The following is a 561496-nucleotide window of genomic DNA, read 5'->3' as shown; positions in this document are numbered from 1 at the left end:
CATCCCCCCTCCCCCAGTATCTGCATACCGTCTCCCCAGCGCGGGGGCCCCAGTGGCCAGACTCTGCACACGGTGGCCCAGAACTGCACAGTCACGCCCCACGGCAGAGAGGAAGCCACATATCACCCAGCTCCAGCGGGTCTGTTCCCTAGAATCGAGTCGCCGTATTCAAGAAGAGTGGCGATCAGTTTCCCCCTCTTGACGGAAGTGGAGTCACGGGATTTGTGACCACATTTTGAAGCAGATTTGGGAAGGAGAGAAGAATTCTGCTGGGGAAGGTTTTGAGTTGAACGCTACTTGCAGAGCTGACGGAAAGCAGACCCTGACTGTGACTCTAACCCAGACCGTGATGTGACCCCACCGGACGTGAGGGGGTCTCAGAGTGAGCGAGCCAAGCGCCCACCCCACTGTGGGAAATCTGCGTTAGAAGGAACCGTGAGGATGTCTCCTGGGGTGGGGGGTGGGGGGTTTGGATGCACCTTTTGGCACCATTTCACCTTTTACTCTGTGCACATTACTTCGCCAAAATTAGTTTTTAAGAGGATGCTAATTTTGTCTCAGTAAAATTGATTTTAAAAGGGCATAGGAAACAATTTCCATACGACAAGGGCCCTGTCTGCTATGCGTCTGTCCTCACACCTCCAGCCCGCGGGGACCCCAGAGTCCAGCCCGAGGTGGCCTCAGCGAGCCCCCAGCCCTGCAGGCTCGCAGGGCAGGGCCGGTGCCCACCTGGGAGATGGGAAGTGGGGCCCGGGGAGCTCACGTACTCATTAAAGATGAGAGGAGCCGGGTCTGCTGGCTCGCGGCTTAACGGTCTGTCCACAGGGAACACTGTGGTCACCCTCACCTCGGGTTACGCGGGCGGGTGGGTGGGTGGGGAGACAGAAGGGCCATGTTCTTGGAAGGGAAGTCCATCCTCTAAATTAAGTGCATTATTTTTTCCTGAATAAAAACACACCTGTCGTGAAATCCACTGGCCCAAAGACATTTGATACAGCAGCTGTGATGGTTCCCGTTTCCCCTGAGTCACCCTGCTCAGGTCAGTGGAAGCCTCTGGATAAAGTGACAAAGAAACATACAGATCTCCTCTGGAGTGAAATTCCTTGGCCTGGAGGAACCACAGAGGGGCACGGGGTACAGTGCGGGGCAGGGGCATCTCCCTGTGGGGTGGGGAGGGGTGGGCCCATAGCCCAAGCCTGCCTGGGGGCAGGAGGGAAACACCAGGGCGGGGCACAGTCACTGCCAATCCGTTAACCTCTGCAGACCATGACCAACGACCCCCGATCCGTAGTTAGTTACGCGAGGAACCTGCTCTGGTTACGTCAAAGCCTTTACTAACACGGTAACGTGGCCTGACAAATGGTGTCCCCCAAATTTACCAACAGGCCACGCAGCAGTGGCCGTGATGTGGAGCAGTGTCCACAGGGGAGCAGACCCAGTCAAGGGACCGCCGTGCACCTGCTCTCAGCCCAGGGCTGCTCACAGGGGACAACCGACACAGCAGCGAGCTCTGGGGGGTCCTAAGTACCCCGCAGGGCAGCGCTTCCGCTGTTGACCATTCTGTGGGTGCCGGAGCCGGTGGAGGGGCCCCAGCCTGCCGTCCCTTCGCCGGCTGTGGGGTCTCTGGCTGGGTTCCCAGCACTTCTCTGCTCTAACCAGTTCGATTTTATTTTTTCCCAGTCTCAGGTTAATGACTGAAGGGAAGGACACGGTGGTCTCCCTGTGACGCTAAGAACTATCCTTCTTCCAAGGTGGTGACTAGCACCCTGGGGGCTGAAATCTGACCCTTTCCCCCAACGGAGGCTGCAGTCGAGCCTGGAGAAGCTGAGTTATAGCTTGTTACTTCAGCTTCGTTTATGAGCACCTGTTGAATAAACAAACACTGACTGGAGCGTAACCTTGACCCCGGAGCCTCCTCCCCCTGGTGTTGGGAGTCTCTGGAGGTTGGAGCTGAAGCAATCCTGAATGAGAATGTCCCCTACAGAGAAAGGCAATGGTGCCCGATTCGTTCTGAAAGTAAGCACTTGGCCTTCAGAAACTTGGGCTGGATCGTGGGGCCCTGAACAGCCGAGTCATTCGGCCCGTTCCTCCTGACCTGACCTCGCACGGAGCAGCCCATCGCGCTAGCATGCATTCAAAACACTCACGGAGCACCTACTATGTGTCAGGCACTTGCCAGGCCACGGGGACCCCGGAGGGAGGCGGGCCCTTCTGCCTTCACATAGGCCGTGGTCCAGTGATCGAATAAGGTGGTGCGTGCGTGACGTGGCAAAACCAGCTCCTGACGCTCCAGGCACAGAGGCGCGGAGGGTGTCTGGGAAGGCCTCCCCGAGCAAGGGATGTGTAGACTGAGCTCTGAGCACCGCGTAGGAGAGAGTCATGCGGACGGGCAGAGCTGCGGCTGGACTCACGCCAGGTTAGGTGGCCTTTGGGACACGAGAACCCGTCCAGTGCAGGTGACGGGATGATCTTTCCTGGGGGCTGTGTAGAGAACAGTGGCCAGTTTTAGGAGGTGATGGTTGTAATCCGAGTGAGAAGCGATATGAGTCAGACACGCCTCTGAGGCAGAGCGGGCACAGAAACCGAGATGAAGAGCCACGGAAGTCCTCCTCACATGTAAAGGCTCTTAAAAATCAAGAGGAATAAATGAAAACTGGACAGCGACATGAAAAGAGGGAGGTCATAGGAGGAGGTGCACAAACGGCCCACATACACAAAAACCCACTCACGTTCCCTCGTAAGACAAGTATAGATCGAAACAACACGGGCACTACCTGCTAATCTGGGGCCCGACCGCCCCCACGGCTGACAACACTCGCCTGGGGGACAGCCCGGCTTCTCAGCATTCCTGCTGGGAGTGCAGGGAGGCGGCACCCTGTGGACGCGGTTCGACCCCTGCTGACCAGACAGGGGTCGAGCTGCCCCCCAGCAATCTCGCCTCCGGGGCTCCACTGTGAAGAGACGCCCGCATGGGTGTGAACCGCACGCGCACAGGCCATGCTCCGCAGCACTGTCCCGGGAGCGCGGTGTCCGTGGCCACACGCTCCGAGGACAGCTCACCGCGCACGCACGCGCTGGAGGCCCCTGCGGCCGTGCTGTCCCGGGGAGGACAAAGCTGCACAAAAATGAAAGGCAAGGTCCGCAGAGAGTATGCACCACGGGAGTATGCGCCACGGGAGTGTGTGCCACGGGAGTAGGCACCGCGCTATCTGCAGTGTAAGAAAGACAGAAAATAAAAACAGATATGCATTTGCTTCTTTTCGTGGCAGAGGGAACAGAAGGAAAGACGGACACACAGGGAGGGTCAACCAGAGCTAAAGCAGAACAGGAGTGGACGGAGGACAATGAGGGGAAATACACCTTTCAATACAGTTTTGACTTTTGAGTTAGGTTAACAATGTACGTATCCAGAAAATGAAATAAGCTAATGGAAACGAACCCTCGACTGAATACGAAGAGAAACAAATGAACCTAACCGCATATCAAATTCATAGGGTGACTTCAGAGAGAAGACAAATAATGTGAGTAACTTTGAATCCGATATTCTGTGCAACAAATAATAGCAGTAACTTTGAATCCTTGAATCCGATATTCTGTGTGCCCGCCCGGAAGGCCGTCTCTGGAGGGAGTGAGGGCGTCAGCTTCAAAATTATGACCCGTGGTCTCTGTCTTGTAGAAGAAATGCGTACATATGTGGAAACTGTTGGGAGTCAGCGTATAAAGAGGAATTTAAGTACAGAATGGGGGGCAGGACAGATGAATCCTGGGGTGTTGGATTTGAACTGGAGGGACTGCTGTCCCTGGAGGCATCTCTACACAGACTGTCTTAGCCGCGTTCACCGAAGGGGTCTCAACACACGACACCCAGCGCCCAAATCCTGATCGATAGATAGGAGCTCCCCCTGAAAGAGGCCGGGATTTCTCAAAGAAATGGCTGATTCCACGTTCAGGTCAAAGGTCAGCCTGAAAGCAGGGAGGTGCCCGGAGACTGGCGGGTACTCACGGAAAGGCCTTCAGAGCGGTTGTCTGCCAGTGGGCAGAGCTTGAACCACGTAAGCACGATGCCCACGGCTACAACACACTGAACAAAACCGAGAAAAACACCAAGAATCCATGAGTTTAAATGGAGTTTAAAAATCACCATTTCCAATGCCCAGTATAATTACAGATTATAGAAATCATCCATCGACAATCCTAAGGGCGTTTGGTGCAATCAGCCAAGCCTACAGCACGAGCCCCTCACGTGCCACCATGTTTTCATACTTGTGCCAAGCTGGTCTCACCTGGATCTAGTCGGGAGGAGCCAGAAACACCCAGCGTGGGATGCAGCCTGGGAGCAACCTGCCTGGGATCCTCCAAAGAGTCGAATGGAAAATAAGACAATAAATGAAACGTGCAGGGACTGTTCTAGATTAAGACATGGAGAGACATAGCAACCAAATGTAACGTGTGAACTCTGACTGGACCCTGGAGTTTTTTAAAATTTTTTAACAGCCATGAAAGCCATATGGGGACAATTAGAGAAATCTGAACACAGCTTGTGCATTAGATGCATACATGTCTGATTTCTGAAGCATGCTAACACGTTGTGTGCATAGGAGAACATTTATATTCTCGGTGGGTACGTGTTTAAGTTTTCGGGGGTGGGCGTCATGATCTCTGTACCTTACGACCAAACGGCTCAGCAAACCGGAGACAGAACAGGAACATGGCAGAGTGTTAACAATGCAAAGGAAAACACACGTTCACCGGACTCTTCTTCCAACGTGTCTGTAAACTTGAGATTTTTCACAACGGAACCTTGGGGAACACTGATACTTCGGACGCTCCAGGACACTGACCAGGAGAGGAGTCTTGGGCCTCTCCCAGCAAGCCTTCCGTGAATGCCTAGTTCACGGCGCACGCAGGGAGGGCAGTGAGCGGCGTGGGTAGCCCGTCCACAATGCACAGGTGCAGGAGACTTGCGGATCCCCAGCTGGGGCGACACGTAGCGATCACGCTGCCATCTGCTGAGGTAGCCAACACTGGAAAAGGAGCTAATTTTAGAGGGAAAGGAGGTGAAACACCCCATTCAGATGGACCTCCACTGACTCCCAAAGCCCACGGCAGCCTGGGGCTGTGAACCCCCGATGTCGGAGACAGAGCACAGAGCGTGGGAGGCAGGGAGCACAGAGGGGTGATGGATACAGGAAAGGAGTCCATGCCGCAGACCAGGAAGAAACAGGCAGCGAGGCGGGGGACCAGGAGGTGTGGGTGAGGCCACGGACACCAGGAAGAGGGTCCAACCCTGCCAATAGCACTAAGACGTCAAACACGCCAGGGACACTTGTGAGTGATTGACACATGGGTCTGTAAAAACCAAGCGCGTACCCCTGCCTACGTGACAGCCCTGGATCCACTGGAGGGATGACCCTGGGGAGTCCAGAGGCACCCAAACGCTGCTGGGCATCCCCCCCAACTGCCGCCAGCCCCATCACCTGCCCTACTGCTTCAGAGCCCCTTCCAGCTCTTTATCCCCACCTGGTCCGTGTCTCCCTCCCACAGAGGCTGCCCGGATACCCAGGAGAGCCCAGCATTCCCGTTCCCTCCTCCCTGGGTGTTCTCCCTTGTTTGGTGCTTTCCAGGGAAGAGGCAAGCCCAGGCATTTTTCATGTGCTCTTTGGGCCAAAGCAGGACCAAGAACCAAGAGATAAGAGATCAAAGGCTCCAAGAGCAAGGGAGATGAGACAGATAATCATTTATCTGTCTCATTTATCACTTAGTAGGAGCCCGTGATCAACAGTGGTGTAGAGAGGTAGAGAGCAGGCCAAGAGCAGGAGCACAGAGGGCTCAAGCTGGCCATTAGCCAGGCACAACCGATTCACCAGAACGCACAGATCGCCAGTCACCGGTTCGAGAAACCCAGTCCCGAGCCAGTTCCGCTGGGTCAGTAAGCTGTCCCACCCCACACTGACCACCTTTACCGGGACTTTTAGCTGGCCACCCAATTACCTGGAGTCCTATAGAGCTGGTATGGCTGCAAACAGCATCCCCTGCTTGCCTCCTCCGGTTACCGGGCACCCACCACTGCGGCGGGGAAAGCTGAGAACTTTTCATCTTCTCGCCCATTTGAGAAATTCATTGGCTTTAACAAACTGTTCCCCCAACACCTGGCCTGTCTGTGCTCCTCTAACCAGCATGTGCTGTATCATACTCAGAAAGTGCTTATAAGCTCTCCCTTGCCTTGAGAAATAACCCATCAGCTGTCAGAAAAGCTAAAGCCCATCTTGGCTCTGGTGAAACGTTCATGTCAGGGAAACACAAGCCAATTTGGTCAGACTTAATAAGTTTTAACAAAAGCCAGGTGAAGGACTCTATCTGGAAAAGCAGGAGAATCTTACAAGCACTCTGAGAAATAATTTTCTCCGGGGAAGAAAAAAAAAATGTGGGACCGTTTGTACCGTGGTGAAAAGGCACCTGAAATTGGACGTCACAGAAGGGAACGTGCATGTAACCCTGATCTAACGCTGTGGTTTGCAAATGTCCTCAGATATGCTGCCTTCCTGCATTTTCTGCCCCAGCTTTGGAACCCACGGGCTTTGTGTCCTAGAGGGAATCAAGTTTAAAACCCACTAAGTCGTGAGAGCCCTTGCCAAAGACCACAGACAAGATCATCGCAGAACGTACTTTAAAGATATCTTGTGTGTGTCATTCTGAATGTGGGACATGAAGAACACCACTCCTCCGGTTTAAGGGAGATTGTTCCTTACTCCAGCAGGATCTGCTCTATTTTACGTGCAAAGGTGCAAGGCCGTGTCTGCATTTCAGGAGAGCTCCACTTAACACGTGTGAATACTCAGTAACATATAGAAATGCTTTTGTAGAGAGCCCTGGTACTCCCAAATTGGCTTTAGGTTTGAAACCCTAAGCTGCAGCTTGGAAAATAAATAAATAACAGGCACCGTGTCTTTGCTAATAATAGGGCTCACCCTCCTGAGCCTCCAAGAACGAGAGGGAACGGGAGGAGTTCCCACTGTGGGGAAATCTGAAGGCTGGAAAAAGACTTTAGCCCCAACAAACAAATCTGCGGAGCTTCTGCTCACCCTCCGGGCAAGTTCTGCCACGTCCCTCCTCACACCCCAACGAGCTCCCGCCACGTCCCTCCTCACACCCCCACGAGCTCCCGCCACGTCCCTCCTCACACCCCCACGAGCTCCCGCCACGTCCCTCCTCACACCCCAACGAGCTCCACCACGTCCCTCCTCACACCCCAACGAGCTCCCGCCATGTCCCTCCTCACACCCCAACGAGCTCCACCATGTCCCTCCTCACACCCCAACGAGCTGCACCATGTCCCTCCTCACACCCCAACGAGCTCCACCATGTCCCTCCTCACACCCCAACGAGCTCCACCATGTCCCTCCTCACACCCCAACGAGCTCCACCATGTCCCTCCTCACACCCCAACGAGCTCCCGCCATGTCCCTCCTCACACCCCAACGAGCTCCACCATGTCCCTCCTCACACCCCAACGAGCTCCACCATGTCCCTCCTCACACCGCAACGAGCTCCACCATGTCCCTCCTCACACCCCAACGAGCTCCCGCCATGTCCCTCCTCACACCCCAACGAGCTCCACCATGTCCCTCCTCACACCCCAACGAGCTCCACCATGTCCCTCCTCACACCCCAACGAGCTCCCGCCATGTCCCTCCTCACACCCCAACGAGCTGCACCATGTCCCTCCTCACACCCCAACGAGCTCCACCATGTCCCTCCTCACACCCCAACGAGCTCCACCATGTCCCTCCTCACACCCCAACGAGCTCCACCATGTCCCTCCTCACACCCCAACGAGCTCCACCATGTCCCTCCTCACACCCCAACGAGCTCCACCATGTCCCTCCTCACACCCCAACGAGCTCCACCATGTCCCTCCTCACACCCCAACGAGCTCCACCATGTCCCTCCTCACACCCCAACGAGCTCCACCATGTCCCTCCTCACACCCCAACGAGCTCCCGCCATGTCCCTCCTCACACCCCAACGAGCTCCCGCCCTGTCCCTCCTCACACCCCCACGAGCTCCCGCCATGTCGCTCCTCACACCCCAACGAGCTCCCGCCCTGTCCCTCCTCACACCCCCACGAGCTCCCGCCATGTCCCTCCTCACACCCCAACGAGCTCCCGCCCTGTCCCTCCTCACACCCCAACGAGCTCCCGCCATGTCCCTCCTCACACCCCAACGAGCTCCCGCCCTGTCCCTCCTCACACCCCGAGCTCCACCATGTCCCTCCTCACACCCCAACGAGCTCCCGCCCTGTCCCTCCTCACACCCCGAGCTCCACCATGTCCCTCCTCACACCCCAACGAGCTCCCGCCACGTCCCTCCTCACACCCCAACGAGCTCCACCATGTCCCTCCTCACATCCCGAGCTCCACCATGTCCCTCCTCACACCCCGACGAGCTCCCGCCATGTCCCTCCTCACACCCCAACGAGCTCCACCATGTCCCTCCTCACACCCCAACGAGCTCCCGCCATGTCCCTCCTCACACCCAACGAGCTCCCGCCATGTCCCTCCTCACACCCCCACGAGCTCCCGCCATGTCCCTCCTCACACCCCAACGAGCTCCCGCCATGTCCCTCCTCACACCCCGAGCTCCACCATGTCCCTCCTCACACCCCAACGAGCTCCACCATGTCCCTCCTCACACCCCGAGCTCCACCATGTCCCTCCTCACACCCCAACGAGCTCCCGCCATGTCCCTCCTCACACCCCAAGCTCCACCATGTCCCTCCTCACACCCCCACAAGCTCCCACCATGTCCCTCCTCACACCCCAACGAGCTCCTGCCATGTCCCTCCTCACAACCCAACGAGCTCCTGCCATGTCCCTCCTCACACCCCAACGAGCTCCACCATGTCTCTCATACCCCCACAAGCTCCCGCCATGTCCCTCCTCACACCCCGAGCTCCACCATGTCCCTCCTCACACCCCAAAGAGCTCTTCCCCCACAACACGAGGAACGTGCATATGAGTCTGAGAAGGCACACCGGCTCTGGCATTTGGAGCCCGTTGCATGAGCTAAAGACATATTAACTCCTTAAGGGAAATTCTCGAAGTCTGTACCTAAAATCCACCCTAGTTGAAAAGGGTTCCTGAATAAACTAACGGGTACATTTGTGGAATCTAAAGACATGCTGCTAGAAGCCTAGCACAAGCAACTGTGAACATAAACCAGCGCTCCTCAATGGGACTGCAGCGGAGCCGGCCGTTGCTGGCCGCGGTTACCCCACAACTTGCCCGTCAACGCCCGGAGCAGGGACTCGCAGTTCTCGCTCCCCCAACAGCACAGACGAGGGAGACGCACCAAGCAATGCGCAAATGTGGCTGTCCACTTCCCGGGCCGAATTTTAGGGACAGAAGCAGATAAGGGGTCGGGGAGGGAATTTAAGCAGATTTTCATTGGAAATGCTTGCAAAATCTCTTGTCCATAGGCCCCACGTCTACCAAACAGAAAGAACAAATCCAAAGTAAAGTTTGACACATCTTTTTATGTACAGTCAATGGTACAGATGCAAGTACTTTCCATAGATACCTGCAGCAAATCCCCTAAAAAAATGTGAATAAAAACTACCTAAGACATGTATCTATGACCTCACTGATATGAGGAATTCTTAATCTCAGGAAACAAACTGAGGGTTGCTGGAGTGGTGGGGGGGTGGGAGGGATGGGGTGGCTGGGTGATAGACATTGGGGAGGGTATGTGCTATGGTGAGCGCTGTGAATTGTGTAAGACTGTTGAATCACAGATCTGTACTTCTGAAACAAATAATGCAACATATGTTAAGAAAAAAGAAAAAGAAGAAGATAGCAGGAGGGGAAGAATGAAGGGGAGTAAGTCGGAGGGGGAGACGAACCATGAGAGACTATGGACTCTGAAAAACAAACTGAGGGTTCTAGAGGGGAGAAGGGTGGGGGGATGGGTTCGCCTGGTGATGGGTATTAAAGAGGGCACGTTCTGCGTGGAGCACTGGGTGTTATGCACAAACAATGAATCATGGAACACTCCATCAAAAGCTAATGGTGTAATGTATGGTGATTAACATGACAATAAAAAAATAATAAAAATGTTTTAAATTGTAAAAAAAAATCAAAACAAAACCCTCCCTCTCTGCACAAAGGGCCTCGTCCTTCCCTAAAAGCGTTCACCTCCTGAGAGCCTATTCTTAGCCAGGATCCCGGGAAGGACGGGGCGCTTTGGGACCAGGCAACAGCCCTTCCCATCTCCCCAGAGGACCAGGGTGACTTGAAGGTCATCTGTTGCCCCAGGACCTGGGAGAGATTAGATGGTTTCTTCCCAAGACGTGGTCTTCCATGTCAGGCTATCGATGGAGTGTCCCCCCTGCTTCCTGGCAGAGGCCCAGAGCGAGGGAGGAGAGGAGCCTACCATAGCCTGGGGATGTACAGAACTCTGGGTATTGTGATAAAACACACCTGGTAACCAACGCGTCCCCGTGAAGCCAACGTATCAAATTCACCCGCGGGAAAACGATCTCACATTCCAGAATCCACAGGCAAGCCTTTTATTTGAAGGGAGATAATCACTTAGCACCAATCGCGCTCTCTGGTAGCTCCCCCTCTTCTGTGGAGCCCTGGCCGCGGCCCACGCAGAGCACAGTGCGCAGTGCCCACATCAAACAACACAGCGGGCCGGAGGGCGTCCCACACGCCACAGAACAAAAGTGCCCTCACACCACACAGCGGGGCTGCCCCGCTCGGGGAGCGCAAGCCGCCCCACAGTCTCTGCCCTAGCCATCGAGGCCCCACGGGCTTCATTCAAAGCGACGCAGGTGGTTGTACAGTGACTGGACGTAGGTGAAGACGCACATGGGGTCCGGCTTGTGGCCCATCACCATCATGTCCTCCACCTCGATGAGGCGCTCGCAGTTGGCCAGATTCCTGAAACACAGAATCCTGTCAGGACAAGGGCCCCGGTTACCAGCCCGCCCCATGGCCCTGCAGACAAAGCTGCGGCGCCCTCCCACCCCAGGGCCTTCCGATGACCCCGGGGGTCACTTTACTCCAAGGCAGTGCTGCCCAGACCCCGGCATCCAGGGGCCACCAAGTCAACTCACTTCACAGACTTCCTGGTTGCAACTTTCAGTGAAATTAAAGTTCACTTTCACTAAATTCACTTACAAGTGCTAGAATTCTATTAGCGAAATTTTAGTTTAATTTAAAAATGAAGTTTCCACTAAAAAATTCAATGTATGTCGACAGGATGTGGAAATTCGCCACAAACTACAAAACGTAAAACAAAGAAAGTAGTAAATTCACCCAGGCGGCTCCTAAAATGTCTTTTAAAACGTTTACGAGACCCGCGCTTGGAGACACAGCACACGCACGCGAACGTGCCAGGGCTGCACAGAGGTGCTTTCTGCCCCAGAGATATCCCCACAGGGGCTTGTTTCTCCCCCCACCCACCCCACTTAACGCGGGCGGGAACCGCTCACCCGATTTCATGACCTGTTGGCTGACGGGTCCCAAGGGCAAGGTCAGGAAGTTGCCCACAACCCCCTCGGCCCCCCGGCCCCCCTTGCCGCACACTCTGGGAAACGCTGGTCTAGCCTTGAGCCCTGGTGTAGACGGGAAGCTGGGCGTTCCCTGGGCTGGAAAGCAGGTTCCCCGCCATCCCCAGCTCCCGTGGCAGCACCCCCAGTGACAGGGGTCAGCGCCGTGTCCTAAGAGCGGTGTCCTTCCAAACACTACCCCATGCTTCCCAGGGCGCCAGAATCGCGGGCCTGGCAGGGTCGGACGGCACTGACTGGGCTCGAATGCCCACCCCCGGTGCTGTCAGCGTCCGTCCCTCTGCGGCCTAGTGCACTTCATGGTCCCAGGTGTGGGACCTCCTCCCCTGTGAACAAGCAGGTGACTGTCGGGGTTCACGACCTGGCCCGTCCTTCCTGACTTGAGGTAAGAAAGACACGTCACTTGTCCCGGCCTCCGACTGCCCCGGCTGGTGTAACCGCCCTGCACGGGGGGGGGGGGGGGGGGGGGGGGACCGGCCCCGTGAGCCGTGTGGTAAATGTCGGCGGTGCCGGTCATCTCTGTCATCATGCTCCATGTAAGGAGCAAGCACGTGGACGGGAAAGGTCGGCACTTGGAATCTGAGCAGCTGGGTTCGGAGGCTAGCTCTGCTCCTCACGCCCCCGTCCTGGGCTTGCACCCCGGGGCCCACGGGCCGGTGCTGGGGGCCCCACGCACGGGACCGGAACACGAGCTCAGGGCCCCGCCCTGCATGCTGGCCGGACGCCAGGCCTCCTCTCAGACCCCGAATGTCAGTGAAACACAGACATCTGTCCTGGATGGGCCCACTGCCGCCTCCCCCTTGGTCTGGAGCGGGTCCCTCTGAGGGAACCCAGTGGCTTTGTGAGGTGACGGGGGGGCTTGGCCCCAGGCTGGGCACCCTGGCATCCCCGACGGGCCAGGGCGGGGCTCCGTGTCCGGGAAGCGTGCGCTCTGACAAAGGACAGGCCTGTATCAGTGCTTTGTTGGTGGGGAGGGGCTGCAAATCCAAGGCCTTCTGACCTGAGTGCACCTTCCCGAGCCATCAGTCAACATCTGCCCGCCTGCCCGCCTGCCCGCCCAGGGCTGCCTCCCAAGATCCCAGATGAGCCGACCCCGCACGTGCGCTGGGCCATTCCCCCCGACGCTGGGCTCTGCGGTCCCCAGGTTAAATGAGAGCCGTATTAAAACCCTGACGTTCAGCCTGGAAAGAGAACCGAGTGCCGGCCTCCGAACACCGGGGAGGCGGCAGGTGCTCTCTCCTCGGTGGCCCTGGTCGGCTGGCTGTCCTCCAGGCCCAGGCCAGGGGCCCTCTTCCCCCAAGGCCAGGAAGTTGCCCTCACACTTCTCATGCTAGTTTGCCCCTGGGTCCTTCCTACCTATTGGCCCCACAAGTCCATCCTCAGCCTGATTTCTTCCCACATCTCACGGTGGAAGAGAACCTTGCGAGGATCTCCCTATTGCGCCTTTCCCCGAAACTAAAGAGCTCAAAGGGCACCGGGGAGTCTCTCCTCTGCGCTGGTTCTAGCTTCTTTCCCGCCTTCTTACCAGAGGGGGCCCTTACCGGACTTCCGCGATCAGGGTGGCGGTGGGGACAGGCGCGAAGGCCTCCCCACGGCCTCCCCGCCATGACTCAGACGGGAAGCTGTGGGCAAGGTCCCAGCTTCCCAGCAAACAACCAGGGCCCCGGTCCCCACCCCGCCAGCCACACTGTCACGTCAAGACTCCTAGAAGCTGCATACAGAGGCTGAATGAGATTTTGGAATCAGGATATGAGAAGAGGAAGATGACAATCAGGGCGGAGTTTTATAACACTACGTAAGTCTCAAAGTATTAGAGGCCCCAAACGCCCTAAAAACTTGAGGCATAACTGACAGCACGTTGCATGAAGTGCACACCCAAGTTGCCGTTTAAATCAATAAGCTGCTTTTGTAAACGCCACACCAGCTTGTTGAAAGAACTCAGACACCACGGAACAGCCCGAAGGAAAAAGTACTACCACCTTTGAATGAGTTCACGGGGCCGCACCTTGCCTGGGGCTAAGAGGGGTTCAGAGGATTCTCCGACTCCAGCTCTTTTCTGCTCTTCCGTCCATGCGGGGCTGGCCTGTGAGGGACGTGGAGGAGGGGCCGGAGGGGTTATTTTTATTTGCTTAAGCCTCCTCTAAATGCAGATGCCAGGCTCGGACTACAGCCTCCTGTCTGGTTTCAGACAGACACATGAGCACTAGAAATAGCCTGAAGCCCCTTCGGCTTGGGTGTAACCGGAGAGCAGGACACATTCCCCACAGGGCAAGCGGGAGCCTCGGGCCACACACCCGGCTCTGGGCCTGCCCTCGGCCTGGGGCTGGTGGGGGGGCAGGGTGCAGAGGGCAGGCCACCACACACCCACCGCAGCCCCTTCCATAAAAGGGCTGGTCTTCCCGCTTCCCAAGCCCGGGACACCTGTCCAACAAGGGAGCTCACTCTGCTGTCAACACTGCATTGCTCGCACAGATTAGGCCATGGGGAATCTCCGGGGCCGTCCATTACAGGGAGGAGGGGCAGCACCAACCCCTGACATGGCACAGGTTCCCCGGGCATCTTTGTGCTTCTACGGCCCTTGCTCACGGAAGGGTCTGGAAGCACTTCCTTCCTGATGGGAGGTGAACCCCGTGTCCGAGAGGCCTGTCTGTCCTCCATCCCGCACTGTCTGCTCCTGACCAGCCTGCCGTCCAAGGAACCAGGTGACCCAAGCTGCCCCTGCGAGGTCACCTCCCACAGGACTCCCAGGGGAGGCCCCTTCCCAGACCCCGAACAAGCTCCCCACACAGGCCTGCCCAGGGCACCCCCTCCCCGGTCCCCCTCAAGGCGGAGGAAAGCCGGAACTCATCTCAGGAGCAGGCAGACCACCCTCCCCTCCCCAGACATGAGCAGGCCACGGGGAGGCAGGGCCAGGCTGCTGACCCCGTTTGCTCCGGGGGGAAAGAAAGCAAAGCCTGGAGCGGCCTGCACCATCACCTCCCAGGCTGGGAAGAGAAGAAACGTGCGTTCCGAGTCTGGAGGCTCCATGAGCCCAACCCTCGTGCTGGGAGAGCGTAGCGGCAGACGGCTCTGGCTCCAGCTGCAGGGTTTGGGGCAGGCTGGGTGGGGGCGGGGGCTGTGTTCCCCGCAATCTGCAATGCAGGGATGCAGGGCCACCACTCTCCCTGCTCGGCCCAGCCTGCTCCAGGGCACGGCCCCCTGGTCTTGACGGAAGAGAGCTCCAGGGGCCACAAGCGGCCTCGCCAGCTGGGGTAGGCCTCTGCATGCCCGCATCAGAGCCCCAGCCCCGCACACGCAGTCCGCGGTTTGACCGCCACCCTGTCTAGGCTCCCAGCGGCTGGGCCTCCCCCTGCGAGGCACCCCTCCCCAACACCGTGCCGTCCCCCTTGGCTCTGCTTCACCACCGTCTGGGTCCAGTTGCATAACACGCTCCATCCAGAGCTGTTTCTGTGATTAGGATGACAGCTAATCCCAAGCAGCCAAGAAAGAGAAGGCTTTTAAAGGATACAAGGAGTTCTTGGGACCCCAAGGGGGCCCAGAGTCCAAGCGTGTCACCCGAGACCACACCACAGGGGCAATACCAACATTCCTACAGCTCAGCCAAGAAGCTCAGAGCCAGGGTCTCCATCCGTCCCCAGAGCGGGAGCTGTGGCTCGGGAGAGGGGCGGCCCCCTCAGCTTCCCTGGCCAGGCCCGGGGTCCAGGCCTGGAGTGCGGCCTCCCCCCGCTCAAGGCACTGGGTGGGCACGTGCAGGCGGCTCAGGGGGCTGATGTCACCAGGCACAGAGGCTGCAGCAGGAGAGATAAACACTCCCTCCAGGAAACTCGGCTTTGGGGGGACCTTCCTTCCCTCTGACCTTCTTCCCCTTGATTCCTGGAAACTGAGCATCAGGCAGCCCCAAACATCCTCCTCTGTGCCCCGTCTCCAGGTTCCCCGGCCCTTTGCGTCCTGACGGTGTTCAGCCAACAGGAGGCCCTGGTGTGAGGACAGAGCACTTTCTCCCAGCCCCCTGCCCACCAGCCACTGGGAGCTGGTCCATCCACGGCCCTCTCCCCGCAACTGCTCTCCGGCACCCCCAGAACGCCAGGCAGACCACCCCCAGGGGACTGCCTGCGTCCCCACCAGAACCCTGGTGCACCGCGGGCTGCCCGAGCCGACCACCAAATCCCAGCCTGGGGGTCCCAAAATCTCCCCCCACCCAACCTCCCCCCCAGTGAGTGGGTCTCAGGAAGGGAGGCGGTTGCATATCAGATGCCAGAACAGCATTTAGAGAAGCAAAATCGACTTACAAACGTTTTCAAAATGTCTCCCAGGCAGATGTTATTTGATTTCCTGCTCACCCAAAAGCAACGGTATGTCCCCACCAGCCCTGAGAGGACAGACCGGGTGCCCTAGGAGACCCCACCCCACGGCCCCCCGTGCCCTGTCGGTCAGTGGCTGGTCTCCCAGACCGCACACACACCAGGGGCCGAGTCACCCGGCAGGAAGGGCAGGTGCGGTGAGCCCTCCTCGGCGAGTCTGGACGACCCCCCAGCTGTCCAGGAGGCGGGCGGAGTGGAGGGCCTCCCGTCGTGCCTGCCCCATGCTCCCCCATCCCCGGGGCAGACGCCGGCTCAGGACCCGCCACACTCACTCAGCCATGGAGAAGGCCAGCTCGAAGTTCCTCTGCGGCTGCGTGGGGCTCAGGGCGCTGTAGTCGAAGGCGTCGGGGAAGAAGGAGTGCACCAGGGCGCAGAAGGCCATTCCGTCGCTCCAGCTGGAGGAGAAGTTCTGCAGGTCCACGTGCTTCCGGCCGGCCGGGGGTCAACACAGGGAGGTGAGCGGGTCCCCCCCCAGCAGCCCCTCCCGGCGCCCACCCGGTCCGCAGGAGGCCCCAGGGTTCCGGGCACGGGCTGTGGGCGGCGGCCAGGGAGGCGGCCGGGCTGGGGCGGGACCCGGGCTCACCTGGTAGCCGAGAGTCTTCTTGCGACACCATCGCAGCAGGAGCTGCTTGATGCTGCCGGCGCCGACCCCGAAGCTCTGGGACCGCTTCAGCTCAGCCCGCACCTCGCCCTCGCCCCTGTGCCAAGAGCCAGCCTGCAACGGGGCACTCCTCCTCCCGGGGCCGGCCGGGGTCCCCAGCGCGGCCAGCCCCCGGGAGGATGCCCCACCGGCTCTGTGCCCCCGGGGAGCCCCCTGACAACATCGGGCAGGACCGCCCTCCCTCCAGCCCCCAAGCCCCGTCTCTGTCCCACATTGGGGATCAGGGGTCCCGAGCCCGCAGGGCCCCCCTTCCCTTCGTCCAGCCGCCCCAAGGCCACCCTCACTGACAGGGTTCCTTCCTAGCCAGAGAGGGGGTCCTCCTAGGACGCTCCCTAGCGGGATCAGGCCGTCGGCTCAGTCTCCCTCCCTGCTGGGAGGACAGGCCCGGGTCCCACCCTGCACACCGCAGGCGTCAGGCTGAGAGCTGGATCCCTGTGCCAAGGACAGCCCTGTCTCTCTGAGGGCCAGGGTGTCACCCCACAGCTACCCCCGGGAGCCCCTGTCACGCCCAGGAACCAGGGAAAGCGGCGGAGGGCGGCCTGGGACACCCCTGGGACGGGGCAGGAGAGGGGCTCTCGTCAAGGGGGACAGGGCAGGGCCAGCTCTGCTGAGCTGCGCCCGCCCGGCCACCATTTGGGGCTGGGCCCACGCTGGGCTTGAGCGTCCGTACTTGCCCGCGGTACCCTGCTCCCACTTCTCAAACAAGGCTTTCCGGGCCTGTGCTCCCGACGTGCGGGGCAGCGTCTGCGACCTCACCAGCTCCCGGCGCCGGGCCTGGGCGGCGGCTGGCGGCGGGGAGGCCGGGGGCGACCGGGGCGGCGTCACCAGGGGTGGGCTGAGGAGAGAACCAGCGTGTCGGGAACACCCAGGCCCCCATGGGCCCAGGGTCCCCCCGCCCCACAGGGTGACGGAGGCAGAAGTGGCCGGAACAGAGGAGGGACCAACCTGTCGAGCGGTGTGGGGATCCACACCCTGCCCTTCCTGCCGGGTGACTTGGCCCCTGGTGCTGTGGGTTGTCCCAGCCCAACACCGGAGGGAGAGCAGCCCCTCTTGCTGGGCATAATCACCCACCCCTCAGCAGGTGCCAGTTCCTGTGGCGGGCAGGGCGGCGTACCCCAGACCAGCCCCACCAGGCCCAGACGCCCCCTCCACCCCCACTAGATAAGACCCCCTTTGTTTCCTCCTCGACAGTTTGCCACAAAGTCACAATTTTCCTTTATGATTGCAAGAAAAGCCAAGCCCGCCCCCCACCCCCTCCCAGCTCCAATCTCAGTCCGGCTGCCCTGCGGGGAGCCCCCACACACCTGCCCCAGCCCCGGGGCCTCTCCAGTGCCTCCTCCGTCCCGTCCGGGCAGGAAGCACCCGGCGGAGGGAGCCCCGCCAGCCAGGACGAAGACAGCCTCCCACCTCCTCTGTGGGGCGGGAGACACCGGCTCGATCCTGGCCCAGACCTGATCTGAGGAGCCCACGCAGACACAGCTGCAGCCATATCCAAACAAGACTGTCGAGGGGGAGGCCTGCCTTGCCTCCCCTGCACAATCCCCCCCCCCCGCCCCCCGCACAGCCCTGCTGCCCTGGCTCTCAGCTCTGGCTCAGCACAGGGCCACTCCGCTGGTGGCCGGGGAGCGCGAGGCCATCGTGACCCACCTGTCGCTGTTCCTGCCTGTGGACGCTGCCCCGTAGCCGGCGCTCAACCGCGGGACGGATGGGTTCTTCTCTGTGGGACGAGGAGAGAAGAGAAGTAGCCCTGGTCGCGGGAGACCAGCACCGGCCCCCCTCCCCTGCCCCGGCATCACTCCCTGGACAGTCAGGTGCCCCAGGCTCCACGGGCCCCACCTCGGCCAACAGTTGAGGGAGAGGAAGCTGGGAACATAGAGCAAGGACATAAAAGCTCTGGTACGTGTCCCCACCCTGCGTTTGAGGGCACAGGGCCCAGGGCCTCCTGAGCTGCGTATCCAGCAAGCACTCTGTTCCCCAACCCTCCTTCCGGAAGCCCCCGGGACCACCAGCAGCAGCCTGACCACAGGCCCAAGCCAGGCCCGGAGAACCACGCCAACTGTGCAGGGATGCAAGCCCCCTTCTCTCCGCACGGGTCTGGGGTCCTGACTGAGGGATGTCCCCGTGGGGACGGGCCACACGGACGGGCTAGGGACGGGGTTGCAGTGGTGGGCACAGGTGGGGCTGTGGCATGGCCCCAGCTTTTCTGGGTCTCTTGCCAACCCCCCGGCCCCTGAGCCCTGCCTGCCCTCCCAGCTTGAGGTGGGGTCTGCCCCCAGGCCACGCTCTCCTGCTCCTACCGCTGGGACCGGGGGTCCACGGTGTGGTGGCCTCACTGGGGCTGGGGCTCAGGCCCCCCAGGACGGCGGCAGACGTGGGCGAGACAGCTGCGGCTGAGGTCTCCCCCGAGAACCTCTCAGAGACGCGAGTGACGGCTGTGACGGGCTGGTGAGGCAGCCGCAAGGAGAGGCTCACAGGGCGAGGCTTGGGTGGCTCTGGCACCGGGAACGTCTGGGCAGCCTCCGGGGGTCCATCGCCCAGACCTGGAACACGACCAGTGGGGTGGGGTGCAGGTCAGCCATGGCATCCGCAGGGGATCCAGAGCCCCGCCTCCAGGAGGACTCTAGACTCCCCGACCCTCCTCCCACCGCCTCCAGGAAGGCCTCCCTGACCTCCCCCTTCCGGGGACGCCTCGACACTCCAACCAGAGTTTACGTCTACTGCAAACTGCCCGCACAGTCAGCTCAGTAAACACTAGCTAGCCTGTCAGCCACTCTATGCTTCTCCCTGCGTGGACAATTCCTCAGCCCCTGCTTGCATTCCTCCAGAAACAGGGAAGCTCACCTCCTTTCGAGAGCTCCCATTTCCCTCTGTGTTTAAAAAACTCTACTTCATCCTGAGCAAAGCCGCCCTCCTGGCAGCCTCTCTACCCGTCGGAGTCCAGGGTCAGGCCACCTCCCAGCCAAGGGCTGGCCTGGCACAGATGCAAACCCCCAGCCACCCCTCCTGTGCCATCGGCCCCTACCTGCCCCCGGCTGGTGCCCATTCTCGATGACGCATGAGTCTGAGGCCTTCCTCGTCTCCAGCTCACTGGCTTCGTCCTGGTGATCCACGCTCTACAGAGACACACGCCACGAGGAGGCCCCGTCAGGTAGGGCCCGCTGCCCACCCCCAAAACTGCTGTCTAAAGCCCCCCTCGTTCTGGGGGCAAACAACACTCGCGTTTGAGAGGCAGCCCCCAGAAGATACCGTAGTGGGCCCAGGCCACACAGCACCCTGGGGTGGACCCAGCCAGGCAAACGTGCCCAGGGTGCCAGGGACAAAAGATCAGGAACAAGGGTTCTGAGCCGTGTATAAGGTGGCCCAGCCTTCTCCCAGACTGCTCCCCAGGCCGGGAGGGCCAGCAGGGCTGCCGCTGTGGAGACAGCCATGAGCAGAAGCGTAAGCTTCTCTGGGCCAACACTGGGCATGGGGGACCGAGGACTTTTCGTTAGACCCAGAGCTACAAAATTTGCCCGGGTGCCTGGAGTATGGGGGCCTGACTGGCTCCTTGGGGCCCCTCCAACCCAGGAGCCACCGGGGGGCCTGGTGTCCCGGCCGTGCCGCCGACCGCCACGTTGCTGGGCTCAGCTCTTGCCCCTTCCGGGTCTCGGTTTCCCTGTTGGAGGCAAGGCGGCTCCACACGCACCCTCTGAGCGTCTCAGGGGTGTCAGGCCCTTTTTGTGGGCATGCCACTTCACCAACGCGCTCTGTCCTCCCAGGTGCATGCTAACAGCCCTCGTTTGGCGGACAGAACCCGGGGGCTCAGAGAAGGGGTGTGAGAAGCAGCTGATGTCTGTGGCCAGGAGGGACGTTCTGCTCCCTTCTCCCGGTGAGGGGCCGTGGGGAGGGCCCAGAGTGTCTGCAAGGCCGGGGTCTGGGGGTCTGCCTGACAGGAAGGAGATCGAGGCTGACCACTACCAGGCCTCTCCTCAGAGGCCGCGATGGGCACCTGGAGAGAGAGGCCGTCCCCTCCACTGGACACCGCCGAGGTCTGCAAGGTTCCCAGATGACTAACAAAGCCCATCCCGGGCGGGCCCCAGGCGGCTCAGCCCCTCCCGCACCCAGGGCCAGCGTGGCCACTCTGCCGGGGGGGGGGGGGGGGGGGGAGGTGTCGGTCGGGAGCCAGGAGCCCGAGCACACACCGCCAAGCCAGCCCAACAGTCATGCCTGCGACAGACTTCCTCCAGCCCAGTGGGTCAGGGAGGGCTTCCCAGAGGTGGCAGCGCCCAAGCCAAGTGTGGAGTGAGCCAGGTGGACGAGGAGGGGCGGCCGTTCCCAGCAGAGCGACCCGTGTCTGCAGAAACAGGCGTGGAGGCTGCAGCATTCCCATCCAGCAGCGGGGGACGCGCCGTGCAGCCCCCGGGTCAGCCCATGGGGAGGGGACAGGGGGCCGTGCGCAGGTAAAGGGAGAAGGACTCACAGCTCTGGGGGCAGTGAGCGGATGCGAAGGGCGGGGGGCGAGGCCTCTTCGAAGCCTGGGCTTCGGGTCCGAGCGGCGAGGAGGAAGGGAGGGGCGTTGGTCGGAAAACGAGACTTGGGTTTGGGACACGCTGAGTGTAAGGTGCCCCTGGGCAGCAGGGCCTTGAGGTCAGGGGGCGGCTGCGTGTCTGAGGCTGCAGGTGAAGAGGAAGGACGGGGGAGGACGGGGGAGGGTGGAGGAAGGACGGGGAGGATGGAGGAAGGATGGGGGAAGGATGGAGGAAGGACGGAGGAAGGACGAAGGAAGGACGGAGGAAGGAGGGGGAGGATGGAGGAAGGACGGAGGAAGGAAGGACGGGGAAGGAAGGACGGGGGAAGGAAGCACGGGGAAGGAAGGACGGGGAAGGAAGGACAGGGGGAAGGAAGGACGGGGAAGGAAGGACGGGGGAAGGAAGGACGGGGGAAGGAAGCATGGGGAAGGAAGGAAGGACGGGGAAGGAAGGACGGGAAGGAAGGACGGGGAAGGAAGGACGGGGGGAAGGAAGGACAGGGAAGGAAGGACGGGGAAGGAAGGACGGGGAAGGAAGGACGGGGGAAGGAAGGACGGGGGAAGGAAGGACGGGGGAAGGAAGGACGGGGAAGGAAGGACGGGGGAAGGAAGGACGGGGAAGGAAGGACGGGGAAGGAAGGACGGGGGAAGGAAGGACGGGGAAGGAAGGACGGGGGAAGGAAGGACGGGGGAAGGACGGGGAAGGAAGGACGGGGGAAGGAAGGACGGGGAAGGAAGGACGGGGAAGGAAGGACGGGGGAGGACGGGGGAGGATGGAGGAAGGAGGGGGAGGAGGGAGGAAGGACGGGGGAAGGACGGGGGAGGATGGAGGAAGGAGGGGGAGGATGGAGGAAGGAGGGGGAGGATGGAGGAAGGACAGAGGAAGGACGGAGGAAGGAGGGGGAGGATGGAGGAAGGATGGAGGAAGGATGGAGGAAGGACGGAGGAAGGACGGAGGAAGGAGGGGGAGGATGGAGGAAGGACGGGGGAAGGATGGGGGAGGATGGAGGAAGGACGGGGGAAGGATGGGGGAGGATGGAGGAAGGAGGGGGAGGATGGAGGAAGGACGGAGGAAGGACGGAGGAAGGACGGAGGAAGGACGGGGGAGGACGGGGGAAGGAGGGGGAGGATGGAGGAGGATGGGGGAAGGATGGGGGAAGGACGGAGGAAGGAGGGGGAGGATGGAGGAAGGACGGGGGAAGGATGGGGGAAGGACGGAGGAAGGAGGGGCAGGATGGAGGAAGGACGGGGGAAGGACGGGGAGGATGGAGGAAGGAGGGGGAGGATGGAGGAAGGACGGAGGAAGGACGGAGGAAGGACGGAGGAAGGACGGGGGAGGACGGGGGAAGGAGGGGGAGGATGGAGGAAGGAGGGCGAAGGACGGAGGAAGGACGGGGGAGGACGGGGGAAGGAGGGGGAGGATGGAGGAATGAGGGAGGAAGGACGGAGGAAGGAGGGGGAGGATGGAGGAGGACGGGGAAGGAAGGACGGGGGGAAGGAAGGACGGGGAAGGAAGGACGGGGAAGGAAGGACAGGGAAGGAAGGACGGGGAAGGAGGACGGGAAGAAGGACGGGGGAAGAAGCACGGAAGGAAGGACGGGAAGGAAGGCCGGGGGGAAGGAAGGACGGGGAAGGAAGGACGGGGGAAGGAAGGACGGGGGAAGGAAGCACGGGGAAGGAGGACGGGGAAGGAAGGATGGGGGGAAGGAAGGACGGGGGAAGGAAGGACGGGGGAAGGAAGGATGGGGGGAAGGAAGGACGGGGGAAGGAAGGACGGGGGAAGGAAGGACGGGGGAAGGAAGGACGGGGAAGGAAGGACGGGGAAGGAAGGACGGGGAAGGAAGGACGGGGGAAGGAAGCACGGGGAAGGAAGGACGGGGAAGGAAGGACGGGGGGAAGGAAGGACGGGGAAGGAAGGACGGGGGAAGGAAGGACGGGGGAAGGAAGCACGGGGAAGGAAGGACGGGGAAGGAAGGACGGGGAAGGAAGGACGGGGGGAAGGAAGGACGGGGGGAAGGAAGGACGGGGGGAAGGAAGGACGGGGAAGGAAGGACGGGGGAAGGAAGGACGGGGGGAAGGAAGGACGGGGAAGGAAGGACGGGGGGAAGGAAGGACGGGGAAGGAAGGACGGGGGGAAGGAAGGAAGAATGGGGAAAGAAGGACGGGGAAGGAAGGACGGGGGAAGGAAGGAAGGACGGGGGAAGGAAGGAAGGATGGGGAAGGAAGGACGGGGGGAAGGAAGGAAGGATGGGGAAGGAAGGACGGGGAAGGAAGGACGGGGGAAGGACGGAGGAAGGACGGAGGAAGGACGGAGGAAGGACGGAGGAAGGAGGGGGAGGATGGAGGAAGGACGGGGGGAGGATGGAGGAAGGACGGGGGAAGGATGGGGGAGGATGGAGGAAGGAGGGGGAGGATGGAGGAAGGACGGAGGAAGGACGGAGGAAGGACGGAGGAAGGACGGGGGAGGACGGGGGAAGGAGGGGGAGGATGGAGGAGGATGGGGGAAGGATGGGGGAAGGACGGAGGAAGGAGGAGGAGGATGGAGGAAGGACGGGGGAAGGATGGGGGAAGGACGGAGGAAGGAGGGGCAGGATGGAGGAAGGATGGGGGAAGGACGGGGGAGGATGGAGGAAGGAGGGGGAGGATGGAGGAAGGACGGAGGAAGGACGGAGGAAGGACGGAGGAAGGACGGGGGAGGACGGGGGAAGGAGGGGGAGGATGGAGGAAGGAGGGCGAAGGACGGAGGAAGGACGGGGGAGGACGGGGGAAGGAGGGGGAGGATGGAGGAATGAGGGAGGAAGGACGGAGGAAGGAGAGGGAGGATGGAGGAGGATGGGGGAAGGAAGGACGGGGGGAAGGAAGGACGGGGAAGGAAGGACGGGGAAGGAAGGACAGGGAAGGAAGGACGGGGGAAGGAAGGACGGGGAAGGAAGGACGGGGGAAGGAAGGACGGGGAAGGAAGGACGGGGGAAGGAAGCACGGGGAAGGAAGGACGGGGAAGGAAGGACGGGGAAGGAAGGACGGGGGAAGGAAGCACGGGGAAGGAAGGACGGGGAAGGAAGGACGGGGGGAAGGAAGGACGGGGAAGGAAGGACGGGGGGAAGGAAGGACGGGGGGAAGGAAGGACGGGGGAAGGAAGGACGGGGAAGGAAGGACGGGGGGAAGGAAGGACGGGGGGAAGGAAGGACGGGGGGAAGGAAGGACGGGGGGAAGGAAGGACGGGGAAGGAAGGACGGGGGAAGGAAGGACGGGGGGAAGGAAGGACGGGGAAGGAAGGACGGGGGAAGGAAGGAGGGGAAGGAAGGACGGGGGGAAGGAAGGAAGGATGGGGAAAGAAGGACGGGGAAGGAAGGACAGGGGAAGGAAGGAAGGACGGGGGAAGGAAGGAAGGATGGGGAAGGAAGGACGGGGGGAAGGAAGGAAGGATGGGGAAGGAAGGACGGGGAAGGAAGGATGGGGGAAGGAAGGAAGGACGGGGGAAGGAAGGACGGGGGGAAGGAAGGACGGGGAAGGAAGGACGGGGGGAAGGAAGGATGGGGAAGGAAGGACGGGGAAGGAAGGACGGGGGGAAGGAAGGACAGGGGAAGGAAGGACGGGGGAAGGAAGGAAGGACGGGGAAGGAAGGACGGGGGGAAGGAAGGAAGGACGGGGAAGGAAGGACGGGGGGAAGGAAGGAAGGATGGGGAAGGAAGGACGGGGAAGGAAGGAAGGACGGGGAAGGAAGGACGGGGGGAAGGAAGGAAGGATGGGGAAGGAAGGACGGGGAAGGAAGGACGGGGGAAGGAAGGAAGGACGGGGAAGGAAGGACGGAGAAGGAAGGACGGGGGGAAGGAAGGAAGGATGGGGAAGGAAGGACGGGGGAAGGAAGGAAGGACGGGGAAGGAAGGACGGGGAAGGAAGGACGGGGGGGAAGGAAGGAAGGATGGGGAAGGAAGGACGGGGAAGGAAGGACGGGGGGAAGGAAGGAAGGATGGGGAAGGAAGGACGGGGGAAGGAAGGAAGGACGGGGAAGGAAGGACGGGGGGAAGGAAGGAAGGATGGGGAAGGAAGGACGGGGGATGGAAGCACGGGGGAAGGAAGGAAGGACGGGGAAGGAAGGACGGGGGAAGGAAGGAAGGATGGGGAAGGAAGGACGGGGAAGGAAGGACGGGGGAAGGAAGGACGGGGGGAAGGAAGGACGGGGGGAAGGAAGGACGGGGGAAGGAAGGACGGGGGAAGGAAGGAAGGACGGGGAAGGAAGGACGGGGGAAGGAAGGATGGGGAAGGAAGGACGGGGAAGGAAGGACGGGGGGAAGGAAGGAAGGATGGGGAAGGAAGGACGGGGAAGGAAGGACGGGGGAAGGAAGGAAGGACGGGGAAGGAAGGACGGGGGGAAGGAAGGACGGGGGAAGGAAGGACGGGGAAGGAAGGACGGGGAAGGAAGGACGGGGGAAGGAAGGACGGGGGAAGGAAGGACGGGGGAAGGAAGGACGGGGGGAAGGAAGGAAGGATGGGGAAGGAAGGACGGGGAAGGAAGCACGGGGGAAGGAAGGAAGGACGGGGAAGGAAGGAAGGACGGGGAAGGAAGGACGGGGGGAAGGAAGGAAGGATGGGGAAGGAAGGACGGGGAAGGAAGGACGGGGGAAGGAAGGACGGGGAAGGAAGGACGGGGGGAAGGAAGGATGGGGAAGGAAGGACAGGGAAGGAAGGACGGGGAAGGAAGGACGGGGGAAGGAAGGACGGGGGAAGGAAGGACGGGGGGAAGGAAGGATGGGGAAGGAAGGACAGGGAAGGAAGGACGGGGAAGGAAGGACGGGGGAAGGAAGGAAGGACGGGGAAGGAAGGACGGGGGGAAGGAAGGACGGGGGAAGGAAGGAAGGACGGGGAAGGAAGGACGGGGGAAGGAAGGAAGGACGGGGAAGGAAGGACGGGGGGAAGGAAGGAAGGATGGGGAAGGAAGGACGGGGAAGGAAGGACGGGGAAGGAAGGATGGGGAAGGAAGGATGGGGAAGGAAGGACGGGGGGAAGGAAGGAAGGATGGGGAAGGAAGGATGGGGGAAGGAAGGAAGGACGGGGGAAGGAAGGACGGGGGAAGGAAGGACGGGGAAGGAAGGACGGGGGAAGGAAGGACGGGGAAGGAAGGACGGGGGAAGGAAGGACGGGGGGAAGGAAGGACAGGGGGAAGGAAGGACGGGGGAAGGAAGGACGGGGGCAGGAGGGGGCAGGAGGGGGAAGCAGGAGTCTTGAGCCCGAGCACAGCAGGGGAAGAGCGGGTCTGGGCGCAGGGCCTGGGAGGGGAGAAGAGGCGGCTACAGAGGACCAGCGGTGGAGGGCGGCGAGGCGAGCAGTGAAGCCCGGGGGCGGGGGGCGTGTGTCAAGAAGGCAGGCGTGCCCGCAGCCCCCAAAGGTGGCCTGGTGTCAAGGAAAAGGTCGCGATGAGGTCCAGACCCTGCCTGTTGGGTTCATCAAGGAGCCCGATGGTGGGTTTAGGAACTGAATGGGGGGGAGGGGTAGCTGGGGGACTCTCTGCCATGAGGGGAGATGGCGGCGGGGGGTTAGAGGGGCTGTTCCTGCAGAAGAGGTGGGACAAGGGACCCTCTCTGCGGGGTCGGGTGTCTGAAGAAGTTAGAAATGGCAGGACTCAGGTGACCCCTCGACTCCCGGTTCAGGAGGGTGGGGGAGGGGCCAGGCCCCCTTGCAGGTGCAGTGCAGGAGGGGGGTATCTGCGAGCACCCCTAGAGCTGGTTTGAAGCCAACTCAGAAGTCCACCCTGAACCCCAGCCCCTACTTGTCACCAGGGCCAACTCAGCTCTGGGGTCCCCATGTCCCCCACCCTCCCTGCTCTGGTCCAACCGGTGCCACAGGTCCAGGTAGGAGCCTGGAGGGACAGGCGGATGGTGAAACCATTTCTCAGGAATGTGGGTCTCTATGGTGGGGCCCCAGATGCCTGCCCCTGCATGTTGCAGGTCCCCCACCCCTGTGATGCCCCAGGGAACCAGACGCCACAACCAGACAGGAAGTAGGTTCTGGACCAGCCAGATTCCCGTCTAGGGGTCTCAGCTAGACTGCAGCCAGGGTGGGGGCTAAGCCCAGACCCCCCGGGTCCCCAGACCCTCACTCGAGGAGAGGGCTCTGTCCGTGTCACAGGCCAAGGGGCTCTTTGGAGACCACCTCCATCCCATCGGCACACAACCGGTGGTCTAAACCCCCACGTTACTAAAGGCAGTGGTGGAGTCAAGGTTTGGGACCTGGGTCTCCTACCCCAACCCAAGGCTCTGTCCACAAAGCGCTCTGGCCTTCCACAGAAGAGAGGACAACTCGGCACGAACTTGCCCCCAGGAGCCTGGGGCAGCACGAGCCCCTGGCCCTCTGAGGGGGAGGAAATGGGGGGACACTGGGGTAACCACCCCAGTAGGACCTCTGTGGGACAGAGCCCTGAAACCAAGGAGCTGGGCTGGAGCAGGCACACCCCTGGAGCCTCCAGCTCGCTCTCCCAGCATTGGGGGGCCGGCTGCCTCGGCCCCAGGTCCTGCGGAGTTCCCCATCTGGGCTTTGTGTGAAGAGGAGGGGCCCCCCTGCTAGGGAGCCCAGGCCTGGGGACATTGGTGGGGAGGCGCAGGCACGTGATTTCAGAGACCCCGGAAACACAGTCCTCTCTCTCACTGGTGAGTTTGTAAACACTTTTGGGAGGGCGGGCACATTTCAGGTGTTCTCAGTTCTGCCTGACCCGCCGCCCCACTCCGCGGGCAGCCCTGGAGTGACTGAGCCCACCCCCCAGACTGCTCCCCCCTGCCCCCCCCAAGGGGTTCTCAAAACTCAACCCAAACGCCTGCCTCCGGAGCGGTGACCTCTGCTATCACACAGTGCGTCTGGGAGGGGAGCAGATAAGGGAGTCTGGCTTCTCTCGCAGGCCGGCCTCGACCTGAGCTCCTGGCAGCAGTCCCTGAGGGCCTCCACCACCTCCACCCCAAGAACGCGCGGTGGCTTGCAGGAAACAACTCAGGCCTGGCCTCAGGCGGCCGCTGTCCACCACAAGCCCCAGCGGGCTGTGCACGCACGCCTGTGAACGGATCCGCTAACGGATCCCGCGGATGTCACTGTTAGAAGAACCCAGTCCGCCCACTGCGAGGGGCCCCCCCCAAGCAGCCCGGCCCAATCCCCCCTGGTTTAGACATAGACAAAGTGAGGAGAGGCTCCCAAGGCCTCACGACAAACGTGACAAAAGCAGCTTCTGTCTGCTCCAGGCACTTGGGCCTCCTACAGGGAGTCCACTCTGGTTGCTCCCACTGCCCGGCCCTCTCCCTCCTCCCAGATCTTCCCTGGCTACAGCTCTGTCTTCTCACTCCCTAGCAAGGTCAAGGTTTATGCGCTCAAGAGTGGATTACTTGATCAACTCTTTCCCCATAAGTTCAGGGTACATTTCTACGCTATGTAGGACCCACCTCCAACACCTCCAACCCCCAGTTTGAGACGGCAGAAAGCAAAAGGTTCTCTACATCTTGCTGATATCAGAGGGGCAGGGTAACCGCAGCTCTATCTGGACCCTCCCCCCACGACACAGACGCGGGGTGTGAAAGACAGCCGGCAGTCCGATGCCCAGCCTGAAGCCAAGTCCCTGTGCGTGACCGAGCACCCTGTGCGTGACCGAGCCGCTCGTCACAGCACAAGTGGGGATGTGCACACAGCTCCACATGGCCCCCTTCGCTGCCAGAAACTGGCTGGGAGCGTGCGTCAGCACTGGGAGAGGTGGGCTGCGTAACAAGTGGGGACCAGTGCTTCCGAAGTCAAGCAAGGGGAAGCTGACCCCGCCCCGGATGGGGACCCTGACCACCCTCCCCCAAGTACTCAGCGATGCTTGCCTTTCTGAGGCCCGCAACCTACTTTCCAACTGGGTCTCCACCCCTGTCCCCCAAAGAGCCACAGCATCCCTGCTGGCCCCTGACCCCAACCTTTTGACTTCCAGGGCCTGCTGGCTCCCTGGCATCTCCTCCATCTCCACCCAGGACTCCTGCCTCACCTTCTCCTTCCATGCACTTGCCCTGAAGACCTCGCCCACTTCAGGGCTTCAACTGCTAGCTCAGCTCCGGCATCTCCCGGACGTCCAGCCCCGCCCACTCCCGGCACCCCAGATCCGTGGTCCACCTGCTCTGGGGCATCTTCCCGTGGATGTCCCGTAGCCCCTCACATGCAGCATGACCCCAGCAGATCTGTGACCTGGCAGCTCCCCAGGCAGGCTCCTGTCTGTGGCCAAACACCGCCTCCCCCTGCCAACTCCCCCTTGCAGACCTCGCCCCAAGGCAGCCCCCGGTCTCCATGCACCCACCCCCGCCCCAGGTCAGACCGTCTTCTCTCCTCGGGCCATCCCACTTAACCCACCCACCCTGTCTCCAGCCACCCTCCACCCCGCCATCCATCCTTGCGGGAGCTTGTGGATGGCTACCCTGTCCCTCCCTGCCCAGCCCCCCTCACCCACCACCCCCATAACCAAGAGGACCAGCTCACCTCTGGTGAGAATGCCCACTGAGGGGTACTGCTGAGGCAGATGACCGGAGAGCCCCCTCACACATGTATGAGCAAGCATGTGCAAATACACGCTCTTATACACATGACGCGGACGCTCTTTTTCTGAAACCTTGGGCCCCTGCTTCCATGAGCATGTGTGTTAGAACAGAAACAGCCGATGACACAGTTTATTAGGCACGGGTGAGCTCACAGTGGTGATTTCATACCATGGTTGTGTAGCGTGTTGTGCTCATAGGACAGAACCAGACACTTCACACGGAGCACCAGGCCACCCAGGGGCTCTGCCACCACCACAGGTTGAAGAATGTCTCGCCCCCAGGGACAAAGCCCAGCTCCCTTACCCAGCACCCAAAGGGCCCTCACAATTCACCCCTCCCCCTCATCCCCACCAGGCTCCCCTCTGGCCAGGCAGTCCCTTTAGCTCTGCTGGGCCCCCATGCACAGCCCCCATCCCACCTCCACCGGCACCTCAGCAGGAGCCCTGGGCCTCCAGCACAAAGGCCTCCTGGGACACCCACTGGGAAGGCCCATCCGCGATGGCTGCCCCCACGGTTGGCACTGCTCTGTCTGGGGCCATCTCCCACGCAGCTGGGAGCTCCAGGGGTAGGCACTGATCTGATCCCCTCTTCCCGGCCCCTGAGGTGCAGACGAGCCCACACAGGAGATCTGAACATGAGGGACTGAACCAAGGAGGGGCAGCAGGTGCAAACGACTCAGAAACGCAGGACCGACCCTGGAAACCCAGCCCCAGAGCACATGCCTGAGCAGAGTGGAAAATCCCACCTAAGGGCCACCGCACACACCATGGAAACATTCTAACCTGTCTCTCCAGGAGGCCCCATGCTCAGCGGGGTGACTGGTCCACACCGGTCTCCACCACCCCCAGCGCGGGTCACTGACCCCAGGAAGCTAGAGACTGCTCAAGGCTGGTTTCCTGGCTCTCTTAACCCCCTGCCAGTTCCCAAACGCGGCTGCCCCGACCACATTGTGTCCTCTCTCCCTCTCTCACACACACAGGGGGGCCTGAGTTCTCAATCTGGGTTAATTAATAACGGGAGTCGTCAGGCCTCAGTGAAGCGGCAACGCGGGGGGCCCGTGAATGGAGGTGGGGGAGTCGGGGGCTGTTGGCCATTTGGACACAACGGCGGCGAGGCCCAGGCGGTGCTGAAACGGTCAGGGGCCCTATCTCAGCGCCCAAGCCCTTAGCGTCGTGGGACAAAGGGGAGAGGGAGACAGAACTCCGGGCAAACAGGGCCTGGCTGCAAAGAAAGGAGGGGGCCCGAGACAGGTGCAGCGGGCAGGATTCGCCGGCCCTCTCTCACTCCGGAGTGGTGGCCGGACCCCCACAGCGAGTCCCAGCGGCCAGAGGCGGCACGGCCTCCAGCCCCGCAGACGCGCGCGGGCGGACGCACGCACTCGCGGAGGAGGGGCGGCCGCAGGGGGCGCGCAGCCCCACGCCCCCTGAGCCCGCAAACCTGCGCCCGCGCTGCGCGAGGCTCACCTGGCTGCGGCCGGATAGCGAGAAGGTGGCGTGGCTGGCGAAGCGTGCGCTCCCCAGCCGGGGCGCGCGGCCGGGGACGCCGGGCGCGGGCGGAGGACTGGGCGTGCCGGGAGTGCCGGCCGCGGGGGACTGCCCGGTCCCCAAGCCCAGCGCCTCCACCTGCCGCGTCAGGCGCTCGAGCTGCGCCTGCAGCCGCTGGTTGTCGCGCTGCAGCTCGGCCACGGTGCGCGCCAGCGGGCCGGCCAGGCGCAGCGCCTCGGCTACACGCCGCTCCACGCCGCGCTGCAGCCCCTGCATGTCCTCGTGCAGCGCGCGCACCGCGCCCTCCAGCGCTGCCTCGTAGCGGCCCAGCGCCTCGCGCACCGTGCGCGCCTCCTCGGCGTCGGGGCCCGGCTCCATGGCCGAGCGGGGCGCGCGGTCTGAGCGCGGGCCTGGCGGGGAGAGAAGTCGAGTTCCTTCGCAGCTCCGGACGGCGACTGGCCGCCGGGGGCTGTGTTCGCCGGAGGGGCGGTGGGAGGGGCGGGCGGAGGGCGGGGCGGGCCCGCGAGCCGGGGGACAGGGCGCCGCGCGGGGGGCGGGGCCTCGGGGCGGGGGCGGGGCCGGGGCGCGCGGGCGGGGCGTGGGGGCAGCGGAGGCGCCGATCGGGGACCGCCGGGCGCGGCTGTCCGGACGGGCGGGGCCGCGGGGGGAGTGCGGGTCCGAGATCCGCCCCCACCCGACCCCGGCGGAGCGGTGTGCGGCCTGGGCGAGGGGCGGCCGCCCCACCGGAAGAAGCCCTTGATCCCCAAGGGGACTTTACCCTGGAGACCACAGACGCGGGTTATGCATTCCCTCGGGGCTCTCACCCGCAGGGCCCGGTCCCGCTGGGGGTGGGGACTCCCCCACCGCTCAGAGAGACCTGAGGGCAGCAGTCGCCCCCAGAACTGCCGCCGCGACCCTCGCCCTGTCCTGGCCCCTGCCCTCTCTACCGTGTGGGCACGGCTCTCAGGAGCACAGACTCACCTGGGGGAGCTTTGCCTGGAATCTCTTGCACCTGTTGTGAAGACCAAGGGAGCAGGAGACCCGTGTGAGGTCCCCTCCCAGCCCCACTCTGTGTGGCTCCATCTCTGTGCTCTCACCAATGGTCAGAAAGGGCTCCAGCCTCACCAAGGGGCCCCTGGTGGGAGATCCTAGTAGGGGATCCAGGAGAGGCTGAGGTCTGGCAGAGAGGGAAGGGTGCACTGAGGGCTGAATCTCCAAATCCTGGAACGAGTGAGTTTTGGACTAATGGGCCCTGTCCCTCCATCAGAGTCTCAGTCACCTGTCTATCCACAGGCCAGGGCTCCCGCCACTACTCCCTCTTAACACTCCTTTCATGCCTAAACCCAGATATTCCTCCCCTCCAACCTCCCCCACCGACCAACCCCACAAGAAAGGAGGGAATGGAAACAATTTTTGCTTCCGGAGGACCGGAGAGATGATGAGCAAAGATACTCCGAGGTTCTGTGTCACTGCGATCTGTTTCAAAATAAAAATGGGAGCATCCCATCCTTTTCCCAAAAACCCTTCCTGAGTAGCCTTCTCGTTACCAGGCCAGGCCCACCTGAGGGAGGTCAGATGCCTCAGGAACAGGAGGTCTGCTGGGCTTGTTCCTGCTGTGTTAGGCTTCCTGGACTGTAGATAAGCCTGACGGATGCTGAGCGCAGATGCCCCCCTGCTCCCCCCCACCATGGGGACAGTAAGGAATGCTGGGTTCCCTAATCCAAGGAGCCTTCCAGCAATTATTTCATGAGAAAGTCAAGCGCCAAAAGGCATGCATGTTTCATGTGCGTGTGAGTGTGTGTTCCAAGTAGCCGTCTGCACGAGGTGAGGCAAACCGCTTCCTGCCTTCTTTCTCCAGGCAGAACCTTTGGGAGAAGCTGGGAGAGCCCTCCCCCCACCCCGACCCCCCACCCACCCCAGCCAGCACTCATGGCCCCTGCAGGTCTGAGCACGGGCGCTGGAGGTTGAGAGAGCCCATCCCAGCCAGAAAAGCCCATTCCCTTCCTTTGCAGGACCCGTGGAAGAACCGTGTGATGAAGTCCTGGGGGGCACTAGAAGGTGTGACCTCCTGGGCATGAGCCTGCAGCATCTATGGGGGTGGGCTTGGGCAGGGGTCCCCCCACCCTCTCCCGCCTCCCACCTCGGGTGAGTTGTCTGCTGTCCCCAGCCACCAGGAGAATATTTGGGAGGAGCTGCTTAGGGGCAGAGCAGGACTCCCTCTGCCACGGAAGTGGGGACTGTCAAGGGCAGAGATGGGGCTCACTGTGGGTTCTGGGAAGGTAGACAGTCCAAGAAGCAAACCGACCCCCTCGGCTCCTCCCCCGCAGCCGTCAGACCACTGAGTCAGTAGCTGGATAGGAGCCTGGGAGAGGACAGCTGTACCAGGGGCCTGAAGAGAGGGGCAAAGGTGCAGGGACAGACGGAGGTGGGGGAGGGGGAACCAGGAGCTTCCGGGATGGGGAGGGGGCTGGGGGAGGTGGCCACTGGGCTCCAGCTCAGGGCCCGCCCTCTACCAGGCCGTGAGGAAGGCCAGGGCTGCCTACTGATGAGGCCGCACTCCCTCCACATTCACCAGCCCTGAGGTCAGCGAGCTAGTCAGGCTGGCCTCCCCCCAGGTCCAGGGGGGCTCTGGTGTGGTGTTTCCGGCCCCCCCTCACCTGGCGCCCCCCCCCCAACTGCCTGCTGGGCCCCTGACCTGCTTCTGTTCTAGGCTGGAAGCTGGATGTGAGACAAGCCTTCCCCAGGCCCCCGGCCTCCTGTCACTTCTCAAAATCAAATCCTTGCCAGGCCATAACTATGAAGTCAGGGAAGTCAGTCACGGACCTGAGATGGGGAAACTGAGGCCCTCTCCCTCCTGGGGCAGGACTTGGACCCCTGTCCCCAGATGGGGCACCCTTCTTCCAGCATGCTAGTCCCAAGGCACCTCCCTGGGGAACGGTCACCCTCAGCCAAGTCTGGACAGCTCCTGTGTGCTCCCCCGGCCGGCTGGGGGCTACACCCCCCCAGCATTTGCTCCCCCAAGGGCTCCAGCCACCCCCCCCCATGGCCCTCTGGCAGTGGTCCCCGAGGACCAGTCCCTTCTCCTCTCTGTCTCCCGCCCCAGGGACCTTCCTGGGGGACTTTTCTTGCACTCATCCCTAACCATCGTGGGCCCCCCTCACCTGCACGCCCTGCCTGGGTAAAATCACCCGCCCCTACACCTGTGCTGATGACCTCCACTGCTTCACCTCCGGCCCCCCCCCCCATGCCCACCAGCCTCCAGCCTTCTGCCCTGGAGGGGTCCCACTTGCTCCCAGACTCCTCAGTTCCTGAGATCACAGGTCACATCAGGATTATTGGGATGGGGAAGGGGTAGAAGGAGGGGAATGCTCAGACCTCCACACTCCTCTGCCCGCCTGGCTGGTACCACCCCTCCACCCTCTGCACCCCGGGTCCGTGTGCATGGGCGCCGGGCGTACATGCTCTTGCGTGAGCATGTAGCACCCCCTCCTCAGAGAGAGGGTCTCTGTCTCAGCCATTCATCCATCCCCACACCTGGGACAGCACTGGCTTTAGAAAGTGCTCAGGAAACCCTGGGTGATTGGATGCCTGGGCAGAGGGGGCTCACCGGCGAGCCCGCGGGGCCAGAAGGACAGCTAGATGGCTGGACGGTGAGCAGAGAGACAGAAGAGTTGCTTGGGTACTTGGGAGGTGTGGGGGTGCCATTTGCCAAGACGGGTCAGAGTGTGCATTAGAGGGAACGGTGAGCCCTGGGGACTCCCAGGGGCTGCACACAGCCCGTCTCCAAGGTCACCTCTGCCTTTGCACTAGGGATCCCTCCAGGCCCCTGTGCCAAGAAGGGCTCAGGTTGGAGGGTCACAGGCCAGGCCAGACGGGCCTGCCACACCCTTTATGCAGCCCTCAACTTGCAGGGCAGCGAGCTGGCCCGGCAGTCCGGCTTCATATCCGGGAAGGTGCAGAAAGCAGCCACACCCCACACCTCGTCCTCGTGCTCCACGTCTTGGAGCCCTAGTGCACTCCAGGCCTGCATCCCCTGGTGGGCTTATCCCCACTACTCCTCCTCTCAAATCCTGAATCCGGCCTCCATCCTGGAAACGGTTGCCCTGTTATGAGAGCCACAGGAGTGGGGATGCGGGGCGTATATTTACCCTGTCCTGCCAGGCTGCTGGGCTCGGGAGCCAAGTGCAGAGGGAGCCCGGGGGAGGCTGTGCAGGAGCCCAAGCCCCAGGGCAGGCAGCCTTGGCGTCTTGTCTCCGGCTGGGACCCAGGAGAGGGGCACGTGGGGTTCTGCCAGTGCTGATCCTGGGACCCCGAGGCCCCCCGGAGTTCGGGCAGAGAGTCGTGTCCCTGGGTCACTCCAACCAAACCTCAAACTTTGTCGCTCCATCCCCAGGGGACCCTCGCCAGCCATACATAAATGTGTAGGGTTCATCTCTTCCCCATGCACCTGTGGGCGTGTCTGTGTGGGGGAAACACGGGCATTACGGGGTCTGTAATGCTTGCTCACGTACCTGCATACGCGCGCGCACACACTGTGCGGAGGGCACGTGTACCCGTTTGTAGGAGGGCTCCTCATGCACTTGCTCGTAGGGGCTGAGTGTGTTTCTGCACACCCATGTGTGGGCCTACAGTACACGTACCAACACAGAAGCTGGGATGTGTCCATGACGCTGATAGGACACACATGCACATGCATGCACGTCACGTGTCTGCGTGTGCGGCCTGTATCAGACGTGTGCATCACTCTGTCAGCTCCGTCAAACACAACCGGGGCCCGTGTCCAGCAGACCCACAAGTCTCTCTGTCCCTGGAAGGGGCCGATCCTGGGTGCTGCAGGCTTCTCTGCACATAAAATGCTAAGGGCCGCCCTGGTTTGGGGACGCGGTGGTATCGAGCAGAACTTCCCAGCCCCCTGCACCCGGGTTGGGCCTCTGGGTCCCAGTGAAGGAGGAACTTCCCACGGGCCTCTGCTGGGGCTCAGGCTAGCCAGAGAACAAACACCACACATCCCGGCTTGGAGTGGCTGAGGTCCTCGCTGCCGACCCAGGGGCTGGGGAGGGTGTGGAGTGGAGACAGCTGCTTCCAGCCCAGATAAGGCTGTCCGGCTCACATTTTCCATTTCCAGGAGCCCCAGCCCCTAAGCCCTGGCCCCACGGCCTGGGGAGGTCTCCACTGCCTGCACCCTGGGAACTGCAGCCCCAAGAGGGGACACAGAGGTCTGGGAAGAGCCAGCACCCTGCCAGAGCATGTGCCGGGCCCCTGGGCTCTGGGGGAGGGTCTCAGGACAGCCTGGAGCCCTCGCAGCTCACATCCTGACCCTCAGGCCTCCAGAAGCCAGCCGGGGATGGGTGGAGGGAGGATGGCCCCTCCTCCCTGCACGGCACTGACTCTGTCCCGTTGCTCCTGCCCCAGGGACCCCGCCACCCAGGGGCCAGCAGTTGCCGTTCGTTCAGTGTTGTGGGGGGGGGGGGCAAAACTGGGCCTCAGGCTCTGGGCTCCTTCTGCCTTCTCCCTGCCCCCTCCACACCTCCCACCCAGGGTCCTGGCCCCTCCAGCCGTGCTTGGCCTGCTCCCCTCCCCCTTCCCGGACTATTTATAGAGCCTGGCTCGGTGGCCTCCAGGACAAGAGCCAGAGGTCCAGGGCTCCGGCTCACCGGCTCCTCGGGCCTTCCCCAGGGGCCCTGCAGGCTGGGCAGTGTCTGCTTTCAGCCCAGCAGAAGGCCGCCAACCCAGAGTGAGCGGTGGGGGTGGGGAGGCCAGGCTGAGCTGGGGGGCCTGCTGGGGGACACGCTGGCCTTCCTCAGAAGCGTGCTGGAGACGAGTTGGGGCTGCGGTGTACACAAGAGGTCCCGGGGCCCACCAGCCCCTCCTCACCGCCTCCCCTGCAAGCCCCCAGAGGCCCCTTGCTCTAACAAAACCACCCCTCTGACCACAGGTCCCCCCACCGAGAAGGCATGCCTTCGGGTGCCTCGGAAGGCCCTTCCGGTAGAAGGCACGAAACGCGCCTCCACGCTCGCGCCCACGCTCCTCCCTCTGCCTGAAGCATCCCTTCCACGGTCCTGTCGGACACGCTCCCGCTCGTTCTTCCTCTTCACGTCCTCAGAGCCCAGCAGAGACACCGCCTCCTCTGGGAAGCCTACCCTGATGACGCCTGTCCCCACTCACCTCCACTCCCCGCCCCGCCGTGCCCATGGGAATACATCCCTCCTCTCCGGCCCTGTCTCTGTCCTCCGGTCTGCAGCTTATGTCTGTCTTGAGTAGTGATCTCTGTCTGGGGTGCAGGGCTGGGGGCTCCTGAACTCGCTCGCCCTTCTGCCCCCAGCGCCATCAGCCACTCCTGTTGGAGGAGTGAATGAGGGGCCGCAGCTGGATGAAGGGGCGCACGGACCAGTGATCTGCCGGAGGTGGACAGAACAAGGGAGAGAAAGGAAGCAAGAGAAACCCGTCCTGTGTCCCCTGAGCCCCGGGTAGCGGCCTGGTGTCCCTAGGGCGGGGAGGCGGCAGGGGCAGCCCAGGCCAGGGTCAGTGACATGCCGCGGCCCTGGGCAGCAGCCAGATCGGTCACCCTCATTCTTCCCAGATCAAAGTTCCCCCAGGGAACAGCCTGGAACCCGACACTGGCCCAGGGGGGCTGGGCCAGCTGGCCCCGCTCAGGAGGAGGGCCTGGAGAAGCAGAACACCTGTCCCCAGCTCCAGGGACGCCAGGCCAGCAGCCCAGGGAGGGGACCGGACGCACGCACACCTGCTCCATCCCCAGCCCCTCCCCTGAGGGCCCAGACCCTTCTGTCCCAGGCCTCCAAGGACTCCAGGCCCCCAGCAGCTCAGTGCCTGTCCCCACCCCCACCCTGCGGCCTCTCCCCTCTCCCAGAGGCTTCCACCGCAGACACCCCTCCAGGGACGCCTCTCTGTCTCTGCTCTCCACATGTCTGGCTCTCTCTGCCTCCCTCGGATCCCTGTGTCTTTCCATCCTCCTGTCTCCAGAAGGAGGGATGACCATGGCGGTGTGTTAAGCCTTGTTTCTAAGAACAAGCGGTATTCACACTCCTCTCCATTCTCCAGATTTTCCCTGACGGCAGGGTGGGTGGGTGAGGGGGAGAGGGCAGAACCCACCACCTCCCCTGCAGCCAGGCCTCCGTGGTGCCCTCGGGCTGCTACATCTGAGTGGGCAGGGAGGAGGCGGGCAGAGCGGGTCTGGGGCAGGAGCCTGTGTCGGTGGGCCAGGCCCCTGAGTCTGCAGCTCGTCCTTCCTCCCTCCTCATTCACTGCGGGAAGTCCCGCCACAGCCAGAGCGTGACCTCACGCCCCCCCCAAGTGCAAGCACACGCTCACACACACATGTGCACGCACGCACACATGTGTACATGTGTTCGCACACATGCTCATATGTGCACACTTGCACCTACACACACGTGCTCACACACATGCACACATGCACTCACATGCTCACGTGTACATGCACACATACACACGTGTGCTCACACATGTACACGTGCACTCACACACATGCACTCACACGCGCATGTTCACACATGCACAGATACACACGTGTACTCACGCACATATGCACTCGCACTCGCACGTGCTCACACACGCGCTCGCACGTACATGCTCACGTGTACATGCTCACATGCACACACACAGGCACATAGTGAACACTACATCTGTGAGTTACATAAAATGAGAAGAAATGCATCCAGGCTTCAACCTTGACTCCCGATAAATGTGAAAATGTGCGTCCACCTTTATGTCTTGGCCCCAGACTGGGCCAGACTCCTCACCAACAGGTCAGAACAGCCTGACGCGAGGAGTTGCAATTCAAGCCGAGGAATGACACACAGCTCCGGGGTGCATTTCTGCACACCTGCTGGGGAGCAACGTTCAGCTGACCGCAGCTGCATTGTGCGTGGAAAGGTCTCCTTGCCGGTGGTTAGAGACGGTGGAAACCTTCAGTTCCAAACCAGAGACATGAGAGTCCCAGAAATGAGTAACACAAGAGGATGTGTTTGTAGACAAGAAACGGGGACCAGTCCTTCAAAGAGAGGGGGCAGAGGTCAGAGGCTGGCAGTCCATGGGGCTGGAAAGAGAGCAGAGCTGGGTGTGCAGCGTGTGGGCCACGGCAGAAGGGCTGAGCCGGGCCGGGGGCCAGAGCCTGGCCGGCGTCAGGAGCCCCAGTGTCTGTGACCGAAGAGAGACCAGACCCACGACATCCACCCTTAGGGCCGTGGCAAACACCAAAGCCACATGCTCGTGGTTGGGGCTCAGCAGAGTCACCAGGCTCAAAGGGACTGTTGCAGAGACACGACCCTCACGTGATGTGCAGGCCCACCGTGGACACTGCTGAGAAAACCCTGGTCGGGAGCCTGGCCAGATGCAGACCAAGCTGAGGCTGCTAGCAGGTGGCCCTGGGTTTTGCGGAATCTCTGGATAACCACATAACTAGGAATCACAGAGCACTGACAAGGCAAACAAATTTGGCAAATGGAAGGACTGCTTGCAGAGAGAGTCGAGTGTTAGAGCAATTTGGAAAGCACTTTAAAGTAGATATCTTTAAGGTCCCCCGAGAAACCAAAGGGATAGCAACCGTGAAACCACAAAAGGAGATTGTGAAGTAAGAGCGTGTTGGGCAACAAGGTCCATTAGGAACATGGGAAGTTAGAATTACAGCTAAAAATTCAAAAGGTGGGCTTACTGTCTTCACGGAGCAGAGCTGGAGAGAGCCGTGAGGAACGTGAAGACAAGCTGAGGAATCCCCAGTGTAGCACAGCACCAGGAGACCAAGAGATGGAAACTGCCAGAAACCATCAGGCACGAGGAGAGTAGATGATCCAGAACGGGGAGACAGGAGGGAAGGAGAGGCATTGCTGAAGAAGGAAGTCCTTAGACAGGGAAAAACTGTCACACACTAAGCATGATAAACAAACAAGCAGATTCATAGTTGTTTCACAGTTTGGCAAAGCTTCAGAACATCAGGGATCAAGAAAAAACAAACCCAGTACCGGAAAACAAGGAGCCCGAATATGGGGTACAGTGTCCTCACGGGCAATACTGAAAGTTGGAATGATCTTCCCAAAGGACTGAAGGAAGCTAAGCTTGCACCTGGAGTTGTGGGTACAGCAGTACTATGCCCAAGAGTAATGCGAAATTAACTGCATTTTCACGCATCAGCTAAAGGGCAAACAAACGTGGGTCCTGGAAGGGAACAGCATGCAGGGCAGTCAAGAGATGGCCCATCAGGCGGGGCTGGTGGTCTCACCCTCTGATTGCAGCCAAAGCTGCAGCTGGGGTCCCCGGGGCTCAGGATGACAGGCTCTCACCTGCGGGGTCCCTGGGGGCTCAGGATGACAGGCTGTCACCAGAGCGTGTTTCACTTTCTGCTCCAGGACCTGGGCAGTTACCACCTCCAGGGGTGGCACCCACGGTGGGGGGTGGGGGGTGGGGGCGTGGCAGCAGGTGCTTCTCCCATCTGCCCCCTTCAGTGCCTCCGAAGGTCCCCCTGAACCTGAGCCCAAAGTGCCCACAGCAGAGACCTCAGGAGCACCTGCACCGTGGCCTTCCTGCCCCCTCGCTCTGCGCATGGCCTGGAGCGCCAGGGTGGGGCGCGAGGGCTGGGGGGGGTGCCTCAAGTGAGGAGGACAGGGTTTGCGTCAGCACCCCCTAGAAGTGGATTTTCATGGGGCCCGTGTGGAGGGCTCCAGTCAGGCCTGCTCCTAGCTCAGCCCCAGAGTGAGGACGCCAGAACTGGTAGAGTGACAAGAGTTGAGAAATGGATTAATCATAGTGCGGAGTCTCAACCTCTGAGGAAGGAGTGTCTGTCTGCCCCTCCCAGGTTGAAACCTGGCTCCCAGCTTTCCCTCCCCTCCTTGCCCCACTTACCATTACCTCCCTGTTCTTCCCAGGGCCCCCCCCCAGACCCTCACCCCCTTCCTCTCGGGGCCCTTCCCCGGCAGCAGCACCCACCCCCACAGTGTGGACCTCCTACAGCCCAACACTCACCAGAAACACAAGCTCCTCCCCTCCCGAGGTCCCTCCAGCCCCAGTCTCTCTCTAGAACTCAAACCCTTCGGGACACTCAGACCTTCGTACCCCAGCCCCACCCCCCACCCGTGCCCTCCACTTTCCCACCGCGAGCCTGCTGGAGACTCCCTGGTACCTCATGTGGGACCATGAGCAGAGTATTTCCCTTTTTCCCAAATGGCCAGGTATGTGTAAAACCAAGCAAGCTGCAATGCCACCTCTGGCCAGCCCTCATCCCAGTGAGGAGGAAAGGTTGGGGGGTCCCCCAGGCCCCCTCTCTCCCCCCACCCCAAGCAGGCTGATCACAGGGTGGGGGCAGAGCCCGTCCTGCAGCAGGGAGCTCCAGGTCCAGCCAGGCCAGGGTCCCAGCAGCTGTCCCCGAGCACGGGGCTGCTACAGCAGGTGCTCCCAGAGGGGGCCCAGACGGCCCTGTTTGTGGGACGGCTGCGACTCATCAGGATGGCCAGCCCTGGCCACCCCCTCCTCACCAATTGCCCCAGACTCCTCTCAGCTCCTCTGGCCCCCCAGTTCTCCTCCCAGGCTCCCAATTCTCCAGGGGACTTTACTGCCCCTGCCCCGCCCCCACGCCCCCAGCCCCCCACCCTCCGCCACCAGACAGAACAAACAGTAGCGGGGTTGGTCAGGTTCAGTGGTTTCTGTTTGGGGACATGCACAAGTCCCAGAGATGACGGTGGGGATGGTTGGATGATGTTGTGAACGTGCTTGACACCACCCACCTGTACACTTAAAAATGCTTAAAATGATCAATGGTATGTATGTTTTACCACAATTTGAAAACATTTAACGGTTTTCCTGTATCGCTGTCTTCCTTGCCCCACACCAGCTGAGCCCCCTCCTTCCCCACTCCCGCTCCCCCCTCCCTCTGATTTCTCCCACCCCTTCCAGGACCTGCAGCCCCTCCAAGCCCCCCACCCACCTGAATCGCTCCCCCTGACCCCACCCATTTCTCGTAGCCCCCTACAGTCCCTCCAAGCACGTCCTACCCTTGCCCGTTGAGTCCACGCCACCCAACAGAATCGCTCTGCCACCCCTGCTCCAGGCCCTCTGCTTCGGTCAAAATTTTCTGTGCATCCTGGGGGCTGTTTTTCCTCTAGGGGCTCATATGACGTAGGAATCACGACAGAACCCTGCCTGCCGTGGCTTGAACAGGGTGTGAGAATAGGATTGGCCTTGTCCCAGTGCTGACCAAGACCCCAGGACCGTAGGTGCCAATGACTCCCACGTTCCAGAGTGAGGGGAGCCCGCCAAAGTCAGACTCACAAAGGAGGCGTTTGGGAACCAGGCCCTGAGCTGACCACCACCCCTGCCTTGAGCTCACAAAAGAGGCTGACCAGGCTAAGAGCGGTTAGAAGGAACTAGAGGTATCATTGCTCTGGAGAGATCTGTCCTATGATCCTAGCAAAGGGGAAGGGGGGGTGTGCTGGTCCCAGACAGCAGCTTCACTAGGATCACGCGGAGAGTCAGTAACTGTTCATGTTCCAGGAACGAGGGGGTAACATAGAGAACAGGGCTCACACCTCAGACATCCGCGAAGGAGGACCTCCATTCCTGCCTTGGAAGGGTTAATGGCCTCAGGCAAGGCCCCCTCCTACTGTAAGCAATTAGGAGTCTGGCAAGAACACAGAAAACATTCTTTCAGACCAGGAACAACAGGCAGGTCCCTGGGAGAAGAGAAGGAGCAACGTGCCAGCCCTCAGCTGAAGCCGGAGCGGGGGGTGGGGGGTGCCCAAACAGAGCCCCCAGTCTCACTGAGGGGAAGCAACTGGACTTCACAGGGCCAAGTGCTCAGGAGGAAGGAGACTCCAGAGAAAGCTCCTGGTGTCTGCAGAGCGTCTCCTGGAGGTTTGCTAAGAACTGACGTGCTTGTACATGAGCAGAAAGAACCACCGTGAAGTAGCAGGCCAAGCCATTGGTGGGGCTCACGCAGGAGTGGGGACAGTCCCTGCTTCCACCGGTCAGAATGGAGAGACCTCGTGGTACCTCGAGCACTGGGTAGAGTCTTCAGAAGGGTCATGCATTTCAGCAAAATGAAAGGCAACCTACAGAATGGGAGAAAATATTTGCAAGCCACATATCTATCTAATAAAGGGCTAATATTCAAAATACATAAGGAACTCACAACTCAATAGCAAAGAAACAACCCAATTAAAAATGGACGAACGACCTGAAGAGACATTTTTCCAAAGAAGACGTACAGAGGGCCAATAGGTACATTAAAAGGTGTTCCACATCACTGATCATCAGAGAAATGCAAATCAAAAACCACAGGGAGATATCACGCACACCTCCTAGGAGGTCTACTATCAAGAAGGCGGGAGGTAAATGTTGGTGAGGACGTGGAAAAGGGAAACTCGTGCCCTGCTGGTAGGCATGCAAACCAGTGCAGCCACTGTGGACGTGGTGTGAATATGCACACCACATATGACAGAGTATTATTTAGCCTCGAGAAAGAAAATCCTGCCATTTGCTGATTCACGGTCAGGCATTACGCTACATGTAATAAGCCAGACAAAGAAAGACACACACTGCGTGGTCTCACACATGGTGACTGTAGTTGAGAACACTGAATTGTACCATTGAAATTTGCTAAGAGAATAAATCTCAAGCGTTCTCACACATACGACAGAGGTAATCATGTGAGGTGATGGACGTGTTAATTAACTTGATTGTGGGAATTCTTTCACAATGTGTATGTACATCAAATTATCATGTTGTGCACTTTAAATATATTACAATTTTATTTGTAAATTATAGCTCAATAAAGCTGTAAAAAAAAAAAAAAGGAAAGGGAAGGGAAGGGAGAGAAAAGAGAAGAGAAGAAAAGTAAAATAAGAACCATGCACCAGTACATTTTATGGAAAAAAAAAAAAAAAGAACCATGCACTAGTAGTGTGGCTAACTAGTCCCAGAATAAAAGTTGCCTTAACAAAGCTTCAAAAGAAGCGGAAAGAATAAAACTGATTCACAGGTTACATAACCACGAGCCAGAACAAAACCCATTATTCTTTAAAGAAATACAGCAGAATACAGCACTCAACAACATAAAATCCAGAACATTCAGCACCTACTAGAACATCACCAGACCTGCAACAGAATGGAAAAATGTGACCCATATGTAGGAGAAACAACGATTACTAGAAACAGACCCAGAGATGACAGGGATGAAGGAATTAGTAGATAAAGACTTTCCAACAGCTGTTTTGACTCTTATAAACATCACTGAGGAAAATTGGGGCAGAACAAGGAGGAAAATGGGAGGTTTACAAAAGAGACCAGAGTGTGGGACTTCTGGGGCGTGAGCACACTACACCCAAAATGGAAATACCCCCAAAGGGGTTACGACCAGATGGGACACCCCCGAAGAAAAGATCAGCGGACCTGCAGAAAATGCGACAAAAGCTGCCCAAAATGAGCCCCAGGAGAAAAGCCACCGGGAAAGACGGGAACTGAGTAACAATGGGCTGTGGGGCAGCATCAAGCCATCTCACTCACGTACACGTGGCTGGTATCCTGGGAGGAGAGAACATTGCAGAACCGAAAACAAGTATCTCAATACATCATGCTTTAAAATTTTCCAAAGGAAATGATGACCATCAACCCATAGATCCGAGAATCTCAACAAAATCCAAGCAAAGGAACAAAGAAAACCACCCCAACCCACATGGTAATCAAATAATCAAATTGCTTAAAAAAAAAAAAGCAACGTAAAATGAAAATCTCAAAAGTATCAAGGAGATCCCATTTGTTGCCAAGATGGAATGACAAGGACTGAATTTTCCCTCTTACCAACATGCTCTAAAAACGGACAAAATACATGAAATAATAGTTTTTTAGCAGTGACATTGGGAAGGTGTGGTTTGCCGTTGCCCCAGCTCCTTGCTTTGGCTTCACCGTCATATGGGTCTCACGAGATGCATGGAATAGCAGAGCATCACCCTTGCAAGGGGGTGACTGGGCTGCAGTAGGTAAAGATGCCCTATACTATAGACCCTAAGCCAACCAGTGAGATAGCGCAGCAAAATGCTATGGCCAGTAAACTAACAAGAAATAGAAATGGAGCCACAAGTGATATTTCATTCACCCAAGGGAAGTCAGAAAAGGAAGTAAGGGGCGCAAGTCAAGTCTGAAATAAGCAGAAGAAAATCATAAATATGAGAGCAGAATTTAATTAAGTGGGAAACAAAACATAATAAAGTCAATTATGCCAGAAATTAATCCAAAACCTGATTCTTTGAAATGATCTATAAAATGGGGGGGGGGGGGGGGGCGGACAGATAGGCAGACAGATCAGGGGAAAGAAAACACACAAATTATCAGGAGTGAAACAGAGGACATTTCCACAGACCCTACAGGCTTGGAGAGGGTAATGAGGGGTTATCATGAACTATAAATTTGACTAAATGAAATGCATAAATCCCCCAAAGACACAAAGTGTCAAAACTCACTCAAAAAGAAGAGCTAACCCTTCTTAAAAGAAAACCCCAGGCACAAATTACTTCACTGATGAAGTCCACCAAACATTTATGAAAGAAATGTTAAAAGAAACATTTAGGAAATTAAAGAAATTTTTGAAAGAAAGGAGCTGCTCCTGGCCTGGTTTTTCCCGATACTCAAACTAGATAAGAACATAACCACAAGACTCGAGCAAATCAAATCCAGTAATACGTAACAAGATAATGCATCGTGACCATCAGAGGTTTATGCCGGGAATGAAAGCTTAGGTAAGCATTTGAAAATTAATCAATATAACCCAAATTAACAGTGCAAACGAGAAGAACTACAGGATTATCTCAATAGATGCAGAAAAAACATTTGACAAAGTACAACATCCACATTAATGATTAAAAAAATTTTTAAAACCTCTTAGTAAATAGGAACAGAAAGGAACTTCCTCAACCTTATAAAAAGCAGCCAGAACAAACCTACAACTAACACAGTTCTTGACCATAAAAGGCTGAATGTGTCTCCTCTAAGATTAGGGGACAAAGACCAGCATATCTTGTCTCACTTATTCGGTTCAAAATTGTGCTCCGAGTTTTAGCCAGTGCAACAGACAAGAAACAGAAGGCATGCATATTGGATACAAAGTCACAAAAACATACCTCCCCTTAGAAAATCTTAAGCAATCTACAGAGAAACTACTCTAACTAATAAATGAGCTTAGCAAGGTCTCAGGATACAAGGATCAAGGTGAATACACAAAAATCAATTGGATTTCTTTACATGAGCAAGACATTATTAGTAGGGCACTGAGATATTTTTTAAAAATATCATTTACCATAGTAATTACAATTGTAGAAAACTCAGTACCATTCATGATAGCAGAAAACTTAAAAATGCTCAAGTAGATATTTAACAAAACATACAGCAGACTTGTACATGAACAACTGCAAAATATTGCAGGGATAAATTTAAAAAGTCCTAAACAAATGGCGAAATACACTGGTTCACAAATCATAAGAATCAATATTGTTGTCAGTTCACTCCAGGTGGGTCTAGAGAGTATCATCACCCCGATCAAAGGCATTACAGGCTTTCTTTCCAAAAAACTGCGAAATCAATTCTAAATGCTAGCCAAAAATTCTTTTAAAAAAGAAAAACTACCCTGGAGGTCCCAAACTACTTGATTTTGAGACTTACTATATAAAGCTATATAATCAAGACAGTGTTCTCATCGTGTAGGAAAGATGGAGGTATCTTTCCTGGTATCAGACCAGGGCTAATTATGAGCAAGAATAGAGTCCAGAAATCGGCTTATATACGTGTAGTCCATTGATTTGCAACAAGGGTTGAAAACCAGGAAGACAATAGTCTTTTTCACAAGGGGCATTGGAATAATTGGATATCTATATGCAAAAATAAAATGAACTTTGGTCTGTACCTCATGCCATTCCCCAAAATCAATTCAAAATGAATCATAGACCTAAATAAAACTGTAGCTAAAACTGGGGCGCCTGAGTGGCTCAGTGGGTTAAGCATCTGCCTTGGGCTCAGGTCATGATCCCGAGATCCCGGGATCGAGCCCCGTGTAGGGCTCCCTGCTCACTGGGGAGTTTGCTTCTCTCTCTGCCCCTCCCCCTGCTCACACTCTCCCTCTGTGTCTCTCTAATAAATAAATAAAATCTTTAAAATTTTTTTTCAAAAAAGAGGGATGAAAACATGTGTTCAAACACTTGCACAGAAGTGTTTACAGCCGCTATATTCATAATAATAAAACAACGGAAACAACCCCATCTCCACTGATGGGCAAATACATTGCTGTATATAGACACATTGAGCGCTGCTCACTGTAAAAAAAAAAAAAAAAATAGGAATACATGCAACAACTTGGAGTCCTCTCAAAGGCTTTACCCTACGTGAAAGGAGTCAGATATGAATGATGATACATTGTATGATCCCATTAATAATATGTAAATCCTCAAAACAGGAGTCCTTTGGTAAAGGCAATTAGCTTGGTAGTTGCCGAGGGCCAGAGGTAAAAGGTGAGGCCGAGGGGCACAAGGAAACTTTTTGGGTGATGTAGACGTTCTTTATCTTGATTGTGGTGTTGGTAAATGGCTGTATACATTAAAATGGGTGAATTTTACTTTATATACATTATATCTCTTTTTTTTTAAAGATTTTATTTATTTATTTGAGAGAGAGAATGAGAGAGAGAGAGAGCATGAGAGAGGGGAGGGTCAGAGGGAGAAGCAGACTCCCCGCTGAGCAGGGAGCCCGATGTGGGACTCGATCCCGGGACTCCAGGATCATGACCCGAGCCGAAGGCAGTCGCTTAACCAACTGAGCCACCCAGGCGCCCTATATACATTATATCTCAAAAAATCTGATTTTTAAAATGGAATGCATGGCTGACTTGCTGGCCAACGGCAGTTTCCAGAGCAAAGCGAAGGCAGTTCACTGCACCGGAAGCCGATACCCCTAAATCTATGGGGAGAAGGGCGCCGGCCCCCCGGGGACAGGTGCTCAGGCCAGACTCCGGGCGCCCCTGAAGCCTGCCCGCGCGCGCCCCCTGGCGGGACGTGAGATCCTGACAGCCAGGGACGGGGCGCCTGCAGCCAGGAGCCCACGAGGCTCACCCACCTGCGGAAGCCAAGGGGATGTGGGCGAGGGGCCGGGGTCGTGGTACCGGCTGCGGGGCTTGGGAAGAGCTTGCAAAAGAGTCCCACTATAGATGAGTCAGCTTCGTACACACCGCAAGCCCAGAGAGGCTGCGCGCCGGCTCAGGCGGTGCTGGTTGGAAGACCTTACCTGCCCCTCTCCCCTACCTCGACCTGGAGGAGCCAACATCAGTCTAGCGGGTGAGGAGTAGGGTCTCCGGGTGCAGGAGCCGGCAGGCAAGTCTGGAAGGGGTCGATCACACACACACACTCTCTCATGCACACGCCTTTTCTCCTGTTGCTGGAGGCCTAACCCAACACAGACCGAGAAGGTGCAAGGGAGAGGGTTTTAACCTTGAATGAACTTTTAAGTTTTGTTTTGGGAGGCCTTGTACTTTTTTTGCATTTTTCACTGTGGTAAAATATACCTAACATAACATTGGCCATGTTAGCCATTGTTAAATGTACAATTCAGCGGCACCAAGTTCACTTACACCACCGCGCATCCTTCCCCAGAAACCTCATCGTCCCTGACTGAAGCCCCTTGCCCACTAAACACAAACTCCCCACAGCCCCCCCACCCCACCCCTGGAAACCACTATCCTCCTTTGTCTCCATGCATTTGACCTACCCGGACGGCTTTCTTAATTGCAATTACTGAAATGAGACTTTTGTAACTTGAAGTGACCTGGGAATGTTTGCTGACAGAGACTGTCCAGAAAACGCACGGGCTCGCCCTGTATTCAGTTCAGGGGGTGGTTATGGGCCATCCCCGAAGAGCAAACTGCTCCTTCGTTTTAGAAATCTTGGTTGATTTCAATAATTGGCTATTTGGGCCACTAGTCTTTTCTTGCCTGCATTTTAAGTTCCCACTGTTACGTTTTAAATTCACTAATAAAGAGAGCCCCAGGCCCCATCCTCAACCCCAATAAAAGCAGAAGCTCAGACCCCCTCACTGTGTGGCCCAGGTGTGCTCTGTAATTTCCAGGTCCTGTATGTAATAGACCTTTGTTTCTGCAGTTTCCTTTCTTTTTTAAGATTTTATGTATTTATTTGAGAAAGAGGACGAGGAGGGGGAGGGGCAGAGGGAGGGAGAGAGAGAGAGAAGCAGACGCCCCGTGGAGCAGGGAGCCCGACACGGGGCTGAATCCCAGGACCCGGAGATCACGACCTGGGACAAAGGCAGACGCTTCACCGACTGAGCCACCCAGGCGCCCCTGTTCCTGCAGTTTTCTGACGGCTCTTGAAGGGTGTCTCACAACATAGTAAGATCCACAAAGGCCCGTCCAGCCGCAGCATTGCCGGTTGACAGGCTGAGACCAACACCAAACAGCATCGTTGTCCCCATTCTGACTTGTGGACCACAGTGGCATTCAGAAATTATTAGCTTACACCAGCATTTAATAATCCCAGAAAGACGATTATTTCATTTCCCAGGTGCACAATTACTATGGCAAATGGCATACACTCATTTTAACACTGCATCCTCTCTCTGTTCAGGTTGTTCCTGACTTGTTCAAAACCATTTTCAGTGGTTCCTGCAACTGGAATCACCTGGAGTATTGTTTTTTCATACCAATATTCTGGGGACCTCACACAGAATCACCTTGAGAGGAAAAGCCAGTCCTTCTACTCGTTCCCTCCTATAACCAGAGTCAAATCTGAGCATGTCCCGGGGTCAATTATAAAGTCAACCCGAAGAAAGGTGTGTGCACGCACCCGTGCACACACCCGGCAGGCCTGAGCTGGAGGGGTGCTGAGCAGGAAAGCCTTCCCCGGAGCTTCAGGAGCCTGGAGGATTGCTGACCGCTGGCCCCATACCCTTCCTTGCCTCTGGGACCCCTTTGGTTGGATGGAGCAACCAGAGCCTGGAGGATGTGCTTTGTGGACTGGGGGACAACCCAGCCTCAGAGGAGGTACCCGTGCACGCCTGAGAAATGGGTCTGTGAGGGCATAATTCTAGCAGCAGTTCTCTGGGGGAGCTTTCAAAGCCTCATGATGACTGAGGCTCACTTGTGGAGATACTGACTCAGCTGGTGCTTGATGGTGGGGGAGGGGGCAGACCAGGGTCGTGGTATTTTATTTTATTTTTAGTTTTTAAAGATTTTATTTATTTGACAGAGAGAGACACAGCGAGAGAGGGAACACAAGCAGGGGGAGTGGCAGAGGGAGAAGCAGGCTTCCCGCGGAGCAGGGAGCCCGATGCGGGGCTCGATCCCAGGACCCCGGGATCATGACCTGAGCCGAAGGCAGACACCTAACGACTGAGCCCCCCAGGCGCCCCTGGATCGTCGTATTTTAAAAAACTGATGGAGTGTGAAGAGCACAGGGTGATACATGGAAATGTTGAATCACTAAATGCTACACCTGAAACTAGTATTATACTGTATGTTAACTAACTGGAACTTAAAGAAAAACTTAAAAAAAAATTGACAGAGGGGCACCTGGATAGCTCAGTGTTAAGCGTCTGACTCTTGATTTCGGCTCCGGTCATGATCTCAGGGTCCTGAGATCGAACCCAGCTCAGAGCCTGCTTAAGATTTGCTCTCTCTCCCTCTGCCCCTCCCCGCCTCAGGCACAGGTGCACACACCTGCGCTCCATCTCTCTCTCTCTCTCTCTCAAAAAGAAAATTGATGGAATTGTTCCTGTTGCAAAAATCACTAGAGGGCTAGATAAGGCAGCTGTCCCCTACGGTGGCTACACACTGAAAACACCTGAGAAACGTTTTAAACATACAGATGAATCACCCACCTAAGGATTCTGATTTAATTATTTAATTGGTTTGCCTGGATATTGGGGGTTTAGCTTACCAGGTGATTCTAATGTGCCCCCAAGGCTAGGAGAAGGAATGAATGCATCTTCAGTCCTATACTCAGAGGGAGGGCCACCTGTGAGTGTGTGCGTGGGGTTGCTGGGTGTGAATTATCCAGACCGCTTTAGCATCGTGAGATTGAAGCCCTAAAGCACAGAGGGAGTAATTGCTTCCTGGACCCAATTCCAGTGGGGGGTGGGGGCGGGTTTTCAGACACCAGCGGGTTCTCCTGGCCTCCACTCATTTCTGACCCTGTGTACCCGGCGATAAGGTCAGAGCCCCTGCCCAGGGTAAAGGTTCAGTCCTACAAGACCGCGCACCCCAGCCCTGCCCACCGGATGGGCCAAGCGCAGGTCCACATTGTCGGCTGTGCTTCTGACTGACTAGCTGTGAATCAGAGGCTCCCGTGGCCCCTCCTCAGGTTCTGTTAATCTGCTAGAGCGGCTCACAGAGCTCAGGAAACTCATTTACTCATTAGATCACCGGTTTATAATAAAGGGCACAACTCAGGGACAGCAGGGGGGAGAGAGGCCAGGGCGAGGTGTGGGGCAGGGGCAGGGCCGCCCTGCCCCCTCCAGGAGCCCCATCCACCAGCACCCCCGTGCGCTCACCCTATTTTTGGCTTTCGTGGACGCTTCCTTACTTAGACACCATTGATTAAACCATTGGCTTTTGGTGATTGATTCGACCTCCAGCCCGTCATCCATCCGCACTGGTCAGTGGGGGGACTGGGAGTTCTCCTGGCCTCCAGCCTCCCCTTAGGTGGGGTCCAAGTGCCACCCCATTAACAAACAAAAGGCACCTTTAGGTCTCTCAGCATTTAGGAAGTTGCAAGAGTTTTAGGAGCTCTGCGCCGGAAACAGGATGAGGAAACCTAGGTCTCTTCCTATAAATTGCGGTCCGAGGAAGGAATGCACGTCTCTGGAGGGTCCAGTGTGTACCAGGCACCGGCCTAAGGGTTTTCAGAGAATCTCCTGGTTTGATTCACGCCTCAGCTCCAGGAGGACAGATGTTGTCACTCCTGTTTCATAGAAGTGGCGTCAAGACGCCCACAGCCACGTGGTGAGTCCGTGGCAGAAACCGAACAAGATCTTAGGAAGGAAGGACCGACCTTCATTCTGAGATTGTAACCTTCCCTTGGTTTATGAAATGAGAGCAGATGGTCTTTGTGACCCCCTCCCACACACACATCCCCTTGGCAAACAAAAAGGAGGCGACCCTCTGCTGGTATCTCCATATGGTTGGTTCAGTTTTTATTGGGCCGAGAAATCAGAAACCCCGGAAACCAGCTTAGAGTGAGCTGAGGGGAAGTGGAAGGCAGCAGGTGCCCATGATTTTTTGTGGGTCAGATTGTGGTCCCGGGATCACCCGGGAGTTAGGAAAGCAGATTCGTGGCGCCTACCCCAGACCTACAGGGTCAAAACTCGGATCTCACAAACCCCCTGAGTGATTCCGATGCACCCGAAGTGGAGAACACCCCACCTGCTCGTGAAGAGGCCAAGAGAAAGGGGGAGGGGCAGAGAACCACGCGGCATTGGACGATTTCTGTGATTGTTTCAATGTAGAAAATACTTGAGCTTTAAAAAAAATAAAATTGAATAAAATGTACTTCCAGACAAGAGCCTGTGCCATAAATGCACAGCTGGATGCATTTCCACAATCGGCACATTCGGGAAACCCACGTCAGACTAAGAAACAGCCTCCCCTGCATCCCAGAGACCCTCCTGTGCCTCCCCCCGTCACCACCTGCCCTGCGATCTCTGTGCCCTAGCAGCAGACAGAATGCGTCGTCCCACCCGGCCCCGGCCCCGCATCACTGCTCGGGAGACGCACCTGCATTTCCGCGCTCACCTGAGGAGCGCCTGCCCACGTCCTGCAGCGTGACATGGGGCGGGCCGCATACCCGTACCTGGGAGAGTGTCTGTGTTCTCGCCCTCCAGGCGTTGTAGACAAGGAACCAGCGTGGAAATCATGAAGCTGCGGGACAGAAACGGTCAGTGAGGCCGTGGGGTCCTGGGCCAGCCGGGGGCCGGAGCCGGGAGGGGCTGGGGCCAGAACCAGAGGCCGCGAATGGCTTTCCCCTTGCAGTGGGGGGGAGAGAACCCAGTGGGGGTGGCCTCGATGTGGCTGCATGACATGGGAGGTGGGGTTGTCCACTGGGGCACGTCGGAGGGTCGGGATTTGAGGCTGGGGAGCTGGAGGTGTGACGTGGTCATGGGGGAGACGGGTCGCCACAGGGGACGAGCGCGCCGAGCCTGGGGTTCACGGCGTGTCCCACAGCAGCCTTCTGGGAGGTGAGACCTCACCACGGAGCAGGTGCTGGGGACTCAGGGTCGGGGCCGTGGGCCCAGGAGGTCTGCAGTGCCACCCGCTGGGCAAGAGCCGCACGACATGCCACGGTGTCACCTTCCCCACCCTCCAGGTTGCTCCCCAGACAGAGAAGGCCGGACTCACCCACACAGGCACCTAGTCACATGCTTAGCCCTGACCCAAGCCACACTGAGTCCCAAACAGGCGGGGGATCCAGTGGCTGCCTCCCCGGAGGGCGGGGTCCAGCAGGAGTCCCAGCTGGGTCTCAGGCTCGCGGCTTGTGGTCCCAGGGGCTGGGCTCCTCCTTCCTCACGGAGCTGCACCCCCGTCCCAGGCTCCCCAGCCCCGAGAGCCCCCAAGCCTGTGCCCTGATGGGGCAGTCTCGCACGCAGCCTCCCTGGCCTCGTGCCCTGCCCAGACCTGTTCTAGATTCCACACCACCCTTCCCCAAGGCTGCCTCCACCCCCCCACCCCCCCACCCCGCCCCAGCCAAGCACAGGCGAGGCCGGGACTCCACAGGGAGGCTGGCAGGCTGCAGAGCCGGTGTGCACACCGCGAGGCCATGGAACCGCCCGCAGGGCCGGTGCTCTACCAAAAGCTGCTTCTCTGGGACCCCAGCTTGGGGTTTGAGGACGATGAGGAGAAGGAGACATCAGAGCTGGTCGCTCCCGACACCCGGAGGCCCCACGACTCCTTGGGGTGAGTCAAGGAGGGGCCTGGGCACCCGGCACCTGAGGCCTGAGGCTGGCAGGCCCCTCCCTCCGGGGCCCCTAAGGTGGGGACAGAGGGCGGACACCCCCACTCTTGGTCCAGCTCCGGGAGCTTTCTGGGTGAATGGGGAGAAGCCACACACTGCAGCCCCAGACCTGGTCTCCACCAGTCCGTCCAAGGTCTGTGTGTCTGAAGGGACATTTGTCCCAAGCCAGGCGTGCCGGCTGCTCTGTCAAAGGTCCCCAGGCCCCACCCCTGGCGCAGGAGGCACCTGCTGGGCAGGTTGGAGCCTGGCTACACCCGGCTGGGCTCTGCTCCTCAAGCTGGCCAAGTCCACCTCAGGCCTCCCTCCTGCCTGGCTCAGCCCTGCCTCTCCGACCTCCTCCCCAGAGAGACTCCCTCCCTGGCTGTCCTGTTTCCCCAAGCCCCTTCCGATCCCCACGTCTCCTCTACGCTGTGCCAGGAGGCCCTTGTCCTTGGCGAACGTGCACTCTCGCAAGTAAGGCCACACCCTTTGGGAAGTATTCGCTGGGTTCTCTCGGGACTCTTGGTTGCCCCCTGCCCCAGCCCTGGCTCAGGACACCCGTCTCAGCAGGAACAAGTTTGGCGGGCTGCCCGGGGCCTGGGCCCGCCTCGGTGCCGCCCTGCTGCTGCTGGCTGTTGGCTTCTCCCTGGCTGCGAGGCAACTCTACACCAGGGGTAACCCTACAGGAAGCCTGGGCTCAGCAGCCCCCCGGCCCGGCGGGCACTCCCACCACCCCGGCGTGTACCACCATGGTGCCATCATCAGCCCTGCAGGTCAGAGCTGGGGAGCTGCTCCGGGGAGGGGAGGGGAGGGCCCGGGGCCTTGGTCCCAGGCCACTCCCCAAGACAGTGTCTTCCTGGCTGTAGCCACGTGCTCCCACCTGGGCCGAGAGCTGCTTGTCGCCGGCGGCAACGTCGTGGACGCAGGAGTGGGAGCAGCTTTGTGTCTGGCAGTGGTGCACCCTCATGCCACAGGGCTAGGTCAGTGCCCCACGACCCCAGGCGTGCTCGGTGACCTGGAACTCGGGCCCTGACCTCAAGGCCGCGTACTGGCAGGACCTAGGCTGTGGCCCCTGCTCCGCGGTGCACATGATCTTGACCCTGGGGCCTACTTCACAACCCCGTCTCCAGGCTCAGAGAATAACTCCTGACTGCAGTTAGCGACCTTCACCTGGGGCCACTGAGTGACCCCGGCCCAGGGCCACTGAGTCCTGTGTGACCCCTCTGTCTCCTCCAGGTGCCATGTTCTGGGGTCTCTTCTACAACAGCACCTCGCGCACTCCAACTGCCCTGACGTCCGGCCCGGCCCAGACCCTGGGCCCTGGCCTGGGGCTGCCGACCGCTCTGTCCACCCTGCACTTGCTGCACACGCACTTTGGCCGCCTGCCCTGGCCGCAACTGCTGGTGGGCCCCGCCACACTGGCTCGAGAGGGCTTCCTGGTGGATGCAGCCCTGGCTGCGGCTCTGGCAGCCCGGGGCACAAAGGGCCTCTGTCCACTACTGTGCCATGCCGATGGGACGCCCCTGGGCCCCGGGGCTCGAGCCACCAACCCCAAACTGGCAGCTGTCCTGCTCAGAGCAGCCGTTGCCCCCACCCCAGACCTTGCCGGGGACGCCCTGCTGAGCCTGCTGGTCAGAGACCTGGGGCTGCAGGGGCCCCCGTCTGGACCCACGCCCGCCCTGGAGCCCGCACTGCAGCTAGCCATGCCCCAGGGCCTCCTGTCAACCACCCCCGGCCCCTCAGCTGGTCCAGAGCTGCTGACAGTGCTGGAGGCAGCCCTGCGCTCTGGAGGGCCCAGCCCCGACCCCTGCCCAGTGCCCCTGCAAGCTCCCGTGACCCCTGTGGGCAGTGTCCTGGCCACCATAGACAGCAGTGGCTCCGTGCTCCTCCTCGCGTCCTCACTCAACAGCTCCTTTGGCTCCGGACACCTGTCCCCAAGCACTGGGGTTCTACTCAGCAACCTGGTGGCCAAGCCAACGGCCAGTGCCTGGGCCTGCCCCCTCATCCTCCATGGCAGTTCAGATGACACAGAGGCTGATGTGTTGGGGCTGGTGGCTTCGGGAACCCCAGCAGTGGCCAGAGTCATGAGTCATGCCTTGCTCAGTCACCTGGCTGCGCCCCAAACCCAGGCCCAGCCCCAGCATGAGCAGGGACCGACACCAAGCACTAGTGTTTGTGGCCAAGGGACCCTGCTCCAGGTGGCTGCTCAGGCAGAGCACGCCCACGTCTCCAGTGTCCCCAGTAGCTGCTGCACCTTCCAGGGGTTCTAAGTGGGGGGACGTGTCTAGCAGGGGGTGGGAGGGTGGGGGCCTTTAGCCCGGAGGCAGGAGCAGAGCAGACCCCGCAATGATGAAGTGCATAGACAGTGTGCGTGAGTAACGCGGTCACTGCTAGCTCAGGCCCACAACCTCCGGCCTGGTCAGCATCCTGGACTCCAGATCTGGCTCTTTTCTCAGCTACGGAAACCGAGGGTATTGGGGAAAGAGCCCCAGGACCCAGGGCCAGCCCTGAGTTCAGATCCAGCTCTGGGAAGGACAGGCAGAAGAGTGCCAAGCCCCTGCGTTGGCTCCAGGCCCAGCTTGGGGTACTGCTGGCCTCTCTGTCTTCCCCTTCAGGCCACTCTCTGCCAATCTCTCTCAGCTGAGCTGGAAACAAAATAAAGATCCAATCTCCTGGATGCCTGTGCCATTCCTGCTTCCCAGTTTCCCACCGGCCTGTGAGGTGCTTGGTGTCGTGGCCTCCCCCTTGGGCAGCACAGCAGACCCACACCCGGAGGGGCAGAGCCTGGGCCACTGTCTTCCAGCTTCCCCTGCTCTGCTCACCCTCTGCTCCCGGGGCACCATGTACATAAGGTAAACGTCTGCACCTCACTTCCTAAAACAGCAGAGCAAGGAAGGGGGTGACAGGAGGGCCAGTGAGGCCGAAAGGAGCTGGAGCTGGGGGCGTGGGACTTAAAGGGGGGGCGGTGTTGGTCCTCCCATGTCCCCCAGGGCTGGGGTCTCCCGGGGTTACAACCCTCCAGAGACAGCTTCTGCAGTCCAGATGCAGGGGTGACCCACAGCACTCCTCCTTGCAACAGTCCTCTCTGATTTCGTAGAACTCACGTCCCCAGCTCAGAGAACGGCACCACCGTCGACCCAGTCATGTTAACTCTCTTTCCTTCTCCCCCACATCCATCACCCCCCCAGCCGGCTCCAAATTGGCTGGGCTCCGACCTGCTCATGTCACCTCGCTCCAACCCACCACGGCCCCGAAGCATTCTTCGAGCTTCTCCCTCTGCAATCCTGCAACCCATGCCCCACGCAGCGCCCAGGAATCTTTTAAAGATGTAAATAGGATCAAGGCTTGCCCTTGCATAGAACCCTCCAACTTCCCTACCGCGCTCAGACTAAAATCCCAGAGTGAGGGGCTCCCGGGTGGCTCCGTGGGATAAGTGTCCGACTCTCGGTTTCCGCTCAGGTCGTGATCTCAGGGTCGTGGGATCCACCCGGGTGCAGGCTCCGCTCATCGGGGAGTCTGCACGAGACTCTCTCTCTCTCTCTCTCTCTCTCCCTCCCTCTGCCCCTCCCCTCTCTCCAAAAAATTTAAGTAAATCTTAAAATAAATAAATAGAGGCACCTGGGTGGCTCCGACAGTTGGGCGTCTGCCTTCCAATGGGGTCTTGCTCCCAGGTTCCCGGGATCGGGTCCCGCCGCGGGCTCCCTGCTCAGTGGGGAGCCTGCTTCTCCGTCTCCTCCCCGCTCATGCTCCCTTCTCGCTGTCTCTCTCTCTGTCAAATAAATAAATAAAATCTTTTTAAAAAGTAATAACCCGGGCGCCTGGGTGGCTCAGTTGGTTAAGCGACTGCCTTCGGCTCAGGTCATGATCCTGGAGTCCCGGGATCGAGTCCCTCATCGGGCTCCCTGCTGAGCGGGGAGTCTGCTTCTCCCTCTGACCCTCTTCCCTCTCGTGCTCTCTATCTCTCATTCTCTCTCAAATAAATAAATAAAATCTTTAAAAAAAAAAGTAATAACCCCCCCCCCCGCCCCGTAAAAGCACCAGGGCGGGGCTGGCCCCACACCAGACCCCGCCCCCAGGCGGCTATGCTCCGCCCCCTGCTCGGCAAGGCCCCGCCCCCGCGGCCTACCCAGCGCGCACGCGCCGCGACCTGACCCGGAAGAGGCTGTCTTCAGAGCCCACGTGTTCGCGGAGCATGGCGGAGATGGAGAGTCGGGGCCTGGCTGAGTCTGTGTCCCCCGGGGGCGCGGCCAGGAGCGGCCCCCAGCCCGCCGACCGTGAGGGCCTGCTGAAGCAGAGCCGCGAGTTCCTGGACTTCTTCTGGGACATCGCGAAGCCGGAGCAGGAGACGCGGCTGGGCGCCACGGAGAAGCTGCTGGAGTACCTGCGCGCGAGGCCCCAGGTGCGGTGGCCGGGCAGGGGCCGGGGGCCCCGTGCCTCCGGCCGAGGAGCGGCGGCGGCCCGGGGGGCTGGGGCTCGGGACGGGCGGTCGCGGCCCGGGAGGCCCGGGTGGGCGCGTGCGGGACGGCCGTTCTCACTGCTCGCCGCGCTTGGTTCGGCAGGGATCCGAGATGAAGTACGCCCTGAAGCGCCTGATCACCGGGCTCGGGGTCGGGCGAGAAACCGCCCGGCCCTGCTACAGTCTGGCCCTGGCGCAGGTGAGGCGGCGGCTCCTGGAAGCGGCCGGGCCGGGCTGCTCAGAGCGGTGGGGAGTGGGGAGGGCGGACGTCTCAGCTGCGAGCGGGGGCAGTGGTCCGGGCGCTCGTTGAGGTGGCTTCTGAGCTGAGGCTCGGCGTCCCCACGTGGGGGTGCGAAGGTGTCCGAGCAAGGCCTGTGTACAGAGAAGCAGGTGCGCTAGGAGGGTGCGGAGGTTTTCTTTTGGGCACGTGGGTCGACCAGCCTCCGTGGTACATTTACTGGGCATAGGGAGCTCCGGGGTGGCTTACCTTGCCTTTGCAAGGTTCAGGGCGCTGTCCCCTCCAGGGGCACTCAGCTGGTTATAGGCTGCCCCTGAGGCACGTGGGCAGCTGGGAGGGCATTCAAGACCCGGCCCCTTGAGAACCTCCTTGGGGGCAGCCCAAGGCAGGCCGTGCAGATAGAGCGGGAGTCTCAGCCAAAGGAGGTACTTTCTGAAGCCTGAGTGGGCCTGAGTTAGGGAGGCAAGATTGAGCTCCCTCTGAGCAGCAGTGTTCCCACACCAGCACTGTTCGTGGGGGGGAGGGGGCAGTTTCAGAGGCACCCAGGGCCTCTGGGCAGAAGTTGATGGGAGACTTGGGAGGAGGTGGGGGTCTGCTGGGTGGGGCTGGACCTCCCCTCACTGGACCCCGCTCACCCTCCTGCTCCAAACCCCTGGCAGCTGTTACAGTCTTTCGAAGACATCCCCTTGTGCAGCGTCTTGCAGCAAATACAAGAGAAGCATGACCTGCAGAAAGTTAAGAAGGTGAGAGTTAGTGGCCTCAGGGAGATTGGCAGCCCCAGGGTGGGGTTCCTTGGGCCCTTTTCAGTGATGCCTGAAATTCTTTTCTAGGCAATGATGAGACCTGCTCTTTTTGCAAACCTGTTTGGAGTTCTGGCCCTCTTTCAGTCAGGCAGGCTAGTGAAGGTAAGAGCTTTGGAGTCGGGGTGTGAGGCCGGGCTTGGGCGTGGGGGGACAGTGGCATGCCCTGCTCAGAATCTTCTTCCCTCTGTGGGCACCAGGACTCAGAGGCACTGATGAAGTCAATAAAGCTGCTGCAGACCCTGGCCCAGCACTACAACCACTTGCAGGAACAGCCCCAGAAGGCCCTGGTGGACATCCTCTCTGAGGTAGAGGCTTAGCAGCGTGGGCCCTCGGGTAGAAATGCTGAGAGAGCAGGGGAGACATAAATGCTCTAGAGTAGCATCATTCTGTAGGAAGGTATCTAGTCTAACGCGTTTGAAGTAAAGTTTCAACGCACAATCGGTGTAAAAGTTTGCAGACGTTTTTTTATGTTCAGCTCTCATCAAGTCACTAGACTCCAGTGCGTATTTTGTATTTAGGGCCCACCTCCCCTCAGATTAGGGCATTCCGAGAGCTCGGTGGCTGCCATGTTGGACGGCACGGCTCTAGAATAGCACCTGTCATGTGGCAAGCATGTTAAACACATTTGCCATTGTTGTTTTGGACAGAGCTGACCCCCCAGGGCCCCACTGCCCTACTTGGGAAATGGAGGTCGGCCAGTACCTAGAACCCTTTGCTCTTGAGGAAGAGGCAAGGACCTGAATTCAAATCCCAGCTCTCCACTTGGGGCACCTTGTATAAGAAATGAGCTAGTCCCTTCGGGCGCCTGGGTGGCTAAGGTGGTTAAGCATCTGCCTTCGGCTCAGGGTCCTGGGATGGAGCCGCACGTCTGGCTTCCTGCTCAGTGGGGAGCCTGCTTCTCCCTCTTCCTCTATTCCTCCCTCTGCTCGTGCTCACTCTTTCTTGCTCTCTCTAACAAATCTTAAAAAAAGAGAATGAACTAGTCCTGAAAAAAACCAAAAGAATAATTAAAAGGGTAGCTAATTAGCATCAGTGGGATAGTTATTAAAAACCCACATTCCCAGGACTGGAGGCGGGGTGAGGTTTTTAACAAACACCCTCTCATGATTCTGGTGCCTAGCAGGGTGGATGGTGGCTGTCCCGCCTCGGACTGGCACTGTGTCGGGGCCTCACAGAAGCCTTGCAGGTGGAACAGGGCCCATAGGGCTCACTTCACGGGGGAAGTGGCACAGGATGCTGGGAGGGAGCGACCCTCCCCGAACCTGTGTCCCCACCCCAGGTTCCAGAAGCCACGTTGCAGGCGATCCTGCCGAAAGTCCTCAAGGCGGACTTGAATTCAGTGCTGGGCTCCCCTGAGCACCTGGAGCTCTTCCTCTTGGCCCAGCAGAAGGTGCCGGAGAAGCTCAAGGAGCTGATGGGACCAGTCAACCTGTTCTCAGATGAGAACATCCCCAGGTGTGAGGGAGGTGGGAGGCTGGGCTCCCTCGGGGACCCTGTTGTCTGGTTGGCCCACGCCCCCTGAGTCCCCTACCCGCCCCCCCAGACTGGTGAGTGTCCTGAAGACAGCAGCTTCTTCTGTGAAGAAGGAGCGCAAGCTGCCCGCCGTGGCCCTGGACCTGCTCCGCCTGTCGCTGCAGGAGGACAGGTTCGCCCGGTTCTGGAAGGAAGTTGTGGAGCAGGGGCTGTTGAAGAAGCAGTTCTGGCCCGCCAGGTGCGCGGGGCCCTGGTCCTCTGCACCCCCTCCCCGGCTTGGTGGTGGGGCGGGCTCGGGCCCCGAGCCCACCCAGCGTGGCCAGGCCTCTGACCAGGCTCTGCCATGCACCCCTCAGCTACCTGTGCTTCCGCCTGCTGGGCGCGGCGCTGCCCCTGCTGTCCAAGGAGCAGCTGGCCCTGGTGATGCAGGGGGACCTGATCCGGCACTTTGGGGAGCACACCGTCACCGCTAAGGTGGGTACCGCCCCCCCCCCCCCCCCCAGCACTGCCAGGAGGGACAGGCTATCTCTCGGGTCAGCCAGCTTCTTGAGAAGAGGCTTGCTCTTGGCTCCAGCATCCCGGGTCTTCCTACCTCGGTGGTCCTGCTGGGGAACTGGGTGTCCCTTCTCTCTGGGTCCCCCCACCCTGCCCCTCCGAGTGGAGTTTGGCAGGGTCGGTTCTTCTGGCCTCAGGCCCCTCAGCAGAGGCGTGTATGGCCAGCGGCCCGCCCAGACCTCCCCCAGTCCCAGCTGGTGTGTTCTGGTGAGCAGTCGTCCTGGTCTGTGGCCGCTGAGCCCCATGCGTGGCCCCATGCACTGGACAGGAGAATCAGGTGCTGGTTAGGAGTTAGGGTTGGGAGCCAGGCTGCCCCCCCGGCCCCTGGCCTGCCTCTCTTCTGTGAGACCGGCGTCTTCGTCAGAGGTTCTGTGAAGATGACAGGGTCAGAGCCCCTGGAGCGCTCACAGCGGGCTTCTGGGTGTGGGTGTTCTGGGTGGAGTGGGGGCGGGGCGGCCATGCGGACAGCTCCATGTCCCAGAGGCACCACTTGGAACCCTGTGGCCCTGAAAAGTTAGTGGCCGGTTTTTTTTTGCCATGTTTTTTCCATCTGTAAGATCACAGAAGGGGGTCCAGGGTGAAAGGTTGTCATGAAGATGAAACCTGCTGCCACACAAAGCCACGTGGTGTGGTGCGTGGCACGCAGTGCACCCCTGGGAAGTGTTCGGTGTTGAGCCCCACGGTGACACAGCTAGGAGCCGGTCAAGGGGGCTGATGGCCCAGCCTGGACTCTCCCTGAGCCTGGAACCCAGCCTGTCCTGGCGTGGGAGTGGATGGATGGTAGCCCACCATGATGCCCAGTGGAAGGCTGGGGGAGGGGCCCGGCCTGGCTGTGGACGAGGCAGGGGGCTTTGCCACGCCTCAGTCTCACCTGTTGGGGAGGAGGCTGGAGGGGCCATTGGACCCCCTTGGCTGGTAACCCCGGTGTTGGCCTCTCTCAGCTCCCAAACCAGTTCAAGTTTGCTCCGGAGATGAACGAGTACGTGGGTGCCTTCCTGGAAGGCTGCCGGGATGACCCCGAGCGGCAGTTGGCCGTGGTGGTGGCCTTCACCTGCATCACCAACCAGGGCCTCCCTGTCCTGCCCACGTTCTGGAGGGTCGTGCGGTCCCTGAATCCCTGCGCCCTGAAGGGCTATGTGGCCTGGCTACGGAACATGTTTCTCCGGCCCGACCTGGACTCCCTGGTGGACTTCAGCACCAGCAACCAGAAGAAAGCCCAGGATGCTTCGCTGCACGGGTGAATGGGCGTGCAGAGCTCGAGGAGCTGGGCTCTTGTTCCCAGGGGAGCGGCGGCCCCTGGGAGGGGAGGGGAGGGGAGGCCAGAGCTGAGCCCCAGCTCTCCAGGAAGGCCTGAGTTTCCTCGTGTGTTCCCATGCTGGGGGTTGGGGTGGGAGATCTTGGAGTTTCCGTCTCCGAGGTGGGGCAGAGCAGTACTGTTTACCAGTAACCTGGCTTCCACCCGCCAGGCCTGAGCGAGCTGTGTTCCGGCTGCGGAAGTGGGTCATCCTTCGCCTGGTCAGCCTCGTGGACGCCTTGCATGCGGAGAACGAGGACGACGTGATTGAGGACGTGGCCAGGTGGGAGAGGCTCTGCCTCCAGCCCCCCGTAGGGGCCAAGGCATTGGGCCTCTTACCTAGTCCTGGTTTGGTCTCCCTGGAGCCAGAACCCTTGAGGTCGGGTTGCCAGGGGGAGTAGGCCATGCTTACCCCTTGGGCAAAAGGTGGTTTAGGGAAAAACCCCGGGAGCCCACGAAAGGAAAGGGCCCAGGAAGCCCAGAGCTGCGGGGGCCGCAGACCCCGGCACTGGCCAGGCGCCCCTTCGGCCCTCACCGTGGTACTGGGGGCGGAGGCGGGGGGCAGCCCGTGTTTGCAGAGGCCGCAGCACGGTTTGATGGGACAGCCTCACGTCTGCCCTGCCTCTGAGGGGCAGGTTCCAGTTCTCTCTGCAGCTGGGGCCAAGTCGTGTTCAGCTGGAGCTCCAGACTTGGGAAGTGGTCCTGCCACCACCTGTTGCTGTGCCCTGGGCGATGCCCTCCTGGGAGAGGGCTGCTGATCCGTGTCTCTTCTGCCCTCCCCAGGTTTTGTTTCTTCCACTCGTTCTTTGAGACGAAGAAACCCACGGCCCAGATTCCGGAGACGGAGCAGCAGCTCTCCTTCCCCCTGGAGAGTCGGACCCGGGAGGTGGTCGGCGGTGCCTTCTTCAGGTGGGCCAGCCTCGGAGCGGGCAGGGTGGGGTGAGGTCACTCACCTTCTCGGTGTTCAGCTGGGAGGGCGCAGAGGCCCAGTGAGCTCCAGCGGGTCCGGGTGTGGGCGTGCTGGGAGGGGGCCGAGTCCGCACCCCGGCCTGTGACCCCGGCCCTGCCCTTCCCCAGCCTGCTGCAGACCATCAGCACCCAGTTCAGACAGGTGCCGGAGCAGACCCAGAACGGGCAGCCCTGGACCCACCGCCTGGTACAGTTTGCAGACTTGCTGTTGAACCACAGCCGCAACGTGACCGCCCTGACGCCCTTCAGCACGCAGCAGCGCCAGGCCTGGGACCGGTGAGGGGGTGGGGTTTCCAGGGGGCAGGGGCACTCTGGGGTCCAGGGGGCAGCGGTGACCTGAGAGCATGCCCATGTCACCGCAGGATGCTGCAGACGCTGAAGGAGCTGGAGGCCTGCTCCCCGGAGGCCAAGGCCAAGGCCAGTGCCTTTCAGCACCTGCTCTTCCTGGTGGGCATCTACCTGTTCAAGGTACAGTGGCCTGGAGGGGTAGGGGCCGCAGCCTGGGGGCCTGGGGGCTCTGCGAGTCGGGACCAGGCAGTGGGCCCTGGTGGGATTACAGCTCAAGGAAGAGTCACTGCATCCACTTTCTGGGCCCTAGTTGGGTGCCGAGCTTCCCAGGCAGCGTCTTTTACCCCCACGGTTTAGCAGCAGGCGCTTCCTCCTATTTGTCGGCTGGGGTGATTGGAACACCCTGCAGAGTAACCTGGCCCAGGCCACACAGCTGCAGCCTGGGACGGGCACTCGGCGCTGACCGCACTGTCCTGCAGGACCCCCCCAGACTTGCCTTCCCGAGCAGGGATGGTGGGTGTGGAGGAGGAAGTGCATCCTTCCAGGAGGGCCTGCTCTGGGTAGACGTGGCCCCTTGGGGCGCTTGCAGGTGCTCTTGTCCACGAGGAGCGAGGCCCTGACCTCCTCCTTGAACCTCACCCACCGGTAGCCACGGTGGCAGGTGGGGATTAATGTGTGTCCTTGTGGTTCCCCAGCGTGGGGCTTTGCACCCTGTGGTCATGGCCCGTGTGTCGATGTTCCCACGCCCGATGACAGTGTCTCTAGATGTCTCCCTGCTGGTCTCTCGTCCCAGAATCTCTGACTGAATCTGGGGCTCAGAGCAACTCTCGACCCTCAGGGTGGGAGGCATGCCTCCCCCTCGGGCTGCAGGAGGGTCTTACGCTCTCTGGTGCCGCCTTCCGGCCCTTGGGCTATGGTCACAGCTTATGCTTCCAGACTTCAGACGCCCCGAGCCCGGCTTATGGACCGGTTACGTGTGTGTGTGTGGCGTGTGCGTGTGTTGGTCTCTGTGTGTGTGTGTGTGCACGTGTTTGTGTGTCCGTTGGTGGTGTGTGTTCACACGTCCATCTGTGTCTGCCTGTGTCGGTCTGTGTGTGCGTATTGGTCTGTCTGCGTGTGTTTGTAGGTGTGTGTGTGTGTGTGCGGCGTGTGCATGCGTGTTGGTCTGAGTGAGCATCGGTCTCTGTGTGTACTGCGTGAGCATCGATCTGTGTGTGCGGCATGCGCATCGGTCTGTGTGCGGCGTGTACGTGTGTGTTGATCTGTGTGCATGCGCATCGGTCTGTGTGCAGCGTGTGCCTGCGTGTCAGTCTGTGCGTGTGTGTTGATTGTGTGCACATCGGTCTCTGTACAGCGTGTGCATCACTCTATGGCATGCGTGTGCGTGTTGATCTGTGTGTGCGCGCATCGGTCTGTGTATGGCGTGCGCGTGCGTGTTGGTCTGTGTGCGTGCGCATCGGTCTGTGTACTGTGTGAGCATGCGTGTTAGTCTATGTGCATGCACATCTGTGTGCGGCGTGTGCGTGTGACCTCTGTGCGTGTGCATCGGTCTGTGTGTACGGCGTGCATGTGTGTGTCGGTCTGCGTGTGCGGCATGTGTGTGTGTGCACACGCAGGAGCCTCAGTGCCCCTTCCGGTCCCGGCGTTGGCCTCTGACGACAGCACGCACCGGTGGGTGTGGGACGCACTGAGCACCTGCCCACCGTGGGGCTCTCAGCTTGCCGTGAGCTGGGTGTGCGGCCCCCTGGATGAAGGGTGCTGGGCACAGATGGCCTGGCTGCACTCCACTGTGCCGGCCCCACGGGGAAGCCGCGTGCTGTGCTGTGAGGGATCCCGCAGGCGGTCTTAGGCTCCCCTGACTCCCTGGGTGGTGGCTGCAGTCGGGGCTCACCCAGCGCAATGGGGCAGAAGTGGATTGGAATTAGCTCCAGTTGATGAGTCCCAGGCCTTTGTAGTGACCTTGCGGTAAGCGTGGGGGGAAATCTAGCCTTGTCAGGCTCCCTGCTCCTCCAGGCGGCCCGTTGGGTACAAAGGCCATGGGTACCTGGGGTCCTGCTCCCTCCCGCATTGGGGGGGGGGGGACTCGGCAGGACTGGGAGCGGGGCCAGCGCCTGAATCTGTCTTCGCCCTGCACAGTCCCCTGCAGAGAGCTCTGACCTCCTGGGGGACATCCAGACCTGCATCAAGAAGAGCCTGGCGGAGAAGACACGCCGGACCCGCTCCAAGGCTGCGAGTGGGTCATCGCCCCCGGGGCAGGAGGGCAGGGTACACCCCAGGCCCAGCATGGACTCTGGGCTCAGCCTCTCCCACCTGCAGCCCCCCAGGAGCCGCCGTGGGTGGATGTGCTGGTGGAGATCCTGCTGGCTCTTCTGGCCCAGCCCAGCCACCTGATGCGCCAGGTGGCCCGGAGCGTCTTTAGCCACATCTGCGCCCACCTGACCCCACGTGCTCTGCAGCTGATTTTGGACGTAAGTTGGGGCGTGTGAGGAAACGGGGTCTGGGAGAGGGCTTGCCCGACAGCAGGGTTCCCTCCTTGTCAGCGTGCGCTGCAGAGCAGGTGGGAGCCTCGCTGGCCAGTGCTGTGCATGGCCATCCCCCAGGGTGTGCCCTTCTCCCCCAGGCTCCGTTTTCCTCCCCGAGATGGGGGCCTTTTGGCCAGAACCGGTCAGGGCCCGGTCAGGGGAGGTGAGAGGGTCTGCGGCAACAGATGGGTCAGCCGTCGGGGAATTTGTTCAGGTGCTGAACCCCGACAAGAGCCCGGACGAGGACAGTGTGGTGGTCACAGACGAGTCCGAGAAGCAGCTGGACAGCGGGGAGGTGCGTGCCCGGAGGGCGGGGCGGGAGGGCACGGGGGGGCAGGGGACGGGAGGCATCACACAAGGGACCCCGCAGGACAAGAGCTCGGGCAGCGAGGACGAGAGGCGCTCGGCCGGCGAGGAGGACAGTGACGAGGAAGACAGCGCCGAGGAGGACCGGGACGGCGACGTGGACCAGGGCTTCCGGGAGCGGCTCATGGCCGTGCTGCAGGCGGGGAAGGCGCTGGTGAGCGGCGGGCGGCCGGAGAGCCTGTGCCTGCGCCTGCGGCCAGCTGCTCAGCGGGCATGTGTCCGTCAGGGCGCGGTGGACGGGGAGGATGACGACGAGGAGCTGGGGGACGAGGCCATGATGGCCCTGGACCAGAGCCTCGCTAGCCTCTTCGCCGAGCAGAAGCTACGCATCCAGGCCCGGCAGGACGAGAAGAACAAGCTGCGGAAGGAGAAGGTGCTGCGGCGAGACTTCCAGATCCGGGTGAGCGCGGGAGCTGCCCGCAGCACGCTGGCCGTCCCCCGCCCCCACGCGCGCGCCCCGCCCCCCGCGCGCGCCCCCCGCCCCCGCCCCCCGCGCACGCCCCGCCCCCGCGCACGGCCCCCGCCCCCGCTGACCTGCCCGTCCCGATCCCAGGTCCTGGACCTGGTCGAGGTGCTGGTGACCAAGCAGCCGGAGAACCCGCTGGTCCTGGAGCTCTTGGAGCCCCTGCTGGACATCATCCGGCGCAGCATGCGCACCAGCAGCTCCAAGCAAGAGCAGGACCTCCTGCACAAGACGGCCCGCATCTTCACGTGAGTGTCGCGGCCAGTGCAGGCCGCTGCCCCGGGGCGGGCAGCCCTCCCTGGCACCGCGGCCCGGGCTCCTTGCCAGACGTGTGGTCCTAGGGACCGGGGCCGTGGCAGGGGCTGGGTGGGAGACGGGAGCCCAGAGTGTGGGGGCACCCGAGCCAGTCTTGAGGTACCAGGGAGCCGTCACGTTCCCCGGGGCCGGAGGCCACGGGCGAGGGCAGAAGGTTGTGGCTCGATGGGCACAGGTTAGGCGCGGGTGGAGCAGAGCCTCAGGGACCAGACCGCAGCGGTGTTCTCAGCGAGAGCTTTGGCGGGGGCAGCTCTGCCTTTAAGAACAGGCAGGGGGTGGGCTGTTGGGGATGGGGGCCCCCGCAGGAAAGAGGATGTGGGGGTGCAGATCTGCCTTCCTGAGCGCGGATGTGGCCCAGGGTCTTGAGGTGCCGAGCGCATGTCACGGAGGAGCTGGTGGAGCAGAACAGACCGCGCACGCCCCCGACCTGTCTCCTGGCCGGCCCCGGGTTGCGTTTGCTCGGTGGGCCGTCCCCACCACCTGCCGGGGTTGAGGTTGTTGCGTGACCTAGTTCTTGTGCCCTGAGCACCGCAGACCCGAGTCTTAGGGCCCGGAGGCCCCCGTGCCATGGGAGTCAGGTTTGCCCGGGGGGCGGGCTTAGCCCCGGAGCTGGTCTCTCCTCCGGCTCATCCTGGGCCTGCCCCTGCCACCGTGACCGGTCCCTGTCTCCCTGCCCGTGAACTGGGGACGCGCTGGCTCTGCTCGGCGAGGGGCACAAGGGGGACATGTGGTGACCACGCTTCGCCCCACAGACACCTGTGCCGGTCCCGGCAGTGCTGCCACGACGGGGGCCGCGGCGTGGGGTCTCTGTACGCGCAGGTGGGGCGGCTGGTGCAGCAGGCTAGCCGCCAGGCCGACACCTCCATCTCCCTGTACCACTTCAACGCGGCCCTCTATCTGCTCCGCGTTCTGAAGGGCGGTGCCGCCGCCTCGGTCTGCCAGCCCCAGAAGAAGGAGAAAGCCGGCCCCAAGCCCAAGGGCCCAGAGGTGAGCCGGCCCTGGCCCAGGAGGCCTCGGCCGCTGGGACCAGCTGCCCCGCTCACGGAGGGGGAGTGGAGGCCGTGGCTCCCGGGACCCAGCGCTCAGCCCTCTGTGGACGGCCCTGCCCCGCGCTCGGCCCGGCATCACACGGGCGCACTCTCCCCTGGCGCAGGCCACCGGCTGCTTGGATCTGAGCCTCGTGACCCCGATCTACTCCTCGGCGCTGATCTCCTTCCTGACCAGGCGCAACAGTCCACTCACCATCCCCATGTTCCTCAGCCTCTTCTCCCGGCACCCGGTGGGTGTGGGGGCCGGTCCTTCCCGGGGCCCCTGCTGGGCCCAGCGCCCAGCTCACGGCCCCGGCATTCCTTCCGTAGGCGCTCTGTAAGAGCCTGCTCCCCGTCGTGATCCAGCACGTGACGGGCCAGGCACGGCCCCGCCATCAGGTAGGGACTTCCCGGATCCCAGCCCTGGGCCTGTCAGAATTACCCGCGTGGCTCGCCTTGGGCGGGGTGTTTGGGAGGCCCGGGAGGGACCCTGCGAGGGTGGACCCACCCCTGCCCTTTTGACCTGGCCGGCCGCTGCCCTGCCGTCGGCACAGGGTCACTGTCGGGAGGGGAAGCTTTGCGCCCAGCCCCCCCCAGGTGGCTTGAAGCACGAGCGCCTTAACGTGCACTCTCGGACCTGGCTGTCCCCTGGGGCCGGGCTGACGGGCAGGCCTGGGTCGGTGGGATGGGGGCTTGTGAGGCTGCGGGAGGGTGGCACTGAGCTGGTGAGCGGCCGGGCACTGTCCCCACTGCTCCTGCCTGAGGAGAGGGCCCAGGCGGTGGCTGCGCCCAGAGCTGCCGTGACAGGCTGTGGGACCTGGAGCAGGAGCTCAGGGCCCGTGGGGGCTGCCTGTGGCTCCCCGAGCTCCGGGCCTGTGCACTGAGGCCCCCATGGCCCCCCAGGCCCAAGCCTGCATGCTGCTCCAGAAGACCTTGCCCACGCGGGAGCTGCGGGTGTGCTTTGAGGATCCCGAGTGGGAGCAGCTGGTCAGCCAGGTCTTGGCACAGGTCGTGGAGGTAAGGACCATGGGGTCCCTGCCCACATTCCCATCCAGAGTGGGTCTCTGGCACCCTGGGCCTCAGCTGGGTCTGGGCTGCCCCCCAGGGGCGTTCCCTTTCTCGGGGCTTTGGTGTTGAGTGGGCGTCTCCCCCTAGAACCTGCGGACGCTGGGTGAGGCACAGACCAAGTCGGAGCAGCAGAAAGAACTATCCTCCTTGGGGCTGCTCAACACTCTCTTCAGGACTGTCCATCAGGAGGTGGGAGACTGTCCCTGCACGGGCCAGGAGGCGGGTGGGCGAGCAGGGAGCGTGGGCAGGGTTGAGGGTGAGCCCGCCCCATGGGAGGACACCGGCAAGGGCCTGGCAGGCAGGTGTCTAGGCCCAAGGGGTGCTGGGCATGTGGAGGGAGATGCTCGTGGGCCGTGAGGCAGCTGGGGCGGCGGTTCCCAGTCCAGTCCAGGAGGGAAGGCCTGCCAGTCCTTAGCGAGGACGGTGGTTGGAGCTCACGTGCAGGGCGCCACGGGGAAGAGAGGTCTGGGCCAAGGCCACATGAGCCACAGGCACGCCCAGGGAGTAGCCCCCAGAGAGGCCAAGAAGAGCCAGGAGGAGGGGGGGTGTTCTGGAGGCCAGTGGGTTTCAGAATTAACCCATTCAGTGCGCGGTAGGCGGGCGCAGCAGGAAGGTGAGCTTGCAGCAGAGGGAGGCCTGAGTGGAGAGCAAGGGGTCAGGCCTTGTGCCTGTGGGCGGCGGGAGCAACCGTGGCATGGGGGGGCTCTTCCCTCCGAGGTGAGGCAGGAGAGGCAGCGAGGTTGGGAGGACGGGGGACCCAGAGCCAGGAGTGCCTCCCGCGTCTGATCACTGCTGCAGCCACCGTGTCCCCTGCCCGCAGAAGCTGACCGTGGACCTGACCGCCGTGCTGGCAGTGCTGCAGAGCCAGCAGCAGAAGCTGCCGCAGGGGGACCGCGCGGCCGGCTCCAGCCGCCTCTGCGACCTCTACTGGCAGGCCATGAAGGCCCTCGGAGTCCAGTAGGTCCTGGGAGGGGCTGGGGATGCTCTCATGCTGCGTGCGCTCTGACGTGGGTGCCTCGGGGTCCCGTGGGAGCGCGGGGGTGGTCACTCCCGTCCCCGCTGGATGTTCCCTTACTTGGCACGCGGTCTCCTAGGCGCCCCAAGGCAGAGAAGAAGGACACCAAGCAAGTCCCCAGCGTCACACACAGCCCCGTTAGCACGAAGAGGAAGAAAAAGGGGTTTTTGCCAGAGACCAAGAAGCGCAAGAAGCGCAAGTCAGAGGGTGCCGCGCCTGAGGAGGAGTCCAAGCCCGCTGCCTCCGGGGGGGACCAGCCTCCCAGCAAGAAGAGGAGGAAGAAGAGGAAGGCCCAAGGGCCAGCCCAGGCCCAGGCGACACCTGCTGTCAAGAGGCCGGCCCCAGACGCCACCAGCACCAGCCCTGGCACTCCTGCCACGACCCCAAAGCTGCAGAAGAAAAAGCGGAGGCTGTCCCAGGTGCACGGAGCCACGCCCGTGTCCCCCGCGGCACCTGCCGGCAAAAAGCAGCCTCAGAAGGATCTGCCGGAGAAGGGGGTGTCTGGCAAGACGCCCCAGTCCGCGCTGCCGCGGAAGAAGGCCAGGCTGTCTTTGGTCAGCAGGAGCCCCAACCTCCTCCAGAGCGGGGCTAAGAGAAAGAAAGCGTCGCTCAAGAAGGCCAGGAAGCCCTGAGCCGCCCCCTCCCCCCCCCGCCGGGTTTACGCTGCACGAAGTACCAGCGTCCGGCACCGGAGGGAGCGTGTCCGCAGGGCCCCTCGTGTCCCCACCCCAGGCTGCCCTGCCCTGGGAGCCAGCGCGGCGTGATTTAAATAGGTTTATTCCTTCATTTACAAGAGGAATATATTTGGCTTCTCTCTTAAGACTCTGAGATTCACAGTCAGCAGCTCTAAAAAATAAAGGAGCGGCTTGGCTTCCGGAAGGAAGAACAGGCAACACTTGGACCTGGTTCTTGCACAACAAGAAAACGTCGCTGGGGGTCCCACCCGGTAGGTGCCCCAGAGCCTGCGCACGCTGAAGCCGCACTAGCTGCTCGGCATGGGCCAGGCGGCTTGCGGGGGCTCCTGCGGCCACCTGGGTTCCAGCAGCCGGGCAGGGAGCGGGGAGAGGGGGAGTGCAGACGGCGGGCGGCCTGCGTGTGGGGCGGGCCTCGACCTCCCGGCCCCAGCCAGGGACAGGAAGCCTCGCAGGGTGGCTGCGTCCTCTGCAGCCAGAACCCTGGCTGCTGCCGTGCAGGTTCTGGGAATAGTCCCCTGGGTCCTGCCCCTGGAAGGGCCCAGTCTGGGGGCAGGAGTCTGTGCCAGGATGCCGGCGTGGGAGAGGGGAGGCGGGTGGCCGCGGGGCTCAGGCCTGGGGGACGTAGGTGGGGTGCAGATGCGCCAGGGCCTTCACCCCTGGAGATGCCAGCCCCCTGGTGGATGGCCCCACCGGGGAGGACCTGTGGGCAGAGAGCCAGCCGGGCAGCCGAGGCCCGTGTCCTCTGGAGGGAACCAGCCAGGCTCTGCCCGGAGTCCGTCCCCGAGCCGGAGGTGCCGCCCTGAGGCTGGACCGCCTTCTCTCCGCAGTCCGGGAGCCCCGCGTCTTCAAAGCTGCCATGCAGGGAAGTCCAGCCGCCTCGCTCCGCGGTCTGGGGAGGGCAGAGGCTTGCCCGGGACCCCATAAGGCGGGGACAGGCCAGGTTCTCCCCACACGCCCGGTGGGGGCCGTCTTCGTCCCGGGCCCCAGGGGGTCTGCAGCCCGGCCCTGGGGCTGGGAGTCTGTCCAGCCGCACGGCTCCCCCACACACAGCCTTCTGTGCTAGTTGGGGACACGGCCTCTTGGAGCCACGGCCACTCCACAGCCACAGACCAGAGAGGGTGGGTGGCCAGCCTCGGGTCCCACAGAAAGCTTTGAGGTGGCCCAGCAGGGCCGGGGTGCCGTGGCACGCCCCCCAAGTAGGGTGACAGTGAGGGCTCTTCGCTGTCCCAGAGACACCTAGAAAGAGGGGCCAGGTCACGGGGGGGCTTTGGGAGGAGTCAGCCCAGACCCCACACTCCCCATCGTCTTCCTGCTGTTTGAAAAAACAAGCCTTCCTCTGGGCGTCGAGGGGATGAGGGGGCAGTGACCTTGAATCCTGAACTGCTGGGAAGTGCGGCCCCTGGAGGCCAGGCCCAGAGGAAGGTCAGCTTCGGGGCCTGGCGGGCTTCTTGGAGGGCTCGGGAGGACAGTGTCCCAGATGGGGTAGGGCCCAGCCCTGCCCCCTGCCCCCAGCCCTTCTGAGGAAGGAAGGGGGAGCCTGCCCGCCCCCATGACCCAGCAAGCCAGCGCAGGCCACTTCAGGAGGAAGAGGGCCAAGCCTAGGTTTGGTAGGAGGTGCCCCAGAAGCTGCTCCTGCTTCCAGAACATTCCCCAGGACCCCCCCAAGGTGCAGCCCTGACCCCGCCCCTCCTGCCAGGAGCCGCTGCGCCCGCCCGCCTGCACTCACGGCCTCAGACTTTGATGGATGCGGGCGGCATCACCAGCTGGTTCACCCTGGGGGAGAGACGGGCGGGGGTCAAGGTGGCGGATCAGCGGCGGCCGGGCCCGGGCACTGCTCTGGCACATCGCATCTCGGGGGCCGGCTGGCCGGACGTGCCGGGCAGGGACCTCGTCAGCCCCAGGGGAAGGTGGGAGAGCCCAGGGGTGGGGAGAGGAGAGACAGGAGCGAAGAGGAGAGGAGAAAGAAGTCAGAAAACCGGAGGAGGATGCCGGGCACCGCGCAGCTCCCGCTCTGGAAGCCCATCCCCCACCAGCGCGTCTGCACGCCGGGGGACCCCGCGTGCCCCCCACCACCAGGTGTCCAACCCCGCCAGCAGGCCCGCCCCGGCCCACTCACTGCTGCTCAGCCTTGGCGCGGTCGCCGAGGAAGAAGAGGGCCGTGGCCAGGAAGAACATGCCGCCCAGGACCACCACGAAGGGGCAGAGCATGAGCGCGTAGCCCAGGCTCAGGAACTCCCAAAGCGGGGAGTCCTTGGTGCTCTGGCGGATCAGGTCCGAGATCTGTGGGGGTGGGAGCGTGTCAGGGGGCGCCTCCCGAAGCCGCTCCCACCTGGCCGCACCTGTACTCACAAAGCCGATGAGGTAGGGGCTCCCGGCGTCCCCCAGCAGGTGGGAGGTGAAGCTCTGCAGGGCGACGGCCGTGGCTCGTCTCGTGGGGATCACTACGTACTGTGCGAGAGGCAGCAGGTCAGAGGTCAGAGGGCACCGCCACCGGCCTCATCTCTGGGCTCACCACACTCCTAGGGTCCCGCACCCCGGACTCCCCCGGGCCTCCCCACCCTGGCTGCTTGAGGTTCTGCCCTGGGCTTGTGGCAGGGGTGGCAGGAAACTGGGGCCCGGCACACAGATGGCTGCGGCAGCGCTAGCACCAGAACCCACAAGACCTGAAGACCACGCCGGTCCCCCTCCACAAGGACGCGGCAAGGCCCAGGCTGGCCCGCCCGGACGGCCTCCGCTCCGACCCCCGGGTGCCCCCAGCCCCCCGAGCCGGGAGCCTCCCAGGCCAGGCAGGCCCTCCGAGGCCTCGGAGCAGCGGGGTGGGTGGCCGGCCCACGGGGCCCCTCATTCCAGGGCTGGGGGGAAGGGCGGCTGGTCCGATGGGACTGCGTGGCCCATTTCCAGCAGTGATTAGTCATGTGGCTGTGACACTTAATAAAATGGGACATGATTTCCCTGGGACCCCAGAGGCAGGCATGGGGGTCCCGCCGGCGCCACAGACTAACTTCCTCCTTCACTCTCGGCCCCCACCACCGGCCTGGCTCCCCGTGCGGCTGAGTCAGACCCCCCACCTCCACCCACGGACAGAAGCCTGGCCCCCAGTGAAGCAGACGTGCAGGGGAGCTCAGGTGAAGCAGGGCAGGCTTCCTGGAAGAGGAGAGCCGGCAGGACCCCCAGCACCAGGCCGACTCTGATCTCCTGGGCTGCCCCATATGTGGCCCCAAACCCCAAGGGACACTCCCCCCGCTGCCGCCCTGCCGGGGAGGCCCGCCTAGTGGCTCCCAGACACCCCACCGCAGGCCCCACGCTCCCTTCTCCCATCCCCTCCTGGCCCTGACCGGGGGGGCCCCTCAGAACAGGAGCTACAGGCACCTCGCCCCTCAGACTGCGTGCTGCGAGTTGTCCGGGCCACACCCCCTCCCGGTTCCTCCCAGGGACACAGCCCCTGCCACAGCTCAGACAGCCCTTTGTCCCTGGCTGGCTGGTCAGGCACCCATTGTTGGCCCCGTGAACACGGCCTCTGTCCGCCCGGCCCAGCCGCGGGCGCTTGGGCAGGCACGCCTGGGACCCGGGCTGGGCTGGGAAGGCAGGGCTCAGGGAGCTCAGACCCAGGGGAGGAGCTAGCCGGCAGCACCCCCTCAGGCCAGCCTGGCACTGCCAGCCTCTTGGCCACACAGAGCCTGCAGACAGCCCCCTCCCCACCCAGTCCCATCCCCGTCCCTCTGCTTGCCCAGGGTTCTGCCTCCAGGCCCGCCTCCCCAGCTTGCCCGGCCTGCTGTCCACCCCCCACGGGCCCTGCCAGCCTCCCGCCCCTTCACCACCCCCTCCAAGGCTGCCCCAGGAGTCCAGAAGCCTGGGTTGGCCGCCTCACCATGAGGATGTCCGCGGTGATGGCCCAGTTAGAAAAGAGCAGTGTCTCCCCAACAAAGATGCAGATCTGTCCAGGAGAGACCAGAACAGCCATTGCAGCCCTCCACCTGGCTGTTGGCAGGGAGCACCCCCCCACACAAGCCTCCCACCCCTCCCCGGGGTCTGCAGCGCCGAGCGCGCAGGCTCACAGGAATTTGTAGGATACAGGGGGACTTCAAGGCATGCCGGCGGCCCGGAAGGACACCCAGGGCCCTGGACAGGCCCTGGACAGAGCGGGAACGGGCAGGCAGGTGCCTCCCATGGCGAGGGGCCCTGCGAGCCAGACTGCACGTCCTCTGCCAGAGGCCGAGCCCCCACCCGTGCACCCTCCACCGCACTCACATAGGCCCCCACGATGCTACTCTTGGCAGCCACGAAAATGAGGCAGATGAAGATGGCAGAGCCCAGCATGCCCACAGCACACACCAGCGGGTCGGCCCGCTGGGTCCGTAGGCGGCACCAGCGCGTGGCTCCTGCCCCCGTGGCCACACCCAGAAAGCCGGTAAAGCAGGTGATGGCCCCGAAGATGAGGCTGTGGGGACAGAGGGCAGTGGGGCACGGCTCGGTGCGGGGCCAGGCTGGGCGGAGGGGCCGGCGCTCCTGCACAGCACCCCTGGCCACCCCGGCCCCCAGCCCGGCCCCACCTGTCCTTGGCCCCACACGGCGGGTTGCTGCACATCTCTGCTGTCTTCTGCACAACCTGAGCGCGGTGCAAGTACAACGGGATCCACATGCCCAGGGCCCCTGTGGCGAAGGACACGGCCGACGTGGCCAGGGAGGAGAAGACGTAGCTGCGGCTGAGGAGAGGCCAGGGCAGCGACACTGAGCGGGGTCCCCGAGGCCGCCCTTCCCTGCCCCTCGGGCTCAGGCTGCAAGAGTTAGTACCCACCGGAGGCCCAAGGGCCACTGCCAGCACCCAGGGCTGCGGGCACCAGGGCTGCCCCGCAGGGAGGGTCCGCCCGCCTCCCCCGGCCCCGTTCCCGCCAGACCCTTCCCGGCAGCGCTCACTTGCGGATCAGGGCCTTCATGTCGCGGAGCCACGACGTGTGCACCTTGAGCTGTCCCCCGAGCTGGTCGGCGTGGCCCCTCTTGGTGGCAGGAACCAGAATGAGGATGAGCGTGCCTGTGATCATGCCCGCGATGGGGGACACCTGGTGGGGCAGGGGCACACGGTGGGACCCCAGGCCCCGTCGGCGCTGAGCCGCCAGGAGCTCCCGCCGGGCCGTCCAGAGCAGGGGGCGGGATGGGAGGGGGCTGAAGGGTGTGGGAGGAGGGGGACAGAAAGACGAAGGACGCACAGAGGGACCGACTCTGGAACCACGATGAGGATGGGGCCTGGGGCAGTCCTGGCGGGCACGAAGCTTCCCGCTGATGAGCAGGTAGGCCGTGGCTTGGGAGGGGCCCAGGTGGTCTCCCCTGAGTGCAGCCCAAGGTCGGGAACAGAGCCTCAGAGACACCAGCCCCCCCAACCCCCACTGGAGAGCAGGGAGGCCCGTCCCCACCCCCAAGAGGCCTGCGAGCCCATGGGCGGGGGAGTTCCTCTCCCTGTGCCCCATCAAGAAATTCCACGGAGGCTGCTTCCTTCCTGCTTTTGAGGAAAAAACACTTTGTCTTAAGCTTCCGCTCCTCCGCGAGCCTGGGGATCTCTGTTTCCTCTGATTGCACTGTCCTGGGGCCTTGGCAGACTCGCCTGAACCCTCCCTCAGGACAGGAAGGGGCTCCAGACCCCGGGGGCCCCCACGCAGAGGCCACATCTCGGCCTCCCCCGAGCACCGGCTGGAGCAGGACGCACCATCGCAGACCTGGAATGTCCTGACAGTGGAAGGGCGTCCCTCGTCCTGTCTGACCGGGCCCCTGAGGCTGCAGGACGACCGGGTCTGGCTCCCCAGTGCCCCTGGTACACTGATCTTGGGGGGCCCAGGCCCCCGAGGTGGAGGCCTGGAGGCTGAGGCTCTGTCCGAGTCTCTGGGGGACCCTGGGCGAGGGCTGGTCGGGGGTGTCCTTACCCGCAGGGCCCAGTGCCAGTCTCCGGCCGCCTGCTTGACGCTGGAGCCCGTGATGTAGCCCAGGCCACTGCCGAGGACACGGCGCAGGGAGTCAGGCCGCGCGCAGGTGATGCTCACCAGGGTGGGAGGAAGGCCACCCCCCGCCACCCCCCTGCGGGTGTTGCTCCAAGGCTGGCCACCGCGCGTTTGGGCCACAGAGCGCCAACCTCAGGGAGAGGCGGTGGTGGGACTTGCACGGGGAGCCGGCGGGGAGCCTCACCTGCCCAGCGGGATAGCGAAGTAGAAGACCGAGAGCATGAGCGTGCGCGTGTTCTTGGTGAAGAGGTCGCCTATGATGGTGGGCGCGATGGTGGAGTAGCTGGCCTCTCCGATGCCCACCAGGCCCCGGGACAGGACCAACAGCCAGAAGTGCTGTGGACGGGCAGACAATGCGGGGCTCACCCTCGGTCCCCACGCCGCTGCCCAGCCCCCGCGGCCTGGCAGGGACTGACCCCCGGCCTTGGCGGATCTGGCCGGGATTTCCACAGGTGGACAGCTGCAGGCGTGGCCCAGACAGATCCCTCGGTGTCCCCACTGCCTCCCCCCAAGGGCAAGACCTCCTCTCTGGGCTCTGGCCCCACCTCGGGAGCCGCATGTCCCCCCACCCTGACCCCAGGCAGGGCGGCCGGACTGACCCTGGCAGCACGGGGGGCCCCGTGTGCATGAGGAGTGGGCAGGGCAGCCGGTGGGCTCTGCGCCCCCTGCCCCCACAGACACATCAAAGAGCGAAGCCCAGCTGAGCCGGGAAGGGTGAGGCCGTTCTAGCTGCCAACGGTCTTCCCCCTGTGATGCGCACGCGGCCCCTCCATCCCCCCAGCTGCCCAAGGCCTGAGAACCCAGCCTGGTCATCTTTCCCTGGCCCCACCCTGACCACCCATCTGGCCAGCTCCACCCACACGCTGCCCTCCTCCGGGTCTCCTGCTTCCCTCTCTCCCATCTGCCCGTCCCCACCCGGGCCCGCCCCCTGCATGGCCAGACTGCCCGTCCAGCCCTGCGCCGCGCACCGTCTGTGTCCCCCACCTCCTCACCTCAGCCCCTCTCTCTGGGGCTCAGCTGCCCACTGCCTATGCCTACTTTGCTGTTGGCTGTTTGTCTTATCTTGATTTCTATGAGCTTTGTAGGTATCGTGGGTATTGACCCTTCATGACAGATGCGACAAGCGCCATTCGTCACCTGCCCTTCCCCTTTGTTTGTGGGGTCTGATCCGATGCTGTCCAGCCTGGTGATTTTCCCCTGATGGCCTCTGGATTGCACATCTTGCTCAGGAAGGCCCGCCCCCTCCCCAAATGACGACAATATTCCTTAATGCATCATTTGCTAGGTCTTAGAAATTTCCTCATTCTCCTTGGTATGAGAGTGTGTGGACAGTCCCACGCCTCCCCCGGGAACCCGCTACATGGTGCGTCCCTTACGCTGTGGCCCCACAACGAGCAGCAGTGTGTCCCCCGCATGCTTTCAAAACATGCACCCCAAAGGGACCATTCCGTGCCCTCTGCCCACACCTGGCTTTGCCCTCATGCACGTGTTCCGGAAGCCCATTTATGCTGCTCGATGTAGATGCAGTTCATGCCCCGGCTGCCAAGAGTCTCACGGCAGGAATGCACCTGTTTCTTCTGCACACGCCCCCTCTTCTGCTACGAGACCATCACGAACGCCGTGGCATGCGTGCGCCATGTCCGCGGGCCGGGGTTCCTCTCTGGGGAGCGCACCTCGCCGGGGGCGGCTGGGGCGCACGCATCGAGGCTTCTGCGGAATCCTGGCGCTTCACTCTCCAAAGAGGCCCCGCAGCCAAGTCACTAGCTTTGAGAACACTTGGTATCGGCAACCTTAACTGTGGCCCATCTGATGGGTGTGAAATGGCATCTCGTTGTCTCAATTTGCATTTCCCCGGAGGCTGGAGTCGAGGACCATCTCCTCCTGGAGTTGCTCGGTTCACCACCCTTTGCCCACTTTCCTGCCAGGTTATCTGGTTTTCTTCTTGCGGATTTATAGCTCTAGATTCTTATACTTTGCTTTTTACTTCATTTTCACGTGTCTGGAACTGGTTTTGAACTACGGTTTATCTTTCATCCAGACGGAGAGGCAAAGCTGCCCGAGCCGCGTTCGGTGCACCTGTTGCCCGACACTGGGCCCCCGCGGAAGGGCTTCACGGTCAGCCCACTGTTGGGTTAGAACGGTGCTCCGTGAGGACCCACAGGGCGAGCCCCTTCCATGGGCATTTCCCCCACATTCTTGGCTGTTCCTGGGCACGTCCTCTGCCAAATCAGCTTCAGAACCATACTGCCAAGGCCCAAGGAGAACCCGCGCGGGGCTCGGACTGTGAGTGCAGGGAGTCCACAGACTAACGGGGGGTGGGGGATCGTCTCTCTGCCTCCACCGGCCTGCCCGCACCCCCGGGGCTGCCGGCATCGCGGTCCTGGGCTCGCAGCTCCGTTCTGGAAGTGGCACCCAGGGTCAGAGGGCCAGGGGCCTGGCCAGTGGCAGGGCAAGGCCCAGGGGGCCCCAGAGGCGTCTGGTCCAGGCCCCATTTTTGACCATGGCCTGATCCTTCCCCATGAGGTTGTACTCAAACCTGCTGGTTCCTGTGCCCCTGCCTCCAGCCTCTCCCTGCTCCATGTCACCCCGACTCACCCCTGCCCTCAGGGGGAAGACCAGACCCTCCAACCTGGCATTCAAGGCTCTCCACGAACCTGGTCCCTGCTCTCCTTTCGGCCCAAAACACTCTCCCGCTTTGGGGACCCATTACTGCTTCCGTGGGTTTGCTCCCTCTGCCTAACCCACCCACCAAAAGGCCCTACCTCCCTGTCCTGCCTTCCCAGCGCAAATGTCACCTCCTCCAGGAAGCCTTCCCCGACTCCATGGATTTGAAGAGACTCTTGAAGAAGAGCCTCTTCAGCAAGGACTCCCAGCACTTTGTACTTCGTGAAGGCTGTGAGCATGGGGACTCCCGTCCCGTCTTCCCATGCCCAGCCTGGGAGCCCCCAAGGACAGGCACAGGGTCTTCTTTACGCCCAAGGCCGAAAGTGCTTGAAGACGGATCCTGGTCTTCTCCCTGCACAGCAACCACCACAGGACCGTCCTTCCTCAGCTTGAACACTCCTAGTGATGGGAACTCACTACCTCTCAAAGCAACAGGTCTCCCTTGTGGAAGAAAGAACAGAAACTATGATTTGTTGAACCTGCCACGTTCCAGGGTCTGGGCACAAGGAAACTTCAAGCTGAGAAGAACTCTTTCCGTTTCACAGATGCAGAAGCTGAGGCTCTCCGGATCACAAGTCTGAACGGACAACAGAGTCGCGACATTCAGACCCAGAACTGCGGGAGCCGAGGGAGAAACACCTTCCTTAAGGCGAGGTGATGCCTGCCGCCCTCGGACTCTGACCCGAGCGGTTCGCTGGTTATTGCACAAAGAGCAAACTGTGTGCGGGGCGCCTGGCTGGCTCAGTCGATAGAGCACACGTCTCCTGACCTCAGGGTCATGAGTTCGAGCCCCACGTTGGGCACAGAGTTTACTTAAAAAAAAAAAAAAACACCAGAAAAGAGCAAACTGCACAAGGCGCAGAGAGGCGTAGTGACTCACCTGGGGTCACACAGCGAGATGATGGCAGAACTCAGACTGGAACCAGAGGGCCCTGACCCCTAGACCGGACTGGTTCTGCGGTTCCTCCCCGAATCAGAGGCAGCTCGGAAAGAGGAGGCCACACAGGGCTGCAAGTCCCCCTGGCTCTGGTCAGCACGCGGGAAGGCCCTCCCTGTCTGCAGGGCCAGCTTATAAAAGTCCCTGAGACCCTCATCCCACTGCACTTGGAAGACGCTGTCTGGGGCTCGAGCAAGGAGGCCGGAACCCCAGTGTGGACGAGGACAGGTCAGTGAGAGTGGCCGGCACTGGAGGGAAGGGGACGTGCGGGGGGGCGTGCGGGGGGCAAGCCCGACAGGCCTCACCTGCTGGGGGATGAAGGAGCTGGAGAAGGTGACTGCAGACCAGAAGAAGATGCCGCAGCTGAGGATCACTTTCCTGTTGAAGCGGTCACCCAGGTAGCCGAAGATGGGGGCGGCCACCATGAAGCTGCAGATGAACACTGTGCAGGAAGGGGAGAGCGTGACGGGCGGCAGGGTCCCTGTGGCTGTGCCCAGGGGCCCTCACCGCCCAGCCTGAGCCCAGGGGCCAGGGGACAACCTCGGCTGGGGCCAGCGGCGGAGGAGGCAGCCTGGGCCCAGGGGAGGGCGATCCTACAGCCCCACCCACTTTGCTGCAGGCCCAGCTTGTCCATCGGGCGAGCCCTTGGGAGACTCGTGAAACAGTGAAAATTGATCTGTTTGGCATTTTACATGCCAGGAGCTCACCACCTGGCACTGTGTGTATCTCCCAACCCCACCCCACCTTGCAGAAGTGGGGAGAGGAGACTTGCCCAAGGCCCCACTGGCGGCAAAAGTCCTATGGCGCTTTGATCCCTTCTCTGACTCCGAAGCCCCTGTTCCTTGTACCTCCCACACTGCTCTCCTTATTACACTTGGGAACGAGGGTCAGAGAGGGGAAGGGACCTGCCCAAGGTCATACAGCAAAGCCCCAGGTCTCCCACCCGCACTTCCAGCAGGCTGCAGAACGCCTCCCTGACCTCTGCAAACACAGTCTTTGTTCATTCACTCATTCGTCCATGCAACAAAACAGACAGAAATTCCTGCCCTCTTGGGCAGAAGAAACCGATGATAAAATGAAAACTGTGGTGTGTCAGACGGTGACAAGGCTACGGAGGGTAACAGGGCAGAAACAGGAGACAGGAAATGTTGTCAACTTTAACCAGAAGGGTCAAAGGAGGTGACATTTCAGCAAAGACCTGAAGGAGATAAGGAGGAGATAAGGAAACAAATCATGCAAATATTGGGGCAAGAACAGCGAGTGCAAAGGCCCTGGGGCAGGAGTCTGCCTTGCATATCTGACGGACAGCAAAGAGGCCAGAGTGGCTGGAGCAGAGGGACGGAGGGGGAGGCCAGATGGGGCAGGGCCTCCTGGCCCACGGTGGTGACCGTGGCTTCCGTGGCTGAGCAGGGCGGCAACCTGACCTGGTTTTGCTCTTCTAGAACAAGAGAGTGGCGGCTTGTCAGAGGACTCTGTGGGGATGCCAGTGATGGGTGGGGCCTTGGGGCCCCAGGTGGGACAAAGAGGCAGGGTAGGCCCTGGGGGTCAGGGGGCAAGGCAGCTCCCCCATGCCTCCCCCTGGAAGGCAGTCCCACAGCTGGCGGGCAGATGGCCAGACAATGGCCGAGGGTGGGCAGGCGAGGTGGCCAGTTGGCTGGGCTGCGACCGCCAGGCTGAGTGCACATACAGGCCTGGCTTCTCCCTCAGACCTGATTCCGGCAGGCGCGGGGGGGGAGAAGAGAAAGAGGGGGGGCGGGAAGGAGGGGCGGGGTGAACGAGGGGAGAGGCCCGGGCTGGAGGAGGCTGACTGTCCCCTCCTCGTTCTGGTGAGCAGGACGGTGCGCGTGTGGCTGCTGGGGCAGAACCGGCATCGAGGGGCGTGGATCCGGGCACCAGAGACCCGGTCAGCTCTCTTCCCCAGCTGGGTGACCCTGCGCAGGTCGCCACCTCTCTGTCCCTCCGTTCAGTGCTGTGGCTGGTGTTTCACAACTGGCTCTCCAAAAAAGTGGGGGTGGGGGCACCGATGGGTGGGGTTTGCCAGCTGGTGTGAAGACGCCCACCGCGCTGACCTCAGGCCACCAGAGTCAGGAGGCGGCGTGTGCTCACCCGGCACCGTGCACGCACGTCCCTCCGCGGAACAGGTGCAAGGGCCGTTAACAGCCTTACCAGCACAGGTGATCGCCAGACGCCGTGAGGTGCTGGGGGGGGCGAGTTTTCAGCATTTACTGCCTTGGTTTTGAATGTAAGACGTTTATAAGTTCACATAATCCACTGTTTAGTAATGGTTGTGGGCAACAGCCAGCTCACGCAATTCCTGAAAATCTAACAATCGCCTCCTCGTCTGTAAAATGAAGATAAAAATAGCAGCTCCGCGGTTGCTCAGAGTGCGGGATAAGATAGTGCCCAAGGTGCTTGACGCCAGGCCCCACCCAGAGCCCGCAGCCTCAGTCAACACTGGGCCCTTGTTTAGATTAGTCAACACAGGAATTACTTCCTCATATCTAGAAAAAGAATTTTCCTGCTGGGCCTGCCTGAGATCAGACCAGGAGGTGGGCCTTGTCAGGACTTAGAGGAAGACTTGTTCCCTCTGTGCCTGTCTGTGCTGGGAGGGGTGGGGGAGGGTAGGCAGAAAAAATCAGAGTAAGAGTGGCCCCAATCCATGGGTTGGCCAGTCTGGAAACCAGCAAGGAGGGCCAAGCAGAGTGGAGAGAGGCTTCATGGAGGTGGTGATACCAGAGAGGGGCACTGAAGGATGCATAGGAGTTTACCAGGATGATCATACTTAGGATCAAGACCATACACTAAACTATAAATCACAAGTCTTATGAGCAATACCGCATGAGGGTTAAGGCGGCAAGGGGTTTACTGTTACCAAGAACCTCAGTTGTCGTTACGGAACACTTACCAACCGCGGGTCCGAGCACATGCCCTGGACCTAAGCACCTCTCTATACTCTTCATCCCACAGGAAGGTACAGAGGCCGAAAGGAGTGATGTCACACAGCTCGTTGGGTGGCCGAGCCAGAGGTTAAACCCTGTTTGTCTAACTCCAGGGTCCTCGCTCTAAATCACACCACAGACTGCAGTGTGGGGAAGGGGGACAGCAGGAAGGTGGGCCGGCCAGAGCAGGGGAAGGCGCTGGAAGAGCCCGTGGACAATCACGGCATGTCCACTCTCCCCCTTCAAGGAGAAGGTGGACGGGCCCAAGGGGAGAGCCGCCCGGGCCACCCCCACTTGCTGCCCGCAGTGGAGCTGACACCTGGATCTCCGCCGGCCCATCTAGAGAACGGCCGCCCAGGACTGCAGGTCGGGCTCCTGTGCGAGCAGGCACACCCTGTCCTCACTGCCTGGCCCCAACCGAGCTCCACCATGTCATCCCACTTTAGAGCTGGGCCACTGGCAGGGGGAGGAACTCACCCAAAAGGACACAGCGACCATCCTGACCCTGGACCCTTGGAGATAAGGGTGTCGAAGGTCAGGAGGGACAGCGATCGATCAGTCTGTGCAGCCCTCCCTTCTGCTTGGGGCAGACAAGAGAGGAGACCCGTCCAGGCCCTCAGGGACATCACAGGCCGGCGTGGGGGCCTGAACAAGATCAGGGCAGGGAGAGAAGGAAACCCGTTCCCGGCAGAAGGAAGGGCAGAGGACCTGGTACCTGGTGGGGGTGCAGAGGCTTACGTGGTCAGCGGTCACTCGGCTGGAAATAAACACAGCCGGGCTAGAAGCTTCCCTGCCCCCCACCCCCAGTCCTGCAGTCTTTGTCGGAGGAGAGCTTTCTGGGCAGCCGGGTGGCCCCACCCTGATCTCGGTAAGGGGCGGCTTTCCCAGAAGTTCCCACACGAGCACATCCTGTGGTCCGGGTGTGGGGAAGCCCTCGGCAGCTCACGTGTGCTGAGCCCGCAGGACGGGGACAATGGGGCCGGCAGGCAGGGAGCCAGGGCAGAGGGGGCAGGGCCTCGGAGCCTCTCTGTGGGACAGGGGGTGCCCCCACCCCACAGGGCTGGGGAGAAGTCGGTAGGGGGCTGCCCAGGCTCCTGAGCCCCAGGGGCAGTGTGCTGGCTGAGGGCCTTCTCTGTGGATCTGCAGAGCGGCCTGCACCCAGGAGCCCAGGGCCACCCCACTGAGGACTCTGAGCCCCTCCGACCCCACCCGTGGGGCTGTCGAGCCCCTCTCGGGGCACACTTGGCCCTGTCGAACCCCGGAAGATGGTCCCGGAGATGGAGCGGCTGAGGTCTGAGCTGGGGGACCCCTGGGCTCCCCAGCAGTGGCCTTGGAGCTCGGGTCCAGCCCCGACCTCAGCCTGAGCTGAGCCAGGGCTATTTTTACAAAGTCCAGATCTGGCCAAACTGTTATCTGGGGAGACTTGCCATCCTCCATGTCCTGTGGGCAGGGAGGGTCACTCAGGCAGGCTCTGCCCACAGGACATGGAGGGTGGATGCCCAGGCAGCCGGACAACGGGGAGGACCCAGGGCAGCCTGGCCACCCCACCCACTGCTTGGGATGGAAGCCCTGGGCTGGCCCCTCAGGCCCCGGGGCGATGGGTTCTTAGGCCTCCCTGGGACAGGATGGCCCCGGGGGTACAGCCCCGGGGGTGGCCCAGCTACGGCCTTGCTGGATGAAGTGGGGAGGGAGCAAGCCCAGAAGGAGACGGCCCCAAAGCAGAGCTGCCGTCTGGTTTCAGTCTGAGCTGGCTCTTCCTCTGTCCCCTGTCCCCACTCTGCCCCCATCCCCAGCCTGGAACACCCTCATGACTGCTCCAACCACAGCCCCGAGCTGCCTCCCCTCTCCCATGCACCCCCACGCTCCGCCCCAGAGAGAACATCCTGATTCATACATCCGACGGGACCTGCCTGCCCCAAAGCCTTCTCTGGCTCCCCACTACCCCAAGACAAAAGCCAGATGCCTTTTGCAGCGTGACCCTGACCCCTGCCCTCCGCTCTCCCCACACTCCACTCACCGGAGCCTTCACTCTCCCTCCCCTTCCCTGGACCTGCGGCTTTCCTCAGACCCATCTTCTGATTTACTAATTTTCTCTTCGACTGGGTCTAGTTGTTACATTGTTAAATTTCAGTGCTTACACTTTTCACGTCCAGAATTTTGAGCTGAGGTCTTTGAAGTAGCTCCCTGCTCTTGTTCACTAAGGTGCTCTTCCCGTCTTGTAAGTGCTACGCTTCCTGTGGAACTTTGGAAACTAAGCTCACATAGCACTGAAGCCCTAAACGCAGTTCAGAGACCGGTTTCCCCATTCTCCAGCGCTGGCTGGCCTCCTCCCTGTGGGCTCTGCTCATTTTCGCTTTGAGTCTGTCCTCAGTAGGCACCGCTATCTGTGTCTCACACAGGCCCCGGATCACGAAGGCTTCCCCAAGGAGCAGCCCTAGATCGGCCTCTGCGGGGTCCTTCGTGTGGAAGGGCCTGGAAACCCTCCAGCTCTCTGCAGAGAGCCCAAGCCAGACGGACACGTCCCCTCAGAGACAGAGAAACTGCCACTGGCCCTGGGGGCACAGCCCTGGGCTCTGGGGGGAAACCGAGTCACCCACGCGACGCTGGAAGCCGAGGCTGCACAGGCCCATCCTCAGCACAAAGAAACCCCGGAGCCTGGACACTGGGCCCGAGTGCGACAGCTTTGTGGAGCTTCATCGTGCCACTCTACTCTTTCTGTGTATTTAAAATTTCTCATCGTAAAAATGTTTATACTAAAAATACCATAACAAGCTCCTATGACAGATACTGGTCCCCAGGCTCTCTGCAACACTTGGCTTTAATACCGGCGCCCACTCCTGTTTTTCGGTTCAATTCTCTGCTTCTGGCACCTGGGAATTCCCCTGCTAGCTTGAGCTTTCAAGCTCAGCTATGTAATTTAAATGTTTTCTTGGCATATTTTCTCCAGCTCGGAGTGGGAGAAGGAGGGTGACTGGACATCCTATGCCCCGAACAAACTCTAACTCATCCTTCAAAGCCCCACTCAAATGTCCCCTCCTCGGGGAAGTCTTACCCACCTGCCGCCAGGCAGAGCCCCCCCCCCCAGGCCCCCACGGTGCCCCCTGTGCCTGGTGGTGACTGGACATGTTTTCCGTTCCACTGATAGAGGGAATGTACTGGAATGTGGGGACAGAGCCTGTGGCAGAGCCCAGCCCAGGGCCTGGCCAGCAGTGGGCTCAGCAGCAGCTACCCCTTTGGGTGTAGGCTCTGGAGGCCCCTGATTTCCCAAGACAGCAAGAGCCGTAATCACAGAGGCTGAGCTTGGCTTCTGCAGGGACTCCGGGCCCAGCTCTGAGCTGGCCACGGTCTGCTACGGGACTGCCAAAAGCAGGCTCTTCCCAAGCCAGCTCTCAAGATCTGGTCCCAGGAGAAACAGCGGGGGCAGGCCCAGGCCTGACCCTCAGCTCCCCCCACCCCGTCTCTGGGCACAGCAGCTCCTGGTGCCCACAAATGAGCAGAAAACCCGGCTCTCAGCCTCATCCTTTGATCTGGGCAAACCGCAGCACCTGGCTGGCGCCCTCCACCTGGCTCCGACCTTATCAAGGGCTTGGGGAAGAGACAGGTGCCTGGGGCCCAGGCCAATTAGCTGATTTGCCTGGTTGCCCACTGAGTCACATCCTGGTCTAGCTTGCCCGGCTTCTAGGCTCTGGGGGCCAGCCCAGCTGCACGGGGGGTGGGTTGTAGGGTGAAGGCCGTGGGTAAGGGACTCTGAGACACCACGGCCCAGAGGCAGCCACCCTGAGAACAGAGACACCAGAAGCTCAGACACCTGGGACAGGCCTCTCCAAGCCAGTGGCCGCCTGTGTGCCGCCCCCCAGCCAGGAAGATGGCCTACACAGAGTTCCCATCCCAGGCCCGCAAGTCACTCCTCCCTCGACCTCTGCCCCTTGGCCTGGGAAGGAAAGCTGCAAAGGGAGCTCCTGGCGGGAAGAACCAGAGAGGAGGGTGCTGCTGGCTCTTTTGTCCACCTCCAGCCAGGGCACCAGGGGTCAGCGGGGGCCGCCGTGACGTCTCTCTCTCAGCCGGGAAGGTGGCCACGGACATAAGCCCTGGGAGCCTCACCACCTCCCGCCTCTCCCCGGGAGCTGCACTGGCCCTGACCCCACTGGCGGGGTTGAGTGGAGGAAGCTGGGGCAGATCCTGGCTCCCTGTCAGGCGGCAAGGCCAGGAGGGGATGAGACTCAGCCGGGTCCCCAGGGACTCGGGGGCCATGGAGGGAGGGGGCTGGAAAGCTGGGCTCTCTCCTGCCATTCCCCCCCCCGCCCCGCCAACGCTACATCTGGCTGAAACGCTCTCTTCCAGGCTGAGTGGCAGTTACCGTGTGCTCAGAGCCCAGGAGGCTGGAGGCACCTGTCCTGGGGCAGGCTGCCTGGCTCTGGCCCAGCAGGGAGGCCCAGCAAGGGGGAGAGGGCCCGGGGACAGGTCTGGGCTCCTGTCCTGGGTGGAGTGATGTGGGCAGAGGCAGGGACTGGTCACCCTGCAGGTGCTGGACCACACAGCCCTGCCCCTGTCCCAGCTCACTCAACTGAATGTTGGGGCTGAGCCCTGAAACTCGCATACCCTCTCTTTGAGCCCCAAAGACCCCACCTGGGGACAGGGGCAGGCTGCAGGGCCTGGCTGAGCCGCCTGCTCTAGGAGCCTGGCCTGGCACAGCCCTCCCTGGAATGCTGCCTAGACAGGTCAGGCAGGTCCCTGGACAGAGCCAGCTCCCTCCACCCTCCCTCCCCGGGGAGCCCAGGCCGGGGAAGGGGTTCACACACTGGAATGCAGACCATGGACTTCCTCCCACACGTCTGACCGGGCCTCACAACAGATGGACTCCAGAGCCAAAGAGAATCAGAGCCAAAGGAACCAGGCCCTCGGCCACACAGCAAGCTGGGGGCCACGGAGTGGGTCAGGCAGGGACCAAGGAGGCATGGGCCCTGCCGTACGGGGCAGAAACGCAGGGATGACTGCTCACAGCCCGCCACACTGCCCCAGCCCAGGGGGCAGAGGACCTCAGGCCCAGGACTCACCCAGGAGCCAGGCTCTCAGGCCCCTGCCTGGGGACGGACCGAGGGGATTTCCTGCTTTGACATCTAGGAGAGGGTCCCCAGCCTGGTGGCGATGGAAGCTTTGGCCGGGGCGGGGGTGCGGAGACAGGGTCACCAAGGCCCCACTGACTCCGTCCAGCACAGCAACCTAAGGAGCTCCCTCCACCAGCCTCAGGGTGGGACCTGGACCTGTGGGTCCTGATGAGACCCCAGGACCCAAAAAGAAGGCTCATCTCTAGGGCCGTGGCCACACTCCTGTACACCTCCCACTGCCCCCTCAGGCTGCCGTCTGAGAAAGCACACATTCTTTCCAGTTCTTCCCAGCGAGTCAGGAGGAGACCAGCATGGGAGGGGCCTGGCAGGGGATGGGGGGCCTCACCTGACTGCAGCAAGCCGGCACCTCGGTCCTTGACCCCGAAGTGCTGCTGGATGTCCAGAAGGACGCCTGGGAGGGGAAGACAGAGGGTGCTTATGTGTGACACCTGGCCTCCCCTATCCCCCCAGCCCACCTAGGAGACCCCCAAGCCAAGCCCAGCCCTCAGTCGCCCTGGCAGGGCCCAACCTGGCCCCATCTACAGGACGCCACTCTGCCCAGTTCGCCAGGCCACCGGGGACTTTGCAGACGGAGCTGCCATGCTGCCCTCACAGTGGTTTCCATGCTCACCCCCAGGATAGGGTCCCACCCCCCCACTCGGCCACTGCAGGGGCCTGAGGCACACAGGGGCAGGGCTCCTCTGGGGTCACCTGGCTCTGTGAGATAGCCAAGCCTCCCACCGGCCAGCCTGGAACTTTTGCCCACCTGTGGCCCCACCGCAGCTTGGGTCCTGCCCTCAGGGAGGCCACAAAGCCCGAGAGCTGCCAAGGAGGCCTTCCAGCCGGAGAGCAGGCAGAGAGGTCACAGGCAGGGCTCACACCTGCTCACCTGCATGTGCACACGCCCACCCAGCTGTCCTTGGGGTTATCACCAGGACCCCCACTTTTCTGATACCAGAGCAGAGGTGCAGAAGGAAGCAGGCAGGGCTCCAGGCTTCTTCAGGGGAAGGGGATCCCTGAGGCCATGCCTGCCCTTCTCCCAAGTCCTGGCCATCTCTGCTCTCCCATTAGGACCTGGCATTTCGGGGGGAGGAGCAGCGGAGCAGGAGGGCAACCAGAAGAACTAGAAGTCAGCAACAACCGTGGGCAGACGGAGCCACGGCCGCATGGGGGCCAGCAACCCCCTGGCCCCCACCCCAGAGCTCAACCAGGCTCCTGAGCAAGTCCCCAGCCCTGCAGGCCCCAGGGGCCCCCCCTCGGCTTATCTCTGAGGACAGCAGGGGGCTGGGCTCCCCTGGGCCCCCGCACACATGTACGGAGAAGGGAGAAAGGAGAGGGGATGGGGCGGGCTGCCCCGGACGCCCCCCATGCAGGGGACCGAGGAAGGGACCAGGCCTGCCTTCGGGGCACCCCCAGAGCTCATCACGATGGTAGTGGATGGGAGCGGATCCTCCTTCACGAGGATGAAGACGGTGCACCTCTCTCAGCCATAACTGCTTTCCTGGTTCGAGCCCCACGTGACCCCATGGGGCCGGGACTATGCCCCCCTGGACAGGGAAACCGAGGCACGAGGGGTTAAGCCACACACCCCAAGTCACAGAGCAGGAAAGTGGGCAGAGTGGCACCCCCAGGCCTGCGAGAGGCTCCTGTTGGCGGCTGTCCTCCTGAGAGCCTTTTCCTGGGATGCGGCCCGACAGCCGAGAGACACTGGCCTCCTCCTCGTGAATGCCGAGGATTTACCATAATTACCCATAATGAAGAGGCTGTGTGAGGCCCAGTTAATGACTTAATAACCAGGGCAGGCTGTGGCCATGCCCCGAAGGCAGAAGCCAGGGGCCTGTCCTGGGCCACCAAATGGGCCCAACCTTGGGGAACCACCTGCACTCAACTCCTAGCCCCAACCCGTTTGCGCCCACTTCTGAGCAGGGGCCTCCATTCTCTGCCCTCTCTCATGCCATCAGCCTCAGACGAGGACCCCAGCCTTCACCAGGACACAGGCTTCAGGTCCAGCCCCTCCAACCCCGCCACCAGCCCCCCATGCCATGCTCTAGCCACCCAGACTATTCATGGCCCCCCGACTGCCCACCCGTCCCCATCTACCCTGTAGGCTATTGCGGCCACTCCTTCAAGTTCAGGTGCCTCCTCTTCTGGGAAGTCTTCCCGGTTTCTCCCGTCCCATCACCCTCAGTGAGTCAGGTGGCCCCATGCTCCCCTGTCCATTCTGTAGCACTCGTCACCCTAGGATTAGCGAGTTTGACAGGGAAGACGTGTAGGGACACGGATACGCGCTCCTTGGGTCCACTGGGGCTAGGAGCTAAGAGCCACCAGTTGTCGCTAAGGTCCAAGTACTGTGGGAGGCTCTGCAGATGCTCCTTCTATCCTGCTGCTGCAGGATAGAAAGGTCTGCTGCACCGTCTTCAGGATTTTCGGCCCCACATTACGTGTCCCATGTGTCACACAGCACGTAAGGGTCCGAGAGGAGACTGGAAACCAAATGTGCTCTTCTGCCCCTGCATGGCCCTCCCTCTTGTCACCCCCCAGCCTAGGGCCCGGCGCCCAGCCAGCCCACAGTGGACGCTTGTGGACAGAGACGGGTGGGTGAGGGGACGTTCAGGAGCCACTGTAGAGCTGGGTGGGGGCGGGTCATCTGCAGAACCCAGAGCAGAGATGTCACACGTTAGGTGTGCAGCTGGGCAGCAGCAGGAGGGCAGGACTCCCCCTGGGCACCTGGGCACAGCCAGGAGGGGGGCAGCGGGCTCACTCTGGGGGAGGCAGGCCACATGCAAATGGTCATTGTAAAGACAGCATGTGTCCCCAGCAAATCAGAGCACCCTTGCTTCTTCGCCGAGACACAGCCTAGCCACCCCCGACAGCCATGCTCCGCCCCGGCAGCTCCCCAAGCCAGTGCTTGCCTCGGCCTCCAGGAAGCCTCCCCTGATACACACAGCTCCTGGGAGGGGGAGGACGCTTCACATCCAGATGCACGTCCTGGGAACTCTGGGCAGGCCAGACCCCAAGACAAAGGACCCCAGCAGCCCAGAGTCCAGGCTTGTGTCTGCAGCCTGGGATCCAGGAAGAACCCTCCCTGGGAACTCACTGAAGCCATAAGGGGCTATTCTCCCTCCGAGCAGCCAGGAAGGGGCCACGGCCACAGGCGGGCGAGATCCACTGGCTGCTGGCTCGGGAATCATGTGTCACAGTGGCTCGCCGGTAGTCTCGTATTTTCCTCTGGGCCCCAGCCTGGCTTGGGCCCACACACCCCTCCCTTCTTCCCACCACAGCCTTATTTTTAGCCTCTTTCCTGGAGGCTGAGGTTTGGTGGGTCCCAGGACGGGCCTCCCGCCCGGGAGCAGCCTCCAACAGCCCAGGCCAAGCCCCTCCACCAGCCTGGGGTGTGCAAGGTGGGGCCCCCAGCCACCCCACGGCCACAGCTGCCAGGCCGGCCTCTCCTGATCCCCTGCCAGGGTCATCCCCATAGGGGCCTCCTCCCTGACCCAAGAAAACGTTCCGGAGCAGCAGAAGTGCTGACCCCCGGTTCATACCCCTCCCAAGCCCCAGGGGTCTCGCCCCTTGTCCAAGGCAACTGTCCCTCCTGCCTCCCGGGGACTCTGCCCTGGGGCACCCCTGGCCTGGGCCTCACCTCTGCCCCCTGCACGGCAGCCCACACACGTGCGCACCCCTCTCTCGTCCCGGTGCTGACAACGCTCCTGACCTGCCCCCTCTGCCAGCCCCTCATTTTCTCTCCCGCTTTCACAGCTGAAGTTCATAAAAGAGCCCCCCCAACTCAGTGTCCTCCCCTCCATTCACTCCCCTGAAACCAGCCCTCCTGGAGGCTCGGCCCTATGCCTCCCCCCCATTCCCAGAGCGGCCCCGTGGTGCTCCCCAGCCCACAGCCCCATGAGCGGGTCCCAGAGAGTCCCCCTTCTTCCACACCGGCCCCCTCCCACACAGCCCTCGCCCATTACCCATGTCCCTGAGGCCCAGGTTCCGGGCGCAAGGAGCCGATGCCACGGCCCAGCAGCTGTCAACTGTGGCGAGGACACAGACTCACCGCGAGTTCTTCAAAATTCACTGGCCCGACCCCAGGATCAGTAACACTACCAACCCCAGCACTACCTGGATTAGCTCCCTGAAGGTGACGACTGTCTCCTGCCACCCCAACGACACCCAGACTTCCAGCGTGGGAGGCCCCTATGACCCAGGTCTGCACAACCACCTGTCCAGAGGGGAGGCCCCAGGACTCACGAACTCGAAGCCGCTGGCCCGGGTGGTCCAAGGCCCCTGGGACGTGCGTGTCACAGCCTGCAGGCCTCTGAGCCTTGACGACAGCCGGGCCCTCTTCCTGGGGGGCCCGCCTCCACCCGAATCCAGGGCCCAGACCCAAGGTCACGGCTCCCAGGGCACCCCCCTGACTCCCTCCCCTGCAGCTCTTGCCTGTAACCTCGAGAGCTGGCTGGTCACGGATATTCACGGTGCTACCCCACCCCATCCCTGCCAGCCCCCCGGTAGACCACAGGGAAGCCAGGTCCAGATCCTGACCCGCTATCAGGGAGGTCTCACCAAGGCCAAGGTAGAAGAGATCACCCGGACCTTGGGAGCCCCTGGCCCAGACCAGCCTCAGATGCAAGGCTGGGATGACGTGACCCCGAGGTCTCTTCCTGACTTGTCAGCCGGGGCCAGGCACGCCCCCAAACACAGGCATTGTCACCCCGCATTCACCCCACCTTTCGGAGCCAGCTCAGCTGAATTCCCAAGAGCATGGCCTCCAGAGGCCAGCTGTCTGGGTTCAAGCCTTGTGTCTGCATCCCACTCAGCTGCTGTGTGACCCTAGGCAAGTTACTTAACCTTCTGTGTCCCCACCCTGCTCTGTGACGTGTCTTAATTTCAAGATCTGCTTCATATGGTTGTGGAGTTTAAATGGGTTAATCTATAGAGAGTGCTTAGAACGTTGCCTGGCACATAGTACGTCATCAGTAAATGTTCTAAAACGTCATCAGGGATCGCTAACTCGTGGGGCAGGAGCCCCAGGCCATGACCAGAGAACAGGGCAAAGTGCCCCCTCACTGTTCTTTTCTCCAAAATGGGGCAGACAGCTGGAAAGACGGGCCGAGGGACATGAAGGGATGGGCCGTGCCTGCCATTGGCTGGTCCGTCTCAGACGGACTGGGTCTTCTGTGGAGGCCTCAGAGCTGGCCCGCTCTGGAGGAATCACCCCTGCTCCAACACTCAGCCACAGCTCCCGCCCCGGTAATTACAGGAGCCAGAGGGCCTGGCTCTGCTGACCTGGCTCTGGATGGCCAGGGCTGCAAGCCACAGGCTGGCCCTGCGGGCACCACCGCCCCACCAGCCCGAGGGGACCAGCCAAGGCAGTCCCTGAGCCAGGACCAGCTTTCACACACACTCACTTCTAACCTGCCCCAGAGCTTCCGTGGGGCCACATCCTGCCCCCATCCCCTGGGGAGAAGCTGAGTGACCTCTGGGAGCATCTGGTCCCTGCTCTGAGCCTCAGACTGCCCATCGGACAGCTCTCCAGGACCCCATACACCCCTGCCGCATCCACCCTAAATCTCCTTCACATTTGTCATACATACACCTACATACACTGACCCTCCTACCCCACATCGCCTGACAAATCTGGGTCATTAATGTCAGAACAGCTTGGCGGTCATCTCTACAGGGATCATGAGGTTGAGGCCCCCAGCCCCAGAGCCTCGGCCCCTCAGAGAGGCCCCACCTCCTTCCTAGAGGACCCAGACTCCAAGTGTGTGCCCCTAGAGAACACTGCAGCTGGAGCACCCCTCCCTCTCTGCAGGTCCTAGAAAGGAGCCCCCCCCCCCCAGTCCAGACCCCCAGGGCTCAGAGCCCTCCCCGCTTCCACCGAGTCTCCGTGCCCAGAGTGGGCGGGGACAGGCAGCCTGGCCTCTGTCCCGTGGTTCTAGTCTATCATTTGGGGCCAGCTTTCCTGGAACCAGACTCGGCCTTAGTAATTTGGGGGCTCCGCACAGCCACTCCTTCCCTGACGCGCCCCCCCCACCTCTGGCCCTGGCTGGACTCAGAGACTCCCCCAAGACCACCGGGGCCACCCTTATCCTGACCCACAGACCTAGGATGAGGCCGGAGCGTGGGGAGAGATAAGGCCTCGGGGCGGCTCTCTCCCCACGCACTGCCTGGGCAGCCGAGACCCACGGCCGCTCCCACCTCTCAGATGGCAGATGGAGATTCAGAAGGTGACATGGGGTGGAGGCTGCAGAGCCGGGCAGGAGTGGCCTGTGCTCCCCACCTCACCCAAGAGACCACAGAAAAGAGGCTGGAACCAGCCCCTGTCCACCTCCACACCAACTGCCCACACGATCGCTAGAAACAGTGAGTGACCGAGTAACAGCACCTCTCCCTGGCACAGTCCTGGACAGTCTACTAAGCCCGATCACGCTCCTTGCTTCCCGGGACCCTGTTTGGCAAATCCGTGCTTGACAGTGAAGGGACCGTGACGAGCACACGGAGCTAGCCATCTGCAGGGCGCGGACCCTAGCCCCGTGTCCACGGCCGTGGAGGGACGCCTGCAGGGGAGCCCTCCCGGCCTCCAGGCTCTGGCTAGTGCATCCTTCCTGCTCACTTCTTTTTCTTTTTTTTTTTTTAAAGGATGTTAGCATTTTATTTTTTTAAGATTTTATTTATTTATTTGAGAGAGAGAGAATGAGAGAGAGCACGAGAGGGAAGAGGGTCAGAGGGAGAAGCAGACTCCCTGCTGAGCAGGGAGCCCGATGTGGGACTCGATCCCGGGACTCCAGGATCATGACCTGAGCCGAAGGCAGTCACCTAACCACCCGAGCCACCCAGGCGCCCTTTCCTGCTCACTTCTTGCTCCAATATACACACCTCTGCCCTCCACCCAACTCCCCCGGGGACTGCTTTCACCAGCGTCCCGGCCGTCAGGAGAGGCCTGGGACCAGCCTGCAGGGAGACCCGAGAAGCCATTCTGCCCTGCATGGGGGCGAGGAGACAGGGCCCCTCCTGACCACTTTTGCCCTGTCCCTCCCAGAGATGCAGGGCCCACAGCCTGCTGTGTGCTGTGGACAGAAGGGCAGCACCGGCCCCAGCAACAGGGCCTGGGCCTTAGCAGGGTCATCCCAACCCACCAGGGTCCCTCAGCCCGGAAGGATGGGCGGGGGTCAGGCAGGACCGGGTCAAGCCAACCCCGCCACTCGGCTGCTCAACAAGGGCCCCGCCTGGGCCGGCCCCCCATGCCTACGGGGCCACACAGATGACTAGGCTCAGCCCCTCAAAATGGGGCAGGCGCGCTGAAGGATGTGGTTGGGAGTTGGGCTCAGCCCACAGAGCTGGGGAAGCCTTCTGGAAGGAGGGCAAGGCACCACGGAGACCCACCATGGGAGACTGAGCTGGGCTGCTTGCAGCCACGGGGGAACTGGCCTGGTTGTCCTGGGGAAGGAGGGTGCAGGCAGAGCCGGCGGGGGGGGGGGGGGGCGGCGCAGCAGGCCCACGTGCCTCACACGACCCTCGGGAGCAAGATCCTGACCACAGAAAGGAAGGAAGAGAATCATCGATCGTGCGTTCAGGGCTCAGAGGTCAGACTGCCTTAGGTGACACGGCAGGTATGGCACAACCAAGAACAGGAAGCAGTCAGGGCCCCACAGGGAGCCTGCGGACCAAGTCCGGGCTCTCTTGGTCTCCCTCCCTCTCATCCCCCTGGGCGGTGGCAGGACTTCAGGCCCCCACACCCAGGCAGAAACAAAAGCCACTTCCTGTCTGGGGAAGGACAGGAGGCCATCCTCTCTGACCGGTCCATCCTCCTGCCCGTCACAAAGTGGGAAACCAAGGCACGAGCTGGCCGGTAACACCCTGGGTCCCCAAGCAAGTAGGGCATTTCAAGGCACATCCTCTGATGGGCCAAGAGCTCAGCTGGAAGGTGCCTGAGGAGCCGGGTGCCGGCCCTCCAGGAGGGCCCGGCCGCTCACCTCCGTGCTGGCCTGCCAGACAGGCCCTCTGGAATGTGGCCCTGGGACACCCCGCCTGGTACAACTTCGCGCTGACGTGGCCGTGGCCAGGGCAAGGCCACCCAAGGGGACAAGGCCACCTGAAGGGGCAGGGCAACGGTGCCGTTGACCATCTCTATCCATGAAGATAGCCACAGAGCTGGGAGCCTGACTTGGCTTCCACCCAACCAGGTGACCCTGCACAAGGCCCTGGGCCTCTGTTTCCCCATCTGTCAGCTCCAGACAGAGAGCCAGGAGCCCCAGGCCGGCAGCCCCCTCCTGCACCCCGCTCAGGTGTCCTGCCAGGCCCGCGTGCCCGGCTGGGTCCCCGCGCTCAGCTCTCCTGGGTTTGTGCTAGTGAGCGGTTGCCATGGAGACCAGTCTCGGCTTCTTTGGCAGAAAAGGGCTCCCCCAGGGCAGGGCTCTGCCTCTCCTCACCAGCCCCTACCCTGCCCAAGTTCAAGTGCCCAGTCTGCCACAGGCTGGATCAGAGGAAAAAGAAACCTGGGTCTCAGGGAAGTTGGGGCAGGGTCTCAGCTCCCGACAGCCCCCCTCTGATGACGAACAAGGCCTGTGTCAGCTCCTCGGGCTGGGCCTGGCTCCGGGAGCGGAGTGATGCCTCCCACGTCCTTGGCTCTGCTTCCATTTTACAGATGGAAGAGTGGGAGCCCAGAGGCAGCCCTGGCTCCAGGAAGCAGAGCTGGGGAGAGAGGCCCCGAGACCCTCACCTGACGGGCTCCCTCTTTCTCCTAGGCTGGCAGGCATGACTGGGCTCAGAGTGGGGAGCAGGGGGCTGCCAGGCCGGTAGGGGCCACGAGAGCAAGGGCCATGTGCCTGGGGGCACCTCCAACTGCCTGTCCCATCGAGCCCAAGGGCACGTGCCCGGAGGGCTCTTTCCCTGGCCGGAGCAGGGGGCGTGCATCCCCACCTCCACCAAGAGAACACTGCCCCGGGGCAGGGGCCCTGGTCCCACTCCTCTCGCTGCGTGAGCTTGAATAGGTGCCTGTCCTCCTCTGTCCACACAAGCAGATGGACGGAAGCGTCTAGAGGTGGCTTCTGGGCTACCTCAATTTTACCCAACTGAAGCAACCCCAGAAGAAATGCCAGAGCCAAGTCCGGACCAGAGCCAGGGCTGGCCCTCCTCACCTGCTTCTGAGGCCTGCTGCCCTCAGGGCGTTCTCATGGGGAGGAGGTGAGGCCATAATTAGCCGGGAATGCTAGGGCAGAGGCAGAAGCTACTGCAGTTTCCCAGGATGGAGACCGGCCTGCTGGCCAAGGGAGGGGTTCTCAAAGGGACCTGGAAGGGCCTGAGCCACACAAACACGGGCAGGGCGCAGGGGCCGGCCCGGCAGGCGCGGACATACAGAGGGGAAGGCAGCTGACATGGTGTGGTTCTCCTGGGGGGTCTGCTTGGCCCAGGTGCTTAAAAATATCCTTGCGTGCTCCACCAGCCCAGGAGGTGGAGAGGAAGAAGTGGTAACCCCAGAAGGCTCAGGGGATACCCCCAAGGTCACCCAGCTGGGAAGCTGACAGCCTGCCTCGAACTCTGGCCTGGAAGATGAGGTTTGAGCTGCCCACTGCAGTGGCCCCGGGCACTGTGGCTCTCACTGCCTGAAACGTGGCCAGTCCCGCCTGACACGGCTGTACCTGTAGGTCACACACCGGGTTTCAAAAGTCAGTGTGAGAAAGAGCAAGATGTCCCATGAATAGCTTTTATATTGATGACACGATGAAATATTTAGACATGTCGGATTGAATAAAATATATTAATTCATTTCACTTATTTCTTTTTACTTTTCTAACGTGGCTCCTAGAAGTATTTAAATTACATATGTGGCTTGCATGATATTCCTTTTGGACAGAGCTGGTCTATACCATAGGGCTAAAAAGGCACAGGACAGATTTAAAAGAGAATGGAACACCTTCCGTTCTTTGATGACGAAGCCGGGGCCACATGGGTGAGGTTCTCAGGGGCCAGGTGGGCCGCATGTCAAAGATGACAGAGCAATTCAGGGTCTGCATCCCCTCCTGTGTCCCCGCTGGGCCAGCCAGCAACAGGTGGACTCAAGCCTAGGATGACCACTGCCCTGCCCTCCCCCTCCAAACACATCAAACCATAGTAGTTGTCAGAGAGACAGTAGATCTTCCTAAAAACTGAACTTGGGGGCAGGGGCGTGGGGAGTCTGCCATAAAGAGAGGGAGAGGGAGCCAGGCTTATCCGGAGAGGAAATCTGTGTGCGTTGTTGTGGTTGAGTGTCGGGGGAGGGGCGGTGCCTGAGCCCTGGCCGGGGGCAGGGAAGGATGCTGTTTGCACAGAGTTTTCCGGGCCTTCCTCCCCACGGCCCACGCCCCTCTTAGCTGCCTCTCTCCATCCCCCCTAACCCATTCACTCGAAATTTCCTATCTCGTGCTCCCGTGCTGACTCTGGGACCCAGGGAGGGCTGGGGGCAGATAAGCGCCACACCTCCCTGATCCCACCCCCTCCCCTCAGTCCCTGGCAGAGTCCGGGTCCCTGAGAATACCAGGGAGGGGTGGTCTGCGGCCGGAAAAAAACAAGTTGTAAAGTGTGGCAATGCCAGAAGCAGCACCATGCAGTGTGCCCTGAAAGGTGGGGCGTCTCTTCCCAGGCCGAGGCTTGCTGGTGGGCCTAATGCCTGCCTATCTGCACTCCCTAGGCCGTCTCGGACACGGGCTGCACAGGGGCCTCGGTCTCCTCTCTGTATTCAGAAGCCCCCCACCTTCTCAGGCTTCTCCCCACTTTACGGTGACACCTAAGTTCCCAGGTCCCGGGCAACATGTCCTGCTCAGCAGACCAAAGAAAGAGCCCCCTGGGCACGGCTCAGCTCAGAAGCTGTGGCACCCGCGGATACCCGCTTCCAGCTCCCTGGAACGGGAGAGAACAGACGGCCAAGGGGTTTTGAGCGCGGGACAGGGGGAGGAGGGTCTCCCATCAGAGTTCGTCCCTCCTACGGGACACAAACCCCGTTCAACAGAGGAGACTGAGGCCAGGACAAGGGAAGAGGACGCAGGGGCACACGGTTCACGCCAGGACTCTGCTCTCCTCTCCCCCAGCCTACGAAGTTCTCTTCACAGGCTGTCCAAAATGCCTCTTTTTTTTTTTTTTTTTTTTTTGGTTGTTCCAGATTTTGCTAAATTGTGGTTAGGCAGGTTCTGGGCCAGGGCGCCATGTGTACCGTCGCTGCTCGCCTCCCACAGGGAACCCCCATAACCAGCCTGGCCAGAGTACTTTTCTCTCAAGGTTACACCATTCTCACCTAGAGGCAGCTCAGGCCACGGCAGGGCCCTACTCCCAGACCCCTGAGAACTGGGGGAGGGGGAGTGAGCCGCCGGAACCCCAGAACGCTGTCCATCGCCCAGGGGCCGAGGGATCAACCCCCTCACAAACACCAGCTGAGACGGGCCCAAGGTCACACACCAAGCACATGAGGGGCAAATCTGGGAGTAGAAACTAGCAGGGCTATCGACCCCCACCCCATCCCCAAGGCTGGTTCCCAGAGATGCTCCCACGGGACCAGGCGGCCCCCTCCGCAGCCCCAGTGGCCTGCGCCCTACCCCAGACCCCAAGCGCCATAGAGCAGGGGGAGGCGTCTTCAGGCCTGTAGCCAGGGCCAGCTGCAAACCGCATCCTGGGTCTCCAGGCGCCGCGGACCCGCCCCGCCCCTCCCTCTGCTCCCCGCAGCCCCGAGCCTTTGTCAGCCACGCGCTCACACACAGACCCGCGCCGCCCGCGCGCACACACCCGGTCTCTCCTGGCGCACACTGGCAAGGGGCGCGCGCACTCGCCGCACGCACGCAGGGGAGTGGAGGCGGCGGAGGAAGGAAGGAACTGACCCGCTACGGCCCAGACAGACCGCCTCGGCTGGGGGAAGGGGAAGAGAGGCCGGGGAACCTGAGGCTGGGGCGGGAGGGGGCGCGGAGGCAGAACACAGAGAGACTCTCGGAGAAGAGGACAACGGAGGGGACGTCAAGGGCTGGCGAGGACGCGCGGGCTACTCCGGGGATGGGGACTCCTTTTAGCCCCTGGCCCGGCGGGGCGGGGTTCAGGGGGACGGTCCCCGGATTGGACCCGGGATTCACCGGGCTTCACTTGCCCAGTTGTGCCTGAGCACAGGGCCCTTAGAAACCCCACGTAAGGCTTGAATATAGGGGCCCTGGGACCAAAGGCTTCCCGGAGTACTTCCAGGCGGGGGGGGGGTCCTGGTTCTCGGGCTGGGTGGGGCCCCCGCTCACCTGCCACGGTGTACCTGTCCAAGTAGTTGAGCACGTTGCCCAAGCTGAGGATGGCGGCAGCTGCCCCCCGTCCGCGGCCCAAGCTGGCCGGTTTGGGCTGCTGAGCGCCGGGGCCCTTGGCAGCGGCTGCGCAGCTGGGGGTGCCGGGGGCGCCGGGGGGGCCGGACGGAGCCCGCCTCACGCTGCCCGACAGCGTCTGCACCTCATCGTCGGCGGCCGCGACTCCAGCGGCGCCCACTCCCCGCGCCCCGCAGCAGCCGCCACCTCCAGCCCCTCGCTGCGCCCCCCGGCGCCGGCGCCGCCGCTCCGCGTCCGCCTCCTCCTCCTCCGCGCCGCCCGCCGCCGCCGAGGCGCATTCCAGGCACATCATGCCGGCCGGGGCGGCGGGGGGCGCGGGGGGCGCGGCGCCCAGCGCGGGCCCCCTCACGGCGTGCGTGCGCCGCGGAGCCGCCGCTGCACCATCCCGGCCGGCCCGTCGGCTCCTGCGCTCCGGCCCGGCTGCGCGCGGCCCGCGTTCGGCGATGCGCCGCCGCGGCCGCTGCCTGAGCTCTGACAGCTGCGGCCCGGCCCCGCCCACCGGGCGGCGCCCAATCGGCGCGCGGCTCGGCCGCGGCCCCGCCCCGCACGTGCTGCCCGGGGCCGCCGACGGGGGCGCAGCGGGCCGCGCGGCCGCGGAGGCCTGAGCCTGGGCTGCCCCACTCCCCCGCGCGGAGGAGCCTCGGGCGCGCGTGCGGCGTCCCGGGCAGAGGCCAGAGGGTCTCGGGCGCGTGGGCGGGGCGCCTGCAGCAGAGCTACTCTCCCGCCCTGATCGAATCGGCCCGGGGAGAGCCTAGAAGCCTGACCGGTGGGGGGGTTCGGCCCGGGCCCCGGGCCTCCGCCAGGCGCAGACGGCTGTGTTGCCCACCGCCCCAGGGAAACGCAGCTCCAGCTCCTGACCCCTCCCTGGTCCCATTCCTGGGTGCGCGCCGAGACCCTCCCCGTGCCCCACCGAGAAGCAGCCTCTGGCAGGGAGAGCCGGGCTCCCATGGGGCCTCCCCAAGCTTCAGACTTCCAGCTGTGCGCCAGGAAAGGGACAAAGCCCGGAAAGGAAGACCCTGGGCAGGCCCGTAGCCCTCTCTAGGTCTCTGTGTCTCTCCGGGGGTAGAGGGGAAGACAGGATTCAGTCTGGTCTGAGGGGTCACCACCCGCTGCGGAGGAGGGTGAGTCCTGTCTCCCGTGGAGAGTGGCCGAGTAACTTCTGTGTTCGGGGCCACAACCCATCTCAGAGGAGCTGTAGTTCTGTGTCCCACCCCCAAGCCCACCCCCTTCATCTGTTTGAGGCTTTGACTGAAATTAAAGTCCCACACAAAGTGCTAAGGACAGAATGTTAACACTACACAGAGCTTGGAAACCCAGAAGCACCCCATGGTTCACAGAGGGGTCCCAGAGCCCAGAAAAGACCCCATCATGGACATGCAGCTAGCCGGTGGCAGAGTCCGTGCTGACCCGGGGCTCTGATACCACCCTCCCGGGTTGGGAGCTCAGTTCCCACTGCGGGCTGTTCTGGACCCCATGTCCACAGGCAGATGCATCCCGCGAAAGTGTTGGCCACAGTGAGTCATGGCATAGCCAATGGGTGATGCAGCACGAGGCACCCTCTACCTGCTGAGAGCAGAGTTAATCCCCAGGCTGGTGTTTCTCGGCGCCTTTGAGGTGTGTTTTAAATTCTGCAAAGTGACTAAAAATATGCTTTGGTGTGTTGGGTATGGATGACTGTCACGGGAGGGCCAGGAAACAGACTCTGTTCTGAAAGTTCCCTGCTGCATCTTTACAGCTTGAAGCCGGATAAGGGAAATTCTGCAGGGCGCCCTGGGACGACAGGTGCTCAACAGGTCAGCACGACCTACAAGCTCCATGGGGCTAGGGCTGGGCCCTGGCAATGCCCCTCCTAACTGTGGGGTGGTACCAGCTAGAGGACAGTGCCCAGCTGCAGGGCTGCATCCAGCTGTGAAGGAGACACAACCACGGCTCAAAGCCCAACCCCAAGGTCCCCTTCCCACTCACCAAAATTCCTCCTCCTTTCAACCATAGCCCTGCCCAGGGAGGTAGCTTTAGCTCTTGGCCAGAAAGGGGAGCACTCCCTTTCCAGCCCCCAGTAGGCTCAGAGCGGGGGAAGGGCTCAGAGTTTTGAGCCTTTCAAATTTGGGGCACCTCTGAGCAGCTCTTCTTGCTGTGTGGGGGTTTCTGGGATTTTAACTCAAAGGCACTCTCTAGAGCATGTCTCTGGATGGGTACTAGGCCACCGAGGGCAGGACGACAGGGACGACAAGAGCCCTGACTGTGTGGCCCTGGGCAAGTCACGGTGGTCTCCTGAGAGCCTCTAGCAGTATCAATGGACCACCAGCCATAGGACTTGTAGGGCCCTTCTCCCCATCTCCCCGGTGAAGAAACCGAGCCCAGGGAAGAGAAGGAATGTGCCCAAGGTCACACGCCTGGTAAACGATGGGACTCACACTAAACCCAGGTGTGCCTGCCCCCGATGCTGCTGAGCTCCGCCAAGACACAGCTCCTCAGCAGCCCCAGAAGGTGAGGCTGATCTCAGTGATGGCTAAAGGGCTTCCATGTTTGTTCGTGACGCCTAGACAGCAACAGGTGTCCGGACTGAGGGATTGGACTTCTCAGAGCCTTTAACCTGAGGGCGTACACTGTGAGTCTCCCGGGAGGAGGTAGAGGCTGCTGCGTCCCCATGGGGACATGACCCACAGAACATCCTGTAAGGTGTCTAGAGCTTTGCAGAGCACTCTCAGAAACACCAGCTTCCCTGAGGCTGATAACGGGGAGTTCAGTCCCCTCTGCCCATCCCCCAGGGCTCAGGCCTGTCCCTTCCCTTCTCGTGGGGCACACTCGCCCTCGGCAGGCTCTCAGCCATCATCCACGTGCCCTGGACACCCCAACCTTCATCTCTAGATGTGGCCTCATCCCCACACACCCCCCTCCAGATCTCTCACAGCTCCCTAAACTCAGCACAATCACAACTGAATTCATCATCCTTCCCTTAAGCCTGCTCCACCCTGGTGTCATTTATCTCTTGCCAAATAGCACCGTCATTCTCATTGTCACTGAGCAGGACACTTAGAGTCACCGGGGACTCCTCCCTCAACAACCACATCTGGGGCCTGTCCACTTTTTAAAATCCCAGTGTGCCATTGCCCACTCACTCAGCCCAAACCTCTCTGTGTCTTAACGTTTTTAAAACTCAGCACCACCTGCCCCAACATCCCCCTCCAGTCTTTTCCTTATTTCTTGCCAATAACTTTCTAGATCACACACACGACCCCATCACCACCTTGCACACAACCTTTCCACGGCTCCCCACTGCCCATAGGATAAAAATATCTAAGTTCCTTAACACCATCTCCAAGAGCCATCGGAACCCTTCACGACCATGCCGATCTCCAGCCTCAGATCCTACCGCCCAGCTCTCAAACTTACACTCCACCGCACTGAGAATAGAGCTCCCTGAACTCACTGATGTTATACTTTCTGGAACCTGGAGGGGTGACAAGAATTGGGGTTGCGTGTGCATAGTCCCTGCTCTCCCCTCAATACAATGCCGTTCAGGACCACGGAGAGCATCACCTGGGAACCCCCTCCCCCTGCCCTTAGTCATGCTCTGCCTAGGGGGTCTACCCAGCTCACTGCTCCCACTTTCCCTCAAAAACCCAGCACAGACCGTGACTTCCTCCAGGAAGCCCTCTTTGACCCACCTGGAAAATTGTCATTTCCTCCTCTGGGATGCTTGAGTAACCTGTGTATGCTTCCCTCACACCAAACTCATTGTGTTGATTAAGTTTGTACATCAGCCCACCCCCCCACCCCACCCCCAACCGTGAGCCTCAGGGGCCCATACCACCTGATTCATCTCCACAGCCCAGTGCAGAGGAGGTGCCCAGAGAATGTTTGTTGATTGAATGAGTAAATGACATTTAGCAGGTGCACAGGAAGTGTGTGTTGATTTGCATCACGTATCTGTTGCTCTGAGTGACTCAGAAACCTGCCAGATTCCTCTCCTAGCCCCTCTGGAAAAGGTATTTTCTCCCTGACTGACTCCACCCTCCATTAGCTTCCATGTGCCCCTTGCCTCCGCCCTCCAATTACCTTTTCCACAGGTGAGCACCCAGCCCTAGGGAGGCGGCAGCCCCTCTCTGCTCCTGCTGTTGCCAAGCAAGGGACTTATCTGGGGCCCTCCACCCCCCCAGCCTGGGCCTGCCTCACGAGTCCTGCTCAGAATGCTCTGTCCCTGTCTCTCTCTCTCTCCTGCTCGGAACAGATGGCTCTGAGTCCCCACAAACACAGAAGTCCCTGTTCTGTCATTTGAACATTTTTAATGCTTTCTAAATGATAGAAGCTTCAGTCTCCTTCGATCATGGACTCAGACTATCAGAAACAAAGAATCCCTTGAAGGATCCTGAGCCCAGCTTCTTCCCGGTCCTGCCGAGAGGCTGCATCTAAGAGAGGGCCCGTGGCCTGCCCAAGATCATTATAATGGACACCACCTTCGTGTGTGTTTGTTTTCCTTTCAATACTGTTCTGTTTTGATATTCAGAGTCCAACCCCCTTCCCGGCAGCACCCTGGTGTCCTGGGCTTAACGGAGCTAAACATCAAGGAATGGCCACAGGGTCCAACTGGACTCTCTTGCCCCGGGCTTTAAATCTTGAGTAGGGGGGCAGGAAAATAGGGAAAATCGTCTGGCGCTTTGGGGAAGGTCCCCAGTAAGCCCAGGAGCCCTGCCTCCCAAATCTGCATTGTTCCCATCAATTCTGTGAGCTCCTAATGTGCTTCCAACAAATCCCTCTCTTGCCCAAGCCGCCCGCTCGGTTTCTTCGGCACACAGCCCTCCAACCCTGACCAGCAGAGTCACACAGGAGTGCAGTCCCGTACCTTCCTATGTGGGTAGAGCTTGGCGCCAGTGGCCTCCTGCCGGCTCTGTCTCAAGAGGCCGCATTCAACCGACACTTCACATTCCCACTCAGACATGGAGGAACGACGCGCACTGCAGGGAATGAGACGGACTAAACAGTGTCTGGTGTTGCAGGGGAATAAGCCAGGGCTGGGGTGACCATCTCAAGGCCTGTGCCCCACCCTCCAAGCCTGAGGGCAGGGTGGAGGAAGAGCAGACCTACTACCACCCCCTCACATCCTCGCACGCCGACACGGAGAGGAGCACTCTGACAGACACACCTGCGTGTCCCGATGACACCCGGGAGCTAGGATGCACGTGTTGTCTGGGATGGGCAGTGACCGTGCTGAGGGATGGGTCAGGCTTAAGGGCCTGGGCCTGCTGAGCCGTGCATTCCCCACGAACGAGGCTATCAAGAGTCTCGGGGCTTCTGGGGTTGCTCAGAATTGTCCTTTAGGCCAGACAGGTGTGATCGATTGACCACTCCTCGGCTCTGGCCTGAGCAGCTGGGCTCTCAGGGACCCACACCTGTGGCCCCAGAGCAGCGAGGCCTGAGTGACCACCCCGTCAGACAGCAGTGGTGGGAATGTGAGCACACTCACTGGTCTCTCTCCCAGAGTCCGCCAGCCCAGGCCCCCACCCTGGCCCCAAACTTTAGATGAGAACACCCTATAAACTCCGAGCTGGGCATTCTATCCAGCTCAGTCCTAGCAAAGCCCCATCCTGCCCAACCCAGCGACCCAAACACCGGGATACACTGAGAAGAACCCTGGGTTCAGGATTCAAGCCCCAGGTCCCAGCCAGTCTCTCCTGCCCCAAGCACACACAACCCTGCAAGATCACAGAAGCCTTCTGCCCCTCCCCCTGCACTTCTGTTGGGCCCACCCTCTCCAGGGGGCGTGCCCTTCCCCCACAGCTTCTCCTGCTGTTTGCCCCCCACCTGCGCAGAGGCTCCTGGGGGACGGAACGCTTTCCTCTGCCCACAGGTGTGCCACACCTGGCCTGGTATTTCCCTGCCCTGGGTTGGACTGTGAGGTCCAAGGGCAGGGTCAGAGTCAGCGTCTCTGCTTACCACCTGTTTCTGGCAGCATATGGATGAGGTTTCTGATCTTCCTTCCCAGCCTCTGGACTCTGGGGTTGGGGAGGTGGGGTGGCCGTTTTGACTCTTGGGAAGCCCTCACCCATTTTCTGGGAACTGAGCCCCTCAGGGGTCTTTTCCAGGGGCGCAGGGAGTTAGGTTCAGACCCTGGAGCGGGTCTTCCGTGGGCCTGGACCCAGCCTGTGAGAGTCATACAATGGGGGCTGGAAAAGCCACATTCAACACCCCTCTTAAAACCCAACTGGGAGTCTGAGCTACAGGAAGTGTCCCAGGTCTCACAGCCGGTGGTGCCGAGCGGGTCCATGGCATCCTGCCCCCCCATAGACTGGGTATCTCCTTCTCAGGAGAAAGCAAGTGTGATCATGGGACTTATGTTTGGTCTTCATCCTGTTCCCGGCGCAGAGCTCCTAAAACCCTTGGAATTTCCTAAATGCTGAGAGACCTAAAGGTGCCTTTTTTTGTTAATAAGGTGGCATTTGGACCCCACCTAAGGGGAGGCTGGAGGCCAGGAGAACTCCCAGTCCCCCCACTGACCAGTGCAGATGGATGACGGGCTGGAGGTCGAATCAATCACCAAAAGCCAATGGTTTAATCAATGGTGTCTAAGTAAGGAAGCGTCCACGAAAGCCAAAAATAGGGTGAGCGCACGGGGGTGCTGGTGGATGGGGCTCCTGGAGGGGGCAGGGCGGCCCTGCCCCTGCCCCACACCTCGCCCTGGCCTCTCTCCCCCCTGCTGTCCCTGAGTTGTGCCCTTTATTATAAACCGGTGATCTAATGAGTAAATGAGTTTCCTGAGCTCTGTGAGCCGCTCTAGCAGATTAACAGAACCTGAGGAGGGGCCACGGGAGCCTCTGATTCACAGCTAGTCAGTCAGAAGCACAGCCGACAATGTGGACCTGCGCTTGGCCCATCCGGTGGGCAGGGCTGGGGTGCGCAGTCTTGTAGGACTGAACCTTTACCCTGGGCAGGGACTCTGACCTTATCTCCGGGTACACAGGGTCAGAAATGAGTGGAGGCCAGGAGAAAACTGCTTGGAGATGTGGGATCCCCTGCAAACACCATAACCGGTGCAGGCTTTTCCTTATAAGCTCAGGGGCAGCCTGTTTTATGCACTCCAAGGGTCAGATTGTGGGTGGAGGGGCCGGTCAGCCTAGCGGTGGCCACTCCTGAGGAAGGGCCGAGGATGGGGGAGCTGAGCTGGGGGGCCCAGCTCCCGGAGCTTGTCTGTCCAGCAGTAGGGGCAGGGAGGCAGGGTCAGGAGGTGAGCGTGAGTTTGCTGCTGGGAGGCAGGCCCCTGCTGGCCAGGCACCAGGGCAGGGGAGAGAAGCTGGTGCTCACGGGGCAGAAAGAACACGCCTCCCCACTGCTGCCCGCCTGGAAGCTGTTGGTCTCCTGCTGCGCCCAGCTGCGCTGAACCCAGCGGCAAGCGCAAGGCCCACAGAGCCAGCCCACCCCAGGTGCTGTGCCGGGGTCGGAGCATGAGAAGTGGGCGGGGGCTGGACTGTGAGCCCCCTCCCCCGCATGGTCCCAGGGCAGCTGAGTCTATGGGCGATCCGACGCCCTTCCTCCTCCAGGAGCTTGAAGCCACATGGGCAGCAGAGTGAAACCTCCCTCAAGACTATCGGACGCCCCCCTCTTGTTCAGAGGGTGACCCTGGCAAAGGGGTGTCCTGTGCCCTCCTGCCCTGCAGAGTGAGGGGTCCAGGGTGTGGAGTAGCCCTGCGCCCTGCCCCCAGCTGCTCTCTTCTTCCTCTCCGGCCCCCACTCCCAGCAGAGAGTGCGGACAGCTCAATCCCCAGCCCGGCCACAGGCACTGCCAGCTCTCCAGCTGGGAGTGAAGCAGAGTGGCAGGTGCGGCTCGGCCGGGGTCCCGGAGCCATGGCCAAACGGGGACAGAGGCGCTGAGGCCTCCAGGGCTGGCGGGAGGGGTGCGACAGGCGAGAGGGACCTCCTTGCTGGGGCGCGGGGGCCTCAGGGGTCCTTGGCGGCGGCACCTGTGCCGGAAAGCAGGGCTTGGCTCTCCGTGTCCTTGCTGCCGGGGGTCCCTGCGGGAGGAAAGATGCTCAGCCGGCCCCAAAGGAGGCAGAAGATGCCTTGGGAGCAGGCCGGGAAACCCCTCACACCTGCTGTCAGAATGAGCTCCAGATGCGACCCCTTCTCCTTACCTTCAAGGCCACCCCAAGGTCCCAGCCCCACCACTTCCCCTGGTGATGCAGAGCCTCCGGTGGCCCCCTGCCTCCACGCTGACACCCCTAGTCTGTTCCCCACACAGCAGCCATACTATACAGCGTTCGCACTACAAATAAAACACGTTGGGGCCCATCTGCAGGAAACAACACAGTCTCAAAGTTGAGGCCACCGTCCCTACAAGGCCCCCAAGTGCCTGCTCCGGCCTCATCCCTACCAGCGCCCCCCTCACTCCCCCTCCAGCCACGTTCTCACCTCAGGGCCTTTGCACTGGCTGTGTGCCGAGAGCCCCCTCCCCCAGATAGCCGCATGGCTCACTGCCTCACCTCCTCCAAACCTCTGCTCCAATGTCCCCTGTGCAGTGAGGACCCCTCAGGACAAGCCTTTCAACAGCTGCAGGCTGCCCCCACGTATTCCCGTCCCCCGGCCTACTTTACGCCTCTCTGTAGCAATGATCACCTTGAACGTACTCTGTCTTTTGCTCTTCCTGTTTCTTGTCTACCTCTGTCACCTAGAGCATCCCGGGTGTTCACCCCCCTGCTTCTGGCATATAGTTGGGGGGGGCGGGTAATGACCACTTTTGAATGAACAAATTAACAAATCAGCCAGCTGCGGGGGTGGCCCGTGCTCCCCTCTCCTGTGAGGCTCAGCCCAGAGCCTGGCCGAAGTGGGAGGGCTGGGGGTACCTGTGTCCAGCTGCCGGGCCCGGGCCTGGTCCCTCTCCAGCCGCAGCGCGGTTAGCAGGAAGCAACCACCGGCCAGGGCGATGACGAAGGTGCAGCCCAGGAAGCTCTGCTGAAGGCTGAGGAAGGACTGCAGGTAGGAGTCAGGGCGCCCGGCCCTCAGGGTGCTGGAGACCTGCAGAGAGAGGCTGCGTCTGCCAGGCCCGCCCGGCCGGCCAGCAGTGGCTGCCCCCCGCCCCCACTGGGAGCCACCCTTACAAGGCCAGTGAGGTAAGGGCTGCTGGCGTCCCCCAGGATGTGGCCCACCGTGATCTGAAGCGCCTCTGCTGTCCCCCGGCACCGGGGCACCACCACGGACTGCAAAACACAGGAGTATCAGGGGAGCTCCCCAAGCAAGGGCAGAGCGCGGGCACCCCTCATTGCCACCTCCTGCTCCCCGCCGGGACAGCCCGGAGCTGGGGCAGGCTGGCCAAGTCAGTGGGACAGAAAGGGGTCAGCGACATCCCACCACTGGAACGTCAGGCCCCTCCAAGGGGTGGGGGTGCCACGGCCCCGGATGAGGGCCCCTCTCTCGAGGGCTTGCTCTGGGACCGGGCAGGGACCAGGCAGGGCCGTGACTGCAGGGACAGAGGCGGGAGTGCAGGCCGGCATGGGCACGGACGCCCGGACGCAGGGCACAGAGGGCTCGGCCCTTCTCTCGGGAAGTTCAAGCCTCACTGGGCAGAGACCGAAGGCAGCCTTCCTGGAGAGACCCCCATGACCCCTGGAAGAGGGTATGAATTCTGGAGTCAGAGTGTCTGGGTTCCGATCCCAGACCCCCCACTCACTAGCTGTGTTACTTCACCGTCCGCATCCCCCAAAGGGATAATTACAGGACCTACTGGGGGATATGTTCATTATCATTCCTCGTGCGGACAGCAGACCGAAATAATGCCCTGTGACCCCGGGAGGCAGAAAACTTCCAGACCCTTCTGCCCGGCCGGCCTGCCCCCCTCCGGTCCAGCCAGAGCATCCCTATTTGTCCTTCAGGACTGACCCTCCCAGAGTTCGGGTGCCTGCCCTACAGCCCATGTGCCCCCCACCTGCACATGCACCCCCCACACTGGAAGGTTCCTCCGTTGTCCCCCCCCCACCCCAACACCGTCTGGGCAGCAAGGCCCCAGTCGGACTTCTCTCGAGCTCCCTGGGGCACAACGGGGCACCAGGCTCAGAGAGGACTAGCCCGAAGTCTGCCCAGCAGACGAGTCCAGTAGAACCAGCCGGAAGCCTGGCTTGCCGCAAGGGAGGGGTTCAAGCAGCAGCCTCACAGTCCCAAAGGGGGGGCTCATCCCCAAGACCTAGGTGTCCATAACCTGAGCCCAGCGGAGATTAACAACCGGCATGTATTAGATGCTTCCCGTATGCATTTTGTAGATCTCATATATACATTCTCTTTACCCACTCAAGCACCCCAAGAGGGAGGCATGGTTATTATCCCCGGGTCACAGATGAGGGAACTCTCCCCAGGGAGGGAGGGTCACCTCTCCAGGGTCACCCCATGGGAGAAAGCAGGACTGGTATTCGCCCCCGGCCCTGCTCCTCCAGGGTCTGTTAGAAGCAAGGAGGAGCCTGTCCGAGATGCTGTGTGTCGGCTAGAGAACGCCTGGAAGACAGGACAAGCTCGCCCCGCCCTGCACGCGGACGACTGGCAGAGAGAGGGACGGGCGTTCCAAGGGGGAAGAGAGTGAGCAGAGGTGTGGGGGCAGGAGCCCCGCACCTGGGGGTCCCAAGACAGGCCGGTGAGACCGTGCCGCGGGGGCCCCTCTGTGGGGGACGACAGGGGGCCCCAGGTCAGACACTGAGCCACTCTGTCCAGGCGGCGAGAGAAGCTGGGCCTGCCCCCCTCACTGGGACCTGCCAACAGGCCAGAGAAGGAGCTGAGCTCGGCTTCGCACCGGCCCCGCGTGCCTCCTTCTTGACCCATAATTACGTGACTACGCACTGCTGGTTCTGGAGGGTGGGCCCAGGAGACGTCCATGCGGCGGCTTGGACCCTCAGAGTCAGGTCCCTTCCACGCCCCCAGGAAGTGCCGGGCCCAGACCAGGCTCTGCTGCCAGGGGCTGGAGCTGCGGGTCCCCAACCTGTTCCGTGGTATTGCTTCCATGTAGCCTGGGGCAGGGGGGGGGGGGGCGGTGGCAAAGCTGGTAATTTTAGAAGTTAGAGGCTTTGGGTTCCTAAAACTGCAGGCCCACTCTATTCTGAGACAAAGCACCTCTGTTTCCGACTCTCCTTTCTCAGAAGACCTGTTCCCTTTTTAGCATGGGGCATAACCCGTGCCAACCAAGGGCCCGCAGAACGTCAGAGCGGCGACCACCAGGTACGGACTCCCTGGCAGCCTGCCTCCTGCACTCCCCACTCAGCCCTCACCCCCCGCTGCCCTGGGGAGGGTGGGACAGACGGGCGGGCAGAGCAGGGAGCACTGAGACTACCAGGGCCCGGGAGGAACAGGAGGGTGGTGCCCTCCAGGGGCCCGGGGGAGCTCTGTGCGGGAGGCACCAGCGGACAGACCTGACCTGGGAGAGCAGGTGAGTTCCGCTTCCGCTCTAGTCCCTGATGCTGGCGGTGGGTCGGCTGGCTCCAGGCTGCCCTCATGGGGCCCAGACACACAGGGGGCTTGCGAGACAGCTGGAGACAGCATCAGTCAGGGGGTGCAGGGAGCTCGGCCTGGGGGGACACAATCCCAGCCTCCCTGGGAGCAGGACCCTCCAAGGGGTCTGCCTCCGGAGGGCGGGGAGGGGGTGCTGGAGGTGGGTCTAGAGGGCCTTGGCTGTGAGGGAGCCAGACCCTTTTCCTCACTGAGTCTTCGGGAGGCAGGGGCTCCTTGGGGTTCAGGGAGTGAGCCTCCCATCAGAGGGGGATGGGATCAAGGACAGAGTCTGCAGGGGGTTCGCAGACTGGGGAGCTGGCTGCGCTAGACCAGTGTTCTCCGGGGGCGCTCTGAGGAGCGTCCATATCAGGACCACGTGGGAAGGTCACGAGAAAGGCACACCCTTGGACGCCCGCAGAGACCCACTGAGCCAGACCCTGAGGAAGCAGAATTTGTAACAAGCTCCCCAAACCTGGTTCCTACGCTCACTGAGGTGCGAGAGCCCCTGGACCAGACGGCTTTTGCAGTCTCTTCCCCAGAGAGTCTGGGTTCTCCTTGTGGATCAGAGGGCCAGAGAGAACGGTGTCCCTTGCAGACTGATGCGGGGCATGGAGCCGCCACCGACCCCTTGGGACTATGCCCGATGCAGGGCCTCCTGGCTCCTGGGCCCTCCTGGGCCTCAGGAGCTGGGGCCTCCTGCACTCCTGTGCCCCCACACGCTTCCTGGCTGGATCCCACCCCCCCTAGACCCCTCTCTGCGGTCCTGCCCTCCTGCCCCTGGGGTGCCTCACCGCTGGAAACCAACACCAGCTTTCAGCGATCCTCCGAGGCTCCCACTACCACCCGCCCTCCGTCCACACAGCTGCTTGCCCTCTGGGCCTCTGTCACCTCCCACGCCTGCCCCTCTGCGGCACACACCCCGTCCCCCACAGCCTGCCCCCCCACCTGCGTTTGGCCCAAGACCGCTCCCTCCTGGAGCCGCCCCACTTTCTCTGTGGGACGACTGAGCTCCAAGGACCGCAAGGATTGGTCCAGCTCCCACCACCAAAGGGTCTAAAGGCAATCTTCCGCTGAGGGGCTTCTGGAGGGGGGAAGGGGGTGCAGAAAGCCTTCCTGGGATGGAGAGACTCGCTGCCTCCAAGCCAGGGGAGGACCCCAGGGAGCAGCTGGGGGCCAGACACAGCTCCCCAGCCGGCCGCATGGGTCAGACCGCGGCTGCCTGCCCTGTCCCCCCGTGCCTGCCCCTCCCCGGCCCCCGGCACACGCACAGCTCTACAGAGGTCCTGCCAGGTTAATCGTTCTTGCAAACACAGACACTGGGGGAACACGGCCACCGTCCTCGCACATCTGTGGGGCTGCCGTGTGGAAAGGGGGCAGCGTCATGGGGGCTGGAGGAAGATGCGGGGGCGGGTTTCAGCTCCAGCTGGACGTCGGAGATGCTGGGTCGGGGGTGGTTAAGCTCCCCGTGCCTAACAGTGGGCAAACCCAGGGGAGACGTTTGCCGGCACGTTCCCGTCTACTGAGGGCTCTCCCGCAGGCCACCTGGCTCACCCTGCCAGGCCGGTTATGATCGCTCCTTTTTATAGACAAGGAACTGAGGCCCAGGGCCATTCATCGGGTCTGTGGCTGAGTCTGGGCAGGAGCCCAGGTCCTCGGGCTAGAGGGAGGAGCCCTGTAGCTGATACGCCCCCAGGCCGTCAAAGGGCAGCACTGTCTACACCCGCTGAGCCTGGGCCATGGGGTGCGGTGCGGGGCAGAAGTCTAGGCAGGGAGTGAGCATCCCATCAATGGCAGCATTCAAGCAGGCCTCAATGGCCCTTTCAAACTCAGCTTTGAGGGCTCAGGCGTCCTTTGGCAGCCAGGAGGCGAGAAGGGCGCGAGCCCTGGGAGGAGCCCCGGCCAGCACCCTTGTCATTTCACGCCCACGGTAACCCACAAGTACTTCACCCCGTTGTTCCCATGGGCAACCTGAGGCCCAGAGCCACACAGTGACTTGCCCAGGTCACACGCAGCTAGGAAGTGGCAGAAGCAGGGCTGAAGTCCAGGTGTGGGCCAAACCCTGGCACCGGTCACCTCAGGACGCTGTCAGCCCATCGCCAGGGTCCCTGGCTCCCCTGCGCACGGGGCTGGGCTATGCCAGCCTTCCAGGAGGCAGGAGGCGGCCCCTGGGGGTCCCCGGGTTCCGGGTCCTATGTTACGCACAAGGGCACAGCTCACTAGCATCCAAAGCCCACCCCTGACATCTTATAGAGGGAGGCAGGGAGGCTGGACAGGGAGGCTGGACAGAGAGCGTGAGGCTCAGATGGGCCACACCAGACTCTAGACATACCACAGTCACAGGGTTGGGCCGGCACCAGGCCTCATAGCCCAAGCCGGCCCCTTGCCGGGCAGCCTGGACCCACCTGGCTCAGTGGCTGTAACCCTGAAGTCCCACATCCCCGTCCACACACCCAGAGCCTAGGCCAAAGAGCCTGCTTGCTAAGAAGTGTAGTCAAGGAAGAGGGGGGGCTTCAGACGGGGCCTGGGCTCCTGTTCTGGCTCAGTGGCTTTGCATGCTGTGTGACCTTGGTCCGGGCACCTGCCCTCTCTGAGTCTCCATCTGCTCATCAGCAAAATGGAGGTGATGGTCCGAGGATAAGTTTGAGTGTATCAGGATGACCTTGGACCCCTACCCCATGGTCTCAGAAGCCCCTCCCAGCCCTGAGCCAGACAGACTCCAGCTCCCTCCACTCAAGAGGCCCCAGGACCAGCACCCCCAACACCTACCAGCAGGATGTCAGCAACCACCGCCCAGTTGCAGGACAGAAGCAGCTCCCCGAGGGCCAGGAACACCTGTGGACAAGGCCTCCAGTCACCGACCCCTCCCTGCATTCTCTTCCTGCCTGCAGGGAGAAAGGGGCCGACGGGATTTGCCGGGGTAGGCGAGGCCTGAACTGTTTCTTCAGTTCCAGCAGCCTGGAGGGTGGGTGGACATTCCGATCTGGGCAGGCTGGTGGCCGTGACCCAGGGGAGAGGGCCGGGCCCCCAGGCCCCCAGGCCCAGGCCTTGAGGTCCCTCCTGGGGCCCAGCAGGAGGGCAGTCAGGACTTCCAGGCCTGTCCAGCGCGCCTCGCCCCCATCCTGGCACCTGCAGGGCTGGCATAACCTTGTGTGCCCGGCCCTGCCCTGCCCCGTGTCTGCCGGGGACTAAGGGCCACCATGGACCTGTCTCGGCCAGTCCCTGAGCCCCCTGCCTCATGCCAGGGTATTAGGACAATCCTCATTCCACTCACTCAGGAAGAGCTTAATGAAGCAGCAAGAAGGGGGAGGAAAGTCATTTCTCAGAGCTTCCAAGAGCTTATTGCTGGAGTGGAATTAGTCATTCCTGGAGTCACGGGGCTGTGCCCGGGTCAGCCCGGGCTCTGGTTCCCAAAGGCCTGCGAACACCCAGGGCAGAGGAAGGGAAGGAGCCTGCTCCTCCCAGGCACCAGCCCGTCCACCCTCTCAGCCACCCCCACTAACGAGGGTCATGACACCCACCTCCCAGGCCCGCACACCCTCCCCCCTGCTCCTGGCCCTATGCAAGATGAGGCCGGCAGAGGGGAGTCAGGATGGGGAGACCTCGGGCGGAGGTGGCGCTAAGCAGAGCCCGGAGGGAGGGGCAGGACCGGCGCCCCCCCCCCCCCCCGAAGAGTCCCCAGGAGGCAGGGAAGGAGCTGGGATATGGGCCCCCTGTGCTGGGGGCCAGGGACGTGAGCTCCCTCCGTGCGACCAGCCCCCAGCCCTCCGCCCAGACTGGGGAACTCTGCGGCCCGGGGCTGGGCACCCATGGGGTGGGAATTGGGGTGTTGCTGGGGCAGGTCTCAGGTGGCTGCAGACCCGCATTCCAGCCCGACAGGGTCTGCCACCCCGGCCTCCTGGGGCCACAAGAAAGCCGGGCCGCCCTCCCCGCCCTCCCCACCCCTGGACAGCCGTCCGTTGCTCCTCACACCCCGCACCCTGGGCCGAGGAGCTGGTCTCTCCCCGGCTCCCCCACACCCACAGGACATACTGAAATACACCTTTTCCTTCCTCCAGCTGGAGCGGGGTGGATCCCAACCCCAGAATAGAGCCCACAGACGGAGGCCACAGCCACAAGCTGCTGGGGATGCCAGGTTTCCTGAGACACACCTGGAAACCATCCGGTCACCAGTCCTCCACGCGCGGCTTCGCGGGGTGAAGGCCGGGCTGGGAGTGGCTGCCTCTTGGCCCTGTAATTACAGAGGCTCCCGAGGCGCCAGGAGGGCTCTCCCACAAAGGGGTGGGCCACCCTCGGCCTGTGCTGCTATGGCCCCCGCGGGCCGCATGCAAACTGGGTCTCGGAGCTCGGGGGCTCCCGTGGCCAACTCGGAATCCAGAGAACACCCAACCGAAAGGGCCCCGGTTTGGGGCTGAATCCCCTTGAGGGACGTAGCCCGCTGTTCACAGCCCCGGGCTCCTCCTGGACGCCCTCCTGTGCCCAGAAGGCCACAGGCGCCTCCCACCAGCCGGTCCCCAAGCCCTGTCTCTCCTCCTGTCGGCCAGGACAGCCGTGGCAGCCAGAACAGACCCCAGGACAGGCTGCCCCCAGCAAGCTGTCTGGGAAAGCCTGCTACACCTGGCCACTGGGGCTGGACATGGGGGTGGGGGCTCCTACATGCTTGTGGTCCATTCTGCACCCTAAGGTCGCTCAGCTCCACGGCTCAGCTCCTCCGGCCGCGGCTGCTGGCCTGGTCCAGGCCTCCCGTCTCCTCCTCACCAGGTTCCCAGGCCCCGCCATGCCTCCCAACACCGGCCCCCGAGGGGACTTCCAAGTGGGAGGTCTGACTCTGCCCTTGTCCCCTTAGCGCCTTGCATGCTTCCCCGCACCCTGACTCCGTCCCCGGGTTAGAGGGCCTGGGAACGCTGCCTGGAGCCTGAGAAACGTGGAGCCCCTCAGCCCATGGCCTTTTCCTTTCAGACCCAGGAGGATTTCCCCCTCGAGCTGGGGCAGTGAGGATGAATGTCCCTGGTATTAGTCACCCCGGCCAGAGACACACGTGCTCCCACTCTACGTGCCTCCCGTGACTCACGCACATGTGCTTACATACACTGCAGCCACACAAGTGTGCACAGACTCCTCACACGTCTGCACACGTACGCGGACACACACAGCTCACACCACAAGTACACACATGTGAGCCAACAGGGATGACTTCCAAAGCAACACCACCCGTGGCGATGGTACGGGCCTGCCGGGGTGAATGCGTGGGTACGCGTGTATTCTGGCGGCCTTGTGGACGTGTGCACACCTTGCACACACCTCTCCAGGTGCGCACACAGGTGGGCTTGAGGGGTGCGGGGAAGGCGGACCCCTGTGGCGGGGAGGGGCCAGTCTTCCAGCCGGCAGTGACTGAGCTCAGAACTGCGAGGATTCGATCCTAGGCCTCCCTCGGATCGACTCCCTGCCCCGTGTGGCTAAGCCGGTCAGGACAGGCCCCAGGCACACGCTGGCTGCCAGCAAGCTACCAGGCCGGCTGGCACACTTGGCCCCTGGGCCTGCCAACCGGTAATTGCAGGGACTGGCTTCAGGGCGCGAGGGCACCGCTCAGTTCCCGGAGTCTGGCAGCAGCCCCAGCAACCTGGTAGGCAGGCAGGTGGGGAGCGAGGCAGTGAGGAGGCTGAGTTCTGCCGCCCTCCTGGAAAACTCAGCAGACTGCAGCCTCTCTGGGTGGGTGTTGCTGCCTGTCCAAGAAGAGACACCTGCTAGACCCTGGCAGGGAGCTACGGCCCTCAGAGCAAGGGCAGGTGGTCCCTCTTGGTCCCTCCCAGGCAGCCCCTGGCCAGGCTGGCTACTCCAGTTCAAGATGCAAGAGAAAGAGAAGTCCCCCAAGGACCAAGTTGTAGGAGAGCCCCCCAGGGCTGGGGCACCTGCCCAGCCCAGCTGTCTGGGCCACCCCAGGGGCCAGAGAATCCTTGCTGACCCTGCCCACCTCCTCCAAGTCCCCTGGGGGCAGCCGGCGGGGCAGATACTCCCATCCCTGGTCCTTGCTCACGAGTCCTCAGGGCTGAGGAGGGCAGCGTCCCTTCCCTGAGGGAAAGGCCTTGGTGAGAGCTGGCTCTCCTGGGGCGGGCAGAGACTCAGAGTTAGGATCTCGTTTGGGCTGGAAGGGGCATTACACATCATCTGGGCAACTCCTCTGTAAAGACAGAAGGCTGGACTGCAGCGCAGGCTTCCCCTTCCCCCAAAAGCAAAAAACAGTAAGTCAGAAAAAATATGTTTTTCACCAAAGAAAAGAACAAAACCTAATGAGACAAACATTATATAATTCTGGAGTACAGCACTTCTCAGTCTTCCCAGAGCCCCCACAGTTGGAAGAAAGTGAACTGAGTAGAGGTCCTTTGTTCCCACCCCTAACTGGGAACCAGTGGGGAGGCTGCCGGGGAGAAATGGGGAAAAGTGGAGAAGATGAGCAAGGACCCGTTACGGATTTCACTCGAGGCCAGAGGGGCTCACCGGGAAGGTAAGTAGGAGGACCCTGTGTGCGCCAGAGCCTTTACTTAGCCCCCAGAGGACGGTAGGGCCCAGGGCTCTAACAAAGACTCCCCACTGCCTGCCTGGAGCCCCAGCGCCCAGCCCCAGTGAGGGAGGAATGGCCCCAGGGAAGGGTGGGAGAGCCTCTCCGCGGTGTTGAAGCAAGTTCAGCATCGGAGCAGAGCCGCTCACGCCCAGGCTCAGCACAGAGGACGGCGAGGAAAGGGGCAGAGAAGACTGGGACTCCCTTATCAATAGACCCAGCTAGCCCCTTCCCAGCCCGCACGTTGGAAGGCATGAGCCACCGGGAGACAGAGGCCCACACAGGAAGCACCTGCAGCCAGGAACCAAGGCCCTCAACCAACGCTGCATAAGGGTCTGAGAGCTGCCAACAACCACCTGTGAGCATGGACATGGATCCCGCCCCGTCGGGCCTTCAGATGACACTGCAGACCTTGGGCCAGCACCCACCCCAGCCTAGGAGAGACCGTGAAGTGGAGGGCCCAGCCAGGTCCAGTCTGGCACCTGATCCCCAGAGGCTGTGAGGGAGCATGTGTGTTTCGTCTTAAACTGCTAAGTTTGGGGGTGATTTGTTACACAATAAGAGATAACTAATACGCTGGCTGAGCCATTGAATTTCAAGAATAAATAATGAAATCTTCAGGTATCCAGCTGGGAAAAATGAGTCAACATTAAGGATTTTTTTTAAACATTAGGCTAACTAGGGGCGCCTGGGTGGCTCAGTTGGTTAAGCGTCTGACTCTCGATTTCAGCTCCCGTCATGATCTCAGGGTCATGGGATCGAGCCCCGCGTGGGGCTCCGTGCTCAGTGGGAGTCGACTTGGATACTCTCTCCCTCTGCCCCTTCCTCCACTCATGCTCATGCTCGCTCTCTCTGTCAAATAAATAAAATCTTAAAAACAAAACAAAACAAAAACCCATTAGGCTAACTTTATCCTCCACAGCAATATTTGATGCTAAAAGACAACAGAAGAAATGCAGAGCAACAGGGAAGGAAACTGTGATCCAAGAGTATCAGACCCAGTTAGATGTCGTTCAAGGGAAGAGTCCAAGAGAAGACAGCCTCACAGACGAACAGACCAAAGGAGCAGTCTCTCTAGATACAAACTACTTCACCCCAGAATCCACCCAGGTAGGAGCTGAACCCAAATGAAGACCAGGAACGGAGGGTGGTGGGCACTGAACCCATTCAACCTGGGACTCCCCCAAACATCTGTGAGGGTCATGCTTGGACTGTGGGGGTTGTAATCCAGCAAAAGTGAAAATAATCACGTAACATGAGCCGGGAGCCTGTCGATAGAAGATGTGAGACAGACAAGAAGGCAGGTGCTGTCTTTCAAGGTCAGGATTTGCCACTAAGTCCAAAATCTTAAAATCAGTTTGAACTTAAACAATCCCTTTTACTTTGCTTCAATTTCTTCAGGTAAATTCATATAAATTAACTAAATGTATGATTCTATTTATGGGAAATATCCAGAATGAACAAATCTATAAGGACAGAAAGTGGATTAGTGGTTACCCAGGGCTGGGGTAGGGGTGGCTCGGGGAAACGGGGAGGGACTGATTAACAGATACGAAACTTCCTTTAGGGGTGATAAAAATGTTCCAAAATTGATGTGATGATTGCACAGCTCTGAATATACTAAGAGCCAATGAACTGCACACTTTGAAGGGGCGAATGGTATGGGCCGTGAATTACATCTCAATAAATCTGGTTTTAAAATTACACTACTATATGACCTCAGTTTAACAAAAATATTTATGGAAACACAAATTGGTGTACGTCTACAGAGACACATATGGAATGATGGTCACCTAATTAAAAAGCAAAAGCAGAAACAAACAGGCCCAGATGCTGAGAGCAGTCAATTCCGGGGATAAGAATGTGGATGACTGTTATTTTCCTCCTTGCACTTTCCGCTTTGGCGTTTGCGTTCTACGTTTCCCGCAAAGGGAGATACGTACGTAATAGTGCGGCGAGCGGAGCTGTCCGCCCCCCTCCGGACCCACAGCCTGGCCTGGAGCGTTCTGTGCAGTCGTCGTCCTCCCCTATGTGCACGCCCACTCCTGGCGACCGCGCTCAGCCTCGCGGCTTCACCTGACCGCCAAGACCGCTCTCCCGAGCTTCAGACCCAAACCTTGACGTTTCCAGCTAATGCCTGAAGAGGCATCTCGAATTATACACCTCGAGAATCGAATTCTTAATCCCACCCCCTCCGAACAAAGCACTGTCCCTCCCTCAGTGTGCCGGATCAGTATTTGGCAGTGCTGCCTGGGATGGCTTGCCGAAACCCAGGGTCACCCTGGCTCCCTCCCCGCTCTCCCCCGAGACCCAACGCATAACCCAAACATACCTTCTCCACACTTCCTCCACCCCACCTGTGCCCACGCCGCAAGCAGCTCAAGCCTGTCTTACTGGAAAGCCTCCTCACGGGGTTCCTGTTTCTGACTTTGTTCTCTCTCACTCTACCAACAACACGGCCGCTAGAGAGGCCCTGTCAAATCACAGGGAAGACAGTGGCCATGCAGTGATCATGCATCTTGGAGCCCACACCCTGCATGGCCACGGTGAACCCGGCCGGCCTGCACCTTGCACCGACCGACAAGATACGGAGGCAGCGGTGCCGTTCCTGGCCTGGGCCTCAGGAGCCGTGGCAGCCTCCATCCGTGCTTCCCAGGAGCGCTGCCCTGAGACAGCCCTGTGGGAAGGCAGGCCACACAGCTGAGGACGCTTCCACTCAGAGGAGAACCCGGGAGCCCACAGACGGACAGGAGGGAGGCCAACGTGTACGTCCAGCCCACGCCTTCTTCCAGGTCCAGGCGGCCACGTGAGTGAGCACAGGTGGAACACGCCAACCTGCTGAATCGTAAGAAATAGCAAATCATTGTTTTGGGGGTGATTTGTTATGCAGCAACAGGTCACTGTTACAAAACCACGAGTCAGATCAGTTCATGTCTGTGCTAGAGAGCCTGCCATGATTTCCCACTTCTCTCACACTCAAGGCCACGGTCCTTCTGTGGACAGGGCTCTGCACCCCACGGCCGTTGCCTCTGACCTTACGTCCTCTGCTCTTCCCCAGCTCGTGCCATTCCCACCATGTTTCCTTAAGCACACCGGCCATGCTCTCCCCCTAGGGTCTCTGCATCGGCTGCTCCCTCCTCACCGTACCCCAATATCCACCCAGTTCCGTTCCTCACTCTGCTACTTAAGTGTCACCATCTCGGCAAGGCCTCGCTGACCACCTGGACTGGCCCCAGTCCCTCCTCTTGTACCCTTTCCCTGCTCTGTTAGTCTCCACAGAACATATTCCCACCTAACGGTGCCTGGCACACAGGAGGTGCTCAGGAAGTATCTGATAAGTGAGTAAACATTTCTGCTCATTCCCAGCCACCTCACCCTGCCGGGCTCTGCACCTTGAGGCCCTCGGGGCCCAGCAGCAGTTTGAGGGTGAAGACCCCACTCCAAGGTTTCTCACTTGTGAGGCCCGAAGAGCAGGTGGGACTAGAAGCCCCCTGAGGGTGGCCCACACTGTGGGGCTTCATGGCTGGGTGCCCGGAGGAGCCCAGATTATATTTACCCCAAACAGCCACTGAATATCCCCGTTCCCTCAAAAGCCCCATCAAAAAACTGAATCTCCCTTTGATTCTGAGCAAGAGCGTGGCTCGAGTGAAACACAGAAAGCAGCAAAAGTGATGCTGTGTAACTTTCAAGGGCTGGTCATAAAAGCAACGTGGCGTCACCAGGCCTTCTCGGGACCCTCGTCCTTGGGGGCCGGCCGCCATGTTGTGAGGAAGCCCCGGCCGCGTGGGGAGGTCACGGGCCGCTGTTCTTGCCAACGGCTCCAGCATCCACCACCTTTGATGGTCCAGCCCCCCTCCCCGCTCCACCCCCCCCCCAGTTAACCTCAAGTGGGAAGGAGAGAAGTTAACCTCCCCCAACCCACCCAAATGGCAAACTTGTGAGCAAAACAAGTGTTCTTGTTGTTTTAAAACTGCTGGGTTTCATCACATCCCATAGTGACTAGAACAGGCATGGAAGCTCATTGAGCTCCTCAGGGAAACCGAGAGGTCGGGACTAGCACCCCACATTACAGAGAACCGGGGCTCAGCAAGGCCAATCTCTTACCCCGGCTCATACAGCAGTGCAGATGCAGGAACAACGTCCAGCTCTTCCTGAAGCCTCGATGCCCACGCACTCCCATCCCGACTCCTGCCCCTCCGTCTGGACCACAAAGCCCACCTGAGAGGGGTGGCTGACATTCAGCTGCGTCCTCCAGCCACTGGGCCGGTAATGGTGGAGCCCTTACTTTGGGCTCCGAGTATAAACCTCTTCTCCTCTGAAGGGCAGTAGCTCTGGGAAGGAGGCCAAGGAAAGGGGTGTGAGCCAAGACCTGCTGTGTGTGTCTGGATCCTAATTAACAGCTGAGCAGCCCACTTCCCCTGCCAAGGGGCCTGGGAGGAGGGACGAGATGGAACACTGTGGAGGTGGGCTCTGGGCATGGGCTCCCCTGGGAAGGCCCCGGAACAGACTTCATGAGCTCAGGGAACCTCACTGCCAGGAAACATCCAGCACAGCGCGTCCCCAAATCCCTCCTCACGGAGCAGTGGGTCAGACACGCATGTGCACACAACACTTGGTGCCTGGACACACACGCGTGTGCACGCTCATGCACAGACGCCTATGTGAAACAGCACACACAGACATGCTCCTACACAGCACACACAGAATCAACCCACAGACACGGGCAATCCACATTCGGCACGACCACGTAGGCACACAGAGATGCATATACACAGGACACACATGTCCACACGCGTATCTACAGACCTGAATAGATTCACCCTACAGTGCACGCGCACGCGCACACGGGCCCGCCTTCCCAAGAAGCCAGATCCGTCTCCCCCGGACAGTCAGAGACAGGGCGGGAAGAACTGGTTTGGTTCCTGGAATCTGGGAAAGTGAAGGGATCCATGGACGGACGGACAGATGGATGGACAGAAGAGCCGCGAGTGACTCTTCCTCTTCTGAACACAAGTCAATCCCTCAGCCCTCTCTGTACACGCTTTCTGACATCGGCCCTGGATGTCCCCCAGATCTGCTGATGGGGCTTCCTGCTGGGCCGCAGCCAGTCCCCACCCGTTAGGGCTGCAGGGGTGACGTTGTGACCCCCAGCTGCAGACTCCATGTCTAAGTCCCCACCAGCATCTCCCACCACTGCGTCATCCAAACCCACTGCACCTCCACGGCCCTCTCCCGGTCTCCCTGGCGAAGAGGTCCCCGCGCCTCTGTGTTCTTTCACACCCCACACGGAGTCACCAGGACACCCCTCCAAGAATACTCAGGATCCACCCACGCCTCCCGCCTCCGTGGGGCAGCTCTGGCCCACGCCTCGCAGCCGTTGCTGCCCCATCCCTGTCAGGGCAATGGTCTAGCGCCGCCCACACCTGTGTCCACGGAAACCAGACTGATCCTACTAAACGTGGGCCGATAACCGAGGAACAATAGAGAAAATCAATAAAACCAAAGTTGGTAGCAAACTGACACCGACCAGGAAGAAAAGACAGGACACCGGTCACTGAAACCAGGGTGGGAGAGGCGCACGCCTGCCAGCCTCGCAGAGACTGGAAGGGGTTACTACGAACAACTGTACGCCAGCAAATCAGACCCTTACACAAAGGTATGAACTCTTAGAAAGCCGCCAACTATTGAAAGCGACAGAAAAGAAATAAAAAGCCTTAATTGATGTATAACAAGTAAACACCGAGTCAGGAACCACAAAACTTCCCACAAACTAAAGCCCAGGACCAGGGGCGCCTGGGTGGCTCAGTTGGTTAGGCGACTGCCTTCGGCTCAGGTCATGATCCTGGAGTCCCGGGATCGAGTCCCGCATCAGGCTCCCTGCTCTGTGGGGAGTCTGCTTCTCCCTCTGACCCTCTTCCCTCTCGTGCTCTCTATCTCTCATTCTCTCTCTCTCAAATAAATAATAAAATAAAATCTTTAAAAAAAAAAAAAAAAGCCCAGGACCAGATGGCTTCACCGGTGAATTCTCAAAATGTCTAAAGATGAATTAACACAAATCATTCCCAGACTCTTCCCAAAATGAAAGAGGAAGAAGAACTTGCCGGGGCGTTCCGTGGGGTCGCCGCCACAGCCCACGTCAGCCTCTCCGGTGGCGATGGCGTGGCACGACCAAGACAGGCTCCGCGCCGGGAACGCGAGGCTGGCTAACTGACACACAGGGCGATCCACGCACCGTATCAGTAAAGGACAAGCCACGCGGGCACCTCGACAGACCTCCCTCACTCTCAGCCCAAGCCGGTCCCAGCCAACGCACGCGGGCCCCGTGCAACCCCGACTTCCTGTCCTCCCGTCCGTCCCTCCTCACTGAGCACGGGGCCCTTGCAGTTCCTCAGACCCAGCAGGTGTGCATCTAACCCAGGACCCTCACGACCCACACCAGCCCTCCTGCACCTCCCGCAGGACCGCCTACACGTCTTCGCCCAACACCGCCTCCTGGGGAGCCCGCGGCCGCGCAAATCCGCCCCCACACACTCCCAAGCGCTGCATCCTCTGAAATATCGTGAAGCGCACTCCTTTGTCTTGCCTGCCCGCTGCCTCCCTCGGCAAGGATGTAACCCCCCAAAGACGGAGGCGCTTTAGTCCTTATCCACGGCCGCGCCTGCCGCAGTTAAACCAGCACGCCCCTCTGCAGGCCCTCCGTGTCTGTTGAATGACTGAATGATGTGAATGCCTGGCACTGTGTCTCGGGCCCAGCACTGAGGAAGATGGGAGCCGCCCTGGACCCCGGGGCTGGGAGAGCGGTCAGAGCATGAGGAAGACGGTGTGAGAGCACCAGGAGGGGAGCGCGGGTGGGGCCCGGCAGTCAGGGAAGCTCCGAGGAGGGATGGGGTGGGGAGGGAACCAGGACGGGCCTGCCCGGGGGACGCGGCCATGAGGGCCATCCGGGTAGTTCCCCGAGGGCTTCGAGCGCCAACAGGAGGAGCCAGACTGGGTCCCAGAGGCACCAAGGAGCCCGGGAAGGTCTGCGGTGTCACTGGCCACGTGAGGACAAGAGACTGCGGTAGGTGAGCAGCAAGGCAAGCAGCCCGGGAGGGCAGCTCCTGGCCCAGGTCCTGGAGAAAGACAGAAGGCACGCGCCACGCCAGGCAGAGGGGACCGGGAGAGGAGCGTAGGCCTGCACGTGGGAGGGTTCTGTGACTGGTGCTGGGCGGGGGGGAAGGAGCCGGGGCCTGGCTCTCGAGCCCGAACAACGGTTCAACGTCAGAGGCACAGACGGAGGCACGGAGTGGGCTCCTGCTCAGGAGGTCCGGAGGGTCCGCGCTGCTCCCGGAAGGCTGGAGCCTGGCCTGGGGGCTCAGTGCCACCGGTACCCACCAGGCCCCAACACGAGCCACGGGAAGGAGCGGCTTCCCAGCACCAGAGGAGGGGCACGTCCGGGGCCCGCCCGCCGTCCTGCCCCACAGCCCTTCACCCCTGGCCAGGCCTCAAGAAGAATTTCTCCGGCTGGCTTTGTCAGCCAGGCGCAATGTCACTTCCAGACGAGGCATCCAGCTCTGGAGATGCGCCCGGCTGCAAAGGGGGAGACAGCTGTGTCCCCTAAACACAGCCAAGGAGCTGCCTCCCAGAGACAACCGAGACCGTGGCAGAAGCAGGGCTGGCAGGGGTCCGCGGCCCCAGCCGATGCAGGGACAGGCCCGTGATGGGCCTCCATCTGCCCGCGAGGTCGGGCCCATGCAGCCCCGACTGCGTCTTCCGCTCCCTCCGCCAGGATGTCCGCGGGCACCCAGGCATTTACCAGCGCCTAGTGTATGCCGGGCTCTGCTCCCCCCCGGGGGCGACAGGGTCAGCAGGGCGTCTGCGGTGAGTCTCCCTTTCATCTGTCCTACTGCCCGTGTTGCTGTCTCTGGGCCTCAGTCTTCCGACCTGTAAGAGTCCCCGCGCGGGTGCCGCGAGGGCTACATAGGAGCACGCGCAGAACGCAAGCCAGCAGGGCCTGTCTGCTCTCCAAGGGTTTTGGCAGGAGCCCACGCACGGCTGGACACGGGCAGGCAGCACCCGCCCTGCGAGAGACGCACCGGCCCCGCCCTCAGGCCTCGGGAGAGAAGCGCCCCCACCCCGGCGTGTAGAGCGCAGGCTGCGGAGGGTTCACTTGAAGAATGCGGACGCTGGGGAGGGGCTCTGGGAGGCCCACCCCCAGACTGAGGACGCCAGCCACATGCTGACCTTCCCGCGCCAGAGGGCACCGTGGGGGCACCCCAGCACGTCACCCAGGAGCGCGAGGACAAGCGAGCCGAGGCCCGTCCCGAGCACATGCAGGGGTCTGACAGACGCCACGGAGGGGGAGGGCCCGAGGGTCACGAGAGGGGACCGGCGACAGGGTCCGGGCAGGAACAGCCGGAAGGGCCCCCGTGGAGCCGAGCAGAGGGAAGCCGTGCCATGGAGGCGACAGGGTCACCTGCAGCAAGAATCAGACGATGCAAATACCAGAGCTCCCAAACCCACAAAGCACCCCCGAGCGCAGAGCTCGCCACAGTCTGGGCCACAGCAAAGCGACTCTGGACTCGGAGAATCCTGCCCCATCTCGGGCCGTCCTCGCCCAGACTGGAAGGGAGGGGGCCACCCTGGGGAACAGAGCGGAGGTGGGCCGAGCGGGACCAAACCAACAGCAGCTCCCTCTTGCCCCGGTGCCATGATCTGGGCCTGGACAGAGAGTACTGGGAAGCACAACCAAAGTTTGGGTTGAAACGGGACCAGGCTTCTTAGTTCACGAGTGTAACTGAAGACCTGTGGGGTCTGGTCGTGGGTAGGACACTAGTAAAGCCGTTAGTGATTTGCCTTCTGAGTCCAGCCTGCTCAGGGGCATCTGTATCCGTGACGGGGGACCCCAGGACCTTGGAACGGGATGGGAGGGGGAGGGGAACCCGTCTGGCGGGGGCAGAATCACAGGTCCTTTCCCATCGGGTGAGACCATCAGGGCCGGGGCGTGGGGAGCCAGGGACACTGCTGGGCACATGTGTGGGGGGGTGCACACAGCCCCCCCATAACCACAGTGCCTGAGCCCAAGCATGAGCAGAGAATGGTCTGGAAAGGCTCTTGGAGAAGAAGCCTTTGCGCTGGGCCTTGCAGAAGGAGAAGGATTCAGGATGCCCAGGAGGGAAGGGTGTCCTTGGCAGAGGCTGGGAGGTGTGAGCCTGCGGCTGGAGTGGCCACGCTGTGGGCCTGGTTGACCTGCCTCACCCTGGTGACAGGATGCATGGCATAGTGTCAGACCGGCACCCTACAGGGGCCATGGCCGGTCTGGCCCTCACTCCCCTCGTCGTTCCCTAAGTCCCCTCGAGCTCACAGCATCCTCGAGGAATGAATGAGTCCCACTGTCTCCAACCAAAGTGTTAACCAGCGGCTCGGAGGACACCCTCTAGAGTCAGAGAGGCTCAGGCTCAAATCCCAGTGTTCTGTTCCTTCCGAGCTGTGCTACTCTTGGTAAACCTCAATTTGCACATCTGTAAAATGCGGGTACCCAATGCTCCCCGGGAGGAGTGAGAGACAGAAGTAGAGACCAGGCACAGTATCAGCCCATGGACGGGAACGACACACCAGGCCCCCCCCCACCGCCCCAGGGGCCCTCACTTACATAGGAGGCCAGAAGAGTGACCGGGGCCAGGATGAGAGCCAGGTAGAGGCAGGGGGCCGCAATGAGCAGGCTATAGGCACAGATGAGGGACTCAGCCCGCGGGTTGACTTTCTTGTACCTCCTTGAAGCCTCTGCTCCCAGGACCACCCCAATGATGCCAGTCACCACAGTCAGAATCCCAAAAATCAAGCTGAGGACAAAGAACAGAGCAGGGTCAGTCAGCCAGGTGGGGTCAGCCCTGCTGGGGGGTTCAGCCCCCAGGGCAGGACCGAGTACCTATGGGGACTGTGGCTGTGAGCCCCTCCCCGTCCCTCCGAACCAAGGCTTCTGGGGCCTCAGGGTCCTGGTCAGGGACCTGTTTACTCGCCTTCCCCCCATCCCCATTCCTGTCTCATCCTGGGGACATCACCGGCCATGGGGGTGACTGGCCCAGCATGCCTCACCTCCAGCGAGCTTCTCCAACCTCTCAGCATCCCAAACTGCCCCCCTCAGAAATCTCAGTTGCCCCACTCGGGCCCCAACCTCCTCGCCTTCTCGCCCCCACATGAATGGGAACGGAGGCACAGGAACATTTGTTTACTGAGCTCCTAGGACCCCCCGGCCCTCATCAAGCTTTGCCCACGCCCTCCTGAACCCCACTGTTCCATGCAGTCTTGGCACCCTCTCCAGCTGCCCCCTCCTAACTGCACTCCCAGTCCCTCCTTGAGCTGCACTTGGCCCCCTGCACCCGGCCCTGGGGAAAGCTGTTCCTCCAGAGCAGACTCCATACGGGTCCCCTGAGGGTGCTTTCTAAACTACAGATCTGCCCGACCCCCACCGAAAACCCTCCACCGGCTCTCAGACACCCACCGGATTTGTGCCAACTCACTATGATGAACGTGGCCCTTCAGGGTCTGACCCTGGTTGATTCAACCCCATCCCCCAGCTCCAACCTCTTCTGCCCCCAGACGAGTTTCTGTCCCTCCTTCAGACTTTCACTTCTCCGTCTGGACACTTGACTAGTTTCCCCGCCTACCAAACTTCTACTCATCCTTCAAGACCCCTCACAAATATCCCCTCTCTGGAGATGCCTTCCCCTGCCCCTCTGCAGATTCCTTCACTCCCTTCAGCTCCCAGAGCACCTTCTGTTTCCACCATCAAGGTCGTTCACCAGACTGTGATGTCCTGGAGGACAAACACTGGGTTTGGCTTACTTTCTTGACTCCGTGCTAGCAGCACAGACAAACGTGAGCACACGAGCTCACGGACCCGTCCCAGAACTCCCAGAGCCTGAGCTGGAGTCCTGTGTCCTGGAGCTTCCCGCCCTTGCCGCACCCTCACCCTGGGGCTTACCCCAACCACGGAGGCTGTATTAATAGCTGAGGTGGGTGCAGAACCCCGACACCGGGACTTCTATCTACTCTGTGGCAGGCTGAATAATGCCCCCCAAGATGTCTGTGTCCTGATCTCTGGAACCTGTGACTGTTACCTTCTACGGCAAACAGACTTTGTCACTGGGATTACGTTAAGGGTCCATATTCGAGGGGCCCTACAGGCAACCACAAGTGTCTCCATGAGAGGGAAGCCGAAGGAGACTTGAGACACAGAGGACAAGGCAACAGGACCATGGCTGCAGAGACTGTGGACACGGCCACAAGCCAGGACACACCTGCAGCCCCCAGAGGGGACGAGGCAGGAGGACAGTCCCCTGGGGCCTCGGAGGGGGTGCGGCCTTGCAGAGCTTGGCTCTGGCCTGGTGAAACCACTCTGGATGCCTGGCCTCGGAGAACAGTTCTGTTGCTCTAAGCACCACGCCTGTGCCACTTGCCACGTGGGCCCTAGGACGTCGTTGGCCACACAGGGTCCGTGGAGAAGCCAGGTCGGAGGACGAGGCTGAAGCTGAGAAAGGGGAACTGACTTGCCCACGGATGCAGAGCCAGCGAGCGCCAAACGAGAACGTGAGTCCTGTGACCCCGCCCCGCCGTTGTGTCCAGGCTGCCACGGGACAGCCCCCCCGTGTGTCCAGGCTGCCGCGGGACACCCTCCCCCCGTGTGTCCAGGCTGCCGCGGGACACCCTCCCCCCCGTGTGTCCAGGCTGCCGCGGGACACCCCCCCCCCCCGTGTGTCCAGGCTGCCGCGGGACTTTGAGACCCCGGTCTCTGTCTCCGGGAGATAACAAGCCTGGGGTAGAGCCAAGACCAACAGCACAATCTCACTGGATGCCCTCCTTCACTCCTTCCCTGATGCTTCCCCTGAGCACCTGCTGTGTACCAGGAGGCCACGGATGTTCACGTCACCAGCAGCCCCAGGCGGCTCCGGACGCTCCAGGATGTGGCGCTAGGAGCACCGGCTTCGGAGTCAGATGGGTTTGAGGCTGGCTCTGTTGCTTGGACAACTCACTAATCTTTCTGATCTTCCATCTCCTCATTCCATAACACAGGAACAATAGGGTTTATTATCATAAACCCTCAGAGGGTTTTTCAGGTAAAATGCTCCTTATTCGGCCTGAACTAATGGGATCGCTTAAGAAGTAACCATGGAAAAGGGAAGGGAGCTCCAGGCAGAAGGCCCAGCTCAGGCCGAGGCACAGACAAGTAACAGGGCGTGGGACATTCTGGACATCACGTGACGGCCCCTCTGGGCTGCAGTGGGGGAGATGGAGACAGAGGGGAGGCCAGGGAGAAGGGGGGGACACAGGGGTCGTGCTCCACAGCCCATGTCGCTGAGCCTGGGCCGCAGGGACAGGCACAGGACGGAGGACACTGCCCTCCATGTGGCTTCATCTCCCTCCCCAGCGTCCTGGCAGCTTTCCCAGGATGCTTGGTGCCCCAGATGAGGCAGGGAACACGTGAGTGCAGGTGTGAACTGCCGGAGCCCTGGAAGTGACGAGGCACCCTAGTGCCTCAGTGTGCCATCTGTAAAATGGCCTCGTGCTGCGGGTCCCATCACCCCACAGGCCCCACAGGCCCCAGAGAAGCCTCACCCCTCTACCAAGTGCCTTCCGGACCCCCACAGCAGCCCAAGAGTGGGGAAACGGGCCCAGAGGAGACGAGGCCGCTGGCCTGTAGCCACCCAGAGCCCCAGGAGCTCGGCCAGAGCTGGATCCTGGCCTGCTGGGCCGCCTGGGTCCCAAGCCCTGGGCTCTTCACTGAGACACTGAGCTCTGGGGCTCAGAACTGCCCGAGCACTTGCCTGCCAAGAGCCCCCTGACCTGGGCCAGGGGCCCACGGCTCCCGGAGACCCCTCACCTGTCCTGCTCGTTGCACAGATCCTGGAGGCAGGGAAGCTGAAGCCCATGCACCACACGGGCCTCGAACAGAAACTTGGGGGCCCAGAAGCCCAGTGCTCCAGTCACAAAGGCTATGGCGGTCACCCCAAGGGTCGACCACACAAAACTCCAGCTGCAAGAGAAAGTGTCCTGGCTGAGACCCCCGGGAGAGGGCTGGGGCTGCAGGGCCTGGCGGCTCCTGTCAGGCCCCGCCCCCACGCCTGCAGACTCTGGTCACCCAGGGGCTCAGAGGGCTCCGGGCTCCGGATCCTCGCTGACATTGCCTAGGAGCCCTGCACACCCCACTCCACACTTTCCTTCTCGCTGGGCCTTCCTCCCTGCTCTCTGCAGAGCCAGCTCTCCCCATCCCGGAAGGCCCAAAGCCAACAGCACCTTCTCCCGGGAGCGGTCCCCTCTGCCCCCACCTTCCTCCAAGTGCCCCCTCCACCGGCCGCATGGCTCTGTATCAAAGAGAGCTGGGTCCCGTCCGCGCCCCACATTCCAGTAAATCATGAGGCCTGGGAGTGCAGTTGACGCCTGTCTGCCCCCCAACCCATGCCTGGGACAGAGGATGGACGCACTCCCACAGGCTTGCAGAGGTGAGTGATTAACTCCCAGCACCCTCCCGGCAACCCTGGGAGAACTACGTCCATTGAATAAATGAGGGGAGTACGGTTCCAAGTCTCAGGTCACTCGGAGATAAGGCAGTGGCCAAGCCAGAGTCAAAACTCACACTGCCTCCCCCTTCCCTCCCTCCCAGCCCCCATCCTGTTGCATGGCAAGGCGAGAAGGGGGCCTCCAAGTGAGGCAGGGGCACCTCCGTTGGTGAGTGGGAGCTCAGAGGAGGAAGAAGACTATGAACATTGGGGCTCCCTGGAGGCAGAGAGAGGCAGGGCAGGGCTGCTGGGGCAGACGGGGTTCTCAGGGAGGAGCAGGGACACTCACTTTCTCCCCAGGTACCTGACATCCTCACACCAGCTGCTCCTCAGGGCCCCCATGGCCACCTCTTCCTGCTTCTCAGCAGCTCCCCGGGGCGGGTCTGGAACCAGCGCGATAAGCAGGATCAAGGCCACGGCTTCCAGGCAAGGCAAGACCTGGGCACGGGAGGGCCCAGGAAGCTCAGGACCACACATACATGCCCAGGACCCAGGAGATCCTGCCGGTGATGAGCCATGTGGCCCAGTGTCTGGGAGGGTCTGTGCCCTGGGGGTGGGGCAGGGGGCTCATTTCTTGGCTGCGCCCTCACCCCTAGGAGTACAGCCTCTCTGGGGAGTAGGGTCCCCTTGGGACTTCATTTAATGTGTGCAATAGACACTACTGCCCTGGGGCCCATGAGCCCGGCCAGGAGGACTCACCACCTCTACCCGCCAGGCCCGTTCTACCCTGGGCTGCTCCCACCCTTGTCTGTCCCTCCCCGAGATTCCATGATGCAGCCGGGACCACCCCACCCATGTTACAAGCCACTTGCTTGAGCTCACACCACTAGCAAACCCAGCAGCCAGCATCTGAACCCAGGGCCATGACCTCCACAGTCATGTTCCATCCAATTTCTGAGCTGCCAATGTCTGACACCCCCCATGGCGCCAGTGACTGTGCCAAGTGGCTAAGGCCACTGGAGGCTGGAAAGTCCCTGCCGGCCCAGGGGGATCGGAGGGAAGAAGGGGCTGGACTCACTCGGAAGGCCCAATGCCAGTTCCCAGTTAGCTGCAGCACAGCTGACCCCAGCACGTAGCCCAGGCCGCTGCAACAGAGGGGCAAGGGGGATGGCGGGTAAGGGTGGGGGGCAGGTCCAAGGTTGCCAGGCCAGCCTGTGCTGGGGCACCCCACCCCAGGGAGCTGGCTTCCTGCTACTCACAGCCCTGCCACAGAAAAAGTGAGCCACGTGAGGCCCAGATGTCCACTGCCCTTGGTCAGATCACTGGTGACCTCTGGCTCCAGGCCTGTCCCCTGCACCACTGCCCAGTGCCGCCCTATCTGAGGACCCAAGGCTCAGCCCTGCCTGAGTCAGGCGGTTCCAGGAAACCTGGATCAGAGCTCAGAGGTTGGATTGCAAGTCCCACTCTGACCTACCCACACACCCTGCCCCGGGAGGTGCCTGGCCCAGCCCCACACACTCCCCAAGCAGGCCTTCCCAAGTGCCCTAGGGTAGAAGGAGCACCTGTATTATCTCTAACCCTTAACACAGCCCATTGGCCAGTGTTCTCACCCCCCTGTACAGACGAGGAAACTGAGGCCCAGAGAGGTAAAGGGACGTGGCAGGGAAGGGGGAGGGCTGGGAATCAAATCCCATCCCCAGTGCAGCTTCTGTCCCCAGACTGTGGGCCTCAGTCTACCAGCCAGGGAAGTGGGTCCTGGGTGGTACCGACCTTCCAACAGGGATGAAGATGTAGAAGATGGCCAGCACTCGGGTCCGCTGGTCCCTCACAAAGAGGTCGCCCAGGACGGTGGGCGCGATGGTGGAGTAGCTGGCAGAGCCTATGCCCACGACTCCCCGGGACAGGAAGAAGAGCCAAGGATGCTGACACAGAAGCCAGTGAGTCTGGGATCACCCACAGGGCAAGGGACCGGAGTGATGACACGTGCCCCCGGGGAGGAGGAGGGGGTGGGGCTGAAGACCCCTGGCTGGCCTCCCAGCCCGCGTTCCCCCCCCCCCCCGCCCCCACATCGCATGGGTGCCCCCTGCTGGTGCTTGCAGATACTGGGGGCCCCGGGCCCAGGGGAAGTCTTTTTCTGGGCTTCACCTTTGCCAGGCCCGCGGGTGCCCCAGACAGAAGCAGTCACAGGCAGCAGTGGGAGGTGCGGGAGAGGAAACATCTAAGGGGGTGCTCTCTAGGCCCTGGGAGGCACCCCTGCAGCCAGCCTGGAGCCCAGAACATATGGAGGCCGGCCCATCTGCTTTCCAAGGGAGGAAGCAGGTGGGGGCAGGACCCCAGGGACCTTGCAGGGATGAGGGGACCTACCTGGGGGGAGATGAAGGAGCTGGAGAGGCCTGCCCCCGACCAGAGCAGGATCCCAACGCTCAGCGTGGCTTTCCGGCCATGCCGGTCGCCCAGGTAGCCAAACACAGGTGCAGACAGCAGCAGGCTGCAGATGAAGACTGAGGGGGAAAGGCAGGTGTCACGTGCATCCCCCACTGTGGCGGATAGGCGCACGGGCCCGCAGGCCCCCAGAAGGGACCTGGCTCAGATGCCACAAGCTGGCACCTGCAGTGGGTGGGGGCCAGGAGGAGGAAAGGATACGGTGAAGCCTCCATCCCCGCCTAACACATAACCCAACGCCCAGAGTCAGGGGCACGGGAGGGGGAGTGGAGGGGTTGGGCTCGCTCCCCTCCGAGCAGCCCCCCAAGCCCTGGGAGGCTGAGCCCCAAGTGAAGGTGGAGCCCGTCCTGGAGCAGCACAGGGAGCCCCCAGTGCTCCCCACCAGGACCCTGTCTTTGCACAACTCCCCCCCCCCCTCCTCGCGCCTGGCCGGGCTGGCCTGACTCGGCTCTCACACCCCTGCTGGGGGCGGGGGTGGCGGGAGGCGAGGGAGGTCTGCCCGGGCCTGCTCTGCGGACCAGCAGGGTTTAGAAGGAGCGGTCGTCCCCGGAGGCTGGAAAAGCCCTGGTTTTCCGAAGTAGGTAGACCATTCCCCTGACACTGTCGGTTGTATTTGTACCATTTTTTTAAAGTAAACCCTTCTGAATTGGCGACTGGATTAGTGAATACATCTGCTACCCTGCGAGGACAAAGAAACGGCCACGCTTTTGCACGACTCTGCCGTGCGCATAGGTACCCTCGCGGCCCCGAACCGCCTCCACCCTCCGCGGGTGGAGCGAGGCGACCTGCACCCGCCTCCACCGGAGGCCCCGCCCCACCCCTGGGCCTCCATTCGCTGAGCGCAGATGATTGACATAGCCCGAGCCTAATGAGCGTCCAGACTCGTCCCAGCTCAGGTTCCAGCCCCTCCCACTCCCCCCCCCCCCCCCCCGACCTGCTCTAGTATTAGGCAGAGCCATATGCAGTCGCAGAAATTAGGCCAGTTTTGACCTACAAAAAAACGGCAATTTTTTATTGGTTATATGGTTCGACCTAATACTCCACAGAGAATGGTCTTTGGTGTCAGTGGCATTTAGAATTTTAATAGCTACTGCCAAAATAGGCCTCCAAAAAGGCTGTATCCGTTTACACGGGCACAGAAGTTCATGCTCCCTTGCTGACATTTGATAGGATCAATCATATTGTTTTTGTTCATTTAACGGTTGAAAAGCAGACGGTGTCTCGCTGATGTTTTAACCTGCATCGTGCTTATGTGCAGTGAGTCTGAGCAGCTTCCTGTGCTCACGTCCTCTGCCCATTTTTCTATGGGGCTCCCTGTGGTTTGCAAATCATGTCTCCCAGTCCTTTATATTTGTTTTAAGGATTTACGATGCAAATTCTGGGGCTGAACTACCTGGGCTCACATGCTGAACCAAAGACTGCCTAGCTGTGTGACCTTGGGCAAATTCCTTAACTCTTCTGTTCCCCTCGAATCAATGATAGGAGATAGTAATTTTGCCTTCCACAGAAGGTTATGGAGATTTTAAATGAAATAAAGCATATAAAAGGCAGTGCCTACCTTTATGTAAATGCCTCATCAATGTTATCCACTGTTGTTACTAACTGCGTTTATAGTTTCAACCACCATCATATAGAAGAGTTTAGCTTCCGTGTACTCGAATGTATCAATCTTCGTCCCTCCAGGATTGTTTCTTGTTTAAGGCATATCTTCTCTACCCAAAGGTTATAAAAAATATTTCCCTACATCTTCTAATCCTTTTATGAGATTTGGGGTAGGGATCCCTTATAGGATATAAACAACCTCACCCCGCAGATGGCCTGAGACGGAGAAGCCTGCCCCCAGGGGAAGGCACCCTCCTGCAGGTGCGCTCCTCCGCTCCTAGCAGCTCCAGATTCAGATGACTTCGGAGACAAAGGGGAAGGAATGAAGGAGCAAGGCGTGAGGAGAAGGACTCTACAGATGGCTGCCCAGATTCGAATCCCAGCTGTGTGGCCTTCAGCAAGCCCATAGCCTCTCTGCGCCCCAGGTTTGTCCTGGGGAAAATGGGCGCAATAATAATCATCATCCCTGCCCTGTGGGGTTGTTGTGAAGGGTAAATGAGCTGATATTACAGGGTACTTGAGACAGTGTCTGGTCCACGGTAAAGGCCACATCAGTGTGGTTTTTAAATATTATCCATCAGGAGACCAACCCCAGGAGCCTCTGTCCCATTGGAAGGGAAGGGCCTGCTCCAGCCTACAACTCAGCCACGCCCTCTCAGTCAGGGGCTTCTTCCACTCTGAGCCCTGTGGACAAACAGTGGCGTGGGGCTTGGGGCCACTGCACCGCCACCCGGGAAGGTGAAGATCCACCCGAGGTCACTGGAGAGAGAGAGCCTGGTCGTCAGGCCTCCAACCCCTGGCACCCTCCACATACCTCTCTGGGCTGCTTCACACACCATGCACAGCCCCAGGACACGCTTGCACACATGTGCGCATGCTTCTCTCTCCATGGCATCTCACTTATGGAGACCTTGTAGTAATAATCCTGCTCACCAAGGTTAGGACAAGGGAAGGCAGATCGTGACTCAACCACCGTTACCTGTTTAATCTAGAAGGTTGTGGGGACTGAGCCCAGAGGGTCTTGCTCTGGCTCCTCGAAGGTCAGCAGCTGCTGCAGGCCTCAGCCTCGAGACGAGCGGTTGGAAAAGACACGTGGTCTAAGGCAGAGGTCTGCGGGCTCTTTGCCCCAGTGCTTCAAGAAAGAAGCTTATCAACCCACATACCCCTTCATGTGTTTTCAGCCGACATTTAAAATGTTTTCATCGTAAGTTTAAATAGTTGCAAAGGATGTGATTTCTATCATTATTGTATTTTTTAAGTATATTTTTATCCAGATCCTTGGGACTGCCGATCACATTCATTCAATTGATGGGAAATGTCTGCCGTCTATGGACATTTGCTCCAACAAGTAAAGCCAGTCCTTATTTGCCAAATCAGTCCAACAAATCGGACTGATTGCCTGTAAGGAAGATGTTAAAATGTTGGCTTCATTTTTTCTAATTGAAATGAATGTGTTGACACCCATCCGTGAGACAACATCTCACTTCTAAATTCTAAATCGTAGACTATCACACCAGCAGGACAGCCAGATATGGCTGGGCACTTTGCCACGGACTTGTGGCCTGGAGGAAACATCCCGAGCTTCTGTGTCATTCTCTCTGCCTGGTTTGCACGGCCTCCCCAGCAGAAGCCAAGCATCTGTGGGAGTCCCCTCTGCCTGGCACCCTGGAGGCTTTCCCACTCCAGGGCAGGGCACCAAAGCCAAACTCAGAACAGGGAAGACAGACATTTTCCTTCTTGAAGGGGAGGCAGGAAGGAGGAGCAAAACTTTTCCTCAAGCAGGTCCGTTTTAGGGAAGAACAACACAGGCTTGCGGGTCTGTAGTGGATTCTCTCAAAAGTCTGCTCACGTGGTCCCTGGAAATTTTTTGTGTATCGCTAGGGGTCCCCGCAGAAACTTGTTCTGAGGTGTTGGGGTAGCGGACTGTTAGGGGAGGGGGCCCACAGGGAGGAGCGACACGTGTGCTAGTTACATGTTGAGTGTGTACCCCGTGCCATGACAGTGCATGCACATGTGTGTGTGTGTGTGTGTGTGTGACCTTGGAGGTGTGGCTGCTCCTTGCCCCTGGACTGACTGCGGGCCCCGTGGGCCCAGACCCCGGGTGAACCCATGTGGGAAGTACACATCTCTGTCTGTCTGTGTTCTGTGGGCCAGATTTTTCAGGGAAAGCCCACGGCGGGATTTCTCAGCCCCAGCAAGCGTCGGGCGCCCAGCTGAGCCGATAGGGTTGAGTGACCGCTCATCACGATCTGAAGCTCAGGAGCCTTTCTAGCCCCACGCCCCCTGCTGCTTTGCAGCACCTGCGCTCAAACCCGAAATGGCTGCTCAGACACCCGGGCTCAGCCCACAGGCTCCCCTCCTCCCACCCACACTGGCCCTCGCAGGGGACCGGTGGGGCTCGGCCTGACCCCCTGCCCCAGCATGAGCCTGGGCCCCAGCTCCGGAGCAGGGACTCGCTCCTTACCTGTCTGAAGCAAACCAGCGTTGCTATCACTGATCTGAAAAAAATTCTGTATGTCCAGCAGCATCCCTGCGGATAGATGGACAGCACTCAGGACATGGGAAGTGGCCTCCTGGGCCTCTAAGGGCAGTTACCCCCGCCTGTGGGACAGGGCCCCAGCTGACCAGCGCAGCACGGAGTGTGTCTCTGGGTCCCACTGCTCTAGTTCCCTCTCCGCCACGCCACGCATATGCAAGCGCGTGCGCGCACAGAGACACGGGTACCCATCAACACAGGAACACATACCCCAGAGGCCCAAACGTTCGCCCATGTTCATACACAAGCATCCACCCCGGCACACAGACTCACAGACGTGCGGACAAACGGGCACGCCCAGAGAAACGTGCCCTCAGAGGCACACACACACGCACACGGACTCTGCACGCCACAGGACTGCTCGCGTGTGCGTGTGTGCGGGGTTGCTGTACACACCCTCGTCAGAGCGACCGGCAGCTCCGAGTTGCTACACGGTGCACAGCTCACTTAGACTACAGTGTTAATGACTACACAGCCCTGCAGCCCAGGCACCAGCTCCAGACATTCGCGGATGTACATCCATGCGCGAGCATGGACATACAAAGACACGCATGCCCTGGGCTGCACACACGCACACAAGCACGTTCTTCCAGAGGCATGAGCAGACAGATGGTGCCCGTGAGAGCTTCAGAGACAGGTCCCACTTGGGTCCCAACTCCCTGAGGGGGGCAGGCTCTTTCTGCACACCAGCCGGGCTTCGGGAGCCCCTCCAAGGTCTTCCTGGGCCACAGGCCAATGCAGTGGGCACTCAGCCTAACACAGAGAGAGGAAACAGGCCCAATTCCCCGAAATCCCCTCAGCCTTTGGCAGCACTTCAGCAAGCGTTAGTCAGAGTGGAGGCACCTGCTTATCTGAGCTGGGAGGCTCGGGCCCCATCATTAGGAAGAAGAGCAGTCATCGCTGTCATTCAGCTATGAGCCGGCGGAGGGCCCAGCCCCTGAGCGGGGCCCTGCAGGTGTCCCCCTAGGAGGTGGGGGAGCATCCGCGACCCCAGAGGCAGCCCCCTCCCACCCCTCTGAGCCCCGCCAGCAGGCGGAGGAAGGCCCAAGAAGCAGAGAAGCCCCATATGAGATTTTTGTTCAGGCATTTGCTTTGGGCCCGAATATCACAGCATGCAGCCATACAGCCTGTATGTCTTTCCTTCCTTTTTAATACTTTTAACTACACGAATAAGACGTATTCGTTGGAGAGAAAAAACAGAAACACTAATAAGCAAGCAAAGAGTTAAAAATTCTGTAGCATCACACCCACCCTTCACCCTTAGCAGTGAGGACTCACTCCTGGTTTTTTCTGCTCCCGGCCTCCTCCCAGCCCTCTGGGGCCTTGAGCGGACCCCGCACCCTTCCTCCCCCCGCTGCCCCACGTCACCTGCCCCCACAGAGCCACTTCCCACAAGAGCACGTGAAAACCACCTGCCCCCAGCTGTCCCGGCCGTTCACTCGGCGTGGTTTCACTTCTCCTGGCCTCCTTCATCCAAGCCAGCAACCTTGGCCTTGCTTCCCGTCCAGCCGGAGGAGGTCCCAACAGGGAAGGGCCTCCACTGGCCGGACTCGGGGGGGGCTCCCCAGCCTGCAGGGCTCCAGATGCTCCCCCACCCCACACACACCCTGCCTCTCCACCTCTTCCCCGCTCAGCTCCGGCCCTCGGCCCACACAACCGCACACCCACTTGGGCCTCCACCTAATCCCCTGCAGTAGCCCCGGAACCGGATGCCCCCCATCTTGTTCGGCCTGCACCCATCTCACTCTAGCCCCCCACCCCAAAAGTTGTCTGTGGCTCACATTGCCTCAACAGAAAGCCAAGCTTCCAGCCTGGCAACCACAAGGCCTGTGACCTGGCCCTGAAGACCCTTTTAGAAGAGCTCCCTGCTGTCCCACCTCTGGTCACCTCTGCCCAGAGCACAACCCCCCACTCTGTGTGCCCACACCGACCCCTCACCCAACACCCTCACCTCACTCCACTTCCTGCCTCGCCAACTTTCTCAGCTTCAAGACCCAACCCAAATGCCCCCTCTTCTGAGCTCGGCCAGAGCCCTCAGTCGCCGTCCTGGGCCCCCCCCACGAAGGTCCAGCCTGCTCTGGTCTGTGTGTGCCCTCTGAGCTCCCCGGAGATGGACTCGCGTCTGCACACGTCTGCAGATCGGATCCTGTTCACCGCACAGCCGCTGCCTGGTCGGGGGCTGAGCCCGTCTCTGGTGCACCAGGGTCCTGGCCTCAGGGCCGCTGCAGGTGCCCCCTGACCCCCAACCCAGCCCCAGCCTGGGCTTCCCTCTGCCCCACGACATGGGCATTCCTGAGCTCCAGAACCACCAGACAGACCCTCCCTGGGTCTCCAAGCCCCGTAGTTCACGTTCAGTCAGTCAGTCTTAAATGAATCAGTGATGAAGAGAAAAGAGAGTTAAATCTGGAATGAATAAAGGAATGAATGAGTTAAGGGAATGTGTGAGTAACAAGAAGAGCAGGTTGAGCCCTGGGGCCTCCAGGAAGGAAGTCAAAATGTGCAAGGCTTGCGCACAGCCCCCACTGTCCCAGAAGCACCCAGCAAGCTATTTCTGGGCCCGGCTGCCCTGCCCTCCACAACCTCACTCGGCATTCCACCCAGAACCTCCAGGCCTTCGCCCGAAGGCCCTCACTGCGGTCCTCGCTCCCCCCACCGCTACCACGCACCCACACCTGTGTGCACAGGCCTAGGTTGGGGCTGGATTGGGAACGCAATGCCCCCCACCTCGGGCTTGGCTGAAACTCCCTCCAGGGGGGAGAACGGCAGGGAGGTGCTCCACAAGAAGAGAGTTTGCAAGGCGGAGGGCACCATGGATGCACCGTGCCGGCTGGAGGCCTGGCAACCATGAGTGAGTGGCAAGCAGGTGCTTCCCAGGGCGCTGCCCGCTGTCGCCTCCTCACCTGCAACGATGAACCAGTTCATGTAGTTCAGGAGGTTGATGTAGCAGAGCACCGCGGCGGCCAGGCAAGCCCTCCAGTGGGGCAGGCTCCAGGGGGCGGACGCGGTCCCAGGGGGGCACGGACCTGCGCCTGAGGCCCCAGGGTGCCCGCCCGGCCCGGTATCCCAGCCCTCCGCCGACATGGCCCCAGCCTCACCAGCCTGAGCTCCTGACCCAGGATGGCTGCCGGGACAGAGGCACATCGGCTCTGCACCGAGTCACTTCCTGTGGGTTCCCGGCCTCCCGACCTCAAAGTAGCTGCCCTAACTGCCGAACATCTTATCGCAGGTTCCTCCTGAGCCCACCGCAGGCTGGCCCTCAAGGTTTCACCACCCCAGGCTCTGAAGCCTGCTGGCGGCCTACCCTGGGTGACAGGACATGATGTGTCCCCTCAAACCTCGCCTGCGGCTTCAGTGGCTACAACAAGGAAGAGAAGCTTCATGCGATGGGAAATGAGATGAGTCTCCGGAGCCCTGCTCTCCAAAAGAGGGTCTGGCTGCCGCACAAGAGACGGGCTGTGAGTGCAGGATGTGAGCCGGGCCAGATCCGGAAGGCTGGGTGTGGCCGGGAGAGTAGCACCCAAGTGTGAGCGACGCCAGCACCTTTTCCACTCCGGTGCCCCACCTGGGGAGGCAGGGGTGGTGGAGGGGCTGCCCCCGGGAGGACAACGGACTCAAAATCCAGGGGGAGGGGCAAGATATTGGCACGGTCTCAAAGTGTCTCTTTACAGAATGTTTACTGGTAGCGGGGGCGGGGGGAAGTAACCCTACAGTCGAAGAATCAGGCAATGTCTAGACCAAGGATTAAAGTAACACCACTGCCAAGAGCAGAGGGCATTGTGCGTCCCCCACCCCCACCCCCCGGGGGCCCTGAGCCGGCCACATGTCACCTAGGCAGGGTTCCAATCAGGAATGCATGACCCGGATCTAACGAGGAAACATCAGACACACCCAAATTGAGGGACACTGTTTTTTTTTAATAGACTGTGTTCTAGAGAAGTTTAAGGTTCACAGCAAAATTTAGCAAAAGGTTGATTTTCTGTAATCCTCTGCCCCCACACACACATAGTCTCCCCCATTATCAACACCCCTACCAGAGGGGGACGTTTGTGACAACTGAACCTACACCCACACATCATTGTCACCCAAGCCCATCGCTTACATTAGGGTTCACTCTTGATGTTGCACATTCTGGGGTTTAGACAAGTGTATGATGCGTATCCACCTCAATGGTATCACGCGGGGAAGTTTCTTTGCCTTAAAGTCCTCTGTGAACTGCCTGCCTCCCTGCCCACCGCTGGCAACCACTGTTTTTACCATCTCCATAGTTGTGCCATTTCCAGGAAGCCATAGAGTCAAAATCACACCGTATGGAGCCTTTTCAGACTGGCTTGTTCACTCAGCAATATGCATTTAAGGTGCTTCCATGTCTTTTCATGGCTTGGTAAAGTCATTCTTTTTCATGCTGAATAATATTCCATTGTCTGGATGGACCACACTTTATTTATCCATTCATCTACTGAAGGACATGTTGGTTGATTGCAAATTTTAGCAATTATAAATAAAGCTGTCAAAATCATCTGTGTGCAAGTTTTTGTGTGCACTCAAGTTTCAACTCCCTTGAGTAAATACCAAGGATTGCAATTGCTACATTGTACAGTAAGAGTATGGAACACTATCTTTTTAAAAGGTACTCTATTTTTTATTTATTTACTTAAGAGAGAGTGTGCACATGGGGGGAGGAACAAAGGGAGAGAGAATCTCAAGCAGACTTGCCGCTGAGCGTGGAGCCCTACGAGGGACTCGATCCCACGACCCGGAGATCATGACCTGAGCTGAAGTCGAGAGTTGGACGCTTAACCGGCTAAACCACCCAGAGGCCCCTTAAAGGAACTGTATTATGCAAAAATGTCAGTCATAAAAGACTAAGGAAGACTGAGAGATTATTTCAGAATAAAGGAGATGGAAGAGCTGTGATAATTTAGTGCAACCTGGACCCCAGACTGGAGGGAAACGCGTGCTATTGGGTCAACTGATAAGACTGGAATGCAGACTGTAGACCAGGAAGACATACACCAGCATCGCTCGTACTAGAGTTGATGACGGTGCTGTGGTTGCGTAGATGAAGCCCTTGTACTGAAGTATTTAAGTGTAATAGACACCGCACGTGCAACTGACCCTAAGTGGTTCGTGGAAAAGAAAGTAGAGATAGTGCGAGAGCAAATGGGGCAAGACATGAAGGGTAGCGAGTTTGGGTAAAGATTTTGTGTGGGTTTCTCTCCGGACCATATTATAATTTTTCTGTAAGTTGAAAATGAATTCAAAATAAAAAAACAAAGCACAAAATGACAAACAACCCAATTAAAAACAGGCAGCGGACTTGAATAGACATTACTGCAAAGATGTCCAAACGGCCAACATGCACCTGAAGAGACGCTCACTATCACCCGTCACTAAGGAAAGGCGGATCAAACCACAACGAAGATGGATGTCATTTGAGCAGCTAGCAGGTGGGCTCTGTGTTGGCTTTACCTCTGTTCTTACTGGAATCGTATAACAGAAGATGCTTTGCCACTTAAAAAAATAACGCAATGAGAAACCAGTTCATATGCACTAAGATGACTAGAATTAAAATTGTTTTCATTAAAAATAATAATAATAACAAGTCTGGTGAAGATGTGTGGAGAAATTGAAACCCTCATACATTGCTGGTGGGAATGGAAAAGGGTTCGGCATCTGTGGAAAACAGTGTAGTGGTTCTCCAAAAGGTCAAACTTAGAATTACACCATGACCAGCAATTTCCCTCCTGGGTGTATACCCAGAAGGGCTGAAAACGGGGACTGAAGCAAATACTTGCCCACAAAGGTCCATAGGAGCACTATTTGCCGTCGCCCAAAGGTGGAAACAGCCCAAAAGCCCATCAGCTGATAGACAGGCAAAGCAGGGTAGCCTTCTCGGGTCCCCTCCCTCTTCGGGAGTTTTGTACTCTATCATTCAGTAAACTTTACTATTGCTCAATAAACTTTGCTGCCCATCAAAAAACAGGCAAAAAACAGGCAAAGCAAATGCGGGCTGTGCATGCAACGGAATACCATCCAGGCACAGAAAGGGATGGGGTCCTGATCCATGCTACCACGCGCTCGAAACATCATGCTAAGTGACAAAAGTCACACGCAAGGGGCCACACACTGTATGACTCCATTTATACAAAATATCCCGGATAGTTAAGTCCATCGAAACAGAAAGCAGACTCATGGTTGCCAGGGGCCGGGAGGAGCAGGAAATTCTCTGTGAGTTCGGGGTCTCCCCTGGGGCAATGGGATATTTTGGAACTGGAGAGAGGTGATGGTGTCACAACACTGTGAAAGTACCAAATGCCACTGGGCTATATGCTCTGAAATGTTTAAAATCTTACTTTATGTGAATTTCATCTCGACTTTTTAAAAGAGCTAAAGCAAACCAAAAAAAACCAGTCTGGAGACATGTCGAGAACATGAGCTTTGCTGGCTGACCAGCCAGGGTTCAAATTCCAATTTTGCTTCTTCCGAGCTACATGCTTAGTGCAAGTCCACAACCTCTCTGGGTCTCGGGGTCCTCACCAGCGATAGTTGTGCGGATGAACTGAGTCAAGTGCGTGTAGCTTTCCCTTGCTGGCCCGAGCGGGGTTCGCAGGACGCATCTGAGGAGGGAGAGGCTGGCCTTTATTACCGCTGTAAGGGTGACGCTCACCACCTGCCCCGTGCGGGTGGTCTTGGCAAAGCAAAGGGAAGCTCAGCATCAGGCCCTCAAGCAAGAGCACGCGCAGCTCCAAGGCTGAGGGCCTGTGCGTGGGGGTAGGTCACCAGGCATTCCTCCGATCTCCACAGCTCGGGCTCCTCACCCGTAAAACGGGGTAATAATAGAACACGCCCCCTACTTCTGTGGCTGTGTCGTGGTTGTTGTGCCATAAAAAAGATCACGTTTGAAAAATGCCCAGAACTTTGCCTGGTATTGAGGAACTGCTCGCTCGGGGTTTCCCCGGTCTGGGACTTTGGGGCAGTTTCCCTGGCTGGGACTTCAACCCTGGGCCTGCCCTCGGATGCATGATAAGCAGAGCTGCAACCTCACGTAGAGTGCATGGGTACAGCCCGCAAGCGTGATGTGGGTGCACACGTCCTGCCAATGATGCGAGAGCTTTGCACGTTATGAGCATGAGACCGAGCTGCTCCCAGTCACCCCGCTCCAGGGTCTGGCCCTCACTACGCCAGGCAGAACACCACCCCACCCCGGCCTTCGGAGCTCCTGGAATGGGTCTAGTCAGGGAGGCTGGGCATCAGCCGGGAGGGCAGAGCGCAGCCTCCGACCAAGGACACGGGACACATCCCCCGGCGGAGAGGTTCTGGAGGAGGAGGCCGTGGCAACAAAGCCAGGGGTGGGGCCAGCAGGGCAACACCGTCTCGGATGCTCGGGTAAGGAGCCTGGGTACCAACACTGAGAGGTGTCAGCAGGACGTGTCCCTCTCTGGGCCTCAGCATCCCTATTTGAACACTGGGGGTCAGGGTGATGGAGCGCTTAGAAGGCCCTAGAAGGGCTGCTTAGCTTCCCCGTTGGTGCACATGCCTATCTCTCGGCTGGGAGGCGGACTCCTTGAGGGGTCCAGGGAGCAGACCCGGTCATTTCTCCAGGGATCACCAGGCAGATGCTGCTACCGTCAGGCCTTGCAGGCAGAAGCCAGGACCCAAAAGTCCTGCTTCTCAAGAACAGAAACATTTCCACATGCACATGGACAGGAAACACTGCTTTCAATGGGTGGGAAAGAAAACTCTGTGCCTGATCTGGAGCCCCCAGTCCCAGGAAGGGGCTGGATCGCCCCCGAGCCGGCTGCAGATCCTCCATGGTGTGGCAGCCCCCTCCCAGCCACCGCAAGAGCCAGGGTGTCCGGCCTGCAGCATCTGCAGGCTCTGCAGAGCAAGGTCTAACATGCTCAAAATCACTTTCCCTGAAAAGTCCACGGGCGTACACCCAGAAGTCCTGCAAGAAGGGCCTCGAGCAAATGCCCGCACACCCATGTTCCAAAGCAGCACTATTCACAACAGCTGAAAGGCAGAAACAGCCCAAATGCCCATCAACAAGTGAATGGATAAGAAGAATGTGGCCCATCCGTACCGTGGAATAGCATTCAGCCCTGAAAAGGAAGGGCGTTCTGACACCCGCTGCAGCGTGGATGAACCTGTGGGACATGCTGAGTGACACAGGCTGGTCCCAGAGGGCAAGTTCTGTGTGGTCCCACTCAGATGAGGAACCTGGAGCGGCCAGATGTGTAGAGACAGAGTGGACGGAGGTGCCAGGGGGCTGGGGGGCTGGGAGTCAGTGTGGAATGGGGACAGAGTGTCCGTTTGGGAAGATGGAAGGTCCTGGAGACAGACCGCGGTGCTGGTTGCACAAGGGGAATGTGCTCAGTGCCCCAGAACCAAACACGTACAGACAGTGAAGATGGTACATTTTGTGTGATGTGTATTTTACCACAATTAAAAAGAGCAAATGGGGTGATCACACTGTCAAGAAAGGAGCAACTTTCTGGGCTCCAGGTTCCAGGGCACTGGTCGTAAATAATGGTGTCTCCAGACACCCCTTCACCTAATGTTGGTCTGCGTCGACCTCACGTGGGCTCGGGACACGGCAGTGAGGTGTCGGCCAGAGGGTACGAAAATTGTGCGCAGAATGACCTCGTCACGATAAGAATAATAAAAATCAATACAAGAAAACTTTAGCAGTTGGCTGGCCACAATCCGCTTGGTGTTTGTCCCCGTGAACTGGACTAATACAGCTCATTCGAGATTATCTTGAACAGAGGCCCTTCTGGAGGGGTTCCTGTGAGAGTTTAAGTTTGTGTCCCTCTTTAAAAATGAAAGTAACATCCAGCCTCTCAGAACGAGAGGTGACAGAAAATCACCCAGGAATTACGCCTCAGAAACTCCCAGTGAGTCTCCTCTGAGGACAGACCAGGAAAGATGCACCCGCCGCAAGCCACAGCAGACCCGGCCACAGCCGACCCAGCCACAGCAGACCTGGCCACAGCCGACCCAGCCACAGCAGACCCGGCCACAGCCGACCCGGCCACAGCGACTGGAGGACCGGAACCCCCCAGGGGCAGTCAGGGAGCAGGAGGGCTCGGGCTTGGCCAGCCCGGCGGCATCACAACAGCCTCAGAGACTCTGGGCTTTGCCCTCGTTCCTCTCGGAGACCTTTACGCTCTTGGCGTTTGGTTCCCTCTCTGTGGCTGGTGACAAATCACCCCCAAAACTTAGGGCTTTAAACAGCCAAGTCCTTTATTTGTCATTATCTCTCAGGGTTCCGGTGGGTCTGGAATTGGGGCGGTTTACTGGGCGTCCTGGCTCCGAGGCTCCCGCGTGGCCACAGTGAGGGGTCAGGCGTCTGCAGGCTTGACCCCGGGGCTGGAGAGCTCGCCTCCGAGGTGCGTCCCGCACACGGCCGGCAAATTGGCTCTGGGCTCCGTTGGTCTCGACGGCAGTGTCTGAGTGTCCCCCCGGTGCGGTCCTCCCGAGGGGCAATCCAACAGGGACCACGCAGAAACGTCGGTGCCTTTGCGGACCCCGCGTGGGCGCGCGTACGCGGCTGCACTCCATGCGTCTCGCAGGCCAGCCGGGTCCACCGCGGAGGGGCCTGCACGGGGCGTCATCACGGCCAGGTAGCTCACTGGACCCCAGGTTGCAGGCTGGCCACACACAAGAAGGAAGGTTCCTCCCGGCCCCCCTTCATGTGTGTTGATCAGGGAGGAAGCCTCCCCCACAAATGCCCCAGCGGGCATTCCCTCGGACCCACTGGCAGGGTGGGCTCCGCAGGAGGCGCCCCGTTAGAGAGGGAGGCCGGGGGCGCCTGGGTGGCTCAGTTGGTTAAGCAGCTGCCTTCGACTCAGGTCATGATCCTGGAGTCCGGGGATCGAGTCCCGCATCGGGCTCCCTGCTCAGCCGGGAGTCTGCTTCTCCCTCTGGCCCTCCCTCCTCTCGTGTGCTCTCTCTCTCTCTCATTCTCTCCCTCAAATAAATAAATAAAATCCTTAAAAAAGAGAGAGAGAGAGAGAGAGAGGGAGGCCGGGAAGGGAGGTGGCCGCTGGGTGAGCAAGCGTCCTCCACGATTGGCCGACCGCGGAGCGCCCCGGGAACAGGATGTGTGCCTGGGGGGCTCGCCCAGCTCCTACCGGGGATCCCCACCACCTCTGGGTCTAGGAGGGGGCAGGTGCCAGAAACTGCCCTAACCCGGAGCTCCTGAAGCTATAGCGGGAGGTGTGCGGGAAAGAGCTGCGGAACGCTGAGAGCTGCAAGCTGGGGCCTCCAGCCTGGGGCACCCCTCGCGGAGCGTAGCACGATTTCAGATTTCAAAAAGGCCGGGGAGCATCCTTCCGGGGGCACCGGCGGGGGGCCGGGCTTCCACAGCGACACCCTGTGGCCGCAAGCGGGAACCGCAGGCACGAAGCCCGCCGGCGCGGGGAGCCCTCGGAGCTCGTGGGTCACTCGGGGCGGGCTGGCTGATAGGACACGGGCGAGCATGGGCGACTACGGGACACAGGTCATCGCACGCCGCGTGGTGGACCGGCCACGTGGATAGCGTACACACACAGGGACAGGGCGGAAGGATACAGCGGAAGGGTGCACCGTGCCGGTCCCCGCTCAGAGAATTACAGGTGATGGTTTTCCTATCTCCTCTTTTCTTTCTTTACTGGCCAGTAATTATAATGGCAGATACTGATGACAGAGCACTTCCCACGTGCTGGGCCTGCAGCCGCCCGGGCACTGGCTGTGATGGGCATGCGTACGATTCAGACGGGCAAGCCGGGCACGAAGCATCATGGGGCGGGAGGGCTCCCTCCGAGGTGCGTCCCGCACGCGGCTGGCAAGTTGGTTCTGGGCACAAGTGCCCCATCTGGCTCTAAACTGTGCTCTACCCTCCTGGCAAATCCACCTGCTTGTCTTCTTTGCATGCACCAAATTTCTGTAATAGCACAGAAGAAAGGAAAAAGCAGTGACATGCATGGGCTTATAATCACACACAAAAATAATACAGGGGGACAAAACAAGCTGGACACGACTCTGCCCACACCTGTGGCTGCCGGTGTCGGAAGGGTCCCCGGGGCGAAATTGCACCCGCGTCGGGACTGCAGGGTCCCCCGGGGGCGAAGCTGCACCCGCAAAGCCAGGACTTGGTGCCGGCAGAGGCCCCTCTTCATCTGGAATCTCAGGACTGGGTAGCAGTTCTGGATGTTCCTCCTGCTGGTTGTGGTTCCAAACTGCACTCAGAGGTCACCTCCTCCAGGAAGCCTGCAGGCTTGGCTGGGTGCTTGTTTTTATCATGATACTTACTGCTCATTACCGGGATTTTCTGTCTCCTGCACAGGTCAGTGAGCCCTTTAAGGGAGAGGCGATGTGTGAGCCCTTTCTGCCTCAACCTGGGGGCCTTGACCAGAGCAGCAAGACAGACAGACGTTCTAAATGAGTGAAGGAAGCTTGCTTCTCAGGCCACCAGCCACACCAGCCTGGGAGTAAAAGTAGGCCCTCTATTTTAGCAAAGGTGTTTCTGTTACTCTAGCCTTTACCAGAAAAATAGCTAGGACTCTCACTTTTTGAAAGCGTGACCCCACACACTTCTTTTGGGACCGCGCAGAGGGAGTCTGGCTTGTGCATGGCTGCCCTCGGCTCTGCACACAAGGGCGGCTCCCTGTGGGCAGAGGATGGAGAGGAGGGGGCAGCCAGAGGGCACAGGGCTTGTTTTGGAGGTAATGAAAATGTTCTAGAATTGACCGTGGTCATGGCTGCACATATCAAAAAAAGAAAAAGAAACCGCCCTTGAGTTGTACATTTTAAATGAGTGAATTGAATGGCATGTGAATGACATTTCAATAAAGTGATTAAAATGCCAATAATATGATCTCACAGCTCCTATGGGCCCAGAATTCAGAAGCACTTCTTGCCCACACCCTCAGTGGGCCTCCTGGTCACCCCCACCTGCCCGAGGCTCCAACCCCTGCCTCTTTCCACCCTCCCCACTCCCTAGGCCTCAGCACATCTCCAGCTGTTTCCTGATGCCCCCACCCCGATGTCCGCCAGGCATCGCAAATGCACGGGGCCCAAACAGTTCTCCCCCCGAAGCCCCCCTCCCTCGGCCTTCTCGGGCCTGTCACGGCACGGTCATCCACGCGGGGCACAGGGGAAACACGCGGTGAGTCTTCCTTCCTTCGCCCGCACATCCAGTCCTTCAGCAAACCTGGCCAACGCGCCTCTAGAGCCCTTCTGAGTCCACCCTGTCTCCCCTCTCCATCACGGCAGGCCTAGACGGGTCCCCTCCTATCTCCCCTGCACGGCTGCAGGGGGCAGCTGACTGGTCCACCACAGCCCTCCCTGCCGGGGATCTTTGTAAAATCACTCCCCTGCTTAGAACGCCTTTACCCCGGGCCCTCCGCGTGGCTGGAGTAAAACCAGATCCCTTTCCCTGCCTCCAGACCCTTCATCTTGTCCCTGACCCTGCTATGTTGGCCTCATATCTTACCATCCGTCCCCTCACTCACTCTGTTACAGCTACACAGCTTTCTCCGTTCCTCAAAGTCCCCATTTCCGGGACTTCGACCATCCCCTCCCCCTGGAATGCTGCTCTGTGAGATCTCTGCACCACAGGTTGATAGCAGCTTAAATGTCACCTCCTCCAGGAAGCCCTCCCTGACCACTCCATTTAGGAAGTCACCCAGTCACTCTCTGTCCCACCTCCATATCACAGTCTGAAGGTTTTCTTGTTTATTTGTTCATTTTTTTCCTCCACTGTCTGTCTTGATAGCCGCTGTACCCCCAGCGCCATGGTGCATGGCACTCAGGCTGTGTTCATTCCAATAAAGAAAGGGAGGAATTGTTGTGTGGCTTCGGGCGGGTCAGTGCTAGTCTCTGAACCCTCTCTATGAAGTAAAGTCGTGTGCCCTGATAAGGTCTTTGCTTCTTAGGGTCAATCTGCAAAGGCAAAGTTTTAAGGCAAATCGGCGCTGGGGTGGCCAGAGGCCACCAGGTGTCGCTAAACACCAAGACAAGACCAGGCTTAGCTAAGTGCCAGTTCCGGGGCAGGCCCAAGAGCCTGTGTGGTCGGCTCACCACTGAGAGGGTCTCCAAAGACCTTGAGTCAGTACATGCCTTCTGGGGCGACCCTTAAGCGGGGGATCTCCAGTGACACGACCAGCCGGGCAAAGGACCCGGGGCTAGACTCTGGGCTGTCTCTGGGCCTCAGTCTTCCCATCTGCCCGTTCGGTGTAGACTTACTGTACCGGTTCTTCTGGCGCAGACCCCTCCTCTGTGGCCGCATCGGGGCGGGAGGAAGGAGGATAGCAAAGGAGAAGGGGGTCCCCCTTTCTTCCCTCTGTCCCATGGGGCAGGGCCGTGTCCTTCCCTGGGTGCATTATTTTTTATTTTATTTTATTTTTTTAAGATTTTTATTTATTTATCAGAGAGAGAGAGACAGAGGCAGGCAGAGGGAGAAGCAGGCTCCTTGAAAGGAGCGAGGAGGAGCAGGGAGCCCGATGTGGGACGCGATCCCAGGACCCTGGGATCGTGACCGGAGCCGAAGGCAGACACTTCACCGACTGAGCCACCCAGGCGCCCCAACCCTGGGTGCGTTCTTGGCGCCCACACGTTCCATGGGAAGGTGCCTCTGGCAAAAGGCACAGCTTTGTCATTAGGCCCTGTCAGAGGTGCGAGCAATCAGAGCCAGAAGAATTCCTCCGGTGAGACGCAGGGACGTCCGGGGGGAGGAGGGGAAATGTATTCTTCTAAAAAGGCAAATGTTAAAACCATTATGAACTCAGGGCTACACCCAAAGAGGCCATCAGCCAGACTTGCCAACAGGCCACGCGGGGGTCCCAGAAGAGGGACAGAAGCGCCCCAGGGAGACGCACTGACCTGCCCAAGACCATCACGCACAAAACATACGCAGCAAACTGCTGTGCGCGAGTCCAGGGGAGATCAGTGTGGGTTCTGGGAGACGGAGCCAGAGCCGGGGAATGGGGTTGGGGAAGCCTGGGGCTTCAAGGTGACACATCCCTAGACCCCGAACCTTCAGTGAGAATGAACTTTACTGCACGCATTGAAGCGGCCAAAATGTTCTATCCAGCAGGTTACGCCTCTCGCCAGGACCCTTGTCCTGACCCCACCCAGCCCCCGAAGAGAAGGGGGAGCCCTTTCAGGGACACATCTGGACCCAGGCTTAATGAAAGTCGTGGGAACACAGCCTCCAGGTTCTTGTCAAACCCCCGAGGGCAAGCAGGGGAGAGCTTCCTTCCGACAGAAGAGGAACACAGAGGCAGAATGAAACGAAGATGCGTTCACATACATACCCTTATACAGAATTCAGCTTTATTGAAATATAACTCACCAACCGCACTATTTCACCCATTCAAAAATTTTAAAAGATTTTATTTATTTATTTGAGAGAGAGGGAACACAAGCAGGGGGAGGGGCAGAGGGAGAAGCAGGCTCTCCGCTGAAAAGGGAGCCTGACATGGGACTCAATACCAGGACCCTGAGATCATGACCGGAGCCGAAGGCAGACGCTTAATGACTGAGCCACCAGGCGCCCCCCTTCACCCATTTTTAAATGGGGCTGTCTTTTTGTTGTTTTACAAGTCCTTTATACATTGTAGATGGAAATCCCTGATCAGGCGCATGACTTGTAAACATTTTCTCCCATTGTCACATGAGGGGTCCTTCCACACTCTGGATATCTGCCTTACGTTTTAAGGATATGTCATCAGGTAATACAACTTGAGAATTGTTTCATCTTCGTAGGTCATTCCTATAATCATGAGGTGGGCCCTCTTGTTTTCACTCATAAATATTTTCTGTCTTAAACAACATTTTGTTTGCTATTTATAGAGACACACCAGCTCTCTTTCAGCCAGTATTTTCTATTTACTCTCAACCTTCCATCTCCTTGTTTTAGGTGTTTCTTTTGTAAACAGCATGAATCTTGACTCTTTAAGTCCAATCTGTCAGTCTGGCCAAATTGGTGCACTTACAATTACGATGACTCAGGCTGGTCAGAGGTGCCAGCAATCTGCCCCGCGCTGCACAGGAGGAGGGGAATGAAACTGCCTTTTATCAGCTGTTAGTTTTGTGCCAGCCCAAGCTTGCTGAGTGCGCACCGCACTGGCATAAATAGCAGAGTACTCCTCTTTCTCGGAGAGAGGGAGCAAGGCTGTGCTCAGGTAACCCACTCAAAGTCACACAGCTGGTGAGGAGGGGCAGAGTTGGGGCTCTCCCTGGGCTCCAGACCCCCTCCCCACAACCTGCAGGGGCAGCCAGGACCCCTCCCAAAGTGGGCAGAAATCCAGCTGGACCTGGAGGGTCAGACTGTGACAGAGAAGGAAACAGGTTTGCAGGCAAAGGGAAGAGTCACAACTGGGTGCCGAGGTGCATCAAGGTCAAAATGGCGGGGCTCCTGGGTGGCTCAGTCGTTAAGCGTCTGCCTTCGGGTCAGGTCATGATCCCAGGGCCCTGGGATCGAGTCCCACTTCGGGCTCCCTGCTCCGCGGGAAGCCTGCTTCTCCCTCTCTCACTCCCCCTGCTTGTGTTCCCTCTCTCGCTGTGGCTCTTTCTGTCAAATAAATAAATAAAATCTTAAAAAAAAAAAGGTCAAAGGGTGGGGCCCGTTCCACTTAACCCAGCCCACCCACCGGTAGAGCAGGAACTGTTCCCCGCCCTATGCCCATGCATTTCTCCTGTCCATGACATGCACAGTAGAGTCAGGCTGAGCACTTCCAAATAAATCTGGGAAATAAAGTGATTCTGTTCTGGTTCCACTGCTGTGCAGGGGGAGATGTTTAGCACCCCACTAAGTGGGGAGGGGGATCTTGGAGCATTTGCCAATTGCTGTGGTATGAATACTCCCACTATGCCAAACTATCAGCATCACCAAACACACAGAGTTGGGAAGATATGCACCCAATCCGCTCACACAAGCCAGGAGCAGCCGACTCCAGCCCACCACCCTACTTACCCCTCCTGGAGAAGTCTGTCAAACGGGGGGGGGGGGTACTGCTACTGGAGGCTGTGCCTTTTCAGTGGGGTATAGATAGTTCATGCCCCTCGTCCTCCCGCTCCTCCTCCAGGAAGACCTGCAGGTAGGGGTGTGTCGGGGTTAGAGACATTGAGGCTTAAAGAGAACTTGCCCAGTGAGTGCAACCAACACACCTGTGAGTGTTCACATGCACCTGCGATGTGTGCACAACCCCCGTCCACGTGTACCTGTGATGTGTGCACAGCCCCCATCCACGTGTACCTGTGATGTGTGCACAACCCCGTCCACGTGCACCTGTGATGGCCCTGTCCACGGTGCACCTGCAATGCGTGCAGAACCCCCGTCCGCATGCACCTGTGATGAGTCCACAACCCCTGTCCACGTGCACCTGCGATGTGGGCACAGCCCCTGTCCACGTGCACCTGCGATGCGCGCACAACCCCGTCCATGTGCACCTGTGATGCGGGCACAGCCCTCGTCCACATGCACTGCGATTCGGGCGCAGCCCCCGTCCACGCGCACCTGCGATGCGGCTACAGCCCCCGTCCACGCGCACCTGCGATGCGGCTACAGCCCCCGTCCACGCGCACCTGCGATGCGGGCGCAGCCCCCGTCCACGCGCACCTGCGATGCGGCTACAGCCCCCGTCCACCGTGCACGTGTGATGGCCCCGTCCACGCGCACCTGCGATGCGGCTACAGCCCCCCCGTCCACGTGCACCTGCGATGCGGACACAACCCCTGTCCACATGCACCTGCGATGCGGGCGCAGCCCCACTGGAGTCTGTCTGTGCCTGTGCGCACTGATCTGGGCCTGGATGCGCATAAACACATCCATGTGTTTGGGGCTGTTCTTGAGGTTGAAGCAGAACATAGAACTGTAAGTGGTGATTTTTTAAATGTGATGCTTTAAAAAAATACCCGTGTGTCAATTATTCCCACAATTGTGTCCTAGGCTGTTAATTACAAACAGCTTCTCTCTGCCTCAGGTCTTCTGAGCCCCTTCCTGCCTCTGTGCCCATGAGCATGGGAACTTTGTCCAGCGTGGATCACACATATGGCCCAAGACAAACCTAGAAGCCTGGGGGACGGGTTGCTGGGTCAGGTGTTCATGGGATACAACTGAATCCTCAGGTGGGTGGGAATCATGGTCAAGGAGGGTAGTGAGGGGGAGGAAGCCAGAGGGCGGGGGGGCAGGCTGCCAGCAGGAGGTAGGTGAGACCAGGGCAGAGCCTGTGGTCCAGGAAGAGGCTGCCTCAAGTCTAGCAGAAGGACCCTTAACCCCTTTGCCTGCACGCATCCTTAGCGGTCTAAATCAACCCAAGGGACCAGCGCCCGCCAGCTACCAGGTAACTCCATCACTCAAAACAAATGGCATTTTCTGGGATCCAAATACGTTTGCTGGTGGGCAGAGGCCCAGAGAGAGGCTTCATTCTAGCTGGCCAGGGAGAGACTGAGTTTCCAGAAAGGAAAGTGGGGCTACTGTGCCTCTTGGTGTCTCCAAATGCAGGCCAATCTCTCCACTCACCTTGTCCCCAAGACTCGCTCCTCCCTCCTCCTTCCCTTCTCCACCTCCCCCCTGCCCTTTCCCTGCTTAGCTCACTATGTCCATTACTGGCCAAAGTTCTCCCAGAGGATTGCTGGTCACTCGTTCCTGCGTGTAAATGTAAGTGTTCGTGTGCACAAGCCACGTGTGCGTGCCTGTATGTACTCCTGTGTGCCTGGATGTGTACGAACACACCTGGTGTGCCTACACGTGAATCCTCCTTTCCGGGTGTTATTTTGCCAGTATTCCATATATCACCTGCACTGCGTGTTAAAATGATAGTCACTTACAACTGAAAAGTCCCTTGGAAGGCATTTCATTCAATCCTACGGGTGCTTCTCAGAGGGTCATTATTGTGTTTGGGTGGGGACAATTCCTGGATGGGACCAGCTCCCAACCCATTGCATTAGTGTCCCTGATCCCAAAGCTCTAGCAGGGGCAAAACGTTAGGGGCACCCCACGTCAATGCAGCGACCAGAAATGGCCTTGCATGTCTCCAGCGTCTGCTGCAGGTGCGGAAGTAGGTCTCCAGGTCTCAGTGGCTGTTTTCTCCACAGAGTCCCTAAAGAGGGTCCTGCCTCTGTCTTAAAGTCCCAGGGATTGTAGCTGGCGACCTCCTGAAGCCACCTGCGTCATCTACAGACAGAAGCACCTGAGAGAAAGCCCCACCTCTCCAGTCCCTGTTCCTCCCTGGGGGGACCCCAAGCACTGACCCCACAGCGCTCCTAGGAGGCCAGCTCTGGAGGCCGGAACTGCTGTGTGCTGGACCCCACAAACCAGAGATGCAGGTGTGTCTGGGAGGCTGATGGGGTTCTCAAAGACTCAAGGGGCTCACCCCAGAAGAGAAGAAGCCTGTCTGACCAGCTAGAAAGTTGCAGAAACAAAGTGCACAGTTCTGAGGTTGGCCAGGTGGTGTCCACAGGTACAGAAAGCTTGCCTTTCCGGCTTGCTGTTCCTCCACTCAGGTGTGGGGAGCCCTGCAGCCAGTGGCTGGTGGTGGGGTGCTGGGCGGCGTGGGGCGGTGAGGGCCTGGGTGGGGTGGGGGGCCCGGGGGGGCCGGGGATGCGTGCTGTGCATGTCCCTTGGCGGCCCTACGCACTCTGTTGCCTTGGGTGTTGCTGAGGAGTGCAGGTGCGGGTTACGGAGTGGGCTGTGCACAGATGCTTCCCAATGCGGTATGGTGGTCCCAACTCCACTCCCCACCACTCTGCACAGTAGTCCAGTGGCTCCACGGCCCCCGGGCACCTCCTACAGATGAGACCCAGAGGACCCGGTCTCACTGTGCAAATCGTACCACACCTCACCTGGGGCAGAACTTTGCGCCTGATGAAAGTCCTTGACCCTTCCCTAATGAGCATTCCTGATCACAGGACCTGGGTGGTTTTAAGTAGGCTTTATTGAGATGAAGACTTCCTCTGGAAGTTAGAGCTATGCACAACACTAGCCTTCCTTCTGGAAACAGGCCAATGATGCTTACCCAGATTTTTAAAATCCAGTCTGACAATGATTATCTCATCGTTTTTTTCCATATTAAAAATTTCTACTCAGAGGACATCCTTCGACTGAATCTTTCCAAAGTGTCTCCCTTTGCAGCAGCTTTGAAATAAAACTGAAACTTGTGGTCGTTCCAGTGTCCGCATGCGCCTTTCCACACGGCCACTTAGAGGACAGAGCAGGGTAAGAACACAGTTACCAAACAGAGATTGTGCGGGAAGATGATGCACAGCCGCACGGCTTCGCTTGCTTGTCCATAGCTTTTCAGTACAGTTTCTGGGTTCCTGGTGGCCTGAAGTACCCCTCCCCACCCCCAGCCACCTGTGGCACATTAAAAGGAGAAGCAAAACTCAAAACTCAACTATTCAGTAGCCTCCGCCAACTGCAGGTGAGACATTGAGGTAAAGGATCTGAAAATAAGGTTCGATTTACTTAAGTCTCATTTTGACCAGATTTCTCAGGTCTTCCCACGAATCCCTAACATGCCGTGAAGTGTCGCCCACTGGGGGATTGCCCACTGGGGTGTCCCAGGTGTAGCCACGACCCCACCCTTTGCAGGTGGCTGGGAGCCTCTACCCCAGGAGCGTGAAAGGGGGTAGGAGAAGGGAGGGGACAGGCCTGGGTCTCTACACCCGGAGTGTGGTTGGAGGGTGAGGGGCGTGGGTCTCTACCCCTGCAACAGGGACGGTGGGAGGGGGTGCAGGTCTCCACCCCAGGAGTGTGGATGGGGGGAAAGGGCAGGCCTGGGTCTCTAACCCAGGAGCTCGGATCTGGGGAGGGGCGGGTCTCTACCCAGAGGGGCTGGCTTTCCAAATCACCTTGAACGCCCCAGTGCCACCTCCTGACTGTTCCACACGGGGCCTCAGACGGTTCACCTTCTCCTCCTGCCTCAGTGGCAATTGGAAACCCGGCCCTGAGGCCCCAATTCGAGTGGGTGCTGGCCAAGAGCTTGGGTTCTGGAGGGGCGAGAGACAGGACCCCCCCCCAGAAAGGGGCAAGAAGGCCCCCCGCGGAGTGTGGTCGTGGGACCCGAGGACGGGAAGCCCCGGGCCCTCCCGTGAGGTGGCGGCTCCTCTAAAGGACCAGGCCTGTGAGTGGTCAGGCAGGGGTCTGTCTCCCCACTGCTGTGGGAGGACCGGCATGGTTGTCAGAGTTGGCACATTTCAGAAAAGGACACCCAATTAAATTTGAATTTCAGATAAGCCACTTTTTAAAAAGTATAAATAATGTCCCATGCAATATTTGGGATATACTTATACTAAAAAATTATTCATGATCTGAAATTGAAATTGATCTGTCAATCCTACCAGAGAGACTAAGGTGCTTATTGTCGGTGCTCCTTCCTTTGGGATTGAGAACTGTGGGAGAGAGGGGCGGCTGAAAGAAACATGGGCCAAAGTCAGAGAAGGACCTAGAACACAGAGACCTGGAATGGGCAACGGCCTCCAGGTCTGGTTGGCCACCTTCTGCTCTCAGGCGAGCAGCAAACACATCCTAGAATCCTGATTGGAGCCTGAGGTCAGTGGAACCCCATCTCCCCGTCTCCCCACCCCCACCCCATCCCCCGCTTCCAATTCACTGCTCTTTCTCCAGCTCCAGCTGCCCTGGCCACCAGGCCAACAGCCCACTCCCCAGTCCACGCTTCCCTGAGCCAGAGGGACGGGAGGAGGTGCCACGGAAGGAGCGAGACTAGGGTGGTTAATCAGGAGCAAAGCTACTCTGTGTTCCCTGTTCTCCAGGAGACCAGGAGCATGACACACCCCAGAGATGCTTTAACCTGCTGTGGCCGGACCGGCAGAGCTAACCATCCCTCAGTTAGCCATGTGGCCGCTCCAGTCCTGTGGCCACTAGGAGGACATTCACCCCACAAACATTTCCTCATCTCCTCCGTCCATCCCACGAGCAAACCCCAGCTCCTTGTCTTCCGCCCTCACCCCTCTCCCCTGATGGCCTCTCTCCCTCCTCCACCTACCCCATCAGCCCTGCATGGCCACCTCTGATGTACCTCAGGCTCTGTGCCCCCAGGCCCCACTGCTTGGCTCACCCGAACTGCTGCAGCCCCCTCCCCACCCTGCATGGACCCCAGCTCTACTTCCCATAAAAGCAGGCGTCATCTCACCACTCCCCTGCTGCAAATCCCTCCTTTGCATCTGAGGCCAAGTCCCAGCCCTCAGGACAGAAGCGCAGGACAAACCAGGGTGCCTGAATAAAGCAAGCCTCTTCAGGCTCCCAGGAGAAACTGTTACTCATCCCAGGTGAGGGGGCGGGGAGCTAGCTCCCGGGAGAGGGCCAGGCTGCTCAGCCACCTGGCATCCGCTGGGGTGGGGGAGGGGGACACAGTGGCGCAGTCTGGGGTGGGGGCCAGACCCCACAGCATGTACAAAACTGTCCTCTGGGTTTCTCTCTTAGATGCTCAGCCTCATCCATAACATAAGGAATGTAAATTAAAACGACAAGGTACCGTTTTTCACCTATCAGGTTGGCAAAGCAGAAAACAACAAAAGTGAATGCACAGGTGTCTGAAAACAGGCACCACCACACATTATTAGTGGGGAAGCTCCTGGTACGACCCCTTTGGAGGGCAAGTGGTGATATCGATCCAACAATTAAATAAACCAATTCTGTCCAATTCCAATTCCAAATTCCAGAAATTCACCCCGCACGTATACAGGTGCCCAAAGACATACACAGTCTGCAGCAGGGTCTTCACGGAACCATTTTTCTCAGGTTCGGAACCTAAATAGGAGGCTAGTTAAATAAATTGGGCTCCAGTCATACAATTAAATATTATGTATTATTAAAAAGAATGAGGTGGGGAGGTACTAAAATTAAACAATATAATCAAGATTTGTTATGTGCAAAACCAAAGCACAGAGCAGCGGGTCCAGCACACAGAGTTTGTGTTTTTTTTTTCCCCCTAGATTTTATTTATTTATTTATTTTTAAAGCTTTTATTTATTTATTTGACAGAGAGAGACACAGTGAGAGAGGGAACAGAAGCAGGGGGAGTGGGAGAGGGAGAAGCAGGCTTCCCGCGGAGTAGGGAGTCCGATGTGGGGCTCGATCCCAGGACCCTGGGATCATGACCTGAGCCGAAGGCAGACGTTTAACGACTGAGCCACCCAGGCACCGCCAAAGTTTGTGCTTTTAAAAAAAAGGAACTATGGCAGTGCATCCTGGGTTGGTGTAGCCAGGGCGGCTCATGTCCTTTCCGCTGGTGTCCACTCACTGCCCACAGCCTTCGCGCCACTGCCCCGGGTCCCCACACCAGCCGCTCAGCATCACCCGGTGCCCTGCAGGGGCAGGACGAAGCCTGGGGCTCTATGGCCAGCCTCGGCGCTCCCGCAGTTTCCAGGCACACAGTGGTACCGCCAGGATCGTGATGCACCCCCTTTGACGTTAGAGGGAATCTAACTAATGACCGCGTTCTTTATGTCCTGAAACTATGACAAGACTGACCCAGAAAAGCTCTCGGTCAATTCCCACTTTATGAAAGACCTGGGCTTAGACAGTTTGCACCAAGTGGAGATTGTCATGGCCGTGGAGGACAAATTTGGGTCTGAAATTCCTGATACAGATGCAGAGAAGTTCATGTGTCCACAAGAAATTATAGAGATCACATTGCAGATAAGAAAGATGTATATGAATAAAATGTCAGACCCCCTTTTTTCACTGAGAGAAGAGTCAGAAGATGCTGGTGGGTGTCTGGAAGTGACAACACGCTTTGGCATTATTGCTGCCTTTGACAGAGTAGTTCTATTTAGACTTGTATTTAAACTGTCTCTTTTTCGCTTTGCAAATAAAATAAATTTAAAAAATAAAAACGAGTAACTGTCAGAGTAGGTCGAACAAACAAACAAATAAAAGTAACTGTTTGCTACGTATCAAATATCCCTGGAGGGATAAATAAGAAACAACCTGGGTCCTAGCCGGTGCTGAAATACAGCAATGGGAAAGATTTCCTTTAGTATTTTGTGAAATACTATCAAATTAACCAAAATATTAGAAATTCACATTTCATATATGTGTGTCATGTATGTGTGTGTAAAATAATTTAAGAAGTAGGCTACTTTTTCTATCAGAGCGTGCCGCGACAGAAGGTGATGAGCACGTAGTCTGCACAGCCCAGGGTCGACCCTGTCTCTTCCAGGCCTCAGGTTCCCGTCTATACGGTGGGAGTTTGGGACCAGAAGATGATTCCCGCGCTATTCCTAAATCTGAAGCTAAGCAACCGAGTAAGTACTGGGGGACAGTACAACATGGCCTTGAGGAGACGGGGATGCAGCGCGTATCGGCTGAGGGACAGGGCACCCCTCTGGCTCCTGAGCAGGGGACCCACAGTCTGCCTTCCTGGCCTGAGAAGCCAGCTGTGTCCTGCAGATGTCAGGTCCCCGGGGCTGAGCAGCGACTTCCCTCCCGGCACCTCTCTGCCCACCTGCCTCTGCCCGGGAGGCCCTGGGCTGGCCCTGGGGAGGAGCTAAAGACAGCAGGCAAACAGGTTCTGTGGGGCAGAGGGAAGGTGCTTACTTCCCCTTTGACGGAGGTCCTGGCCTCCCCGTGGCTCCCTCCCTACAGGATTAGGCTCTGCCCCCTTTACAGGTCGCTGGGGCCCTCCCTCACTCCTCCCTAAGCCACTCAAAAGAGGCAGCTCTTCTGACCCACCCAGCTCCTTCCTCTAACAGAGGATGTCTGTGCGGGAAGCTGGGAGGCCTGGGGTGCCCTGCACTGAGCCTCCCCGGGGGAGGCAAGAGGAAGAAACCTGAGCTTCAGACTACGCTCAGAGGCCCCACCTCTCTCCACAGGCCCCTGCCAGGGCCAGTCCTGGGCTTTGCTCTGCTTTTACTGACGGGAACCAGACAGAGATGACAATAAAAATTAGAAGAGTCAAAGCCAGACTTGTTTCCTGCCCCGCATTCTCTCTCCTTTCTGCCTGGTTTTAGAATCGGTGGGCTTGTGTTTCTTTCTTTCTTTTTTTTTTTTTTTAAAGATTTTTATTTATTTGGCAGAGAGAGCACAAGCAGAGGGAGAGAGGGAGAAGCAGGCTCCCTGCTGAGCAAGGAGCCCGATGCGGGACTCAATTCCGGGACCCTGGGATCATGACCCGGGCCGAAGGCAGAGGCTTAGCTGACTGAGCCACCCAGGCGCCCCTGAGGGCCTGTGTTTCTGTCCTAGGTCGGCTCTGGCTCCCTGACACAGTCCCTCTCCAGGGGCTTGGGTGGGCTGCACGCTCTTAGGTGCCCCCTGGGGGGTTCTGATGCAGGTGGTCGATGGACATTCCTGCTGAGCCTGCTCCCAGAAGCCAGGGGTCCGAAGGGAGCAAGTAGGAGGCTGGGAAATTGTCTTGGCACATAGAGCACGGGTTTTCAAGAGATGCTGGGTGACTACACCGTTAACAGGTCCACTATAAACCCTGTTTGGGAGAGATTATTATTGATAGCAGTTTACAGTTGAGCAAACTGAGGCTCAAAGAAATTGAACCACTTACCCGTGGTTAGCCAGCTGAGCCTCACCCTGGCTTTGGAGCGGTGTCCTCACAGCGTGAGCCAGGGCAGGTGAGAGGGATGGAGGAGCGGTCCCCTTGCCGGCCCCTGTCCCTTTCTGGCACTGCCCTCTCTTTGACCCAGCAGGAAAACCCTGTAGCTGTCCGGGACAGGCTAGTCCACAGTGCAGAAGCACCTGCCAAGTCAGCCACAGAAGTTACAAAAGGTGAGTCACAGTTCTCTGTCCCATGACAATGGGACTATCACAGCTTTCTTTTGATCAAAATAGAAACTAGAGCATAAAGAAAATCAGCCAGGGTGCCTCCTGATGGAAGTCCCCAATGCCACATATGAAGAAGTCTCAGAACAAACTTAAACCCCAATCTGATCAAATCTCTAGATCTGATCACCACTTTAGGGAACACAGATGAACAGGAGAACGTGTGAAATGATCAGTGAGACCCAGACCTCAGGAAGTTTCATAGGAACAAATGACCACATTTCTTCAACAAATAACTTCCAAGGAAAGACAAAAAGAGAGGGAGGGTAGCCTATCAACTAAAGAAGACTTGAGAGACATGTAACCAGTCAGAAGAGATGGACCTTATTTAGATTATAATTCAGCAAACTGTAAACTAGTAATTTACAGTCTTATTTGATTTTTTAGGATTTTATTTATTTATTTGAGAGAGCATGCGCACACGCACAAGCAGGGAGAAGGGCAGAGGCAGAGGGAGAAGCAGGCTTCCCGCCGAGCAGGGAGCCCGACGCGGGGCTCGATCCCAGGACCCCGGATCATGACCTGAGCCGAAGGCAGACGCTCAACTGACTGAGCCACCCAGGCGCCCTAATAGTTTATAATTTTAAGTAGTAACAATGAGAAACTATAAATAGTAGTAATGATAATGAGAGAGTTGGGGATGTTTGAACACTGACTGAATATTTGGTGATGTTAAGGAACTATCATTTTTAGATATGATAATGATGTTATGATTATGCTTATAAAAAAAGAGTCCTTATGTTTTAGAGATACTGAGTACTACCGGTGAAATAAGGTATTTGGGTTTTGCTGTAAGGTGATTTGAGGTGGAGAGGGGAGAGGTGGCTTGGATACAGATGAAATAAATGTTGGGTATGAGCTGATCGTCGCCAAACCTGCCACCAGGCACGTAGGGGCTCATCATCCTATTGTGTTTACTTTTGTTTATGTTCGGGATTTTCCACAGTAAGAAGTTATAAGCCAACAATGAACTTCGTGGCGTGGACAACAGCAGCCCATCAGCATGCGCTCAATGCCCACCCCCAGCTTTAGATGTGAAACCCTGTCTCTGCCTAAGTCAAAACTAAGGGAAAGAAGTAATAAAGTGTGCACCGAATTTGACCTGTCGTCCCCTTTCCCCCCACGAGGTTCGTGAAGAGTGAGGAAAAAAGGCTTCAGAGTTTGCCGTGAGGCTGGATTATTTTATGGGGGTAGGAGAGAGACTGTCTCTGATAACGAGATTCAGTTGGCTTTCCAGGGGCCTTTGTTGATATTTGGTGATATGCCCCATCTTCGTTTGGATTTGCCCGAAGCAGACCCGAGACAAAGATTTGAACGCCAGAGGTTTATTTGTCAGGAATACTTGTAGAGGAACAGGGGCGTGAAGGAGACACGAGCAGAAGGCATGAGCCAGTAAAAACAATGTCAGGCAGGTTACATCTGTGGGCAACAGGGCTGATCCTGGGGCCTCTGGGGCTGGCGTAGAACGGGCCCCTGGGAGTTTTCCTGCCTGAGGGGTGAGGAGCCAGGGCAAACCCCATCTCCTGCCAGCCACCACTGAGAATGGCCGGGGCTGGAAAGGCGTGTTTCTGCCAAGCTGGCCAGGCCGCCTGCAGCTGGAGGAAGCTCCCTGATGGGGAGATGCGGGGGTGCTGATGCCGTGCCTCACCCCGTCAGCCAGGGGGGCTTGGAGCATCTGCCGCACTTCCTTTTGGAAGAATTACTGTTCGTGCTCTGATCATATAATTATATCAACATACAGTGGCTGTGGTATAGGTCCACAAGGTAGCCAGGTGCCATGATGCCTTTTTGGGAGGGCGGTTGGAGTGTCTGGGGTCCCTGTCAGAGATAATGGCCGTGAGCTTGCTGTTCCGGGATTCAGCCCGCACTGCCCAGAGCCATGCGCTGTGCGGGGGCACCCACTCTGGACCAGTCCTGTGGAAGAACTGAGGGACAGACTGCGATCGGTCAGAACCTTTTAGGCTTGGTTTTCCTTGGGAATGATGACCTCTTAAGGGCACGATTTAGGTCTAGGGTTAGGGCAGTTCTGCCGGCCTCTCACCTCTGCCTTGTCCTCATTTGCACACCCTGAATGAATGAGCAAGAAGTAAGTGAATGAATGAATGAATATTGCACACCCTGAATGAATGAGCAAGAAGTAAGTGAATGAGTGAATGAATAAGCATGATTGTCTGAAAGGCTAACAGAATGTTTAAGTGTGTGGGAAATATAGTGGGGTCACTATCCATCAGCCTCCTCTGATTCCCTCGAAGTAAATGATTTTTTAAAATGGGCTCTTGTTTAGAGATGCTCAGTTCAGAGCCGCAGCCCTCAAGTTTGAACAGTGAAAAAATCAGCTCACGGCTCTTCCTGGTCATCAAATTGTGTGTTTCCTTTATTCGTGTGTGTGTGTGTGTGTGTGTGTGTGTGTGTGTGTGTGTGTCTGTGTTTACCACTGTCAAGAACGGGCCTTGGGATTCCAGAGAACGGTTGATTTTGTGTCCGGCGGGGGGTGAGGCATCGAGAGAGCTCATGCGGAAGACAGCACTTGTGCTGGGCTTCCAGGGATCAAGCCAGCAGGGAATCTCTGAGCACCCCTGGTGTGCCCAGCCCCGTGCAGAGTTTTACCTGTGTTTTCACACTTAACCTGCATGGCAATCCTGTGAGCTTGCATTCCCTTTCCTGAGATGAGAAGATGCGGTTGGCAGGCAGGGAGGAAGGGGGTCAGCCTTTCATAGCTGGCCTCTGGCCCCAGCGCTGCTGGTCGGTGGCTCCTGCCCAAGCATGGCTTCTCAGCAGATAGCTCCGCGTGCCCTGAACAGACAGAAGCCCGGAGCCCCACGGGACCCTCCTCTGCCGGGGAGATGAGCTGCACTGCTGCTCCTTGGGCTTCTGTGGTCTGCGCAGACTCCAGGAGTCTGGGTGATTTTTCTAGTTTACATCGGACGGACGTTCCTGCCCACTGCAGTGTCCACAGCACATCTGTGGACCTGAGAGGTGGCATGAAATGCCAATGCCCCGGGCCATGGCCCCTGGCTTCAGTCCCTTGTCCCCCTTCAGAGTCAGACCCCCAGCCCTCTGGGAGCCACTGGCCTCCGTCATCTGCTCCCAGAGCCGCTCTTTGAGGGAGAAGCCGCGATTCCCTGCTACGTCCCCCACAGCAGACACCGTTGCCCAAGGCCCACATGTGCTGCTGGACTCAGGTCTGGTCATGAAAAGGCATGAAGATGTCTAGTAACCACCAGGAAATTGGTCAAAGGAAGCTTTGGTCAAGAACTCATACTGGGACATTCACCGAGGGAGGAACATTTTCCACATTCACACATTCATTCATGCAACTCGTATTCAAGCAGCCGGAACCAGGCATCGTTCCAGGCCTCGGGCGTCCGCGGCGAGCCGGAAAGAGGACGTGTCTGTGCCCGTGGAGCCTTCCCTCTTTGTCATGGTCAACATCCCCAAATGATCGTCAGTTGTAAGTAACAGTCCTTCTTGTAATGCACTTGAACAGGGGAGGACCTTATTGAAAGTTTGTGGTAGCCTGCTGGATGCCTGGGATGGCCAGATGGTCATGCTGCGAGGCCACTGATGAGCACACTATCTGCTATCATGTAGTGGCCACGGGCCACGTGAATGCCCAAACCGTGGCCAGTCTGAGTTTAGGTGTATTCATGCATTAAATACACATTGAATTTCAAAGATTTAGTGTAAAAAATAATACAAATGATCTCATGGATACTTTTTAATATTGAGTACATGTTGAAATAACATTTAGGATATTTGGAGTTAAATCAAATATGCTATTAAAATGATCTCACCTTTTAAATTCTTTTTAAATGTGGGTATTAAACAACTGAAAATTACTTCTGTGGCTCGCCCTCCCTTTCTGTTGGACAGCACTTCTCTAGAACTAGGGAAAATATGCCAATCACAGAGCCGGGCTGCTCCCAGGTGGGAGGTGGGTCCGTCCACTACTAGACATCTATCCGCACAGCGGCTCACGCTAAGAACCTTGCCGACCCTGCCAACAAAGGGGGTCCTGCGAGGCCGATGGCACCTTCCTCATGGCTGTCTCCTGAGTTCAGGTCTGGAGGGCGGCCAGGTCCAACCTTTGGGGCCCTGGCTGCAAAGGAGGTCAGGCAGGTCCCAGAACCTACCTCTGGGAGGTGGGGAATCCCCAACATAAAAGAAGTGGGTTCAGGGGCGCCAGGGTGGCTCAGTTGGTTAAGCGTCTGCCTTCAGCTCAGGTCATGGTCCCAGGGTCCTGGGATCGAGCCCCGCATCGGGCTCCCTGCTCAGCGGGAAGCCTGCTTCTCCCTCACCCACTCCCCCTGCTTGTGTTCCCTCTCTCGCTGTGTCTCTCTCTGTCAAACAAATAAAAAAATCTTTAAAAAAAAAAGAAGTGGGTTCAGAAGATGCTGGGGGACTACCCAGAAAACACATCCCATATAGGCACCAGCAGCTTTCTGACGCAGTGTTTGCAGCATATGCCTCATGGGGTCATGAAGTTCCCAATCATGGAAGGTGCACACACATTAAAAGAACCTGGTCTGGTGGCACCTGGAGGCTCGGTCGGCTGAGCATCCAGCTCTTGATCTCAGCTCAGGTCTCGATCTCAGGGTCATGAGTTTGAGGCCCACAGTGGGCTCCATGCTAGGCATGGAGCCTACTTTAAAATCAATCAATCAATCAATCAATCATTCAGTCCTGGTCTGAGCTTCCCCACCAAACTGGAAGAACAGTGCCAACAAAACAGGTTGTTCTGATGTGAAGGCTGCTCGTGTCTGCAGTAACAGGGGTGTCTGGTGAGTCACGCCCACGCTTGGGCGGGCGTCTGTCTGTCACACCGGCCCCCGGTCATTCCCTCTCTTTTCTGTGTCTGCACCTGGGCAGGTGAGCACCGCGGAGGAAAGTCTCACATGGGGGCACACGTGTATCCAACGTCAACCGCGCTCCCAGGCTGCCTGGCTTCCCTGGTCAGCTGTCTCCACTGTTCTCTAGTTCTTAAGATTTTATTTGTTTATTTGAGAGAGAGAGAGAATGAGAGAGAGCACGAGAGGGAAGAGGGTCAGAGGGAGAAGCAGACTCCCCGCCGAGCAGGGAGCCCGACGCGGGACTTGATCCCGGGACTCCAGGATCGTGACCCGAGCCGAAGGCAGCTGCCCAGCCAACTGAGCCACTCAGGCGCCCATCCACCGTTCTCTAGTTCTTAAACCACCAGCACCCCATCCCCATTGCGACCATATAGCCGGGATCCTGCCTTCTGCCTCACACGGACAACCGCCTGCTTGCACTTCCGTTCCTTCTTCCCCTGGTTCCGAAGGAAGACCTTGTCTCCTTCCCGTGTAAAGCCCCCTCCACCTGCGCTGTGGGCACACCTCTCCCTCCTCCAGGGCGCCCTGCGCCGCCCACCGTCCTTTTGCTCTCTCCTTTGCGGCTCCTTGCTGTCAGCATCCAGCTCATTCTCAACTCCCTCATCCTAAGAGATAACACAACCGACGACCAACAACAAACGCTTCTCCATTGGCCCCCGTTTCTAACTACCGGCCGCGGTCTCTCACCTCCCTGATGGTCATCTTTCTTGAAAAGGTCAGCTGTGCTCAGTCACTCGGCACGCTGCCTCATTCTCTGCGTACCTGCTGGGATCAGCACCACCTTCCCTGTTGCTGAGGCTGGCAAACACCTGAGACAGGTGAGGGGGGCGGTCAGTCTTTCCGGAAGCTAGATCTGAGCGGGCTCTGAGACTCGGGATCACGTTTCTGGCCACAGTGTGTGTGCTCTGGGAGGACCGCAGCAAATCTGAGCCAAGCCTGACTCCCCGCGCTGGGTTTCTCTCTGCCGCCTCGGGAGCTTGGGAGGCCCCTTCCCCTGTCCCGTGGGACCGCCAGGGTTACCGTGAGGATCCCGGAGGGCCCCGAGGGTGGGTGGGCTGCTCTGGAGCCTGCAGGAAGCTTGGAGTCCCGGCAAACAGCTTCTCTGCGGGCCCAGAGGCCTTACACTCAGCACCTCCTGAAGGCACATAGGTTCCATGCCATTTTACACATGAAAGAACTGAGGGGTAAAGAAGCTAATTACCATTTAGGGGGAACTGCAGGCGTCTATGCCGTGATCAAACAAACAAACAAACAAATGGGTTTGCCGCTCAAGCCCCGGAGAGCAGCTGGGGGTGGGTGGGGGTTAAGGTGGGGGCACAAGTAACTGAGGACAAAGTCTCCGTCTTCCTCGGGGTTGTGCATACAGATTCCTCCCTCAAGCTCCTGTCCTGCCTCTTTTCTCTTTTATAGTCGAACTTCTGAAAAGAGAAGAGACTCCTCCAAACTTCCCACCGCAAGGAGAGTACAGTCCACTCCTGACCCGGCCCCGTGTCTCCTCTCCTCCTCCCTCAGCCCCGGCCCCGAGCCTTCTTCATGGCCTGACACCACCGGCCTTGGGACTTCTCGCTGCTGCCTCCTCCTCTGGTCCCAGTTCAGACGTCGCTGCCTCAGAGGAGCCCCCATGGCCCCCTTAGCTAGGGCCATCTCCAGGCCCGTTGGCGACACCCCATCTTACTTTCCTCCCAGCGCTTGTCAGTATCTGCAAGGAAGTTTCGGTTGACAGGTCTACTGACTGTCAGGCCCCACTGGAACGTGAACTCCGTGCAGACTTTATTTATTTTTAAGATTTTATTTATTCTTGCATGAGAGAGCGAGAGAGGGCGCGAGCAAGCGGGTTTGCCTGGGGGTGGGGGAGGGGCAGAGAGAGCATCTCAAGCGGGCTCCATGCCCGCGCAGAGCCTGACGCGGGGCTCGATCCCACGACCCGAGATCATGATGGGCGCCAAAACCAAGAGTCGGACGCTCCACCGACTGAGCCACCCGGCTGCCCCTGTTCCCGCTCTTACGTGAGGGTTTCTGTGGTGGCCGTTTAATAGGTTGGGGAAGTTCCTGTCTGTTTCTCGTGGATTATGACTTTATAAAAAGTGCATGTCCAATTCTATCAGATGTTTGTTCTGTGCCTACGTGCTTCTCCGCACCCTGCCCTTAATCTGTTAATGTGGCAGATTATACTTACTGACTTCCTGATGGTAACCCGACCTTACGCCCCTGGATGAATCCATCTCGGACACAACGTACTGTTTTTTACATGTTTCCCTATTCAGTTCCCTAATTTTTTTAAGGTTTTGCATTTATGTTCACGATTTACACTGATTTGCAATTGTTCTTTCTCAGACTGACCTTAACAGGTCTCGATATTAAGATTATGCTGATTTTATAACAGGTACCCTTGGCCTCTTACTTTCATTTGTGTAAGATTAGATTCAGTTGATCTTTGAAATTTGGTAAAACATATCAATAAAACCATCTGGGCCTATGGTTTTCTTTGTAGGAAGACCTTTAACTACCAACTCCACTTATTTAAAATAGCAATGGGATTATTTAGGCCTTCTGTCACCTTTTTTTTTTTTAAGATTTTATTTATTTACTTGACAGACAGAGAGAGAGAGAGAGAGAGCACACAAGCAGGGGGAGCAGCAGAGGGAGAGGGAGAAGCCGACTCTCTGCTGAGCAGGGAGCCCGATGTGGGGCTCGATCCCAGGACCCTGAGATTATGACCTGAGCCGAAGGCAGACATTCAACCAATTGAGTCACCCAGGCGCCCTTCTCTTGCTCTCATTTTAATCCATGTGTTTTTGCTTCTTCTCATTCTTAATTTCATCTGTGCTTTCTTCTTTCTTTCTTTCTTTTTTAAGATTTATTTATTTGAGAGAGAGAGAATGGGGAGGGCAGGGGGAGAGGGAGAGAGAGAGAATACCAAGCAGACCTCCCGCTGAGTGCTGAGCCCAGTGCAGGGCTCGATCCCACGGCCCTGAACACCATGACCTGAGCCAAAACCAAGAGTCAGACGCTCAACTGACTACACCACCCAGGCGCCCCCCTGCTTTCTCTTTTCTTGATCAAGTTTGCCAGAGTCTTGTTACCTTTGTCAGCACTGTTTTTTGGCCTTGTTATTTCTCTTTACTGGTTTTCCTATTGTTTCCATTCTCTGTCTCCTACTCTTGTTTCTGTTATTTTCTGATCTCTTTGGGTATATTTTTTATAACAGCTTTATTAAGGCATAATTTACATGCTATCCAATTTATCCATGTAAAGTGTACATAATCGAGGGGCTGTTAATACATTCACAGCTATCACCACAGTTACTTTTAAGACATTGTCATCTTTCTAAAAAGAATTCTGTACCCATTAGCTGTTCCTCTCCGTACCCACCCTCCAACCCCATCCCTAGGCAGCAACTCATTTACTTTCTCTCTATGGATCTGCCTATTCTGTGTATTTCATATAAATGGAATCATATAATATGTGGCCTTTTGTGTCTGGCTTCTTTTAGTTAGAATAATGTTTTCCAGGTTCATGCATGTTGGAGCATATAATCAGTGCTTTGTTCTTTTTTATGGCTGTATAATATTCCAATGCATGTATTTACCCTCTCATTAGTTGATGGACATTTGAGTTGTTTCCACCTTTTCACTATTATGAATAATGATGCTATGAACATTCCTGTGCAAGTTTTTGTGTGAACACATGTTTTCATTTCTGTTGGGTATACACCTAGGAGTGGAACTGCTGAGTCGTACGGAAATTCTATGTTGAACTTTGAGACTCGGCCTGAGTGGCTGCACCTTTTCACACTTCTGCCAACCACGTACGAAGGTTCCAGTTTCCCCATATCCTTGGGAACATTTGTTAGTACTTTTCTATCTGTCGAGGGGATGTGAGGCGGTATGTCCTTGTGGCTCTGTTTTGCGTTTCCCTCAAGGCTAATAATGTGGAGCTCCTTTCAAAGGGCTTATTGGCCATTTGTCGGTCTCCTCTGGAGAGATGCCTATTCAGATCTTTTGCTCATTTTAATTGGGTTATTTGTCTTTTTATTGAGTTGTAGGAGTTCTTTACATATCCTAGATATGAGTCCTTTAGTGGATATGTGATTTGTAAAATTTTTCTCCCATGTTTGGGGTTTTCTTCTCACCTTCTTCTTGGCGTCCTGTGAAGCACAAAGTTTTTAATGTACTTTTTCTTTTGATGCTTGTGCTCATGGTGTCTAGGGAACTGCTGTCTCACCTAAGATCACAAAGATTTCCTTCAGTGTTTTCTTCTAGGTGTTTGATAGAGTCAGACCTTATCTTTACATGCCTGATCCATTTTGGGTTCATTTTCGTATATGGCGTGAGGTAGGGGTCCAACCCCATGTGTTTTGTACATGGGCTGTCTAGCTGCCTCAGTACCATTCTTTGGGTTTATTTTGCTTTTCTAACTTTTTACAATAAATGCTTAGCTTATAAAGTGTTCAGTCTTTCTTCCTTTCTAATATAAGCCTGTAATTTATAGGTTTATCTTTAAGTACTTTTTACTTTCTAATCTCAAAAAAATGAGCCAGACTAACAGTCCAAGAGAGGCTTATTCTGTACCTTTAAGAACACCTTGGCACACCACTCTGTACCAGCCTGTGCCAGGTATACAAATCCGAATTTAATAAGCATTGGCCTAGAGTAATGTTGAAAGATGATCCTGCTATTAATTTAATAGAGTCGACTTATTCATTCAGCAGATATTTACTGAGTGCCTACTATGCAGCATTATTGCATTCAGTTCTGAGAACAGAGAAGAAAACTGCCATCACAAGGCTTACAGACAAGTGAAAAGAAAAAAACAACACAAAACTGCATGATAACTGCTGGGATTCGAGATGTAATACATGCTGGAAATAGGAAACAGAGAAGTAAGGTTACTTTTGAGATTGAGAAAGGTTTTCTGGAGGAAACTGTTTCCTTCAATGATTGAAAGATGAATTAGTAGGAGTTCTCCAGGTGTCTAGCAGTAAAGAATGTTCTGGGCCACCGCAACAGCAAAGGGAAAGACCCAGAGATGTAAAAATAAAAACTAAAACCCTTGAGCTTTTGGAGGAAGGAGAAAAGTGTGGTCAGGAGCAGAGAGTGTTCATGAGAGGATCAGGATGAGAGATTCAGGATGAAGCTGGAGCCCCAGTGAAGGGCAGACCATCTCGGGGAGCTTTGATATCATCCTCAAATGGTCGGGGCCACTGTGAGTTGTAAGTGGAAGTGAGACAATATCAGGTTTGCATTTTGAAAGTTTCTCTGTGGCTGCAGAGAATAGATGAGGGGAGAGAGGGCCAAGACCAGTGGCCAGGAGATCCTCCCGGAGGCTGTGGCAGAGGCCACAGACTTGGATCAAGGAGTGTCCACAGAACAGAAAGGAGGGTCCATTTAGGCCTTGGTGATCGGTCAGCTGTGGGGGTGAGGGGCGCAACAAGGCTGACCTTCCTGTTTCTGACCCAGGTGAGTGAGCACCATTGCTCATGACAGAGCAGGTCTGGGGAGGAGGCACTGAGCTTTAACCGGGGTGGTTCGAGGTACTTGTGGGTGCTCCTGCACCTCTGGGCCTCATGTACAGAGGCCTTGTGTCCCTCTCAAGGCAAGGCTGTTTCGCCGACACTCCACCAGTCTCTGTGTTGCGGGCCTAGCCTCTGCTACTCCCATCACTGCTGTCCGGATGTTTCTCCTTTCCTTTCCCTGAACCCTAGCTCTTTTGAGTTCAATGCCATCTCGTGGGTCCACGGATTACTCCCTTCACTGCCAGTCCTGACGGATCCTGATGGATCCATTCACCAGTGACTTTGGCTCCTGCCTCACAGCCTGCCTCTCCATCCTCCTGCGGCCCTTGTCCTTGGGGACTTCATGACTCATGGCAATGACCTATCCAGTACGCTTGCCTGTCACCTCCTTGACTGTCTCCCTCCTTCCACCAGAATCTGTCCCACATTCACGTGACACGGCCTCAGCACCATAAACAGATCACAACGGAATTCTGGATTCCAAGCCACCCACCCTGACCAGCATTTCCTGTCCTCCCAGCTCATTTGGTTTAGTGACTGCACCGCACAATTCTTCAACCTCATCAAGACCCCATTATTTGTATCACTTTTCCACTACCCATCAGCTCCTTCTGGTTTTCACATCCTTCTCTACTCAGGCAAGATATAGTCACTTTCCTTACACACCCTCAACAAACTTGCCTGTCTCCATCTCTCTCTCCATTTACTGATGGATGCACCCAGCGATCATCCTTCTCCATGTGCACCCGAGCAGCTGAACATTACCAGAAAAAAATATTACTGAGCTGGACCTACGGGCTGCACTTTCAGTTCATGACCACAAAGTGCGTGTAAGCCCTCGGCACAGAGACTAGTGGCCTCGTGTCTCGTTCAGCCTTCAGTCCACGGTGCTCAGCGCGCTCTACCAAGGTTCTCCCATCAAGGCGAGCAACGGGTGCCCAGGTTCAAGATTCAGCGCATGCTTCTCAGCCTGCATCTTTCTCAGCAGCTCGTGGCAGCTGACCATTCCTTCCTCCCGGGAACATGTCCTCCCATGTCGGGTTTTCTCCTTTTGTCCATTTTCTCAGCCTCCATTGCCGGTTCCTCCTTCTCTACCTGACCTCAGATGTCTGGGTGCTCAGATGTCTGGGATCCTTTTTAGGCTTAAGAAAAAAAAAATCTTATCACCCTTTCTCCCTAAGGAGCCTATGATGCTCTCCCCAAATGTGTACCTGTAGCTTTCGCCTCTTCTTGCTCTTCTTTGCACGCCAGGTGTAGGTATGTGTCTGCTAATTCAATATCCCTGCTTGGATGTCTAATAAACAGCTAAAAAAGGAGTCATCCAAGTAGATATCCCTACACCAAAACCTATTTCCCCTTCCACCTTTTTCAAACCAACGCAGTTATTCCAGAAGTCATAAACCTAGGAATCATCTTTCCCATTCGCCCACATTCGATCTGTCAGCAAGCCCTTCCTATTTTACTTCCAAAATGTATCTCAAATCCTTTCCCCATCCCCTTTCCCACGTCTGTGTTGCCATCCCAACTTTTGCCTCACCTTGTGCAGTAGGCTTCTGACTGGTCTTCCAGAAAACTCTTCTCTTTTCTATGAGCAAGGGAGCTTTAGACCATGTAAATTAGATCACACTCCGTGCCCCGCCCCCCCAGGCTTCCACTGTGACTGAGCTAATCCAGACTCTTTGTTGTGGTCAGCAAGGCCCCTCGCAAGATAGCCCCTGCCTGCCTCCCCTGTGCCCCCTCTTCACTGGGCTCCACTGGACCCACCCCACCCATGCTGACCTCTTACCCACCTCAGGGCCTTAACAGGAGCTGCTTCCTCTGCCTGGAATGCTCTTCCCCAGAATCCTCAATGGCATCTCCTGTTTGCAATGCAGATCTCAGTCCAAATACCTTCTCTTAAGAGAGGACTTCCCCGACTACCTTATCTAGTATAGACCCTTTTTTCTTGAGTTATTCACTCACCCTATTTATTTCCATCATATCGCTTATTGTAATCTAATGCTGAATTGTTTAATATTTGTTTAGTTTTTTACTCACTGTTCTCTCCTACTGGCTATCAGTGCCATGAGAGTAGGGACCTGACCTGATTTGCCTAGTTTACTCCCAGACCTTGTCTTCAAAATCACCTTATTTATTTATTATTTTAATTAAATGTTTTATTTATTTATTTATTTTAGAGAGAGTGCACACGAGCAGGAGGGGTAGAAGGAGAGGGAGAGAGAATCCTAAGCAGACTCCACGCTGAGTGGAGCCCAATGCAGGGGTCGATCTTGTGACCCCGAGATCATGACCTGAGTGGAAATCAAGAGTTGGATGCTTAACCGACTGAGCCACCCAGGTGCTCCCCACCCTTATTTTTGAAAGATTTATATATTTATTTTAGACAGAGAGAGAAGGAGTGAGTGGGGGTAGGGGCAGAGGGAGAGGGAGAGAAAGATCTCAAGCCGACTCCACCGGAGCACAGAGCCTGACATGGGGCTCAATCTCACGACGCGGAGATTGTGACCTAAGCGGAAATCAAGAGTCAGACACTCAACCAACTGAGCCACCAGGTGCCCCTAAAACCCACCGTTAGCTTATAGCAGGTGCTCAAGAAACACTTGTTAAGTAAATGAATACAACGTTAGACAGGTGAATATGCCAATATAAGCCTCTGGTGAAAGATCTGCACAGGAGATAAAGTTTGGGGATTATTATAAAAGATAAATCTAAATAAGCAAGGTATGGGAGGGAACTTCCTTAATCTGTTAAAAGGATCTGCAAAAAAAAAAAATCTGCAGCATGAGACTTAGTAGTGAAACACTGAAACAGTCCCTATAAAAATGGAAGAAGACAAGGGTGCTCACTACCGTATCTTCTAGGCAATTCTGCTGGAGATCCTAGCCTGCAGAGTGAGGCAACAAAGAGAAACAATGTTTCAAAAGAAAGACATAGAAATGACATTATTTGGACACGTATTATTTTTGTAGAAAATCAAAATAATCTATAGATGAGTGATTAGAGTTTAGTGAGGTTTCTGGATCAACATACAAATATCAATTACTTTTTTTTTTAAAAGATTTTACTTATTTGAGAGAGAGCAAGAGTGAGAGAAATAGAGAGAGAGAGAGAGAGAGAGAGAGAGCATGAGCAGGGAGGAGGGGCAGAGAGAGAGGGAGAAGCAGGCTCTCCGAGGAGCATGGAGCCTAAAGCAGGGCTCCATCCCAGGACCCCAGGATCATGACCTGGGCCAAAGGCAGAGGCATAACCGACTGAGCCACCCAGGCACCTCTCAAATGCTTTTTTAAAATAATTTTTCATATACCAGGAAAATGCAGACTATCTCATTATCCTATGTTCATCTCTGTATGTAAATGAAACAAACATTGTTTCACCACAAAACTCACTGTGAGCACAATTAGTTACAAAAGAGAGCACACTATGGACACACCAAGGTGTGTTATCACCACACCTTAGAATACCAGGTGTCACAAGAAAACGCTACAAATATCCAGGAAGAAGAAAACACGGGTCACCTACAATGGAACAAGAATCAGCAGCATCGCTGGATGCTAGAAGAGAACGGATAAATACTTTCGTACTTCTTTAGAAAAATAATTTGATTTTAAACATAAAATTCTATACCCAGCTAAGCTGGCTAACGTTAAGTAGTAGATGTTTAAAACTTTGACATTTTTGGACATAGAAGGACTTAGAAAATTTGCCCCATATATATTGCACAGAATTATCTGAGAATATGCTCCAGCAAAAGGAAGGAGTACACAAAGAGGAGTTACACTTGAGATCCGGGGTAAGGTAAATGGAGCCCAGGAGAGCGGTCAAGGGGAACCCTTCAGAAGACCTCCCGATGGCAGGCATGGCTCAATGCAACCAGGTCTGATGAGAGGGGTTTATACAGGCTTCAGGGAGGGAGATTGCTAAGAAAAAGGGCTCGATAGAATACAGTAACAGGGGCGCCTGGGCGGCTCAGTCGTTAAAGCGTCTGCCTTCGGCTCAGGTCAGGATCGCAGGGTCCTGGGATCGAGCCCTGCATCGGGCTCCCTGCTCGGCGGGAAGCCTGCTTCTCCCTCTCCCGCTCCCACTGCTCGTGTTCCCTCTCTCGCTGTCTCTCTCTGTGTCAAATGAATAAATAAAATCTTTAAAAAAAATGTACAGTGACAAGGGGTGGGATAGGGAAAGGAAGGGTATTGATTATAATCGAGATACCACAAGGGAAACAAGGTATAATCAGAAACTCCAGGCCAAAAAAAGGTCTGTGTAAGGAACCGATATAATTATAATCCATTACAGTCAACATTTACAAAGTCACAATAGTGTAAAAACTGTTGATTGGTATAACAACTATTGATATAAAAGCTATTGATATAAATGTGATGATTTAATGATATTAGGAGAATAAAGGTTGGAAGGTAACATAAAAGTTAAATCCTCATCTGTTACAGCAAGAGTACAGAGGGTCTAAAATGGCTGAGTCAAGGAAAAGCATTAAAGTATATTATTTAGAGTAAATGGAGGTAACCACCAGAAGGCCGGGGCAAGCAGGATTTAGTGGTGGGGAAGGCGTACACGAAGAATGTGTGTTTCCATAGAAGTCTTAGTACACTGAGTATGAACTATGTGTATTTACTACTTTGATAAAACCAAAAATTTATTTTAAAAGAAAGATCTCTAGTCCAGAAAGGAGGGGAGTTTTCGGACACTGATTTTTTTTTTTTTAGGGTGGAGCTAAGGAGGCTTCAGGGCCCTCGTGAGGGCTGAAATTTCTTCTCGCTCTGCAGCGGGCCGGTAGCATTTCTGAAAACCCGCCTCGAGACATCCAGACAGAGGGGCTGCTCTCCGTGGTTCACTTTCCTCCCTCTGAATAAACAGACATCTTCCAGCCTTCCTCTGTGCGCCTTTTCCTTAGAGAAACTGAGTCCACTTCAGGCCTCACCCAACCCGGCTTGTTCCCCTGGAGCTGCTGGACTCAGGCTTCCTGCTCATGGCTCTGGGGGGAGGGGGAGGCCAGTCTTCTCAGTAGTTCTTACAATCCGGACGGAGGGCATGCCCGGAACCCGGAGACTGTAGGCCTTTGGCGGGGAGGAAGAGAGCTGAACGTTCCCGCGTCTTCCCACCGTCCAGCTGCAAAAATCAGCGCAGGCCTAACAGGTGTTTGTGGAAGGGACAGGTGGACCCCAGCGCCCGGGGCCCCGCACCTCTGCCCCGCAGGCGCCTTTCTGGCCCGTGTTTTGAGTTTGCTCATCTCAACTGCCCTTCCTCACAGATCATTATCTGTGTTTGGTCGGTTCGTGCTAGGAGTGGAGCAACATTTTGTTGACTTCAGGAATCTTTTCGTGCATTCTTCCTGTAAAGTGAATTAGCAGCATACAATAAGTCTGTTTTGGGGGCTTACTTAAAACGGGGCACACCAGCAACTAAGTTCGGCCCTAACAACGACTTATTCGCAGCCGCCAACAACCAGACATCCACAGGTGGCTCCTGTCGGCTCTTGAGCTCCAGACCACCTGCTTCAACCCCGAGGGCGAAGTCCCGACGCTCCGCGACCTCTTCGTCATGGCGTCCGCGGGGCGTCGGCCAGCGGCGGCCCCTCCCCGACAACTGCCGCGCGAGACCTTCCCAAGATGGCGGCGGCGGCGGGGGGGGGGGGGTAGCTGCGCGCAGGGGGCGGGGTTCCGCCGCTGGGGGCGGGGCCGGGCGGCCGGGGGGTCGGGCTTGCGGGCGGGCCGAGCCGAGGTGGGCAGCCCCAGCGCGCCTGCGCGGAGCGGCCCTGCGTGCAGTGAGGCAGTGGCGGGGGGAAGGCACCCGCGGGGCCGACGGGCGGCTTGAAGGAGGGAAGCGGGCGAGCGGAGTCCCAGTGCGCGCCGCGGCCGCCCGGGCGCCCTCCCCTTCCGGCGTGAGGCGCTGTGTGGAGCCGAGCCGAGCGGACCCGCGCCGGCAGCGAGGCGCTGCTCCCGCCGCCCCAGCCCGGCCTCCCCCGGCTCCGGCGCTCCCGTCGCGGGGGCCCGCGTTCCTTAGCACACCCGGCTCCAGGCGCCCCCAGAGCCTGCGCTCGGCCCTCCGAAAGCCCCGGCGCCGGCCCGGGCCCTCGGCGGGAGGATGACGGAGCTGCAGTCGGCGCTGCTACTGCGAAGACAGCTGGCAGGTGAGCGCGGGCTGGCGGCGGGGCGCCGGCCGGGCCGGGCCGCGGGGAGCCGCGGCCGCCAAGTCCTCCCTCCTCCGGGGCGGGCGGGCCGCTGGCGAGCCCGGGGCGCCCGTCCGGCCGGGCCGGGCACTTGGCCGGCGTCGGGAGGGTGTCGGGGGCGGGGACGCGCCCCGCCGCGGGGACCGGGCCCGGCGCCCGCCCCCCTCCCCCACCGCCCGGTGGGACGTTGCGGGGGAGGGGCTGCGGGTCCCCGGAGGGGCGGGCTCGGGGGCTCAGGTGCGGCCGGGGACGGGGGCGGGGGGCCGCGGGACCCCGGGGGGCCGGGAGGGGCGCCTGGGCCCGCGGGCCGCGGGGGGCCGGGCCGGGCCGGGCGGGGCCCGGGCGGGTGGCGGGGCCCGGGCGGGCGAGGGGAGGCGGCCCCCCGGCCGCGGAGGGGAGGCGCGCAAAACTTCTGGCCGGCCGCGCGGCGCCGCGGAGTTGGGGCGGACAACAAAAGCGCCGGCCTGGGCGGCCGCGCCGCGCGGCTGTAGGCGAGGCGGGCGGGTGCGGGACGCCGCCTGGCCTGCCTCCGCCTGGCACGGGTCCCGCCGCCCGCCCGCCCGCCCGCCTCGCCCGCCTCGCCCGCCCGCCCCGCCGGGGTGGGTGGGAGCGGGCCGGGGAGCCGCTTGCGGCCGGCCCCGGGCTTTGTGCTCCGAGCGCCGCGGCCCCGCGCGCCGGCCTGCGGAGCCCGGGCGCGGCGGCCCACTGGCCTGGCCTGGCCTGGGGCGGCGGCCCGGGCGGCCTCCCCGGAGGTGCCTGCGCCCCCCTCCCCCATTGTCCCGGCCTCCGGCCGCTTGCGGCTTCCAGGTTGACTTTTTAGGGGGTTGGCTCCGACTCCGCTAGGACTGTGCGAGCGAGGCATGCGCACTGGGGGCGGACGTGCGCGGAGTGCGCGGTGGGGGGGGGGGCGGGCTGGTGGCTTCACAATGCCGCCCCACGTGCTGCCAGATTTAAAGAGAAATGGCCCGGCGGCCGGAGCCCCGCGGTCCGCGCCCCGCCGGGCCCTCGCCGGCCCGCGCCCGCGCCCGCGCCCGCAGTGCAGAACGGCAGCGCGGGAGGAGTTGGGCTGCGGCCTCAGCCACCTTTATGGCTTCTTAAGAAAAAGGTTGTCAGCGGCTGTTACAGATTGTATAATTAGGTTTATTATTAGACCATGAGCAAGCAGGTTTGGACAAGTATTAAAGTTCTGGGTGCTCATGGGGAGTGACTTCAAGGGGATGGAGAAGTTCGGGTGATACTTGATAATTCGTCACGAATAATGTATCGGAAAAGCTGTGAAACAATAACCTTACTGCATCTTGTGTTTGCAGCCGCATCTTATTTTTTGTGTCGTTTTTTCGTTTGTTTTGGAGGAAGGAATTAAGATGTACTTTTGTCTCGCGAAGAATTCTTTAATAAGTTTTTATTATGCGGCGAACAGTGTTAGAATACTAAGTATGAAAACAGCATTCAGCTCAGTGGGAAACATACATTTTGAAAGGTGTAAAAGAAGTTAGGCAGTCACTAAGAAAGTATGAGTAATAACAGTGTTAGCAGTATTTCAAAAGTAGTTTCCTACTCAGCTCTAGATTTTGATGGCCTCTCGGTTCAGTTTTGCACTTTTTGACAAGATTAATCCCAAATGTTGATACAGTATTTTCCAAAGTTCTTCATTCATGGTTGACTCTTTCAAGACTTTATTTTTAAGTCATCTATACCCCACATGGGACTCAAACCCACAACCCGGAGATCAGGATTCCTGCATGCTCCACTGACTAAGCCAGCCGGCCCCCAGCGATGGGCTTTTTGATAAGGCCCATTAAAACATGCTTTAAGCTTAGAGGAGAGAATGTATTGGTGTGTCATTTTTCAAGCCTCGTTATAAAGTTACTTAACTGCTGATTAATTTTTCTTGCCCTCTTGATCAGAAACAATGGACTGGTCTTAATTTCTTAAAAATTTGGAGGATTTTAATTAACATGGACAAAATAGTACGCCAAGGCAGTGTGTTAAGTGAAATGTAAAAATATCACGCTCATTGGAAAGACTTGATAACTACTCCCTAAAATAAAGGCCCTGTTGTATGTTAGTAGTACATTGTTTGACTTTTGTGGTTCTTCAGATATCATTTGAAAACAGGAAAGAATGGTAAACTGTAATCTCTTGAAATCATTTGACTGCACTTTGAAAGGCTTAATGATAAATGTTTTAAAAGTCCTGAAATGAATTGAATTGAGTAGACAAAGCTGTAACCCATTCTAGCTGCTAGAATTTCAGAAACTTACAGCAGCAGTGGTCCATAGTGGTTAGGTTTATTGAGGCTGACCTTTAAGGGTTTTACTTCATTACTCATTACTCCAGGGGAGAATTTAGTGTGTGTGTGTGTGTGTGTGTGTGTGTGTGTGTGTGTGTGTGTTTTGTTGCTAACTGGAATGAAGAACCTCCTGGTTCCTTTCAGAGTGGGGCAGAATGGTTCCTTTGGTTGCAGGGTTTCTCAGACTCAGGACTACGGACGTTTTGAAAATGGCAGACACTGTTGTGGGGGCCTGTACTGTGCCTTATGGAATATTTAGCAGCATTCTTGGCCTCTACCCACCAGATGCCAGTAGTAGTATACCCCTTCAGTTGTGACAACCAGACCTGTCTCTGTTGCCAGTGTCCCCTGAGGGATTAAAACCAACCTAGGTTGAAAAATCACTGGTTTGAGATTGTTTGGTTAAGACCATGATGGCTGTTGTGAAGCAAGTAAGAACACCTAACAGACTCAAAATCAGATAGGCTGTGTATTTCTGTGTGGGTATTATTAGACTCTGACTCTTGCGGGTTCAGCAGCAGTGCATAATGCTAAACACTGAGAAATCCGACACTCCAAATTTCACTTCAAAATTGTTTTATTTTTTTGAGAAGGTATTATAAGCGCTGGTTAAAAATACAGAGCACAAAATGGTATAGTCTTTCCACTCCCCCACAGAACCCCAAGTTCTTTTCTTGGAAACAGCCATCATTGATAATTTCCTGTGTGCCTTTTCCGAGAGATTCCTGTATCTCTGTTTATGTGTATATATATTTCCTGAGGACTAGCATGTGCTGGGCACTGTGTGGACTGCTTTACATGTATTATCTCATTTAATCCTCCCGGTAAGGAGATAGTGGCTTCGAGATGTTGAGTTACTTGCCCAAAGTCGAGCTGTAGTGAGTGAGTGAGTGGTACTGCTGCATTCAAATTGAGGGCCTTCTTATTTTGGAGACTTTGTTTTTATTTATTTATTATTTATTTTATTTTATTTTTGACTTTGTTTTTAATTGGCTATATTGCCTCCCATGGAGCTGTAATTACCACAAACATGAAATACTGTTTTATAAATTTTAATATTCAGAGTTAATTTATCCAGTAACTACCAAAATGATTGTGGAAATGTTCCTATCTTAATAAAATGTATCATCAAAATACCACACATTAAAATCTAAATGGTCAGGGGCGCCTGGGTGGCTCAGTTGGTTAAGCGACTGCCTTCAGCTCAGGTCATGATCTCAGGGTCCTGGGATCGAGCCCCACATCAGGCTCCCTGCTCAGTGGGAAGCCTGCTTCTGCCTCTGCCCCACCCCCTGCTTGTGTTCCCTCTCTCGCTGTCTCTCTCTCTCTATTAAATAAATAAATAAAATCTTTAAAAAAAATAAAATCTAAATGGTCTTAAGGTAATCGTAAAAAGATATTTTAGCCGTTGTGAGCTTAAGGCCAACATTCTGCAGAATCAGGGAATTAAAGTCATAAGCTGAAAGTATTGCTGAGCTTTTTGGTGTTGGTGGTTAGCTATGAGAAAAATTTTGGACTAGTTGGGCTTGGAAATACTACTTATTTTTTTAAAGTAGTCTCCACACCCAGCAAGGAGCCCACTGGGGGGCTTGAACTCATTGACCCTGAGATCGAGAGTCAGATGCTTAACCAACAGCCACCAAGGCGCCCCTTGGACTAGTTGGACTTACTCTACCCTTACCGTACTAAATTTTATGATATGACAAGCATTTATAAGGAATATGAGGAAGTTTTTACCTTCTTTTTTTTTTTAAGATCGAGGGTTTTTTTTTTTTTTTTTTTTTTAACATTGGTAGAATAGATTTTCCAGAGTTAGGGTCTTGTAGGCACCTGTCATTCCAGAACTAGGAAGAAGAATTTTTTTTTTTTAATACAGTAGCAATAAAATAATTGAGCTGCTTTTACTGTAGAAATTTTGATTGTGTATTTTAAAGTAATCTGGAATATTCCCAAATCTTCATCTCCTTGACTACCCATATAAGTAGGTTGTTGTGATGAGTTAGTTAAGTGTGGTTCTTAGACTTAATGTGCAGTGGAATCACTTGGGGAAATACAGATTCCTGGTCTCATCCCCAAAGAGTCTACATATCTTGATGCCCAGGATAATCCACTTTTTAAAGGAGTTCTGTGGGTGGCTGTGAAGCCAGGGGTTCAGAGCCATACTGCAGTGGGTGCCCTGAGCTCTTTCCCCTGGAGGGCTCCCTGCAGTTCCTGGTTTTGTGCCATGCTGTTTCATTAGCAGCCCTGGTGTTGGTAGGATATTCAAGGAATACGCTTAAAAGGAGGAGTTTGAAAGATTTAATATTTCTTGGCCTTTCTAGAATATATTGGCACTCTGACGTACAATTCCATTAACAATTTTAAACAAGCAAAAATAGAATAATTGATTTTTGACAGGAATACCCTAGTGATAAAAGATTCTGGGTGATGAACATAGTGCTTTATATATATATACACACACATATATATATTTCTATTTTTTAAGTAGGCTCCATGCCCAGTGTGGAGCCCAGCACGGTGCTTGAACTCAAAACCCCAAGATCAAGATGTGAGCTAAAATCAAGAGTTGGACGCTTCACCAACTGAGCCACCCAGGTGCCCCTTAATAGATTTTTTTTTAAAGATTTTATTCATTTATTTTAGAGAGAGCGCGCGTGAGAGCGTGTGTGTGCTTGAGAGTGTGACCAGGAGCCCGGTGTGGAACAGAGGGAAAGGGAGGGGGAGAGAAGCAGACTCCCCACTAGGGCTGGAGCTTGACATGGTAGATCTCAGGACCCACGAGATCATGACCTGAGTCAAAAGGAAAGAGTCTGTCGCTTAACCAACTGAGCCCCCCTTAATAGATGCTGTTAATATTCTTTTTTTTTTTTTTAAGATTAAAAAAATGTTTTTAAGGAATCTCTACACCCAACATGGGGTTCAAACTGACAATCCCTAGATCAGGAGTCGTGGGCTCTCCCAGCTCAGTAGGTAAGAGGTGCCTCTTAACTATTAATATTCTTAATAGTTGTTAACTCATATGGAAGAAAATGTTTAAAAATATGGAAATGGAGGGGAAGTCTAAAAGTAAATTTATATTGCATCATACCACTAATCGTTTAACAGTCTGGGAATCTTTTTTTTTTTAAGATTTTATTTGAGAGAGAGAGAGTGAGAGAGAGAGAGAGCACATGAGAGGGGGGAGGGTCAGAGGGAGAAGCAGACTCCCCGCCGAGCAGGGAGCCCGATGGGGGACTCGATCCCGGGACTCCAGGATCATGACCTGAGCCGAAGACAGTCGCTTAACCGACTGAGCCACCCAGGCGCCCACAGTCTGGGAATTTTTATATCCAGAAATAAATTCCTTTATTATAGAAATAGTGGAGCCTACTACATGTTTTACTGAATATGCTGTCAGAAAAAAAGCGAAGTGAGGGGCACCTGGGTGGCTCAGTCGATGAGCGTCTGTCTTCGTCTCAAGTCATGATCTCAGTCCTGCAGCAGGGAGCCTGCTTCTCCCTCTCCCACTCCTGGTGCTTGTGTTCCCTCTCTTGCTGTCTCTCTCTCTGTCAAATAAATAAATAAAATCTTAAAAAAAAAAAAAGCATAAGTGAAACAAATACTGTGATTGAGGGAGGGGTGTTGGATAGTTCACTACATTCCCTGTAGTGGAGAAATTGCATATCTGACTTGTGGTATCACAGAATCTACAGTGTGTGTATATATATATGGCAAATCATTATGTTGTATGCCTTAAAAGTACACAGCGTCATGTGTCAATTGTATCTCAATGAAACTGGGGGAAAGTCTGTGTTAAATTTTTTTAAAGATTTTTTTTTGAGAGAGAGAGTGCAATTTGTGGGGGGAGAGGGAGAGGGCGAAGCCAGCTCCTGGCTGGGTCCCAGGACCCCAGGATCATGACCTTAGCCAAAGGCAGGCACTTAAACTGACTGAGGCACCCAGATGCCCCGATGGGGGCAAGTCTTAGTATTTCAGTGAATAAGTGAATTTTCTTAACATTAGGGAGTAAATGATTTTTAAGTAATAATTGTCATTCAGTGAATATTTTTGATAATGCAATTAAATTTAGTTTTTAATAAACAACAGTAGTTTGGGGCGCCTGAGTGGCTCAGTCAGTTAAGTGACTGCCTTCGGGTCAGGTCATGATCCCAGGATCCTGGGATCAAGCCCCGCATCCGGCTCCCTGCTCAGCAGAAAGCCTGCTTCTCCCTTTCCCTCTGCCTGCCCCTCTGCCTACCTGTGCTCTCGGTCTCTCTGTCAAATAAATAAATAAAAAATATCTTTAAAAAAAAAAGTAATTTTCTATAAACTACTTCAGAATGAAACATACTATATTAGTCTTTTGTAATGGATGATCTCACTTTTTGAAATGTTGCTGAGCATATTAAAAGGTTGAAGTAAATTCTACGATCTGTAGATATTAGTATCTCGTATAGTCTGCATTTGCTGTAGTTCTACCAGATATATAGTTTTATTATGTAGTTTCTGTGTTAATACATACTGTATTTGGGGATACTTCTATAGTTGATCATGAAATGCAGCTGCCTTGATTATTAATAGGGTGGTATCTGGTGTAGGAAACCTGGAAATTGGTTGACTGTCACTATATTGTTTTCTCATTTTTTCTCAGGTGGAGTATTTGTTTACATTATCAAGATTATGTTTCAGTCCTTGGATTATTTGGTTTTGGGTCCTTCAGTGCAAGTTTTGGTTTTTTTGTTTTTTAGAGGGGGATAGACTAATTTTATGGTTAACTGTAGTGTGACTGTGTTCTTGCTTCAAGCAAGTGAATGCCAAGTGTTCTTTTGTTTTAATGGACTCAGTTCCATTTAGGATGAAAAGTTTTGCCTTTCTTAATTATTGAGAAATATTTTTGTTAGAATTTGAAACGTGAAATGACCTCCAAGGTTCTATTTAATGCCATCTTTAATTGGTTTGTGGGAAATAACTTCTCAGAGAAACAGGCATAGAATACGCTATGGAAACAGTCTGGCAAGGAAACATAGTGTCGTTCTCTCAGGTTGAGGGCCTTGTTCAGTGACAGTACAGGTAGGAAAAAGGAAACATTTTGCAAATTATGGTAACGGACAGATGAGAGGATAAGAATGAAATGCCTCTTTAGGAAATAAGATACATGCTCGTTAAAATACAGCATTATAAATTTTTCCCCCTAGTGCACAGTAGTATTAAGGTGAGTCAGAAATTATCAGTGCCTGTTACCTCGTCAGATTTTGGCACTCCCGAGAAACAGCTGGGGGAAAATACTGTAATTTTTTGTTGTTGCTGTGGAGACGTATACCTCTTTTTAAGATGTGCAGTTCTAGAAAATATGTGAAAAGTTAATTTGATAGGAAATTTTCCTTTTATTTATGCTTTCTGTCAGTGTCTAATAACTTAGAAAAACTGCCCCTGCTCCTTCTCGACTCTTGTCCAGCTTTCTTGTCCACGTCCCGGTTGGTTAGGGGTCTGTTAAAAGTGTAAACAACAAAGAACCTATTTAAATTTTTATCTGGCAGTGAAAGTTTTTAAAGCTGTTTTTGCTCTAATCTTGTAAAGTAAGCATTGCTTTTAAAGAACAACTAATCACATTTAGGATTTTTTCCTAAATGTCCTTTATGTTAGGAGGCACTGTGTGGATTTGCTTTGAATGTGCTCACGTTTTAACTGTGTGTGTCGTTATTTTCTTATTCTTATGTCTGGTGTGCGTATTAGAGTTTCGGTTTCAAGATGGGGGCGCCAGGTGGAGAGTCTTTATGCACAGCGTTGGAAGCACGGTCCAGGAGAGGGATGTTGGTAAACTGGGCATTACCAGCTTTAAGAACGTAAGTTTGTGAGACACAAATGAAAGGCCAGCTACAACCTGGAAGGATGTATTTGCACACTACATATCTGGCAGAGGATTGGTGTAAAATATATACAGAACTCTCAAAACTCAGCAGGGGAAAACAGTCCTTTCAGAAAATGAACAGGAGATGTGAACAGACATTTCAGGTGGCACATGAGCAAATGAAAAGATTATTAGACATTAGGGGAATGCACGTTTAAACCACACTAAATTGTCACTACATACCTACTAGAATAGCTAAAAAAAAACAAAACAAACCACCAAATGCCGTCCAGTGGATGCGGAGGAACTTGATCTCTCATACGTTGTTGGTGGGGATGTGAAATGGTACAGGCACTGTGGAGAAAGTTTGTAGTTTCTTGTAAAACTGAGCATGCACTTACCTTACCACACATCAAGTGCACATTTGGGCATTTAGAGAAATGAAACTTATGTCCCTGTAAAGACCTGTATGTGAACAGTCATGGTAGCTTTATTAGTAATAGCTAAAAACTGGAAGACAGCCCAGATAGCCTTCTGTGGGTGAATCAACCGTGGTACATCCATACCGTGGAGCATACTTCTCAGCAATGCAAATAAACACTACTGGTAGATACACAGAACAACTTGGGTGCCCTCAGGGGAGTTACACTGAACGAAGAAAGAAAGCTAATCTCAAAAGGTTACGTACTGTATGATTCCATTTATGTAAAATTCTTTTTATTGTAAAAAACACAAAATTGGCCGTCTTAACTATTTTTAAGTGTACAGTTCGGTAGTGTTAAGTGCATTCACATTCTTGTGGAATAGATCTCCAGAAATTTTTTATCGAAAAACTCTGGTTACCCATTGAACAACAACTGTCCCTTCCCGGTTCCTCTTGCCCCTCTCTCGTAACCATCATTTTACTTTGTTTTTGTTAATTTAATAACTCTGCCTCCTATCAGTGGAATCATACGGTATTTATCTTTTTTGACTGCCTTATTCACTTAGTGTGATGTCCTAAAGGTTTATCCATTCTGCAGCCTGTGGTACGGGGCCCTCCCTTTTTAAAGCTACATCGTGTTCTGTCGTGTCTGCCTGACGTTGTTTATCTGTTAGTCCATAGGTGTGCAGCCGGGTCACCTGCTGCCAGGAACGTGGCTGTGCAAATCTCTCTTCAAGGTCCTGCTTTCAATTTTTTTGGCTATAAATCCAGAAGTGGGATTGCTGGATCATATGGTAGTTCTGTTTTCTTTCTTTCTTTCTTTCTTTCTTTTTTAAATAGACTACTTTTAGAGCAGTTTAGGTTTCACAGCAAAATGGAGCAAAAACTACAGAGATTTCGCATACGCTCTCTGCCCGCACACATGCGTAGTCCCCCTCTCCCGATGATCAGCACCCCCCATGGATGGTGCCTATGTCACAGTTGATGAGCCAGCATTGAGTAGTTCTGTTTTTAGTGTTTTTGAGGAACCTCCGTATTTTCTCTAGTGGTAACACTATTTTGCACTCCCACTGACAGTGCACAGGGGTCCAGATTCTCCACACCCTCGCCAACACTTGTTACTGCCTTTTTGTTTGTTTTGAACTGTAGCCGTCCTGATGGTCCTTAGATGATATCTTACAGTTTTGATTTGCATTTCTCTGATGATTCGTGATGTTGAGCAGCTTTTTATGTGCTCGTTGGTCCTTTGAATAATCATCTTTGGAGAAAGGTCCTTTCAAGTCTTTACCCATTTTTAATCGGGTTATTTGATTGTTTGTTAAATTGTGTGAGTTCTTTATGTACTCTTGGATATTAACCCTTTATTAGGTAATAAATATGGTTTATGAGTATTCTCCCATTCCATAGGTTGCCTTTTCACTCTGGATTGTGTCCTTTGGCGTACAAAAGTTTTCAAGTTTGGTGCTCCATTTGTCTGCCTGTGCTTTCAGTGTCATGCCCAGGAGTCCGTTGCCAGCCTGCTGTGATCAGGCCTTTCTCCTCTGTGCTCTCCTAGTAGTTCTGTAGTTTCAGGTCGTACGTTTAGATCTTTTATCCATTTTGTACACAGTGTAAGATAAGGGTTCAACCTAAATCTTTGGCACGTGGATATCTGGTTTTCTCATCACCTTTTTTTTTTTTTTTTTTAAGATTTTATTTATTTATTTGACAGAGAGAGACACAGCGAGAGAGGGAACACAAGCAGGGGGAGTGGGAGAGGGAGAAGCAGGCTTCCTGCTGAGCAGGGAGCTCGTTGCAAGGCTGGATCCCAGGACCCCGGGATCATGACCCCAGCTGAAGGCAGATGCTTAACGACTGAGCCACCCAGGCACCCCTCTCATCACCGTTTGTTGAAGAGACTGCCCTTTCCCACACTGAATGGTCTTGATACCCGTATAGAATTATTGAAATGACGCAATTTGGAGATAGAGAATGGATTGCTAGTGGTTTTCAGGGATTAGGGACAATAGTGGTGTATGGCTATAGGGTTGTGGGAGCAGGAGGGGTCTTTGTGGTGATGGGACAGTTTTGTATCTTGTAGTGGTTACACAAATCTGCAAATGTGATAAAATTGTGAAGAGCTGGTAGAAACACTGAGTGATGAAATCTGTATTGTAGTGATGCAGGATGTCAGCACTGGGGAGAGACTGGGTAAAGGGTATAAGAAGCCTTTCTGTACTTTGTTTTCTGTTGTCCTGTAGATCTGTACTTCAAAATAAAAAGTTTTTAAAATGTCACTTGTAGCCACAGCATTTTTATCCATGTTTTTTCATGTAGAGAACTCCCATTTTAAACTTATTATTCATAGGTGCAAGCAACAACATAATTGCCACATTAACACTTTCAAGGAACAGGAAGTTGAAAGAGAAATCTATAGTTTGAGATAGAAATTCCATCTTAATTTTAAATAATCCTTAAACGTCTTGTGCTGCCATTTGAAAATGAAAGAAAGATATACAAGTTGATTTATTTGAGCTCTTGCGTGCGGTTGCGCTGAGAAGTGTTGGGGGATGCAAAGACAATGTGGGATTCCTACCTTGAGGTGCTGTATGTTGTAGAGGTTGACGGACAGGTAAACAAAAGTTTGTGGAAGGAAGAGTGATTAATTACCGGGGAGGGGGCACAGTGAGGTCAGGCAAGGCTTCCTAGGAAAAGGGCTAAATTTGGATACATCAGAATCAAGGTGTCCGTTCCCTTACGTTCTCTTAAGAGCATTAGGTTATGCACTTTTAAGAAATCCTTTTTATCTTGTAAAGAAAATAGTAATTAGAATTAATTGGCATGATGGGCTGAAATTTAAAGTTGAAAGATTTAAAACAAATAGGTGTTTCTGAGGGACAACTAACCCTGTTGACGATTTCCAAGAGTCTGAACACAACTTTCAAGGAATGGCAGCAATTTGTAATTTAAAAAAGCTTTAGAGGACCCAAGTCTGCTCACTTCCCAGCTTTAGAAACTTATTTAAGAGAGGAGGACGGGAAGGAAGCAAACCATTGAGTGCTTGTCACCATACTCTTCCTGATCCAGGACTTTCCATTTGTGGTCACATTCACTTCTCACAGCAGATCTTTGAAGTAAATACTACCACCTTTTTGAGATAAGGAAATTGAGGTTTATATTATATCTGGTAATTTCCTCAACTAACCCTGATGGAGCTGGGTGTCAGAAATAGGCCTGTCTGCTGATGAAACCTGAGCCCTTCCCTGAGCAGTGGCTTAAGACTCCTTTGACTCCTGGGTCCTTTGGGCGCCTGGGTGGCTCAGTTGTTAAGCATCTGCCTTCGGCTCAGGTCATGGTCCCAGGGTCCTGGGATCGAGCCCCACATCGGGCTCCCTGCTCGGCGGGAAGCCTGCTTCTCCCTCTCCCACTCCCCCTGCTTGTGTTCCCTCTCTCACTCTCTCTCTCTCTCTGTGTCAAATAAATAAGTAAAATCTTAAAAAAAAAAAAAAAGACTCCTTTGACAATTTAATGAGTTAAAGACTATCTCCTGAGAAAAGTGTACCTACACAATTTTGGGTATAATTTCAGAGTATTCTGATCGCTTGAGTGAAGTTCATATATATATATATATGTAATGCTATGTCTTAACATCATTCAGCAAATTTGATAACCTGTTTTTTTGTGCTGTAGGGATGCCAAATGAATACAGTATTGTTCTTATGTTCCAGGAACTTGTATTTTGTAGAAAATCCCATAAGAGAGCTGCTTTAAAGTATTGGATAATGTCAGGGAATGATTACTTCTGCCTGTCTGGTTCATGAAGGCTTTGAGGAGTTGGCAGCATTTGACTTTAAAAGCATATGTAAAATTTGATGACACAAATAAGAAAGTATTTAATGTTCAGGGAAAAGAGCAAGCAAGACAGAAGGTGTGTACTGAAAACAATTCATTGTGGTTGGAGCATATGATAAATTGATCTAGTGGGAAAACAATATCTGGAAAGCCTGGTATTTGTGGAAAATTTTAAAAATGTTGGAAGTTTTATTCTACTTGAGGAGGGGAGAAGTGATGTGGTCAAAGTGCGTTGGACCCGTGCTTCTCAAATTATCTGTGATGAAAGCCCAGCTCTAAGGAAAATTCTAATTCATTATGTAATGATACTTAGAAAAACAATGAAAATGAGTTGTTAGAGAAATTAAATTAAAAAGACATAAATTTGAGCCCATCCTTTATAAGGTTCGTATGAAGTGACTGTCAGATTGCTGTATGAGCTTCTGAATCCTTGCTCTGGCTTCACGTGTCACAGACCAGTAATGGTTTGGTGGATCGGCTCCTGTTAATGGGGCATATTCTGAGTATCACTGCTCTGGAGAGGGTGCAGAATGATGTTGAGACTCCATTCTCTCCACGAGGGCGGAGATATTTATTCAAGTGTAATTAACATACAGTGTTGTGTTAGTTTCAGACGTACAAGATAGTGATTCAGCAATCCTCAGCAATCCTATACATTTCTCAGCGCTCATCAGGAGAAGTGTGCTCTTAACCCCAATATCTATTTCCCTCATCCCCCACTGAGCACAGAGACTCTTGTTTTTGCCTATTAACTGACATCACAGATGCCTACAAGGGTGACTGAAACTTAGCAGGCAACCAATAAATAGGTATTGAATGGATTAGAACTATTATACTAGATTTTTTTCCCCCTGAGGACTTAAGGACATGTGAACTAAATCTTTCGAGGTAGAAAGTAAAACAAGATACTTCCATTTAGTAAACATTTAATTCCTTCTGTATGCTTAGCCCTAGGGATAATTGATACAATCCCTGGCTTCCCTTTCTAGTGGGGAAGGCAAAGTTTTATAGACAAATATTGGTTATAATTAGAAGTAGGTGTTTCACACAGCAGTATAGACATTGTTGCCCTTTTTACAAGTGTAGCTTTGACCAGATGACTCTTGTTGGAACGCCTTCTCTGTCTCAACAGGGTTCTAATTTTTTCTCTCAAAGCAGTTTCTTTAATGGACAGTTCTATCTAGTATGGCTATAGTTTTCCCAATTCTTAATAATTTATGAATTGCCACAAAAATGAAAGGTTGTGGGCCCCCCCCGCCCCCCAAGCTTCTGTCTTTTCTGTACCTTTTTTTTTTTTTTTTTAATGTCTTCAAAGATTCTCTCTGGTCTTCTACCTTAGCTATCTCAGGCTTTCTACCAGGTGGCTCACCACATTTTCCAGAAGAGGAAACTAGGTTTGACTTCCTCACAATAGCAAAACCAAGACAACTAGATTTCATTAATCTCTGAGCCTGTCTTTAACAGTATTTAAATTAGATCTGCATAGAGAATATAAAAAATGAGTTGATTCAGTTATCCCTTTTCTACTTGAGTCTTAGGGTGTCTCCAGGGTCATATACTCCTTGGATTTTTTTACTTTTTTGAGGGTGAGTCATGCATTTAAAGTAAATCTTAGGTAACCTAAATCAAGATATTCTAGAGGAAAATGTCATATGTATTGAAAAGATAAAACATGTGATAGAAATATCAGCCATCCCTTTGAAGCTTCTGTTAACATTTGATTCTTTTTGTTGTATTTTGCCTTTTTAGTAAACTGAAATTCTGGAAGGAAGGACCTTTAGTGTTAAGAATTTTAGCGAAAATCATACTCTTTGGAGTTGAGTTCATTGAAATTCCTTTTACATACTTGATTCTCTTTAAGAAACCTAGCCCAAGATCAAGAAGTTGTTTTTCCAAATTCATTTAGCAAGTAAATGGCAGCAGTAGGTTTCAAACCCAGGTCACCTTATTACTAAGACTACTACTGCTTTTTAATGTAATAGCACGCTGTGTGTTAAAATCTGAAAACTTTGTGACTTTCGGAAGGTACGTTACTGTTGCTCATGGCCTCACCTGATACTTTGGGTTTGTTTCTCATCTTTTGTGTTGGAGGATTCTAAAACTAAAATGTCTGTTTCAAGGCTTATGTAGAGAGGGATGTTACTCTGAGACTTTCCGTAATACTCTAAAACCCTAGGTAAATAGAGGATGATATATATATATACATATATATATATACACATTTATTTATTTAGCAGTGCATAGCGTAGTTTATATTGTCATCGTTAGAAGTCTAGGACTTTAGAATATGCTAACATCTTTTTTCAAACTGCTGTGAACATTTATGTTGTGGTGGTTCCCCTGGGAAATATTGTATTTTTCCAGCGTCTTCTCTGGTTGTTTCTACATCTCTCCCTTAGGATTATACCCTTGCTGCTGCTTCTGCCCTTAGCATTTGCTTGGTGGAAACAGAACAAAACTGTCATCCAGTTTGGCTTATATTTAACTCTTGCAGGTGCAGCAGTGGCCTGGGTGAGAGCACTGTATTTCCTGCCACTCTCTTCGGGGTCCAGTGCATATGGTGCTTGGCTGTTGGGGGAGCAATACCACTGTGATAGGGTTTTTTCTTCTTTTTTAAAACTTTTTAATTTTAGAACAGTTTTAGATTTGTAGAAAAATTGCAAAGATAGTCCGGAGAGTTCCTGTATGCTCTGTACCCAGCTCCCCTGTTGCTGACATCTTAGGTTAGTATAGTACATTTGTTACAGCTGGTGAACCAGTACTTACACATTATTATTAAAAAGAGTCCATACTTCAGTTTTTCATCGTTTTTACCTGCCATCCAGGACACCACATTGCATCTAGTTGTCATGTCTTCCTAGTTTTCTAGGAAGTGGGCTCTATTCTGTGAGTTTTCTGTTCTCAGAGTTTTCTTGTTTTTCATTGCTTTTACAGTTTTGAGGTATACTGGTTAGGTATATTGTAGAATGTCCCTCAAATTGGGTTTATTTAATGTTTTTCTCATGATTAGACTGGGGTTATGGGTTTTCAGGAGGAATGCTGCAGAGGTGAAGTGCCCTCCTCATCCCCTCAGACCGGTGGCCCATGGTAACCACAGGACAGCACTGATTGTGTGAACCTTGGTCACTTGGTTAAGGCAACGTTGGTCAGGTTTCTCACTGTAAAGTTAGTTTTCCCCCTTTCCTACCCTTTTCTTTGTAAGCTGCTCAGTCCAGCCCACACTCATGTGGGAAGGAGGGAATAGGCCCCCCACCTCATGTCAGGGAGAATACTTGCTTAACGTTATTTGGAATTCTTCTGTAAGGAAGACTTGTCACTTCTCCCCCATTTATTTGTTAATTCAGTCATGTATTGTGTATAGACCTGTGTGTGTGCGTGTGTTTAAATTTTAAGTAGGCTCCACAACCAATGTGGGGCTTGAACTCCTGACCCTGAGATAAAGAGTCCCAGGCTCTACCGACTGAGCCAGCCAGGCACCCACAGACTTGTATATTTTATTTCCTACTTTGGGTTAAAATCTCTATTAGTAGGGCTCTCCAGAGAAATGGAACCGATGGGAAGGGGCTCTATATGTGTGTATATATGGATGTCTGTATATATACATCACAGTATGTGATTGTAGAGGCTGGCTAGTCCAAAATCTGCAGGGTAGCCTGGAGTTCTAGGGAAGAGTTGATGTTGCATTTCGACTCTAAAGGCAGTGTGCTGGCAGAATTTCCTCATGGGGGAGGTCAGTCTTTTAAAAAAAAATTAAGGCCTTCAACTGACTGGATGGGGCCCACTTACATTATGGAGGGTAATCAGCTTTACTCAAAGTTTACTGATTTAGGGACGTCTGGGTGGCTCAGTTGGTGAAGCGTCTGCCTTCGGCTCAGGTCATGATCCCGGGGTCCTGGGATCGAGCCCCGCATCGGGCTCCCTGCTCCGCGGGGAGCCTGCTTCTCCCTCACCCTCTGCTGCTTCCCCTGCTTGTGTTCACTCTCTCTCTCTGTCGGATAAATAAATAAAATCTTAAAAAAAAAAAAAGTTTACTGCTTTAAATTGTGATCTTGTCCGAAAACTACTTTCACAGAAACACCTGGAATAGTGTTTGATCAAATAAATACCTGTGGCCTGGTCAAGTTGACACATAAAATGAACTGTCACATGTTTTTGTTTCTTAGGTCATTTATTTTGTTCTCACATTGTTCCAGCGTTTGTCATTGAGGGTTCTTTCAGGTTGTCTGGTGTTCCTCTGACATGCACTCATCTTTTTAATTTTTGAGCACTTCCTTATTTTCTGGTGACTCGAGAATGTATCAAATGTGTCTTGTATCTTCTCTAGCCCAGCCCAAGAATCAGCTGCTTTTCCAAGAATGTGAAATGTGGTATCTAGAAATCAAGGTTTGGGCGTTGGAAGTGCTTGTTGCTCCTGGAGGGTCATTTCTTTATAGGAGGAGGTGGGCCCTCTGTGCACGCACACTCACCTGGGTGTGTATGTACGTGCCTCCAGTGTTTCTGTAGCCCTTCTGCGTCTCTGCCAGGCTCCACCTCGCTTCCTCCTGATACCCCACCTCTGAGGGAGTGCCAGCATGGCCCTTCTTGTTTTTCTCTAACTCCCCTCTCTGACATCGGGAAGCCAGCCCCCATCACTTAGGTGAGAGCGGTTCCAGAGTTGCTAACTCTACCCTGTGGGAAACGGATGGACCACAGGAGTACAGTGCTTAGGCACAGTTCTTGTCCTTATGTGTTCGGGTGGGAGTCAGAACCTTGCTTTCCAGTGTTACTGAGGTCTGCTCCTTTCCCTGCCACCCCTTCAGTGAGGTTTTGTCATGCGTTAGTGATAGGTAATCATTCGTCATAGTCTTCATTCCATCCTTGTTGATTTTTCAAATTGATTTTGCATACGTCACAGTTAATTCTTTGAGGTAGACATTTCCCTGGGTTTGACAAGTGCATAAAATCACATACCCACCACCGCAGGACCCTGAGGCTAGTTGTATTACCTAAAATTCCCCCAGATGTCCCCACTCCACTGTCCCGGCTGACACTGACCTGTTTTCTGTCCCTGTAGTTTTGACTTTTCCAGAATGTCATATGCAGCTTCTAGGGCCTGGCTTTCACTTAGGAGTGTGCATTTAAAATTCATCCATGTTGTTGCATGAGTCAGTAGCCTGTTCCTTTTATCTCTGAGCTGCATTCCCTCGTATACCCTTCTGCTGTGTGCATTCCTTTGGACCAGTTTGCCTATCCATTCCCACGTTGAAGGATATCTTGGTGTTTCCCAGTTTTTAGTGATTGTGAATGAAGCTGCTGCAAACATTTGTGTACACATTTCTGTGTGAACCCAAGTTTTCTTCAGTTCACTTGGATTAATACCGAGGAGTACGATTGCTGATTGTATGGTAAGACTATGTTTATTTTAACTTGATAAGAAACTGCCAAATTGTCTTCTAAAGTAGCTATACCCCACATTTTATTTTAAACACGTACCATCTTAATGCTTTGTTCTTAATCTTGATTTTTCAGTATAGCCATCTTTTTTTTTTGGGGGGGGGTGAGAGGTGGGTGAGAGGGGAAGGGAGCATCTTTTTTTTTTTTTTAAGATTGATTAGAGCACCTGTGTGGGAGAGTGCGGTGGGGGAGGGGGAGGGCAGAGGAAGAGAATCCCAAGCGAACTGTGTGCCCAGTGCAGAGCTGGACCCAGGGCGCAAGCCCATGACCCTGAGATCGTGACCTGAGCTGAAATCAAGAGTCGGACACTTAACCAGCTGAGCCACCAGGCGCCCCTAGTATAGCGATCTCCATGTATCTGCACATAGAGAACTTACTTTGTTCTTTGAAACCTACACAGTATTCCACGGTACGGCTAAAACATAATTCGCTTTGTATTAAAACAGTTCTTTAAATTATGAAAGTATTGCATATTCGTGGCAAAAAATACGAGTTCTATCAAGGAGAGTATATTGAAAAGTAAGTCTCTCATCCACTTTTCCTTTCGCCATTCACTAGAAGGGAATTTAGAGTTCATATGCATGGTTAACACTCTAATTTATATGAAAGATGAAGATTTTAATGTACTAACACTGCTTCCCTAATTCTTATCATATATTTGTAGCTCTTCTACCTGTTATCTTTATTACTGTTAACGAAGTGATTTATCAACCTTACGTAGGAGTCCCTGCTATGAAAGGTAAAGAAATTAGCTCACTTACCTTCCAGTGATTTTTTTTCCTCCTACAGATTTTGTTAATTATCTTATTTTTATATTGTCAGGGTTTATAACATTTATATTCTCTTTTATAACTGAAATAGTCTTCTGGGATTATCTAGTGTCAAAAAAGGAAAACCAGGAAATAGCATTTATATGATTATGTTAATGTATTCACTGTAATACCAAATAATGATTCTGGATCTAAAGAGGGAGGTATAAACTCTTGTCAGTGAAACTTTGTTAGAGAATTTGTAAGTCCCCAACCCAAGTCTTCCTTCCTTCTGCTCTCACTCAGATGTTGGCTCCTACTCAGCCCCAATTTCCTCCTAGCTCATGCTGTCCTCGTTAGAGTATTTCTTAATTTATTTTTTATTTTTTAGTGAGGGAGAGAAGTGACGGGGGTGGGGGGAGGTGTGTATGCAGAGAGATCGAATCTTAAGCTGGCTACACTCCCAGTGCGGAGCTGGACGCCTGGCTCGGTCCCACAATCCTGAGATCACGGCCTGCGCTGAAATCCAGAGTTGGACACTCAACCAGCTGAGCCACCCAGGCGCCCCTAGTATTTCTAAATTTTATAGAGTGTGAGTGGCAAACTGTGGGTCCTGGCATATTGAAAAATGCCTTTATTTTGTCCTAACATTTGATTGATAGGTTTTCTGGGAATTGTGGCTTCAACATCTTTTCTCTGCAGAACTGGGCCGCCATGTCCCGTTGTCTGTGGTGACCAGAACTCCTCATGAGCACACGGTCAGTCTCATGTTTGTTCCTGTGGAGATAAGGTTGTCACCTTCTAAAGAGTTTCCTTTATACTTGGACTTACAGAATTTTACCCATGTGTGTCTCTTAAGTATAACATTTTTTCATTCATTGTTTTAGACTCAGTGGGCTCTTCTGGGTTGTGGTCTTAGGTCTGTTTTTAGCTCAGGAATATTCTTTTTGCTCTTTTGTCATCTTCTGCATTCTCCAGCAGAACCCATTCTTTGGAACTTCTACTAGTCAGGTGTTAGAGCTCCTTGATCTCTTTTCTTTGCCTCTTTATTTTCATATTGTTCATTTTCCATCTTTTGTTAATATATTTTGGAGATTTTCTCTACTTCCCCCCATGTTAGTGACTTGGTTTTGTCATTTAGCTTGGCCACTTAATTTTTCATTTGGCAATTGTATTTCTAATTTCCAAGAACAACTTCTCTCCTCCCCCTCCCCCGAGAAGTTTATTTTTTAAACAGATTTATTTCAATTTAATTTGTGTGCCATAAAATCTCCTCGGTGTAGGTGTGTGTGTAATTCTGTACTTTTAGTACATTTAGAGTTGCAACCATCATCACAATATAATTTTAGAATGTTTCTGCCACCACAGAAAGAAACCTTGAGGCTGTGAGTGGTCACCTTCCCAGCCCCAGTCAACTGCGGATTTACTTTTTGTCCCTGTGAATTTGCCTTTTCTGGACATTTCATGTAAATGAGATAATATAATATGTGTTTTTTTGTATATGGCTTCTTTCACTTGGCATATTATTTTTATGGTTGATCTGTGCTGTAGTATATATTACATCTGTTGTTCGAGCATCATTTGCTGAAAACACTATCCTTTTGCTCTGAATTATCTTCGAACTTTTGTTGAAAATCTGTTGACTGACCTATTGTGCAGATCTCTTTGGGGACTCTCTAATTCTGTCACATTGGTCTGTATGCCTGTCCTTCAGTCACTATCATAGTTTCTTGGATATTGTTATATAGTAAGTCTTGAAATTATGTGGTGGAAGCCTTCCAACTTTGTTTTTCTTTTTAAAGGTTGTTTTGGCATGTTGAGGTCTTTTCAAGTCAGTTTGATGATTTCCACAAAAGAGCCTGCCATGATTTTGGGTGGAATTACAGTGAATGTAGATTAATTTGCAGAGAGTTAACATCTTAACAGTCTGAGTCTTCCACCCTGCGAATGTGGCATACCTGTCCATTTATTTAGGTCTTTTTACATTTTAGCAAAGTTTGTTGTTTTCCGTGTGTAGATCTTACACCTGCTTTATTGAGCGTATCCATCCATATTTCATGTTTTTTTAATGTTGCCATAAGCTAAATCATCGAAGGGGCGCCTGGGTGGCTCAGTCAGTGAAGCGTCTGCCTTGGGCTCAGGTCATGATCCCGGGGTCCTGGGATCGAGCCCCACATCGGGCTCCCTGCTCCACGGGGGGCCTGCTTCTCCCTCTCCCTCTGCTGCTCCCCCCTGCTAGTGTTCCCTCTCTATCTCTCTGACAAATAAATAGATAAAATCTTAAAAAAAGTTAAATCCGTCTTAAAATTTTATTTTCCAATTATTCATTGCTTATATATAGAAATAAAACGGGCACCTGGGTGCCTCAGTTGGTTAAGTGTCCAATTCTTGATTTAGGCTCAGGTCATGATCTCAGGGGGTTTTGAGATCTAGCCCCAGGTCGGTCTCTGTGCTGTGTGTGGCACCTACTTAAGATTCTCTCCCTCTCTGGCACCCCCCTCTCCTCCCGCAGGCTCTCTCTCTCTTTCTCGCTCTCTCGCTCTCTCTCAAAAAAAAATAGGTTTTTGTATTTTGACCTTGTGTTGTGCAGTCTTGCTAAATTGAGTTAGCTTTTTTACATTTTCTCTAGGGGTTTCTGCATATACAATGGTCTGCAAATCAGCACAGTTTTACTTCGATTTGTGTGCTTTTTATTTATTTTTATTTATTCTTTTTAAATTTATTTTAGAGAGAGAGAATGAGCAAGAAGAGGCAGAAGCAGACTCCCCCGTGGAGCAGGGAGCCCGACGTGGGGCTCGATCCCAGGACCCTGGGATCATGACCTGAGCCGGAGGCAGACGCTTCACTGACTGGGCCCCCCGGTGCCCCTGTTTTCCTTATTACATTGGCTGGGATCTGCATCACAGTGTTGCAAGCACAAGTGATGTGGTAATTCTCCGTGACCCCATCTTTCTGAATCCAGATAGCAGCTGCTGTGCTCCGTTCTTGACCTCTTAGCTCTGGGGCTGGGGGTCAGTTCTGTAGTTCTCTGGTGGTCTTCCTGGAGGTTCTTTCTCTAACTCATTCTTTTAGCCCTTCTAGTAATTTTGTAAGCACTCAGTTCCGCATTGAATTCCTTCTCCTTAAAACACCTAATCTATTTCCTGTTTTCTGCCCTGAACTTTGACCAATACACTTTAATTTACTATATGGATCATTCTTAGGGCCCTTGGAAGACTATTTCTTTATGGGTCAAGTAATAATTAACATTAGAGTAGAAAAAATGAATGTGTTCTGGCCAATGTTTTTAATGGTTCCTGCATGATCTGATAACACTTTTGAGTGAATTACGTGGAAGCATTTTTTCTATAGAGAATGGGAAGGTGGCCTTATGTTGAAGATAGGTTATCTAAGAGTGGTATAAATAAATAACAGTGGCCCTGCCATGTAATTATAAGTTGTTTCTTTCGGTCCCTGGGTGCACTTTTTACGAGTAGTTTAATTTGGAGAGTACGGCAGAAAGTAGCTGCTCAAAGCCAGACATTCTCTGAATGCTTTATTATTTATTATTTATTTTGAAATGTTCAAGGTGGCATTTGGATTTAACTGCCTCGACCGTATTCTCAGCTAGGTACCTGAGCCATATTACGTGAGATAGGAGTTTGCTCATTTGTGCATCAGAAGGGAGATTATAAAATTTCTAGGCGAATTCACTTTTCACCGGAGGTAGTCTCGTTCTTCGGGTAAATGTTTGAATGCTGACTTTAAATACAGTTGACCCTTGAGCAATGTAGGGGTTAGGGTGCCCACTCCCTGCACAGTTGAAAATCTCTGTGTGACTTTTGACTCCCCCGTAATGGCCTATTGTTAACTGGAAGCCTTACCAATAATGTAAACAGTCAATTAACACATATTTTGTATGTTGTATGTATTATATACTGTATCCTAACAACAAAGTGAGCTAAAGAAAATGTTACTAAGAAAATCATAAGAGGGGCGCCTGGGTGGCTCAGTTGGTTGAGCGACTGCCTTCGGCTCAGGTCATGATCCTGGAGTCCTGGGATCGAGTCCGCATTGGGCTCCCTGTTCGGCGGGGAGTCTGTTTCTCCCTCTGACCCTCCCCCCTCTCATGTTCTCTCTCTCAAGTAAATAAATAAATACATCTTTGGGGAAAAAAAGAAAATCATAAGAGAAAATACATTTATAGAACTGTATTTCTCCATGTTTCCAAAAAACATTCCAAATACATTTATTGAAAAAAATCCATGTGTAAGTGGACCTGTGCAGTTCAGAACTGTGTTGTTTAAGACTGTGCTGTTGGGCCTGGGAGACCCTGGAGAAATCGCTTCTTGTAGGAAGTATGCCCGTTGAGCACGGAAGGTAGTCACATTTGTAATTGCCATAAAATGTGAGGATCATACAGCAGGAGGAGTAGGGGAGAGCATCACTATGGAAGTGATAGCCAAGCTAAGACTGAAGAATGATTAATAGGAACTGGCCAGATCTTTGAAAAGGGTGGGGACAGGTGAAAAGCCTAATGAGCCTCATGATAGCTGGTTGCCCAGAATGGAATTTTAGTTCAGCTTTAACTAAGAGAGGTCCAGAGTGGTTGGGGCGATGGTGGCAGTCTGGGAAGAGTGTTAAGCTGTTGCAGGTGACCACTGAGAGGACATCTGCTCCCCATGAGGGTTACTCCATTGTCCACGTACAGTATACGTAACCGCGCTCTAGGTATTCAGCCAGTGTGTGCAGAGATCTGCTGCTACCCTATTCAACTGTGCCTGGATTAAACTTTTTTTGAGGACTGACTAAAGGCTCTGCAAGCCGTCCCTTCTTCTGGAGGTCTTGGATGGACGTCGCAGTCTGGAATCCCTTGAAATTGTATTCAAAATTGTGCATTTGGTGAAGGGAAGGGAGGGTCTGTCCCTTCAATTAGATTCTCATAGGGTTTTGAAGCCACCCTCCTGCTGGTCTCCCCTCACTGCCCTGCTTCCTTTTGGGAGCCCTTGGTGCTGCCCCACACTACGGAGGGCTGCGCACCTCCCCTGCACAGAGGGGTCTTGACTGACCAGCCCTTTGGACGCCATCCCTGCCGTCTCCCACCTGGGGAAGGGTGCTGTCGGCAGCAGTGGTCCAGTGACGCTCCTGTGGGTGTTAGGGAGATGTTGCATTACAGTGTCCTTTTTAAGGGGACCTTCAGGAGTAAATTCTTTCTTTTTTGCTAGCAATGCAAATAATTCTTTAATCATTAAAATAATTTTTTTAACCTTAGTGGCACTTAGTTGTGGCTGTCCGATCATATTTCCTTTTTTTTTTTAAATAAAGATTTATTTATTTGACAGCGCATGCACACACAAGCAGGGGGCATGCAGAGGCAGAGGGAGAAGCAGACTCCCCTCAGAGCAGGGAGCCTAATGGGCTCAATCCCAGGGTCCTGGGGTCATGACCTGCTTAATAGATTGAGCCACCTACGCCATCCCCCCTTTTAAGGCGATTTTATTTGTTTATTTGAGGGAGAGGGAGAGGGAAAGGAAAGAAAGAAAAGAAAGGGAAGGAAGGAGCAGGGGGAGTCATATGCATTTTTTAGAAAAATATTTATTTGAGAGAGGGAGATCACGAAGGAGGGGAAGGGCAGAGGCAGAGGGAGAAGCAGTCTCCGATCCCAGGACCCGGGATCATGACCTGAGCCCGAGGCAGATGCTTCACCGACTGAGCCCCCCAGGTGCCCCATCATAGGCATTTCTAATGCATTTTTATAATGTCCATATTTCTGATTCCATTAAATGTCCTTCATGGTTTCTCTTTTTCTCATCTGTTTCTAATTTATTTTGTATTTTATGTAACTCTATAAAGCATATTCTACTTGGGGGGCAGGATAGGGTATTTAAACACAAACCCCTCTGTGTTCAGAGTTTCCTCTTTGTTAGATTCCTTTCCCTGTGTAACACATACTTTTTACTTGGGACTGTTCTTTTCTTTTTCCCATCTCTGCTTAGGAAAATAAACTCACCCTTTATGGTAAAGGACCAGTAGTTGAAATGTTTTTGCTGCTTGGACGTCTTCTCTGACACGCTAACCCTTGCGAAACAGTTCTTCAAGGCCGTTGACATTGAGAATATGTCTAGATTAGGGCCGGACGTGTTTTTAGTGAATTTTACCCTCTCTACTCAGTATTTTCTTTATCCTTAAGGCATTTATCATTTTGTACTTGGCTTTGATTTTTATGTAGGTGTTTGCCCTTGCCCCTTCGTGTGATATTAACTGGTTAGTCCATATCAGTAGCCTGTTTTGTAGTGTGCCCATTCCCACCCTCTCCTTCCTCAGCCATGTGTAATCTTGGTAGTGATTCTGCTAAGATACTTGGCAGAACGGTTCCTGGTAGCCAGTGAAAGACGGGATGCATGTACAGTTGGACAGTTACAACTGTAGTGGTGGTTGATTGGCTCAGATTAGTCACAATGGACATCCTGCTGGTTTGCCTCCGGGTTCCTGAACTTGATTGATCAAATTCCAGAACATAATCACTTGAAGACATTACTGCATATACTAAGTTTGTAGGAATCACAGAAATTGAATAACCATTAGATTAGTTGATAAAATCAGGATTTAGAAAGTTTTCTATAGTTGGGCAGAAAATTTGCTAAAATAGTAGATAGTAGTTACTTGTTTTTTAAAAAAATTGCTAGTATGAGGTCAGGGAGACCTAGCTTAGCAGTAGGCAGCTTGTAAGGAGGAGACTATATTCATCACTTTTTATATTACAACGGGCTAGGTTATATTGTGGTTAAAAACACACATACAGGGTGCCTGGGTGGTTCAGATGGTTAAGCATCTGCCTTCGGCTCAGGTCATGATCCCAGGGTCCTGGGATCGAGTCCCGCATCAGGCTCCCTGCTCGGAAAGGGACCTGCTGCTTCCTCTCCTGCTGCTGCTCCCTCTGCTTGTGCTCTTTTGCTCTGTCAAATAAATAAATAAAATCCTTAAGAAAAACTACACACACACACACACAGACACACACACCCGAAAGTCCCAGTGGCTTAAAATACAAGGGTTTACATCTCGTCAGCGCAGGGCAGCAGAGGTCCTCCGTAATAGTGCAGCCCCCATCTCAGATATTGTCAGAGAAGGGCCATCCGATACAAGGTTGGCCAGAAGTGAATGGAGGCACTTCCACGTACAAGTCATTGGCTAAATCTAGTCACATGGTGCCTCCCGGACCGCAAGGGGGCCAAGAAAAGTCCTCTTACCCCTGTGCCCGACAGCAGGGCGGATGGCTGCTCCATCCTGTTCTAGTGCCCAGTACAGCAGTTGCTGGACAGGTATTGAGCACTCAGTAAATCTATGTGAGATGGATGGCATCGTTCAAGTCGCTGCTAAGTTTAAATCTCTGTAAGGTTGTTAGAAAGGGACTTCCTTGCAGATGATGTTAGAACTAGGCAATCTTTTTTTTTTTTTTTTTTTAAAGAGAGGGAGAGGCAGGGGGAGGGGCAGAGGGAGAAGCAGGCCCCGAGCTGAGCAAAGAGCCCGATGCGGGACTTCATCCAGGATCCTGAGATCATAACCTGAGCTGAAGGCAGACACTTTACGGACTGAGCCACCCAGGTGTCCCAGGAGAGAGAGACTCTTAAGGAGACTCCACACCCAGCATGGGCTCAGCTTGGCCCAGGACTCCATCTCACGACCCTGAGATCATGACCTGAGCCGAAACCAAGAGCTGTACGCTCAACCAGCTGAGCCACCCAGGCGCGTCCCTAGGCAGTCTGTTCTTGAATTTCTGCAGTTTGCTTCCTCATTAGTACCCTTTTCTCTGTTGATTCCTCCTTTCTTGACTCCTTTTGAAAGCATAAGCTGTGTAGATGAGATGCAGTGTCTTACCTACTTTGAGGGACCATGTTTGACTATCCGATTCATATATTTAGGATTATTTTAGCTTAGGTCTGGATACAATGTTTATACTTACTCTTGGGTAGCATTAATATTTGATGTTCATTGGGTTAGTATAAAGAGTGATTACATGTAAAGCCTTCTTTCAGTAGGTAGAAAATATACCTTAAGATGAGAATTAATGTTGGTCTTCACATTAACGGCAGTAGAGGTGATATTTATATTTTAAGGGAAGTATAGTAATTTTTATAAAGAGGATAAATTGTAAGTGGCATAGCAATTCTGAATACTATGTTGTTGAAACATCAGGAGCAGATGTTACTATCCTGTTAGCAGTCCTAGTGTAAAACTAGTTTGAAAAGTGCAGTCTTGAATTATTTAATACTTTGTATTCAAATTATGTGAAATACCATCCTTTTTTTTGATTTTTGAGTAGTACCCTAGGTTGTTTTCTTAAATATGGTTTGCTGTGTTTTTCCTCCCCCTTCTCAATTTGAGTCTCTGGAGTCCGTTCTATTTTTACTTGTGGATCCTGCATACTGAAGCAGTCTCTGATTTCATGCTCTGTACATCAACAGATTTCTTGTAAGATGAGAATTGGGTAATAGGTGACTATTAGGGGAATAAACAGTTCTAGTAAGTTGGTAAACATTTATTGAGTGAGGTGTTTTCAGTAACAGCAATTCTTTACCAAATGTCTCTTGGTACTATGACTAAAGATAATTCCAGAATAGATGCAGTAGTTGGTTTTTTGCTGTGAGTAATTGCTAGAAGTGATTTTTTTTTTTTTTTGGTAGTATTGTTGAAGCTCTATTTTTTTATATGTTTAATTTTTTAACTCTTTTTTAAGGGATCACTGAAAGTAATATATATGAAATATTTACAAATTGTTGGAAATAAGCCAGGACTGTTGAATTAAAAAAAGTCTTGCAGATCAAACCACATCTTCATTATGAAATGAAAGTAAAACAGCACTGTTTAAAATTCAAATTGAGCAACATTCATTCTTTCCAGGGCATTAGAATCTGCTTGGGGCTGGGGTTGAATTATTTGATTATTTGTTAGATTCCCTTTGCTAAACATTGCAGAGAAGACCTAATGACCCTCCCCCCCCCCCCCCCCCCCCCCGCCCAAGTGATGAGCAGTAAGTTGCTTGTTAGGAGATTAGGATTTTATTGCATTTCTGGCTGTCTGGTGCTGTCATTCCACTGGTTCCTTCTGGGTGTCTGGCCTAACAGGACATCGTATCAGACTTTAATTATGAGTCCATTTACTTTGCAAAGCTGATTTAAAATTTTGATAATTTTGTTTTCAAGGTGAAGTTTGATCTTTTATTTCTTGTGCACATGAATGCATATAGTAAATCAAAACTTGTTTGTACTGGAGGAAATTTCTAAAGGCAGGTAGAATACATTTTCCCACACTTGAACTCTTACCACTTTTACTTCTTAAATTCTGGTTTGTCTGTATATTCAGTTTGCTCTTTGACATCAGTGTACTCGGTCCTTTAGTTGTTTTCTTAAAGTTATGTCATTTTTTCCCCCCTGAGTTTTGCCTGCTCCCCACTCCCCTTTTTCTCCTTAATCTGTGGTGAGTTAGACGTACTGGACTCGGGCGGATGGCCACACGGAACTTTGTCGGACAGGCAGTTGGTATTTCTGTCAGTAGTGGAGCAACATGGTGAAAAAGGATGGGATTTCAGGAGACAGGCCCACAGGGTGTGATCACGTGTTTATTCCTGGTTCTCACCACGTGGGACCAGGGCTCCGCAGAGAAATGGCTGATTGGTCTGGGATTGGAAGTGTTTGGAACATCCTGTCTTACATACCAGAAAGCAAGAAAGCAATCAAAGGTCGATGGGCAGGCAACTTTATCACTGGGCAGGGTTCCCAATGGACAGATTCCTCTGTGGGACAGTTTGGGTGGATAAAGTGAGTATTAATTATGGATTAAAACATAGTGTGTTAAAATCCATGACTTCATAATACGAAAGCCAGTGACAACAGCAAAACACCATGCGGTCACCTTGGAAGGTGTGGAACCGGCGCACTGTAGGGTAAGAGTAAAAGAATCAAGTATTTATCTTTCAGGACTTTCCCAGGTAACCCAGTACTCGATAAAGAGGAGTTTTTGTTTATAATAGTAACCCAGCTAATAAAGAAATGAAAGAATTAGAGTATCTCCATTTCACAGCCCAATGAAGTAGATAAAGGCAGTGATCGTTAGCAGCTGCGGAAGCCAGTAGGTTGAAGAGTGGCAGCTCCCACACCCCGAGATCGTAAGAATGGGGACGGCCAAGACCTGTGTTTCCTGATGTGATGCAGTGGCACCAGCCCGATTCTGAATCTGGTCAGGCTTTTAGATCTGCCAATTTATAGGAAATAATAAGGTACAGAAGAACGTGTTTAAAGACCCTGTGAGAGGATGCACTTGTAAAATCCAGAAATAAATTCTATAGGACAGGTGTCTTGGTTTCAACAAATAACTGTGACAAGAAAAGAAAACAGCTTAGGGAACCTATAAATTAAAGAGACATATTTACATGGGGATCTTGTTTGGATGGATCCTGGTTCTGACCAACTAATTGATTAGTCTTAAGGAGAGAAGGGAAAATTTGAGTGCTAGATAGGTGATGCTAACAACCTGTCAATCTTCCTTGGGATAAGATAAGATTGTGGTTATGTTGTAGAACTTGCATTGAAATATTGGTAGATGGGGGCGCCTGGGTGGCTCAGCTGGTTAAGCGACTGCCTTCGGCTCAGGTCATGATCCTGGAGTCCTGCGATCGAGTCCCGCATCGGGCTCCCTGCTCAGCAGGGAGTCTGCTTCTCCCTCTGACCCTCTTCCCTCTCGTGCTCTCTGTCTCTCACTCTCTCTCAAATAAATAAATCTTTAAAAAAAAAAAAAATACTGGTAGGTGGAAGTATGACATCTGGCGTTCCTTTTGTGCTGCGGCTGCACCCGAGCTGTGAGTGTGCTCAGGCTTCAGAAGAGGCTTGCCTCCAGTGCCCTCTGGTGTGGCAGAAAGAAGGTAGGGTTGGACCCCATGGTCCCAATGAAACCATCAGTGCCCACTCGAGCCAGTAGATCCGGAAACTGTCCATTGCCGGCTCCGTGCTGGAGACCACTTTGGGCATTGGTAAGCAGAAATGGTCCTGGAGCGCTCGAATGCCTGAGGAGGTGGCCTGGATGAGGAGGACGAGACCTCTGCGCCGGCTGCTCAGAAGATACCGTGAATCTGAGAAGATAGGCTGCCACACGTGTCATAGCCCGTACCTGAAAGTGAAGGGTCATGTGTGCAAAACAAGCAGACTCTCATGGAACACATCCACAGTTGAAGGTGGACAAGGCTGGCAAGAACCTTTGGCTGACCAGGCTGAGGCCCACAGATTTAAGACCAAGGATGCACATGAGCTCTGCAAAGAGCTGCTCCAGGCCAAGAGGGGGGAGATCATTAAGACTTTGTCCAAAAGGAGGGGACCAAGAAATGGAACTGCCTCTCTTCTGTCTGTACGTAGTGGCCTCAGCGATTACTCAGATCAGTTATTCAATAAAACAAACATTTATCCCCCCCCCCAAAAAAGTGTAACAGCTGGAATTTACTCTGAAATCTAGGTCGAGGAGGTAGGGTTGGGGATATAGGTAAACAAGGTGGGTCACATGCTGACGATTGAACATGCATGGTGGGTACATGGTACATCATTTTACTATACTTTTCTGCTGAAAATTTGCTAAGTTTTAAAAGTCATATATGTTGATGACTTGATCCTATCTGAATTGCATAAAATTCATTTACGTATGAGGAAAATTTGTTTTTTCAGTTGTTAATTTTTTTTCTTTCTTTTTTGTTAAATTTTTTTCTTAAGCTATTTACTTGGACTAAGACCAGTAGAACTTTTTGGTGGTGGTATTTCTAATTTGAATTATCTGTGAAACTTGAATTCATGCCTTATTTTTTCAAATGTAGGGTTACTCTAATTTATCATCAATTCCTCCGTGTCTAATGGTATACATTTTACTAGGGTATACCCAAAACTACAGGGAAAAAAATATGGTATAAATATTCCTAACTATAGGTTTACCAGAAGATTCAAGAAAAACCGTGAATATTGAATTAAGCATGGATATATTACACAGTTAAATTGAAAACTTGTCCTAACATTTAAGATAAAAATGAGATTTGAAAGAAATTTATACTTGAGGATATTTATGTTCTCTGTAGTTAGAGTTTTTTACTTTGTCAACTTTCTAGTTTATTCATGGGTCTCCTGGTTGGGCTAAGGATTTCTTTTTTTTTTTTAATATTAGGATTAAAATTACTACTGAGACCCATTCTTTTTATTTAGACATTTGCTTGAGTCCTAGGGCAAGCTATGTTAAGAACCTTTTTTTCATATTTTTGACTGGGCTTCCTAGTTTTAAATTCTTTGAGGTACAAACTGTTAGGTTGTGTGCTCAGTGTTAGTAGCAATAACTAGCTGCTCTTTATTGTTTATTTTCTTGTCATACTGTTTATTCCTCATAGTAACTTGCTTTAATGTTGAGGATAACCTCTACTCTGCCTTCAACATATGGAGGACTTAAGTGCTGTTTTAGAAACTTGCTGGGGTACCAACGTATTTGTTTGCCTCAATTTTTTTCTTTTGGCTAAAAGTCTTTGCTACTTTTTTCCAGAGATGTCCCTGGAGCTTTAGTCTCCAGGGTTTATATCTGCTGCAACTGAAGAGAAATTTATGAGTAATACATTTTTTTTTTCCTTTCTGGAAAAATGGTTTGAAGAAGAGTATAGTAAAATCTCTTACCCTTATACAGGAAAAGAGGGCTTGACCTTGTTTGAAAATTTCATAGCTTTTAAGCCATAGGATCCTGTAAAAATATAACACTTAAAATGCTGCCATATCAAATTTAATTCTGTAGCCATTTAACAAATATTTGGGTACCTTTTTCTCTAAGAGTAACACTTAACATCACAGAACATAAAAGTCTTGCTGGCACAGCATTTACTTTTAGTGTGGGAAGACAGATAATAAACTAGATACTTAAGTTAAAAATGTGGTGTGTTAGCTTGTGATAAGTGCCCTGGAGAGAAAATAAGGCCGAGAGAGAATGAACAGTTGGGGGGGCATATTGATGTCTGGAGTGCTCTCCAGGCCTATGGATGAAGGGCCGCGCTCTGAGGTGGGAAGAGAATCTGATGAGGAGCACGGTGGGAAGTGGCAGCATAGTTTTTGTTGGTAAGGACTTTGGTTCTTACTCTGAGGTGAGACAAGCCATTAGAAGTTGTTCAGCATTGAGAGTGACATGATCTGGGGCACCTGGGTGATGCAGTCGGTTAAGCATCCAGCTCTTGGACGAGGACCTCAGGGTCCTGGGATCTGAGCCCCACATCGGGGCTCCATACTCAGCAGGGAGTCTGCTTGAGATTCTCTCTCCCTCTCCCTCTGCTCCTGCTCTTGCGTGTGCGTGCATGCTCTCTCTCAAATCTAAAAAAAAAAAAGGTGACATTATCTGATTCTTGTTTGAACAGGATCAGTCTTGGCTTGTGGTGTGAAAATATGGACTGCAGGGAGATGGGGGTAGAAATGAATACCTAGACTGAGTATGAGGCTTCAGCAACAGGTCAGACGGTATGCCATATTGGCTTGGACCAGGATCATGGCAGTGAGATGATAAATGGTTGAATCCTTTCTCTACTTCTGAACAGAGCTGTCAGGATTTACTGGTGGATCAGATGTTTTTTGGAGTGGTGCATGTGTGAGAGAATGTTTCAAGACACCTTGGGGGTTGTTGGCCTGAGCAGCTGAAAGGATGGACATGGCCGTGGGGTGGAAAGACATTACCAGAGGCTCCGTTTGAACTGCCTGTTAGACATTGGTGCAGAGGAGTCATGTAGACGGCTCGTCAGGTATGAGCAGGAGTTCAGTGAAGAGCTTTGGCTCAGAGACATGACTGGGAGTTGTATGTAGATTGTATATAAACCGCGAGGCTGGGTGGGGTCAGAGAGAAGAGTTTAGGTAAGGAGTGAGGGAAATTAGCAGAAACTCGTGAAGGGGGCAATGAGGAGGAGTGGTCAGGGAGGTGAGTGAAAAACCAGAATATGGTAGCCTGTAGGCCAACCAAAGAAAGTTTCAAGGAGGGAGGGAGATGACGTGTGTCTGAGGAGAGGTCTGGTAAGATAAGGGCTGACAGGGTCACTAGAGGTGGGTGGTGATTTTGAGAAGGACCGTTTCAAGGGGTGTGGTTGGGGCAAATGCCAGATCAGTGGGAGCTTGAGAGAATGGGAGGGGGGAGTTGGGGGCATGGATACAGAGGAGCCCTCTTAACATACCCCACCTCCAAAGTTGGGCTGTGAGACAGGGGCAGAGAAGTGGGCCAGTAACTGGAATGTGCTTGGGCTTCATATTTCTTTTTGTAAAGGGATAGCGTGTTTGTTGCTGGGATTGAATTCAGTAGAGAAGGGAGCGTTGATGACTGAGGGGAAGATAGGAATTTCTGGAGCAGTGTTTTTGAGGGGGGGAAATGAGATAGGATCTAATTACAGCCCGGTTTGGAAGCCTGCGCTAGGAGCATGGGCAGTTCATCCAGAACGACACAGAGAAGAGAAGGTGGGGTAATAAGGGATATGGGCAGAGACTGAGGGAAACGGGCGGGTCTGTGTAGTGTAGTAGATCTTAGTAATTACTCAGGGTTTTTGTGAGGATTGAATAGGTTGATACTTACAAGGGGATCATGATAGAACAGACTGAGTGCTCAGTGTTGACTACTGTCATCATCACTTGTAGAGAGAACTGTAAACGATTTGTGTATGAGACTGTTAAGGTGGTAATATTTGTTTATAAAGTTAGTTATTTACATAACCAGTTTCCTTAAATCTCTGTTTGGGTGACACTTTGGAAATACTGCCATACGGATCAGGCTGTAATTTCTGGTTATGCCATGGTTTCTTGCAAAGATACTGGCCACCAGACGTGCTACTCACACAGCACATCAACTTAGAGCACATCCCAGAAAACCAGGATTTCCATACTTCACACCAGAAACATTGTAGTTTTATGTTGATGGTTTTGAAGGTGTTTTGTTTTTTTTTTAATAAATGAGTGAAGGTTCCTTTAACAAAACTGTATCATTGTGTAGTAGCAACCAGAGTTCTTTTTATACTTCTGTTAGGATAGAAGTAGCTGAGAAATCCACATGTATTTGTGTAAATTGTATTTGCAGCTTTAGGGCCAGTTGTGAAGCTGGGAGAGTGGGACCTGGGGATACTTGGGAAACTTGCTTAGACTCTCACTGGCTTTAGGTAATATTCATATTTTGAAAATGAAACTGAACACTTAAAAATCTGTAAGTACATCAGTGTCATTTTAGGGTGACATGGGGAATGTAAGGGTGAAAAGGGGAGATACCCACATCTGATCAGAGATGTCCAGAACTTCTGTTGAGAGACAATGTTTCTCTGATGCAGAATAAGATCTTGAATCTCAGGTTCTGACTGGGTTGTTGGATATGAAGTAATAGGACTGGAGCAGGTGGGTTCGGTAGGACGAGACCTAGGAAGGTCAGAACCCTTTAGGAGGCTTTTAAATGATCTGGGAGCACTGAAAACTGCAGAGAAGATGGTTAAAGAGGACGTGATCTGAATCAAAGGTTGGTAATTGAAAAGAACTTAAACTTTCCTGTTTGAAATGCCTTTGGACCTAAGTTATTTTCATATAATTAGGTTTTCTGGCACCCCTCATTGATAACTGAGTGTTCATCATTTGAAAAGAGCATTCTGAGGTACAAAATACACGTTTAGACCTGGATCCTATAGTCTATCAACCAGGGGAAGTAATATTCCAAAAGGAAGGTTAAGCGTTGTGATGCTGTGGGTTTTCATCAGAGGAGGAGACTACCTTTAGTGAGAAGGGTTCATGGAGGAAGTGATGCTGTGAGTTGGAAGTGGAAGGTAGAAGTGTTGGTGAGGGTGTTTCAGGTAACTGCATCATTATTGGTAGGAAAGAGTAGTGTCTGTACGTGGTATAATTTGTTCAGGTGAAAATGAAATCAGAGCATGCCCCCTCCCCTACGTACTGGTTTCCTCCAGTGAATCCTTTGGCAGTTTGTGGGTAGGTTGGGGGGGGGGGAGTAGAGGGTGAGAGGGGGTGAATCACGAGCTCTGGTAGAGTTACCAACCACATAAAGAAATTACTTTCTGTGATCGTGAAAGGGAATATGCTTGAAAAGCATAGGAACATAGAAATGAAAAAAGCTATAAGCACAGAAAAGCAATTTACTATGTTCTTAGTTTTTAAAATTAAAGTGAATTTTATTAAAAATTGCAACAACGCAGGCAAAGTCTAATTAAAATAAAATTTCTTAAAATAAATTTCTTACAAATAAATGAGTACAAGGACCCAGTAGAAAAACAAAGAGCAGGAAGTCTGTTTATGGAAGATTACACGGCTTTGAGGAATACTGAAAGTGCTGGACTTCACTCTCGGAGGCAGAGTTAAAGCTGCACTGAGATACTCTTTTTCCCCTACCACGAGCCGTACCATTTAGTGGTGAGGACCCTGCCTCTCCTCAGGCCTCCCCGGTGGTGTCCAACACCCCCCCCCCCCCGCCCCCAATTAGTCTCAGACTATTCTGGGCAATCACGTTGTATCCCATGAGGAAGAAGAGCGTCCTTGCACAAAAGAAACCGACAGAAATGGAAAACAATTAGGAGGAAGTGCAACTCAGACAAGGAGAAGAAAACATTTAAAAAAGAAAAATACGACACTATTGAATATTCGGTTTGTCAACAGGAACAGAACTCTATGAAAAAGGAAAGGAGCTCTTAGAAGATAAAACTGAAGAAATCTGCCAGAGAGTACAACAAATAGGAAACTGTAAAAAAGGAGCACACACTTTTTAGGAAGAGTGAATAAAAGTATTTGTGAATATAATTGATGAGAAATTTTTAATAAAGTTTGAAGGTGTGGTGCATTAGGGTAAGTTAAGTGGCAATTTTCTCAGTTGTGTCAGTTTTTCTGTAAAATAAGAACCTAAAAATGGAATGTAAACAAAAGGGTAAAAAAAGTCCAATAATGCCAACTTGCTGTGTATAGAAATGTACCAGTTGGCGTTTCCATCGAGTGCTTGTTGGCCCATGTCTTTGCCAGTTCTGGTTAAAATTGAGAATCACTTCCCAGTCTTAAGATACGAGTAATGTCTTTGTATTTTTAGAAAAGGTTAGCGTTTATTGGACATCTGTGTCTCCTCCTCTGTGCGGATGTTGGGTTTAATCTCATTGATTTGTTAGTGCTCTTTACGTGTTTAGGGGCTAACTCTGTCTTGTGTGTTTCTTCCTCAGTGTGCCCTTTGGGTTCCTCCTCCCCCCTTTTAACCCTTTGAGAAGTTCAGTTTTTGTATCATCAAGTTTCATTCTTCTCTTTCTAAGACTTAAGACTTCTCCTAAACCAGGGTCATAGAAACGTTCCCACCCCGTCCCTCATACATTCGTTTGTACTTTTATGGTTTTGGTTTGTACGTTTAAATTTTTTGTACTTGGACTTCTTTGTTGTAAGGGTTTAGGTAGAGACTGACTTTTTTCTCCGATGAACCAGTTGCCCTAACACACCATCTTTGACTAATCCATTTTTTCCCCTCTCCTGATGTGAAATGCTGTAATTCATTATACACCAAATTTTCATACAGGTGCCTTTGTCCCTTATCACTGGGGAAGTTCAATTTTGAAATTTTGATTAAAAAGAAAAGTCAACTTTTTCTGTTCATAAGCTTTTAGGATTTGGTGTTCTGAAAAAAAATTTATTATTATTTTTTGATGTGTCTTACTTTGTATGAGCTTTTGCATTAAATGTCTTGGGCACTTTGAAGGCCTTGCTATAAACTTAGGTCTTGAAGTTCTCACAAAATTGTGTGTGTGTGTGTGTGTGTATGCCCTTTTCTATCTTCTGTGTTACCTCTTTCTGGAACTTCCGTTAATAAGGTTACCTTTGTTGGTCAGTGTGGGAAGGTGAAGCAGGAGAGGAATGGGTGGTGGGGTCATACAGCTGAAAAGGAAGGTGTGCGCCAGGTCCTGTTGGGCCCTGGAAGGACTTGGGCTGGGACTCAGATGGAGGGCCACGGAGGGTTCCATTCAGCAGGGGAGAAGCCATCCGACTCTTACTTGAATAGTTTCATTCTGACACAAAAACTCACCTCTCAGCCTTACTGAAGGTGCACTTAGAATAGTAGTTAGGACACCCTTTTTCCGTAGCTAGAAAAGTTTGTCTCCAAATACTTAAAAATTCAAATGGTATAATAGCTGTATTTTTTTTTTTTTTTTGATCAGACTTAAAATATTTCTGTGTGTGTGTTTTAAGTAACTAAATTTTTGGGCACCTGGGTGGCTCAGTCGGTTAAGCGACTGCCTTTGGCTCAGGTCATGATCCTGGAGTCCCGGGATCGAGTCCCGCATCGGGCTCCCTGCTCAGCGAGGAGCCTGCTTCTCCCTCTGACCCTCCCCCCTCTCATGTGCTCGCTCTCTCTCTCTCTCTCATTCTCACTCTCTCAAAATAAATAAATCTTTAAGTAACTAAATTTTTAGTGCAGTGTTTTATTCTTGAATAATTGGACTGTATGTTTAACATTTATTTTAATAAGTTTAAATTTTGTTGAAATTAACCCTTTTTTGAATTGAGATTTTTAAGTGGTCACTTTGTTAATAGTTTTTATTTGGTTTGATCAGTTTTCCTAACTGTACAGTAATCATATTCAGATCTGTAATTATTTTTTTAAGCTGTGTCCATTGCTAGTTGTTCTAAAACAGTGTTAGATATCTATTATTTTTTATTAATAGTATATTAACTGTGTGATACACTTGTTTTTATTTTTTCTTTCCTCAAGGAACATCCATTTGATTATTCGTCTTCATTTCCTATTTTCCGTGGTGGTTGTCATGGCCCGCGACCTTGTTTTGTCTTGTTATCTGACTTTAATAGAAAAACTTGTGATTTTCACCTCAGTGGCATAATGTGTTATGTGTGTATATGAAATCCTTAACGAATATGTGCATATTTGCAGCTTAATGTATATTATGTGTGTCTTTCTTAAAGATATTGGTACTATCTGTTTTATTGGGATTGTCTTCCATTTAATACTATAAAATAGATGATGTATACTACATTTTATGAAAGATTTTCAACAACAGTGAAAATGATGCCTTTTCTCCTTGGACCTTGATGTGATTGATGTCTGCTAAAAAGATTGAGCCTTTCTTGAATTTGTGGAAGATTGACACTTTTAAAATTTATTGCTGGGTTATATTGACTAATAATTTATTTTAGAAAGAGGTTAAGTGTGTAACCTCCGAGGCCTCGTCGTGTGGGCTCAACACCCGCCTCTGTTATCGAAGCTCTCTGAGGTCGGCCCCCTCAGCTGTGGAGTGGAGGAGACAGTCTGCAGCTCATGGCCGGGAGTGGTGTCAGTCCGTTGGGACGAGCTCATGTGATGTACTTGCCCCCTTTCTTGGCTGTGCCCTTCCTTCCTTGTGGTCTGGCCAGTCCAGGGGTCATGCATGGCACCAAAAACAGGGCCTCTGAGACTGTGCTCCAGCAGAGCCGAGCTCTGGGACCTTCTGGTGGACAGCCTGGGGGTCTTCTCTACTTGCTCGTCAGTATTGTGACCCTCCAGCTTGTCGGATTGTTTATCTACATTGTTTATCTGGACGGGTTTCTAGAATATAGTAAATACTATATGGTAGTGTTTGCTGTTGTTATTTTGAGTTTTTGTCAGAGGAGTATTCTCTGTGCTATTTGTGTACAATTGGCTTCATGAAATAAGAAACTTTGTTTTTTGTATGGTTTAATAAAGTTTAATAATTTTATTCAATAAAGTTGAATTTACTGTGAAAATGTCTGGGACTGGTGTTTGGAGTGGTTGGGGAGGTAACTGACATTGCACTCAACCTTGTGGAGGTCACCAGGCTGTTTGTCCAGTAGAATCAAGTGGAACTAGAGAACACTCTGGATTTTCCTTGAAAACCGCCTACTTCATCTACATCACAACATTTAGTAGCTTCAGATTTATTGGAGAATTTTTTCCTTTAAAGAATTTATTTATTTGACAGAGAGAGGGAGAGCGTGTGTGCACAATCAGGGGGAGCAGCAGAGGGAGAGGGAGAAGCAGACGTGCCGCGGAGCAGGGAGCCCCACATGGGGCTCGATCCCAGGACCCTGAGATCATGACCTGAGCCCAAGGCAGACGCTTAACCGACTGAGGCACCCAGGCGCCCCTCCTGGAAACTTACGTCATGCTTATTTTGGTTTCCTCTGTTTCATCTTATTCCTTCTTTATTAGCCCCAATTTTACATAATTGTTTTTTTAGTCCTGCTAATACGGTGTATCTGGGTTTTTTTCCTTCTTTTCAAAACATAGCTTCTAGGTTTTAGAATTAAATCTATTATCTTCTGTTTTCTAAGTAACTTTGTGTTTCTTTAAGGCCTTTATTCTGATTTTTATTTAGTTGTATTTAGTTGAGTTGAAAGCTTAATACATTTAATTTTAATTCCTGACTAAGTTGATGGTATTTAGGCTTGGATCTTCTTCTGGGGATAGCTTTATTTGTGTACCAAAGGCTTTTATCTAGGTAGTTTTTATAATTATTACTTACTAGGTAATCTGTATTAATTTTGTTTTCCATCTTTCTTTTCTTTTCTTTTTTTTTTTTTAAGTACTATGCCTGGTGTGGGGCTTGAACTCACCACCCCGTGAGATCAAGAGTCGCGCGCTCTCCCGACTGAGCCAGCCAGGCACCCCTGGATTCCATCTTTGAATGGAGTCTTTGAGGGAGAGATAGCTCATAAACGGTCAAGTCTCCTTCACCAAGTGGAGCAGTTTGATTGCTAAATTTTGAGGTGTTGTGGCCTAAATCAGTGATCTGCTCTCATCCTGTCATGTGTTCAGCCATTTTATTATTTTCGTCTTTTGGTCTTTCAGGACTGAAATGGTGATTGCCTTTACGTTTATCCAGTTTCCCTGTATTTGAAGTTTTGGCTCTAAACATATACTTTGAAGGTTTTGTTGTATGTTGTCTTATACACGTATCTTTCTTATAGACTGTGATCTTGATTATTGTAAAAAAATGACCCTTCTCTGCCACCTTTCATGTTCTTTACTTTGAATTGAACTGGTTTTAGGAGCATGTTGATATTTGACTGGTATACTTTTGTCTTAACCTTCATTTTTAACCTCCCAGAATCTGGTTTTTTATGTTTGTCTCGTGGAGAGACCCGCCCTACTACTGGATGAAAGTTAGTCTTTGTGGACCTGTGTGAGATACTTTGTATTCGTTTACATTAATGTTGTATGTTTGGTTTTTGCTTCCATTGCCTTTTTGCTTGTTTCTTTTTCTCTATTTTTTTTTAAATGAAAGCATTTTATTTATTTACTTTTTAAAAGAGCTATTTATTTCAGAGAGAGAGAGTGAGAGGGTGTGCAAGCATGGGCGGGGTAGGGGCAGAGGGAGAGAGAGAATCTCTGGCAGACTCCCTGCTGAGCACAGAGCCCGGGCTCCATCCCAGGACCCTATCCCTGGACCCTGAGATCATGACCTGAGCCGAAGGCAGATACTTACCTGACTGAGCCACCCAGGTGTCCCTCTTTTTCCTCTTTAAAGTACGTTGTTTATTTTCTTATTTGCTGTCCCTATCTCACTTTGTAAGTTATATATCATATTTCATTATGTCTAAGGTGCCTCGTTATTCTGATAACCACTATGGTGGTGAAGTGCTGCCAAAGAAGCTGGGATGTTCTTTCAGTTGTGATACACGTGCTGCTTTCAGATACACTAAAAAGTGAAAAAAATGTGCATCTTAGAATAGATGAGCTAAGGTGGTTTGTTTATAGTTCTGTGGTTATTACAAAGTTGTAGCTTTAATATACTATCTTTTATGTTTATCAAACATTTTTGTTTGAGGAGTACTTGTATGTTCAGAAATGTCTGTCAGTGGCTTTCACAAGTGAAATGATATTTTGGCTGGTTATAGAATTTTTGAGCTACATTACCTTCCCTTAATACCCAGTAAACATTATTCTGTTGTCTTCTGGTATCTGGGGTTACTCTGGAGAAATGTAGGGCCAGCCTGACTTTTTTCCCCCTTTGTAGGTGACCTGCTTCTGCCTGCGTATTGGTAGGGTTCTTTCTGTATCCTTGAAGTCCAGTAACTTCTTCAGGATATCTCCGTCTGGGTGTGATTTCCTGTTAGGTTTTCCTGTTACGCAGTAAGCCACTTCAGTCTGTGATCCACAGTATTTTCTTATACATCTTTTACTGTGCCTCCGTTCTGACTCTTTCCTCGGGAAACACCAGTTTCATGCTTATTCATCTCCCTGTCCTACCTTTCATTTTATTACTTTTCTAAATGCTTCCTTTGTCCTTTTCTGCTGTGTTCTGTGTAATTGCTTGAGATTATCTTTCATTTCATAGCATTGTTTTTATCAGTATCGGGTCTGCTTCCCTTATATGATGGTTTTCGTGTTGCCGGTGGCTTCAGCACAGCATACACATGTATTTATTTAAGTCTGTGAGCAGCCCTTTCAGTTTGTCTCGTTTATCTCCTTCTTTTTAAAAAAAGCCTTTATTACTTCTTGTGGTAAAAACAGGTAAAACCACATTGTTTTTGAGAAGATGGGTAAAACCAATTACAAAGCAGCTAATACCAAAATTTATTCTCCAGGGGGCACAAGTGTTATAATAGATTGTTTTATCAAGTCCTGCTGTTAGATGGCTTTTGTTATTAATGACATGGAATATGGAAAAGCCATTATTTACATGTAGGCTTTAAAGATGCTTCTTTTTGTACACGGCAGCAATCTGTTTCTGTCGTGTGTGCTTTTGTGGATGAGGGGGAAGTGTTCAAAGACTTTTTTTCTCTTTTTTCCTATTAATCAATAACTCTATTAATCCCCCCCCACCCCCGTGAGTTGTAGACTAGGAAAAAACTCACTGAAATCAAGAATGACAAGGGCGCTGTCCTCCATGTGGGCCAGAACAGACCTGGCCTGTGGATTTGTCCTTCTGCTGACTTGCTCTGGTTCTGTTCTGAAGAAAGGAAGGTGATCAACACTGTGCCCCTTGACCTTCCTTCCGAGTTGAAGGACACAGTGAAACTGTGAGTGTGTGGAAATTGTGGTTCCTGAGAATGAGACTGTGCTGTGGCTTAAAAAAAGACACAAGACTTGTGTACTTGAAAGTATTTTAGCTGTTTAGGGAATAGGTTCCCCATGGTTTTGTTTGTTTGTTTTTAGCTATGGCCAACACACAAGCGTTCTCGATGTTACCGTGCGTGTTAACAACAGTTATCTTCATTATTTTTGTAGACGTGCATTCAGTGTAGCACATGGGGTATGCCAGCAACATATTCAGTATTGAAAATCCTGAATTGACTACTCCAGAGTCCAAATCATAACTTACCTTTGTGATTATTAAAATGATCCATATCTTAAAGTTCCAGACTTTTTTTTTAAAGATTTTATTTATTTATTTTTTGAGAGAGAATGAGAGAGAGAGAGCATGGGGGGGGGAGGGTCAGAGGGAGAGGCAGACTCCCCGCCGAGCAGGGAGCCCGATGCGGGACTCGATCCCGGGACTCCAGGACCGTGACCTGAGCCGAAGGCAGTCGCTCAACCGACTGAGCCGCCCAGGCGCCCAAGGGTTCCAGACTTAACACACACTTAAAGTTGTGCTTGGTTGCCAGTGTTGTGGCATCTCCTCAGATCTGTAGATTTTTAACTGCTGCGTTAATTCTCCGGGGAGTTACCGAAGGCCCACTGCCTGCAAGGGACTGTAGCATGGCTCGGATCGGATTGCCGGGGCTCCGTCAGTAACCAAACACCTGTGCCCTTTTAGAGCTGTGTTCTTGGTGTGTGTGGGGGGAGGTGCACAGAGTTAAGAGAATGGTGTAGAGGGCTGTGGGGGATATAAAACAGGGAAGGGGGCTGAAATAGGGAGCCTGTACAAGTGTGGGGCTCATACTTTAGGCTGACACTGAAGAATTGAGTTAGGTGAGGGCGAGCAGTTAGCTGAAGCCAGCGAAGGAGGTGGAAGGTTGATGAGACATGCTGGCAGATTCTGAAGGGCCCTGTGGCCTAGGCCACCTTGCCGGCCTGATCCAGACTCATCCGTGTTACAAGATCCTGCTGGCTGCCGGGTCGGGTTGAGGACACACACGGTTACAGCGTCACCGCCACACACATGTAAGTGAACATTCATGACTGAAATGAAAGCTTCACCAACAGTATCTCTGTTTCATTGTTTCTTTTTATTAGGAAAAAGGTGCTGCTGGTGTCCCCCCACGTCTGTTTCAGGACTGCATGACTTGTGGTTGAGAAACACCTGCTAAATGCCATGTGGCCTCTGCCATGGTGGGGGAAGGAAGAAAGATGTAGGGCTGTGTGTATTAAGTGAGAAAGGGTAAAATGAAAAAGAATAAAACCTTCAACATTATACACACACTTAAAAAAATAATTATGAGGTATACAAAAGGCCTAATAATGAAGAGCTCCACTCCCCAGAGGCAGACAGCTACCTTTTTTAAAAAACCTTTCTGGTGCAAATTTTATGGGGCGCCGCGTTTCTAAATAACAGCTTTAGTGTTCATTTTTTGCTTACCAGCTTTGGACATTGTTGACTTCTTGCCGTGACAGATGTTTTCAGTCCACTTCTCACTACTGACCTTCCTCACAGGTGCTTGTGGAGTGGGCGCAGGTGACTCGGGGGTTCTGCCCAGCAGAGTAACTACCACCTTCCTCCTGCCCTCCTCCTCCCAGGCAGCAGCCCCTCTGGGCGTACCCTGGGCTGCTCCCTGCATGCTGTCTGATCGGTTCACCTTCTCCCGTCCATTTTCCATCTTCAGGAACCACGGCCAGTCTACCTTGTCTTTCAACAGAATAGTTTCCATTAGATGGTTATTTTAAAAATTTGTTTAGGTAAATTGAATTAGCAGGAAGGAGAGGGAGTGAACACATGGGCTCGCGCTGGCACCATGAACGGGAACAGAGATTGGAGGTTGGCCACGGCTTTTTGTTTGTTTTTTAATACGTGCAGTGTGTGTGTGTGTGTTAGGAGTTAGAGATATACTTACAACATTTGATCTTTTTAAAAACAAATTTTAAACATTTCCCCGTGTCATTAAATGCTCTTTCAAAGTACTTTAGATGCATAGCAATTTTCCATATTCTGTTACCATAATATTCCCCAAATTTTGACTTTGAGGTTGTTTTTGACTTATAAATAATTATAAGTTATTTAAATTATAGCTAATGCTTCTGTGGATTTTCCTTATGAACAATATTTACATGTTATCTTGGATTACTTTCTTTTAGGATAAGTATCTAAGTGGTCATCATTGCATCAAAGAAGAACATTTTTGAGGTTCATTTTTTCTTTCAGTTTCATTGAGACGCAGCCGACATACAGCATGGTATAAACTTAAAGGGTACAGCATCATGACTTACATATATTGTGAGCCTCCATCACTTTACCTAGTTACAAAGAAAAAAAAATTGTGTTTCTCCCCCCTTTTAATGAGAACTTTTAGGATTTACTGTCCTCGTAACTTTCAGGGCTGGCACAGAGCTGTGATGTCCTTTATTTTGTAACTGGAAGTTTGTCCTTTTTGAGGTTCTTCATAAATATCACCAGTTGCCTTCTAGGAAGATTGTGCTAATTTACATTCTCACTGCCATTGTATTAAAATTCACTTTTTACTATGTTCTTAATACTATCAGGGACTTCTGAAAATGTTTGATTCTGCCCGGTAAAAAGGAACTATTTTAATAATTGCTGAGAAAGTTGGAACACTTCTTTTTTTTTTTTTTTTTTTAAGATTTTATTTATTTATTTGACAGAGACAGCGAGAGAGGGAACACAAGCAGGGGGAGTGGGAGAGGGAGAAGCAGGCCCCCCTCAGAGCAGGGAACCAGATGCGGGGCTCCATCCCAGGACTCCGGGATCACGACCTGAGCCGAGGGCAGACGCTTAACGACTGAGCCACCCAGATGCCCCAAAAGTTGGAACACTTCTTGACAGTTTTGAATTTTGTGTGTGTTTGTGTTGGTTGTTTTAAAGGTTTGTGAGAGCAGTTAGTTGTCTTTTATGACATGGAATTTTTTTTTTTTTTTTTTTTACTTGTCCAGTTACTTAGGCTTTCCTGTGTTTTCTTCCTTTTCTTTAACACTTAGAATGTTTGCTGTTTCTAAGATCAGGTAAGACTATGGAAAATCTCAAGGTCGCTTGGAAACGGGGGATGAGGGGGGAAACTTGACAGCTGTCTCTTTAAACACAGCGGGCCTTTGATTGTGTTGGGAAAATCCATCCTGGTGGTTTAATTTTGGTTTGTGCCTTGTGCTATAGAGGTGTTAAATTATTAGATGCTTCCATGAAAGTACTTTATGACGTGGAAAGTTTTTTAGGTGGATGAGGAGTTATTAGTACCAGTAGCTTGGAGCTCTGGGTAATCTGGCTAAACTAGTCTTCCACTCAAAGGGAATGATACTTAACCTTTTCTAATGAGTCATGGAATGTCACCAGGGAATTTGTCACTATTTGGCATAAATCCATTAGGAACTTCTGGTGTTAGTGTAGTCCTTTTTTGGGGAAAAATGAACTTACTTAATTTTAGACAGAACTTTTACTGACATTTTAAGGTATTTATGAGTAGCAACATGTTATAAAAATGTTTAAAAATTACCTTTTAAAAAGTCTACATGGTAATGGGCCATGCAGCTTAGTAAACTAAGTAATACTGGGAAGAGAGAAATTGGTTTACGAATTGGCTGCAGGAGATAGATCAGTATTATTTTGAAGGGATCCCTGTTTTCTGAGGTTGTTGGAATCCTTAACCATTATTAAAAATGTCCTGAAATTTCAATGTATTAAAATCTTTAAGCTGTAGAAGTAAATTCCTATGTCTGAGAAGTTGATTGTAAAGAGAGGAAAATTTGTGTAATTGAACACAAGTACTTATGCTTCTGGTGTATTTTTTTCTCCAACCTTTTTAATATGCATTTGTTTGCATATTTTATAATCGTATGTGTGTTGCCCCCCTTACTGAACAGTGCCTGTGCCGCTGTCTCCACTGTTAGTGCTGATTTTGTTTGCATATGTTGTGATGGTGTGTGTTGTCTTCAGTGTCCGTGGGGATGCAGCACAAGAGCCCATCACATCATTTCTCACTTAGAATTTTTTGGTAAACATTTTAATTCCAGTTTTTCCTGTAGATGCTTAGGTTTCCTGTGTGCGTTTCAGTAACTGCAAGGATTTCAGAGTTGTGTCATGGGTGCTTGGCATGCCCCGGCGGTGACACTCCCCCTTGCCATGTGCCCCACCATCTTCCCTCCCTCTGGTCGTCAGGGCACAAGACCAGGAATTCAGGCCAAGACCTTAGGCTTTACTGAAATGTTTATTCATTTGACATTTATTATGCCCATTAAACCACCCAGGACAAGTGAGAGCTTTTGGTAGCATAAGGTGCTAAAGTGCTTCTGCAAAAATAATTCGGTATGTCAGTTCATTGAAGAACATAAAATACTAGCAGCTTTTCATGTACTTAAAAATGTTAGTTTGTGGAAAGTATTTCTAGTGTTTTTTTTTTAAACCAGCACTGGCTCATCTTCACGTTCTGGTTCTCAGCCGGGAGACCCAGACTAGCCGTTAATTTTCTAGTCTAGGCTGTGACTTCCCACTCTGTAAAAGTGATGGCCCTCAACCTGGTGGGATTTGATATCTCTTCTAAACCCGGGCAGTCTGGGGACCCATCTAGGGTTGCTTCTGCCCTCTGGGTCTTTAGCAGCGATAGTGAGGGTGCTGGCTTCCTGGGACCTCGGGGGCTCCAGTGGACTTGTCACCTACAAAGAACAAAGGAGAACACTGTCCCATGCAGGAGGAGAAGGGCAGGTGTGTTTCAGTCTCATCATGTGTGTGTTCGGTTGGAGCAGCTGCTGAGTGTATGGCATTGAGAAATCTGGAGTACCGGGACTGGTGATTGATTCCTGCAGGGTGGCCCACATCACGGGCTTGAGAGTGAGTGAGCAACGGCGCCTGTGGTCTGTGCCTCAGGATCTGTCACACAAGGAGGGCGGGAAGATGTTCAGCTTCCACTTGGCAGGCTCCACATTGATCTGTTTTGTATATTGGGCTTTTACTGTTGTGATAAAATACACATAACAGTTTATCATGTTAGCCCTGAGTGCGTCATTCATTGGCATTATGCACACTCCGCGGCTGTCTATATCGAGAACATTTTCATCATCTCAGATTGAAATTCTGTACCCATGGTACAGTACTCCCCACTCCCTCCTCCCCCAGCCCCGTGTAGCCACCATCCTATTTTCTGTCTCAGTTGGACTGCTCTAGGTACCCCGTGTCAGAACCACAATCTCTCTTCTTTTGTGTCTGTTTTCAAGGTTTGTGCATATTGTAGCATGTATCCATTCCTTTTCAAACGCAGCATAATATTCCACCGTGTGTATAGAGTGCAGGTTGTTTGGCTGTTGTGAACGATGCTGCTATGAACATGGTCTACCGGTGTCTCTTTGGGCCCCTGCTTTTAATCTTTGGGGTAGATAACCAGAAGTGTAATTGCTGAGCCATACAGTAATTCCACTTTAAAAAAGTTGTGAGGAGCTCCTGTATTGTCTTTACAGCAGCTGCACCGTTTAACATTCCCACCAGCAATGCACACGGGCTTCTAATTTCCCTACATCCTTGTCAATATTTGTTGTTTTGTTTTTATTTATTTTTTAAATAATAGCCATCCTGATTGGTGTGAAGTGGTGTCTTCCTAGATTTTGGATTTGCGTTTCCCTAATGATGAGTGATGTTGAGCATCTTGTCAAGTGCTCACTGGCTCTCTGTGTGTCTTCTTTGGAGAAGTGCCTATTCAGGTCCTGTGTCCATTTTTGAATTAGGTGTTTGTGTGTGAGCGTGTATAAACTTCCTGTCCTGGGTGTCAGGTGATTTGCAGCTCTCTCCCTTTCTGTGGGGAGCCTTTGACGCACAGGGTTTTCATTTTGATGAAGTCTGATTTACCTCCCCCCCCCCCCCCCGTGTTGCCTGTGCTTTTGGTGTCATATAAAAAAAAATCATTGCCAAATCTGATGTCTTGTGTTTTCTTCGAAGAATTTTATAGCTTTAGCTCCTATGTTTAGGTCTTTGATTCATTGTGAGTGATGTCTGAATATGGTGTAGGAGTCTGACCAGCTTTCCTAGCACTGTTTGTTAAAGACATGGTCCTTTCCCTGCCGAGTGCTGTTGGTCTCTGTGACGAAAATCATGTGACCATATATGTGAGGGTTTATTTCTGGGCTTTTATTTTAATCCATTGATCTATATGTCTTTTTATGTCACTACTACACTGTTTTGATTATTATAGCTTTGTAGGAAACTTTGAAATCAGAAAATATGAGTCTTTCATCTTTGTTCTTTTTCAAGATTGTTTTGGCTATTTTGGAGTCCCTTGAGATTTCTGTATGAATATTAGGATGGGTTTTTCTTTGTAAAAAATGTTTTTGAGATTTTCATAAGGATTTTATTGAATCTGTACATCTCTTTGGGTGGACTTTTTGCATATTTAAAGAAAAAATTTGGTTGTTTATAAGGATCCCATTTAAAAAATATTTTTTTCAGTCTCTTTCAGGCGTTTGTCCTTTTTACGTATATAGGTAGAATGTGGATGTGATATATGTGGTTTAAAGAAGCATATATAAGACAGCACGTAACTACTACTCAGGTAAAGAAATAGTTACGTGAAGTGTTAAAACCATGAAAGCAGAGTATGGATAATCAGCTGATGTCAGAAAACAGAAGCCTGTTCCTCAGGATGCACTAGGAAGAACACTGTGTTAGGTAGAAGTCATTAGCTAGGAATGACTGGCTCCTGGGTTCGCAGGAGGGCGGCATTGCCTAGAGCCTGGGTCTAGAGTAGAGAGCTGGGAGTTCGTACATCTGAGAACAGTGCTCCAGACACACCAGGTACCAGTCTAAAGTTGTAGTCTGTTTGCCCCGGATTAAGAGTAAAGGACTAGAGAGCAGAGTCCTGTTGTGATAAGAAGGAAAGCTGGTTGGAAAGCCAGAGTAAGCTGGATCTGGTTGTTCCTAATTACTGCTCTCAAACCCCACGCTCTGCATAATTATAGTGAAGTGTGATTGTGCATCCATTGAATTGCCTGGATTTAAATTTGATTTTGGCAAACTGTAATGGTAGGTACTTAATATAAATTTTCTATAAATCAACAAGTGCTGTCTGAAATGTGTGTTTAGCATGGTTCTTACGTTAAGTATAGGGTTTAGGGCGCCTGGGTGGCTCAGTTGGTTAAGCGACTGCCTTCTGCTCAGGTCGTGATCCTGGAGCCCCGGGATCGAGGCCCGCATCGGGCTCCCTGCTCGGCGGGGAGTCTGCTTCTCCCTCCGACCCTCTTCCCTCTCGTGCCCTCCATCTCTCATTCTCTCCCTCTCAAATAAAGAAAGAAAATCTTTAAAAAAAAAAAGTATAGGGTTTATACTAAAGGGTTCGTGTGTTCTGCCATCAGGTGAGTTTTTGCATTTCCTTTCCCCTAAATTAATGGCTCTCCCTGAGCATTTACAATATAATTGAGTTATAAAAATAAACCTGAATTAATTTATATAGCCAGAATGTGGCAAACTCAAAGTGCCAGGGAGCACAGATGAGAAAGTTAACTTAACATTCCTGGTTTGGCATGAGGAAAAGGGGGTTGGATATGGTTTTGGAGGAGTTTAGCAGTTGTCAGCATGAGCACCCCTGTGGGTGTGTTCAGCGGTGCAGAGGGCGTATAATAAGAGATAAAATGGTGGAAAACTTCATTTTGAAGTCAGATCACAGAGGACCAGAATTATGTCTGAGAAAGAATAATCAGGTGGCAGTGTGCAGGGTGCATTGCTGGGAGGCAGTGGAGGCTGGTTGGAGAGAGGTCAGCCATGGGCTCCAAGGCCGGGTGACTGGGGAAGGGAGTGACGTCAAGTCAAATGGAAGAATGGTTTGGGAGGGGTGTGAGCTCAGGTTGAGCTCTGTTAGGACTGTCCAAAGCTTGTGAAAGGTAAATTTGGAAGTAATCCTCTACAGGAGGTAGAACTTGAAGGCTTCCTTGTGTGCAAAGGCCCAGAGGAAAAGGGCAGATGATGGGATCTTCTTGGAGGGCAGACGGAGGGAAAGCAGGGGCGGAATGAAGGAGGAGAGTCACTCAAGCCCGAGGGAGGGAAGCCTGGAGGGGAGGGAGGTTTGGGGGGAGCGTGACCTTAGACCCAGGCCGTGCGTCCAGCCTCAGTGGTTGGGGGCACAGGGCACGAGGGCAGGATGGAGGCTTTGTCTGCGGAAGCTGGTGATCTACCACGGGAGAGGAGGGGCTTAAGCATTTGGAAAGGTACGGTTTTGTGCTTGTACATCCATTCACGGTGCTGTGCAACCATCGCCGTCAACAGAAAGGTGTTTGAGTGCGGAAGACTGGGAGATAAAGTGCTGTTGGAATATTTTTTGGTTTGATGAGTTTTGGACTATTGTGTTTTTCCTCTCATTCAAAAAGTGGTTATGGTGGCTTATGGGAATTCTTGAAGTGCCTAAATGTGTACATGTGCACCCACCCCCATGCCCAATCCTGGTCTTACGCTCCTCTTTTATGCAGCTTTATTTTTCTTCACAGAAGGCATCACCACTTGGTATACTTTATATTTGCTTTTATGTCTTTCCCAACCAGAACGAACGATCCGCAAGACTGTTCTCTCAAGGTTGAAGGGAGCAGCGACTGTTCTGCTCATTGCTGAATCTCCAGTGCCTACCACATTCTCAAGTACATTTTTGAATAAATGATTAAGTTTAGGCAAGTTGACATCAATTATTAAAAGGGAGAGCAAAGGGGGAAAATGTATACAGGCATAGAGTATTCACTAGAATTAGTTTTTAATAAAAATATGTACCAAACAATTCTGTGTTCTTAACTGCTGGTATAAACTGGCTGTTAATGTTCTCACAGCAAAAATTTAGAGGCTGATTTGATAAGTTACACGGTTCACGGAAGAGGTAAGATAAAAAAAAATAAGCTGTATGCTCTGAAGAAGCCGATACATCGCTGAGGTCAGAAAATTATTTCTTTTGAATGCCTTCCCTCATAAAGAAGGTACTATTTGAATATAATAAATAACATCCTCAAAAAACGGTCCTTCCAGTAAGTACAGAAGACAGCCTTCAGTGTGGGTGGGAAACGGTTGGGATAGTTGTATCATGTTTTAGGGCTAAACCCGGGCTGATGATGTTAACAGTAGTAATGCTGGAAGAAGAGAGCTGCTAGGAGGCATTTTGGAAGGAAGGAACATCAAGCACAGTGGCTAGAGGGTCTTTTTTTTTTTTTTTAAATATTTTATTTATTTATTGAGAGAGAGCATGTAAGCGAGAGAGCACAAGCAGGGGGAACAGCAGGCAGAGGGAGCAGCAGGCTTCCCGTCGAGCAGGGAGCCCGACGCGGGCCTCGATCCCAGGACCCTGGGATCACGACCTGAGCTGAAGGCAGACGCTTAATGACTGAGCCACCCAGGCGCCTCTAGAGGGTCTTTATTTACGTTGAGGGGACTGGTCATAAATGGAAGGGGTGATCTGAGAGTAAACCCTGACCCTGCATGGTCCAGGAAATGGAGGTTGAGAAGGGAGAGAATGTGTAGGATGAAAACAGACTCAGTTACCCCTCCTGCCATGAAAATAGCTTTATTTTCAGATTATAAAAATAGTCATAATGCTTTTTAAAAAGTGCCCCTCCCATTTTTTTAAAAAAATACTAAAAAGCAGGATGCCTGGGTGGCTCAGTGGGTTGAGCATCTGCCTTGGGCTCAGGTCATGACCTCAGCTCCTGGGATCGAGTCCCGCCTGGGGCTCCCCGCTCAGCGGGGAGTCCGCTTCTCTCTCTGGTCCTCCCCTTGCTGTGTGCACGAGCTCTCTCTCTCTCTCTCTCTCTCTCTCTGTCAAATAAATAAAGTGTTTTAAAAAAATACTGAAAAGCCATATATAGAAAAAACCATTTTGCAACATTTTCTCAAGTATTATATTTTTTTCAAAAGATTTTATTTATCTGAGAGAGAGTGCATGTTTTCGAGCGCATGAGGCGGGGGAGGGGCAAGGGAGAAGGACAGGCCGACTGGGCACTGAGCGTGGAGCCCCTCCTGGGGCGGATCCCAGGACCCTGAGATCACAGCCTGAGCCAAAATCAGGAGTCAGGTGCTCAACCGACTGAGCCACCCAGGTGCCCCTCAAGTATTGTATTTTCAGAGTTAAACCAACAGAGGTTTTAGGGGAGCCTCTCTGTCAGCTTTTCTGCATATAAGCACTGTTAGCCTGACATTTTTTTCTTGTTTTGTGAAATGAAAATTTAAGATGGCTTTCATTTCCAAAAAAGGGCCTATTTTAGAGATTACAAATTTGCTTTCCATGATTACCATCTTTATTAATAGTTTTCTGCAGTTCACTGGGAAAATTTGTTGTAGCGTATCAGCAGAGGCTGTTTTACCAGTGATATTTAATGTACGTGATCTTGCACCGTCCCTGAGCCTCTGAGACTGTCCAGGACCTGCTCTGTAAAGTAACTTTTCTACTGAATCCTGGTCTTCTGTCTTTTCACCTTCCTCACACCTTTGAAGACACTGAATGCCTATTGCTGTATCCACATGGTGTTTGGTGGCGTCCGTGTTGACTCTGGTTATAAATCTCTTGTGCAAAGGGTTTCTCTACTTTTCAGAACAAAAATAGGAATTGCCATGCCTGGCCATCTGCATCTCCTTCATCTTTGTTTCTCTTGCATAGAAACAGTCTTTTTTGTGGTAGAGGGGTGTGGTCATGGTCGGTGTGGTAGGGGGTGTGGTCATGGTCAGTGTGGTGGAGGGGTGTGGTCATGGTCAGTGTGGTACGGGGTGTGGTCATGGTCAGTGTGGTAGGGGGTGTGGTCATGGTCAGTGTGGTAGAGGGGTGTGGTCATGGTCAGTATGGTAGGGGGTGTGGTCATGGTCAGTGTGGTCGAGGGGGGTGTGGTCATGGTCAGTGTGGTCGAGGGGGTGTGGTCATGGTCAGTGTGGTGGGGGTGTGGTCATGGTCAGTCTTCTGTATGGTGGAGGGTTGTCACGGTCAGTGTGGTAGGGGGTGTGGTCACGGTCAGTGTGGTAGAGGGGTGTGGTCACGGTCAGTGTGGTAGGGGGTGTGGTCATGGTCAGTCTTCTGTGGTGGAGGGTTGTGGTCATGGTCAGTGTGGTAGGGGGTGTGGTCATGGTCATTGTGGTCGAGGGGTGTGGTCATGGTCAGTATGGTAGGGGGTGTGGTCATGGTCAGTGTGGTCAAGGGGTGTGGTCATGGTCAGTGTGGTCGAGGGGTGTGTGGTCATGGTCAGTGTGGTGGGGTGTGGTCATGGTCAGTCTTCAGTGTGGTGGAGGGTTGTGGTCATGGTCAGTGTGGTAGGGGTGTGGTCACGGTCAGTGTGGTAGGGGTTGTGGTCACGGTCAGTGTGGTAGGGGTGTGGTCGTGGTCAGTGTGGTAGGGGTGTGGTCGTGGTCAGTGTGGTAGGGGTGTGGTCGTGGTCAGTGTGGTAGGGGGTGTGGTCGTGGTCAGTGCGGTGGAGGGGTGTGGTCGTGGTCAGTGTGGTGGAGGGGTGTGGTCGTGGTCAGTGTGGTGGGGGTGTGGTCGTGGTCAGTGTGGTGGGGGTGTGGTCGTGGTCAGTGTGGTGGGGGTGTGGTCGTGGTCAGTGTGGTGGAGGGGTGTGGTCGTGGTCAGTGTGGTAGGGGGTGTGGTCATCGTCAGGCTCCTCTCTTGGTTTTGTTGTCAGGGCTCTGCTCTCCTCTTGCTGATGCTCACCTGTAATTTCATGGACATCCCGTTTTCTTAGAAGCCATGTTTGTTTAATGTGGAGATCACTGTAATGTATGGGATGCCTGTCAGGAAAGGGTATATTACACTCACTCCTTTTCTGACCGTGCAGCAGGGTTCTCTCCTTCTGCCAATGGGATTATAATAATAAAACACACAAAAATAGTTAGAAGAACATCACCCATCAGTACAACCTTAAGGAACGGTTTAAGAGGAGTTTAAGGTGTGATGGGTGTGGTGCGCCAAAAAGTGAATTAATATATGTAATTATGTGTATATAAATGATATAAGTCAATATAGTCATGTATCATTGCCGTCTCCACCTAGTCACACCTGTTATTCTCCTCTTTGGGAGAAATCTTGGCCCCACCTGCTGCTTAGCTTGTTTTTCTCCCTCTGGCAAGTGAGGGGGGAATTGGGCTTACTTAAAGGAAGTCGTGGTAGAACCAAGATTCAACATTGTGTTTAATATGCATTTGTGACTTTGTTTGTATCACCCACCCTAGTTTTTACTTTGTACATTACCTTTTCTGGTATTTGTTATGTGAGTCCACTTACACATGCACCAAAAGCACATTAAAACTTGGTCATATGTTAGTCATTTTTTTTTTTTTTTTTTTTAAGTAAGCTCTACACCCAACGTGGGGCTCGAACTCACAATCCTGAGATCAAGAGTTGCGCGTTCTACCAACTGAGCTGGCCAGGTCCCCCTAGTAATTTTTTCCTATCATTCATTTCTGTGTAGACAAAGCTGAGTTTCATATCTTGCTTAGTCCAACTAGAGAATTAAAAAAAAATCAAAACTAAATTATTTTGGTAAAGTTTATATCATGTGTAAGTATATAATGTGATGTAAGTTTTGGACTTATTCCTCTCTTCCGCAATGGACAATTTTATAAATTCCCAAAGAGCCTATTTTTGTCTAGCATGTTATATTGACCTGTTTATTCTGATATTCATCTCACTTTAATTACTCCATCATGAAGATTAGGAACTTTTCCTGTTTCATTTGAGCCCATTATAACCCTGATATCAAAATCTGACAGCATGGAAACACCCTGGGCCAGAGAGGTGGTGGTGGAGTGGGCAGAATGGGTGAAGGGGGTGGGAGGCGCAGGCTTCCAGTTACATGGAAGGAATAAGTCACGGGAATAAAAGGCACAGCGTAGGGAATATAGTCAGTGGTATCGTGACCGCGTTGTGTGGTGACAGACGGCAGCTCCATGTGTGGTGAGCATCGTATAAGGTATGGAGAGGTCACATCACTGTGTCGCACACGTGAAACCAATGGAACATTGTCAGCTTGACTCAAAACATTTACTAAAAAAAGAAAAACACTCTGGACCAGTCCCAGCATAGATGCTGGTATCCTCAGTAAAATCTTAGCAAGTTGAAACCTGCAGAATAGTAAATGACCAGTGGGTTCTACTTAGGGATGCTGAAGTGATGTACTCCTGTTCCTGCTAGTACTGTACGTTAATACTAAGTTAAAGAAGAAACAGCCCCATGTTACTGTGGGCAGTGATAATATACATGTATGCCAAGAGGCGTTTGAAAAAATCCAACTTTCATTCTTGTAAAGTTTTAAAAACGAAACAGCAAAAACAGTAAACCAATTTAGAGCCGTAGGAAAAGAACAAAATTGCTTTAATGTGTAAATAATAGTTGTTGAAAATCAGTAGTACTTATATGTATAGTCAAGTCAGGAAGAGTAAAAAGGTGTATACTGCCATTGTTGTTCATATTTTTAATAACATTCTAGCCAGTACAGGAAAATAAGACAAAAAGCAAGACACAAATAATGGAAACAAAGAAATCAAATGATGTGTTATCAAAGGCAGATCGCCTTTAAAAATCCAGGAAAATCAACTGAAAGTTAGAAACGAGGGCTGAGTATCTGAATATAATATTTAAAAATTGATGATTTTATCTAATAAATGAGTTAAGAAAAAAATATTTTAAAAAGTAAATGACAGGAACAGCATGTTATTTATTTGTAATTAGTGTATAAAATAAAACTCAACTCACTAATAATTTAACAGTTAATTTTTGTTTACCAGATCAGAATACAAAATACTGTTTGGAGCTGTAGTGAGTTTAAAACAGCTCTAAGTAGGGACTTTACTAAATAGAATTTAGCACATATCTGCAGTAACATATTTTAAACTCTGGGATGCATTCTGCATCTATATAAACAATTAGTTTAAACAAACACCTGCTTCCACATTCTTCATTTCCATGGAAGATCATGAGAGGACTTCCTGCTTTAGCGGGCACCTAAGCACTGGCCGGACCTGGTGCAAAGGCTTCACTGCTGATTGAAAACTCAATTTGACCAAATTGGTCATAGCTTTTTTTTTTTTTTTTTAACATGAAAGCATTAAGGGCACAGAGTTTGGCTTTTCTTCCGTGCTGGTGTCTCAGCTTTGTATGCAAAAGTTGGCTTCCAGCTTAAGTAAATGATGAGACTTTGGGTGCTATAAATATCAGGTGCCTTTGGCCCTAAAGCCCCCACCATTCTGTAACTTGTGAGTGTAGAGCTTATCAAGGAAATTGGGTGGGTGGAGGGGACATTACGTGGTTCAGTGGGTGTGTTGTCCCAAGCTTCATGTGATGGTATATGTTACCGCATCTCATTTCTTTGTCAGGTTGTTTCCTTTTGTCCTTTGAAAGCTGGAGGAATGCAATGAAGCCAAACCACTGGTCAGCAGAGGAAAGAGAGAGTGTTTCCATTGGCTTTGGTTCCAGCGCCTTTAGAACTACCTGCCTTCTGGGTGGGTGTTCAGCAGCCATCCGTCTCGAGCCTCAATACCTTTCCCTTTTTCCTTTCTTTCTTGTAATTTATTTTTATTTCTGTTTTATTTTTTATTATTTTTTTTTTACAATTTTTTAAAAGATTTTATTTATTTATTTGACAAGAGACACAGTGAGAGAGGGAACACAAGCAGGGGGAGTGGGAGAGGGAGAAGCAGGCTTCCTGCAGAGCAGGGAGCCCGACGCGGGGCTCGATCCCAGGACCCTGGGACCATGACCTCAGCCGAAGGCAGACGCTTTTTTTTTTTTAAAGATTTTATTTATTTATTTGACAGAGAGATAGAATGTACAAGTAGGCAGAGAGGCAGACAGAGGGAGAAGGAGAAGCAGGCTTCCTGCAGAGCAGGGAGCCCGATGCGGGGCTCGATCCCAGGACCCTGGGATCATGACCTGAGCCGAAGACAGACGCTTAACGACTGAGCCACCCAGGTGCCCCTCTGTTTTATTTTTTATTTGGTAGTTTATTTCCATTTTTTTCTTTAGAGATCTGCTGTCCCCCCCCCCCATTGGAAATAGTTTACATGTATGACTGTCACACATTTTATCTGGGCTTTATGGAACACTTGTCTTAGCACTGAAAAGCTAGTAGAGATTTTAAAGCACGTGTGTGCACTCACACCATCAGCTTTTACTCCTGAATATTTTTTAAAAGACTCCCTACCATTAAGTTCTCCCTTTTTCCGCTTTGCCTGAAATAAAGCTTTTCTCAGTCATAAAAACAACTATTACAGAAAATTTAGGGGTTTAATTATTAATAGTTTATTTGGAATCCTTTTTGGTGCTGTATAGCCAACTTAGAAGTTTATGTGTATGTACCACAGATGATGGAATGGGGCTCTAAGTTGGGGTTATTTTAGTTTCTTGGTAGATACTCAAGGGGAGTGAAACACTTGATAAGGAAATGCTGTTACGGATGGGTCCGAAGCCAAGCCGTGAGTTAGGGCTTGATCACCTTCCCGTCCAGGGTCCACCAATACCTGGCTTCTGGAGCCTGGGGAAAAGATGGATTATTTAATAAAATGCCCTGGAACAACTGACAAGTCCTGTTTGGGATAGGTAGATGGGAGCTGGATTCATATCGTCATGTCCCAGGAAACTGACTAGTCCTGTTTGGGCTAGGTAGACGGGAGCTGGATTCATATCGTTGTGTCTACAGGAATTATAAAGGGGTCAGATGGTTACTGAGTGTTTACAAGGTGCCCAGTACTAGGTTAGACACTGTACATGCGTGGGTTTATTCCTCAAACACGAAGTACACACTGTTATCCTCGTTTTACAGATCTGGATGGAACCTGACTGTGCCCAGACCATTAGCCAATAGTTGAAATAAAACAAAAGATAAGACCATTAGAAGAAAGTAGTCAAGAATATTTTAGTCTGGGCTGGACAAAGGGGGTTTTTCTAAGCATGACAAACTAAGGAATCATGAAGATTGACCTTTTTTTTTTTTTAATGTACATTGCTTGAACTTCTGCTTAGCAAAAAATGAAAATTTACAAAGCTAAAACAAATCAAGAATATTTTTGAATAAAATGGCAGTTATCCAGAGCCATACTGTTTAAAAGGCTCACCCAAATCAATAAGAAGCTGAATCACTTAATATTTTAAAAGAGAGCAAGAAATATAAATCGTCAGTGGTCAGTGTTTGCAGTGCTGCAGGGAAATAGGTACCCACAGGGTTTCTATGGGTATAAATTAAGCTTTTCATGGGTGATGTGCATGTTCCTTTGACCCACAACTCAACTAACAGAAGTTTAGATTCTGGGTTTACTCCCTCAGATGTACAAGAATAGTGCAAAAATGTTCTATGGCAGTATTACTTATACTTGAAAAAAAAGGGAGGAACCAAGTACCTAACGTTTATGCTAACCCTATGTGACCCACAAGGTATAAAATGGTTCCATTTTCTGTGCATATCGGTATATTTCCAAAACTGGAAAGAATGTGTTTAGCAAATTGTTAACAGTGTTTATTTTGAAGGATGAGAAGGTAGAGTGACGAACTGCTTACATTTTATTTTCCTGTGTTATTTTAGAATGAATGGCCTTTTTTATAATTAAGAAAATCAAAGTAAAAAAGAATGTTGAAAGAACCCTACCACTTAATAATAACCACCATCTACATTTGACGAACACCATTCTAGACACTTTTAATGCACATATGCAAGTGGAAATACGGAGTTATGTCCGCCAGTTAAAAATCTTTAGTCGGTTGCATTTGACGGAAACAAAACACAGTAAGCTATGAGGTGTTATTGGAAACATGATTGAACCACAGAGAGGTGTTTGTTACTGCAGAGGAGATGGATTCCTGAAAGAGCCTGGAAGTGCAGAGAAGATTATAAAAAACCTCGTGGTAGTTGTGAGAGAACCCCTTGATTTCCTGGTAACCTGTGCGCGGGAATAAACACGTGTGCATGTTCCTCCTTCCTTCTCTTCCCGTCTCTTGACTTTTTCAGGAATAAACACGTACGCCACCCAGGCACCCCTGGTCTCCTATTTTTCGTGGCCTGCTTTCCCTCAGACTTGTGTGGTCGCTCACGCCCGCATTGAGCCTGACCTGCTGTCTTCCCCCACACCCGGTGGCATGCGTTCCATACCAGTGTCTTCCTGGCCTGTGCAGTGTGTTGTCAGTCTGTGCATTTTGTTACTTACTACAGGAGAGTTTTATGTATTTATTTGTGACATTTTTGGATTCTCATCCCTTCAGGAACACCAAATCTCCCTTTATTGTCTTCATTCCGTTCAAGTGTATAATCGTTTACCTTCTTAAAGTTAGGACTATGACTTGTTTTATTGTAGTTTCTAAGAAATTTTTGTCTTTTCTGATATGACAGTAATCCATGTCTTTGTTTTTTTCTCCTTTTATTTCTTTTCTAAGTTGTTCTTGCTTGCCTTGGAGGTCTCTGTTGCTTTATAATTAATGCCTTCTTTCAGGTCTTTTTTTATTTTTATTATTTATTTATTTATTTATTTATTTTAAATAGGTGTTTCTGTTACAATTTTTTATTTTTATTTTTTTAAGATTTTATTATTCATTTGAGAGAGCGAGAATGAGAGAGAGAGCACATAAGAGGGGGGAGGGTCAGAGGGAGAAGCAGACTCCCTGCCGAGCAGGGAGCCCAATGCGGGGCTCCATCCCAGGACCCTAGGATCATGACCTGAGCCGAAGGTAGACGCTTAACGACTGAGCCACCCAGGCTCCCCTTTCATGTCTTTTTTAAAAAAGACATCATATTGTAATTTCTTGGAGACGCTTTTTCTGAAGTCTTCCTGAATTTTTATATGTGTTACGAGGTGTTTGAAGTGAACTTGAAGTGAATTGGAATAGAGATTCAAACACCTCATTATTGTGCTGGGAGGTTTTTTTTTTTTTTTTTTTTTATGAGTCTCTTCATGCAGTTAATGGTAACAACGAATGGTGAGGAGAGGTAAACCTCACTCTGAGGTCGCTGAGACGGGGGGGGGGGGGGCGGACGGGGGGGGTTGAATACAAAAGAAAGCAAATGTATCAAATATATAAAATAGAGTAACGTAACCTAGTTTCATTGTGCAAAATCAAGTAGATAAGGAGATAAGACCTATTAGATATTAAGTAAAACAGAACCTGGTTTTGAAAATTTTATACCCAGAAGCCTTAATTTAATTTGAGCAATACTTAAGAAAATCAGGATGTAGTAAAGTGATTAACTCTCACCTGTGTTGGCAGCAGTAGGAACAGACTTTCCCTGTTCACCTGCCCTGGCAGCGGGTGATCATGCACTGCCGTACTCTGCCAGGAACAACCTATTTCCCCCTCACATCCCCGAGTGATGTGGTTGAGGGTGGAAGAAAGGAGACCATTGCTGTGCCGTATTCGGGGAGGGGAGTGGAAACGGACAGAGTCCACCCGGGATGTAAGCTCAAAAAATACCACTCTTTTAAAGGAGAAACAGGTACCCTTAGTTGGAAGGGACAGGAGTTGAACTAGAATAAAGTATAGATAAAAAAGGAAATTTGGCTCATCCAAATTTATGGAAGGGCAGGAGTGATAGCAGGTGTCAGGAACTGGAGTTCTGTTAGGACCTCTCTTCCTGTTGCTTACTTTTGCTTATCTCCATTTTGGCTTCATTTTCCCATACCACCTTTCTCCTTGAGATTTGAACTGTGGGTTTTGACAGCTGTCTGGATTGGGACTCCCTTTCTTTAATTCCAATTTGAAAAATCATCCAGAAGATTCATTATCCTGGCTTGAGTCTGTGTTCACTCACTCATTATTAGGGCCCTCGGTACGGGGGCCTTGTTTGACAGCTCCTACTAGAAATAAATAGTGGGGTGTGATGTGTTAGATGTGGGGTATGTGGTATTTCCCCAGACCTCCCAGTTCTGAAGAACATTGATAGCCTGTAGCCTAGTGAACAGTTTTAGAGGAAGAAAGCAGGTAACTAACGCTGTGCTCTAAGGTGGATGGTCTGTTGCATACACAGTATCTCCTCTGACTTGCAGGGCTGTCTGGGTCTTACCATACTTTACTGATGAGGAGGATGAGACTCCGAAGGAATGAATGAATGAGAGAGAGAGAAAGAGAGAAGCGAGCAAGAAACGACTTTTTCACGATGACAAGGCTAGTGAGAGAGTTGACATTCATACGCAGGTCTGACTCACATAATACCGATGAACTAATGGAAGCTTGGAGAAAACGAATGTTTTCTCTCTTAATTTTGGTGAGTTGGTTTGTGGTGATTTAAATGTTTTAAATGAATATGGTAATTTATTATAATAAGGTCAAAATTATTTTCCTAAACCGTCTTGATACTTGGGAGGAGTAATTAATAGTGTCTGGATACAAGGCTCTTTTTGTAATTTCACAAGTTCAAAAAGAAGCCAGTGTGAAAACAGCCCCTCTACAGAAGTGCACCTTACAGCCAGTTATGTGTTACATAAATAAACCTGACAGGAATGCACATTCCTTGGAGCAGGAGACCACAGCCACCCAGACACAAAGGGAAATCAGTGCTGGGCTATAAATACCAGTTTGTATTTGGCTTTAGGGCAGTTAGACTTCCTCAACCATTGGTCTTGGCAAGGCATATTTATAATTAAAGTAGCTTATTAAGAGTCAAGTATAAAATGATAACATAGCTGGGTCTTTGAATGTGGTTCTTCTGGGACCTCTTATATTTGCTGAGGCTCAGTGGTGGTTTGTTTTCACGTGACTGATAAAGAACATTGGAGTCCATTAATGAGACTGCTGTTTTAGCTTTCTTCTTACTGAGACAAATGTTAAACATACAATAACAGAGTAGATTGGTGTAATGAATCTCTGTGTACTCACCTAGCCTCAGCAGTTCGTAGTTGTGAGCAGTCCTGTTTTATCTAGCCCGTAGGATTTTGAAGCACATCACAAACATCATATATCACTCATCATTTGTCTATGAACATTTCATTATATATCTCTAAAAACTGGGGTTAAAAGACCAGCAAACTGTTTCACCACATTTTAAAAAATCAACAGTTGTTTAACATTATTAATGTTATATTAACATCTTAATATTAACTAATATCTAGTTAGCCTTCACATTTTTACTTGTGTCATACATTTTTTTTTAAAAGTCTGAGCTCAGTCCTCTCTTGTTCCCCACGTGGTGTATTTATTGAGGGTTCCAGGCCCTGCCCTTTAAGAATTTCCCTGCAGTGTGATGTTTGCTGATTGTGTGTGTCCCGGGGTGTCCTTAAACACATTTCTCTGTGTGTTCCTGAAGTTGGTAATTGTGCCTGGGGGCGTGGACAGGCTCAGGTTTGTGAGGAGGCCAGATCACTTTCTGAATGGTGGTTTGTTTATCAGAAGATACATAATGGCTGGTTGTCTTCCTTTTTAAAATGCCTGGACTAAAATGACAGTATGACAATGTGTCCATTTTTCATTTTTTAACTGGGCTATTTCTATAGAGAGATACCTTATTAGATAAAATTGTAATTACTATTTGATTACTTGGTAGTACAATTTTGTATAGAAAAGGAAGAATAAATCTTGAATCTTTTGCTGTTTTAAATCGGTTTTACAGGGGCGCCTGGGTGGCTCAGTCAGTTAAGCGTCTGCCTTTGGCTCAGGTCATGATCTCAGGGCCCTGGGATCGAGTCCCGCATCGGGCTCCCTGCTCAGCGGGGAGCCTGCTTCTCCCTCTCCCTGTGCTGCTCCCCTGCTTGTGTTCTCTCTCTCTCTCTCTCTCTCTCTGTCAAATAAATAAATAAATAAAATCTTAAAAAAAAAATTGGTTTTACAGCAAACAACAAAAACAGTTTATTAGCATCCCGAAATGGTGGGAATAATAGGTTGGTTGTTTTTGATACCACCGTTTATAGACTGTTAATAATTATTAGCTTCATTGATACTCAGACCTTTTGTCCCATATGTGGCCAGTGGGAACCTCTCTAAGTTGGATGAATCCTTTTAAAAAGACCATAGTATTATTTGACAGCCTCCTTTTTATTTGGTATACATGAGATGAGCCTAGAGCATGTCCTACCCCAGAGCTGCACTCAGCCATTTCTCTGAAGATCCCTGGTCCCTGTGGGTAGTAAATGCTGTCTAGAGTCCTATTCTGGGCACTAGGGATGCTCATTTCTACAGGGTTGCTCACTTTTCCTAGACATTTTCAGTGGACAGAGCTCAGAATTTTTAAAGCTGTATCATGAATTCATGTTGAAACCTGAGATTCGAATTCAGAACTATAGAGTTCTTATTTTTCATATGCCCTCCTCATTCCCACTCTCTTTTGGTCTTATCCTTGAGTTAACGACTCTGTCGTGGAAGTCTGCTCATGCATTATTGCCCATTACTTATCCCTGTCCAAATTGTTACTCTCAAGGACCTTTACTTATCCTTGGTTTGCTTTTGTTTATTTTTTATAGACCACTTTGGCCCACAGCGATTTCCACATTTACTGTGGGCATACATAATGCTCATTTAACAGTGATGTGACACTGTAAGATTTACTGAGGTTTAAAAATTGAAGTATAACATAGACAAAAGTGCATAAATATATTGTGCAGCAGGCCGTTACCAGCACCCCTGAAATCCCTTTTACGCCTCCTTCCAGATACTGCTCTCATTCCCTTTCCAAAAGAAAAAGAAAAAAAAGACAACTCTTGTCCTGATTTCAAATACTATTCATTAGTTTTGCCTGTTTTATTTTTATTTTTTAAAGATTTTATTTATTTATTTGACAAAGAGAGACAGTGAGAGAGGAAACATGAGCAGGGGGAGTGGGAGAGAGAGAAGCAGGCCTCCCGCTGAGCAGGGAGCCCGATGCGGGGCTCCATCCGAGGACCCTGGGATCATGACCTGAGCCGAAGGCCGACGCTTAATGACTGAGCCACCCAGGCGCCCCAAGTTTTACCTGTTTTAGAACCTTAGAATTTTGCTTGAACATTCTTGATTTGTGGGAAAGAGAGTTCTTTCCAACTGAGATTGTGTCCAGAAAGCTCCATCTCCATGTTTGTCCCATCGAAAGCCTCTCTCTAATACCTTTGGAATATAGGCAGAAACCCAAGCATGACTGTGCACATTGGTCTGCAGCAGGCCAGAATTTTGTGTTTGTTAGTGGTTTCTACTCCCACTTGTACTTGGACCCCTGCTTGTTTCCCCTTTTTTTTGTTTTCGGGACATTAGACTTTTACCTGTTGTGTTCAAATAGTCTCTCCTGGTCTCTCCTTTTTATTGAAGCTTTATTGTTGTGCTGGATTTAAAATATTTTGTGCAGTATAATCTGACTGTTGAGTTTTGGCCGAAGGCCACCTCCAACGCAACATTATGAAAAAAAAAATTCTGTATTTTCTCTTCATTAAGTTTTATTGGTTAATTATGTCTTATAGTCCATCCAGGTTTGAATGTAGTGTGAAGTACCCTTGTCAACATTTAAGTGTCGGTAGGATGTTTAAACATTTTTCTTTGGCCTCTTCCATTAAAAAACCTGCTGGAATTTTATCTTCATATGGCTACTACACTTCTCAATCCACAGACTTCTAGAAAAGGTTTCCACTTGTGTTTTTCTCCTTCACCTTTTTGTCAACTCAGTGCTGCCTGCATGGCCCCTGACTTGCCATTCACTGAACCTAGATGCCGGGGGCACCCTTGGCCTTTCTGCTGAACCTGCTGGGTTGATTTGAGACCTCCTTTTTCCTGAGTAGTGTCTGTTTATTATTGTTGGCAACTTTCTCCATTGGCTTCTTTGATGTAATTTTTTCTGGGGTTACTTCCTACTTCTCTGTCTTCCTGTTCTTAGTCACCTTTGTGACCCCCCCTTTTTTTTAAGTCCTCAAAATATTGGTATTCTCTAGACTCCATTCAGTTAGGTCCTCTGTATAGGGTCATGCTTCACGCTCATCTTTGGGTGACGCCATCAGTCTTAAGGACTGCAGTTATCAACAGTATTCTGATAACCCTCCAAGTCTCTCTCTTTAGCTAAGAATTAAAAACAAAAAACAGTGTATTTATGTCCATAGGTTTTTTAAAGTAGACCTATATCATCAGGGGTGCCTGGGTGGCTTCGTCGGTGAAGCGTCTGACTCTTGACTTCAGCTCAGGTCGTGATCTCAGGGTCGTGAGGTCGAGCCCCGCGTCGGGCTCCCTGCTGAGCGTGGAGCCTACTTGAGATTCTCTCTCCCTCTGCTGTCTTGCCCCCCTCCCCACCCCGCTCTTGGCTCATGGTCTTTCTCTCTTAAACATTAAACCTATCATCGTTTCTCTCCCTCATCCCTCAAATCACATCTTCCTGATGCTGGCAGGCTGTGGTGTCAGAAATCCAGTGTGAGCCAGCAGGAGGGGCAAGTGGGGTTTATTGAAGGGAGAGAGGTGTGCAGGTGCCGACAGAGTGAGTGTCAGGGAGACTTAGAAAGGAGAGTCCCGTCTTTGGGGCTGGAGGTTTTTATTGATTGTGCATCCAGGAACAGGTTTAGAACAAAGACGGGGGTCGTTATTCCTTGGAGCCAGCGGGCCCTGGCACCCAGTTGTCTGGTGCCGGTGGTCTGAAATATGCATTTGATGGCTTCGTCCAGTCATTTTCACCTGATCGTTCCTTAGGTGTTATCTGTCCTAGAGAAATCACTGACTTCTTATCCCTTACAAGGAGGACACACACTGTCTGCATCCTGAGGCCTGTGTGAGGTGGGAGTGCAGGTCTGTTCTTGCTAGAATAGAAGTGGGGAAAAAAGCAAAAAGCAGGGTTTCATGGAGTCCTTCAGTTTCCCTGTCTCATTCCTGTATGTCCCATTTCTGAGAATGAACAGACTTCTACCCAGTTCCTCTGCAGAGAAACCTGTGGGTTATTTTTAAAATTTGATATGAAATTAAAATGACATAGAAGTAGCTTTTTAAAAGTGTACAGTTCAATGTATGGAGTGTATTCACAGTGTTGGGCAAACCACTTTTCTTCACCCCACAGACACCCACCATGGCCATATCCCGTTTCCCCATCTGTTGGCAACTCTGTTCTGCTTTCTGTCTTTGTGGATTTGCCTTTTCTGGATGTGTCCTATAAGTGGAGTCCTGCAATATGTGGCCTTAGGTGTCTGGTTTCTTTCACTGAGCCTAGTGATTTTGAGGTTCATCTAGGTTGTTGCTTATACCAGTACTTCGATCCTTTCTGTGGTTGAGTCATACTCATTGTGCACATACTCCATAATTTGTTTACCCCCGGAGGTTCAACTTGTTTCCACCTTCGGACCACCACAAGTGATGCTGATACATAAACATTTTTGTAGAGCTTTTATGTGGACCAGGTGGATGTCTTCCTTTCTCTTGGGTATATACCTAAGAGTGAATTACTGGGTTATATGGTAACTTTGTGTTTAACTTTTTGAGGAAATCTGTGTCATTTTAACCCTCACATCACCAAGTTTGGTTGGTTGCTTCTTTCCCCAAATGTCCTTGTTTCCCATCATTATTCTCAGTGGCATCCTACTAAAGGTACACTTTCCAGGATTACCTTTATGGCTTCCTTTTTGGTTTCTTTATTGTCACCATGGCCTTATTCTGTGTCATCTTTCATGCTCTGCAAGATCTGTTTTTTAAGATGTGAATCTCATGGTCACCTCATTGTTTTAAAAACAAAACAAAACACAAACCCTTCAAAGGCTTGTCATTGCCCTCTGGATACAAGGCTTACAAAGGCCCTTTGCTGCCCAGCTTCTGACCTTCTGTCTGCTCTCGGCTGCATGCCCCCCTTTGTTCTAGCCAGCTCCTGATCTCCATGTTTCAAGTTCTTGTATAGGCTCCTCTGTCTAAACCTTGCAGCAACCATCCAAATCCTTTGTCTTTTTTCCGATGTCTCCTCTCTTTTTAGAAGCTCTTTTCTGTCTCTTCATGATTATAAGGTGCCCTTCTTTGGGCCCTCCAAATTACTGTACTGCTGTTGGAGCATTCACCACACATGGTACTTGCCTGTTTACTTCCATGGGAATCAGGGGCTGAGATTCCACAGGAATTGAGTGTCAGGGCTAGAGTACAGACTGGAAGTACAATTACTGGAAACTTAGCAGAAGTCAGAAGACGATTATTTGGTAAATTATTTAGGGAAGACCTCATGGGAAAGGGAAACATTCCTGAAGGTGTGGTATCAGTTTGTCAAATACCTGTGGGTCCAGGCCCTGGGGGACCCCTGCTAGGGGCAGAAGCCAGACAAAAGTGAGATATCGGCTATCTTCAGTGTTGCTTTTGTGTTACTTACAAGCAGTAGACATAATCACTCCTGTAGAAGAAAAGCACGGAGACAATGTGCAGAAGAGTTATAGAAATTACGGTGTATTGACAGAAGTGAGAAGCAGTGATGTATTTTCTGGGACATGTAAGGGAATTCTCAAGGATAATTTTGACCATATATGCTAATTGCAGAACTTACCCACCTCCATTTATAAAACTCCACTGGACTTCTGATGGAAAATGCAGCAAGAGGGTGATTTTCTGGATGAATTATAGAATCTTCCCAAGACTTGAATACAGTGTTGAAGAAGATGGTCTGAGAAATATGATAATGTGCGTCCAGAAAAAGAAGTTGATTGCCCTTAACTTCGGTGGTCTGTGCTCCGCCCCGCCCTGGTGGACTGTGGGGGTAGGGCTCGGGGTGCCCTCCCCGCGCCCTGCCCTCCCCGCATGCATGCTGGCAGCTCAGGGAGAAACAAAATGCAGTTCTTATCTTCATGTCTTTCCATTTTCAGTATCCTTTTAAAAATGTCTTAGACTAGCTATTTAAAAATACATTTCTTGCATTTTGAAATACAGTACTGATTTAAAACATTAGATAGGTCTACGTTGCCTTTTAGGCAAAAATTTAGACAACTTTTGAGAAAAGCCATTCGTATTTAAATATAAATAAAATTTGCCTTTAGGCTCTGTGTTTCACTGGTATGTTGGGGTGTTAAAACCTAGCTGTTGAAATGACAGCATCTCCTCATCCCTCAAAAAATTAAGATCTTCTCCGTTACTAACACACTTCATTCAGTCCTCTATAAAAGCACTCTGGGTTGCATTTCGCTTGCTTTTATCATTAGACTGAACTCTTTGAGGCTGATGGCAGGAAGCATGTGAGAATCACACACCTGTTCAGGCCCCCAGCACATCCCTCCCGGACTGCTGTCTCTCCAGTGCTTGGCCCCCACTTCCCACTTCTCAGTTGGAGCCAGTCAGTGCTCCCTGTTCGACCTCCCTTTTGCTGATTTCTGTTTGCAGCGTGTGTGTGTATTTACTACCATGGGAGTGTTGATTGCTTCACAGGCCTGTTTGTGTATTAATATGTATCAAGTTTTCTAATTTAAATATGTGCAGTTCACTGAATGTCAATTATACCTCATTAAACAGCTGTTTTAAAAAATCTGTATGTAAGACCCACCATCAGTAGGTCATTATTAAGCCCTGGGTGTCTAGGAACCGTCAGACTGCACCCCTGACCTGGTCACTAGGCTCCCTGGTTGGCCTACGTCTCCCCCACCCCTCCCACGAGCTCTTTGCTTCCATCATTTTCCATCTGTGCCAGAGCACACTCTCTCTGGAGGAGAAAGTTCTCATGATACCACTGCCATTCCTGTAGGCTCCAGCTGTTCTTTTCCTCTTCTTCCCCCTCCCCTCTCCTCCCCCTCCCCCTCCCTCCCCCCTCCCCCCTCTCCCCTCCTCTTCCTAGTCCTTCCAAAAAAAAATTTATTAAGTGATCTCTGCACCCCACGTAGGGCTCGAACCCAGGACCCTGAGATCAGGAGTTGCACGCTCTTCCGACTGAGTCAGCGGGGCGCGCCTCTCGCTATTAGTGTTTAGCCACTCCTGTGTGCTGGAAACTTGGCTGGCAACGGGGTCAACACACACAGGCAAGACACGAGGGGTCTGCCCTCCTTGCTGAGTCTGAGGAACAGCAGCTGTAGATGTGTATCCCCAAGGTGACAGAGGGCTTGTTACACAGACACACACGGGTATAAATGAAGGTTGGCTAAGCTCAGCAAATTCCAACAAAAAGGTATTCAGGTCTTCGGCTGGTGCCTCTGAGAGTGTACCCTAAAGACCACAGTGTAGGAATGACTGGGAGTACTGGTTTGACTTACCTGTGGGCCACGGTCTGTGAGGGCTGGGCCTGGATATCTGCGTCTTAGCGGGTTCTGTCTACCACCGTAGGGCTACCTAGAAAGGCTAAGAGCCTATAGCTGGAAACCAGGGTGGAAGTGAGAGGGGTTAGAACGTGGTCTCCTGGACAGTTCGCTTCCACGTCACATCCCTGTGCTACAGAAATGGAAATGTTTTGGCCATCAGGTAGCATTTTGCTAGTGGACCCAGGGATATCTGCTGAATAGTTTGGAATTTATAACATGTATATTCAGGTTCTGTAATTTATCTGTTGGGTGAAAATTATATGCCTAAAAGTTTTGATCAAAAAAATTTTTTTTTTCCACAGAACTCAACAAAAATCCAGTGGAAGGCTTTTCAGCAGGTTTAATAGATGACAATGATCTTTACCGGTGGGAAGTCCTTATCATTGGTCCCCCTGACACACTTTAGTAAGTACCATGGAACGGACACTGAAGTAGCTCTCTTAATTAATTCAAATGGAAACTGCTTTGGCAAACTGAAGTGAAATTATTTTTTAAAGCAGGTGAAATGGCTGTGTTTAGGTGAAATCATTTGTACTAAATGATCGTGTCTAGGGTTTTTGTGTTTTGCTTGAAATTCTAGTGTCTAAAACCTGTTGCTTTCTTAAATATATAATAGTTTCAGAAATACAAGCTATTTTCAAGGTGAGCCTATATATAAATAATGTATTTCTTTACGTGGTTTTGGATATTGGGTTAATTTTGGCAGGATGGGGGAAGAAGAAAATTCTTTATTGAAATGTTTCTCCCCTTCCCTTCCCTTGTGCTTTACTGTGCCTTCACCCCCAAAGGGAACATTATCATTTCAAAGAGAAGTCTTTTCCATTCTTAGCACTTTATCGGTTTAATTAAAGCATAGTATTACACCTGGGAGATTTTCATACAGAACAGTTTCACACACCAGTGTCTCCAGGCTTGAGAACTCTCAAGGTCATCAATTTGAGTGCTGCTTTAATCGGGTGCCCACAGAATACGGATCCGAACCGTGGTGTTCTGACCCTAAAATGAACTGATATTTACCTTTTTCCAGTTTATAAAAGTGATTGTTACAGCTAATCCCTTTTTTTAAATTTTATTATGTTATGTTAATCTCCATATATTACATCATTAGTTTTTGATGTAGTGTTCCATGAAACAGCTAATCTCTTTTAATTAGTCCTTATTAACTGATGTAAAGTTAGACAACAGAATGCAGTTGAGTCACAGAGCAATAGAGAGAGAGCTGGGGTTTCCTCAGGGTCTTGTCATACGTTTTAGGTTCAAAAACCACAGTCTTATTTTCTGCTCTGAATGTTTGGAGACTAACTTAAACTTACAGATATTCAGTGTTCTGTAAGATGGGTCGTGACTACCTGGTGTTAGTGACTAGTGTAAGTTCCATCGTGTTTGTAGAAATGGAGGCATTGAACAGAATGCAGTGACCTTTTCAGGTCACCAGTGTGCTCCACACACCTGAGGGGGCAGATCTGTATCTGAGTTTCTTGGGGACTACACTTGCTCACTCAGCTGTGGTCCTTGATGGCCCTAAGCAGGCAAGGATTTTGATACCGTAGTTTCATTTTAGGTGTTCAGAGATGGGAATTCCCCCCCCCCCCCCCCGCCCCAATAAAACACCTGATGGAAAAGAAAATTCAGGCTACTTGGTACCAGGGCAGGCTGGTACGGGACATACAGGGTGAGTTGTGGTGTGGACTTCGGGTTTTCGAGCGTCCGGAAAGGTGATTCATGTTTTGTCACGATTGTTTCCAATCAGAATTTTTGCTGATGTATTTCTCAGTGCCATGTTTGTATTGGTGATGGTTGCAAACTAAAATAACTCAATTTGGTCCTTCCATGGTGTGTGTTTGGGTAGATAATAGGAGCTGTTGAAAACCATCTTTGAGGTATCCCCCCACAACCTTAATATTACTTGAAAGCAAATTTCTTACTAAATTTTGCACGTAAAACCATACATATAAATCTGGTTTATAAGCCTGATGAAGTTCAGGTTTTCAAGCTAAACGCATTGCATGAAGTTTTATTTGGGAGACGTGGCGACATTCCAGTGACAGAATCTTGTTACTCCTACAGTTGATAGGAGGTAACAGGAGGAATTCTTCTGAACTGGTGTCTGTCTAGAGGATGAGTTGGGCTTCCAGGCCTGAGCTCTGTCTCTAAGGACCTCACAGAACTCTCATACTTTCTCGTGAGGTGGTGGCACGTATCTCCAAAGGCTGTTAGCTGGTACCTGTACTTAATGTGTACCTTCAACTTCACCAAAGACAACCACTTTTTAATACTCGCCATACTGATTAATAGTCCATTCTTTCCACCAATTAAAAACTTACTTCTGGTCTTCAGTGTACATTTAAAAAATGCTAGCTACTGGTGTGAGATGTGGGTAGCAGAAGCAAGCCTTTGTGGCAGCTCCTCTAGAGTGTGGACTTCCTGAGGAGACAGCTGGTGGCCACTTGCAGTCCTTCCTGATGGGACAGCTGGGCTGTAGTTATTAAACTCTGCCACACACGGGGAGCATCCTGTGAGTAATGAGGCCTTGTGGCATTGACAGACATTGTAATCATCATCCAGAATAACCTGGAAATGATTCCTTCTTGTTAAAATCTTTTCTAAAATTCATGTGTGAAAGTTATGGGATTTTTTTTAAGCCCTCAAAAAAAAAGAGGTTTAAGATTTATTCTTTAATATTTACTGAGTCTAAGCCATCCCTTGGGCAATTTCCTGCTTAGAATGGTTGCAAAAATAAAGCATTACACTGGCATTTACATTGCTCTTTCATCTAGCTCAGCTGTTTCCAAGCGGTCTTATGTTAGATGCTGGGAACACGACCTCGGATTAGCTCAGTGTCGTCCCTGCCTACAGAGAGGTTACACTTTAGTCACTGCATGGTCGCTTGACTAGTGATGGCCATGGTGGAGAGGGGCGCTCACTGGGGGTGTGGCAGGTTTGGGATATATCAGAACTTGTCCCAGAGGAAGACCTATCTAAAGTGGGAACTTAAGAGTTAGTAAGTGTAGTAGTTGGTAGACTTCTGGTTACAAGCAACAGAAATCTGACTGTAGCTGGCTTAGAGAATAAGAAAGTATGTTGTCCTGGCACTGGTAGCAAAATGGTTACAGGAGTTTTGAGCGTTTCAGAAGATCACCCAAAGGAAGAGAGGCTGGTTTCTTCTTAGTTCTGTGTGTGTTGTATGCAATGGGAGCTCTCCGGCTGACTGGCTCTTGTCTCCTGTGTCAGAATCGAGTCACTTGCTCCTTCCCACCCAGTAACTGGTAAGATGAATGAGGTGGCCGCAGTTGGTTTAGATTAGTTCTTCTGGAATGGAAGAGATTTCGAGCTGTTAGCAGCTAGGGTCAGCATTAACCGGACAGGTGTTCTGACAGAGACCGGGGGGCTCAGAAAACGGGACGGCTCCACGGTGTGGTGGTGGAGTGAGGTGAGGACATGGAAGGTCAGAAAATGAGGCTGAACAGGGAGTGGAGGGTTCCTTCAAGTTCATAAACACTGTTGGAGAGTTTGGATTTGTCTTCACAACCATTGAGGACAGGAGTCACCAGTTAGGTTTCTGTTTTACAACCTGCGTATCCTAACTGGGATTATGGATTGATTTCATTTTCCTTCAGCTTACTTGCATTTTATCTCTGCAACAAAAATTTGTTCGTAACGGTGTTATTCTAAAAGTTTGTCTATAGTGAAAAAGATGCGCTGGGGGCTGAGCATGGCGACCTGCAGGATGGAGTTGCACACACAGCCTTTGCTCGGGATAGAGGAGGAGAGTGTGTGCTGAGCGCGGGTCCCTGAGGAGGGCTGGGCAGATGAGCTCAGAGGAGAGAAGGAGAGGAAAGTGTGATGAGAAGTAAGCTCCCTGTTTCATGGTGAATCCAGTACTTCATGGTGTGTGTTGCTTTAACAGTGAGGAAATTACTGGTGTCCTTGTAGTTCCTTGAGTGCTGTGAAGAGGGTAGAGGCTGTGTTGCAGTTGTTGGAGGGGTCTGTTGGGTGGGGGTGCGCAGACCTCAAGTGGAAATCCCTGCCCAAAGGGGGGGTGGGAAAGGGGGGGTTGGGGTTAGAAGTAAGTGAAAGTTAATGTGGGCTTAGATGGTACCCAGACCTAACTGATTAATTCACCGCTTAATAGTTCGATCATTTATGTAGTGATAGCAAGAATTAATAATGTACAAACATTCCTGGAAAGCTGTTGTGTTCCTTCCTGTGGCATCCTTAGCCTTCATGCAGTCACTAGAGGGCACTGTACCCTCTTCAGTTTAGGTAATCAATAACCAGTGTATTCCAGCTTGCTTGCACACTGAGCATTGCCATGAGTATGAATGTAGCCATTATATTTATCTTTACATGGTATTAAATGTTTATTACTCCTCTGCCCATCAATCTATTAAGAATAGATTGTCCAGGCTGTCTTTCTGTGAGAGCTGAAACTGGTGTGTGTACCTGTTGTGTTCTGCTTGCTGATTATCAGGTAGTGTCCACAGAAATGGACATTTCAGGCAAGAGCGGCAGCATGTTTTTCAAGGAAGTTCAGGAGCCTCGGATATCACCATGTAATTACAAATTTTATAAATTCGTATTAGTGAATGGTGAATGTGCACCTTCTTTTATCCCTTAAATTTTTCTTTCATCATCAATGGCTAGTCTGTCCAGGAAGTATGGTTTATTTTATTCCTTACCACTGACAAGGGTGTGGAAAATATGGAGAATATCAAGATCATATGCATTTTATTGTTTTGCCTTTCCTTGAGTGGCTACAGAACATGTAGAGTCGGTTAGCCAAACTCTGGTTAATATTATTTCACAGTAACAAAATCCTCTTACAGTTCTGCCTAAGACTTGGAAGCACATGCCATATATTCTGTAACGAGAATTTGGAAGGAAGGAACCTTGTACCGCCATTGCTTAGCAAGTGATGCATCGGCAGCCAGGCCACATCCCTTCCCATTCAGTGCTTCAGAGCATGGGCTCTGGGGCCTTTGCGCAGCTCCCCAACTCTACCACTTGTATGAGCTGTGTGACTTCGACCAATAACTCAAAGTTTGTCTTAGCAGTTTTGTCTTTAGGGTAGAAACCCTACGCCAGGAAGTGTTTGGGGTGTTCAGTGTTCTGTTGCATGTAGTAGCAAAGAAATGGGAAGCAATCAAATATCTTACGAGTGTGATAAATAGATTGTGAAATGCGTCAGATAAAATGAATGGACAAGAAACAGGTATCACCAGGAATATTTTTAAAAGAACAATGTTGAGCAAAGTTTGAGGTGGCAGCATACAATGGATCATTTAAATAAAGTAAATATGGCAGAATGGTAGGATCTGGTCGTTGTAAGATTCTTGCAGTTTAATACAAAAACAGTAAGTGAGGCTCATGGAAGAAAGTTGAACTAGGCTTAGGTTTCTCAACATTTTCAAATGTGAAACTTTTGGTTTCACACCTTTTAACATCATGCTGATAATTGTACTATTAGTATTGTGGGTGATGAGAATAGTGGAAGTAGTGGAAGATATTTTTAATTCACAGATGCTTTTTATTTTATTTTTATTATAAACTGTCATTTTACTCATCACAGTAACGTCTTTGCATATTTGAAAAATAGTGAATATGTGACATATTAATGTTTAGTTTACAATATTTCATATCCTGGGGGTTTTGCACTCCTCTGCTAATTTGGCTGTTCACTGGAAGCTTGCCACCCACAGGGGTGGGACCACTGAGCTCGGTTTAAAAAAACAGGTAGGCTTCCCCAGGGGAAAGAAATGTTAAGGAGTCCACTGATAGGAGAAAAACTATACGGAATAACGTGATTGGTTCAGAGTGGGGAGGGCGCTGTAGACAGAGTGAAAATTGTGTGCTTTAAACCCTTTGAGATAATTCTGTTAATAAAATTTGACATTTTAAAGATAGAAAATAATTTAAGAGACGGAGGCAGTTTTTGAGGACAGGGATTCCAGTCAGCTAACACGAGGTGGATCAAATCCGTCGAGATGAAGGGACCCAGGGAGGCTGCTTCCAACCGAGGAGCGGTGTTACCAGCGGGTGAAGTGCGAGGGCCTGTGGCAGCTCTTTTGATGTCCTATTACGTAGATTCTTAGCTGTTTTCTGTGTTTGTGGCTTTTTTCCACCACAACCCATCATCAGAAGTGTTCTACATCCTGACCTGATGTAGACTATTATGTGCATACATTTTAGTGAGTAGAAACATGCATATGCAGATGACATAAGTCGAACAGACTACCTGTGACAACGTCTTGTTTTCTTCTCGATTTTTATTTGTTAAACAAGAAGACTGGTTAGTGAGTCACCCGCAGTTTGAGAAGCGAGTCTGTACAGTTAACGGTCCCAGGGCCACTGTGGCATTAACCCTCACAGTTGGGGTAGCTGGGGCAAGAAGGTGCCCGCCAGTGTGGTGCGTCCTTACCAGCGTCTCCCTCAGGTCTCCAGGTTTTCCTCTTCCGTAAATCATTCTGTAAATTACGAGATGGAGGCCATATGGCAGGTATAAAACTTGTCATTTTTCTTCCTTTTTACCCCCGGATATCTGTACCGCATTCAGTCTGTTTTTCTTCCAGTGCAAAAGGAAAAGATGTTCTTTCTTTTTCTTGGCGAGGCCCCTCGCTCCCTTACTTTCTTCTTCCAATGGCTCAGTTCTTTTTCTAGTGTCTCTAGTCTTTCTACCAGCACCTTCCCATCTCCTTGTAAACAAATTAGGGTATTTTTTCCCCCTCCTTTTTAAAGCCTTGCATTTGTGCTGTTTCCCCATCTAATTATCCTGTTCTTTAACTGTCAAACTTTTTAGATTGTCATCATGCTTGTCCTTGACCACCCCATTCTCTCTTTCACCCTGTGTGGCCTTCTCCTGTTGCTGTTACCACAGTTGTGTTACCACAGTTACCCTGTGTGCTGGGAGCCCATTGGCCTTCCCTAGGTATTCAGAGGTATTTGGTATTAATGATCTGCCTCTCTGTTTTTAAGTACCCCCTTCTCCCCCGCCAAATCCTTTATGCTCAGAAAAAGGCAATAAAAATTAATACTTGCTTGTGGTTAAAAATTCAGTCTATATTGAAATGTACAAAGCAGAAAGGAAAAGATCCCCGTAATCCTGGCTCCAAGGTTAACCACTGCTATGTGCTGGGGCTGTGTTTGCAGAAGGTTTTCTGTCTGTATTAGAAGCATACCCCCATTTTTCTTTCTTAAGGACAAATGGGCTTATTCTATACATACTTGGTTTTTAAAAATTTAATATTAGATTGCTCGTATCATTCCAGTAGCTATTAGTGATATTTTGCTTGATAGTTTCTTCTGCCACCAAAATGGTAAGTGCTTGTGAAACCAGTGATCTCTAATGTCGTTTTCTGTTTGATTATTTTATGTAAAACAGTGCCTCACACAAGTAGGTAGTCAATGTATATATATTTGTTCAGTGAATGGAAACCATTTAAGGAGCTGAGAATTCCATTTCTCGCTGGTCTGACACAAACATCAGCACATGACCCTGCTCTGATGGAGTGTACACTGAACAGTAGAAGAATCAGATGTGCAAATAGATGTTGGAATAAAGAAATGAAAGGGGGTCAGTGTACCAGAGGGACACAGCAGAGAGTTAAGATTGGGGAGTCAAGGGAAGTCTCAAGAGGTAACGTTGAAGCTAAGTTTTTTGTTTTTTGTTTTTTTTAAGATCTTATTTATGTAATACAAGTGAGCGAGTGAGCACGAGCAGGGGAGGGGCAGCGGGAGAGGGAGAAGCAGACTCCCCGCTCTGCAGGGAGCCCGACGCGGGGCTCGACCCCAGGACCCCGAGATCATGACCTGAGCCAAAGGCAGACGCTTCACCGACTGAGCCACCCAGGTGCCCCAAAGCTGAGTTCTAAATGATGACAAGGGGAGAAGGGTATTTCAAGCACAGGAAATGGCTAGTACTAACGACATAATGCATGAGCTTAGTTATATGCCCCATGAGGCTGACTTGATCGCATTGGTTTTTGTTGTTAACATAGTACAACTCATTGTACTGTTTTGACAGTCCTTCAAGAACAGTTCCTAAGTAAATGGCACTGATCTAAGACTGCACTAATACAGCAGTTACTGGCCATATGTGCTGTTAAATTAAATAAAATTAAAAGTTCAGGGGCACCTGGGTGGTGCAGTCGGTTGAATGACTGGCTCTTGGTTTAAGCTCAGGTCATGATCTCAGGGTCATGAGATCGAGTCCCACGTCGGGCTCTGTGCTTAGTGGAGTCTGCTTGAGAATGTCTCTCTCCCTTTCCCTTTGCCCCTCCCCTTGTGCGCTTGCTCTCTCTCACATAAATAAATAAATCCTTAAAAAAAATTAAAAACTCAGTTCCTCAGTTGCACCAGTCATATTTCAAGGGCCTAGTGGCTACCATCTTGGACAGTATGCCTATAGAGCGTCTCCAGTGTGCAGGAAGCCCTGTTGGACGGCACTACTTTGGAAAGTCACTGGAGTATAAACTCCTTGAGAGACTTTATACCTTGTTCACTGCTAGTGTCTGACATGTAAAGGCTGAAGAAATATTTGTTAAAGGATGAGATGAATGGATGACTGGAAGGTCAGCACATCTTTCCACACAGGGAGCAAACAAATTATGTGTAAGTTCTGAGTGAGAAAGAGCTTATTGTGCTTGCAGAACAGAAAGGAGACGGGCTGGGATGGAGGGAAGGGTGGTAGTTGGAGATCCACACGGAGAGCTGATGGGCAGTTAGCCTCAGGACTTAGATTAGTGCCATGGGAAGTGATACAGGTCGTTTAGCACAACAGTCATGGGATCTGATGCAGATGCCGGTTTAAGGCCGGCTGTTTCTTTCATTTCCTAGCTTCTCGGGAGCTCGGTAAAGTCGTGGGTGTTGCCAGGCTATTAAACTGAGTGTGCAGACGATCTGCTTGAGATCCAGGTTATTAATTCACTTCATTTATAGTGTGAGCGCTCGCACCCTTGCTTTATGTTTGTTTTCATAATTGTTGATATGCAGGAATTTACAGGCAAGAACATGTTTTTGTTTTTCTTCCAGTGAAGGTGGTGTTTTTAAGGCTCATCTCACTTTCCCAAAAGATTATCCCCTCCGGCCTCCTAAAATGAAATTCATTACAGAAATCTGGCACCCAAATGGTAAGTTTATCTAGTTTTACTTTCACATTTGCTAATATGATGCCTGTCACTGAGGTTTTCAGGGTCCCTAAGAAAGATGTGGTCCTCAATGAAGTTACTTTGGGATTTTTGTACTAAGTTCACTGTGTTCATTATGCATTTGGCCATGTATTAGCTTGTTTAGAACAGCAGGAATAGACATCATATAAAAAATACTTACTTAGTTTTCAGCTCTTTTTGAGACTCCTGATGTTCCAGACTAGAGGCAAAGTTATTGGGTGATACTTGCCATGAATACAGCTCTTACAGTCGAGATCATTTCCAAGGTATTCGGTGACTCATTGTCTATTACGGAGAGTACAGGAGTAACTAAACCTGGTTTTAAAAATTGTATTTCTCATCTTCACTCTTAGGCCACGGGCAGCTCTTAACTTGTTACCTATATTAGCTGTTAAAAAGGGAGTGTCCTCCCTGCCTCAGAAGGTGACTGACTCGGTGACATTGGATGCTGTACTTTGTGTTTGAAGCTTGGAAAGCATCCAGTCCTGCTGTGCCTGAGATGTGGTGACTCTGAATTTTCTTTACCCAAAGATGTGCTACCATTTAAAACCACTTTGTGAGTCAAAGGTTGGGCTAGATAAACTGTGTGTGTACACAGTCTCCCTGAACTTTTGGCCTTGTTTTTTGTGATAGAGCTTGTAAGCATTTCTCTCCTAAGTATTTTGACTGTAAGCATTTTGTAATCAGAGTTGTCGTTTTTTGACTCCTGTGCTCTTGTGCATTCTGCTTCTCACAGTCAACTTCGCATTGCCAGGGAGAGAGGCTTCTGTATTAGTCCCAGCAAGTCTGTGAGAGAGGAGTGAGTGAGGAGTGAGAGAGGAGTGAGTGAGGAGCCAGTGAGGAGGGAGTGAGGAGTGAGTGAGGAGGGAGAGAGGAGTGAGTGAGGAGCCAGTGAGGAGGGAGTGAGGAGTGAGTGAGGAGGGAGAGAGGAGTGAGTGAGGAGCGAGAGAGGAGGGAGTGAGGAGCCAGTGAGGAGCCAGTGAGGAGGGAGTGAGGAGTGAGAGAGGAGGGAGTGAGGAGCGAGAGAGGAGCGAGAGAGGAGGGAGTGAGGAGCCAGTGAGGAGCCAGTGAGGAGGGAGTGAGGAGTGAGTGAGGAGGGAGTGAGGAGTGAGTGAGGAGCCAGTGAGGAGGGAGTGAGGAGTGAGAGAGGAGTGAGTGAGGAGCCAGTGAGAAGTGAGAGAGGAGTGAGTGAGGAGGGAGTGAGGAGGGAGTGAGGAGGGAGTGAGGAGGGAGTGAGGAGGGAGAGAGGAGGGAGGGAGGAGCGAGTGAGGAGCCAGTGAGGAGGGAGTGAGGAGGGAGTGAGGAGGGAGTGAGGAGGGAGTGAGGCTTCATTACAGGCTGTGGAGAATGTAGCAGAGCCCAGTGGCTTGAGAAGTGGACGGGTCTTGAGAGACCGGAACTGGCCCCGGACTTGTGCCCCCTCGTATCGGTGCCGAGGAAGAGAAGCATCTCCACTGTCTGTGGTAGAACGTGTTAACGATAGTCCTGGATGGAGCGCGGATGCCTAAATCTACCGCAGTGGCCTCTTCTTGCTTTGCTGTTCGTTCCCTCTCTCCCTAGGCTTTGGCAGTCTCTCTTATCGTCACTTGAGTTATTTGTTTGCACCTATTTCAAAAGAAGATGTGACGGAGCTTCTGAGTGTTGGCGTCACCACACGTTAGCTGTGTGGCTGTAGGTGGAGGCTCTGTGGGCCTCAGTTTCTCTGTGAGAGCATGTATGTGAGCAAGACGTGGGACTTGTCTTCTTTGGGGAGGAAGGAGAAAAATGGCCTGGGTGGTTTAAGAGGACAGCTCACGAGATGAGGATTTGTTTTAAGGCAGAATCATTTTTCAGGCCCTGAGGGGAGAGGCATCAGTGAAGTAATGAAGACTTGACTGGAGAGAGGAGAGGCTTAGTGAAGGAAGGGAGCCTGAGGAGGTGCTGGGGCAGGGGTGGCAGGCACAGGGAGAGCGGGACTCAGGAGGCGTGCGGAGACACGGACGAACGGAAAACCCAGCTGGGAGTGTCTGCAAGGCACAGGAGGTGAAGATGATTCGTCCGTCACAGTCCCTTCCTGTGAGGGCGTCCGGGCCTGCGAGGGGGAGGAACGGACACGCAGAAGTCACGGTGATGTTGAGAGGACAGTGTTGCTGCCACACGGTGTTGGGTAGTGGAAGAGAGGGTCGGGGAGGCCTTTCCAGACAATGTGATTCTTACACAGAACTTTGACTGTGTGAACGCCTGGCTTAAACTTTGTTCCTTAGGCTGTGGTTTCTCATTAAATTCTGGCACTTTAGAGCTGTGTGGTAGCTTCGTATTGACTGTGTCTCCTTCTGGAAAGATGACACCCGTGGAGGAAAGATTGGAAGGGAAAGCCAGACCGGCCACCAGGAGACACGGAGAGGGTTTTGTCAGTGCTGCGGATAAGAGACCATGGAAGCTTGAACGGGGAGAGTCGTAGCAGGAAGGGAAATTGAGTTACTCTCATTTGTGGACTAGCAGATGTGGGTGGTGTGATGGAGATGAGAATTTAGAATTGACGGAACATCCACCAAACAACTGTAGCATCAAAACCGCAGCAAAATACCACTTTACATGGGCCGGGTGGCTGTCATCAAAAAGGCAGATGATAAACAAGTGTTGGCAAGGACACAGAAATTAGAGCCCTCCTGTACTGCTGGCGAGATTGTAAAGTGGTGCAGCCACTGTGGGGAACGAGTCTGGCAGTTCCGTTCTGAGATAGAAAAGCAAGAACGTTGAAAACACGTCCACAGAACACTTGTCCTTGGATGTTCCTGTCAGCAGTGTTCATAATGGTCAAACAGTAGAAACAGCCCCAGGGTCCATCATTTGATGAGGAGAAGACCCGCTCTTAATATATACACATTATGGAGGGCAGCCCCGGCTCACACCACCGCCAGGATGAGCCTTGGAAACATGACACTTGGGGAGCGAACCCAGTCACAGAAGCCCACACCGTGTAGGACTCCGTTTAGGTTGGACTGTCAGAATCGGCAAACCTAGAGATAGAAGGTTAGGTTCGTGCTTGCCTCAGGCTCGCGGGAAGGTTGTGGGGAACGGGGGGTGATTGCTAATGCGTATGTGGTTTCTTTCTGGGGTGATGTGTGTATTCTGAAATTGATTGTGGCAACAGTTTACAACTCTGTAAACATGCGAGAAGCCATTAATTGTGCACCTCTGTCTCAGTAAAGCTGTCAGAGATGCTGTTCTGCGGTAAAAATTCGCTTTGTGCGGCTTAGATGCATTCCGTTTTGGATTTGTTTTTCTTGAGGTAAACTTGCCACTTCCACTTAGATAGTTAGATAAAGGTGAGTGTAGGGCCTTGGTACTGATCCGCATCAAGGTGAGCGGGAGCGTGTATGAAATCACTGTGTGCTGCGCCTTCACCTTACACCATGTTCTCTGTCAGTTACAGCTCAGCAAAACTGGGGGGACAGGGGACGGGCAACATTGTGATGGGAAGAATGAGTTAACTTCCCCACGGAAAAGATGGCTAATGCCAGAGAGTGGGGTAACATCGTGTAATGTCACAAGTCAGACTAAGGAAGACTGGAAGGTGAGAGATCGGCTCAAGAGCCAGTGAAGAAGTGTGTCACGGAGGCCGAGGGAGTTGTCCTCAACCGTGTCCCTCATTGTGACCCAGAAAGGGGGACTTAAAAGCACCCGGGAGAAGGTTGTTCAGACCATTTTGTGAGCAGTCGTGGCATCCTGATAGGGAGCAGAAGCCAGTTTCCAGTAAGGAGAGAGAGAGAGAGAACCCACCTTATGGGCATTGGAGAGGGTGGGGGTCAGTTGGGTTTCTGTCACTTTAGACACACAGCTTCCAGGGAGGGGGTAACTGGGAGGGTACATGTGGTTTGGGTAGTCGAGGCCGAGGCTGGTGGCTAGCTGTGTATGGGGGAGTGGATTTAGAAAAGGGGATTAAAACTCCAAATGGAGTAAACAGTTTCAAGTGGCTTTAAAAAAATAGTATCAGTTATTTGCTGGGTGTTGGGGGCAAGAATTTTCTAGTTTCACACATAACCCATCCTGAAAGACTAAACAGAGTGAAGATAAATGGTGCAACTGAATGCAGAATAAGGTTTGTAAATGAACCTCATGTCAATAAGGGCGGCAGCGAAGATCACTGTTGGGGCGTGAAAGCGAGAGGAAAAACTTATGTGGGGAAAACTGAGGACGCAATCTGGCAAGAAAAAACTAGACATTTGTGTGTATAAATGAGTGAAGAGTAAGAACGGATATTGCACCAGAGGAAATAACGTGTATTTTCTATACCTGGAGAAACTTCAGCCCCAAAAACATTTAGGAAAAACCAGATTACTTTTCACCTTTTTAATTTAAAGATTTATCTATTTATTTTAGTGAGAGAGGGAGAGAATCTCTAGCAGAGCCCCCACTGTGCACAGAGCCCAACATGGGGCTCGATCTCAGGACCCTGAGATCATAACCTGAGCTGAAACCAAGAGTCGGATGCTTAACCCGCTGAGCCACCCAGGCGCCCCACCTGTATTTCACATTTTAAACCAATTTGGTAATAGGTCTGAAGCCTAAAAACCTTTCATTTAAGATAACTCTGTTTAGGACGCCTGGGTGGCTCAGATGGTTAAGCGTCTGCCTTCGGCTCAGGTCATGATCCCAGGGTCCTGGGATCGAGTCCCGCATCGGGCTCCCTGCTCCTTGGGAGCCTGCTTCTGCCTCTGCTTTCTCTCTCTCTCTCTCTCTCTCTCTCTCTCTCTCTCTCTCTCTCTCTCTCTCTCCCTCCCCCTCCGCCCTCCCTCCCTCCCTCCCTCTGTCTCTCATGAATAAATAAATAAAATCTTTAAAAAAAAAAAAACAACTATGTTTAAAATGAAAGGACTCGAGGTAAAAAATTTAAAGATGCTGGATTATAACAGTAATTTCCAAAAAAGGAAAATGGATCTTAAATTGATCTCTCTCTGATAGAGTTTTATAGAAACATTTAATACCATTTTTTCAAAGAAAATGACTTGGAGAAAGTCCTCTTTATGTAACGCGTGAGGAAATTAAAGAAGATGGTAAAAGCATTTTGTGTTGAACTTTGCAGTGTGCTTACAGTTTGTTGTTACTTTTCCTGCCTCTAGATCTAGTTACTGCACTCAGCAGATTTTACTGGGAGGTGGGGGCCTGGGACATGAGTGCACCTGTCTCCGTCTGCGCTTGTGCACCCGTGTGCACGCATTCAGGAAGGGTTTGTTGGAGAGCCGCAGTATGTATAGACTCTGGCTCGGCTTCCCCAGAGTTTTTAACAACAGGGGAAGTGCCCAAGTCAGGAGATGAAAAATAACCTTGAGAATTATACCAATCACAAATCTGGGGGCGCCTGGGTGGCTCAGTCATTTAAGCGTCTGCTTTCAGCTGAGGTCATGACCCCAGGGTCCTGGGATGGAGCTCCACGGGGAGCCTGCTTCTCCTTCTCACTCTGCTGCTCCCCCTGCTCGTGCTTTCTCGCTCACTCACTCTCTCTCTCTCTCAAATAAATCAATAAAATCTTTAAAAAAATCTGTTAGACTTAGGTAGAAAGTTAGGAATGAAATAGACATACATATTGCCATTGATTTTTTTTTTTTTTGATGGGATTTGGACATTTGGTTGAAAGACTTTTTACACTAAAAATTCTTACATTTTTCTGTCTTTTCTAACATTTTCCAAATAAGTATACTTTATTTTACTATTATTGTTTTGTATTTTGCAGTGGAGAAAAAGATTTCACCATAAAAGATTAGTGATGATTTTGGTAGTTTCACCAATAAGGAGTATTTGTGTGATATAAATGAGCTGGTGGTTTCGAAGTTCACCTTTGTTTTGATCAACAACTAATTTGTGACTTGGATTTTAAATCCTAGTTTTATAGAAAAGATGCCTCATGAATGTCATTTAAGGTTGATGAATTTTCACTGGCAATATGACATGCTCCTTTTGCAAATTTGGGTGCACTCCTTTTCCTGAAAATGTAATTTTGCCTTTATGTGATTTAAAAAGTGCATTATGAGGTTACTTCTCATTTTTTTCTTAGGAGAGTCTCTAGATGTTTGTCACCAATTTAGATCAGCAAGTTAGTGAGGAGTCTAGGAAATCATTACATAGAGACTCAGTTCTGGTATTTGGATCGTATACTTTATCTACAAACAGAGCAGATTCATTGTATTTACTGCGTGTAAAATGCTAGACACCGTCTATGTGCCAGGTATCTTGAAGTTCTGCATAAATGGGGAAGAGTCTGTTGGCTCTGACAGATGGGTCCTGTTTGGTAAAATCTGTGGGCTTCGTAAAAAGTGAACAGGTTCCATTTTTGGAAATCATCTTCTGTATATATTCAGTGTTTGATAAAGGACCGTGGGAGCCAGGGCCACGTCCATAATAGGCACTTTATGTTTAACCATGTTATTTTAAATACTTTAAACAGGACTCTTACTCTCTAATTTTGCAGTTGATAAAAATGGTGATGTATGCATTTCCATTCTTCATGAGCCTGGGGAAGATAAATATGGTTATGAAAAGCCAGAGGAACGCTGGCTCCCCATTCACACTGTGGAAACCATCATGATTAGTGTCATTTCAATGCTGGCAGACCCTAATGGAGACTCACCTGCTAACGTTGATGCTGCGGTAAGGCCCTCATGTGCAAATCTCCCCTCCCCATTAATTACACTTGATTAGAATGAGAGCATGTGTGTGCGTGTGTGTGTGTGTGTGTATCTACAGATCGATTTATATACATTTGTTTCTCCTGAATCCGTACAAAAATGAGTTACAGACTTACTTAAGCTTTACCCCTGAATACTTGAATACTTGAACCTGCCTCCTTTAAGAATAAGGAGCTATAGCTATAAACACGCTTCACCTAGATTCACCAGTTGTGCGATTTTACATTGCCCCCCTAAACTGTTTGGGAAGTCTTTATTGATGCCCTGACCCTCCACGTGTAAACACTTCAGCGGCCTCTCCTGAGAACAGGAGCACCCTTTCTCATGCCCACAGCACAAGTGTGTCATTGATTCAGTACTGTTCCATGCATACTCAGCTCATACTCAGATTTCTCCAGTATTGTTCCTCATACCTGCTTTTTTTTTTTTTAATCCAGAATCTGGGAACCCACATTTTATTTTGTATTCATGTTTTATTAGTCTCCTTTACTCTGGATAATAGCTTAGTTCCTCAGCCTTCTCCTTTGAAAAGCCTTTCATTGTAATTCTTATTCTTAGAACTTTTGTTAGTATGTATCAAAGGCAGGAGATTAAATTCACTTTTCTATTTGGGTAACTTTTATATAGGTAACTAATACAAACCTTGGGTGATAGTATATAGTCTATGTAGAAAAACACTACTTTGATAAACCTTTTTCAAATGTATGCCTTTGCATTTCTATATTTAGTGATCCAATTGAAGTAAAAAATTGACAGAAAACCATCCTAGCTTTTTATTTAGTCGAGTGTCGGTCCAAGCACTGTGTAAGAGGCGGGAGGGGAGAAGAAATCCTGTGGAGTCATTTTGAGGGAGAGCTAATTCTTGTTTATGTTGATTCATGCTCAACTATAACTCTCTGTAGTAAGATCAGAACTGACAAATTGTATCTTAATCTTCATAAAGGTTAAACTTAAGGATAAATTAAGAGCAAGTACCTGAAAGTATGAATATGCAAAAGTTATTAACTCTTCAGAGCAGCTGAGTCCTGGCACCACAAGGACTCCTGAGAAAGGGCAGCCCTTGCCCGATGCTGCTCGAAGCTGAACTATGCAGATGGGACTCAGACCTGCACACCACGGGCCACGCATTGTCACTGATTACTGCTTGAAATCCACTGCTGCTCTCGCTGAATTTAACCAGTTGTCTCCTGTTTAAGCCACAGGTTGCTCATAGTTGCATTTACCTTTCACATCTGCTCTTCCCTCTCGCATGGTACACCTCACCGTGTTTTCATAGGTGTTCTGTTTGTTTGCTTTTCTGACCTCTCAGTCAGTGATAGCCATTCCGGGAGAACCCCATTTTCTTGGCCATCCCTCTCCTGGACCCCTCCCTCCTTGGGCTCCGGATTGGGTTGGCTCAGACTGCTGCATGTCTGTCTCCCTTGGACTTCCCCTTCCTGCTCTTCTGGATGGGATTGTCTGTTTCCTGGACCCTCTTTCTTTTTTCTTGGTTAACTTCTTTCTGTTGTTGTACCTCATCTGAGAGTCGTGTTTCAGGAAGGCTATGTCGGAATTAAGACCTGGGTCCTTACCTGTCTCGGAGCGCTTTTTATCCTACCCTCATACTTGAGTGACAGTTTGTAGAATTCTGGGGGAGGAATGCAGATTTCTACAGAATTTATCTTTTCGCATTTATTGTTGCCGATGAGGAAGTTGATGCATGACTGACTCTTCTGCATTTGTGGGTGACCTTTTCTTTCTTCCTCTGTTTTCCCTGTTCCCTTCAGGTTCTTTTCTGATTCTTGGTCTTCGAAATTTCACGTTGTTGTGTAGAGTTTTAAGATTTTTCACTTCTGTACAGTACTCCCCCTTCTTCATCAGTGGTGTGTTACTGAGTCCCCCAGTGGATGCCTAAAACCGGGGATCAGTACCAAACCCTATGTGCATCAGGTTTTTTCCTGTATGTACATACACGTGATAAAGTCCAGCTTATGGGCTCAGTGAGAGAATTACAGCGATAACTAAAAATAGAGCAGTTATAAAAGTACACTGCAATAAAAGCCGTGTGCTGTGGGTCTCAGTACCTCAGCGTCCTGTGCTTGCCACCCTTGTGAGGGGACCATGTGCCCGCACGACGAGATGAAGCAGGGCGAGTGACTCTGAGGCTCCTGTTGACCTTCTGGTGTTACGTCAGAAGGGGGACCGTCTGCTCCTGGACAGACCAGGGTCGGCTGTGGGCAGCTGAGCCCACAGAGCGTAGCCGTGGCTGGGGGGGTAGCGGGGGGACTCCTGTGGTCGGTGTGTACTTGCAGGACTTCAGCTCTGGGAAGTTTCCCTCATGTGTAGTATTCTTTCCTTCTTGTTTTTTATTAATTTTTTATTCGAGTGTATATTCCTTCCTTCCTTTGGATTTGTAGCCGCTGCCCAGATTGATTCTTGTACTCTGGTTCATCTAAACTTGTGCTGATTCTGAGTTCCTATTGAATTCTCATTTTGGCGGTGTTACTCTTAATTTTAAGGAGCTTGTTCTTTTCTGCATTAATTTCCTTTTTCATAAAATCTTGTCGCTGTTTGATGAAGTTAATAGTTCTTCCATCTTGTGCAAGTTCTAATTAAATTTTTCAAAGTTAAATTCTGGTCATTCTCTGAGGCCAATGTTTTCCTTTGTGTTTCTTTTGTATTTTGAAGTCTGTGCCAGAACCCTGTAGGCTTTCCACACAGCTGTGCATGCATGACTCCAGATGACAGGACATGCAGGTCCAGGAAAGCACGTGCACACGCATAGCGTCAGCCCCAGTCTCCAGTGTGTGGGCAGTGAGCCAGACCCTGAGCTCCAGACAAGAGGCAGTTCCGTCCTCGGCCCCACGCTAGTGGCCCTATGAGAGCTCTTCATAGAAGTGTCTCTCATTGTACCGAAATGGTCATCACTCTTTCAGGAAAGTGTTAGACTTTTGGATATAGGTGGGAGGAAAATGCCAGACTGCTGGGTTGTGTCTCTGTTTTCATTCCTGCATCTTAGTGACTCTGTCTAAACCGTGCCTTCTGTTCGGTCGGCCCTGTCCCTCCCTTGCTCTGGTTTCAGGGAGACTTCTCTCCTCTGCTCCATGTTTCATTTCTCTGCCATCTGCTTTTGGTTTTCCAGAAGAAATTTCGCCTTTGTGTCAGCTGTAGTTTCTGGAGCCTCCAGAGGGAGCCGGCAGTCCTTCCCGTGGCCTGAATAGCTTACCTGTAAGGCCTTTTCCAGTAATATGAAACTGTCCTTTTTTTTTTTTTTTTTTAAAGATTTTATTATTTACTTATTTGACAGAGACGCAGGGGGAGTGGGAGAGGGAGAAGCAGGCTTCCCGCTGAGCAGGGAGCCTGATGCGGGGCTTGATCCCAGGACCCCGGGATCATGACCTGAGCCGAAGGCAGACTTTTAACGACTGAGCCACCCAGGCGCCCTGTGGACTTCTTTCTTTCAGAGAATGTACAGGTTAAGGGGTTTCTGCTCTTGTGTCCCAGCAGAGTGTCTGGCAAAAATACTTTTTGACTACTTTTCTGACTTACCAACTTTTCAGCCTTACCAACTTCTCAGCATTTTAAAAGTGTACATGATGCCAAAGCATTACATTCAAGATTAAAACTAGTATTTGAGATTGTAAGAAGAGCTTGGATAAAGTCACTTCATGTTACTTTTGTATCTACAGAAAGAATGGAGGGAAGACAGAAATGGAGAATTCAAAAGGAAAGTTGCCCGCTGTGTAAGAAAAAGCCAAGAGACTGCTTTTGAGTGACATTTATTCAACAGCTGTAACTTCATTATTTCAGGGTGAGTTCATTTTAAAATCCTACTCTTGCCTTGTGATAAATGGCATATACATTTTTGGAAGTTGTGTGGTTTGGATATTTGAAGTGCCTGATTTTACTAGCCTCATTTCTTTAGTGGGAGTGTCCAGTGGTCTGTTGTTTTCTCAGAAACCGTGTGACCCCCATGCGTTGTGCTGCACTAGACGTCTGTGTCTCACTGGCCAGTGTGGGGTCGTGACCTCTGTCTTCTCACTGATGGTGCTTGCTTCAGTGTGGCTCACAGTAAAGGGTGACACGAAGTTTCACTTCCTAAGTTTTTTTTTAAAGGAAGATCATATTTTGTAATAAACTGGCAAGACCATTAAACATCTATCTTCCATGTCTTCTTTCTTTTTTTTTTTTTTAAGATTTTATTTACTTGAGAGAGAGAGAGAGAGAGCACAGAGGGAGAGGGAGCAGTGGGTTCCCGGCTGAGCAGGGAGCCTGATGGCAGGGCTCAATCCCAGGACCCTGAGATCATGACCTGAGCCAAAGGCAGATGCTTCACCGACTGAGCCACCCAGGCGCCCCTACCTTCCATGTTTTCATTGGTCTTTATCTCCCTGTTCTTAACTAATAGGGCCAATAGGAAACATTTCCCCTGTATTGTATACCATCTGTCCGAAGGTTTTTATTACATCCAGTAGGGAGTCCAGGATGGAAGGGGACATGGTGTGGGCCACTGACCAAATGTGTGACATTTTAGTTATTTGGTTTCTTTCTTTTTTTATTTCTTCTTAATTGTTGGGGTGATAAAATTATTTAGGACATGGAGCGTGTAAAGGATCACAAGTCATGGTACATCCTGTTCCTGCCACCTGTTTTACCCTGTGTTCCCTCTTCTGCCCCAGCCTCTTCTCATAGGCTTGGTTCTGAGTTTATCACGGTTTTTCCTTGATCATTTCATCAATTTGTACTACCCTAAACGGCTGTAGGACGCCGCACTGTGTGTGCATGGACTGCAGTGGACGCATTCCTTTGTGACCTGGTACTGCTCAATGTTATATTCTGGAAACCGGTTTGTCTTGTGTCTGGTTGTACGCGTCTGTCGTCACTGTCGTGTGGGACCTCATTAGATGAGTCACTGTCCTGCTCTTAATTCTGACTGCAGTTACCCTCTCATGTGGGGAGAGGTTTCTCAGCTGTGTGTTTTGCTTTGGGTTTGCTGACAGAGTGAGTGTGGCTGTCTCATTTCTTGCTGCATGTTCGTGGGGAGAGCCCTTCCGGGTGTGTTCGTGGGGTTGGAATTGTTGAGTGAAGGGTCTCTGCACATCACTTGGACTGGATAATGCCAAGTTGTCTCCAGAATTCTGCATCTATTTATGCTCCTTTTCGCAAGGATACGGATTCCATTTACTCTGGATCCTCCCCTGCATTTGATATCACCAGACCTCTATGAAGTTTCCATCTGGAAGGGTGTGGAGTGAGCCCTTGCTCTGACGTGTGTGGCCAGCCCAGCTGTTTGGCCCTTTCCCTGGGAAATTCCTGTTTTTGGGCTGTTCTTCCTTTAGCTTCTGGATTTGTATCCTGGTCAGTTCCCTTTCTTTGTGGAATCTCTGGATGAACAGAGATGCTTTTTTTTTTTTTTTTTTGAGGACATGTGCAGTTGAGCCGGGGAGGGGCAGAGGGAGAGGGAGAGAGTCTCAAGCGGACTCTGTGCTGAGCATGGAACCCGATAAAGGGCTCAACCTCATGACCCTGAGATCATGACCTGAGCAGACGTCAAGAATCACACGTTCAGTTGTGCCACCCAGACGCCCTGATGAACAGAGATTCTTAGTTTTAATGCAGTCGGATTAGACCTCTCCTGTATGGAGTTACGTTTTGTGTTCTAGATTTTTCTTTGCCACCAGAAAGCTCCTGTTACATCTTGTCTTGTGAAAGTTTTATGGTTTTTGCCTTTGGTATATGTGTTGAAGCCTCTGAAATTGATTGGTGTGCAGTGTGAGGCTCTGCCCACACCCCAGGCTAAAACCATTGGCTGCATCGATTGTTGGCAGGTTCTTTCACCACTGATGCTCAGGGTTGGTTATACTAGGAAATTACATCTCCAGGTATGTGTCGGTCTGTTTCTGACCTTAATGTGTTTTATTAGTTGGCTTTTCTTATCCCTAAACTAGCATCACATTGTTTTCATTTTTATTTTTTATTTTTATGATGAACTGTATCAAATGCAAAGGTGCAAATCAGAAGTAAGCCTGAGTCTACCCACCACTTGCCCTCTTTCCATGTTTGATGTCCCTGGTTTCTGATCTCCTCACGGACACCAGAAATGCTGGCTGTCAGCCTTACTTCTTTGTTACGACCGAGGATAGCAACGACCTGCGGTCTTCAGATTATTTGTCTCCCCCCCGCTTGCTGTGTCTGACCGGCTTATGTTTTGTTAATACCCCCGGCCTTGTCTCCCTGCCTTGCCCTTCCTCCCATCTGCTCCGTGGCCCTGCTTCCCACCATTGTTCATAGACCACATCTCGGTCTGCTGCGACTGTGCGCTCTCCTGCCTGCACTTCATCCGGACGCTTGTCCCGGGTGCCCCCGCTGTGCCCGGCGTTCACTCTGCTCTTTGCATTGGTTCTTGCGCGGGTGTGACTTGTCCTGGGGATCTCTTACCCACACGGTTTCGCGGTCAGAGAGGGGAGTTGGGCGACGACAGAGAACTGCAGATACTGAAGCCAAGGGTACACATGATTTCATCTCATAAGTAGTACTTCATAAATTTAAGAAATAACCAAGAATTTTATTATATTTACCTTGATAGTGTATTGCAAATTAGTTAAATAAATAAAATACATACTAATGAGGGGCCACAAACAAATTTTGTAAGGGATTGTATATTCTCTCCTTTGCTAGTGGGATTAGAGTTAGTTTATATTGGATCATAACATACGCATGTGTTTAAAGTACACTTCTCAAGAGTAAAGTGCACTCATCAAAAAGATGGAGGCAGAAAATAATGTTGATTCAAAATACCTCATTGTATGGAATAGGTTAGTTGAAAATATGATCTGTGAATGTGACACTGAACTGAGAACTTCCAGTTAAAGAGTAAGGAAGCAGTAGTTGGAAAGTCAGTAACAGAACATCCTTCTCACGTGTTGCCTCTCCGCCAGCTACGCGGTGATGGCCCGCACTGCTGCAGAGCACATGGCAGCTGGAGTCCTTGACAGAGCAGAATTTTAAATAAAATTAATACACCAATTTTGTGAATGATTCGTTGTCGTTCCAATCTAGCTCAGGCTTTTGTGTAAAAAATGATCGACCTTGAAGTGTATGTGTCTTTCATCGATAAGAACTGAATAAAGGAATTAGTATTTTGTTGTCAGTTTGAAGCTCATCAGGAGGATCCTTTGGCTCACCTGTGGGCAGAGATGGACATTCCTTGGGAAACACTGATTAATGCGTATTAATGCAGACTTGTTAGACCACCATGCAAGTACCCAGTCCCACCTGTTGTGTGTTAAAAATGATGAGTCGTTTCCCCCTTTGTTCCTGTAGCTCTTCTCTGGGCTGCATCTCCCCATCCCTCGGGAAGTGTTTGAGTGCCGGCCCGGAGGGGGCTAGCTTCCACGCCCGGGCTCTGGAACGCATCTCCTCCTTGCTCCGCCACGTGCTGGGACGAGGCCCATCTCCTCTTGTGAAGCAGTTGCTCTTCAAACAGATGCCCCCTCTTCCCCCACAAGCCTGGCAGCCTCAGAGCCCTTAACTCGCAGTCACTGATGAGTGTTTTCTTACTCTTGTTACCTACAGTACATTGCCATGATAAGCACCCGAGCCCAATCATCTATCTGGATTAACTAAGAGTGAAATCATTTGAAAATTGGACTTTAAAAAATTCACATTGAAATCCATGACTTAACTCATCTCTTCTAAAAGCAGGTCTGGGGGCGCCTGGGTGGCTCAGATGGTTAAGCGTCTGCCTTCGGCTCAGGTCATGATCCCAGGGTCCTGGGATCGAGCCCCGCATCAGGCTCCCTGCTCCTTGGGAGCCTGCTTCTCCCTCTGCTTCTCTCTCTCTCTCCCTCTGTCTCTCATGAATAAATAAATAAAATCTTAAAAAAAAGAGAAAAGCCAAAATTTAATAAACATACTTAAAAAAAAATATAAAAGCAGGTCTGTGTTGTACTCGTCCACCGATGCACGGAGCTTGGTACGCTGCTGTCGGATTGAGGTGCCTGTGTGATCTTCACATGCCCTTGTCCTTACATAGTTGTCACGCATGAGGCTAGGCCACAGAAACCCGGTGCCTTGCCGCAGGTATAGCCAGGCTGTCCTGTCACTCAGACTCTTTGTAAAGGTTGGTTCTCTTGATGACTCGTCAACGTGCTGTTTCTGTGTGTCCTCAGTAGCTTTAATCATGCCATAGGATGTAGATGTGAAATAAAACTCCTGAGGTTCAACACAAATAGATTTAAAATTGTTTTAAAAAATCTACATCCAAATCCATGACTTGCGTTTTCTAAAAATGGAAGTATTACTATTCAAGAACTTGATCCAGACTTTATTTAGTTCACTTTTTAAAAAACTGTGGTAAAAAAACATGAGGGTTTGCCCTCTTCCCAGTTCTTCTGTGCACATTGCAGTATTGCCCATATGCACACTGGTGTACAACAGACCCCTCGAACGTCTTCCTCCTGCCTGACGGGAGCACTCTGCCCGCTGGAGGACAGCTCTCCAGTCCCTCCCCCAGGCCCTGAGTCTAGGAGTTTGTCTCCTTATTTCACTTTGTCTTGGTATTTATACCTCATCCTCCATAAAGACCTTAACAGCCTTATCTGTCTTCTCATTCAGGTGTGGGCTGGTAGGAAGAGAGGACACGGGGTAGAAGCGAACCCTCCCATCCCACGGATCAGCAGCAGGACCACATTCTGGGCCACCAGACAGGAAGACTCTATCTTATTATTCTGCGTTAAGGCTAGAGGGATTATTTTAGTTCTCTACTGCTGTGTTGCAAATTGTCTAAAATCCTGTGGCTTAAAACAACATTTTTAAAAAAAGGTTTTATTTATTTGAGAGAAAGCGAAAAGCACAAGCGGGGCGAGGGGTGCATATTCTCTCCACTGCTTAGTCGAGACCATGTGTGGTGTAAGTGATGATCCCAAGCAGACTGCATCCTTGGTGGGTTTCATGCTCGGGGCACTGAAGGCTTAGCCCCCGCACCTCACCCAGGCTTCTGAACATCAAGGCTCCTGCCATGTTAAGCCTTTCTGACCTCCTGAAACACTCCACCGTATCTGCTGCAGGGCTGTTGAACTGCAACCCCCTGATACCGGCAGCCTGCCCAGCCTTGTTAGCCGTCTCCAGTAAGTCCCAGAACAGAAGATTGAGTTTGAAAAACACAACTATTTTAGAAGAAAATAAGGGAGAATATCAAGGTAGAGAAGGACTTGTTAGGTACAGAAAACACTTGGAGAAGGGAAAAATCAATAAATTTGTGTCAAAACTGGAAACGTAAATATTATGACAAGACAATAAACTTAAAAACAAGCAGCAGACTGGGAAAAGATTGTCTATCTGGTGTTCAGGATTTGTATCTAGAATCTCCACCAGCTTGTGTAAATCGGTGGGAAAACAAGCAGTACAAAGGAAAATGATCTGTCTAGGTAATGTGAAAAATAACTGCATTTGTAATCAGAAATATGAAGGTACAGGGAGGTAGCATCACATTGACTGGATTGTCAAAAATCAAAATGTTTGAGAAACCCAAATGTTGGTGAGGATTTGGGGAAACGGTGTCCTTGAAGTACGGGATGAGTGAAGGCGCGTCAGCGTTGCAGAGCAGGTTGGCGATATGTGGTCTGAACCGCGCACCTCCCGCGCCGTGAGGTCGGGCTGTGGTTGGAGACAGGCTGGCTCGTGTACACCGCTTGCAGCGCTGTGCATAATTTTTAAAAGGCCCCTCAGCAGGATTGATCAGTTATGATTGATACAGTGGAATATTACCCAGCAACTAAATGCGTGTGTAGTATAGACTTAGTTATATGTAACCAGGTGGTTAAGTTTAAAAAAGCAGTCTTGAGTAGGAAAAGCAATTTGCAAAAAAGAAAAAAGCATCAAGTAGGGTACGGTTCATCTGAGTTAAAAAGTACAACCTACTCGCTATGTGGTAAAGAGCTTTTTTAAAAGCAGGGACTTGAAGAAATACGTAAAATTCATAAAATTTGCAGTGGTCCCTAACTTTGGGAGGAAGAGGGCACTGGGAAACAGAGGGCTTTGCCTTTTCCCCTTAACTGTCTGCTTTGGAGCACATTTGGCTCATCTTCTTTCCTCCCCGCAGGAGAGTAAACGGATCGGGAGAGTGGGAACTGCCTGTTGGCCACATCCACAGCTTAATGTAGTTTTGACTCGTAGTCTGTGTGGTTTGACACTGTTGACATCCTTCTGGAGGCGTCTTCCGTTCTCACCCATGCGAGCTAGGGCTCTGTCTCTGTTGCTGCTCCCTGCCTGCCTCTTTATCGCTGCCCCGCTTCTGTCCTCACTCCCGTCCCCAGCTGCGGGGACAAAGCATGACGATGCTCTGCAAACAGAAGCTTCTCCGTGTGAGCAAAAATTCTGTTCCCGGAGGTGACCACTGACACACACAGTAGCTTCATCTTCAGAAATCGGACTCCTCGCAGCACTCAAGCACAAGTGATGCACGTGTCTGTGTATATAGTAACACGGGCAGAGACATAGAGTACTTTCTAAAATTTTAACATGGACTTTGCTAGTTCAGTAGGATTTGTGTATATCGATGTGATAATACAGGTCTGCTTTCTAACAGTTGCGGATCATTAAGGATGAAGGTTTGTATTTTGAAGTGGGAGCTGACACCAAGAATAGGTGACCCTGAGCACATTTCAGTTCTTGTTAATGATTTTGGTTCATTTCCTGCCATTTGCACAGGTGTTGTTGTCATATGTGGTACGCCGCTGACTGCTCTAGCCAGTCAGACACGGCTGATAGGGAATGGCCCTGGCCGAGACTGGGGGTACCCAGAGTAGAGACAGAGGTTCACTTAGAAGGGCCAGGGACAACCTCTTACGCAGTTGCCACATTTCAGGGCAGAAGGAAGAGGCAAACCCGTGGGCTGGTGGGTCACAGGAGGGGAGCCAGACTGTGTGAGGTGCTTTGGGCCTCAGAAAAGAAGTAGCTCTGGATGGTCACGGGTGCCCCGGCGCGGAAGAAGAGTGGGCTGGTGTTGGGGTGCTGCCGCCTCGAGGGGCGCCGGGGGCATCTGTGTGGAAGGTATGGGAAGCGCCCCCACACGCAGGGACTGCTCTCGGTGAAGAACGGTTGAGATTACTGGGACATTTATTCCTGAATGAGGAATTACTTTTGTTGTTATCCTTAACATCAAAAGTGTTTTTTATTTGGAAGCATGCTTGCCTGATACATATTTTTTTTTAGACTTTAAAAAAAATTGAGTTGTGTAGCCACATAGGAAATTGATTTGATTCTAGTTTTAGAAATAAATAGACCAAGGGGCGCCTGGGTGGCTCAGATGGTTAAGCATCTGCCTTCGGCTCAGGTCATGATCCCGGGATCCTGGGATCGAGTCCCGCATCGGGGTCCCTGCTCCTTGGGAGCCTGCTTCTCCCTCTGCTTCTCTCTCTCTCTCTCTCCCTCTGTCTCTCATGAATAAATAAATAAAATCTTTAAAAAAAAAAAAAAAAAAAAAAAAAAAAAAGAAATAAATAGACCAAGATACTGATGTCCTTTAGAGATGAACCATCTCCAGATTTGTAGGTTAAAAATTGGGAATAATACGAAGTTTTGAGGTAAAAAAAAAACCAGATAGTTATTTCATAAAGACATACAATTGATATAATTTCAATTAATATCAAATGTATGTGATTTTAATAACAGGTAGATGTAGTTTAAGTTGGAAATGGGACACACTTACAAAACATAAATGACTGTCAGAGGTCAGGACCATCAATTTAAATAAATAGGGTGTGACCAGGGAGATTCAGTTGCACATTTATCTTTCTAGAGAAAAGACTGACTTGCTTTTTCTGTACTGAGGCTTTTCCCCTGTTTAGAATACGTTTTGTTCATGGGAGAAAACAGATTTTTCTATTCCTGCTGAAAAAGTTAATGCTATTTAAAGCTGGGTTGCCTGATTTTAGGTGTTTAATGACTGAGCAGTCAGTCCCCTCTGGAGTATTTTTCTTTTTAAAACTTTACACAGACAGTTTTTAAAGTGATTGTTTCATGGCCCTGAAATTTCTTGTTTGTGTCCTCGGGGAATGATTATAGAATCTCTGTACCCAGTTCTCTTTCAGCCCTGAGAGCTTAAATGGCCAGGGACTAATTTGGGTGTGGTTGGTCTAGTCTTTGGAAGAACATTCAAGTAACATCACCTAAAAATTATAGAATGCCTATTCTGTAATGATGTGTCTTTGTTTCAGTAATGTCTTTAGATTTTCCACCGAAACATCCGTGCACATTTTGTGTGTTTGTGCACCAGTGGAAGAGCTTGCTTCTGGGGAATGTGATGTGCGCATTTCTGGCGCGCTCCTGGCTTTGCCAGCGGCCGAGAGCATTCACCAGCACAACCCCTTTGGAAGGAAATGGAGCAGTCATTCTGCCTCTCAGGCGCTATTTTGGGGAGGTGGTCCACGTCAGGGAAATGGGCACATGCAGGGCCACATGTGGGTAGGCCCACAGCTTGCTTTCCACCCACAACAGAGCTTTGGTACGGTTGAATTTGGGTGATGGTGAGGTTGATAAATTCGTTTGGGCCTTTAGAAGACACACTCTGGTGTGACTTAAATATTTGTCCTAACTCTGAGCATGCCTGGCTTCTTTGTTAGGAGCTTAACATTATGTCCTTTGACTCTCCAGTCATCTTCTGTTCAGGTTCTTTGTGCCCAGCACTGTGCCTGGCAGACAGAACAGGTGTGTGAGTTTCTGGAACACCTGGACCTGATAGAAGAACAGGATTCTCCTCCCTGCTCCCCTCCCTGCTCCCCTGTGTACTCAGAGCACACAATAATAACAGTTCTGAAGGGAAGTGCAATCATTAACTTAGACTTTTTTGCGTGTGATTTTTTTTTTTTTTTTTGGTTTGTTTTGTTTTGTTTTCCTTGACAGAGGGAGCCACAGCGAGGGAGGGAACACAAGCAGGGGGGGTGGGAGAGGGAGAAGCAGACTCCCCACTGAGCAGGGAGCCCGACGCGGGGCTCGATCCCAGGACCCTGGGACCATGACCTGAGCCAAAGGCAGACGCTTAACGACTGAGCCACTCTGGCTCCCCTAACTTAGACTTTTTTTGAACTTAAACCTTGTGTTTTTCTCACTTTTTGAGCAAGAAACCCTGCCCCTTATTAGCTGTGCCACCTCATCTCACTTTCTCTCTACAATGGGGGGAAACGCCTTTGTGTGGTGCTTGTGAACACTGCATGAGACAAGTTTGTAAACTTGCTCGGCACATAGTAAGTGCTGGATAAGATAGCAGTTGTTTTTATTTAGATGGGTTCTTGACTTCTAGGCTGACTGAGGGCATGAGACCGGCCAGATATGCAAAGTAATAGAAGTACCTGTACTTGGAGTAGAGGGTCCGTTGGGGGCAGCTTCACGTAGAAAATGGGTTTGGACCGAACCTATAGGGTTGGATAAAATTCAGCAGGTTGGGAAGTATGGCAGTCTTACGTTGTTTTTCTGAATATCCTTAAATACTTAATAAATTTCCAAATCACTTGACTTGTAAGCAGTTCTTCTCTATTTGACTCTAGATGCAATGTAAGTTGACAGACATTTGGGATATTGAAAACAATGTAAAGTAGGGAAGTCCAAGAGAACTTTCTGCGCTGATAGGTAGAAATATTCTACATCTGTACTGTCCAGTACGGTAGTGGCTAGCCATATTGAGCACCTGAACTAAATTGTAAATTTTATTTACTATAATTTAAATTTGAAATAAAATGGGCCTATGTGGCTACCATGTTGGATGAGCACAAAAGTGAGCTTAAAACGAAAATTAAGAACTTGTTTCCAAAGAAATAGAATACAAATAAAAATTTCTAATCACTTAATCCTCTTGTAAATTCATTATGTAATGCTGTTTGTTTTGTCGCAGGTCTCCAATTGAGAAACATGGCACTGTTTTTCCTGCACTCTACCCACCTATTGCTGGACTTCTGTTGTAACAAGTTGGCGGACACTGGCTGGAGCTGGGCTGCAATAGAACATGCCAGTATCAGAGCTGACAAGAGCCTAACAAGTGCCAACTTACAGAGGATTACGCATTTTGAATTCTAATGAACTGTTTTAACCTTCAGGAAGAATTGTAAAGACCTGTACATAGCACAACATGATCCGGATAATATATATACTATTCATGTACATCCACAAATACACCTTGTACCAAATAATGCTTTCTTGTAGTAGAATAAGAATCGTGTAAATTCTAAAAGATTTTAGCAGGTTTTCTTTCCCTATTCATTGTTTCTTATCAGTTTTAAAAGATTCCTTAAAGCATGTCAGATGAAAAACAATTAGGATTAAAAGTTTCCATTTAATTTCCTTTAAACCATTGAGGCTTCATTAAACTCTTTTCACTTACTAAACTTTTGTATCTTCTTTGTTTTGACACACTCCCCTTTGCTTTTCTCTCTTCTCTCTGCCAGAAAATTTTCAAATCATTTAGTTCCAATACTGAAATACTTAATAAGCAACTACTTGATTTTTAACGATGACTTCAGAGGAGTGGTCATCACTAGGTGCTTGCCGTTTTGTACTCTAGTTGCACCATCTCTTGAATCGGGTGTAGCAATACCACATTTTGGCTGTTGAGAGCTCTTGAACTCAGTCACCCCTGAGAACTAAAAAGAGTTGGTTCAGAATTCAGCTTACTGAAACTTGCCCCAGACAGTACAAAATTCTGGTTTGGTTTTGCTTTTGCCTTCCCGTTCGTTCCTGGGAGTTCAGGTTGGATGGATTAGTGTGCACAGCTGCAGGCTTTCTGCTTAACTTGTGGGTTTGCTCTTACAGGCGTTGTTGACCTCCCACCCCTTTCTCCGTGGCCCTCCGTATTTCTTTGCCTCTGTTCTTCTATATTGCAGATTTTTCTCACTTATTGTACAAAGAAATTGCGATGTATATTTTCATGTAATTTGATTTTGGAATTCTGTCACCTTATGTAGTGAGTTCTTCCAAAATATAATTTTTTTCCAATAATTGTCAAGTTGTTGGCTTTTATTGTATTGAATGAAGGTTATAATACTGAATGCCAGAGAAGTGCAGTTTAGAAAAATCTCAGGTTGATTCCTTATGCAAACAGACTTAATACTTGAAAATCCCATGGCCATGGCAGTGTATGTATTGGGCTCTATCTAGGTTCTTATGTGGATCTCAAAGCATTACAGGGGTGTGAATGCTTTGCTATTTGACATATAGATTCTGTCACTGACATAGTGCACTTGGATTTTATTAGTGTTTGAGCATAAGTATATTTCATATCATGTTTTCTAAAACAGCTTCAGGAAATGACGGAGTGAACGTGTGCAGTGTTAATGGCAGGCCCGGGTTCCCCTATGTTGGATGTGAGGTTGGGATTGGGAAGTGTAGTAGTTGGCCTGTAAGGGACATAAACGGAGACAGTACCAGATGGGACATGATTCTGTGAGGATCGGCGTGTCTCTGCTCTGTGGGGCTTGGAGAGATGCTTTGGCAGAGAGTGAAAGGGTCCCTACAAGTAACCCATCCTTGTGGACTCTGCATGTCCTTCTTTAAGCAAAAGTAAAATGGTTGAGGATGTAGACACAGTAGAGAGTGATTTTTCTAAATCCTTGTCTGTTCTTTACTCTGAAGCATTATAAAAACCCATAAATGTGTAATGACTGAATGTGAAAATTGATTTGATTTGATTCATCGCAGCTGGTTTTCTTCAAGAACTGCATTTGTGACTTTTTTTTTTTTTTTTTTATTCAAAGACTGTAAAAGTTGTTGCCCCAAAGTGCTGGTACTGCATACCTGCCTGGGATTTGAATGCAATCCCTTTTACTCTTCAATCAGAAACTGTTCACATGGTTGCTGGTGGCAGAACGGAGACTGGATTTTGCTCTCCTCTTGCTGTGATTCTGCTAGTGATCTGTTGAGTTAAAACCCGGGATTTGACTCTTCAGGGAGCAGCAAATGACCTACTAACTCAGGGACAACTCTTACTGAACTCTAAGTGCCACTTTCATGCAGGTACTTTGGTGTAACCATGTGTGTTTTGGGGCTAGATCTAGGGGAGTCGAAGGGAGAGCCAGGAACCAGTGCCCCTCCCTTCATGCTCCTTTCCACCTGGCGCCCTGGCGTGCTACATGTGGACACACAGGCCTCGGGAGGTGGTGTGACCTGTTCTCCTCTGCCAGGGGCGTCACCTGTGCCTTTCCCCGTGTTCATCTGACAGTGTGAACTCCACGCCTCCACGTTTGATACTAAACCACTCTCAGGTGACACTGATCCAGGTGGCTTTTGTCCCACCAGTGCCTCATCACTAGTGTGAGGTGAGTCCTCTCTGCTTTAGGAAAAGGATTTTTCTCCCTAACTCTGTGCCAACTATCAACAACATCTATACAGTCTTATGGGTTTTAGAATTGTTGGCTGTTTCCTAAATGGATTCCAAGTTCTTGTAAAGGCTTATAGATTTCAGTCTGTGCTCATAATGGGATGGATGCTCTCAGTGGCTTTCTGGCCTCTTTTCTGTGAGTTTAAAATCCACGTGAGATTGGTTTCCTTGTCATTACAAGGCGGTCTCTTTGTGAGGCGATTCCACTGGTTCTCTGATCACTTGGGTGTCCTGGTATCTTTAATGGCCTTCATTCTCGGTTGTGAAATTTTATTCTATATGCTCACTTCACCCTCTACAAATCTGCACATTTTGGGTTGTGGTGCCTGTGTATCTATTTTTGCCTGTCTGGTCTCCAGTTGGTGGAATTACCTTCTTTGTACCTGCCACTTCTCAGCATCTTTGAAATTTGACATAATGTTGCTTCATTCCAGCTTTTTTTAGTTCTGTAACTTGTTGATTGTATTTAACTATGTGAGTTCTGTTGTGATGTTTGCTGTATTGTAAAGCACCTCCATCATGTGGTTGGTGCTCTGTAAATCAATAAATGATGACTTAGAGGCTGTATCACGGAGCTATTTTGGTTTTAGGATGCAGGTCTCAAAAGCAAGTTGTGGGATTATTTCTAAACAGCACATGATACCAAGAGGTCCACAGGGGAATCTTGATAACGAATTCTTAAAACTTCATTTAAAGAAGGAACCAGAGGGTGGGAGATTGACTTCCAATCTGATGTAACAGTCTTAAAATTTCCAGTACGGGGCCAAGCACTTTTCCTCACCAGGGTTGTGTGCCTGCTGACTTAGGGCATTTTGGGGGATTTTGTCTTCGGCCTGAACTGGCTCTACCACAGACATAGTAAGCTGGAAGGTGAAGAACCCAGACTTGAAGGTGAACTGGAAAGAGCACAGGCACCATCTCAAGCACCACCATCCCTTCCTCCACACAGATGGGCAAACGTGGCCTAAATACCTGCCCAGGATCACTTAGTAAGTTAGCGGCAAAAAGAGGCAAGACTGAGTACTTTTTCTTTCTTTCTTTCTTCTTTTTTTTTCTTAATAGGATGTCACTGCCTAGCCTTCCACCAGGTGGATTTACAACTGTGAGGGGGTGTTTGCTGGGACATACGCTGCCTGTGGCTGTGAAGGTCTCCTCCTTCCAGGGAAAAGCAGCAGCAGCCAGATCTCTAATCAGAACCGAGTTAGAGACAAGAAAATCCTTGAGAGCAGATGGGAGGTCATTATCGAAATTTGATTTTCCTGATAAATACATTTGAAATAAATTACAAAAGGGTCCAGATGATGTCCCTGAACATTAGATACCAGTTTTATGCACAATCATCTGCCCAAGGTTATAGCAAACAAGCTGCTTCAAATGCGAAGAAACAGGTGTTGGACTAGGTGTACTGTGTGCAAGGCTCTGGGCTTTAAAGAAGGACCCACTGATTTTCTCCCTAACCCTCATAAAGACAGGCCTTTCCAGAGGACTGCAAACCCCAGCGGGAATTCAGTCTGCAGAGCAAACTATTTCCAGGATAAGGCATTTCGGTTGCTCAGTTTCAGATGTGTGTAACAGGACTGCCAAGGTAGGGTTAGGGTTTATGGTTTGGTTTTGTTTCATTGAACCAGCATGCCCCCCAGAGCTGTAGTGAAATGATAAAAAATTCTGAATTCTATTCACACAGATGGAATAAATCAAAGGAGAAGGAAAAGACTTTCACAAAAAGCAGACACATCTTAGACCTAGGAGCTGCACAGAAAGTCCTAGGCAAAAGACTTGGTTTTTCTCCCTTCCCAGCAGTATCTCACTAGGAATAAGCATGATCACGCCGTGGGTTCCTTCGGAGCCCCAGAAATCCTATTGCTATTTATCCAGCTTCTACTTCGTGGCAGGCTTGTACAGGTGTGTCTCATAAAGGGTGTGGTCCCATTCTTACAAGGATCCTCCAAAGTAATCGTTTCTCCTAAGGAAACAGGTTCAGGTCAGTATGTCAAAACTGTAGAGCGAGTAAGTGTCACGGCCGGGATTCAGTTCCACGGCCTCACATAGTGGGTGCTGCTGCCCCTTACTTCAGGGACGGTTTCCCCAAAGTCAGAGCGTGCGTATGTTGGAGCTGGTACCTGAATCCAATTCACTGGACTACCAGTCTAGTGATTCCCTCCCTTCCCCTTTCTGCCACGACATGGTGCTCCACCCCCAGGAAGGGTCTGTTCCTTTGTGCCCTTAAGGCGGTCAGCATTTACCATTCACGCACCTCAAGCTCCCTGTCCCGGATAACTCCACACCAAGTTCCTCTTCATCTGAGCAAAACCCGAACCAGGTCTACACTGCGCTCTGTTCTAGTGCTCAGATTTTTCAAAATGTCTCTATTTCCGGTCGTATCTAATGTTGGGATCTCCACTGAAGCCTGCTGGGTGTTGGAGTTAGTTCGCCCAGTACTAGCGATGCTTTGTGTCACAGGCCCTATTAAGAAGGCCTCTCCGTAGCTCAGGGTTTTCAAACCAGTTAAGAGTACACTCAGAAGACAAGGGCCCAGGATCGGGTTCTATCCCGGGCCCTTCTAAGAGGACTGCACTTGCATCTGAGGGAGGTTGTGATGAGGAAGTACTTGAGCCCTTCAGTGAGTTTCCATTTGACTGTGGGCATCTAGTCCAAGCAAGCTGGAAGGGCACAAAATTGTTTCTTCCTGCATGTGTCCTGCCGTCCCTGGTCTTCATCACATTCTCAAGGGGGTCATGACCCTCCAAATCATTAAGAACCATGGATTCTAGTCCAACTCCCTGTTGAAACTGCTGTAGTCTGAGATGGGAGCATGAGCTTGCAGGGACTCGCCTTCATCAACGCAGCACATCAGCGGCTGAGCCAAACTTGAACCCAGTTTTCCTGACTGTTGGTATAGCTCACAGAGGTAACAACTCATCAAACATTAAGCACCTGCTGTATGTCAGATACCAGGCTGGTGCTGGTGAGACCAAGGTAAGTGGTCTGATACAAAGCAGGCATCAGCTTTGATGGTATTTCCCAAACACTTCCACCTCATTTCTATGTTATGCCCCAGAAAATGTTTGTAGGGTGCTCTTAAATGGACAAAGCTGCTTGTGGCCAAAGGAGACGGGCTTGCCAGGCCACACTGATGACCCCAGTGGCTCACCATTTGGCACACCTCTAAACCATTCTTGACAGACAAGGAAGCTCTGGGCTATGGCAGCTCCGTTACGCCAGGCAAGTCCTCCCCTAATCCCCCTTAGTCTAAGTGCCGCTTGCTCAGCCTGGCTTCGCCAGTCTGCCCCTGCCCACCTCCCGTGCATCTTTAGTGTCCTGCCACAGCTGGAACATCATTTCCCTGAGCAAACCATTGTCCTGACACATTTTGACAACCTCTTCTCTTCCATGTCCCGCGTGTCCCTCCCTTCTCTCAGAACTTTAACCCCATGACCTAAATTCCAAATTCCTTCTCTACTCCCCCTTACTATCCACGAATGCTTACCTTTGATAGCACCCACGGCTTCTCCAACTTGGGATCCCCCCCCTCTGCTGTTCTGACCCCTCATCCTGTTCTCAGGCCCTTTCTTCAATCTCTGCCTTCTCCCAGCCACCACTTCCCCTGCGGTCCTCATGCTTCCAGAAATGGGTGCCATCACCGTTCTTTTGCTTCTCCTTTGAGTACAAAATCTGTTTTGAAAGATCTCCTGCTATTTGATTGTATTACTCCTTAAGCCTGTTTTTTTGCGAGTAGACATCCCCAGATTCACTGAAGGTTTTGGTTTCTGGCTTAGGGTCTCCTTTCTTCCCTACCTCTCAATCCCAGTACTTAATTTTCCTGGCTTCTTAGGTTCACTGCCGCAGGTGTGTTTCCCTATCCTGGACTTTATCATGACCCAGTGCTACCGAACTTAGGAGCTTCCATTTGCCACCCTGACCACAGGGCCCATACCGGCCCTCGATATGACAGAGACCCTCCACCAGCCCCTACCCGGTCAGCACCTGAGCTGTCCACTCACGCACTCTGTCTCTGTCTGCCCGGAAATCCCAAGGCCTGGCCAACACTATCATCCATGCTCTCAGCCAGGTGGGGATTCTGCTCGGAAAGCGCCTGGTTCACACGCACAGGAGACACCTGACGCAGGCCCTCCAGCCCACGCCTCTCCCCAGATGTCTCGGCTCTCTGGTCTGTGAACTGATGTCATCAACTGATCTCCTGACACCTCTCTGTCCCTTCATGTCCACTTGCATGGGCTTTAAACGACTAAGCGACGGCCTCTGGTCCCTGGTGGGGTTCGCAGTGGGGTCCTGGGGTGTGCACTGAGGTCCACAGTGGGGTGTGCGGTGAACTCGGCATTGGCGTCATCGGTGGGATCCACAGTGAGGTCTGCGGAGGGGTCATTGGTGGGGTATGTGGTGGGTGCACAGTGGGGTCTGCAGTGGGGTCAGAGGTGGGGTGCGTGGTGGGGTCCACAGTGGGGTCCATGGAGGGGTGTGCATGGGGACTGGTGGGGTGCACGGTGGGGTCTGCAGTGGGGTGCGCAGTGGGGTTCACGGGGGGTCCGTGAGGTCCGTGGAGGGGTGATTAGTGGGATCCTCGGTGGGGGGGCATAGTGAAGTCTGTGGAGGGGTACACAGTGAGGTGCGCAGTGAGGTCCGTGGAGGGGTCCGCGGAGGGGTGCGTAGTGGGGTCCCCGGTGGGGTGTGCGATGAGGTCCGTGGAGGGGTCCACGGTGAGGTGCGTAGTCGGGTCCACGGAAGGGTCCACGGAGGGGTGCGCAGTGGGGTCCCTGGTGGGGTGTGCGATGAGGTCCGTGGAGGGGTCCACGGAGGGGCGCGTAGTGGGGTCCCTGGTGGGGTGTGCGATGAGGTCTGTGGAGGGGTCCACGGAGGGGCGCGTAGTGGGGTCCCTGGTGGGGTGTGCGATGAGGTCTGTGGAGGGGTCCACGGAGGGGTGCGTAGTGGGGTCCCTGGTGGGGTGTGTGATGAGGTCTGTGGAGGGGTCCACGGAGGGGTGCGTAGTCGGGTCCACAGAGGGGTGCGCAGTGGGGTCCCTGGTGGGGTGTGCGATGAGGTCCGTGGAGGGCTCCGCGGTGAGGTGCGTAGTGGGGTCCCTGGTGGGGTGTGCGATGAGGTCTGTGGAGGGGTCCACGGAGGGGTGCGTAGTGGGGTCCCTGGTGGGGTGTGCGATGAGGTCCGTGGAGGGCTCCGCGGTGAGGTGCGTAGTGGGGTCCGTGGAAGGGTCCACGGAGGGGTCCACGGAGGGGTGCGTAGTGGGGTCCCTGGTGGGGTGTGCGATGAGGTCCGTGGAGGGCTCCGCGGTGAGGTGCGTAGTGGGGTCCGTGGAGGGGTCCACGGTGAGGTGCGTAGTCGGGTCCACGGAGGGGTCCGCGGTGAGGTGCGTAGTCGGGTCCACGGAGGGGTGTGCGATGAGGTCCGTGGAGGGCTCCGCGGTGAGGTGCGTAGTGGGGTCCACGGAGGGGTCCGCGGAGGGGTGCGCAGTGGGGTCCCTGGTGGGGTGTGCGATGAGGTCTGTGGAGGGCTCCACGGTGAGGTGCGTAGTGGGGTCCGTGGAGGGGTCCACGGTGAGGTGCGTAGTGGGGTCCACGGAGGGGTGCGCAGTGGGGTTCCTGGTGGGGTGTGCGATGAGGTCCGTGGAGGGCTCCGCGGTGAGGTGCGTAGTGGGGTCCGTGGAGGGGTCCACGGTGAGGTGCGTAGTCGGGTCCACGGAGGGGTCCGCGGAGGGGTGCGCAGTGGGGTCCCTGGTGGGGTGTGCGATGAGGTCCGTGGAGGGCTCCGCGGTGAGGTCCGTGGAGGGGTCCACGGTGAGGTGCGTAGTCGGGTCCACGGAGGGGTCCGCGCAGGGGTGCGCAGTGGGGTCCCTGGTGGGGTGTGCGATGAGGTCCGTGGAGGGCTCCGCGGTGAGGTGCGTAGTGGGGTCCGTGGAAGGGTCCACGGAGGGGTCCACGGTGAGGTGCGTAGTCGGGTCCACGGAGGGGTCCGCGGAGGGGTGCGCAGTGGGGTTCCTGGTGGGGTGTGCGCTGAGGTCCGTGGAGGGCTCCGCGGTGAGGTGCGTAGTGGGGTCCACGGAGGGGTGTGCGATGAGGTCCGTGGAGGGCTCCGCGGTGAGGTGCGTAGTGGGGTCCGTGGAAGGGTCCACGGAGGGGTCCGCGGAGGGGTGCGCAGTGGGGTCCCTGGTGGGGTGTGCGATGAGGTCCGTGGAGGGCTCCGCGGTGAGGTGCGTAGTGGGGTCCACGGAGGGGTGTGCGATGAGGTCCGTGGAGGGCTCCGCGGTGAGGTGCGTAGTGGGGTCCGTGGAAGGGTCCACGGAGGGGTCCGCGGAGGGGTGCGCAGTGGGGTCCCTGGTGGGGTGTGCGATGAGGTCCGTGGAGGGCTCCGCGGTGAGGTGCGTAGTGGGGTCCGTGGAAGGGTCCACGGAGGGGTCCACGGTGAGGTGCGTAGTCGGGTCCACGGAGGGGTCCGCGGTGAGGTGCGTAGTCGGGTCCACGGAGGGGTGTGCGATGAGGTCCGTGGAGGGCTCCGCGGTGAGGTGCGTAGTGGGGTCCACGGAGGGGTCCGCGGAGGGGTGCGCAGTGGGGTCCCTGGTGGGGTGTGCGATGAGGTCCGTGGAGGGCTCCACGGTGAGGTGCGTAGTGGGGTTCGTGGAGGGGTCCACGGTGAGGTGCGTAGTGGGGTCCACGGAGGGGTGCGCAGTGGGGTTCCTGGTGGGGTGTGCGATGAGGTCCGTGGAGGGCTCCGCGGTGAGGTGCGTAGTGGGGTCCGTGGAGGGGTCCACGGTGAGGTGCGTAGTCGGGTCCACGGAGGGGTCCGCGGAGGGGTGCGCAGTGGGGTCCCTGGTGGGGTGTGCGATGAGGTCCGTGGAGGGCTCCGCGGTGAGGTCCGTGGAGGGGTCCACGGTGAGGTGCGTAGTCGGGTCCACGGAGGGGTCCGCGCAGGGGTGCGCAGTGGGGTCCCTGGTGGGGTGTGCGATGAGGTCCGTGGAGGGCTCCGCGGTGAGGTGCGTAGTGGGGTCCGTGGAAGGGTCCACGGAGGGGTCCACGGTGAGGTGCGTAGTCGGGTCCACGGAGGGGTCCGCGGAGGGGTGCGCAGTGGGGTTCCTGGTGGGGTGTGCGATGAGGTCCGTGGAGGGCTCCGCGGTGAGGTGCGTAGTGGGGTCCACGGAGGGGTGTGCGATGAGGTCCGTGGAGGGCTCCGCGGTGAGGTGCGTAGTGGGGTCCGTGGAAGGGTCCACGGAGGGGTCCGCGGAGGGGTGCGCAGTGGGGTCCCTGGTGGGGTGTGCGATGAGGTCCGTGGAGGGCTCCGCGGTGAGGTGCGTAGTGGGGTCCACGGAGGGGTGTGCGATGAGGTCCGTGGAGGGCTCCGCGGTGAGGTGCGTAGTGGGGTCCGTGGAAGGGTCCACGGAGGGGTCCGCGGAGGGGTGCGCAGTGGGGTCCCTGGTGGGGTGTGCGAGGAGGTCCGTGGAGGGCTCCGCGGTGAGGTGCGTAGTGGGGTCCGTGGAAGGGTCCACGGAGGGGTCCACGGTGAGGTGCGTAGTCGGGTCCACGGAGGGGTCCGCGGAGGGGTGCGCAGTGGGGTTCCTGGTGGGGTGTGCGATGAGGTCCGTGGAGGGCTCCGCGGTGAGGTGCGTAGTGGGGTCCACGGAGGGGTGTGCGATGAGGTCCGTGGAGGGCTCCGCGGTGAGGTGCGTAGTGGGGTCCGTGGAAGGGTCCACGGAGGGGTCCGCGGAGGGGTGCGCAGTGGGGTCCCTGGTGGGGTGTGCGATGAGGTCCGTGGAGGGCTCCGCGGTGAGGTGCGTAGTGGGGTCCACGGAGGGGTCCGCGGAGGGGTGCGTAGCGGGATGTGGAGTGGGGTCCGCGGTGGGCCCCTGCCCCGGTTCCTGTCGCCTCTGCCGTCGCCCCTGCCGCCGCCTCAGCTCTCCGGTCAGAAAAGCGCCTGGAGACCACGGAGCCCCTCTCTCGGCCGTCTCCGGGCCAGGCTTCTGCAAGGAATGGTGCTGCCCGCTGAGTCCATCCCGTTCAGGGTCCTGCCTGGGCCGCGGCCACGATCCCGCCCGTCTGCCGCCCGCCGGCGCCTCGAGGGCGCGAGGGGAGGAGAGGCCACCGCGCGCCGCTCGCGCCGCCTCCCGCTGGCGCTCCTTCCGCCCGCCTCCCGAGACTCTCGCGAGACCCGCGGCCTCCGGTCCGCGCCGCCCTGGCCGCGCCGCTCTTCTCGCGAGGTTGCAGCAGCGCCGGCCCGCCATGGCGGAAGGTAGGGAGTGTGAGCGGCCGCGCGGGAAGGCGCCGGGCGCAGCGGGCGCCACCGGCCGGGCGACGCGGCCCTGCGGGGGTCGGCCGGCCGTGGTCGCACGGGGCGCAGCGGGCCTCGGGGGCCGTCCGGCCCAGCCCGCGGGGGCGCCGCGGGCCGGCGCTCTGAGCGCGGCTCCTGAGGCGACGCCCCTCGGGCGCCCCTGACCCCGCGGGCCGCGGCGGCTGCGGAGCCGGGTCCGGCCGTGCGGCGGGGCGCGGCCGCGGGCGTGCGGGGGCCGCCCCTCGGGACGGGCCGCGCGGGCGGGGGCCGCCAGCTCCTCGGGAAACCGAAACTGCTGTCCTGGCACGTCCGGCGCCCGGCCGGGGTGCTGCCCCCCGGGTGGCGGAGGGGGCCGGCCAAGGTCGCCTCTCCGTCCGGTCCTTGCCCCCGCCTGGTGCGCTCTTCGGGACGCTGCCCGCGGAGGCGATGGGGCCCCTCCGGCCCTGCCGCCCTGCGCGCAGGGGTGCTGGAATCCGCCCCGGGAAGGAGTCGTGCGGGGGGAGGGCTGGAAGGCCCGCGGTGGGCAGTTCCCCGCGGGGACCGCCAGGGTGCTTCTCCCGGTCGCCCCCCTGTTGGAGGAAAATGCTCCGTGTCCGACTTGATGCTTGTCGAGGGACCGCAGTGTGCTGCTCACGACCTGCCCTGTCGGTCTTGAGCCAAGCTTTGTCCGAACCCCTCTTTACTTGCATCTTAAAATTGGGCGGCACATGACAGCTCGCGGGGTTTTCCCCTTTGGATTAGCCTCGGGGACAACCTTGTGGAGGAGGCCTGCATGTCTGTTGTTTCCACGTCAAAGATAAACGAGTTGACGCCAAAGTTACGGAGGTAGCTGGCGCTGGCACCCAGCGCTTGCCTTTGCTCTTCCCGTGTTAGACCGCCTGGAGGGCGAAACCTCGGGGGAGTCGTGCGTGGAAGCAGAGAGGAGGACTAGAAGGGACAGCAAGAAAGCTGAGGGACGCCATGGAGCTCGTTTTGGGATAAATCGCAGAGTGCTGCTTGACGCGGTTGAGCACAGAGCCAGCCCGTGAAGGGGAGCTTGTTGCTCGGAGCAGTGAGGAATGGCAGAAGGGAAGGAGGCAGGAGGGCCTTCCGTGAGGCAGGAGGTAGGCTAGCACTTAACGTGTTGCCAAGGTAGAAACTGTAGGGGTGGCTGGTTGATCGCTCCGCACTTCTGCGCCGCACCTGCTTTGCCTCGCAGTCAGCTTCCAGGCGTGAGGATCTCATGCGGGCTGCCTCCGGTGATCAGTGAGTTTCGCTGCCAGGCGCCCTGAGATGCGTCCGGGTAGCCCTGGGACACATCTGGCCAGGGGAGTATGCACCTGAAACCAAACATCCTCGAGGGTTAAATTGCTAAGGGATCGTGGGTAGGGAAGCACACCCATGAGGTTCTGGCTTGACAGTTTTCTTTTCCCTTTTTGGTGTTTGCGTTTCCTGGCCTGTGTTTTAAGATTTTGGGAAACAATGTTGCAAAACTTCGGGAAGCATTGAGTGGGGCATTGAAGGTGTTATGGGAAGGAAGGGAAGATGAGCTAGAAAGTGTTGGTGTTGTTTAATGCTGCTTGTACTTTAGTCAGAATTTGTGGGAGCTGGCTACATTTGTTCTGAAATACTCACTTAAATATAAAAAAATCGCAAAAATCTGTGTCATGGAACAATTGGATTATCTGTGAGCATGTCCTGTGGGAACTTGCTGATAACGGTTTTGTTTGGTGGTGCGAGTGTGTGAGCTTGTGGGAAGTAGTGCCTAGGCATAAATAGACTCTGAAGAGACTGAGTGGACAGTTCACTTTTAATGTGGCTCGTTTAGAAATCAACCTCTTTTTTTCCTTCCATCTATCCATGGGTATTGGTTTGACCTGTTGTATTTAGCTAAAATCTTTCTCAAAATTAGTTTCCATTTCTACTCTACATGTGCAGCTATCCTACGAATTTAAACTTGCTTCATCACGCAAAAAAGTCCTTCCTACTTGGACTTCCTGCTTTTACTTTTTCTCTTTGATTTTGCTTCCTCATAGCCTGTTTTTACAGTTCCAGTGTTTCCTTTATAATGTAAGTCAGATTATGTCTCTTTCACTCTTCTCAATACACTTACCCTCCTGCACATGCACTCTCCACTCCCGTGGCTCTCCGTGATCTTAAAAATACATTCCAGCCTTCCAGTTACTTGCAAGTCCCAACAGGGCTGGCCCCTGGTTAACAGTGCAATCGTATTTCTTACTTCTCTCTTCATTTGCCGTGCTCTTGCCACACTCACTTCCTTGCTGTTCCTTGTTACATTCCCAATGCTTCTGCCTCTCCGTCTTTGTCCTTGCAGCTGCCTTGGCCTTAAACAGCCTTTCTCATTTTCTCCATAGAGCTAACTGACTCATTTGGGTGTCTGTTCAGTTCTTACCACCTTTAGAGGTCTTCCTAATTACTTTCTTTAAATTCCTTTACTGGAATATAAACCTCACGAGGGTGGAGACTTCCATTTTGTTCACTGCTGTATATCCCAGCTTGGAGTCATACCTGTGGTTGAAGGAACGGTTGAGTTTATTGAGCATCATTTACCAGACATCAACCAAGTTGCCTGGATACATCCTTAGTCTCTTGTCAAGTAAGCTGGCGGGACCAGCTTTTAATGTGCTCTGAATAACATTAGTCTCCTGGGAGCTCCCTAACCTACTTTTCCTTCTGCCCGTTTTAGTATTAGCAATTCAAGTGTAATGCTTGGGAGCTGGGTCTGCATTCAGACGAGGATTTGAACCCTCGTCTCGGTAACCTGTTATCATCGGCAAGCCAGTTAATTGCTCTCCATCTCCGTTTCCTCAGTTTTAAAAGAGGGATCATCTCTATCTCAGGAGTAGCTGAGGGGGATCAGAAGAAGTAGTGCACAGAGAACACTTCTAGCACAGTGCCTGACATTTTGGCCCTCGCGTGTGCCCTTTTCTTAGTCTCCCCTTCGACCATGCTCTCCTTCCCTTCCTCAGTAAGATGAAGGTGAAAGTTGGAAAAAATGTAATGGTTTACTAAACAGAAAATTGATCGTGGACTTTTATTAGCTTACTGGAATTTGGTCGGGAAAATACTTCTGACAGTTCAGATACCAGGTGAGTACATTCCATATGCTGGACAATCACTGGCCAGTACAGTAGCCACTAGCCACATATGGCTACTTCACTCTGAATTGAATAAAATTAAAAATTCAGTTCCTTGGTCACACTAGCCCAGTTTCAGTTGCTTTGTAGCTGTGTGCTTAGCGGTCCCCATACTAGCAGACAGTACAGATCAACAGAACACTTGTATCATTCCAGAAAGTGCTGTTGGATAGCACTGTTCCAGAAAATGCTTCATCAATATAGGCTGGTAGAAAGAGGGAAAGAAGAAACTTTGCTCTCTTCAATTTGCTTATTCCTTTGCTTATTATTTCACTCATTCAACAAGTACCTGTCCCAGGCTTTTGACAATTATGTATTCTCTGGAGACCTCTTGACCACTACCCCTTTCTCTACCATTGCTTCCCTTTTTTCTGCCATTCCTTTTGTTCTCTTCTGTCACCAGTGGTACCTGTTCACTTTCTTCTTGAGGATTTTTTTTTTTCCCCCACAAAGAAAGTTTATCCATTAACTGCAGTGACTGTGGATGTGCAGGAAGAGAGATGCAGGGTTCTGTCACTGGCAAGGCAAGTGAGAAGTTCCTAAGTGTTAGTCTCTCTTCTTGAATTGGAGTAGGCCAAAGATCTGGGGTATTTACCGAACTCTACCTAGTAAGGCACTGTGGGGTAGAGGAAGGGAGGAGTACGGAGTGGGAGGAGGGAGAAGTCTTGGTGGTTAAAACAAAGTAGCCAGACCTAGAACTTCTTCACAGGGAACTCTGCAGTCTGAGGGGAGGTGAAAAGCATGTGTATCAGAAACTGTACTGTAAGAGAGAAGGAGAAAAATGCTAGGAGTTACTTTGAAAATTCAGATGGGAAGAGGTTTTTTAGGAAAGTGGTAGGGAGAATGTTTTGGGTGCCAGGGAAGGCCTTTGCTGCAGGAGATTGTGTTTGACCTGTGATTTGGAAAACAGACCTCTTTTGGACGTGGGGAGATGGGAGTGGAAAGAGATCACTCTTGGTGGTGGAAAGCGTAGGGGGATCTGAGGTTGGGGCAGATTGTGAGGGGATTGTTTAAGCATTTGGGCTTTACTCTGCGGGCTGCGGAGTGAGGCTGCTGCGTCGTATCAGCCAAGGTAGTGACATGGGTAGAGTCGTCGGAGGCTTGTGGGCATGTCCGCAGGGTAGAGGGTGGGTCTGGGAGGAGGAGCCTGTCACAGTTGTGACGAGTTCTTTGGTAAGGAATGTTGGGCTGGTGACTGATAGGAGCAAGACTTGCAGAAGGTGTACAAGACAGGGCTTTTGAAACCTGTTTACATGTTGACAAGAGAGATATCAAAGATGACTCAAGGGTTCTGGGTCTGGATGACTCAGATAATGGCCGGGAGGAGGAGAGACAGATTCGAGAACAAGTATCTGGACCTCCTTTTTGGATATGCTTTGCCATGACCAGTGGTTGTGTCTTAGCAGGGCAATTAGCATTTCCAGTCAGACTGGCATTTGGGTAAAAATTAGCTAGTTAACTGATATTTATTGAGTATCTCTTATGAAGCCAGCCCTGTGCTCAGGGCTATACAGAGTGAGGTTTTGAAGGATGTGTGTCATGCCACTGACTTATAGATAAGACTTCACAGCACTGGGTTACATTCAGGAAAGTGTATGTCATTTCTGTTGGGTGCAAGCTGCTGTGCCAGGGGTGACAGAGTGACCAAGACAGTCTCAGCCTTGATGGGACCTTGGAGCAGACAGGGGAGGCACAGTTTCTCAGAAAAGCATGTGTATTGTGCTTTATCGTCACAGATTTTGTCTTGCATTGGTGATCGATGGCACCACTGTCCAGCCACACTCTCAAGTCAGTGACCTGCATTCAGTCGCCAAACCTGTGGGGCCTGTGAAGCTAGCTCTCACGTGTGTTCTTTTCTGTCCACTGCCTTTCCAGATTCGGACTGGTGGCTGTCAACACGGAGAGCCCTGCACATTAGAGTCACCTGGGGAGCTTTTAAAAACCCAGATTTATGCATCACTCAGCTTCAGTGAAGAGCAACATATCCCACAAAACATTTTTTTTTCAAACTGAGCCATTATTGAATAAAACGTGGTTTTACTGAATCAGTTTTTTAAACAAATATGTTTGGTTTATTTATATATATGTATACGTAAATATATATCTGTCTGTGTGTATGTAGATACAGAGATGCATAAAATAAGGTAATGTTTCCTACCTAAGGAAGGAGTCCTGGGTAGTAAATTTTATCTGTAACTGGAGTAAAAGGATTTTTTAAAGCAAACTTTGGTTAAACAATGGCTTTTGTACTTTGTCAAAGCACTCAAGTTATAACAATTACAATGGCTAGGTTTTTAAAAGGGCAAGAAGTCAAAATATGAAATATCTCTTGGCACCATCATATTTTTAATAATATCCAAATGGTGAGAGAGAGAAGCAGGAGGGTGCAGACGGGCAGGGGTCCTGTGGCCCTCACTGATCCTTTGCATGTTCCAGATGGTATCGACCTTCTCTTTCCCTTTTGCTTTCCAGTAGGGCATGTTGTGAACCAGAGTTCTCAATAGTAAATACACCCACTTATTTCATATTCTCCATTAAACGGTCATCCTAGGGGCGCCTGGGTGGCTCAGTCGGTTGAGTGTCTGCCTTCGGCTCAGGTCCTGGTCTCAGGGTCCTGGGATCAAGCCCCTCATTGGGCTCTCTGCTTGGCAGGGAGTTGGCTTTCCCCTCTCCCTCTGCCCCTCTCCCCTGCTCCTACATGCATGTGCTCTCTCTCTGTCTCAGATGGATAAATAAAATCTTTAAAAAATAAAAAAAAATAAATAAACGGTCGTCCTACATTTAGCACTCTTGATTGATGAATGGATATGAACTACTGTGAAAGAAAAATTTTATTTTATTTTATTATGTTAATCACCATACATTACATCATTAGTGTTTGATGTAGTGTTCCATGATTCATTGCTTGCGTATGACACCCAGTGCTCCATTCAATACGTGCCCTCTTTAATACCCATCACCAGGCTAACCCGTCCCCCCACCCCCCTCCCCTCTAGAACCCTCAGTTTGTTTCTCAGAGTCCGTAGTCTCTCATGGTTCGTCTCTCCCTCCGATTCCCCCCCTTCATTTTTCCCTTCCTACTATCTTCTTTTTTTTTTTTTCTAACATATAATGTATTATTTGTTTCAGAGGTACAGATCTGTGATTCAACAGTCTTGCACAATTCACAGCACTCACCGTAGCACATACCCTCCCCAGTGTCTATCGCCCAGCAACCCCATCCCTCCCACCCCGCACCACTCCAGCAACCCTCAGTTTGTTTCCTGAGATTAAGAATTCCTCATATTATGGGGCGCCTGGGTGGCTCAGATGGTTAAGCGTCTGCCTTCGGCTCAGGGCATGATCCCAGGGTCCTGGGATCGAGCCCCACATCGGGCTCCTGGCTCAGCAGGGAGCCTGCTTCTCCCTCCTCTGCCTCTCTCCCTGCTCATGCTTTCTCTCTCCTTCTTTGTATCTCTGTGTCTCAAATGAATAAATAAAATCTTAAAAAAAAAAAAGAATTCCTCATATTAGTGAGATCATATGATACATGTCTTTGTCAAATTGACTTATTTCGCTTGGCATAATACCCTCTAGTTCCATCCACGTCGTCGCAAATGGCAAGATCTCATTCCTTTTGATGGCTGCATAATATTTCATTGTAAATATATGCCACATCTTCTTTATCCATTCATCTGTTGTTGGACATCTTGGCTCTTTCCATAGTTTGGCTATTGTGGACATTGCTGCTATAAACATTGGGGTGCACGTACCCCTTCGTATCACTACATTTGTATCTTTGGGGTAAATACCCAGTAGTGCAGTTGCTGGGTCCTACGGTACCTCTATTTTCAACTTTTTGAGGAACCTCCATACTGTTTTCCAGAGTGGCTGCAGCGGTTTGCATTCCCACCAGCAGTGTAGGAGGGTTCCCCTTTCTCTGTATCCTTGCCAACATCTGTCATTTCCTGACTTGTTAATTTTAACCATTCTGACTGGTGTGAGGTGGTATCTCATTGAGGTTTTGATTTGGGTTTCCCTGATGCCGGGCGATGTTGAGCACTTTTTCATGTGTCTATCGGCCATTTGGATGTCTTCTTTGCAGAAATGTCTGTTCATGTCTTCTGCCCGTTTCTTGACTAGATCATTTGGTCTTTGGGTGTTGAGTTTGAGAATTTCTTTATAATAGATTTTGGATACTAGCCCTTTATCTGATATGTCATTTGCAAATATCTTTTCCCATTCTGTCAGTTGTCTTTTGGTTTTGTTGACTGTTTCCTTTGCTGTGCAAAAGCTTTTTATCTTGATGAAGTCCCAATAGTTTATTTTTGCCCTTGCTTCCCTTGCCTTTGGCGATGTTTCTAGGAAAAGTTGCTTCGGCTGAGGTCGAAGAGGTTGCTGCCTGTGTTCTCCTCTAGGATTTTGATGGACTCCTGTCCACATTTAGGTCTTTCATCCATTTTGAGTCTATTTTTGTGTGTGGTGTAAGGAATTGGTCCAGTTTCATTCTTCTGCATGTTGCTGTCCAATTTTCCCAACACCATTTGTGGAAGAGACTGTCCTTTTTCCATTGGACATTCTTTCCTGCTTTGTCGAAGATTAGTTGACCATAGGGTTGAGGGTCCAGTTCTGGGCTCTCTGTTCTGTTTCATTGATCTGTGTGTCCGTTTTTGTGCCAGTACCATACTGTCTTGATGATGACAGCTTTGTAATAGAGCTTGAATTCCGGCATTGTGATGCCACCAGCTTTGCTTTTCTTTTTCAGCATTCCTCCAGCTATTCGGGGTCTTTTCTGGTTCCATACAAATTTTAGGATTATTTGTTCCATTTCTTTGAAAAAAGTTGATGGTATTTTGATAGGGGATTGCATTAAATGTGTAGATTGCTCTAGGTAGCATTGACATCTTAACAATATTTATTCTTCCAGTCTGTGAGCGTGGAACATTTTTCCATTTCTTTGTGTCTTCCTCAGTTTCTTTCATGAGTATTTTATAGTTTTCTGAGTACAGGTTCTTTGCCTCTTTGGTTAGATATATTCCTAGGTATCCTATGGTTTTGGGTGCAATTGTAAATGGGATCGACTCCTTAATTTCTCTTTCTTCTGTCTTGTTGTTGGTGTATAGAAATGCAACTGATTTCTGTGCATTGATTTTATATCCTGCCACTCTACTGAATTCCTGTATGAGTTCTAGCAGTTTTGGGGTGGAGTCTTTTGGGTTTTCCACAAAGAGTATCATATCATCTGCAGGCAGTGAGAGTTTGACTTCTTTGCCGATTTGGATGCCTTTATTTCTTTTTGTTGGCTGATTGCTGTGGCTAGGACTTCTAGTACTATGTTGAACAGCAGTGGTGATAGTGGACATCCCTGCTGTGTTCCTGGCCTTAGGGGGAAAGCTCTCAGTTTTATCCCATTGAGAATAATATTCGCTGTGGGTTTTTCATAGATGGCTTTTATGATATTGAGGTATGTACCCTCTATCCCTACACTCTGAAGAGTTTTAATCAAGAAAGGATGCTGTATGGGCACCTGGGTGGCTCAGATGGTTAAGCATCTGCCTTTGGCTCGGGTCATGATCCCAGGGTGCTGGGATCGAGCCCCACGTCTGGCTCTTGGCTCAGCGGGGAGCCTGCTTTTCCCTCTGCCTCTCCCCCTGCTCGTGCTCTCTGTCTCTCTCTATCTCTGTGTCTCGAATGAATAAATAAAATCTTTAAAAAAAAAAAAGAATCTTTAAAAAAAAAGAATGCTGTACTTTGTCAAATGCTTTTTCTGTATCTATTGAGAGGATCATATGGTTCTTGTTCTTTCTTTGGTTAATGTATTGTATCACATTGATTGATTTGTGGTTGTTGAACCAACCTTGCAGCCCAGGAATAAATCCCACTTGGTTATGGTGAATAATCTTTTTAACACACTGTTGGATCCTATTGGCTAGCATTTCAGTGAGAATTTTTGCATCCATGTTCATCAGGGATATTGGTGTGTAATTCTTTTTGGTGGAATCTTTGTCTGAATTTGGAATCAAGGTAATGCTGGCCTCATCAAATGAGTTTGGAAGTTTTCCTTCCATTTCTATTTTTTGGAACAGTTTCAGAAGAATAGGTATTAATTCTTCTTTAAATGTTAGGTAGAATTCCCCTGGGAAGCCATCTGGCCCTGGGCTCTTGTTTGTTGGGAGATTTTTGATGACTGCTTCAGTCTCCTTAGTGGTTATAGGTCTGTTCAGGTTTTCTATTTCTTCTGGTTCAGTTTTGGTAGTTGATACATCTCTAGGAATGCATCCATTTCTTCCAGATTATCTAATTTGCTGGCATAGAGTTGCTCATAATATGTTTTTATAATTGTTTGTATTTCTTTTTTTTTATAGTGAAAGATGGTAATTTTATTTTATTTTTTAATAATTTTTTAGTTATGTTAATCACCATACATTACATCATTAGTTTTTGATGTAGTGTTCTATGATTCATTGTTTGTGCATAACACCCAGTGCTCCACGCAGAATGTGCCGTCTTTAATACCCATCACCAGGCTAACCCATCCCCCCACCCCCCCTCCCCTCTAGAACCCTCAGTTTGTTTTTCAGAATCCATCGTCTCGCATGGTTTGTCTTGTATTTCTTTGGTGTTGGTTGTGATCTCTCCTCTTTCATTTGTGATTTTATTTATTTGGGTCATTTCTCTTTTCGTTTTGATAAGTCTGGCCAGGGCTTTATCAATCTTACTAATTCTTTCAAAGAACCAGCTCCTAGTTTCGTTGATCTGTTCTACTGTTCTTTTGGTTTCTGTTCCATTGATTTCTGCTCTGATCTTTATTATTTCTTTTCTTCTGCTGGGTTTAGGCTTTATTTGCTGTTCTTTCTCCGTCTCCTTTAGGTGTAGGGTTAGGTTGTGTATTTGAGACCTTTCTTGTTTTTTGAGAAAGGCTTGTATTGCTATATACTTTCCTCTTAGGACTGCCTTTGCTGCATCCCAAAGATTTTGAACAGTTGTGTTTTCATTTTCATTGGTTTCCATGAATTTTTTAAATTCTTCTTTAATTTCCTGGTTGACCCATTCATTCTTTAGTAGGATGCTCTTTAGCCTCCATGTATTTGAGTTCTTTCCGACTTTCCTCTTGTGATTGAGTTCTAGTTTCAAAGCATTGTGGTCTGAAAATATGCAGGGAATGATCCCAATCTTTTGGTACCGGTTGAGACCTGATTTGTGACCTAGGATGTGATCAATTCTGGAGAATGCTCCATGGGCACTAGAGAAGAATGTGTATTCCGTTGCTTTGGGATGGAATGTTCTGAATATATCTATGAAGTCCATTTGGGCCAGTGTGTCATTTAAAGTGTTTATTTACTTGATCTTTTGTCTAGATGATCTGTCCATTTCAGTGAGGGGAGTGTTAAAGTCCCCTACTATTATTGTATTGTTGTTGATGTGTTTCTTTGATTTTGTTATTAATTGGTTTATATAAGTGGCTGCTCCCATGTTAGGGGCATAGATATTTACAATTGTTAGATCTTCTCAACATACAGTTGAGAAGATTGTTAGATCTTCTTGTTGGATAGACCCTTTAAGTAGGATATAGTGTCTTTCTTCATCTCTTATTACAGTCTTTGGTTTAAAATCTAATTTGTCTGATATAAGGATTGCCACCCCAGCTTTCTTTTGATGTCCATTTTCATTAGCATGGTAAATGGTTTTCTACCCCCTAACTTTCAATCTGGAGGTGGCTTTGGGTCTAAAAGGAGTCTCTTGCAGACAGCATATTGATGGGTCTTGTTTTTTTATCCAATCTGATACCCTATGTCTTTTGATTGGGGCATTTAGCTCATTTACATTCAAGGTAACTATTGAAAGATATGAATTTAGTGCCCTTGTATTGCACTGTTACTGTGTATTGTCTCTGTTCCTTTCTGGTCTATGTTACTTTTAGGCTTTCTCTTTGCTTAGAGGACCCCTTTCAATATTTCTTGTAGGGCTGGTTTTGTGTTTGCAGATTCTTTTAGTTTTTGTTTGTCCTGGAAACTTTTTATCTCTCCTTCTATTTTCAGTGACAGCCTAGCTGGATATAGTATTCTTGACTGCATCTTTTTCTCGTTTAGTGCTCTGAATATATCATGCCGGTCCTTTCTGGCCTGCCAGGTCTGTGTGGATAGGGCTGTTGCCAATCTAATGTTTCTTCCATTGTAGGTTACAGACTTCTTATCCCGCGCTGCTTTCAGGATTTTCTCTTTGTCTCTGAGACTTGTAAGTTTTACTATTAGATGTCGGGGTGTTGACCTATTTTTACTGATTTTGAGGGGGGTTCTCCGTGCCTCCTGGATTTTGATGCCTGTTTCCTTCCCCAAATTAGGGAAGTTCTCTGCTATAATTTGCTCCAATATACCTTCTTCCCCTCTCTCTTTCTTCTTCTTCTGGGATCTCAATTATTCTAATGTTTCGTCTTATGGTATATCACTTATCTCTTGAATTCTCCGTACATGATCCAGTGGTTGTTTATCTCTTTTTCTCAGCTTCTTTATTCTCCATCATTTGGTCTTCTATATCACTAATTCTCTCTTCTGCCTCATTTATCCTAGCAGTTAGAGCCTCCATTTTTGATTGCACCTCATTAATAGCCTTCTTGATTTCGGCTTGGTTAGATTTTAGTTGTTTTATTTCTCCAGAAAGGGTTTCTCTAGTATCTTCCATGCTTTTTTCAAGCGCAGCTAGTATCTTTATAATCGTCATCCAGAACTCTAGGTCTGACATCCTACTAATGTCCGTATTGATTAGGTCCCTGGCAGTCGGTACTGCCTCTTGTTCTTTTTTTTTGAGGTGAGTTTTTCTGTCTTGTCATTTTGTCCAGAGGAGAATAGATGAATGAGAGAACAAAATGCTAACAGGGTTATAACGTCCCCAGAAAATATACATTAAACAAATCAGAAGAGACCTGAAACCAGGGCAAAAGAAAGGGAAAGAAAGAAAGAAAAGAAAAAGTTGTAGTGGTGGTAATTCATCACCAGGAAGGAGCTTTTTATCTGTTCCGACACCAACAAGGAGGATAGTATTTTCTGAGAAGTTGATATTTTAATGAAATATTGTTATGTGGGAGACCCTAATACATTCCTGAAACAACAGTTATTTTTGTAGTTCTCAAAATAGAATGTTGTCACAGCTTTTACAATTATTTTTTTCTTTTATCTCATGGACATAGTTAAAACAGAGTGAGAATAAAGTCGTTTAGTCAGTAAAGAATTCTATGAAGAACACTAATTCACTGGTAAAATTGGGGCTGGAATGCAAGAACTAGAGAAGTGGGAAGAAAGGAAACATCAAGATTTTGTTAATCTAAAAAGACTTGATGAGTCAAGTTTGGGTTAGAATTGGAGTAAGCAGACGGGCGTAGAAATCACATTTAGGACGGGGAATTGGTAGAACACATTTAATTCCTGGTTAATGAATTAACAATAAATGTTTGTTTGCTGTCCTGATATTGGAGCTGAAATTTGGCAGCATGGTACAGTGGGATGAGCATGGGCTTTGGCTTGATATCTTAAATCTTGGATTGGTCCTGCTAATTGTATAATTTTAGACCATCTGTTGAACCTAAGTGAATTCTGTTTTGTTAAGTGCTGTACTGTTTGGAATATGTTGGTTAGGATATGAGATAATAAGTTAACTGCTATACGAGACATCAAAAAATACTAATTCCTCTTTTTTATTGCAAAATGTTGCAAGAAAGTGTACATTTTATTTACTGTGTAAAACTTGTGTGTAAAGCTGTTGACATTAATCCAGCAAGAAGCTGCTAGGACTTTAAAATCTTTTACTGTGCATAATCTTTTGTTTGTAAAGATAAGTGTATTAGTTTTCTAGGGCAGCTGTAACACCTAAGCACCCAGACTGGGGTGCTTAAAACAGCAGAAATGTATTCCTCATGGCTCTGGAAGCCAGAAGTCTAAAACCAGTGTCACTGGGCTGAAAGGAGAGTGTCACTCCCCCTGGGAGAGAATCTGTTCCTTTCTTCCAGCTTCTGGGGCTGCTGGCATTCCTTAGCTTGTCAGTCTTCAAGGCTAGCATCTTCAAGTCTCTGTCTTCATACGGCCTTTCCTCTGTGTCAAAGCTACCTTTGCCCCTCCTTGTGAGGACACATGTAATTGCACGGGGGTCCTGCCCACCTCAGCTCTTCAGTGTAATCACATCTGCAGAGCACCCCCCCCCCCACACACACACTTTTCTTGCCATATAAACATTCACAGGTTCCAGGTATTAGGACATGGATATTGATGGGGGTATTTTTCAGCCTACCATAGTAGGCAGTGTCATGTAACTTGATCTGTTAAGTCAGAAGATTTCTGAAATTCTCCTGTTTGTGTGCAGTTTCTCAATGCTCAGAGACCATGCCATGCAGTTCAAAGTCCGGCCAGTGGAGTACCAAGATAAAGAAGACATTTCCTGCCTTCAAGAAACTTCTTGGAGGAGCCAGAACAGCTCCGTAGGAAGCTTGTACTTTTCTAGGCAGTGGAGAACTGGCTGAAAGTGTTTGGCTTGGTTAAGCCATGTTTTAGGAAGGTCATTGATGATGTGTGTGGAGTAGTGACGAGGGGAGTATGAGAAGGATGATGGCTGCATGTGAGTGAATGATTCAAGGCCTCAAGAAAACGTTGGTGTGATGGTGTTCAGAAAGAAAGAAAGATGTCAGGGTGCATCCCAGAGGGAGTGTGCTGTTAGTTTTATTGAGCCGTAACTGACAGTAAGATTTCACTGTTTCCAACTTGTCAGTTGACATATTTACAGTCGTGTAGGCACCACTGCAGTCATGATTTAGAACATTTCTTAAGAAGTTCCCTTGCCCTCCTTTGCAGTCAGTTCCATTCCCGGACCTCTGGCAACCACTGATCTGCTTTCTGTCCCTCTGGTTTGCCTTTTCTACAGTTTCATGTGGAATTATATGGTATGCAGACTTTTGTGTCTGGCTTCCTGAACTCAGCGTGTTGCTTTTCAGACAGTACGTTGCATGTGTCAGTAGTCTGTTCCTTTTTACAGAGGAGTAGTATTCCATTATATTTCTGTACTACCATTTGTGTCCATTCACCAGCCAGAAGTTTGAGTTGTTTCCTGTTTGTGTGGACATGTTTTCATTTCTCTTGGGTAAATACCTGGGAGTGGAACTGCGGGGTCACGAAGCAGGTGTACGATTAACTTGGAGAAACTGTCGGACTGTTTCCAAAGTGGCTGTGCTGCTGAGTGTTCTCACTTCTGCATCTGTGCCAGCGCCTCCATTTTAGCCGTCTAGCAGGTACGCAGTGCCAGCTCAGTGTGGTGTTAGTCTGCATTTCCTTAATAACTAATGATGTGCATCTTTTTATCTGTGTACTTTATTTGCTATGCATTTATCTTCTTTGGTGAAGTGTTTAAATTTGTGGCCATTTTTTATTGAGTTGTCTTTTTTTTTTTAAGATTTTATTTATTTATTCATGAGAGAGAGAGAGGCAGAGGGAGAAGCAGGCTCCCTGCTGAGCAGGGAGCCCGATGTGGGACCAGATCCCAGGACCCTGGGATCATGACCTGAGCCGAAGGCAGACGCTTAACCTAAATCTGAGCCACCCAGGCGCCCTTGAGTTGTCTTATTATAGTGAGTTGTAAGAGTTTTTAATATAGTCTGAGTAGAAGTCCTTTGTTGGAAATACACTTTCCACATATTTTCTCCTTGTCTGTTGCTTGCCTGTTCATTTTCTTCTGTGTTTAAAGAACAAGTTTTGAAATTTATAATGTCCAGTTTATCCATTTTTTTTCTCCTATTGATTCTTTTTATCCAGTTTAAGAAATCTGTGCCTCATCTGAGGCCACTAATATGTTTTTGTATTTCTCAGTCTAGAAGTCCTATAGTTTTAACCCTTACATTTAGATGCATGAACTTTGGCATAGAGTGGTGCATAAGGGTTGGGGCTCACTTGCTCTGTATGGATACTCAGTTGTCCCCACTGTCCTCTCCTCATTGACGTACCTTGGCATGGTTGTCACCCCAGCCGGCTGTGTATGTGTAGGTCCATGTCTGGGTTCCAGGCCACCCACAGCTCTGGATGTCTATCCTCATGCCGATAGGATATTGTCCCGGTTACTGCAGGCTTGTAACAGGTTTTCATATTGAGTCACAGAAGTGCGCACCTTTCTTACCTGCCCCCCCTCAATTGTTTTGACTGTTCTTTGTGTTACCATATAAGTTGTGGAATCATCTTAAGTTCTCCCAACAAAAACCTGCTGAAATTTTTATTAGAATGATGTTGAATCGTAGATCAATTTGGGGAGAATTTATGTCTTTTTTTTGGTAAGATTTATTCATCTGAGAGAGAGCATGAGTGAGCATGGATGGAGGGAGGGGCAGAGGGAGAGGGAGAATCTCAAGCAGACTCTCCGCTGAATGCAGAGTCCAACGCAGCCTTGATTCCAGGACCCTGAGATCATGACCTGAGCCGAAATCAAGAGTTGGACACTCAGCCACCCGGACAGCTCAGAATTGATGTCTTAACAACCGTGAGACTTCTGCTCCATGTGCATAGCATAACTTTCCATTTATTGAGGTTTTTAAAATTTCTGTCAGCAATGCCTTATGGTTTTCAGTGTGCAGGTCTTGCATATTTTTTTGTTAAAATTTATCCCTAAGTAGTTCATATATTTGTTATACCATTGTAAGTGGATTATCACAGTTTATACATAGATAACCCCGAGCTTTCAAATCTGGTTAACAGTTGAAATGGAAGTAGCAAGAGGAGTTTGATTTGAGGAAGATGTGAAATTTGGTTTGGGGCTTGTTGAGTTTGTAGTACTGGGAGGTTATCCTCTAGAAGGGACTGTTGAGAGATTTGGAGCTACTTATAGGGAGGTGGCAGTAAAATATGGGTGTGCAAGAGACCTTCAGGAAAGAAAGTTTAGAGTAACTTTAGTTCTAGGTCTGAACCTTGCAGGGCTGCTTCCTCTTAGGGAGTAGGTAGTCAGACTAGTTGCCAAGAAGGCTGTCTGTAATAAAGGCAGGGGAGACCTGGGGTGCAGAGTTCAGGAGCCAATGACAAAGGAATTTCAAGAAGAATGGGCTGATTGAGAGTTGGACACTGCAGAGAGGTGGAGGACCTTGAAGGATAAGGAAAAGGTAATTGAAGTGGGTTATTTTACATTCTGACTAAGACTGTTTCAGTAGAGTGGTGTGGGCAGAAGCCACATTTTGGAAGACTGGGGAGATGCGGAAGGAAGCAGTGAGTAAAGCTGATTCCCTTCAGTAATTGGTGCATTCAATCAAGAGTGTAACTGTGGCAAAACGTGTTTGGGATAGGCTGTGAGAGCCTGTTTATAAGGGTAGGAGGTGAGCCTGCAGAGAAGGATGTCTTGAAGATTCCGGGGTGTCTTCCACGGCACAGGGCTTGGTTAGGGGAGGTGAGAAGACAGATTTCTAGGCATTTAGGGCAGATTAATGCTTCTCTTTTATTTGGCTCTGGGCATCATTTTGATACACTCATTCTTTAAAAATCATCTAGAACAGGGGTTAGTCAGCTATGGCCTGTGTGCCAAGTCTGACCTGAGACTTACTTTTGTACAGCCCTTGAACTAAGAATGAATGAATAAATAAATATTTTTGTAATGGTTGAAGAAAAAAATCAAAAGAAGACTGTCTCATGGGCATGTGAAAATTGGATGACATTCAGTTTTCAGTGTCCATAAACAAATTTTGGGGGAGAACAGCCCTGCTTGTTCATTTATGCTTTGGCATTACAACGGCAGAATTGAGTAGTTGCCCATGGAGCCCAAATTACTGTCTGGCCCTTACCCCAAGAGTTTGCCAAGTCCTGACTTAGAAGGAAGAGTCTTATGCAGACCATTGCTGGTTCCTTTTCGGAATTTCCATGGCTTGCTGATTAAATATATATATACATATAACATATTTATTATATGTATATATATATATATAGGCTAGTCATCGTGAACGCAAGTTTTTGGGTCTTCTGCATTTTTTGTTAAGTCAAGACTGATGAACCGTCAGAAAGCTCATTGAGATGTCTGACCTCAGACTGCATTGGTGAAGAGCACATGGGTGTTTATTATCTGGACAGAAACATGATCACATTATAGTGCAAACTGCTGACGGTCTTCACTGATACTTAGCATAGCCATGTTGGTGAAACAATAGGTTGTATATGTTATATAAATTTCCAGGCTTGCTTTTCTAAAGCAGAGTTGGAGGAAGAGGAGGGAACTCCAGCTGAAACCAGCCACTTGATGAAGAAGAAGTAGTTAGAAACCAGACACCGCTCTAAGTGATTTAACGTGACTTAATTCCTCCATGGCAAAACCCTGGGATACTATTATTATTTCCATTTCCACCGAGAAAACCAAAGCAGAGAGCAGTAACTGCCCGAGGTCACATGGCTAGCAAGTGGGCAGGCTGGGCTCCAGCCCGGGCAAGTGAGGCTCCAGAGTAATGCTCTTGAGGACTAGATTCTGTTGCCTCTCTAAGGATTGTAATAGTAACAAACATTCACTGACCACATACTGCAGGGCAGGTACCCTTCTAAGGTCATTATATGTATTAGCACATTTAACACATTTACAGATGAGAATGAGGCATTTGGTTTTGGGTGTCCCAAGTCGAAAGTGTGGGGCCAGAGTCTGATCCCAGTTAGCCTTGCTCCAGAGCCTGTGGCTTCACCGCTGTCACCATAGCACCGTGCTGTAGGTTCTGTCTTCGTTAATTGCTCCAAATGGTAACCTTATGCTTTTTCCTATACAACTCTTAACAGCTTGATGACACTTGAAGGACACATTTGCATTGTTTGCAAGCAGACAGTGTTCCCACTGAAGAACGTCTTGGCCGAGCATGCTCTCTCCGTGATACAAGAAATGGTGTGATGATGGTAGTATCACGGATAGGTGCACTTGTGATCTGGGTTTCCCTACAGAGATGCTGCGGAACATCTGTGATTTTGCGAATAAGAGCCCTTAATCACCCTGAAGCCCTTCTTTTATCTTGCCTCTTCTCTGATGACAATCTGTATGTCTTCTGTCAGTGTCCAGGCAGCCAGAATTTTGTGTCAGCAATTTTGGAGAGAGATTAGGGCTGTTGCAGTAGATTTTGGAATTGTGTGTGGATAACTGATAGCCAAAGAAATTTATACGGATTCCTTGAGAAAATGATTGAAACAGAACTTTTATGACCTCCTCATTTTAAGGGTTAGATAAAGGAATCAGCGACTTTTTATTCTGGAAGGCAAATGTGCTCATAATTCAGTATCCAGATTCTTTGTGACTGTTAGTTTTGTTTCACCCCTCCTGTTAGTGAGCTCCCTGTAGGTACTACATTGGTGCTACATTGTTTGCAAGGGGTGCAAGCTAGACTGCCTTTTTAAAAAAACTCTCCAAGAGGCAATTCCTAATATACTGTAATGCTTAGTGCATAGTAGGTGCTTCATAAATAAAGATTGATAGTTTAAGTGAAACAGAAATGCACAGTTGTTTACTGATGCCATAGTCTTGATGGTTTGGAGCTCTGGAGGAGCAGAATACTTAGGTTGGCTAGAATGTGGCAGGGTTCAGTTTGCCTCCTGGAAGAAGAATCAGCGGTCCAGGGACACCTGGGTGGCTCAGTCGTTAAGCGTCTGCCTTCACCTCAGGTCATGGTCCCAGGGTCCTGGGATCGAGCCCTGCATCGGGCTCCTGCTCGGCGGGAAGCCTGCTTCTCCCTCTCCCACTCCCCCTGCTTGTGTTCCCTCTCTCACTGTGTCTCTCTCTGTCAAATAAATAAATAAAATCTTTAAAAAAAAAAAAAGAATCAGCAGTCCATAGCTTCGGGCTGCCCCTGTTTCTCAGGCAAGTGGGATGGACGTGTAACCACCAGATGGAACTGGCAAGATAAGCTGTCCTCTGGCCATCCTTTTCATTTGGCCTAGTCAGATGCAGGTGAGTGGCAGGCATGTTTGCCAGGGAGCTCTTGCATAATGAGGCTAGGCCTTCTAACTGTTTGTATTTCTCATAGAGCCGAGTATTATGTCTGTTCTACAAGCCTGCTGACTGATACTAGTTTAAAGGTAGAATCTGACTGAGAGAGTGAAAGACTGAAGCCTTTTCCTGTATTTTCTGGACCCAATATGTTACAGACACTCACAGGCTTTCCTTGCTCTAGCTTAAGCCAGGTGGCCTCATGATCTATTTTTTTTTAAAGATTTTATTTATTTGTCGGGGGTGGGGGAGGAAGAGAGAGAGAGCGTGCATCAGGCAGATGGAGAAGCAGGCACCCTCTGAGCAAGGAGTCCAGTGTGGGACTCGATCCCAGGACCCTGGGATCATGACCTGAGCCGAAGACAGACGCTTAACTAACTGAGCCACCCGGGCACCCGGCTTCGTGATTTGGATCCCCCCTCAGAGTGCTGTCTTTACCCTGTAACTTTGTAAGCAAAAAAACCCATGTGCCAAGATGGTCTTTACTTTGGCATTGGCACTATACCGGCACTTAATCCATTTTTAATGAGTGTGACTAGATTATGTTGTCATCTTCTTCAGAGTGGAAGTCTTCCAACAAATCAGTGAATGAACGGAAAATGCCATTCAGTGGGTCTTCTGTCTTAATAGTAGGTTCCCAGAGCAGTCTCCCTGCACGTGACTTGGGGAGGTATGTGCTGGGTGCTGAACTTTTTCTCCAGGGCAGTCATTCCCATACCTGGGGCTGTTTTACTTATTTATTTTTTTAAAATATTTTATTTATTTATTTATTTGAGAGAGAGAATGAGATAGAGTACGTGAGAGGGGGGAGGGTCAGAGGGAGAAGCAGACTCCCTGCTCAGCAGGGAGCCCGATGCGGGACTCGATTCCGGGACTCCAGGATCATGACCGGAGCCGAAGGCAGTTGCCTAACCAAATGAGCCACCCAGGCACCCCCTGGGGCTGTTTTAAACGTACACCTTCCCCGGCCCCACCCCAGATCTACTGAACATTTCAAGCTCTGTCTAGTTCAGACAGCCTGAGTGATTCTTATGCAGCCAGCCTGGGGATAATGTCATCTAGCAGAGCCTGAGAGGAAAGAGGTGGGTAGGCTTCTGGTCATGGATTTGGCTGCTTTCTGCTCCTCAGAGGCATCGTCTGGGAGTTGAACTAAAAGAGATGGTCTTTAGGTTCCTTCCCATCAGAAAGTTTTGTGATTGCTAGAAACACTTACATTTGGGTATTAGAAAATTAATTCTAGGGGCGCCTGGGTGGCTCAGTCGTTAGGCGTCTGCCTTCGGCTCAGGTCATGATCCCAGGGTCCTGGGATCGAGCCCTGCATCCGGCTCCCTGCTCTGCGGGAAGCCTGCTTCTCCCTCTCCCACTCCCCCTGCTTGTGTTCTCTCTCTCGCTGTGACTCTGTCTGCCAAATAAATAAATAAAATCTTAAAAAAAAAGAAAGAAAATTCTGTTTTCCATAATCTTTAAAATGTGTATAAAACTATGTATTTGCTTTATAACTGCACATAGAATTAAAATTCAAATATTACAAGGCTTATAGCAAAAAATAAATTGTGCCGTCCCTCAGTCCTCCCCAGACCACTTTCTTCTCTCTCTGGTTGCCTCTATGTGACATTGCTTATGCTGCCATTTCTAGAGTGATCAGTGGTAGTGACTTCTTACTGTAGTATATTAGGAGTTACCTCTCTGAGGGGTTTTTTTAAAGCACAGCCTAACTTGCACCTCTCCAAATGAATAATAGTGATGCTTTTTTAAAGTATGTGAGGCTTTGCCTTTTGGTGTGGGGATTGTCAGTGCAGACTTGCTGTCTGAGGTGATGCAATATTTAAAGTGGCTCATTACATACTTTTATCACTTCACACTTCTCATAATGTCCTGTTGATTTGCCATGACTTTCATTGATCAATTTTAGTTCCTAGGTCAGTAAAACATTTGAATCCCATTCTGATTTTCATGACGCAAAAAAAATGTGTAAACTTAATGTTATAATAGTTTAAACTATTTATCCGGTAATTATGTCACTGTGGAAGGCAGGCAGGTGGAGGAAATGCTGACAATCATGAGTACACACGTGAATCACAGTACCGTTTGTCATTTAGTTCTGCAAGAGCACCATGAAGCAGCCCCTTCACCCCCATTTTACACATAAACTGAGGCTCAGAGAGATGAACTTGCCTCCGGCTCCATGGCTAGTTACTAAAACGATTTGGACTCCTATCAGTTTGACTCCAGAACTCACTATAAGTGTGTATCAGTTGTTTTTAACTTTTTAATTGGAGCCTAAGACACAGGTGGAAAAGAAGAAATCATGGTAAGTGTAGAACTCAGCGAATTATCAAAATGAAATATCCATTAATTTACTCAGTTAAACAAGGATGTTAGCACCACAGAGGCCCTCACGTTCCCTCCCGATTACTCCCCTCCTGCTCTTCCTCCCAAGGTAGCCACTGTCATGACTTCTGATAGGTAGATTTGTGTTGCTTCAGTGCTAACAGGTTTTGAACAGAATTTGATACGACTCTTGACTGTGTGTCCTTTTACACTTTCTGTTAAGACATCTGGAAATTCAGTGCTAGTTTTTCTTCCTGTTTCTTTCTGTACAGAAAAAAAAGTATAAATTCCACACCTGATAAAAAATTTATTAACTTAATGTTTTGTGCTAAATACTTCTCCCTTTGTGGTTAATAATTATAATTCTTGGCTTGTTAGTCAAAGCCACTGTGAAGAACTCTTCAAAACCAGTGACCTCTGTAGGTCTGTCACACGAGAGTAAAAGCATAAGACTGAGTCCTACCTAAGGGCTTTTAGTCCTACCTAAGTCCTACCTAAAAGGCTTTATTTACCTAAGGGCATTACCTGTAAATGCTGTGTGCTGATATTTTTAAAATATTGTAGTAGGATCATTGTCAGTACTGTTTCCTTTAGCCAGTGGTTTTGAAAGCAATATTTTGTTTAAATATATGTAGGCCAAATAATTGCAGTATTTTGGGAAGGTATTGTAGGAATTGTCCTCTGGTATGTAGCTCATGAACGCAGTGGTCAGTTTAGCGCTGTAATAAGTACATTTTCATCTTGCCAGGTGCCTTCTGCCTTCTTTCCCCGGGAAACTGACTTACCCCTGAGACTCACACCCAGCTTTGTGACTCCAGGCATTTATGTAACATGATCCTCTGGGAGAGAGGAAAAATGTTTCCTACTATATGTATGAAAAATAAGTCTATTAGTATTTGTACAGATTTCTCTTAAAATAGTTTTTTCTAATTATGAAAGCAGAACACATTTGTTACAGAGTACCTGAAATGTGCAGAGAAGTGCAGTAATTCCCCCCTCAGTGAGATCTGCTAATGTTTGTGGTATTTGTCTTTTTATTTCTTACACACGTGGATATTTATAATAAAATTGGAATTATAAAATATATTTAGTTTCACTGCCTGCTTTTTTGTTAATATATTATTTATCTTTGAATACATAGAGTATTACATATTTTTTTTTTTTTTTAAGGTTTTATTTATTTATTTGACAGAGACACAGCGAGAGAGGGAACACAAGCAGGGGGAGTGGGAGAGGGAGAAGCAGGCTTCCCACTGAGCAGGGAGCCCGACGCAGGCCTCGATCCCAGGACCCCGGGATCATGGCCCGAGCCGAAGGCAGACGCTCAACGACTGAGCCACCCAGGCGCCCCGTATTACATATTTCTTAGAAAACATTTGTTGCATAATAACTTTCCAATCAAGTACCACACTTAGTTTATTTAACCATTCTTGTGTTTTGCACCAGTTTTTGGTTGTTTCCATGTTTATAAAGAATTAGCTGTTGGATAGTAGGTGGTGGGGGAGGGATGAAGAGAGGAAAGGAACCCTCTTTTATAAAACTGGATTGTATTTGTTCAGCTGAATTGATCAAGTACTTCGTGAACCTTTGTGTGTCAGACCCTGTGCTAGGCTCTGAGATGTAGATGTGGATTCTTTCACGTTGGAGATCAGATACAATGAGTGAGGGCCTGAATGAAGTCATAGTGGATATGGGGAGACAGAAGACAGAAGGGTTCCCAGAGATGTTTAAGTGGGAAGGCTGGTTTTTGTAGAGCTGGGGCAATGTGAGTGAGAGGGACACATTTAAGATTACTCCCACATTTTCCCTTCACATCACTGGGCTAGACAGTGGTATCATTTATTAGTATAGGGACCATACAAAGGCGGAGCAAATTTGCTTAGAGTTTTGTCCTGGGCATAGTGAACTTGAGGTGCCTGTGGGCCACTAGAGAGCAGTGTCTTTTAGGCAGATGGATAGATGGGGGTAAGAAAAGAAATCTGGACTACAGAGATGGGGTCGTGGATCATTGGCACTTAGATTGTGGCATTAGCTGCAGAGCCTGACCTGGTGGAGCTGCCTTGGGAGGACATACAGTTGAGAAGGGGGCTGGGGTAGAACCCTGGGGAGCATCAGTGGTCAGGGCTGGGAGGGATGCAGAGAAGCATGGGAAAGACGGAGAACCAGAATGGGAAAGAGGGTGGTGTCGTGGTTGCTGAAAGAAGGAGCAGAACCACAGCCCATGTCTATTGGATTTGGCAATTAGGTCATTGTTGAGAGGAGTTTCAAGGGAATGGTGGGGACAGAGGAGGGAATGACAGGGGAGTAGGGGTGAGGAAGTGGTGGGTAGTAGCTAGAGATGGAAGGGCAAAGGTGGTCAGATGTGCTGTGGCAGGAGGGCTTTGTTTTACTAGAGTCTTAACAGGTTTATGTGCTGAGGAGAAGGACACAGTTCAAAGAGAAGTTGCTGAGAAGGGAGGTTGATGATAAAGCAGAGGACCTGAGCAGAGGGAATGGGTTTGGAGGCTAGGTGGAGGGATTACGCACTTGCATAGGAGGGAGATACTTGCCCTGAGGAAGCACCGGGTGGGTGGGAGGAATTGCTGGTGTGGCCAGAGTTGTTGGCAGTAGCTCAGTTTTCTCAAGACACTGAGAATGAGGCAGGTTGCGTGGGAGGTGGGCTTGAGGGCAGTGTCAGGGTTTGCAGTGTCTCGTGAGGGGTAGAGGGGGGAAAGGGGCCAAGGCCCGGAGGACGGGAGCAGCACCATGGTTAGAGATCCAGGTCTCTAACCATGATCTGTAGAGGTATAGAGGTGATTAGCATGGTGCTGTGAACCTCAGCAAGGCTCTGGAGCCCAGATAATGGAGAAGGGAAGTTTCTTGACCGTGTACTTCCTCAGGGAAGTCTTCCCTGGCATTCTAAGTTAAATTTATTATAGGTTCTCACACCTCTGTTCTTTCCTTCTAGTGCTCCTAGAGTTGTAGTTCTGCCTTTGATTGTTAGCATTGTTATTGTAATCATAAAAGTTTGCTTTCCGCAGCAAACTAAAAGCTCTCAGGAAAGGTACATCTGAATTTGCTTACCATTGTGCAGTGTCTGGGACCTAGTAGATGCTTGGTAAATGTTGAATTTAAGAACCAACCTTTTTAATCCACCTCAGCATGCCTGTGGATGTGACTTGCTTTCATTTGAACCATTATTGACTGCCCTGCTTCTTTCCTGAAGGAGGGGAGGTCAGGTGGTGTGGGATAGTGGGTAATAGACCACAGGCCCTGGTGTGAGAATGCGTGGGGTCTTATCCCAGCCCCCCACACCAGCTGCAGGACCGCGGGTAAATTCTTACTCTCTCTGTGCCCCAGCATCCTCAGCTGCGCAGGGTGGCTAGTGATTGTGCAGACCTCATGGGATTGTTCTGAAGCTTGCCTGAGAAAGAGTTCACATGGGACATAGAAGAATCAGTTTCACTACTAGTGGTTTGAAAAAACAGTCCTAGGTGATTTTGATAATCTTTCCTTGAGACTCCTGGCTTTTATGATAAAGGATTTGCAGGGCAGGTACCTGTGAGCATCTTCTGTGTGTCTGTTCCTTGTCATTTATTGAGTATTGATCTTTAGAGAAACTGAGAAGAGAAACTCCTGGACCATGAGGGTCTTTCTGGCCCAGTGATGCAGTGGCACCCATAAACACATTACGGGTCCCGAGGGAGTATCACTAAGAAACAGTCCTTTTGCTCGTGGTCCTGTCTGTGGGGTGAGGGATTAGTGAAAGCTGCCTGCCTCACACCTGCCATGGTAAACTTGCTTCTTTGTCTGTCTCACAGAGGAGGTGGCCAAGTTGGAGAAGCACTTGATGCTTCTTCGACAGGAGTACGTGAAGCTGCAGAAGACGTTGGCAGAGACAGAGAAGAGATGCACTCTTTTGGCTGCGCAAGCAAAGAAGGAAAGCAGCAATGAGTCCTTCATCAGCCGCCTGCTGACGATCGTGGCCGACCTCTATGAGCAGGAGCAGTATAGGTGAGCCCGTGGACACAGGATGCTTTTGCTTGATTCCCAGGCCACACTGTACCTTCTCCTCTCTTACTTTGTTCCCAAGTTTTTTTCTCTCTAACCAGGATACTAGCAAACCTTTAGTCCCTGGAATGTAGTAAGCTCTTTGGGGCAAAATTTTCTTTCTTTTATTTTGTGCTTATTTTCAGTACAGAATGTGGGAGTCATGGTGATAGCATTGATGAGGTGGACAGGAATTCGCTTACGTGTCCGGGGATTCAGAGAGGAAGGTCCCTTTCTCTTGGGATAATCAAAGAAGGAGTCTTGGAATGAGTGGGCAGGCTAGCATGATGAGTGAGGAGGGAATCTGGAGCCACACAGCCTGTGTTAGAAGCTCAGCAGGCACTTACTGGCTGTGTGATCTGAAGTTGTAGGACATGCATGGGGATCCTGCTGCTGCTGCTTACTGTTGTGTTGTTGTGAGGGTTAGATTAATAAGTACGTGTTTTCAGCACTTAGATCAGTGTCTGGCACATAGTAGCTGTTGTTATTAAGTGACTTTGAGGTAAATGGTAGAGGCTGGGCAGGATTCAGTAGATAAAGACAGTGACGTTACTTACTGGTAGGGTAGTAGGGGAGGCTGAGAGTAGGCTGAAACGCAGCAACATGCAGAGGATTCAGAGGGCAGGAGGGGCCGTCTTGGGGTCTGTGTCCCTGCGGGGGCACTGGAAGAAGTGGGAAGGGTAGGGTGGTTTGAATTGGGAGGCCAGGATGGGAATTTGGACTTGATCCTCTAGGCAGTGTGGGATAGTGTTTTGAGCTGTTGGACAATAATGTTATTGTCAAAGTGGCGTTTCAGGAAGATGAACCTGGTAAGATCGTGTAGGCAGCGCTGTGCGGAGAAGAGAGCAACGGAGCGGCTGGGATGCTGTGTGTAGTCGAGGCCGAGACGAGGAAGGGCTGAATCGGGGCGGTGGCAGTGGGTACAGAAAAGAGACACGGGCGTGAACGTGCATACGAGGGGGAGTTCGGCTGCTGAGGAGATGGACGATCAGGTCAGCTAATACTTAGTAAAATTACAAAATAAATCATGACATCTAAAATAGATCAAAATCCAGGGGCACCTGGGGGGCTCAGTCGGTGAAGCGTCTGCCTTCGGCTCAGGTCATGGTCCCAGGGTCCTGGGATCGAGCCCCACATCGGGCTCCCTGCTCGGCGGGGAGTCTGCTTCTCCCTCTGCTCCTACATGCCTGCTCATGCTGTCTCTCATTTTCTTGCTGGCATGCACACTCCCTCTCTCTCATAAATAAATAAAATCTTAAAAAAAAAAAGATAAAAATCTAGAACTGCCATCTTTCAAACTTAATTATTCATAAAAGAAAGAAAAATTTAATACCCAAAACAGGAAATATATACTCTGAGTAAAGGACAGCCTTTTAAATTGAACAGATGCAGCTACTTACTTGTAAAATACAGTTCATCGTCTCTTTTCTATCCCTCTTTCTTTCCATGGACAAGTGAAAACTGTTTACCCTGGTGTGGGGAAAGCCTGACCTATTTCTTTTGTGGGCGCATTTCCCCCACTTCGAGGCTCTTCTCCCTTAGAACTCCCATCGTTCACTTTCTCTGTTACTTCTCCACTGCGTGCATCCATTATACCTCGACCCCTCTGGGAGGCCGTGGGGATGAGCCGGGTCGCTGCAGTACAGGGCCTCTCCTGAGCTTCTAAAGCCTGTCCCTCACCCCGTGCAGCTTGGAGATCAGATGGGGAACAGGGCTTTCAGAGAGGACTTGAGCTTTTGAGATGGAGTACTGAAGTTGGAAAATCAGTTTCTAAAGCAGATGGTCCTTTACCAAAATAAGAAAAAAAAAACCTCACAAAACTTTGTCCTATAATATGCATTTTGTTGAATTTAAATTCTGTTTGTTTGTGCATCTCAGTAACTGGAGTAATTAACGAGGAGGAATTAAAAGGTTTTTAAATTGAGAAATGTGGAAGAAATTGGTCCCTTTAATTTTACTTAAGTTCAGGAGAAGGCTTTTGTCCCTTAAGATAGTTAAAAGTGATGGTAATACATCATTCTTCTAGCAATCAAGCTTATAGTTTTTCCTGTTAAAGAGTTTGAGGAACTAGTAAGAAGCTCTTCATTTATGCTTTCTCTCCAGTAACAGCATCCTAGTATGCATATTTTACAAGGAAATGCTCTTTGACTAGAATGAAAATTTTAATGATTTTTACTTATTATTTATTTGAGAGAGAGAGAGTACGAGCGGGAGGAGGGGCAGAGGGAGAGGGAGAAGCAGACTCCCCACTGAGCAGGGAGCCCAACATGGTGCTCCATGGGGCTGGATCCCAGAACCCTGAGATCATGACCTGAGCCAAAGGCAGATGCTTAACTGACTGAGCCACCCAGGTGCCCCTAGAATGAAAATTTTAAAAAAATTACTAGCCTCCTAATTGTTTCCGCACAGAGTTCTCAGAAACTTATCCAGTCTTCCATTTTTGAATTGTATTTGTAGAAATTGTTATTATTAGAAATTATTAATGAAGTCCTTGTCTGTATTTCCCTTTCCCCAGTTTGGCCTGACATTCATGAATATGTAGAAACATTCATTTTTATAATTTGGGGCTAGAAGTCAGTCAGTGGCTGAAACAGGAAACAATGAGTCTTCATTTAAGTTATTAGAATTTAATACTTTATACATAAATTTAGAGTTTAAAAAATTATTCGTGTTTTATAAACAGCTTCCTGTTTTTCACTGAATTTTAGAAATTTTATCAAAGGATATGATTCGTTCTATTTTATTTACTTATTTATTCTTAAAGATTTTATTTATTTATTTGACAGAGAGACAGTGAGAGCAGGAACACAAGCAGGGGGAGTGGGAGAGGGACAAGCAGGCTCCCTGCTGAGCAGGGAGCTCGACGTGGGGCTCGATCCCAGGACCCTGAGATTGTGATCTGAGCCGAAAGCAGACGCTTAACGACTGAGCCACACAGGCGCCCCTGATTTGTTCTATTTTAAATAAAATATTTAATTGTTTCTTTTTACTGATTGATTAATAATGTTCTACTGTGTTAACAGTAGTTTGTAATAATTTGAAATACTGAGTATCCTATTGCTCTTCTGATCTTACGTGATTAGTTGCAGCTTGGTCTTCAGTGGAGCTAGAACTGCTGACTACTTACATTCTGGAGGGTGGGTTCGTGGGATAAACTGCGTCTGCGTCAAGCATTATATACAAACAGTATTCTGCTTGGGTCTCCTTGGGATGTATTAATTCATATCATAGATTTTTTTTTCTTTTTATTGTAGTGACTTTTGTGTATTTAGCTTGTAAAGCTTTCCAACCTAACACGTTTTGAAGGGGTGTATGAAAATAAAAGAACTTGTAAAAACACAGAATGATGATAATTAATGACTTTGGATTATTGCTGCCAACAAAGCCATATGGTACATGCTTGTGTCAGCCCAGTGGGTCATCCTTAGGTTTTTGTTAAATGCCCAGACGCTTTCCTCCTTCAGCATTTGACATTTCAGAGTCAAACATAAATAACTATTTGGAAAGCTCTTTTCACAATAACGGTTTGTCATAAATATGGAAACATGTTTGAAAAAAAGATTTCTCCTACCCCATTTCTTTATAAATGATTGAGTAAAAAATGTCTAATAATAGGTCTGAATGTTTCTGTCGAGGACAAGAATGTAGATATTGGTTTCACGTTCTTCACTACTTGGTCAAAGCCAATTTGTAGCTTTTCTGCGTCCCCTTGCTTGACTGTCAGTGCGGTACAGTGTGTGGCTCTGTGGTCCCAGAGCCTGTGTCATAGTCGTCACGTTTTCTTTTTCTCCCTGATGATTCATCTTGATTTGTTCTGCATGAAACCTCTGTTACATTTTATGTGAATATTAATCATCCTATTTAACCAGTAGGTTCACCATCTTAAGAATCCCATTAGGGAAGGGGCGCCTGGGTAGCTCAGTTGTTAGGCGTCTGCCTTCGGCTCAGGTTGTGATCCCGGGGTCCTGGGATCGAGCCCCACATCGGGCTCCCTGCTCAGTGGGGAGCCTGCTTCTCCCTCTCCCACTCCCCCTGCTTGTGTTCCCTCTCTCACTGTCTCTCTCTCTGCCAAATGAATAAATGGAATCTTAAAAAAAAAAAAAAAAGAACCCCATTAGGGAAAAGCAGAATATCCCATGTGAACCAAAACTCGAAGTTGGAAATACAAATATGTCTAGCAACATGTATTACACACGTGGCCCAGTAGAATTCAGTGCTAGCACAGAGAAATAACTTTGCTGTGATATTTTTCTTTTGCAAGTAGATGTTGATCAAGCAGTACCCATATATTTGTGAACCCTAGCTATACCTAATTATGATGACCTTTTTCTTTTTGTATCTGTGGCTATTTCTCTTCACCAGTGATCTGAAGATAAAGGTTGGAGGCAAGCACATCAATGCTCACAAGTTTGTGCTGGCGGCCCGCAGTGACAGCTGGAGTCTGGCTACTTTGTCCTCCACCGAGGAGCTGGACCTCTCAGGTGAGCCTCTGACCTGTGGGCACTCACGACTGCCAGCGTAAGAACTCTTGGCAGGAGGTTATGTGTGAAATATTAGTGGTTTAATGAAAGTAGAAAACTTTTCTTATCAATTGATGGTGACCATAAACTAGTTAAATAATTAGTGAATCAGTGGCTTGAACACAAACACTTCTGTTTAATACCTGACTAATAAATCATACATACTTGGATAGCTACGATGTTCTTATAATTTATAAAATAAAAATATCTGTCTAGAAACTCTTTTCATATAATATTATAAATATGGGAGCATGTGTAGGAAAAAGTTTTTCTTCTACTATAAAAAGTCGTGGTGTTCAGTTGCTTAAAATTTAATCACAGTTGCCAAGTGTTCTTCCTGGTCTATAGGAAGTTACCTTCTCCTCTCAGAAGTAAGAGTTACTCCAGAGAATAGGAGTCGTCTTTCTTTAGCATTAAAGGATGACCATCAGGCTTTAGAATTTGAGCAGGTGCATTGAGCTGTTTAATGTATGACTTAATTGTTTTATGCCACATTATGTTGGATAGAATTTGGGTAAATGTGGTGGTAAGTAGACTTAAAAAAAATCATTTTCAAAAGTTTACTTTGGAATTGCATTTTCATTTAGTACTTACCTGCTTTTTTAAAACAAATTTTAAATTTAATTCTTTTATTAATAGTCATGAGAATTATAACACATGGTAAGGAGATTCCCAGGCAGTAGTGTAAAGAGTTACTTGCAGAAGTGATTGGCTGTGTGAAAATGCTGCTGAATTATGTCTTTCTTCAAAAGGTTTGCCGGTTCAGAAGGTACTGTTTTCCATGCACAGCTGGGAACACTGAAATGATTATAACAAAGTCCTCACCATATAGAAATGGGGTAATAATGGATCATTTCAGGCGAGGGCTATGCATACAGTATTACAGTTGCTTTATGTCTGAGGTACAGAAGACCAGCGTGGGCTGTCACCCGAGTAGTGTTGCAAAGGTTAAGTGGGCATTTATCTCAAGGGTTTAGGGGAGCAGATGGCTAATGCTTCTTCACTGTGAGTGAACTCTGTCTCTTTAGGATCGTTTCTAGGGTTTATTTTATTTTATTTTTTTTTAAGATTTATTTATTTATTGGAGAGAGAGAGAATGAGAGAGACAGCACATGAGAAGGGGGGAGGGTCAGAGGGAGAAGCAGACTCCCTGCCGAGCAGGGAGCCCGATGCGGGACTCGATCCCAGGACTCTAGGATCATGACCTGAGCCGAAGGCAGTCGCTTACCCACCTGAGCCACCCAGGCGCTTGTTTCTAGGGTTTAACTTGTGACCCATAATTCAGAGTTGCAAACACAAGTACTGAGCATGGATACACATGTGCGTGTGCATCTATGCCTGTGACAGCACATCTACTTGGGAGACAGTCTTCACTGCTGTACGATGGGAATCTCTGAGCAGAGCTTTTCTTTGAGGCCATATATCTTCCACCCCATATATAACAACTGTGGATAACTTTTAAAGTCCATTCACAAGAGGCATGATAGGGGGCGCCTGGGTGGCTCAGTCGTTAAGCGTCTGCCTTCGGCTCAGGTCATGATCCCAGGGTCCTGGGATCGAGCCCCGTGTTGGGCTCCCTGCTCGGCGGGAAGCCTGCTCCTCCCTCTCCCACTCCCCCTGCTTGTGTTCCCTCTCTCGCTGTGTCTCTCTGTCAAATAAATAAAATCTTAAAAAAAACACACACAAAACAGAGGCATGATAGGATCTCAATTTAATTATGTGACCAAATAGTTTACAAAGATTAGAAGAGATTATAAGATATAGGAAATATTCTAACAAGAAAAAAGTTCAGAATGAGTTGTCATTTTTGGATATCTATTAAAACATTATCAAAAACTGATGGTCCCAGTAGTTTGGGGCTCATGAAATTGGTACTCTTGCACACGGCCAGTCATATTGCAGATGGCCCTGACAATTTTAGAAAGCAGACAGCTGAGTCTTTCTTTGAACCTCATCATTGACTTTGTCAGTTGGATTCTGCCATAGGAAATTCAGACAGCATAGATACTTATCATAGTTTTATGTGTAATTGTGAAATATTGAATGCAATCAAAATGAGTAAGAATGGAGAGCAAACAAAATGATGTAAGAACACAGAGACTTGCATTAAGGTATAAAAAGCCTCATTCAAACATTAAAATTTTGCTTTTACTTTTTTAGTACATCATAACATTTAAGAGCAGCTTTAACTCACTGACCACAAGACTGCATCACTGTGAGTCAGGAGATTAGAAAATGTTTAGTTTAGGGAAAGTATCACGTTTATGTCTTTAAATGTCTTTGGACTCCTTCCTGTTATAAATACTAAGTATGGTTTGGTCTTGAAAGTTAGCTTTCGAGAGTGATCCACAGCAGAGCAAGCGTTTTGTGGCTTCTGTAGATCAGGCACCTCCTAAGGTGGCTGAGAGTACAGCCTGTGGAGTTGTTAACTTTATACAGTTTATCCATGAAATTGTCATGGGGGCGAGTTCGTGGAGGTGGACCGATTCCCTGCTCCACTGTGTGCTTTGTCCAGCAGTCCTGCAGCATTTCCGTGTGTGTGTGTGTGTGTGTGTGTGATATACGCAGCTGGGGGTGCCTCCGAAGCCGTGTGTGTGTGTGTGTGTGTGTGTGTGTGTGTGTTATGAGATATGCAGCTGGGGTGCCTCCGAAGCCGTGTGTGTGTGTGTGTGTGATGCGATACGCAGCTGGGGGTGCCTCTGAAGCTGTGTGTGTGTGTGTGTGTGTGTGTGTGTGTGTGTTATGAGGTATGCAGCTGGGGGTGCCTCGGAAGCTGTGTGTGTGTGTTATGAGATACGCAGCTGGGGGTGCCTCAGAAGCCGTGTGTGTGTGTGTGTGTGTGTGTGTGTGTGTGATGCGATATGCACTAACCCCGCATGGCGGCCAGCAGTTTGAGGGAGATTGGAAATAAGCTCTTGTAAACAAGTGTATAAATAGCTCAGAAGCAATGTTTTAAGTGGTTGAACTGTTCCACACTAATAGAGTTGATAAAATCGTTTTATCAATTTATTGGTGTTTTGTTTCTTCAAAATTATTCCATCCACCTCACAGATGGCAGACACTTTTCAAGGCACTAGGGGACATAGCAGTGAATAAAATTAAATTCCTGTTTGCATGGAACTTACATTCTGAGATTGATTTTCTGAGTTCCACGTTTTCTTTTGAAGTTCTTGTGTAACTGGTATTTCTTAAAACTCAAAATAAACACAACTTTAATTGTGTTAATTGTAAAAATTTTAGCCTGTGTTGGTGAAGCTAGAGTAGGGCATTTAATGCCAAGTATTTAAAACGTGCTGGGATAGAGGAGCCTCTTTCTAGCGCATACATTGTTGCAGAGAGTACAGTGTGTGGTGTCTGGTCCGATGCCCAGATCTAGTTGTGACAAAGTATCAGACAAACCCAGATTGAACATTCCAGAGCATAACTGGCCAGTGTCACTCAAGTCTGTTAGGGTCCTGAAAGGTAAGAATCTGTTACAGATTGGAGGTCAAGGGGACAATGAAATGCAGTGTGGATTCTGGACCATAAAAAGGACGTTAATGGGAAAATTGGCAAAATGTGCAAAGGTCTGTAATTAGGTAACGGTATCGTATCAGTCCTAATTACCTGGTTTTGACTGTTGTCCGATGGTTGTGTAAGATGTTCATAGAACGGGAGGATGGGAACTCTGGAACTTTTCTGTAGTCTGACATTATTTCAGAACACAGAGATGAAAGATGGGAATTAGCTTCTTTATTATCTGAGCTGTAAAGAGATGTTTACGGTCCTGCGGTCCCCTGGGAAGGGAAGGGGTAGGAGAGCTCGCTCAGCCGGTGCCCAGACCCGCCGGGCGCCGCCCGCGGCTTCGGCCGCCTCTGCGGGCGCTGGCGCAGGCGTGGCTCGCCGTCTGAGGGGCTCCGCCGCGCTGGAGCGGCTGCTCTGCGGGGGGACGCTCCTGTGTGCGTTCTCCAGCACAGCCCTCGTGCCTCGCTGGCAGAACTGCGTGTGGCGGTGAGTCCGTCGGCCCCTGAGGTGCGTCCCTTCCAGATCCCGGAGGGCGTCGCCCGCCCTCCTGTGGCGCCTGGTTGGAGCGCCCCCTGGAGGCCGCCCTGTGCCCGCAGCGCGGGGGGCGCCAGGCTCCACGCGGCGCAGCGCGCCGCCCGGGCGTCCGCGGGGGGTTTTGGTAAGAGAAACAGCGGTGCTTGACGTCGGTGGGACACCGTGTGAACTGCTAGCTCCGGGTGGCTCCGTGTCCGTGTTAGAGCGTGCTGCGTTCCTCTGGAGGGTGTCCGGGGTGGCTTTAAAGTATGCCCATCAGTGATTTGACACCGCTCCCTCCCAGTGCGGGGCCCTGATTCCCCGTCCCTCCGTAGAGGCTGACTGAGCTCGGCGTGCAGGTGGTGGTGGGAGGGACGAGGTGGCTCAGTCGGTGAAGCGTCTGCCTTCCGCTCAGGTCCTGATCCCGGGCTCCGGCGATCGAGCCCCAGTCAGGGTCCCGGCTCCGCGGGGGGCCTGCTGCTCCCCGTCTGGGCACGCATGCGTGTTCGCGCGCGCTCTCTGACAAATAAATAAAATCTTAAAAAAAAAAGGGACAGCAGGTTCCTCCAGAGACAGGTTTGTGGATGCATCGTGACTTCCTCCTTGGTTTCTCTTTGGGAGCAGCTAGCCACTGTGTCTGAGGACATCATATAGCCTTGTGGGCTCCTGCTGACGGCTCAGACCCCTTGCCAGAGATCCTCTGGGAGCCTTGGAAAATCTGTGGTGGTATCCCTTACTCAATCCTGGTGTCGCTCTTGTTTTTTTCCTAATTATTGGCTATGTTGACTTTGTGTTTTTGTTTAAAATAGTCTTTTAATACTAGTCATAGCAGCAGTTTAGTGTAGTCATGACTGTTTGGTGGTCGAGCTCTACGTGCTCCACCTGTATACAGTGACTTGTCTTTAGAACGGCATTTTGAGGGGAGTACCGTTGTTGGCTCCCAGTTCATAAATGAGGAAACTGTGAGGCACAGTCACATTGAGGAACTCACCCTGGTCACACAGTAGGAAGTATGCGAGCTGGGATTTGAACCCAGCCCTTTTGGCTACAGAATCCATTCCATTAACCATAGTGTTGTGCGGCCTTTCACTTTTGGTTTCTTTTGTTTCTAACTTCACTGAGATGCAAAGGAAGTGAAATAAATTGCCCATACTAAAAGTGTACAGTTTGATCATTTTTGACATAATTGTGAAACCATCACATGGAATGACAAACACTTTCACCTCCCTAAAATTTCCTCCCATGTCTTTTTAATCCATCCCTTTTCCATCCACATCCCCAGGCAACCACTGATTGATTGGCTTTCATTCATTGTAGAGTAGCTTGCATTTTCTAAACTTGTGTAAAAACAGACTCATGGAGTGTGTAATATCTTTTGCCCAGCTTCACTCACTCAACATACAGATTGTGAGATTCGTCCAAAATCTCTGTATGCTGTGGTTTCAGCTGCTCATTCTTTGTTACTGCTGAGTAGTATCCAGTGTGTGCATGTACCACAATGTGTTGTTTCAGGGACCTGCTGGTGGATGTTTGGTTGGTACAAATGAAGTTTGTATGCTCGATTGTATGTGTTTGTTTTTCTCTTGGGGTGCCTAAGTTTAGTGTTGGGAATCTCCTGAAAATGGATGAAATGGATATAGACTGCACACCCCATGAGCGGTGTGCGGAAGAGCTCCCATGCTCTAGAGCCTTACTGACCTCGTAGGCAGGTGGTTTTTTCTTACAGCGTTCACCATACGAAGGGATGTGGAGTGTAGTGTGGCTCTGAGGACCAGTAATGTTAAGCATTGTCTCCTGTTATTGATCATTTGTGTGTCTTCTTTTGGGAAGTGTGGGTTCGCATCTTTTGCCCTTTTAAAAATTGGGTTGTCTTCTCAGTTTTGAATTGTAAGCATTGTGTATATAATATGGATACAAGTTATTTGTCTGAAAGCATGCATTCCTACCTTGTTCCTGATCTCGGAGGGAAGCAGTGAGATCTTTCATCCTCCATATTACCTGTTGATTGTAGGGTTTTTGTAGATGTGCTTTATCAATTTGAGGATTCCTAGTGTTCTGAGATGTTCTAAGACGTGGTTTTGAATTTTGTCAAACACTTTTTTATCTATTGAAATGACTCTAGTTTTTTTTACCTTTATGCCGTTAATATAGGAAATTACATTGATTTTTTTTCCAACGTTAAACTAGCTTTGCATTCCTGGTCTAAACGCCACGTGGTCACTATGTATTGTCATCTAAGTTGTGGACTTTACAGGTTCTCTTATTATCCATTTACTTATTTATTTAAAGATTTTATTTATTTACTTATCAGAGGGAGAGAGCACCGGCAGGGGGAGCTGCAGGCAGAGCAGGCAGAGGGAGAAGCAGGCTCCCCGCTGAGCAAGGAGCCTGATGTGGGGCTCGATCCCAGGACCCTGGGATCATGACCTGAGCCGAAGGCAGACGCTTAACTGACTGAACCACCCAGGTGTCCCAGATTATTTATTTTTGATCTTCTGTTTTCATACAAGGATTTAAAATTCCACGTTTCCCTCTAAGCACTGCTGTAGCTGCATCTTGCAGATTCTGGTATGTTGTCATTTAGGTCAGGGTATGTTCTAATTTTCTTTGTGATTTCCTTGACCCATGAATTATTTGGAAGTATGTTGCTTAGTTTCCAGATGTTTGGAGTCTTCCTAGATACTTTATCATGACTAATTTATTTTCATTTTCCTTTTTTCTTTTTTTGAACGAGCGAGAGCAAGTGCATGCACATGATGGAGGGTGGGTGGGACAGAGGGAGAGGGAGAGAGAGAATCTTAAGCAGGCTCCATGCCCAGTGCAGAGCCTGACGTGGGCTCGAGCTCACAACCCTGAGATGATGACCTGAGCCAAAATCAAGAGTCGGATGCCTAACCAACTGAGAAACCCAGGCACCTGGGACTAATTTCTTATTTAATTCTGTTATTGTCAAATAACATACTTTATATGATTTTGATCCTTTTAAATTTATTGACACTTGTTCTACAGCTCAGTATATGGTCTATCTTGGTGCACATAAATGCACTTGAGAAGAAAGTGTATTCTGCAGTTGTTGGAGATAGTGCTTTTTATGTGTCCATTAGATCAGTGTATTTGATAATATTGTTCAGACCTTCTCTATATTTTTTTTTCTATTGTGTCCAGTTCTGTCAGTGCCTTGAAGGTGGGTGTTAACATCTGCTATAATTTCAGGATTGTCAATGTCTCCCTTCAGTTCTGTTCATTTTTCTTCATATATTTTGGGCCTTGTCATTATACACATATACCTTTATTATGACTTCCTGATGAAGTGTGGCTTTTATCATTTTGAAATGATAAAATTTATTTCTGCTAATGCTCTATGTCTTGAAGTCTGTTTCTGATAGGAGATAGTCACTCTGGGCTCCTTACACTTACTGTGTACAGGGTATATTTTTTTGTATTTGTTTACTTTCACCTTGTCTGTATCTTTCTATGGAAATGTGTCCCTTGTGGGCAGCACATGATGAGGTCTTGCTGTTTTATCGCTTCTTTTTAAGTGGAGTGCTTAGACCACCAATATTTAATGTGATTATTTTTATGATGAAGGCTACCGTGTTTTTTTCTGTTGGACCCAGCTTTTTTCTCGGCTTCTCATTTTATTGCCTTCTTTGGGATAATTTGGATATTTAGTATTCAATTTAGATTTTTTTTTTTTTTAAAGATCTATTTATTTTCAGTGAGAGAGAGAGCGTGCACAGGTGGGAGGGGCAGAGGAAGAAGGAGAGAGTCTGAAGCGGATTCTACGCTGGGCGCAGAGTTCCACTCGGGGCTCTATCTCATGACCCTGCGATCATAACCCGAGCCAAAATCAAGAGTTGGCAGCTTAACTGACTGTGCCACCAGGTGCTTCCCCACCCCCTAGTTTTTTTTTTTTTTAAAGATTATTTATTTTTAGAGAGAGCCAAGTATTCCATTTAGATTTACTCACTTCTTGACTATCTCTCTTTATATTATTGTTTAGTGATTGATCTAGGGCAAAGTTCCTCAACTTCAGCATTGTTGATATTTTGGACTCTTTAATTCTTTGTTTTGGGAGCTGTACTGTGCATTGCAGGGTATTTACCCACTAGACGCCAATAGCACTCCCCCACTTTGACAACCAGAAATATCACTGGACGTTGTGAGGGGTCCCTTGGGGGGCAAAATCGGCCCTGGTTGAGAACTACTGTAGGGATTACAATATATATACCCCTCACTTCTTATAGAATATTTATAGTCCGTGGTCTCTTTGTACTTTGCAACCATATAGGTCCCTTTCACGCTTTGACCACGGACCTTAACGGTATAGCCGTCACAGTGTTCCATGTACATCCCTGGAAAATCCCACTCTTCACAATCATTCATGCTTCAGCAAACTTAACAGGATTAAAAAGTCATTTATATTTACTCAGATATTTCTATTTCTTCAGTTCTTCCTTCATTTGTCAAGATCCATGTTTCCTTCTGGTATCATTTCTCCTCATCCTGAAGAACTTCTTTTAACATTTGCTTATAGACCAAGTCTGTTAATGACAGATTTTTTTCCCTCATCTGAGGAAGTCTTTATTTTGCCTTTGTGTCTAAAGGATATTTTCCTGGATATAGACACTTGAGTTGACAGCTCTCTTTTTGTAAGGAACTTTAAAAATGTTGTTCACTTTGTTCTGGCCTCTGTGGTTTCTGTTGGGAAATCTGCAGTCATGGGGATCTTTTGTCTATATGTAATGGATGTTTTTCTCTAGTTGCTTTCAAGACTCTTTATCTTATTTTTTAATTTTTAATCATAGTAAAAAATATTTAACATAAAATTTCTCTCTGTTCTTCAGATAGGATAATTTCTGTTGGCCTGTCTTCAAGTTTGCTGACTTTTTCTGCTGCCATTTTCATTCTGCTGTTGAGCCCATTGAGTTTTTATCAACATATATTGTATTCTTCATTCTGTAATTTCCACTTGTTCCTTTTTTAGTTATATGCTGAAAATTTCTATTTTTAAAATTTTACGTGTGTTTTCCTTTACCTTCTGGAGCATAGTTACACCAGATGCTTTCATGTCTTTGATAAATTCAGTATTTGGTCATCTGGGGGTTAGAATATGTTGTCTTTTGCCTTGAGAAATGGCCATATTTTCCTGATTTTTTTTTTTTTCCCTATCAAATGATTTTGGATTGTATCCTGGACATTGTGATTACGTTTTGTAGACTCTGGGTCCTGTATCATCCTCTGGAAAATATTGAATCTCTGTAAATTCAGACTGAAAGTTGTTTCACCTTCTGTGGGTAGTGGCTCATACATCACTGCAATTCTTTTTTTTTTTTTTTTTTTTAAGATTTTATTTATTTATTTGATAGAGAATGACACAGCGAGAGAGGGAACACAAGCAGGGGGAAGTGGGAGAGGGAGAGGCAGGCTTCCCGTGGAGCAGGGAGCCCGATGCGGGGCTCGATCCCAGGACCCTGGGATCATGACCTGAGCCGAAGGCAGACGCTTAACCGACTGAGCCACCCAGGCGCCCCTTTCACTGCAATTCTTGAAGCTAGGCTGGGACTCTTCCATACATGAGTATCTCAGAGGTAAAGCCTTTGTTCATACACAAAATGAGATTTTCCTTGCTCTTCAGCTCTGCCAGACCCCTTTCCTTGGTGCACCTGGCCAGAAAGATGGAATTTTTACTAGAGGGTTACGCATCCACATGGTCACCATACCAGTGTGGATCCCTAACTGGGGTCTGTCCTCAGGGTAAAGCCATAGGGAAAAAAAAAATGGGGCAACTCATCCAGCACGGTTGCTTCTTCAAGTTTTCCTCCCTCTACAGCTCAGCTACTTTTGTGTACTTTTTAGAATCATCAGGTAGTTGTTTTTTGGTGCTTTGTCTAGAGTTTTTGGCTAGAATCAGTTAAAGTGCGATGGGTTGTTACCCTGCCGAGACAGAACTAGAACGTCTGTCCTTTTATTACTTTTTGATAAGGGATGATTTAGAAGTATGGTTTGGGGTTTATTTTTATTCCCAGGAAGTTATAGTTAAGGGTGCATCCTTAAAATGACTGAAGAGCACGCTTTTACTGATAAAAGATGCCGTCTATCACAATTTTTTAATTTTATGAATCAAAAACTTTTGTGTAAAGTAAATGAAGAAAAAATAGTTGGAAACTTGAAGACAATTGAGTTAAACCAGAGTCATAGTAGGATACTCAAAATACTTTTCTCAGTATTTTAGATTAAATACAGGATTTAAGGGCGTCTGCCTTCGGCTCAGGTCACGATCCCAGGGTCCTGGGATCGAGCCCCGCATCGGGCTCCCTGCTCCGCGGGGGGCCTGCTTCTCCCTCTCCCGCTCCCCCTGCTCGTGTTCCTGCTCTCACTGTGTCTCTCTCTGTCAAATAAATAAATAAAATCTTCAAAAAAAAATAAATACAGGATTTAAGTAACGAAATTAATTTCCTCAGTATGCTTCATTTAATGGCTAATTGCCTACCAGTAAGTTTATTCCCATTCTTTCCAAATGTATTATAAAGCACTTTTTAAAAATGAAATCAAAACTACAACCAGAAAACCTGGCCATATAGAAAATCTCAAGTTCTCTGCAAAACGTGGCTCTGTGCACCCTGGACTACTGGGAAGTCAGAAGTTGAGGTGTTTTTTTTCTTTTGATCCCTGCAGTCGCGGAGTTTTACCAGCTTGTGTGCTGGGCCTGCTGAGGGCCTCTCACAGCAGGTATACCACACAGGTCGTGGAGGCCGACTGGCTTCACTTCTCAGAGTCTATTCCTTTTGCGTCTCCTCTTGGTTTATAGGCTCATTGAATTGAACAGCCATTTGTGTGAGTAGATTGGTAGCAGGCGACGGCATATGCACCTAAAAGCACATACCCTCCTCCTGGCTCAGTGCTCTCTGCCCACCTTGTACCCATGGCTGCTTTAGGCAGAGTCTCAGAGTGAATTTATTTTCACTGTAGTTTGGAGATGAAGGGGAGAGTCAAGACAGGAGTGGGAATGCTTGGAGATCACTTGAACTTTATTACTTCATTTGAAGTTTTGAGGGCTCCCAGGAAATCCCCGCTGATTGTGGTTTTTAAGAAAATTATTTAGGTTTTGACTTATCAATTGTCAAGTTTATTGATTTGGATAATCGGGGGAGGGTTATTAAAGGACACCAGCCAAATTCTAAAACAGAATCAGGGCGCCTGGGTGGCTCATTCAGTCAAGCATCTGGCTCTTAATTTCAGCTCAAGTCATGATCCCGGAGTCCTGGGATTAAGCCTCACGTCGGGCTCCACGCTGGGTGTGAAGCCTGCTTAACATTCTCTCTTTCCTTCTCTCTGTCCCTCCTCCTCCAAAATAAATAAATAAATAAATAAATAAAAAATAAGCCCAAAGAAAAATTAGTTATAGATCCTACCAGGGTTAATATTTTAGTGTATATTCTTCCAGTGTCTCAACGGATAGACAGGGGCACCTGGCTGGCTCATTCAGTGGAGCATGTCGAGCATGTGATTCTTGGCCTTGGAGTCATGAGTTTGAGCCCCATGTTGAGTGTAGAGATTACTTAAAAAAAAAAGAAGACCGATAGTCTATTTATGGCCATACCACCCTGAATGTCCTCAGTCTTGTCTCATCTTAGAAGCTAAACAGGGTTGGATCTGGTTACTGTTTGGATGGGAGACAGACACAAAGCTTTGTGATTTTGTGTGTGTGTGTGTGTGTGTGTATACATAATCATACACATATATATACACACACACACAAGAGCTCAAAAAAATGAGATCATTTAATACATGTATTTTTAGCCTTTCTGAATAATTTTAATTGATGCAAAATTTTCCAGTGTGAAAATTTTGAAAAAATTTTTGAAAAAATCTTAAAGATTTTTGTTCCAGTTTTTTGTTATTAAAAATAATACTATCTTGGGGGGATGGGTTAGCCTGGTGATGGGTATTAAAGAGGGCATGTTCTGCGTGGAGCACAGGGTGTTTTACACAAACAATGAATCATGGAACACTACATCAAAAACTAGTGATGTAATGTATGGTGATTAGCATAACATAAAAAAATTAAAGAAAAAAGATAATGAAAGGATCAAATAAAAAAATAATACTATCTTGACTGTCTTAGTATACATATTTCTCTGTATTTGCTCAGTTATTAGGGTAATAATCTCATGTATAATTGGTGTGTAAGAGGTTATGTACTTTTTAGGAATCTTTGAGAGACAAAAAATATATTCTAGTTTTGTGTTTTGTAGTTACTGGTAAGGTTTAATGAACATTTTTAGTTAACTTTGTGAATTACCATTCATAGCTGTTGCCCATTTTCCAATTGGTTATCCATGTTTTCATGTTTATTTATAAGATCTTTTCATTGGAATATAAACTCTTTGTCCTATATTCAAAATATTTTCCCCCAATTTATTTGATTTACATCTTTTTTTTTTTTTTTTTTTTTTTTTAAGAGAGAGGGGGTTAGGGAAGGGGATGGGGGAGAGGGAGAGAGAGACTCTTAAGCAGACTCCAGGCCGATGCGGGGCTTGATCTCACAATCCTGAGATCGTGACCTGAGCTGAAATCAAGACTCGGACGCTCAACCGACTGAGCTACACAGGCGCCCCTTGACTTACATCTTTAGTAGTTTACTTCTCTTACTTACCACCCTTTGCAAAACTTGAACATTTTTCTGAAGTCAGATGCTGCCCAGAATGCTTAATTGCCATTTTTGATGGCTGCATGATATTTCTTTGAGTTGAGGGTACCACAATTTACTCTATTAGCCTAAAATTTTAGGGATCCTCAAGCAGACTTAAGTGTGTCATTGGTGCTTTGTTTTCAGTGTGTCTCTTTCCTTAACCAGATGCTAACCCTGAGGTGACAAGGACGATGCTCCGTTGGATCTACACGGATGAGCTGGAGTTCAGAGAGGATGACGTGTTCCTGACTGAGCTGATGAAGCTGGCGAATCGGTTTCAGCTACAGCTCCTCAGGGAGAGGCAAGTCCCAGCACATCTATTCAGGCACCTCACATGGTGGTGGCTGAGCTTTAATTGTGCCAGGCTCTGGGAAAACAGCTTCTTCTGCTAATGTAAATAACTTCTGCAAGGTTTTTTTTTAAAGGCAGTAGTGGGGAGAGAATTTTATCTCCCTTGCTTTGTGTTAATTTGTAAGCTGAATTTTGCCAAAGCTTTTAGGTATTCTCTTTTCTTTCACTGATTTTTTTTTTTTAAACCTGGGATTACATAATTGTGTGAGCTGATAAACTGAATATGAACTAATTCAGATTATAGTGTCCAGACCCTCAGCTTACCCTCTGGTACCACTTCTTGTGATATTTATTCTACTTTGTGATGGGATATATGTACTTGGGGAAGTCCTTGGTCATATTCTTTTTGTTAGAAACTCATTAATGCCTGAATTAATACACAAGAGTGTACAGCTCAGTCAGTTTCATAGACAGTGTTTATGAAACAAGCTCTTACTGCATTTGTTACCGCTTTTTAGGTTCCCAAGGAGACCGCCTTTTGTTTTTTTTATATTGCATTTTCTCTGTTGCTCTCCCAAGTCGGCCTTCCAGAGCAACAGAAGACAAAGTGTCACACCTGTGATGTCATGCAAAATGCCCTCTGGTTTCTGTTGGGGATGTGGCCCTTGGTGGTCATTTTGGTTGGTGGAATGTCTTTTACATCATTTAGTGATCTTTTGTATCCCCTTGGGTGCTGCAGGAGTGGCTTTTCTCCTGGGTGAGTGAAGGGATGGTTTCCACCATCAAGAGGTACTCCCCCTGTTGTGTTGCCCTCAGAGAGCCTAGAGCTGCTTGCTCCTTCCATCACGGGACTAGTGTTTACCGGGCCGCCATGCCCCACGTGAATGAGTTACTCAGGTTCCTCCTAATGCTCTATGATTGACGTCAGCTTGAGTGCATTTTAATATCTAAATCCAATAACAACAACAACAACAACAACAACAACAACAAAACCCAAACAGGTTTAAGGTAGGCACATATGGTATTCAGTTAGCAAAGCTAACTTGACTGTGGAGGCCTTGCTGTGAACTCTGGTTTGTTTGGGTGAGTGTTTGAACCATCTGAGTGAATTGAAAATGATTTTAATTAGATTGAATATGATTTGTATCTTTTCTTTTTCCAGATTTACTGAGCTTTTTTCCATTGACCTTGTCAAACTCGCCTGTAAATTAAATTGCTTTGATAAAAATGCCTTGGGGTTGGAGTAGTTTAGGTAATTGTAATTTGTGTAATGGATTCTTTAATTAAAATGTTTGTTTATTGACTGGTTAGGCTTCTTAGTCATCAACATTACCAGATGCTCAATTTTGTACCGTTGGATGTGGGCATTAAGTTGTTATCTCTTGCTGTGGCACTGGAAGACACGGGGTGGGCGGAGGTCAAATGTCGGCTTTTAAAAGGTCGCAGAGTGCCCACTGCTGTGCGCAGGCGGAATCACACATCTGAGATAGTAAGTGAAGGGTTGTCACAAATGTGTGCAGGTCAGTATGAAGTAGGTGTCGCTCATGTTTGTCATGTCGGGATCGCGGAGGTTTGGGATTGCTATCACCAGTTTGATGAAAAGGAAGTTTTTTTGCTAAGTGTTATCAGAAAGATATTTTTTTTAAGAGAATTAGTAGTAAATGCTAAAAATTGATAGTTGCTATAATAGTTGTTTTCCTGATTATAAAATACAAGCTCAGCATATGTCATTTGGAAAATATAGAATAATATAGAGAGAAAACCCTAAGTTATCTGTAATTCAGCCACTGTTAACGTTTCGTTGTCTCTCCTGTCAGTACCTTTTCCACGCCTCCTGTTCATGCACATGGGAGTGATACTGAAACTAGACAGGAGTTCGTGAGATGCTTAATAATTCAGCCTTGATTTTGTACTTTGAAAATTGTTTTTGTACATCTGTATCCTTTTAGTGCTCTAAAAATAAAAACATGTATGAACAACAAAATTCCTTCAGAGGAAAGTTGGTCTGTCCTGCTACTGTTGGAAGAGAAGATAAGAACTAAGAATCTGAATTTTTAAATAAGATGACATGGTCTTCTATGTAAATGTAAATTTATGTTACGTAAGCCATGTCTGTTACTAGTTACACGGTTTTCGAATAGTGAATGGCATTTTTGGGGACCCCAGGGTGAGGTGGCAATGAAGTTTTCTTCCGGTTGAAACAAAACGTCTGCCTTCGGGAAACACATTTGAGTATCTTGGTACGAATGTCATTTGGCAGCAGAAAGGAGAAGGGGATTTGTCTGTCAAAGTGCTTTGCAAAGGCCTCTGCAAGTAGGAGTCAGTAGTCCCTGCGGTAGGACGTTAGGATGGCAGTACCTGGGTATTTGTCATTGTAAAATCGAGAAGTGTCATGCATGTAAGCAGAGGACTTTTCTCCTGGAACGCTCTGATTTCATAGCCAGGTCACGATCAGTTGGTGGAACATTGCTCAGAAATAAACACTGTTGCTCATTCCAGTAACTTAGATACTGTAACAGTGTGATTGATAAGTGCCCTGTGGGGGATGCTTCCTTACACCACCTCACCTGTGGTACTTAGAAACAGAGAACTTAAGCATCCGCCTTGGCATAGAATGGGTGCCTGTGCTGGATGGAGAAGGGGTGGCAAGATTGTTCTCTTCCCCCCCGGTCTCATTGGGGAGCTTTGTTCCTCATTCTTCTCAGGTCTTTGTTACGACTTCCCTCCTTCCTTCCCCATATCCCTCCCACGTGCATGGCCTTTTCCACGTCACCTGCGAAAACTGAGAATTATCTGCTAGTCAGTCATTTTTCACTGTAGTATGAAACCAGTCCGTGTTGGTTATAAACTCTGCTGCTGCCTTGAGAAGGCCCTCAAACTGATGAGCACACCAGTTATGTACCATAGACTCTGCAGGGTTCACTTAGCTTCCTTTATCTGACCCTCTGAGCTAGAGCAGTGTCCTTACTGTACGGAGCAGGAGACAAGGGGCACTGGGAGTTCAGTGGATCTCCATTCAGGTCTTTCTTACCTCACAGTGCAGTGCTCTCAGTGCTGTTCCGCCCTTGTGATCAGAAGAGGGTTTCTGTGGGAGCTGCAGGACAGATGAAGCTGCGGTAGGCTGCCAGGCCTCTGTGATGTCCTTGGAGGTGACCCTCATTTGGAGGGAGATGTGCAGGCAAGGGGGTGGAAGGACTGTGCCGTTGGCCTCCTTCCCGCCAGTCCCAGTTCTGCAGAGGCTCCCTGCGGCCTCCGGGAGTTTGGAGTCAGCTTCCTGGTGCTGCATCGCCTAGGCCAGGGTGTGTATTGGCTTTGTGCCAACGGGAGCCTGATGGCCTGTGTGACATACTGGGTGCTTTCTTATTAGTGAACGTGAGGGTCTTGTAGTGGTGTTGCTTGTTAGCAGCCTATTCAGACATCCATGGAGCCAGTTTTTCTGTCTTGATATGCTCTATAAATGAAGTTATGGACATATGTATTATACACTGGGTTACTGTGGGTCTACTGTGTGTACTTTGTGTACTATGTGTATACTGTGTGTATACTATGTGTACTGTGTGTACACTGTGTGTATACTGTGGTGTACTGTGTGTATACTGCGTGTTCTGTGAGTGTACTGTGCGTGTACTGTGTGTACTGTGCGTGTACTGTGTGTACTGTGTGTATACTGTGCGTGTACTGTGTGTACTGTGTGTGTACTGTGGTGTTGTGTGTATACTGTGTGTGTACTATATGTGTACTGTGTGTGTACTGTGTGTATGTGTGTGTACTGTGTGTTTGCTGTGTATACTGTGTACTTTGTGTATACCATGTGTGTACTGTGTGTATACTGTGTGTATACTGTGTATACTGTGTGTATACTGTGTGTATACTGTGTGTGTACTGTGTGTACTGTGTGTGTACTGTGTGTACTGTGCATGTAATGTGGTGTTGTGTGTGTACTGTGTGTATACTGTCTGTATGCTGTGTGTACTGTGTGTATACTGTGGTGTACTGTGTGTATACTGTGTGTATACTGTGTGTGTACTGTGCATATAATGTGCGTATACTGTGGTGTACTGTGTGTATACTGTGTGTATACTGTGTGTATACTGTGTGTATGCTGTGTGTACTGTGGGTGTACTGTGTGTATACTGTGTGTACTGCAGGTGTACACTGTGGTGTACTGTGGGTTCACTGGGTGTACTCTGTACTATGTGTGTACTGTGTATATACTGCGGGTGTACTCTGGGTGTACTGTGTGTGTGTACTGTTTATACTGTGTGTACTGTGGTGTACTGTGTGTATACTATGTGTATACTGTGTGTATTGTGTGTATACTGTGTGTACTGTGTACTGTGAGTGTACTGTGAGTATACTGTGTGTACTGTGGGTGTACTATGTGTGCACTGGGTGTATACTGTGGTGTACTGTGGGTTCACTGGGTATACTCTGTGTACTGTGTGTACTGTGTATATACTGTGGGTGTACTCTGTACTGTGTGTGTTCTTTGTGTATACTGTGTGTACTGTGTCTATACTGTGTGTATACTATGTGTACTGTGTGTATACTGTGTGTATACTGTGGTGTACTGTGTGTACTGTGTGTACACTGTGGTGTACTGTGTGTATACTGTGTGTATACTGTGTGTACTGTGTGTATACTGTGTGTATACTGTTTATACTTTGTGTACTGTGTGTATACTGTGTATACTGTGTGTATACTGTGTGTATACTGTGTGTACTGTGTGTATACTGTGTGTATACTGTTTATACTTTGTGTACTGTGTGTATACTGTGTATACTGTGTGTATACTGTGTGTATACTGTGTGTACTGTGTGTGTACTGTGTGTATACTGTGGTGTACTGTGTGTATACTGTGGTGTACTGTGTGTATACTGTGTGTACTGTGTGTGTACTGTGGGCATACTGTGTACTGTGAGTGTACTGTGTGTATACTGTGGTGTACTGTGTGTATACTGTGTGTATACTGTGTGTACTGTGGGTGTACTGTGTACTGTGGGTGTACTGTGTGTATAGTGTGTGTACTGCGGGTGTACTATGGGTGCACTGGGTGTATACTGTGGGTTCACTGGATGTACTCTGTGTACTATGTGTGTACTGTGTATATACTGCAGGTGTACTCTGGGTGTACTGTGTGTATACTGTGGGTTCACTGTGTGTAATCTGTGGGTATAATGGGTGAAACTCAGTTGTCTCCATTTTCTAGTGGGCTTTTAAATGTCAGCTTTAAAATTAATTCACATACCATACAGTTCACTTTTGGGAGAACTTTTCGGAGATGTTGATTTATTGAGGCATACATAGAGCCTCCTGTTTGAAGCTAATTTGAAGCCTCACTGGTGGCATAACAGAGCTGTGCTCGTGGGAACTGCACACATGTCCTGTACAGTTATATATGAAAGGAGTGAATTTGACCTATTATGTCTTTGAATTTGCAGGTGCCTGTGTATGATTAGTGAGTTTCATTGAATTACTTATAAGTCAGTTGGGGGGGTTATGCTTATCATGTTTATTTAGAGGTTATTTTGATTCTGACCAGAATGGTCAATGTGGTATAATGCAATTCTTGTACTTTTAAAATGTGGTAGCTCAGCTGTAAATCATTCCTAACTCCTCTGCTTATCTTGGACGTTAGTGTTATTGGACATAGACTGCCAGTATACCAGTCACAGCTTTGATTTGTTCGTTTATGAATCTGTTTGTCCTAATGATGCTATTCATCATTAATATTCTCTTGCAGATGTGAGAAGAGTGTTATGTCTCTGGTGAACGTCAGGAACTGTATTCGCTTCTATCAGACCGCGGAGGAGCTGAGTGCCAGCACGCTGATGAACTATTGTGCAGAAATTATTGCCAGTCATTGGGTGAGTGAGAGATTGAGGGCTGTGTGCAGAGCACCCTCACAGCAAGCCGGAGACCTGGGCTCGGGCCTGCTTCTGTGGAAAGTTACCTCTCTGGCTCCTACTCGGTTAGATGCCATGTGAGATTCTTCTGGGCTCTAAAAGTTTCATTCTGATTTGAGAGTAGAGAGGCAGAAGTTAGTTCAGGTTAAGAAACAGGCTTGGAACAAAGGGACATCTGCCTGCTCCCTCTGTCTGCAGAAGCTGCCCGCAGGCCTGGGGGCATCTCTGTGCTCTCCAGCACCTGGAGAGCAGCATCTTTAAGTTTCGATTTGCTCTTCTTCGGAAGTGTTCGTCATAAAGAACAGTTTTTGCATTTCTTTGTTGTCTTTGCATTTTTTAAAAAATCATGTCTAGTGCTATGTTTTATAAGCTAGTTCCTGCAAATTGTTTTGTACTTAACAACATTGTGTGAAAAGGTGTCTAAAATAATTGGATTGTAAAGAATTGAAACAGGAGTGGCATTCTTTCTGCTAAGATAGAAATTTAGATTTGCAGTAGTGGAGACCACCTGTGACTGGTGGGGGGGGACTCACCTCTGGAAATTGCGATTAACTCCGCAGCTGCCATCTTTGTAGGGAGTAAGGACCCTATTTCCCCACCCCCCTGGAGGGCATCTTGTGGTGTCCTGGGTGGGTGTCAGTGTTGCTGTCCCACGTCTGAAAGGCACAGTGGGGTTGCGGTGGACGGTTCCGGCTCTGGTTCCTGGCTCAGCCTTTTACTCCCTGTGTGAACCCGAGCAGGAGTTACTGAGCCCCTTTGTACTTTACCTTCTTCGTGTGTGAACTAGAGATGGGGAATGCCAAGCCCTTTAAAGTAGGGCCAGACACATTCTGAGGGCTTCTTCGTGAGTGTCTGTTGTTGTTACTGTTGGTGTGTTGGGTCGGCTCTGCTTTTCACTGTCCTTCGGTCCTCAGGACGACCTGCGGAAGGAAGACTTCAGTAGCATGAGTGCCCAGCTGTTGTACAAAATGATCAAATCCAAGACTGAGTACCCGTTACACAAGGCGATCAAAGTAGAGAGAGAGGATGTGGTCTTCCTCTATCTGATTGAGATGGACTCACAGGTACTGTCGCTGCTTTTTCCCAAAAGCATACATTGCTTGTTTTTTTCTAAAATGCCCCTCACTCCCTCTGAGCCATCACCAGCACGGTCTCTGACGTACGCGCATCTATGCATGCTTCGTTCAGGGCCGTCTGAGCTTTTCCTCTTACGCTCCTCAAAACCCTCCGGCCTCTGCCCATTTCCAAAGCCGCTTCCAGCGTGTGTAGGTCATGTTGGAGCAGTACCCGACTTCCAGGTACCAAAACGTACTTTAGTTTTCTTTTGCTGTTGTAAGGAATTGTCACAAACCTAGTGGCTAACAACAACACAGATGTATTATCTTACAGTGTTGTCGGTGGGAAGTCTAGTGCAGGCCTCACCCATCTGTAGTTCAGGTGTTGGCAGGCTGTCTTCCTCTCTGGAGACTGTAGGAGAGAATCCATTTCCTGATCGTTTGGGGTATTGGCAGAATTTACTTCCTTGTGGTTATAGGACCAGTGTCCCCGTTTTCTTGCTGGTTCTCGGCTGGGAGCTCTTCTTGGCCTCTGGAGGCCACCACATTCCTCCTCCTGAGCCAGGGACGGTGCATCCAGTGCTTGTGTCACACCTCCCTGACCTGCTCTTCTGCCTCCCTCTTTCCCTTCTAAGGACACATTTGGTTAGATGGGTCCCTCCTGGTTAATCCAGGATGCCTTCCCTCGAGGTCCTTAACCTTAATGACATCTGCAAAGTCCCTTTGGTTGGGGTTGGTGGCACAGGTTCTGGGGGCTAGGACATAGACACCTTTAGGGGCTGTTACTCTGCTGACTTCACTGCCCTGTGAAGAAACGCAGTTGCTCTTGACAGGTGGGAGCATAGTGTGCTTTATCCTGGGCGTCCAGCATCCAGGGAGACATCACGCTGTGCGGGGAATTCAATGTGAAGCCACAGTCTTTTATGAAAAAGTGAGCCTGTTCCCGTCAGGCTCTGACCCTCAGCCTTGGCCTTTGTGCTCCTACAGCGCTGTCTGCATCTCCCTCTTGGTCCTGTATCGTCCTCCATGGTGTCTGTGTCTGCTCTGCGATCCCCATTAATTCTTTGTTCCCTGGGAGGCAGGTGCCTTGAGGAGGCCCGAGAGAAGTTTGTGAATTCATTGGGATTTGGAGACTATATAGTGTTATAGCACTAAAATTTGGTATTTATATAAAAAGATGATATGTTAAAGTCCAACTGGGAGAGATTAAAATCAGTTGTATTCTCTACTGGCTGGTTACTAATTTACAAATTTATCTGTGCAGCTCCCTGGGAAGCTGAATGAAGTGGATCATAATGGAGACCTTGCTTTAGATCTAGCCCTGTCACGACGACTGGAGAGTATTGCCACCACTCTGGTTAGCCACAAGGCTGATGTGGACATGGTTGACAAGAATGGCTGGAGCTTGTTACATAAAGGAATCCAAAGAGGTAGGGAGAAGTATTCTACTTTGTGTTTCTCTCTGCGAGCAATTTTACTTTAATCCAGGTAAGTTTTGAAGATTCTCCGACCTTGTTGCACACATTGTGAAAAGCTTTTTCAGTCTGCACGTGATGTAGGATCTGTGATCGGAAGGAGGAGGAGCCAGGGCCTGTGCCCTGTTTCTTAGGCTCTTGTGGGTTCAGCAGTGCCCACAGAGGAAGGACCAGGGAGAGGGTACCTCCAGGAGGACCTTGGACTGGTAAGCTGTTGACATGCGTCACTTTCTCGAGGACTTGTGCCAGGAGGACTTTACTTGTATCGGGGATTATGAAAGAGGGAAAGGATCAAAACCATGCACATTTAAAAAAAACTCTTGGATTCAGAATTTTCACTTGTACAGGTTAGACTTCTGTCATGGCAGAGTGATGAAGTTTCATTTTGTTCTAGGAAGGTTATTTGAGATTGTAGCTATATTTTGAGTATGTTATTCATAGTGGGAAAAATATGGAAGTGATAGAATTAAGATCAGAACATTTTAATCTTAATTAACTTTTCAAGGGAAAAAAATACTAGTCTTTTTTGTGTTATGTTTCCCGTGGCCTTATTAATTCTTGAGTCCCAGATGGATCCTGCTCACCTCTCCTTCGCAGTAGTTGTATCCGACAGAGTGAGAAGCTGTCCAGAGGCAGACTTCCATCATGTGGTGACAGCTTTCACAGCTGCCAAAATCTTCATTTTGTAGATGACCCGGCTGAAGTACTTGGCCAAGGCCACTTTGTTTACACGCGGACAACAAAGACAGAGTGTACTGATTTCCACATGTCTGAGTCCTGTGCATTCACCCTTCCAGTCATGCAACCATCATTATTATGCTCTATTATGCTATTATTGTGCTGTTATACCATCATTCCTGTACTGTCATTATTTATATATATATCCTATTAAAATTCACGAGTTGCTCTTAGTTGGTGGAATGTTGTTACTTCAAATATGGTCCTGTTGCAGCCGTGGGTTTGCTCTTTTTGGGCAAAGGTTTTAATATAAATAACCCTCAAAGCCATGTGTTAGAGTGTTAAGCTTGCTGGCTGGTGGAGAGGAAAATGTTGCTCATCGTCGGGAAGGAACTCCTTGGAGTATGTCAGTGTCGAGAGCAGATGCATTTCCCAGGCTTCACTCTGCACTGTGCAGAGCTGTTGGGTACTTAGTGCGCTGGGTGTGCATGTGTGTAGTGGGGAAGGTTCCCACCACATGGGGAATTATTTTTCCCATACTGTGTGGTGTCTGAAATGTTTGTTTTGGAAACAAATGCACTTGTTACTTAAAAAAAAAAAGTCTCAGAGTTCTATTTCTTTCCTCTTAGGGAGTTAAGTTCTTATGTGTGATGGAACAGCATCTTTGACGAGTCATCAAATATTTTGGTGATTGCTTAGTTACGAGAGTTGCCAAGAATTGGCGATGCATCTTTGATGCTTACTTTCAGGCGCTTTAATCTTCTACTCTGAATTGATCCATTGCCTGCGAGCCTGTGCATACCAGTGCCGGGTACCATCGTCTTGATGGCTGCCAGCTCTGGAGAGGGGGGCGCGATGTGGGGGACTGAGCACTGGCGGTGGAGCTAGGGTGTGCCGGGGTTGGAATTCTGGCTCAGGCACCTACTCAGGGGCCTTGGACCCGTCACTTAGTCACCACTGGGTCTCCTTTTCCTCTTGTGCAGAGCGGGAGTCCTGAGTCCTTACTGCTTCCTAGTGTTCGCAGCACACACACAACGGTGACTGCCAGGTGGTAGGGCAGCCCCCTGCCACCGTGCCACCACCAGCTCCAGTTCCCATAGGGGTTCTTTCACTTTTCTTTAGCTTGAGCCGTCAGTCTGTGGACCTTCCCAAGTGATTAAATTGAGTCATGTACTTAATTTTAACTGTCGAACTTACTTGAAGTTCGTTGTAATTTGAGCAAAGATCTTTCTTATGTGAGATGTGGGCCTGGTTCTGGGCTCCCATTAGAATCTGTACCAGTCAGTTCCGTGAAGAATGACATGGGCAGCTAGCGTCTGTGGACAACTCCACAGGAGGCAGACAAGTGGCCAGAGGTCTGGGCAAGAAGGTGACTCCTTGCTGTTTACAAATACCTGGTGATCAGCATTGGCCTTGTCATAATCACTGCAGTAGTTCTGCTCCCTGCTTGTAGTCTGTTCATAGATGGTGCCACCACCTGGGGCAGCACGGGGCTGGCTGTGTTCATGGTGCACGTCACTGGGTTCCCTGAACACAGCCCTGCTCCAGAAGCTGCACTCAAGGAAAAGTCACGTGTAGAGTTTAGGTTTGATGTTGTTGTTAGGGATATGTTGATGTAGACAAGTCATTACCGTGATGTCGTTTACCTGGTAGTGCCGCCGAATGACGTGGCATGGAGTAACCGAATTTTAAGCAAGAAATGGTTTTTATTGTAATCGTTTTTGATGGAAATCTAAGATGTGTTAGAAGTTTTATTACTGACAGAAACTTTATAAATGGTGCTTTTGGTGTTTTCCATTCTCTCCCTTTGTTCTGCTCTTTGATGTCCATTGTCTTTTCCCTCTAGATTGCGTACCCATAGGCTTTCTTTTAATGTTAACATGTCCCCAATTTTCAATTTCCCGTAATTCCTAAATAACTTTTTGTGTGGGGTGCATGTATTTATGTGCATATATATGTATAAGTAAAGAAAAAATCTTCGGCTTTTACTAATCCAAGTAAATCTAATCTAAAAGCTGTAACTCTTTCCAGAGGGCTTAAGATAGAAAGTCTTTTTTTTATTGTCCCTCTTCCATCCCAGTCCAGCCGTCGGTCAGTTGTCCTGTAACTTGTGTCTGTGGGCAGTCGTGCCTGGCTCGTCTTCTCTAGGTGCGGTGTATTTTAAGGTTTTCATCAAGCCGTCTTGTTTTAGCTTTACTGTGTTTCTCTCTTAGTTGGAATATGTGCTGAGCTTAAAGGTGTGAAACTATACCCCACCTCTCCCTCACCATTGTGTACATCAGTCTTTTCATTTTAAGGCCTTTTATCCCAACAATCCTGAATTTTCTTTTCACTTCCAGAGTGTAAGTTGCTTTCTCTGGGATGTTGTATTCTGTTGCGAATGTTTGTGCTTATTCTCTTTTAGGCCGAATCTCTGTTGTTCCTACCTCACCGTGTATATGTATATGAATAACAAAGCCCCGACCCAGCCTAGCCCCCATTGTGCATATTACCTGTTTCTTTCAGAGCTCTACCAATATCTTGTTGTAAAGAAATCTGATTTTTGGTCCTTTGCTTGTGATGTTGGTAAAGATTGCACTTTCCCCCAGGCCCCAGGAAAAAACCCGGGGCTAAAGAAGGGGCTGGTTAGAGAAATCTGAAGTTGCCTAAAGTCATAATTGATTGGAATCAAAGCTAGTCTGTTGAAGTAGGATCTCATAGCCTTGACCAATCTGTTTTCTTCCCAAACATCTCCCTGGTACCTGTTTTATATAAGACAGTGGCAGGTACAAAGAAAAATCAGAAATGGATCAGTCACCATCTAAGTGGGCTGTGGCAGCCTGAGCACCTCCATGCCAGAGCTGACATTCTCTGGCAAGATGGCCCCTTGGAAGAAAGTACAGAGCCCCGTGTTAGGCTCTGTGCTCAGTGGGGAGTCTACTTGAGGATTCTCTCTCCCTCTCCTTCTTGAGAGCCCCTTCCCCTGCTTGCGCGTGCGCGCTCTCTCTCTCTCTCTAAAATAGATAAATAGAATCTTTAAAAAAAAAAATGAGCATAGGAATACAGATAACAGACTTGAGAACTTTGCCACTCCTGAAAATCCTAAGCCCTACTCTAGATGTTGAGGCTGCAAAAGTATAATTAAAGATGAATGATATTGCAAGATATAAAAGAAAACTTCTCATAAGTGACTTTGAAAGGAGAAAATCATCATTTGGAGGTTGGGATTCAAAGGAGCATACATCTATACATAGCACTAACAATTAGGAATAGATGAACATGTCTGGATGCAAAGACAAAAACAGATCAGCTGTGGAAAGAATACCATTTTCTATGATCTATATAGCAAAGAAGTTCTGCGGCACCTTCGACAACCTGGCCCATCCCAAGACTGCACACACGCATGAGACGTAGGAAGTCCACTGAGCAGCAGTGGCTCTGCCTTTGGGGGATCTTCTAGCTGAAGAAGGGTGTGATTTGCAAGAAATTGATCCTGTAGACCTTGGTGAAGTGGAGACAGAATCTACAGAAAGTAGCTCTGAATCTCAGGTGTACCTTTGGGACTACTTAGGGAAGTGCTGTGTCCCACCCGCCAGAGTTACACCTGGCCTGGGAGGGGAAGGAGGTTTGCTCTGAAGACTTCCCTGCAGTGAGCTCATCGGTGCTACTTGGAGGTGCCCAGAAGAAACCATTGCTTCCCCTCCAGCTAGACAGAATGCCTCAAAGCAAGCATCGTGCATTTGTAACTGGGTGATTGCTTTGTTAGTAGTTCATTATCTTATGATGCATTGCTATTCTTGCCTTCTTTTCTTTTCTTTTCTTTTTTTTTTTTAAGGTTTTATTTATTAGAGAGAAAGCACAAGTGGGGAGGGTGGGGAGGGGTAGAAGGAGAGGCAGACTCTCCTCTAAGCTGGGAGCCCAATACTTTTTTTATGTATAGTGAGTGTTTTTGTGTACTTTAAGTTGTACATGGAATTAAATCCAAGGAAGATTGAATTTTAAGTAATCTTACAGCAAATTTATTTGCTCAATCCCTATCATCCTCCAGGTTAACTTGACAAGCACACTTTAACTGCTTGGCCACAAGTATTTTTGAGATGAAATTGTCAGATTGCTTGGTTCTGAATTTAGCCATGTTTTTACAGAACTGTACACCTTTAGTATCTTTATGTAAACTTAATTCTTGGCCTTTTGTCAGGATGTCAAGGTCGGTTCTGTGTTTCCTCATACAGAGCACTGTGAATAGTCAAAGACAGCAGTTTGAGCTGTCGAACTTACTGGATTTTATGTAAGTTATTCAGAATTAATTTGGTATTTTTAAGTAGTCCCAGACAGACTCTTGTACCTGTATAAATGCTCCAAGAGTTACGGCAGTGGAGGGGACTTAGGAGGAAGCTTTGTTTTGACAACCACTTAATTTACCATGTGGAGTTTTTGTAAAGAATAATGTGTACAGATGCTTGGTTCAAATATTCAGTTGAAAACTTCTTGTTGAGACTGTTAATGTTTGTATGTAATAGATTGAGAACACTTAATCACAATAAATCAGACAGGGTCATACTTTGAGCAGGAACCTGTATGTAAGTATAGCAGATTGGCGGTAAGAGTTGCTCAGGAGCAGACTGTGGTCAGGAAATGAGAGAGGGGCATCAACTGTGTTGGGGAGGAATCTTGAAACCCTCTTTGAGAGCTGATGAGTAGGAGAGGCCGTTAAGTGTAGAAGCCTGCTGTACTTAAATAGTGATGTTGAGGTGAGGGGGCAGGACAGATGACAACAGGTAATCAGAAATTGAATGAAGCCTTTGGAATTCAAGTATGGACTTCGTGATCTTGATGATGAGTTTCCACTTAGAGGTGTCCCAGAGGTTCTTCTGCCAAGACATGCCCGGTCGTCCCTCTATTTTGTCTGCACTTACTGAGTTTCCGAGGAAGCAATTAGCCAATAGCTTGCCCTGGTGTTGTCATGGGTGACCATTTTTGTTTCTTTTCAAGGAGATCTCTTTGCTGCCACCTTCCTCATTAAGAATGGGGCCCTTGTCAATGCTGCTACGTTGGGTGCCCAGGAGACACCGTTGCACCTTGTGGCTTTGTACAGTGCGAAGAAACACTCAGCAGATGTGATGTCTGAGATGGCCCAGATCGCAGAGGCCCTTTTGCAGGCTGGTGCCAACCCCAACATGCAGGACAGCAAGGGCAGGTAAGTGGGGTCAGACAGTCTGCTCTTAGTGCTCTTTCCAGAATGGTATTTTATGGTGGCACACAACTAGCAGACAGGGACTTGTTATTCAGTATGATCTTCATTGAAGTCACAGACACTGGTTTGTTAGACAGATGAGAGGCACGACTAAGCTCAGGGGCACTTGGGGAAATCATTTCCCTGCTGGGAGCTGAGGTCCATGGATTTGTAAGCAGGTTCTGTCTTGTTCAAGTGGTCACTGGTCCAGTTGCTCCAAAGGAACTTTGTCCCAGCATCTTTGTCAGAGCTGGTGGGGTACTGTGAAGAAGGGGCGCACTCCATCTCAAGGTGGTCTGATTGTTGGGAAATTCTCTGTGTTAAACCCAGTTCTCACTAGGTATGACTACTCTGGCTTCGGTTGGCTCTCCGCAGAGCGCATGTCTTCCTCCATAACACCTCTGACGGCAGTTGTGTTCCTTTGCCTCTTCCCAGAAGTACCTTGTTGAGGATCCCTTGTGGTTTAGAGTCTACGGAAGGGCTGCATATCTTTGGGGCGGCAGTATGGGAGGCACAGAAGGGGACCTCCAACAAGTGGGACCCACTTTCTGTAGTCACAGCGCAGTATTTTATACCTTAGAAAAGCCTCTCACAAAATAAGAACCGAGTTCTGTGCAGCTGTCAGAATAAGAAAATAGACGTGTGTGGAAGGATTCCACAATTATGTCAAATGGGTCTCTCTGAACTCTCATTATCGTGTGATAACTACTTTATTTCCAGAAATAATTGCATCCTTTTTATCTTCTGTTGAATCTTTAATTTGACTTTGTCCGGCTGCAGCAGCCACTGGTGGCGCGTGCCTCAGAAGGGTGCCTGCGGAGGGTGGGGAGGCTGTCCTTCAGGGCACGTGAGGGCTGAGTAAACGCACTGAAGGGCAGTCAGAAGCCACTCCCATCAGTCCCTACCTGTACCACGCTGTGTTCAAGCATAACCCAGAGTTACAGGAAGAAAAACATTCGTTTTCAGAATTGTGGAGGATAGGTGGGGAAAATAGGCGTACATGTGTAGAGACTGCTGGTTAAGAAAATGGGTAATAGGGCGCGTCAGCATTTAACTGGAGAGTGTTCTGTGTCTCTCTTCCTTTTGTTGGTTCTTGTCCTTTTGGCCACTGACTAAATGGTGACGTAGAAGCAGCTCCATTTTCATTCTTTGATACTTGGTCATGATTTTGGAAAGCTGTTTGCTGGGGCACAAAGTGACACTGTTGCAGAAACGTGGGGTTCTTGTGGGTCATCCTGACCGCGCCGGTTCTGGGTTGACCCCTCTTCTCTCTCGTCCACAGGACTCCCTTGCACACGAGCATCGTGGCCAGGAATGAACGTGTGTTCAGCCAGTTGCTGCAGTGCAAACGGTACACACGCGGAGCGCTGGAAAAGCAGCTGGGAGGGTGGGGTGATGAGTGCAACATAGTTCTCTTACAGTGTCTTTTGGTGTTGTAAATGTTAGTAAGTGAAAGTCAGTGAGGAGTTGTCATTCAAATGTGTATGAAGAGAAGATGGGGCTGTTGGCAGAGGGTTGTATGTGCTGTTCGCTTCCTTGCTTCAGGCTGGATCTGGAACTGAAAGACCACAGGGGCAGCACCGCTCTGTGGCTCGCGGTGCAGTACGTCACCGTGTCTCCGGACCACTCGGTGAACCCCTTCGAAGACCTCCCGGTGGTGAATGGGACCTCATTTGATGAGAACAGCTTTGCAGCCAGACTCATCCAGCGGGGCAGCAACACCAACGCACCGGACACTGTCACAGGTAACACATGGACCCCTCCCAAGCGGGGGCTCAGGTCCGGGGGGCCATGAAACATCACCTCAGCACTTGTACCAGAAAGTTAGAAACTGAATGGCATAGTATTAGGGGAATCAGTCTGTGCTTTTCACTGTAGTAAAAGCCTGAGTTATTTTTTTAATCTTATGCTTGAAGAAGTTCAACCAGACTCTGAAGTCTGTTAAGCAGAAACACTTCCATTTATTTGGTGCAGTGAGCTTCAGAACTCCTTTTTTTTTTTTTTTAAATTTATTTATTATTTATTTTGAGAGAGTGAGAATGAGAGAGAGAGAGAGAGTACATGAGAGGGGGAGGGGCAGAGGGAGAAGCAGACTCCCTGCTGAGCAGGGAGCCCGATGCGGGACTCGATCCCGGGACTCCAGGATCATGACCTGAGCCGAAGGCAGTCGCTTAACCAACTGAGCCACCCAGGCGCCCCTTCAGAACTCCTTTTACACTCTTAAAAATTATATCCCCAAGTATTTTATTTTCGGTGGGTTATAGCTTTGATATGTAACATTTTAGAAATTAAAACTGTGAAATTTTTAAAAGATGTATTAATTAATATAAAAAATAAACCATTATATGTTTTGTTTTAATAATTTTATTTTTTTAAGATTTTATTTATTTATTTGACAGAGAGAGACACAGCGAGAGAGGGAACACAAGCAGGGGGAGTGGGAGAGGGAGAAACAGGCTTCCCATGGAGCAGGGAGCCCGAGGCGGGGCTCGATCCCAGGACCCTGGGATCATGACCTGAGCCGAAGGCAGACGCTCAACGACTAAGCCACCCAGGCGCCCCGAAACCATTATATGTTTAACATAGCATTTTTTTATGAAGAATAATGTTCAAAACACAATTAGTTGGAAGAGTGACTGGTTTCCTGTATCTGCATCTGTATTCAACCTTTTGAGATAAGTTGTTTTCGTTAAAGTATGTGAAGAAAACATTCCCTCACACAGTTACGTAGCTGGAAAAGGGAGGCGTATTTTAGAGCCTTCTCAGATAATTGTGGATGTGTTTCTTAGATTCTATATAGCAAGCAGAATTGACCAAATGATAGTTTAAAGTCAGTTGCAATGTGGAATCTGAAAGTGTGTCAATGAATTCTTCATACTCTGGTGTATGAAAATGCATGGTCCATTTGTGCTTGAATGGATCTTTTCTCCATACATGATTTTATAACATCATGACTTGATTACTTGAAACATACTGGTTCACTGAGTGGAACAATCTTCACTGAGTGGAAACGATCTTCCAAACGTTTGTGTATTTTAGAATGACATTTACTGATAGCATCAGCGATCTCATCAGAAAAGTCTTCCAGTGTTGATAAGCTGGCAAACTTGCAGTTTTGGATAAAAGTTTTCCAAAATTCTGATACTCACTTACAAGATCCAAATTTTATCATTCGCTACAATTATTGCCAGTTGTCTTTCTTAAAGAGATAGGCTCACATTGTTCATTTTCAGGAAAATGTCTGTCGGATGCTCCTGTTTAAATAACTGGTTTGTTAATCAGCCCTTCTTTCATGAAAGTTGTGTTCCATGAAGAAAACTGCTAGCTTAGCTTGCAGCTTAAACAGTGGCTCCTGTGCCTTTCCTGGAGACCACTGTGGGACTTCGTTACACAGCAGATGCGGTTTTATGCATGCTACTTAACTTTGTCACACAGAAATGTATCTTATTTTATGTATGTATGTATTTTTTTTGTGCTTTTCTTATCAGATTTTTGCTAAAGTCATAGCTATTTTCTAAATGAATATACTTTTATTGGATTTTCCCAGTTATAAATGAAATGTCACGCAGAGTTCTAAAAGGACAGGTACTCGTTGAAATTTAAGAAATTTAGTAATTTTTACTGCTTTATCAAGAAACTGCCCCTTTTTTGGCTGGTGCATGGTGGTAAAGAGTGATGCAGTGACTACGGGTACATATGCCGGGACCCCGTGTTTATTTGTGCTCACGCCTTAGTGTGACCTGCCGGCAGTGCCAGTCAGCACAGGGGGACGAGCAGACATCCAGCGTTACTGTTACCGGGACAGTTTTGACCTCATGGGCCCCTGAAAGACACTCGGGATCCCCCAGGAATCCAACGACCACACTTTGAGAACCACTGTTTTAATGTGGATATTTCCTTGATCTGACTAAATAAAATATGGGGTATTTTAAGGAGAAGGATCCCATTGTAATCCGTATTGCTATGTGTAACGTGTGCGTGGGTGCCATGGATGAGGGGAATGGGCCAAAAAAGGATGGATATTAAACAGCCCTTTCCCTGAAAGAAGTTAATAATTTAAATAAAGATCAAATTAAATTACCCCTCTGGCGACATGAAAGCTAAAGGCAGGGCACTCCACACAGGGGGGATCAGGAAAACCCTCTGGAAACGAGATTGTTACTAAATTGGTCTTAATTTACAAAGGTATAGTAGTTATTGGCCATAATTTTACTGTTTTCTAATGTAATCATATGATCATTACATTATATAAGAAACTAGTTCTTTGATATTTAGGGCTTGAATGTTAGGTTCCTGCAGATCCAGTTTTTTTATTTTAAAGATTTTAAAAATTTATTTATTTGAGGGAGAGCGAAGGAGCAGGGGGTGGGACAGAGGGAGAGGGAGCCTGGCGCGGGACTCGATCCCTGGACTCCCGGATCGTGACTTGAGCCGAAGCAGATGCCCAACCAACTGAGCCACCCAGGCGCCCTGCAGATCCAGTTTTTATGAAAGCTTGATATGTACTTGACAAGACTGTGTTTTTGTTTTTTTTTAGTGAGAAAGTTTTTTTTAATTTTTAATTTTTTTCGTTAAAGATTTTATTTGAGACAGCGAGACACAGAGATAATGAGAGAGAACACGAGCAGGGAGGAGAGGGAGAAGCAGGCTCCCTGCTGAGCAAGGAGCCTGACGCAGGACCTGATCCCAGGACCCTGGGATCATGACCTGAGCTGAAGGCAGACGTTAAGAATGTGCATTCTTTACTGTTTATGTCCTGCTTAGTCTCTGCTTATGTCCATGCGTCAAGCGTGTTCATCATGCCGTGTAAACCTTACACATTAACTTACTGTTAGACTGCTTGATTTGTCAGTTTTGGGAGGTGTATTAAAATTCTTCATTATGATTATGGATTTATCCATTGTCTTGCTAGTTCTGTCAGTTTTACTTTATATACTTTGAGTTTTAGTGCAAGTTCAGGATTATTATTTTTTCCTTGTTCCAGTTGTCCTTATACATGGAATGCATGTTCCTCAGCATAATGTTTTAGCAGTTGCAGGTCATCTTTATTTGATGGGGAGGCCCATGTTCATGTTCTGTGTGCCCGAGAATGACTGCGGAAGTGAGGATGGGCCCTCATTAGGGGTCTCTAAGGTAGGGTGGCTCTCAGCTAGGGGTGGAATCACAGTCTCTGAGAGAAAAGGAAAAATGGCACGAAAACAAAGCATTTGTCCCATTTCTTTTCTTTCTTTCTTTTTTTTTTTTTAAAGTAGTTAACATACAGCACAATATTGGTTTCTGGAGTAGAATTCAGTGATTCATCAGTTACATACAACACCCAGTGCTCTCCTTAATGCCCATCCCTCATCCACCTCCCTGCAGCGACCCTGTTTCTTCTCTGTCATTAAGAGTCTCTTATGGTTTGTTTCCATCTCTCCTCCTTTTCTTTTCCCCCTTCCCCTGTGTTCATCTGTTTTCTTTCTTGAATTCCATGAGTGAGATCATATCGTATTTCTCTTTTTTCTGATGGCTTATTTTGCTTAGCATAATACAGTCCAGGTCCATCCATGTCATTGCAAATGGCAAGATTTCATTCTTTTTGATGGTTGAGTAATATTCCACCGTGTGTGTGTGTGTGTGTGTGTACACACACACCACATCTTTATCCATCCATCTGTTGATGGACATCTGGACTCTTTCTGCAGTTTGGCTATTGTTGATAATGCTTCTAGAAACATCAGGGTGCATGTGCCCTTTTGTATCTGTATTTTTGTATTCTTTGGGTAAATACCTAGTAGGGCAATTAGGGTAGCTCTATTTTTAACTTTCTGAGGAACCTCCATGCTATTTTCCAGATGGCTGCACCAGTTTGCATTCCCACCAGCAGTGCACGAGGTTTCCCCTTTCTCCATATCCTCGCCAACACCTGTTGTTTCCTGTGTTGTTGATTTTAGCCATGTCCCATTTCTTTACCTATTTTTAGTCCTGGTATTTAATTTGAGTTTTCAAATAGCATAGCTGCAGCATATGAGATTCTGGGTTTATCCGAACAGGAAATGGATGTTAATAGAAAGGGAAACGATGCTTTGGGGCTAAAAACATTCCATGAGGGAAAGAAGAAAATAAATGTTTTTTTTTCCTAAGATTTTTATTTAGAAAACAGTGCTAAGCAAAACATTTCTAAGCCAAGAACAAACATATTTAAGGCCTTAGGGATAAAATGTAAAGGGCATTTTCTGGTAGAACTTAAGCTCACATTCTCTTCGAAATGGTCATTCTAGGTCCAGAGGTTCTCAGACAACTGTCCCCCTCCCCTGGACTTTTGGCAACATCTCTAGACACAGTTGTTACAGTAAGGCTGGGAGTGCTGTTGGCATCTAGTTGTCATCCCGTATACAGAACAGACGCCTCACAACAAAGAGCCCCTGGCCTAAAATGGCAGGAGCACCACTACTGAGAAACCGTGTTCTAACCCATCCTCAGCGGGAGATAGAACTCACCTCTGGCCCCGGGCGGCGTCCAGTGGCAGAGACTCTGAAAGAATGAATGTCTCCTGACTCCCAGACCAAGTCTTTGTTCCACCCAGGCCTATCCGGTGTCTGCGTCCACATGCAGAGAGGGCCTGTGTGGATGTGGGTGTGGGATATGGGCTTGTCCGTTGTGGAAGGTGGGCGAGGAGGGGCTTGTTGTGCAGATGGAAACGAGTGTGCTCACTGTCCCCCAGGGAATTGCTTACTGCAGCGGGCGGCTGAAGCCGGGAACGAGGCAGCGGCTCTTTTCCTGGCGACCAGCGGTGCCCAGGTCAATCACAGGAACAAGTGGGTAAGTGTGCCGGGGTGGCCAGAGGAGCAGCGTGGGTCTGTGCAAGATAGGCAGTGCTGGTTGTGTGGGAAAGAATAGCTGCTTTTTCAGTTTTTGTCTGATCATGCATGTACTTGGTTAGAAAACCAGGGTGAAATGGATGTTTTGTCCCCAAATACCGGTTGGTTGATTCATTCAGCAACCAATCCCTAAACATTTGTGGAATATCGGGTCCTGACCTGGACGCTGTGGACATCTAGGTCTGCTGGAGAGTGCCAGGCTTGTACACACAAACTACCATCGTAGAATCTCCATTTTTAATAATACTTTGGTTTACAGAATCTTTCTTATGTGGGTGCTTATTTAGTCTAGGTCTCAGGTTCACAAGGTAGACTGCACAGTGTTCCGGTCAAAGCATGGCTTTGGGGTAAGACTTCCCATTTCTCACCCTGCCCTGTGTGATCTTAAGCAAGTTACTGACCCTTTGTGAGCTTCGGTTTCCTTCTTTGCAAAATGGGATTCACATTGATTTCATCGGGTATGGATTAGGGAAAAGGAAAGGGCACATGTAAGTGCTTGTTACATAATGGGCTAGGACATCGGGTGCTATGTGATGTTATTTTCACTGCTGTTTTCATATAGGGAGGCTGTGCTTGTCTCTAAGGTCACATTTACTTTGCACCTTTGTGCTCAGAGCTTTGAGATGTTGGTTCTTCTAATTCTCAGAGTGGACCTGGAAGGAACATTCTCGACATGTCCAAATCCCTCGTTTCAGGGCAAAGAACGGTGAGGCTCTGAGAGGTTAAGTGGCTTACCAGTGACAGAGCCAGCATTAAGACTCAGGTGTAGGATGGAAGGTTGCACACTCTCTTAACAGTGCTGGGCAAGGCAGTACACGCTGTAAGCTTGTGCATGAGACACACCGAAGTGTCTCGGAAGCTCAGGGGAGATGGCAGCACCATCCTTTCCGCCATTCAATGTGCTAACCTTTCTGCACCTAAACCCGTACACGACCTGCTCTCGAGCTGAGCAGCAGCATGTCCCTGAGTGCACTCGTGGCTTCCTTGACTTTGCTTCGGCCGTTACGTGTGTCTGTCTGTGTCTGTCTCTTTCGGTGTCATCCGTTACGTGTGTCTTTGTCTGTCTCCTCCGGCCTCATCCGTTATGTGTGTCTGTCTGTGTCTGTCTACTCCGGCCTCATCCGTTACGTGTGTCTGTCTGTGTCTGTCTCCTCCGGCCTCATCCGTTACGTGTGTCTGTCTGTGTCTGTCTCCTCCAGCGTCATCCATTATGTGTGTCTGTCTGTGTCTGTCTCCTCCGGCCTCATCCATTTTGCCCACTGTTCATTTCTCGTGGTATGGAGCTCACAGTGTCTACCAGCCATTCCTTCTCTTATACCCTTTGTAACAAAACAGGGAGAACCCTGAGATGCGCCTCAAGAGACCCGATTTGAAGGCAAGTAAGAGTGACACTGGAGAAGGGTCTGGAATGCTGGTTGAGTTCTTTGGACTTTATCCTGTGGGAAGAGAAGATCCATGTGCAGGGTTTTGAGTAACAAGCGGTCCTGGGAAGCTGGCCCAGTGGGTGCACCGTTGAGGTCGAGACCGGGGTGGTGGGAGTCACCTAGACTGGTAGCGAGTAGTGCTGACCTTGGATACTGAATTTGGACCTACAGGGATAGGCTTCGGAGGGTTTGTGGAATTATACTCCTACCAGCTGGGTCTCTGAGAAGCAGGGTCAAGAGGGGGTGGGACGGCCAGATGCCGCCATGAAGAGAACGAGAATTACCAGGGGGAGGAACTGCTGCATAGCGGATTCGACTCGGTGACTGTGGAGCAGAGATGTCGGATGGAGGTCTGGGCGTGACGTTCCTGCGCTTCCAGACCCTGGCGGGGTCATGGGGGCCAGTGAGCATTCCCAGTGCGAATGTGGAGGGGAGGGGGCTGGAGCGGAAGATGGTCCTACGGAGGAGGAAACTGTTGTGAGGCCCTCCACACTGCGGCACAGGTCGATGGGGAAGGGTGTGGTGGCGGGGGGCCGAGTCCCGTGACACAAGGACACAGGACACTTGGTGAGGCTCTCCACACCGCGGCACAGGTCGATGGGGAAGGGTGTGTTGGCGGGGGGCCGGGGGGGCTGAGTCCCGTGACACAAGGACCCAGGACACTTGGTGAGGCTCTCCACACCGCGGCACAGGTCGATGGGGAAGGGTGTGTTGGCGGGGGGCCGGGGGGGCTGAGTCCCGTGACACAAGGACACAGGACACTTGGTGAGGCTCTCCACACCGCGGCACAGGTCGATGGGGAAGGGTGTGTTGGCGGGGGGCCGGGGGGGCTGAGTCCCGTGACACAAGGACCCAGGACACTTGGTGAGGCTCTCCACACCGCGGCACAGGTCGATGGGGAAGGGTGTGTTGGCGGGGGGCCGGGGGGGCTGAGTCCCGTGACACAAGGACACAGGACACTTGGTGAGGCTCTCCACACCGCGGCACAGGTCGATGGGGAAGGGTGTGTTGGCGGGGGGCTGGGGGGGCTGAGTCCCGTGACACAAGGACACAGGACACTTGGTGAGGCTCTCCACACCGCGGCACAGGTCGATGGGGAAGGGTGTGTTGGCGGGGGCCCCGGGGGTCTGAGTCCCGTGACACAAGGACACAGGACACTCAGGCCCTCCACACTGCAACACAGGTCGATGGGGAAGGGTGCGTTGGTGGGGGGCGGGGGGCTGAGTCCCGTGACACAGTGACATGGCAGTCGGAGGTTCACATACAGTACCTGAGCCTGTAAAACTGAGTGGTGGCAACAGAAACTTGTTAGTTAGAAATATGGAGAATGCAGAAACCCAGCTGAGAGTTAAAAGTGAAAATTTCTTTTTAGGGAGGAGGAAGTGGGGTCTTGCTGTGTTTCACAAGGAGCCTTGTTGAGTCTTTGACTCTAAAGGGATGAGGTATATCTTCCATAAGAATAAGGAGCAGGGCAGTGTGTTCAATTGGATTCCTTCCGTTTGGGTGGAAAGATGCGGTATGTGTCTGTGTACCTGTCCTTCTGTGACTCTTCTGTCCGTGGAAGGACGCAGGAATCTGGTACCAGGGTTTCCTGGGGAGGGGGGAGATTTGGGTGTGGGGGCAGGGCAGGAAGGAAACGGGTCACTATATGTTCTTGTGCCTCTGGAATAGCGAATTGAGTATGTGGAATACCAGGTTAAAATGTTTTTAATTTTAAGAAGTGCGGGAAGGAGGACTTGATCCGAGTTCAAGATGGGGCTGGTGTGAGCCGATCAGAGAGACCAGTGGGGGTGGGCGTGGGAGGGGCACGGTGGCTCCACCGTTAGCCCTGGCCCCGCGGGGCTGCAGTTGAGGCTCTGCCAGTCTCCCTGGGGCTTCCTTCTGTGGCACGTCGAGGTTGTTCAGTAATAACTGTTGGAAGGGTGATTAGGAAGGTTCTTGGACATGTAGAAGAGGAGGGGCCGGGGTGTTTGGAGGGCACTGGGGCAGACGTTAAATAAATGGAGGCTGATGGCACAGGGAAGGGAGGGACAGACCGCAGGTGTGGATGCCTCATGGTCAGCTGGTGACAGGATAAACCAGGGCTGCAGCTGCTGCTGGGGACCCGGGATTCAACACACAGGCTGTTGTTAGCGCCCTGTGATGGGAGGCCCCCTCCTGAACGTGCTCTGAGGTGGGCCGTTTGCTTCTGTTCAGGGAGAAACACCGTTGCACACAGCTTGTCGGCATGGCCTGGCCAACCTTACCGCAGAGCTCCTGCAGCAAGGTGCCAACCCGAACCTGCAGACGGACGAAGCTCCGCCTTTGCCAAAGGAGCCTGCGTCCGCGACCAGCTCCGTGGACAGCGTCTATCTGCAGACACCACTGCACATGGCCATTGCCCATAATCATCCGGATGTGGTGTCTGTCATCCTGGAGCAGAAAGGTGGGTGGCTGGGAACTGCTGCTCACCTTGACCTTTGAACAGTAGTTCTGAGTAGTTACAGAGTTGATGTTCCTTCCGTTGGGGAATTTTCTTGCCCCCAAATCGTTCCGGGTCAAACTAGGTAAGCATGTAGTCTGGCTCCTGACCACTGTTGCCCTGGGTTAGGGTGGGCCTGCCCACTCCACCTGTTAGGTTGTGGTTTTAGAACTGGTGACGACTACTCACCTTGGGTGTTTTCCCAAAGTTCTGCCTCAGTGTGAGCAGTTTCTGAGGACCCTGCAGCCCCAGGTACTGCTCAAGCCGGCTGGTCTGTCACCTGCCTCAGCCTTCTCTGCAGGTGAACCATGAGAGGAGTGGGAAGGAAGACCAGGGGCAGCCCTGGCATGGGGAGGCCCACTTCCCTCAGAAAGTCATCCTCGGGTTTTCCTCTTTCCTGTCCCGGAACTTGTTTTCCTCTTGCCCCGTCCTTGTGAAGGTCAGCATGTTCAGCCTTGTGCTTGTGGAAGAAAGTGAGATTTTGGGTAGAGTGCACCTTTCTCTGGGTCCTCACAGGAGTGGTAAGATGGTAGGAAAGCAGTACCAGGCCATGGTTTTGACTCTCGTCAGCAGTCAGGGAATCATTATGTGTTTCAATAGTGGGTTTGTTTTCCTTTTGTGAAGATTCACTATTTTAAGCTTTAAAAACTTTTATTTTTCCCATAAGCTTTGCTCCAAAATACCAGGTTTCTGGGCTTCCACCCCCGACAAGATTTATGAACTCTCTTTGTGTAGAGGTGATTGTATTCTAGCCAGTCTGTTAGTTGGAAACTAGCTCTTACGCTCCTGAATACTTTAAACGTGCTCCATGGGATGGTGAAATCAAGTGTTAACTTTAAAAATTTTAGCTAATGCTCTTCATGCCACCAACAACTTGCAAATCATTCCGGACTTCAGCCTCAAGGATTCCCGAGACCAGACGGTGCTGGGCCTGGCATTATGGACCGGTAAGGGGGTGCTCAAGGCTACCGGCATCAGCAGACAGACCTGCGTCGGAAGGGTGGGAGGGGAGGAGGGGAGGGAGGGAGGCATGGAGGGGCTGGGCTCATCTTTGGGTTTGGGTTAAGCCTGTAATACCCTGTGGAAACTGCTGGCTTTGAGAAGTCGAGAGGGGGTGTGTGTTGCAGTAAGATGTTGAGCATGTGGGGCAATCAGGGCCTGTTTGTGTCCCAGGCATGCACACGATTGCAGCCCAGCTGCTGGGCTCTGGGGCCTGCATCAATGACGCCATGTCGGACGGGCAGACCTTGCTGCACATGGCCATGCAGCGGCAGGACAGCAAGAGCGCGCTCTTCCTCCTGGAGCACCAGGCAGACATAAACGTCCGGTAGGCCGGAGCAGCACTCTCCGCCGCAGTACCAGCTCCCGTTTCACTGAGACTTGCGGGGTGGTGGAGGGGAACGCTTCAGGAGCAGGCCACAGTACCGCACAGAGCTCGTTGGAAGAACAGTCCAGAAGCCGTTGTTGAGAGAGGGATTTCATGCATAACGAAGAACATTCCAACAAATGAGCTGTCAGAAAGCCTTGGGGGAGAAATACAGACTTAGGTTTCTATTATTTCTGTATTTTCAGAGGAATTTATCTCCAGTGTCAGGTGACCCTGACTGACTGAGGTGAAAGACGTGTTTTGTCAAGTAGGCAGCCGTGATGGCATTTTATTGAGATGCTCTTGGAAGCAGCTGGATGCCTAAGAGGTGTCACCCTGCTGGGGTGTTGGTCCGCTACCTTCTGGGTGCACTAGGGTGGCACAGCTATATTTTTTAAAAAGGCAGAAGGGACAGATGCTCTTGACAGGTTAAATTGCCCTGAAAGAGTATTGATCAATGTGAGTCATGTGGGTTCTGGCCTCTGGGATGCCCAGAGGGCGCGCATTATCGTTTGGCTCCAGCTACAAACGTTGGTTTTGGTGTGCATGTCCTCTCAGGACTCAGGATGGGGAGACAGCCCTTCAGCTGGCCATCAGAAACCAGCTTCCACTCGTGGTGGATGCCATATGCACCCGGGGAGCAGATATGTCCGTGCCGGATGAGAAGGGGAACCCCCCACTGTGGCTCGCCTTGGCAAACAGTCTGGAGGACATCGCCTCTACCCTGGTGAGATGAGCAGAGCTTCCGCCTCTGGTTATACATGGGGGTATTTCGTGTCCAAGACTGATTCAGTGCCTGCATAGCAGTCGCAGGGAGCAGGAGATCTGCCAAGCAGCCAGTTGGGTCGGATGAGCAGTGGAAAGTCCTGTTAAAGAAACTTGCAGTTCAGCGTAACCTTGGCCAACACTTTCTTGTAGGCTGTCTTTACCAAAACTACCAAGAAGCCAGAGAGCTGAGGTGCCTCCTCGGGAGTCCTTGGATGTGGGCTGCCCTCACTCTTACCGTAGTGATAAGTCCCCAGATCGATGGTTTGTCTCCCTTACTCAGAAGACAGGCCCAGGAAGTCCTCATTCAGGTTTCTGAAATGCCTGAAATGTGACAGCAGTGCATTTTCTAGCTGGGGGTCTCACCCAGTTGTATTGAGATTACCTGTGAGTTCCAGGTGTGTCACTGAGGCCAGGGGAGTGTGTGTGTGTGTGTGTGTGTGTGTGTGTGTGTGTGTGTGTGTGTTCTCTCTCCCTCCTGGGACACAGCTCCTGAGGGCGATGATAAACTTGTCTTTCTTTCTTATATTTCCCAAACCCATCCCACAGGACCTGGCACAAAGCACATTTTAATCAGCATTTGTACAGATTAAAATAATTAGCAGTTAATTTCAGCTGTATCTCACCTGAAAGAAATGAATCTAATGGTGTACATAGAGCTCAGTGATAAAATGTTTGACTTTGCTGGGCAGTGTTTGGGGGTAACCTGTGTTTTCTGCAGGTCAGACATGGTTGTGATGCCACGTGCTGGGGCCCGGGGCCCAGTGGCTGCCTGCAGACGCTCCTGCACAGGGCCATTGATGAAAACAATGAGTCGACCGCCTGCTTCCTCATTCGCAGGTCTGAGAACCCCAAGTGTCTCATTCAGCTGTCGTCTTGGTGTGCCTTGGCTGGTCTGACGTCCCCAGTTAAGGCACTTGACCCACTTCTGAGGAGAAGGGCTTGGGTGCCCACATCACAGAGTCTAGAAGCTGAGCCGGCTTCCTGCTCTGGAGGCCATAGAGGCTCCCAGAGTCCAATCAGACCAGTCCACACCGTGCAGCCAGGAGGCTGGGGTGGAGGAAACCACATGCCCCTATGGGATCCCCTCCCCCACCCCCGAAGGTGCATGAGCTCACAGCAGGCTTGGAGTGCAGCGTGCCTGGGAGGGACCTTTAGAGCAGTGGTACGCAGATTATAAATGCATACAGATCCCTTGGGGAACTTTGAAGAGTTCTGGTGCCCAGGCTGACCTAAGACCAAAGAAGAATCGATGAGAGTGCGACCCAGATGGGTCAGTATTTGTGACCAAGACAGTAGTCCTGGCAGCAGCAGCTTTTTCGTTGGCTGAGGCTGCTACTGTGCATTTATCAGCAGGCCTCTGGCTGGGTTGGAAGCCTGGCTCTCGAAGCCTACTTTCATTTCCCTGTTGCTTTCAGTGGCTGTGACGTGAACAGTCCCAGGCAGCCTGGCCCTAATGGAGAAGGGGAGGAGGAGGCGAGAGATGGGCAGACCCCCTTGCATTTGGCAGCCTCCTGGGGGCTGGAAGAGACGGTCCAGTGTCTTCTGGAATTCGGTGCCAATGTAAACACACAGGTATGGAGAATTTCTCTTTCCAGGGAGATGGATGCTGACCGCAGAATTAGGGAAATGTCTTAACTGCCAGGGGCCTTGCAGACTCTCGGTCTGGGCCTCGGCTTGGCTGTGAGTGGGGCTAAGGGACAGGTGGATGGAGTGACTTCCTTTGGGTCATACAGCCTGCCCAGTAAGTATAAGGCTTTCAGGTGAAGACTCTCCCACTCTGTGCCTCTGTCCTTTCTACAGTGTGAGGAACATTTCTCCAGTCAGCTTCTCTTTGCTTCTTATCTCCATTGGTTATACATTTCCATTGAGTGAGTTTGTCCTAGTCTCAAGCTGAGCACTGTGTTTAGAATGTTCCAGTAGCTCCGTGGAGCACCCCTGAGTTATGTTCCTTGGTGCTCTTCAGCGTCCTGGCCTGTGAGGACTGACGTAGGCTGCAGGGTGGGGAGTGGTCTCAGAGGTGAGGGTGACCGTACATCTTCTAAACCGAGTGTGCTCGTGTCCCTGGATCAGGAGTGTGGGGGTGATGGCAGTGGCCTCTGCTCTTCTCTGGGTTTGGCCTCTTTAAAAGCTGATTTCGAACACAGGGTGGCAATGTTGGTTCTCAGAACCAAATTTGATTTGATCCCCTTCCGATTTTTCCTGAGTTTCTCTTTTCATCTGGACACAGAAATTGTGCTTTGTCCCTGTAGGATGCAGAAGGAAGAGCACCTGTCCACGTGGCCATCAGCAACCAGCACAGCGTCATCATTCAGTTGCTGATCTCCCACCCCGATATCCACTTGAGTGTCCGCGACAGACAGGGGCTGACCCCTTTTGCCTGTGCCATGACTTACAAGAATAACCGGGCAGCTGAGGCCATCCTCAAGCGAGAGTCTGGGGCTGCCGAGCAGGTGAGGGACCCACCCCCAACATTCTGCACAGGGCCCGAGCTCGGGGGAACCCGTTACGTGGAGACTAAACAGATGGCCTCAGCCAAACAGGTCTCCTAGCCATAAAGGCATTTGTGTTGAAATTACTCTCCCCTTTCTTGAAGTCTGGCCATTCCAAGGGACTGTCAGTGCCAGGTGAGACTTGGCTGCCCGTGTCAGCCCCGCGGTGGTGCCACACAGGGAGGCTGGAGGTGGCCAGGCCCCAGGAGAGGGATTCTGTGGCATGCCCAAATGGTGTCGTCATGTGCTTTTGCTTGGTCTCATTGCCTTGGTAATGAAGGTCTTCAAGAGATTTAAATTGAACAGGAGGAGCTTTTGGTGTGATGTTGGGGCAGCTCTCCGGGGAGAAAGTTTCTGAGGAGTTGTCGTCCAGTGTAGCAGGCGCAGGCTTTCCTTCTCTGTGGTTCTTCAGCAGCAGCTCAGTGCGGCTGGTGAAGTGCTGCCCTGCGGTGCGGACTGGGCGGGAAGTGCCAGCCACAGCTGGTCTGTGGCGGGGCTGGGGTCCCATCCGGCCTGTAGAGCACTGCCAGGATCCCTGAGTAGCCACTGATGACAGTGATGTGGAAACTTGGCAGCTGAACAAATGAAATCCTGGCATGGGGGAAGACCGCCGCTTGGGTGCTCAGGCTACCCCACGCCACTTTCTTCAGTGTGTGCGTGTGACCGAGTTTTGTGGGTGCTTGCCTCACCCTTGTGCAGGTGCTGTGACATGCTGGTGAGCGGGTAGCCCCTCACGTTTCCTCACAAGTGGAACAGGCACGGTGGATCAGAGTCCTTTGTAGAAACACCACCTTGGACAGTGGCACATGCTGTGCGCGTGTGTGTGTGCGCATGTGCCCGCGAGTGTGGCATGTTGCTGCCCCCTCACTTCTCACCGAGCACTCGCACTGACATGATGGCTCCAGTAACTACAATTTCTCTGTGGTCTGGTTCGAGTGAGCTCTTGTCTGCTGCGTGTGAGCAGAGTGCGCTGGAGGCTCCCTCCCCGGTGTGTGTTGTTATCCTGTAGCTCGATAAAAGAAGAAACTTGTGAAACTGCTCAGGGTCAGGCTGGTGTTGTAGCTGCGGTGTGAGGGTGCCGGGTGCTTGTCCGAGCTAGAGCAGGGGACTCCATGACTAGTCTTTGCCTTTACTTTTCTCCCCCGAGCACCCCTTCCTTTTCCTGTCCCGCAGGGTGTCCCTCAGCTTTCCAAATCAGCTTCTGCTGCCGGAGGGTGCCAGGGCCACGCACACGTGGTCAGGTGCACACGTGCAGAGAGGGTCTGTTGCAGGGGGCACATGCAGTGTTGGTTCTTGGGAGCCTCCTGGACCCAAGGGGGTTGGTGACACCATCGCCCCTGGCCTGTGCTCAAGGAGGCGCTCTTGCAAGGGGAACCCACTAATGTTTGGGCTCCCACTTGTTGCCTTAGGTGGATAACAAGGGCCGGAATTTTCTGCACGTGGCAGTTCAGAACTCTGACATTGAAAGCGTCCTCTTCCTGATCAGCGTCCAGGCTAATGTGAATTCCAGAGTCCAGGATGCCTCCAAGCTGACCCCTTTGCACCTCGCTGTCCAAGCAGGCTCGGAGATTATTGTCCGCAACTTGGTAAGTGTCGCTGAGACATTGCATGTGACTGTGGACCCCGGGTCGTGCCGCATGCAGAAGCTCTCATCACAGGTGTTTTGCCAGGTTTTCTGAAAGGCCAGCATGAATTTGGGGCGCTAAGCCAGTGTCCTTGGGAAAGCAGGTATGTCTGTAGTCAGAGTGTCCTGAGAACCCAGCAGGCAGCGAGTGCATCGAGTGCCGGAGTGAGGCCTTGAGGGAAAGCAGGATTCAGGGGCTGAGGCAGGCCCGGCTGTAAGGGAAGGGAGGCCCACGTCTGCACCCGGCACCGGGCATGCAGCAGGTGCCCTCAGGCTGCACGTGTGTGCACCTGCTTGCTCTCTTTTTAATTAATCTTTTTTTTTTAACTGAGTTATAATCAACAGAGAACATTATATTAGTTTCCGGTGTACATCACAGTGTTTCAGTATTTGTATATAGTGCAAAGTGATCACCACAATAAATCTAGTTAACATCTGTCACACACAGTCACAAAAATTTTTTTCTTGTGATGAGGACTTTAAGATTTACTCTTAGCAGCTTTCACATATGCAGTATGGTATTTTTTTTTTAATTTTTTTTTTTTTTTAAAGATTTTATTTATTTGAGAGACAGAGCACAAGCAGGGGGAGCGGCAGGCAGAGGGAGAGGGAGAAGCAGGCTCCCCGCTGAGCAGGGAGCCCGAGGTGGGACTTAAGCCCAGAACCCCAGGACCATGACCTGAGCTGAAGGTAGATGCTTCACTCGCTGAGCCACCCAGGCGCCCAGGACTTACATATTTCATAACTGAAAGTTTGTACCTTTTGACCCCCTTCACCCATTTCAACACCCCCACCCCATCTCTGGAAACCACCAATCTATTCTCTTTATCTGTGGGTTTGGGTTTTTTGTCTGTTTTTTAGATTCTGCATATAAGTGGGATCATATGGTATTTGTCTTTCTCTGACTGACTTCATGTAGCCTAATGCCCTCAAGTTCCATCCATTTTGTTATAAATGGCAGGATTTCATTTTCTTTGATGGCTGAGTCATATTCCATTGTGTATTTACACCACATTTTTATCCACTCATCCATGTCTTGGTTTTACTTGTAAATAATGCTGCAGTGAACAGGGGGGTGCAGAGGTAGCTTTTCAGAGTAGCGTTTTTCCAGCAACACAGGACGTGCACAGCTCTGGGGGTGGCCTGGGGGTGGGTGGGCTGTGGGAGGGGGCGGGGCTGCAGGCCCAGCCCTTGGTGACGGGCCGCCTGTGCATCTGTTAGGGCCCTAGCTGTGCAGCGTGAGGTGGGTGCACGTGTGAGGAGAAGGTGGGGTCCCAGACTTGGGAGGCGGCTCCCTCTCCTTTCTGTGGAGAACTCTCAAGGAGGCCAGAAGCAGGTCCAGATTATCCAAAGTTAATGTGGTTGTTAAGGTGGATAAATACCCAGTAGTGAAATTACTGGATTATAGGGTAGTTCTATTTCTAATATTTTGAGGAACCTCCATACTGTTCTCCAGAGGGGCTGCACCAGCTTGCGTTCCCACCGACGGTGCACGAGGTTCCCCTTTCTCCGCATCCTCCCAACACCTGCTGTTCCCTGTGTTGTTGATTTTAGCCATTCTGACAGGTGTGAGGTGGTGTCTCATCGTGGTTTTGATTTGCATTTCCCTGATGATGAGTGATGTTGAGCATCTTTTTGTGTGTCTGTTGGCCATCTGGATGTCTTCTTTGGAAAAACGTCTGTCAGGACCTTCTGCCTATTTTTAAATAATTTTATTTATTTGCTATTGAGTTGTAATGAGTTCTCTGTGTATTTTGGATATTAGCCCCTTACCATATATATGATTTGCAAATATTTTCATCCATTCAGTAGGTCATGCCTTTTCATTTTGTTGATGATTTTGCTGTGCAGAAGCTTTTTAGTTTCTGGCCTGATTTGTTTATTTTTGCTTTTGGAGTCAGATCCAAAAATCACCGCCAAGACTGATGTCGAGGAGCTTACCACCTCTTAATTCTCAAAACCACCCAGAGAGGTGTAGGAAAATTTTTACGTTTTACAAAGGAGATAATGTAAGCTTAGAAAGAACTTTTCCCCCAAGATTATGAGGTAGTCAGTAGTGTGGCTGGGGTTTTAGCCATTTCTGTTCGACTGCAAAGCCTGCCTTTTCCAATGTGACATAATGCCATGCAGGCCAGGGAACGGTCTGAGCAAGGGTGTGGAGACTAGAAAGTGCATGGGGGTGCTTTCACTAGAAAGGTTTGGTTGAAATTTGGGGAGAGTGTGGGAAATGTGGTTGGAGGGGCAGGTAGGGACCAGATTGTAGGGTGTGACACTGCAGACCAAGAACTGTGAGCAGCCTTTATCCTTCTGGTGAGGAGAAGCCAAGCAAGTGTTTGAGCTGAGAGCACGTCCAGTGTGGAGGCTTCATGTCATCTGGCCAGCCCCTGTCCCATCAGCCCTAGTACATGCTGCACAATTAGCCAGTGGGGCACTCGACTGGTGCTTGGTGCCCTACCTTCTTTTTTTTTTTTCCTTTTTTAAATGAGTAAGCTCTGTGCCCAGTGTGGGGCGACTTGTTATGTGTTAAGCGAGAGAGCATTTACCTCTGTGGTGGGGTGTGAGGGCGGTTTCCGTGAGCTGGGTTGGAGAAGGATTGGCGGGGGGTCAGACTGGGTGTGGGGACCAGCCACGGAGGCAGAGGTGGGCCTCAGAGTAGCAGGCAGTCAAGGCCATGCGTCCATCCGTCTGAGAGCCTTGACAGGTTAGAGGGTCATGGCCCCTTCAAGGTCGAGGTGCTGCCTCCCTGACCTCACAGGTGGTGGGAGTCCCTAGAAACAGCTGATCAGACTGTGGCCGTGCAGCTTCATGTTGGAGGCTGTTCGCCTCGAAAGAGTGCCTTTGCCCAGACCTACCCCTCCTCTCCCCAGTTAACCAACCTTGAGGTTAGCGATGAACCCCAGCACACGCATGCAGCATTTGTGGCCATGGATGCCCCTCTCTGTCCTCCTGGACCTGTGTGTGCTCTCACTGGGCGCCCAGAGGTCTGGGGAGGCTGGGACTTAGAAGGCAGGGTCTGAACCAGAGCCGTTCAGCAAGGCCTTGGTCTCCCAGAGGCAGTGTCCACACACGCAGAGGCCAGGATGGCCTCAGGCTGTGGGGGAGGCACCGTGGGCTCTGACTGCAGACTGGAACGCTGTCAGAAAAGGAATGAGTGGCAGGATATTGTCAAAAGGTCCTGCCTGCTTTTAATCCTGTAATTCTTTGGGTTAATTTCTTTCTTTCAAAAAGTAATGTAGGAGGGGCGCCTGGCTGGCTCAGTCAGTGGTGTGTGGGACTCTTGATCTCGAGGTCATGAGTTCAAGCCCCATGTTTGGTGTGGAGATTACTTAAAAATAAAATCTTAATAGCAACAAAAAATAATACAAACATAGTATATGCTTATCGGGGAAAAACGTAAAGCATGTAAGGGTAATGAAGCAGGTCGTGTCTCCCTTTTATCCCCGACTCCTTGGAGTTTGATATAAGTGCTTTTACACACCTTCAGCGTGCGTGTGCGTGCGTGCATCTCTCTCTCTCTCTCTCTCTCTGCTGACGGGATCATACTGTCCTACTGTCTTCGAACTGGCCTTTTTTTTATTTAACTGTATCACAGACATCCTTCCATGTTTTAACCACAAATCTTTATCATCTTAATGGCTACCTATTAGATTGTTTGGACATCCTGTAATTTTCATAACTGAACCCTTCTTGTGATCTGATTTTGCTACTGTAAGCAGTGGACACCCTTATGCAGTATGGTGAATGTCATTGTCGTCCTGCGTAGTTTATATCCAGAAGTCTTAGATGTAGAGTTTCTGTGTCCTAAGGCATGGCTTCTTCACATACTGATAATTGCCGCTTTCTGCTTGGGATGGGTTTGGCTGGCTTATGCCTCCCCAGGAGCATGTGTGAGGCCCCTGTGCTCCCAGTGTTGCCAGCCAGGCGGATGTGCGCCTGGAGACGGGCAGGCTTGGCCCCCGTAAGTGGGACCTTCGCTGGTTGTGGTGGAGAGGCTGCTCATGTAATCAGCTTCCACAGCTTCTTGCAGGAGCCAAAGTGAATGAGTTAACGAAGCATCGCCAGACTGCCCTCCATCTCGCCGCCCAGCAGGACCTGCCCACCATCTGCTCCGTCCTCCTGGAGAACGCAGTGGACTTCGCTGCTCTGGATGAGAATGGAAATAATGGTAGTCGCCAGTCATCCCCCTGTGCCCCATGCTGAGTGCCCTCAGTAGTGCCCCCAGTCTGGAGGTGGAGGTGCACCAAACCCTGGTCCTCCCCCCTCCGGGAGGCTGGTTACAGCAGCAGAGCTATAGCAGGGAGGGCTCTGGGCTGGGCATCTGCCCTCCCACGGACCATTCCTGGGCAATTTTCCGTCTGCACGGTAACCCTAGAGCCCTAAAGCGATTTGTGGTAAAACCATGAAGTCTCCGCTCTGGGTGACTGTGGAAGCAGAAAGCACAGTCTTACGAGGCTGCATGCACAGCTCCGTCCTGGGGGGTGGTGAAGACTGGAAGGGATCGCTGTGTGAGTAGACAGGGACTGCTCCAGCCTCGTCCCGTTCCAGGGGAGGTTTGTGAGCAGTCCAGATTTCCTGTGTGGGCTCCTGGGCTTGCACAGTAAGAGGGTTTACTCTCCAGCTCTTCATCTTGCTGTCATGCACGGGCGGCTCAACAACATCCGGGTCCTCCTGACCGAGTGCACCGTGGATGCCGAAGCCTTTAATCTACGGTGAGTATGTGTGGTCCAGAGCAGAGGCCTGGGCTCCACGTCTCTTGGCCTGCCCCTCACAGCTGCGGTCACTGTGCCTTCCAGGGGTCCCCAGTCCACGCTGTAGAACTAACTGGCCACAAGAAACAACAAATGTTGGAGAGGTTGTGGAGAAAGGGGAACCCTCTTACACTGTTGGTGGGAATGCAAGCTGGTAAAGCCACTTGGGAAAACAGTGTGGCGGTGCCTCAAAAAATTAAAAATAGAGCTACCCTATGACCCAGCAATTGCACTCCTGGGTATTTACCCCAGAGACACAGATGTGAAAAGAAGGGGCACCTGAACCCCAATGTTCATAGCAGCAATGTCCACAGTAGCCAAACTGTGGAAAGAGCCGAGATGCCCTTCAACAGATGAATGGATCAAGATGTGGTCCATATATACAATGGAATATTACTCAGCCATCAGAAAGGATGAATATCCACCATTTGCATTGACATGGATGGGACTGGAGGGGATTACGCTAAGTGAAATAAGTCAAGCAGAGAAAGTCAATTATCATATGGTTTCACTTATTTGTGGAACATCGGGAACAGCCTGGAGGACATCGGGAGAAGGAAGGGAAAAATGAAGGGGGAACGTTGGAGGCAGAGGTGAACCATGAGAGACGAGGGACTCTGAGAAACAAACTGAGGGTTTTGGTGGGGGATGGGTTAGCCCAGTGATGGGTATTAAGAAGAGCACGTACTGCCTGGAGCACTGGGGGTTATGTGAAAACAATGGATCGTGGATCACCACATCAAAAACTAATGATGTATTGTATGGTGACTAACATAACATAATAAAATTAAAAAAAAAAAAAAAAGTAACTGGCCACTAGGGCACTTGAGCAACTTTGGTACCTTGGAATGTTTCTTTTTGAAAAATACTTTGTGGAAAAACTTCTGTGACCTACTAGGTGTCTTTAAATTTATCCGGCATCACAGAGTTCAGATTACATCTTTTGTGCATGATGCCTGTGGCTGACCCAAAACCCGGCTTTTCCCACTTGCTTGGTCAGAGGCCAGTCGCCACTGCACATCCTGGGACAGTATGGCAGAGAGAACGCAGCAACCATCTTCGAGCTGTTCCTGGAGTGCATGCCTGAGTACCCTCTGGATAAACCGGACGCGGAAGGAAACACAGGTACGTCAGCCTGCGCGGATGTCCCGTCTCACTGGGCTCCCACTTCCTGGAAGGACAAGAGCCTGGGCACACATGCCACCCTCGAAGGGCACTCCACCTGGCGCATTGGATGGGGTTCTCGGAGCATCTGTTGCCAGTGCCGCCGCAGCGCTCCACACTGTCTCGTTTGGGACACACACATGTCGGAAACGTCTCTAGAGCTCCCGAGCCATACTCCTGTCCGCATGCCTGCCTGTCTGTGTTTTCTGTCTTCCTTTAACCCCTTGTCTGTCCCTGCACACGCTTTAGGAGAATGCTACAATGTGTGTTGATGGGCTTTGAAAACGTGGCCAGTTACACATAAGAGTGGGGCGGGTGTCTTACTGAGGCCCCTCCCGTGGTGCTGCTCGGCTGCCCACGGTCATGGCGTTAATTCGTGTAGCTGTCACCACATTTCTGATGGGCTCTTGAATTTATATTCTCGTCAGCAGTGCAGATAGCGTGTCCCCATTTTTCAAGTAGGGAAACAGAGGTGAAACCCACATCTCTTTGTTCCCAATCCTGGGCTCCGGAGCCTCATGCTGCTGCTTTGTTCCTGTGCATTCTCCCTCCCGCCAAACAGAGCCGCCTCGGCCTTTGGCAGCGGTGCAGTCTCCCAGAAGCATCCCGAACCTTACATGGGACCAAGTGTTCCGTCTTCGTTCTTGGTCTCACCCCATGAATGTGTTGTGATGAGCCTGAGCCCGAGGCAGCCGGCCGCAGGAGTGAGCTGTGGGCCCAGCACCCGCTGCCACGCAAGCCACTGTCCAGGAGCTGGAAAGGGGCAGGCAGGCACTTCTCCTCAGGCTTCCAGTACACAGGCCAGGGTCCTGGTGCCTGGCTCTGTACTGTTCTGGGTGGTGACACTGGGTAATTTTGTAACCTCTCTGTGCCTCTTTCCTCATGTGAAATAACCCCCATCCAACTGCATCGTTCAGAGAATGAAGTGAAAGGATTTAAATGCAGGGTGATGGGGAGGGAAGCGAGGGGCCAGCAGCAGGCCTGGCGGGAGCCTGGACGCCCATGGAGCTGGTGCCTGCACACAAGAGGCCTCCCTGGGGTGGAAGGACTTCTGGAGTATGAGCCCGTGCTGATGTTTCTCTCCATGTGTACACACGTCACAGGTCTTTAGATGTATTTATGTCGTGTAACGAGAGAGCTTTGTTCCCCTGTGCTCGTGCCAGTGTGCCCTTCAGCGTGTGGCCCCCGCTCACTTCTCTTGGAGCAGAGTGCTCGGTGGGCTCCAGAGCAGCTTGGTGGCCCCCGGGCTTGTGGCCCTCAACTGGGCAAAGCTGCATCCCCCGTGGACATCTCCCCAGAGTGTGTGTGGGGACTTTGCCGACACACGTGGTCAGGGCCTGTCCTGCCCTCAGCCGGGCCCGGGTGGGAAGGAGCCCTGCCTGTGGTTTTGTTTTCCAGTGCTGCTCTTGGCATACATGAAAGGGAATGCCAACTTGTGCCGCGCCGTCGTCCGCTCTGGGGCTCGCCTTGGGGTCAACAATAACCAGGGAGTCAACATCTTCAACTACCAGGTTGCCACCAAGCAGCTTCTGTTTAGACTGTTAGGTGAGTGGCTACTTTCCTGCTCCTCCAGGGCAGACACAGTTACGGCGTGGGTTGTTTAGATGTTCTGGTGACCTCTGAACTCCAGAACACACCCGCGGTTTTCTTGGCCCCGTATAGGACTTTCTGTGAGGGCCGTGGTGGGAGAGGGGCTGTGAGCAGTCTTCCAGAGCACTTTGGGGCCCCGCCCATCCCCCGCCCCCCAATCCCACCAGCGATCCATAAACTCACAAATGTGTCTGTTCGTTAGGGCAGGTCACCCTTGCTTGGCCTCCGGCAGCTTCTCTGCACATCCTTCATCCTTCCACCAGTGCAGGCTCTCTGTGTGCTCTGCCCCACTGACCCCTCCTTTGTTCCTTCTGTAGTGAGGAGCGTGCACTCTGGGTGGTCTTGTATGTGCCAGTGTTGTCGCGTCCCTGCCGAGGTGGCACCGGCGCGGCGTTACTAGCCCAGGGTCTGGGCAGAGGCACGCACTCCCAGGCTCCTAGCAGCTCCGTGACATTGGCGTGGTGACTTGCCCAGTGTCCCTGCGCGGTCCACAGCAGGGCGCTGTTTGCCGTGCACAGGGGCCGCCTTCTCAGAGCTCGGAATGGGAGCCGCCACCCTGGCACTGGTGTGGAAGGTGCTGGCAGTGACCGATCACGTGCTGCCCCCTCCCTGTGAGCTCAGGCCGCGTGCGCAGGCAGAGCACTTCCGAGTGGCAGAGGGCTGGCGTGGTTCTGCTGTCCGTGCTGATCGTTCCCAGCCCGAATGCTCCACAGCTCACACCAAGCCCTCACCTGCTCCGGCTCTGCTGCTCCTGTGTCTTCTGCCGGTGCCCACATCACAGACCTGGCCCCTCCGTCACCTTTGCTGCTCATTCTTGGCCCACCCCCGTGCAGCCACCTGCTCTCGCAGACCTGCCCCTCCTCCACTGGCCCCTTGCTGTGTGCCCCCGTCAGTCTTCCCAGCCGACGGTCTCTCCCACTGTGCCTCCCGGTCTGGCTGCCCCTGACCCCCCGTGTCCCCCACAGATGCCGTGCTGTCACAGCACCTCGAGCACCGCCCCTCCTGCCCCAGCCCTCCTGGCAAGTGCCAGGGCTCCAGAGCCTCCCCGGGACGCTTTCCCTGACAGCTCAGAGCGTGTTGCTTTTGCGCCCACGTGTCACTGCGATGGCCCCCAAGGCCACCTGGCACGGTCACTCTGATGGGGACGGGTTCTCTCCGCCTGTTCTTGCAGATATGCTGTCCAAGGAGCCTCCGTGGTGCGACGGGTCCACCTGTTACGAGTGTGCCGCCAAGTTTGGAGTCACGACTCGCAAACATCACTGGTAAGGCCCTGGGGTTCCGGGGTTGCTCGCCAGAGGGTCGACGGCACTTCTGCCTGTCACTGCTTCTGCCTTTCTCCGTGAGATGCCGTGAACCTGCCAGGGCCCAGCGCAGAGCCTGAGTAGGTGGGGCGATTCCGCTGCAGGCGGTGCGCGGGGAGGGTGGGAGCCTCCCTGCTCCCGAGAGCCGAGGAGCTGTGCCCGGCAGAATGAGCCTGTTCTTAGGCAGTTGCTGAGGGGCTCTTGATCTCGAAGAGCCTTCCCCGCTAGCATTTTAACGTGCCTGCAGGCCAGAATTGTGTTCGCACCGACTCGGTAGGACATGTGTTGGTGGGTGGCAGGCACATGCTATTGGCGCCGCCGTGGCTGCTGGAGGCCCCCCTCACACCCCCTTGCTTTGCTTCCACAGCCGCCACTGCGGACGCCTTCTTTGCCATAAATGCTCGACCAAGGAGATTCCTATTATAAAGTTTGATCTGAACAAGCCCGTGCGAGTTTGCAACATTTGCTTTGATGTACTGACTCTGGGGGGGGTCTCTTAGGGAGCCCCCCGGCCACACCCCGGTCACCTCCCCAGCAGCTGTTCTGCTCACCAGCCTGACCCACCCAGAGCAGGGGTTGGCCGGCCCGTCTTCCTGCGGAACAGACTGAACGATTGAGGACCACGGTGCGATTGACCCCATTTCGAGGATCCGGTGGGTTGTCCGTGTGTCCGACTGGGATTGAGGTCCCTGGACGACTCGGGGGGGCAGCCGTGTCACCTCGCGGCACCTGTGACGGGGGTTGGACTCCATTCGCGTGCAACTTGCAAGGACACTCGGAAAACCGTTCCCCTCCCGGTGGCTTAGTGTCCGTGTTGAGCGTTCCCGTAGTCTTCCTGCGCGGCCGGCGGTCAGAGCCCTGCAGGGCAGGCGGGCGTCTGGCCGCTCCGTGAGCGCGGTCTGCGCTCTGGTGAGTGGCAGTGCGCAGCGTTTTCATAAAGATGATAGGATACTCTTGCCCGAAGTCTTTTTTTTTTTTTTTTTTTAAACCTAAGCTGAGATTTTTAGTGAGCTGCCCCTTTAAAAAAGGTGAAATCTTTCTAAACAGGGTTCAAAGATGAGAGCTGAAAAATCGTGGCCTTAACAACTGAAAGCTTTACCTGTCTTGATGCTCCTGGGTTCAGGAGTGCGGCGTCTCGTTCTCTCATTTGGCTGTGTCCTGCCCGCAGAGGCCTCACTCTGCCACCGGGGTGGTGGAGGTGCTGTTTGCGCTGCACTTTTTATACAGCTGCATTGTGGGTGATTCCGATTTAAAAATCCATATTCAGAAATAGCCTCACACATCCACGCGTTAGTGATTCTAATGATCGGCTCTGATGGGACCTCAGTGCACACGGAGCTGCAGAGCGTCCCTGGGAGCAAGAGTGTCACCCGGGCCCAGCGGTGGGGAGGGGATCGTGCAGCCTCAGGCCGGCAGGTGCAGGAACCCCGAGTTCCCAGCGGCGTGCCCCGCCCAGCAGGTCCAAGCCGGTTGGGAACACGCTGGCTCGTCTGCGGAATGAGGCTCCAGAGCTTCCTGGCCCTAGTCGCTGCTAGTGCGTATGCTAACCCTGTGGCGCTAAACGTCTCCTTTGAAGGTTTGGCCAGTTTTTTAAAAAATGTACATTTAAAGAGAAACTCCTAGCACTGCTTTAAAGAAAGAAACTCTGAGATAAACATGTGTGTTCATGAGTTATTCTCAGAGATTAACAGTCTCGATTGTAATGCTGATTTTTTAGACATTTAAAAACCACTACATTGTTTTTGCATTAATGAAGTATGGGTATATGTGTAAAGGGACTAAATATTTTTTTGGGTAGTAGTATGTTCTCTCTGTTGCTATAGATTTATACATTTTGTTGCCTAAATGTGTGTGTAAAATGAGCTGATAAACCAGAGTGCTACTTTTTAATATTTCTGTGATTCATGAGATATATAAGCTTTCTATGTTAATATGAGCTTGTGCACAATGTTTAAAAGAAAAAATTAATTAGAAGAGTTCCCCAGTCCCCTAAGTCTGTGACACATTTCCTATAGACTTTTTACAGAGGAACAGCTGGTCTTGGCAGACACTCGCCTACGTGAGGCCTGTGGTCAGCTTCCATTTTCTGGTGCCTGAACGGGGCCACAAGGAAGTAGGGCTTCGTGAGGTGGCCTGGTTCTGTAGTTGGAAGGTGAGATAATTATGCTTCAGATGTGAATCGAGGCAGTTGGTACTTTTATACTCGCTCTTTCCATGTTCATGGTGGAGAGTGGAGGATGGGAAGTCCATCAGGGATGAGGCTGACGGTCTTGCTCCTGCCCTGCCATTACCAATTTTAGTAACAATCTTGCCTCTAATTGCACTTAAAAATCTTAAAAGGCCTGTTTAAAATATGTCGAGTCCAGCTTCTGTTTCTTCACAGAGTCCAGGGATGGCTGTGGTACCGAGCAGCCACGGAACAGGGGAGCATTTTGTGAGTTCTGCGCCAGCTTCAGGCTGCGGCCTCGTACATGTAGACAGGGCACCTTTCCACAGCCTCGGGGGGTCTCCGGGGCCACGGGGGTGCTCGCTGGGCTGCATGCAGCTGCCTGTGGGACCCCACCCCCCCGGCACCACTCTTCCTGGCACTCAACGTGCTGTAGAATTGCAGGGTTGTTCTCCTTACAGTTTAATCCATAGCTTAAATACTAGTGGTGGAATCTCGGTTTTATTCAGGGAGTCACCAGTTGTGAGGAGTACAGCGGGAAGAATAAACTTTCTGAAACACAGTGTGTGCACCGTGAACGTTGTTACACTGCGTTAGCCCTACCTGCCTCCTGCTCATCGCCAGGCCCACTGGACGGCATCCTCCAGCAGTCTCTTGCACGCGCTGCGTGTGCACCCAGCGGCTGACTTGCTGCGATCCCCCAACGCGGGAATACCCCACCCAACTCAAGTGCCTCCACTTAGGACTTTCTAGTTCTCGGTGACTGTAGTGGTGTCTCGCCACATGATGTATCAACGTGTGTTGCCTCTGCAGTTTGCTGCCTGCGCGCTTGCCCGCCCCAGTCCGCGGTTTGGCCGAGGCTCGCCTGCCGTGCTCTCTCCAGCAGTGGGGTCCCCGTGCCCGCTAGCCCTCTACCTCAGCCCCGGGTCCCTTGTGGCCATGCCTGCACGGAGCCCAGCGTGCCGGCGGGTTCGCCCCCGCTCCGCTCGCGGCCCCCGCCTGTGCCACTGAACGATTCTGCGCTGATCTTATCCTTGGGCGTGAAGTGGAGGGAAAGCCTCGGGAGGGGCTGGGTGATGCTTAGACCCGAAAGGTGCACCAAGCCCCCAGGTGACAGGTGATAGTGCGCAGGTGAGACGCTGTCACGACGGGCACCGAAGGAGCTCCTGACAAGTCTTCTTGCAGTGCTGGGACTGCTCATGCCAGCCGCAGAAGAGGGGGGGGCGTGGAAGCCACATTCTCGTTGTAATTTAATAAAGTAGTCCGTGAAGAGCTGGCGGCTTGACAAGATAGGAGCACTCAGTGAGTTCCCTGAAGTCGTCACGGATGCCTTAATGACTTTCTCTGGAGGATTGCTGCCCGTACGGTCCCTTTGTGGTATAAATCACACGCTAACCCGTCGCACACAACACAACTGGACTGCTCGACTTCGTGGCCTGTCCTTTTGGGGCAGCTGTGTGAGACCGGGGGCAGGGCGGCAGCGGGGCAGGAACTGAAGGCGCACGTGCGGGTGGATCGCTTGGGCTTCCGAGCCGTCCAGGGCGGTGCTCAGTGCGGGACGGCGGTATCATGTGTGGGACCAGGACGCTTTGATCGGCATTGTTTCTTTGGAGTCCATGTAATGGAATGTATTTTTCAAATATTGATATTTGCATTTTCTTTAACAATTCCTTACAATAAAATGAGGTAAAATTGTGCGTTTCAAGTGGAAACTTTAATAAGACATTTGTAGTTAAACTTTTTAATGCAGAAATACCAATAAGCATTAAAAACAAAATTTTTTTTTTTGATGTAGTGATCCATGATTCATTGTTTGCATATAACACCCAGTGCTCCACGCAGAATGTGCCCTCCTTCATACCCATCACTGGGCTAACCCATTAACTCCTGGCACGTGAACACATTCCTTGAATAGCTCACCCTCTCGGGAAGTTTGGATTTCCAACACTTTTCAGAAGCACATTGGTGACAGCAGTCAAAAAGTAGCTGTTTTAGGCATAACCCACCAGCCGCCTGGACATGCTCCAGGCCAGGCAACAGCCCAGGCTGCGTGGGTGGCCACGCTCCCTTTGAGACTCCTCGGGAGGGTCCAGCCCCGGCGAGGGTTCTGCTGGTCGTGGTCTAGAGGGAGGACCGGCACTGGGGGTTTCAGAGAACACTCGGGAAGGTGTGAAGTCGAGGGGCCCATAACGCCCTGAACGGACCATACAGCTAGCCACCCCCACCCGGCCGCCGCCTGTGCTGGGACGGACGCACCCCCTTTCTTTCCCTGTCTTCTAGCTTGCTCCCCCAGGTTCCGACCAGCTGTGGAGACAGAGCTCATTCTCTGCTGGCTTTTCTCATGGTTAACAGGCACTGCTAAGTGCTTCCACAGGACAATCTCCCGTAAACCTAACAGGCGTCCTTGAGGGGAACACTAGTCCTAACATGTGAGTACAAACAACGGGGCCTGCATAGGCTCCCACGCCGTTGCCCAGCCGGGGAAGGGCACCGGGTTTTCGTTCTGTTACTGATCCGCTGACAGTATTGGGCAAGCGTCGTAACTTCTGGGCCTTAGTGTCCGCACCCATAAAGCTGGAGTGGCGACCGCGGTCCTTCCTGGCTCCTACGGTTTCTTTCCTTGCGGGAGGTCATCAGAAATGGGTAACGCGCCCCTCCTCTCATGCAAGGGCACAGAACCCCCTCTGGGGGCGCTGATGGGAGCAACGTCTGCGGTTTCCCTGCAGGAGCCTGGGGCCTCTGCTGCTGGGGGAGCTCTCAAGACGGGGGTGGGACGTTCGCTTCGTCCTCTAGGGGCACCACGGATTTCTGGACAGGGCCCCAACCTGTGCGCGGGGTATTCCAGGTCCCAGTTGCCCCAGAGCTACACGAGCCAGGGATGGGCAATGGCCTGGTATGGCTCCCTTTGACCCCCAGGCGCTCCACTCCTGGGTGCGCGCGGGCAGCTGCCCAGCATGCTCAACGCAGCCCTGCTCGTGGGGGCAGCAGGAAAGCAGATGTGGGGGAACAGCTCAGCTCTGTTGTGCCCCTTCTCCGGACCCTCTCAAGGCCAGCAGAGAGGTTACACGAGAACAGGTGAAGCCCCTTGCCCAGCATCATCTCCCTCTCCAGCAAGTCCTCCCTGCCAGAGCCGTCCTGGGGGGCCTGCCTCCATCCACCAGAGCTCTGCCCTGGGGCCACTTCCGGAAGGACGAAGGAGAGCGACTGCTCCAGTAACCACGAGCTTCCTCACGGCTGAGCCCTTTGAAGATTCGACCGCCACCCCAACACAAGGAGCTCTTCACGATAAAGTACATGTTGGTGGCAAAGAGGAAGTGAGCAGCCTGCAGTCCGGCGGAGAGTGGGTGCCCAGGGCCCTCCCCGGCCACACTCGGCTGGGATGACAGGGTGCCTTGTTCCGTTCATTTCTATTTGTTTTGGGAGGGTCTGCACTCCTCTGCACCGGGCCCCCACACTGTCCCTCATTCCCACCCCGAGGATGGCCTCTGGGGCTCTAGCGGGGCTCCTGTCGCCGACTACAGCCTCCCTGAGGTGAGCCTCGCCTGCCCCCTCCCACCCCACAGGGACACAGCAAGCTATGGAGGGGTGCAAACAGCACGGAGTTGGGGCAAGAACCTGGAGTTCGAGGCTCAGCTGCACTGCTCTGTGCTGCCTCATCTGCAGACTAAGAGCTAACTTGCGCACTGACACCCCGTGCAGGGTACTGGGGTGCAGGACACCAAGCTGGGGACCCCTCGGTCCTTGTGCAGGGAGAGCGGCGGGTGGGAAACCTGGGTGGTTGTCTTACAAGAGAACAAGGCTGCAGGCAGGCCAGGCGAGCACAACCTCCCGAGAGGTGCCAGTCCAGGCAGGAGGGACAGCCTGGTGGAGGCTCTGCAGGCACGGTGCGGTGGACGAGGCTGCAGGGAAGGGTGCCCCGGTGCACGGGGAGGTGGTGGGAGAGCCGTGGATGTGGGAAGTCACTGAAGGTGAGGGGGGGCGCCCTGGTCATCCAGGGTGACCGCTCACAACAGGGTGGAGGGCAGCGTGGGAGAGGACAGTGAGACTTGTGGCTTCCGGGTGAGAAATGACAGCCCGGAGCTGGGGAGGCTGCTGGGGGGGGTGGGTTGGGGGAGGGCCGGGGCCCTGAGATGGCCTGGGAGGAGGGGAGGAGCAGAGGATGGCCTTCTGGATGGCTGCCGGGGTCCTCACTTGGTGTGACATCACAAGGTGACTGAATCCGGAAGCGGGGAGTCTGGGTGCCTAGGACGTGCTCCCAGGAGCGCCCATCCGGATGCAGCTGAGGCGGGAGTGAGGAGACCTGGTGGGGGGCGCATGGGCCGAGAGGGGTGCCTGGGGGAGAAAAGGGAGTCAATCAGGCAAGAGCCAAGGGAGGGTTTCCCAGAGGCCGTCAGGTGTGGCCAGTCCCGGACGGCCATGGCCTTGGGGTGAAGAGGGCAGAGTCTAGCCTGCTGCACAGCCGAGGGGGGCTGAGGAGCAAGGACCCTGAGTACACGCAGCGTGGCCACAGGTGTAGCTGTGGCGGGAAGTAGATCAGTGCCACAGAGGAGGGCTTCCTTCAGGAGGGGGAAGCGCCGTGAGGCAGGCGGCGGCGGGGGGGTGGCGGCAGAGGGTAGGTCCCCAGTAAGAAGCTCCTCCGGTCAGTGGGGTTGGCATAGGGGCGACGGGTTGCCCTGGACACACACCCCACCGGGAGAAGCATCACAGCAAAGAAACTACTTTCTGATCAAAAAGCAGACTTCTCCCACACCTAATTCTAAATGCTTAAAAGAGAATATCCTCACTTCAAACTGTTGCTCGGAGGCGTCTGGATTTGCTGCCTCCATATAAGCAAGAGCCCTTCCCCTCCAGGATGAGCCTGCCCCGTTTCCTTGTTCCCTCTCCCGGTGGGGCTCGGCTGCCATCAACTAGGTGTGGCGTGGCGTGGCGTGGCTCAGGGTGGAGGTCAAATCAGGGGAACCCAGGAGAGTGACATGGACGCTCTTAGTGATCCGTGGCTTCTCTGGACGCATCTGCCTGTCTCTGATTTGCCGGTGCCCCCCGTGCCCTAACCGGGTGAGGAGTTACAGGTAGGGCCTGGCAGTCCGGTTAGCTTTGAGCTGGGCAGATTTGCGCGCCTTACCGTCTGAGGGCTCTGAAGAAGGATGGCGAGTAGATCACAAACAGGCTGACTGGTGCCGGGCAGGTTGGCGCGCTCTGGTCTCAGGCACAGGAGGGTGAGCCCTCGGTGAGGGGCGTGGGCCACGTTTGCAGAGTATGGGCAGGGTGCTTCCAGGCAGGGTTCTCTGTGGGTTCTCACCATCTGGGGCACGGGCTCACAGCGGGAAGGAGCAGGTGATGGCCGAGGGTGGGCAGCCCGTGTACTCCCCCAAGTTGGGGTGGTCCAAGTCTCCACGGTTCGTGTCTGCAGGGAGGCCCGGTGACTGGTCGCTAGGGGGTCCGGTGGTTCTCACGCACACACAGCGGGGCTCCTTGGCACCCGGCTTGTACAGCTTCCTGGGGACACCGATCCAGTCTCTGCTCACACCTCCGCTGAGGAACAAGGACGTGTTACTGGCAGGAACTCATGGGTCTCTGGCGAGGGGAGCGGGGGAGGCCACCTGGCGATTTCCCGAGGTGGGGGTCTGCAGCGTGCGCCCCCTAACCCTGCCGGCCCTCCTGACTTGCTCCAGCTTCCGCTGCCGTCCCGGGGCTCCTGGGCCCTGCCCTGCGCCTCCCCAGGAGCCAGCGCCACTCCCCCACACTGCTGACACCTGGGAAAGGCTCTCCCCCACAGGCCTGTGGCCGTCTCAGAAACAGGGTCTGGCTCCGATCCCCCACTGCATCCTAGTGCCTCCGGCACTCCTTCCCTTCCCCTTACTGCACACCCAGTCCCTGTCTGAACTCAGGACTCCTTTGTCGTTTCCAAAGGGAGTTACAACAGAGCTGAGGCACAGGGATGGGGTGGACTCGCCGGGGGAGGGCAGGCAGTGAGGCCAGAGGGGCCGCTGAGACCGGCAGGCAGGCCCTCCGGTGGGCAGCCCAGGTTCCCCGAGCCCCTCTTTCTGGAGGCCAGGCCCTGTCCCTTCAAAACTGGACAGGAGCTTTCCTTCCTGCCCCTTCCACACCTGCTCCCTGAATTAAGGTGGAGGAAATGTGATGGACACAGGGGCTGGGCCTGGGGAAAGCTAGCAGCTTTGGCTGTTGGCTCTCGTCCACACAAGGAGAGCAAGAAGGCCTCTCCGCACAGAAGAGGGTGGACGGACACAGCTTACACTTGAGGAAGGGGCTCCCCTGCTTCTCAGGGAGAGCTGGGCTCGTACTTGAGGCCCTTGAAGCTTGCTGTGTGTGCCGGGGGGGGGGAGGTCCCCATCTTCTGCATCAGAGTTAAGGGGATTGAGGGCCTGATGATTAAACACCTGTTCTTCCTCCAGCTGCCCCCAAACAACCCAGGAATAATCTCTGGGGCGTCTACTCTGATCGGGCTCTCCTCACTTTATTTCTACAGGAAAGGGCTTCTCGGAAAACACTCAGCAGTTGCCATGTTTCGTGCCGCGGGCCGGCCCCGCCTCCTCGTCCCTGTAGGCGGCTGGGATTTGTGCAGACGAGGGAACGGAGGCCCCTGGACGGATCAACAGGCCAAACCAAGCAGCTGTACTTGGGCCTGCTCATCCCAGGCCGGGGTCTCTGGGGAGTGCAAGCAAACAAAACACACGCCCGGGTCCTCACCGTCACCTCACCTGTTGTCAGGGCCCCCAGAAGCCTCGGACATGTAGCCAGGTGAGACTCACTACCCAGAGCGCCTGTACTTTGAGTCCCCCTGGATGGACAGCTGGGTTATGGCGTCCCCGAGTCACGTGTGGGAGGGAAGCCTGTGTACCTCTCTGGGGAACACCAGAACCGGCTGCCCCTGTTGGAGCTCCACTCGGCATTGCACGGTGGGAACGTCTGCTTCTCCTCCAGCGCCCGCCGGCCCGCCTCCAAGCCTTGGCTGATCGTGGCTTCCACCTGGGTCAGTTCCGGCGTAGGGAGGCCGTCCTCGCCGTAGAACCGTCCTATCACCCTTCCTGTGGCGACCGGACAGCTGATGTCAGGGTCTCGGTCACCTCCAGGGTGAAGCCCAAGCTCCCAGGGTTCCTGGCCCAGGACTAAGAACCCCTTGATGTCTGACAAGACCCCACATAGAAGCGAGCCTGCTCTAGCTGTGGACTCCCCCATACGGAGGCCGCCCACCCTTCCCCATATGCAGACAGCGCTTCCTGGAGGGCAGAACTGCATGTGATTCCTTCCTCCATGCTCCGTGGTGCTGGAGGCACGCAGGACGTGTTCCATAAATGTACGACAAATGACTGGCTTATTGGGTCACGTTTTTGTGGCTCAATTCTTCCCAAAGTGAAATGATTTTGTCTTGTAGAACTATCAATAAGTCATTTATTGAGCATTTACTCAAGGTCAGGCGCTACGCTTGCGCTTCACCAACATTCTGCAAACCCCCAGAACCACCTAGGAGAGAGACAGGGAGGCTGAGTAGCTGGGAGGGCCCTGAAGCTGGCGCCCACACTCTCCCTCCACCATTCTCTCTCCCTCAGTCCTGCGGTGCACAAACTGAATGGAAACAGCCAGCAAGTGGTCCATGAACCTGCAGGCCTGAGCCAGAGGGGTCAGCTCTCCTTTGGGGCAGGGACTTTCATCTCTGAGTCCTGATGTGCGGGCTGCTTCCTGCAGCACCTGCCACAGGAAGCAGCAGCAGAAAGTGCTTCTAGAAGGGCCGGCCAAGAAGAGCAGGTGCCTGAGCAGCCTTGAGCCCTGCACTCCTAGGCCGCCAGGGGCAGCTTCGTCCCCCCTCACGGCCAACCATCCCGACTTGTCCAATTCTGTTCACGTCACTTTTGTGACCTGGATTAGGAGCTGCTGCTCCTTCGTATACAACGTACACTTTCCTGTGCTCATGACCATCCAACAGCAAATCTCGTCTGGCCGGCCTCTAGAAGACACCGTGGTTCTGGCCACCTTCATTTCTAACCCAAACTACAGCCTGCAGCTGTGGCCTCCTGATGATCCAGCTACTTCAGTTCTTTCTGCACAAAGCAATTGACTGATTTTTGGAAAACATGAGTCACTTCCTATCTCCTCCATGCCGTGGCTTCTGAAAGCATGTGGATAAAATACAGACTTCTTGTCAAGGCCTCCAAGACTCTTGCCATCTGACTTCTCTTTGCTTCTGCAAACTCTTCCCAGGCCATTCCTTCCTTCCCTAGTGTGCTGTTGGCTCTGCACGTTGGCTTCCTTTCTATCTGCTGACTGTGCTTAGCTGCCCCCCGTCTCGGCACTGCTCCCTCAGCCTGGAATACTCTCTTCCCAGACCTCAAGTCTGACTGGCTCCTCACATCCAGGTCTCTGCTCACCTACTAACCCCTCCAACAGGCCTCCCCTGAACATCTGCTCAAAGGTGCCCCACCCCACACCCCCCACACACATCAATCCATTTTATTTACACTCAGTCCCAACTGGGATTGTGTGGTCGGTTTACTTGTTCACGTATGTCTCTCCTCCCCACCAGTGAGGCCCCAGCCCTCAAAACAGCCCAGTACAGAGCATTCATTTTCAGTGCTTATTAGAATATATGAGGGGATCAGGGTGCAGCCTCTGAGTTGATCTAGCAGAAAACTTCCTCCTAGAGGGTCTCTTTGTGCACAGCGACAAGCCTGTCATGCTGGGTTTTAGACATGAGACCCAGAGAGAGGCAGGAGTCACAGAGGCCACAGAGAAAGAGTTGGAGAAGCTGTGTCGTGAGAATGGCGGTCACCACCGGCTGGGTCTCCAAGCCAACACTGTATCCAGAACACAGAGACATCTCGTTGGCCTGTGAGGCTTGGCCACTGGCTGCCGAGATGGCTTCCTATCTTCACTTCCTCCTCTGGGGGGGCTTTTCTGGGCCCGAAAGAGCCTAACACAGCCCCCCTCCTATAGAACGAGCCAAAAGAGGGCAGGACCTGCACTCAACTCATCCCTGGTCCGGTCCCCATGAGGACCAGAACCATCACTTACCCATAGTAGGTATTCAAATACATGCTGACTGACTACAGTCCCTTCCCGACCCTCACACACATACACTAACACTGTTCAAACACAGCACTTTGCTCCCCAAATATCAGGATGACGTGTTTGCTCTGGCAGCTTTTGCCCACTCTCAGGGCTCTATTCTTATTCTTTTGTGTTAGGATTTCTCTTCCTTATTAACCTGGTAATATTTCAACCAACCTCCCGGGAAAAAGGGAGAACCCAGCCTCCTGAAGGTCTGCAGAGAGCTCTCAGTCCCTTCAGTGCAGACGTGGTTGTGGTGTCAGGAATGGCCCGGAACAGCCTGGAGGAAAACCCAGAAGGGGGTGTGCAGGCTGGGAGGGCAGGAGCCAACAAGTGTGTGTGGTGGGGGGCTGCACACAGAACTGTGGGTGTTCTGGTCAGTTGGATGTGGAGGGAGCGGAGGAGCTGGGGCAAAGGCCAAGGTTCTCAGAAAAGGTAACCCAAGTGGTCAAGACAGAGCAGACAGTCAGAGGTATTAGGGGCAGAGACGGAACGCTCCCAACCGAGACCCGTTCTGGTGGTGAGGAGCACTGATGTTCCCCAGGCAGTCAGCCGTGTCCAGTTGGGCTCCAAAGAGGGAAAAGGGCCCCAACCACTCCAATTTTCAGTGTTTACAAAGCACTCTAGTGTTTAGAGTCTAACGTTTCTCTGGGACCTGTTAGGTGTCTTTCTATTTCAAAGGTGATTCCCTCCTTGCATGCCCGGCACAACTGGCTTTAACAAGTGTTTGGGAGACAGTTCCTTCGGGATGGACACAGACTAATGCTGGTCTCCCTACAGGGTTAAATAAGAGTATTTGTCAAAACTGCACACAAACGTAGGCCTTGAGCCTTCCTGACTGGGTGCCGAAGCCCGATGCCTGGGACCCAGCGAGGCTCCTGGAGCTGGTGATTCAAGGTGCGGCAGGTAACCCCTGGCTTTGGGGCCACAGAGGCCAAAGCAAACGGCAGGATCATCCTCTCCCAAGAGTATGAGTGAGAGAAACAAGTGCCCCAAACACTTCCTTCGGGGACTCACAGCCACACTAACAACCAGAGTTTAAGGGAAAATTTCATGGGTATTGTACAGATTTTAAGCTTGAATCCAATCCCCAACGAACTCTAACTCTTTTAAAAAATTGCAGGACAACTGAATAGAATCTATGGAAGTGACCTGTGGAATACCTACCAACGAATTCGTAATTCTTCTCGTAGAATGAAAGCCAATTTTGAAGGGTCAGCACCTCCGAAAATGACAAGTCAGCTACATGGTCCACCAGGCCTGCTTCGGAGTAGTCCCCAGTCACAAACGCCCTTGATGCATCCCGGCCTGCAGGAGACGGGTTTCCAAGTAGATGAGCTCGTAAATTGCCGGCACTGTACCAACTCAAGAACTTATTTTCTGAGAAACATCTGGAAACCCCTAATCCCCATCTCCAGGAAAAGCTCATCTCCCCTCGCTGGGACAGATGTTAACACAAGTATGTCTTCCTTTTAACACTTGTCACAAAATAACTCATTAATTGTTGATGTAATAACTATCTAATGTCTGCCTTTCCTACTGGTCTGCTAGTTTTATCAGGGCAGAGAACACACCAAACTTAGTATTGATTCCCCAGTGTCTGGTAGTGCCTAGTCTTTAGTAATTATCAATAAATATTGGCTAATGAAACCCATGCATTTACAGTCAATTTTCAGTAAGTCAATTCTCAATAATTATTTCAATAATTCAAAGGGGGAAAGAATAGTGTTTTCAACAAATGGTGCTTGGACAACTGGAGAGCAACATGCAAAAGAATGAAAGTGGGCCCCTACCTCACAACATATATAAAATTAACTCAAAATAGATCAATGACATGAATGAGCTCAAACTGTAAAATTCTTAGAAGAAAACATAGGGTAAATGTTTGTGCCCTTGGATTAGGTGATGGTTTCTTAGATAGGACACCAAAAGCACAAGCTAACAAAGAAAAAATAAACTCGATCAAAATTTTAAAATTTTGTGCCCTACAGCACACAATCAAGAAAGTGAAAAGACAACCTACGGCAGGGGAAAAATAGTCACAAATCATGGATCTGATAAGGGCCTAGTATGCAGAGTATATAAAGAACTCTCCCAACTCAAAGTAAAAAGACAACCCAATTAAAAAACGGAAAAGGATTTGAACAGACCTTTCTTCACGGAAGATACACAAATGGTCAACAAGCACATAAAAAGATGCTCAACATCATAGTTATTGGGGAAATGCAAATAATCAAACCCATTAAATGACTATAATCAAAAAGATGACCAGTTTGGCGAGAATGTGGAGAAACTGGAACTCTACTACATTGATGGTAGGGGTACAGCCACTTTAGAAAACAGCTTGGCAGTTTCTCAAAAAGCGAAACACAAGAGTTACTACATGAGAACTGAAAACACAGGTCCAAACAAAAACGTGCACATGTATGTTCATAGCCGTGTTTTCGTAATAGGCAAAAAATGGAAACAACCAAAACGTCTAACAAATGATGATTAAATACACAAAATGTGGTATATACATACAACAGAATATTATTTGGTCACAATGCGGAATGCAGTACCGATACGTGACGATCCAGCCTGGATGAACTTTGAAAATGCTGTGCTAAGTGAAAAAAGCCAGACACAAAAGGCCTCATGTATGACTCCACTTATATGAAAAGTCCAAACAGGCATATCTTCAGATGGAAGCAGACAAGAGGTTGCCAGGGGCTGAGGGGTAGGAGGGACTGGGGAGTGACTGCTAACAGATATGGGGTTTCTTTGGGGTGATAAAATGCCTGGAATTAGATGATGCTGTGGTTTGCACAACTTTCTGGCTATATTAAAAAGTACTTAAGTGTATACTTTAAAAGGGTGGATTTTATATTGTGTGAATTCTATCTTAATAGATAGACAATAATACAAATATTGACCACACGAACGCACATCTCTGCTTCCCTCCTAGGCTGTGTGGGTGGTAGGGAGCACGAATTTCTGATTCCTCAGCACCTGGCACAAGGCGGGCTGCGTGGCAGTGGTCAGTGCATCGATGCTGAGTGTGCAACAGGCACAGAGGAACTCGGCAGACGCCAGAGCACACTGCAAACGGTGACCCCGGGGAAGAAGGGTTTTATGTTCACGCTTGTGCGTCCTGCTGTGGCAGCTGCGACAGGGTGTGACGGGGCCGTGCACTGCCGACTGCCCTCGACGGGCCGGTGAATGAACCCTGACCCCAGGCCCAGCTCGGCTTCTAGATCACTGTGTAGCTCCGGTAAGTTCTTTCCTCGCTGGGCTGTTGGAGGAGCTTGGCAACACCAACTGACCCGTCCCTGAAGTCCTCCCTAGAGACAGGGCAGTGACTTCCGTACCCGAGGCGGCTTCCCAACTCTTAAGACTATGACAAATGGAAAGTGAGTCTTTAGCATCAGCCTAGTCACTGGCCGAGCTCAGCATTGTTCGCTCCTTTTTAACCTGGGCGGTGGTGCTCCCTCCAGCCTGGTTGGACGGGGCGGCAGAATACATCTCATCCGACGGACGGTGCAGGCCTAACGCATGCGCAGCTTTCTTCGGAAAGACTGTAAAGGGGCCCAGACCTTTCTCTGCTCTAACCCACCACCTTTAACGGACCTAAGTGCATCTGTACTAGAAACAAGAACGACTCACACCAAATGGACTATTTTTCGGGGAAACTTGGGTGGGGATAAGGAAGTCCCTCGGGACAGGGACACCCTGAAGAGAACACGAGTCAGTAGGGGACACGTCTGAGGGCAGGGGCGCCGTCTCAGTCGCCGCTGCGCCCTGAGCCCCGTCGTGGGGCGCGGAGCACGCCTCCGGGGGCTCCTGCCGGCCGCTGGGCAGCCGACAAGCGGCAGGAGGCCCGGTCCTCGAACCTACGTCGCAGAGAGCGCCTGGGAGACAGGCTGGGCTAACAGCGGGCCACCGTCCCGCCCGCGTGCAAGAGCCCGGAGGGAGGGTGCAGCCGCGCACGGCCCCCACGTCGGCCTGACGACTGTGGGGAGAAAGCGGCCGATGAATGAACGGACGAACGAATGAGCGAACAAGTGCACGGACGAACGACGCAAGGGCGGCTACCGGCCGCCTCGCTAATACCTGCGAAGCCGCTATAGTGGGCCCCTGGCTCGTAGTGCCTCCGGCCGGAGGACACATCGTAGACGCGGCCGAGCAACGCCAAGTAGAGGCCCGGGTCCCCGGGGCCGCCGCGGTAGCGGGCCAGCTCCTCGGGGACGAAAAGGCGAAGGCCAGCGCGGCCGCTCCACCAGCCCACCCACCGTGCCGCCGCCGCCGCCGCCGCCGCCGCCACGGCCAGGCCCAGCCAGAGCCCACGCCCGCCGAGCCTCAGCATTCAGACCGCAAGCGGCCGCCCCGCCATCCAGGGCCAAGATGGCGGCGACGCAGGCGCGACGTCACCGGCGGACGTCACCGGCGCGACGCCCCGTCGTCCCGCCCGCGCCACCCAGGGGACAACGGGGCACTGAAGGGAAAACGGCTTTGGCGAAAGACCACTGCCTGGCTCCACTCCCCGGCCTCGCTTTTTTTTCAGCGTAGGTAGTGAACGTGGAGACATAGCGAGAGTGTAAGCGGCGAAGGCTCAGCCACGCCGGTTGTCACCCCCAACAAAGATGGCGGCAAAGGAGGCTGCGGGATGACGTAGGCGTTAGGACGCAACTCGCCCTCTGGGAAATCGGGTTTCCGCCCCCTGCGCAAGCCGTCCTTCGCTCTCTGTCTTACGGCATCTGCTTGAGTCTGCTTGACGGCGCCTTTGCGACGGCAGGCCTCGCTTGACGGCTAGGAAGCCGGAAGCCTCTGCCGCCGTCGTCCCCTCCCCGTCCGCCGGGTGCAGCCGGAGGTTGACAGGTCGAGGCGGGGAGGCGGCGGCGGCGGCACAGCCGGGCGCCCGAGACGGAGACTCCATGGGGAACGCTCCGAGTCACAGCAGTGAAGACGAAGCGGCTGCCGCCGGGGGCGAGGGCTGGGGTCCGCACCAGGACTGGGCCGCGGACTCGGGCGCGATCTCCGGCTCGGGCCCCCCGGCCCCGGCGCTGCCGCCCGCCGCGGCGCTGCTGGAGCCCGCCCGACTGCGAGAGGCGGCGGCGGCGTTGCGGCCTGCGCCGCCCTGCGAGTCTCTGGTGTCTAGACACCACGGCGCGCTGTTGCGCTGGCTGGAAGAGCGGCTGGGCCGCGGCGAAGAGTCAGTCACCCTGGAGCAGTTCCGGGAGCTGCTGGAGGCTCGTGGCGCCGGCTGCTCGGGCGAGCAGTTCGAGGAGGTCAGGACCGGCTGGCGACTGCGGGGCGGGGGCGGGGCGGGGGCAGGGCGGGTGTGAAGAGCTGGGCAGTGGCTCTAGACTGGCCAGGCAGGACCCCGTAGGGTGCAGGTTCTGAGAATGGGAGCTTGGAGCGCTCGCATCCAGCCTGTACACGCCGGGAGACGGCTGCGAATCTCTTTAACCTCTGCTAGAGGTGTGGAAAGCCTGGACTAGTCCGTCCTTGATTTGAAGAACTCGACAAGCCCCAGTGTCTTTGCATGTGCTTGTAATACAGACACTTGTGCTGTTGCCTGACGCTGCCCCGGTTGCTCTCTGGATCTTCCTTATCAGTCTCCGGGACGGTTGAAGGGAACGGAGGCCTAGGGATCAAGGGAGTGGCAGTGAAAACCATTCTGTTTTATTGACCGGTGGGATTTTACAGAGCACCTTCTGAATCCAGTGTGGGCGCCTAACAAATGTGGGAGGAGAATGACATGTACTGGAAAAGCTCATATTCTAAAAGCCATTCTCATCACACAAAACCTAGCTTTTCCAAAATACACATTTGGTTTTTAGATAGTAAGACTCACTTAAACCTCCATGTAACCTGAAACTGACAGCCAAATGTCAGGTTTCCTGCCAGTACTTGTAATGATACGGTTTTTGGCATAATCACCAACATCATCTCTATTAAATCACGAACAGCAAGTTGATATGGCAACAAAACATTTTTTTCTCAGAAGGGATGTTAGGAATTACTTGTACATTTCATTTTACAGTTAAAAAGAGAACTGATCCAGGGTCTTCCACTGACTCTTTGGCAACCTAAGACCTAGCACTCAGATCTCTTGATTTGTTTGCTTCTTTGTCTTATGTCCCACTGCCTTCTTCTTGGGACCCTATTTCTTTAACTCCACGGTGTTATAACAAAGAGATGCTTAATTTGTGAAAATGAGTAAGTGGGGTAGAATCTTCAGTGTCAGTGAAGGGTGAGCATATAAAGCAGTAAACTGGCAGGTGCTTGTAATGCCATTGAAAAGTGATGTACCCTTTACAGCCAGAGGCTTTTAAAATATTTTAAGAATGTTTTCCTGTATACGGTCAGAATTCAGGTAATAGGGTTTGTATGTTTCTTATATTTTCTTTTAAAAAATACCTGTAAGACATCCCAGTTCCTGAAGACGTGGTCATACTAGTTAGTGAAGAGTCTCCATGTATATATTAATTCCAAGAGTCCACATAATTCTTCACTCTCTAGCTCTGGGTGTATTAAGAGAAAATGAAGGGGCGCTAGAAAGAGCTGTGTAGATCTGTTGAAGGAGTTGGCACATTTCAGAATTGTCCAGAAGGGAATAGAGAGAAACAGTATTCACATTGAGAGTGTCTGACAGGACTAGAGCTACAAGCAGAGGTGACAGGAGTCCTATAATGTAAGGCCAGGAGTCCTTTTTTAAAAAATATTTTATTTATTTACTTAGAGAGAGAGAGAAAGAGAGACAGCATGGGCAGAGGGAGGGGCAGACTTCCCGCGGAGCAGGGAGCCCGATGCGGGACTCGATCCCAGGACCCTGAGATCATGACCTGACCTGAAGGCAGACGCTTAAGCGACTGAGCCCCCCAAGCGCCCAAGGCCAAGAAGTCCTTAAGGTATGGTCCAGAAATCACTCAAGGGTTATGATATTGTTCACTGACCAAATATTTGTTGGGCATATACTGACTACCAGGCACTTGGATGACAGTGGACAAAGCAGATACTTGCTCTTAAAGAGTGTGTGGTACTGAAGGAGACTCACGTGAACCCAGCAATTATAGGTATACTGAGTATTAGCCAAAGGAAAGTGTAAGGGAAAATAGAGCAGGAGGATTTAACCTCACCTAGGAAGTCAAGGAAAACTTACCTGGAAAGTCACATTTCAGCTCAGAATCGAAGGGTGATAGATAACACATGAGGAGCAGAAGGGTTAGCGGTGTTTCAGGGAGAGGGAATTCCATGCACAAGTCAAAGTCCAGAGAATGGAGAATTTGGAAGAATGGTGTGATGTATGAGGCTTAGATAAAACTGCTGCAAGGGACAGAAAAGTCAGTGCATCAGTGGTTTAAACAGTAGACAAGCTTCTGGGCGCCTAGGTGGCTCAGTTGGTGAAGCAGCTGCCTTCGGCTCAGATCGTGATCCCTGGGTCCTGGGATTGAGTCCCACATCAGGCTCCCCCTCTCACTCTGCCTGCCACTCCCCCTGCTTGTACTCTCTCTCTCTCTCTCTCTCTCTCTCTCTGTCAAATAAATAAATAAATAAAATCTTAAAAAAAAATAGTAAACAAGCTTCTTACGAAAAAGTCCAGGTGGGTAGTCCAGGTTTGACCTGGCAGTTTCAGTCATCAGGGACCTGGCCCCATCCATCTTGTGCTGTCATCCTCCACAGGCACCTTCTACCTAGTGACCCAAAGGATTCCTTCAGCTGTCACTTTGTGCATTACAACTGCAGGAAAGGGAAATGGAAGGAGAGGGCCACGCCTCCTTTCTTAAGGGCAGGGCTCACCTCCCATTGGCTCAAGCCCGGTGACATGGCTGCACTGAGCTGCAAGGGAGGCTGGGAAAGATTTCTATTCCATGTACATGTATTTAGCTGAAAAATAAGGATGTGATTACTGAGAAAGAGGAGAACAGATACCAGGTTACAATTAGTCGTGTAACACACATGGCTGGATCCCTGAATGCAGAAGGAGAAGAGGAAGGCTAGAGAAGTAGGCAGGAATCAGGTCATGGGGAGTCCTTTGCAGCCTCTGCTATATAGGAGTTTGGAAACTGGAGCAAGGTGCATGATGCTGTGGCTGCCTTCTGGGGCGCCGGTCGTAGAGGGGCTAGAGTGGGTCCAAGCAGATCAGTTAGGAAGCTATTAACCATAGTTCAGGTAAGAAACTAAGTGGCTTGAGGCTGGGGTGATGGCAGCTAAAATGGCATGAACAATTCTGAGAGCTATTCAGGATGTAGAATAAGCCCCCTTGAGACTTATGTGTGAGCAGAGGATTATAAGGGGAAAGGAATTAAGGATGACTTCACCAACATTACTGTCTTAAGCAACTGGAAAGGAGATAGGGCTGTTAATACTGAGAACAGAAACTTTTCAGGAAGGGAAGACCGGGAGACAGGAGGAGTTTGGTTTGGCCACGCTGAGCTTAATGTGTCCGTGGGGCAGCTAAGTGGAGGTCTCTCTCAGACTGGGAGTCCTAGGGGAGAAGACAGCTTGAGACACAGTCGTCTGTTCACTCATTGGGGTTTCATGAGAAAATAGCCACATTGTTTCCTCCTCCTGTGATGTGTGTATGTGTGCTCTGTGAGAACTTAAATCCCTTCGAGGGGTGGACTGTTGAGCATAGTTAAATCCAGAGGTCATTCAGCCACTGTAACTAGAGAAGTATATGGGAAGAGAAACCTGAGTGGTTGTAGCTTCCTGTTATGAAACTCAAAGTCACAGTAGTCACACTGTGGCAGAAATAAACATCAAGGAGTCAGAAGCCCAGCAATAAGGACTGGTGACTTGTAAAATGTTGCAAGTTCGTTATTTTACTTTTGTAAAAATCCCTGGGGCCACCTAGAGCTGTGTCATAGGGTATTAAGTATCCATCCACCAAACTCACAAAATACGTGTTTGGACGTCTTCTTTCACATCTGTATATAGCTCCCCCCCTCACTCTCTACGGTGTGTTCGCATACCTGGTGTCTAGTGATTTAGGCCAACCGTGCAAGGCTGGTGGGAGACCCCAGCCACCACACTGAGGAGGAGACTGAGGACACTGTAGGGCTCAGGGACTCACTCAAGTAAGATTGGAAAATAAACTCTGGTACTAACACTCTTGGTGTGAGTCTTCTGACTCCAAGCCCTGTACCCTTCCTCCTCTAAGGACCTGTTTCTCTGGGATTATTTTTCTTTAGTCTCATCATTTTTTTTTTTTTTTTTAGTCTTAATTCTTTAATTTTTCCCTGCATGCTAAAGGAGACCTAGCAAGAATAATTCAAATTTGAGAAAAAGCATCATGTATTTTTCTTGAAGCCTATTCACCCTTATTGGATTTGGTACAGGGACAGCTGGGGTTGGCCTGATACTGAAATCTGGTGACTTTCCGTTCCCTCTGGTTACCACTTCTTAGTTGAAGAGAGCAGGTCTGTCTGCATGTGAAGGCTTAGCCAGGCTTGAAAAAGCTGATTGGGGTAACTCACAGCGGTTGTCCTGTCCGTAAGTGTGGAGTAATCATATGGGGACATGTGCAAGAAGATAAGTATTAGCCATATATGTGATTCTGTGCTCTAAAATAGGTCTGCCCTTTGGTTTGAGTAAGTAGATAATTCTGTGTCTTAGTTCATTTTACACGTAAGCTTGTGAAAATGTATTGTGATACTTCAAGTTTAAAGGTTTAAGGGAAATGATAATAAAATGTCTTTATAGCAACTAAAATGATGAGTTTTTCCCCTTCTTTCATTTTATGAGACCCAGCACAGTAGAGCAGGTTACCTTTGGTATACATTATTACTATAATGCCAAGTGTTTCCGAGTTTTATACGCCTGTTCTTGGGCTCCAGACCTGCACTGCCGTCTGTGTTCCCCCAGGTGTCTTGCCTTCACGTTCCCCTGACCTTCGTTGTTGGAGGTGGTACCCTGAAGAAGTTGCTGGAGTTGTACTATAAGTCAAAGTCTGAAGGTTTATCATTTTCAAGTGACATACCTTCTCTCGTGATAGGTGTGGCCCACGGGGAAGGACTCTGGTTTGGTCCTAGGGAGCAGTATCTAATTGACTTTTATACAGATGAGGAATAGAGTTAAAATTAAATACCTGTTTGACACCAGAGATTAGAGAGTCCGTGTTTGTGCTCTCAGTATGCTATGCTTCCAGAAAATTATGTAGTGTGTCGGGCAGGAAAAGGTGCTGAACAGAGGATGATGGCAGATGGCTTTCAGGTGGGGATTTGAGAGAAATAGGTCCTATTTTACTGATTTGCCACACTAGTGCTGGTGCTTCCTTTGTGAAGTTCATTAGGCTCTAAAGTCTGAGGGCAGGACCATTATTGTCCACCTACTAACCGCCTCAGCGCGGTTGTGGCTCACAGCCAGTAAGTGCGCTGCCCCCACGGCCCTCAGGTTGGGTTAGCAGACTGAATCATTCTCCAGCCTCGTACTTTCTATTCAGTCTGTAACCTCGGAGTAGTAAGGTATTTTTTGATGTTTGGGGAAACAGTTAAATATAGTTTTAGTGAAAACTTAAAAAGGATCTTAGTTTGGTTTAGAGGAAATTTAGGGAAAAATACCATTTGTCATTATCAGGTCAAAAGTTTTAATCAGCTAGTTTAGAATGGCTCTGAGCCCAAGAACTATGCAAATAGAATTATGCAAATGTAATTCTCTACCCTTTGAAGACATAGAGTGTCAGAGACTCCTGTCTGTGCGATAAAGATGAAGCCGGTTACAGACATCACTTGTCCTCAGCTCAGAGCCTGCAGAGACTCCCTATTGCCTGAAGAGTCAAATACACATTGCTCAGAATGGGTGAGAGCCCACGGGCTGGCCTCATCTGCCTCTGTTCCCCTGCTCGAGCCCTGTGCCCTAGTCAGTGGGACACCTGCCTTGTCCTGTGTGTGGACCTTGTTTCTCTCAGTTCTCCAAGATTCCCTGACTTGGCACCATCACCTGGTCAGGACCAAACATTTCTCGTGGCACGGTTCCAGTGTCTTCTGTATAACTCTGTTTTGGCCCCACCCTTGAGGCTCTTGTTGCCTGTTTGGCATTTAGAGCGCACCGTCTGGTTTTGTCCTGCCGTTTGGCTGTGAGGCCCCCAGCCCACCTGCCTGCACTGCTCCGGCATACGGAAGCCTTCAGTAAGCGATGGCCAGTGATGGTGACAAGGCAGTGTAGGAGAGAAAGATGCTGGGTGAATTGGAGGTTATTTTGACCCTGTGTGCTTTGCTGTGTCGGGGGTGATGGTATTGGCTTCTTCTGGAGAAGAAGAGCTCTAGAGGAAAGGCCACAGCTTTGTTCTGCCTTGCCCTGATTTCAAAATACCACTTCATCAGGTACTGTCTTACTGTAGAAACTTCGATGGCTCCCCATTGCTTTTAGAATCAAATGTTAGGTTAACCTTTAGGCCTGTATACCTTTCCACTCTTATTTCCTGGTGCTTTTTAGCCAGCCAAGCCCATTCACAGTTTCTCATACATATGGGGATTTTGTCCTTGGCTCCCTTTACCCACTTTAGCCCTTTGCTCCATCCTAAGCCCTTTTCACTTTCAGGGACCACAGAGGAGCATTTAACAGTAGCATGGAGTTTGGGAAAGGCTTCACCAAACCAGGGCTTGAGAGACTGGAAGAATTTGCCAGGCAAAGGAAGGAAGGGATAGAGTTGAAAGGTATAGCACAGGGGTGCCTGGGTGGCTCAGTCGTTTGAACGTCTGCCTCTTGATTTCAGCTCAGGTCATGATTGCAGCGAGGTTGTGAGATCAAGCCCTGTGAAGGGCTCTGTGCTCAGTGTGCAGTCTGCTTGGGATTCTCTCTCTCCTCCTCCCTCTGCCCCTCCTCCCCCCCCTGCTTGGGTGTTTGCTCTAAAAAAAAAAGAAAAAAAAAGGTGTATTGTGTGCAGATAAATTGGGGTGAAAGAGTGTGGCAGAGTTTGGGAATGGCACTCCTTTGGCACCTCATCTAGAGTCTGAGTTGGGGGGGACCTTAGTAAGCGTTGCGTGCAACCTATCCCCTCCCCTTGCCCAATAAAGGAGTCCCTTCTGTAACATCCTGGACAGCTGTGTAGTGAGTCTGTTAACAATATCAGTGAACTTGCCATTTTGTATGTCTACTTGTTCCACTGTTCTCCTTTAGCCTGAGTTTCAGACTTGGGCTCTGGGGTCAAACTGCATGTGGGAAAATCCTGGTTCTGCCATCCTCAAGCTGTGTGATTAACTCACACAACCACTCTGCATCTCAGCTGTCTCTCCTAAAAGATGCACATGGTGATAGTAGCTACCTTGTATAGTTAGCATGAGGATTCAATGAGTTAGTGCATGTAGAGCTCCTAGAACAGTGCCTGGCACACCCTTCCTGCTTTTAGTGGTGTTCTTCTCTGTTGCTCTAGCTCTGCACTAGGAGTGTTTACTCCGTCTTCTGACAGCCCTTTCAGTACTTCACTTAGACATAGATGTAGCACAACCTCACAGATGGGTAAACTGAGGCCGTAAGTGGAGAGGTGAGCCTCAGCCAGCAAGTGGCAGGGCTGGGACCAGCTCCACATCTCTTGTGCAGCTTGTTTCTCCCAGGTTGAACCAGTGTCCAGCCTTTGTATGAAGCCCCATGCGTGCGTTCTGCTGCTCTGTGCCCCCGTTCTGGTCTGTGAGGATTTTGGTACATTCTCATGTGTACCGTGGTCTTGATCCCACAGGTGGTTAAGGAGGTTAAGCAGGAACGGTCTGAGCGTTGTCCCATGTTGCCCTTGGGCCGGGGCAAATGGATGGAAATCTGCAGTCGACCAGTCTACTTCTCTCTCTTGTCTGCAAGGTGAATCAATAATGGCCTTCTAATGAGATTGTAATAACAGTTCTTTGCAGTTTACTAGGCATAGCCTTGTTTGTGACACCTTCAGTCTTCCCAACAGGCTATGAGGAAAGGTTGGACAGGAAGAGGGGTTGAGACTCGGGCCCAGAGTCTTGTCCCAGGTCTCACAGAGGAGTGGTGAATCTGACACCATCTTTCATCCACACTTCCCCTTAGTCTGACTGTGTTACACTTTTTATCTCTTACGTGCTTCATGCGGAGGCCCTGCACTTGGGTGCTGCCTGAATGGTTATGGTGTGGATGGCAAAGCACGTAAGTGGGTGTGATAGGAAGAGGCCTGAATCAGGAGAGGAGGAAGATACAGCAGGCCAGGCTGCTGTCTGCATGGAGATGGGAGTTAGCTCCTTGGAAATAGGGGGCGTTGCTCTGTGTTAGAGAGAAGGTCGACTTGCTTCACTTTGCATGGTTAGTGCCAGACCCACTGTATTCAGTTGGGTTTGGGGCCCCATGTTCCAGGCTGTAGAGTTTCAACTGTTGGGAATCTGGTGAGTGTTAATTTGCATGTGAAACATGAAAGAGAATAGAATGGAATAGAAAAGATTAGGGTACATTGTATCTGATAAGAAAGCATTACATTGTTTCATGAGACTTTTATATCAGTATCACAGAAATGTATTTCTATTTTATTTTATTTTATTTTATTTTATTTTATTTATTTGAGAGAGGTCACAAGCAGGGGGAGTGGCAGAGGGAGAGGGAGAAACAGGCTCCCCGCGGAGCAGGGAGCCTGACACAGGGCTCGATCCCAGGACCCTGGAGTCATGACCTGAGCCGAAGGCAGATGCTTCACCAACTGAGCCATGCCCCCGAAATGTATTTCTTTCCTTTTTTTTTTTTTTTTAAGATTTTATTTATTTGAGAGAGACAGTGACAGAGATAGAGCACAAACAGGGAGGGAGGGGCAGAGGGAGAAGCAGGCTTCCTGTGGAGCGGGGAGCCTGATGTGGGGTGCCAAGGACCTTGGGATCATGACCTGAGCCGAAGGCAGATGCTTCACCGACTGAGCCACCCAGGCGCCCCCCGAAATGTATTTCTTACAGTGAGACTTGAGACGCCCTGCTCTGAGGTTATGTCCAACTGGAGGGCCCCAGACGGGACAGCCAGCGTGGGAATGAGACTAAAGCCGTAGCAGATAGAGAACTGGCTGAGGGAGACTCGGGGCCTGTTGATCACCATGTTTAGTGATCCGTGGGCTGTTTTGGGGCAGAGGGATCAGATGTGTTCTGAAGGGCCCCACAGGTGGTGACATTAGGGAGACACATTTCCATTCATTACACAGAGAAGAGAGTTGTTGCTGTCAGAACTGGTCAATTTTACGTTCTTCTGTCATTAATTTAACCCCAGATTCTCTGCCACTTGCCTGAATCTCTTGCAACACAATTGGCTGTGTTCAGCCACACTGGAGTTGCATCAGACTCACCTTCTCAAGAGCCCTCTGATCTGCTTCATTCTGGACCTGGTGTTCTTTAGGTTGTTGGCATCTCCAGCAACCAGGGATTCATTTTCTCTCTAGGTTGGACCCCGTTCTTCCCCTTTCTTGGCATATTCGGTTTTCTGGTGACCGCACCCTCTAGGAGCTTTCTGAATAAGGGAGCATTAACTAGTTTATTTTTTGAGAGCCTTGCATGTGTGAGAATGTCTTTTTCCACTCTCTCAAAGTTGGTGGTATTTTGACTGTGTATTAACTTCTGGGTGAGAGAGAGTCCCCCCAGAATGTTGAAGACCCTGCTCCTATTCCAGCTCCCTGTGAAACTGCTGAATCAGCCTCTGATTCCTGACCTCTGACATGGACACTGCGTCTTCTCCCTGGGAGTAGGAACTTCTCTTTCCTCTCTGTGTTATGAAATCTCAATACGATGTGCTTTTATTCACCACGGAGGGTGTTCAGCCTCTTCAGTTTCAAAACTCATGTCCTTCAGTTGGAGGAGATTATCTTGGACCATAAGAATTGTCATTTCTCTCCCTCCTGTTTCTGTGTTTCCTTCTCTGGGACTTGTAGTATTTGGATATTGGATTCCTGGAGGACTGGTCTCCCGTTTCTTTTCCTCTTTCCTAGTTTCCATCACTTTGTCTTTTGCTCTAGTCTCTGGGCACTTTAGTCAATTTATCTTCCAGCCTTTTGAGATTTATCTTCCCAGATCTGTTGTTGAGATTTTCATTTTGCTGTGGTATTTTTAACTTTCAAGAGCTTATAAAAATGTTCTGAATACACGGGGCGCCTGGGTGACTCAGTTGGTTAAGCGACTGCCTTCGGCTCGGGTCATGATCCTGGAGTCCCGGGATCGAGTCCCACGTCGGGCTCCCTGCTCAGCGGGGAGTCTGCTTCTCCCTCTGACCCTCTTCCCTCTCGTGCTCTCTCTCTCTCTCATTCTCTCTCTCAAATAAACAAATAAAATCTTGAAAAAAAATGAATACACTGTTTTCAGTAATAGTGTCTTGGCCTTTCATGACGATACAGGGTCCTTTTTTATTAGGTGGTGGTGGTGGCAGCTTCCCAACTCTGAATATACTAAAACCCACTAGGTTGTACACTTTATTTATTTATTTATTTTAAAGATGTTATTTATTTGAGAGAGAGAATGAGAGAGAGAGAGAGCGAGCATGAGAGGGGGGAGGGTCCGAGGGAGAAGCAGACTCCCCGCTGAGCAGGGCGCCCGATGCGGGACTCGATCCCGGGACTCCAGGATCATGACCTGAGCCGAAGGCAGTCGCTTCACCGACTGAGCCACCCAGGCGCCCTAGGTTGTACACTTTAAAAGGGTGAGTTTTGTGATATGTGAATTATACCTCAGTAAGCTGGTATTCAAAATATCTTTTAAAATATTTCTCTGAAGATATTAATGATAATCATTTTGACATTTTCTTCTCCTCCTTTCTTTTCTCCAAGTTGCCATTTCTGTGTTTCCTATGAAGTCTTTCCTCAAATGTCCAGCTGTCCTGGGCTGGAACCTCCTATTAAAGAGTGGGAGACTAAAGAGGTGGGCTCTCCATGCATCTGGCTGGTGACGCTGAGCCTCACTGTAAGGTGAACGGGTTGGGCCCTTTCGTGGGGAGCCCTCCAGTGTCGGTGTCTCCAGGTCTGTCCTCATGGGCTTGTGTGGTGCCCCGGTCTCTTGCCTGAAGGGTGTGTGACGGGCTGCTAGCATTCTGGGAGCCCGAGGGGAAGGGTGCGTCTTCTAACCCTGACCCTGTAAGCTCTAGTGCTTGATATTCCCTCGTCCAGAGACTCTGGGCTGCTTTCTCTGAGGGAAGCAACTCCCCAGGCTTCTGACCGGAGAGAGGGTCTGGGGGTGTCTTATGTTTGTTTGTTGGATGGAGAGCCGGGATCGGTGTAGAATGACCTCTGTCTGGGGGTGTCTTATGTTTGTTTGTTTGTTGAACAGAGGAGAGCCGGGATCGGTGTAGAATGACCTCTGTCGCACGCCGGTCCCAACAACCACCGACTCGAGGCCGGTTTTATTTCCTCTAGATCCCACGTGCTTTCTCCTCCAAATTGTTTTGAAGCAAGTCTTTTCCACCCACAAATACTTTTCTCATCCATAAAAGTTTCATCAAATATCTTTAAGAGATGAGAACTCTTTAAAAAGTACACAACCCTACTATCACCCTTTCCCTTCAAAACAAAAAAACCATAGCCCAGTAATTCCTGAAGGTCAGTATCACAGCCAGTCATTTCTAACTGCTTTTTAAAATAGGCCCCTCCTCGATTACCTCCACCCTTGGTGGCGCCCGTGGCCTTAGAAGGCTTTTGGGGTCCTGCAGTGGGGAGCAGTCTGTGTCTCTGCTTTGCACAGCTCCAGCTCAGGGCTCCGCTTTCTTGTGGAGGAGTGGCCAGCAGTGGGCATCGTCTGCTTTCCAGCCTTCCAGCTTCCAAAATGTTGTTGCTGTTGCATCACATAATGTTCTCTTTGTTTTTGTGCTTAGAAAAAAAAATCCCTTCATGATATTGTCTTAGCGGGATTTCAGGAGGAAATAGAGGTAAACGTATTTGTTTGAAAACTCTTGATGGCTGGTGGTCCAGCTTGCTCGGAAGCCTTAACGGATGCGGTGGGCGTTCCTTCCCAGAGTCCCTAATCCATCTTTCTGCCCCATTGGCAACAGACAAGTCCATCTTCGTAATGAGCTTTTCCCTCTAATGTCCTTTTTAATTTTAATTTTATTTATTTATTTTTGTCTTTTTTTTAAGATTTTATTTATTTTTGAGAGAGAGCGAGAGCACACGCATGTGCACAGGCACAAGCAGGGGGAGGGGCAGAGGGAGAAGCACACTCCCCGCTGAGCAGGGAGCCCGATGCGGGGCTCGATCCCGGGACCCTGGGACCATGACCTGAGCCGAAGGCAGACGCTTCACCGACTGAGCCACCCAGGTGCCCTAACGTCTTTCTTAAATTAATTAATTAATTATTTTTAATTTTTTCCCTCTAACTTCTGTCTCATGACCTTCGTTTTCACTGGCCCTTCTTGTGACAGCCCGTCCCAGGCAGCCATTCTTCACCCTGAAAGCCTGTGCTTCTGCATCCATCCTCATGGGCAGTGTCTTCTCTCCCCCACGATCTCTTTCCTCTGATCCCTTCCGTTTCATTTCCTTCTGGTGGGGAGCTTCCAGACCCAACGCGGCTTCCTGACTGGGTCTAATCAGAAAAGAACAGGGTGATATTTTCTCTCCTTTTGAACATCATCCTTTGAGTAGCGTAGCCTTTGATCCTGTCATTTTTTTTTTGGATAATCTTGTCAGGTTGAGGAAATGCGAAGAGAAGGCTTTGTCTTTCCCTCACACGTAGCTCCAAACTCTTGTCCCCCAGCCTACATTTATGCCCATGGGTTTTGGACCTGAGTGTAGGAATTTGCTCTGTTCCTTTTAAACACTGTGTTTAGAGGTCTGTGGTGGAAATCGGGGTACTCGTGTCAGTCATGAAGCCTCAGTGGGACATCTCCATATTCCACAAAGGAGGGAAATAAGGAAAAGGCAGGAGTTTTAAGGGAGAGAGAGGGTTACTTAGGAAAGAAGTTGGGAGACTCCTGAAGAACTTCATGGTGAGGGATGCCTGTGAGTGAGTGAATCAGCAGGAAGAGAGAAGCCACTGATCGGGGAGGGACTGAGATCTGGGGAGACAGGACAGTCGCCAGGTGAGGAGAGTCTTGTAGAACATGGGAGGAGCTGGCGTCAGGGACGCAGGAGAGGGTGCCGGCGCGGGTTCAAAAGCACTCTAATGTGCTTTCATTGTATTGGACTCTGTTCAGATGCCACTTAGTCCAGACAGCAGCCTGTGAGTTTGGTAATATTTGCTCCATCATTCAGATCAAGGAGCTAAGGCTTCTGGAGGTAAAGGAATGTGTGGGTAGTCATATAGCCGGTTAGTGACAGAGCAGGATTCAAACCAAATCCCACACTGTACCCACTTCCCCAGATGGCTCAATACTGGCAGGGAGCAAGCTCGACTATGGCTAAAGGTTAGTGAAAACAGAGCGGTGACATGGATAAATATCCAGTTAGGTCTTGTGTCCAAAGCGTGTTTGAAAAGAAAAGCCCTGCTAAACCTGAGATGCTACTCTGAGCCAAGTCTCCCACTCTAGCTTTCTATCTGGTTCTCTGTAACTTGCTGAAAAATGTTGTACTGCTTGCTTCCTGAAATTATTTGGGAGAGGGGGATTAATCTCTTGAAAGAGAGACGAGATGACAAAATTGTGTGTGTATGAGGTAATACTTGTATACACACACTCTGCAAAGCATAGTGAGTTACTGTCCTGAATTTTGATTGTTCTCTGAGTGATGTAAATGGACTCTTTGCTCAACTACCCCAGGGCACCGGCAGCAACAAAGTGTCAGATTTGGAACAGACGTGACTATATTGCATCTCTTATGTTATAGGCCTTTGCCCAGTTTGATGCAGAGGGCGATGGTACCGTCGATGCTGAGAACATGTTGGAGGCCCTCAAGAATTCCAGTGGAGCTAATCTCCAGGGGGAATTAAGCCACATCATCAGACAACTGCAGGCCTGTTCTCTTGTCCCAGGTAAGGCTCTCACCTGAGTGCTGAAGGCCAGAGAGTGCTAGCGTAGGGCCAGGATGAACTTTGCTGTCCTATGGGTTGTAATTAGGCAAGGTGAGGGCCCCGTGAGATAAATGTGCTTCTCCAGGAGTCTCATTTAAGCGCGGGAACTGACTCAGTCCGTGCAGTCATCTCCTTGGGTCCCCAGTACCGTGATGCTTGAGCGGTTCTGCCATTTTTATGAACTTTTGTTGTGAGCCTACCTTCCTTAGTGGATCTCTTTATTTCACTCTCTCAAGAAGCTGTCCCTGGCTCCTGGTTCTCTTAGCATCGTGCATTTGTCTTTTGCCTCATGTCACCACTGTAATTAATTAATTACCCGCTTATCTGTAAATGTCTGTCTTTACTCCTACACTGTGAGCTCCATGAGGATAGCGGCCTCTTCTTTCTGCTGTGTCCTCACATTTAACACATTTTGGGTATATGGTAGGCACCCAATGGGTTTTTTTGTTTGTTTTATTAGAAAGCTATCACTCAGAAATTTAAGTAATAATATAAGTAGGGTACAAATTAAACAATACTTCTTCTACGTTGTACCTATGAACAAACTTTGTGTTTCTGTATGGTTTCTTCTGGGGACTCAGAAGACAGATTCAAAGTTAAATTACCCTCCTTTTTTTCCAGTGAGAAAACAATTGAGTTTTTGAAAGGAAAAAACTTTGCATATCACCCTTTTAGCCTCAGCTTATCTCAGAACTTTCCTGCTATGCATTCAGTGTCCTACTACTTAGCACAGAGCCTGGCAAGAACAGCGGTGGAGGCAGGTAGACTTGGTAGATACGTAAACGTGAATTTGATTGCCCTTGACCTCTCTGGCTTAATGCGGAGGCTGTGCTGAGCTAGGGTAGGATGATGTTTGTGTATTAGTGAAGAATGCACATTTCCGTTCTTCCTCAAGTTGTCTTTGATTATGTCATCTTTATAGAGCGTTGTAAGCAGTCCAGACATGTGAACTTTTTCCTACTCTCACGGCAGTTAAAATTATGCTTTGGATTATGTTTAGCTAAATTATATCTTGATGCATTTACGTATTACTCCCGCTTTTGCACTACCAGCACAGGGGAAGCATCAGGAGCTTTATGTGGACAACTCAAACAGATGTTTGGGAGGGGAGGGATGGGGTGGAGATCAGGGAACCCACCCAAGATAATACTTACTGCATTGTTGCTCTGGGGAGATTAGGTGAGAAAAACGTGGGGTTCGGACCCTGAGGTGTTTATGTACCAGAGTTGTGACTGGGACGTTCTTGTCAAAATTCTCTATCACCACTCAGTTTAAAAGATACTGCTTTATTACAGTCCTAGCCTGAACCTTGGTAAGCTGGGCTAGCCTGGCTCCTGGGATTTGTTTCCTCGTCCCTCTTTCCAGCCGAGATTGGAACTTGTCCCTTTCTTACCCTATCGTGCTGGCGCTCAGTGTTTGCCAGACTTGTATGACTTCCCATTAGAAGAGGCCATCTGTGTTCTCACGTGCATCCTGAGCACATGGGTTCGCCATCAGCCGCGTCCTCACGTCAGGGTGGTGCTGCTGTGGGGTCCGCCAACGGAAGAAAAACTGTACGAGGATGGTGAGGGGTGGCACGGACTTTTGAGTCTTGGGGGAATTGAACCGGTGTCTCCAGGGTTTGTCTGGGGGCCGGGGGGCGTCATCAAAATGGGGTGCTTCCAACACACAGTTTCTCCTTAGCCTCATGTTCTATCTTGAAAATCAATGCGAAGTCTCATTCTCAGATATAACCTGTTTTACACTTAAAGTAATTTCTCCTAAGACTTCTGGAGCCTTGTTCCAGGTGCTGCTTAGATGGGGTGTTCCGTTTGTGAAAGCTCATCAGGCAGTGCGCTTACACTGTGGGCACTGTTCCTTATGTCTGTCGTGATTCATTAGAACGCAAACAGAAAAGAAATTCCCCCAAATCTACAAGTATATCTGAGCTCCAGGAGGAGCTGCTGCATTTATCCTCTCCCTTCTTCACACTGGGTTGTGGGTACCTTGGTTCCAGGCATATGCATTGTATGGGGCTCAAACTCACAACCCTAAGATCAAGAGGCTCATGCTCCACCAACTGAGCCAGCCAGGTGCCCCAAAATTAATGTTTAAATTGAGGTTACCACTGGTTCATTTCTCATTTCTTTTCTTGTCTTTTTTTTTTTTTTTTTTTTAAAGTAGGCTCCATGCCCAGCATGGAGCCCAATGTGGGGCTTGAACTCATGACCCTGAGGTCAACCCAGGCACTCCAGCCACTGGTTCATTTCTTAAAACTTGTTTAGATTTTTAAATGATTAAAGCTGAAAATACTGGGGCGCCTGGGTGGCTCAGTCATTAAGCGTCTGCCTTCGGCTCAGGTCATGATCCCGGGGTCCTGGGATCGAGCCCCACATCGGGCTCCCTGCTCGGTGGCGAGTCTGCTTCTCCCTCTCTCACTCCCCCTGCTTGTGTTCCCTCTCTCGCTGTCTCCTTCTCTCTGTGAAATAAATAAATAAAATCTTAAAAAAAAAAAAAGCTGAAAATATCAATGAAGATTATTTTTTTTTAAAGATTTTATTTTTCAACAGAGAGAGAGGGAACACAAGCAGGGGGAGTGGGAGAGGGAGAAGCAGGCTTCGCGAGGGGAGCCCAATGTGGGGCTCGATCCCAGGACCCCGGGGTCATGACCTGAGCCTAAGGCAGACGCTCAACGACTGAGCCACCCAGGCGCCCTCAATGAAGATTCTTAATGGCTGCTTTTAATTCAGCCAATTCAGAGAGGCCACCAGGCAGGGGGTGTGGGAACACTATTGTGGTGGGTTCCTAAAAAACAAAAATGGGTTTTGTCTGCCTAGGTTTCATAGACATCTTTTCAGAGTCCAAGGAGGGCCTGGGTGTGCACGCATCCCTGATCCTGCGCTTCCTGCACCGCAACCGGCTCTCCGGCACGGCTGTCCCCTGCCCCATGCTGGACCACTGTGGGAATGTGTGCTCCATGAGGGCTTCCGTTCTGAAGGAGTCCTTGGATCAGCTGCTCCAGAGAGAAAAGGGTACGTGTACTCATGTGGTGGGAGCTCCTCAACACGTTCCACATGCCGTAGGAGCCAGCCCTTCTCCCTGTTTTCATCTCTGTAAGCCAGCCTGCCTGCTTTCCCCCCTTCCCACCTTCCTTCCTTCCCACAACTGGCTTCTCGTCATTCAGGTCTCATTACTCTATCTAATTAACGCCCCCATTCCCCATCATTCCCCTCTTCTGGTCATCATCACCTTTGTAGGTTTAATGTTCTAAATGGCGCTTATTATTTGAAATTGTAACATTATTTCTCTCCGTTTTGTCTGCCTTGTTTGTGTCATTATCCTTAGCACTCGGAACTCTGCCTACTCTGTGAGTAGTAGTTGAGTCAAGGAGGAAAGCCACCACACACAGTGTGGACTCACTCAGGTCCATGGAATATAGTACTGAGTCCAGAAACAGACTCAAGTGCATGTGGGAACATAGTACCAGATAGAGTCAGCATTACAAATGGATGGAAAGGCGAATTAGTCAACAAGTGAGGTCAGGGCAACTGGCCAGCCATTTGGAGAAAAAAATAAAACCAGATTCTTAACCCATTCCATTCACTGAAACAAATTTCAGGTGGATCGAAAAGTTCAGCTGTAAAGAAACTGAAGTGCTAGAAGAGAGTAGTCCCACTCTGCACAGCTCTTGGCACAGGGACCTCGCTAAGCAAGATGTGAGACTCAGACACTATCGGATTCATAAATTAGACTTTATGCAAACTGAAAGGTCTGTATAGCAGAAAATAGAAGCAGAGTCAAAAGACAAATGATATTCTAGGGAACAAAAATATATTTTGTAACATGTTAGGACAAACTGAATTTTTTACTAACTCTGACCTTGGGCACTTACTTAACTCTCTGTGCCTTGGTTTCCTCATCTCTGAACTGAATTAGTACATAGAAAACAGAGAGAGAAGTGCCCAGCTCATGGTACACAGCACCTGTTACGTGTGTGTGGGTCTACGTCCTGTAACATACAAACCGGTGAGAAGGCTTGGGACCCAGCAGAAAGTTAGATGAGGGTAGGACGGGGCTGCTCTCAAAAATGCAAGTGGCTTACAAAGTCTCACACATATTTAAAGAAATGTCCATTGAAACTGTAAGATACCCTTTTCTTCTCTTAGTGTGGTTTTGCAAATATATCAATGAATTAAGTATTTTACTATAGTGAACTCGTGGAGCAACCCTTGGCCAATTTCTGTTTTATAAGGGCTTTTTGGAAGGAGATTTTAAGGAATACTTATTTTTCCAGGACCAAAGTACCAAGCATATTTATGTTAGATATTTTAAATGACCCTTTATTTCCCTTTGTGAAAGAGATGTCATGTGATAGAATCTGGTTTTCCCTGCAGAAAGTCCTGGAGATCTAACCAGAAGCCCGGAGATGGACAAACTTAAGTCAGTAGCAAAGTGCTACGCTTACATAGAAACATCCTCCAACCCGGCAGACATCGACAAGATGACAAATGGGGAAACGTCCTCCTACTGGCAGTCAGATGGCAGTGCCCGCTCACACTGGATTCGGTGGGTGCTAGAACAGCGGTTGGTGAGAGCCCAGGAAAGGACCTGCTTGCTTTCTCTTACCTCATCAGTGTGGTCACAAATTAGCTTCTGAAGTTTAGAATATTTTCTACTTCACTGCCTGGTTGTTTTCTTATTGGAAGTGACTATCTGTGGAGACGTCTGAAGAATCAAGTAAAAAGAATTACATGAAATCATGCTGCCTGCTTCATGTATTCATGAACGTAGGTAGTCATTTTGCCTGCGTTGTGTATTCATGAACGTGGATAGTCATGCTCCCTGTGTCGTGTATTCGTGAACGTGGGTAATTCCTGCACTTGGTACTTAAGGGAGAAAGAGTATTTGACTGATATTTTATCGTAATGATTTCAGATCTTTTCCACTAGTTTCTCAGGAAAATTAACATCACAAGGGGCAAGTACTTTTTTTATATCAGATGTGATTTTACTTTTTAAGATCCTTTCTGTGTATTAAAAAATCTGTATGCACCTCTCTTTGCCAGTTTGGCAGAAGAGGAGGGGTTGGGATGAGCAGGAACCCTGGGGTAGAGTTGGCGGCAGTAAGCTGGTGTTTCTAGAAGTTCTGAAGCTGCCATCTAAAGTTTCACCTGTCTCTTCAGAGAATGGGCCGATTTCAGTTGGTGGAAACAGAAATATTTGTCTTGTTCTCTCATGGGGAGTATATGTGACCTTTAGCCATCTAACTTGTAGATGAGGGAATATATTCAGTTCTTCAGATGAGGTTTAGAATTTGCTTCTTGCAGGTCAAGCGGTTTTTTTAGGGTGTTCATATTGTACTTTCCTGCCTGTACTGATAGCTTAAAAGGAAATGTAAGATTAACCTGGAACTGAAAGGAATTTTAGAGACACAGGAAGGTCATAAGGACTTTTCCAGTTGGTTGCTTTTAGGAAAGAGTGTCTGACGGAATCAAATTCAAGCCTGCGGAGATGGGACTCGTGGGCACTGCCAGCTTCGCCCCATATACACACTCGTCGTTTGTGCTCCCTGTGTTTTCCAGCTTAAAAATGAAGCCAGACGTTGTGCTTCGGCACTTGTCCATCGCGGTGGCTGCCACTGACCAGAGCTACATGCCGCAGCAGGTGACAGTAGCTGTGGGGAGAAGTGCCAGCGATCTTCAGGACGTCCGCGATGTGCACATTCCCAGCAATGTCACTGGCTATGTGACACTGCTGGAAAATGCCAACATCAGTCAGCTCTGTGAGTCAGCCACGAGGCAGCTTGCCTTCTGATTTGGGGAGTGGGAGGGGCGAAGAAGGGATCGTTTTTAGTGGGAGGACCTCTACAGTGGAGAAACTGTCGGATTTTCTTGGGAGGTTGGATTTGCTTCTCATGATGCACATGGGAGTAGCCATTATTTCATCTCTGTGGTGTTGTAGAAAGTTATAGGAGCCCTTTTTAACAAATAATATTTTATTCTTGTTTCCTTATTAGAAAATTAGAAAAATATAGATAAACAGAAATTACTCAAAATCCCACTACCCAAGGGATTGTCACTATGAATATGTTAGTGTGGATCCTTCCAGATCTTTACTGTGTGTGTGTGTGTGTGTGTGTGTGTGTGTGTGCGCGTGCGTGCGCGCACACGGGTTAAAACATAGCGTTGTGCATATGTATTCACAAAATGTAATATATTTGTATACGTATTTACAAAATGGCAATATTCTTTCCATGCTGTTGTGTAAAATGTTTTAGCATATTGCAGACCATGTGTTCTTGCACACCTTTATTTAGCGATGTAAGAACGTGCCTTAATTGTAACCAGCCCTTTATTCCTGGACATGTACGTTGTTTCCATTTTTATACTATTATGACCTTGCTTCACACCTAGCATTTTGGAAATAATCACAATTCTGTGATTTCTTTCCAGGCTTTTTTCATTCAGGGAGCCGGGATGCTTCATGTTTTGTCTCATTTCTCCTAATGCTTTCCTGGGCCAAAAGAAGTGTCCTTACTTTGCTCAGAGGAACTGAGGCCTAGGGAGGTAGAGTCTTTGTGTCTCGTGCCTGGGCAAAGCGGTAGCTAAGCTCCTGGAGTAGACGCTCCTTTCTCTCAGCTGTGTCCTCTTCAGCTTACCACCTCCTCCTCTCCAGCCCAAACAAGGGATTGCGACAGCTCTTAAAAGGGGGTCATGCCTGTGTTGTCATCTATTTGGACTTGATTACTAAACATAAATTCTAACAACTGCTGTGAGGCAGCAGCTTTTTAAGTCAAAATTTCAGAACCCCAGCAAAAATTCTAGAAATTTTCTTACTTATTTAATCAGGATCTAAAAAAATGGCCTTTGTGTTAATTTTCAAGATGCATAAATTCCTAAGAAACTTTGTGATGGAAAGGGTTAAGCCACCCTTAAATTTACACAGTAGTCCTATGACTCCGTAGTTTGGTCGATGCTTTTCTGACAAGTTTATTATATGCCAGCTCCATTGTACACATTATTTATTTCTGGCATCAAAGTATATTTCAGAATTTTCTTTTCAAAATGTGAATTACTATTTTGCTTTTAGTTGGGAGCCTAGTATTTGCTGAACTGAAGAAGTTAATCCAATACTGAATTTGTTGTTTGCGCTTGACAGATGTCCAGATTAACATAAAACGTTGTCTTAGCGATGGATGTGACACTAGGATTCATGGTCTGAGGGCTGTTGGCTTTCAGAGAGTTAAGAAGTCTGGGGTCTCGGTGTCAGATGCTTCTGCAATCTGGTACTGGTCTCTGCTAACCTCTCTGGTGACGGCGTCCATGGAGACAAACCCCGCCTTTGTCCAGACAGTGCTACACAACACGCAGTAAGTCACCCTCTCTGCCTCCCCGCCCATGCAGGTGCCCCTCTTGCCCCCTCCCCCTGCAGAGCACGTCCCTGACACTCAGTGGCTCAGCCCTGGGTGCCCTGGTGTTTCCTGTCTGCGCTTTTGGCTCCAGTCTGGGGGCGGGGGCGGGGACGGGTCACGCACACTGTTGTGTTCCTCACCCATGGGGGAACAGTTGCTCACATTCACAGATCACTTTGTATCAGATACAGCACCTTCAGATGCTGCGCATTATTTACCTCCTCCTGTTGTGCAGCATACACGTAAACCTTATCCCCGTGTCACAGACGAGGGCTCTGTGACACTCCCCGCGGCAAGTCACTGGGCTGGGCAGGGATGCGCCTGTGTGAATTTAAATTTAAAAAGCTAAAAATTAAAAAAAAAAACAAAAAACTTGTAGGGCAGGAAGACCCAGTGGTAACAGATGAAGTGGGGAGTAGTGACATAGAGCCTTAGAAGCTAGGAGGTTCTAGTCCTGGATTTAAGTTACTAATAGCGGTTCTCTGACATCTTCTGAGCATGGAGCTTTTCAGCCAGTAGCGCTGCGGGCAGTGCCAGATGTGAAGTCATATTTGGCTGTACTCCTGTCTTGCTTCCTGTTTAAAAATCAATTAGAAACTTAGAGAAAGATCGCACGTACAGCACAAACAACTTTATTTCCTTCTGAGCCATTTGAGAGTAATCTGCAAACCCGGTGCCCCATTGTCCCTGAGTACACGAGTGTGTGTTTCTTGTCAGCAAGAAGGTTCACTGCCACCAACGGGACCAGGAAGTTCCCAGTGATGCACGGTGCTGTCATCTGGTCCTCAGGTCCCATTCGGGTCCTGCTAGCTCTCCCAGTGACGTCCCGTGTAGCAAAAGGACCCAGGCCACACTTGGCGTTTGTCACGTCTCCTTAGTCTCCCCTGGTGTGGACCAGTTCCTCAGTCTTTCCTGGACGTTCTGACTTTGACACTTTTGAAAATTATTGGTTGGTTATTTCCAGGAGTGTCGTTCAGTTTTGGTTCACCTGATGTTTCATAATGATTCAGTTTAGGTTTTGTGTCTTTAGCAGGAGTATCAGAGAAGTGATGGTGTGTTCTCATTGCATCCTATCAGGTGTCACACAACTTTAGTGTCCACTTACTAGTCCCGCTCACGTTAACTTTGATCCCTTGAAGGGAGGGGCGTCTGCCAAATTTTTCCATTGTAAAGGGATTTTTTTGTGTTGGTAATTAGTAAGTATTTTGTGAGGAGGTGCTTTGAGACTGTAAATGTCCCATCCTTCCTCAAACTTTATATTGGTATGGACTCGTGACTCCTGTGTTAGTTGCTGGCTTATAACATCACAGTGTTGATGTGTAGACTGGCCCAGATTTGGCCAATGGGAACCCCCTTGGTGTGATTCATGTGTCCTTTTGACGTGTCCTCAGCAACTTGAAACACTTCCTTACTTTCTAGAACAGCGGACTATTCCAGGCCTGTCTCGATTGCTCCCTGCCTCAGTCCTGGAATCAGCCACTGTTTCTGAGGGGTCATCATCCCTTTTAGTGGAGACTAAACAGACGAGCTCATTGCTTCTCTCAGGCCCTGTCAGCGGGCCCCACTAGGAAATACACGTTTGTGCATAAATAGTACACGTGTGTGTGTACACGTTACACACACTCACACCCGTAGTCACGTCTGCATCTGTAGTGCTGAGAACTCGAGAGTCCGCACCGACACCCCCACTTCTAATCCAGCACTCCGGTGTACACTCTGGTTTCCTCTGTGTTTGCACCCCCCCCTTCTCGGGTAACGAGAAAACTGCTGCCCTTCCTCCCCACTGTATTTACTTACTTACTGAGTCCTCCATATACAACCCGTCTCCCGTCTCCCCTGCCCTTGCCTGGACACCCTCCTTCCTGACTCCTGCTCCAGCACCTTCTGCAGGGCTGTTGCTCTGACCGTCCTTGTGCCTGGGCCCTGCTTGTTCCCCTTGGGTTCCCTCACTCTGCACCGGGCCGCCCTCCTTGGTACTCACATTCCCTGCCAGGCCGACCCTTTGTGCAGATACCTTTCTCACTCTGCTCAGTACCCACTTGAGCACCCCGTTATGGGCCCCCAGGGTGCCCTACCCTCCCACCCAAACACACATGAATGTCTGCCTTGTGTAGCCGTGCTTTATGGACTGAATTCACAGGAAGGGGAAGAAGAAGAGCTTTCTACCTTATTCTTGTAAAGATACGCCAAGTTGTTGAGGAATGGATATATTTAAAGTTTATATTTCTAAACAGTTCTAACAGTAATTGTTAATCTGCAATTGTTTTTTCACTCCTAATGTTTAAATATCAGTGATCTAAAACCACTGTAAATCTTTTTTGAAAAAAATCGGTGAGGGACAATAAGAAGAATATCATGAAACAAAACTGTTGTATCAGTAGAAATAAATTTGGTAAATCACTGCACGCTCGTGTGCGTTTGGCCTCATTGACCAGCTGCCTTTCATGTGGCTGCCATCCTGGGCAGCCCCTTGTAGAGTGGGGAGAAAGAAGAATGAGAGCAGAGGGAAGCCGACGCAATGTTAGCCTTGCTGTATTGTCTCCGTTTTGAAATAGGAATAATACTGTTGGAGGGATTCTCATTACTGTTCCCTTGAAATGACTGTCAGTTGTAGGATTTTGAGTTACTTTTTGCATACCTTCACATTGTTCGCAGTACACTCGCTCACCCAGCACAGTTGCTGGCGTAGAGTAGGACCCAGTCATTTTTGTTTGCATCAGTCTGTCTGATGACTACTAGTCTGGAGGAGGTAAAACTTTTGGGGGATTCAGAAAGATAAACGTAAGAGGAGATGAGAGAAGACAAACGTTGAAGCAGACATTAAGGTAGAAAGGCCAAGAAACACGGGGCAAGAATAGAAACTGTGACAGGTGCTCATGCTTAGGAGGAAAGAAAATTCGTGGCGTGTCTTTAGATGCCATAGATCTCAAGATGGAATGTATAACATGAGCTTCTTACCGGGCCACAAACTGCTCTGCCTCTGGGGTCACATTTCCTAAGAACTGCAGGGTTTTTTCTGTAGAGTCTATATGTCTTCTGCCTACCCTGCGTGAAAGGAAGACTTGATCCCAAAGACTGGAATAAGTCTCCTTGAAGGGAAATGGGACTCTTAAAAGAAAGAATAAATAAAAAAGAAGGAAACTCCATGAAGTTACTTGGCACCGTGACCCCTGGGGAAAAAAGCTGGTTCAGTGTTGTGTGCCGGGCTCTCTGTGGGAACACTTTGTTTATGAGGGATTACTCCCAACAGGCGTCTAACAATTTGGTGTTCATCGAATATTATTAAATTAATGTTTTGCCTGGATTTGTTCTGATTTTCCATCTCCCACTTGCAGGAAGGCACTGCAGCACATGCCTCCGCTTTCCCTCTCACCAGGATCTACGGATTTCTCGACTTTCCTGTCTCCCAACGTTCTAGAAGAAGTGGACAGCTTCCTCATAAGGATAACTAGGTAAAGTCAAGGTTGATGAGATGGGGCTTGTAGGGGGTAGAGGGTCTATATGCTTGTTTAGCCTTTTTTTTTTAAATTTTTTAATCTTTTAAAGATCAGCACTGAAAATGGCTCATTTTTAGTGACTGAAGGGAAAGTAAAATCATAGTTCAGTCCTCTAAGCTCCATTATGTAGCGACACCACCTGACCTCAGGGGGTGGGGGTCCTCTGATGCACCAGACAGGTGTCTTAGAGTCCCCAGTGCAGAAGCTCTGAGCTTACCTGGAACCCCAGCCCACGGCCTCCCCGGGCACCCGCCGGCAAATAAGCCGCTGGTCTGTGGGCCTGGGCGAGGCTCCTTAGTAGCTTGACAGACTCAGTGCTTGCTGTTCTGTGTCTGCCCAGCCCTGAGGGCGCTACTGTGTCGGAGCACAAACTAGGTCCAGAGACGTCTGGACAGTTTTAAAAGTTTCAGTGTAAGGTGTTTGGAGTACATCTAAAGTAGGTTGTTCGTGCTTTCGGAGGAATGAGCCCTTGAGCCTCTGGCTGCTGATCATTCTTAGTAGCAGAGGCTTATTGTAGCGGCTTCTTTATTTGTGGTTCATTTATTTATTTGGTTTATAAAGTTTGACGTGTTAAAATTGATATCGTTAGTATTTTTTAATAGTTACAGATTAAGGGCACAGAGGGGAGGAGTTAATGTCCTCGTTCTCTGGGTTAACTTAGGTTTTCTTTAGGTTATCTTGAGGATTTTGAGAAAGTATTTCTGATGAACATATAGAAAGCATATGACAGGTGGATTTTACTGATGGCGGCCAGTTACGTGGGGTTTGGGGGATACCTGGATTTCCTCATGTTTTTAGGAAGTGACAAGTTTTTTGCTCTTTGTTTATAGCTGCTGTTCGACTCCAGAGGTGGAGCTGACTCTTCTGGCCTTTGCACTGGCAAGAGGAAGTGTTGCCAAAGTGCTGAGCTCTCTGTGTACCATCACTGACCACCTGGACACACAGTACGACGCCTCGTCCCTCATCTCCTCCATGGCATCTGTCAGGCAAAACCTGCTCCTTAAATACGGTAAGTGAGCAAGGTGCAGTGGACAAGCCAAAACACCAGAATTAACCTGGCATCTTCTTATCTCCTTGGGCAGTTTGTAGCTACCCCGTGATTCCAGGATGAACATACCCTCTCCTACAGGGGCTGGCAGGGAGAAGGGGGATGTGGGCCCATTGATGGCAGCATCGGAAGAGGGTCTGAGTCCCCTGGGCTGTACTCCCAGGGTTTACCGGCCAGACCACTTAGGCTTGCTGGTCATTTGAGCACAGCCGTCTTCGATGAGGTACAGATGTGTCTCTTGGTGTAGACCAAGACGGTTGGGAAGTTGGAGTACCTCCCATCTGGAGGAGGGAGGGAACTGGCCCAGACACGGCACAGAGCACCCTGGTCTTAGACTGCATCGCTCTGCGTCCCTGTGAGAGCTGTGTGTCCACCACCGCCTTGCCCCCCTGGGCCCGGCCGCCGTCCCCCTTAGTGCTTTCCTGCTGACTCGGGATGGGCCCTCCTAACCCTTCTCGGTTGGTACATGAGGAACAACTCATCTGCCATCCCGGCCTCTGGCACTAACGTTTTGTCCACAAAGTACAGTCTCGGATCCCATCCTCTTCAGTTATACGGGCAAACAGTGCTGTTTCTGCCATGCTGTTTCTGCCTTTGCCTTCATGCAACTTAGTAATTTATTTTATGTGTAATTTTTAAGGTCCGACAATTGATGTCTTGTAAATCCAGTTTTCCTCTTAAATTTGAAAAGGTCATTTTTTGGTGGGTTAGGGAGCCCATAGCAGGCACGGCTGGATGGGAGGGATTCGTGGTGTTTGGGATATACTCTCCAGGAAAGTTATCGATTCAGAGGAGCAGTTATTTGGGGAGGGAACACTGGATAGCGGAGGGACGCAGGAGGGAATGTTTGTTACTGGCAGTATTCTAGTTCTGGGTTGGTTATAGGTTAATGGGTATTCATTAAAATATTAACATGAGAGAAGAAGGAAAAGCTTTCAGGTCGTTACAGCAAACAGTACTTTTTAAACTTCCTAAAACTTTCAAAATTTGCCTGTAGGTGTATTAAAGAAACACGACCCAAGACCCTAAGATATTATTTATATATAAAAATGCAATTGCAGTAAAATTAGTTATTGGCTCCAAAGCACTATTTTAGGAATTCCTCTCCCAAACATGTTGAATCTGTGGTATTAGTCTTATATCTTATAATGTGCTTTGTTTCTGAGGAGTGGTTATCCTAGAGACCTCCTCTTGGAGTCACATAGGGACATAAAGCTGTACTCGGTCTCCTTCAGGAAAGCGTACAAGGATGGCGTCAGCTTCTCTGTTGTAGCTTTTCAACAGGTGGTTTTCCGCCAGCAGTCTCCTGGCCGCCTGCTTTCCGTTTCCATGGACGGGCCTGCTAGTTTTTATTTTTTACTTTGTGCCAGCTTAAGGCTCTCATCCTCTCTCTTTTCTTTGATCAGGTAAACCTCTTCAGTTGACCCTTCAGGCCTGTGATGTCAAAGGGAAAGAGGAGAAGTCAGGGCCTGAAAACCTGCTCATGGAGCCGTGGACGAGAGATGGTGAGTGGTAGGTCTGTCCGTGTGTGGTGAGTGGAAGGGCCGTGGTGCACTCTCTGCCGGTGTGAGACCTGGGCCTTGGACTGCTTGGAAGTCGCGGGCCACACGCCAGGTCGGCCTGCACGAGGCGGTGGTTCTTGAACTGTCCGCCTGCCATCCTTACCACAGCCTCGTACTCTGCTATGGGTGCTTGAGAGCCCTCGGTTTTGAAAAGCAAGGACTCCTCCTTTTGGAATATGAAAAGTTTCCATTTTTAAATTCAGATTATTTTTCCATTGTGTTACCCTAAATCATTAAGAAACTCAGCAGATCTGAGGCATGATACTGCTGAAAACATAATTTCGGGAGAAGGGTCTTTCTCGGTGTGACCCCTCTGGATCCGGAGTGTCCGGAAGAACCTCACTGCTTGCCTGCTGAGGAGCTGTCCCGTGCGGTGGCGGGCTCTTTCCCTCGGCTCGGTGTGTCTGTGCGTCTCTTCCTTCCCTGTCTCGCTAGCCAGCCGGTTCGTCTCCTGCACTTGCTCCCTTGTGCTCACTGCGCTGCTTAGAACATCGCCGATTCGGCTCAGGAAGGGGACTGTTTGGGTCGTTATCAAACGCTGGCAGGAATTGCCCTTCTGCTCTGGGTTTGCTTTCTCCTTGGCCTTCCTCACGGCACTGCAGACCACATACGTTCTCAGTGGCCCCTCTCCTCTGTCCTGTCTCCTGTGTTCGTGCTTCTCCCCGAGGCGTCTCCTCTCCCCGTGGGCTTCGCGCGCTATAGACTCTCACGCAGGACGCTCCTGCTGCCGTCCTCCCCGCGCAGCGCAGTCTCCGCGGGCATGTTTCCTTCACCGCGTCCCTCTCCTGTCCCGCTAGGGGCCGCGAGGGGCCGCACGGGCCACGCACCCCCCCGCCACGCGTCCCGACCGCAGCTCCCACCCGGGAGAGGCAAGACCACTCTGCGAGAGGCGCCTGCGTTCTGCCTTCACACACTGGAGAGTCAGGGTTTCTGTCTCCAGAGCATGTGAGGCAGAACCTTCCCAAAACGTCGACGGATTTGTTTTCTCATCATCATCATCCACTGAAAAGCCTCTCTTTTGTTTTATTTTAGCTTTTTACTTTTATTTTCTACTTATATCACCATTTCAAATCATGTCTCCATCTCTTCTTTCTTTTTTAAGACTTTTTTTTAGAGCAGTTTTAGGTTTATAACAAAACTGGAGGAAGGCACAGAGAGTTCCTGTATAACGTGTTCCCCCCACATGTGCAGCCTCCCCCATTGTGAGCATCACTCCAGAGGGAGACATTTTCTTACCGTGGACAAGTGTACGACAACACTTCATAATTGCCCAAAGTCCATAGTTTACCTTAGGGTCCGAGAGAGAGAGAGGAGAGAGAGAGAGAGGAGAGAGAGAGAGAGAGAGAGAGAGGAGAGCGCACGTGGAGAGCACACGTGCGTGAGGGGGAGGGGCAGAGCAAGAGGGAAAGAGAGTCTTAAGCAGACTCCGTGCTGAGTGCAGAGCCTGACGAGGGGCTGGATCCCACAACCGAGATCCCGACCTCAGCCGAAACCAAGGGTTGGGTGCTTAACCGACTGCGCCACCCAGGCGCTCCCTTTAGGGTCCACTCTTGATGCTGTATGTTCTGGGGGTTTAAACAAATGTGTAATGACATGAATCTATCATTATAATACCATACAGAGTATTTTCACCATCTGAAAAAATGGTATAGGGATTTGTAACACTCTTCAAAGTCCAGAAGGACTGCAGATTTTTCTCTAGCTGTGGGAATCGAATACTGTTACTCTCCCTGTGTCATCTGCTCATCTCCCCTCCCTGCCTTCTGCTTCCCTCGGGTGGATGGATCTTGTAAAGTAGTTGTAATTTGTGGGTTATGTTGGTTTTATTTCCTACAGGCACACAGGTGGGATGTGCGTAGGCCTGGGGAGGAGACTCCGTTTCTCCTGGTCACTCCCTCCACAGCCGTCGCCACTGAAAATGAGCCTGAGGCGATGGGTGGGGCAGGGGAAATGCTCACAGCCAGAACAGTTGGGTTTAGAGGAGGAATTGCTTTCCTTCCCCTGGGTGGGGGAGGGGATGGCTCCTTTCGCGGCTGTGCTTCACACTCCCCAGGTGCCAGGAAGTGTCAGTTCTGGAGAGGTGCCTCTTGCTGCACAGTGAGTGCCCAGAAGACCCACACATTGACCCTCTGGAGCACAGCTTTCCTGTCTGGTGTTTGAAAGGGATGCAGGGTGCTGCCCATACACCGAAGGGGTTCTTTAATCTGTGATTGGTTATTTTCTTTACTGTCTTTTGAAGAGAATAAATTGGGGGGGGGGGTGCGGTATCAAAACAGAGGGAGCTCTAGGGCATCACATGAGCTCTTTTTTGTTTTTTACCCGGAAAGGGAAGAACAAAGTTTTACTTACCTTTTAGGCTTTGTTTATATATTTATTTTGGCCTTTAGAGAAAACCTTTAGATGTGTGTTTGGTGGCAATGTCATTTAAAGAGTGTCTGATTCTTTTGATTCGGTTAATTGCTTCAGCTACTTTGAGACAAATGACAAATGCTGGTGGTCAGTTAACCTGGGCAGACCTTCAGTGCACCAGAGCAGGCTGGATAGATTAGTCTTACTGTGAGGCGAGTTGTGTGAATTCCTGACCGTGTGGCTTCTTAAAACTGTGGACATAATCACTGTTTGATGGAACTAGATCCTACCATAGCTTCTCTTTGTAACTAGTCAGTGTTCCTTTGGTTTTAATTTTCTTGGTTTTGGTGACACATTTTGCATATTGTTTTATGGAGATTCAACTTCAGACAGTTTTGTTTATTGAATTCAGTATAATGAAAGCAGCATGAAGCGGGTTTAATCTTGAGCAGGCAGAATGGTTGAGGGCCCAACCGTTCATGGTTCCAGGATGAGTGGTTGTTTGGTGCTGATGTGGGCATGTGTGTGAATTTTATCATTTACAGAGGTTTGAAAGAGAAAGGCAGCCTTGGGTCTAGCAGCAGACCTTTTTGTGAATTATTAAAGGATAATTCACGACAACAAAAGAGGTAAACCATGACTTTGATACAAATGAAAAATGAACAGTTACACTTTTTATTTATCTCATTAATTAGTGGGGACCAGTAAGATGTTACAAACAGTTCAAAAGAGAATGCATAAAATACATATAGACCGATAAGAGTGCCGACAGGAATCCACAGGTAGATACAAAAATTGGTCAACATTCATGAAGAATAATCAGCTGCATTGGGGCGCCTGGGTGGCTCAGATGGTGAAGCGTCTGCCTTCGGCTCAGGTTATGATCTCAGGGTCCTGGGATCGAGTCCCACATCAGGCTCTTCTCCCTCTCCCTCTGCCTTCCTTGCCCCCTGCTTGTACTCTCTCTGTCAAAATGAATAAAAATCTTTAAAAAAAAAAAAAAAAGAATAATCAGCTGCATTTTCTGCGGGCAGGAACTGTCTGCATTACCGTCTTGACTCTACTGTTTACGGAGTTGTAAAATAGCTCACAGACAGCGAAAGGTGGAGATAGCCCACAGAGTGTGCTCAGCGGAACGAACACCCAGCCATCTTTTCTGCCCGTTTCAGAGTCTTGCACAGTCTTTCCTGACAGAGTGTTCCAGAAGTTCTCATCCCTCTGTCGTCTGTCCTCTAGGCCTGCGTGCCTCTGTCCGCCCAGTCAAGCATCAGGCATGGTTTTAGGAATGGCACGGAAAGATGATTGGTTGTCAGGTCTTTTGTCTGTTTGAATTTAAGTCACAGTCTTTGTGAACTTTATCTATCTTTCTTGTTACCTCAGAGCAGGGCTGCCGGTGTGGTTGAGAAGACAGTGCACTGAGGAGACTGTACCCTAGCCACGGTCTGTTACCTAGGGGTTGGCAGTGAGCTCACAGCTGTGCAGAGGGGAAATCTGTTTCTGATTTTTATGAAAATACGAGACAGACTAGTTACCCCCCGCCACACACAAAGGATCTGGTGTGTTTGGTTGGTCTCTGTGAGTTCTTAGGGTTATGACAAATGAGTCGGTTATCCTCACTTCACTGTCTACCTTTTGCAGGGTTTCTTACAGAGACTGGAAAGACCAGAGCAAGTACCATTTTTTCTACAGGAACTGAATCTGCATTCCAAGTTACACAGATCAGAATTATGGTAATTCTCTTACTACCTTCTTTAAGCAATGTTACTGCTATTTTTTAAAATAGGATTCCATTTCAGAGTCTGTCACTGGTTTTCATCACCTGTGTTGTGACCATTCTGTGCCAGGCCTGTAGCAGAGGGCAGGAACACAGAGATGAGTAGATTGTTGTCTGGGGATGTGTGAATACAAAGGATCTCTCCTTAGGAAGCAGTGTTTTTATTTTTCTAGGACTAAATATCATTTCGTTAGTTTGATTTTGCTTTAAGCTCTTTGAATTTAACTGTATTACTTAGAAACACAACAGCCGCAGGATTTTTGTACCTTCCATGTACTTGAGCTAGATCTCTGTTTTTAGGTTCGACGTGGTGGCATTGGTGCCCAGTGTGGGTTGGTGTTTGCCTATAACTCATCTTCTGATAAATTCCACGCAGAAGAACACTTCAAAAGGTTTGAAAAATATGACAAATGGAAGCTTCAGGAATTCAGGCAATTTGTAAAAAGCAGGTAAGGAACGGAATAAAAATCTTTGTAGTTAAGGCTGAATGTATTTTCTTATTGGCAAAATATGCTTTCATGTATTTATAGAAGAGGTGCCCCTAGCCCATCCTCAGTGGCCGTGAGCATTCATTGCTTTCTAGCAGCATCCGTGAAGACATGTTTTAATTTGTTCATAGATTCTTTACTCGGTCCCTTCCATGACCAGGTGTACACATCTCCAGAATGGCTGGGTACTGACACACGCCTGGACTGTCTTCAGTCTTACCTAGCCACTGGGAAGTTTACGGATGCCCCAACCTCCGTCCTCCTAATCCATGCTTTCATTGGAGATATTTTTAAGCACCCACCCTGCACTGGGCCTGATGCTCGGCGCAGAAGAGACACAGTGAACAAGTCGGCACAGTCCCTGCTCCGTGGTGCTTACTGTCCTCTCAGACCAGCAGTGTCACAGTCTTGTCAGCACTGGGCAGGAGGGGTGGGGCCTCTGGGAGGAAAGACCCTGGAGGGAGTGTTGTTTGTGGTAAGAGCTAAGGATGATGTACAGTTGAAGGAGAGATCCTGAGCAAAAAGCAGAGCAGATTTGAGCACTTGTAGATGAAGTACCGCGGGCTCGGGGGCCTGCAAGTGCAGAAGTTACTGCCAGGTGGAGAGTGGAGAACATGGAGCAGGAGGGCCGGGAAGCGGCCCAGTCACTAAAGGTCTTTCTGTCTCTGGCTCAGGACTTGGACTGTACCCTTTAAGGCAGGGTGGGGGGACAGCGTGGTGTTGAGGAACTTCAGGGAGAAGAACGAGGCGACCAGATGTGTGTTTTACAAGTACTGTTCAGGATCATGCTGTGTGGCCAGGGGCGAGCCAGCATGGAGGCAGGAAGGAGAGGAGGCAGCCAGAGGCCTGGGTCCCCTCGGCTAAGCCGCACTGGCAGTGAGGGAGAGGAGGAAACTGACAGAGAGACCACCAGACAGTGACTGAGTGCAGAGCAGAGGAGGCAGGATGGTGTAGGCACTGGGGAGGCTTGGGATTTTGGCTGGGGCAGGTGGGGACACTGGGAATGCACTTCTCTGATAGAAACTAACTTGGGAAAACAGTCTGTGGGAAGCTGATGAGCTCAGTTTTGGTCCTGTTGAATTTGAGGTCTAGGAAGACTTTGAGCTACTTGGCAGCTCCTTGGATGAATGCGTTGGAGCCTGGAAGAGGTACTGAAGGTGCCAATAGGAGAGACATTTGAAGGATAATTAAAGTGAGATTTTTCTGGACGAGTATGTAGGCTGGGAAGAGAAGAGAGACCCTACAGACCAGCATGCTGAGAGGCACCAGCATTTAAAGGGCCACAGAGAAAAAAGGAGGCTGAGAAGCAGCCAGTGAGGCAGGAGGAAGGCCCCTGTGTGTCATCATGAAGCCAACGGGGTGATGTTAAAGGAAGTGGGGAGCGGGCGGCGGGATCAGATGTTACCCAGGGTCATTTGGATAAAGTCTGCAAGTGGACCTGTCGGATTCAGCCCGAGGTCATTGGTGAGCCTTGGGCAGCGTTGCCTCCCACCTTCATAGTAGCAAGTTAAAACTCACCGAGCTGAACCCTGGACTTGCTGGTTGTGCCACTGTCTCGGGTGACAGGGGAGGCCTTCAGCCGTCATCTGGTACCGTGCCGCCCTTGACCGGCGCCCACGTCACTGAGGACTGTGTTCTACGTGGATTCTGATTCAGTAGTTCTGGGTGTAGACTCTGAGAAGCTCATGAGAAGCTCTCAGGTGACTGATGTTCCCACCTGCGGACCACACTTCGAGTAGCACAGATCTAGAATAACTCCCTCTGTCTGCCAGTAGTCCTCTGGTGGCATTCCTGACAGCTGGTCATTCAGTCTCCAGAACACTCCTCACGATGGAGAACTCACAGAACTTCAGGGGTAGATCATGTTCAGTTGAAATCTACAGCTGTAATTCCAACCCTCAATTGGAACAAATCTCCTTCATTCCTAAAATCTCCCTCCCTACCATATATATATATATATATATATATATATATATGCCTTCTTAAAGGACCCTTTCTTTTTTTAAGAATTTATTTATTTGAGAGAGAGAGACAGAGATAGTGAGAGAGGGCAGGAGCTGGGAGCAGAGGGAGAAGCAGGCTCCCCAAGGAGCTGGGAGCCCAATGCGGGACCCAATCCCAGGAACCTGGGATCGTGACCTGAGCCGAAGGCAGATATGCTTAACCAGCTGAGCCACCCAGGCGCCCCTAAAAGATCCTTTTTTTTTGGTGGTAACTAGAGATTACCCTTGTTTTTAAGCAGCTCTATCCCATTCTTGGGACATATTAAAATAAAATTTTTTCCCCTAAGTCTGCTGTTAAATAAGATCTTTCACATCTTATGTAGGATTTTCTTTTAACCTAGGTGTAGGTCTGTTCGCTGCTTACTTGCTGATTTTAGCTTCTGGTTTCAGCCTGAACTACTCTGAAACCCTGGTTTGGATGGCCTGCATGTTACCAGTCTCTCTCCAGTTTGGAAATCAAATTGTTAATGTACATGCATCTGTCTTCTTCCCTTTTTTTTTTTTTTTCTCTCTTCTGTCCTTCTGGCCAGATGATGGTCAGTCCGCATGCTCTCCAGCCAGCTGACTGACTGCTGTGCGTACTCAGGAGGACGAACGCTCAGTTCTCTTTTCTGCCTTCTGTCTGCTGTGTGGCGTAGTGAGCGAGCTTACCTCTTTGTGCGCTCTGACACCTGGCCAGCTGTCTCTCCCTCTCGAAGAGTTTCTTGATGGCTGCCTCAGAGCAAATTAAAAAATCCTCAAACACAATATTGATGAAACTCATTGACATGGTTTTGGATTAAGACAGAATACCTCCCGTCCTGTTGGTTTTAGGATTAATTATGTCATGAGAGATTGATGCTAATAAAGTCTTGAGTTAGGAAGAGAACACTTTCTTTCTTCCTGTTACAGAACCTACTCTGGATCCTTAATCTTCTTGCACGGATGCCCGCGTTTGCTTATCCACGCAGAATACTTACGTGTTGCTAGCTTGCTAGCTCTATCATAGGTTAAGTAAAGTTTGGAAAGTTTGAGGAATGTTACTTGAAAAGACTGCCTTTTTCTCCTTTGGTTCTTTAATTCCTGAAACAGGAGTATCTAGTTTTTAAAAAGAAGTGGCTGGAGTTGTGCTACTTTAGCCTTGAGGCTGAGATGCTTTCCTAGAAGGACCTTCTAAGGAACAGGAAAAAATGTGGAGGCTGAAGTTTTCCTTATTTGGAGCTCCAGGATCTGAAAGTTCCCTGCTCTTAACCTTCAGCTGCTGCAAGTGCACTGAACCTCAGGCTGGGCGTACATAGAGTAGCCAGATCTAGGGAGAGAAAACTGAACCTGCCTCTCCTTTGGATCTTTTAGAAGTGCACAACAGTTGTTGCATTGTTTCTTATTCCTGAGTCGCTCATAAAAGATGCCTCGCTTTCATGTCTCGTTCTTCAAATATGCCAGTTATCTAGAGAAGCAAACTTTCTCTTTAGTTCCCAGATTATATTTGGAACTGATACTTGTTCCCATGTCAGAGATAAGGAGGCTGAGGAACAGGGAGGAAATCACCAGCAACTACTTCATGTGCTTAGAGGCAGCAGTGCCACACCCGGTCCCTGACTGTTCGCTGCAGGCTGTCCATCTGCGTTAACGCCACTCAGATGGTGCCTTACTCGTGAGACCCCTGAGAAGTTTAGAAAGAGGACAATGCTTTGTGATCTCCACTGTGTTTACAGGGTTGGTTGCTCATCTGATGACCTTGGAGAGGATGACCCCATTGGCTGGTTTGAGCTGGAAGAAGAATGGGATGAAGCGGATGTGAAGTTGCAGCCCTGCAGGGTTGCCCAAGTAAGCATTAGCGAGTTGTGGCCTTCCCACAGTTGCCCACTCCCTCCTTTTACCCTGTCCGTGTTCACGGAGTGGATCGTATGCACCAGCCCCGTGCCAGCCCCGGAGCCAGCCCCGGAGGCCAGTCAGCTGTGACTGTGATCCTCACGGAGCCTGTGGTCCAGTGGGAGACGCCCCGGTGCAGGGACACACGGGGGCTGTGGCCACCCAGAGGAAGCACGTCCCACCCGGCCCGCAGGTCACTGGGGAAGGCTTCCCAGGAAAGGCGGTGTGCTGCCAAGTGTTGGAGGTTGATGAAGTCATCACCCACAGCCAGGCTAGGACGTGTGGGGAAGGGTGTGTGCAGCGGGGAGAGTGGAAACACGCTGGCCCGAGTGCACGAGAGATGTGTCTCCATGGCTGTGAGGGAAACCATGATTGTCTGGCCAGTTCATTTCTTTCACTTACTTAGTGTCCCTCTTAGTAAGAAGCTTCAGTAAGAGAAGGAAGAACTGTCTTCTGGGCTTAGAGGTAGTAGATGTTCAGTAAGTATTTATGCATCTGAGTAGTGGGGTCTGAACAGCTCTTGGCAAAGGAGCTTCCACTGTAAGAAGCAGAGAGTTTGCATAGCAGTTGGGCTTTCAAATGGCTTTGGCTTCGAGCAGACAGCGCAGTGTCCTGGGCTGTGGGCGGTATAGATTAGTTGGGAGCTTTGCGACAGTTGTTGACTGTTTTCACCCTAGACCTGATTTCTGATTCAAAACGACTTGGCCACAGAGCACATATACTTCTCTGATTCATCCTGTCTTACCCTGTGTTTGCCCTGAAGATGGGGTAATGCCATTTCTCTTATTGGGATCTTTCCCAAAACCTGACTTGAATCAGCACGAGTGTTTTTTTCCCATTTGTTGAGATGTCGGACTTCTATTTTGTGCCCCATGCCAGGCAGAGTGAGACCTAGTAAGTCATTAAAGTCATAGAGGGACCTTCCCAAAAAGGCCTTTATCTCCCTTCCATTCATAGTCGGGCTTCTGAGTCCTTCTCCTCAAATCTCTCTGTCCTTTCTAGTATTTGATGGTGAAGTTCCTCTGCACCCGTCAGGAGTCGGCAGAGCGCTTGGGCGTGCAAGGCCTTAGCATCAGCGGGTACCTCCGGCCTGTGCGAGCTGAAACGGAACAGCACGTCGTCTGTGCCCACTGCAGGAAGGACGGGGAGGAGAGCGTCTGTGGGGCCACCCTGCTCCTCAGGACACTTCAGTTCATTCAGCAGCTCGCGCATGACCTGGTACCTCGTTCCTCTGGGGACAGTTAATGGTGGTGTTGAGGGAAGTGAACAGCCGCCGGCGAAAGCGGGCCCTGTCAAGCCATGCTGTAGGGACCTGTGCAGCTAGCTTCACACTGCTGTGATGATCGGGGGAGCAGGGGAGGGAGATGCTGGGCATCCGTGGTGTCAGTCACTGGGGGACCGTGTGGTGTATGGCCGTCAAGAGTGAGGCTCCCCGGAATAGACCTACAGACAGACCGTGAAGACTTCCGCTGTGATTGCCGGTGGTAGTCTAGGGAGACCGAGCAAGTTTATGGGATTTCCGTCTCCCTGAAGTCCGGGGAGAATTATTCCTGAGGTACAGGTGAATTCTGTTTGCTCCCTAAAGGTACCAAAATGTCAGGATTTAAAATCATTTCTGTTCCTGACACTGATTTGTACAGTCACCAATAAAAATACAGTGACTTCTGGCTCCGGGGAAGATTCTTGCCACATCACTATAGAGAACATGGCTTAGCTCAGGGATCGGTGGGGCGTCTTGCCCTCCCACACGGGGAAGGCAGCAGTTCTGCCTCAGGGCGAGTTTGGAGGCTATGACTCAATTTAACTCTGGTTTGTTTGGTCTATGTTATTCAAGCTCTCCTGTCACAGCAGAAAACAAACAGGGGTGGGTGGGGTGCTTCGGAGCCGCAGGGGCGCTGGGGCAGTGTTCAGGCGGGCGGGGGTCAGAGCATGCCGCCCTGTCGTCCTGCTGGTGTCCCGGTTGTGGTGTGTATGGAGTCGGGGAGTCCTCGTGGGGGGGGGGTGTGCATTTACACGTTTTCTCACATCCACATGCACACACACCCACATCTGTAGAAAGTTTCACACCAGGAACAGTGGTTCATGCACTTCTGAGTTGGTGAGAGTCAGCATCGGCCGTATGGGAATCCTACACCCTTTCACATTGAGGAGTAAATGAGCCATCACAATATTTCTTTAAATGCATTTTCCACTTTATTTTTTCTGGTTTTTATGATTTTTTAGGTGCAGCAGAAGGAAAGTGGCTTAAGATATAAATCTTCTCTGGACTTCGCGGGTCTTGATTTGCAGATCTTCTGGAATTTTTACAGTAAATTAAAGCAAAAGTAGGTCAGAATTTGTTATAAGGTGATAATCATATAAACAAAACTGAAAACTAAGTTTTACATTCCAAAAAGACCTTTTTTCTTGTAAGATTTTTTGACTTCTCACTAGTTTATATTGTTCTCGTTTGAGAGAACGGGTTATTATTGAAGATAACATCTGACGTTTCTTTAACATACTTTGGGCAATGTTGCTGCAAACATTTTGTCGTCTGATTCTCATCACAACCTGGTGGGGAAAGCAGGTCAAGCACTGTGCTAATGCCCTCATTTTATAGATGAAGAAATAGGATCGGAAATGTGTGTCCTTGCCCCACTGTGGGCAGACTCAGGCAGGGTCTGTGTTTTCAGACTCTGCCCAGTACGATGTTCTTTTCATTCTGCCTCTCTTCCTCTCTCTGGCCGCCTTTTTACTGAGCCTGCTGTGTAGATGAGAGTCCTTTTTAGACAGCTGTTGGCTTTGGAGGGTCAAAGCAGCCTGCCCTTGTGCTCTCTGATACTCGTTGTCTTTCCGTAGCCCGAGGGAGGAGTGCCTCTGCGCCCAGACCCTGCTTCTGCGGCTCCTGCAGAGCTGCTTCTCAGTGCTGCAGAGAGACGGGCCAGCCGCTTCAGGGGGGGCACAGGCTCCCCGGCAGAGCCCGGGAGGGGCAGGGGCCGCCAAGGAGCTCCACACGCACTTATGTGACGGTAGGCATTGGGCTTGTCTTTGTTTTTGTATTTTATTTTTTATTTTTGTAAAAAGGATTTGTCTATTTTACGCAGAGAGAGAGCAGGAGAGCATAAGGAGGGCGAGGGGCAGAGGGAGAGGGAGAAGCAGGCTCCCCGCGGAGCAGGGAGCCCGACGCGGGGCTTGATCCCACGACCCCGGGATCATGACCTGAGCCGAAGGTAGACGCTTAACCGACTGAGCCACCCAGGCGCCCCTGGGCTTTTCTTGAATATGATCCTGTGCTGGTAGCCTGCCAGGCCTCTTGCTGTAAGAACAGGGATCCTACGATCATGCAGGCTCAGGAGAGGGATCACTGCGTGGGAAAATGAGTGTTTCCTTGGATCTCCTTTTGAAGTGTTATTTTGACTTCAGGATTTATTCTCTTGTCAGCACCTCTTCCTCCTGGTTTCTGAGCACAGATGTGTCACAGTGAGAGTGGTGACTGTCACATTCTTCAGTCGTTACTGTAGAGAAGACACTGGGACGGGAGGGAGGGGAGAGAGGTAATGATACACAGGGAATAAAACACACGAACCAGTGAAGTTACTTTTAAGGCTTTGCCTAATTGCGGCTCAGAAGGAAGTAATGAAATGAAAACTGGTACGTATAGTGCTTACGTTTTTTCAGTGTTTCCTTCTACCACTTCGGCCGTAGAGGTTTTCACTACACGATGGGGAGCAGTGAGTTTATGGGCTAGTGAAAGCGGATACATATGTTGTGAGTGAGTGCATGGGAAATGCTAAAGCTGATTCCATTGTTCATTTTCATCAGTGGTGGACAGGGTGGACGGAGACTCTGTGCCCATGGAAACATTAAAACAAGAAGTCAGGAATACCCTTCTCAATGGGGCTGCTGTCTTCTTTCCTGACCGACAGACCCGGCGGAGCCATCTCTTCGCCATGATGGTAATCATTCATGTCAGAAGGACGGGCTCCATTCCTGAAGTCTGGTGGGATGACATTTATTAGTCTCTGTTTTCTCTTACTATCTCCTCAGTTTCAGTTTTCCAGATATGTACTTAATACTCCATATGCAGAGTTCTGTGGGGAACACAGACGCCTAAGGACCCAGCACCGCCCTTAAGGAGGGGATGGCAGATCGTAGCCTCTTGTCTTACAAAGGGGGGGTATGGTCTCCCCATCATCTTCATGATTTGCCTGCAACCAAGCATTCTTTTTAACATTCTCACTTTTTATTATGGGGAAATATAAAACGAATACAAGACTAGAGTAAATATAACACCTCCTGCCCCACATGTGCCCATCACGTAGACTTGGCAGTTGTAAACTCGGCGAATCTTGTTTCATCTGTGACCTGCCCCATCCACTGTCTCCCTGCCCTTCCCCCAGTATTGTTTCATAAATATCTCAGATTACATCTGTAATGGAATGCAGCCCTCGCAGACCCCTTCTCCGTGTCACTCAGACATTAGGAGAGGTGGGTGAAAAATGCTTCCAATATTTATAAGCATTATGTTACCAAGTGGACATATCCTGTACAGAGATCCAGATTTTTAACTCTGAAGGCAGTATTTCTGTGTGAAAATGAGTGTGATACATGGAGAAAGATATTAATGATAATGTAAGACAGAACAAAAGTTTCTCTCTCTGGTCGGGCTCTGTGCTCAGCACGGAGTCCGCTTGTCCCTCTCCTGGCCCATCCCCCTCCAGGCACACATGCATGGGCATGTGCTTTCTCTTTCTCAAATTATTAAAATCTTAAAAAGAATTTCTCTCTGTAAGCCATACTGAAAACATCTAGATCAGGGAGCTTCAGAGTTCCCAGTGTTCCAGTGATGGTACAACACAGGGAAACATAAATAAAGGGTAACAAGGAAGCAAAATTACAGGCCAGTTTTACTTGTAAACATTGTAAGAAAAGCCTAACAAAATATTAGTAAACCAGTCCAGTAAAATACAGAGTCCTGACTGAGTTGGATTTACCCGAGGAATACAAGGCTGGTTTAACATTAGAAAATTAGTAAATGAAGTCAGAGGAAAAAGTTATGTCAATAAATACAGAAAACATTTAAGTAGGATTAAATTCTGTTGATTAAAACTATAAAACCATTAGCAAACTCGAAGTAGAAAGGAACTCCCTTAATCTGGTGGAGGGCATGTGCCCCAGACTTTTAACAAATGGTATGCTGGATGGTGGATCCTAGAAGCAAACCTCTCAAAATGAGGAGGAAGACAAGGGTGCTTACTGGCCGCGGCTTCTCCGGGAGGTCGTGTTAGAGGGTCTGGCCAGTGCAGTAGGACAAGGAAGAGAAATTTTAAACATAATAATTGGAAAGGATAAAATAAATAATTCTTTATAGGTAATATGGTTATAGATTTTTTTTATTGTCCGTAGACAAGCAAGTAGTAGAATTACTGATAGGAGTTTGATGAAGAAAACTAGATCCGGCATTTTAAAAAAGCATTTCTAAATGCAGCAGCTAATTAGCAAATGTAATAAAGTCTCTGTGGGATGCATAGAAAGAAAGGAGGGAACCAAATCATAAAATGTGGTCTCTGGTGCCAGAGGACTACAGTCCAGCTGGGGACACCTGACACAAGAAAAAAACCGCAGATGCATGTAGAGGAGACTCGTGCTGGGGCCAAGTGACTGCGGATGGTTTCAGAGAGGAGGAAGGATCTTCAGTTGTTTTCAGCTCTCTGCAAACTTTGCACGTCAGCCTGAAGGATCAGTTTTCGCACAGAGTCATGACCTTGGAAGCATCCGTTGGCCTGATCCACTGGGCTGTGGGCGGGACTCCCATCTTGCTTGTTTACCAGAAGCATCTACCAGGCCGCTAGGCAGTGATTTGTTTTGCTAGCACGTGTTCCATGCAGAAGAATGGAAAAGGACATGTGAGCTCTCGAATGGCATTGCTATCTGTTACCAGCCCCGTCACTTTCCCTTTGCCGGTAGGGTTATATTTTCCCTGCTCATGCTGATGACTTGAACGGCATATCTTGTGTCTCCCCTCCTCCTGTGCCGGGCGGGGCCCTGGGTCTCAAATCCTCTGGAAATCCTCTTCTGCGCCTTGCCTAACGGCCAATGTTTGGTACGTTTCTTGAATGAGGAAAGTGCCCCTAAAGTAGCCCAGGAGCCTCGTCAGGAGATGTGATCCCTATAACTGTCACTATAGGTTGCTCTGGCTTATGTTGGGAAAGCTTAGGTCCTATTTAAAAACCAAGAGAAAACTCACAAGAAAGGCACCGTTCCTGCCCTTTCCTCTTGCAATGTTGTGCCCACTGGTGAAAAGTACACATCCTCCTAAACATTCGTATCAAGATTTCCTGCAGGAAAGCTTGGAATTGGGAACTTTAGCAGTGAACCCAAGTACACCTGCCGTCTTTTGTTTAGACGGGTGATTCTGCCCCTGCTGAGCACCGGGCCAGTGTCAGTTGGGTGCCATGAAGCGTGGGCCAACCCCAGCTTTCCTCTGGAACAGTGGGCAGTGGCATGTCATGCTGCCCCGGGCTCCGGAATGTCGTGGAACGGGTGTTCTGATTGTGCACTTTGTTGTTTTCTAGAAGAATGTCACCGAGCAGGAGCACAAGCAGTCCCTGCAACTCACTTTCCGTTCACTGTGCACGTATTTTAGGTAAGTTTAGGGTGCTTTACGGCCCTCTAATATTTCACATCTTTGCAAAGTTTTCTTTAGCTATACGTGCCCTCTGCTCAGCCACCTTTCTAGAGGGAGATGCCGCTAGTCACAGGAATGACTACAGCAGTGGTGGAGTACTAATCTTGCCAGGAGTTTAATCTGAGGCCCAGTCCTCATGAGACCGTTTCGAATAGGACCTGCTGGGGAGCTCTTGGAGCACTTCAGCTTCTAAGTGATACCTGAAGACACAAACTGAAGCCAGAGGAGCTTGGTGTCCTGTACTCAAGTCTGAAAACCCAGAAGCATAGAATGGTAGTTTAGCAAAGGGAGTGTGCTGGGAGGGGATGACTTGAGATTTTTACATGCTTTGGATAGCAAAGCAGCTAATGGGCCTGTAGGCTGCATTACCAGAGATACAGGCTCTCGAAGAAGGGAGGGAACAAATAGCCCAAGTTCCTGTCTGCACGTCAGGCTGTACCTAGTGTGAGAGCAGACTTGGGGGTCTCTAAAATGGGTCTGGACTCGAGGATCAGGGGCGATGAAAGAGCCTCAGAGCTCATGTGGGGAGCATTTGAAAATCTGGGATGTTCAGCCTGAGTTAGCGTGAGATGAGGTGTACTTCTTCTTGGTGGTCAAGGTGATGTAGTCATCAGATTGACTTCTCAGAGTCTCTTCTAAGGACTTGAGGGTTTATAGGCCTGAGCTTACTAAGGACATGGGGGACAGACAGTGGCCCAGACTCAGCTGGAACCTGGACTTTTTCCTGACCCAGGCTCCTCCGCAACCCATAGAACTGGCACTGAAATCTTGCTGGGTTCTTTTTTTGGACACTTTTAAGACAAAAGCATGAGCATGCCCTGCCCGAAGCAAGGAGTTGTGACAAATTTGTGTCCTTTCAGTGATAAGGATCCAGGTGGCCTTCTGCTCTTGCCTGAGAAAGGTGACCTGGCCGACACGAACAGCAGTGAAGTGCTGGCGGTCATGAGCACCCTCCTGTCCGTCGCTGCTCGAGAGGTAACTGGCGGCCGCTCCGCTCCCTTCACCCCGTGACCCAGCGACCGCGGGCGCCGCCCCTGTTAGCCACAGTGTGATGTAGCTTTGCCCTTGTGGCCCTTCCAGGTGGGCAGCAACTCTCAACGGCCTGCCGTGGCTCCTAATCGCCTGCTCCTGGGGCCGGTCCTCTGCTAGTCAGCGAGCCATAAACGTGTGGACACGCTCCTTGAGATTTCCTCTGGGGTGCGGGTTGACCGAGCCCAGCACTTAGGCCTGTGTCTGTGGTGTGAGTTCTGTGGAAAACTGCTTTAGCTTTTTTAAAATTTAAGATTACTTAGTAAACCCACAGGCTAATCAAGTCTGAAAAGATAGTGTCTTTTGTCTATGCTAATATTTTCAAATTTTTACTTTATTTTTTTTTTTAACATGAAGGATTCTGTTTCTCAAGATGTAGTCCATGTGTCAGGTGGATCAGAATCACCTGGTGTATTTGGACAGAAATTTGGGTTTCTGGGTCCTACCCCAGGCTCCTGGTTTAGAACCTCTCGGACAGGATTTTGAGTCTGTGTTACACCGCACACCCCTGGGATTCTGACGTGACAGAACCCTGTGACTCGGGGACCAAGGATTGCTCTCTGGACAGAAAATGGACCGGGTTGGGGGGTGGTGACAGTGGGCCAGGCCAGACCACACGCTTGAGGCATAGTGTGACGGTAACTTGACGATAACTTCTTTTTGGCTGAACTTGAGTGTCTGAGTTTTTCCCTTTTTTTTTTTTTCTGTCAGTGCTTTACTGTTTTCAGGTTGCTGCTAGAGCCACGATTTCATGCATTCCTGGCTGCATTGCTCTTAGGGAGACAGCTTCGAGAGTGCCGGGTTCTCGTTTGCCAGGGTCACCCCGTGGGCTGGCCACTGTGCAGACCTAGTATGACCTTCAGTCCAGGGTCATCTCTGTCCCGCTGGGAAGCCTGTCCTCTGTAGCTGCTGTCACATTCATGTTCCCTCTGGCTACCTTCTGCTTTCTGTCTCCTTTCCAGACTGTCTGGCCCATCTCTGTCTTCCTGGAAACTCCTACTCCAGCCTACTGCTCATCGGTATTTGCTCTGAGCCCTGTTAGCCATGCCTCACTCCTATCTGTCTTTATTTCTGCCACCGCCCGCGCTCACGCATGTGCAAAAACCCAGGGACAAGATGAGGAGAGGCAGTATTTGAAGAGAATGGCTGTGGGTGGACTTTGAGCATGCTGACTTTATGGCTCTGGTAGGACTTGAGGTGGCAGGAGCTCCAGGACACTCAGGAGCTGAGTTGGTGCTGGAAATTTTGTAGCCATTGACGAACAGCTGAAGAGTTAAAGCCGCGACTGCGGTGCTCCCTCCTCACCCGTGGGCATCCGGGGGACGTCTCACCAGAAAGGCAGGGTGGCAGCAAGGAATCCCTGGAGGCAGAAGCCCAGGGAGGAGAGAGTTTCAAGAAGGACAGTGCTCAGGAGAGCCACTGACGTTACAGTTAAGTGGTGAGGCTTTGTTCTCAGGTGGTCGCCGGTGCCTTCGGGGACTGGTGTCGGTAAGTGGTGAGGCGGGACAGTGGCACAGAGCGGCCGCAGGCAGCTGTGTGCAGCGGAGCTCACGTTCCAGAGAGTGCGGGTACAGAGCAGTCCTTGTGCCCTGCCCGCCACACCCCGTGCCTTCCTCCCCGGAGGCAGCTGCCCTTGTGAGGTGTACATCGGTCTTTTCCCTCTGGCTTTTCCTGCGCAGCAGGCTTGTTTGGCCTGGTCACGTGGTGCACAGTCTTCCAGTCCGTGGTGTTTTCGAGGCTCGTCCATGCAGACATGCCTGCCGCAGTTGGTTTGTTGTCATTGGTGCGCGCGGTACTCCCCTGTCAATCTGCCACCGTGTATCCGTTTTACTTTGGAGGGGCAATTGGGTTGTTTCCAGATGGGGGCAATTACATGGAAATTGTGGTAGGAACGTATCTTGTGGTTCTTTTGTGCAAGAATTTACCCCTAGAGGTCAGGTGAGAACAAAGCTGATGGTTGGGGAGCCACAGAAGGGCGGAAAATGACTTTTCAGGTGGGATAGGTGTGGTTGAAGGCTCGGGGTAAGGGGCCAGAGAGGAAGGAGGTTTGCAGGTGTAAGAGAGAGGGGTTTGCTGGTGCGATAAGACCCCTAAGAGGCAGAAGGGGAGGATGCTTGCAGTAAAAACCATCTGGGAAGCCTCTGGAAAGCTGGAGGGTGAGAGAGGAGCTTTCACCTGCCGTTTCTCTCTGTCATGTTGGAAACACAGAAAGCTCTTTCTTAGCCGGTGACGGTTACTGTCCGAGAATGCCCATGCCTGTGTTCTGTGTTCTGCCCCCTTGCTGTGAACATTTTCTCTGTCTGCTTCTTGTAGTGTGGACTGCTGGTGCTCACGGGGGCCCACGGGGAGGCTGGCTCTGTGCTGTTCTCCCTGTTCTGGGCTGTCCAAGGCAGCCTGCTCTCCTGGTGCTACCTACAGCTGAAGAGCACGGACTCTGCAGTCAGAGGTGGTGCCGCTGACCTGATTGACCAGTGTGAGTTTCAGCCCCCAAAGTCCCAAACCCACCAGAACAGAGAACTCTTTGGGTTTTGACGTTCTTCTTTAGTGCCTCATGTGTGGGGTTACACAGAGGGTTTTCCCTTCTAAGTTACAAATTAGGTCTGTCTCTGGGTTGTTTTTTACTTCTTAAAATAGGGTTCTGTAGCATGTCTTTTTGCCCCGAGTGTTCTGAATGTGGTGGTATGCCTAGGAGTTTTCACCGTGGGGTCCTACGTCGTGCAGCACTCTGAGGTGACGCCACACTCTTCAGCAGAGCCGGTCATCCTGGCTTTAATTGAGTTGCCCAAACAAGAAAGTCTTGACCTTTTAAAGTCTAAGGCATATGTGACCACTGCTGTGGTCTTTGCAGACCCCCAAAGTCCTCTTGTTCATGTCCCATAAACCTGCAGAAAATGACATGACCTTCCACAGGTTCTGAGAAATGCGCACGTGGAAGATTGAGTCCCAGCAGTGTGACAGGACTGCTGACGGGGCCGAGTGCTGGCGCCTGTGGCTCGGACCGCGGGGTGGCCCACTGAAGACGGGCCCGTTGTGAGCAGAGGGAGACTTCAGCCTGGCCCCTGGGCTGCTCAGCCGGTCGATGATTCCCCCTCATCTTAAAGTAGCGAAGACTGAAAAAAATCACTCCCTTTAAAAGCGATCCTTCCCTGAGATTTGCACTGCTGTTCCTCCCTGAGGAAAACATACACATGACCCCAGTGGTCTTTCTGATGTGGGATTCTTGCCACCATACCTGTGACCCTCTCCAGCTTTGTTCATGATGACCAAGCAAGTGATGTGTCTACCACACATAATACTAATTACCGTCTTTATGTTTTGGTAGATGTGGGACAGTTTCTGGCAAGCATGAGAGCGATTTTGGAATCCCTTTTGTCACAGTATAGTGGAAAAACCATTGTAGAAAAATTATGTAATTCAGTGTTTTCGATGGCAGCCCGTCAACTGGTAAGACACAGTGATGGCCTTTGTAAAGGGGGAGGGTGGTGACCCACAGCCCCAGGCAGAGTCTGAGGTGGATGCTAAGTGCTTCGTTAATCTTCCTTTAGGTCATCTTTCTGCTGGACTTCTGCACTTTAGACATTTCTCATTGCACGCTCCTGAGAGAGTTCAGTACGCTAACAGAACTGTTGAGGCAGCTCTGTGCTGACCCGGAAGGAGTGCTGAATAAGGTAACCAGAGTGGATGTCAGAACCCCCGCCGCATCCCCTCTTGAGAGTGATGTGACAGTGCTGAGTGAACCCTACCGTTGAGGTTGCCCCCGAAGACCACCCCCCCCCCATGTTTTAGCAATGGTTTGCCAACAAGGATGAATGGCAGCCCGCCTTGACCTGGTGTGGTCAGCATTGGAAAGGAAGCTGTATGTCGGTCAGTCTCCTTTCACAGCACGTGAAGTTGTATAAAACCACATAAGGGAAGAACCAGATTGAAGTCTAGAAGAGAGACTACATGTTGAAAGGCAGGTTAGAAGGTTTGGTATTTAACAGAATTTTCTCCCTATTTAATCTCATAGAACACAACAATTTTCACTACCTTCTTTGAGTCTCAAAACAACTCTGTGGGAACAGATAGGGCATATATTATAAAGCCTTTTTTTTTAAAGATTTTTTTTATTTATTTGACAGAGAGAGAGAGAACAAGTAGGCAGAGAGGCAGGCAGAGGCAGAGGGAGAAGCAGGCTCCCCACTGAGCAGGGAGCCCGATGCAGGACTCAATCCCAGGACCCTGGGATCATGACCCGAGCCGAAGGCAGCCGCTTAACCTGCGGAGCCACCCAGGTGCCCTATAAAGCCTATTTTAATGGTGAAAAAGCAAAGACTAAAAATGGAGAGAGAAGGGAGGATGGGCTTAGATTTGCCAAGGTCCCAAATTCAGTGTTTTTCCCACTGGAAGCTCATGCGAGTAGTGAATTGCAAGAAATAGCTCTGTCAGGCCAGAAAACAGAAGCTAGTCTCAGAGGTACCGCCGTGCACTGGAAACCCCATGTATCCTCTGCTGAGGGCTAGATGCATGCTGACCTGTGTATGCAGGTGGGACACCGGGATTACTTTAGCTTGTGTGACCGTCTGTGTCTGGTGTCCTGGCCGTCTGTCTGGGGCGCTAACACAGATGCCCAGTTCACTATGTGGTGGGACACAGAGTGACCGAAGCTTGCTTTCTTGACTTGTTTGTGCAGCTCGATGCAGAGACTTGGCAGCAGGAATGTCCCGTGGTGTTACATACCTGGACAAAAGAGTCTGCCCACAACTATGAAAACAATTGCCACGAGGTGTCTGTCTTCGTGAGCCCGGGGGCAACCTACTTTGAGGTGGAATTTGACGAGCGGTGTGAGACTGAGAAAAGGTAAGACTCCCGTGGTCTTTTCCTAAGCAATAGTGGGTTAAAACGAGAGCAGGATAGTAATGGAGATTATGCCTTCCCAGGTATGATTATCTGGAATTTACCGACGCTAGAGGTGGAAAAACACGCTATGACACCAAAGTTGGCACCGACAAGTGGCCTAAGGTGAGTGGTGCTCCCAGAAGTGAGGTGAGTTTCTGCACCGACTCCCTCCTTTGTCAGCCCTTGGGGGTCTGGAAGGGAAGCGTTTCCCTCGAACTTCTGTAAAAGGAAGAGCTCATGTCCGAGTTGGCAATGACAGCCAGCCACCTGTTTTGTAGATAAAGTTACTTCAGCACCCAGCCTGCCTGTCGGTTGATGGGTCGTTTCTAGCTGCTTGGGCGCTGCAGAGGCCAACTTGAGTGGTTGCAACAGAGACCGGACGGCCCAGGAGGTCTAATAACTTACTGCCTGGTTCTTCACAGCACCGTTTGCCCACCCCTGGTTTCTGTCACATTGTCCGGTGTGAGTGGGGCATTGGTCCAGGAAGGCGCAGAGCATGTGGTGAAAGCCAGGAGTGCCCACTGGAGGCTTGCGTGGTCTCAGGGGCATGGTGGGGGGGGCGGGGGGTGAAGTGCTGCTTCCCGCCATTGGCGTGCTCTCTGGTGGTCTCAGTGGGGAGCACGAGCACCATCTCTGGATGAGCAGGGAGTGGGCAGATGGGCGTCCAAGGTTTAGAAAACTGCCAAAGTTGCTTCTTCACGCGGTGCAGTCGTGGATTTTGCATTTCAGCCGCTCCCTTGTCTCTTTCTCCTTCAGTCACCTGGGTGGGTGTGGTGAGGTAGGATGGTGAGAATGCAGACCGATGTTAGATTTAGAGTTTCTGAGTCTTGAAGAACATGCTTGCTCCTGAAGGACCTCATGGCTTCTGTGCTTGTCTCTAGAAAGTGACCTTTAAGGCTGGCCCTCGGCTGCAGTTCCTCTTTCACTCTGACAGCAGTAACAACGAGTGGGGCTACAGGTTCACCGTCACCGCCTATGGCCTGCCCGACGTGGCCGTGTCCTGGGCGCTGGACTTACAACTGCTCGTTTCCCGGCTGATGGGACGCCTCGCTGCCCAATGCATGGCGCTCAAGTCTGCGCACCGTGAGTCTCACGCATGTTGGCTCCACAGAGGGGCAGGGCGGAGGTATGGACAGGGTGCCCTCGTGGGCCTGCAGACCACACCAGACCGCAGCATAGACCGCTCGGTGCCGTGGCTGTAAAGTGTCTCGACGTGGACTTTGGAACACATCCCAGGGGCTGCTGAGGATGCCCTGTCTGGAGGACGGCTTTGGTCATCTTCATTTTCTTAGTGAAATTTGGAAGGCAGAAATAGAATAAATTTACCAGTATCCTTTAAACCACGTGAATATTTATGTTAAATACAGGAACGTGGATTTTGTCTTAAAGTGATTTCTTCAACTTAGTTATTAAATGCACCGAAGAAACAAGGATTATAGAATAAAACTTCCTACTGTGTTTTATTTCTATTTCATTTCTTGAGTTTTTCTGAATGTAAAAGGAAAATATCATGGAAATTGTATAATGGAGAAAGAGCGAGGAGAAAAGCCATTCCTAGTGCTAACACCCAGAAAGAACTCTTACTGACATTTTAATGTATTCCCATCTAGTCTTTTTTTATGTCTGTTCATAAACACATGTGGGTGGGTATTTAATTCTTCTTGTTTTTTTTTTTACAAACTTAAGTTTACAAATTGCGAACATTGCCCCCACTAAACACTTGTGCACGGTCTCCGGTTATTCCCCGGAGGTGGTCCTCATCTCGCTTCATCTCCTGCCCTGACAGGAATTGCAGAAGTGCCCGTAACCGAGGCTGTCCCATGGAAGGGCAGCGCCTTAGGGCGCCCTTGTGGTGGGGGTGCATCCAGGGTGCGTGCTTGTGTGCTGGGAAACGGGGGTGGGTCCCCTGCACGTCCTCAGGTTGCCCACAGACTCTCTGTCACGGGGAAGACACAGGGCTCTCACAAGCCTTCTTCTCTTTCCAGAGTTTGGAAGTGACATGGCAGTGCCTCCTGCAAAAATGGCGTCGGTCCTGAACTCCCCGCTGTGGAAACCTGTCTTCAGGCATCAGCTGAGTCCAGAGTTGGGATTAGCAGCGAGCTGGCCCACTCCCCCACACCAGGATAGTAAGGAGGTATTTACGCTTGCAGTGTCTTTCTACCTGGCATGGAGTCCGTTTGCTGATGGCTGCTGCTTCCATTATGAGCCCTTGTGTTTGCATCCTCACGCCCACTCAGCTCTTAGCGCCCTGAAGGCAGGTGCCATCCCTCGTTCACGTGGTGTCCACCCCGAGCACCCCAGGGGCCAGCGAGTCATGTTGTTGGTGCTCGGGAAATCTGGCCGAGTTGCTGAATAAGCCAGTTGAGTGTGTTTCTAGCAGCCGCTGAGTCAGCTGTCAGAGTAAACGGTTTGTGCACACTCGGTGTTCTCCGTGGAGCCAGCAGCGTGTTCTTTCGGGTTACGGTGTCTCATGAGCCCGACGAGTTGCTTGCTGTCTCTTTGCCGTCCCCCTTGCCTCCATCTCTGCTCTACCGCTCTTCCTCCCTCCCTCGCCCACATCACTCCGTGGTAGCTGAGAATCCTGGGGCTCTTCCTCAGCCTCCCCCCTTGACCTCTTAAATTTGGCTCCTTCAGAGCCTCTGTTCCTTTGGCTCCGTGACAGCCCACTGTCTTCTCTTGGCCTCCACTGCGGCCCTGCCTCCTCGGTGGGCCTCTCCTGTTCTTTCTTCCCTAGAGAGGAGGCTTAACTCGGCTTTCTTCTCTTCCCCACAGCCCACTGAGACTCTGTCACATCTGTGCAGACCCTCCCAAAACGTCAGCCCCGGAGCCCCGGTGCCTGTCCTGGCTCCACTCGCGTGTCCCTGCCCTCTCGTTGGGTGGTTCCATGTCAGTGTGCCGACTCCTCTTCACTCAGAGGTGGTCATGTCCCTCCTCTGGCTGCTCCCTGCTGTCACTGCCGTTCTTGTTTTCCTCGGCGCTGAGCCCCGGCGCCCCGGCTTGGTCTCAACGTCTCCTGCCCGGTCCACCGCCAGCCTTGTGGATTCTTCTGGTGGTGTTCAGCTCCTCCCAGCTCCTCCGTCTACATCTTTCTCCAGGCCCTCATCCTGCGCTTGTACTGGGACATTGAGACCTACCAGGGTTTTTTAACTGCTGAATTCTCTTGTTATATTCTGTGGCTATGCACCATTAATGTCTCCTGTGGCCCACAGGGTGGAGCCTAAGCCCCTCAGTGTGACAGTTAGGGCTCTGTCCAGTCTCCTTTCACCTTTACCCCTCCGCTCCCCAGCTGGGACTTGACTTCTGTTAGTGGTTTTGTTCCTCAGGGGCCAGAGCTGCTCAGTTGTCAGGGTCCGGCCGGAAGCCCACACCCACCAGGAGGCTTCTCTTTATCACCCAGCCTGCCAGGAGCTCTCCTGGGGGCTCTCAGTATGGGCTCCCCTTCCTGGCATTTGGCACTTGATCACCTTTCCCTCTGCGGTGGCACTCGTGTTCACGTGTGTAGTGTTTTATTTATGTTTTCCTTGTTTTTAAAGCCGTGTCTCTGTCTGGTTTCCGCAGTAGATTGAAGCTTCCTGCTCTGTCCTTCTGCTTTGTTCTAGTCAGTGTTGGGTGAACTTGGTTGTCCGAATGACTGGGTTCAACGTGCTGTGTTCTTGTTTTCTTCCAGGTCAAGAACATCCCCGACGACCCCTGCCACCACTTTCTTCTTGAGTTTGCACAGTCAGACCCTGCCCAGAACTTCTGTGGGCCATTTTCAGAACTTTTCAAAGGATTCATACAGGCATGTAGAAAACAGGCCCCAAAGACAGATATAGTTGCTGGTTCCGCTATTGATCAAGCTGTGAACGCCACCTTTGCCGCTCTGGTGTGTCGCACTCCAGGCTTGTATGAGAAGCTGCAGAAATATGGTAACTTATATTACAGGGATACTTCTGATCCGAAGGCCAGTGGGAACATTTCTAACATTTTGAAATATATCTCTACGCCTGTAGACGTCATCTCGTTAAGTCCTACTCTGCCAGTCAGAAGATCCGTGACCAGTTATAGTTAGTGGATTGTCATGTGTGCGAGGAGCCTTGAGTTTCCTGATCTGCAGGTCACTTCTTTCTCCAAAATCCTTGTGGGAAACTGCCAAGAAGTTTAAGGGAAGGAGACCCTAACTTGGGTTGTAGTCTTGGGCGAGAACTAGAAGTTGCGCAGCTTCGGGGTTACTCACACAAGCTTTCTGTGCCTTCGTCCCCTTATCTGTAAACTCGGGAGTTGGTAGCTCTAACATTCTAAGAAATGCGGGTTAAACCCTGAGTTGTTTTGGTAATTCAGTGTGCTGTTAACCAAGGAGGGAAACGTATTCACTCTTATCTTTAGACTGAGAGCTTTTGTCGGCTTCCTGGTTGGTAGCCCGCTCCTCACCATTTCTGTTCCTTGCATCCCCCCGAGATGCCGTCTGCGTCCTGTGTGTGTAGCCAGCAGCCGGTGGGACCCACGGGAGGGAGGGCCTCTCTCTCCCCGTAATCTCTCAAGGGAAAAACCTTTCAAACCCTACGTAAAGAGGACCTAGGACTTTTCCCAAGCACTTTGGCAGGGTGCGTGTTGCCTTCATGGTACAGATGAGCTGAGCAGGAACAGTGCTTTCCCCATTAGAGCAGGTCATGGATGGTTGCCGCTGTTAAGTATTCCAGTGACGGTCACTCCTGCCCCGTACCGCCCACTTGTTTAGCTCTCACAGTGCAGAGTTTATTTCCTGATTTCTAAAACATCTCAGTGAATCCTTACTCCCTCAATTCTTAGTATTTCCTTGAAGAAGCTGCTCAAATAGATAAAACTTACATTGAGGCATGAGTGGTTTATGAAAACCAGTGTCCTATGGAAGACTATATCTCTGCTAGGGGGTGGGGTACCAGGTGACCTGCCAGGTTTAAAAAAAAAAATCCAGTTTATGTTTTCATAATCAAATTATAGTAAGAGAGCTGGACAGTCTTTTTTACCTGTGGGAACTCTGAGCAGATGAAAGCCTTGTGAGTTTAAGCTGAGAAAGTTTCTGGCTGGTGGCAGGCTCCCCAGCCCCTTTTCAGATCATGTTCAGATAGCACATCCCTAATTTCAGGAGAGAGACACACACACAGTCTGATGTGGAAACTAGAAACACTTCCCTGAGTACAGGTTGTTTCCAGAATAACCTACCGCTGGGCTTTGGAGGTATAGCTGGTCTCCGTTCTTCAGGGGCTGTTCCCGGGTCCTACCAGGTGGAGCTCCTTGAAGGGTGGGCCTTGTCTAGCTCTAAGAATGTCTTAAAATGACTCACCTTTTTGCATTAGAGATACGTGGGAGGAGTTTTTCAACTAGCCTGTAAGCTGCTTGAGGGCAGAGCCAGGTCTATTTTTCTCAGCATTGTGTTCCCAGCGCCTCCCGCGTGTGTGGCCGGTAGCCCCCGCGCTGTTGGTCGGTTCCGCGGAGGCTCCATGGAGAGCTGTGCGCTGTTCTATGACCCTCCAGTTTTTACAAGCCAAGAAAGTTGTTTCCTTTAAACAAACAGCTTCTTTGTTACTTTTCTAATTATAAGAATATTACCCATTCATGTGGAAACTTACAAAGTACAGGAAAGCTTAAGATAAGGATCAGTTGTCATCTCACCACTTCAAGAGCACATTTATTAACATTTTTCTTTGTGTGTACCTGGCCTTTTCCTCTGGGCATATTTACATGGTATATGTATCTGTATATGTATCATATATATCTTTCATGTTTCTAACATGTATAGTCTTTTTAAATAGATAATTTTGTGTTTATACTGTTTGGAAACCATGAACTTTTTTCATGTTAATTATTTTTTATCTACTTTTAATACTCTTCATTTTACTTTTAATATTTTTGATATTTTACTTTCATATTTTTACTTTAAATATTTTACTCCATTTTTAATAGTATGTCCATTTCAGATGTTCACTTGAATAAAGTGAGTTTGTGGTAACACAGAGAACCCATTATGGGTGTTTGTGGCTTAACTGATCCCCTCCCTTGTTCCACCCACATGGTGTGAGCATCAGGGGAGAGACTTTTTCTCTGTGTTAGGAGATTTAGAAGTTACTTAGTGCTTAAAGTTGCAGTACTGAATTGAGTTAACTGAGTATAATCTCATCGTCTCTCCTTTCCCCAGTAAAAAGTGGGGGCAACACAGCCCTGAGCGAGGAGTTTGCACAGGTGTATTGCTTGGCAGATGGGATTCGAATATGGATGGTAAGATTTTCTTTGCATGTGATTCTTACGTATTTTGAGTTTTCGCACCACGGTTTCACGCAGTTAAGGTAAGCAGCTCTCGAGTTGTTTTTTTTTTTTTTTTTAATGAAGTTCAGTGACGTGAAAAGCTCTAAAATAACTTAGAACCCTTGAAGTCCTAGTGTAGTGAGTGCTGAGGACATTCGGAGTAAACAGGATGCATCCGTGAGCTCCCGGACACCCTTCAGTAACCCCAGGGCCACTCTGTGGGACCTCTCCGACTGGGCGGACGCTGGTGGCTTTAGGTGGGGGTAAGGCCGCTCTCCAGGGAGAGGCTTCCTGTGTTGTAGAACAGTGGTTCTGTGAGGTTGCTTGTGGCAGCCATGCAGTGGAGGGACAAAGCACCCTTGAGTGGGAGGACGGGCAGAGAGACTGTATGTTGTGTTACAACGTAACGTGACGTTACGGTGTGAGAGGGTCGCATGGTGCTGTCCTGCCGTGAGTGAAGGAAGTCAGCTCCTGTATCAGCTGGCACGTGATGACGAGCAGAAACAAGTCCTAGAGGAACCCACAAATACGTCCTGTCTCATGTAAAGTTTACACACAACCCAAAGCTGTGTGCTGTTAGGTACCTATATTTGTAGTAAAAATCTTCAAAGTCCTGGAAATGATGACCATCAAACTCAGGAGAACCGTTTTTATTTTTCTTAAGCATGGAGCTGAGTCCCTATGTATTATTATTATGGTCCATATATTCACAATCATCTTAAGTCCTGCGTAGTAATTGGGAGGAATCGTTAAGTCTTGGAGAGGACAGGCAATGAGATTGAGAGCTGGAGACCAACTGTAGTTCTTCAACAAGCGTGGTGGCTGCTCCTGGGTGTAGAATGGTCAGGTTCTGTGGCTGGTGTGAGTGGTGTGCAGTGGTGTGTTGTCCAGGACCCTTCCCACGTTCCCGGCTTGGGGACTTGCTGGGTGGTGGAAGCATTAACCAGACGGCGGGGAAATGGCCTTGGAGCTGGGAGTGGGCGGGTTGGGGGGGTGTGTGAGTTCATTCTGGGACATGCTAAGTATGAGGACACACAGGTGGTCTGAGACACCTAGCCGGGGGAGCCAGGGAACCTGTAAGAATCTAGCAGACGTGTCAGAACAGAGATACGAGGAGCTCCAGATCATTGGTGAACAGATTCTCTCAAGAGAAGCTAGAAGGTATTGTCATCAGGAGGGTGTGAGGAGGGTCACAACAGTGTGTGGAGGGAAACCAGGGCTGAGGTAGCGGCGTAAGAGAAAGAGTGATAAAGTCACTACCACAGACACTCAAAGTGAAAGGACTTGGCAGTTGACGAGGCACAGCATAGATCGCGCTTCTGGTTTAGTGTAGGACAGACTGCTGATGCCTGGGCAAGACACCGGCCTTCTTTCCCAGACGTGGCCTTCTGCATGGGCTGTCAGCACCATGGCCCACGCTGTGACCGTTGCCTGCGCTGGTACCAGGAGTGCTGTTCTCTGCCTGGCAGGCCCAGCATCACTTGCAAGCGTCCCCTCACACAGGGTAGAGTAGAGATCGAATTTTGGTCCAACTTCTGCAGCAAACTGGGTGTGTAACCCTAGCAAGACCCTTCATTTCTCTAGACCTCCACTTCTTTGTACTAGGTCGGCTTTGGAGAGGGGCCCCTCCAGCTCCAATGTTCTACGTTTTGTTTAAAGATTTTATTTCTTTATTTGAGAGAGAGGGGGGGTGAGAGCGCGCACAAGTGCGGGGGCAGAGGAGGAGCAGAGGGAGAGGGAGAAGCAGAGTCTGCGCTGAGCGCGGAGCCCAATGCAGGACTCGATCTCAGGACCCTGAGATCACGACCTGAGCTGAAATCAAGAGTTGGACGTTTAACCAACTGAGCCACCCATGTGCCCCGATTTTTTAAGTAATGGGATCAGGGGTACAACCCCCTCCCCAACAAGGCATAGTTGAAAAGAAGGCAGTGTTGCGGATATACTGTTAGCTTCAAAGCCTGGATTACTTGTAGGACAAACAATAAACAGCTGAGATCTGTGTCCTCAAGAGTTGGACAGTAATTGTACAGTTCTCCGTGATGTCGTGCTGTGTGCGGTGGCCCTGTCTGGACGCTGTAATTGTGTGGCTCAAACTCTCCCCCCAGTTGGAGATGAAGCAGAAGTCCCTGATAAACCTGGGGAATGAGGCAGAAGAAAAACATGGGTCAGAAGCGGCTGAGGTGAACCCCGAGAGCCTGGGTGAGTGTGCTGAGCCTTCTGTTTACACTTCCTAGGAAACTGGTGACCCGTCTTCGAGATGATTTTATTTATCTGAGAGAGAGAAAGAGAGAGAGAGCACGAGCTTGGGGAGGGGCAGAGGGAGAGGGAGCAGCAGGCTCCCCGAGGAGCAGGGAGCCCGATGCGGGACTCGATCCCAGGACCCTGGGATGCTGACCTGAGCCGAAGGCAGACGCTTCACCGACTGAGCCCCCCAGGTGCCCCTCTTGTTGTTTTTAAAGTGTGCTGTCAGTGAATGTTCAGTGAGATTAAGGAATTAGTGATATGGTTATGTTAAAAACTTGCTATTTTAGAGAAATGTGAAGTTTTTAGATGAAATAGGGTGATCCCTGCGATCTGCATGGAAATAGTCTAGGGGAGGGGGTGGCTGGTGAAACGAGACTGGCCTTGGGCAGGGTCAGGGGTACGTGACGGGGTCCTCATCGTCTTTTCTCTCTGCATGTTTGAAATATCCACAATAGGAGCGCCTGGGTGGCTCAGTCAGTTGAGCTGCTGACTCTTGATTTCGGCTCAGGTTGTGATCTCAGGGCCCTGGGATCGAGTCCTGTGTGGGGCTCTGGGCTTAGTGAGGAGTCCGCTCGAGAGTCTCTTCCCCTCCCCCTGCCCCTCTCCTCACTTGAGTGCACTCTCTCTCCCTCCCTCCCTCCCTCCCTCCCTCACTCTCTCTCTCAAATAAATAAGTAAATAAAATCTTAAAAAAAAAAAGGTGCACAAGAAAACTTCCTTTTAAGTGTACTGACAGTGCTGGGAAGATTTTGATTTGTATAATGACATAAGAGTTTATTTTCTTCAGAAGCTGTGTATGTCACTTTTTTTTTTAATTTCCTTTTAAAGATTATTTGAGAGAGAGAGTGAGAGAGAGCACGAGAACAGGGTGAGGGGAAGAGGGAGATGTATGTCACTTTATTAATGGAGGTATTTCTTGTCCAAAACTGTGGAGTTTAAAGAGATTCTTTTCTCTCCAAAAGTAAGCAGGAAGTTGAATTTTGACCTTTCTGCATTTAGCAAAAGAGTGTATTCAGAAGAGCCTCCTATTACTAAGATTTTTGCCTGTGGGAGTGAGTTCAAAAGAAAGCTGTGACAGGTTGGTGGCTGCAGATGAAACGGATCACCTCCAGCCACGGGACAAGCGCCCGAGGACGAGCTCTGTGGTGGAGGAGCATTTCCAGGCCTCCATGTCTCCTGTGGAAGCGGGCACCCTTGCTGCGGGCGTTGGGGGTCCTGGCTTGGATGTGCAGCCGAAGCTGCCGCCCAGCAGCGGGCACCCTGCCGCTGAGGTGTCCTCTGCCGCCGCCGAAGAGCCCTCGTCACCTTCTACCCCCGCCCGGCGGCCTCCCTTCACCCGAGGCCGACTCCGGTTGCTCTCCTTCCGGTCCGTGGAGGAGGCGAGGCCAGCGCCCACAGTGAAGGAGAAGTACCCCATGCTGAAGGATGTCCTGGACTTCATCAAGGACCAGTCCCTCTCCCACGAGAGGTGAGCTGCCAGTGCCCTCCCCGTACTCAGCGTTCACGTACAAGTGAGCAAGGAGTACTGGAAGGAGAGATCCAAGATTTGTGTTAGAACGGTCAAGACAAAATTGGGTGGTTACTTTTTTCTTTTAAGAAGTATTTTCTCACTGAAGGCTTGTATGTTACATGGTAGGTAAATTAGATCTCAGTAATGTATGCTAGGATTAAAAAAAAGAAGTTGGTTTTGGTAGCTGTCATTTATAAATGTGTCTTATATTAATCCTGGGAGAAACTTAGGATTTGAGATTTTCTGACAAAATTATCTGTCAGTGGGTCTGCATCTCTGGAAGTATTACGTGTTTTAATAATTTCCTGCCCTAAGAATTAAAGCTTTGTCTCCGTGGGGCAGTAAAAAGATCAGAGTTCCTTTCTCATTCCTGAATTTGCGAGTTTGGGGTATCTGGCTTCTGGACGGTTTGTGAACTGGCTCCTGTTGCTGCTGAGCAGTGACGGACAGGAGCCAACAGGGGCAGGTCCCCCTCCAGAGTGACGCTCCTACTGATACTGTGGCACCAGCTCGAGCTCTCTTGCTGCCCCTGACTTGATCTCTGTCTGCAGTGTCGTAAAGGTTCTTGCCTTGAGGAGAGCCCAGGCACAGAGTATCCTCGAAGTCCTAAGGATCGTTCAGTATTGCTCAGAGTCCCTCGGACAGCCTCACTGCTTCCATCCACCATACATACTTTTCCTGTTGGAGCTTCTCACCTGCCAGAAAGAGTTTACCAAGTAAGTACAAATCACACATCTGCAAGGAAAACAGGCCCGGGTAATTGTAAAGAAACCCTAATCGTCTTTAATTAGTAACTATTATTTCCATGTAGGATTTGAATTTGTTTTTGGTCAGTTTTCTCATCCTAAGGAGAAATGGGTTCTTTCTAGTAAATAAGTACCTGAAATTTTGTTTATTCCTCCTGATGAGTTTATCAGCTTTATTTTACCAGTCAGTGAGGATTGTGTTCCCTGTGTACCCACACCCATCAGGTGGCTCCTGGAAGCTGTGAACTAAATTTAATTTTCATTTACAGTGAGGACATTAATCTGAGTACCTCACAAGGTGGTTCTAATAGCCACTCAACAACTGTTTCCTGAGCGTTGACTATGTCAGGCACTGTGCTAGGTGATGGATGTGCAGCAGTGGATGAGGCAGACAAGAGTCTTGTTCTAATGGGGCTTGTATTCTTTTTTTTTTTTTTTTTTAAGATTTTATTTATTTGAGAGAGAGAGTGCATGCACACAAGCAGGGGGTGGGGCAGAGGGAGAGGGAGAAGCTGACTCCCCACCAAGTGGGGAGCTCAACAAGGCGCTCAATCCCAGGACTCCAGGATCATGACCTGAGCCAAAGGCAGACGCTTAACCCCCTGAGCCACCCAGGTGTCACTACTGGAGCTTGTATTCTCTTGAGGAGAGACAGATGATAAAAGAAATCCATCCATTCCTCCATCTATGTAATGTGTCCATCCCAGGTGTGTGGTGAGCTCCAACAGAGTGATGTAGTTTGCGTGTTCAGGGAGCGGGGCTGAGAAGTCAGCCTGTAAACCAAGAGATGAATGACCAGTGAGCTCAGAGGGAAGAGCACTGCATGAAGAAGGAACAGCGCAGAGGCCCTAGGGTGAGGGCTTGGCCCCAGGAACAGCATGAAAACTGGCATGCCTGAGTGAGAGGGGATGGCAGGAGACCAGCTCAGGAAATGAGTCGGGGCTCAGATGATGCCGATCTTTGTAGGACGGGGTTTAAGGTGTGTGGATTTCATACTGAGTTGTAGGTGGGAGACCCCTGGGGAATCCCAAGCCCAGGAGGAACACACTGTTACATTTATGAAAGTCACTTCTGGCTACTCTGTGGGAAAGCGTGGACGGAAGCAAAGTAGTCGGGAGACGATGTAGTCGGCCAGGCGGGCGGTGGCAGGCTCTGTACCCTGGAATGGTCCTGGAGATGGAGAGAAAGGAGGGCACTCAGGATCTGCTTTGGAGGTAGAGTCACCCGGACGCACCAATGGATTGGATGGAAGGAACCGTGAGGAAGGGGCTGTTGGATGTTGGCTATAGCAGTTGGTGGATCGTGACGGATTTTTACTGAGGGGAAGAGAACGGAAGAAACAGATTGGGGCGAAAATCAAACATTGCTCTGGCATGTTAAGTTGGACCTGAGGTTCTGGAAAGAAGCCAGGGCTAGGGATAGAGTTTGGATGTGGTCAGCACGCGGATGATCTTTACAGCCATGAGACTGGATGATCAAGAAAGAGCGTAGAGATGGACAAGAACGGGGTCAAGACTGAGCCTGAGGGGCACCCCTTATTCAGAGCTCAGGCAGAGGAAGAGGGGTCAACTAAGGAGATCACGAAGGAGTAGCCATCAGGAGTGAAATCCAGGGGATGACGGGGTCCTAGAAGCCAAGAGAAGAATGTGTCCATTGTGTCAAATGCTGATGTGGGAGGTGGCGCCACACTGGATTTGTCTGCAGTCCTGTTGGGGCCAGGGGGCTGAAGGCCCAGCTGGACTGGGTGGAGAGGAAAATGGGGTGGGGGGGGCAAAGGGAGGGAGAGACCACAGACAATCATTTCAAGATCCTTGGCTTTAGGGGCGCCTGGGTGGGGCTCGGTCATTAAGTGTCTGCCTTCGGCTCAGGTCATGGTCCCAGGGTCCTGGGATCGAGCCCCACATCGGGCTCCCTGCTCTGCGGGAAGCCTGCTTCTCCCTCTCCCACTCCCCCTGCTTGTGTTCCCTCTCTCGCTGTGTCTCTCTCTGTCAGATAAATAAATAAAATCTTTAAAAAAAAAAAAAGATCCTTGGCTTTAGAGTGGCGCAGAGGAAAAGGCAGAATTGCAGGGTACATGGGCTCAGCTGAGGGTTTTTAAGATAAGGTGTTAGTGCATTTCATATGCTGGTGGGAAAGCATCAGTCCTGACACACACTTGATGCAGGAAGAGAGGGCCCATCGCACGGCAGGTGCAGATGCACAGGTTTGGTTTGCACAGAGCCGGGGGGCCATCTGTGGCGGCAGGAGCAGCATGGTGCGGATGGAGGGGCAGACCGGTTGGTTGGTTTGGTGGTGCAGAGATGGGGGAGCCTGTGTGATCTTTCTGTTTTTTAAAATTAAAATCGCGTAGTCCTAGCTAAAAGTGAAGGGCTAGGAGAAGTCGTGGCAGTTTCAGGAGAGGCATGAAGGGTTGAAACAGTAATGCGAGGTGAGAAAGCCAGTCTGACTTGACTGGCGGAGTGCTCCGAGTGCTTCTTTGAGAATTGTGGCCGTGAGTTGAAAGTGGCACCCGTCAGCCTGGTGCCTGCTGTTCCCTCTAGCAGCGCTGTGCTGTTTTGATGCCGGTATAAGCTCCCACAGGCCAGTCTGTGGAGGGAGAAAGCAGCAGGGAGCTGGCGGTTGCTTGGGTGAGGTGACGGTGAGAGAGGGGCCATGGGATCTCAGCCGGGCCGGCAGTGCCCTGAGGCAGCGCCACAGGTCGGGGTTCCTTGGGGTGGAAGTCACTGTTGTGGGGCCGCGGGCAGAGCAGGACGCTCTGAATCCAGTCAGGATTTCAGAAGTCCTGCCGTCACTGTGGTGACGAGGTCAGGGAAGTGCCCGTCAGACTGCAGGTGACCATGGCAGAGGCGCCGGGGCGTCGTTCCCATGGATCTTGAAGTCTCCCAGGGGACAAGGGTCGAGGTGGAAGAGGCAGCGAGCTTGGTGCTGAGGTCATTGGTGAGGGGAGGAGAGGGTGGGCAGGGCCGAGGGGCCTGGCTGCGGCGAAGGTCCGGGGGGCGGGTTAGATTAACCGAGAAGAAGTCCTTGCCTTCCCTCGCTCCTGGCCCGGCAGGTGGACTCCTTGCTGCCGCGCTGCCACTCCCTGAAGTTACGTGCTCACGCTGACTCCAGCCTCCGCGCCACTCGGCTCAGCTGCTGGGCTCTGTTTTGCGGAAGGAATCACGACCATGAAGTCAGTGCTGTGTCGGCAATTAAGTGATCAGCACTTTTCTCTGTGTCTAGTTATTTCGCGCACTTGGAGGGCTGTGGTGCACATCTGCACAAAGAGATTCGAGACACTTACTACCAGTTCGTTCTGTTTTTGGTCAAAGCAGTTAAAGGATTTAGCAGCATCAATGACAGGTACTGTATCACTTTATCATCTCTAGAGAACACATTATTTCTATTTTTGCTGACTTTAGAAGAAATACATGTTCAGTGTTGAAAATGTGGAAAAACACAGACTGAAAAAGAAAATGATAATCCCTCACGTTACCATCTAGCGCTAATTGCTCGCATGAACTTACTTAGATACTTTGTCCCAGCCTTTTTTCTTTGTGCTGTGTCATTTTTCAAGGGGATGGTTCTTGGTTTATGTAAGAACATGTAACCTGTCCTTTTCAGTTTCTCGTGTATTATGTGCAGTTTTAAGACTTGGGTGTGAAGCCATTCCCCAGTATCATCCCTCATAGGTGGTTTAGACAGAAACCTTAAATCGGACAATCTTCCTCTCCATCCGCGCTGAAGGAATGACCTGCGCTAATTGGGACCAGCTACTTACCGGGTCATGATTTTTACGCTCTGTCCTTAACCACAAAATGCCCCTAGGCAGGCATGGTGGAAACCTCACGTCGTGCTTCCAGGACTCTTGCCCAGCTGTCCTTGGAGAGGGGCTTGTGTGGAGTGTCAGGAGTCTGCTCTCAACCTGCAGACACACCAGGTTCTGACTTGCGTCTTGTGCCATCCCCGCTGGGGATGGCAGCCTCGATAATTTGCACCTTCATGGGCTCCTTAGGTCCTTGCTGCCTGCCTTGTCCTGTGTGCAGACAGCCCTGCTCCATCTTCTGGATATGGGCTGGGAACCCGCCGATCTCACCTTCTTTGTGGACATTCAGTTACCACATCTCCTCATGAAGATGTCACAAGAAAATATAAGTGTGCACGACAGTGTGATCAGGTAAGAACCCAGTCCTGCACCCCGCAGTGCCCGGAGCAGAGGAGTTCAAGGCCCGGTTGCTGGCATCAGACTGCCCGTAGTGCACCCTGGCTCTGCCACGGCCCCGTCGGGTGACCTTGGGACACTCATTTGTGCCCACCGTGCCTCCGTTTCCTCCTCCTTACGCCTGGAGGGTAGTAATGGTACCTACCTCAGAGGATCATTGTGAAGGTAAATGAATTGTGTTTCTCAGGGTTGACGACAGTGTCTGGTTCATGGAAGTGTGGGGAAGGTGGTGGTGACGGGACTGTGAGGGCAGGGCCCCTCCGCATTTGTGGAGACCCTGGTCCAGCTGAATTGGAGAGCCCTTTATTCTTCAGTTACGTGTGTATGGGGTTTTAGCCAGGGTAACCTCTGCACGTTATAAGGACTTAAGACACGAGGAAAAATAGTAGGCGAATTTTCTTTCCTTTCCGAGGTAATGAGTGTCTCTCCACCCTGCTCGAGTCCACTTAACCTCTCAGCTACTCGTGTGCATAGAGAAGAAAGAACAAAACGAGAGACGGAAGGCATATGGGACAGGACTGGGGGAATGGGTGGGTCAGTGTTGGCACCGGCTTCACTTTCTCAGACGTTCTGGGCGTTCTGGAAGAGGGGTTAGAGCTACACCTGTCTCCTTGTGTCCCAGGCCCTGGCACACAGCCGGGGTGGGCGTGTGAGCCCATGCCTGCGCCAAGTAGTCCTGGAGGGCCCCCCCAACCACTTGTGGTTCCCCAGCGCCCAGCCCAAGCTGAGTGCAGGGAGGCCTGGCAGCAGTCTGTTGGGACACAGGAATCAACAAGTGTGTGTTGGTTGCTTGGTAAATAGTTTGCATTTGTGGTTGAGCAAATCCTTTTATATTTAAAATCCTGGTTGTTAAAACAAACTGTAAGCTGAAATTATGGAAATTCATGACTCTGCCTATAAAAGGAGCCCATGAGATTATCTGTGTGAAACTATTTGCACTGAGGAGACTGAGGACCAGGGCTGAGTGCGGTATCAGGGCCTTAGAGCCACTGGTGGGAGAGCCAGTCCCCGGGGCCTCCGGCCTCCCTTGCATGCTGATACCGCCAGAGTCACAGAGGAGGTTCACCACACATGGTTGTCAGGGAATTACACCCAGCAGGTACAACCGTTCAGGCTCTAATTCCTCAGCTGTTGTAGTCTGCTCTGGAAAGGGCATCTTCCTCTCACGGGTATGTTCTGTCAACAATCTCCGCAAATCCTGGGGCTTTGAAAACCAAATGCACATCTTCCCCTCAGAAGTTTGAAAATGCTGCATCTGTTAGGCCGGTAGGACACAAAGTCTGTTACCCAGCTCTTCCTAGAGTATCGGGAGAGGTATCTTTTTCTCTCCGTGTGTCCTTCTTTCAGCCAGTGGAGTGAAGAAGACGAGCTTGCTGATGCCAAGCAGAATTCAGAATGGATGGATGAGTGTCAGGATGGCATGTTTGAGGCCTGGTATGAGAAAATAGCCCAGGAAGATCCAGAGAAGCAGAGGAAAGTAAGACCTCTCAGCTGGAGTGATCTGAAGTGATTGCCTGGGAGTTTGGAGAGGAGAGTCTGCCTGGGGGAATGCCAGTGGGTTCCCAGGGGTTAGTCCACCTCCTGGGAAGGCAGCTGTCACCGACTCTGCGCTCTAGACTCTGGGGCGGGGGTGGGCGGGGTGGCGGGACTGGGGAGGGGGGCGCCTGAACCCTGGCCTGGCCAACTCTGCTCTCTAGCCTCTGGGGTGGGGGAGAGGGCATGGGAGTTATGGGGTGTGGGAGCGGGCCCTGAACCCTGGCCTGGCCAGACCCTAGCGAGGCAGCTGTCGCCGACTCTGCTCTGTAGCCTGGACTGGCCACACTCAGAGCCCGAGGCTCCCTCCTATAGAACTGGACTCTCAGAGTGTGGCCTCGTGAGGCTGAAGTACAACATGAGGTGCCAGGTTATTAATTTGCAGTGAGAGAGAGAACTGCCAAAGGCCCTGGGCTCCGGTGTCCTTGAGCAGCATGCTCTTCCTGTAGGCGAATAACACGGAGCCACGTGTCCGTCACAGGCTGCCTGCTGAGCACAGGAGCAGCCATGTGCACACACGGCCCGAGTTACGTGGGTCAGACGCACGGAGGCCCCAGGCTCAGATAGCCTGCCGAGTCCTTCTCCACATGAGGTGTTGACCCACCACCACCATATTGTGCCAGGCATCTCCTGCCTGATTTCATTCATTTTGTTAGTATTGCATGCCTACTGTGTGCCAGTTACTTTGCTCATGGAGCACCTCTGTGGTGCTTGGATGGAGCACACCAGTGTGGCCTTTGTATGTTTGTATCTTGCTGGGGGGTGATGTGGCAGATCTGCTTTAATCTACTGTGCTACGGCGACTTAGTGATTTATTTCCCATCTTTCTGGGCTGTAAAGAGAAACTGTACCAAGGCCTGCGGCTACTTTCAATAAAGCTTGCTCGGGGAGCGGCGCCCTTGCTGTCCCCCTAGGTTTTCCTTTTAAGTACCAGCAAAAACAGTGCTTCCTCGGCAGTGTCCCTGTGTCTCTGAACACTTCCCTGTCCGACCACATGTCCAAGCTAGAAATCTGGATGTTGCCCTTGACCTCTCCTTTCTGTGACCCCGTGTCTGCTCCGTCCCCGAGGCACCACACCTCTGCCTCCTTAGCACCACTCAGGCCTGCCCACCTTTCACAGCTGTCTCGCCCACAGTGCCGTGCAGCCCTTAGCCCGTCATGGGGCTACCTTGACAGCCACTCTCGTGGCCGGTCTCCCCGGCTGTGGTCTTGCCTCCTAGAACGCTCAGAGTGATCACATTACTCCACCTTTCTCCCGCTCTGTATCACGTTCTACACCCAGGCACTGGATTACCACCAGTCCTAGGAGCCACCGTCCTGCCCTCTCGTTGCTTCCAGTAGAACTTGCTACTGATTTTGTTCAGTGTGCCCGCCACCCTTACCCCCACCTGGCTGATACCTGTCTGCCCTCAGGTCTCAACATGGAGTTACCTCCATGACCTTCCTGACAGCCGCTGATAGCCTGGCTGGGTTTTCTCGGGCCCTGACTTTGTCCCTCAGACCTGCTGTCACACTGTGCGGTCACTCAAGGTGTTCCCAAGTAGACGCCAGGCTCCTGCACCCTCTCAGCCTGGCACCTGGTGCCGTGCGGATGAGGTGTTGAAGGGTGACTCGACTGCTGAGTCGTGGCCACGTCGTGAGTCTGTTGGCTCACTGTGTGTATCTCACCCTACAGATGCACATGTTTATTGCTCGCTACTGTGACCTGTTAAATGTGGACATCTCTTGTGATGGGTGTGACGAGATTGCGCCCTGGCACCGCTACCGATGTCTGCAGTGCAGCGACATGGATCTCTGCAAGACTTGCTTCCTAGGTGCGTGCCGCCCCCAAAGGGGTCCTTCTTCTGTTTCCTGCGAGCTTGTCGTTTAAGTCCTGTTGTGCTACATAGAAACACTGCCCAGTGGTAGTCCCTGACCCGTTGGCAGATGGTGAATGACAGGCTCCAGAGCCATTCTCTGACATGCTTCTGTCTTCCATCCTGCCAGGTGTAGGTACTCGATAAACACACAGGACCGCTGAATGTACCTTCAGCTGAGTTTCCAGAAGATTGTGCTCCCTGAATCGTGCAAAGTTTACAAGGAGTCAGATACACACACACAAAAGCAGACATCCCAAAGTCTTGACTATTCTTGATGTGTAGGTGCTGAGGTAGGGCTGACCAACAGTTGTGAGCAGCTGAGTGCTCTGTGTGCATGTGCCAGTCACGGCAGCACCCCAGCACAAGGGTGTGCGTGCTGAGTTACAGAGGAGGGTTACAGAGTATTGTAGCAAAGTCCGGAAGCGCAGCAATTGCTGTTGCAGGGAAAGCTTGCGAGGTGGTGGGAGGTGCCACGGGAATTGGTCTCTGAAGAAAGTCACAGCTGGATGATGTGAAGGCAGCGCATCACCGTCCGACACAGAGCCAGTCAGGGACAGAGGCGTGAGCATCTGCGGTGTGTCTAGGTCAGCGCACTCAGGTGTCTTTCTGGCTGAGTGACAGGCTCAGACAGGGAGGGCCCAGACCTGAACCCTGGGGCAGTCAGCCAAGACATTGAGTGAATCTGTGGACAATGGGGTTTTGACATCACTGGAGCTCTGCTGGAGGAAGGTGGCTCTGGCCTTACAGGGGTTTCCTTCAGGGAGTCGGTCACAGCAGTGACCAGGCTCTCGGCAGCAGGAGCAGAAGTGGGCCAGGTGCGAGGAGTGGTCAGCAGGGTCGGGTCTGTGGTGGGGTGCAGAGCCCCACCGAGCTGGGACCACACAGGACACAAACACTCTCTCACTCACTCATTCTGTTTTCCTCTGTGATTCTGGAATGAAAAAGCGGGAGCAAAAACCTGGTCACTCCTCACTGCTTGTTAACAGGGATACACAGCAGATGCTTAATGTTTGTCAGAGGAGGGGTCACATGGGAGACAGCTCACAGATGGGCATGTGGACTTTGTTTCTGCCAGATGGTGGTCATGATGGGGATTGGTAGTACATTCCATCAGACTCTGTGTGGCGCTGGGAAAGGGGGGTCGGTGCGTGGTATCATGGCTAAGACGTTCTGTGCCGAGAGTACTGTTGATGTGCTCAGAGCCCCTGGGCAGAACACCCTGGTCTCCAGAAGATGCCTGTGGCCCCTGACGTCCTGAGCAGTAACTTGGCAGAGCCCTGCTTCTGGATTGGTTTGTGTTTGGAAGCTAGCACTTCTGAGAGCCCTTTGCCCAATCCACCTCATGCTAGTGTTCTTTCCCCAGGTGGGGTGAAGCCCGAGGGCCATGGAGATGACCACGAGATGGTCAGCATGGAGTTCACCTGTGACCACTGCCAGGGTTTGATCATCGGCCGGAGGATGAATTGCAATGTGTGTGATGACTTTGATCTCTGCTATGGGTGCTATGCAGCAAAGAAATACTCCTATGGGTATGTTCTGATCACTTCTGGCCACAGAACGCTTTCTTTGTGTATTCCTCTGCTGTGTGTGGTGTGTGTGGTGTGTGTGTGTGTGTGTGTGTGTGTGTGTGTGTGTGTGTGTGTGTGTGTGTGTGTGTGTGTGTGTGTGTGTGTGTAAAGCCTTTTTTACTATAACGGATTTTAAACACACCACAGGTAAAGAAACTAGTGCACAGAATCCCCATCTAGCCTTTACCTAGATTCAGAAGCTCGGAGGAGTTTGCTCTCTGGGCTTAGCTTATTCTTTTCTTTTTTTCTTTGTTAGTGTTTTAAATCAAATCATAGACCTTAGATCATTTGCCTCATACATACTTCATATTCACCTCTAAAAATTATGAGCATTGGGGCGCCTGGATGACTCAGTCGTTAAGCGTCTGCCTTCAGCTCAGGTCATGGTCCTAGGGTCCTGGGGACCTGGGGACCGAGCTCCTGCTCGGCGGGGAGCCTGCTTCTCCCTCTCCCACTCCCCCTGCTTGCGTTCCCTCTCTCGCTGGGTCTCTGTCAAATAAATAAATAAAATCTTAAAATAATAGTAATAATAAAGCTTTTCACGTGGGAGAGTGTCGAATTAAAAAAAAAAGGGGGGGGGTGCCTGGGTGGCTCAGTCGGTTAAGCACCTACCTTTGGGTCAGGTCATGATCCCAGGGTCCTGGGATCGAGTCCCACATCAGGCTCCTTGCTCAGTGGGGAGCCTGCTTCTTCCTCTGCCTGCCGCTCCCCCTGCTTGTATTCTCTCTCTCTCTCTGACTAATAAATAAAATCTTTAAAAAAAAAAAATTATGAGCATTTTCTGACATTACCAAAATGATATTATCACACTTGGAAAATTTCACAATAGGAACTCTTCTTCCTCCTTCCACAGGCAGTGTTTTGCCTGGGCAGGGTTGGGGGGTGTGAAATCCTGAAATGGTACGCACAGTGTTTGTGGGGAGAGGGCTCATTCCTGTCTTTAAATTTTCAGTTACCACAGCCTTAGAGGTCACCGCGCCCAGTGGAGGCCACGCACACGCCCCCTGAGGTCCTGTTCTTTTTGAGCCCTCAAAAAGTCAGCCATAATCATGTCTTGCCTTTGCAGCCACTTGCCCACCCACAGTGTCACAGCCCATCCGATGGTGACCATCCGGATCAGCGACCGGCAGAGGCTCATCCAGCCTTACATCCACAACTACGCCTGGCTGCTCTTTGCGGCCTTGGCTCTCTATAGCGCCCACCTGGCCAGCGCGGAGGAAGTGGAAGGGGAGAAGCTGGGTCCCCAGGACCGGGGCAGTGCCAGCGCCCTTCGGAGCCAGTGCATGCAGCTTGTCGGGGACTGTCTGATGAAGGCTCACCAGGGAAAAGGTACTTGTCCCTGCGCACGGAACCAAGCCGACTCTCAGCTGCTTGTGCAGGAAAGGCCTTTGCAGGAGTGAAATACCGTGCTTGGTGAGAGGCAGCGTGACCCACTTTCCACGACAGGCGCTCACCCTGCTTTGGAGCTAATTCCAGATTCCCACGTGCATCTGAGAAAAATTGTGTCATCAAAATGCATTCAGTTGCTCTAAAATATTCCCATGAAGATGTAAAAAAAAGTAATAATTAAAACTCTTAATGTCTGTGGATCAAGTACTTAGTATTTGAGCCTACCAGTCTTAGCTTGCCAAAGGAATACTGTTTTTAATCTGGAGTGCAGATCTATTCCATGTAACTGCATTCTAGATGAGAGCTGTTTGTAATTAAAGTCGTTTGACTAACAAAATACCTCAATGACTTTGACTTGACTGAGGGGCACTGAGGGGAATGTAACGTGCATGTTACACGTTGGAGGTGTTTGAATCCCGCTCAGATTATGGGACTCTCTGTTCTAGGATATGGTGGGGACATCAGGCCTGTGTTGGGCAGCGTGTGGGCAGTACCAATGCTCCCGGGCTTGCCAGTGGGAACGTAGACATCTAGTTGCATGGGGCTATAGTAGAATTGTCATGTTTATGATTTTCTAAGTAGACAGTCCTCTCGTGTCTCTGTCTTCTGTGCTAATCAAGTACAGGCATTCCTCACTACTCAAACTTTTGGTGCCTGACGTCAGGAGCCAAGTAGATGTGGATAGCCCAGGAGGTTCATACTGAGTGAGCTTTGGTTTGGTTTGTGGAGAACCCAGCCATCTCCTTCCATATAGTGATTTATGGCATTTGCAGGAAATGACTTCATTCTAAAATTTTTAACCATTCTCTTATTTGCTCCCCATGTAGGTCTGAAAGCTCTAGCTCTTCTTGGTATACTGCCAGAGGGTGAATCTGGTCCAGACAGTCGGGCCCCATCGGTCTCCGTGCCCGCCCACACACCAGAGGAGGAGAGAGCAGCCGTCCGGGGTGCTGAGGACACGTCCCACACAGGCCCTTCTGTGCACTGCAGGGTATGTCACAGTGCATTAGTAGGCAGGCTCTCAGGTCGAAACGGGGAGCCATTTGCAGGTGGGGGCAGAGCAGAGCAGTTAAGGCCACACACTCTTGACCTAGATTCTGGGTTCTAGCCCTGTTCTTTCAGGCCCCGGGCACACTGCCACAATCTGTTCACTTCACTTTCCCATCTGTGAAATGGGGCGAGAATACTAATACCCGTTCATAGGCTGTTCTGAGGGTGTACACACGTTACATAGCAGCTAATGTATATAAAGTGCTTAAGACAGCGCCTGTAGTATGTTCCGTGTCAGCGTGCACCGTTCCTGTCACCTGCCTTCTGGTGGGGCTGCAAGGAAGGAAGATGGTGTACCTAAGGAGATTCGTTCCTGGCCCATGCTGAACACTGTATATGCTGTGTATGCGAAGCTTTTGTTTTTTAGAGAGAGAGCGTGTGCCGTGGGGGCGGGGATCAGAGGGAGGGCGAGACAGAATCTCCGGGACCCTGACTCCACGCCCAGCGCAGAGCCCGACGTGAGGCTCGATCTCACGAGCCTGAGATCATGACCTGAGCCAAAACCTAGAGCCAGACACTTAAGGGACTGAGCCACCCAGGTGCCCCGAAGCTATTCTTATACTCGGTGCTTTCTGTTTACCAAACAGACACGGTAGTTTGCGTGCTCCTGTGTAAGTAGAAGGGAAGCCTTCTGGATCCAGATGTAGCCTGTCACCGCAATCTTAAAGTTGGTTTTGTGGGCGAGCACAGCGTAGCTTCTGCAGTGCTGCCTCCGAAGCTTGAGGTCTTGGGTGCTGTGAGCGCCCTGGACTTGGTCTGAGGAGTGGCGGGGTGTTTCTGTCCTCCGTGTCTGTCACATTCACTAGTTCAGGGATCCCCCGTTTGGTGGTTGTACTCACCAAGATCTCGTCGCCCTTTAGAGCAAGGCAAAAGCAAAGATGGCCGGTGAAAACTTGAGAATTCTGTCAGCTTTACTCAGCCGGAGAGGCAGCACCAGACAGACCACATCAGCTTCAGACTGGTCTCTGGGGTGCCAACATTTCTGACCACAAAACCCCTCGTCCAGGCGGCACTTTAGCCACCCACAGATGGTGCTGGGCAGAGAGGACATTGTCAGCAGGGGCAATCTTCACCCCTGAGCCCGGAACGGTTGTGTCTTCCCCTGAGCTCCTAGCGTCTCTGCACCCGTAAGCACTCTGCTACCTGTGTGCCCACTTACCATCAACTCATATCAGAGTGACCTGGATGAATTTGTGTTCTTCCATGGATTAAAATCGATTACTTTTCGGGGCTCCTGGCTGGCTCAGTCTGTAGAGCGTGTGACTCTTGATCTCGGGGTTGTGAGTTTGAACTCACAAGCTCTATGTTGGCATAGAGCTTACTTAAAAGTGAAATCTGTAAAATCTGCTACTTTTCAGTGTGTATTTTGAGGCTGAAATTGTCCAGTGTTTGGCCAGTGGAAGCTCCTCCCACCTAGCTTCGGTGTCCTTCTGATACTCCTTTTTCTTTGAGCACTTCCTTAATTTTTGTTGCAGAAAGAGGTTTTAGGCTCACCTTAGAGGCTTTCCATGGCCCAAGGAAAAAGGCCTGAGGAAGTGCAGGCCAAGGGCTGTCATCCTGCCAATCTGGGCAGCTCACTGCCCAACTCTTGAGCCCAGGAGAGCCTCCCCACTCCAGTGAAAGCCCCCTTAACAAGGCTCCTTGCCAAAATAAAATTCTCAAAGGTGTAAGCCAGCTCAGTGTGCTAGAAAGAATTCCACACCGTTTTTTCTTCTTCCCAAGAGAAGAACGTTCTGTACAGGGCTTCTAAAGGCTAAATAGAACATATTAGAGGTTTGTAGTGGGGCCATGGCTTATGAGACTGCGGGCTCTGACGTAGGGGCATTTGGGAGATGTTTGGGAGATGGGATGCAGTGAGTCCTGTCTTAATTAGAGCGTAGATTTGTCACAGAAATGAGGCACATTTTCTTGGGGAATTCAAAAGTGTTTTAGTCTGTAAAGACTGACTAATGATTTTAAAAATTATATCACAGCATTAATGAGCCAACTCTTATTAGAAGAAACTTTAATTCCTTTACATTTTGTTTTCAGGGCAAGAGAGATGGTACTAAGGAAGTCGGAGCTTTAGATAGCAAGCAGAGAAGTAAGGCAGATGAAGAAGGTGCGTCAGCTCTGAAGGGTCCTTCATGCCAGACTCAAATTTCAGACTCACCTGCAGATGGTAGCACACCTGTCGGGCATCCAGGTAGAAACTATTTGATCATTACCTTCATCTCTTTCATCTTAAAACACACACAGACCAATCCCTGAGCTATAACTTGAAATTGGCTAGCAACCGAGGGCTCATGGTTTCTCAGTTTTGTATCAGATGGTAGTGATCATACTTTGAAAGTCACCTTTCCTTTACTTTGCCTGCTTTCCTACCTTGTTATTCCCTAATTTACTGAGTGCCTTCTGTGTGCCAAGCACTGTGCTAGACTGTGGGGGTGCAACAGGGACCAAGTCAGACAGACAGACACATAGCTCCTGCCCTCACGGAGCTTGCGTTCTGGGAGGGTGTAGACCAAGGTACAGGTAACTAGTCTGAGGGGGAATGCGGCTCTGTCCACAAGGGAGGGGTGGGCGGGTGCTGGTGGCGACGGGTGTCTCTAACCGGAACAGACTGTATCCACAGAAAGCCTTGTAAAGTTTGGGCTGCGAGGGACCTTAGCTGTGCTAGGATCTGCTCTGGGGAAGGGCTTTCCAGGCAGAAAGAACAGCATGAGCAAAGACCCCAGAATGGGAAACCCACAGGTGAACACAGGGGAGAGTCCCATTGGCAGGCACGCAGGGACAGAGCCCTGGGGGGTGCTGTGTCGCTCTGCGGTGGAGGCCCTGAGCTGCCTGTCTGGGGATAGCAGCGGCACGTTCAGAGCTGTGTTTCAAGGAGATAGACGAGCTTGAAGATGGAGGTGCTATGGGCTGAAGAGCCTCCTCGTTGGGGCAGCCCAGGGAGGCAGCGTCTGTCCCAGCTGCCTGCTCTGTGATGGAGGCAGCACTGAGCACCTGGCATCCTGCCCCGTGTGTGCAGCCAGCTCTCCAAAGAGGCTGACGGCCATCTGTGCAGTGTATGTAATTCTACCTTCCGGACAATAGTCTGGTCCCCCTAGTCAGTCCCGGTCCACTCTGGTCTGCATCAGCACCGGCGTCCTGGTCCACATGTAGTTCGTTCCTTCCTTGAGTGCTCACTGGGCTCCTGCTATGCTCTAGTTCTAGGCGCTTGTGATAACCAAACACCTAGAAGGGGATAGAAATAATAAATATCAACGATTGGCTATGTTAAAGGGTGAAGGTGGACTGAGCACCAAAGAGCAGGGTCAGGGGATGGGTGAGTGCAGAGGGGGTGCTCTGCATTTACGTCGGGTGGTCAGGGTAGGCCTCCTTGAGCAGGATGGGTTTAGCAATGTCCCAGGTGTGTTCTCTGGCAGCATGGGGACCGCGCGACAGTTTACTTGCCTGTTTGTACGTGCATAGAAGCTGGCGAAATCTGAAAGTGTGATGTTTTACATCACTTAGATGCTGAAAATATAGTCGTGTTGTCTCAGAAGCCCATTGAGGAAAAACGGGTTACTCCCAGCCCTGAGCAGGTGTTTGCTGAGTGTTCCCAGAAGAGGATTTTGGGATTACTAGCAGCCATGTTACCTCCCTTAAAGTTGGTAAGCGTTTTCTTTTTTGGAAGAGGGGTGGTGGTATATGTGGGAAAATGTGTTTCTTTGGAAATCCCTCTACTGAAACCACCTGTCCATAGCCACGTGTGTGTCCCTGAGAGAAGCACAGTCAGTTAGAAGTAGGTCAGAGGATGAAGCCTGAGGACGTCTGACTGGGTGTAGCTGTTGATGAAGGACTGCACGGGCCCTTCGGCGCTGGCCAGCTGTGACTAAGACGTGAACAGACGCAGCCCTGAGTTGGTGTGGCTCCGTGGACCCCGTGTTGAACGGGCGTTTCTCCCTCTCTCGGCAGGACCCCGCGGTGCCCGCGATGCACCTGGAGCACGTCCTCCCGCTCATGTTTCAGGTTGTCATCTCCAACGCAGGCCACCTGAACGAGACCTACCACCTCACGCTGGGTCTTCTCGGCCAGTTAATCACCCGCCTTTCACCAGCAGAGGTGGATGCTGCGGTGGTGAAGGTCCTCTCCGCCAAGCACACCTTGTTTGCATCAGGGGACAGTTCCATTGTGCCCGATGGCTGGAAGACCACACACCTGCTCTTCAGCCTAGGAGCTGTGTGTCTGGACAGGTAGCCCCCGACACTCTGTCCCACCTTGGCGTTCATTTCCTTAAGTCCCTGGTCTGGCTGGTCGTTGATTTCAGTGTGCTTGTTGTCTAGGCATCTCTTGTGAGAATAGAATTCATTTTACTAGAAAAGGTGTCAACTTACATTAAAATTGTACTTAAAACACACATTTGGGGCGCATGGGTGGCTCAGTCGTTAAGCGTCTGCCTTTGGCTCAGGGTCCTGGGATCGAACCCCACTTCGGGCTGCCTGCTCCATGGGAAGCCTGCTTCTTTCTCCCTCTCCCACTCCCCCTGCTTGTGTTCCCGCTCTTGCTGTGTCTCTCTGTCAAGTAAATAAATTAAAAAAAAAAAAGTTAAAAAACAAGAAAAAACAACCCACATTAAAACATTAAAACAGCTGTGCAGTCTGGGCGCTATCTGCTGATTGAACTTTCTGATGATATATAGTCTGGTGTTTTGTTTTGTTTTGTTTTTTTTCCTGGCAGCAATAAGCGTAGGCTTTGGGGTTGAAGAAAATAGGTCTATTTTTGTTATAAAGTAACATAATCAGGATACCAAATTTGGAAAACAAAAATGGAGAAAAAAATCACCCTAGCTGCACCATCTTTTTTTTTTTTTTTAAGATTTTATTTATTTATTTGAGAGAGAACGAGAGTGTGTAAATGGGGGATGGGAGAGGGACAAGCAGACTCCACGCTGAGCGTGCAGCCCGACGTGGGGCTCAATCCCACAACCCCAGGATCGTGACCTGAGGCAAAGTCAGGAGTCGGATGCTCAACTGACTGAGCCACCCAGGCGCCCTGGCCCCACCCCAGCCGCACCATCTTAATGCACCTGGTGCTGTTTTAATATATTTCCTTCCAAGTTTTTTTCTGTGTGTAAACGCCAGTATGCACAAGTGCACGTGTGTGTGTGACTCTTTATAGAGATTTTTTTAAAAACCTAACTGTATACTGAGTGTAGAGGTAACAGAGGCTTCATTCTGATAGTTTTTAATCTAGTGGGTGAGTGGCCCTTGGGCGCTGCTGCGTGTGCCTTGGAGTGTAGTGAGCAAGTTCTGCTGAGTTGAGTGTGGAGCCTGTGCCCTGCCGCCTAATGGAGCTCTTGCCTTCCAGCCGGGTGGGCTTGGACTGGGCGTGCTCCATGGCGGAGATCCTGCGGTCACTCAGCGGTGCCCCACTGTGGCGTGATGTCATCGCCACCTTCACAGACCACTGTGTCAAGCAGCTGCCTTTCCAGCTGAAGCACACCAACATCTTCACCCTGCTCGTGCTGGTCGGCTTCCCACAGGTACCTCATTGTGAAGGTCAGACCACACCTTCCTGTCCTCATCACACACGGCAGGAGCTCTGTAGCCTATAGCTTTAGGAGGTTTTTTTCCCTTCATTAGCATAATTTGCATTTACAGTATTGGTATATTTTCAAGATTATGGGATGGTTTGTTCCACTGCATTTTTAACAGTTTAGCTGTTTGATTCATTTTTATTAGCTAGTTGTTTGACTAATAAGTCACTAAGTTATTAAATCACACAGAACTTCAGAGTACAGTTGTTTGTCAGCTGGCATTCATCCTGATCTCATTTCTAGTCTTCATGTCTCACAACTGGTTGGGACAAAGAGCGCTCTGAAACATGGCTTCATCCAGCAAGCATGTAAGCACCTCTGCACCGGGCCCTTGACTCAGGAGTGCCCGTCCTTGTGCACCTGTTGAAGTCCGGGGCACGAGCAGAGAGGACTGGACTTGTGTCTGCTGAAGGGTCCGTTCCTGTGTGTGCTCCTGAGTTGCCTTCTTGGTCTCTGTCACGTTCTAGGTCCTCTGTGTGGGGACCCGCTGTGTGTATATGGATAACGCCAACGAGCCACATAACGTAATCATCCTGAAGCACTTTACGGAGAAGAACAGGGCTGTGATCGTCGATGTCAAAACCCGGAAAAGGAAAACAGGTCCCAAGCCTAATTATTTTTTCTAAGAATGGAAGGAAGCTGTCAAATCTCTGCATACCCTGAAATAAATGAAAATACCCTGGTTCTTGCCCCTGCATGTGATATTTTAAAAAGCAAATTATAACTCCCTGAGCTTCTTTTTCCTCATCTCTGAAGTGATGTGGTTGAATAAGGGTAAATTGGAAGGCCTTCACTGTGCTGTCATTTTGTATATATGGCTCCAGGGTTCTGGGGGGACACATTTAGGGTCTGAATATTTAATGTTGTCATTGGCTGGTTGTTTTCTAATGGGTAATTTAAATATATAGTGGAGTCAGCTGCAGGAGTGTAAAATGTCTTTGAGTGATTGTGGTGACAATTTTGCTTGATCAGTAGAACAGTGAAAGTATATCATAAGTGACCTTTGACTTAGTTTGCCAACCCCAAAACAGCCTGGAGTATGTAACAATATGTGTCCAGTTCTGCTTCTGAAATAATATGCTTTCTTATTCAGCTTCATTGTTGGGCACTGTCTGTGCTACTTTTGTGTGTGGTGTGAGGTAACAGTCAAGGTTCTTGTTCTTTTTCCTTTTTTTTCTTTTTTGCATATTAACATCCAGTTGTTTCAGGACCATTTGTTGAACAGACTAGTTCTCCATTGAATTATCCTGGTACCTTTGTTGGAGATTAGTTGACCCACATGTGTGTGTGTGTCTATTTATGAGTTCTGTTATAGTCCATTAATCTGTATATTTGTCCTTACTCGAATACCATATTCTCTTCACCATTATAGATTTATGCTAAGTCTCCAAATCAGGTTCTCCAACTTTGTTATTCTTTTGGCAGCATTGTTTTGGCTGGTCTAGTTCCTTTGCCTTTCTGTATAAATTTTAGAATCAACTGGTCAGTTTCTATAGAAGAACCACTGAATCTGTATATCTATTTGGGGAGAAGTGACATCTTAACATGACCCATGAGCACTGTATATGTCTCCCTTTATTTAGGGAATATATTGAGAGCTCTAATTTCTCTTCATCTGGCATGGAGTAGTAGCTGCTTTCTCTCCTTCCTGAATTTGGTACTTTGTGTCTTCTTGTTTGTTTCCTAGAGTGTCTCACCAGAGATTGATCAATGTATTTTTTTAAAAAGATTTTTTTTATTTATTTGAGATAGAGTGACAGAGAGAGAGAGCACGAGTGAGGGGCAGAGGGAGTTGGAGAAGCAGGTTTCCCGCTGAGCAGGGAGCCCGATCTGGGGCTCGGTCCCAGGGCCCCAGGATCATGACCTGAGCCAAAGGCAGACACTTAACCAGCTAAGCCACCCAGGCGCCCCTGATCAATGTATTTGATCTTTTCAAAGGACAACTTTTGTTTCCGGTGATTTTTTTTCTCTATTATTTCTCTGTTCTCTGCCTCACTGATTTCTGTCTTTGTCATTATTAATTTTCTATTTCTTCTTGCTTTGGATTTCATTTGCCGTTTTTTCTTTAATTTCTTAGGGTGGAAGTCTAAATCACTGATTTGAAATTTTTCTTCTTTGTTGATAGAAGCATTGCAATGCTATGAATTTCCCTCTAGGGATGGCATCAGCTGCATCCATAGTTTTTAAAAAGATTTTATTTGTTATTTTAAAGAGAGAGAGAGATCATGGGGGGGGGTGATGGGCAGAGGGAAAAGGAGAGAGAAAGTCTCAAGCAGCTCCACACTGAGTGCGGGCCAGATGCGGGGCTTGATCTCACAATCCCAAGACCATGACCTGAGCCAAAATTAAGAGTCGGATGCTCAGCCATCTGTGCCACCCAGGCACCCCTGCATCCATAATTTTTGATAGCATTTATCTTATCATTTTCACTCAGGTCAGAATATTTTCTGTTTATCTTGACATTTTTTCTTTGCTTTGTGGATTATTTATTGTTATTTATTGTTTATTTTTTTATTGTTTTTAGAGTTTATTGTTTAATTTACAAATACTTGGAGGCTATTCCAGACATCTTTCTATTATTGATTTCAAGTTTAATTCCCTTGGGGTCAGAGAACATACTTTGGATTGTTTTAGTCCTATTAAGATTATTGAAACTTGTCTGTGGTTCAGAATTTGATCTGTTTGAGTAAGGTTCCATGTGCACTTAAAGAGATTCATATACTAGGTTGTTAGCTGTAGGTGTCATTTAAGTCAAGTCAGTTGGTAGTGTTGTTTTAAGTCTTCCGTGCTCTTACTGATTTCCTGTCTGTCCTGATGATTACTGAGAGAGGAGTGTTGAGGTCTCTAACCGTAATTGTCTGTTTCTCAGTTCAGTACAAAATGTCCGTTGTTATCTCTGATAATATTCCTTGTTCCAAAATTGACTTTAGTATTTATGTAGCCTCTCTAGCTTTTGTTTTATTACTAACATTTGCATGGTGTGTACACTCACTTTTCTTTTTAAAGATTTTATTTATTTGTGTGTCAGTGAGTGCACAAGCAGGGGGAACAGCAGAGGGAGAAGCAGACTCCCCGCTGAGCAGGGAGCCCGGTGCAGGGTTTGATCCCAGGACCCTGGGATTGTGACCTGAGCCGAAGGCAGACGCTTAACTGACTGAGCCACCCAGGCGCCCCTGGAATTCTCTTTTATAATCCAGACTGACAGTCTCTGCCTTTTCATTGAGATGTTTAGACTATTTACACTAAATGCAGTTACCAAGATGATTGAGTTTAAATGTACTATCTTCTTGATTGTTTTTTATTTGCCTCCCTTGTTTGTTTTTCCTTTTCTTCTACTTCCCCTGTTTTGTTTTGTTTTTAATGACTCCATTTATTTCCACTATTGGTTTTTAACTGTGTCTCTTAATTTTTTCAGTGGTTGCTCAAGGATTTACTATAGTTTACCTTCAGATAATTTTTTAGTGGTTGCTCTAGGGTTTATAATATTTACCTTTAACTCATTGTAGTCTACCTTCAAATAATATTCTACCACTTAACATACAGTGAGGAAACATAGATTTTATATTTCTGTCCCCCCATCCTTGTGCTGTTATCATCACACATTTTACTTCTACATGTTATACACCTCGGAATAATACATATATTTATTTTTGCTTTAAAAAGTCAGATCTTTGGGGGCACTTGGGTGGCGCAGTTGGTTAAGCATCTGACTCTTAGTTTTGGCTTAGGTCATGATCTCAGGATCATGGGATCGAGCCCTGCATTGGGCTCTGCGCTCAGCACAGAGTCTACTTAAGACTCTTCCCCCTCTTGTTCGTGCGCACACATGCTCTCTCTCCAATAAATAAATCTTTTAAAAAAAATTCTTGTTTAATTAAAAAAAATAAAAAGATATTTTAAGAAAGGTTTTAAAATGAGAAAACAATATCTTTTTATTTACTCACGTTTACCATTTCTGGTACTCTTCATTTCTTTGTGTAAGTTAAAGTATCGATCTGGTATCATTTTTGTTTGGCCTGAAAAACTTCCCTTAACATTTCTTGTATTGCAGGCCTGCTGCCACAGAGTTTTTGTTTTGGTGTGTCCTACCAAACCAAAAAAATATTTATTTTGACTTTATCTTTGAAAGATGAGTTTGCTGCATACAAAAATCTAGGCCAAGAGCTTTTTCTTGGAATACGTTAAAAGTTTTTGATCCATTTTCTTCTGGCTTACAGAGTTTCGACTGCAAAGTTTGCTGTCATTCTCTGTTACTCTTCAAATGTGTCTTTTTTTTCCTCTGGCTGCTTTTAAGATTTTTTTCTTAGTCTCTGGTTTTTAGCATTTTGAATAGGATGTGCCTTGACATGATTTTCTTTGTTTCTTCTTCTTGGGGGTTTATTGAGCTCCTGGATCTGTGGATTTACAGTTTCTATCAAATTCAGAAAAGTTTCAACTATTATGTTTTCAAATAGTTGTCCCCCCCACCTCCACCCCCACCCCCTCCGCCAGGATACTTCCACTAGTATCCGCTAGGATGCTGGGTGGGGGGAAGACAAAATATTCCCAGGTCTGTGTGAGCTCCAAGAATCGTTTGCCTTACTACTTTTTGGTAGTTCTTTCCTAGAACTAGGTGGTTTCCCACCACACATTTGTGCTGCTCACACTCAGCCAAAGACGTGAGGAAGCTCCTGTGGCTGTCTAGAGAGGTCCCCCATACCCTGTCTGTCTTTGCCTCTCCCTTCTTTGTGATATTCTGCCCCATAAATTCTAGCTGCCTTGACTTCCCTGAACTCACCTCTTTCTCATCAGTTCATTGAGACTTCAGGACTCTGCTTAGATTTCTAGTCCCTGCTCTGCGGCCTAGAAATCGTCTCCAGAAAGCCAGGCTGTTGGAGGGCTTGTCTGGTTTAGGTCCCTTTTATCGGGATCATAGTCCTATACTGCTTGTTGCCTCCTGTTTGCAAACAATTGTTTCATGTACTTTTTCAATGTTCTGGTTGTTTAAGATAGGAGAGTCAATCCCGTCCATCTTAGTTTTATTTGGGAATGGAAGTTCTACCTGCATGTTTATATGTAAGAAGTTCCTGTAGCACTTGGAGACAACCTGTTGGTGCACAGTAGTAGAAATGTAAATTGTCTCTCTCGGTTGCTTGTTGCATGGGTGGCCCAGTGCCATTTCTGTGCTCACCTGCAAGCCAGCCTTAGATGTAACGGCTAAGTTTGAAGCCAGAGTGATCTGTGTTTTGGGGTCTGCAGTTCTTGCTTCAGTAAAGGCACATTACTGGGGAAGAGACTTAGCTGCAGGAAGCATTAACTATGCTTTCATGCCTTTGTGTTCCTGCCTGACCTGACCCTCCAGTGAAGGACTACCAGCTGGTCCAGAAGGGACAGGAGTGCAGCAGCTCTCAGGCCCAGCTGAGCCAGTACTCCCAGCACTTTGCCTTTATCGCCAGTCACCTTCTGCAAGCCAGCGTGGAGAGCCACTGTCCCGAGGCGGTGGAAGCAACCTGGGTCCTGTCCCTGGCCCTCAAAGGACTATATAAGACACTAAAGGTAACGGTAACCTTCTTCCATTTGCTCATGAATCACTGTGCTACATCTGCAGGGCGTTTACTACAAGGAGATGCCATCTGATTTCGATGGTTGGTTAACCAAAGGATCTTGATTATTTTTAGGAATGGTGGCGGTCTTGCACAAGGATAACTCTAAGGAAGAAACAGAATTTTCCTAGTAGTTGGTTCTTTATATTTTTTTAGTACTGTTTCGTGGAACCAGGTGTTTGCTTGATGGGCATGTTAACCTTGGAAGATGGGAAGACCTGGATGGAATAGTTTCTCACTTCCCTCCGAACCACGGCTCCCCTGGCCCATTGTAGGGCCAGGGGAGGGGGAGAGCAAAGGGGACCGGCGTCCTACAGGACTTGGAGCAATAGGCTTGGCAGTTGGGGTGGGAGAAGCTGGAAAAGCCTTGACTTGTGGGGGAGATGGTTATTCTGCTACCTGAGGGGCCTGACAGGGGAAAGAGATCACTTTTAGGACAGTCTTCCCCACAGAAGTAGCCATGAAAGAAGGGTTTTATTTTAAAAGTCGGTGAGTCCCTGGACTTTGGCAGAACTGCCCAGGAGGCCACAGAAGGACTCAGGCAGCACAAGGAGTCAGCATGGATGGCGCTCCAGCTCCGGGTCCCCCTGAGTGCTCGTGGTGAGGGGACCAAGGCCATGCAGCTGCTCTTTGTTGCCTCCAAGGCATTTATCACAATCTGCTCGTGTTTGAGTTGTTTAATTATAGTAGCAAAGAGAAAATAAACTCTCTGAGGGCACCATGAGTCATAAAAAGCCTTTCTGAGGAGGTGAAACGTGAGGTGGTAGTTGAGGGGTCTCGGCAGAGTGATGCGTGCAGGGAGAGCCGCAGACACCAGGCCCAAGAACAGGCATGGTTGTCAGCGACAGAAAGAACACCTCCGGGCCTTCAGGATCCTGTGGAAGACCAGAGAAGCAGGCAGGGAGTCTGCAGCGCCCCATCTGCCACGACTGAGGACTTAGGTTATGTTCTGATGAGCACTGGAAGCTTTGGGAAGGCAGAGTGCTGGAGAGGGTCATTCCTATAGGATGAAGCCCACAGAGTGTCCTGGGCACCAGAAATGCTTGCGGAGGGCGAGTCATACAGGGACTGTCCTGGGCTCCAGAAATGCTTGCCGAGGGCTGAGTCACACAGGGACTGTCCTGGGCTCCAGAAATGCTTGCCGAGGGCTGAGTCACACAGGGAGTGTCCTGGGCTCCAGAAATACTTGCCAAGGGCGAGTCAGACAGGGAGTGTCCTGGGCTCCAGAAATGCTTGCCAAGGGCTGAGTCACACGGGGAGTGTCCTGGGCTCCAGAAATGGTTGCTGAGGGCTGATTTAGACATGGAGTGGACAGACTCAGGTTGGGGCTGAGGTTTGTAGTGTCATCCTTCTTGCAACTCTAGAATTTCCCCACACAGTGACCTTGGGCCACAAGCCTAGACTGGGCTCTGAAAGAACCTTGCTTCTCTCCCCCTGGCGGGTACCTTCTTCCCTTGAGGCAGCTGCAGGTCATTTCCCTTTTATTTGGCAGGCTCACGGTTTTGAAGAGACTCATGCGACCTTCCTTCAGACTGATTTGCTGAAGCTGCTGGTGAAAAAGTGCAGCAAAGGGACCGGTTTTAGTAAAACGTGGCTCCTCCGGGACCTGGAGGTAAGACATGTGCCGCCTGCTGCAGGCTTCCTGCGCAGGAGTGAGGCCCGTGGGTTAGCCGTACCGCCTCTGCCCCGGGCATGCTTATTCTGTGCATCCTTTGGAACCGTGTCTCAGATTGGTGTCCCCTGTTGGAAACAGGGATTATGACACCTGTTCTCCTTGTCTGGGAGAGAATGAATTTGATGTTTGTTCGGAGAACGCTGGAGGAGAAGTATTTTACGGAAACACATGGCTGACCATTACGTCACGGCCCTAAAGTGTGTCCGTGAATTATTATTTCCCTTTAAAGTTCCTTCGAGCTAAAATCTGCTTATATATAAACATAATGTGTTTGTTTTATGTAGGATTTTAGTTGATAACTTTCATCTCATCACAGTTCCTTCTGGGCCTCAGATTTGTCCTGGTGGAATTGCTCTGGTTCTCTGAGCGTGCATGCGCGTGCCAGCCTCTGGTCCAGGACAGGCTGCTGCTGCGCGGGGGGAGGTCAGCCAGCCTTGCTCCGTCACCCAGAGGCCTGAGCTCGAGGAGCCCGCTGTCCAGCACCACAGGAGGGGTCAGTTAGGTTTCAGGAAACGGTGCTGAAGTATAGCAGTGGAAAACCTGGAGAGCATCTGGGCTCTCGTTCTGAGGAACAACTAATAAATTTTAAATTAGATTTGCAGAAAATGTGAAATATAGAAAAGAAAGAAAAACTTCCAATTCCGCCCCACAAACACAGCCACTGTTAGTATTTTCTGTACTGCCTTATTCCAGTTGTTTCCTCCTGCGTCCCTGTCGCATGTGTAGACACAAATGGTACAGCGTGTGGCCCTCGGACGCGGCGGGGGCGTGCGGTGGCCGCTTCCCTGACTCACTAGGTAGTTTTCATGACCCCCAGCATAACGCCTGCAAATGACACACGAAGGTAGATCTCAGCTTCATTGACTGTAACATGCTTTACGTTATTCCTAAAAGGAGAGTTATTGGCTGGGTTAAAGGCAGTAGATGTTACAGCTCTTTACATCTCGCCAAAACGCGTTCTCAAAGTGATCCCAACTTACGTCGTCAGCTGCAGAGGTCCCTCAGAGTTTTAGTTAACATGTCTTTGATGGTAGGTAAATTGAACATGTTTTCATGTGTCTTCTTTTGTTACTAATTTTACATTCTTTTTGTGAATCCTTACGTCTTTTAAAAAGTTAGGTCAAATATTTTCTACCATTTAAGGGTTAAAGATCTCACCCACTGAGCCCCCACACCCCTGCCCTGCATGGGCTTCTGTCTGTAGATTCTGTCCATCATGCTGTACTCCTCAAAGAAGGAGATCCACACCTTGGCCGAGCACACAGCCCTGGAGCAAGGCGAGCGAGGGGACCAAGAGGAGGAGATCGAAGGCACGGTCAGCAGCCCTGCTGAGCCGGAGCAGAAGAAGCTGGACCCCCTGGAAAGCCTGGATGAGCCCACCAGAATATGTTTCTTGGTGAGTTCCAGGGCCGTGGTGAATCCAAGGGGTGGGTTGTCTTTGGCTTGCACCGTGTTTTGGCCTCCATGCAAAAGTGCCTCAGTCTGACGTGCCGAGAGGTCCTTCCTGAAGACTCAGTCTAAGTTGTGCAGAATTGATCCAGAAGAACGGAAAAATCTTTACGCCCGTCATTTTTAAGCTTTTTGGGCCTAATTTAGATCATCTCTCCCATGACATAAGCACATGCAGTTTTGCTCATAATTTGCAGCCCTTCGATCCATGGTGTCCCTCGTGGTTTCTGAGATGCATTCTCTTACGTTCCCTGGGGATACACTCTTCCTCGAATGGTGACTGCAGGAAGACTAGCCAGAGAGTATGGGGCGGGGATCAGAAAAGCAAGCACATCTCTGGACCGGTGTGCCAGTTGTCGGAGTTGAGTGCATGGCAGCTCCAGGGAATCTGGCGGAGGGCACCGTGGTGGGTAGTAACTGTTGACCGTTAGCGTTGCATGCAGTGGTCTGCTATTTCCATGCTCTGTGTTTTCTATGAATTTCTAATCCCAGAGCAGATTCTGCAGTCCCTGTTTTAGAGTTTATTATTTTATTTGCTCTAAGTGACCACACGGTACTCAGAAATTACAACCTGTGGTGACTTTAGAAAATAATTGTTGTATCCCTTGAGTTCGTCTCTCTTGTGCTTCCTCCATGCCCTGCAGATGGCGCATGATGCGCTCAATGCCCCTCTGCACATCCTCCGGGCCATATACGAGTTGCAGATGAAAAGGACCGATTCTTTCTTCCTGGAGGTTCAGAAGAGGTGAGGACCCTGAGATACAGCTGACATGCAGTGAGTGGGAGAGCAAGGGAGGGCAGGGCCATGATTGCCTCCTGCCAGCAAGCTCGGGGTAAAAACTCCTGCGAGGCCAACTCGTGGACCTGGTTTTCAGTTCTTCGTGCAGCGCTGTGAAAGCTGACCCCGCCGCATGGCCTGCATCCTCTTGAGCTGTGCTGTGTGTCCCTCTGGGTGCAGACATTGCGGCAGGTGCCAAGGTTTCGCCCATTCGTCGTCCTGGGGCAGACAGTGCCAAGCAGGGCCTTCTGGTCAGAGTGTTGTTGCACATTATCTTCATGGATTTCCCCAAGGGTTGCCATAAAGTTAATAATACTCCCTTTCTCTTGGCCAGGAAGTTCAGCCTGGTTCTCTGGCCCAGCTCCCAAATGTGTGCAGAACTTTACCTGTTGCAGCTAATCTTCCCCTTTGTCTGTCATATCCTAGGTTTTTGATTTCTTATTCTAACTCACATCCAGTTCCAATTTAATTTTTCTTTTCTGTTTTTATCTTCCATTTCTTTTTTCCCGTATTTCTTATATGTTGCCTCAAATCCTTTGTGAAATGAAGTAGGGCACAGTCTAAGCTGCTGTAACCCAGAAACTCAGAAACACCGGGTCAAGGAAGATAGAATTTATTTTTTCTCTTGTGGCAGTCCAGGGTGGGTAGGCAGCTCTGCTCTGTGAGTGACCCTGTATCCCCAATTGTATTGTTCTCCTGCGTGTTGTCACGTGGCTCACCCATAGCCACCTGTGTTCCAGCCCAGAGAGGGGGAAGGTAGATTACAGGAGGGCACCCCCAACCCAGCTGCCTCCTGTGGGCGAGAACCTAGTTGCATCACCCCGTCTAGCTGAAGAGGGGCTGGGCACCCTGTTGCCAGCTGGGTGATTGTGTACCTTGCTAAAGCTTCTGGGAACTTTGTTTCTGAGATCCTGAGGGACAGTTTGCATCCTCCGCCACCAGGGGGTCTGTGTGCCTGAGTAAACAAATGAGTGCCGTGAGTCTAGATTGCAGAATATGGGGGGCGATAATGTCATTGCAGAGTAACAGGACAGTAACTCGGATCGGTATTTCTGACAGGTTTCACTGCGGCCTGAACTCTTAGCTTTCTGTGATGTATGTACCCAGCCTTGTGCCCCTTCTCCCCAGGTTTGATGGGGATGAGCTCACCACAGATGAAAGGATCCGGACCCTGGCTCAGAGGTGGCAGCCCAGTAGGAGTCTGAGACTAGAGGAGCAGAGTGCCAAAGCTGTGGATACAGACATGATTATCTTACCGTGTTTGGTATGTTGCTTCTACCTTGGACACGAAATGTCTGCCCCTGGCCCCCAGCCCCCACCCAGTGGTGAGGGGGCAGGCCGCGGTAACGGTGGTCTTGGGTTTGCAGTCCCGGCCTGCACGCTGTGACCAGGCCACGGCTGAATCGAACCCTGTGACCCAGAAGCTCATCGCCAGCACAGAGAGTGAACTGCAGCAGAGCTACGCCAAGCAGCGGCGTAGCAAGAGCGCCGCCCTCCTGCACAAGGAGCTGAACTGCAAGAGCAAGAGGGCTGTCCGAGAGTACCTGTTCCGCGTGAACGAGGCCACAGCCGTCCTATACGCCCGCCATGTGCTGGCCTCCTTGCTCGCCGAGTGGCCTGGCCATGTGCCAGTGAGCGAGGACACCCTGGAGCTCAGTGGCCCGGCCCACATGACCTACATTTTGGACATGTTCATGCAGCTGGAAGAAAAGCACCAGTGGGAGAAGGTGATTGTTAAACAGGCCAGGCTGGGCACTCACCCCCTTTGTTCCTTCTCTGCCCCCCACCCCCATGTTTGAACCTGCTTCCTCTGGTGCGGGCCTCCCCAGCGGGAGGTCACCTATGTGGGTGTGCGGCTCCACAATGGCTGTGGGTGCGGCAGAGGCTGGGTGGGGGTGTAGTTGGGCTCTTTCAGGTCCTGGCCTGGAGCTGAGCTCCCAGCCTAGGGCAGACTTGGTGCGCAGAGGGTACCTGACAGTGCGATCCCATGGAGCCTGACTCTGCGCTCGTGCTAGCCTGTCTCTTCTCATCTAATGCCGAGTCCAGGGGACTGTCCCCGTGGTGCAGGAGCCTCCCGGGTGTTTGTGGGCACTTGCACCTGTTCCACTGTAACTGGGGAGAGCTCCGTCTTGAAGTGCAGTCCAAGGCCCCGGCCTCTGGAAGGCAGGTGTGAGGTCTGCAGCTCAACCCCATGGTCGGGTTCTGAGTCTCCAGGCCTCTGGTTCTATTCTTAAGTCAAATCTTAATGTCGTCTTTGAGAGCAGGGCCGGGGTAGCGATTCCCAGGGTGAACGCACCCAGAGGAGCCACACAGCAGAACACGGCTTGATCTGGGCAGGGGGGAAGCCATGGACGCCTCCTCCAGCTGAGCGGGGAAGTTTTCTGACCACCTTCCATCTTCCAAGTGCAAAAATCTTGAGTCACATTTGCTGCCGCTGCCTTCATCCCTGTCCCCTCGGCACCCACACACACACATGGTGTACCCTCACCCCCCACGTATGCCCTGCGGGGGGATTCCTCCGGAAGTGAGTTTATCTTCTCGTCCTTAATTTGCCCGTCTAAGAACACCACTGGTTGCAGAGTCCCCTAGATCTGTTCCCAGCCCCACAGCCTTGGAGGTGTTGGCAGCTTTGCTGTAGCCATTCGTCTCATGGAAGTGCCGGAGGGGAGCATGGCCTCCCCCCATCCTTGCCCCATGGAGCCCCCAGTTCCACACCTCTTTGGCGTGTGTCCCCTTGTACGGTCATTGTTTCTCTGTGCGTCCGCCTCTGCTTAGCTCAGGACTCTGCAGGGCCCGGGACCACCTCTGATTGGTTCTGTTGGCTTTCTCTGAGCTCCCAGAAGTGGTGTTTTCAGGAAGGACGGAGGCAGAGGCGTCCTGGTCCACAGCAGGGCCCCCCTCCCACCCCCATGGGAGGCAGCTGGAAGAGTTGGCTTCAGGGGTGGGGCCAGGGGCCAGAGGCCAGAGTGAAGCCAGCCCTTTGGATGGGCCTTGGGTTGAAACGGACACGTCCTTCTTCCTGCCCCTGGTGGCTCTGACGCTCTCTGCCTCACGTCCTGCCAGATCCTGCGGAAGGTGCTCCAGGGCTGCCGAGGGAGCATGCTGGGGACCATGGCCCTGGCTGCCTGCCAGTTCATGGAGGAGCCCGGGATGGAGGTGCAAGTCAGGGAGTCGAAACACCCATATAACAATAACACTAACTTTGAGGTATGTCCAGGGCACGTGGCTGGCAGGACCTACGAGAGCTGCTGGGAATCTCATCCCCTCTGGGCAGTGCCCCCTCTGTCTCCCCAAAGCCAGGGAGTCTCCACAGCCCAGTCTTCTGACCTTGTCTTAATAGGAAACAGTGGGCCCCTGGGCGGCATTTGCTTCTCCTGCAACAGGGTCCTTTCAGGGAACCCTTGGCATCTTCGACCCTGAGTCCATGTGTGGGCCTGGGTTCAGCCCCGGCTTTCCCGTCTCCTGACGATGTGGCCACACCATGGAGACCCCTGCCCTTTGTCTCAGTGCCCAGGCGCGTGCTCCCCATCCTGCTTGTCTGAGGGTTGCAGGGCGCAGCACGAGCAAGACCTCGGGAGTGACAGGCGTGTCCTTGCGTCCCGTCCCCAGGATAAAGTCCACATCCCGGGTGCAATCTATCTCTCCATCAAATTCGACTCGCAGTGCAGTACAGAGGAAGGCTGTGATGAGCTGGCCATGTCCAGCAGTGGCGACTTCCAGCAGGATCGACACACTTTCAGTGGGTCCCAGCAGAAATGGAAGGATTTTGAGCTCCCAGGTAGTAAATACATCCTCGGTCACCTAGACACGTCACATCGAGTGTTTAAGCTCAGTACTGAGAAGAGGGACTGTGGGGGTGGGGGCGGTGTCACCCCGGGTTTAGCCTTTCTCATCAGGAGCCTGTCACTTGCCGTTGCCTGTTGCTGCGGTGTCCTGAGCTGTTTCTGATTCTTGTGTGACCCAGGAGATACTCTGTACTACCGCTTCACCTCTGACATGAGCAACACGGAGTGGGGTTACAAATTCACTGTGACGGCGGGACACCTGGGGCGATTCCAGACAGGTGTGTGCGCCACTCTTTCCGTCTGCAGGCTCTTCTGGCCAGGGACCCTCTGTGGATGCAGGGGCCACGGTGTCACCGATGTTTGTTAAAATCGAAGCAGCTGCTTTTCTCGGAGACTTCCACATGTCACTCTGTGCTATGGCAGCTAGTGGCCAGCGTGAGTGGACAGAGGAGGGGCCGCCTGCGGGGCCACAGAAGACACTTCTCTTAGAGTTCACAGGGCTTATTGCAAAAAGGAGAAACTGAAAATGTTATCCTGTGTTGCTCTTATCAAAGGCATAATTTTAGGCAAAATTAAAATGATCATAGTTTGATTCTATTTATCGAAACTCAAGCAGTTCATGTTTCTAAACCTCTGTGTTTTGTGGGTGTGGGCCAGGGTTCGAGATTTTGAAGCAGATGTTGTCAGAAGAGAGAGTTGTGCCACACCTCCCGTTGGCCAAAATTTGGGAGTGGCTGGTGGGTGTGGCTTGTCGCCAGACTGGCCACCAGCGATTAAAAGCCATCCACCTGCTTCTGAGGATCGTCCGATGCTGCACCCACAGGTGAGCTGCCCTCCATGGGTCCTTTGCGGGGCGTTTGGACTGTGAGGGTCCCCTCCCACTCTGTGGCTTGTCATTTCTCTTTCAGTGGTGTCTGATGGAAAGAAGCTTCTGATTTTAATATCTTACAGTTCATCGAGCGTTTTTGTTTTTTGTTTTTTGTTTTTAGTGGTAGTGCTTTTATTGTCCTGTTTAGGACATGTTTGCCGTACTGCATCTTGGGGTCGTGACAATATTTCTTGTGTTCTCCAAGCTTGTTTCTTCTGTCACATCTAGCTTATGTCCCGCATGGGATAACTTCTGTTCGTGATGTGAAGTGTTGAGTCAGGATTGGTGATTCGAACTTGAGTCTCCACCCGACCCCATGGACCACCTTTTCCCTCCCCTCACTCCAGCGCCACCTTTGTCGCCAAGATGGTGTCCGTGTACACATGCATCTGTGTCTGCCTTCTTCCATCCCTTGGTCTTCTTGGTTCACTGTGGTCAGTGTTGTAGCTTTATGACAGATGTACGTATCTCGGCGTATAAACCCGTTCTTCATCTTCGAGCATGTCCTGGATTATCCAACCCTGCATATACCACACATCTTAGAATTGGTTGCTTCCTTTCTCTTGTTTTACGCGCTTTAGTGAGGTGTTGTCACTGACACAATGGTAGTATATTTAAAGCATAGAAGGTGGTGATTTCATGGGTGTCCATGTTGTGAAAGCGTTCCCTGTCGGGTTAGTTAACGCACCCAGCACCTCACATGGTTACCTCTGCCGTATGTGACAACACTGAAGGTCTCTCTGGCTGAAACTGGCTTTTCATGAAATTTCTGTTAAACGATGCAGCGCTATATACCATTGTCACCTGTTGTCGCCATGATGTGTATTAGATCCTCAGACCTTATTCACCTCACAGCTGGAGGGTTTGTTCCTTTGACCGGCCTCTCTCCATCTCCCTCACCCCCAGCCCCTGGCAACTACCATTCTACTCTCCGTGTCTACGAGTTTGTTTGGTTTGTTTGGGTTTCCACGTAGAATTGACATCGCCCAGGGTTTGTCTTTCTCGGGCTTATTCTACTCCAGGCCCGTCCGTGTTACAAACGGCCATGTTCTCGTGGCTGAAGAATACTCCGTTGTGTGCACAGCACCATGTTTGCTGTATCCACGCTTCCATCAATAGACACTCTGTTTATTTCCAGGCTTGGCCATTGTGAACATTTGAGTGCAGGGATCTTTTGGAGGTAATGATTCGTGTGCTTTTGCTATAAACCCAGTAGTGCAGTTGCTGGATCATACGGTAGTTCTGGTTTTAATTACTCGGGGAACCTCCATCTTGGTCTCCACAGTGGCTGCACCCGCGTGCGTTCTCACCAGCAGTGCAGGACGGCTCCCTTTTCTCCGCGTCCTCGCCAACACCTGTCGTCATCTGTCTTTTCGATGATGGCCATCCCCACACATGTGAGGCCACATCTCGCTTTGGCTTTGATTTGCATTTCCCTGATGATGAGTGATACGAGCCCCTATCTTTTCATGTGTCTGTTGGCCATCTGCATGTCTTCTTTGGGAAAATGTCTGTTCAGGTCCTTTGATCATATTTTAATTGGGTTATTTGGGTTCTTTTGAAATCGAGTTATATGAGTTCCTTGTATATTTTGGATATTAACCCCTTATCGGGTATGTGGTTTAAAAATATCTTCTCCCGGGGCACCTGGGTGGCTCAGTCCTTAAGCGTCTGCCTTCGGCTCAGGTCATGATCCCGGGGTCCTGGGATCGAGCCCCACATCGGGCTCCCTGCTCTGCGGGGAGCCTGCTTCTCCCTCTCCCACTCCCCCTGCTTGTGTTCCCTCTCTCACTGTGTCTCTCTCTGTCAAATAAATAAAATCTTAAAAAATATATATATAAAAATATCTTCTCCCATCCATAGATGCCTTTTCATTTGTTGATGGTCTCCTTTGTTGCACAGAAGCTTTTTAGTTTGATGTAGTCCCATGTCTTTTTGCTTTTGTGTCAAATTCAAAAAATCGTTGCCAAGACCAATGTCAAGGAGCTTAGCCCTTATGTTTTCTTGTGGGAGTTTTGCAGTTGGCGGTCTCTCATTCAAATCTTTAATCTATTTCGACTTGATTTTGTGCGTGGCATAAGGGAGGGAGCCAGTCTTATGCTGTTGTATGTGGTTATCCAGTTTTTCCAACACGTGTTGAGGAGACTGTCCTTTCCTCATTGCATATTCTTGGCACCTTTGTCAGAATTAATTGGCTGTATATGCATGGGTTTACTTCTGGGCCCTCTGTCGTGTTCATTAGTCTTTATGCCTGTTTCTGTTCCAGTACCATACTCTTTGGATCACTGTAGCTCTGTATCATGGTTTAAAATCAGGATGTGTGAGGCCTCCAGGTTTGTTCTTAAGATTGATTTGGTTATTCAGGGTCTTCTGTAGTTACACATGAATTTTAGGGTTGTTTTTCCTATTTCTGTGAAAATGCTGTTGGGATTTGGATAGGGGCTACATGGACTGTGTATATTGCTTTGGGCAGCATGAAGATTTTAACCGTATTCTTCGGGCCTTGAACACGGATCATCCTTTACACTTGTGTTTTCTCCAGTTTCTTTCAACGTTCTACAGTTTTCAGCATACAGACTGTTGACCTTCTTTGCTAAAATTTATTTCTAAGTATTTTATTCTTTTTTATCCCATTGTAAATGGGTTTGTTTCCTTAATTTCTCCTTCTGATAGTTTGTTGTTAGTGTGTAGAAATGCAGCTGGTTTTTCTGTATTGATATTGTGCCCTGTGACTTTACTGAATGTATTAGTTCTAATGTTTCTTCTGTGGAGTCTTTGGTGTTTTCTGTATAGGGTGTCATCTGCACACAGACGATTCTACATGTTCTTTTCTAGTGTCGATGCCTTTTGTTTCTGGTTCCTGCCTAGTTGCTCTGCCAGAACTTCTGGTACCTCATGGTGTTCGCACTCCACATGTCTGTTTCTGTCCGTGCACATATGCACACGCCTCCTCTCACCTGATGGGGTTTTGACTCTTGACAACACTGAACCCCGTAACCCACCATCGTTAAATGTTGGCTTCTCTCTACAGTCCACCACTGCTCAGGTCTGAGTCATGTCTTACAGGTTTCTGTGTAGACGGCCTGCACAATATTCCGTTAGATTTATCTCTAGGTAGTTAATGGGTTTGATGCTATTGTAATTGGTGTTTTAGAATTCTTACTTGTAATTGTTTCTGCTCATATATAATTAGTTTGTGTGTATTTCCTTTGTATGCAGTGACCATGGTCTGTTAACTTTAGGAGAGTGTGTGTAGATTATTCAGAGCACAGTCATGTCATCTACAAACAACTGGTTTTAGTTCTTCCTCTCTGTCCTTAGAAGCTTTTTTTTGTTCTTTTTGTCTTTTTGCCTTTTTGCACTAGCCAGGACCTCCCGTAGAGGACTGAGTAGAAGTGGAGATTAAAGGTGTATTGCCTTGTTCCTGACCTTGGAGGGCAGGTGTTGGCAGCTACGCCCCACGCATCGTCCACTCAGTTCCCTGCCTCTCAGGGGTTCAGTGTCCCTCTCTAGCATTTCTTTTTTTAAGAGAGAGAGAGAGCATGTGAGCGGGGGGCGGGGGGGCGGTGCTGAGAGAGAGTCTTAAGCAGGCTCCACACCCAGTGCAGAGCCTGACAGGGGGCTCGCTCTCACCACCTCGAGATCATGACCTGAACCAAAATCAAGAGTCAGATGCTTACCCGGCTGAGCCGCCCAGGCACCCCTCACCCCAGCATTTTTAAGGCACACAGACCCAGGGCGCCAGTCAGAGTGAGTGGAGTGATACCGAAGTAGCAGGGCATCTTCTGGTGTAATATGGAGCTGTAATTTTACAAATGAAGGGCTCTCCAAGTCAGAGCAGTCCGTCTGCATGCAGGCTAGCAGAGGGAGGGGTAAGCGGACTGTGATTGCGGTTTCCCCTCTGTCCTGGTGTGAGGAAAGGTCCCTCAGCCCGCAGGGGCTCAGTTCTGTCCTTTTGAGAGCAGATTGCGGTGAGAACTGTCTGGTTGAGTGATGGGTTTGAAACCATCTTCAGACGGCTGGGCCCTTCCTGGCCACATTGTGGATGTGCTTCTGCAGTGTGCTGACCTTCCTCAGGCCCGGGGCCAGACTGGACGGGCAGAGGGGAAAGGCAGCCCCAGGGGAGGGAGGGTGGGCAGACGTGGTATGAGCCACACAGGTGCATTGACCTCACTCCCTGAGCGCTTTCCTGGAAGCTCCGCTATAGAGCTGTCTCTTTAAATCAAACCAAGTTTTCCCCTTGCTTTATTTACTTTAGGAAGAGTCACTGCTCTGGGAGAAAGTGATTGGCTCCAAGAGTAAATGTACAGAATACTTTTTAAAGTCATACATTAAAGAGAAAAGGCAAAATTTAAGATTATAAATCATAAAGTCACGTAGTGAGGCCCAGAATATTATTTGCTTCATAACTTTTCTCCTCTGAAGGATGTTGAAGTGGAATGAAAAGTACCTCCTCCCTCTGAGTCAAAAATGTCAGCGAGTCTCTCACCAGAGGCCCACAAAATTGCAAAGGGTTCTGGCCCGAGCACCCTCATTAGCATATTTCTTATGTTTTATGAGCCTGATTGTAATATTGGTCATCACCGTCTTTTAAATCTTTTCTTGTTCTCTGATTGTTGAAGCAACGAGTGTTGCAGAAAATCTAGGAAACTTGGGCGCCTGGGTGGCTCCGTTGGTAAAGTGTCTGCCTTCGGCTCAGGTCACAATCCCGGGATCCTGGGATCAAGCCCCGCATCGGGCTCCCTGCTCAGCGGGGAGCCTGCTTCTCCCTCTGCCTGCCGCTCCCCCTGCTCATGCTCGCTCGCTCGCTCTCTTTCTCTCTGCCTCTCAAATAGATAAAATATTTAAAAAAAGAAGGAAATCTAGGAAACTGACGGACAACCACGGATAACCTTTTTTGTGTATTCACTGTTGTTTTTGACGTGGTCACATGATACTGTATGTGCAGTTGTGTTTTATTTTGTATGTGCAGTTTTATTGTTGCTTTTTTCCACATAACATCCATCTCGAGATTCTTCCACTGCCGGTGGCACCCATTTTAAAGACGCGCGGTTGATTTCCCACCGTGCTCCAGGGTGTCCCGCTTCCTTGGAGTCCTGCTTTGAAGTTTGGGTTCTGCCCCATTCCGTTTGCTGCTGGTGAATATTTTTGGGGAGGGTAATGACTTTACTGGAGGTGGGGGGCGTCCGTCAGCGGGCGTCTGTCTCACGTCTGACCCCTGCCCCCCGCAGTGACCTCTGTGACCTTGCGCTGCTGAAGCCGCTGTGGCAGCTCTTCACACACATGGAGTACAGCCTGTTTGAGGACGTGACGCAGCCTGGCATCCTCCTCCCCCTGCACCGCGCCCTCACCGAGCTCTTCTTCGTCACTGAGAACCGCGCCCAGGTGAGGGTCCTGCCAGGGCTTCCTCTGCTGCCCGGTGGGGGGTGGGGTGCGTGTGGCCTGATGTCCCAGGCCCTCACGTCTGCCCAACCCCCGGGAAGACTGTTTATCTTGTCAGACCTAAAGCCAAAGGGAGAAGAACTGCTTTCGGTTAGTCCTTAACAGTAGTGAATTCTGGAAAATGAAACGGTTAGGGCCCTCTTCCTCCTGTTTTCTCCTCCCACGAGCACAGTAGGCCCATTGAATGTGAGAGACGGAAGGCCTTTCACAATTCTTTAGCTTACCCCCTCATTTTCTACATGAGGAGACTGACCCTGTGGGTGAGTCAGGGCAGAGCCCCCCTGGAACCAGGCACCAGGCTACCCCTGGTCCAGCCCCGTCCACAGCTCCCGAGGGAGGTGGTGCCATGCGGTGCCCAGCAGAGCGAGACGTTTGTGGTTGCGGGTGGGTGTCCCCTGGGTGCTGGTCCCGTGATGCTGCGTCTCTGCTCTCTCCCCAGGAGCTCGGCCTGCTGCAGGATTACCTGCTGGCCTTAACCACTGACGACCACCTTCTCCGCTGCGTGGCGCAGGTATCGTCTCCCTGTCAGAGCTGGCTGTCCCCATCCCCGCGGCTCCCCGGGTCGGCATGGAGCTCTGCCCCCCCCCCCCCCCCCCAGTCGCTTCCCTGTGCTGTCCGGGAGCCATTGAGCCCATTTATCAGTGTCATTCATGTTAGACCATGGGTTAGGAAGATGCCAGCAAGAATTTGTGTCTTTGAAACCAAACCAACTAATGCCTTAAATCGACAGTTTGGCTGAAGTTTCTGTACACTTAGGTTTCAGATAATTTTGGATGTAACTTTCTTCCCTGGTAGGAGAGCTGCTGACAGTTTGGTCCCAGGATCCCTTTACACTTCTAGATTATTGAGGATCCCCAAAAGCTTATGTTGACATGTTGTACGTATTGATATATGCCATCAGAAATTAAAGGAGATTTTAAATTTTTACAAATTGAAACAAAAAATTTTAACACTTAACAGTTCATTTTAAGAAATAATAAACTCATTCCATGTTAATATGAGTAACACATTCTGTAAAACACAGCTGTATTTTTCAAAATACAGTGGTTCTTGAGGAGGACGGCAGTCGTTTGTGTCTACCCTGGCAGGAGGCCTCGGGCCGGCGCCCCAGCTGCCGTGCTCATCCTGGCTCACAGGCACCTCTGGGAGACTCCACTGGGTGCTCAGGAGCGTGAAGGCGGGAGAAGGCAGAATAATGTCTTAGCATCACTGCAACAGTGTTTTTCACCGTGCCGAGCCCCTGAAAGGGTTTTGGGAACCCCAGGCCCAGACCACACATTGAGAGCCTTAGACTCACCCCTTGAATACCCTAGCACTTGTGGTCCAACCCTGCAGTGGGCAGATGGGGACGCTGAGCTCAGACAAGGGGGAGGTTGGCCCAGGGTCATGTGGGAGTAGGCATCTATTCCTGGCGAGTCTGCTCAGTGAACACAGGGTCCTCTCTCAGGGAAGACGTGGGAATCCCCCATCAACTAAGAGGTGTTTGTATGCGTTCTCCGGAGACCTGTAGGCAGAGTGGAAACTCCCTCCCTCGTAACAGATCCCTGCGCGCACTGCCACTGCCACCCCTGGTTTCATGACACACAGCAAAAATTTGAGATGTGACCATATGGCACCAAGAGCTCCATGCCATGTATGCCTGTGGGCTCCTCCCTCTTGCCTGTCCCCGTGGCCCATCTCCTTGCCCTCAGGCTGACCCTCCCACAGCCCGTCCTCTGTGCTGGACCAGTGCTCCGCATCTTGCTGCGCTGAGCTCATATAGCGGCCTCGGCCTGGCTCCAGGGCACTCCTTCCCAGCACCCTCCCACCCTGTGGCCCAGCACTGGCTGTTTGTCTCTCCCCTTCTGCTCCTCTTTGCTCTTCTCTTTCCCTAAAGAGCTTGCCCAGACGCCCTGTGGACCATGTCCTCCGGGTCCACCGAGCCCACCAGCATTGCACCTGCCCCTCTCTCAGGGCAGCGAGAATATTTCTGCCCTATGTTTGCAGCTCTCATGGGGTCTTGGGAGAATCTGTCTCTCAGTCTGGGCTGGTGCTCCGGGTGAGGGGAACCACATCTGGCTCATGTCTGTCCCTACTGCTCCCGACGACCCCCAGTGCTCAGCTGAGGGTCTTGTCCAGTTCGCACTTAATGAATGAGCAAATGAATGGTTCGACGTTGGCAGTGACCCTTTTTCCCTCCATAGGCTCTGCAGAACATTGCTGCTATCAGCCTGGCCATCAACTACCCAAACAAGGCAACCCGCCTCTGGAATGTCGAGTGTTAGCCCTTGCTATGGTGTGCATGGAACTGGCCCATCTGTCCACAAGGACTTTAGAGCAGACATCTGAACTCATTCAGGAAAATGCCCGTGGTGTCCGTGCCGGCTTCTCTTGAGCTCCCACTTCCACTCCAAGTGGAATGCCAAACAGCCATGCCTCCAAGAACTTGCTTCGTCCCAAGCTAGCACCTGCACGCACTGCAGCATGTGAGAAAGAGCAGAGCACTGCAGAGCTATTCAGGAGGGCAGGTTGTTCACAGGGTCTGACCCTGTGGAAGCCACAGCCCAGGAAGAGCTGAAAGGAGCTTCTCTGGAAAGGGTTCTGTCTCCGTGGAGTGGAGCTGCCTGCGCTAACCCTTCACGTGAAGATAGAGTCAGCCCAGAGCTGCCCTCTCAGCAGGACCTGCAGCAGCAGCGGCCTGGCCTGGGAGCCCTTCCTTTGCTCTTGCTTCTTGAGACTGGGCAGTCCACATCAAAGCTGGTGAGAGCTCGTCCTGGCCACCTGCTGGCCCCCAGGAATGCACATGGCCGTCCCACAGAAGTCCTCGGTGAGAACAAGTGCCCTTGGTCACAGCCAGTGGGCCGTCCGTGTGCATTGCTCCTGCTCTGACTCCCAGCACGTCTGCGTTTAGTTGTTTTCACATATTTCAGTTTCTACCTGACGTTTTTAGAACAGAACCACATGACTCCCCCGCGAGGCCTCAAGGGGTGCCCAATGGAACGGTCATTTGGGGGAGACGCTGTTCGCGTGAAAGCTTCTGTACTTGAAGACTTGAAATGTTATCAGACGAGATCTTATTTTAGAAGTAAAAAAAAAAAAACAAAAAAAAAACAAACACCAAAAAACAAAGAATATATGATGATTTTATTTCTTCTCCGTGGTCACGGTAACCCGTCGCATCCACCTCTGGGACTCTGCGTGCTTGCTTGGCTGTCACTGGTCTGGCAAGAATGCTGTTTTCCATTCTTTTTATGGTCGCAGTCTTGCCCTGGAGTGCTGGTGATGACGCTCCTTCCAAAGCCGTGCTTCGCAGTGTGAGGCTGGGCTGGCACGTGGGACTCGTCGGCGCGAAGAGCGCCTCGGCAGCTGCCATTTCAGGACGCCGTCTGGGCCTGAGCACGTCCCCCGACGCGGGGCGCATGGAGGGCTCCTCACAGCCAGGGCCAAGCTGAGCAGGTCAGCACCGGCATGTGACCGCTGGCTGCAGGGGTCTGGGTTGGAAGGGCCCGAGACTGCAGGTCCCAGGAGGGTCTTCCTGCAGAAGCACTCTTGCCTTCTGGTTCAGGAGGCTGAGCGGCAGCAGCCTCCTGCAGCCCTAGAGCTCAGTTCTCAGTCAAGCCCCCAGGGTGCACGAGGAGCCATTCTATGAGGGACCATTCAAAGGGGACAGGGGGCAGGTCCTGGAACTTGGTGACCCAAGGCCCATTGCCCTGACATCAACAAGGCCCAAGGCCCTGGGCCCGGTCCGGTCCCCCGTGGTGTTGGGAAGCAAGCAGGCTGGTACTGTGGCGTGGTAGAAACCCGTTCTCACCTTCCGCTCTGCCTGCACCCCCAGAGAAGGCCCCACTCCGTGCCACCCAGACCCAGGTAGGTCTCGCAGTGCAGAGGGAGGTCACAGAGCAGGTGTCGGGGCCCCGACTCTGACCGGGGTGGGGGGGCGGCCTGGAAGACAGCACAGTGCACTCACCCCTTTACCTTGCTGCCATCCACAGCCCTGATGGCCCGGACTGACTGACCCAGGCAAGACAGACAGGCAGGGCAGGGTCACGCCTCTGGGGGCCGTCACCACCAACTTTGCTCTCCGTCCTCGGGAGGCCGAAGTGTAAATAAACGCCAGCCTCGGCCCGCTGCTGTCTGTCCTCGCCCTGGCTGTTCTGGTCTCTCTGCCCACTTTGCATAGAGCGAGCCCAGGTTCTGCTTCGCACGCAGCTGCCGCTCTCTCCTGCTCGCCCCACCGGCCCGGCCGCCTTGCATCCCACCCGGTCGCCACCAAGGAGCCGACGCCTCCGAGACCAGCCTCCCTTTGAGCCTTCTCCGAGGCAGAGTTGCCAGGCAGGAGCTAAAACCGACGAGAATAAAGGTGTCGTGAAAACATGTGCCTGATCCATAAAGAGATTCTGACCCAAACCGTATATATTGTACAAATGGACACTGTTCCTAATGGGAGGGGTGACTTATTTTCATCATCGTTTTTAATTTGTTTTCTTACGGGTTTACGATTTTGAATTTTTCCTATTTGTTTGAAAGAAAGAATTTTGATTATATCAAGCTGAGTGAGTTCAGCCTGTAAAAAGGATGTTAAGTTGTGGGTAAAATATGCAAATGAAGAGAAATATATTGTACAAATTCTATACAAAAAAGTCCAACTGTGTGTGGGGTTTTTTTCCTCCCCTCCCCTCCCCCCTCCCCCCTCCTCCCCTCCCCTCTCCCCTCTCCCCTCCCCTTTCCTCCCCTCCCCTCTCCCCTCTCCCCTCCTCCCCTCCCCTCTCCCCTCCCCCTCCTCCCCTCCCCTCTCCCTCTCCCCTCCCCCTCCTCCCCTCCCCTCTCCCCTCTCCCCTCCCCTCTCCCCCTCCCCTCCCCTCTCCTTCCCTCCCCTCCCCTCTCCTCCCCTCCCCTCCCCTCTCCCCTCTCCCCTCCCCTCTCCTCCCCTCCCCTCCCCTCTCCTCCCCTCCCCTCCCCTCCAAGCCCAAAGGGATGGAATCACTGGAATCTGGAGGACTCAGGGTTGGCAGGAACCAGAAGTGTCTCAGCTGGCCTGAGTCTGGACTGTAGCTGCGCAGGAAGCGGGCGGCCGAGGTTTATGTTCACCCTGCGTCGCTCCCGCACAGCTAGCTGCTGGGAGGTTTGCACCCACACGGGTGTCCCCCAGGTCAGCTACCCTGCGCGGCTCACGGGGAGGCAGGGCTCCAGTCACAGGGCCACCGCCCCTCCTGGCCTGCCTCTGTCTAAATGTGGGGCTGCCGTCTGCCTGTCTTTGGGTCTTGGCTTTCTCCTCCTTCAGTCTTGCCGGCGTCTCTGGTTTGGCACCCGCTGCTCTGCTCCCTCTTGGCCTTGTTCCTGGGGCTGAGGGCTGGCTTCTGCGAATTCGACATTTCGGTGGGGGCCGGCCTTCACGGACCTTCCAGGCCCATTTGCTCCAGCCGGAAGCGTCTGACACGTCTTCCCAGAGCCCCCACACTGCCTTCGAGGAGTCGGGGCAGTGGCTGGGACCCAGTGTCAGCCCTCACCAGCCCTGAGGCAGGAGTGAGGCTCAGCAGAACGGGGTGCCCCTGCGTGGCCCCCATCTTCTCTCTCTCCTTCCTCACCATGTTGCCTTTGCTCTCAGAAGTTGGTGCAGAGTCCACCCAAGCCCTGCCCTGCACTGCGGTGGGATGCGGAGCGCAGGAGCAGAGGTGCTGAAGGTCGTCCACTCACAGCGACGCCAGGGCAAACAGCTGGATGCCACAGGCATTGTGAAGTCGAGCCTTTTAAGAACAAAGGGAAACAACCAGCCCCACCCCTCCCGTGATCCAGACCTGGAGGCTGTGATGGGTCAGCTTTTGGTCACACAGGAAGGGGCAGAGCCAGACCAGCTCAGACCCGGTGCCCGGAAGCCACCACCACAGCACGTACCCGCCCATTCACCGAGCATGCGAATTCGTACAACAGAGCCCCCTGGTTACAAAGCCAGGCTCTCAAATTGAGTCTGGATGGAAATGTGGCCCTGTGTGCCTGTGGTGCACACACTCTCACCTGACGGCCCCTTCTTGCCCGTTCCCCTTCTCCCCTGACAACGGATCCCCTTCTTTTGCAGGCTGAGATACTTTAATCTCAGGAAAGGTAGGGCCTTCTGCTGACTCAGGACAGTCACGCCTGATATGTCCCCTCGTTTCTATTTGCTGGATGCTGACTGTCCCAAGACCTGCAGGTTGGTGCCTGTGTCCCCTAGTTCTGCAGAGAGTTGAGCTAAAGTCTGCTGGGAGGTTTTGAGGAGGGGGGGTCCAGCCCCTGCTTGTTGCCTTTGGCTATGGCACTCCCACAGCTGCCTGGCCGCCAGGGGAAGCAGGAGGCTGTTGGAGCAGGAGGATGAGTCTGATTCCATAATTACATCATCTGGACAGTGAATGAGCCCTAGAGCTACCAGCCTCCAGACTGCGTGTGTTTACGTGTATGTGTGTGCACATGTGTGCGAGCAGGTGTGCCCAACTAGGTGTGTGTGCGTGTGTGAGAGAATATGTTGGGGAGTCTCCTACGGCTAGAAGCCTTACTGACCCAAATGCAAGCAACAATTTGGCTCTGAGAGGTTGAGAATGTGCGGTAGATCCATCTCGTTACGTTCACATGAACAGTGTATGGAAAAGTAAAGACGTGAAAATTCCTGGAGTCGGGCGGATCAAGCCACAGACGGCCACAGGTGTTACCGAGGTGCTCCTCTCCTTTCCAGGGACTCTGGTGTGCTCGCTTTCCTTGTGCTCACGACTTCCCACACTAACCTGGCCTGAAATAGGATCCATTCCTAGTAACCTTCCATGGGCCCTGGAGAAGGCCGCCTGTGTGGCCACAGAGTGTGCCTATGTGCACACAGGCAGATGGACCTCTTCAGTTGCAAGTTAAACCCACTCCAAATGAACTTAAAGAGAATTCACTGACAAACTTGAAAAGCCCGTGAGTTGCATCTGGTTCCCCACCCACCTTCCCCGCCCCTCCGCCCCTCACTCCGGGTTCTGTTTCCCTCTGGGGCTTTCGCAGTTGAGGGGGTCAGCCTGACTGCTGCCCACTACACAGTCCCAGGGGAGAGAGCCTCGCTGTCTGCTCATGCGAGTGGTTAACTGATGCTTGCCAGCCGTGACTTTGCTTCATGTTTCAAAAACTTGAGAGACCCGTGAGTTCGCAGGTTGTCCTTCCAGATCCGCTGAGCATCACAGCATCCGTGACGACTGGGCAGAAGCTCTGCCTGGGGGGTCCCTTTGCCCGCTGTGTGACCCTCAGCTGCCCTTTGGGTGAGATGCCCCAACGTGCCCATCAGCAAGTACGGAAATTTACCGTACCGAAGTGGAGAGAAACATCCAAAAGCAACGGATTTGAACCCAAAAGGTTGGATAGAAAAGAATGAGTATAAGTATTCAGGTGGATGCAGACAGGAACTTGGGGCATGTAGTATGAGGCAATATAATTCAACACAAAAAAAACGTCCCTGGACCAGCAGTTTTGTGTGTCAATATTGTCTGTGGGTAAAGACTATAATGTGTCATAAAAAACATGTCTTTGCACCAAATCCCACAGGCAATCACACGAGGCAAATTGCTAGAAGCGAGTGCAGAACTGGGCAGATCCAGGGGTAATGGGCCGGCATCTTTCTCGACTCCCAGCAGGCTGTGTGAAAAACACGAGGCCTCCGTGACAGAGCTCCTGTCCGAGACTGGCTGTGGAGGGGGGTGGTCCTGGGGCGTGCGTCAGGCGGATCAAGCCACAGACGGCTGTAGGTGTTACCACGGTGCTCCTCTCCTTTCCAGGGACTCTGGCATGCTCATTTCCTCAGGCCCTCAGCCTGCCGCCTGTTCCCGAGGGTCCCTACTCAGTGGCAAAGCCATGCCGTGCTGATGGTGGCCCTGCGCTCCCTCTGCCCTCAGGCTGCATGTGGACCTGGGCCTTTTCCCCCCTCCCCACGTCACAGTCAGGCTTGTCAGACGGGAACAGCTGCAGGTGGCTGGCTAGCCCTGGTCATCAGTCAAGGGGCTCCCATCTGGAAGGAAGGGCCTTCCAGGACAGGTGTGCCCTTCAGGATCAGAGGGGGTAGCAACGGCCTTTCCCACTGTGTAAAGGCCCCAGCCCCAGGCCCAAGTCGTCGCTTGTCTGCGGTTCTTCCCAGACTTATGGCCAGCAGGAATGCCCAGTTCCTACAGGGACCCCCTCCACTGACAGGCTGGCCAACCACAGCACAGCCACCCGCCCTCTGGACAAGACAGCCTCCCAGCAGTTAGCGACAGCCATCTGCTTGTGTGCACATATGCACACTCTGTACCCACACAGAAGGCCTTCTCCAGGGCCCGTGCAAGGTTACTAGGAATGGATCCTATTTCAAGCCATCGGATTAGATTTGATGGATGTTGCATCTCTTCCCATGTAAGCTTTTTGAGGGAACTTGACCCCATCCCTAGCCCTGCTGGAAGGTTAAGCAAATCACCATCCCTTACAGCCGCACAGGTGATCGGACCACGAGTGAACATCTGGCTCAAGCCACACACACAGTGGGGTGAGCCCGGGATGTAGGGAGTTCTGTACAAGTGGACTCCTGGTCATGCCGAGCTTGAGCAGGAAACTACTCTGCGGAGCGAGGGAGTCGCAGCCCTAGAGTAGCTCCTGGTGCTTGTGTCTTCCTCTGAGTCCAGCTATTGGTCCTGCAGTTTGTTTCTGCGAGATCCCCTGCTTTTTACTTGAGTTTATGCGAATGGCTTTCTTAATATTTTAGGAAGCAGAAATTGGAGGGTGGAAATAATCTGAATTTAGATAGTGAGGGTGACTGTTATAACCCTGTGACCATAAAACTACTGAATTGTGCTTCACTTTGAAATGGTGGATTGTATGTGATATGAATTATAAAAAAAATTAATGCAGAAATGATATGCCACAAAACCAGATGTCAGTAAGAAAAGGTTTAGAAATTCTAATGAGAATAAGAGAAGGGAAGGGAACTATCCTAGGGCTTTGGTGAAAACAGAGAATCCAAAATGCAATTGCACACTATTTTGCAGCTAATGACAGTGGAAAGTATAAAAATTGTGTGTGGAGAGGGGGCGGTCAAAGTTTTATTCAAGTAAAATCCTAACTCTAAGTGCATTTTTATTAATATAAAGAGGCAAAAGAACCAAGCACTCATGTCAAGAAGTTAGGAATAAAAAAAATAAACGTAGGCAAGGTAACAGAAAGGAATCGAGATTAAAAATAAAACAATGAGTTAGAAAAAAGAAAAAAGTTGGTAAACGTGGGTCCTAGGGATATCAGTCTCAAGGATGACGGGTGCACCATCCTTCCTACAAGCAGCCACCCCAGCCCTGTGTCTGCTGAGAGAGCTGGCCCCCGGCTGCTCCTCAGAGAAAGGGAGCCTCTGATGAGGACGGGAGCGAGGCCCCGACCGAGGCAGGCCCACGGGCAGCCAGACATGAAGAGTTCTGCCCACCAGGCCGTGGCTGTTAGCATGACAGCAGAGATACACGAACAACTTTGTACAAAGGTTAGAACTACGGCAGAGGGGAGGAGAGCTTGTAAGCACATTAGATTCTATTTGAAAAACAAAATAATGAAGTTTGATTTCTGCCTCATACTGTACGTCAGCATAAATTCCAGAGAAAGAACTGTAACTGGCCAAGAAGCCCATGAAAAAATGTGCAATGTTACTTGTAGTTAAAATTTACATCAAACAATTGTTTTATCCACAAGAGTGGCGGAAACTAGAAAACTCTCTCACGTTGTTGGTGGGTGTGCCACGAGGCGCAGCCTTCCTGGAGGTAGGATCTACCCAAATGCTGAACGCATTTATTCTTGGCAATTTCACATACCGGAATCTGTCCTGCAGAAACTTTAGGACGTGTGCACCAACACGTCTCACAATGTTAGTGCAGCTTGTGAGTGAGAGCAAAACAGGAAAAGACCAAACTATCCACTTGTGGAGAATCATATAAATGAGCTACGGCTCGTTTTCAGATACACCAAATTCCCAAAGCAGCACTTTTTTTAGATTTCCAGTGAGGAAACCTCCCTCTCTGTCCTCTGTCCCCTTTTTCTGTCTCGGTCTCAGTCTCTCTCACATACACTGTCCCCTCACCACAGCGGCCACTGTACCCACATGCTGGAGGGCAGACACAGGTGGGGCGTCTACACTGAAGGTGCTGGGTGGACAGCGAGGTGCATCCTGGGCGCCCCCGCAGCCCGCACTCGTCTTTCTCTGTCTTCTGCTCTCCAGTCTGCTACCGTGGAGCAGACGTGACCAGCTGTAGTGACCTGAGATGTGCTTGCCACTATCGGCCACTGGAATCCCGTCCTTGAAGAGTTTCCTTGGGCTCTAAAATCATGCCATCCCTGATCAGAGAGCAGAAGAAAACAGCCATCTGAGGACGTAGAATCAAGGAAAGGCAAGCTGGGGTTAGGAAGCAAAAAGCTCAGGACAACAGAGTAGAGTCCATGACCTGTTGTAGGAACTCAATCGTGGGTCAGAGGTCAGCAAAGATTACTGGCCCAATAAACAGCCAGGAACTTAGGGTAGGAAAAAAATAGTTCAGCACAATTTTCCTCAGTTTTAAACTGTATCACAAAAAAATATATATCAGAAACCCCATAATATGTCTTGTTCTTTTTCACCTTTGCCATGCATACCTACTATTACTGTCCCTGTTTCTGGCCAATAGAAGCCTGGAAAGGTCAGGGCCTAGAACACAGATGTAAGGAGGAAGGTTTGGGGCATCTTTGCTTTGGGCAAGTTACCAGTACATGAGCAAAAGCTTAGGAATTTTTCTCCTGTAAGTGCAAATAGAAGAAAGAAGCCTTTATTTAGAACCAGGCATACCCTGGAATCTGCAAGAAGCTGCTCCAAACCATAAGAGACTCTTAACCATAGGAAACAAACCGAGGGTTGCTGGAGGGGAGGTGGGGGGCGGATGGGGTAACTGGGTGATGGACATTAAAGAGGGCACGTGATGGGGGCGCCTGGGTGGCTCAGTCGTTAAGCGTCTGCCTTCGGCTCGGGTCGTGATCCCGGGGTCCTGGGATCGAGTCCCGCATCGGGCTCCCTGCTCCGCGGGGAGCCTGCTTCTCCCTCTCCCAGTCCAACTCCCTGCTTGTGTTCCCTCTCTTGCTGTCTCTCTCTCTGTCAAAAAATAAATAAAATCTTAAAAAAAAAATTCTAAAAGAAAAAAGGAGGGCGCGTGATGGAATGAGCACTGGGTGTTATATGCAACTGATGAATTACAAACTCTACATCCGAAACTAATGATAACACTATATGTTAACTAACTGAATTTAAATAAAATAAGTTAAAAAAGAAGCTGGTAGGAAGATATATAAAAAAATGACCATTTTTATGGAATGTTGGCAAAATCCAAATTTAATACAAAGGGATATTCTCATTTTTCTGTTTCAAAGCCCTGAATGTAAAGAAAAGCAAGAGCATGACAAACCTGGAATGTAGTTTTGCAAAGTGTTAAAAAAAATTACTAATTTGGGGGGAATGCAACACGTTTCAGCCAAGAACCCATGATTGAAATTCTCCAGTAAGTCCCTCCCAGCTGAAAAAATATTAATCATTTTTTCAAGGTCTACTTGTGTGGGTACAGCAGTTTTGAAGCAGGTAAGGACCATTTTTCTTCCCTGAATCCTCATACAAATGGGTTCCCTGGGGCACCCTCTAAGCAAGAGATGAAGGTTATTCTCAGTTGGTTAAACTAAGTGGAGCTTCGTGGGGAAAACGGGGTCTATAAATTACTGAGAGCAGAGGTACAGTGAATAGACACAGGGTAACAAAGCTCTCCTGCCGGTCAGAGAGGGGCAGCGTTCAGGGCAGCCTTTCCTTGTGCCTGAAACGTCTGCCTTGCAGAACCCAGTTCAGCTACACGCCCCCACACACCCCGCTCTATGATTTCCTGTCTGGCCAATACCCGGTCACACTGACACGTGTAGCTCACAAGGACACAGCTGTGATCATCGTCCGGGAGCATTCCCGATCCCCCTGCCCCCGGTCTGACCCAGCCTGCACACCCCAGTCCTCCTGACCGTCCCCTGTAGTGACACAGCCTTGATCATCATCCGGGAGCATTCCCGGTCCCCCTGCCCTGCTCTGGCCAACCCTGCACACCCCAGTCCTCCTGACCATCCCCTGCAGTGGCACTTGTCGCATCATGCTGTCATGTGTTGTTTCTCGGTCTGCCCTTCCTGTCGGAGTAGGTCTCTCTCACAGCTGCCTGGCTGGATGACAGGTAGATGAATGGTTTCGGGATCTTTTCTCCTGGGATAGCAGGTACCCTACAAAACCCTGATGGGCAGGGTGAGTCTCTGTCCCTCTGTGTGCCCCCAGCCTCGGTGGAGCATAGTGCCCAGGACTAGGGATTTGAGAGTCTTCCTAGATGAAGTTTGTTCTATGAAGGTGGATTCCTTCTGATATCATTATGTAACCACATAACGTGGCCGTCCCTGTGAGACAGAAAGCGTGCCACTGCATTGTGTTCTACTTGCATACTGTGGCTAACAGAGTCAACACACGCTCACACTCACACGTTCACACTTGCACCTCCGTTTCTGAGCATCACGACCATGTAAACTACAGTGAATTCCCATTGGGCTGCAGGTATGTAGATGTGCCATTAAAGGTAGAAATAGAGGACGGTGGATATGGAGTTCTGGCTAAAATGATGGAAGTCCTTGCCTACGCGGGTAAAGAAATTAGTTTTTCCCCAGAAAACACTACGTTCTGCTCAAAGGAGTGACATGATAATATTACGTTTAGAACGGGGATCGGCACAGACTTTTCTGTAAAATCTTCTGTAAGGATTTTCTGTTAGGCGTTGCAATCCACGTGGTCTCCTGGCAGTGACTCCACTCTTGCATTGGGGCTTGAAAGCAGCCACAGACCGTCCATAACTAATGTTCCAGCCGCACTTTATTTACAGAATACAGGGGGAGGCCACATTTGGCCCATGGGTGGCAGTTTCCCACACCCCAGGTTTGCAACCTGATGGACGATGGGGGAAGGGGCTCTTATTTTAAAATGGCAGCGTGGGCATACACTGGGATCTATCCTGCCTGACCCCGGCCCTTAAACCTGAAAGGAAAGATGATAGCAAGACTGACTAACCATTAAGGCCTCAGGAATTCCCCCGCATTTCTCTGTATGCCTCGAGCTTCCCACAAGATGGTTGTCTGTGGTTGAAGTACATGTAGGTATTGTTTGGCTGAGTATGTCCCCATTGCCTGGTGGGTATATCTTGCAGGTTATATACCATGCAGATGATCATCTTGTCCAGGCCAAGACCGTGAGCACATTTATAGTTCTCATGAGTCAGGAGAGGACCTAGCACGTGTGGGCTTCAGGACGAGTTTGATTCAGCCCTCAGCAATGTTTTTGAGCCCCTGGCTCCCTGGGCCCTCTGTGGTGCTGCCACTGGCCTGGCCTAGGCCACTTCTGCAGTCGTGATGGAAAAGCCCCTGTACTGGGCAGTCCACCCCATGCTTTGCTCTGCAGGCCGAGACCTGAGTTTCCTGCCACCTCACTGGCTGGGACCAGGTCACGTGCCCATGGATGAGCCAATCCCTGGGGCCAGGGAGTGGGGCCGTGGAGATTGGCACAGGTTGTTAGGTCCTCTGTTGTAATGATTTTTCTAACTGCTGTGGTGGCAACATCTTCTGTACTGCATGTGTGGATAAAGCGAGTATTGATTTCTGTAGCGAGTGGGTCCAAGGTGCTGGCTTTATACCTAGCACCTCAGTCCCAGCACCTCAGTACTACTCTACTCTTCTGCAGAGACAATGGCTGAGAATGAGCAAAGTTGATGGAAACTGGTCTGGAATGCACAAGGTAGGGGTGTGTGTGTGCGGGGGGGGTGGTATGGGGATTGGGGATAATAGCTCTGGCCAACCTGTATCTCCAATTTACCTAGGTTCAAGAAGGTTTGAGGAATCCATGGTGTTTCACCATCAATAATTTTGCAGATGAAGAACATGCCTTTTGCATGGAGTATGGCAAGACTTGTTCAAAGTATTTTCTAGTTGGTACAGAAGTCGGGGAGAACAGCACCCCCATCTGCTAGGGTAGGCGTGAGAGGCTGAGTGCTCTCAAGAAGGTGTCTGGCTGTCGCAGGGCTCACTGTGAGCCTGCGCACAGGACTGACGAGGACAGTGAAAGGTTTTGTTCTAAGGATGGAGTATTGGAAGAATGTGGCGCACCTTGCAATCCTGGGAGGAGCACAGATCTGGAGTCCGCTGTGGAGTGACTTCGTGAGAGGGGTGGTGATCTGCAGCATCCGGCTAAGGAGATGCCTGTCCTTTATTAAGTTGTGGGTGTGGTTTCTGTGCCTTTGTCCTAACGGCTGGGATTTCCAAGGAGTGGGATTTTTTTACGTCACTGTAACTGTTGGTCCCCCGGGAGTGGGCAGGTCCTGTTCTGTTGCTGAGAAGTGTGTCTCTAGCAGTTGGAGTGTGTATCACAAGCCTATAGGTAACTGGTGGGGTGGTTACAGTGGTTCGCGGGCTATTGTTACTGATGATTTTTTATGGGTGGATTCCATAGGATGAGATGTGAGATCTTATGGCTAGGGACCCTCATTAAGTGCCCGTAAAGAGTGCTTCTTCTGAGTTTAATAGTAGATATATTTTTATTACTTCTAATAGCCCTCTTTGTACTTGGTACCCCAATGAGCAGTGCATTACAGTGTTGCCTGCATTTCATCCGTATGTTGATGAGGATTTGGGTATGAAAAATGTTGGCAATGCCTCCACAAATGTACACTGGCACATCCAAATAATTATTAATAAAATTTTATTTTTGACAACAAAATAGGAAGTATCCTCCTGTGATTCTTAGTGTAAACCAGGGGAGGGGGCCCCCTTTTGGTACTGGTAATGAGTACTGTAGTCCTTCCTAGGGAACATTATCAGACTCTATTGGGAACTTGGTCTTTGTTATTGTGGAAGAATCAGGAGTCGACAAATTATTTGTCTCCTGTTTCATTTTCCATGAACATTTCCACAATATTTGGTATCACACCTCTAACCCTAATCCTAGTCCAAATTTGGCACCTACTGGCCCTTCTCTGCAAAGGGTATGTTTGAGTCAAGAAAACAAGCAGCTTCTAGGTGACTGGGAGACTCTAGGATCAGAATGCTGTCGGTAGGCAGTTACTGTGACCTTAGATTCTGAACAAGCTCCTGACACCCAGACTAAATGGATTTCAGATTTAGAAACTTCAGATAGAAATTTTGTGTCCATGATGACAACTGAAGAGCATGTAATCCCTAAACATAACCTTAACCCCTAACTTTAATCCTAAAACCTATTGTGACCTATTAGATTTGAACTTTGGAAGTATGACCTTTCACCTTTGATTTTCTTTTTCAAGATTGTTCTGGCTCTCTTGTGGTCCCTTGAAATTCCATATGACTGTTAGGATTAGCTTGTGCATTTCTTCCCAAAGGCCTTTGTGAATTTTCTTGGGAACACAGTGAATTTCCACATCGCCTTGTGTTCTACTGCCATCTTATCAATAGCATGTCTTTTCATCACCATGGGGTGTCTTCAGAATTATTTAGGTTTCCCTTACTTTCTTTCAGCAATGTTTGTAACTTTCAGTGTACAAGATGTGCACCTTGATTACATCTATTCCTAAATATTTGGTTAATATTGATGTTCACTAAAATGGAATTGTTTTCTTAAATTCCTTTTTGGATGATTCATTGCTAGTGTATACAAATAAGAGAAATTTTTGTGTATTGATATTTTGTCCTGTAACTGTGCTGAATTAGGTAACTGGCTGTAATCATTTTTTGTTGATTCTTTCGGAAGCTCTATATAAGATGATGTCATCCCTGGTCTCTGAATAGACAGAGTTCTAGTGTTTCCTTTCACATGTGGATGCCTTCTTTCTTGGCTTATCCTTCTGGGTAGAACTTTCAGTACAATATTGAGCAACAGGTGAAAACCAGCATCCTGCCCTTGTTCCTGATTTCAGAGTAGAGCTGTCCATCTTCAGACTTAAGCATGGTGTTTGTTGGAGATTTAATGAGAAAATTACCTTATTCCTGCTTTCATGAGTATTTATATCAGCAACAGACATTGGACTTTGGTTAGAACATTTTCTGCATCAATTAGTATGACCACTTGTTTTTATTTAAGAATTCATTGTGCTCTATAACACTGCTTGTTTCACTCTATTGAATAACTTTGAGGTGTTTGTGCAGAGCCACTTGCTTAGGGTGCACAGTCTATTTATGAGCTTTTGGTTTTGCAATTCTTCTGATCTGGTTCTTACATCTATTTTAAGAAAGGTACAGGAATGTATTTTGCTGATTTTGTGGGGTTGGTAATAGTGGTTAGGGCTAGGGTTAGGAGTTGGGGATTAGGGTTAGGGTTAGGTTCTCCCTGTCCTCTGCTGCACAGAACCCATTCTCCTCTGGTAACTAGAGTGATATTTTCAGAACATAACCTTTGGGCCTCTCTGTGGTCTGCTCCCCTCCTGCCCGTCCTCTCCAGCCTCACCTCTTCCACCATAGCCACCCTTCTGTGGGCCACCCAAGTGTGTGGTCGTCCCACATGTACCCTGGGCCTGACTACAAGCCTTTGCTTTTGCTCTGCCCTCTGCCAGGATCACTCTTCTATCCCCTGCTTCATATCTGGCTTGTTCCCCCATTGGCTGGGTCTGGACTTGCCCTCTGGTGACCTGACTCATGTTGAGTGTGCTTATCCCCTATTTAAATGTAGTGCGCGGCTTCCCTGTGTGAGCGATTTACTAACCTGCCGTGTGTGGGGCAGGCCCAGGGAAGTAGCCTTAGCACATACGCAAAAACATCAGTCTCAGAGGGGCTCAGCACACTTGCTGATAATGGGGGAGCTGCTGTCCTCACAGGGGGGAGCAGGTAGTACCCTTAAAGGGGGACCAGCCATGGGATGTGGTCAGACAAGACTTTGAACCTTTTGGGGCCGGGGAGATGTAGACCTGGACCTGGAAGCTTACACCCTTGGATTCGAGCCTGGGGCCTAAGCAAGCCCCCTCTTCTTCCTGGTGTCGTCTTTTGCCTTCCCTGTCCATGGGCTGGACCTGATTCCTGATGTGGCAGAGTTTGAGGGTGACCCCTCCTAGGAATACCAGTGGCTTACTGAGCACCTTGTCAGCAGGATGCCCAGCAGCCTTCCAGGGAGGACCCTACAGGAAGTGGAGACAGGTCTGTGGGGGCCAGCGGCAGCCCACTCAAAGCAAAGTGGGACAGGTGGCCGGCCCTGCTGATTCTACCCAGTCTGTAAGACATAGAAATGAGGGCTGTGCCCAAAGGTGCTTCCCTCCTGGAAGGTGGGGATGGGATCTGCAGGGGGTGCGGCCAGTGGAGGGCACCTGCAGGGTTTGCCCAGGAGTTCAGCACAGGGGCAGTGTTCCTGGCTCCAGCATGCTGACTGTGGGGCTGCATGGGTTTCCAGCCTCCAAAGCCTCAGGATCCCCTTTGGAAGATGGGGTGCTGATGGCCCCCATCTCTGGGAGCAGACATTAGGGAGGTCCTGCTGGCAGATTCACTCAAGAAGGTCAGGAGGTGGCTGTTGCTTAAAGCAGCCCGGGGCCCACCCCCTTGAAGAAGGTGCACATGTCCATGGCCCCCATCTCGGGTCCTGCTGCCAGCCTCTGGCAGTGACCCTCTTCCTGCCCTGTCCACTGCCCCTGTGGATATGTGGTCTTCCTGGAGCTGTTCCTGCAGACGGCAGAGAAGCACTTCATGGTGGGGCACGGGGTCACCTACTAGGTTTTCACCAATCAGCCGGCTGCCCGGCCCCGTGTGCCCCTCCAGGGAGGCCGGAGGGTGGTGGTCCTCATGGTGGACACAGGGTCATTTACTATGTCTTCACCAACCAGCTGGTTGCTGTACCCCGTGGGCCACTCTGGGAGGGCCGGAGGGTGTTGGTTGTCGAGGTCTGCGGCGTCCTGCTCTGGCAGGATGTGTCCATGCGGCACATAGCGATGATCAGCCGCTTCTGTGAGCAGCGCTTCCTCTGACGTGGAAGACCTGGTGTGCGTGGACGTGGATGCAGGAATGAAGTTCTGGGACCATGTGGGCATGGAGATCCAGCCTCCCCTCTTTGGCACCCCACACCCCGGTTTCTACTGGGCAGCCCATGAGGACTTTAGCTACGCGCGCTGGCCACAGTCCCAGACCCACATCCCCAGGGACCAGGGCAACTTTTACTACATGGGGGCCTTTTTTCAGGATTTGGTGGTGGAGTTTCCCCGACTGACCTCGGCCTGTCACCAGGCGATGGTGGTCAACTGGGCCAATGGGATTGAGGCCGTGTGGCCCGATAAGAGCCACCTGAACGGGTACCTGCTGGACCACAGGCCCACCAAGGTGCTGTCCCCGGCGGAGCTGTGGGACCCACGGTATTGGGCTGTCCCCTGAAGGACCTGTGGGACCCGCGGCTGCTGGGCTGGCCTCTGTCATGAAGAAGCCGAGATTCGGGCCAAGCCCAAGAATCACCAGGACACACAGAACTCATGGGGGGGCTGCCCCCAGAGGCCATGCAGGACCCGCCGCTGCTGGGCTGTCCCCTGGAGGATCTGCGGGACCCGAGGCTGCTGGGCTGGCCCCCCCATCATTCCCTGGGTCATGAAGAAGCTGAGATTTGTGGCTGTGCCCAAGAGTCACCAGGACATCTGGAAGTCACAAGGGGCTGCCCCCGTCTCCATCAGGGGGTGCTGCCTTGAGCGGAGCTGTCAGAGCAGATTCCTACTTCTGTCCCCTTGAGGGAAACTGTGGAGCCCAGCACTGCTTGCACGGGCACGCCAATGCCCCAGGCACCCCTGTGCACAGGAGGCCTGCCTGGGGGCACACGTTCCTCTCCTTGTGGTCACTACATTTTGATCATTTCTGGGTTCTTTGCAGCTGTGAACGGCTCCAGTTTTATGTCAGATGTTTTTCTGTGTCAATGCTGAGCAACCATCTTTAAAAAGAACAATTGAGGGAAAAGGTTTTCTCCGTGGTTCTAAACAGACATTGCCTGTTGGGGCTGGGAGCAGCCCTGTAGCAGCCATGGAGCCAGAACAGGCGCTGGCCGGGTCTTCCCTCCCAGTCCTTACACCTCACCACAGCCATGGGGCTTCAGGGTCGGGGTGCGCCGAGCCACCTCTCAGACCCCCCAGTGCCCTCACCACCAGAGGCCTTGGCCGTGGCCACTAGCTCGGCCTCCAGGAGCGTGGAGCCCTCTGGGCTATATAAGGTTCCTGCCTTGGTTTTAAATGGCTATTTCTGGGCGCCTGGGTGGCTCAGTTGGTTAAGCGACGGCCTTTGGCTCAGGTCATGATCCTGGAGTCCCAGGATCGAGTCCCACATCGGGCTCCCTGCTCAGCAGGGTGTCTGCTTCTCCCTCTGACCCTCTTCCCTCTCGTGCTCTCTGTCTCTCATTCCCTCTCTCTCAAATAAATAAATAAAATCTTTAAAAAAAAATAAATGGCTATTTCTATGCTGGTGTTTGTGAAATGTGGGCACTCGCTCCGTCTGGATGCACGTCCCCTTGGGATTCCTCAGTGCCCACCAGTGGGTTTGCACTTGTGCACTTTCTCTGGACCAGCTGCCTGCACTGTGTCTTAGCAAGCACTTACTGAGCTCAGTCACCCAACAAGGGGCAGAGCGTGAGAGCGAGAACTAAGATACAGGCTCCCTGCTCCTGGGCCCTCCAGGGATTTGTGACGAGCCCGACGTCCTGACTCACTTCTTTTGTATTGTGGTGTAATGGACATACAGCTGATACCATGAGGCGCGTTTCAGTGGCAATAAGTATATTCCCTGTTCTGCACCGGCTACTTCCGGTCCATTGCCACAATGTTTTCATCATCCCCAACTGAACCTCTACCCACGAGACCCTAACCCCCCATTCCCTTTCCCCAGCCCCGGCACCCAGCAGCTCCTTCCACCTCTGTGATGGGAGTGCTCTCCATCCCTCACAAGTGGGGTCCTCCAGTGTCGGTCCTTTAGGGACTGGCTTATTTCACATGGCATAATGGCCTCAAGGTCTGTCCCTGTGAGCCTGAACCTGACCCCGCTTTTCCCCCAAAAGTGTGGCTCAGCCCTCTCCTGTCTGAGCCGAACCTCCTCAGTCCCCTCTGCTCCCCTCACCTTCCTCCTCAGCCTGAAGATGATCCCAGCCAGTCTGCAGCTCTGAAGACCTGTTCAGTCCGGATGCCAGGCACATACCCTGGGGGCCTCGGGCCTCACCTATACCCCATCTGTCCACGTCAGGTGCCTGCCCCCCTCCCCCAGCTGACCACCTGCACCTCCCACAGGTGTCCCCATCTCAGGAGAGGGAAACACCAAGTCCAGACCCTTGGAGTCCTCTGGGACTTCTTGCTTGCTACCAACTTTCCCAGCAGTGAAGTGGCTACTGGAGGACATTCAATGTCCAAAACATTTAAAGGCATACGTGAGTCTCTGCTGCCTAAGGCAATGGATAACAGTTGGGGCAAATAGAAACCAGGCAGAATCACCGGAAGAAAGGCTGAGGAATGAGGAGCTTTAGGGAAGAAGGGTCTGGAAGCTCTGACTGCCCCTACCTGAACTTCAGATGCTCCTCAGTTACTCCTGTGCCTCTGGTATCTTCCTGGAACCCTGACATGGCTGTTTTCAGACAGCTCGTCCAGCAGCACCCTCAGTTTCTGGGAGGTGTATTTGCTGGAATCCGCAGTGTGTCCTGCTGCCCCACCGGGATCGTTTTTTGAAGGTGCATCGTCCGGGCCATCTGAGGAGCCAAGACTGTGGGTCTGTGACCTGGAGGGATTCTGAGCAGAACTGGTGGGATGGGAGGGCTGCAAGGCCCAGAGGCAGGTTTCCCGAAAGCCGACTGGGGTCCCCGGCATCCTACCGTTTTTGAATCAAAGCTCTGAGATCTTTAAAATGCCAGCAATGTTACAGCATGGGCCAGAAAAGCAAATGTCCCTGTGCACCCAACCCCACCTAAACTATTGGCCATTTCTTGTCACTTGAGCTGAGGTCAAAGGATTGGGAGTCGGGGCTTGAGGAGGGTCCTGGGCCAGACTTTGTATTTGGGGGACAAAGGCCATCCAGACAAGCTTGTGCTGAGCCTGAGGAGGGGGTCTGTGTGGAGACCCCAGCTGCAGGCACTGCTGTCCACGGATGCCCCCTCAGCCTGCCCCAGTGCACCTGCTGCTGGGGGAGAGCCTATCCCCTCCTCTCTGCCTGAGGGCTCTCTCCTGCACCAGGTGCCTCCTCCCCTGCCGGCCACTGCCATCCTGCAGCCTGGGAGGGTGGCTACCCCGAGTTCCTCCAGCTGCTGGGGAAGCACCTGCCCCCTCCTCTCTGCCTGAGGGTTCTCTCCTGCATCAGGTGCACCTCCTCTCCTGCCAGTCACTGTCAGCCTAGAGCCTCGGAGGGTGGCTACCCTGACACCCTCCAGCCCTGGGGACAGAGCTGCTGTGGGTGAAATGCGGTCTCCCAGCAGGTCTGAGCACCAGGCCCACATAGTGCTCACTCTCCTCCTGCAGGCTCACTGTGCCACATCCTCCCTCAGTCTCCCTGGGCCCAAATCTTCCTCTGCTCGTGGACCATCCTTGACCCATGCTCCACACGCTGGGACTGGGAGCAGGTCGTCTGGACCTTCTGGACTCTCGCTTCCATGCCCGTGACATGGGTAGAGTCCGGCCTCACAGACTGCTCAGAGGAGACCCAGCACAGGAAGATGCAGGCCACTGCAAGGGAGATGCCAAGTGACCCCAGAGGGAGCACACAGTCCTTGCAAAAAGCACCGGGCTCACGGGACCCAGCGTGGGCTGTGGGCATCAGGCCAGGGGGCACAGGGAGTCCTGGTGGGGGTGGCCCTGGTGGGGAGGCCACAGAAGGGTCCCAGAAGAGGCAGGAGACAAGGAAGACGACAGGATAGAGCTTCCCAAGGAGGTTGATGGAAGGATCAGAGAATCGCAGAGACCCTTGGGAAAACTCAGAGGCCCTGGAGATGTTGGCTGAAACGTGTCATTTGGTCAGAAAAGTTGGGTCACAACATCCCAGTCGACACTGGATGATTTACTCTTTGTTGGTTCTAGGAATCAGTAGGTACCTGCCATTAGAACTCACATCGCATGAAGTCTAGGATATACTTACTTTTCATCACTTTTCAGGACTAGATTTTTCTAGAGGAAGTGCTAAGCATGGGTCTCTCCACTCTTTGTGCAACTGGCCGGTGTTTTCAGGAGCAGATTCCTGGTGCTCATCACCAGTGCTAGCCCTGAGGACTGCCCCCGTCACCTCCCACAGTGGACGTGACCATGTGGTTTGGGGGGTGCTCACTGATGAAGCCCCAGTGCTCAGTACACAGCAGGGACCCCAGATCCTCTGCTGAATGAGGGAGGAAGGAGGGAGGGAGGGAGGGGGAGGGAGGGGAGGGTTGGAGGTGGGGAATGAATGAGGGAGAGAATGAATGAGGGAGGGAGTAAAACCACAGAAGCTGGGTCCATAAGTCAGGAGTCCTTATTTGGGGTGAAGTCCGAGGGCATCACAGCCCGGGCCCTGGATGGTGGCTCAGGGCACGTCCATCTGTCCTCCCAGTGCTGACCTTCCTTCTGCTTGGACCCGCTGTCATCCTGGATCCTCTCCCCCTCCTCCTCAAACAATTCCCAATGTTCCCAGGGGCAGGGTGGCAGGAGGGGTGGGTCTTAGGAGGAGCTTCCCAGATCCTGTGCCCTGGATGACACCGGGACAGTAGCTGCAGGGCATTCTGTCATGAGAACTGGGACAGTGGATCCCATCCATCTCCTTGGGCATTAGTGTTGTTCCATTCCCTGCTCTCTCCAGCACCGCTGTGATGAACACTCCTGACAATACGTGTGTGAAAAACCGAGCCAGAGTTTCCGGGGCTGAGTCCGAGGCTGAGGATGGGTGCACCTGTGGCCTGGGATGGGTGCTGCTCACTGTTCTCCCAGACAGGGGTGCCTGTCACCCTTCTCTCCAGGGGACCTCTACTTCCTCACGTTCTCCCCAGGGCTGCTGGTCCACAGACCAGACACCTGCCAGTCTGAGGGTGACCAGCGCTGCCTCTCTAGGGTTTCCTTTGCCGGAGTCCTTCCCCAGGAGCTCCCGCATCTCTGACCCATATTCCCTGCGTGCCTATCCTTCCGCCTTGGACTTGCATGTGTTTGGTCTCCGTCCCTGTGGAACCCAGTGACTTGGAGCGTGGTTTGGACCAGAGTCAGGTGAACCCTTTATCTGGCCTTGGGTTGTGAGCAATGCTTTTGCCCTTTGTGGTGTGTCTTCCAGCTTTCTGCATTTCCCTGGTTTCTGTGTGGGTCTCAGGAGGAACCAGCCCTGTCCTGTCTGGGTTCAGGCTGTGGTGTCCCAGCAGGACCAGGGGTCTCGGCCCCGAGATTGTGCCCATAATTCCTAAAGTGGCCTCTAGGATTCCATCTGATGTGTCATCCATCGGGGATTTCAATATCAAATAAGGGAAATTTTATGACAAATAAACACAGAAGGAAACGAGTCCCCTTGAAAATAGGGGGGCAGACATAAAGGCCCCTATTGTGTGATTCCACTTACAGAAACATCAGGAATAGGTAAAGGAACAGAGAGAGAAAGCAGCTTAGCGGTTGCCGGGGTCTGGGCTGGGGGAGAAATGGGCAGGGAGGGCTTCTGGTTCGGGGACTCCTTTGGGGAATGAGATATTCTGCGGCAATGTTCTGGGGTGTGGTGGCACAGCGTTGGGCAGGTACTTAATGCTCAAGACGTGTTCAATTGAAAACAAGTAATTTTATTTAAAACAAATAATAAACAGTATATAGGACATGGAAGGATAAAATAACAGTTAATATGTACCAGAGAGAAAGAACACAGGGGGAGGGGATGAAACAATCGGGCGGGGTCTCGGGTTCCGGGGATGGAACTAAGGGTGATTGTACAAGGAGCTCTCCCTGCAGGGCTGTGGGCTCTGGATCTGCCTGTGGGAGCCCTGCAGGAGCAGGAGTAGGCGCAGGGCTCAGGATAGGGGCAGGGACAGGAGCAGGGGCAAGGGGAGGGACAGGGTCAGCAGTAGTGGCAGGTGCAGGATCCAGGGCAGGAGCAGGGACAGGATCTGGGTCAGGGGGAGGAACAGGACCACTGGCAGGGGCAGGGGAAGGGGCAGGGCTCAGGATAGGGGCAGGGACAGGGGCAAGGACAGAGGTAAGGGCAGGGGCAGTGGCAAGGAGAGGGACAGGGTCAGCAGCAGTGGCAGGTGCAGGATCCAGGGCAAGAGCAGGGACAGGATCTCGGTCAGGGGCAGGAACGGGACCCCTGGCAGGGGCAGGGGAAGGGCCAGCGGCTCTGGCAGGAGTACGGACAGGGGCAGGAGCAAGGGTAGGATCTGGGTCAGGGACAGTGGCTCTGGCAGCGGCAGGAGCAGGAACAGGGGCAGGGGCAGGAACAAGAGCACAGGCAGGGGCAGGGGCTGGGGTAGGGGCAGAGGCAGGGGTAAGGGAAGGGGCAGGAGCCAGGTCAGGATCTAGGTCCGAGGCAGGGGCAGGGGCTGGGGTGGGGGAAGGGGGAGTGGCAGGAACTGTAGCAGGGGCAGGGGCAGGGGCTGGGGCAGGAGCAGGTGCCAGTTCTTCCTGGACAGCGCCAGGCTCTCCGTGGGCAGGTGCCGGGTCACCTGCCGGCTCCTGGTCTCCTCCTGAAGTCACTGCAGGCACCAGCCCTCCCTCCAGATCGGTCTCTAGCTCCTCAGGTGGTGGAGCAGCTGTGAGAGGAGAAAAGCTCACCCCTGTGCTTACTCTCCGTGGGCCTTTGCAGAGACAGAGCCCAGCCCAGGGCCTCCCAGAGAAGCCACAGCCGGGAAGGAACCTTCACGGGGACGTCTCCCCAACTGCAGTCCACCCGCTGTGTGCTCTGTGCCCATTCGTTGCTCGTGGCCCCACACCAGCCTCTGGGAGCTCCTCCCTTGTGGGGCCGCACCGACCCGTCCCCACACACCACAAACACCCAGCCCCACCCTTCTCACCCTCGGCCTCGGCCTCCATGGGCTCTGGGTCCTGGACCACTGTCCAGTGGACGACCACCTGGGACGGTGGTCCGCGTGGTGTCGGAGGTCTTGCCTGGCAATCCCCAGCACCTGTTTCTTGGGATGACTTTGGGGTCACCCCCTCTGTCAGGGAGGAGGGCACGTCCGCCAGCTGCCTCTCTGTGTCCTCCGTGGCCTTCTGCAAAGACAGGGACCGGTAGCCGGCCCCAAGGCATCACAGCCCTGCCCGGCCATCCGCACTGTCCTCCTGCCCAGTCCCCCTGCTGCTCCCAGATCAGACACACACCTGTGCGTGCACAGCCCTGCACCCGGGATGCAGTGACCCATCCCTGCAGGGCTATCGGGATCAACCTTGGGCAGAAGGGGCAGCGCCCGCACACCCCATCCCACCAGCCAGCCTTGACCTTGAACATGACCTGCCCACTGGGTATCTGACCCCTCAACAGCCTGCTCCTGCTCGGGGTGGCCCCACCCCCATGACCCCTCTTTACACACACACTCACACACACACGCACACACTCACACACGCACACACTCACACACGCGCACACACACACACACACACACACACAGAGGGAGGGCACCTGGGGCTACACAGGTCATCAGAGTGAGTGGGGCTGGGTGGCCGGCTCTGGGCCTCCTGCTGTCACCTTTCTGTCCTTCCGACCAAATGGCCAGAGGCGGTGGGAAGCCCTGACATGAAATCCCCAGCGGGGGACAGCGTCCATAGGGCGCGCTTTCTTCCATCTGCAGCCTCGGGACCTTGGCAGGCAACACGTGAACATCTTGCCTTAATGATCTCCAATGAAATGAGCTGGGCAGGGGGCTGTCTGTGGAATGTGGGTGCCTGGTTACCGGGGTTCCAAATTCTGTTGGGCTCTGTTGTCAGGGAAGTGAGGTCACCACTGCCTGGGGTCCCCTTACCCAACTTCCTCCTCACACAAGAGCCCCCTGAGGGGCCCCCTCCCCCGCTGCGGAATGCTCACCCTCCCCCCATGCCCCATCCATACAGTGACACCCTCACAGCCCACCCACGGCCCCGGGAGGCCTGGGTGCAGCCGGTGTCCCTGCTGTGAGGACACAGAGCTGGGTTCAGACCGGACTCCTGCGCATGCCCAGGGCTATGACCCTGGACAGACCCCGTGCCTCTCAGGGCCTCCCCAGGCTCCCCATCTGCACATTGGGGTATTCTGGCTTCTACTTCTAGGGACGCCATTAGGGGTAGGACCTCTACACATGTTCCGTACCTGCCTTCACAGGAGGCTGGTGCATACTTGGCAATGCAAGGATGAGCCAAGGAGCTGGGCTTGGCATGGAACACAGCTCAGAGGGGCTTGGGTGTGCTCTGGGGTCCAGGCAAAGCCACCCCCCTCCTGCCTGTGTCCCAGCCCCCGTGGGAAGGTAGTAATGAACGGATTCTGACCTTGTCCTCTCACAACACAGACTTCCAGGGGCTCCCATTAGGGTTAGGCTCAGGTCCCAGGGCCTCGTCTATGCCCGTGTGCTGGGCAGTCCCCAGAGTGGCCCCTAATACCCCTGAATCCTGGTCACACATCCCTGTGGAATCCCCTCCCCTCCAGGGTGGATGGCCTATGTGACGGCGCTCTCCGGAATAGAATGGCACAAAATGCCGGGATGTCATTTCCAAGCTGGTGGAGGAAAGTCTATGACTTCTCCTGGTTCCCTCTGTCCTGTGTTCATTCTCTGTCTCCTTCTCTGTCTCTGTGTCTGTGTCTCTCCCAGGAGCAGGATCTGTGGGATCCATGGGCGATGTGAGAAACCTCAGCAGCCTCCCTTGTCCCCGTTTCCCTCTCCGGTCCTGGTGCCCCATTCCTTCCTAAGGCCTCCTCCCCCTGACCAGAGCAGTGATTCTGGATCCTCTTCCAAATGGGGACCCTGAGGCTGCAACAAGGAGGGCCCTGACCTTGGTCTCCAGACTGGTGGCCCAGGGCTCTGCCACGTTCTGCGTAGCCAGGTCCTCAGCCTCCCAAGCCCCGAGTCTGTCCTCTGCTGAGAAGGACCTCGAGGGGGTAGAAAACATTTTCCCCAGACTGGGATCACAGGGGGTCGGGGATGGAGATCCAAGGCCAACAGGCTCTTCTACAAGCCTGTGGGACCCTTGGGACACTGCATCTCTGCAGCCCAAGTGACAGCAGAGGAAGCTGAGGCCTTTTGGGCTCTGGATTTGGGGGTGGGTATCTCTTCCTACTCCCAAGTGCCCAGGGTGGTGGTGGACACCAGAACCCAGACCCTGTCCTCTCCCAGCGCCCTGGCAACCCCCTGGGTCCCTTGGGGACCCCTGACCATCAGCCTGGCCTGTCTCCCCTCCCCATGCTCTGGATCCGGGTCCTTGCCAGGAGTCCTGATGCCCTGCCCCATGGCCCAGCTGTCTCCAACCTCTTTCTTCTTTCCCCCTTGTCCCCACCTCGCTCCCAGGGTGTCCTCCCCTTCTGACCCCCAGCTGGGCAGTCAGAGTGGTGTGTGTGGGTGGGTTTGCAGGTGCGCATGCCTCTACATGCCTGGGGATGCCAAGGTCATGTCCCCACATGGGACGGGGTGGGTAGCTCTCCCCGAGAATCTGAGCGGCTCTCACCCCCAAAGCGAACCTCATGGGAGGGTTGGGGCTGGCCCAGGACTGGAGAGCAGCTCTGCTCCTTGGGCTCTGCACCCCTCATTTGTCCTGGGCCAGTGCCTGCCTCTCTTGACCCAGGTTCCCAACTGTCCCTGAGGGTTGGACATGGAAACGCTTGAACGTGGCCGCTCCTCCAGGGGTAGGTGGGGGACAGGTGCACCAGGCACCCAGGCCTCCCCACCGAGAGGGCCAGCCAGGTGTGTCATGGCCAGGTGTGCAAAGGAGACCTGCACGCAGCACCTGTACGGTGAACCAGCCCTGCAGCGGATGTACATGAGCCCCATGGCTCTGCACCTGACCGGTCCCCCACATCCCCTCACCACAGCCAACTGCTCTGTGGCCCCAAAGTCCACTGGGCCCCGCAATTACACCCACCCTGGGCCGCAGGCCTTAGGGTGCAGGCCAGGTGGGTAGGACATCTGGGGATGCACAGGTCATTGAATACCCCCCCACCCAGCTGGCCTGGAATGCAGACTCCCTCTCAGGGTCCAGCTAAGTGCAGGGCTGGGCCAGAGGACCTGGAGGCATCAGTGGAGGCCGACTCAGGACAGGGAGAAGATCAGTCTGCCCCTTCCCCTTCTCCTTTCCTCCTTCTGCCTTGTCTTCCTGGCAGGAGCCGGGACAGAGGTCCAGCCTGTCCCTGGCTGCAGCCCCGGCTGGAGTCAGAGGGGCGGGAAGGAGGCCGGGGTGGAGGGGCCCGCCAGCAGGATGCCCGAGTGGGAAGGGGGTCGTTACTGTAATGAGGGACCCCATGGGCATTCAGGGATTTCAGCCCTTTTTAGACATGAGCCGTGGCCCCAGGACTCGGCCCCTGCCCCATCCTTCACTCTCCACAAGGCCCTGCATCCTTCCCAGCCCAGTCCTGGTACACAGCCAGTCCTCCCTCCGGCCCCAGGGGCTCCACGGGCTGTGAAATCATTATAAACTGGAACCGAGCCGTCCCTATGGGGCCTGGTTCCGGGTCCTGCAGCCCCACAGTGAGGAGAGGTGAGGCCAGGCAGGAGCGGGGAGAGGGCAGAGTGGACTCTCCCTGGGGGCCATGGCTCCCTGGTCAGTGCAGACCCTGTTGTGTGCTGGCCCCTAGGGCACCCAGATTCCAGCTCCCAGGCAGGCTCCGGGAGGGAGACCAGAGTGTGGCTCCTGCTAGCTCAGACGTGTCACTCTGTCCTGTAGCTACAGCCTGTCCCACCAGCTGAACTCCCCCTCCTAGTCGGCCAGCTCACCTTCACGGTCAAGAACAGGCCATCATGAAGGTCAGGGGTGAGTGCGTGGCTTGTCAGGCAGGGAGGGCTTGCTTTCAACTCAGGGAGTCTCTGGCTGGTCTAGCAGGGGCTCTGGAGGGCTGGCTTTCCAGCTTCTCTGCTGACCAGCTCTGGGACTGGAGCCATTTACTTCCCCTCTCTGGGCCTCGCTCTCCTCCTCTGTGCAATGGGGTGATGCTGAATGATCCCTCCCATGGCAGGAACATGTGGAGTGCTGGTGATCGACGTAAGCTGGGCACAGAGCCTGGATTGCAGAGTGTAGAGGGGGATGGCGAGCAGTGTGGGCAGTGAGCACTCCTTCCCCCAAAAGCAATTCAGCTCTTCCATGCAGCCGCCAGGGCCCTGGCTGGGAGCCCAGGAGCAGTGGCCGACCACACTCCTGACATCAGGCCCCTGCGTGTGGCTCTTCCTCAGCACTGGGACACGGTGGGGACCGCGGGACATGGGGCCAGCTCCTCTCTCTGAGGGAAGGAGAACAAAGACTTTCCTTGGGGTCCCACAAGGCCCCGTAGGCCTAAGAGGGGAGGAGGCTGCCCCCAAACAGTACATTGAAATTCTGCTTCTGTTAGAACCTGAGCATTGGAGTTTGGTTCTTTCACTTGCTGGGCTGACGAGACACACTTGCTCTCCATGACTCCTCCTCAGATGAAGAGCTCTTGCAGGTCTCGGGAGTCCTGGACCTGGGGAGGGGAGAGGGGCCAGTCCCCTCCCTGGCTCCTGCAGGAGACCTGTCCTCCCAAAGACAGGATGGTTTTGGGTCGTGGTCCTGGGCCAGGGTTGGACACAGCTCCTCACTGCTCCTGACTCTGGGGCTGAGGGGGCCTTTCTCAGGCATAGCAACGCCCACGGAAGGCAGGGGCTTCAGAAAGAACACACTCCTGGACCCGGTCCCGCCCCAGGATGGTGGCTGCCTTCCCCAGCTCCGGAGGAAGAGGGATATCCTCTGCTTCTTTGGCGGTGGTCCTCTGACCCATGAGCAAGCCCTGAAAAGTCTCTAGTCCTCCTCTGGAAGTGCACCAGCCCTGAGTGGGCCAGTCACTGTCCACACACGAAGACGGACAACATTTTGAGGAAGTGTGGGAGGTGATCCTGTGCAAATGGCCTGCAGGTCGGTGGGGCTGGCTGCTTCAGTGCCCTCCAGCGGACCCCCTTTCCCTGGATAGGCATCCTCCTGGAGTCTGGTCTCTGCCCTTGGAGGTCCCTTCCTGCTGGTTTCAGAACCAAGGGAGAGACTGTGGTGCGGCTTGGAAGGCTCCACCCCAGCCTCCTCCCTTTTGCACACATCACTACTCCCCAAGAAGCAGGGGCTGTTGCTCCCGCATGCCCCGCACAAGGCTGGTTTAAGGCACTCATTCCCTCCAAGTCCCAGCCGCTCTGGCTCCGTCACATACATCATGGCCACAGCTGCCTGGCTGGGCGAGGAGTCCAGGAGAGCTCTCCTTTCCTGGGATCAGGGTTCACACTCCTGGCCAGAGAAAGAAGTCCCATCTGTCCTCTGCTAGAGAAGGTGAATTCCTGGGCCGGGTTGCCCTCAGGTACCTGAGGACATGGGGGTCCCCTGCAGGTCCCCTGGAAAGAAGGGTGTTGGGCACCCTTGTCTGGAAAACAGTGAGCAGCACCCATCCCAGGCCACGGGTGCAGCCATCACCTGGCAGTGCTTGGCCTCAGACTCTCCCCCGGAAACTCTGGCTGGTTTTTCACAGATGTGTTTTCAGGAGTGTTCAGCACAGCGGTGGTGGAGAGAGCAGGCAATGCACCAGTACTAATGCCCAAGGAGATGGGTGGTGGCTCAGTCCGTTAAGCCGCCGACTCTTGATTTTGGCTCAGGATGTGATCTCATGGTGTGGGATCGAGCCCCACGTAGGGTCTGTGTTCAGGGCAGCGTGGGCTCACGATTCTCTCTTCCACCTCCTGTGTCTACTACCACTCTCGTGCCACGCTCTCTCTCTAAAATAAATTAATAAAATCTTTATAAAAATGGAATCATACAGAATGTACTTTTAAAAAATGGTAAAAAATCTATCATAAGATCTCACTGATATGAGGAATTCTTAATCTCAGGAAACCAACTGAGGGTTGCTGGAGTGGGGATGGGTTGGGAGGGATGGGGTGGCTGCGTGATAGACATTGGGGAGGGTATGTGCTATGGTGAGCGCTGTGAATCGTGTAAGACTGTTGAATCACAGACCTGTTCCTCTGAAACAAATAATATATTATATGTTAAGAAAAAAGAAGATAGTAGGAAGGGAAAAATGATGTAATAGATGGTGATTAACATAACATAATTAAAAAAGGAAAAAAATTGTAAAAAATCATAACATTGATTTTGCCATTTTAAACATTTTCAGTATAAAGTCCGGTAGTGTGAAGTCTATTTACACTGCTGTGATACATATCTTGAGAACATTTCATTTGCAAGTCTGAAATTCTGTACTCATTATTATTTGTTTTTCATGTAGAAAGCATATTTATTTATTTACTTATTTAATTAGGTTCAGTTAGCCAACATATAGTACATCTTTGGTTTTTGATGTAGTGTTCAATGACTCATTATTTGCATATAACCCAGTGCTCATCACAACATGTGCTCTCCTTAATACCCATCACCCCCAGATACCCCATCTCCCCACCTCCCTCCTTTCTGTAACTCTCAGTTAGGTTCCCGGAGTCCAGAGTCTCTCGTGATTTGTCTCCCTCTCTGATTTCTTCCCATTCAGTTTTCCTTCCCTTCCGCTGTGGTCCTCCACACTATTCCTTATGTTCCATATATGAGTGAAACCATATGATAGCTGTCTTTCTCTGCTTGACTTATTTCACTTAGCATAATCCCCTCCAGTTCAATCACGTCAGTGCAAATTGTAGGTATGTATCCTTTCTGATGGCTGAGTGATCTTCCCTTGTATATATGGACCACATCTTTATCCATTCATCTGTTGAAGGGCATTTCGGCTCCTTCCACAGTTTGGCTATTGCAGACATTGCTGCTATGAACATTGGGGTTCAGGTGCCCCTTCTTTTCACTACGTCTGTCTCTTTGGGGAAATACCCAGTAGTGCAATTGTTAGTTAGTAGGGTAGTTCTATTTTTAACATTTTGAGGAACCTCCATACTGTTTTCCAGAGTGACTGTACCTGCTTGCATTCCCACCAACAGTGTAAGAGGGTTCCTCTTTCTCCACATCCTCACAACATCTGTCGTTTCCTGACTTGTTAATTTTAGCCATTCTGACTGGTGTGAGGTGGTATCTCATTGTGGTTTTGATTTGAATTTCCATGATGGCTAGTGATGGTAAACGTTAGTCGTTTTTATGTCTTTTTTGGAGAAATGTCTGTTCATGTCTTCTGCCCGTTTCTTGATTGGATTATTATTTTGTTGTTGTTGTTGGGGTGTTGAGTTTGAGTTCTTGATAGATCTCGGATACCAGCCCTTCAACTGTAATGTCATTTGCAAATATCTTCTCCCATTCCATGGGTCGCCTCTTAGTTTTGTTGACTGTTTCGTTTGCTGTGCTGAAGCTTTTTATCTTGATGAAGTCCCAAAAGTTCATTTTTGCTTCTGTTTCCCTTGCCTTTATAGACATGTCTTGAAAGAAGTTGCTGTGGCTGATGTCGAAGAGGTTACTGCCTCTGTTCTCCTCTAGGATTTTGATGGACTCCTGTCTCACTTTGAGATCTTTCATCCATTTTGAGTTTATCTTTGTGAATGATGTAAGAGAATGGTCGAGTTTCAATCTTATGCATGTGGCTGTCCAGTTTTCCCAGCACCATTTATTGGAGAGACTGTCTTTTTTCCATTGGACATTCATTCCTGATCTGTCAAAGATTGGTTGACCATAGAGTTGAGGGTCCATTTCTGGGGTCTCTATTCTGTTCCATTGATCTATGTGTTTTTGTGCCAATACCATCCTGTCACAGATTTGTAATATAGATTGAAGTCAGGCATTGTGATGCCCCAAGTTTGGTTTTCTTTTGCAACATTTCCCTGGCTATGTATCCTTGGCTGCATGTTCTCATTTAGTACTGTGAACATGTCTTTCCAGCCCTTTCTGGCTTGCCAGTTCCCTGGTGTTATTCTGACGTTATTCTGATGTTCCTCCCTCCGTACGTAAGAAATCTCTTCCCCCTGGCTGCTTTCTGTATTACTTCCTTGGTTCTAAGATTTGCAAGTTTTCCATTTTTAATTCTAATAGTGTATTTATAGACTACTTTGGATTTTCTATGTACACCATCATCTTATCTGTGAATAGTCACAATTATCTCCTCAATGGGTATTCTTTTTGTTTCTCTTGGCTTATAACACTTGGGAGATTCTCCAAAGTAATGTTGACTAGAGTAGCATTGTTTGAAGATTTTAGTATACCTTTCGCAATATCCGATAGAAAAACAGACAAAACATTGGTAAGAAATGTGACCTATTTGACATATATGGAACATTACATAGTAAGTGCAGAATACATTATTTTCAAGTGGTCCTAGAATATTTACCCAAATAGACGATACGTTGGGCCGTGAATCAATCTACACATTTTAAAAGCCTGAAATTAACTAGATTATATTCTTCGACCACAGGGGAATTGAGCCATAGTCATAATGAAAAGAAAACCAGGAAGTCCCTCAATGTTTAAAACTTAAATGTAACTTTGCTACATATCCTAAGGGTCAGAGAGGGAATCACAATGGAAATTCTCGATCTTTCCTACATCAGAGCTCACAGACAATGGCATTCTATCCATGAAGAGCACTATAAATAAGGTAGACAGGAGCTGAGGCTTAAGTCCGAGTTCTGCCTGCCTCAGCCACACCTGGCAGCCTTGGTATGTGGTCGCCCCCGGCTGCCCTTTCTGGCGGCCCTGAGCTAAGGGGGACAACATGGCCATGTGGAAATGGGAAGCTCCACACTCCTAGTGATGATGGTGTCTCCCACCCAAGCTGCCCTTTCTGGTGGCCCTGAGCTAAGGGGGACAACATGGCCATGTGGAAATGGGAAGCTCCACACTCCTAGTGACGATGGTGCTATTGTATTGTCCTCACCAGTCCAACAACATGATTTCTGAGTGAAAGATGACACAATAGCAGCTTCTTGACCTTCCTTAAGGTTTGAAAATCATCTTGTGAGTCATCTATTAGAAATAGGGTTTCAACACGTGTTCATTTATCTGGAAAAGAAATAGATCCAAATAGTAATTATGGCTTCCTGAGCACCTGCCGTTGAGCGCCATCACACTGGCTCTTTGTGGAATTCTCCCTCTTAAACTTCTAAACTATGAGGTAGGTATTATTAGTCACATTTTCTAGATGGTTAGACAGGGGCTCAGAAACGATACGAGTCACAGAGGATTTGAGTGTCCGAGACCTAAGTGGGATCTCCAAACTGACTCCAAATCCCTTGTTATTCCATACACGGTACTATTTCCCTCTTTTTTTTTTTTTAAGGTTTTATTTATTTATTTGAGAGAGAGAGAATGACAGAGCGCAAGAGCGGGAGGGTCAGAGGGAGAAGCAGACTCCCCGCCGAGCAGGGAGCCTGATGTGGGACTCGATCCTGGGACTCTAGGATCATGACCTGAGCCGAGGGCAGTCGCTTAACCAACTGAGCCACCCAGGCGCCCTGCTATTTCCCTCTTATCTCTGGTCTTCTCTATCTGGAAACATATCAAGGATCAGGAATTTTATGTTGTGTGGCCAACTGGAATGAATTCAGTTGGCCTTTTAACCTCTGCCCATCGTAATTGAAGGATCTTTGAGTGAGATACTCCACGATCTCTAGGAATAGAGACATTATAATATTTTTCTAATATTACAGTTACTGAAAGAACTATCTTTTTTTAATTGGTTCAGGCTCTGGTATGATCAGAGTGTACCGTAAGACAGGTCTGAAATAGTATTTAAAAACACTCAGCTCAGCCTCTTCTACAAAGTGAGACAGTGCTTATAAACACAGCTGAAATAGTCTCTTAGCTACGATTATTTCCTTCCCAACCATCGTAGTGTTTATATGGTGTGACTATGACTTACATTAGTCAAAATCAGCAAGGAAGGAACTGAGACAGTGTATCCAAGCTTTAGGAGCACTTCATGTTTCCATTAGTGCTGTGAAAATGAGCTACTCTGTTTTATTCTGTAGTCTAAGGGAATGGTGCCAGACATCTCTAAGATGTCTAGTAGTTCTAAAATTCTGACTTTAGGTTATCTGTGTGCTTCAGAGATTTGGGCAGGAGAAGGGGAGGAGCCCAGCGTCTCTGAACCCCTCTGTTACCCGTGTGGACCATGGAAGAGGTAAACTTCTGTAGGCATCATTTTGATTTCTTGGTACTATCGTTAAAGGTACTTTTGTCTCAAGTTCCTCCCTTGAGTAGTAATTCTAATGATAATGGAAATTTTAATCTTTTACCATCCATGGGCCCGGATCCTGGGCTCCCAGAGAAGCTACCCTTTAACATTTTAGCAAGCTCCGAATGGGCAAAACCTCAGAGCGTGGGTCTTATTTCTGTCCCGAGCACATATTGTACATCTGGTTTGAGAAGAAAAAGATAACCCCAAATGCCATTGCAAACATAAAGATAAGAAAAACGGAAGAACCTCTCTGGCTCCCATAAGATTAAAGTCATACCGACTTTCACAAACGGAAAACAGAGGAAGAAGTCTGTAAGTTTCTGGAACGTTCTCCCTCATGACGATGTGTAACTCTGTATGTAAAACAGCACAGAACAAATATATAAACCTGCCCCAGATGCTCCTTCCCCGGAGCACTCCCTTCTTTCTGAAGATTGTGTCTCCCAGGCAGCTGTCCTGAGCTGGGTTTGAATAAAACTCTCTTTCTCTCTCAGCTGTTTAAAAGGATTTGCTCATTTAGTGTCGACAATAACAATACGTTTTCTTTTTAAGTGAAAAATAAATGTTCCTGGTTCACGACTCCAACAGCACAGAAGGGCGGCTGTTCTTCATCCTGGAGCTTCCCTGCAGAACCAAGCATATGTATATATATATTCCAGCATAAACGGGCTCATCCTACAAGGATGCTTTGAAGGTCCAAGAAGCACTATCCTCTCCATGGGTGAGACCAGAAAGTGAAGCTCTTCCCGCTTAGAGAATTACTTTTTGGGTTTAAAACTGCCTTGGAAATGCGTGAAACCATTGCATTTCCTAAAGCCCAAAGCCTCGGAAGATCCGAGTGGGGCTGACCTTGCGGGGGGCCAGGAACAGCTCTGCAGGCAGGGTTGGTGCAGGAAGGGAAGGGGCAGGGCTCTGGGGGTGGTCTGAAGCCCGAGGCGTCCGCGGAATGGGCCGGGTGTGTGCCTGGGGCGGACCCCGCCCATAACCCCCGCCCATGCCTGCGCCGCCGAGCCAGGTGCTGGCTTGAGGAGGGGCCTCCTGGACCACCTGCGGTCGCGGGGAGCCGCGGGCGTGAGGGCGGGTTGGCCGGTAGAGGCAGGCGCGGCATCCAATGGGCTCGGGGCACCACCCTCCCCGACCAGTCACCGCGTGGGGGTGGAGCTACCTCTGCGGGAGGACCCGGAGCTGCCCGGGGGTTGCAGGGGTCGGGCAGCTGGGCCCGCTCCCAGAGAGTTCACCTGTGGCGTTCCCGGCTGGGTGAGAGCGCGCTGTGGGCTGGGGTGGGGGTCCCGGGGGCAGGGTGCGCCCTGGATGGGAGTTGGGGGTTCTCGAAGGCGGCGGGGAGCGAGCTAATCCCGCGAACTCAGATGAGTTTTCTTTTTCCCTTGAAAGCCCTTCAACTGGCCATATCCCCCAGCCCCGTGAACTCCAGGGCCCCGCTCACCCGAGTTTTTGTGGGATGGGTTGCGGACATTTCAGGGTTTGCCTCGTTCCCCTGGAAGAGTGCACGTAAGGACCGCACACAGTCCCCAACTTCAGTGGGGTGCCCCCTGTCCCCTGGCACAGTGCAGGTAATGGACCTTGAGCAGCACCCCGAGTTCAGCAGGGTGTCCCCTGTTCCCCCAGGCACAGGTGTGGTGGTAACAAGCCCCAGAGCCGTCCCCCAACTTCAGCATTGTGCCCCATGTCCTCAGGGGGATGGTGGTAATGGTCCCTTATGATCGTCTGGGAGGGCCCTCCATGTTCCTGCTCCCCCAGGCACAGGTGCGGTGGCAACAAGCCCTAGAGTCATCCCCCAACTTCAGCATTGTGCCCCTTGTCCCCCGGAGATGGTGGTAATGGGCTGACAGGATGGTGCAGGAGGGTCTTCCAGGTGGGGGCCTGGAGGCTGGAGTAAACCAGACCCCACTCAAGTTGCATGAGGAACAGATGAGTTGAGGTGTTCATTTGGAAGAGTAATTTCGCTTTTCCAAAAATGTCAAAGTCATCAGTCTACTTTAGAATGAAGATAATGACTACTTAAAAAACAAGTGTGTGTTTCCCCTTCTCCCAGAAACCGGAGCAGGTGTGCAGGCAATAGGTCGGAGGTGCCTTCTCATCCCCACCTGACAGCACTTCTCTGCTCTGGCTCCAGGAGACCTGAAGTTCTGAACATCAGCATGTGAGTCAGTGATGCAGCTTGTCACAGGATGTCAGCGTTCAGAGAAAGCAGCAGGTCCATTTGGCACAGTGTCATCTTCATGTCAGGACAGGAGGTAAAACCTCTCGTGAACCCCAAACCTCCTGGGCTTTCCTCTTTTCTCTAGTTGAGCCACGAAGTAAAACTTCAGTAGCTGTCAGCATTCTCCATTTGGTGCAGGAGTTAGTTAATTTCCCTGCAGGTAGAAGATTGCAGGTGCAGGGGATCCCATTTTCTCTATTCACTTATTGCTTACAAAATAGATTCTGATCATCTGTTTCCTAGAAGTAACCTTTATTAGAAAGGGAAGGTGAAATTTACTCTTTGTGTGTTTTTAACATATCATTTGTTCCTTCATCTAACAGCGTTTATTCATTTGGGCCTAGGATATGGTTGAGTGGCCAGCATCTAGAGTTAGTTGGCTTTTTGTCGTCAGATACGGACTCGGATGATGTCTTGTCATTTGTCAAAGGTGATGTTTCATAATTGATTAGTCTTTTCATCAGAAGAGTTACAATTAGGGTCGAGGGAAAAATCAAAATTATTCAAAGCAGCCTTTTACTGTTTAAAAGTTGAGCTTGAGGGGCGCCTGGGTGGCTCAGTCATTAAGCGTCTGCCTTCGGCTCAGGTCATGATCCCGGGGTCCTGGGATCGAGCCCCGCATCGGGCTCCCTGCTCCGCGGGGGACCTGCTTCTCCCTCTCCCACTCCCCCCGCTTGTGTTTCCTCTCTCGCTGTGTCTCTCTCTGTCAAATAAATAAATAAAATCTTTAAAAAAAAATAAAAGTTGAGCTTGACTTTCTAGTTTTTCTAAATGTGTCATCTAGATATTTTGACATGCCGATTTTCTCTGTAGCTTTTTTGGTGGTGGAGTCAGAAGGAGAGTCTTTGAGAATTCTGGATGCTGGTGGCATCAAGGGGCTTGGCGTCAGGAGCACTGGGTTGAGTTCTGGAACTGCTTGCCTGACCCTAGGTGAGTCAGGTTATCCCACAGAGCTTCCATTGACTCCTTATGAAATTGCTGGCATCTAATATCTATGGAAAGGCTTTTTCCACAGAAACTGTTCTGCCTGATGAAGAGCAATTAAAAATGAGGTGATTTGGGCTGTGTTATTCTGTGAATAAAGGTTTTAAACCCCCTGTCATAGGATACGGTGTTTTATTGTACAAGGAGTCCTCAGAAGGCTGCAATGAAAGAAGCAGGTCTCAGAGCATGTCCATGTTCCATTGATACGTTCCTTACATTTTGCCCAGGTAGGAAGGTAAGTGGAGAGAAATACGACAGAAGGGGAAAGTAGTGAACCATTCATTAGGTAGCCTTCCACCTTTCTCATGAAAGCCTTGGGCCAGTGTCATTTTGGAAGAAGAGGGGAGTCCTGGAGCTCTGCAGCGGATGGGGGAGTTCCAGGTCTGGGTAAAGCTGACAGGGGTCTCAGAGGAGAGCTGAGTGCATCGAGCAGGAGGGTGTGGGCAGGGCGGGCTCCAGGGGTGGCTTTGGGTCTCCCGGGTGAGAGTGGTGACAGGTGGAGGGCCGTGAGGAGGTTCCTGGCCGAGGACAGGTGAGGCCCAGGTGGAGAGCTGGCCAAGCACCTTCTTCTGCGCCACCAGCCTCACCCAACATACACGACGTCATCGTCTGTCCCTGTCACTCCAGTTCAGATGTCTCAGAGGTGCCAGGCCAAGACGTTTGTTTGAGTTTCTTTCTTTGAGTGTGTGTGAAGTTTCAAAATTTTGATTATGGAAATGACGGGTCATCTGAACATCTGTTACTCTTTTATTTCCTGCTCTTCTTTCCATCACCAAAGTGAATCATACCTGCTAGTGGAAGGGGCTATCTGTGTGTTTTTATATCCCGATTTAATTAAACAGTGGGAAAATAATCTTCCGAAATATGATGAGAATCCTTGGTGGGTGTTCATGTTTTCCTCTTCCATGAACCACATTCCGATACTAGAAATCATGTTTTAATGTAAAACACAGCCTCAGAGCTGTAACAGGGTGCCCTGTCCTTTGTGAGAGGGGCACATGGAGGAGTGTAGGTTCTTTAGGAGCTCGTGGAGTGGTGCATCGTGCTCCCAACAGAAATCGAGCCCCCTGTTAGCCTTCCCTGAGGGGGCTGCTTACCTGGTGGCCCATCCTAGGCTCTGGAAGCTTGACCCGGTGAGTCACTTGTGACTTGAGCTGGGGAATTTATGAAGAAAATGGAAGGAATCCTGGAGGGTGCCTGCATCCTTTGTACTCGGACAACTCCATGTAGCAAAGGAACTCATCATCCCGTGAGGCATGTCGGGATCCCTGAGGGAAAGGGCTTCGCTTCGTGGGCTGAGGTAGTGTCTTCATCCTTATCTGGAGCAGAGCCATGTTGTGTGGCTATGGAGATCCAGACCCTTATGTGACCATGTCATTATTATTATTATTATTATTATTTTAAGAAAACAATATAGACATTGACTTTGAGATACAAATATCGTAAGGAAAAACACAAGGTCAAATATATATATATATATATATATAATGATTGAACTCGTGGCCTCTCTCATTAGTATGGGTAATGTAGGGCTGCCCGTATGAGAAAGACCAAGGAATTATATTTCGATTAGAAGTGTGCTGTGCACACGTAGTGTTTTATTCTGTCATTTGCCTTATTTTTCTGGAGGGAAAATGGAGTGGTGACTGGAGCTTGGTTTCTGATTTTAAGGAATGGGAGACAAGTGAATTGCAAGACCAGTGTTGATGCCGACATGGTGCTCAATGCCCAGCGAGCGAAGGTTTGAAGCTTGGACTTGGAAGCCTTGGTGTTCAGCGAGGATGTTGTCCGAGTTTCCAGCACATCGAGTCACTTGGCTGGTGTGCCTAATCGAGCTAGTTCCTGCCTTTCTAAGGGCAGTTTGAAAGTGGCTTGAAACCCTAGGGTACTTGTGGAGTGGTCTGGATGGGACACCTGTGTGGGCCAGTGTAGACGCCACCCAGGGAATTCCAGAGCTAATGGTGAGCACATTTGTGAGGCTGGAGTTTGCTTCTCTGTGAGAAGCATTGAGCTGCAGTGGAAAGACGTCGCTGGGTCTTATGACTCACTGTGTGAGCAGGTCTGAGCCTGGCAGGGTAGTCGGATCAGATAGCTGGGAGGTTGTGATGCCGTGGTGGTGGACCATTGCTCATGATGGGCAGGCCAGCTTGCTACAGGGACAGGGACTGGGCTGTACTCCCTGGCCAGCCCTCCTGCTGCAGATGTGATGAGAGAGTTGCTTCCTGTTTGGTGCTTGAGCCCTCGGCTCAGCAGGGTGGTTGGTGGGAAGCAGCCCACAGGCAGCATTATCGATTCTTGCCCAGTGTGCCCCTGCTTCCTCAGAGGAGGCACAGCAGATGTCCTCTGCCTGGTGTGTGTGAATTCAGTCAGCAGAAGCAGTTCTTCCAGAGCCCCACCCCTGAGAAATCCTCTCCACATTCCTGTGCTGTGTGCAAGAGGTCGCTTTTCATCTGGAACTGAAATCTCAGCTCCTACCGTTAGGTTCCGAGGCCACACAGGACACCAGTATCCGTGCAGTTCTACTTCTGCATGGGGCCTGATGTGCGAGACTGAGGCCGAGCCTGGTCGGCCTGTTGATGCCGCTGCAGGCTCCTTCCTGGAAAATGTGCAGCACAGCCTGGTTTGTGATGATATCGCAGGAAAGAGGGAGAGGTGCAGCACTCCGCCTGACCACTGGAGTATTCCGGACGTCAATCCCAGGTGGTTGGCGCAGGGAGGAGAGATGTCTGTTTCCCAGGACCTTGGCCAGAGGGAGAGTTGGATCCTGGGATGGGCCTCTGCTCAGCTTTCTCAGATGAGCACCTCAGGCAAGGAGAGGAAGTGTGAATGCTCACCTGTAATTGAGGAAGGTGTCTGGCTTCAGGTCTCATGGGCAGGTGGATTCCTCGTGTGGCTCATTTTCCTGATAGTGTTCAGGATGCAGTCGATGGACCCCTGGTCCTTGGCATCCTGGCTGTGCCAGAGCCCTGGGGCACCTTTTCCCCCGGGGCTTTGGACCAGGAAATCGGAGGGAGTCAGTGGTGAAAGTGTCAGTGTAGGCCTTCGTTTCTGCCCTGCCGAGATGGACTGGTGACTGTGATAACTGCTACGGAAATACGGAGCAGGAGACAGGGCTGGGGTGCTGCAGGGGAGGTAAGGGTGGTGCTTGCTATTCACATAGAGCCAGGTGGGACTTCACTAGGAAGGTGATCCTTGCGTCAAGATCTAAAGAAGGTGAGTGATATCACATCAAGAGCATTCTAAACGGAAGGAAAGCATGTGTATAAGTCCCGGGGCAGGAGCGTACCAGGTATGTCCAGAAGTAGCAAGAAGGCCCTGTGGCCACAGGAGACAGCTTAGGACATGACCTCAGGGAGGTGACAGAGGGAGACAGAAAGCCATTGCAGTGCTGTGACCCCATGGGACCCTATTTCCTTGGGCCATCCTGGCTACAGTGTTGAGAACAGATGACAGAGTGTTGAGGATGGGCAGGGGAGGTCCATGATGAAGCTTTTCCAGGAACTCAGGCAAGAGATGGCCTTTAGTATGGACCAGACAGGTGGCTTTGGAAGGAGTGGTCAGTCCTGTTCTGGGTACGTTTAAGAAGGAGCTCACCGGATTTCCTGATGTGTTAGATACTGGGAGAAAGGAGGAATTGGGGTAACTCCCAGCTGTGGCTGGTTGTCCTGAGTGAGGGGAAGGAGGAGGTTTCTGGGGGTAGGAGGTCGTCTGTGTTCCGCATGCTCAGGAAGGTGCCTTTCACGGTGGATCTGCTGATGTGCGTGTCCAGGAGAACATTTAACATCTACTCCCTCAGCAACTTTCAAGTACAAGTATCCCCCACTTTTTAAAAGTTCACGGTACACATGGCTTTTTTTTTTTTTTTTTTAAAGATCTATGTCATTACCCGGCTTCAATAACAGGAGGAATCCTGAAGAGGATTTCGCTCTTATGAAAAAAGTCGAAAAGTGAGCATCGCGTTCCTCATCTGTTTTGCGGGGAGCCACTGCAGAGGCGGCGTGCACCTCAACCAGGTCTTTCCTGGGAACCACTCTCCACGTCCAGCCCCCAGCACTTTGAATTGTGTCTGTGAGCATCTGCTGTGCTTCATCTCCATTTATTTTGGGCATCTGTTAGGAAGTCGTGTCCTGAGGCCTAGGAAAAGCCAAAGATAAGTCGTTTTTGGAGTCTGAGCACGCGATTTTTTTCTGTAGAAATGAATGGTAATTCCTCCTTTGGTCTACACCATTCCTGCTGTGAAAGGTTTCCTTCCTAGGAAGGAAGGAAACTACTTTCAAATAGCGGGGGAACCTGTACGCCATCCTGCAGGGTTAGCTTTAGTCTCCATGCTGCACAGAACGTTCCAAGACTTATGCATTTTATCACTCAAACATTTTGCCTTTTTTTTTTAAGATTTTATTTATTTATTTGAGAGAGAGAGAATGAGAGATAGCACGGGAGGGAAGAGGGTCAGAGGGAGAAGCAGACTCCCCGCTGAGCAGGGAGCCCGATGTGGGACTCGATCCCGGGACTCCAGGATCATGACCTGAGCCGAAGGCAGTCGCTTAACCAACTGAGCCACCCAGGCGCCCAAGTATTGTGCCTTTGACCACCTTCCCCCATTCCTCCCCCATCCCTGGATCTGGCAACCAGCAATCTGTTCTCAGTATCTGTGCGTTCAGTATTTTTTTTTCCATGTGGAACGTCCATGAACATCTGGTATTTGTCTTTCTGTGTCTGAGTTACTTAGCATAATGCTCCCAAGGTGTCTGTTTCTATGTCTGGCTACTGTGAAGAATGCTGCAGTGAACATGGGAGTGCATCTATCTTTTTGAGGTAGTGTTTTTGTGTTCTCCAAATAAATCCACCCAGAGCAATCACTGGGTCATGTGGTAGTTGTATTCATTTTTCCAGGAACCTCCATACTCTTTGTCACCGGTGCTGCACCAATGTACATTCCCACCAACAGTGCACAGGGTCCCCTTTTCTGCACACCCTTGACCACACCTGGCACCTGGTGTCTGTCTCTGGGACAAATGCCATCCCAACAGTTGTGAGGAGATAGCAGATTACGGGTTTGACTTAGGTTTCCCTGACGACGATTAGTGATGTTGAACAACTTTTTCTGTGTCTTTTGACCACCTGGGTGCCATCTTTGGAAAGTATTCACATATTCTCCCCATTTTTTATACAGGTTTTTTTTGTCTGTTTTGATTTGTATAAGTGTTTTGTATATTTTGGATATTAGCCTCTTCTCACACATATGATTTGCAGATTTTTTTTTTCTCATTGGGTAGGTTGCCTTTTAAGTTTTGATGGTTTCTTTTGCCATGTAGAAATTTCAGTTTGATGTCGTTCCCCTTGTTTATTTTTGCATTTGTTGCCTTTGCCTTTGGTGTCCGATCTAAAAGACTCTTTTCCAAAACCAATGTCGAGAAACTCACTACCTGTGTTTTGTTCTCGGAGGTTTATGGATTCCGGTCTTATATTCAAGTCATTCATCCATTTAAAATTTTTGTGTGTGCTGTAAGAAAGCGATCCAGCTCCATTCTTGTTCATGTAGTGTGCGGTTTTCCAGGACCGTTCACTGAAGAGGCAGTCCTTTCCCCGTTGTATATTTTCTGCTCCTGTGTCGTAAGTTAAGGCCATACATGTGTGGGTTAGTTTCTCAGGTTTCTTCTTCTTCTTCTCCTCCTCTTCCTTCTCCTCCCCCTTCATTTTTTGTTTTACAGTTTATTTTTTGGGAAAGTATTTTTCCTGTTGGAATATATGCAGTGTGGACTTTATTGATTACATGTTCATACTATTTGTTAGGACATTTCTCGTGTGTTTTTTGTAAATGACTTGCCGGATTTATAGCTTTCAACAGGTTTAACATTTGGGCAGAACTACTCAAAATGTTATATTCTTCCATCCGATAAGAGATTGTGTCTGATTGTCTTTTGTGATGCTATCAGTTGTGATAATTGATATCTGTTTCTTTTCCATGATAGGTTTATTAAAGTGATTTTAATATTTCTTAAAAACGTGGATTCTAAATCACTCTTATTTAATAATATGTGTTTATATAAAACAAGTTTAAAGAAATGCATTTATTGGAATCAGCTGTTGAAACAGGAGATAAATATTAATTCCCGTTCAGAGTTAATAATAATTATATCAGAGCTAAGTCTAAATATACTTTTAATGTACTGACTCTAATGAGTACACTTTGCCCAAAGTGCTATGATTATCATTTCCTGAGCTTTCTATTAAGTTCCATTGACCTGTGTGTCTGTTTCTATGTCAGCACCATACAGTTTTGATGAGCACAGCTTTGTAATCTAGCTTGAAATCCGGGCGTGTGGTGACTCCTGCTCTCTTCTTTCTCCAGGTTGCTCTGGGTATTTGGTGTCTTCTGTGATTCCATATGAATTTTAGGACTGTCTTCTATTTCTTTGAATAATGGCACTGGAATTCAGATCGGGATTTCATCACATCTGTAGATTGCTTTGGTTGCTGTGGACATGTGAACATGATTAACTCTTCCGGTTAATGAGCAGGACGTACGCTTCCATTTATTTGTGTCGTCCTCTGTTTCTTTGACCCATACATGCCCCCTCAACATGCATGTGTTTTTCCTTCCTTTTCCAACATGTGTTCAGTGTACCAGGTCTTTCTCATTCTTGGTTACTTTTCTCCTAGGTTTTTTTTTTCTTGATGCAATTGTAAATGGCATTGCTTTCTTCTTTTCTCTTTGGGAAGGTTTGTCATCAGTACACAGAAATGCAACAAGTTGGGACACCTGTGTGGCTCAGTCAGTTAAGCATCTGTCTTTGGCTCAGGTCACCATCCCGGGGTGCTGTCATCGAGACCCACAGCAGACTTCCTGCTCAGTGGGGAGTTGGCATCTCCCTCTCCCTCTGCTGCTCACCCTGCTTGTCCTGTCTCTCTCTGTCAAATAAATAAAGTCTTTAAAAAAAGAAATGCAACAGGTCTCTGTATATTGCCTTTGTATCCTGCAGCTTTACTGAATTTGTTGATTCTAACAGTTTTGTTGGAATCTCTATGGAATTCTATATATAGTACGTCATTTGCAAACAGTGACAGTTTTCCTATTTGGATTTCATCTTTTCTTTCTTTCTTTCTTTTCTTTTTGTCTGAATGCTTTGGCTAGGTCTTTCAATACTGTGTTGAATGAAAGTGATCAGAGTGGGCATTTTTGTCTTATTTTTTTGTCTTTTATATAATATGTTTTATATTTATTCATGAGAGTCAGAGAGAGAGAGAGGCAGAGGCAGAGAGAGAAGCAGGCTCCCCGCCTAGCAGGAAGCCCGATGCAGGACTCGATCCCAGGACCCTGGGATTGTGACCCAAGCCGAAGGCAGACGGTTAACCATCTGAGCCACATGGGCGCCCTCTTTGTCTTGTTTTTGATCTTAGTGGAAATGTTTTCAGCTTTTCACCCTTGGGTATGATGTCGGCTGTGAGTTTTTCATATATGGACTTTGTTATTTTGAGGTGTGTTCCCTCTATACCCAGATGGTTTAGAGTTTTTATCATAAATGCATATCGAACTGTGAAGTGTTCTTGTTGAGGTACAGCGCAATGTGGGGGTTCGCCGGGATAGGCGTGCAGATTTCTCCAGGTCAGAGACCTTTCCGTAGTTCCAAATGACGCAGGATCCTTCTCGGTGGCAGCCTGAGTTCTCTCCTATTATTGAGGTGTCCCCAGTGCCCGGAGCTTTGTAGCCAGGAATCTGGGGAAAAACCCATCAGAACCCAAGCCAGGGTTAGGGTTCGGGACTACGGGCATGACAGGCCCGATCTGCTAGCACTGTGGCAGGCTTTCCAGGGGACAGAGTTGAGGGCGTGGATCAGGATGAATGTCATGCCAGGGATTTTGGCCAGGGGGCCGCTGAAAGTGGGGGTTCGCTAGGATGGGCATCCGGAGTTCCCAATGGCGAGGTTTCCTTCTGTGTGTCAGTCGGAGTCCTCTGGTATTGCTCAGTTGTCCCCAATCCCTGGAGTTTAGAGGAAGGCCTCTGGGGACAGACCCATCACAAGCCAAAATAGGTTTAAGGTTAGGGCTTATGTGCGTGGCAGGCCTGATCTACCAACACAGTGGTGAGCTTCCCAGGGAGCCGAGTTGTGGGCATGGGTCAGGGTGAGTGCCAGGCCCAGGATTTTAGGCCCGACCACTGAATGTGGGGGATGGATGGGGTGGACACGCAGGTTTCTCTTGCCCTGAATGCTTTCTGGAGTCCAAACGGTGAGGTTTCCTTCTGGGTGTAGGCTGAGTCTTCTGGTACTTCTCAGGTGGTCCCAATTCCTGGGGCTTTGGAAACAGGCCTCTGAGGACCGACTCCTGAGAAGCAAACCAGGGTTATGGTAGGGCCTTAGGGGCTTGGCAGGCTGAATCTACGGGCACTATGGCTAGCTTCCCGGGGGTCTGAGTTGAGGCCGTGTGTCGGGGTGAGTGTGAAGCTCATGGTTTGCGGCAAGGGGGCCAATGAAAGTGCAGGTGTGCTTTAATGTGCATGCAGTGTACTCCTGCTCTGAACGCTTCCCACAGTTCCAAATGGTGCGGTTTCCTTCTGGGCGACAGCCTGAGTCCTCTGGTATTGCTCAGGTGTCCCATTTCCTGGGACTTTGGAGCCTGGCCTCTAGGGACAGATCCCTCAGAAGCCAACCTAGGGTTAGGATAATGGCCTAGGGTTATTTCAGCCACATCTGCCAACACTGTGTCATGCTTCCCAGGGCTCTGAGTTGGGGGATGCGTCAGAGTGAGTATCAGGCTCAGGGTATGCCACCAGGGGACCCCTGAATGTGGGGTTTGGCTGGGGTGGGCAAGTAGGGTTCTCCTGCTCTGAATGCTTTCCAGGTTTCCAAATGGCACAGTTTCCTTCTGCGTGGCAGGCTGAGTTCTTTGGTATTTCCCATGTGTCATCAATCCCTGGGGCTTTATTGCCAGGCCTCTGGAGACAGAGCCCACAGAAGCAAACCCTGAGTAAGGGTTAGGGCCTACGGGTGTGGCAGGCCCAATCGGCTTGTGCCGTGGAATGCTTCCCAGGGGCATGAGTTGACCACATGGGTCACAGATTAAGGTCAGGGTTTGCAGCCACTGAAAGTAGGGGTACGCTGGGATGGGCATGCAGAGTTTTCCTACTCTGAATGCTTTCTTGAGTTCCAAATAGTGTGTTTTCCATCTGGGTGGCAGGTTGAGTCCTCTCGTATTGCACTGCTGTCCCGAATCCCTGAGGCTTTGGAGCCAGGTCTCTGGGGAAAGAAACCTCAGAAGCCTACCTAGGATTAGGGTTGGCCGTAGGGGCATGGCAGTTGATGTGCCAGCACTGTGGCGAGCTGGGGTCTGAGTTGAAGGCATGAATCAGGGTGAGTGTCAAGCTCAGGGTTGGTGGCCGGGTGTCCTCTGAATGTTGAGGTTCGCTGGAATTGGCATGCAAACATCTCCTGCTGCGAATGCTTTCTGGGGTTCCAATTGGCGTGGTTTCCTTCATGGTGGCCGGCTGTGTCCTCTTGTATTGCTCAGATGTCCCCATCTATAGTGCTTAGGAGCCAGGCCTCTGGGGACACAACCCTAAGAAACCAACCTGTGCTTATAGGGCCTAGGGTCAGGGCGAACCGTACATGTCCATACTGGGGAGAGGTCTGTGTTGATGGCATTGTTCAGGGTGAGTGGCCGGGTCAGGGTCTGCCGCCAGGGGGCCAATAAATGTGGGTTATGACTGGGATGAGCATGCTGAGGTCTCCTGCTCTGAATCCTTTCCATAGTTCCAAATGGCGCATTTTTCTTCTGGGTGGCAGCCTGACTCCATTGAAATGGCTCAGGTGTCCTGAATCCTTGGGGCTTTGGACCCAGGTTCTGGGGACAGACCACTCAGAAGCCAACCTAGGGTTAGGCTTAGGGCTTAGGGCCATGACAGGCCTGATCTGCCAGGGCTGTGATGAGCTTCCCGGGGACTGAGTTGAGGCCATGGGTCAGGGAAGCGTCAGGCTCAGGGATTGTGGCCTGGGCACATTGCACTTGGGGTTCGTTGGGATGGACCAGCACAGTTCTGCGCTGAATGGTTTCCGGAGTTCCCAATGGCACATTTTCCGTTGTAGTGGCAGGCTGAGTCCACTTGTACGGGTCAGGTGTCCTGAATCCCTGGGAACTGAGCCAGGCCTCTGGGGACAGACCCCTCAGAAGTCTCCATAGGATCATGGTTAGGACATGGGGGCCTGACAGGCTCGAAGTGCCGACGCTGTGGCGAGGTACGGGTGTTTTGACTTTAGGGCGTTCCTCAGGATGAGTGTCAGGCTCATGGATTGCGGCCAAGGGGCCGATGAACCTGGGGCATCCCTGGGATGGGCATGCAGTGTACTCCTTCTCTGAACGCTGGCCTGAGTTCCACATGGCGTGTTTTCCTTCTGGGTGACAGGCTGAGTCTTCTGGTCTTGCTGGAGCCAGCCTTCGCGGACAGATCCCTCAGATGCCTCCGTAGGGTGAAGGTTGGGACCTGGGGTCACCGCGGGCCTGACGTGCAAGCACTGTAGCCTGCTCGGTGGGGTTTGTCTAGAGGGCATGGGTCAGGGTGAGTGTCAGGATCATGGTCAGCCGCCAGAGGGCGCCAAATTTGTGCGTTGGCTGGGATGGGCATTCCGAGTTCTCGTGTTCTGAATCTCTCCGGAGTTGCAAGTAGTGTGTTTGAATTTTTTTTGGCAAGCTGAGTCCTCCGGTGTCGCTCAGGTATTGGCATTCCGGGGGCTTTGGAGCCAGGCTTCTGGGGACAGAAACTCAGAAGCCTACCTAGGGATAGACTTACGGCCTAGGGTCATTTCATCCCTGATCTGCCCACACTGGAGCAAGCTTCGGGGGGCGGGCGATCTGAGTCGGGGGCGTGGGATTAGGGTGAGTGTGAAGCTCAGGGTTTGCGGGCAGGGGCCGTTGAAAGTGGCATTTCGCTGGGATGGGCACGCAGAGTTCTCCTACTCGGAAAGCTTTGCCCCGAGTTCCCAATGGTGCGGTTTCCTTTCTGGGAGACAGGCTGAATCCTCTGGTATTGCTCAGGTGCCCCTGATCCCTGTGGCTTTAGAGCCAGGCCTCTGGGGCCAGAGCCCTCAGAAGGCCGCGAGGGATAGGGTTAGGGCCTAGGGGCCCGGCAGGCCTGATGTGGCAGCATCGGGGGTTTGTCTTGAGGGCGTGGGTCAGGTTGAGTGTCAGGCTCGGGGTTTGCTGCCATAGGGTGCAAAATTTGTGCATTCCTTAGGATGGGCATTCAGAGTTCTCCTGCTCTGAATGCTTTCCGGAGTTCCAAATGCCGCATTTTCCTTTTGGGTGGCAGCCTGAGTCACTCGATATTGCTCCGGTGTCCCGAACCTGTGCGGCTTTGGAACCAGGCTCTGGCGACTTACCCCTCAGAAGCCAGCCGAGGATGAGGGTTAGGATATAGGGGCACGGGAGTCCTGACCTCCCAGCACTGCGTCGAGGTTCCCGGGGGTGAAGGTTGAAGGCGTGGGTCAGCGTGAGTGTCTTGCTCTTCTTTTTGGCCAGGGGACCGCTGAAAGGGTGGGTGCGCTGGATGGGCATGCAGCATTCTCCTGCTGTGAATCCTTTCCGGAGTTCCAAACAGTGGGTTTACTCACTGGGTGGCAAGCTCAGTCCTCTGGTATTGCTCAGGTGTCCCTTGCCTTTGGGACTCTGGAGCGAGCCCTAGGGAACAAAGCACTCAGGAGCCAATCTAGGCTTGGGGTTAGGGCCCAGGGGCACGGCATGCAGAGTTCTCCTGCTCCCAGTGCTTTCGGAAGTGCCAAATGGTGCATTTTGCTTTGTGGGGTCAGGCTGAATCCTCTGGTATTGCTCAGGTGGCCCAAATCCCTGGGGCATGGAGCCAGGGACCTAGGGAGAGAGCTCCCCGAAGCCAAGTGAGGGTTAGGGTTAGGGCCCAGGTGCACGGCACTCCTGGTCTGCGGGAACTGTGGCGAGCTTGGGATGGGCTGTATGTCTTGAGGGTGGGGGTCAGGTTGCGTGTCAGGCTCAGGGTTTGCCGCAAGGGGGAGCAGAAAGTGTAGTTTCACTGGGATGGGCATTCAGAGTTCTGCTCTGAATGCTTTCCAGAGTCCCAGTGGCGGGGTTTCCTTCTGGGTGGCAGCCTGAGTCCCTTGATACTGCTCGGGTGTCCCGAATCCTTGGGGCTTTGGAGCCAGGCTCTGGGGACAGACCACTCAGAAGCCAACCTAAGGTTAGTCTTTGGGCTTAGGGCCATGACACGCCTGATGTGCCGGCGCTGTGATGAACTTCCTGAGGTCTGAGTTGAGGCCGTGGGTTGGGGGAGCATCAGGCTCAGGGATTGCGGACTGGGCACATTGAACTTGGGGTTCGTTGGGATGGACTGGCACAGTTCTCCTGCTCTGAATTCCTCCCGGAGTTCCCAATGGCACGTTTTCCTTTTTAGTGGCCGGCAGAATCCTCTGGTACTGGTCAGGTGTCCCAGATCCCTGGGGCTTTGGAGCCAGGCTCTGGGGACAGAGCGCTCAGAAGCCAACCTAGGGTTAGGCTTACGGCTTAGGGGCATGACAGGCGCTTCCCTGGGTCTGAGTTGAGGCCGTGGGTCAGGCTGAGTGTCAGGCTCAGTGTTGGCCGCTAGAGGGCGCAAAATTTGTGCGTTCCCTGGGATGGGCATTCAGAGCCCTCCTGCTCTGAATGCTTTCCTGAGTTCTAAATGGCGCGTTTTCCTTCTTGGTGGCAGCCAGAGTCCCTCGATATTGCCTGGGTGTCCCGAATCTCTGGGGCTTTGGAGCCAGGTTCTGGGGACTGACCCCTCAGAAGCCAACCTAGGGTGAGGGATAGGACATGGGGACACCAGAGGCCTGATTGCCAGCGCTGCGTCGAGTTTCCTGGGGGTGGGGGTCAAGGGCGTGGGTCAGCATGAGTGTCTTGCGTCAGTGTGAGTGTCTTGCTCTTCTTTTCAGCCGGGAGACCGCTGAAAGGGTGGGTGCGCTGGGATGGGCATGCAGCCTTCTCCTGCTGTGAATCCTTTCCCAAGTTACAAACGGCGGGGTTTCTCTCTGGGTGGCAAGCTGAGTCCTCTGGTCTTGCTCTGGAGCGAGCCCTAGGGAACAAAGCACTCAGGAGCCAACCTAAGGTTGGGGTTAGGGCCTAGGGCACGGCAGGCAGAGTTCTTCTGCTCTCAGTGCTTTCAGAAGTGCCAAATGGTGCATTTTGATTTGTGGTGTCAGGCTGAGTCCTCTGGTAGTGCTCAGGCGGCCCAAATCCCTGGGGCATGGAGCCAGGGACCTAGGGAGAGACCTCTCTGAAGCCAAGCGAGGGTTAGGGTTAAGGCCCAGGTGCACGGCACTCCTGGTCTGTGGGAACTCTGGTGGGCTTGGGATGGGCGGTTAGTGTTGGAGGTGGGGGTCAGGTTGAGTGTCAGGCTCAGGGTTTGCCGCGAGGGGGCACAGAAAGTGTAGTTTTGCTGGGATGGGCATTCAGAGTTCTCCTGCTCTGAATGCTTTCCGGAGTTGCCAGTGGTGCGGTTTCCTTCCGGGTGGCAGCCTGAGTCCCTTGATACTGCTCGGGTGTCCCGAATCCTTTGTGCTTTGGAGCCAGGCCCTGGAGACAGACCGCTCAGAAGCCAACCTAGGGTTAGGCTTAGGGCTGAGGGGCATGACAGGCCTGATGTGCCGGCGCTGCGATGAGCTTCCCGGGATCTGGGTTGAGGCTGTCGGTCGGGGGAGTGTCAGGCTCAGGGATTGCGGCGTGGGCACATTGAACTTGGGTTTCGTTGGAATGGACCAGCCCAGATCTCCTGTTCTGAATGCTTACTGGAGTTCCCAATGGCATGTTTTCCATTTTAGTGGCAGGCTGAGTCCTCTGGTAATGGTCAGGTGTCCCAAATCCCTAGGGCTTTGGAGTCAAGCCCCTGGGGACAGACCCTCAGAGGCCTCTAGGGTGACGGTTAGGGCCTAGGGGCACGGCAGGGCTGACGTGTAAGCACTGGAACCTGCTCTGGGGGGTGTGTCTTGAGGGCGTGGGTCAGGTTGTGTCAGGCTCAGGGTGGGCCGCCAGAGGGCGCCAAATTTGTGCGTTGGCTGGGATGGGCATTCAGAGTTGTGTTCTGAACCCTCTCTGCAGTTGCAAGTAGTGTGTTTGAATTCTTTTTGGCAAGCCGAGTCCTCTGGTGTTGCTCAGTTATTGCCATCCCTGGGGCTTTGGAGCCAGGCTTCTGGGGACAGAAGCTGAGAAGCCAACCTAGGGATAGGCTTATGGCCTAGGGTCGTTTCAGCCCTGATCTGCCCACACTGGGGCAAGCTTTGGGGGGCGGGGGGTCTGAGTGGGGGGTGTGGGTCAGGGTGAGTGTCAGGCTCAGGGTTGGCGGGCAGGGGGCCGTTGAATGTGGCATTTTGCCGGGATGTGCACCCAGAGTTCTCCTACTCGGAAAGCTTTGCCCCGTGTTCCCCATGGTGCGGTTTCCTCCTGGGAGACAGGCTGAATCCTCCGGTATTGCTCAGGTGCCCCTGATCCCTGTGGCTTTAGAGCCAGGCCTCTGGGGCCCGAGGCCTCAGAAGCCAGCGAGGTATAGGGTTAGGGCTTAGGGGCTGGGAAGGCCCAACGTGCCAGCACTGTGGCTTGCTTCCCCGGGGTTTGTTTTGAGGGCGTGGGTTAGGTTGAATGTCAGGCTCAGGGTTTGCCACTAGAGGGCGCAAAATTTGTGCGTTCCTTGGGATGGGCATTCAGAGTCCTCCTGCTCTGATTGCTTTCAGGAGAGCAAATGGTGCGTTTACTTTGTGGGTGGCAGCCTGAGTCCCTCGATACTGCTCAGGTGTCCTGAATCTTGGGGCTTTGTAGCCAGGTTCTGGGGACTGACCCCTCAGAAGCCAACCTAGGCTGAGTGTTAGGACATAGGGACACGGGAGGCCTGATGTGCCAGCGCTGCGTCGAGGTTCCCGGCGGTGGGGTTCAAGGGTGTGGGTCAGCGTGAGTGTCTTGCTCTTCTTTTCGGCCAGGGGACCGCTGAAAGTGTGAGTTCGCTGGGATGGGCATGCCGCGTTCTCCTGCTGTGAATCCTTTCCGGAGTTCCAAACGGTGGGCTTTCTTTCTGGGTGGAAGGTGAGTCCTCTGGTATTGCTCTGGAGCGAGCCCTAGGGAACAAAGCACTCAGGAGCCAACTTAGGGTTGGGGTTAGGGCCTAGTGGTTAGAGCGTAGGGGTTAGAGCATAGCGGCTAGGGCGTAGGGGTTAGGGTGTAGGGCCTAGGGTTAAGGTTAGGGTTAGGGCCTAGGGTAGGGCCAGGGTTAGGGTACGGGTTAGGGTTAGGGTATGGGTTAGGGGTTAGGGTTAGGGTACGGGTTAGGGGTTAAGGTTAGGGTACGGGTTAGGGGTTAGGGTACGGGTTAGGGGTTAGGGGTAGGGTTAGGGTACATACAGTATCTCAGACCCGATCCGGGTCTGAGGCCTGTTGATCCCCTTTGTGGGGGCCATGTTTCACAATGCCCGGCGTACCTTTAAATCCCTTAAATCTCGGACTCCTCACCGTCTGGGCACAATGTCCTAATGTCTCCATCTTGTGGATGAGGAAGCAAGGGGCTCAAAGGAGCCAGGGACCAGTGTACCCTCAAGGTGAATCAGCTACCACATTGAGAGGTGTGATGATGCATCTTTGGGGTGCTCTAGACCTGTCCTGATGCAGAGGCAGATGGCAATAAGGAAGGGCCTGGCTTTGAAGTAGTAGGGGAAGTAGTAGGTGCTCTCTGGTGTGACAGAAACCACGGACTCTGGGAGGATGGGGCAAGCTATGTCCATCTCCGAGGGGTTGGCCGAGGCCAGAGGCGACTATGCATAGCCGTGGGAGGCTGCCGTGTGCTTGCTGCCCCCTGCTCTCCTGCATGCGCTCACATGGCGTTGCCTGGCAGCTCCCGCCCTGGGCACAGCCACGGAGTGCTCTGCCCGCCACGCCATGCTCAGAGTATCTGTGGCTGCTGTCGCCATCTATCCTCATGGCTCTCTAGGGCTGTCTGTCTGTTGCCACCCCCACCCCTCTCCCGAATGCCCACTGGAGCCCCGAGAAAAGACATCTGGGAGGAGGGGTGAAAACTTGAGTCTCAACAAAACGTAGCAGGTGACTTGTTGAGCTTTCCGTTCATGCACTATGTGGATGGACAGTGCCTTCCCCTGCCTTGTCTTCCATCCCTTCTTTCTCACCCAGAGCCTCGATTTTCCCCAATATCTCCAGGAAATCTTCTCGTCTGTGCCAGTGGCCTGAGAAGAGCGCTTTGGGCTGGGCAAACGATAACTGTGTTATCACAGTCTTGGCCCCTCCAGACACAAGTGAGCAGGTGCTTTAGAGGCCGGGCCCTTGGAAGCTCCCTCCCGTTCCTCTGCTTTATTGTCTTGTACAAAGGATTTCCCAGCACTGTAGACAAAGTCTCCCTTCCATCTCTGTGCCCATCCTCCCAAGGTGACTGGCTCATTTGAGAACCTGGGGCCCACGGGGCAGGGGTGGATGTCTCTTGGCCATCCTGTACCACTGAGATGCTCTTTCCCCAGCACAAGCAGGTGAGGGAGCTCTAGGCAAACTGTGTGCCCTCCAGGGTCACACCTCAAGGTCCACTCCTGCCTTCTTGCCAATCTGGACCACAGTCAGCACCTCCTTGTGACTGCCAGAACTCCCACCCCATGGCTCCGACATCTAGCCCTCCAGCAGAGACAGTCTAGTCTCCAGCCACCCCGGTGGGAACTGAAGAGGCAGACAAGGGCTGGGTTGGGGCCACTGTCCTTAGAAGTAAGAGTGAGACCTGCCTTTCCACCAAAGGCCTCAACCCAGCCTAGAGCAGATGGGCAGCCCTGGAGGGAGGGCAGCCAGCTCTCCCCAGGCTCCCCATGCCTCCTGCACGTGCTCTCCTACTGCTGCTCTCATTCAACACGTCGTGTTCTTTTCTCTTCATCTGACCACTGAATCTGGCGATACGATGTGTCTAGGCCTGAGCTGCTTGCATATGTTAAAACACCAAAGTGGCAGGAAGCTGCTGTCAGGCTGCGTGCGGGCACCTGGTCTCCAAGCAGACAGAGGGTGGGAGACTGCCCAGGGCCACAAGCACCCCCACGTCGTGGACACCGTCCAGAGCCGTGCTCCCTGAAAGGGATGTGCCAATAACTCAAGGCGCCCCTGGGCCAGGGTAAGCCTCATTCCCAGGTAATCTGTGGAGTCCAGAGTTTATTGCTTCTTTTTGTGCTTGATTTTGAACCTCTTGGATGAGGGAGCAGTGCTAGATACCCTGGGATCTCTGGAGTTGAGACCATTTGCGAATTTCATAAGTGGCTTCCGTGGTGTGGGCCTCAGGGTCGCCAACACTTACCCTTCCTATGGTGACTTATCTGCAGGCACCAGGAGCAGCCCCAGAAGAGATGTTTGCCCCTCTGCCAGGTCCCAGGCAGCAGGGGCTTTGCTAGCCATATTGAGAAGCGAAGGGCCCTTCATTTTTTTATTTTATTTTATTTTTATTTTTATTTATTTTTATTTTTTTTAAATTTTTTTGTTTTATTGTTATGTTAATCACCATATATTACATAATTTGTTTTGGTGTAGTGTTCCATGATTCATTGTTTGTTCATAACACCCACTGCTCCATGCAGAATGTGCGCGAAGGGCCCTTCAGAGGCTCTCGGTGAAGAAGCAGCCTTGCCCGGCACTTGGACGGCTTGGCTGTGTCTTGCCAGAGGCGGTCAGTGTTAGAGGCCCATCCACAGTTGGTCTCCTGGCTCCACCTGGCAGCAAGGAGCTGCTTCTGAGAATTTTTCTCTCTCTCCCTCCCTGTTGGGTGCAGGGGAGCCTAAAGCGGAGGGGTTTCTTTGATTTGCTGCATGAGAAGTGATTTGCAATGACAAGCTTTACTTTTGGAAGGTTTTCTGGTGGCCGATTGCTGCTTATACCGTAGAGCAGTGACATTTTGTTTGATCTCTCTTTGTATGCACTTTTCTTCAGGACCACAGCACGCCAGGGAGAGGTGGGTGGGGAGCAGCACCTGCAGTTGCAGGAGGCTGGTCTCCGCAGGTTAGAGAACAGCCTCTCTTCCCTACAGAACAATTTCATCAACCTCAGCTTTCTCCGCCTCTTCCGTGCTGCCCGGCTCCTCAAGCTGCTGCGCCGAGGCTACACCATCCGCATCCTGCTGTGGACCTTCGTCCAGTCCTTCAAGGTGAAGCCCAGGCACGGCCCTCGTGCCCTGACCCTCCCCTGTGTGATGCACAGTGCTGTGGCCACCACCTCCTCCTTGCCACCAGAGCAGCCCCTCCTCGTGGAGGCTCCTTGTTGGGACCCGTTATCCTATTGTAGTTTACAAAGACATTTTAAGTGATCCAGAGAGCATCTTGGTAATGCTCACTGACTCTGAGGTGGGTTCTATGACTGATTATAGACGAAGGAACTGAGGCGGTCTCTTGGTGGAGGGGCTTCATGGTCAGTGGGGGTGGATTTGTGGTCGCTGGGGTCTGGGTGGCCCCAGAGATCCGGCCACCGTCCACTCTGCAGACGAGGCCCGAGCAAGGTAGCTGGGCAGCCCTCCCTGGAGCTGCCCTGTCCTCTGTATGTCTCCACAGGCCCTGCCCTACGTGTGTCTGCTCGTCGCCGTGCTGTTCTTCATCTACGCCATCATGGCATGCAGGTGGGTGCGCCTGATGGGACAGGGAGCAGAAGGGGCCCCTGTGCCCTGGGGCAGAAGGGCACTGATCATGGTCATCAAATGGTATCAATGACAGATTGGCACTTGGGGAACATTTCTATGTTTGAAGCACTTTATGAACTTAATTCTCAGAAAGAATGTTCTACCGATAAGGACACGGAGGCTGGGCACCACGGGTTTGGGCCTGTCACCCAGAGTCCACTAGTGAGGAGTAGCTCCACCGTCTGTGGGAAAATGCTCTGCTGTGCTCCTGAGTGGAACCCCATTGGGCTGTTAGGGTGTTGATGGGCATGTTTGATTGGGTGCCGGGCCCCCATGGTGGTGGAGCTTTTGAGCACATCTGCCTAGTTCTGAGTGGCCTGCAAAGCACCAGCTGGTCATTCTGTTAGTCCAGAGAGTTGACCTGATCCTTTACAGGAAGTTATATGTTACAGAAGAAAAAAGTCAACAGGATCACACCAGATCACTGTACTGTCAAGTTCAGCTTGGATAAGTTAGATTGCCCTTATTTTGCCAAAGAACCCTTTGTCAGCTACTTAGAAAAACATTTAAAAGAAAGCAGTGTTCCAGTTTTAAATCTTTGGCATCTGGCCACTTTTCAACAGTAGGATGGGAGATGGATCCAAATGTTAAATTATAGTGGGAGAAGCCATTGTCTTAAAGGTTAGCTGAGAAGTGATTTTTAAACTCTACTTCAGGGATTGAAAAGGTTCTCTTCCTTTAAAATTTGCTGAGATCTGATGCTATTTAAAAAATAAATATATTTGTGCCTGCTTTGGTTTGGGAATTTATAAGACCAGAAGGGTTACTGATCTTTGTTTTTGGTGAATATGTGATAGTTCATAAATTTTTCAGCCAGATTCCAGATTTTAAGCCAAGTACAGTTACTGACTTGTTTGCATTCCTAACCCTAAAAATAAATCAATTAAAATGGATAAAAAGCCCATTGTGATATTTGCACAGAAATTTAGAAAGAAACTTTCAAGTTGACCTCATAGCTATTACCAATAAAATTATTGCTTCGGAGTCATTGATGACAAGGTGAAATTTCAAATGCTTCCTGTCTTATATATAGCGCAGCCCATGTAAACTTAGCTCTGGGTGGCATTTTTACTTGGCATGCAGACTTGCAGGTGTAGACATGTGGAGCTGGGCGGGGGGGCGGGCAGTGACATGTTTGGCTGGAAGTGCTGACCCCTCCAGCCCCTGCCGCAGTGGTGGTGGCTAAGGGCAGCGTCCTGTGCCCTGTGGGTCCTCACGTGCACACATCCTCTTCTGCCTGGCCACAGCTCCTGAGGACCCAACAGTACCAGCCTGCAGCCTTCTTTCTCATTTCAGGTTTTTGGAAATACTGCCCTGGATGATGACACCAGCATCAACCAGCACAATACCTTCAGGACGTTTTTGCAAGCCTTGATGCTGCTGTTCAGGTGTGTTGTTTGGGGAGTCAGCACAGGCTCAGAGGCTCCTCCGTTCAGGAGGGACAGGGCGTGTGCCGACCCAGAGGGCCACCCCCCTCCGACACCCAGCTCGTGCTGGCTTCCCCTCAGTGGGCCTTCCCAGCTTCTTCTCCCCTCTTCCTCCTTCCTGCCCTAAGGGTTCCTGGGCCTCGGGACAGATGGAAGGGAAGTCCATGAGGGAGGTCAACCTGAGAGCCCCAGGTGAGGCTGGCCTTGACCACCTCAGCTCAGATCCCTGGGGGTGGCCAGAAGGCCTCTGGTGAAGCTGCAGCCAAGGGTCTGGGAGGACAGAAGGTGTCCAGCAGGGCCTTTTTCGGTGTGCTGGACATAGGCTTTGCATCTGCTCACCTTGTTGACTGCAGGGTCTGTGGGATCGGGGGCGGGGGCAGGGGCGGGGGCAGGGCAGGGGGACACAGAGTGTGCTACTCAGGGACCCAAGGAGCTCAACTGGCCAGAGTGAGTGCCTCCACCTGCCCCATGGCTCACAGGACTGCAATCCCCTAGGCTCCAGGCTCCAAGGCAGGCAGAGTAGCTTGTTTCTGGCTCAGGCGCCTCCCTATGTGCTCGACAGGGCTGCATGTCAGCTTTTGTTCCGAGACGTGACACACTCTCTGTGGCCCATCCTGGTTTGGGGGCTGTGGGGAGGGGGTGAATGTGTCTCACTGCCTCCAGGGTCCCCTTCGTTAAGGCAAGCCCACCACATGACCCTAGGAGGGAAGAAAGGAGCTCTTCGTAGGGACTTGAGGGGTACTGACATAAAACCCTGCCTGGGACTCCTTCTTGAGGTGCCCACATGCGTGTTTGTTCATGCAGATGCACCAGGATGCTGTAAGGCCTGTGTTGGGAGATGCCCAGCACGGTGAATCCCAGGCAGATGCATTCCAGGGCCCGTGGAGGTTCTTCTTTTTATGGAGGGAGATCAGACCGATCTGCTTAGCTAAGCTGCCTGGAGAGAGTTGTCTGACTCTTGTTTTTTTAATCAGATAGACAAGTATCCTTAGGCCTACACCTTCTCCAAATGACATCATTTCTCTGGACTTTAGCTATTACATTCATTTCATCTCTTCATTAATTAATGTCCTGCCTCCTGCTGCAAGAGTTGAGGCAGGCCTATGAAACCAGCCTCAGTTTTAATTCTTTGTTCTCAAAGATCTCTTTTCCTCCCTGGTCTCTGTGTCATGTGTGAGCACCAGTATCAGTCAGGCCTGGCATTGGACAGCTGCCCTGCAGGAAAAGCCCCCTACTCCTAGCCATTGTTAATGGGAAGTGGGCTCCACTTGTGCCGAGAGCTGGCCATGCAGGCACACCCAGTGTCGGGGGGGGCCCAGGCCTCTGGGCTGCCTGCTAGTCTAGTGCACATCTGGCCCTCGTGCTGGCCGCACACCCAGGGACAAAAGTCCATGAAGAAAGGTCCTCCAGGGTGGCCACTCAGGCTGGTGGGGCTGTTCTTGCTGTGTTCAGGAAACAGCAGATGCTGGTGTGGCTGGAGTGGACTGAGCAGAGACCACGGGGAAAGAGCAGGCTGCGAGTTTCACAGAGCTGTGGGCAGTTGTGTGAATGTTGGGTTTTGCAGTAAGTGAGGGGTCATTGAGAGGAAAAGTGACCTGATCTCACCTCTGTGTGGTGGACCCACTTGGCTGTTGGGTGGGGCAGAGCAGGAAGATCCGTGAGGAAGCTATTGCAGCAGCTCAGGGGAGGTGGTTGTTGCTTAGCCCAGGGTGCTGAGAAGTGGTAAGAGTCTAGCTGGTTTTTGAAGGTAGATGAGCTGATGAAGCTGGTGAGAAGGAATGGAGGCAGGGATGCCTGCAGTATATTTGGCCTAAGAAACGGGATGGAGCCCCCATTTCTTGAATCAGGGAAGTTTGGGATGGCACATGCTGGGTGAGGGAGGCCAGGAAGGGCTGTGTTGGCTTCGAGGTGCCAGAGGTCCATGAAGGGGCGCTCACCATAGTGCTGACTTTTGGTGCAGTTCCTTGTTGTCAGTAACTAGTTTCTTTCCGAGTTAATGATCAATTTGAAAACCTAATGCCAGAGGATTCTTTTTAAGAAGCAGGCATCTCTTACCTAGACCTTACATATGAGTGGGTTCTCTGTGGGAGGGAGCCCAGGGAGGGTATGCACTTGAGCCAGCTCTTCTGAGATTTCTTCTCAGGCTGGCCTGGGCCTTCCTTTGTGGGTCTCATGGCTCTGCCCTTCTTCTCAGGGGTGCCACTGGGGAGGCCTGGCATGAGATCATGCCGTCTTGTCTCAGCAACCGGGCCTGTGATGAGCACACCAATGCCAGTGAGTGTGGGAGCGACTTTGCCTACTTCTACTTCGTCTCCTTCATTTTCCTTTGCTCCTTTCTGGTAAGTCCTGGTCACTGTGCCCATGTGTCCACCTGTCTCAATCCATCCCAGGACCCCCTACATCTCTCACTGATCCCTGATACTGATTCATGTCACATTACAAGCGGATTCTGTGTTGATGGTCCTGTTTCCCCAGAGACGATGACCTCTAAAAGGACCCACTCTGTCTTGAGCTCCTGTGGGCCTTGCCTTTCCTTCTCAGAAAGGGTTTTAAGTTTCCACGGGACAACTGTCCTTTAGTCTTTAGCCTCTGCCATGGTGATGAGTTACAAAGAAGCAGCACTCCAGCTGGTGTGCCTGGGGCAGATGAGCCTCAGGAAACTGGTTTTTGGGGCGGTAAGTGGACTAGGTCCAAGTCAGCAGACACCTCTGGGAAACTTTGAGCAGGGGCATGGCACAATCTGGTTGATACTTTAAAACCTTGCTCTCGCCTCTGGTCAGGAGAGGCTGAAGAGTGGTCAGGAGATGGTTGGAGGTGACAGTGCCTAGAGAAGGGTGGGGATGAAGGGGGTTGAGCTGCACTTTAAAGACAGAGCCAACATGACTGATGAGTAAGCACAGGCATGAGAGAAAAAGAGAAAGAAAGCCGCACCTGTCGTTTGCTGGGGCGCTGGAGAAACAGGCGCTCGTTCACGCCAGTGAGAATGTGACGAGGTGCAGCAGCTGTGGAAGACAGTCTGGTAGCTCCTCAGTAAACTGAAAATAGAATGGCAGTATAACCCAGCAACTCCACTTCTGGGCATATGCCAGAATTGAAGACAGGGACTTGAATAAATATTTGTACACATACGTTCATAGCAGCATTATTCACAATGGCCAGGAGGTAAAAGCAACCAAAGTGCCCACCAACAAGTGATTGGTACACAAAATGTGACATGAACATACAAGGGACTATCATTCGGCCTTAACAAGAGAGGCAGTTCGGGCCCATGCTTCAATATGAATGAATCGTGAAGTCATTATGCCAAGTGAAATAAACCAGTGACAAAAGGAAAAATAACTGTATGGTTTCACCTATCTGAGGCCCTCGAGTGAAGTTCACAGAGACAGAGTAGGATGTAGGATGGCGGGTGCCAGGGACTGGGGAAGGGGTGGGAGTTAGGGTTTAATGGGGTCAGGGTTTCAGTTGGGGAGGATGGAAGAATTCTGGAGATGGATGGTGGGGATGATTGCACAGCAGTGTCAGTGTGCTTGATGCCGCTGCACTGTGCACCTAAAAGTGGTTAAATTGGTCAGCTTTTTGCTTTGTATGTTTTACCACAATTTAGAAAATGGTATTAAAAAAGAATTAACATCAATCCTATCCAAACTCTTTTTATTTTTTTAGAGGGGGGAGGGAAAGAGGGAGAGAGAGAATCTCATGCAGACTCCATGCTGATTGCGGAGCCTGACATGGGACTCCATCTCACGACCCTGAGATCATGACCTGAGCTGAAATCCAGACTCGAACGCTTAACTGACTGAGCCAACCAAGTGCCCCCTATTCAGATTCTTTCAAAAAGTAGAAGAGCAAACACCTCCTGACACATCCTGGGATGCTGCCATTGTCCTAATACCAAAGGCAGGCAAAGATGCCACAAAAAAAGAAAACTACAACCAATGTCCCTGATAAATATATAGTAAGAATCCTGAACAAGATGCTAACAGACTAGTTCCAATAACACATTAAAAGGATTATACACCATGATCAAATGGGATTTATCCCAGGAATGCACGGATGCATTTTCAACATACAAAGATTAACCAATGTGATGAGGAAAAAACCCATATGATTATCTCATTGGTGCAGAAAAGCATTTGACAAAATTCAACACCCTTTCATGACAAAAACACTTAGCAAACTCGGAGTAGAAGGGAACGTCCTTACCATGATGAAGGACATTTATGAAAAACCTACAGTTAACATTATACTCAGTGGTGAAAGACTACAAACTTTTCCCCCAAACAGCAGGAATTAGACAAGGATGCCCACTTTTTTTTAATTATGTTAATCACCATACATTACATCATTAGTTTTTGATGTAGTGTTCCATGATTCACTGTTTGCATATAACACCCAGTGCTCCACGCAGAACGTGCCCTCTTTAATACCCATCACCAAGGATGCCCACTTTTTATCACTTCTCAACATCGTGCTGGAAGTCCTAGTTAGAGCAATTAGGCAAGAAAAAGAATTAAAAAGCATCCAAATTGGAAAGGAAGAAGTAAAGATATCTCTATTTGCAGATGATACTATTCTATATGTAGAACATCCTGAAGAACACACACACACACACACACACACACACGCTACTAATACTAATGAATGAGTTAATCAAAGTGTCAGGGTACAAAATCAACACACAGTAAACAACCAGAAAAGGAAATTAAGGCAATAATTCTATTTCCAGTAGCACCCAAAAGGATAAAATACCTAGGAATAAATAAATACCCATGGAGATGAAAACCTGTACAGTGAAAACTGCAAAATATCGCTAAAATGAGTTAAGACCGAATTAAATGGAAAGACATGCATGTCCATGGATCAGAAGACTTAATATTGGTAAGGTGGTAATGTCCCCACAAAGTGAGCTCTAGATTCAGTGTGATCCCTGTCAGAGCTCCAGTGGCCTTTCTACAGGAATGGAAAAGCTGATCCTCAAATTCATATGGAATGGCAAGGAGCCCCAAATAACAAAAAATCTTGAAATTAAAGACCAAGTGAGAGAACTCACATTTCCCTATTTCAAAACTTACTATAAAGGTACCATGAGTAAAAACAATGTGGCTGAAGAGATACTTTTCCAAAGACATACAGGTAACCAACAGGTACATGTAAAGGTGCTCAGCATCACTTATCATCAGGGAAGTGCAAATCAAAATCCTAAGAGCCAAGATATGGAAACAACCTAAGTGTTCATCAACAGGTGAATTAGATAAGGAAGATTTGGTGTGTGTGTACATACACACACACATTTTTCAGCAATGGGAAAGAAGGAAATCCTTCTCTCATTTGTGACAACACAGATGGATCTTGAGGGCATTATGCTAGGTGAAAAAGGCCAGACAGGGGAAGACACATACTACATGTATAACTTATATGTGGAATTTTTTTTAGAGATCAAACCGTAGAAAAAGAGATTAAAAGAGTCGTTGCCAGGGAGTAGAGAGTTGGGGAAATAGGGAGAAGTTGGTAAAAGGGTACACACTTTCAGCTATAATATGAATAATGTCTGAGGAGGTAAAGTAAAACGTGACTATAGTTGATAATGCTGTATTGTATAATTGAATTTTTCTGAGAGTAGAACGTAAGTGTTCTACCAAAAAAAAATTGGTGATGGATGTGTTAATTAGATGGTAGGAATGATTTCACAATGTTTATGTATGTATATATACCACAATATGCACTTTAAGTATCTTATAATTATGTCAGTTATATATATCTTAATAAGGATGATACCGGGGCAGTATGGTATTGGCATAAGTATAGACCAGTGGAGTGGGATGGAGATTCCAGAAATAAATCCAAATATCTATGGACAGTTGATTTTTGAGAAGGATGACAAAGCTGTTCAGTATGGAAAGAATAGTTTTTTAAGACATGGTGAAGAGACAACTGGATGTCCACATGCAAAAAAATAAAGATGGACCCCTACCTCAGCCCATATACAAAAATGAACCCAGAATTGATGAGAGAGCTAACATTACAAAATTCTTAGAAGAAAGCATAGGGGGCAGATCTTCATGATCTCAGATTTGTCTGAGGATTCTTAGATTCAACACCAAAATCACAAGCAACAAAAGAAAAAAATAGACTACTCAAAATTAAACACTTGTGTGTGTCAAAGGGGATTATAAAAAATGTGAAAATACAATTTAAGGAATGGGAGAAAATACTAATCCACATATTTTATAAGGGGATAATATCCAAAATACATAAAGAACTCTTAGAACTGTACTACAAAAGACAACCATATAAAAAATGGGCAAAAAATCAGAATACACATTTTAGCCAAGAAGATATACAAAGTGGCCAACAAGCACATGAAGACATTCATCACCTTTGGGCATTAAGGAAACTCAAAACCACACACTTGCTTCACACTCACTAGGATGGCTATAATGATAATTTTTTTGGGGGGGTGGCTGCATACTAACACAACTTGGTAGTTTTTATTGTCTAGGACAATGGTCACAGACCACAAAGACTCGGGAAGACCCATTGCTTGGGCCCAACAAGAGACAATACTTTCCCTCGCAGTTCAGAGTCCTCTGGGCTGTAAGGGGACAGGCTTTTCTTGCGTGGCTCTGGTAGAAGGTCCGTGACTGTACTCAGTACAAGAAGAGCCACAGCTGAGCCTACTTATGTGGGGGTGGGTGGATAAGGTGGCCATCCTCATTTCCATTACTTGGGTGCAACCCTAAAGACCCGGATGTGGATGGCCGAGTTGTTGCAGATGCGGGTCAGTGGCTCTCGTGTATCAGTCTCTGGTTCCAGCTCATCGACAAGCTCCACAGTGGAGGTATTGGCAGCCACCTGCAAGGACCCGAAGCTGCCTGCCTGAAGCTGTAGGGCAATGCTGATGACATGGTTGATGGTCAGGCCCAAGCTATGAATGTAGATCTCACTGCATGAATTCTGACCCCGAGCCCCTCCGTCCAGAAGCTTTTGGCAGCGGGCCAACTGGGCCTTAAAGTCAGTCTTCATGTTGACATAAATGTCATTGGGCCTCCGGGGCAGGTGGTGGGGGAGGCACTTCCAAAGGGTATACTCCCCCGGGTCCAGCTCAGCCTCGACGGCCCTGCGGGGCTCTCGGTTTTCCGCCATGCTGTGTGCCACTCTCCAGTCCACAGTCCCCTTCCCGAGCACGCGGCCCGCTCCGGGCCAAGCCACTCAAGCACTGCGCCCACCCCCTCGGACTGAGCGCGCGGCGCCGGACACGCAAGACCGGGGAAGAGAAGAAAAGCCGCGTGCCGGAGGATCGCGAGTCTGTGGCCGCCCTTACGGCTCGGGGATCCTGAAAGATAATAATTTTTTTAATGGAAAATAACCAGCATTGGCAAAGACATGGAGAAATAGTAACTCTTGCACATTGTGATAGGAATGTAAAATGAGGCAACTTCTGTGGAAAACAGTTCAGCCCAAAGGTGGAAACAACCCAAATATCCATCAATGGATGAATAGATAAACAAACTTGTATATACCTACCATGGAATATTATTCAGCCTTAAAAGGCAATGAGGTTCTGACCCAAATGAATGGCTGAGCCTCAAAAAATCACGCTAAGTGAAAGAAGTCAGGCACAAAAGGCCGTATATGGTCCTGTATTGTAGGATTCCTTTTATATGAAGTACCCCAAATAGACAAGCCGATAGATGCAGAACAGAGATTGCTAGGGAACGGGAGAAAGGGGAAATAAGTGAGTGACTGATTACAGTAGGAGGCATTTTCTGGGGTGATAAAGAATTTTTGAGGGGCACCTGAGTGGCTCAGTCGTCAAGCGTCTGCCTTCGGCTCAGGTCACGATCCCAGGATCCTGGGATCGAGTCCCGCATCGGGCTCCCTGCTCCGCGGGAAGCCTGCTTCTCCCTCTCCCACTCCCCCTGCTTGTGTTCCTTCTCTCGCTGTGTCTCTCTCTGTAAAATAAATAAATCTTAAAAAAAAAAAAGAATTTTTTTTTAAATCCTTGTTCTTTTATTTATTTCTTTCCCAAAGATTTTATTTATTTATTTGACGGAGAGAGACACAGCGAAAGCAGGAACACAAGCAGGGGGAGAGGGAGAGGGAAAAGCAGGCTTCTCGCCGAGCAGGGAGCCCGATGTGGGACTCGATCCCAGGACCCTGGGATCAGGACCCGAGCCGAAGGCAGACGCTTAACGACTGAGCCACCACCCAGGCGCCCAAAAAAAAAAAAGAATTTTTGAAACTAGAGAGGTGGTTGCATAATATTGTGAATACACTGAAGCCACCGAGTTGTACTCTTCAAAATGATTAAATGTATGTTATGTGAATTTCAACTCAAACAAAAAAGAAGCTGAGCTTTTGGCCTCTGGAGTCCAAACTACTAACTCCAAAGTCACTGTTTTCCTTGAAGACTGGCTAGGTGGGGAAGAGGGTGGTGATGGGAGGTGGGGTGGGAGGGGTGCCAACATGAATTAGGGTAGGGCAGCAGAAGCAGGGAGTGGGAGGGACCTGGGTTAGTTTGCGGGACCCAGAACCCTGGGGTAGGAGGCTGGCTGCTGCGGGGGCTGGTGGTGGTGGTGGTGCAGGGGAGGCCCAGAGGCTGGGGGGAGCAGGGCTGGACGGGCTCTGGCTGAGTCAGAGTGGCCTCCGCTGCCACGATGTTTTCGCACAGACTTTGGCTGGAGGGTAAGGGCTAGGGTAGAGGGCGGGCTGAGGTCTCTCTACGTCACCCTTCTCCTTCCTGTCCTGCAGATGTTGAACCCCTTTGTGGCCGTGATCATGGACAATTTTGAGTACCTTACACGGGACTCTTCCATCCTAGGGCCTCACCCCCTGGACGAGCTCATCCGGGTCTGGGCTGAGTATGACCTGGCCGCGTGGTGAGTGGCCCCCGTGTTCCGTGGTCCTCAGGGTGGTCCGTGCCACGGATCTCGGGACAGGGCTGGGTGGCTTCAGACCTGTGTCATGTGGCACAGGTTTTGTCAAACCCCTTCAGGTTTTGGCGGGGTCCGCAGAGGGTGGTGCCAGGTCCCCTTCTAGGTGGCACGCTCCTTCTCATGCCCACAGTGCTCTTACACAGCTCCCTGGGCTGAGAAATGCTCTGTGAGACCCTTAGTCCAGGCTTAGGAGGTTCCAAGGGGTCTGTGAGGCTCAAGTCTCTTGCCAAATGGGAGTGTACTGTCTCCTCACAGGTCTGTCACATGAGGGGCGTGGAGGGCTCAAGGGAGAGGGTGTGGACACAGCAGGAGGGCCTTCCCTTGGGGCCTCACCATCCTCATGAAGCTTGGAGGCCTTCATGGCAGAAATGACATTCTTCCCGCCGATGGGCTCAGGCCTCTCCCTCCCTGCCATCTCTTGGGAACAGGAGCCAACATGCACCTGTGTCCCCAGCCCAGGCTGCAAATAGCAGGCGCTTGGTGAACTTTCACTGAAATTAAAGGAGCTACCAGGAAGGGTCTAATATGTTGAAGACCCTTTGGTCATGGTGGGAAAGGGTTACTCTGTTGCATTAAGTGAGGGGTAGTTTGTTTCCAGACAGAGCAAGTATGTCATGAGGGGACTGGCTTGCATTAGAAGGGTGTTCCGTGATCCATGGGAGAGTCCTGCACACCCAGGACACATACTCTTATCCTCGGGGCTAGCAAAGCAGCATGGACTCACCATCTGCCCATTTGTCTGTTCCTTCATCACTCGCTTCTTCATTTGCTTATTCATTCATTCATTCTCTCAAGCGGATACTTGAGTAGTTATTCAGGGCATGCTCTCTGCAAGGCCAACACAGGACATGGAAGGGCCAAGACACCTGGCTGCTGGGGAAGGCACAGGCCGGCTCATCGCCTCGCTCATGGTGAGCGCTCAGCAGACATGAATGTGAATGAACCAAGTGCATCAGTAAACGGATGGGCATCTGTCCCTTCCCACGCTCGAAGGGAATGAGAAGACTGTGAAGATGGGGTGTAGCCACTTCCCACCTCCTCTCTCCGAGGCTCCCAGCCTGCCCGTGTCCCCCTTGCACAGCTCTGTGTTTGGTCACCCCTTGCGTGGTAGAGGCCTGGAGGAGATGGTCAGTGTCGTCGTGGTGAGGACCCTACTGCCCACAGTTTTGCCCTAAATTGGAGCTCAGCAAGGGGATTGCTCCAGAGCTCTCTGACCCTCAAGCCCCTGGGAGCTTGGCTGGGCTCCCCCACCCTCCTCTCATCCTGCCTTCCCGGAGCCCCTACCCCATCATGTGAGGATCCAGAAGATGCTGTATGAGACCCTTCCCAGGCTGGGCAAGTCCTGAAACCACTGGTAGCACCAGCAACCCTAGGGCATTTCCATTCCTGTAGTGTCTCTGGGTGTTTTCCATTGTAGTGAAAACTGAATAATTTTCACGCAGTGCAGAACAAGCATGGATTTATTTATGTTTCATGGTGTAGGTGACCGTTTTTGTGGCCTCGGAGAGTCCTGTCATTTTGCTGATGCGTCAGCACATCGGCCCTGCAGTGCCCAGTGTCATTCTGGGTCAGGGGTAGGTGTGGGTTCTCTGGTCAGGAGGGCCCAGTCAGGTCAGAGAGCAGGAGAGACTCCAAGTGAGGCAGGCTTGAGGCTCATTCTAGGAGGGTCATCTGCACTGTGGTCTCAAGAGATGCTGCTGTTTCTGGGCACATTGTTTCCAGTATATGTGCTGCCAAAGGGAGGACCGGGCATGTTGTTTCTAAAGGGTGTGTTGCAGGGAAGCAGAGATGCTGTATGGGCAGTATGTTCATATGTGCACGACAAAGGCAAGTCAGTGTAGGCCTGTGAGAGGGGAGGACTTCCCCCCAATCTTTATGAACTGTAGACCCAGGGCTACCCCTAGTCCAGCCACAGGTGGAGCAGAATTTGGACATACAGGGAATGGACTTGGGCCAGACTGTGGTTTTGTGATGGTGCACAGGGGTCTCAGACTGTTTCCCAAATCCAGAGTTCTGAAAATGGGGCCTCTGGAAGGCAGGGGCCATTGGGAGTGGGGTAAAGAAAGTGCTGTGGAAGAGTAGACAGCAAATATAAGCGTCACCCCAGAGGTGGCATCTGTGAAATAGTACACAAGACCATGGTCCAAAAGTAGCATAAATGTGACCCGCAAGTAACACTCAGACTTGCTGCTCCCAAGTGGCCTGGGCTGAAAACATAGCCTGCCTCCAGATGGCAGGGGATAGGGGAAGGCCCAGCAGAGGCAGCTGAGGAGACTGAGTCCTGGGCATAGGACCGAGGGTGCTTTGAGCCCTTCCTAGCCTCCGTGGCAGATGTAGGGATGTGGTCCGCTTTATATCCCAGGTGGCCACTCTGCTGTCTCCTCGTTCTTGGAGAGACTTAAAGAACAACAAAACTTTGTGAAATTTCCCAAGCTTTCATATGTGTGTATGGCTCTGTGGGTGCGTGTTGCATACGTGCACGGGTGTGTTTGTGTGCACATGTGGCATGCGTACATGCATGTGTGCAGCAGACATACCTGTGTGCATGTGCGCACATGCACATGGTTTGTGTGTACACGTACGAGTGTGCACACGTGATTGTGCAAATGTGTGAGTGCGGTGCATGTGTGCACGGGTGTACATGCACATGGTTTGTGTGTACGCGTATGAGCGTGCACGCGTGTGTGCAAATGTGAGTGCAGTGCATATGTGCACGTGTGTGTGCTTGTGCGCACGTGTGTGAATATGCAGCAGACATACACGTGTACATGTGCGCACACGCACATGGTTTGTATATATGCGTACGCGCGTGCACACGTGATTGTGTGCAGGTGTGTGCAGTGCATGTGTGCACGTGTGTGTGAATGCACGTGTGCATGGGTATACACGGGCGTGCATGCTTGTGTGTGCACATGTGTGTGAGCGCAGGTGTGCATGGGTATGTATGTGCACATGTGCGTGCACACATGCCTGCTGTGGGGAGATGAAGAAGGCGTGGGGTTGTTGCTTTATGGTGCCGCCTTCTCCCATCTTCCCCGTTGCCTCACTTGGTGAAGGGTAGAGAGTCGAGAGGAGAATCACAATCACACCTGTAAGCGATCTGTCTACTCATCTTTGTGTTCATCCATCTGCCCAGTCAACATTCCTGAGCATCCGCCGTGTGCTGGGGACCAGGGGTGTGTAGGTGAAGCAAGCACGTGCTCTCGGGATGCTGAGTCCAACGGGACTGTGGGAGAACAGAGGAGCCATAGTGTGAGCCCGGGGTGTTCGAGGAGGGAGAAACCCCATCTGGCCGGTGAGTCAGAGGAGGTGGCATTTGAGCCAAACCGAAGAGGGCAGGATGGATTGAGCTCTAGAGAAGAGGTTGGGGCCGGGGCTGAAGGGAAGGGGCTGTGATTGTGTCTGATGGAGAAGAGAACGCATTGCAAAGGGGCTGGAAGGGCGGCTGGGACAGGTTGAGAAGGTCTTGAAATTTGGGATAAACAAGGAGCTTTGACTTTGCTTTACAGACAGCGAGGACAGTTTTTTGCATTGCAGTGACAGTATGGTGCCCCCACTTTCCATCTGGTGCCGTGTGAGGGATTCGATGGTGGAAGAGAGAAGATGAGCCAGAGAACAGGCTGTGAATTGGGTTGGGTGATTATTGGGGCTGGGGGCTTCACCATGCTTCCAGACCCTTCGTCATGATCCTTTAGGTCCAGTGAGGTAGCAAGCACCTTGGGTGAGGCCAAAGTGGGGCTTCCTCTTTCTTCCCTCTTTTGCAGAAATGACTTGGAGCTGACTGGACAGGAAAGAGAAACGTCGGTGTTGGCCAGGGTGCCCACCCTGGGACTAGGGGGTCCTTAGCCGGGCCAGCAGACTCCAGGAGATGCAGGAGGTAGAGACGGTCAGGAGAGCCAGGCGTGGGGTCTCCAGAACTCAGGGAGCGAGAGCAGGGGCTGCCAGAGAGGGTGGGCGAACAAGACCCGGGGGGAGGCGGACCAGTGGTTGCAGTGCGTGCACAGTGGGGGCTTGCGACAGGGGCCAGCACTGGTTCTGTATGGTGTGCCTCCTGCCCGCGTCAGGCTCTGGAAATGGTCTTGGGATTGCCCTGCCTCCCGGGGCTTTCTGAGCCCCAGGATTCCCTGCAGGGAGCTGCCTGTCCAGCCGCCCGGCTCCTCTTCCTGTCGCAGGCTGGGTGGGCGGGCGGGACGGGCTCATCGTGCCTTGGTTGCCATAACCTGTGACATTTCCTTTCCATTTGCCGGGTTCATTGTAAGGATACGTACAGTTTGTTGCGTTGTATTGCGCCACCCGTCGGCTTAGGGAAGAACTGCCCTCGTAGGTTGGCCTACAAGGTTTGCAACTCAGAGCCTCCATGGGACATACCCTTCCCTGCCCGAAATGCAAACACAGCGCACACTCCCTGCCTGGTTTGGGAATGAGGACACCTCACCTCTCTTTCCTCCTGCCCTGCCCCGCCCCGCACTCCAACCTCCTGGACGCTCTGGTGCCCCATCTGATCTCCCGACCCCTCCCGCTGGCTGGGGAGAGGCCGCCTTCTGAGGCGGTGCACACGAAACTTGCTGGCTGGGCCTGGAGGGCAGGGGTCGGCTGCTGGGTGGGAGCTGGGGGCCAGGCCCTGCCTGTGCCCGAGGAAGCAGCTGTCTTTCCCGGCTTTGCCTCCAGGCTCTGCAGGGTGGGCTAATGGTCAGACAGGCTGGAGGCCAAGGGCCCCAGAGGAGGAGCGCATGGGCACAAGCAGGCCAGGAGGAGCGGCCCCTCCCAGTCTGAAGAGCCTGACAACCGAGGGGCTTCTGGTCCCCGAGGGAGGCGAGGACAGAGGCAGTGGAGGCCCAAAGACGGGCCCTCCTGCTTCACCTCTGGATCGATCCACTCAGCCAAGGCTGGGAACCCTGAGAGGAGGGCCAGGCCCTGGGGCAGCTGTGCCTGCCAGGAAAAAGCTGTTGCCTTTCTCTCCTGGGTGGCCTGAACCCGACCTCGTCTCTGGGACCCCAAGCAGGTCCCATAGGCAGGTGTCCCCAGGGGTGGAGGTGAGGCTGCAGGCCTGGTGGCCTGTCTACCTTGGAAGACAGTCATCGGCCCCCAGACACCTCCCTGGATCCGCAGCCTTGTCCCGTGTGTTGGGGCCAGCCCTGTCCCTGGTGTGGACAGGAGGGTGCAAGAGTGGCTCCAAGCCACACCCCACCCCAGCTGCCCACCACGCCCCTGCCCCCTGCACCCCCCCCCCCATCTCCCATTTCCTGCCCAGCCCTGACTCCCCGCAGCAGCCCCGCCCTGGGCGGCCTAGGGTGTCTCTGGGCTTGGAGCAGGACTCACCGGTCAAGTTTGTCTCTAGAGCCTCGGGGCTCCCCCAGCTCTAGTTTTCTGGCTTGTTGTAGAGTTTTCTCCACTTCTTTAGCCTCTAGGCTAACTTGGAAGCAAATTGAGCGTGACAGAAAGCTATGTTTCTGCCGTGGTTCTCAGGCCGGCCTCATCAGTCACGTAATTCTGTCTGCCGGCTCTCCCGGCATGGTGAAGCAGCTCTTCTGATTTGGCATTATCTGTGGTTTCTAAAAGTGTGAAATCAGAAGTTGACAACCCAAAGCCGCCCCGATGCAGCCCTTCCTCATCCCTCCATGTTCATTAGCTCAGATGTCACCCCTGCCCGCTGCCCTGCGTGGGGCTGGGGTGTGGAGGTGAGGCTGGGAGGGGCAAGGAGGGGATCGGGTCACGCAGAGAAGTCCCTCATTTTACGTATTTTGACTTTTGGCGTGTAATCGGATGCTGGTTAACTGGATCTGTTTTCTTGTCTGCTTCCTCCCCCCCGGCCCCCTCCCACCGCACCCCTTCCTGTGGACCCCACCCTGCCTCTGCCTCTCTGGGCTGGGTGTCCAGCGGGTGCATCAGTTACAATGACATGTTTGAGATGCTGAAACACATGTCCCCACCCCTGGGGCTGGGGGAGAAATGCCGTGCCCGAGTTGCATACAAGGTAGACCCCGACCCTGCACCCCGAGGCTGGCTGTGCTGGGGCTGGCCTCCCGTCTCCTCTCGGGGCTTGTCCGTCTGTCTGTCTGCCGCTCTGCTGTCTCACTGTTTCTTCCTTTTCTCTGCTCCAGCCATGTCCTCTACCTTCCCAGACAGAGGGACACAGATACCATGATGGTGTCTGCACCCGCCCCTTGTGCCTGCAGGTCTGCCCCCTTGAGAGCCCCTGAGAGGCTCAGGAAGATGGAGCCAGAGCCCTCCACCTGCCTTTTTTCCTTTCCTTCTCTTTCCCAGAAATGAGGGGACAGACCACCTTTCAGACAGAAGCTGTTTTTGTTCCGGGCTCAGGACCGCACTCAGCTTCTCTGTCCCATAAGCACCTGATGAGGGTGGAGGTATCCAGCCCTTTGGGTCTGAGCCTGGGGTAATAGGGGCCTGCAGGGCCTCTGGCACTTCTGAGGAACCCCCACTCAGCTCCGCACATGCAGAACTTCCCCAGGTCTGGGCTGCTGTCAGCCTGGGGAGGCAGCATCCCCAGGGCTTTGTAAGTTCCACAGCGGGAAGGAGGCGCTGTGGCATTAAGAAGGAAAGGATGCCAGGGAGAGGCGTTCTGCTGTCATTCCTGGGGCTTCAGAGACTGCTGCAGGGTAAGGACAGGTAGTCCCACGCCCCCTCCCTCCATCGCTGAGGAGCCCAGGAGGCTGAGCGGCAAGGAGGTGGTAAACTGAAGGACATCTCCAGGCCTCCCTCCTTGGGGGGCGGGCAGGTCACATGGCCCAGCCCCAAGCCTGCTCCCACCTGCCCCGTGTGCCCTTTGGTGTGTAGGCACCTCCCATCCCTCCAGCACCACCCCCCACCCGTCGCGCCGCACCGAGAGCCCTGCTGCAGCTCCCATTGCTCCCAGAAAACAGAGCCAGCCTGAGTCGTGCGGCTCCACCAGCATGTGTCTGGAGCCTCTCTGCCACCGCCCTCTCTCTGAGCGAGCTTCCCAGCAGAGCTTTCCTCTCTCTGGTTCTGTCCGTGCTGTCTGTCTCTGTGCTCTCAATCTGGGCCTCCCTCTGTCACCTGGCTCAGCACAGCCTTTGGAAGCTAAGTGGCTCCTTCAGGCCATCGGCAGATGCCTCTGCTGTCCTCCTCAGCCCTCCCCTGCCTGGCATGCATGTTGCGCCTGCCTGAGGCCTGCATGCAAGACTGTAGCTTTGTTCCCAAGGAGGAGAGTTCTGTCCACACTGATACCTGGGGCCAGGCTGGGCATGCAGGGCTCTGATGGGCTAGCCTTTAGGGCCCCTCCCCAGCTGTGCTGGCCAATTCCAAGGTTCTGGTCATGAATAGACCAGGGGAGGCCTCAGGGTAGGTAGGAATGGATGGGCTTGGGGAGCTGGGGAGGGTCCAGGAGATGCTCAGGGTGCTATGACCAGGAGGTCCTAGGCCCAGGGCAGAGATGCCTGTCTGTTTACCCTGGCCTTGTCCTTCTGCCACTTCCAGAGATCCCTGCCCTTCTAGGGCCTGGACAGGCAGAGGAGAGCCTCTGGTGAAGGTGCCCTGGACAGAGCTCTCTTCTCTTGGAAATCACCTGCTTGCTCCCCCTTCAGGCTGGGACCGGACTCCCTGACTTCCCTAGAGAGGAATCCCTCTGCCTCTCCTCCTGCCATTGGTGCTGGTCTACAGGGACCCTGTGCTCTGGAAAGCCGATTTTCCTGGTGTGCATCACAAAGGTGATGTGTGAGGTCCTGGGACCACGATTCGATGTGCCAGGTGGGGCTTCACCAGCATTCAGGGGGGCAGAGTCTGGGCTCGTGTCTCTAGCCACCCGGTCTCTACTAGGCCGAGGATTGGATCTAGGGCCCAGACACTGGGGGCAGGGCTGGGGGCCGGGCTGGGGGCCCCCCCTAGAGGGGAAGAGAGGCTGCTCTGTCATGGGATGTGGGCTTGGCAGAGGACAGGCACAACCCGGGGAGTGGCCCTGTGCCCCCTTCTCTAGCTCTGTCTTATGGTAGACGACAAGAGAGCGGTGAGAGAAGACAGGTGGGTCACGGTGCCCCTAGGGCTCTACCTGGTCAGCTAGGTGACCTCCCAGGCTGAGACCATGCCAGACACACCAAGGGTACTTTTCTTCCTGGACACCACCTAAGTTCTCAGAGCCTCAGGCTCTGGGCAGCTGCTGGCTATACCCGGAGGTCTGTGGTACAGACACACATCTGTCTCCTGCTCTTCTGTCCTTGAAAAATGAGGAGAGGAAAGGGGCTGTTCACCTGATGGGGAAGCAGGGAGCAAAGCAGCAGGGCACTGCTCCCAGTCTGGTCCGAAGTACTTTTACTCCTGTGCAATGGCCCTGAGCCTCTCCCTACCAGCCTCCACGCTGGCCCTGTGCAGTACCATCTGTTCTGGGTCCTTCTGACTGGAAGGTGCTGGCTGCCTCTTCCAGGCCCCCTGGCTGGGTGGTGAGAGGCAGAAGCCTTCCTGGGGTGAAGGGATGCCTCACTGGGAGTGGGAGCTCAGAGCTGTGCTCTTGGCTAACCTGCCCCTTGTCCAGTGCTCCAGGCTGCCGGTGGAGGAGATGACGTTGGGCAGAGCTGTAAGGACAGGGGTCTTCCCTCCTGTCTGTGGGCCATCCCAGGGTGCCTCGCCTCTGTTCTGCAGCCCAGATCCCTCCCTCTTCAGCCCAGGCCCCACGC

General features: G+C 51.6%; 12 protein-coding genes, 2 long non-coding RNA genes and 1 pseudogene across 44 annotated transcripts; 7 read left to right on the top strand and 8 right to left on the bottom strand.

The window, feature by feature from the left end:
- Positions 1 to 10538: 10538 nt before the first annotated feature.
- Positions 10539 to 31597, bottom strand: SMTNL2 (smoothelin like 2). 6 transcript variants are annotated; one of them, XR_004819716.1, is made up of 10 exons: positions 31105 to 31597; positions 19617 to 19707; positions 18892 to 19134; positions 18242 to 18311; positions 17265 to 17429; positions 16517 to 16631; positions 16206 to 16357; positions 15862 to 15904; positions 14015 to 15547; positions 12196 to 13655 (listed from the first exon to the last, which is right to left on the bottom strand). XR_004819716.1 is itself a non-coding variant. In XM_035724831.1 (9 exons), the coding sequence occupies exons 1-9, from the start codon at positions 31501 to 31503 to the stop codon at positions 15182 to 15184; spliced, it is 1644 nt and encodes a 547-aa protein (XP_035580724.1). In that variant the 5' UTR covers positions 31504 to 31597; the 3' UTR covers positions 12195 to 15181. The 6 variants fall into 6 exon arrangements, 3 of the variants coding, with proteins under 3 accessions (XP_027424423.1, XP_035580724.1, XP_035580725.1); XR_004819715.1 differs by having other exon boundaries at positions 12196 to 14255; positions 14549 to 15547; XR_004819717.1 differs by having other exon boundaries at positions 12197 to 13655; positions 14159 to 15547.
- Positions 31598 to 52330: 20733 nt separating this feature from the next.
- LOC113939508 lies at positions 52331 to 57881 on the bottom strand. Its single transcript, XR_003525273.1, has 3 exons — positions 57738 to 57881; positions 52907 to 53050; positions 52331 to 52650 (listed from the first exon to the last, which is right to left on the bottom strand). It is a non-coding gene; the product is annotated as an uncharacterized LOC113939508 (long non-coding RNA).
- Positions 53917 to 56788, top strand: GGT6 (gamma-glutamyltransferase 6). Of its 4 annotated transcripts, none has more exons than XM_027625710.2 (5): positions 53917 to 54082; positions 54485 to 54593; positions 54690 to 54892; positions 54986 to 55099; positions 55356 to 56788. In XM_027625710.2, exons 1-5 carry the CDS (start codon positions 54019 to 54021, stop codon positions 56387 to 56389), a joined length of 1524 nt encoding a protein of 507 aa, XP_027481511.2. In that variant the 5' UTR covers positions 53917 to 54018; the 3' UTR covers positions 56390 to 56788. The 4 variants fall into 4 exon arrangements, with proteins under 4 accessions (XP_027481511.2, XP_027481510.2, XP_027481513.2 ...); XM_027625709.2 differs by having other exon boundaries at positions 54687 to 54892; XM_027625712.2 differs by lacking the exon at positions 54485 to 54593.
- Positions 57882 to 58278: 397 nt separating the features above from the next.
- On the top strand, positions 58279 to 72505 carry MYBBP1A (MYB binding protein 1a). Its single transcript, XM_027625707.2, has 26 exons — positions 58279 to 58518; positions 58679 to 58774; positions 59473 to 59556; positions 59644 to 59718; positions 59814 to 59921; positions 60896 to 61071; positions 61160 to 61327; positions 61446 to 61563; positions 62586 to 62881; positions 63111 to 63221; positions 63722 to 63847; positions 64016 to 64183; positions 64270 to 64375; positions 66332 to 66428; positions 66512 to 66663; positions 66932 to 67012; positions 67088 to 67237; positions 67310 to 67483; positions 67637 to 67794; positions 68614 to 68848; positions 69015 to 69140; positions 69220 to 69288; positions 69793 to 69906; positions 70045 to 70146; positions 70778 to 70914; positions 71052 to 72505. Exons 1-26 carry the CDS (start codon positions 58312 to 58314, stop codon positions 71602 to 71604), a joined length of 3987 nt encoding a protein of 1328 aa, XP_027481508.1. The 5' UTR covers positions 58279 to 58311; the 3' UTR covers positions 71605 to 72505.
- Positions 58785 to 59541, bottom strand: LOC113939509. Its single transcript, XR_003525274.1, has 3 exons — positions 59449 to 59541; positions 59063 to 59262; positions 58785 to 58947 (listed from the first exon to the last, which is right to left on the bottom strand). It is a non-coding gene; the product is annotated as an uncharacterized LOC113939509 (long non-coding RNA).
- A 259-nt stretch (positions 72506 to 72764) lies between the features above and the next one.
- On the bottom strand, positions 72765 to 102029 carry SPNS2 (sphingolipid transporter 2). Of its 4 annotated transcripts, none has more exons than XM_027625708.1 (13): positions 101542 to 102027; positions 89646 to 89711; positions 81561 to 81697; positions 77839 to 77990; positions 77580 to 77646; positions 76582 to 76724; positions 76218 to 76370; positions 75916 to 76105; positions 75536 to 75601; positions 74017 to 74115; positions 73784 to 73947; positions 73394 to 73440; positions 72765 to 72903 (listed from the first exon to the last, which is right to left on the bottom strand). In XM_027625708.1, exons 1-12 carry the CDS (start codon positions 101909 to 101911, stop codon positions 73398 to 73400), a joined length of 1650 nt encoding a protein of 549 aa, XP_027481509.1. In that variant the 5' UTR covers positions 101912 to 102027; the 3' UTR covers positions 72765 to 72903; positions 73394 to 73397. The 4 variants fall into 4 exon arrangements, 1 of the variants encoding a protein (XP_027481509.1); XR_003525270.1 differs by having other exon boundaries at positions 72802 to 72903; positions 73394 to 73554; positions 101542 to 102028; XR_003525271.1 differs by having other exon boundaries at positions 72802 to 72903; positions 73394 to 73529; positions 101542 to 102028.
- A 7364-nt stretch (positions 102030 to 109393) lies between these two features.
- Positions 109394 to 143151, bottom strand: SPNS3 (sphingolipid transporter 3 (putative)). 13 transcript variants are annotated; one of them, XM_027568213.2, is made up of 12 exons: positions 142584 to 143151; positions 139612 to 139677; positions 135468 to 135604; positions 134874 to 135025; positions 134182 to 134248; positions 133453 to 133601; positions 132488 to 132640; positions 129260 to 129449; positions 115842 to 115907; positions 110708 to 110806; positions 110453 to 110624; positions 109394 to 109624 (listed from the first exon to the last, which is right to left on the bottom strand). In XM_027568213.2, the coding sequence occupies exons 1-12, from the start codon at positions 142822 to 142824 to the stop codon at positions 109551 to 109553; spliced, it is 1566 nt and encodes a 521-aa protein (XP_027424014.2). In that variant the 5' UTR covers positions 142825 to 143151; the 3' UTR covers positions 109394 to 109550. The 13 variants fall into 13 exon arrangements, 12 of the variants coding, with proteins under 12 accessions (XP_027424014.2, XP_027424020.2, XP_027424019.2 ...); XM_027568217.2 differs by lacking the exon at positions 109394 to 109624 and adding an exon at positions 112431 to 112597 and having other exon boundaries at positions 110473 to 110624; XM_027568219.2 differs by lacking the exon at positions 110708 to 110806.
- Positions 143152 to 180587: 37436 nt separating this feature from the next.
- Positions 180588 to 282463, top strand: UBE2G1 (ubiquitin conjugating enzyme E2 G1). Of its 4 annotated transcripts, none has more exons than XM_027625409.2 (7): positions 180588 to 180971; positions 236949 to 237074; positions 250025 to 250127; positions 258750 to 258847; positions 265335 to 265513; positions 269220 to 269341; positions 279419 to 282463. In XM_027625409.2, the coding sequence occupies exons 1-6, from the start codon at positions 180926 to 180928 to the stop codon at positions 269304 to 269306; spliced, it is 639 nt and encodes a 212-aa protein (XP_027481210.1). In that variant the 5' UTR covers positions 180588 to 180925; the 3' UTR covers positions 269307 to 269341; positions 279419 to 282463. The 4 variants fall into 4 exon arrangements, with proteins under 4 accessions (XP_027481210.1, XP_027481211.1, XP_027481207.1 ...); XM_027625406.2 differs by lacking the exon at positions 180588 to 180971 and adding an exon at positions 186201 to 186273; XM_027625408.2 differs by lacking the exons at positions 180588 to 180971; positions 279419 to 282463 and adding exons at positions 186201 to 186273; positions 274147 to 276865.
- Positions 282464 to 290055: 7592 nt separating this feature from the next.
- Positions 290056 to 376972, top strand: ANKFY1 (ankyrin repeat and FYVE domain containing 1). 3 transcript variants are annotated; one of them, XM_027624834.2, is made up of 25 exons: positions 290056 to 290146; positions 315387 to 315579; positions 319978 to 320096; positions 333013 to 333148; positions 338882 to 339005; positions 339959 to 340108; positions 341364 to 341529; positions 347224 to 347428; positions 348747 to 348815; positions 349010 to 349209; positions 354168 to 354265; positions 357945 to 358173; positions 359058 to 359156; positions 359383 to 359536; positions 360134 to 360302; positions 361062 to 361180; positions 361759 to 361915; positions 362593 to 362793; positions 364242 to 364418; positions 368474 to 368621; positions 369075 to 369165; positions 370205 to 370329; positions 371767 to 371913; positions 373130 to 373220; positions 373627 to 376972. In XM_027624834.2, exons 1-25 carry the CDS (start codon positions 290137 to 290139, stop codon positions 373757 to 373759), a joined length of 3510 nt encoding a protein of 1169 aa, XP_027480635.2. In that variant the 5' UTR covers positions 290056 to 290136; the 3' UTR covers positions 373760 to 376972. The 3 variants fall into 3 exon arrangements, with proteins under 3 accessions (XP_027480635.2, XP_027480637.2, XP_027480636.2); XM_027624836.2 differs by lacking the exon at positions 290056 to 290146 and adding an exon at positions 290994 to 291288; XM_027624835.2 differs by lacking the exon at positions 290056 to 290146 and adding an exon at positions 305795 to 306418.
- Positions 376973 to 377121: 149 nt separating this feature from the next.
- Positions 377122 to 388900, bottom strand: LOC113939184 (neuferricin). Its single transcript, XM_027624837.2, has 5 exons — positions 388582 to 388900; positions 385657 to 385797; positions 382286 to 382472; positions 380549 to 380958; positions 377122 to 379758 (listed from the first exon to the last, which is right to left on the bottom strand). Exons 1-4 carry the CDS (start codon positions 388832 to 388834, stop codon positions 380742 to 380744), a joined length of 798 nt encoding a protein of 265 aa, XP_027480638.1. The 5' UTR covers positions 388835 to 388900; the 3' UTR covers positions 377122 to 379758; positions 380549 to 380741.
- A 390-nt stretch (positions 388901 to 389290) lies between these two features.
- On the top strand, positions 389291 to 490030 carry ZZEF1 (zinc finger ZZ-type and EF-hand domain containing 1). Of its 3 annotated transcripts, XR_003525159.2 has the most exons (56): positions 389291 to 389756; positions 403190 to 403334; positions 406190 to 406384; positions 407747 to 407918; positions 408934 to 409133; positions 410510 to 410720; positions 414098 to 414214; positions 415090 to 415268; positions 416714 to 416812; positions 420857 to 420948; positions 421293 to 421441; positions 425178 to 425289; positions 426337 to 426552; positions 427558 to 427658; positions 428173 to 428342; positions 429136 to 429269; positions 431889 to 431959; positions 432862 to 432976; positions 435344 to 435503; positions 436353 to 436474; positions 436576 to 436698; positions 437703 to 437869; positions 437950 to 438031; positions 438790 to 438991; positions 439894 to 440042; positions 441576 to 441816; positions 444063 to 444142; positions 446275 to 446368; positions 447413 to 447881; positions 448475 to 448639; positions 451892 to 452011; positions 452664 to 452825; positions 454218 to 454347; positions 456079 to 456217; positions 457626 to 457791; positions 458897 to 459159; positions 460047 to 460210; positions 462301 to 462454; positions 463765 to 463904; positions 464209 to 464486; positions 465601 to 465775; positions 466297 to 466429; positions 471171 to 471364; positions 472904 to 473023; positions 474291 to 474482; positions 475180 to 475280; positions 476442 to 476577; positions 476681 to 477040; positions 478377 to 478520; positions 478923 to 479091; positions 479278 to 479376; positions 479756 to 479921; positions 485198 to 485351; positions 485848 to 485919; positions 487592 to 489254; positions 489380 to 490030. XR_003525159.2 is itself a non-coding variant. In XM_027624833.2 (55 exons), the coding sequence occupies exons 1-55, from the start codon at positions 389403 to 389405 to the stop codon at positions 487670 to 487672; spliced, it is 8895 nt and encodes a 2964-aa protein (XP_027480634.2). In that variant the 5' UTR covers positions 389291 to 389402; the 3' UTR covers positions 487673 to 490030. The 3 variants fall into 3 exon arrangements, 2 of the variants coding, with proteins under 2 accessions (XP_027480634.2, XP_027480633.2); XM_027624833.2 differs by having other exon boundaries at positions 431892 to 431959; positions 487592 to 490030; XM_027624832.2 differs by having other exon boundaries at positions 487592 to 490030.
- Positions 490031 to 496892: 6862 nt separating this feature from the next.
- On the top strand, positions 496893 to 505302 carry LOC113939139 (annotated as a pseudogene).
- A 1598-nt stretch (positions 505303 to 506900) lies between these two features.
- On the bottom strand, positions 506901 to 511130 carry LOC113912169 (skin secretory protein xP2-like). The gene is made up of 4 exons (XM_035724668.1): positions 511029 to 511130; positions 510358 to 510556; positions 509528 to 510096; positions 506901 to 507044 (listed from the first exon to the last, which is right to left on the bottom strand). Exons 1-4 carry the CDS (start codon positions 511104 to 511106, stop codon positions 506901 to 506903), a joined length of 990 nt encoding a protein of 329 aa, XP_035580561.1. The 5' UTR covers positions 511107 to 511130.
- An 11565-nt stretch (positions 511131 to 522695) lies between these two features.
- LOC118356377 (voltage-dependent N-type calcium channel subunit alpha-1B-like) lies at positions 522696 to 560521 on the top strand (the record flags this gene model as incomplete). Its single annotated transcript, XM_035724667.1, has 7 exons — positions 522696 to 522859; positions 541844 to 541960; positions 542361 to 542429; positions 543782 to 543873; positions 546107 to 546251; positions 552667 to 552794; positions 560414 to 560521. Coding segments are annotated over exons 1-7 (725 nt in total), but the record flags the coding sequence as incomplete, so codon positions are not given.
- LOC113938947 (ribonuclease P protein subunit p20-like) lies at positions 550636 to 551058 on the bottom strand. Its single transcript, XM_027624420.2, has one exon. It carries the CDS (start codon positions 551056 to 551058, stop codon positions 550636 to 550638), a length of 423 nt encoding a protein of 140 aa, XP_027480221.2.
- Positions 560522 to 561496: the final 975 nt, after the last annotated feature.

This window comes from Zalophus californianus, chromosome 16 (genome assembly GCF_009762305.2).
Source record: "Zalophus californianus isolate mZalCal1 chromosome 16, mZalCal1.pri.v2, whole genome shotgun sequence".
Lineage (NCBI taxonomy): Eukaryota > Metazoa > Chordata > Mammalia > Carnivora > Otariidae > Zalophus > Zalophus californianus.
Note: the sequence above shows the minus strand (reverse complement) of the source record. Positions and strands in the feature narration are given on the sequence as shown.

What these genes read in the sequence shown, in the direction of transcription:
- SMTNL2 (XM_035724831.1), bottom strand. Translation starts at nt 31,503, where the DNA reads ATGGAGCCGGGCCCCGACGCCGAGGAGGCGCGCACGGTGCGCGAGGCG. An exon ending in GTGGACCCCCGGTCCCAGCG is followed by an intron (nt 18,312 to 18,891) that starts GTAGGAGCAGGA and finishes CTCGTCCCACAG; the next exon opens with AGAAGAACCCATCCGTCCCG. An exon ending in AGAAGACTCTCGGCTACCAG is followed by an intron (nt 16,358 to 16,516) that starts GTGAGCCCGGGT and finishes GCCGGCCGGAAG; the next exon opens with CACGTGGACCTGCAGAACTT.
- GGT6 (XM_027625709.2), top strand. Translation starts at nt 54,019, where the DNA reads ATGAGGAGAAGGAGACATCAGAGCTGGTCGCTCCCGACACCCGGAGGC. An exon ending in GCGAACGTGCACTCTCGCAA is followed by an intron (nt 54,594 to 54,686) that starts GTAAGGCCACAC and finishes CACCCGTCTCAG; the next exon opens with CAGGAACAAGTTTGGCGGGC. An exon ending in TGCCATCATCAGCCCTGCAG is followed by an intron (nt 54,893 to 54,985) that starts GTCAGAGCTGGG and finishes TCCTGGCTGTAG; the next exon opens with CCACGTGCTCCCACCTGGGC.
- MYBBP1A (XM_027625707.2), top strand. Translation starts at nt 58,312, where the DNA reads ATGGCGGAGATGGAGAGTCGGGGCCTGGCTGAGTCTGTGTCCCCCGGG. An exon ending in AGGCACGGCCCCGCCATCAG is followed by an intron (nt 69,289 to 69,792) that starts GTAGGGACTTCC and finishes ATGGCCCCCCAG; the next exon opens with GCCCAAGCCTGCATGCTGCT. An exon ending in TCTTGGCACAGGTCGTGGAG is followed by an intron (nt 69,907 to 70,044) that starts GTAAGGACCATG and finishes GTCTCCCCCTAG; the next exon opens with AACCTGCGGACGCTGGGTGA.
- SPNS2 (XM_027625708.1), bottom strand. Translation starts at nt 101,911, where the DNA reads ATGATGTGCCTGGAATGCGCCTCGGCGGCGGCGGGCGGCGCGGAGGAG. An exon ending in TGCCGGCTTGCTGCAGTCAG is followed by an intron (nt 81,698 to 89,645) that starts GTGAGGCCCCCC and finishes CTTCCTGCACAG; the next exon opens with TGTTCATCTGCAGCTTCATG. An exon ending in TCACCGCGGACATCCTCATG is followed by an intron (nt 74,116 to 75,535) that starts GTGAGGCGGCCA and finishes CCTCTCGCACAG; the next exon opens with TACGTAGTGATCCCCACGAG.
- SPNS3 (XM_027568213.2), bottom strand. Translation starts at nt 142,824, where the DNA reads ATGTGCCTCTGTCCCGGCAGCCATCCTGGGTCAGGAGCTCAGGCTGGT. An exon ending in GAACTGGTTCATCGTTGCAG is followed by an intron (nt 139,678 to 142,583) that starts GTGAGGAGGCGA and finishes ATCTATCCGCAG; the next exon opens with GGATGCTGCTGGACATACAG. An exon ending in GCTCCTTCATCTCCCCCCAG is followed by an intron (nt 135,026 to 135,467) that starts GTAGGTCCCCTC and finishes CTTCTGTGTCAG; the next exon opens with CATCCTTGGCTCTTCTTCCT.
- UBE2G1 (XM_027625406.2), top strand. Translation starts at nt 186,216, where the DNA reads ATGGGGTTCAAACTGACAATCCCTAGATCAGGAGTCGTGGGCTCTCCC. An exon ending in GGGCTCTCCCAGCTCAGTAG is followed by an intron (nt 186,274 to 236,948) that starts GTAAGAGGTGCC and finishes TTTCTTTGTCAG; the next exon opens with GTTGTTTCCTTTTGTCCTTT. An exon ending in CTGCTAACGTTGATGCTGCG is followed by an intron (nt 265,514 to 269,219) that starts GTAAGGCCCTCA and finishes TTGTATCTACAG; the next exon opens with AAAGAATGGAGGGAAGACAG.
- ANKFY1 (XM_027624834.2), top strand. An exon ending in TGTCATCCTGGAGCAGAAAG is followed by an intron (nt 358,174 to 359,057) that starts GTGGGTGGCTGG and finishes TAAAAATTTTAG; the next exon opens with CTAATGCTCTTCATGCCACC. An exon ending in ACGACTCGCAAACATCACTG is followed by an intron (nt 373,221 to 373,626) that starts GTAAGGCCCTGG and finishes TTGCTTCCACAG; the next exon opens with CCGCCACTGCGGACGCCTTC.
- LOC113939184 (XM_027624837.2), bottom strand. Translation starts at nt 388,834, where the DNA reads ATGCTGAGGCTCGGCGGGCGTGGGCTCTGGCTGGGCCTGGCCGTGGCG. An exon ending in CCACTATAGCGGCTTCGCAG is followed by an intron (nt 385,798 to 388,581) that starts GTATTAGCGAGG and finishes CGTCTCCTGCAG; the next exon opens with GCCGGGATGCATCAAGGGCG. An exon ending in GAAGAATTACGAATTCGTTG is followed by an intron (nt 382,473 to 385,656) that starts GTAGGTATTCCA and finishes CGGTCGCCACAG; the next exon opens with GAAGGGTGATAGGACGGTTC.
- ZZEF1 (XM_027624832.2), top strand. Translation starts at nt 389,403, where the DNA reads ATGGGGAACGCTCCGAGTCACAGCAGTGAAGACGAAGCGGCTGCCGCC. An exon ending in ACAGTGCTACACAACACGCA is followed by an intron (nt 410,721 to 414,097) that starts GTAAGTCACCCT and finishes TCCCACTTGCAG; the next exon opens with GAAGGCACTGCAGCACATGC. An exon ending in GCCCTTCTGTGCACTGCAGG is followed by an intron (nt 460,211 to 462,300) that starts GTATGTCACAGT and finishes TTTTGTTTTCAG; the next exon opens with GGCAAGAGAGATGGTACTAA.
- LOC113912169 (XM_035724668.1), bottom strand. Translation starts at nt 511,106, where the DNA reads ATGGACGCTGTCCCCCGCTGGGGATTTCATGTCAGGGCTTCCCACCGC. An exon ending in TTGGTCGGAAGGACAGAAAG is followed by an intron (nt 510,557 to 511,028) that starts GTGACAGCAGGA and finishes CTGTCTTTGCAG; the next exon opens with AAGGCCACGGAGGACACAGA. An exon ending in CATGGAGGCCGAGGCCGAGG is followed by an intron (nt 510,097 to 510,357) that starts GTGAGAAGGGTG and finishes CTCCTCTCACAG; the next exon opens with CTGCTCCACCACCTGAGGAG.
- LOC113938947 (XM_027624420.2), bottom strand. Translation starts at nt 551,058, where the DNA reads ATGGCGGAAAACCGAGAGCCCCGCAGGGCCGTCGAGGCTGAGCTGGAC.